Source organism: Nomascus leucogenys, chromosome 22a, assembly GCF_006542625.1.
Source record: "Nomascus leucogenys isolate Asia chromosome 22a, Asia_NLE_v1, whole genome shotgun sequence".
In the NCBI taxonomy this organism is placed as follows: domain Eukaryota; kingdom Metazoa; phylum Chordata; class Mammalia; order Primates; family Hylobatidae; genus Nomascus; species Nomascus leucogenys.
In genome coordinates this window covers 125,241,809-125,818,524 of record NC_044402.1, presented here as the reverse complement: position 1 = coordinate 125,818,524, position 576,716 = coordinate 125,241,809, and the positions used below count along the sequence as shown (strand labels likewise).

Sequence of the window (576,716 nt, the reverse complement as noted above, 5' to 3'; positions counted from 1 at the left end):
AGTTGTCCAAGATTGAGGCAAGGGCCAGCTCTCCGCACCCTTACGTTAACTGGTCATGGATGTGGGCTGCCCCTTGGAAAAGGGTACAACCTTTGTGAAGCAGCTTACTCAGTCCAGCATGCCCCTCAGCTAGGAGCTCAGTCCTGAAGTGTGATTTGGGAGCCCTCACAGCATCTGCTGCATTTGTACACAACACACTAAGGGAGAGCAGCAGATTTACAGGAGTTTTGTTTTAAAAGTCTTGGTTTGTATCTTGACTCTACCTGTGACAAGACAAATAACTGGGCAAGATGTTTAACTTGTCTTATTTTGGGTTTTCTCTCTCATAGAAAATAAGATACTCACTTTTTTTCTTTATCAACATTATCTTGGTTTTGTTGTTTGTTTAGATGGAGTCTAGGGAGTCTAGGTCTGTCGCCCAGGCTGGCACTATCTCGGCTCACTGCAATCTCCACCTCCCGGGTTCAAACAATTCTCCTGCCTTGGCCTCTTGAGTAGCTGAGATTACAGCATGCACCACCACATTGGCTAATTTTTTTTTTTTTTTTTTTTTTTTTTTTTTTTTTTTTTTTTTTTAGTAGAGACGGGATTTCACCATATTGGTCATAACGGTCTCGAACTCCTGACCTCCAGTGATCTGCTGACCTTGGCCTTCCAATGTGCTGGGATTACAGGTGTGAGCCACTGCGCCTGGCCTATCTTGGTTATTTTTACATAACTATTATTCAGATGTACTGTAGGTTTACCTATCAAAATCCCATTAATATAAAAATTGCATTATCATTTTAAATGAAATTAAAATAAATATACGGATTTTGGAAGATTTTTTTTCAATTCTTGGATTAATGACTTACTAACTTTTTCTTTCTCTTCTTTATATCCTGCCCACTGAACTCTCTGCCCCCTCTCCACTACGTGAGTTGTCACTCTTGCTCTCTATTTCCATCTTTCCGATAGCGTTTTAGTTCCAGCTGCTATAACAAAGTATCATAGACTAGGTGGCTTATAACCAATAGAAATTTCTCTCTTGGAGTTCTAGAAGCTGGAAATCCGAGATCAGGGTGCCAGCATGGTCTGGGTCTGGTGACCTCATAACCCTCTTTTAGGTTGCCAACTTCTCTTATACTCTCCTATGGCGGAAAGAGAGTAAGAGAGCTTCCTGAGGTTCCTTTTATAAGGCAATAATCCCTTTCGTAAGGCTCTGCCTTCGTGATATAATCATTTCCCAAGAGTCCAACCTCCTAGTACTATCACATTGGTTAGGATTTCAACATATGGACTTTGGCAAACATAAACATTCAGACCATTACAAACAAGCTTCAGTAGAGTTTTGGTGTAAAAAATAAAGATATCCAAAGATTTCTTTTAAATGCTCTAGGGATATGTATTATCTTTTAAATTTTAACTTTTAATTTGCCAACATAGTAAGCTATTTTGGGATGGGACAAAGAATTTGTTCACGTTTTCTAGGAAGAAAACTGTATTTATTTCGTTTATAATTAATGATACCTCATCTTTTCAAATTATTAACACTGACATCATTATAATATTTTCTCATATTTAAAAACTTCATCCAAACTTGTATTTAAATCCTTCTGAATTCTAATTATATTTCATTTTAATTTTTTTAATTTTGCTCACTAGACTATTTAAAAGTTGCTTTTTAAAAGAGTTTTTATTTCAAAAACAAGCATTTTTACTTATTTATATATTCAATTTTTGTATTTTCAAATTCTATAACTTCTGATATTTTTATGATTCTGTTAGTTTTCTTTCCTCTAAGTTTAAATTTTAGTTTACTGTTTTTTTTTTCTTGTTTAATAACGAAGATCATTAATTCTCCTTGGAGTTGAGCTCAATGTTCTGTTTTGAGATGCAGTATCGTCGTTTTTATTATTTATTTACCAAAAAGGATCATTTTGTTTGAATGTTTAATTTCCAAAAGGGTAAGACTTTTCTAATGTTTTGAACTTTTACATTAGTTTAAATAAAATATATGTTTCTTAAAATGTTTAATTAAATCTTTTGTTTCAATAATTATTGCTAATATTTATTCTGATATTCCATATCTTCATTAAAGAGAATATAAATAAAGGGCAGAGGAGAGTCTACTTCCAGCAAAGATGGAGTAACAGGGACCCACCTTAAACAAATAGCAAGGCAGACAAAATAAATCATTTTCAGATAGTGAGCGACAAGCAGCTTCTATTGGTGATCCCTGGGAGACAGAGGGGAAGCAAACGAGGATAGCCTATGCCCTGTGATTGCCCCAGATTATACACCAGAGTGCTTGTATAGTGAAGCACAAGGAAGGGAAACCAAAACAAAGCCTTAAGTTCTCCATTTTGAGCAAATGGACTCGAGAATTGAGTAAGGTCAGGAAAGCTAGAATTTGTGAGGCAGATTACCCGAGTGGAGACACCTCCATGGAAAGCAGAGAGCTGTGCAGAGAAAGAGTTCTGGAGTCCTGCAGAGGGTTTCCTTTAGTCTTCAACCCAATATTGATCAGCTCATGCATGTAAGAAAACTGTGAGAAGACAAGGTAAGAACCACCAGATATACAACAGCTGATAGAATTGATCACCAGCAGAACTGCACTGCAAGACATGCTAAAGGAAGTGCTTCAAGAAGAAGGAAAATGACACCAGTGCTCGGATCTTAGTTTATAAATACCACTCTCCAATCAAAGGAACCAGAGTTCCTTATATAGATGGCTGATTCTAGGATAGGGTGAAGAAAGTAGAAGATGAACCTTGAACATCTTGTAGTACCAGAGACTGAGAAAGTACTCAAAAAACAGAAGGATTTCATAGGAACACAGGAGCCAGCCTGAACAAACTTCCAAAGGGAAAAACTGGAATAATTCATGCAACACAATAATGTAGCACTGGGCTATAATCCAAAGTATAAAATAAATATACCTAAGTCCATGACTATTAAATAATTGACTAAATTAATAAATGGGAGGAAAGAGGCAAATCTTCTTTACAGAAGGATTGCAAATGACATAAAATTTTATATAATTTAAGGGTTGTCTTAGGAGTATACATATAGTCCGTAAGAAACTTTGGGTCATTCATAATACCCCATGGTTAGAAAAGATTATGCCTACATCCAAGGGCCCATGACAAATCCATGATATATGGATTTGCAAAGCTCCTTAGTTACCCAAGCTTAATGAAGCCAGGGAAAAAATAAAAATTATCCTTGCAGTTCCTGGGCAGGAGGATGGGAAAATGACAGCTCACCTGCATCAGCCCTCCTCAGATCAAAGAACAGAAAAAAAAAGCAGTTCAATATAATACTAAATGGCTTCCTACATGACTGTTTCCTTCAGTTCAACTTGAGTGTTGTGAGGTGGCTTTTCTTTGCATGAACAGCTTCCTGGAGATATCTCAGCAAGGCACCATCATAGTTGCCCCTCAAGGGTGGCTGAGAGAGTAACACCAACCTAATAGTCAATGATTGTGCAACCTCTCCTGTGAAGGGAGAAATAATTGGGAATACGTAAAACTACTGACAAGACTTTCTGAACATCTAACATTTTAAAAGAAGCCCTTGGAGCCACTGCTCTTAGAAACTATCACCAAAAAAAATGTCTTCGTGACCCTGAGAAGTTAACACTGAACATGGAAAGAGTTGCTGGGAATTATTACCATCCTTAGTGGCTGTGAGCAATGTGCAACAGTCAAGAGGCACTGGATACCCATAGGAGCCCTCCTAGAACAAACAGTGTGAACCAGTGTGTTGCCTGCTCAGGATCCTCAAAAAGTACTTCAAAGTCACCTCTAATTCAGACAATCCGAAGTCACAACCTACCCCCAAACCAGCTACCCTGCCCCAAACTGGCTGTCTTCCAGTATTTCCCACCTTAATGATTGACAACAAATCAGTAACCTTCATAACTGTACCATCCCCAAACCCAGTGCACCAACACATCCAGTTACTCTTATGTCCTGATAACTCTTAACTCTGTCACTTCTTGAAATCCTCTGTACTCCACCCTAGTAAACGGCCATCATCTTTTTCTTGGACAAACTCTATGTGTTTTCCTAACTGATTTTCTTGCCATCCCAAGCTCTAAGCTTTAGACAAGGATTAGAAAATGCAAATAGAATCATATCACACCCCTTCTTAGAAACTATCAACATCTTCCCCTTCTTCTTGGAATTAAAACAAAAATGGTTCAAATCTCATGCAAAGCCTTTCACATTCCATATTTTGCTCATTATTCCAGATGGACTGGAAATACCTCAACATCACTACCATCCCCTTCCAAGAATTTGCCTGGGATGAAGAGGAGAATCCGAGAACTGCATTTCTCGGAATTCTTTTCCCTGTTTAGAATTTGTCAATGACACACTCATGCAAAATTCTGAAAGCAGAAGAGAGGAAAGTTCTTTGTTCTCTTGAAGTATTGAGGTATTGACAGTAGAAAGCATGGGCAGTCATGGAAGTCATAGCAGCTTCTAAAAAGCTCTTGAAAAGCACATGCTTTGCTGAAAGCCTTTAGAGCAGCTATCTTTTTTCGTGCTCCTATGTAATGTTTTCCATAGCACTTCACTAGCAGTTCCTGACTTTCAGTGGTGGCATCTGTGATCTTTACATTTTCATGTTTTACAGGTGTTGCATGTGCCCCTTTATTTCAGACCCATGATATATGCAGAGTAATATCTGTTTCCCTGACCAAATCCTCACTGATACGTTTTGATCTTGGAATTGGTTATAGGAGACTGAATTAGTCAGGGTTCTCTAGAGGGACAGAACTAATAGGATAAATGTATACATAAAGGGGGGGTTATTAAGGAGTATTGACTCACACAATCACATGGTGAAGTCTCATAATAGGTCATCTGCAGGCTGGGGAGCAAGGAAGCCAGCCCAGTTCCCAAAGTTGAAGAACTTGGAGTCCGATGTTCAAGGGAAAGAAGCATCCAGAGCGTGAGAAAGATCTAGGATGGGAGGCTAAACCAGTCTAGTCTTTTCGTGTTCTTCTGCCTGCTTTTATTCTAGTCACACTGGCGACTGATTAGATTGTGCCCACCCAGATTGAGGGTGGGTCTGCCTTTCCCAGTCCACTGACTCAAATGCTAGCCTCCTTTGGCAACACCCTCACAGACACACCCAAGAACAGTACTTTGCATCCTTCAATTCAATCAAGTTGACACTCAATATTAACCATCACAGAGACCAACCTTACAGATGAGAATCTGGAATTAGTTTATAGATCGAATCAGATTTAAGGCAGTAATTACTTCATTGCCAGGTGGAACTTAGATGTCTTTGGTTTCACCCAGAAGCAGATCCTGAGACAAGAATTTGAATGCAAGTAGCTAAACTGAGAGGTGATCCCTGGAAATGCTATTAATAAAGTGGGAAAATGAGAGAGCCAGGAGAGGGAAGACACCTTAAATTCTTGATCAACACTTTGCTTAGCAACTGGAACTCAACAGTGCTGGACAACAGTGGTGCTGTCGACAAGATATATGATCATACAGGGTAAGCCCAACTAAACGACAAAGCGAGTCTCTAGCCACTAACTGCCCATCATTGTTGGTTGAAGGCTGCTTCCAGGAGTGTGGATCCTCCATTCCATTTGTCTTGCCCAGCACTCAGGTTGAGCATGCTCCTGCATCAGGAAGAAAAGAAGAAAAGTTCTGCAGCAGAGAGCCAGAAATGATAACAATAAACAGTCTACAGCATATAGAAGAGAATGCCTAGGAAATACGAATGGAGCACCAAGATATGGTGTCTGCTCCAGTGAGACATGGGCAGTCCCTCACAATAAGTGGTAAAAGAGCTGCTTGTATCATAACCTTTAGTTGCCTGAAGTCAAATGCTTGCATAAGGCAAGGCTTTAGAAGTCAAAGTAGCTGTTGCAATGGATGTCACTTCTTATAAGTACACTGGAGAATTTGGAGAAAGAAAATGACAAGTTCAAGATTTTAATTCCCAGTTCAAGTCACAGAGTAGAGGACCACAGTGGTTCTTTGACTCCTCTAACAAATGCTTTTTTGAATCTACATCATGAGGTTTGGGAAAACTAAAATTTGACCCTGTAGGTGGTTGAGTTTCAAGGCAAACTGAATTCACAGCCCTTGCATGGTTCTTAATGTCAAGTTAAGGAACTGGCAAAAAAAGAGTGGGACGTAATAATTGGAATGAGCATACTTCAGTGAATCTAATAACCTTAGCCTCACCCTAGATTTTTCTGGGCTTCTCTTACCAACAAAAGCAGCTTCTTCTTCCCTCCTCTGTGTGAAATTATCAGCCTCCACTTGCTTGAAGACCATACAATTACCATGCCTAGTGATTGCTTTGAAGGTTTATGCTGAACCCATGCCACCTCTTATTGTTTCCAGACTCATGAGTACTCTTAAATTCTGGAAGATGCCAAGGGGCCCACCACAAAAATCTGACCTAAAATGATATGCCATACATAGCAATTCAATGTCATGATTTTTCCGATTTAGATTGGTAGATACTTAGAGAATATGCATGAAAGTGGATTCTGAAGGTATCAGACCCAGGAGAAATGACTCTTTTTTTTTTTTTTTTTTTTTTTTTTTTTTGCTAGACTTAGCTGAATTTATTGTATGTGAACAGGAACAGAGATTACGGATATAGAGTGTTAGTTCAAAGTATTGTGAGTAGCTTTAAAAGTTTGCGTGGTTGGTTGATTGAAATCTGATTCAACAGTGCACTAAATAAAAGTGAGATGCTAGAACTTCCTTGGTATGCTACGTAACAAGCAATCTGAGCGATTAGGGAAATAAAAAGGCTGGGGTGGATTTCTCATGTGTTAGTGCTTCCCTATCTTTTATGTGTCCCAAGAGGATTCAGAGGGCACTCTCCTCACAAAGCCTTCAAGAAATGCGTTGGTAGAGAGGTCACTAGCATCCTGAAAGGTTCTATAGTGGCTGTTCCATGCACACCAGAGATTAGAATGGGAAATGCCACCATTAAAAAGGGCCTCTTGGAATTCAACGGGGATGATGCAATCCTAGAGGGAGAAAAATAAAGTAGTATATTTTGCCTTTATAAATCTTAGGTGTGCTAAGAAGAGTTAACTCTATAATTTAGTGCTTAAGTTTCAGGATATCAAGTGTGCATTGTGGCAGAGCTAGCGGAGAAATGAATATCACCAAAGATCAGGTAGGCATCAGTATTGCAGGGGGTTGCAAAGCCAGAAAACCACTGAAAATACTTGAACCCACAGAGCTTTTTTGGCAATGGCTAATATTTCACAAAGTCACTAAGACTGAAGTTGATGTGAAGTCTACTAGAGAGTTATAGGATATGCATAAGCAAAGGAATCTAAACCTCATGGTTTTTGACTTTAATCATCATAATAAAGATTCACGCCTTTCACCAAATTCCCAGACCCTATATGGAGCCTCTTGAGTGAAAAGGAAGATGAATTCCCTTGGATAATTATTTGCTTTACTGCTTAAAATATGTACTGGCAGTCTTCCTCCTACAGCCAAGAGGCAGAAAATGAAATGTGTGAAAATTCAGATGCTGCCTACTTGGTGAATTTTCCAGGGGTCTGTTGGTCTGACACATGCCCAGACATCCCCACCAAGGTGAAGAATAAGTTGCTGTACCTTGCAAAACCTACCACTAAGAAAGAGGCACAGTCTTTTGGTTTGTGAAGGGAATATAGAACTCCCTTGGGTATGCTGCTGCTTGAATTTACTCATGAGCAACCTATAAGCTTACAAGTTGTAAGTGGGGCTCATAGCTAGAGACAGTTCTTTACCAGATCCATTCTCCGTAAAGCTGCTTTGACATTTGGTTCATACATTCCAGCATATCCAATCCATGTTCATGTTTGAAATCATCATGGCACATAAAAATGCTGTACAAAGACCCTTGGAGGTCGACATTTTAGACCCCCTGAGGAAAGCGAGCATCAACATCGCACTAGAAAATTTCAGAATGTCAGAGACACATAAACTCTGGAACATTCAAGGTAATTAGAAAGATTTTAAACTAGACCCCAACCTTCCAAACAGGGACAGTATCGCTGAGGGGAAAGAGTTGGTGAGACTATTTTTTCCTTCACAATGTTATAGGCCTCTAGATCTCAAATTGCAGTCCTTAGAGATTCAGAAGGGAGATAGGAGTGTACAGTAGTAGAATAAAAAGAAAAACATAAATATGCCAACAGGAGACAAGTGTTTAAGTATTTTTTAAAGGGATATTGGTTGCTTCTACTTTTTTAAGTACATAGCAGATAATTTTCAGAGATCATTCCCCAAATTTGACAAAAAGAGTTTCCAATCTGAAATACTGTTTAAGAAAGAATAAAGAAAATGTAACAATATACTCCTAACTTAATAGTGTATAATCATGTATATAAAACCATATACATATGCCCAACCAACCCCAACTTTTGTGTTTCTACAGCCCAAACCTTGAAAATCATATTCTCTCCAAAACTGAGAACGGATTCATTAGATTACAAACACAATTTCACAACTCTAGTCAGGGGAAAAGAAAAAGCCCTATTTATTCTAGATGACTCTCTAAAGAACTTAATTGGAATGCCTATGCTACTAGCTTTTCTCTTCTGATTCACCCAGATTTCTCCAATGACTAATGTTTCGATGATATTTATTCTAAATAATGAGTTTAGTCACCATCTCACAAAGTTCTCATCAAGGAAAACAAGCTCTAATGATACAGTAACTGCATGATAATTGAACTCCAACTCATGGCAACGCAAAATTGCTACAAGGCTTGGTTTTCATTGTTGTTTCTGTCACTCAAAGTGTAACTGTTCTAGATTATGGGTGGAAATGGGAAGACAGTGCTGCATAAACAGGCACTGAGGATATAGCTTGCGGGAAAAGCACATAAATTGATACAGGTTCCCGGTAGTAGCTGAATAAGAAGTCTCATAAATTAGAGAAAGACAGAAGCCACGGGTCCTAAGAAAGAAGCAGGCCAGAGGCATCCAGGGACCTTCCACAATCTGCAGACTGTCAAGACTTCAAGAAAAGCAGGAAAGCAGGGGCAGAAGGTTGCAGTGTCAAGCAATGGTAAGTAGCCAGTCAGCCAAACTGCTGAGAGCCCAGGGATAAAGCAGGCAAAAGTCACGATTCTGCACAGCAGCAGCAGCAGCAAGGGCAGAATCTGGTTCAGCGGCAGCTGTCTCTGTTTCCCTCTCACCCTGGAGAGCCACTCCTGAGTGGACCCCACCTGCAGGCTGCAAGAGATGATAAGAGAGAACAGCTGGCAGCATAACAAATGTGAGTGTGGGGAGCGGGTACAATTGTCTGGCAAGGAATCATCTCCCTAAAATGCAGAGCTTCCCTGTAACGTTATCCTCAAGGTCCACATTCTTGGTCCATGCTACAAACAAGACCATATTATCATGAATACCTTTGTGCCCGCCTCCAAGAACTCAAAACCTCCTTGGAGGAAATCCAAGATGGGCCCAGTGCTCGTTTCTAGCCCTGCGGATTTCATGTTACGGTGTAGTTCCACCCTATAAATATGGAATTCTCAGTGAAACCATATGCGATCATGTGGCAGTGTGTACATGACACAAAAGCTGTGTTTATCTGACACGAACAATGTGGGGAAAATGACGATCCCGTCTGCCACCTGGGTATATGAGTTCCAAGAAGAAAAATGTGTGTGTTTGGAATTACGTGGAGACTATCTGAATGATAGACTCCTTTTCACTTCAGTACATAACCTAGATGTAACCTTAAGCGAAGGCATGGAAATTCATGTTTAGAAAGGGATTATTCTCAAAAGCCTCTAAATAATTAATCTGGCCAGGTGTGGTGACTCATGCCTGTAATCTCAGCACTTTGGGAGGCCGAGGTGGGCAGATCACCTGAGGTCGGGAGTTGGAGACCAGCCTGACCCACATGGAGAAACCCTGTCTCTACCAAATATACAAAAAATAGCCAGGTGTAGTGGTGCATGCCTATAATCCCAGCTACTTGGGAGGCCGAGGTAGGACAATCGCTTGAACCCGGGAGGCAGAGGTTGCAGAGAGCCAAGATTGTGCCATTGTACTCCAGCCTGCGCAACAAGAGTGAAACTCCGTCTCTAAAATTAATAATAGTAATAATAATAATTAATCTACTATAATTGGGGTGGGAAAAGGCTTAATTCTATAGTGAGAGAAGAAGGGGTTTTATATGCCTTCACCTGGCCTCTGGTTTCTTCTGCTCATCAACTCCTCATCAAATGGTATTAGTCATGATAGATGAATGCATGCTAAAAACAGATCTTGCCTTAAACAGATTCTATTCGATCATCCTTCTAACCCAAGCTAGCTTAAGGAGATTTGGGAGAAGGAAGCGGGAAAGGGCGGTGAAACCTGGACAATCATGGATGTTAGTAAAAATGAAACCATCCATGATGCCGCATCAAGAGTCTTCAGTCAGAGACAATGCACCTTTTGTGCTCATATAAGTCCAATGCTTTGATTTATTGAAATTGTTCCTACCTGTATACCCTTTAGATTGCAGACTTAATATCGGCACTTGTCACTATCCCCAAACAAGAACGTTCTCTAAAACCTCATTAAACTGATTACATTTGAATAGTCACCATCTTTGTAATGCACAATCAAAACTATGGCTTTATCCCAATTTGTTTGCAGCTATAAAGACTACTGATGTTATTTCCAGAACAATTGCCAACAATGTTGTCAAGAAAATATTGTCACCAAGAAAGTATTACAAAGTGTCCAGTCAGGGGCATGCCAACCCAAAAAGGAATTTCCCAGGACTGCCCCTGAGCACAAACCTTGTCCTCAATATTGAACTTAATTCATACAAATTTCCATATGACAGCTGCTAACTCCTCAAAAGAATGCTGTCATGGCCCAGGGTTTTAGCAAAGTTCTAATCACCTGACTTGAGTCTTCCCCACCTATGAGGTTTACAGCGTAGCTTTATCTATGGCAGACAACCTTGTATAACATAAAGGAAGTACTTAGAATCTATGACTTAGAGGAGAAAACATCTAGAAAATTATTTTTCCTAAAATAATTCTATTTTCAGGCCGAGTATTTTCTTAAATTATATACAATACAGATAGCATGCTTCTCTGAGATACAGATTAGGCATTTTCCAAATAGCATCAGCAGGGAACCCAGTCAGTGGAAGGAAGGTTTTGCAGCCTTCAATGGCCTCACATGCTATTTGGAAATCAGTAGAGCACTGGTTGCCCAGTGTAGCTGTGGTTGCTATAGGGATGGACTCCTGAGAGTATTCCATCTGCTACAAGAGGGACAGTTTGGAAACCCCTCACAGGTCTTTAGAAGAAATGAAGCAAATAAATACTCATCCGGTTGGGAAGGCCAGTTTGACTAAGTAGCTATTTCAATGGATTTCAAGCACATGCATACCACAAATCTTGGGTTGATGTAGAAAAATCTTAAATTTCAAAATTAGTTGAAAAAACAATCCAAATTTCAGTCACTTTAAACACATGAATGTTATCCAAGCACAACATGTTGCAACTCCTTCATGTTTAATTTAGCCAATGTGCTTTTATTTAAATGTTTAATCCACATGTTCCAGAACAATTAATATTAGCTTATAAACAAAATTAAGGGCTCATTTAACAGGCTTATTTTTGGAAACACAACAAAAGCAGACTCGAATGATAGGTACATATGACATGTGGGGGTCTCACCTATGCCAAAATTCACTGCAACTATATTTTTACCATTGTCCCTCATCACTAACCAGAAAGATGGAGAGATAACCTGGACATAGGTTAATGTTACTTTGAAACTCACACATCAGTCCAAACTTAAAAAATTAAATGAGATGTGATGCATTTTGAAAAAGAAGAAAATTTTCTGTTTCTTAACCAAAAAGAAAACAAATCTCCTAAAGGTAAACTAGCCTGTTGGGTAATGATGTTTTGAAAATTAGAAAATATTTGAAGATAGGAGTGGGAGGGTTCACTACAGTGCGATTTTACAGACCTATTAAAATAAGATTTTGCCTACTTATTTGGTGGTGAAAGTTTAACAGCTGCTGACTAACGCAGTTTTCATTCTATATAAATTTAAAATTACATGATGTAGCTAAGGCACCAGAACCTGGTTTGGATAAGCTGGATTCTTGAAGAGTTTCCTAAGGAAAGGGTGTATCTGAGTGAAAAACAACTTTTTAGAAGTTGTCTCTTGAGCAGTCTAACTATTCAAACATGTGACTACAGCACTTAAATGTTGTAGAGTCCTGTTACTCAAAACAGTTCCTCCATATGTCTGCCCTACCAAACCTGTCCCTAGCAAAATGATCCTGTGGCTGAGGGATTGAAGAGGCATGTGGGGAAGTGTGTCTACAGCCTAACATTTTTGTTAAATCAAAGAAAAGAAGATAGAAGAGAGATAAATTTCCATATAAAATTGATAGCCCAATCAGATAGCAGCTCACTAATCCCTGCACTTCCTCAGGGGGACCTGCGTCCTCTCCTTCTACTGCAGCTCACCTTGGGGGTTCCACCTTTGCCATTGCTTGCATGTCCACACCTTCCCCAGCTCCTGACCACCATCGAATTTAGCCATCATCCTTCTCACTTTCTCATGGTCTTCTCATGTTATCTAATTTCTGCTAAGTTGCTAATGCTCAATAGTGATATTCCTATAGCATTTGTCCCATTTGATATATTTGAAGGTTTGACCAGAAGCCTTACCTTTTATGTGCTAATAACTAACAAATGATATATTCAAGGCATCATGCAGAAGAGATTGAAAGGAACTGTGGACCTAGGCAAGAGAGCAAGAAACGTTTTCAGTCCCTCAAATGTTGCCACATGTAAGGTGATCTGTTGCACATCAATGCAGGATTAGATCTTTGCTTTCCTTGGATACAATGTATAATTAACATATTAAATGGTAATTTATAGACTGAGATCATTTTAGAATCATTTAAGAAATATTTCCTATGCAGATTTAACTACATATTTTACACTTTCCATTTTATATTTTTCAGTCTCTGAAAATTCACAATCCACTTATGACTTAATGGAGTTTAACCTATTTAATGGGTAAGAACATCAGAAAGATAAGGCTTAGAGACTGGCAAGAGATGGCCAAGTCATTGGTGTGACAGCTTTGCAGACATGGAAGGGAGAGATTAAAGAAAGAGAAAATAGGCTGACTAGGAAGCAAATGAAGAAACAGATTTTGTGAGATTTTATTTTGAACAGTTATATTTGCCCTCTTTAAAAGTCAAAAGAACAACAGCAAAACAACCTTAAAAGAGGCTTGACACACCAAAGCAGATTAAGCAGAAATTCAGCTGTCACCAGTTCCTAGAATCAGAGTTAAAGCTAGGTGACCAGCTGGATATAAAACCTGCAGGGCTGGGTGCAGTGGTTCATGCTGATAATCTCAACATTTTGGGAGGCCCAGGTGGGAGGATCACTTGAGCCTAGGAGTTCATGACAAGCCTGGGCAACACAGCAAAACCTCATCTCCATATATACATATACATATATATATATATATATAAATTAGCTGGGCTTAGTGGCTTATGCCAGTAGTCCTAGATACTTGGGAAGGCGATGCAGAAAGATAACTTGAGTTCAAGAATTCAATGCTTCAGTGAGCTGTGATCGTACCACTGCACTCTAGCCTGGGTGACAGAGATTCTGTCTCTGAAAAAATAAAATAAAATAAAATTTAAAAATCCAACGCCAGTAAAGTGAGCAAGAAAACAGTAACTAGGGATGAGGTAACCAAATGCCAAATCAGGAGGACTTTCCAGGCTAGTAGGTGAATTTTTACTTATTTTGTGTGTGTGTGGAGGGGTGGGGGGAGAATAGTTTTGAGCAGAAGAAAATCATGAACTGATTTACATTTTAAGGGAAAATTTAAAATTTAGCTAACATTATCTATCAGATCCTCAAATACATTTATCTAATGGGTTATAGAAAAATGTTAATTAAAATAATTACTTTATTGAAATAGATATGAAATAGTAATGAATGTCAGTTTGCTGGTGTCACAATTTGCTCTTCAGAAAGAGTTCTGAAGAATTTTTTTTTAAATCAGGTTGTCAACCTAAATTATCAGCCAAACTCAGATCAGTTTAGGGTTTTTGATGTTGCCAGGGCCCAGCAAGGGGGAAGCTGTGGATTATCTAGAATAATGCTTCCATCTCACAGAGGAGCAAACTGAGTCCTAGAGATGCTTGTTTGGTAACACGAGAGATAAAGGTAGAACTCAGACAGGCCTGCAAATCTCCTCATTCCTAACACGTTTCCCTTTCCCAAGCACTGTTGTACTTTGAATACCCTGAACACATAAGTTGGAAAACATAAAGTGGATACAAATTAACTTAAAAGCCAAACTAAATAATAGTTTGAAGGAGATCCATCAAGCAGGACCTTAAAGAGTTCCATTAGAAGCCGGGTGCAGTGGCTCACGCCTGTAATCCCAGCACTTTGGGAGGCCAAGGCAGGTGGATCACAAGGTCAAGAGTTCGAGACCAGCCTAGCCAACATGGTGAAACCCTGTCACTACTAAAAATACAAAAATTAGCCAGGCATGGTGGCGGACACCTGAAGTCCCAGCTACTCAGGAGGCTGAGGCAGGAGAATCACTTGAACCTGGGAGGCGGAGGTTGCAGTGAGCCGAGATTGAACCACTGCACTCCAGCCTGGGTGACAGAGCAAGATTCTATCACAAAAAAAAAAAAAAAAAAAAGAAAAGAAAAAAGAGTTCTATTAGAATCCAGATATTTGTAGAGGATTTTTTGTTTGTTTGTTTCAAATAGCATAAATTAATAGAAGCCTGCAAACCAAAACTTTGGCTTCAAAGCCTCTCTTGGCAACTTTGACTTATTAATTAATATCTGCCACCGTTATTTTTGAGCTGTCAGAGAAAACATTCAAGAATCTGTGTGAAAAATAGCCAAAAGTGAAATGCATGAAAGCATTTTCCAAGCATCATATCAAAACTAAAAGAAAAAAAATTGGAAAAAAAGACAGTGGAGTATAGTATATGAATTATTCTATTGATTAAAAAATAATAAAATTTATTTAGACAGCATGATTTTATTTATTTGCATTAAAAAGAAAAAATATTGACTACATTGACAGGCAATATTTTAAAACCCTATTAAAGAAATAAATAAGCTAAAAACCGATGTTAACAAATCACCAACTGTAGCATAATAAATGAGCACAATTTTGTAAGGTTTTTTATAAGGCAAAATGTATATTACAAGTAAAGTAGGCCAGGCACGGTGGCTCACGCTTGTAATCCCAGCACTTTGGGAGGCCAAGGCGGGCGGATCACAAGGTCAGGAGATAGAGACCACGGTGAAACCCCGTCTCTACTAAAAATACAAAAAAAATTAGCTGGGCGTGGTGGCGGGCGCCTGTAGTCCCAGCTACTTGGAGAGGCTGAGGCAGGAGAATGGCGTGAACCCAGGAGGCGGAGCTTGCAGTGAGCTGAGATCGCGCCACTGCACTCCAGCCTGGGCGACAGAGCGAGACCCTGTCTCAAAAAAAAAAAAAAAAAAAAAAAGAAGTAAAGTATTGGTTGTCACAATAAACGGTAATTTCCTAATCTAAATGCATACTCAGCATTTCAGCACAGGACAGCCTAGAGAGCATCCAATTACAGAGATAAGCCAAAACTTCAAATTTACAATCAATATTTTATTTGATATTTGTAATTAGATATGATGATTAATTTACTGACTACAAAAATGTTCACAACTGGTCTTACAAATATTTTAAAGCATATAATTTTCTCATAATGTGGATTTAAAGAAAGGTCATCTAGATTTGCAAGATTTCCAAGATATATTAATCTTATAATGATACATGGAGTATACTTTTTCTGTTAATCTATTTTTTACGTTGTTAATTATGAAAGTGAAAATAGAATTAGAAAAGTTTATACAATATTTAGCATGTTTCTAAATGTCAGGGGAAAGTTCATTTTTTGCATAATGATATGGTTTGGCTCTGTGTCCCCACCCAAATCTCATCTTGTAGCTCCCATGATTCCCATAGGTTGTGGGAGAGATCCAGTGGGAGATAATTGAATCATGGGGGTGGATCTTTCCCGTGCTGTTCTCGTGATAGTGAATAAGTTTCACAAGATCTGATGGTTTTAAAAATGTGAGTTTCCCTGCACAAGCTCTCTCTTTGCCTGCCACTATTCACGTAAGATGTGACTTGCTCCTCCTTGCCTTCCACCATGATTGTGAGGCCTCTCCAGCCATGTGGAAATATAAATTCATTAAAACTCTTTCTTTTGTAAATTGCCCAGCCTTGGGTGTGTCTTTATCAGCAGTATGGAAATACATGAATACATAGGCCAAGGACTTACTCAATTACAGCCTTCTGTTTCAAGGATGAAATGTTCAAGCATTTAAGATTTTCCAGTAAAGATTGACATAACTAAAATTACATGGCATGAGCATTCAATAACTTTCAGTCTTATTGTTTTTATTAATTATTTTAATGTGTATAGCCTACCGATGTGAAGAGAGAAAGGAAACTACTTACAGAGATTATGGCAAAGAAGAATGATAAAACGTATTTTCTGTACCATCAGGATTTCAGTGTCATTTATGGTCTCAACTGACAGTATTTGCATTAGTATTATTACTATTATTACACTACTAGTATTATATTAAATACATTTATATAACTCTTTACAGGTCTTTAACCACTTTTGTGTATTGTATTAGTCAGATTCTCTAGAGAAACAGAACCAAGAGGCTATACGTGGATCTACTTGAGATTTACTATGGTACTTGGCTCAGTCCAGGAATAAACTCACAAATATAGTCAGCCAATCTTTCAGGAGGCAAAATAAATTCAATGGAGAAAACATAGTGTTTTCAATAAATAGTGCTGAAATAATTCAATGTCCACATAAAAAATAAATCCATAACAGATCTTCCATCTTTCACCAAAATTAACTCAAAATGGATCATAAACCTAAATATAAAGTGCAATATTATAAAACTTATACAAAAAAAAAAAAGAGAAAATCTCTGTGACCTTAAGTTTGGTCATGAGTTTTTAAATACACTATCAAAAATATAATTCAATGAAGAGAAAAATTGGTAAATTAGACTTTATTCAGATTAAAAACTTCTGCTCTGTGAAAGGCCTTGTTAACAGAATGAAGTGTCCAAGTCACAGACTGGGAAAAATATTTGCAAAATCCATAAATGATAAACAACTTGCCTCCAAAATACATAAAGTATATAAACTCAATAATAAGGAAACGAACAACACAATTCGATAGGGAACAGACACCTCACAGAAAACATGCAGATAGAAAATAACCACGTGAAAACATGCTCAAAATCAGATGTCATCAGAAAATAGCAAATCTAAAAACTACATAACATGCATGCATATTGGGATGGCTAAAATTAAAAAGAAACTGGAAATATAAAATGCTGGCGAGGTTGTGGAGCAGCAGGAACTCTTCTATGTTGCTAGTGGGAATGCAAAATAGTACAGCCACTTTGACAGTTTTTCAGTCTTTTACGAAGGTAAACATAGTTTTAATATGCGACCCAGCAATTAAATTCCTAGGTCTTTATCCAGTTGATATACAAACCTATGTTCACAGAAAAACCTGCACACAAATATTTATAGCAGCTTTATTAATAATCTCCCCAAAGTGGAAGTAACCAAGATGCCTTTCAGTTGCTGAGTGAAAAAACTGTGGTACATCTATATCACACTATTATTCATCGATTAATAAAAGGAGGTATCAAGCCATAAATAGACATGGAGAAAACTTAAATGCATACTGCTAAATGAAATAATTTGATATGAAAAGGCTACATATTATATGATTCCAACTCTATGACATTCCAGAAAACACAAAACTATAGAGACAGCAAGATGATCAGGTTTTGCCAGGAGTACAAGGAGGCTAGGATAAAGAGGTGAAGCACAGAGGACTTTTAGGATAGTAAAATTGTATATTATATACATTGGTATCGCCTGAAGAGTATTTAAGAAAAGAGTAATTAGAGTCTAAAGGAGTGAAGTCTTGGCACTGATCTGGTTCTACTCACTTAACAAATTTATTTCTATTTATTAATTTATTTAAATTCCTTTTACAAATATTCATTCAGGGACAAACTCTTGATAGGCAGTGTATGAGGGCTGAGCAGTCAATGCGGAACAAGGTAGTCCCAGTTTATGTCCTCATGGAGTCTCCAGATTTTCATAACTGTTCTAAGAGAAATATTTCTCTTAGATTTTAGGGTATCTGAAGTAGTAGAAGAGACAGATTTTGGTGACCAGGAGTGTCCGGACACCAGTACTCAGCCTGCACTAAGGGTGTATGATATAAAAGATATGTTGTACTCTCACAACCTAGGACCCTAGGAAAGACAAAGAATAAAACCAACTTTAATATGTTGTGATGAGTAATATAACAATGGCCATTTTACAAAGTTTTATGGAATTCACAGCAGATAAAACGCTTGAGGTTACTGGGGAAAGGTTGCAGAGAAGGTAAAACTTACGAAATATGCCAGGGGGAGAAGATAAGAAAGAGAATTTCAAGTAGGAGAAGGAGCAAAACTGATGAAATGCATAATGACCCATGCAAACAACGTGAGAATGGCGTGAACCCGAGAGGCGGAGCTTGCAGTGAGCCGAGATCGCGCCACTGCACTCCAGCCTGGGCGACAGAGCGGGACTCCGTCTCAAAAAAAAAAGAGAAAGAAAAAGAAAGAGGGACTATTTCTGATGTGTCATTGGCTAATAGATGAACTACTGAAGAGGGAACACACATTGAATCATGACATATCCAGCTCTCTGTTATTATACATACTCTTTGGGGGTGAGGGATTGGGAGGTTACAATTGAACACAGAAAATATTTGAATGTATTCAGATTCTCAAAGCTGCACATACTATGCACCTTTGTATAAAATGAGGGTACATTGGATTTGTATAAATTCTGCAAGATCAATAAATAGCATGTTCAGATTACCTTTAAAAGAAGAGTTTCTTATTAGAAGGAAATTAATAGGAAAACAGGGAGAACGTGTGGGACAAAGCAAGGTGTCAGTCAAGAAGATGTAAACTTTTTTAATGGAAAGGTTACTGTAGGTGGAATAAAGATAATTTATACATAATCAAAATGGAACAAAATATATTTTAAAAACATTTTATGTGTCTTACAATCTAATTTTAATAAATGAAAGACTATATTGAATACTATATTATTGAAAGATAGCATTTTTCCTCTTAATAAATCATTGTATGAGTGAATTAAAGTCACTTGGCAAGCTAGTAGTTGTGCCCATATTAAAAATCACTCTTATTTTTCACAAAGAATGTGGAAGAATTTGACCACAGAAAACACATCATGACTCTAATCATTATGTAGCCTTTCTACCTTTCTAAAGCATGTTTTACTTTGTGAGTCTTTTTCTAATGGCAATGATAGTTCATTTCTATCCAGGAATTGTTTTCATTTTTTTGTTTGTTTTGCTTTTGTGGGTTTTTTGTTTTTGTTTTTGTTTTGCTTAACCCAGTTTGAGTTTCATTTCTGTCACTTGCAACTAAAATTATCCTGATTAAAACAAGTGTTCCTTGAAAACAGGACTTCAAAATAAATAGTAATATGGCAAGATATTAACAGAACTACTTATAAAATAATTATAGAAAAAATTCAGGGCTAATTCTGTATAGCTATATAGGCATTAGGGCCAACATTTATTCTAATGGATAACTAATTATATTTAAATGTTTTGAATATCATCTCTAAATATAAACTTGAAGAAAAAGAAGCCAGAGAAGCAAGGTATATAAATGTGAGAAAGCTTTTTAAAATACAAAATGCTCTAGAAATATTAATTATTGATTATTTATATCAGACAATCCACTGGACCTTGTACTTTTTCTTTCATTGAAAGTTTGACAAGAAAATGCATTTCCAAGAGAGATCAAGACTCACTTACAAAGTTCAACTTTTCCAATTCATCAACCAGATGAGTGAGTTCTCTGGTCATTGGTGTGAGTCAAATGAAAACAAAAAGAAAGGCTAATTAATGCAAGGCAGAAATAGTGATAGCTCGTAGCCAGAATAGTCTATTGAATTATTCTATGTACTCCTCTTTGAAACACATCCCAATAACTCGTTTATCACTATCTCACTCGTGTCAAGGAAATTAACACTTCCCATGAAGTCAGACATTAACCCTATAATTTTTATTAACCTGTTCATGAGGTCACATCTACTTTCTCTTTCTGGATTAAGTGCTCTACCAGCATATTTATTTCCTTTTTATATTTTTAATCTAGAAAATATTACCAAATTTGCTGAATGATTTCTCTCTGTATATAATCTTTATGCATTCATACATGTATGTGTAATCTTTATAGTCTTAAACCATAAGGTAAAACCACCTCCTATTTTTCCTCGACCTGACATATACACTCTCTCATTACCTTGTCTAAAACTTTTATATTCTTCTTTATATTTCATTTATACCTTGTATTTACATATGAACGTGTCCTTGTATTTTGCTTTTTGAAAGTCTTTTCATCACACTTTGTTTCTACTTTTACATTTCCATAATTTCTGACAGAAATTCTGCAATTCAACCTTCAAATTGATACATAGGTTTCAATAACTTATACAGGATAAACCTAATGTAAAGCCTTCTGATAACGTTGCTTGCTAACATAGTCTTCTCTTTCTAAAGTGCAGAGATCTGATCTGGTTCCCTAAGCTTTTATCCATGAAGATAAATGCCAACTTTAAGGAATTCAATGTACTTTCTTCTACAAACCGTGTACCATTCTAAACATATTTCTAATATGTACCTGAATCCTTGGGGGTCCTTCTATTCAACTTGGAAGACTGACAATAATACCACCTGAGCCCTGTCTCATTAATGGTCAATACTCAGCTGGATTTTCAAGCTTAAAGAAACTGAAAATCAAACCTATAGCCTCCAATATTGTGTCTATGACACCTGACACTAAAGATACCAAATAAAAGCCCTCATCACACATAAAGGCAAAATCAAATAAAATGAATAGAGGAGTTTTCAAAAAAAGTTTTTAAGTCAGGGCAACATAATGATCTCAAAAGGAGTTCAGATTATTATAAACACATGGAAGTAAGTTCATGGCGGGCTTTTGTATATGAATTTATATTTTGCCTACACATGCAAGCAGTGGAGTCGAGTTCTCTTTCCACTGCAGTTCATGCTGTTTCTCCCTGCAGAGACAGAAAGCAAAAATTGGACCATGGGTGATTTATGTTTCCAGGCCTTCCAATCGAAGATGCCCCAAGCTACTTTTAAGTCAAACAGCAGAAAAACAAATGAGGTCTCTGAGGTTTTGTCTACAGAATATTGAAACAATTCATTGAAAAAATGAAATACTTGCTCGCATTGATTGTTCTGTATTGGAAAATATAGATAAGCACTTGCATAGGGACCTCTTTTGCAGCACATACGTTTGTTTCCACTACGAAACTAACCTTTTCAAGAAAAAGGCTTATGTCTGATATTTATTTCTAATGTCTATATACCTAGTAGGGAGCCTGGTTTCTAGTAAGTGCTCTATAATTTGCTATTTGATAAATGGATGGATGAATGAATGAATGAATGAACAAGTGGGTAAAACCTTGCTGTCATGAACCTTATTGTTAAACTAAATTCTGTTCGTATTTTTCTACCTAGTCTCAGTCAATAATTTTTGTAACATGACAGTCTGCACAGAGATCAACATGCTAATGAGTATGGGTAAACATTTTAAAGAGCTTCAGAATATAAATATCATGATGAAGAAAAAAATTAAATGCATCAAGCAGCAGAGTCTAGGATATACAGCATGTAGCTTTTTTCCCTTAGTAATGAAGGAAAAGGGAGAGGAAAGTATAAAAGGCTCATCTTCAAACAAATCAAATATGAGATGCTTGCAAGGATCTATTTAAAAAGGAAATTGTCTTCTGTGACCTTTGCAAATTCCATGAAAGATAATACACTCAAGGTATCAAAAAGATTAAAGGTGTGTTTACTAAGAATTAAGACTAGTGGCAAAGCATAATTTTACTTTCAAACTTCGTTTTGTAAAGAGACCATTTCATTCTGACTTATGAAACATTGAATTATAGGATACTATACCTGTCTTTGACCAACACAGAGGTCACACAATGCAAAGGATAACACCATATAAATATGCCATATTTTAGAGACAAGAGAGTATTTAAAAGACAATCAGCAAATTCTGACCTTTTGAAATACCACTCATTTTTTAACAGTTTCAAAGTACTGATGTACACTTCTGTTTTTATTCAAATACAATCTTTTTAGTAATTAGGAGAGAAAAGAGCACTTTCTGCACCTTCCAATACTGACAGGCTTTGTCCTATAATTCTACATGTTAATATGCATAGACACAGACACACACACACACACACACACACACACACACACACACACAAACTAGCAAGGATTAAAAAGCTTAAATTCTCTGAACTAAAAATTGCTAAACCAAACCTCCTTGAAAGATAGACTACACTCGTTTTCCCACTTCATATGTCCTCCATAACTCATTCATTGAACAATATTTATTTCGAACTTAATCTATGCCAGGAATTGTTGTATGTGCTGGAAATTCAGCATTAAACATAACAAGACAAAAATCCTTAGACATAAGTATTGTACATTCTAGTGCAGAGGAGTTAGACAATAAACATCGTGACTAAGTAAAGCGTGTTGTACGTCACTTCTTTGAATGAAAAAAATGAATCATAGTAAGTAGATTGAAGTTCCGAGTGAGGGAGAATTTTTAATGAAATGGTTAGAAGGTGAGCAAAGGCTTGATGAAGGAAGGGATTTAGCCAAAAGGATGGCTGCTAGTAGAATGCTCTAAGCAGAGAGAAGAGGCAGGGTAAAGGCCTTAAAGTAGAATGTGTCTGCTGAGTTTGAGAACAAGAGGACACCAGTGTGGCTAGAGGATCTGAGCAAGGGGAAGAGTAAAAGGCGATGGGGTCAGAGGAGGGAGAGGGTCCCACAATATGTACAATTTTACAGGCTACTATAAGGACACTGGCTTTACAGGGTTTTGAGCAGAGGAATGACAGGTTCTAACTTAAAACAAAACTTTCAACAATTTACATTGTCTGCTTTGCTAATGTTTCAGGTAGCATTTACTGCATTTCAAACCACCTAAACTTAGTGGCTTAAACCAATAAACATTTATTTAGATCAATATTCTGAGGGTCAGCAACTTGGTCAGAGCTAGACTGAGCTAAATTGTTCCTCCATTAAGTCTCCTTAGGTACATTCATGTGTCTGTGGTCAGTGGCTGGTTAGGTATGTGGTCTTACTTTTGGAGTTTAGATCATTGTCAGACTGGAAGACAGAGGCAACTGGACCATGTGTGTTCCATCATCCATTAGGCTAGACTGGAATTCTTCATCTTATTGGGATTCCAAAGGTTTTCCAGGACAGAAACAGGACAAGTCCAAATGCACACATACTTCTCACACCTCTACTCGTATCTTATCATTAATAGCTTATGTCTCATTGGCCAAAGCAAGTTCATAGGCTTCACATCTTGATAGAAAGGAAAGAATATTTGGCCATTTTTGGCAGTCCACTGAAGCTGATCTTAGACTACAGAGGAACAGGAATGAAAGCAGTGCAGGAATATGAGGGTTTTGCAATAATCCAGTGAGAGGTGAAGTCTTACACAAAGACTGTAGCAGTAGGGCCTATAAGAAGTGTTTTTGTTTTCTAAATATATTTTGAAGGTTGAGCCAAAAAGATATTCTGGCAAATTGGAACTGTGGAATGGGATAAAAAGAGGAGTCAGAGATAAACACAAAATTTTGACCTGAGCAGCTAGATAGATGAAGTTTTCATTAATTGGTAATAGCAAGTTTTAAGGGAAGTTTTGAAGTTGACTTTGTGACTAAGTTGAAGATGTTCATTAAATAGCATAAGGAAAAGTTGAATTGAAGGGTATAATTTATACCAGGGTTCAGTGGTGAGCTCATCTGCAAATATAAATTTAGAAGTTGTCAAAAAACAGGTGAGACAACATCAAAGGAATCACTATCAATAAATTAGAGTAAAGACCAAGGACTGAGCTATAGGACACTCTAAAATTAAGAGTTCTGGAAAGAAAAGAGATCAGCAAATGAGACTATAAAGGAGCTGTCAGTGTGATAGAAAGTAAGCCAGAAGTGTCTGTTGTTGTGGAATTTAAGTAAAGAAAAGTTTTCAAGGATGACAGAGTGTTCAACTGTATGTCCAATGCTGCTGACAGGTCAAATAAAATGGGCACTTATAATTTCCTTTGGAGTTTTCAACATGGGTCAGATGGCCCATGACCTTGAAAGAGCAGTTTCAGCAGAGTGATGGATTCAAGAAAAAATGTTTTGACAAAGGAGCAAAGGCAATAAAATACAGAAAAGATAGTCATTTTAACAGATAGTGCTGAAACTACTGGATAGCTACATGCAAAAACAAACAAACAAGCAAACAAACAAAAACAGAATCTAGACACAAACCGTACACCCTTCACAAAAATTAACTTAAAATGGATTATAGACCTAATTGTAAAACACAAAACTACAAAACTTCTAGAAGATAACATAGGAGATAATCTAGATGTCCTTAGATTTAGCAGTGACTTTTTAGTCACTCTTCTTACATTTAAGTCTTTGTTCCATTTCATGTTGATTTTGTTTATGGTATGATATAAGGGTTTAATTTCATTCTTCTGCGTCTGGATGTCCGGTTTTTTCCCAATACCATTTATTGAAGAGACTGTACTGTCCCCACTTTGTGTTATTGGCACCATTGTTGAAAAACAGTTGGCTGTAAATGCATGAATTTATTTTTGGCTCTCTGTTCTATTGGTTTATGTGTCTGTATTTATGCCAGTACCATGCCATTTTGGTTACTGTCACTTTATGGTATATTATAAAGTCGGTACTGTGATGCCTCTAGCTTTGTTCTTTTTGCTTAAGATTGCTTTGACTTTTCAGAGTCTTTTGTGGACTCTGAAGTTTTAAGACTATTTGTTCTATTTCTGTGAAGGAAGTTATTAGTATTTTGACAGGGATTGTATTGAATTCACAGATCACTCTGGGTGGGATGGACATTTGAACAATGTTAATTCTTCCAAACCATGAACATGGGATAGCTTTACACTTATTTACTTATTTATGTCTTCTTCAACTTTTTTTTAATCACTGTTTCACAGATTTTTAATGTAGAGATCTTTTTCATCCTTTTTTTTTTTTTTTTTTTTTTTGAGATGGAGTTTTGCTCTGTCACCCAGGCTCGACTGCAGTGGTGTGATTTCGGCTCACTGCAACTTCCGACTCCCGGGTTCAAGCGATTTTCCTGTCTCAGCCTCCCGAGTAGCTAGGACTACAGGCATGTGCCACGACGCCTGGCTAATTTTTGTATTTTTAGTAGAGACAGGGTTTTGCCATGTTGGCCAGGCTGGTCTCGAACTCCTGACCTCAGGTGATCCACCCACCTCGGCCTCTCAAAGTGCTAGGATTACAGGCATGAGCCACCGTGCCTGGCGCTTTTTAAATTAAATTTACTCTCACATATTTATCTTTTTTGTAGCTATCATAAACAAACTGTTTTCGTGATTGCTTCTTCAGATAGTTTGCTATGTATAGAAATGCTACTGATTTTCGCATCCTGCAGTTTTACTGAATTTACTTATTACTTTGAATAGGTTTTTTTTGGTAGAGATGTTGGGGTTTTCTATATAAGATCATGTCAGATGCAAGCCAGGACAATTTGACTACCTTCTTTCCAATTTGAATACCTTTTATTTCTTTCTCTGGCCTAATTGCTCTGGCTAGGACTCCCAGTAATATGTTGTATTGAAGTGGCAAGAATGAACATCCTTGTCTTTTTCTGGATCCTAGAGAAAATGCTTTCCTTTTTTTCTGATATGATCTGTGGGTTTGTCCTACATGGCCCTTATTATCTTAAAATACATCTTTTATATGCCTAATTTGTTGAGAGTTTTCAGTGTGAAATAATGTTTACTTTTGTCAAATGCTTTTCTACATCTATTGAAATAAGTATGTGGTTTTCGTCCTTCATTCTGTTAATGTGATATATCCCATTTTTGACTTACATATATTGAGCTGTCCTTCCATCCTTCGGATGTATCCCATTTGATCATGATGAATGATCTTCTTAAAGTGCTGTTAAATTTAGTTTGCTATTATTTTGTTGAGGATATTTGCACCTAGGTTCATCAGGGATCTTGGCCTGTAGATTTTGGGTTTCGTTGTATCCAGTTTTGGCCTCACAAAATGAGTTAGGATGTATTCATTCCTGTTTAGTTTTTTGGAATGGTTTGAGAAGAATTTGTGTTAGTACTTCTTTAAAAGTTTGGTAGAATTCAGCTGTAAAGCCATCTGGTTCTGGGCTTTTCTTTTTGATAGGAAAACATTTATTACTAATTCAATCTCTTTATTTGTTATTTGTTCAGATAAGATATTCTAGAGTCTTTGTAATTCAACTTGGTAAGTTATATGTGTCAAGGAAGTTATCCATTTCTTCTAGCTTATTAAATTTGTTGGTTTATAATAGTCTCATAATCTTTTGGATTTATGTGGTATCTGTTGTAATGGCTTGGTTGTCATTTATGATTTTATTTATTTGAGTGTTTTTCTTAGTCTAGGTAAAGGTTTTTTCATTTTGTCTTTTCGAAAAATAAGTTCCTAATTTTGTTGATATTTTCTATCATTTTTCTAGTCTCTTTTATTTACTTCTGCTCTAATCTTCATTATTTCCATTCTTCTACCAATTTTGGACTTTAGTTTGTTCTTGTTTGTCTGGTTGCTTGAGGTGCAACATATGGTTTTTTGTTGAATTGTTCTTCTTCTTTAGTATAGACATTTATTGCTATAAACTTCCCTCTTAGAACTGCTTTTGCTGCATTCCGTAAGTTTCGGTATGTTGTGTTTTCATTTTTATTTCTCCCAACATACTTTTTAATTTCACTTTTAACTTATTCATTGACCCATTGGGTTGTTCTAGAGCATGTTACTTAACTTCCATACATTTGTAAATTTTCCAAAGCTTCTCGTTTATTGAATTCTACGTTTACACCTTGTAGTCAGAAAAGATATTTGACATGATCTCAATCTTCTTAAATTTGATAAGACCTGTTTGTGAGCTAACATATGATCTGGCCTAGAGAATGTTCCATATCCACTTAAGAAGAATGTGTATTCTGCAGCTGTTGGATGAAATGTTCTGTAAATGTCAGTTAAGTCCATTTCGTCTACAGTATAGTTTAAGTCTGATGTTTCTTCATTGATTTTCTGTCTGCATGACCTGTCCATTCCTGAAAGTGGTGTACTGAAATCCCCTACTATTATTGTATTGCAAACAATATCTCCCTTCAGATCAATTAATATCTGCTTTACATATTTAGGTGTTCCAGTGTCAAGTTCATATATATTTAAAATCGTCATATCCTCTAGCTAGGTTGACCCTTTTATCACTATATAATGACCTTCTCTGCCCTTTTGACAGTTTTTGATTTAAAGTCTATTTTCTTTAATAAAAATATAGCTACGCCTGCTTTCTACTGGTTTCTATTTCATGAAAAATATTTTTTCATCCCTTTACTTTTAGCTTCTGTGTGTTCTTACAGGTGAAATGTGTCTCTTTTAGGCAGAATATAGTTGGGTATTGTTTATCTATTCATTCAACCATTCTATGTCTTTTGATTAGAGAATTTAATCCACTTATTGTGAAGGTAATTATTGACAAGTAAAGATTTACCATGGCAATTTTGTTGCTTGTTTTCTAGTTATTTTGTAGATCTCTTTTTCCTTTCTATCTCTCTTGCTAACTTCCTTTGTTATTAAGTGATTTTTCTCTAGTGGTATGTTTAAATTCTCTGATTTTTATTTTTAGTGTGTCTGCTATAGGTTTTTGCTTTGTGGTTACCATAAAGATTACAAAAGTTTATTTCACTCCCCCAACATTCTGAATTTTTGATGTTACAATTTACATAGTTTATATTTCATATCTCTTAATACATCATTGTAGTTATTACTATTCTAATAATTTGGCCTTTTAATCTTCAACTGAAATAAGTGATTTGTATACCACCATTACAGTATCAACGTTTTTCCCATTTGCCTGAAGAATATTCACCAGCAGCACTTGCAGCTTCAGCATTTACCCTGATATAACTTTGCCATGATATACCTAGATTTTGTTATTATTTTTGCATTGCTCTAGTATATTGACTTTGAAAACAAAAGACATCATTTTATTTATAGCATTCTGTTTTTAGTACTGGTATTTCCATTTACAAAATATAATAATCCTCAATTGCTAAAAATATCAAATCCTAGAAAATGTAGCATTCCTGTATGTGATGTTAACATCCTTCTTGAAGAGTTGTTGGCCAAAGATTCATCTGATGAATCCGATTTTTCTGAAACAGACAATTCTGATGATTCAGACGTTCTGATATTAGTTCTGTTTAGAAATAACCCCAAGAACAGTTATTATATTATATTTTCACACTGAAAATCAGTCAGATTTGCTTCAGCCTCAAAGAGTGTGTTTATGTAGGATTAAATGATTGCTGGCAATGAGTTGCACTTTTTTTTCTAAACAGGAAAAGGGTTAAGTATTCTGAATTTGATCGTGTATTTACTTTAACCGTGGAGTTATATACTTTCAGATGTTTTTGTGTTACTCATTAGTGTTCTCTTCTTTCAGCTTGAAGAACTCCCTATAGCATTTCTTGTAAAACTGTCACAATGATAACAAATTCACTTAGCTTTGTGTATCTGAGAAAGTTTTTTTTGTTTGTTTTTGTTTTATTTTATTTTATTTTAAATTGTGGGGTATATGTGCAGGATGTATAGGTTTGTTACATAGGTAAACTGTGCCACGGTGGTTTGCTGCATCTATCAACCCATCACCTAGGTATTAAGTCCAGCATGCATTAGCTATCTGTCGTCCTGATGCACTCCCTTCTCCTGCCCATCCCCCAACACACACAACCCCACCAACAGGCCCCAGTGTGTGTGGTTCCCCTCCATGTGTCCATACGTTCTCATTGTTCTGCTTCAACTTATAAGTGAAAATATGTAGTGTCTGGTTTTCTTTTTTCTTTCTTTTTTTAAAATTTTACTTTAAGTTCCGGGATACATGTGCAGAATGTGCAGGTTTGTTACATAGGTATATATGTGCCTTGGTGGTTTGCTGCACCTATCAACCTGTCATCTAGGATTTAAGCCCTGCAGGCCTGAGGTTTCTGTCCTAATGCTCTCCGTCTCCTTGGCCCCCACTCCCCAAAAGGCCCCAGTGTGTGTTTTTCCCCTCCCTGTCTGTGTCCATGAGTTCTCATTGTTCAACTCCCACTTATGAGTGAGAATATGCGGTATTTGGTTTTCTGTTCCTATGTTAGTTTGCTGAGGATGATGGCTTCCAGCTTCATCTATGTCCCTGCAAAGGACATGATCTCATTCTTTTATTTATGGCTGCATAGCATTTCATGGTGTATATGTGCCACATTTTCTTTATCCATCTGACAAGGTCTAATATCCGGAATCTACAAGGAACTTAAACAAATTTACAAGAAACAGACAACTCCATCAAAAAGTGGGCAAAGGATATGAACAGACACTTCTCAAATGAAGACATTTATGCAGCCAACAAACATATGAAAAAAACTCATCATCACTGATCATTAGAGAAATGCAAATCAAAACCACAATGGGATACTATCTCATGCCAGTCAGAATGGCGATTATTAAAAAGTCAAGAAACTTTAGATGCTGGCGAGGCTGTGGAGAAATAGGAACGCTTTTACATTGTTGGTGGGACTATAAATTAGTTCAACCATCATGGAAGACAATGGTGAATCCTCAAGGATCTAGAACCAGAAATACCACTTTACCCAGCAATTCCATTACTGGGTACATACCCAAGGGAAAATAAGCCATTCTACTATAAAGACACATGCAAACATAGGTTTATTGCAGCATTATTTGCAATAGTATCTGGGAAAGTTCTTATCTCTCCTTTCCTAAGGACAGCTTTTTTGGGTAACATATTCTTTGTTGGCAGTTTTTTCCCCTTCAGCACTTTGACTATAACATCCCATTCTGCCCTGACTATAAGGTTTCTGCTGAGAAATATGCCAGGTATACTGGAACTCCCTTATATTTTATTTGCTTCTTTTTTCTTTCTGCTTTCGGGGTCCTTTCTTTGTCTTTGATTTTTGACAGTTTGATTACAATATTTCTTGGGGTAGTCTTATTTGGATTGAATGTGATTTGGACTAAGTTATAGTTAACCTTCCTGTACCTGGATATTTATATATTTCTTCAGGTTTGGAAAATGTTCTGCTCTTATTTCTTTAAATAAGTTTTCTACCCTTTTATTTTGCTCTTATCCTTCTCAAACTCCTTTGACTCAGGTATTTCCTCTTTTGATGCTGTTCCATAAATCCTGTAAGCTTTCTTCATTCTTTGCATTCTTTTTTTTTCCTCTCCTCTGACTGTATATTTTCAAGGTATTTTTCTTTGAGTTCACAGATTTTTTTCTTTTTGATTAATTCTTCTGTTGATGTTCTCTACTTAATTTTTCATTTCATTCATTGTATTTATCAGCCCTTAAATTTCTTGGTTTTTTATTATTACTTCAATCTTAAATTTCTCATTCTACCCATTTATTATTTTTTCTTGTTTTGTCTAATTGTTTCTCTATATTTTATTGAAGTTTGATGAGCCACCTTAAAATAGTAATTTTGAATTGTTTGCCAGGCTGTTCATACATCTGCATTTAATTAGGGTCAATCACTGGCACTTTCTTTTTTCCATTTGGTGATGTCATGTTTCCCTATTTTTGATTCCTATGGACATGCTTTCATGTCTGCACACTTGAAGTTGTTGGCACTTATTCCAGTCTTTGCATATTGGCTTTGTCTGGGAACACCCTTCAACAGTTAACCTGTTCAGAGATTCTGGCCATCTGGCATAATCTCTAAGCTCAGGACTGCTGTGGTTGATGCAGTGCCAGGCTAGACTCCTGTAGCAATTGAGGCTGGCGTGGAGCTGGGGTGTGCCCAAAGCCCAAGCTAATTGAAGACTGTCTGCCACTAAGGACATTCCAGAGCCAAAGGTCATTGTAGTTAGCTGGTGGAATGTGGACTGGAGGTCAAGTCTACCTCATAGGGCCTATGGTTTTCCACCTGGTGCTGGGGCAGGTCTGGAGGTTCAGTCTACACGTACCAGGCAAGATTCAGGGTCCATATGTGTCTGCTCAGTGCTGGGTTTTACTGCAGTGATCCCAGTTCTATGGTCCAAATTAAACTCCCATACTCACTTTTCTCCTTTCTTCTAATCCTACTGTATCTCTCCCCATGCTGTGCTGCCTAGGGTTAGGGAAAGAGTGATAGAGGTAAAAACTTTCATTCACACTCTCCTCAACGTCTTTTCAAATTATTGTGCTATAACCAGGTACTGTAATCTCTGACCTACTTTCTTTCTTTCTTGTGAAAATATTTTTGCATGTGGATAGCTGTTGAAATTGATGTTTCTACAGGGAACAATCACTGAAGAGTCCTATTCTACCATCTTGCTCTGCCTTCTAATACTATTGCAGTTTCAATTTATATTGTTTTAATGACACTTGATGAGAAACATCTTTCTATATCCTTATTTGTCATTTGTACATAGTCTTTAATAAGGTACCTATTTAATTTTTTTGCCCAGTTTCTTTACACTATTTTCTTCATATAGGTGCTATGTCCCCAATATCATGATTAGATGAGTCCAGAAACAAGGAAAGGATGCAGGTATGACCTCATTTACTTTTATTCCCAAACTGGGAAACATTTTTTCCTATATCCACAACTTTGGACTATATGGAAAGGTCCTGGTCCCCAAAGGAGCAGGGGGCACTCTTATCAAGGGACATAGCAAGAGCCCACTGAACAACAAGCTACTGTGGCCACGCATCACTTCGTTTTTATTGTGTCCTAAGGCTAGTAGGCAAGAAGAAGAGTCATCATCTTGGGAGAGCAATTGATCCTTATCAGCAGAAGGAGACAAATCTGCTGTTATACAGTGGAGCAGGAGGAAATAAATGTGGAATAGAAGTGTTCCACTTGCTTGCCTGCAAATACTCAATTGCCCAGCTGTGGCTATGAGGACAACAGCAGCAGCACCAGCCTTGGAAACATATGGTTCCAGGGTCTTGGAATTCTCAGGTAAACCATCAAGACATGCAGTGATGGTGGCTGAGGGCAAGGGGAATGTATAGTGAGGAGAGACGCAATGAGTACCACTTGGAGACTTAAGATCAGCTGTAGTTGGGGAAGAGGAATTCTAGTTCATCCCACTAATTTCCTGTAAAAGGTTCTTCCCACTGGAATTCTGCAGAGCTGCTTCCATTCCATTTCTGAAAGGAAAATTGGATCTGTGCAGATAAGGTCTACACTGGCAACCATGGAGGGACATACCTAGGATACCCCTTCAATAAACTATGACATTCTACCATAGGAATGGAGTTAGCTGACAACCACCATTTTCAGAGCCTTCACAGTTAACCTTGTTTCAAGTACTTCCCAAGTAGTAACCAGCCAATGACTGAGCATAGCCTATATCCTGGGACAATTTCAGTCCAATGCAGGACCCTCCAATAAAAGGTCATGTTGGGAGCAGGCCCCCCAAAATCTGGCCATAAACTGGCCCCAAAACTGGCCATAAACAAAATCTCTGCAGCACTGTAACATGTTCATAATGGCCCTAACGCCCACGCTGGAAGGTTGTAGGTTTGCAGGAATGAGGGCAAGGAACACCTGGCCTGCCCAGGGTGGAAAACTGCTTAAAGGCATTCTTAAACCACAAACAACAGCATGAGCGATCTGTGCCTTAAGGACATGCTCCTGCTGCAGTTAACTAGCCCAACCTATTCCTTTAATTCAGTCCATCCCTTCATTTCCCATAAGGGATACTTTTAATTAATTTAATATCTATAGAAACAATGCTAATGACTGGTTGCTGTTAATAAATATATGAGTAAATCTCTGTTCAGGGCTCTCAGCTCTGAAGGCTGTGAGACCCCTGATTTCCCACTTCACATCTCTATATTTCTGTGTGTGTGTCTTTAATTCCTCTAGCGTTGCTGGGTTAGGGTCTCCCCTACCAAGCTGGTCTCAGCAAGGTCATGGTTCCAGGGTTTTCTTTTGTGTGAGCTGAGACTTTGTCAAAACTACTTCACCATCCTTGAGGCTCTCCTACCCAATTCTGCTTCCTCTTTTCTCTTTTCACATATATGAGATTTGCATTGATTTCTGAAGGCTTCAGCTGTTGAGTTCTACTCCATTCTCCATTATATTTTATAAATACTACTCTACAACAAACCTCTTGCCTTTCTAGATCTGTCTCAGCTTCTGCTTCTACAAGAGACAAACTGAAAAATCAACCCATCAATAGAACACCCAAACATATATAATAATAATTAAAATGAATCATCTTTAATGTTTTGTTAACTTTTAGTCATAAAAATATCTTTACATTAAAAATAATTTCTTGTTGAAGGCCGAAAGAATGAGTCTCAGTATACCACTGGAGACTATATGAGTAAACAGCAAACCGTGTCTCATAAATGCAGAATGTTGGCAAACTGACAAACTGCATCTGCCACCCAGAAGGAGTTCTAAGGGCAGTCACGACGCAGACACAAGTGTTTCTTGTGATTAGGCACATCTGAAGCCTGTTAACAATAATGTGATCATTAGGCAGCTGACCAATCATTACCTCCTTCTCCTTGCTCTTGTTACCCAATAAATAGGAAGAGCTGTAAAAGCTCAGGGGCTGCCTTTGCTCACTAGAAGCAGGGAGCCCTTTTCTTCTTCTCTTCTTCTTCTCTCCTTCTTCTCTTTTTTCTTCTCTCTTCTTCTTCCCCTGGCCGTTTCCTTACAACAGTTGCTTTTGTTTTTTGTTATTTCTATGCTCATCCCTTTGTTCAGTCTCATAATGATGGTCTCAAGTAGTAACAGTAGTAACTATCATAGTGACAGTCTCAAGCAGTAGCAGTACAAGTCTGCCACAATTTCTTTCTGTAAATATATGTCAAAGTATAAGAATAAACTGTAATATATTTAACTATGTTGTAGCTTGATTTATTATTTCTAAATATGTAGGCAACCAGTATATACGTATCCCTGCTGTACTACTGCTTTTTACCCCATAAATACGAGAAGTGGATGGGATTAGGAGAGAGAAGGGGTGGCAATATTAACATTACATTACAAACAAAAAGAAAATGTTTGCCAGAGTCCATTGTCATATTTTATAGATGGTTTACCTTTTACCAGCCATACTCAATCCATGGAAATACTCAGACAATCACATCAGAAATAACTTTCTGTGAGATTTCAGGCAAAGAAAGATCCATACAGGATTGAATCAGGGATGCCTATTCCTATTAATGAATCTGAATTTACTGGGAAATTACTTTGTGCCTTATACTACACCAGGTGTTGTGAACATCCATAAAATGTATGAATCAGTACTTAAACACACACAAAAAAGCTTAAAATCTGGCTGGAAAAAGAAGCTAAAGAAAAGTCACCCAATTAATGAATGATGAGAGAGAGAGTTGGGACTCCAGTACTGAGTGTCATTATACAAACAAATGTGAAAATTGATCTGTTGAATTAAAGTGACACTTGTGCATAAATCAGCATAATGCACTGATATGATGATGTGCACAGCGTCACATGTGGCACACACCCTCCGTCTCCTTGAGGAATATGGTGGTCAGCCCTGAGAAGCTTTGGTAACCATCCAACAATGCCCTTTTTATTTCCAAATCCAATATATGACCACACCCTTATCCTCAAGAGAAGTAGGATTCAGGCAGCATGCATGAAACCTTCCTTCACCCTGACATTAAGTCTTCATATTCACCATCTCAGGAATGAAAATGAATTTGCCTCCAAATGATTCAAGCCCCCTATAGGAAAGGTTGCTGGTAATGGCATCTTTTTGCTGACTGCAGTAGAACTATTTCTAGATATGAGCACTTAGTTATCTCACAGTAAGTGAATTAAATTTGAAATCCCTTTTATTAAAGCAACCAAATAGCTTCAGTGTCTGGTCAGTACCAAGCCCTGTTTCTAGCAGCTCCTTTGCCAACGGCCCCCACCACCACTCTGCAGGGAACATGAGCAGAAGACTCTTATCAGGAATCCCTGGCAGCCCTTTTGCCCAAGCTCCACTGGCTCCCCTGTACAGCTTATAAACATTTCCCAAATATGCATCCAAATCTGAAATTACATGACCATCTATTTTGGTTCACAAAATATCCAATGAATATTTATCTGTTAGCAAAGAGGGCATTGAATGATGCAAACTTTAAATGCTGCAAGTATACTATATATCACTGATCTTCTTTTCTTCATCTGTTGAATTCATAGGAGGGACACAGACCATTGTAGGTGTTTTTTGAAGTGTTGGTTGCATTTTCTGTGTAGAACTCTCTCTTAAGTCCTGCTGCTGTATATAATCATTCAGAGAAAGGGTAAGGAGCAGCTTCAGAGTTTTACTATACAAAATAGTTTACTGTTAACTATATTCCAATTAGCTGTAAGACTCTACACACTTTTGTGAAGTTCAGTCTTTTTGGCTAAAATCTAAAGCAAGCCAATGTGGAATACTAGAATGTAGCTCCTGAACTCAGACAGAGGCTAGCTGTACAAATTTCAAACTTTCTAATCCATGTTTACCATTGTAAATTGGCACTGTTAACCCTAAACCAGGAGAAATATTAAGTTTAATAATATGATTTTAAAATGCCAACACAATGTCTAATATTAAATGGTGTTGCAATTAGAAATAATAACTGGTACATATTAAGTGCTAGGCATCATGTTAGATGCTTTTCTCATTTCAACACATTTAACCTATTAAGAACTTTAGAATGTAGATACACCTATTAGCTTAGGGTTGCCAGATTGCATACAGGATGCCTTGTTAAATTTGAATTCAGATAAACGGTGAATTTTTTAGTATAATACATTCCAAATATTGCATGGGACATACTTTTATTTCTTAAAAGACCAGTGTTTATCTGAAATGCAAATTTAACTGAGTGTTCTATTTTTTATTTGCAAAATCTGGCAACCTTTATTATTTCCATTTAAGATAACTTGACATGGAGTGCTGAAGAGACTTGCCCAGGGTCACAGAGCTAGCAAGCTGCTAAAAAGAGATTCAACTCCATGAGAGTGTCTTCAGAACCAAAACAATGAAAACTTATAGAATACTACTATAATTTCCATTACTATATTATATACTATACTGTAGTAAAAAAGTCAGGCTGCCCAGATTTTTCTGTACCTTTACTCAGGATGCCAAAAATACAAGTCTCTGCCTCTTCCCAGTATGGGATTCCTGATATATGGGATTCCCTTCTGGGTAACAACACCAGTGAAAAAAACAGGAGAGATCAGCAAGTCAAAATTTCTATAGCATGTATTACATGTGCCAAACTGACCAAAGCCAATAGGATAAGCAGGAGGCCATTCACATAAGGAAACTCTCCTTGATCTGCTTTTCCAATATTCTACCACAGCCCCACGTTCATGAGGCCAATCAAACACATCCAAAACTATTATTGGCTAAGTTACTAAATAGTAGTGCTGATATGGTTTGGCTGTGTTCCCACCCAAATCTTATCTTTTTTTTTTTTTAGACAGAGTCTCGCTCTGTCGCCCAGGCTGGAGTGCAGTGGTGCAATCTCGGCTCACTGCAAGCTCCATCTCCCGGGTTCACGCCATTCTCCTGCCTCAGCCTCTCCGAGTAGCTGGGACTACAGGCACCCGCCACCACGCCCGGCTAATTTTTTTGTATTTTTAGTAGAGACGGGGTTTCACCATGGTCTCGATCTCCTGACCTCGTGATCCGCCCGCCTCGGCCTCCCAAAGTGCTGGGATTACAAGCGTGAGCCACCGCGCCCAGCCTCTTATCTTAAAGTGTAGTTCCCATCATCCCCACGTGTTGTGGGAGAAACCCTATGGGAGGTAATTTAATCCTGGGGGTGATTACCCTTATGCTGTTCTCATGATAGTGAGTGAGTTCTCATGAGGTCTGATTGTTTTATAAGGGCTTTTCCCACTTCTGCTTGGCACTTATCCTTCCTGCTGCCCTATGAAGAAGGATGTGTTTGCTTCCCCTTCCACCATGATTGTAAGTTTCCTGAGGCTTACCCACCCATGCTGAACTGTGAGTCAATTAAATCTTTTTCCTTTGTGAATTACGCAGTCTTAGGTATATCTTTATCAACAGCATGAGAATGGATTAATACAAGTGCTGAGCCCCAAACAATTCTATATATTTATCAATGAGCATTGGTCTAGAATATTGTTCTTCAGTTTGAAGAAATGCAGCAAGAGCCAAAAACACTTAGCAACTATTTTTAATGTGTGATATTTGGTTTCATACTAATCCTTAACAATGCTAATAACCATATGATAGATGGATCTGGAATTCTTTCTCAGTAGCAAAATTGGGTCAACTGAGAGATGCAGTGTGTATTCTCTTGGTTCAATATTTCTGTTATATCTCAAACAAGCAATCATTGAGGAGAGGAACAATTTAAGAATAGTGTGTTGGTAAGTGTGATACTTCCTACTACTGCTGAGGCTGTAGTAAATTGCTCTTTAGCCCTTCTTTTTGCATTGAACTTTTTTTGGTACAGCAGCCTGTCAGAGTAGCTCTTCCCACATTGCTACAAGCATCTTGTAGTTATAGACTCTCTCTATAATGAAGAAGGTGAGTCATTAACGTGGGTTGTTTCTTTGACCTTGGAAAAATTATGAAATCACTGGCATAAGGAAACAACACAAAAATTTCACCCACAGGAAGTCTGCTGGCTCTGCCAATTGTGATTAACTACAAACTGGCAGAAAGGGAGTAGAATATGCCAAGAAAGCTTCAAATCCCATTCTGTGACTTGTTCAGTCACAAAAGGGAAATGACCATTTGTTCTAGCCTCCTATATTATATTTTCTTTTGCTAAAGGCAAAAACCACAAACTAAAGCCAACACAGATATTTCTGTCTCTCTTCTTTGCTCTTATAGATAATGTTCATTATAGCAACTTTATCTAAAGAATTGGCTGACATTGAGATAGTCCTTTAACCTCATGAAGAGCTTCTTAGGCATTGAGTAGATTTTACTATGTTTGAGAAGCATATTATGTGCTAAAACACACTGATTATTCATTTCCAGCCATTAGCAAGAAGTCCTTCGCTGGGAGTCCTAGGGTCTGAGCTCTTTTTCTACTCCTACCTGAGCCTTTTTGCTTAATTTTGGACAAATCATTTACAAGAGTTTTTCTGGAGCGTATCTATGCAGATACAACGGACATATCTTTTCTAATCATATGCATTGTAGGTGGAATCCTGTCCCACAAAAGGATATCGTGAAGTCTTAACCTCTGATACCTGTGCATGAGACCTTATTTGGAAATAAGATCTATGCAGATGTAATCAAGTCAAAATGAGTTCACTTAGGATTAAGGTGGGCCCTAAATCCAACGACTGGTGTCCTTATTAGGAGAAAGATGCAGAGACACATGAGAAGAAAGACAGCCATGTGAAGGCAGAGCCAGGAATTAGAATTAGTCTACCAGAAGGCCTGAAATGCCAAGAATTGCCAGCAACCACCAGAAGTTAAAAGAGGTAAAGAAGCATTTTTCTTCCAAGGTCTTATGAGAGAGCTTAGCCCCACTGACACCTTGATTTCAAATTTTAGGCATCCAGAACCCTCAGAGAATATGCTTAAGTCACCCACTTATGATAATTTCTTACATGAGCCCTGGGAAACTAAAACAATATACATACACATATATTAAATGTACGTGAAATATAAATTTTTTAAATGTGGAGACATCATTAAAAGGAGATAAACTGTCTCCTAGTTTTACAATCTAATTGAGAGGCTAGGTTAACATTAGCAAAATTGCCAGCAAGTGACTGCAAGGCAAAGCAGTGTGTGCCAGGTTTTATGAGACAAATTAGAGCCATAAACCATGAAATTAAATGTTTAAATGGAATAACTAGGTTAGTATATTGTAAACCCTAAAACTTTCAGTGATTCTTTGGCATTTTTGAACCTCACCGGGCCCCAAGGGCCTAACTGAGGGTTCCCCTGCTCTCGCCAGATATGTTCCTCACCTGCAGGACAGACTCCAGACAGCTAGTCCCCCTGTCCCCCAGACAAGCTCCACTCTACCTGGGCCTCAACCTAAAAGGTCTCACTTCCCTGCCAGCCTACAAGCCAATCACATCCCTTCACGGGAATGGGGCAGGCAATGGGGGTACCCAGTCTTCTTGGCCTTATAAAGTTTCCTCCCATGGCTTCTGGTATTGTTCTCCCTGTGGCTTTAGGTGTATGTCACTAATAACCTGCTGCCAATCTCATCTGTCCAGTGCTGGGTATCCTCTGGCCAGCAATGAATGCCCAGAACCCCCAGGAGGGAAGCTGCCTTTACCAATGGAGTGAAGAGGAGAAGAAGAAAACAGTCAGTGAAGATCATTCATTAGGAAAACAAAAACCTCTAGATTAGCTACACCTACAAGGTAAAAAATAGTAAATGGCAAGTCGTGATGAAAATATGGGAAACAAAAGCATAAACATAGGAGCAAAATAAAGCATTAACAAGTTGAAAACAGTGGCGCTCAACCCATCATTGACATGAGCTCAAGGACCATCTCTACAACTAGGAGTGATAAGGGTGAAATAGCATTGCTGAGCCCATTAATACCAACCGGAGACAGAAGGTGAAACAAGCCCCAAGACCAACAGGATTATTTTCAAGTAAGATTTCCAAAATAAAGATTTAGCACCCAACCTAGCTCTGTCATCCAGAATTTGTGACTATCTTATATAGCTGTAAAATATTATATAGTGTACATTTCCATTATGTATATCATATGTAATATAAATTATATTATATATATATCCCATGTGTTGATTTTACAAGTTGGAAAACACATTATTTTAAAAATATTTATACAGTTACTTATGTATAAGATATATATTATATACTAATATAATGCTATATACATGAATATGTACATGTGTGTTCATGTGTGTGTGCATGTATGTGTGTATAAGATGTATAGATAAAGATAGATACATAGACAGACATATATACCTAATGCACCTAAGCATAGAATCCAATCTGCTTGTGGGGATATTACTGATTGATGACAAATGAATTTCAACAAAGATTTTGATGTGACAATACTAAACTCTGTGAAGGGTAAAGTGCAGTCTCCATTTAAGCACATTATCTCTTCAAATTTCCATCTGTGACTCTAAATGTCTAACATCACAGAGGTTACTCCATTTATTTTCACATCATCAAGTGAAGTAAACTTTTTAACACATTGGAAAAGTTATATCACTAGGTTTAAAGGAAGGAGACACAATCCATAGATATTCAATCTATTTTTATTTCTATCTATTCAATAAGGCAGTGTGTTTTTTTAAGTGCAATGGACACTCACCGCTAATTTGCACCATCAGCCTTATCAGTTGTAACCATATCTTCATAGAGATTATGGCCTAAACCTCATGGTATGTTCCAATCTTTTTTTATTCCTTATAATATCTCATACATTTTCCAATTGTCCCTACATTTTGGAGGCTACAATATTAATGGCATGCAAGGAGAGACTTGATATTAATTTTTAATTGGTTTTAAAACCCAAGAAACTTTATATCTCCTTCATTTGCTGACATTTGCATAATGGCTTTCTTTTGTTCCTTTTATTCCCAGATAATTGAGTTAGGACATTGTTAAACAGTCTTTCAGAAAGACCCTTGGACCTAATTATAACCTTTAGTAAAATAAGACTATGCATAACAAAGTAATGGAAAGTTTCTTTTCCCTTATCTGGAACATACATTTTAGAATTTTAGGTTTTGAAGCTTGGCATCGGTATAAATAAGCTTCATTGCACCCTATTTGGGAATTAAACAGATAAGAGATGAAGGGACAGTTGTCAGGTTGTGTCTGCTAACAAAGTTCACATAGTTCTCCTACCTCGCAGTGGACATGGGTAGGAGAATGTTGGGGTGCGATGTGGGTGGATTTCACTGGAAAAACTTGTTCTACCTTTCTAAAATTCAAGTGGAGCATACACACACATCCTGAAGTGACTAGCTACCTAAAAACACTCTAGTCCCTAAACCAGCAATGACTCTAATACTATTTTTATTACTTGATTAACCTCATTCTTAAAATTCTAAAGAGTACTTATAGTCAGGTAGCGTGATGCCTCCAGCTTTGCACTTTTTGCTTAGGATTGTCTTGGCTATATGGGGTCTTCTTTGATTCCATATGAAATTTAAAGTAGTTTTTTTCTTTTTTCTAATTCTGTGAAGAATGTCAATGGTAGTTTGGTGGGAATAGCATTGAATCTACAAATTACTTTGGGCAGTATGGCCATTTTCACAATATTAATTATTCCTATCCATGAGATGGAATGTTTTTCCATTTGTTTGTGTCCTCTCTTATTTCCTTGAGCAGTGGTTACTAGTTCTCCTTGAAGAGGTCCTTCACATCTCTTGTTAGCTGTATTCCTAGGTATTTTATTCTCTTCGTAGCAATTGTAAATGGGAGTTGATTCATGATTTGGCTCCCTGCTTGTCTACTGTTGGTGTAAAGGAATGCTTGTGATTTTTGCACACTGATTTTGTATCCTAAGACTTTGTTGAAGTTGCTTATCAGTTTAAGGAGTATTTGGGCTGAGATGATGGGGTTTTCTAAACATAAAATCATGTTGTCTGCAAACAGAGAAAATTTGACTTCCTCTCTTCCTATTTGAATACGCTTTATTTCTTTCTTTTGCCTGATTGCCCTGGCCAGAACTTCCAATACTGTGTTGAATAGGAATGGTGAGAGAGGGCATCCTTGTCTTGTACCGGTTTCCAAGGGAAATGCTTCCAGCTTTTGCCCATTCACTATGATATTGGCTGTGGGTTTGTCATAAATAGCTCTTATTATTTTGAGATATATTCCATCAATACCTAGTTTATTGAGTTTTTAACATGAAGCGATGTTGAATTTTATCAAAGGCCTTTTCTGCATCTGTTGAGATAATCATGTGGTTTTTGTCTTTGGTTCTGTTTATGTGATGGATTATGTTTATTAATTTACATATGTTGAACCAGTCTTGCATCCCAGGGATGAAACTGATTTGATCATGGTGGATAAGTTTTGGGATGTGCTGCTAGATTCCATTTGCCAGTATTTTATTGAGGATTTTCTAATCAATATTCATCAGGGATATTGGCCTGAAGTTTTCTTTTTTTGTTGTGTCTCTTCCTGGTTTTGGTATCAGGATGATGCTGGCTTCATAAAATGAGTTAGGGAGGAGTCCCTTCTTTTCAATTGTTTGGAATAGTTTCACAAGGAATGGTACCAGCTCCTCTTTGTACCTCTGGTAGAATTCGGCTGTGAATCCATCTGGTCCTGAGCTTTTTTTGGTTGGTAGGCTATTAATTACTGCCTCAATTTCAGAACTTGTTATTGGTCTATTCAAGGATTCGACTTCTTCCTGGTTTAGTCTTGGGAGGGTGTATGTGTCCAGGACTTATCCAATTCTTCTAGATTTTCTAGTTTATTTGCCTAAAAGTATTTATCATATTCTCTGATGGTAGTTTGTATTTCTGTGGGGTTAGTGGTAATATCCCCTTCATCACTTTTATTGTGTCTATTTGATTTTTTTCTCTTTTTTTCTTTATTAGTCTAGCTAGTGGTCTGTCTATTTTGTTAATTTTTTCAAAGAAACAATTCTTGGATTCATTGATTTTCTGGAAGGTTTTTTTGTGTCTCCATCTCCTTCAGATCTGCTCTGATCTTAGTTATTTCTTGTCTTCTGCTAGCTTTTGGATTAGTTTGCTCTTGCCTCTCTAGCTCTTTTAATTGTGATGTTCAGGTGGTAATTTGATATCTTTCTAGCTTTCTGATGTAGGGATTTAGTGCTATATATTTTCCTCAACACTGTTTTAGCTGTGTCCCAGAGATTCTGGTACGCTGTCTCTTTGTTCTCATTAGTTTCAAAAAAAAACTTCTTGATTTCTGCCTTAATTTCATTATTTACCCAGGAGTCATTCAGGAGCAGGTTGTTCAATTTTCATATAATTGTGTGGTTTTGAGTGAGTTTCTTAATCCTGAATTCTAATTTGATTGCACTGTGGTCCAAGAGAGTGTGTTTGTTATGATTTCAGTTCTTTTACATTTGCTGAGAAGTGTTTTACTGAGGGAGGCATCATGCTACCTGACTTCAAACTATACTACAACACTACAGTAATCAAAACACCATGGTACTGGTACCAAAACAAATATATAAACCAATGGAACAGAACCAAGACCTCAGAAATAACACCACATATCTACAGCCATCTGATCTTTGACAAACCCGACAAAAACAAGCAATAGGGAAAGGATCTCCTATTCAGTAAATGGTGCTGGGAAAACTGGCTAGACATATGCAGAAAATTGAAACTGGACCACTGGACCCCTTCCTTACACCTTATACAAAAATTAACTCAAGATGGATTAAAGACTTAAATGTAAAACACAAAACCATAAAAACCCTAGAAGAAAACCTAGGCAATATCATTCAGGACATAGGCATGGGCAAAGACTTCATGATAAAAATGCCAAAAGCAATTGCAACAAAAGCCAAAATTGACAAATGGGATCTAATTAAACTAAAGAGCTTTGGCACAGCAAAAGAAACTATCACCGGAGTGAACAGGCAACCTACAACCTATAGTATGGGAGAAAATTTTTGCAATCTACTACCCATCTGACAAAGGTCTAATATCCAGAATCTATAAGGAACTTAAACAAATTCACAAGAAGAAACAAACAACCCCATCAAAAAGTTGGCAAAGAATATGAACAGACACTTCTCAAAAGAAGACATTTACATGACCAACAAACATATGAAAAAAAGCTCAATATCACTGATCATTAGAGAAATGTAAATCAAAACCACAATGAGATACCATCTTAATGCCAGTCAGAATAGCGATTATTAAAAGGTCAAGAAACGATAGATGCTGGTGAGGCTGTGGAGAAATAGGAACGCTTTTATATTGTTGGTGGGAATATAAATTAGTTCAACCACATTGTGGAAAAGAGTATGGCAATTCCTCAATGATCTAGAACCTGAAATACCATTTGACCAACCAACCCCATTACTGGGTATATACACAAAGGAGTATAAATCATTCTACTATAAGGACACATGCACACGTATGTTTATTGCAGTGCTATTTATAATAGCAAAGTCATGGAGCCAACCCAAATGCCCATCAACGATACATTGGATAAAGAAAATGTAGTATATATACACCATGAAATACTATGCAGCCATTAAAACGAATGAGATCATGTCCTTTGCAGAGATGTGCATGAAACTAGAAGCCATCATCCTCAGCAAACTAACATAGGAACAGAAAACCAAACACCACACGTTCTCACTCATAAGTAGGAGTTGAACAATGAGAACACATAGACATGGGTGGGGGGACATCACACACCAGGGCCTGTTGTGGGGTGGGGGACAAAAGGAGGTAATTTAGAGGACGGGTCAATAGGTGCAGCAAACCACCATGGCACACGTATACCTATGTACAAACCTGCACGTTCTGCACATGTATGCTGGAACTTGAATTAAAAAAAAAAAAAAAAAAAAGAGGCTGGGTGTGGTGGCTCACCACTATAATCCCAGAACTTTGGAAGGCAGAGGCGGGCAGATCACCTGAGGTCAGGAGTTCGAGACTAGCCTGGCCAATATGGCAAAACCCCGTCTCTACTAAAAGTACAAGAAACTTAGCCGGGCATGGTGGTGTGTGCCTGTAATCCCAGCTACTTGGGAGGCTGAGGCAGGAGAATCGCTTAAGCCCAGGAGCCAGAGGTTGCAGGGAGCTGAGATCACACCACTGCACTCCAGCCTGGGCAACAGAGCAGGACTCCATCAAAAAAAAAAAAAAAAAAAAAAGAGTGTTTATATACTTTTGGAATAAATCTAAGTCATCAGTAATCTAAGTGACAATGGTTGACATTGTCAGTTAGGTTTTTCCTCATTTTAGATTATCTTTTCTTTGTATTTTTTTTGTTGATTTTCTCATAGAACATACCATATCCTTTACCTTCAGCATTTCTACTTTTTATGCAGTTTTGATTATTTTGTTCTGAAACTTTGTTCTTTTCTAGTATAAATTATTTTTACACATTTCTATATAGATCTATTATTCTTATCTTATTCCTCTACTTCTCAAAATATCATTTTCAAAATACTGCCAAATAAAGATGATCTCTTGCTGTTCTCCTTTAATATGAGTAAATTTTTGTTTTAATTTTATTTTCATTTGTTTCTCTGCTTCTAGTATTTATTTTAGGACCGTGCTCAGTTAATTTTTATAATTTATCATTTCCTACAGATTTGTTTTATGTTTACAATACCTTAACTCACTGTCTGCTAATTTCATGCTATTTCTTCTCATTTTTTCTATTAACAAAGATATTAAAACTACCTATTGCTATGCATTCTCCTAATTATCATTACTTTATCAGCATTTAGTCAGCTTCCATTCAAGTTAGTGTATTAATTCACTCTACTTATGAATTAAGAGTATGTAATTAAGAGTATTAAAAAAGCACCACAGAATCTCTACTTAAAACTGATATCAGCTATGGGTTTTGACACCCTTAAAAAAAGAAAACTATAAAATTTTATTTATAAAGGTGGAGGGAAAAGATATGCAAGATGGACTCTTTGAAACTATACCTTTTTTTATCAAAATGTGATTTGTGATTTTTGTGTGCTTTTACAAACCATACGGTCCAACAAGAGACAAAGTCCTAACCTATAAGTTAACAGCCACAATATTTAAGATATGGAGCCTTTGCTCACGTGAACAGTAGTAACCACACTTTTTTGGGCTTGCCATAATTAAAGACAAACGTGTTTCATACAATTCAAAATATGACTCTTTAAATGAAGCTGCTGTATCTCATAACACTCACCACAATGATCATCCCATACAGTAAATTAATGTGCTACATGACATAAGATTTTGCTTCATGCTCAGTTATAGTTTATCCTATTTAATTACAAATTAAAGATAATAATCAAACCTCACTCTAAACCACTGCCTGAGACTAATGAATTTCCCTATCCGTCACAGAGGAAAGCGACTCTAATTTATTTCCCCACCCCCAGGCCAGGTCAAGTGTTTTTCTTGTGCTTTCTCATAACACAGTGTCCTTTGCTTTCATAGCACTTAACATAATTGTAATTATTTTAAAGATCAATATAATTATCAGCTGAAGTCTTTCTTCCCTCCTGCCCATGCTAAGCTCCACAGTGAGCAAGGCCTAGTCTGTTTAATGCATGCCAAGAACATTGATAGTAGTTCAGTAAATATTTGTCAAATGAATGTGGAATGCACGGCAATGTTATATATCCAAACTATTACTAAGAAATTTTTATTACTGAACACTGCCAAAACTGACATTTTTATGAATTAAACGATAAGCCTAAAACACTTCCCAGTTAACAATGAACACTCAACCTCAAATGCTGGAGCAAAAAGCACCCACCGTGTCTCATATATGAGCGATGTCCTTTGGGAGGCTTCGGGTAAGTGCTTAGAAGGAGATGAAGTGAATGAGAACATTGAAAGGGAGACAAATTTTGGCTTAGGAATCTGTTTTATCTCATCCCAGTGGCTGATACTGATGTTGTATAATTAAAGATATCAATGTCTCAAAGGGAAAGTAGTGTCATACCTTGAAGTAATCACTTTTTGAATGGTGATTTCATTATAGAATACAAATCTATCTTACAGCTGGTCACTCTACAAAACTGTTCTGAGGGAGAGTCATTATTTCTTTTGCATGGTTTTGCAATGGGCCAAGCAGTATTCTTGATGCTTTTCTCTTGCTTTTATGTGTTGTGTGTGTGAAATCTCAATATAGATGCTTATATAGTTCACTCTACAAAGCACAGCTGTGAGATTATTGCTTACTATTACATTAAAGACAGAAGCACAATTGAGCGGCCTGGATACAGTGAATAACTAATGAGAGCTATGATTGAAATGCCTTTTTCCCTCTTCCACATTTCCAAATGTAGTAGCAAAAACGAGGTCATTTGCATATGCTATGTGAGTGGAGTGTGATCCTAAGAGTTTGCATACATCACACCAAATCTGGGCTTTGCTATTGTTATCTTTGTTAGTCAAGTTATAAGTTTATCAACTCTTATTTTTATTGATACTCTATTCTTCTATACAAGGTCTCCATCTTTAACTACAGTACTATTTTTAAAAAATCCTAAAAGGTGGACATCATTTTAAATATACACATATATTAACACTTTACTATTGAGTCAGCTCCTCCATTTACAGAATGTAATTGAGTATCATGTTCATATTGTAAGAAAAAGAAATGAGAAAGGAAGGAAAAAAGAAGGAAGGAAAGAAGGGAGGAAGGAAAGGATAGAGGCAAGAAAGAGAGAGAAAAAGACTGAGGAAAAGAAAGAAGGAAAAGAAAGGGAGGACAGGAGGAAACAAAGAAAGAGAACGGAGGAAAGATGGGAGGAAGGGAGGGATGAGAAAAGAAAGAATAAAGGAAGAAAGGAAGCAAGGAAGAGAGGGAGGAAGAAAGAAGATACAAAGGACAGAAGGAAGGAAAGAAGAAGGACGGAAGAGGAGGTAAAAGAAGGGAGGGAGGGAGGGAGGGAGGGAGGGAGGGAGGAAGGAAGGAAGGAAGGAAGGAAGGAAGGAAGGAAGGAAGGAAGGAAGGGGAGAGAGGGAGGGAGAAATATTTTAATGCTCTTTAACATGCTAATTTAAAACTAAAGCCAGCCCTCTGCTGCAACCTGCTGACAGACTGGGGAACTACAAATGAGAAAATATTTAGTATTGGCAATAACAAATTTATCATAAATACTTCGTTTCTGAATCCTGCAGTCTTTATAATTTTATTTAAAATAATCTAATTAGGATATGCCTGAGGCAAAGCATCTATGTTGGTTTACAATAAGAAAATTTAGTAAATAACTGCAATAAAATATATAAACATTAATACACTTCATTATATAGGATATAGACGAATATTCCAAGTAAGAAGGTTATAACCTGGCTCCTAGCCAATTCCTCCATCCCCGCTTAGTTAACAGCACTTCAAAGAAGCTCATTTTCACACAGATGAAACCACGATGGGGATGGAGCACAGATGAAAATCGCTCTCTAAGGGAAGGCTGTCCGCCTCTTCCGCTTGACGATCCATATTTGACCGGAAGCTCTGAGACTATACCTATATGTTTAAAATAGCTAAAAGTAATGTAAAAAGGACAAAATGCTTTTAAAAAAATATGTTTTGTTGAGCTGTAGATAGAAGCATGGATGAGGCTCTGGGTCAGACTTTTTCTGTGTTCTGGCAACTCTCCCTGGTGAATCCTTTCAGTCAAAACTCAAGAACCTACACACTGACCAGACATTGGTGAAGAAACCATGGAATGTTAAATGTATGTTTAATAATATACAAAGCTTTTTTAATTGAGGGAGAATGGGTTCTTTCAGAGAAATATATATAATATTGGTACGGTTTGGATCTGTGTCCCCATAAAATCTCAGGTCAAATCATAATCCCCACTGTTGGAGGTGGGGCCTGGTGGGAGGTGACTGGATCCTGAGGGCGGAGTTCTCATGAATGATTTAGCACCATCCCCTCTTGGTACTGTAGAGCGAGTGAGTCCTCGCGAGATCTGGTTGTTTCAAAGTGTGTATCACCTCTCCCTCTCTCTGGGTCCTTTTCCTGCCGTGTAAGACACCTGCTCCACCATGAGTAGAAGCTCCCTGAGGCCTCCCCAGAAGCAGATGCTGCCATGCTTCCTATACAACCTGTGGAACACTGTGCCAGTTAAATCTCTTTTCTTATAAATTACCCAGTCTCAGGCATTTCTTTATAGTAGTGGCAGAACAGACTAATACAAATATATTATGTAATATTTTTTAAGACAGTGTTATATGTATTCTTTTAAGAGACTTTATGTTTTTCCTAGTAGGCTGAAGGGTGAGACTTTAGATCTTCTGGAACAGGATAAAAATAAGCACTGAAGAAGAAAAGCAAATCTCAGTTGGAAGGAGCCCCACAAAGATTAGGCGTTAGGCTCCTAGAGAAGAAAGGCTTCCAGGTAGTCCTATCTAGGGCTGTGGGAGCAGGTGTTTAACACTGAGTTAAGTTTATTCTCTAGTTGCAAGTCCCATGTGATATCTTTAATTTTCCGTTCAGCTTTGATTTCTACATGTATTTTAAGTCTTAGTTTCCAGAACTTAGAAAACAAATCACTTAAAATAAAAATTTAGAAGAAAAGGTTTGACATAATAGTTTGAGCAGTCTCCAAAATTACCCTTTTATTCTCTTAAAATGTAAAGCATGCAAGAACCCTATACATGAAAGAGGGAGTTGTGAGCTAGAAGTTAGGTGCAGCATGGCTCCGTGACAAGTGAGGAAAAAGGAAGAGAATCATCTTTGAGGTATGATAAAACAGACTCCTTTAGTGACAAAGGAGGAGTTCTTGGAGAGTTTGGAGACTGAAAATTCAAGTGAGACTTTAAAATCGCCCTCTTAAGGAGGATTATAATAATAGTAATACAAATAATAATATCATTCAATGACTAAGTAATAAGTCCATTTTTATGCAAAGCCTTATGAATCCTCACCAAAATCCTATGAGATACCGATATTATACCTATTTTACGGATGAAAAAATTAAGCCTTGGAAAGACAATTCTTATCCCATTACTCCAGCAACATTCCCTGTAGTAATACTTGGGCCATACTAGTTGGTTTCTTCCTACACACAGTGGAGTCATTCAGGACATTATCATCTCAGGACCTTTAAAAAAAAAAAAAAAGGGGGGGGGAATGGGGAGTGTGTCCATGTGTGTGCACGTGTGTGTGTGTGTGTGAGAGAGAGAGACAGAGAGAGAGAGAAAAATTTCTTCCAGTACTATTTGAAATAAGAAGGTGATCCATAAATGATCATAAAAATATAAACAACTTATGGCATATCAGTTGCAATGTTATACTGACTATAAATAAACTAAAGGAAATTATATAATCAATGGTAAAATAAATTAGAATAAAATGGTAAAGTTAACACTATTTTTAGACAACAATTAACAATTAGTGAAATATTGTCATTATATAAACATGGAAAATAAGAGGAGAGGAATGGACTGATGGCTTTTTCTCTTTCCCAAACTGATGTAATAGATCATTATGCCTGTATAATAAATAAGTATATGCATAGGCATCCGTTCAGAACCTCTGAGAAGCAGATGCCAAGATAGGATGAAATGCACAGAAATTTATTGAAAGAATGCACAGAAAGGATGAAATTGAAGACCAGGGTAGGCAGGCAGAGGAAGGGGAAAGGCAGGAGGGTTGGTGGGAAGAGTCTCAGACTGCTGTGTTATTCTCCAAAAGTTTGAGTCATGCTAATGGGGAGTCTTGGAACCAAAGTCACCCATTAGAGTGCCTTGTGTTTGGCAGGAACAGGGCTGTATTATTGCTGGCATTATGCTTAGTCATTAGCAGGCAAACAGCCCCAGGGAGTGTGGCTTCAGCATGAATATTGCAGATCTCACAGCACACCTGGAGCTCTCCCTCAACTGTGCCCCCCAGAAGATGGTCTGGGTCATGTACTTTCCTGGCTACTATGCTGCTGCTTCTAGTGTCATTTCTTTTCCTTACATTTTAGATCTATTTCCACCATGATTATGCTCTGCCCCAATTCTTCTGGATTTATGTTTCTTTCTCCCACACTTAAATTATACAGAGTAAAAAACAGGCAATTTGTGTACTGTGTTGGTGATTTTCTATTCTCTCTCTTTTTTATCCTGTGAACTGGACTTATTAAAAATAAAAATATTCTATCTATAGAGGTTTGGGAAAAGAACTGCTGAGTCTACTTGAAAAAATAAAAAAGCAAAAGCAAAACCAGGCAATCAAATGGAAATAACCCCTGTCCAGAGCTTTGGCACCCCATAGGGTAGGCAGGAAACCATCAGTTTCTTATTATTCCCTAGCTCGCATAATGCCAGTTTACAGTAATTCTTTCTTTCACTCTTTTTTAGGTAAAGGGGAAATTTTGAGTTTTGTGTTCCCTGGATTCTGTAATAATCTCCTACCAGTAATAATGATTTCTGGAAAGTGACCTAGAAAGTACATTTCATATCACAAATTATTATTTCCTTGAATCTGATCAGGCTGCTCCTTCACACACACACCATTCCTCTTCTCCTCTCTGAATAGGGAATCATCTTTCACAAAGAGGGGGATCTGGCAAGCTTTTTAATATTAAAAATACTTAAATACTTTCCATGTGTCTTAAAATACTCACTAGGGGAAGCAAAAATAATCATTCTCTCCTCTTTATACTATTATTCACTCAGGAGAAATATTTCCTGCTGAGAATAATTTTAACAGGTGATCAAAAACATAAGTTGTTTCTCTAAGTTGGATTGTACTGAATAGAGAATAGGAGATAGAGGTTCTGCAGTTCCAGACATTAGAAAACCAATCAAGAGAAACTAGCCAGGTTCTACGATCAAGGGAAGGGGCGTGGGCCAAATTAGCCATACACCTGCCTGATCTGCAGACTTCTAAGTGTTTATAAACATATCTCAAAATATATAGCATGAGTCATAGGTCAATTTGTTATTTCTCTCTTTCTTTTTTTACACTTTATTTCTTCTATCCCATTAGAAAACCTTCCCTCTTAATTAGGTAATCAGAACACGCAAACAGAAGTTTAGTGGTTCGTCCAGGCGTAGTGGTTCACTATACATTTTGGGAGGCCGAGGCAGTTGCAGATCACATGAGGCCTGGAGCTTGAGACCAGGCTGGCCAATATGGTGAAACCCCATCTCTACTAAAAAATACAAAAATTAGCTCAGCATGGTGGCACGCACCCATAATCCTGGCTAATCAGGAGGCTGAGACATGAGAACCACTCGAACTCAGAAGGCAGAGGTTGCAGTGAGCTGAGATTGTGCCACTGCACTCCAGCCTGGGTGACAGGGCAAGGCTCTGTCTCAGAAAAAAAAAAAAAAAAAAAAAAAAACCTACAAAACACAAAAGTTTGGTGGCTCTAAAATAGCTTTGAGTATTTGAATTGAATGAAGCCTCTAAAATGAAGAAGGAATTTTTCACTGAAAACTATGTTCTCTTCCCTGTCTGAATAGGTACAGTAACTATATATATATATATATAGTTTTATATATATATAGTTTTATATACATATATATAGTTTTATATATATACAGTTTTTTATATATACATATATATATATGTCGCCCAGGCTGTAGTGCAGTGGCGCGATCTTGGCTCACTGCAAGCTCTGCCTCCCGGGTTCATGCCATTCTCCTGCCTCAGCCTCCCGAGTAGCTGGGACTATAGGCACCCGCTACCAAGCCCGGCTAATTTTTTGTATTTTTTAGTAGAGACGGGGTCTCACCATGTTAGCCAGGATGGTCTCGATCTCCTGACCTTGTGATCCACCCACCTTGGCCTCCCAAAGTGCTGAGATTACAGGCGTGAGCCACCACGCCCGGCCTAGGTAGAGTAACAATATTAAAAACAGCTAACATCATTGATCTGGGGAAATTCCTAAGCACTTCACATGTATAAGCTTATTTAATCTTCACAGAAACACTTTATCATAGGTACTATGATGGACTAAGACCTTACTCTGAACAGCTCCTAACCATACAGTCTGTCCTGTGAGCAGAACATGGCCCCAAAGTGGGAGGATGAATGTTTCAATTTGTGAATAGCAGTGACTGGATTATGAATCCATTTTTGGGTTTAATTTGATTCTGTAAAATATTGTTATTTTCTGTAGATCTGTTTGCAGGCAGTTTACTTATACCTATGTGCCATTGAGTCTTTCTCTAACAAGTGAAAACAAAATCACCCAGCATTAGAAAAGAGTCAAAGCCATTTGTGTTATAATTTTAGCTACTTAGACTTGCTATTTAAAAAAGTGATATGTATTCTCTGCATGCCTCCTACACACTATTCATGCTATTCAAGATTACAAGTTCAGCTTGGAGATTTGCCACTTGAAATCATAGAAATGGATTTTACTTGTAATATTAGTGCCATAAAAAATAATTATGCTTCATCCAATGCTATAAATTCCTATCATGCTCCTTCTCCTTAATATGTAGTGAATTTCATTGGGACAAAATATGCTTTTATCACACAGCTGTGACTACAGGTCGATCCTGTCCGCAGTTGTCCACTTTCCTCAACACTAACTCAAGATGAAGTCATATATTACTGACTGCCAAGGGTGCTCTCCAAATAAAGTGTGTGGCTTGGCACTCACAGCTAGTTGAAACTGATACCAGTGCACTTCTTACAGAATATCAGGACTCACAAAACAATTGTTTTGGGGAAAAAAATTTCACAGAGCCCTTCTTGCTCGTATATGTAGTCTGCATTTGCCAAGGGTAAAAGCATTCTCTTCCAACTGACGATTTGGTGCACCACAAAAGGGAAATACCTACTGGTATGTACGGGTAACTGTAGTCACCATTCCACTGCACACTGCCCAACAGGGCCATTTTCTCTCTAAGCATATTTGTTGTTAACTTTGAAGGCAATTGTATCAGCTTCCAGGCAATCATGTGACTTATGCTTGGTTTTGCAAGGAGAAATGAAACCTTAAATGGTGTCACCTGACTTTTTGGCTTCTCTTTCTTAACAAAAATAAGTTAATTAGGTAATTATCATTTGTGGGCTTGATCTGGACAATTTTAATAGATTTGCCAGAGAGGTCACTATGCAGTTTTATGGAACTCATGCCACTGCTTGACCAAGTTCATACTACAGAGAACAATGGTGATTAGGAAAAATGGAAGGAGTGTGCAAATCTTCCACATTTCAGTAGTTTGCTTTTTCTTTCTCAACTGCTTGTGCAAGGTCTTCACACTTGCATGTTCACTCGTCACAGCAGGTACACATTCACTGGGGTGCTGGTCACTCTGTATATCAGGGGTCCCTAAACCCCTGGTGGTGGACTGGTATGATACAGAAGGGGGTAAGCTGCAGGCCAGTGAACATTATGCCTGAGTTCTGCCTCCTGTCAGATCAGCAGCGGCATTAGATTCTCGTAGGAGCAAGCAACAAAAGGCGGGTTTCAGAGCTAAATGTTGAAAGAGTAGAAGCATTTTTGTTCAGGTACTCCTGGAGAATATTTGGAATTAATTAAAGACTGGCCTCTGCAATTAGAAAATAAAATAATCCTATATATATTGGAAAGGAGGGGGCAAATTTCATTATCTGTAGCTGATTGACTAACTAGAGCATTGACTAACTAGAGCATTCAGATTAATACTCCAAGGATAAACTTGGCCAAAGCCATGCTTGACCTGAACAAAAGAATCCTCTTCTTTGCTCTTTGAGCGCTCTCTTTTCATCAACTTTTTAGGCACTCATAGGTAGGCACTTTGAAAAACGTGAAGAAATGGAATGGGTGAACGTTGTTATAGTAAGACCTGCACAACCAGTTCGAAGACAATGACTTTGGGAAAACTTCAGAGAGGCAAGGACGTTTAAGCAGATATTAATATGTTGGAGATTCTTGTTCCTGGCACAGCAATGACCAAAGGGATAGCAAAAAAGATCGAATACGAAAACGAACTAGGGATCTTTCTTGAATGTGAGGTTTTTCTAGTTTGTGTTGTCCCAAAAGTATACTCTAAGACAAAGATCCAAGTGTAAGTATTTCATTTGGGAGGCACAGACACACTGTTAGATGAGTGGGGAAGTAAGACAAGGAAAGGAAGTCAGTCAGTAATGGTGTGTTATCAAGCCAACTACTATAGTAGGTAGCCAGAGCTTACTCTTATGGGAAACTCTGGAAAACACACATTTCAGAATTATTCTACTGGAGGTATCAGGGATTGGAAGCATTTATACACAAGTCCCGAGTCTCCTTGGTTGAGGATATTGGTTGGGGGCCAGGGGGAATTCATTTCTCAGGATTTGTAGCTACTTCAAGTCCGGGCAGAGTGGCTTTCTATGGAATGAAGCTTTTAGGCTTAGAGAGGCAGACACCAGCTGCTGGGAATTGACTAAAGCATGCTGAAATGGTTGAAATAAAAGAGATAGGAGTACAGGAGTCAATAAGGATTAGTGATGGGTTGAACCGGGAGTGAGGGGACAAGACAATTCAAGGGTTACTCCCTGGCTACGCTTTCAACCACTGGGTTGATTATGCTGAGGTTGGGAGGAATTGTGGATGACCTCCAGTGTAACAAGGAAATATGATGGAGTAACAGGGACGGAGCTACACACATGTGAGACAGCCCCTAAGAAACTCATAGAAATATCTTGTTGGTATTGTAAAGGGTGAAAATTTCTTGAGGTCATGTGTGGCCTCCAGTTTTCATGATTTGAATATTATCAAAAATATGACCTTATTTGTAGCCACTGAAGAGTGATGCCTAAAAATATAATTTATGTACTACAAGAGTGTTTGCAGCTTATAATCTCCAGGATTCTTTAAACAGAATAGAATACAGACGCTAAACATAAACATCTATAAAATCAATGGCACCATTCAAGGTATTTGCAAAACTGTAATCAAGCTATATCACGATGGCCCTCATATTTTCTTAGCTCCTCAGCAATGAAATATTAAATTTGGCTAACCAGATGGCCTAATATAAAATTAAATTAAATGATTAAATTTAACCATTTCAATTGACATTCCATTGGGTTCACCACTCTAGAAGAGAGAATCTTGAGGGAAGTGAGGCTGCTGTTTTATAACTTTTCAAATGAGGCAATAAAGCCCATGGGGTTGTCAACCACATCTGAAATATGAACTGCTCATAGGCAGCAGAACTCAAAACAAAGCTTCCTTATAATAAAAAGAAAAATCACACCCTTGGCTTCCCAGTCATTATTATTAAAGCAATTCAATTTACATAGAAAATAAATTTTAAAAGAAATTAACAGGAATTTCTAGCCATATATTTATCATAACATTGAACCACTGTTTCTACTTACTTTCTCTTTTCCTTCTTTTCAGTATATCAGCTGACAGCTAAAATTGGCCTACAAACGCCCTCCCATTTGACTCCTCTCTGACCCAATTCAAGCTCCCCAGTGAGAAAAGCACAGAAGCAAAGCCAGCATTTGGCATTTGTTTACTTCTTTGTGTCTCAGCACAAATGATGATACCACTAGAAAGAGTCCAGGGAATAATGTTTCTTTGTTATGGTGCAGCCCGCACACCTGCAGGGTCAGTGCATGCATTGTTTCGTGGTTTTCTCATATGCCAGACCAGATGAGAAGGCAATTCTTGTTATTGCTTTGTGATTCAGTATACCAACCCATTCTAATCCACACACATACACACACACACAAATGCCAGTAGGAATGTGTGTGCAACTAAGTGCATACTTCAGAACTCTAGGCAATTATTAATTTTTGTGTTTTATGTTTTCTAGCAGATGTTAATTAGGAAAATTTTTAACTGAATCAAAAAATGTTAATTGAGTTATCATGGGATTACAGCGGTAAGTGCTGATTTCACCATTATGCTATGTAAAGTTGCGTCTATGAGTAAATTATTCAGAGAATTTTAATGAATTTTCCACTATTCCACAGGACTTTTTCCCCCTAGTTTCTCCTTGTGTAGTTGACCAAATAGAAAAATTTAAGCTGTAACAAGATTGTCTGGAAATCTATCAAAAATTAGATTGAAAAGTTATTAATTTACTCTTCTCATGGTGCCTTATATATTTTGGGCATATACTATCTTATGTGAGTACAAAATTTATTATCCAAAAAACTGCAATTTATATTCAAGCTCAGTAGACATGAAGCAATTATAGTTAATATTCTGAACACATTATAGTAAATAATTTAAGATCCGGCATTTGTATATTTCTGCAGATGATGACATAGTGTTCCATGAGGCCATCGTGATTGTAACACAGGGTATAGTGTAGGATTCCAGAGGGATTACACATGCAGAATTCTCCCAATCTTAGCAGGAGTCAAAAATTAAATTTGGCTCACCTAACAGACTTGAGTCTTATCCACTCCTAGATTCTGAACATTTCCTTTATGGGTTTGACTTCTATACTGTAAATTGCTTGCTTCTCAGGGGTACTGAGAATTAACAGTTGTCATATTTTTGGCAGTTTGGGAGAGGCACCACGGTATACAGTCTCCTCAATTCTGGCATTCACTGCCAGCACTTATACTGAGCATTTCGTAAACAATGAAACATCTATTTCATTTGTACCACTGTTGGATAATCTCGGGCCTTAGGGACTTCTGGATCACAGATGTGACAGATACCAGATTTCAACAGCCTTTGAAACAAAAATGTTCCTGTACATGGGTAGAAATTCCGACCATGTATTTCTATAATTTCATACAAACATTTTGAAAATGAAGTCACAATTATTTTATTTTGTTAAGAACATTCAATGCCTGTGACATTGTATTTTATTGGGTGTTACTCTATCTTTTCACCATTCTACAGAAAAAAAATCATGAGATGCATTTAGTATAGCAGCAGGGCACAGGCTTGGCATCAGACCGAGCAAAATTAGTTCTGGGCTCTCACATGTAAGAGGTTTATTAGGGGGAAAGATGCTCAGACTTTCCAAACTGTTAACAATTTTTCTTTATTAATCTGTTTTCAATGCATAACACTTATTAAGAGGATGGTTAAATAATATGAAAGCATGTAGCATACTGAAAGCCTATAGTTCACAAAATGTAACGAGTGACATGAATCCAAAAGGAGAATGTGCATGTGTGCATGCGTGCGCGTGCACATGCTGACAGCTACCATTTCTGCATTCAGAGGAGAAAGAGGGTTTCCCAGGGAACAGGCACTGCGGCTATCGAAAGCAGTGCCTGCAGCCGAACCTGGAATGCAGAAGTGAGAACAGAGATGGTTAAACTGCTCTGTAGGATGAAGTTTAAAGAAAAAGGGAAGAGTATCCTTTTGTACTCAAGGTGTTTATTTAAAATCATTTGTAAAAATGATTTGACGTCTTCCTATGAGTGGGCTGGAGGGTCGGGAGTCCCAGGCACTGAAAGAGGCAAGTAGATGAAACAGAAAAGGAAGGCAGCTCTGAATGAGGGCCTGCCCCAGAGACCAGAAGGAGGCCCTTGGCCAAGGGGATGGAGACAGATTAAATTAATGGTCTTTCTGTGATGAAGTTCTGCAGTTGGATTTCAGAAATGATGGTGTCTGATATCTAGTTTTACTGATTTTCCCATTCAATAGTATAATACCTTGCCCCTTATCACCCTCTGGTAGTCAGTAAAGGCTAATCATCCACTAATTTCATGGTGGTCTTACATTAACGTAACCTTAGGGTTTAAAGAGAAGTAGTTATGACCATACAGGGACAGGGAGAGGAGTCCAGAGAAGACTAGATCACCAGGAAGATAAAGCAATGAGATGGCCAGATGCTACCAGGGAGAACAAGAGCACCTGGGAATACAACTTTCAGCATGATAGGCCACAAACATGATGTGAAAGCAACCTCTGAAATTTTCCAACAATAGTTGAAAGGAAACTGAATTTCTTATATTTATATCAGAGTGAGACATCATTTTTACATTAAAAAGAAAGATAATCCCCAATTTCAGGAAAACTTTAGGATATTCTAGTTAAAGAAAGCGTTAGTAAATTTAAATTTCAAAAAAATAGCTTGAGTTAGTTCAAAAGTAAGAAACTAAAATTAAATTGATTTATAAGCCTCACTGGTGTTTATTCAAATATTGTTTTTCAAAGGTTAATGATCTACAGTAGCCTAATTGTCCATCAACAGATGAATGGATAAAGAAAATGTGGTACATATGCACAATAGAATATTCAACCATACAAAAGAATAAAATTCTCTCATTTGCAACGACATGGATGGAACTCAAGGACATTAAGTTGAGTAAAATAAGCCAGGCACACAGACAAGTTTTGCATGTTCTCACTGATATGTAGGAGCCAAAAATTAAAACAACTAAACTCATGTACATGCAGATTAGAATGATGGTTACCAGAGGCTGGGAAGGGTACCCAGGAACAGGGGAGAAGCGGGGATGGTTAATGGGTATAAAAATATAGTTAGAATGAATAAGATTTGCTATTTGATAGCACATGTGGTGACTGTAGTCAATCATAATTTATTGACTATTTAAAAATAACTAAGGGGGTGGAACTGGAGTGTTCCTAACACAAAGAAATGATAAATGCTTGAGGTGATGGATGGTATTATTCTAAATTCCCTATAGTGCTACACATTCACTTCTTTTTTTTCTTTTTTCTTTTAATTTTTTTAATTTTTTTAATTTTTTTTTTTTTTTTTGAGACAGAGTCTTGCTTTATTGTCCAGGCTGGAGTGCAGTGGCATGATCTCGGCTCACTGCAAACTCTGCCTCCCAGGTTCATGCTATTCTCCTGCCTCAGCCTCCCGAGTAGCTGGGACTACAGGCGCCAGCCGCCACGCCCAGCTAATTTTTTGTATTTTTAGTAGAGATTGGGTTTCACTGTGTTAGCCAGGATGGTCTCGATCTCCTGACCTCGTGATCCACCCGCCTCCACCTCCCAAAGTGCTGGGATTACAGGCATGTGGCCCGGCCACACATTCACTTCTAACTGGGACACCACTTTAATAAAGATTTGCTGTAAAAGTCTTTTCTCAATATTTAACAAGTTGGCACTGAATTTTTGCTGCAAACACACTTTTCACATTTAAAACTTGAGTCCCGGAATATGTCTTTGGGGGTCTATGGGTCATGGAGTCTGACTCTTTTCATTGAGAGTTCATCAGGGAGTTGTTGAAGCTGATTCAGTTTGCAGAGGTTCTGCACATGCAATATAACACTACCAGTAGAATGACCATGAATGTGCACGAGAAATGCTAGATAATAACTAATCAAACTTCCAAACTGAACAAGTTTTACATTATTTTTTTTGCATCTTCTACATTTCTTACCATGTAACAATCCACACAGTGGGTAAAATATCCAGCAAGTAAAAGAATAACAGGTACTCTTCAATTTATTAGACATTTTTGTACCTTTTTAGAAAGAAAACAAGGTGAAAAAAAAAAGTGCCCCAAGGCCACTCTAATACTAGGATAGTAGAGCCTACCAATTATTCTTTGAAATTCCCTCTTCTTTATCCAGAAGTCGATGGTGCCATTAAGACATCTTTCAAAAGATCCTCCACACTAACACTTTTCCCTGAACTAATCTTATTCCATATTAATATAGCAAGGAGAAATTTTCTTAGGAAAAAAACAAACAGTAGTCAGCAATGAAATTAGTTTTTGCACTGAAGTCAAATCATTATTTTGACAAAAAAAAAGTGATATTGTTCTTAATCTTTAATGCTTGTGTTTAAAACATGTTTTAAATTAGCTATTTTATTGAATTAAAATTATTTGAACATCAATTATTCAGACTGAATCATGCAAAGATCTAAAAATAATACATGTAAATCAATAAATACACCTAGAAAGAGACTTGGGCAGGACAAAGAAATTTGTGCTATAACTTTCCAGTGCTGGCCTTATTAGCAGTAAAAGTTGCTACTTTCTTGCCTATTCACTTAGGAGATTTTTTTTTTTTGTAATTTTATACATTTAAAGAAAACAGATGGGCGTCATGGAAGTAACTAAGCCTAAACAATTTCAATATTGATATCATTCAAGGATAAATATTTCTCCAAGAAAGTAAAAACGTCTTGGTAATGTGATACCATTGAGGAGGGTACTTCAGTGTTAAAGGTGATTTCTGCATGAAAACTTCAAGCAAATAATAAGGCATGCTACACTCACAAACTGTATTGTCAACAGAGTACTAAGGTTTCCTCCAAAGTTTGCAGCAGAAAGCAAAAGAAAAATAACAGTGTTGCAGTCACCCCTAAAGGTGAAATGCTTGGGTGTGGGGGTGTCACCGACCACAGGGAATGTTTCTGGAATGTTCTAGAATAGACGATGCTTCACATCCGACCCAGAGTTCCAGTGGACTACACTATGGAGATAAAAGAGGACCACTATTCAGGGCAGAAGTAAATGTTATTGTGGTTTCATTAGCAGTAAAGGTAAGTGCACCAGCCTCCCCCCAATTCCAGCTACAAACTGAGAAGCAGATAAAAATCACACTGTCAGGAGAAAGGGAGCCAACTGTATGTAACCTCCTTGATCTCTCAGACACAAGTCTGTATGGACTTTTCCTTGTTTCATGATAGTAAGATTAAAATAGGGCGTGTTATGAAAATAGGGATCCAGAGGAAAAATGCTGTAAAAAAAAAAAAAAAACAAAGGAACAATGGCACTGAACAATCCATTAAAAATTTATCTCCTCCAGAGAATACCACAAGAAATTGTCCTTACAAGAAAAAATATCCAAGGGATAGGAAAGAAAACAAGGGATAGGAAAGCACAATTAGATAGATGGAAAGGATAAAGAAATATTTCAAGAATACTAAAAACTATAGGAATGGCAAACTAAATTGAAGCAGAATTGATGCTGTTTTAAATGTAATCAATATTGTAGAGACCAGACAAGCAATTTTCCCAGAACCAAGATGAAAGAGCAGAGGAAAACAATGATATGAGAAAATAGAAGAGAAAATGTAGAGAAAGACTCAAGAGTCAATAAAAGATGACAGGCAGTAAGTTGAAATAAAAAAAAGAAAACTTTGAAAGGAAAAAAGAAACATTTGTAGATGAAAGAGATCTCTGTATCTCATACAAAATTAATGGGAAAAAATGAAGAAAAGACAGAGAAAAATATGCTTAGTCATTTTACAACATGGAAACATTCCTGAGCTAGTTAATATCCTTTAAGGGTAAATTCATATTCTAAAATCATTCTAGCAAAATGTTAGATTGGACTTACCACCACTACCTCCTTCAAAAACAATTCTTATTTATTGTCAAATAATAACATTGTTTATTGTAAAAAACAACAATAATGTTGTCTTATTCACTGCCAAAGACAATGAAATGACATTGGTTTAGGCCAGTGGTTCTCAAAAACTTTGGTCTCAGGATCCCTGCTGTAGTCTGAACATTTATGTCCCCCTAAAATTCATATGTTGAAACCTAATCTCCAATGTGTATTTGGAGATGAGGCCTCTGAGAATTGATTAGGTCACGAGGGCAAAGCCCTAATGAATGGGATTAATGACCTTTTAAAAGAGAACCCGAAGAACTATCTTGCCCCTTCCACCATGTGAGGACACAGCAGGAAGGTGCCATCTATGAACCAGAAAGTGGTTCCAAATCTGACAAAGCCTTGACCTTGGACTTCTCAGACTCCAGAACTGTGAGATGAATTCTGTTGTTCATAGCAACCTAGCTTACGGTATTTTGTTATGGCAGTCTAAACAAACCAAGACAATCCCACAACGAATTCTATTTTTTTTTTTTTTTTTGTAAGACGGAGTCTGGCTCTGTCACCCAGGCTGGAGTGCAGTGGCGCAATCTCGGCTCACTGCAAGCTCTGCCTCCTGGGTTCACGCCATTCTCGGGCCTCAGCCTCCCGAGTAGCTGGGACTACAGGCACCTGCCACCATGCCTGGCTAATTTTTTGTATTTTTAGTAGAGACGGGGTTTCACCATGTTAGCCAGGATGGTCTCGATCTCCTGACCTCATGATCCGCCCGCCTCTGCCTCCTGAAGTGCTGGGATTACAGGCGTGAGCCACCACGCCAGGCCCCCACAAATTCTTAAAAATGTTTGAGGTTTCTAAAAGCTTTTGTTTATTTGGATTTTTTCTATTAGTATTTACTATACCATAAATAAAAATGATATATTTTTAAGAATATACCGACTAATTCATTTAAAAATAACAAGCCCATCACATGTTAACATAAACAATCCATTCTTCGAAAATTTTTCCAAAACTTTAATGAGAATCATTTTACATTTTTACTAATCTTTTAATGTCTGGTTTATAGAAGACAGCTGAATCCTCGTATCTGCTTCTGTATTCAATCTGTTGCCAAATTACACACCACCTAGCCTCTGAAAAATTCCACCGTGTGAGCTGAAGAATGAGAGAGAAAAGGGCAAATATTTTCATAGAATAATTTGAAAACAGTTTTGAATTCATTGACTTTCTAAAAGGGTCTCAAGAATCCCTCATATTCTCACTTTGAGAATTCTGCCTTATGCTAAAGGGTTTTCATTAAATAAATAACAAAACTATGGAGGCAAGGTGAGTCGAGGATTGGTGGATTCACTGGCTTATTGCCATCACCAGGATCTTGCCATCTTTATCACTGTGCCATTCTTGGAGAGTATGTCTTTTCTTACTGGCTGGCTTCCTCATGAACCTAAATCTATCATAGTTTCAGACATCAACACTGGAGACCAGAGGCCAAAGAAAAGTTCCAGTTCATAAATAGTTTTCATAGCAAAAAATCAATTCTAAGATGCCCCAGCCAACTTCCCTTATGTTCATTGGCCAAAAATACATGATATGTCATTCTTTGACTTGACCAATCAGCTGGATGAAATCACCATACTTAGACTACATGCACACACACACACACACACACAACACACATAGATATAGATCCTTAAATATGTATATGTCCTTTGAATGTGCATTCCTACTTTCAGGTATTTATCCTAATAAAATTATCAAATGTGTAGAAAAATAAATGCATTTTGATATTTTACATGGCATTTTTATATTAGTGGCATAATCTTTAAAACTTTATGGTCCAGTCATAAGAAATTGGTTGAATTGTTTTTTATGCTTTCACCAATTGAATGCTTTGGAGCCATTAAAAGTGAGGATGTGGAATTACCCTTATTAGCATGGAAAGCTGCTCATAGCATATTGTTTTAAAGAAAATGAAATTTACAAAATAGTATGAATCCACTTTTATAAAACATATTCAAAAATGTGTGTAGACTATATATAGAAACAGTAATAGTGATCATTTATGGGTAGTCATATTCACTTTTCTGAATTATCCAATTCATTTATGAATGCATATGATTTTTTATAAACACATTATTTTATAATATAATTTAGTGAAGCTATTTTCATCTTGAAAAACAATGTAATGCAGAAAATTTTCTAGTTCACTAGCATCAGTTGAATAAATTTTAAATACATCTTAAGAATTCCCTTTCTCAACATAGGAAACATGTTTCAATCTTTAAAACATTATTATGCATATGCAAATGTTAGGTAATTTAAATGTGATCAATTTAATTCCATGTGATTTCATAGCAATACCAGTGGAAATCAAAATCATCAATCACATTTGAAAGTATCTCTAAACCACATTTTCATAAATTAATCTTAGTCCTGTAAAAAATAAAACAATGCCCTAAATCTCTCTGTAATTGATTTGAAGGCATAGAAATCACATTTACTTGAGATCAGAGGGTACCTGGGGACAGATAGTTGTTTGTGGAATTATGATTTCAATATCAAATACAATTTGCTCATTTAAGTACCTGCAGCACTCTGTTTAAGAGCTACTTTAATATATCTGATTAGAAGTCAAAATAAATTTTAATCTTCATTTTACTATTGATTGTTCATGTCTAGTGTTCCCTAACACTGCCTAGTGTTCACTCATTCATTCCATTAAATTATTGACTACCTAACATGCCCTGAGTGTAAGGACAGGCCCTAAGAGTGCAGAAATAAACCACAAAGTCCTGCTCAGAGAGATTCAAGAGATGAGATTGGTGAAGTGGCATTTTTAAAATCTGAAATGATAAGGAAGAAACAATGTAAATAGGAATCAATTTGTGGATGTTCAAGGCAATGCATGCCTGAAAGGGTCTGCTTTCTCTGTAATGCAGGAAGCAGTGTCCTTGGCTGGGACTAGGCAAGGATGTGCCGGAGATGAGGCAGACAAGTGCCTGGAGATGAACAGAGGGATGAGGGTATGGAATATGCTTATGAGGAAAGTCAAGGAAGCGAGCCAGAAACTAGAAATCTGATTAGTAAGCTCACTTGAATTATCCATAATTTCAAAGCAACTCTGGGAATAGGTGATTATGATAGAACAGAAAGCATGCAAAATCAAAATAATACTTCTCTATAACAGCAGTCACTGTTTCCTATGTACTAACAAGAAAATGAATATGCATTTCAACAGGGACACAGATTCACACTACCTACTAATAAAAAATAGAAATAAAAGCAGGAAGGGAAAAGGAGACTAAGAAGTACAGGAATTTGCAGAAACTGTGGTACGGATCCTGTTCCTGAGAGTTCAATGCCGTGGATAGCATCAACAATCATTAACATGCCATTGTAAGACTTTCTATCCTTCTACTTTGTATTTGTGCTCAGATCTTTATACATGTGTCAATAAGTTATGCTAGCACTTAAAAGAAAATCTTAATTTGACAACAAACTATAATTATGTGATATATCATTAAATAAATTAGAAAGTAGTGGTTAAACTAAAATAAGCAGTGAAGACAGTAGACACAAACACTTGCAATTTTTTTTTAAGACAAAGTCTCACTGTCACCCAGGATAGAGTGCAGTAGTGTGATCATGACTCACAGGAGCCTGACTTCCCCAGGCTCAGCCTCCCAAATAGCTGAAATTACAGGTGTGAGCTACCACACCCAGGTACTTTTTGTATTTTTTATAGAGACAGGGTTTCACCATGTTGCCCAGGCTGGTCTCAAACTCCTGAGCTCAAGCAATCCACCCCCCTCAGCCTCCCAAAATGCTAGGATTATAGGAGTGAGCCCCCACACCCAGCCAATACCTATAATTTAATCATACAATAGTCTGATATTTTACCAAGAATATAAATTTTACTTTAATGTATCCTGGTAATTATGAGTAAGAATTTAAAATAGTACTGTGGTTCTACAGAAAAAGCTGATAACATTAAAGTTTTATTAAATTGTTTAAAAAGTAAGACATTTTAATCAAAATGCGAAATTTCAATCTTCTAAGCAGTTGTTTGCTTGAATGCCACTAATTCATGAACTAGAAATAGAGATAAATTTGGATTTCAGTGCTATATTTTCATAGAACCCAATATTTCCTACCAATTATTCCTAAGGAAACACCTAGGCATCATTCATTCTAGTGAATAAAGATAAGCAGGCTGAAGTGAAATGTTTTGAAATGTTTATATATCAGCAAAGAATGAACCATTGTGTAACAAAGGAAGTATCCGTAATCTTTGGCCAGTGGGTAGGGGAATGGTGATATTTTGGGGAAAGATCCATTCATTCACATAGTTGCTGAGTACAGTTAATCCATGTTCCAATACCATGGAGGCTAAGAGTGCCAACCTCTGACACAGTCAAAAAGCATCCTATAACTTTTGACTCCCTAAAAGATTAACTATCAATAGCCTACTGTTGACTAGAAGCCATACTGATAACACAAACAGTAGACTAACATATATTTTATATGTTGTATGTATTATATACTGTTTTCTTACAATAAAGTGAGCTACAGAAAATATTATGAGGAAAATCATAAGGAAGAGAAAATATATCACATTTACTATTCATTGAGTGAAAGATCATCACAAACGTCTTCATCCTCATCATCTTCATGTTGAGGAGGCTGAATAGGAAGAGGAAGGGTTGGTCTTGCTGTCTCAAGGGTGATAAAGGCAGGAGAAAATTCACATATCATTGAACCCACGCAATATTATTCCAGGGTCAACTGTATATTTGTAAAGTAAGTCATCAGAAACACAGCCTTAACAAAATTCTATTCTAATTTTACTAAGCATGCTAGATATTCCATATAAAAATGAGCTCCTGCCACCTCAAAGTAGGGTGACCAAACATCTCAGTTCACCAGGGACTTAGTGGGTTTCCATGATGCAAGACTTTCAGGTTTAAAATCAAGACACTCTTGAGCAAACTGGGACCAGTTGGTCACCCTACCTAGAACTGACCGTCTACATCTGAAATGACTAAATCTCCAAACCTCCCAAAAGAAAGTATCAACATACTTGTGCTGAATCACCCAATAAGGCATCTGCAAATGAAAAGAATCCAGAGATCATAAAAATTTATAAGAAACTATTTGGAGTGAAAAAAGAGCATTGAGATCCAGTATGGAAAAAACCTAGATCTTCTTTGAACTTTCCTACACTAGTTACAATTTAGAATGGATTTTCCTTTGACTTGCAGATGGCTGGATGTTACCATCATAATCAGGCCCTGTTCTTTAAACTCCTAATCAAGATGTAAAATGTGGAACGAGAGTAAGAATACTTCCAATTATAGATGATGTTATAATTTTGTTTGAAATAATGGAAGATGGTTTCAACAGACCAAAACCATCAAGATGCACAATAAAACTATCTGAGGGCATTTCTTCCTCAGAATATCTTAACACAGCATTGCAATTGTTCTTTCCTCAACTTTTAAATGAATGATAGCGTACAAGAAGAATACTTTGAGATAATAATGAACAACAAATGAATAATCAACACTTTTGCCCATATCGATTTCTAATATAGTTAAGCCTTTCAGATTGAAGGTGAAGTGGAAGTTCTATTACTATCTGTCAACATATTGCTATGAAAATTTAAGAAGAAAAATTAAAAAGAGGAAAGCCTTTTTCAATTCTATTCTCTTGGGAAATACATATATTAATTATAACTTAGATGATTAGAACTATTCATGGTCAGAATGCTTAAAGAAGCCCTTCTACAGACTTTTTTAAAATATTTAAGATTTTAAAGTTTCTTTGAAATGCTTCCCCCCAGTTGATAGCCACGAATTGGTAAATGTATAGACACTTTTACTTATCAAAGTCACTGTAAAAATGTTTGAATAAATGTGAATTTGAATCTAGCTTGTTTGGGATCACTGTTCGCTGCATTACTTACAAAATCTATTTATGCACAGATTCTGGATTCACAACAATAGTGTGACCTTTAAAGACCCTTCTTTTTTGGATCCTTGTCTGCAGTAAGAACATTTTTCTCTTAAAATTATCAAATATAGTTAAAGGTTAATTAGGTGGCAAAGCCAGATATGACTCAAGAAAATAAATCTTGCAAAACTAGTGAAAATTCATTAGAATAGCTTGCAAAAAGCCAGTAATGTAAAAAACTCAAATAATAAACAACCTACTGAGTTGCAAAAAAACACAGACCTTACTGTCAAAAAATCTGAATACTAGTCCTGACTCTGTCATAAATTAGTTGTGATGTTTAAGGGAAAATTTCAAACCCCTCTGGGTTGCATTTTTAATTTCTGTATAATAATAAACTACGGGCAGGGTGCGGTGGCTCACGTCCGTAATCCCAGCACTTTGGGAGGCCGAGGTGGGCAGATCACCTAAGGTCAGGAGTTCGAGACCAGCCTGACCAACATGGAGAAACTCAGTCTCTACTAAAAATACAAAATTAACTGGGCATGGTGGCGCATGCCTGTACTCCCAGCTACTCGGGAAGCTGAGGCAGGAGAATCGCTTGAACCCGGGAGGCGGAGGTTGCAGTGAGCCGAGATTGTGCCATTACACACCAGCTTGGGCAACAAAAGCAAAACTCCGTCTCAAAAATAAAATAAATAAAATAATAATAAACTATGGATTAATAAGTAAATTAGTGTATTCATTGGTTTTTAATACATACCTTTTTTATCATACTTTAAATTCTAGGGTACATGTGCACAACGTGAAGTTTTGTTACATATGTATACATGTGCCATGTCGGTGTGCTGCACCCATTAACTCATCATTTACATTAGGTATTTCTCCTAATGCTATCCCTCCCCCCTTCCCCCACCCCACGTCAGGCCCCAGTGTGTGATGTTCCCCACCCTGTGTCCAAGTGTTCTCATTATTCAATTCCCACTTATGAGTGAGAACATGCAGTGTTTGCTTTTCTGTCCTTGCAATAGTTTGCTCAGAATGATGGTTTCCAGCTTCATCCATGTCCCTACAAAGGACATGAACTCATACTTTTTTATGGTTGCATAGTAAACCAACCCAAATGTCCATCAATGATAGACTGGATTAAGAAAACACATACCATTTTTTAACGGAAAACTGTAACATAATATATATAATTTCTCAATCTATTCATCTAATTGTAATTGTGTGGAGAATTTCTAGAAAGATTATTACAAGATGTTGACCATAATTGATTCTAAGTAATGGATATATTTATGGGGTTTTTTTTCTTTTTTGTGTTTTTTTCCTTTCTTTTTGAATGCTTCTGTATCACATGGATGTTCTATATTTGACTATGATTTTTTTCTTTTTCTCTAAAGCGACAAAATTCCTCCCAGTTTAAAAAGAAAAAAAGATGTTTCCTCAACTGTAAAAAAAAATTTAATAAATTTTTAAAAAATAATTCTGGTCAAAATAACACCTACAAGGCATGTAAAAAATAACACCAAAAGCTTGAAACATAAAAGAAGTTACTTGCTTCTCTTCCATACCGGTTTACTCCTCAGTAGTTTACAACCACCACTTTCCTTCTCAGAGGCAACCACTTACAAATCTTTTAACATTATTATATTATTTACCTTCATTGCAGTCTGGTGAGTCATCAATTGTAAGCATCATCCTTAGTCATTTACTTAGCAGAGGAGTATTTTAGCTGATTCATCCCCATCCTCCTCTTCCATCACCAAATATGTACCAATTTTTGGTTAAAATCCTGCCTGGGTTCACAGAATACAGAAAATTCCAAGAAACGGTCCCTCCCACAGTAGCAGCAAGAAAAAGCTGCATAATCCATAGATCCTAAACCATTCTGGAAGCCCATCTGAGAGCTGACGTTCTCAAGGCAACTGGATGAACTGAATGCTGAAATGTCCAAGCCCTTCTGGGGAAAGACAGACAGGACACAGGAACTGAGGAACTGTCCTTCCTTAGAGCAAGGCAGAAAAAGGGAGAAACCAAGGGAGAAAGGAGAAAATATGCTCATACCAAGACTCTACTGTTACAAATAAAGTTTTGTTCCCATGGTAGGAAAAGTCAGAAATGCAAAAATATCTATTTCCTGTGGCTCAAATAACACGGAGTCTAATTCAGCAGAAGTAAGTCAATCGCTCTGTCCTAACATGAGTCTTGTACCAAGTAGTAAACAAGAACAGTCTACTGATGGGAGAAGGCAGGAGTACAGAGAGAGACCCTCTCTATAGGATAGCTGTGTATGATCTGCTAAAAGGACATGGAAACAAACTCTGATACTCCAGTGTTCATACTAAGCACAAGGTAGCTGCAGTCCATTACAAGAGGACTTTGAAATATGTGCATACTCAAAGTAGTTATAGTGACAAGAAAACCCAGGCACAGATAAACAATAGACAAAATTGACAAACATGCTCATTCCCAGGAGTAACTATTATTTACTTCTGTCTATAGGGTTCTTTTACACACAATGTTTGGCATTCTCCAAAAATATGACACACACACACACACACAGCCATTGTCAAACAATAAAGATATAAAGACAACCAGAGAGCGAGATTTCGTATGTATCATACCAATAATTTTAAAAACTACAGTAAAAAATGCTAAGGAGTTTAGTGAAAAAAAAAAAAAAAAGATGGAGGACACGTATGAACAAATGGAGGAACTTACAAGAGAAACTGTAAGAAAATGACAAATGAAAATGCTAAAATGAAAGATAAGACATTAGAGATAAAAATTACTTAGATGGGCCTATCAGTAGACTGGATACAGCACAGGAAAGAATCAATGAACTTGAAGACAAGAAACACACACACAGAAAGTGAAAAAAATAAGAGTATCAAAGAGCTATGGAACAATGGTGCACAGTCTAATGTATGCATTATTGGAGTTCCAAAAGTCAAAGAGATAGAGAATTGAGTAAAAAAGTGTTTTAATGTTTAATGACCAATAATGTTCCAAAATTAATGAAAGACAGTAGTCGCAGTTTTAAGAATCTTGGGAAAACCTAAGCAAGACAAATACAAAGTTAACATAACTAGATCCAGCACACTCACTTAAGTAAGAAATAATACTTTTACGTGGAATCTTCCAGATTACAGAGGAAGAGGGAACATTTCCTAACTAATTTTGTTAATCCAGGATTATCCCAATTCCAAAACCAGATTAAGAAATTACAAGAAAAGAAAACCACAGACTACTATCCTTCATCAAAATAAATACAAGTGTCCTCAACATTCTAAAAGCATTTAATATAATATGTATTGTCAATACACATTAATAAAATTCAACATCCATTCATGTTCAAAACTCTCAGCTAAGTAGGTATAGAAGTGAACGGCCTTAATCTGATAAACATATCTGCAAATCATTTACAGATAACATCATTTGGAATGGTAAAAGACTGACAGGTTTCCTCCAAGATTAGGACTGAAGTATGGAAGTTCATTTTCACCACTCCTGTTAAACATCGTGTTGAAAATTATGGCACCAAAAATGAGGCAAGAAAGGAAGGAAAGAAAGAGGGAGGAAGGTAAGGAGAGAGAAAAAGAGAGTGCCTACAGAAATAGTTGCTTAAACTAATAATTGACTCTAGAGAGGTTTGAGTAAAAAAGGTAGACATATAGACATCTATTGTATTTCTATATAGTAACAGTGAAGAACTGAGAATTGAAAGTTTTTTAAAGTTACATTTGCAATGACACCAAAAACACAAAGTGAACTTAAAAATTATGCAGTATCTCTATGCTGACAACTACAAATGACGGAGGAAAGAAAAAAAGTCAAGTAATAGAGACTCAGTATCATTGTCAGTTTTCCCCAAATTAATTATAGATTCAATGTAAACCCACAAAATTGTTAATCTTTTTTTGTAAATTCAGAAGCCTGATTCTAATTTTTTTTTTTTTTTTTTTTTTTTTTTTTTAGACGGAGTAAGGTGGCACAGTCTCGGCTCACTGCAACCTCTGCCTCCCAGGTTCGAGCGATTCTCCTGCCTCAGCCTCCCAAGTAGCTGGGATTACAGGCACGTGCCACCATGCCTGGCTAATTTTTGTTATTTTCAGTAGAGATGGGGTTTCACCATGTTGGCCAGGATGGTCTTGGTCTCTTGACCTCCTGATCTGCCCACCTCAGCCTCCCAAGGTGCTGGGATTACAGGCATGAGCCACCGCATCCAGACTGATTCTAAATTTTTTACAAAATGGCAAAAAAAAAAAAAAAAACTAGAATGGCTAAAACATTTTTTTAGAGAACATCAGAAGACTCATCCTGTCAGACAGTGTGATAATAAAAGGCTAGGCACAGAGATCCTTGGAGCAGAAGAAGGAATCCAGAAATACAGTCTAGGCATATAGAGCCAATTTATTTTGACAAAGAGGAAATTTAATGGAAGAATTTAATGAAAGAAGCATAGTCTTTCCAACAAGTAGTGTGGGTACAATTGGATATCCATATGCAGAAAAATGAACAGGGACTTATATCTCATGCATTATAGAAAAGTAACTCAAAACGGATCATAGATCAAAATGTAAAACTTAAAACATACAAACGTGGAAAATATTTTTAATCATGGATTAGGCAAAAATTGCTTCAATATGATACCAAAAAACATGACTCATAAAGAAAACATTGATAAATTGGACTTTAGCATACTTAAAAAAACCTCTGCTCTGAGAAAGACAGTTTCGAGAATAAAAAGACAAGCCATAAAACAAGAAAAGACAAATATGTAGTCTTACATGTAGACTACACGAAGTAGTCCCAAAATGTAATAAAAACAACCCAATTTTTAAAATGGACAAAAATTCAAATTACTTCACTAAAGAAAACACACAGATGGTAAATAAATGTGGCCATGAAAACAGAGTCAACATCATTGATCATCAGGGAAATGCAAATTATAACCACGACAAAATATCACTACCTGCTTACTGGAATGGCAAAAAAGAAAAAAGAAAAACCATCAATAACAAGTCCTAGTGAGGAAAGAGAGCCCCAGCTCTCCTACATAACTGCTGCAAATGCAGATGGTACAGCCACTTTCAAAAATGGTTTGTCAATTTCTTATAAAGTTAAACATATAGCTACAATAAAATTCAATGCTCCTAAAAATTTACCTAAGGAAAGTAAAAACTCTTATTCACAGAAAAGCCTCTATGAAGATGTTTACAGTGGGTTTATTTATAATATTTTTCTTTTTACTGTTGCAACAAAAATGACTGCTTGCATCAAACCAAATACTTATATTTCATGCACTCTCTCCACTGGTTTCTATGCTTTCTCTTCATATAACAATTTCCTACACATCTGTAGTTCTCTTTAGGGCTCTTTTCTGTTGCTCTATGCATTAAATCTATTTCTACAGAAAAAATTATCTTAATAGGACTTAAAAATAAATCTAGACTTCTAATTAAAAGTCCTTTTACTTTCTCTCCAGAATTCCTTTCCTTTTTGGGATCTTGAAACCTCAACGAGGATTTTTAAATCAATGTAGATCTGTAGAACTGCATACGTAAATATTTATAGCAGTTTTATTCATGATAGCCCAAAATTGGAAACAGCTGGTGAATGGATTAACAAACTGTGATACATCTAAACAATTGAATACTATTCTGCAGTAAAATAGAACAAGCTATTTATACACAGAGAATGGAGATAGCAATACTGTATACCTCATAAGATTACATGAGGATTAATTGAGTTAAATCAAGTAAATTCTTAAAATGGTCCTTGTCACATAATAAGTTCTTAGTATTATCAATTTTTTTCAGTTTAGAAATTGTCTTCTTTGTTTTTATTTACTTATTTAAATATCCACCTAAGTCTTGTCACACGCTCCATCCATTCTGTAAAACATTTTCTTACTTTACTCTCACCTTCTACGATACACAATGATCACAATTACAGACCTTTTTTGGTTTGGGGAGACAAATAAACTTAATTATCTTTAGTTCTCCAACCCTTCATTACATAATTTTTTTTCATTTTCTGTTGATAATTAGTCTGATTTTTATCATGCTTCTATTTTACTTTTTTACTCATATACTGTGAGCATGTTTATCGATATCCTAGTTTCGTTGACAAGTGAAGTATGCACTTACGTTTCTTATTCTCTTTTCAGTTTGGGTGACTTTCAAGGGAGCAAGAGATTGGACATCTGCATTTATTTTAAAATGTTCTTGTTCAACTGTTGCATTAACTAAAAAAAAGAAAGGGCATTAAAAATCATTTACTGCCGGGTGCGGTGACCCACGCCTGTAATCCCAGCACTTTGGGAGGCTGATGCAGCTGAATCACAACGTCAGGAGTTCGAGACCAGCCTGGCCAACATGGTGAAACCCCATCTCTACTAAAAATACTAAAAAAACAAACAAACAAACAAACAAAAGCTGGGCATGGTGACAGGCGCCTGTAATTCCAGCCACTCAGGAGGCTAAGGCAGGAGAATTGCTTGAACCCAGGAGGCAGAGGTTGCAGTGAGCCGTGACCATGCCACTACACTCCAGCACTGGCCAGAGTGTGAGACTCCACCTCAAAAAAAAAAAAATCATTCACAATTCTACCACTCCTACCACAACTCTTCTACACTTCAGAGTTCTCTTTTGCTCTTTATCTGAGTACAGGAGACATTAATACATAGCAATAACGGTAGAGGTACAATTTTACTGTTTTTTTATAAGTAAATATTGCATCATAAATATACCCCGATTTTGAAAAGGCACTTAACAGATCAACAGGTTCCTCAATTGCATTTCTCAGACATGAATACACCCTACTCAAATCATTCTGATGATTAGAAAATGGGGTTTCTGACTGTGGCCCCAGGCTCTTTATTATATTATTTTATTACACAAAAAGATACATATATATTTTCAATTCCTTTTCAATCATTATTCTCTATTCTAGTCCCTTTGTTCCTGTCCTGAGATGCCACTCTGTTGTGACATCTCTAGATAGACAGGATAGATAGATAGATAGATAGATAGATAGATAGATAGATAGATAACTTATCCAACTTGCTTTTTTCACTCAAGAATGTTTTTGCAAGGAATTTTATGTGCAAATTTGTCCTCAGTAAACTGTAGCATGTAACTGAGTGGATGAGTAAAAAATTCAGGTAGCCTCTCACTGTATGTTTATCTCCATCATTATGTTTTGCCAAGAAATCAGTGTATATAAAAACTTAGATTGTGTCCATAGAAGTACTATTTCTGATAGCAAAAGACTGGAAAAATATGAAAGAATAAGCCAAAACAAAACAAAGAAAAAGCCATTACTAAAGGGAAGGAAAGCCGGGTGCAGTGGCTCACGCCTGTAATCCCAACACTTTGGGAGGCTGAGGTGGGTGGATCACTTGAGACCAGGGGTTAGAGACCAGCCTGGCCAACCTGGTGAAACCCCATCTCTACCAAAAATACAAAAATTAGCTGGGTGTGGTGGCACATGCCTGTAATCGCAGCTACTGCCAAGGCTGAGGCACAAGAATCACTTGAACTCAGGGGGCAGAAGTTGCAGTGAGCCGAGATCGTGCATGGCACCACTGCACTCTAGCCTGGGCTACAGAATGAGACTCTGTCTAAACAAAAAAAAAAAAGGGGGCGAGAAAGGGGTGGAAACACGCCTGCCTCCTCTGAATACATCTCCTTTCATAATATGACAGGGTAACAATGTAAACATGTTTCATAATTTTTTTAAAAATTTAAATGTAAGACAAATCAAATCAAACTAACTTAATATCAAAATGGTGGCATGACTACATAAAGAAGAATTGTTTCAATTCTCTTCCTATCCTTCCTTTTCCTCCTACCATTCCCAGCTTCCAGTATCCTCTGTTCTACTTTTCACTTCTATGAGACCAACTATTTTAGCTTCCATATATGAATGAGAACACGTGATATTTAACTTTCTGTACTTGGCTTATTTCACTTAACATAATGTCCTCCAGTTCCATTCATGTTGTCTCGAATGACAAGATTTCATTCTTTTTTTGTGGCTGAATAGTATTCCGTGGTGTATATATACCACAGTTTTTTTATTCATTCATCTGTTGGACACCTAGTTTGATTCCGTATCTTGGCTATTGTTAATAGTGTGGCAGTTACCATGGAGGTGCAGATATCTCTCTGATATAATGATTTTCTTCCTTTGGAAAAGTAGAACAGAAGTTACTAGAGGCTGGGAAGTACAGGGGGAAGGGAGGGATAGGTAGAGATTTGCTAAAGGATACAGAATTCTGGTAAGATAGGCTCAATAAGTTCTAGTGCTCTATACCACTGTAGGATGACTGTAGTTAACAATAATATATAGTTTCAAATAGCTAAAAGGAGGATGTTGAATGTTCCCAACACAAAGAAATGACAAACGTTTGAGATGATGGGTATGCTAATTACTCTGATCTGATCACCACACATTATATGTCTCAAAACATCACTATGTGTCCCATGAATATGTACAATTAGTACTTGTAAATTTTTAAAAATAAACAACTTTTTAAAAAATAAAAAGATGAATTGTTTCAAATTAAGCTGATGAATCTATTTTGACTATTCATCCTTGTGGGATATATTCTGGGACAGAAGGAATTGCAAACAGATATTTCAATAATTTTTGTTAGGAGTAATTTGGGTATTGTTATTTTGAAATTATTGTACATATTTTGCAGGATTAGGTAATTGATAAATTGTTTTAGACTGGGTTTCCTAGGAAACAAATCCTAAGGCAAAAAAATTTCTGTGAACATTTTATTGGGGAGTGCAATTCTAGGGACTCGAGAGTGAGGGAGGAAGGACGTAAGGATAGACAGGAGGGAGAGCCAACACTATATGAAAATGTATTGCAAAGCTGGTCCAAGCTTTAGGATACATTGAATTTTTTGTTTTACAGAGCATCTTTAAGAAAGTATCATGAAACTACTGAATCTTTGGATAGTGTGAGAGGAAGGGATAAGCATTTGTTCTTTATGTCTCAGTGGCCAAAGTAATTCAGAGGAAGCTAATACTCCCTCACTTACATGGGGATTTGCAAATCCTGCAGGGTGCCTCAGCTGCAACAGGGAAGCCCTGGGACAGGAGGATGGAGAAACAAGCCCAACAAGAGAGAAAACGTGGCCAGGATATAAACTACAAGTGAAATGAGAGTCAAGCAACCATCCTGTCCAATGATACCCTTGGTCTTGGGGCAGTGAAGGCAACATGAACCTGACTCATGCTGGACCATGGGAAAAGTTAAAGCAGTTCCTGAGGCTGCTTCACACAAAAATAAAGTCAAATGTGCACAGGTATGGTGGTTTATACACTGAATCTAGTATAATTACACTATTGTTAGTAGGCACTAGGGCTATTAACAAAGGAGAAAAAAGATACTGGTGTAAAATTAAAGGTATTGAGTGAACTCTTCTGGTTCACAAGTGGAATTGGAAATATCAGTGTGCACTTAAGGCTTATTTTTGTTCTTCTAAAATATATGTGTTTCCTCTCTCTATTGGCTAATAAAAATCTGGAAGCAATGACAACCCAGTGACAATGAGCACTCCTTTTGCCCCAACTTTATTCTCCAGTTACCATTCCTGGAAAAGGAATCACGGTTCCTTGAACTAGCAGTTGATTGCACATATGGAATAGGAAATATATAAGATGAGCTTGGTACAATTAATTGGAACAGAAAGCATATGCACACCTTTGAAAACTGTTGGTATTATTTCAAAAGGAGATAAAAGCCAACTAGAAGGGGCTTCCTCTGGCTAAAAATGGGACAGTTTGTGGACACAGGAGAAAAATGATTGCAATAAATTGAAATACATCAAATAACTAAAAATCCATGAATTAATAGTGATACACAGACAATAAAGGGGGAATAAAATCGTCATTGGTCATCTTTGGAGGCTGCCAGCATGAGATTATCATTCTGATTATTGGTGAGAAAGGAGAAAGGGGCAAGTGTTTATTCTGACCTCATTATTGAATTTCATTTCAACAACCAAGTAGTTAACAAAGAAAAGTCTTCCAGTATATAAGAATATCACCTGATAGGCCAGGCACGGTGGCTTACGCCTATAATCTCAGCACTTTGGAAGACTGAGGCGGGTGGATCACGAGGTCAGGAGATCGAGACCATCCTGGCTAACACGATGAAACCCCGTCTCTACTAAAAATACAAAAAATTAGCCAGGCGTGGTGGCGGGCGCCTGTAGCCCCAGCTACTCAGGAGGCTGAGGCAGGAGAATGGCGTGAACCCGGGAGGCGGAGCTTGCAGTGAGTCGAGATCGCGCCACTGCACTCCAGCCTGGGCGACAGAGCAAGACTCCATCTCAAAAAAAAAAAAAAAAAAAAAAAAAAAAAAAAAAAAAGAGAATATCACCTGATAAATGCTGAAAAAAATGATAGATTTAGAAAATCCACCATTTTGTAACCCTTAGTTAAATAATAGATCTAGACAATTACTGATACAATTTTTAGGGAGAAGTTCGAAGGAAATCTTCATAAGTGGAGCCATTTGCCAACACTAATCCTACTAAGAGTATTAACATACTCTCCACATGTGTCTATTGCTTCCCTTGACATGATGCAACAGAAAGCACACCGAACAAACCAGAAAGCGTTTTTCCTCCCCAAAATTTCTCCTGAATCTAATCAAGCTTCTAGATATAAATATAACTAACAGTTAAAAGAGGAAAAATAGCACCAGGAAAATGCAATCAGTCAAATTCATAATCTAGGACAAATAATATGGTTTCTTCAACAAATAAATGTCCTCAATAAATAAGAGAGAGGGGAGAACTCTTCTTATAAACTAAAAGACACTTAAGAGACCTCTCAGGTAAATGTAGTATGAAGACCTTGATTAGACCTTAATTCAAATATACAACTATTAAATAATATTTTTGAGACATTTGGAGAAATTTGAGATGCATCATGTACTAGCAGATATTAAAATACTACTTTGTTAGGTATGATAGTGATAGAAAACTTAGGTAATTTTTAAGGAGATCTCTGTAAATGAAACATAGTGATTTACTCACTATATGGTATGACACTTGAAACTTGCCTTACATAACACCAAAACTGAAAAAAAAGCAAAGTTAGGAAAGACGAAATAAGATTGGCAAAACGCTCTTAATTATTGCCATGGTGGCAACTCATTATTCCATCCTCTCTACTTTTGTGAAGATTTGAACATTCCTGTAACAAAAGTTCAATGACACAATTTAAAATCAAGCATATGTATTCAGATTATTTTTATAATACAGAGTCTTCAGGGACTTTGAACATCTCCATAATCTATGCAGTCATTATCTCAACATAGGAGGATGATTCACAATGAGTCCTAACCCTCCCAACCAAGAATGACTCCACAAGAATCTTGCATGAGTCTCCTCAAGAAACCACAAGACAATCCTGATGTCCACTGTCATCCTCATTGAGGTGTACGCACAGATTCTGGTGTGTAAGGTCCAGTCTTTTTCCAGGTTAGCTAATGCAAACCATCGTCACTGTCTCTTCAACAAAAAAAATGAGGCTGACACAGGCAGAACAAAAATCTGTGACCCACAACTGCACTTTTTAGGTTTTACTGTCAGTGGTCTTTTACACAAAGTTGTCAGGTAACAGTTGAAAGGAAGAGAAGCTTGTATGGCTATTTCCTCTACATGCAACTGTAGTGTTAAATTTCACTGCCTGAGAAATGCCACTATGAATAGCAATACTGGACAAAGAATGCTTTTTTAATTACTTGTTGATTCTATGAAAACTTGTATAAGTGCAAAGTGATACTTGCATTTATGAACAGAGGTGAGCAAATAGAAATATTCTTAAAAATATGTTTACCAAAGGAGTTGTAATAGACTTCTAGCTTTGAGTCATGGTTTCATCAATCGTCCAGTTTGATGACAATGATGGTTCAGCCATGTAAGGGTTTTACCATGTAATACCACATGCATCTATCCATTTGGTGGTAATCGTCTGTCATCTGGTAATCAGCCGTAAGTGATCCCAGAGGAGAGGGAGATGAAGGTGGAAGAATTGCTTCCACTGAGTTTAAAATGAAATTCAGATAAATTGTTCATTTTGGTTCTCTTCACAGCATAAATAAATATACTATTCTAGCAGTAGTTAAAAATGCATGTATATTGTATATTTCACTATATTTGAAAGATAAGGGTAAATTTCAGTATCTTAAAACCTAGTTTCCAAACATACTCTTGGACAATGAAATCCTCATGTCTTTTATTTTGTTTCTCTTTAGTAGAAACAGTTATAACCAAATCTTGACTACTTTTTCTAATGGTGCATCAGTATCAGTTCCAAACATGTAATGCATAGCTTACAAAATAACTTTATACCAAAGCCTCCTTTTGTTGAAGGAGGTTTCATAATTGAGTAATCAGACCTCAAGCATTCAAAGATTACATTTATGTAAGATCTACATATTTTATTATTGTTCTAACAGAATAGACTGTTTTTATCATTGTCCTAATAGTAAGAGACAAAAATATGAAGAAGTCACTGTTTTGAGATGACATAACCCTATTGAGCATTGGCAATCTCATAATTGCTCTCTTCGAGGCATTACAAATGAGAAGTCAGGTTCGGAGTTACTGGATTTGGAAACTAGAAGAAGTCTTAGCAGGAAATAGCCAGGCTCCAGTAGGGAAAGCAGCATATTTATATTAGCAGTTCAGTAGAAAAAATTTCATATGTGAAACCATTTCTGTAGCTGTATAAAGGGCTGAACAGGCAAACAGAAGAGGGTAAGAAAACCCAGAGTATGGCAGCTGCAGATAGCTGCTTTGCCCTTAAGGCCACAGGGACAGAGAAAGGGGATAATGTTGAATCCAGCAGCTGGCTGGGGGGGTTAGAACAACCAAGGTATATCAACGACAGCCACAGAAGCCATGCTGAGTAGAAATAAAGGGGAGATATATGCTGATTGCTCTCTCCTGATCCCCAGTTTTATACCAGAATTCCCCATCTGCCAAATCTAACCAGAAGTTAGTTGACAAAGTAGCTTGGAAAATGTAATTTTACAAGTCAGCCTCCTGCAATACAGAACAAAGTAAGAGAAGCACGGCAGAATAATATCAGGACAAAGAAGCAAGTAACCAGGAACAGGATGTCTAATACAACTTCCTTATGTATAAATTATTGAATGGAGAGCTGGCACTGTGACCAGCAAAAGGATCCCAATAATCATCGGTTAAATTGCGAACATTCTCTCAGCAAATATTTATTGTGCAGCTCTAATGTGCCACACAGTGTTCTAGGTACTGGGAACAGAGTAGTTACCAATAGAGACGAAGCTCCTGCCTCATAGAACTTATAATCAAATTAATTTTCCAAATTATTTGCATCAGCAAATCATTGCACTGATACAAACCAGAAACCATCTACCACAACTATCCATGAGCTTGTTCCACCAACTCATGCTGGCCCTTTTCTTGGTATAAGAGTGAACACCCTGGCCGGGCACGGTGGCTCACGCCTGTAATCCCAGCACTTTGGGAGGCCGAGGTGGGCGGATCACGAGGTCAGGAGATCGAGACCATCTGGGCTAACACGGTGAAACCCCGTCTCTACTAAAAACACAAAAAATTAGCCGGGCAAGGTGGCGGGCGCCTGTAGTCCCAGCTACGTGGGAGGCTGAGGCAGGAGAATGGTGTGAACCCTGGGGGGGCGGAGCCTGCAGTGAGCCGAGATCACGCCACTGCACTCCAGCCTGGGTGAAAGAGCGAGACTCCTTCTCAAAAAAAAAAAAAAAAAAAAAAGAGTGAACACCCCAACCACAGTATCTACCTGGGTAAACCTTCTTTCTTCCAAATGTCCCTTCACATTCAGAAAAATATCTCTTGGCTATCACAGCCTTCTATGTGTATCCACTATAGCACTTATCTGAATGTGCTCATATAAATAATTAGGCATTTATTTGTGTAATGCAATCTCCCCCCCAAATATATAAGCTACATCAGGATAGAAACATACTGATATGGTTTGGCTGTGTCCCCACCCAAATCTCATCTTAAATTGTAGCTCCCATAAATCCCAGATGTGGGAGGAATGTGGTGGGAGATACTTGAACCATGGGGGTGGGTCTTTCCAGTGCTGTTCTCATGATGGTGAATAAGTCTTATGAAATCTGATGGTTTTATAAAGGGGTGTTCCCCTGCACATGCTCTCTTGTCTGCCTCCATGTAAGACGTGCCTTGCTCTTCTTCCTTTGCCTTCTGCCATGATTTTGAATCTTTCCCAGACATGTAGAACTGTGAGTCCATTAAATCTTTTTCCCTTATAAATTATCCAGTCTCGGGTATGTCTTTATTAGCAGCATGAGAATGAACCAACACACATACCTTGTTTCTTTCACTATTGTATATACAGCTTCCACCAAAATATTTGGTACAAGTTAGGTATTCAAAAATAATCACTGACTGGTTGAATTGATATAAGCCAATCTTCTTCTAAACATATATTACCATTGTTACTATCCTTTCTGAAAATGGAGACTAGTATAGACAGCCTATATTAGTTCTCTCTAAAATGATTGAATAGTAGCTTCCTCGTTAATATAATAATGGAGAATGAGAAAAATAGACTTTTCAGAGAAATGTGCGACATAGTCTCAGCCTCATTATCAGCAATAATTATGGACCAAGTATAGAAGCATTGGTGGGCTATATTAAAAATTAAACAAAGATCTCAAATAACTTGGATTCAAATCCAGGCTATGGTGTTGGCTACGGGATGTAGAATGAGTTATTATATCTCACTGAGTCTCATCTGTCTGAACTGCAAGTTGGAAACAATAATATCTGTACATACCTGTCAGAGTTACAGTGAGTATTAACTAAAGTGTGTAAAACACCTAGTCAAAATATAAGATCAATGACCATGGACTTGGACCATATCTTGCTGGTTTACCAATCCTCAACTATTCCTGACATGATGTTAGTTCTGTGAATAAAGGAAGGAACAAATTAAATTGTAGAGTAATGAATAGGTAGTTTTTTTGGATAACTAAATCTGAACTTACATCCTTGGCATCAACCTCCAGAGGCACTGAAAATCCAGCTTAAAGAAACCTTAAAAATCTACAGTTTTCACTGATAACAGAGAGCTGTAGCGGAGGGATTAAGCAAAGCAATCTCAGCCATTGAAAGAGGAATGCTTCATAGGAAGCTCAGGTTTTCAAAGGGACTAAAAATTCAGTGTTGTTTTTCTGACACCTGAAGGGAAAAACACAGTTAACACTTCTTCAGTGAAGCTGACCTGCAGTTGAAAGTTTTTATTTATTTTTATTTTATTTATTTATTTATTTTTTTATTTTTTTGAGACGGAGTCTTGCTCTGTTGCCCAGGGTGGACTGCAGTGGCACAATCTCGGCTCACTGCAAGCTCCGCCTCCCGGGTTCATGCCATTCTCCTGCCTCAGCCTCCCGAGTAGCTGGAACTACAGGTGCCCACCACCACACCCGGCTAATTTTTTGTATTTTTAGTAAAGACGGGGTTTCACCGTGTTAGCCAGGATGGTCTTGATCTCCTGACATCATGATCCACCCGCCTCGGCCTTCCAAAGTGCTTGGATTACAGTCGTGAGCCACCGCGCGCAGCCGAAAGTTTTTAATAATTATCAGGGATTTTTTTTTCCAAGAGAAAGGAGATAACCAAGGAAGTATCCTAATACATAACTACCTGCTTCCTGTTTAGCAGGCCTTTATGAATGAGAAAACATGTAAAATGAAATTTCAATTGTATTTAAGAGAAAAATTTCTCTTTGCAAAATGTAAGAGAAATTCCATGTAGGATTTCTAGGTAGCAGACTGAAAATTATGTTTGTATCCCCTCTTACCTGTGACACCACTAAAATAACAGTAACATTCAAGTTCTAAAATGAAAGAGCTAAGAAACCAATCACACAATGCATCTCCTGCCAGCAAGAGAAAGGGAGAGAGAGAGAGACAGAGAGGATGAAAATCAGAAATGCAAGCTCATTTTCACTGACACTGGAAACATGTGTGACTCCAAACCACAATATACAAAGAAGCACTGACAAGTCAGCTAAGGGAAAACCAGGATGTGGGAAGATGTCAAAAAAAGACAACTGTGCTGCCGATCTCAGACAAAGCTGACAGCAAAATTACCCAAACTGTCACCAACTATCCTTGGGTGGTACATACTACAGCTTGGCTCACTTAGCAATCATGCCAACCCCGTCTCCTTTGTCATCCGCTAATGTCGGGGACAGAAAGCAAAGTATTTGAAGAATAAATATAAAACAATAAACAAAAGAGGATAGGAGTACCTGTCAACAAAGTCTGCAAGTCTGAAAGTACATTGAAGTGGTTGGTGGTTGAAGAGAGAAGACTTGCTAGAGGGGCCTGCAGCAGAGGTGTTTGCCGCTCTGTTCTGGGCATGAAGATAAAACTTAACAGAAAGCAGACGGCGTGAGGAAGGGGCCTAAAACCTGGCTACTCACTGAAGTCTGTCTGCTGAACAGCTTTGCCTGTTCACCCAACTTCACTTCCCCTGCACAACAAGGTCAGCCGGGCAGGGAACCGGGCTGGCACTGTTGGGCACCCCAGAGTAGCGTCCTCAGCAACTGTGTCCCTCTCCAACTCTGTCTCCTACAAAGCAAGGTCTGGTTGTCAGGAAGCCCCACCTGTACTCACAAAGTTCAAAATCAGCCCACCGAGCACAGATCTAGATACATATGCTAAAGCAAGGCAGCCCAAACTGGCCACTGAGAAAATCAACCAATTCTTCATTTGTAAATAGAGAAGGACAAGCAATGATGAGCAGCACATACAGGAGGAGAACCAGAAACATGAAAGCAAAAATCCAAGGGAAGTAAATAAACAATTGAGCCTAAGGGAAATAAATAAACCAGGGAATACAAGTAGCTATTGAGGTAGCTGAAGTTTGTTTCTTTCAATGCAAAATTATAAATATCTATATGCAACCAACACCCTACAGTAAAAAATTCATGTATAACTTTTGACTTTCCAAAAACATAAAAACTAATAGCCTACAGTTGACCAGAAGCTTCACCAATAACATAAACTGTCAATTAACACATATGTTGTATGTCATATGTGTTGTATACCATATTCTTACAATAAAATAAGATAAAAAACATGTTATTGAGAAAATCACAAGGAGGAGAAAATATACTTAGTGTTTATTAAGTGGAAGTGGATTATCATAAAGGTATCCTTCATCCTCAACATCTTCAGAGTTGAGAAGGCTGAGAAGGAAGAGGAAGAAGAGGGGTTGGCCTTGCTGTCTGAGGGCTGGTGAAGACAGAAGTAAATCTGTGTATAAGTGGACCCATGCAGTTCAAACCTATGTTGTTCAAGGGTCAAATATATGTGTGTGTGTATACATATATATACACACACACACATATACACAGACACATACATACACATATGTATGTGGAAAATATATATAGCAAAATAGATATGACATATATTTACATATATATTACTATACTTGATTTATGTACTTAATATATTTCAATATATTTGTGTATTATATAATTATACATGTACATATACTTAACATACAAATATATAAGTATATACTTATAAGTGTATATATATCTTTATATACACTTTATATATTTTACACATATATACACATATACTTAATTTTTTCATAAAAATTGAGGAACATAGACTCAGTAACCAGGCTGCCTAAGTTTAAATATCAGCTCCACCACTTACTAGGTATATTTTAAATAATACGGTGATTTAAAATACTAAGCTCATATGTTGTTTCAAGGATTCCTGAGTTCCTCTGTCTATGCTTGTATGCCTCCACATCTTGAGCTCTACATAAGCCTGTCCTATGTTTATAACACCTATGACACCTTCCAGGACAGAAATAAAAAGGCAATGGGCATGGAGTAAAAACAAGAGAACAACTAAACAGCATAAAGGACTGTAATTAAGGGTGCAGCCTCCAATGAATAAGATTACTCTGCTACTTGTGAAATGTTTTTAATATCATCCACATGTTCCCTGGTAGAGATGACAGAATTTGGAGACAGAAATGGGAGCAAAGTTGAGAGGAAGGGGAAGATATCTTAATTTTATCTGGTGAGGTGCCAAACGCCAGTAGAACAAGATATCTAGGCTATTTTATTTTAAAGTTAACACATAACCAATAGAAAGCCTGCAAATAATAAGAATGATTGGAAGTTGAGAGGGAGAAGGAAAGATGGCGTAGTGAATGGTGAACCTCATCTTTCATACAGAGGAGTCAAGAGACCAAGAACTTATAGGGCAAATAAATTTAGTGTAATGTAAATAACCCACTAAGTGCACTAAAATAGGAGTGGTTAAAAGAGCCTGCCTCTGGCTAGTGGGGTGATGTGGGGAAGGATGGTGTATTAGTCCATTCTCTCACTGCTATAAAGGACTGCATGAGACTGGGTAATTTACTAAAGAAAGAGGTTTAATTGACTTCCAGTTCCACATGGCTGGGGAGGCCTCAGGAAACTTACAATCATGGGGGAAGGGGAAGCAAACACGTCCTTCTTCACATAATGGCATGAAGAATTGCCAAACAAAAGGGGGAAAAGCCCCTTATAGCACCATCAAATCTCGTGAGAACTCACGTTCTATCACCAGAACGGCAACATGGGGGTAACCACCCCCATGATTGAACTACCTCCCACCAGGTCCCCCCAACAACACATGGTGATTATGGGAAATATAGTTCAAGATGACATTTGGGTGGGGACATAGCCAAACCATATCAGGTGGGCTGGGAAATTATGGCTGTCACTGTTAGCTCTTTTTTATTATTTCGTTGTTTCTCCCTGTGTGTGTATTATTTTATGCAAAGTATTAAAACAAAGAAGCTGACACTTTAAACTTCTGATGACAGAGTACAGATCTTATTTTTCTTTTTCACCGTAATTATTTTCTTTCTAATCTTGAGAACATGTTTTTAAATGGCTGTTTTCCACTTTGCCTCCAAATGCTATTATTAAAATAATAAGCATTTCTATAGGTAAAGAATAAATCATTCAGGTGTTGAGACACTAGAATGAAGTGACTAAATCATCAGGGGAAAACTGGGGCTCTAATTTAGCTGCTGTGTATGCAAGAATACACAAACTTTAAAACTGTATTAATTTTTAGAAATATTTACATTACAAAGTATTTTTATTGATCAGAGAAGTGGCTTTATGTTATTTTTAGTTGGTTTATTCATCTATATTTAAGAGTAAATGAGAGTTTATAACTGATCAGATACAAATAAGAATATTCATAATCTACAAAATAACATGTTTATGTTGAAATAACAGTTAGATGCCCCCTTCTACTTACCCATCAACTTTCTGAAAACTGATCTGTCTACTCTGCCTCCATTTCTTCCCCAGAAAGTCCCTCCTTAAGGGCTCTTCGATCTGAGTTTGGTGCACAAACATCACCCCCAAGGTTTTCAGTAAGCGTTTTCCTCCTTGGTTCCTTGCGCCCCTCAGTCTACCTTCCAGCACAGGACACAAGTGCCCAGCCCCTACCTCTGCATCCTTCTCGTCTTAATGCATCCAGCCCAATTCAGCTCTTTGGACAGGATGGCTCACAGGGCACATCCACAGCTCTGTCCTATCCTGTGCTTCTAGAGCACTGCTGGCACACTCTACACATTCCCCACACCCTTCCCTGTACTCCCAACTAGACTATACATTCCTCAAAATCACTGATCAAACATTCTGCCTTCTTCCCAGGGGTGATTAGCACAGTGCTGGGTCAATCAGAGGCCCATAAGATGTTACCTTTTGTTCTAAACTTTATGTTAGGCTCTCCAGGGACCTTCCAGCCAACCATGTTCTAGACGAGTCAGTATCATAGTCCTGAACAATCCACCAGACAAATGAAATAGCCTCTATTTGCATAAAATTGTTTTCTTCTACTACTTATTTTATTTCACTTCACTTTGTGTTTTTGTAACCTATTTTCAAAAATGTATTTGTGTGTATATATAATGTACGTTAATTTTCTTTTTCAAAACATCAGATAAACCAATATGCAAATTCAAGTCCAAAACAAAACAGAAAGTGTTTATAGTATTTCAAACTCTTTTATTTGTAATCAATGTCCTTGTTGGTATTTCAAAAGTATCTGAAACGGTTTGCAAGAAAAGACATGTATAATAAGGTTATTTAAAATAAAATAGGTTTTGAAAAGCCTTATATTTCAGATGAAATGCCTAATCTGCATTTTTTTGCAAAGGAAAGCTTTGAGTTCTTCCTTCTTTTACTTGGAAATAGTATGTTAAATTACCATGTTAGGAAAACCAGTCTTTTGGTGTTAAAATTATCTATCTCTAACTGGAGTATTGAAAAGTTTCAACTTGGGATCTGTCCATGATATGATTTCATTTTTTTTCCAGTAACTGCTCTCTAATTGTGCTGGATCCATCCTGTGTTTCCCACTGCGTACTTTAGTGATACCTTGGTAAGATGCAGTAACTTTCCACTCAGTTTTGCTTATTTTGAAAGTCTCATTTGGGGCAACAAAGAGTCAATACTCTAACAGCTTATGGGTGGGCCTGGTCGGGGAGTTTCTTGGGGACAGGGAGTGCTGCAAGTTGGAAGGAAGGGATTTATTTGACCACTTCTCTCCCTTCCTTCTTCTAGGCTCTTGCTAGTCCTCAGTGTTGGGACAATGAGGAAGAAGTGGGGTAAAGGCAGGCCTTCCTCTGCTGCCTGCAGGGAACAATCCTCTTGTTAGTAAATTGATACTCTCCTCTGCCGAGGTCCTTCATGTTGATGTCGGCATTGTTACATGTACGGTATTTCCAAGGAGTCCTGCATGGGCCTCTACTCTGCAGAATAGTTCTAGTCCTGGATAGGTCTTCCATCATGACCTCTTAGCCCCACTAAAAGGTATCTACCAATGTTCCCTGGGCGGTGGGCTTTCCTTGCCCAGCAAGTGACCTCTTGCATGGGGTCCCAGAGTAAAGACAAGTTGGCTATCAGTTCAGCATCCACTTAACTTATAGTGAACTGAGGTATTCCCTTATGGCCTGCCAAACAGGGAATTACGAGGTTGTTCTATCGCACTTCCCCCTAAATTCTACCTTGCCACCTCACTTATCTCTTTCTCTGCTCAGAAAACCCGAAAGAAAATCAAGTCTTCTAGTTAAGTAACTAATCAAGTCTTCTATTTAAGCAACTAGTACCTCCCATAGACCCGGCAGCTGGGCCCATATGCTAGATCCCATGCTTTCAAGAACCCTGCTCTTGCCCTCTTTTGAACCTACCCCTTCCCATCAGAGTAACAGTCTGTGAGATATGCCTACCCGGAGTCACACACACACACACACACACACACACACACACACATTTTAGACCATGCTCCAGGTCCCTGGGACAACCTCTTTCTTGAGCCCATACTCCTGAGAGAAGACAGCATCCAGTGTGCCTACACCCAGACCTCAAGGATAGTCAACGAAGGCTGGGGGTGGACCGGGAGAGAAGGATGTGGGGACTAGGGAAGGGGCCTGAATTTTGTCAGTTCCAGATGGGGCTTCCACTTCAACTCTCAGCCTGGGTCTCCAAATGTTAATGACCAGCCCAAAACAGATTCTCAATTGAAGGATGATGTGTGCTATTACCCATCTTGCAGACATCCAAATCTCTTGGAGTACTATTCCCTTGCCTTAGAGGAGGAGAACCACTCCTTCCCTTTCCCCATGGGAAGTCACCACCACAAACCTCACTCTTGCTAACAGGATTGAAAGACCTATTCATTCTCATTCCATTTTTTATATTGGAATTTGGAAAAGTGTTATGTGTGTAAGAAGGAAGTCAATGGTGGGGTCAGTTTTAAATTGGTCCCTTTTAGTAAATCCTACAAATAAATAGATGACCCGAACCAATTGCTGGTGGCTTGCTGTGTCACTCTGAACTTGGAGTGTGGGAGTTCTTTGTGTCTTTTGTACTCAACGTTCAGCATTTATGCAGCCTTGAGACAGTAGGAAGAAATCAACCTGTTAATACATATGTATTTGTCATTTACCTATCTATATGATAAGCTAAGAGAAAGAAATAATCTAGACATGAAGACCATGTACCAAGAAATATAATTATGTTAGTTGGAGGTATTGGGGACAGAGAAAGAGCAAAGGGCAGATTGAAGAGACATGTTTAAAGAAGACTCCCTAGGGCTTGGTGGATTGTGGACTGTATGCATTAAGGAAAGGAGATTATCAGAGACATTTCTTAGGCAAAAGTCAAAACATGGCAGCTTCTGCCCTGCATCTGGTTCTTGGTCTAATTCACAAGTTTGTTTGGTCTACCTAATATTATAAAATACTTTTTAAATGAATTTTACCGACATGTAAAAAAATGATATTTCATATAGCAATCACTTCTTAAATTTTTGGCTTCTCTTTTATAACTGGAAGATCTGACAACCCTGCGCTGACATTCCTACACTCCATCTGTCAACTGGAGCTGAAGAGTGTCTGTCCCTCCATGGAGCAAATGTGTCTCCAGTTTGCCACAGTCCTCTCCCAGTTTATGTGACTCCTTTGCTCCTATCAACACCTGAACTTGCAATCCCTATTCTAATGTTCCTGTCCTAAGGAACACAAAATTGGTGGCACCATCAGTGGAAATAGAAAAGATGCTGCTGCTTTGGAGAATTCAATTTTGTTCATATTCAGTCTGAGGTAACAGGAGGACATCACTGACAAAATGCCCTGTGGCAGGAAGTGCAAGGTCAAACTTTAGGAAAGTGTCTGCAAGAAGAGTTGCCCAAGCCAAAGACTGTCATAGGTATTGCTGGCTCTGGTGGAAGCAAAAACTTCATTCACGTATCCATTCACTTCAGTCATCTATTTGTTTGTTAACAAATATTTCAACAAATATATGCTGGGAGTCTATTATGTGTCAACACTGGGCTAGATGCTGGGAGTTCTGGGGTAAGTAAAGTAGAAATGGCCTGTGCCCCAAAGGATACTATAGTATAGTTGGAGACATACACATTAGTCAAATGATCACATTATAAAATATAAAATGCATTTTGCAGCTGTTACGGAGAGGTCAATGGTGCTCTGAGAAATTAGAGAAGTGAGGGTGTGAGGAGAGCTGGCCAGCCAGAGAGATCAAGGAAGTCTTCCTGAGGAAACAGTACTGGAACCAGGATATGCAAACTGAGTAGGATGCATCCTGGTAAAGAGAAGAAGGAAGTGAGTTCCAGGCAGGGCAAACAGTTTTCGCAAGGCAAGTCCCAGACATTAAATGATACCCTGCGGTGGTGAGATGGGGGAAGGGGGGTAAAAGGAATCTAGCCAGGGCTGAGACTGAAGTGGTCCATGGGATCCAGGCTTGCAGGGTGCCATAGGCTTTGTTAAAGTGTCTGTCTTTATTCCAAGTGCAATGGAAGTTAATTGGTGGTTTTTTAGTGGGCTGAGGGGAAGAAGACACATTATAAACATTATTGGATTTATGTTTTCAAAATTTTACCTAGTTTGCACAGAAAATTTTACTCAGAGTATACACAAAAACTAATGAATGGGGGCAAACGAGAGAAAGTTAGGGCTGAAATCCAGGCAGCATGATCTAAAGTGATGAGGCTCTATAGAAAGACTTCAATCAGGCCAGGAGCGGTGGCTCACGCCTGTAACCCCAGCATTCGGGGAGGCTGAGGCAGGTGGATCGCTTGAGGTTGGGAGTTCGAGACCAGCGTGGCCAACATGGTGAAACCCTGTTTCTACTAAAAATACAAAAATTAACTGGGCCGGGTGGCAGGCGCCTGTAATCCCAGCTACTCAGGAAGCTGAGGCAGGAGAATCCCTTGAACTAGAGAGGCAGAATTTGCAGTGAACTGAGATTGTGCCACTGCACTCCAGCCTGGGCAACAGAGCAGGGCCCTGTATGGGGAAAAAAAAAAAGGATGAGGGGAGGAAGAAAGAAAGAAAAAGTTCAATCAAAGTACTAAGAAGTAGCCATGTTAGTGGGGTATGGTGAGCAAATAATTAAGTAGATAAGTCATGGAGAGGAGAGCAAAGCTTATGGAATAACATGAAAGAACAGACTATAGATATGAACGCAAACCAGGGGAGGTGGGTGATTTAAAGTTCGGGACATAATAAATTCCTCCAGAAACAGAACTGAGGTGTGCATCTAAGCCAGTGGAAAACCCAAAGTAGGAGACCAACAGAAGGAATGCCTTTGGGAAATCGGAACTTGTCTGTAATACACAGATCATAATACTGGGCAATAGGTCCCACTTCAGCTAGGAATCTTCTTCCATGATTCTTACTGGAAAAAGAATCACATCCAAGATGTGACTAACCCAAAAAGCACAGAGCAACAACCTGTCATACCCAAGAGGTCCTGACAGCATCCACAACATCACCAAAGGTTCTAGGGCCATAAACAAAAAGGAGGTGCAAATACAGAGGCTTTGCAGAGAAGCACGATTATCATTCATAATTATACACTTTACATGCTTCAAACCATCAATGTATTACAGCAAAGAAATTACGCGGCTGAATTAAGAATTCCTCCAGAGGAGAATGAAGGTAATGAAGTCTATGTTGAATATAAACCCAAACCAATTAATTCTCCCAACACTGCTGCACAGATTACAAATTCTACCAATGCAGTCTGAACCATCAAAATAAAATAACACTATAAACTTCTTCATTGGCACTAAAACAAGTCAGTCATAGGACAAACAGGCTAGCTTAACATTTTGTGGCATGTCAGATAATAAATTTTATTTACATTTGCATTCTGTTAATGAATGAAGCAAACCACTAATAACCAGCTCTCCAATGACCACTCTAAAGTTTCATGATTCCTGTTCCCCCAATATAAGTCAATCATAAAAGAGAAAAAAGAATCTCTAAATTTTCATAAAGGAGAATTGTTGCTTCTCTGCTGAGCTTGAGAGACCTCTCCTGCTTTGGTAGAACTATTTCCTCCCAACTTTTAGTTCGCAAGGTTTTTGTGGACTCCACTACTGGGTCCCAGAAAAAAAGCCTATGCCCCAAGGGCCACACCACTCAGTACAATCCCTCCCAGTGATTGGCTCGGGGATGGCAATGTGATCCAGGATAGCCAGAGACGGAGTGAATACTTGGACTTCCATAGGAACTATAAGAAAAAGACAGTTCAACCGGACTTCTGGTTGAAAGAGTGAGGTTAAGGAAGCTGTGGTCTTCTTGTGACTTCAAGGTCAGAACCCAGCTGCAAAAGGAGCAAGATGGAGAAAGAAGAGTCGAAAGACAGAGAGAAACATGATCTGAAACCAAACATGCTCCTGGATGTTTCAGTTACACAAGGCAATACATTTTCCTTTTTGCTCAATTCAATTTGAATTGACTTTTCTGTCACTTGTATGAGAAAATATCTTAATTGAAACAGTATCCAATACAGGTAAAGATGCCCAGAAGACATGATGCCCATTTATCTCATTTACATGGTATCTATTATATGCTAGATATGGTCCTTGATCTTGGGGTCTTACAGCCCAATGAGGGAAAAGGCTCATGCCTTGCAGAATAGACACCAACACAAGCCAATGTGGGGTAAATGCCAAATGAAACATGCCAGCAGGGTGGTGAGCACCAGGGGTACAGGAAAGTATAACCTGAGGAGCTAGTGGCTGTGATACACCGGCAACCTCCCCATCAGAGCTGTGAAGGCTGCAAGCCCAACTGACGCCCTTACAATCCACATGATCTTGTGTTTGTTCTATTTGGGCATAAGTAGAACAACTATTAACTGCACGTGCATTGGTGTATACAACTGTGTATGCATACAAATCCCACAATATGACAAGTTAGGCTAGATACATCTCAAACTTCTAAAATTAATCCAAAGCAAAATAATAATAATAACAATAATAATAAAAGAAAGGAAAGAAAAAACAATGTATAGTAAGGCCTTGGGCTTCATTTCCCTATTTCCTTAACTTACACTGAACTTTTGGCTATTAAACTTGTGGAAGTGATTTTTATAACTTTCTCTTCTGAAATAATCATAGATTCAGAGGAAATTGCCAAAAAAAAAAAAAATACAGAGAAGTCCTAAGTCCTTCTCTCAGCCTCCCAAAATTACAATATCCTGTACAGCTACAGTAGGATGTACAGTAGGATGTCAAAACCAGGAAATGGATGTCGGCACAATCCACAGAGCTAATTCCAAGTTCACCAGTATTACTTGTACTAGCGTATAGCACGTGGTCTCATGTGTTTATGCACGTGTGTGCGTGTGTGTGCATGCACGTGTATCTCTATGAAATTTTATCATCTATGTAGATACAAGACACAGAATTGTTTCATCACCACAAAATTCCCTAGTGCTCTATAGCAACACCCATTCTCATCCTTAATTCCTGGCAGCCACTAATCTCTTCTCAATCTCTATAGCTGTTTTCAATCTCCACAATTTTGTCATTTCAAGAGTGTCACACAAATGGAATCATACAGCATGTGCCCTTTGAGACTGAGTTTTTGTACCCAGCATAACTCCATGAGATCTATCCAAGCTCCCACATGCAACACTGGCTTATCCCCCACAATGACTGAGCAGTGTGCCATGGTACAGGTGCACCCCAGCCTATTCAAGCATTCGCCCAGGGAAGGACACTTGTGTTGCTTCCAGTTTGGAATTACTATGAATAAAGCTGTTGTGAGAATTCATGTACATGTTCTTTGTGAAAATGAATTTTTATTTCTTCAAGATAAATGCCCAAGAGGGCAATTGGCAAATGATTTTTAAAAGATTTAATCTTCAGTCACCTCACACATCCCAAAGAAACCTCACTATTCCCTGCCTCTGCGTTCTTGGGCTTCCAAAGGCAATGCTATTGCTGGTATCTTTAATTCCTACCAGATGCAACATCTAAATGTTGGCTGAGCTGAGTGGGACAGCATGTTTTTCTGATTTTGAACTCAGTAGATTGAACATTTTCTGAACCTGCTGCCTAGAAACAAGCGGCCGAGAGTAAAATGATCAGATCTCTTTCTCACACCCAGGAGCTTTAGGTGTCAAGTAGGCCCACTTTAGTGGCTGGAACCAGCCACCAAGCTGTAATTTCTGCCTCACAGGCTAGTAAATAGTTCATAAAATTGCAGGCAGTAAGGTAGTTATGAAATGTCTCTTATCCAAACCACGTTCCAATATTTGAATTCCCAAAATAAAATATGGCAGGTACCTAGAAAACCTCAGTTCTTTCTTTGTCAGAGTGTAACGTCTTCTCAAAATCATATTTGTGGGGAAAGGAGGCAAGTCACTGAAATGTGATTCAATTGTTGAACCATCAATGAATTTCCTCTAATGTATGATGGTATCAAGTCTGTTTCTTGTTCCACTGAGAGACAAAAAGAATGTCACTTGCATCCTAGGAAAAACACATTCAATAGGCCAAAAGAAGAAGAAAAAATGCATTTCTTGAAGTGCACACAGAGTTTCCAGTTACTTTATTAAATTAGGCAAAGATTTTCTCTCTCAATCCATGTTTTCCATGCTTGTGTCTAAACTTAAACACATACACAGTGGGGCCCTGGATGACAGCCTGGCAGTGAACCTTGTAGATTCAGACACATCTGCCCAAAGCCCCAAATCAAGCCACGTACTACATGGAAAAGGAGAAAATGCTAATTCAGCCATTCATTCCACGAGTAATGACGGAACACTTATGATACACTTATGAACACATGATACACTTATGATCGAAATGCACGTGATTCACAGTGGTGCACAGGACACATAAAACCTGTCCCCTTGCAGATTACACAGGGTTCCATGCAGCACGTTCAGGTATATGGTAGCAGAAGTACAAAATGCTTTGAGAGCATGAAGAAGGGGCACAAACCTGAGTTGGGCAGTTGAGATGTCTTCCTGGAGGCCATGGAATATAAACTGGCCCCTGAGTAGGAAACAGCCAGGTGAAGTGAGGAAAATAGGGCAGGGAGCAGAAACATTTCAGGCAGAGCATGTAGAAAACAAGAGAATGGTTTCCTTGACAACTGAGAGTTATCTGAAGTAGCTGTTGCACTGGGGGTGAGGAGGATTCTGAGCTGAAGGTGGAAAGACATCAGAAAGCAGAGCATAGCTGGTCTGTCAAGTTGAGGAGAGAGTTCCTTCTCCAACCTGAGCACAACTGACAGTCAAGAAAGATCAGTCTTCCTTCCTTCCTTCCTCCCTTCCTTCCTTTCCTTTCTTTTCTCTTTTTTTCTTTCTTCCTTTCTTTTTCTTTCTTCCTTTCTTTTTCTTTCTTCCTTCTTCCCTTTTTTCTTGTCCCTCTTTTTCTTTCTTCATTTTTTCTCTCTTTTCTTTCTTCCTTTTTCTCTTTCTCTCTTTCCTCATTTTCCTTAAATATAAATATCTTTAAATGTCAAGTATCTTTTGTGTTTTTATAAAAATAAGACATGTTTACTGAAAAAATCCAAATGGGATAAAATCTTGTTAGATTATTTAAGTTAAAAAACAAAGTGTTAAAAGATGGAAAAATAATGATCTACTGGGCAAATACGTTCAAGGGGAAGCCCCTTGGGACTCTGTACTAGTGCTGAACTCTGCATGAACTTCTGTGCCCCCATATCTACTTCCCTTCCCTCGCCCCTACATCACATCTTCCCATCTAACCCACCCCAGCTCCCACAGCACAGATCCCTCCACCACTCAGAATCAATAGCTCCTTTCAGTGCATTCCCAAAGCACTTCACACATTGCTGTGTTTTTGTCTTGCTGTGTCTGTCTTTACAGGTAGGCTGAGCTCCTTAAAGGGAGATTATGTATGTATCAGTTCTGGACCTTTATTTAAGCATTCATTCATTCATTCACTTAATAAATATTTATTGAGAGCCTACTATGTGCCCAGCAATGGTCTAGGTCGAGGGAATGTATCAACGAACAAAGCAGTCAATATTAACTTTCCTCTTGGGGTCTACATTATACCAAGCACACAGTTGGTTGCTGGAAACCTCAACTTGGTATCCTGGCTTCCAAGAAGAAAGCCAAGAGGGAATTGCAGTTGTCTGCCACTACTAAGAGCAAATTTTTTGAAGAAGTTTGTGTCTACAGACCAGTAGTGTGCTCTGTCTAGACAAAGACATTCTAAAAGCTCACTTGGGCTCTCTTGTAAGCAAACAATTCTAATACCTCCCCTTTCCTCTCAGCTCCTCCCTTGGTGGTCATCCATCCTGAAAAAGTGGTCATCCATCCTGAAAAAGTGGTCATCCATCCTGAAAAAGTGGTCATCCACTCTCCAAGGTGCACATCCACTTTGCTGGATCTGGGGCTAAGTTAGAAAGTGGTGCTATTGGCACTCATTTCCCTCAGCTGTATTGGCACTCGTTTTCCTCAGCTGAAAACCCTCCTCTCCAAAGAACCAAGGGCCTAGGCTGCCACATAGGTTTAGACAGCTGTATGACAGCTCCATCAAAGGTTTTTGGATTCCTTTGAGCAGCTGTTTTGCTAATGAGCAAATCTACCCCTCTGGAGGCCTGGAACAAATGGAATTTCACTGCCCGTGAATTTCAGGACCCCATTCTGGTCCTCTGTTCAGTGCATGGGGCCAGCTACTGATGTCTCTTTTTATCCATATCATAACAATTTCAGAGGCTTCATTGTTGTTCTCTGTCACTTGACCTTGTGAAGGGTGCATGGATTCATCTCGATAAGTTTGTCTAACTTTAAGGTTCTCCTGTGAGAGTTTGAGGACTCATCTCTTCACTCTAGGCTCCTGGATCCATATTCACTTTCATCCGACCCCTCCTCAGACCTCCATATGGAACTAGGAGGGCTGGCTTTGCTCAGACCTAAAGCAGTGATGCCCACGTTTCTCATCCTTACATAACAAAGGATGGCATCTGAAACATTCCTTTTCCAAATGACTCTCCTTTAAGGTGAATTGCCTTCTGGATCTCCAGACACTGAAGTAGTAAAATATTCATTTTTTTCCTTTAAAGCCCACATCACCAGGCATCCTACTACAATCCCCAAATTGCCTTAAGCCAATTGGCTAAATAGATTTGATGATAAGAACCACCTGGGGAACTTTCAAGCCAATCCTGAAGGAGACCCTTCCCCTTTAGAATCTAATTTACTAAGTCTGGATGGGACCAAAGAACCCAGACGTTCTAACAGCTCCCCAGGTGATTCTTATCACCATGCCAGTTTGGGGAACCCTGTCTTAACCAGAAGTTTCTGATGACGATATTTATAAGAAGCACATGCAAGTTTAAAACTTGTAAGAGAAGAGAAATTTTAGAGTATGTTTCCTACTTTTTAAATTTTTGAAGTGACAGCACAGTAGAAAGTGCAGAAGATTTATATTTACAAAAATATAAACCATTATCGCTCCAGTTTCTGCCACTTGCAGGTTGTATGCACCTTGACCAAATGTGAGCATTTCACACGTATTTACTGGATTATACTCTATGCCAATCGCCAGCCTCCATGAATTTATGGTTCAGAAGGAGAGACAGAAAGTAAGCAACTGTTTCTGCAAAATGTTATAAATGCTGGAATGCAAGTATGTGATGGGTTTTAGCGTGCTCACAGGGCAATTTACTCAGATTGTAACCGAGGATGGCTTCCAGGGGAAAAAAACAATAGCTCAGCTGGATCTCTTGAGCCTTCCATTGCGTAAAAGGAGAATAAAAGCTTTTACTGCACGGGCTCATTGTGCAGGTTAAATACATTAACCTAACAGATTATTAACACCCAAGAAGTGTTAAATGTCCTCCCCCTTCTTTGTTGTTAAGGAATCCTAAAAAGCATTAATGACAAGAAATACAGAGAGTATGACACAACTTCTCCAAGCATAATGAAGTATAAAACAATTATAACTAATGTACCTTAATCCTTTGTTCTAAATATAAAATGACATCTCCCCAGGTACTGTCTCCACCATTTGGTCTTTATTTAATCTATGTCAGTCTCCATCTCTGTGTTCTGGGTAATGCCTTACCCTATATCTAATACACAGTTGGATGGGATCAAGTACATTGTATTTAAATTAAATCGATGCACACACACACACACACACACACACACACACACGGTCTCTATTTTGCAAGTCATTGATAATTATTAATCTAATCAAGAACCCAGTGAGAAGTTCATATTCCTTCCATGTAATTATCCCAAGTTTATAATCCATGGTCAAGGAAATCTGGAGATTTCTCTTGCTGGTATAATCAGTAGCTAATGAAGATATAATGTGAAAGCTTCCTGGTATCCTTTCTTTTAACAGAGATGCCAGGCCATTTTTCTAGTTAATGACTATTAAGAAAAATCACTTAAAGGAATTAAAAATTCTTGTTCACCTCTGATAGGCATACTATATTTCATAGTTAGAGCACTTAATATAATAACAATAGATCACCTTAGAAATTTGCATCATGAAAATAACAGATTTTAAAGTTGGAAAAAATCTCGTCAAAAGAAGAAAAGTCAGTTTCTATCTATAATTAGGTGGTTGACTTTTCATTTTTAAGTATTTGAAGTAGCTGAAGATTTTAGGAAGTTGAGGATTCGGGGGTTTGCCTGGAGCTTTGTGTGTTGTTTTTAGCTTCTATGTTATGGCCATATTTGTAAGCTATTCCACTGGGGGCAAAAGAAACATGTTTTGTGATATTTTAAAGCGAAAATATTGCTGAGTTCATTCTAAAGTAAATTCACCTGGGATAAGTTTGAGCACAGTAGACGTGCAACAAACGCATTGAGTGTTAATGAGTATTGAATATTAGAGCAGATGGGGACCTACAGACTCTAATCTAGAGACTGTTAAGTATGACCACTGAGGATATATATTTATCCAGGACATACACAAATTTACAGGACATATACATTTGTGTGTGTGTGTGTATCCCATAAATTTTTTGTTTCTAACTTTAAATTTTGAATATTCTACATTCAAAAATCCAGATTTATAGCTTTTCTTGAAAAAAATCAGTACATTTGGCAATACAGGGCTTACATTCCTGCACCATCACATTTGACTAGGGCCAAGTGGCAGCAACACCCTTTAAAAGGGCATGTGATTCCATTGAACACTTTCTTCCTTCCCACACCTACTTTTCCTTTCTGCCCTGAAGGCAATCTGGGTTTGCAAAAACAGTCCTATTCTCACACCCTCATGTTACAGCTAAAGAAATTTCTCCAGGGAAAACAGAACAAATTAGTTCTAGTCCTGATAATACTGCATAATAAACAACCTCAAAAGCTCAACAGCATAAAACAATGAGCATTTGTTTTTCTCACATGTCTGGGGCTCAGCTGGGTTCAACTACTCTAGGCTGGGTTCCTCTGGGGTGGTTTGGCTCCTTGTCACTCATTCTCCTCCCAGCACCAGCAGATTGGCTGAGCAGCTTCTTCTCATGGCAATGACAGAAATGGAAAAGGGCAAGGGGAACACGTAAGCCCTCCTAATGTCTAGGCTCATAACTAGCACATCATCACAACTACCTTTTCAAATGAGCAAAGCAAGTCACATGGCTGAACTAAAGTCAAGGGATGGGGAAATATATGCTGCCCCTTTGCTGGGAGGACTTCAAAATCATAGTATGGAAGGCTATATGTGTACAGTTAAATAATTAAAGCCAGTAATCCAATCTACCACTAAGGAGGTATGCCATCACACATCGCACAGCTTCCATCAAGTCCAGCTTCACTCATTCACCTTTCATTTCTGCCCCCAAAGTTATCTAATTTGGAGACAGCTTGTCTAAGCTCACCACACAGACAAGGAAATGTGCTGAGCTAAACAGCATCAAAGCCCTAAAGAGAACCTGCTTCCTAGCCCCGTGTTCTTTCCTTCTCAGTTTGATGAAGTAGTGTTGTCTTACCTGTGTGAAATAAGATAATCCCTCATAGCTTTTGCCAGTGGAATTTCAGGTTTTGAAAGAGCTATATTAAAGCTTGAATAGCAATACAGAGATGGACTGCAAATCACTTATTAGGATGCATTTTAAGTTCTCAAAGCAATCTGTTCCTTGATAATTCTCAGAATTTAATTGCATCATATATAATACTATGGGAATATAGCACTAGAGACCTCGATTAGGGAAGTAAGAATGCTCCACAAATTAGGCAACATTATTTAGTCTAGGTTGGAAAATCTCAGCAGCCTTCCTGCTACTTTTAGAATTGTTATTTTCTTTGGTCTCTGCTTCTAAGACTTGATAGTTTTATAAAACACTATACTCAAAAAGCTAATAAACCATTCAATTACTAATTAATGGAGAAAGGATAAAAGAAGCTTAGCAAATGAATTTTAACATACTAATTTGGAATATCATGCATACATAACCATTGGGATTCCCTAATTCCTTACAAGGGAAGCTCCAGTCAAATGAATGGAAGCTCTTTTTTTTTTCTCTAGACCAAGAGTCCACCCAAAACCCTGTCTCCTGTCTTTGACTGCAGAGCTGGTTAAGCAGCACACTAAAGGCAATCTGAAGGATCTTCCAGTTCTGTTTCCTAAGCCTACAGCCAGTCCCAAATACCCAGTTCCTGATGTCTTTTCAGGGCCCCACTTTTGTGGTTTTAGCTTTCCAGAGATACTGTTGTCACACAGGCAAAGTCTACCTCCCACAACACAAAATGAAGAAAGACAAATGTGGAAATTAGAAACTTCAGACACGCCAGCAGTTCAAAAGATCCAAAGTTCCTAAAGTCACCCCAGTCTAAAAATTCACAATATAAACCTTCCCCAACTACACACACACACACACATAGAGGATTGAAATCCATTCTTTCCTTTGAACTATGATCCCTCCCCAGGCTTATTTTGTTTCTTGCAGAGAAGGAGGCTGTGGAGAAGAGAAGACAAATGGGAGTTTCTATGCCTCTCCTTTGCTTCTTCCAAGTTCAGAGTAAACTGTTTTTCTTTCTCTAAAATTTTTCTATCTATAATATAAATATTCGCTGACATCTTTGCTGGTTCAAGTCTTTCCACTTTAGCCAACCAGTTGGGCCATGTTATGATGCCCCCTTGGACCTTGCATCTTCATCTACTGTGAGCACTTTATGTTTATCATGACCCTTCCCCCAGGAGAGTGAAGTGAATGGGGGATACAGAGTTCATCTGAAAACTGGATATTAAATAATTCCGTAAATAGTGTGTACCTCCATGAATCTCAACATATCCAGCAGGGATAGAAAATAGTCTTTATAGATAAAGTACTTTGTTATGTAGTTTTTGGATTTAATATCACTCAAAACACATGACTATGCTAAAAGTTTAGATTTTCCTTTTGTAGCTAGAAGTGGGAGAGGACTTGAAGTTGAGACAGAAGAAGTCACTTTTTCAAAGTCACACACTTAATAAGTAGCAGACCTGCTGTCGTGATTTGGGGTTGGGTGAGTGTATTAATCCGTTTTCATGCTGCAGATAAAGAAATACCTGAGACTGGGCAATTTACAAAAGAAAGAGGTTTAATTGGACTTTCAGTTCCACATGGCTGGGGAAGCCTCACAATAATGGTGGAAAGCAAGGAGGAGCAAGTCACTTCTTACACAGATGGCAGCAGGCAGAGAGAAAGCTTGTGCAGGCAAACTTTTGTTTTTAAAGCCATCAGATCTCGTGAGACTCATTCACTATTCACTATCACAAGAACAATACAGGAAAGACCCTCCCCATGATTCAATCAGCACCTCCCATCAAGTTCCTCCCACAGCATGTGAGAATTGTGGAAGTTACAATTCAAGATGAGGGGTGGGGACACAGCAAAACCATATCAGTGAGAAAGGTACCTTGGACCATTACAAGTCCCCTTTGTCTTTGATGAAGTACTACAATCATAAATCTTTTTAAGTCCCCCTTTCAAGGTGTGGAAATATACAGTTGTCCCTTAGTAACCACAGGGGATTTATTCCAGAACTCCCATGAATACCAAAATCCACAGATGCTCAAGTCCCTTATATAAAAAAGTATAATATTTGCACATAACCTATGCACATCCTCCCATATATTTTAAATCATCTCTAGATTACTTATACAGTCCCCCAAAGTCTTAACTCATTTCAGCATTAACTTCAAAGTCCAAATCCAAAGTCTCATCTGACACAAGACAGGTATCTTCCACCTATAAGCCTGAAAAACCTGTACAATGGGGGTACAGGCATTGGGTAAGTATTCCCATTCCAAATGGGAGAAATTGGACAAAACAAAGGGGCCACAGGCCCTATGCAAGTCCAAAACCTGACTGGGCAGTTATTAAATCTTAAAGCTCCAAAATCTCCTTTGACTCTATGTCTCACATCCAGGGAATGCTGATGCAAGGGATGGGATCCCATGGCTTTGTGCAGCTTCACCCCTGTGGCTCTGCAGGGTTCAGCTCTTTCAGCTGCTTTCATGGGCTGGCATTGAGTGCCTGTGACTTTTCAAGATGTACAGTGCAAGCTGTTGTTGGATCTACCATTCTGGGGTCTAGAGGACAGTGAACCTCTTCTCACAGCTCCACTAGGCAGTGACCAAGTTGGAACTCTGCATGGGGGCTGAATCCCACATTTCCCTTCCTCACTGCACTAGCAGAGGTTCTCCATGAGGGCTCTGCCCCTGCAGCAGACTTCTGCATGGACATCCAGGCATTTCCATACATCCTCTGAAATCTAGGCAGGGGCTTCCAAAGCTCAACTCTTGTCTTCTGCACAGCTGCAGAGCCAGCATCATGTGGAAGCCACTAGGGCTTGGGGCTTGCATACTCTGAAGCAATGGCATAAGCTGTACCTTGACCCATTTTAGCCACAGCTAGAGCTGCTGGGATACAGAGCACCAAATCCAAAAGCTGCACAGAGCAGCAAGGCCCTGGACCTGGCCGATGAAGCTATCTTTTCTTCTTAGGCCTCTGGGCCAGTGATGGAAGGGCTTGTCGTGAAGGTCTCTGACATGCCCTGGAGTCATTTTCCCCATTGTCTTGGCTATTAACATTTGGCTCCTTGTTACTTATGCAAATTTCTGCAGCAAGCTGAAATTCCTCCCCAGAAAATGGGTTTCTCTTTTCTACCACATGGTCAGGCTGCAAATTCTCCAAACATTTATGCTCTCTTTCCCTTTTAAACATAAGTTCCAATTTCAAACCATCTCTTTGTGAAAGCATATAATTGAATGCTTTCAGAATAAGCCAGGTCACCTCTTGAATGCTTTGCTGCTTAGAAATTTCTTCTGCCAGATACCCAAAATCATCTCTTTCAAGTTGATAGTTCCACAGATCTCCAGGGCAGGGGCAAAATGCCACCAGTCTCTTTGCTAAAGCATAACAAGAGTGACCTTTGCTCCAGTTCCCAATAAGTTCCTCATCTCCATCTGAGACCACCTCAACCTGGACTTCATTGTCCATATCACTATCAACATTCTGATCAAAGCCATTCAACAAGTCTCTAGGAAGTTCCGAAGTTTCCCACATCTTCCTGTCTTCTTCTAAGCCCTCCTAACTGTTTCAACTTCTACCTGTTACCCAGTTCCAAAGTCACTTCCACATTTTCAGGTTATCTTTATAGCAGTGCCCCATGCCCCATACCAATTCTCTGTATTAGTCCATTTTCGCACTGCTATAAAGATACTACCTGAGACTGGGTAATTTATAAACAAAAGAGGTTTATTGACTCACAATTCCCCATGGCTGGGGAGACCTCAGGAAACTTATAATCATGGTGGAAGGTGAAGGGGAAGCAAGGCACATGTTACGTAGCTACAGGATTTGGGGGGAGAGTGTCAGACATTAAAGAACCAGATCTCATGATAACCCACTATCAGAAGAAAAGCAAGGGAGAAATCTTACCCCATGATACAATCACCTCCCACCAGGTCCCTCCTTCAACATGTGGGGATTACAATTTGAGATGAGATTTGGGTGGGGACACCAAGCCAAGCCATGTCAGCATGCTAGAGCTAACTTCATACTAGTTTGTCAGAGATGACTGTATGCATCTATTGTCAAATTTGTTTTCACTGTCCTCTCGGTACCTTAAATTTGAACACAAGAGGAAAATGATACATGGAAGATGATATATGGAAGGCAAAGGACAGAATCAGAAAGAGACTAGACTATTAATATATTTGAGTCATTAAGTTAAATCAAACCTGAAACCTGCTCTATATCTGGACCTTCATCTAGTTACTGAAACAATGACAAAAAATTCCACTTCATTATTTGAGTTGGATTTCCTGTCTTAAACTAAATACATCTCAAGTGATAAATATCTTTTTGGGGAAAACATTGAAGATCTACTCAGCTTTTTTGATAAGTTCCATACCATTATCTACCGTGGGCAACTTGTCCTACTAATTGGCTATTCCAGGATAATAATTTTATTCTAGTTCACAGCATTTACTGGAAACATTAGTTATACTTATAAAAGTATGGAATGAAAGCTGTCCCCCAAAAAGACATAGTTATTTAGTATTGGAAAGTGGTATAGCATTGGTGTGCCATGGACACTTTAACATTTTTTTTTTCATTCTTGATGCAACTATTTTAATACTCTCAAACAAAAGGATAAATAAGGTACACTACTTCACAAAAGTACTGAATCTTCCCTGGTGAGGAGAAATACAGAGCTTGGCCTTGTCACAGCTTTATGGTAGGAGCCTATGAAAACTATACATGTCAATTCCATTTTATAAATGACAACACGATTAGTGATTTTCACTATGATTCATCTGCCAAGAAAAAGTGAACAGGCTTTTAAGTTTCTTCCAAGTCAAGTCAAGTGGAAGAATTTCTTCCTAGGAAGTTCAATAAAACAAAATCAAATTCTGGAAAAAATTAAAAACATATTAATGAAAAATAAATAAAACCTAAGCATTTGGGCTACTCTCAAAGCTACACACATAATGCATGAAAGTAAAAGGATATATTGTGGCAGGCTGAAAAATGCCCCCCTTCTCTGATATGGTTTGACTCTGTGTCCCCACCTAAATTTCATGTCGAATTGTAATCCCTAATGTTGGGGAAGAGACCTGGTAGGAGGTAACTGAATCATAGGGGAGGACTTGTGATATTCTTATGATAGAGAGTGGGTTCTCATGAGATCTGGTTGTTTGAAAGTGCGTAGCACCTCCCACTTCACTCTCTCTCTCCTGCTCCACCATGTGAGAGGATGGTGCTTGCTTTCCCTCTGCCTTCCACCATGATTGTAAGTTCCCCGAGGCCTCCCCAGCCATGCCTCCTGTACAGCCTGTGGATCTATGAGTCAATTAAACCTCTCTTCTTTATAAACTACCCAATCTCAGGTAGTTCTTTATAGCAATGTGATAATGAACTAATCACTCTCTCAAAAGATATCTGTGTCCTCGTCCCTGGAACTTGTGGAGGCTGCCTTATTATCACGGGCTATTGGGGTGGCCCCTAAGTGACATCACAGGTGTTCTTTTAAGTATAGGCAGAGGGAGATTTCAGACAGGGAGGAGGAGAAGGCGATGTGAAGATGCAGCAGAAAAAGATTTGAAGATGCTACACTGCCAATCATGAAAATGGATGAAGAGGCATGAACAAAGACAAGCAAAACATGCAGCTCTAGACACTGGTAAGGGCCCTGCCAACACCTCAATTTCAGCCCAGTGAAACTGACTGTGGACATCTGACTTTCCAAACTGAAAGAGAATAAATGGGTTTTGTCTTTAGCTAGATCTAGAAACCACACGAAGTCTGTGGTATGACATCCACAGGAAATTAATACACATATAAAAACAAAAGTTTCAAATAATCTTTTTATGAAAGCATTCTTTCACCACAACTTACAGCATGTTACTCTTCAGGACCCCATCAAACGACTTGTACCTTACCAAAAAGAGGTCACTAACCCCGTGATTGGACAAAGACACAAATCACTCATTCACAACCAATTTGGACTTGGTAATTTTTCTTGTTTCAAAATTACAATGTCCGTGAGTAATCTATTATAGAGGAGAATGTTTGGAATCTGTTGCTCTAAATGCCTGAAAATATTTCTTCATATAATTGCAATATCTGCTGCAACTGAATTTTGGGCACCAATGGGTCAGAAGCAGTGGTTTCTCCAAAGCTATCATTCTGTGTATTCATCCCTGACCTGTGGTAGTTGACACAGTTAAATATAAAAACTATCAATTTTAGAGTGTTTTTAATTTTTACTTTTATAGCACATTGTTAAATGTCTAAATCATACCATAAGTTACTCGTTTAATTTTCAAAGTCTGTGGTATAGTTATAATTCTTAAATGACTGAATCCTGAACATTAGGAGTGGAGTTTTTCCATGTCTATTTTTGCAATTGAATGACAACTTTGTTTATATTCTGCAAAGGTAGTGGAAAACTCTGATTTCTGACTCCCAAGAAACAAAATAAAAGATACAGGCCACTCCCAATTCCATAGCAGACCAGTTTAGGTCCCACTCTGATACACTCTCCTAACACTTCATAATTCTCTTTGACAACATTTGCCAAAATTGTAACTAATAATCAATTGTGTAACTCCTTCTACAATGTCTTCCTCCCTCAACTAGAATGAGTCCCAGAAGAAGAGTATATGGTATGTGGTTATCTTACTTACCTTCTATTTCCAGTGCCTAACATTGCCTGCCTCATAATAAATATCTGTTATGTGAATGGATTAAATAAATATTTCATATTGTTTCATTTATTGAGTTCACTACATTATGTATCTATTAATATTATGTCTGATATTAATTATTATATAAATAATACTGAGAAATCTGTATTGTATGTTATATGCCCCATTTGAGAATATGCAAATCTTAATAATGCATTATTTAAAACACTTTATTTTTATTCCTTGAGTATTACAGGAGGAATAAAGTCAGAAATATTGAGACCAGGTATTAAAGACATTATCAGCAAAGCATTATATGACAGAGATTACAGCATCAGCATGTAGCACTGTGAATATTAAGTTAACAATAAAAGTACCAGATGCTGGGTTTTTGTTCAAAGAACTTACAACCTTATTTAATAATAATAAATGAGAATGGTGTGGCATTTTCTTCATATATATTAATAGAAGAATTTATTGTATCTGCCTTTAAGATACATAAAGTAAGCTCCCAAAGTAATATATTTTCAAATTGTTATAGTCAAACTCTGAAAATAACAATACATATTCTATCAATACTCCATAGAGTAGATGATACGTAAGGATACTGTGGGAGAAACAAAGAGAAATTACATTCCTGCCACAAAGACTAAAATTACTCAAGCTGATACGAGACTTAATATAAGGTTAACACAATGAGGGAATTGTTCAGCCAATCAGCCATAGCGGCACTGCCCACCCCAGGTCAATAAGCAGTGTTTGTTGGAATGGTCAGTGAAGGCATCAAAGGAAAAGATGGCTTCAGCTGCAATTTGAATGATGACTGGAAATGAGATAAGCATAGAGGAAATTCCAAGCCAGAGAGATGACATGAACCAAACTGCAGAAATAAGAAAAGATATCAAGCATATTGAAGATAATGAATGGACCTATCAGATCATATATCTTAGGCTGTGCAGCAGGACCTATTGAGATAATAATTTCTACCATGTTCTAGATGCTAACAGCATTTTTCTTTTTTTGCCTTTCCTTCATTGCCGGCCTTGAAGAAGAGACCCACTCATGCTACTGAGGGATGAGGCTGGAATTGCTCCACAACAAGGAAAAAAAGATACAATTGCACAAGCTCCTTTAAAAAGCCAAATTCTACAAGAGAAGTAAAGCTTATGAGTTTTTAATTGGTTTTCAATTGGTAATCAATTTGGACAACTGACATCATTATAATGTTGACATTTCTAATCAATAAGTGTTGTATATTTCTCTATGCATTTAGATCTCATTAAAAGTTTTATATTTTTCCCCTTAGCTGACTCACTAAAATTTTCTTCAATTTACTCATGACTTTTTATGCTATTTAAAATGGCATCTTTTAAACTTTTTCTTTTTGTTTCTATTTCTGCATATTATTATTGACTTGTTATTTTATTATTGATTTTTATATAACTTAAGTATACAGCAAACTTGCTAATCTCTCATTAACTTTAGTATTTGGTAATTTAGTAATTAGTACACTCTTTTGACTCTTTTTACTAACTACTGAACCATATTCTCTGTAAATCACAATTTCTAGTCTTCTCTTGTAAGACCTATAGACACGTTTGGTTTGGTTTGTTTTTTGCCATACTGTGCCACTTAGAATGCCAAGAAAAATACTGAATGAAACTAGTAGTGACTGTGGTAAAATTTTGTTTCTTTCTCCCAGTATAATCCTGATTCACCATTAGGTTATATTTTTAATAGTTGTTTTGTTGGTAACTGGTTAGTTTGTTCAAATATAGACTCCCTTTTTTAGATACAGGAACTTCCATTTTTTCTGTTTGCAAGAGATTTTATATCATGAGATCTATAATTTTATCAAATGTCCTTTTCAGCATCATTGAATTGGTCATATGATTTTTTTCTCCTTTATCCTGTCACAAAAATCTATTCATTTTAACCCATCTATGCCTGAGTTTGTAATTTTTTGAATTTTTGCAATCAGACCTTGGCAATGACCTTGAGCAGTAGGGGGTAAATAACTCCCACATGCTTAACGTTCCAATAATGGAACACTAGGCATAAATGGGTTTAAACTGCTATATCAACTATGTGTTTATAACATAAAGACACCTTTGACTCAGGCTCTGTTTGCTAATATTTTGTAAATATTTTTAACCTATGTTCATAAGTTAGATTGAACTGTAATTTGTATTCGCTCTTATTATCATTTTGGTGTATGCTCTCAAGGTTGTGCTAGCCTGATAAAATGAGCTGGAGTTTGTAGCTCCTTTTTCAATTCTTTAGAAGATCTTATATAATTTTGCAATTACTTCTTCGTTGAGTGTTAAATAGAACTGCCCAGAAAAGTCACTGGGCCTGAAATATTTTTTCAATAATGGATTTAGTCAATTTACCTTAGTGATTAGAGAACCCTTGTGACATTCTACTGCGTATTAAGTCAGTTTTAAATCTAAATTTTTCCAGGAATTTTTCCCATGTCATGTAAATTTTCTAGCTTTTGCCACAAGTTTGCTTCCTAATTTTTAAATTTATGCTGGTCATTAATGATTTTCTTTTTATTATATCCTCTAATAATCTACTATAGGATTTTATTATAACACTGCTGTTGGTTATGTGTGCCTTCTCTTCTATTGTCTTGATCAGTCTCCCTAGGGGTTTACCATATTTTTCTTGAAAAAGCCATTTTGCCTTTGTTGAGTCTCTCCATTGTATGTTTGTATCCTAGTTCATTAATTTGTGCTGTCATTTTTATTATTGTCTACTTTCTACTTTCTTTGGGTTTATTTTGCTACTATTTTCTAATTTCTTATAAAGGGTATATAGCTTGCTAATTGTTAGGGTTTTTAATTAATATAAGAATATAAGGATATAAATTTCCTTCAAAGTGCTGATTTAGACATATCATGTGATTTTATATAAAGTATATGTATTATAGATTATATATTATAAAGTATATTTATTATAGATTATATATTATAAAGTATATATTATATATTATATTATATATAAAGTATATATATTATAGACCTATTATCTAATTTCCATTATGATTTTTAATATATTTAAAAGTATATTTCTAAATTTCAAAACATGGTAACTTTAAATTTATATCTTTGCCATTGATTTGTAGTATTTTTGTACTGTGAAAAGGGAATAAATTTTATGGAATTACAATCTTCGATATTATCTGTGTATTCCTTTTTCCCCAAGTACCTGTTAATATATGTTCCATATTTTTTAAAAAGAATGCATAAAGTGAAATGAAAATATGACATCAAAATATGTGGGATGCAGTGAAACCAGTGCTTAGAGAGCAATTTATATTTAATGAATATATTAGAAAAGATTTTAAATAATCTAAATTCCCACCTTAGAAAACTGCAAAAAAAAAAAAAAAATAACAAATGAAGTCCAAATAAACTAGGAGAAAAGAAATTTTAAAAACAACTTAATTAAATAAATTAAATAAATTGAATTGAAAATAAAAAATCAACAGAGAAAATCAACAAAACCAAACCTGGTTCTTTGAAAAGATTGATAAAACCAGTAAGTCGGCAGAGGTGGGCAGATCACGAGGTCAGGAGATGGAGACCAGCCTGGCCAATATGGTGAAACCCTGCCTCTACTAAAAATACAAAAATTAGCTGGACATGGTGGCAGGCACCTGTAGGCCCAGCTACTTGGGAGGCTGAGGCAGAAGAATCACTTGAACTCAGTAGGCGGAGATTGCAGTGAGCCAAGATCATGCCACTGCACTCCAGCCTGGGTGACAGAGCGAGACTCCCTCTCAATAAAATAAAAACAAAAACAAACAAATAAGATAATAACAAAATATGTAAGTCTTTAGCCGGGCTAACTAAGGAGAAAAGAGAAGATACAAATTACCAATATTGAAATGAAAAAGGAGATATCACTACAGGTCCCATGGGACTTAAAAAGTAATAAAGCAATACTATTAACTCTAGGCCCACAAATTTGACAATTGAGATGAAATGGACCAATTTCTTAAAAGACATAATCTACCGAAATTAGAAGAAGAATATGCAATCTGAATAGGCTTATATTTTATATTATATATCTATATTAAAGAATTTCAATCAATAATTAATAACCTTCCAAAACTGAAAGTGCCAGGCCTAACTGTGTTTACTGGTGAATCCGGTCAAACATTTGAGAAATTGTACCGATTCTATGCAATTTTTTTTTGGAAGATAGAAGCAGAGAACACATCCTAACTCATTCTATGAGGCTGGCATTATCGTAATACCAAAACCAAACAAAGACATTACAAGAAAAGAATACTGCAGACCAATATCTCTCATGAACATAGGTGTAAAACTTCTCAACAAAATATTAGCAAATCTAAACCAAATGTAAAAAAGAATTATATACCATGACCAAGTGGGATTTATCCCAGGGATTTTATCATCCCAAGGCTGGTTAAACATTTGAAGATCAATTAATGTAAACATCACTTCAGCAGGTTAAACAGCAAAATCCACACGATCATATCAACAGATGCAGAAAAAGCATTTGAAAAAATCCAACACAGATTCATGATAAAAACTCTCAGCAAAAAAGGAATAGAGGAGAACTTCCTTGACTTGTTAGAATATCTACAAAAAAGTACAACTAGCATACTAGTGAGAAACTAGAAGCTATCCCTTTAAAATCAGGATCAAGGCAAGCATGTCTCCTTTCACCATTGCTTTTTAACCTTGTACTGTAAGTCCTAACCAACGCAATAAGACAAGAAGAGTAAATAAAAGGTATACAGATTGGGAAGGAAGAAATAAAATGTCTTTGTTCACAAATGACATAATCATCTATGTAGAAAATCCAAAAGAATTGATAAAAACAGTCTCCTAGAAGCAATAAGCAATTATAGCAAGGTTACAGGATATTATGTTAATTTACAGAGCCAATCATTTTCCTATATACCAACAAGGAACAATTAGAATTTGACATTAAAAATGTGCTGTCATTTACATTAGCACTCATGAAAATGAGATATTTAGATTTAAATCTGGCAAAGTATGAACAAAATTTGTACAAGAAAAGCTACCAAATCCTGATGAAATAACTCAGATAATTAAATAAGTGAAGACATATTTTACATTCATGGGTAGGAAGAGTCAATATTGTCGAGATATCAGTTCTTCTCAATTTAATCTATAGATTCAACTCAACCCTAATGAAAGCCCCAACAAGTTACTTAATGAATATTGACAAACTAATTCTAAAGTTAATATGGGAAAGCAAAAGAAATAATCGTAATAGCCAATGCAATATTGAAAGAGGGGAACAAAGTCAGAGGACTGATGCTACCTAACTTTAAGACTTACTATAAAGATGCAGTAATGAAGACTGTATTGTATTAGTGAACAAATAAACAAATAATTCAACAGAACAAAAGAGACAGCCCAGAAATCGACCCACACAATATAGTCAACTGATTTCTGACGAAGGGGCAAAGGCAATTCAATGGAAAAAAGATAGCCTTTTAAAGAAATGGTGCTAAAACAGCTGAATATCCACATGCAAACAAAAATAAAAGTCTAAACACAGGTGTTATACCTTTCACAAAAATTAAATCAAAATGGGTCATAGACCTAATTGCCAAGTGCAAACTATAAAACTTCTAGAAGATAACATCGGAGAAATTCTAGATGACTTTGTATTTGATGATAACTTTTTAGATAAAATACCAAAGATATAATTCATGAAAGAAACAATTGAGAAGTTGAACTTCTGTCTCATTCCAATATGTGCTGCTATAACAGAATACCTGAAATTGAGTAATTTATAAAGAACAGAGATTTATTTCTTACAGTTCAGGAGGCTGGGGAGTCCAAGGTAGAAGGGCCTGCATCTGGCAAAGGCCTTCTTGCTGCCCTATCCTGTAGAGGAAGGTAGAAGGGCAAAAGAGCATGCACAAGAGAGAAGAGGTCTAACTCATTCTTGTATCAGTAACCCACTCTCAAGATTACTAACCCACTCCCACAATAATGGTATTAATCACCTCTTGAAAGTTCCATCTCTCATTTGGGATTGATTTTCCAACACATGGACTCTGGGGAACACATTCAAATCATAGCAACTTTTTAAAATTTTTTAAAAAATTCTTCTTATGAAAGACACTGTCAAGAAAATGAGAATGAAAAGACAAGTCACATTCTAGGAGAAAAATTTGCAAAAGGCCTATCTGATTAAAGGTCTGTTAACCAAAATATATGAATAACTCATAAAGACCAACCATAAGTAAATGAACAACTTGATTTTAAAATGGGCAAAATATATAACAAGAACAACACCAAATACTGGAAGAATGTGAAGTAAAAGGAATTCTCAGTTATTGCCGGTGGGAATGTAAAATGGTTCAGCCACTTTGGAAGACAGTTTGGCAATTTCTTACAAAACTAAACATATTTTACCACACATCCAGCAATCATGCTCCTTGATATTTACTGGATGTATTGCTGGATGAATGGTAGGAATACATTCAATTTTGTAAGAAATTGTCAAACTACCTTCAATTGTTATTTACCAAATAAATTGAAAACTTATATCCAAACAAAATCCTGCATGCAGATGTGTATGATAGCAGTTCTATTCTTCATTGCCAAAACTTAAAAGGAACTAAGATGTCTTTGGTGAATGTAGGTAAATATACAAATTAAGTTCTGGTACATCTACACAATGCAATAATATTTGGTATTTGGCTCTAAAAAGAAATGAGCTATCAAGCCTAAACAGATATAAAGGAAGCTTAAATGTACTTCACTAAGTGAAAGAAGCCCTTCCTTAAGGGTGACCTTGCCTAGACTGGTTTCCTGACTGCCTAGCAGAGCTAGTGAGACACTCAATGTGTTTGTAGATTTTATCACACTCTATTATTTATCTCCTTGAAGGTAGAGCTTATTTATACTAGTATCTAGAATGGGTTAATTCAAATACTGTATACTAAACAAATTTTGCTGCATAAACAGATGATAAAATGCACTGTGCAGAATTACAATGGGAAAATGAGAGCTTTGGACAGACTACCTCCTACCTAAATCCATTCTCTTGTTCATGTTGACCTCAGATTTTTCTATTTTTCACTTGTATTTATCCTGCTTAGAAGCAGGTTAACTTGTGTCTAACTTGGGTATCCAATCACTGGTCCTGCTTCTCTAGATTCACATCTGGCCCCTTGGGTAACTATGGTACATACATGCCACTCCTCCTACCAGGAGATGGAGTCTTGGTCTGTGCTTGCCTCATGACTTGCTTTGACCAAGAGAATGTAGTGAATTACTTCTAGATCTAGACCTTCAGAGGCATGGAAGCTTCACCCTCTTGAAAATCAGCTACCATCTAAGGAATCTCAGATCAAACTACTGAGTGGCAAAAGGCCATGTGGAAAGAGAGGCCATAAGGAAATGTACCAAGGCACCTCTGCAGACATGTGAGAGTGGCTTAGCTGTTCCAGCCTCAAAGAACTCCTAGCTGAATGTAGTCACATGAGTGATCCCAAAAAACCATGGGAGTCAGAACTGCCCAGCTGATTCCAACCAAACCCAGAATCACCTTTGTTTTGCTTCACAGAGTTTTGGAGTGGTTTGTTATGTAATGATAGATATCTGAAATTGTAGTATATCATTAGGTATTTGAAGCCAAGCAACTGAATACAAGAATGTATTTTTATAAAACCATTGGAATGGCAAGATGAACCCCTGCTCAGGGGCCCCTACTGGACTACTGAGTCCACCTCATAATAACCGTGTTTCAGATGTCAGGAAGTGTCTGTGGCTGCTACCACAGTCACTACCTCAACTGCCTCTTAAACCTGATGGCTGGTGACTGCACACTGAATTTTTGAGTTTGGCCTTCAAAACTGCCTCTAAACATTCACATCCTTTCCTGCCTTTCTTCCCAGCTGGAGGGTGGCTAGCACTTCAGTGTGCCTTCCAAATCCACACAAGTGCTTCTATTTGGCAGACCTGACACCATACCCAGAATCCTAGATTCAGGAGAGCTTGAGAAATGTAGGGATTTAGCTTTCCAACCTCACTCCCCTAGGTCAGAAGGGCAGTGGGACGGATGTTGAGGGAAACCTAGTATCCATTATCACTGTCATCAGACCCTAAATTTATTTAGTATGACACATAGAAATGACTTGAGATTTGGAGCCTGACAAATACAATTTCTCATCTTGGTTCTCCTGCTTACTAGATATGATTTTGGTCAAACCACTTAGTCTAAACCTCATTTCCTCACCTGTAAAAATAGAAATACTCATAGCTAATTTGGAGCGTTCTTCAAGAACTCAACTCACCTTTTATGAAGTTCCTGGTAAAATGTCTAGCACATGGTAGGTATTCGACGATTAATAGCAGTTATTATTAATGGAAGAGAGGACAAGTGGACAAAAAACTAAAATACACAGACAGTATCTGATTATGTAGGAGGGCATCTAACAGATGTACGCTGCTGAGTCTCCTGGTAAAAAACTGCTTGGACTATACTTGCGTGTGAATGGATCTAGGAGAAAACACCTCCTAAGGGAGATGTTTTCAGGTCTGAATCTTGAAATATGAGAAGTGCTGGGGAAAAAAATGACAGAAAAGGGAATATCAGATATTGGTGTCTCTACCTGGTCCCATTCACGACCTTGTAGGTAGGACGATGACTCCAGTAGTTCTGTGCTGTATTTCTAGAACACTGCTATTAGCCTTTAACTTTTCTCCTCTTCATGTTTCTGGCTTCATGGTACACTGGGTTAAGCCCTAAACTAGTACATCTTGGTAGCATTTCTACCTTTGCCATGAAACAGCTTTGTCACTAACTAGTTGATCTAAGATATAGCACTTAGCTTTCGAGTTTTTACTTCCTTTCCTATAAAACAGAACAATAAAAACAAAGCAAAGCAACAACAACAACAAAATGGCTTAATTTCTCTGCCACTTCCAGCTTTTTTTTTTTTGTTTGTTTGTTTGTTTGTTTTTTTGAGATGGAGTCTCACTCTGTGGGCCAGGCTGGAGTGGGGTGCAGTGGTGCCATCTCAGCTCACTGCAACCTCTGCATCTTTGGTTCAAGTGATTCTCCTGCATCAGCTTCCCAAGTAGCTGGGATTAGAGGTGCCTGTCACCATACCCGGCTAATTTTTTTTGTATTTTTAGTAGAGATAAAGAGGATTTCACCATATTGGCCAGGCTGATCTCAAACTCCTGACCTCCGGTGATTCCCCCACTTCAGCCTCCCAAAGTGCTGGGAGTACAGACATGAGCCACTGGGCCAGGCCCACTTCCAGCTTTGAAAATCTCTGAAATGCTTTGATTCACTCATAGGCAAGCATAGCCCCAGCAGCTTTCACCACCAGACTTAGCCTCATACATCAGGCACTCTGCCCCAGCCCAAAATGTGAATCCAACAAGAGAATATACATCCAGCAAGTGAATTAAAGCCAATTAAGTAGATTCACACACTAACTACTAGGTTTGACCTTCACAGGTAAATGTCATCCAACTGATCAACATTGGTTGGATAAATATTAAAGCAAAGGCCAGGCACAGTCACTCACATCTATAATCCCAACACTTTGGGAGGCTGAGGCAGGTGGATCACCTGAGGTCAGGAGTTCGAGACTAGTCTGGCCGATATGATGAAACCCCATCTCTATAAAAAATACAAAAATTAGCAGGCGTGGTAGCAGGTGCCTGTAATCCCAGCTACTAGGGAGGCTGAGGCAGGAAAATAGCTTGAACCCAGAAGGCGGAAGTTGCAGTGAGCCAAGATCGTCCCATTGCACTCCAGCCTAGGTGACAAGAGTGAAACTCCGTTTCAAAAAAAAAAAAAAAAAAAAAAAAAATATATATATATATATATATATGTATATATATACACACATACACACATACATGCATATATAGAAGAAAACAAAAGCAGGAAAGGGTAGTGCCAACCTGATGTCTATATGGAATACATATACGTGTGTGTGTGTGTGTGTGTGTGTGTGTGTGTGTGTATATATATATATTTTTTTTTTTTTTTTTTTTTCTGAGACAGAGTCTTGCTCGGTAACCCAGGCTAGAGTACAATGGCATGATCTCAGCTCACTTCAGCCTCCGCTCCCTGAGTTCAAGTGATTCTCCTGCCTCAGCCCCCTGAGTAGCTGGGACTACAGGTGTGTGCCGCCACCAGACTAATTTTTGTATCTTTAGTAGAGACGAGGTTTCATCATGTTGGCCAGGATGGTCTCGAATGTTTTACTGAGCCTTGGGACTCATATTCAGGTGCTTTTAAGTAGCTCCAGTCTAAGCATTTCTGTAACAGCAAACAGGCTGTGTAGTAGTGTTAGGAAGGCCTCTTGGTAATGTCAGCTTGGAGCTTTGTGCACGTGATGACACTAATAGCACCTTTTTAAAAACTACAAAAAGTACTTTGACTTTATTATGAATTTTTAGACTAGTTGCATGATAATGACTCTCCCATTGCTTTTAAGATTTCGATAAAAATAGCTATTTTACTTCTTTTTGTCCCTCTAGCAAATCAACGAATAAGGAGAAAGGGGACAATATTCATGATTAGCTCAGAACAGAAACACATTTTCAAGCCTACACATGAGAAACTGCTAAAAGATAAAGCTACGAAAAACCCTAATCTAGTTGTATTAATAAATTCTAGTGATCATGGGGGGAAGAACAAAAACCCACTGGCTTTTATTTGAATAGACATCCCCAAGACCAGTCAATCTCCCATTTTTGCTTTGGGCTTCAGAAATGCTGCACAGTTTGCATTGCTTTCCTTCCTCTGCCTTATACCCTTTCAAAAACTGAGCTCCGGGCAATGCTGTGATATTTCTATTTCACTTCTTTTTACCACAGCAAGAGCAAAGGCAAGCAGAGTGCATGCACAGGAAATGGGTTAGTGCAAATACAAGTATATACAAAAACCACACGACTGGAAGGGAGCTGTGACAACTGAAAGATATTTTTTAAAAGAAACATTTCCTGGAAAAAAAAAATGGTTTCTTTAAATCAATTATACATGTACATAAACAAACCCAAAATATGTTTTCTCCAACTGTCTTCAGCTCAGTTGATCAGGGTATGAAATTAATGTTTTGAAAAACTTCAGAAGCCTTATAAACTTTGTAGCATTAATCTAAAACTTTGGAAGTGTTAATGTATTTCCTTCTGAGACTATTAGGAAAAATGCTTCCTCTATCTCTTTTAAAAGATACACAATCACATTTGATAAGTATACATTTGGTATAACATTCTCTGAATATGTAAGGAAAACAGCAAAATGATGCTATGACTTCTAATTAATGAGCAACATGCAATATTAAAAACAACAAATCATATATACATATATATTTGACGAAATACTCATATCCAAAAAATACAAATTAAATTTTAAAAACCAGTAAGAAAAAGACTGACAATACAATTTGAAATGGGCACAGAATTTGAGATTGAGATTTTTTTGTTTTGTTTTTTCACTTTAAGTTCTAGAGTACATGTGCACAACGTGCAGGTTTGTTACATATGTATACATGTGCCATGTCGGTGTGTGGCACCTGTTAACTCATCCTTTACATGAGGTATATCTCCTAACGCTATCCATCCCCCATCCCCCAACCCCCTAGCAGGCCCGGATATGTGATGTTCCCCACCCTGTGTCCATGTGTTCTCATTGTTCAACTCCCATCCATGAGTGAGAGCACATGGTGTTTGGCTTTCTGTCCTTGCGATAGTTTGCTCAGAATGATGGTTTCCAGCTTCATCCATGTCCCTATAAAGGACATGAACTCATCCTTTTCTATGGCTGCATAGTATTCCATGGTGTATATGTGACACATTTTTTTAATCCAGTCTATCATTGATGGACATTTGGGTTGGTTCCAAGTCTTTGCTATTGTGAATAGTGCCGCAATAATCATACGTGTGCATGTGTCTTTATAGCAGCATGGTTTATTGTTTTAATTTGGCTTTTTGTATTAGACTTTCTTTTTTAGGAATTTGCTCATTTTTGATATTTTTCTTGTCCGTTAGTAAGAGATCTTTATATAATAGAGATATTGACCTTTCTTGTTTATTTGTATTACAAACATGTACTCAATTATGTCATTTATATATTGGCTTTTTATTAATTTTGCCATAATGAAGATTTAAGTTTTTATGTATTTAAATATTGCTACATTTTCTTCCATAGCATCTGATATTCCTCTCTTGGTTAAGAAAATAGCTTATTAATGAAAAAAATAAACAGTACAAAGTCAAACTAATAAAATCACTACGAGTTCCTTGAAGAGACTACTACAGCAGATAATCCCTCTTGAGAACCCAATTAGGGAAAAAAGGAGGAAGTAAAAATATTCAAGATTAAGAATGAGAAAAGCGATTAGCCACTAATTGAGGAAGGATTTTAAAATCTAAAAACTTTCTGCACAGCAAAGGAAATAATCAACAGAGTGAAAAGACAACCTACAGATTGGGAGAAAATGTTCTCAAACCAACAGAGGGCTAAATCCAGAATATACAAGGAATTCAAACATTTCTACAACAAAACGCAAATAATCTGATTTAAAACATGGGAAAATGATCTGAACAGACATTTCTCAAAAGAAGACATACGTATGGTCAAAAAATATATGAAAAAATACTTAACAGCACTAATTATCAGGGAAATGCAAATCAAAACCACAATGAGGTATCATCTCACTCCAATTAGTATGATTATTATCAAAAAGACAAAAAAAAAACAAATGCTCGCAAGGATGTGGAGAAAAGTAAACTCTTATACACTGTTGGTAAGAATGTAAATAAAGCCATGGTGAAGAACAGTATAAAAGCTCCTCAAAAACTACAAATAGAACTACCGTATGATCCAGCAATCCTACTACTAGGCATTTATCCAAAGGAAAAGAAATCATTATATGAAAAGCATTTGCACCCCCATGTTTATTGCAACACTGTTCACAATAGCCAAGATATGAAATTAACCCAGGTGTCTGACAACAGATTAATGGATAAAGAAAAGGTGCTATATATACACCAAAGAATACTATTCAGCCATACAAAGAATAAAATCCTGTCATTCAAGGCAACATGGAACTAGAAGATATTATGTGAACTGAAATAAGCCAGGAAAAGAAAGTTAAACACTGCATGTTCTCACTCATATGTGGTAGCTTAAAAAAGTTGATCTCATTAGAACAAAAGATACTAGAGGCTAGGAAGGGTAGGGAGAAGGAGATAAAGGGAGCGATTTGTTAAAGGATAGAAAATTACAGCTAGATAAAAGGAGTAAGTTCTAGTGTTTCATAACACTGTAGAATGACTATAGTTAACCATAATGTTACTATATAGTTTCAAATAGCAAGAAAGAGAATATTGATTATTCTTAACACAAAGAAATGGCAAATGTTTGAGACAATGAATATGCTAATCACCCTGATCTGATCACAGTGCATTGTATAATTGTTTTGTGCAATTAAAAAAAAATAATTTTTTTTAAAGTAAGTATTTTAAAAGCCTTTAGACAAAAAGCAACAAATTAGGCTTGGCGCGGTGGCTCACGCCTGTAATCCTAGCACTTTGGGAGACTGAGGCGGGTAGATCACGAGGTCAGGAGTTTGAGACAAGCCTGGCCAGTATGGTGAAACTGTGTCTCTACTAAAAATACAAAAATTAGCTGGGCATGGTGGTGTGCACCTGTAATCTCAGCTACTCAGGAGGCTGAGGCAGGAGAATCGCTTGAATCTGGGAGGCGGGGATTGCAGTGAGCCGAGATTGCACCAGTGCACTCCAGCCTGGGCAACAGAGCAAGACGCTATCTCAAAAAAAAAAAAAAAAAAAGAACAAATTAAATGATAGCAAAAGATAACAAAACTTGGAATAACTGGCCTGGTCTCTTCGAAAAGTCAAAGTCATTACCAAAAATGGGAGGAGAATGGTTTCAAATTAAAGTCTTAAGAGACATGACAACCAAAGCAATGCGTCTTCAAGATTAAATTTGAGATTGATCAAATCAGCTGTGAAAAAGTTATTTGGGGGACAATTGGAGAAATTCAAATATGACCTGGATGACAAAAGATACGAAGGGATTGTTGTTGAATTCAATGTGTTAAATAATATTGCAGTTATGTAGGAGAATATTCTTACTTTTTGGAGATAAATGCTGAGCTATTTAGAGATGAAAGGTCATGATTTCTCCAATTTAAAGTAGTTTAATATACCTGGGGGACTTATGAGTATTCATTGTGTTATTTTTAATACTTTTTAGGAATGTTTAAAATCTTTATAATAAAATTTTAAAGAATACATAACAGAAGGGAACACATATCATTCAATGTTACATGCAATTCTAAGGCAAACATTTCTAAAATCTAGAAAAATGGGATGATATTATTAGTAAAATATAAATTATTAAGAAATAAAAGATGTGAAAAATCTTGAATAGACCAATTACCATACAAGGGATTTGAAAATGATTATAGATCTCCTATTAAAAAATGCACCAAAACCAGATGGTTCCACAGCTGGATTCTATCCAACCTTTGGAGAACGAATAAGCCCAATGTTATTTAAATTGCTGTAGACCATGGAAAGAGGCAGAAAGCTCTCCAATTTAATTAAGCAAGCCAGAAAAATCTTCCTGGCAAAATGTCACATTAGTTCCAGAAATAAAAAAGGTAGACCAATTTCACTCATATGTGTAGATGCAAAATTCTCAATGAAATATTAGACAACAGGTTTATTTTTATGTTGCTCTCTTTAAGAAACAAAAGAAATAATTATGATAGAACTTTGTTACATATCAAGTTCTATTTCCGTGAGACTAGTAGATATCAGGAGTGATCAACACACTGGAAAAGAGGAGGAGAACATTAAAATGTCTGGAAAAGTAAAGTACGGACAAGGGTTTAATTATGCATGTAAGAAATAAAAATGTTCCCATCCCATATTTACTAATCATTTCCTTCTTCATATGGAGCCAAAATCTGCCTCTGAGTAACTTTTACAGATGGAGAAAAAAAAGATCCTGGGACATTAATTCCCTTAGGCTAGACTACAAATAAAAGCCAAAGTAGGATAGAGAACCCAGAGACTGGTTTCCAGTTAAAAATAGTTATTCTTTTCTTTCAATCATGTACCTCTGTTTGCACTATGCCCCAAGGATTCTGGTGATAGAATGCCACACTGCATGCGTATTGGCACAATATACAGCCTGGCAGTGTTTCACATTCAAAATCATATTACTTTAAGTGTAATTTTCTCCAAAGAAGTGATCTGTCTTCTAAACACAGTAACAAATACATATCAGATTTAATACCTTTTTCCATAGACAACATGGAGGCACTCAGCTTTGTCAAATGGTGTCAGCTCTGGCAAGAACTCAAGAACTAATAGACCCCATTAATGTCACACCTTTTAAACCATATTTTTCTTGTAGCTCTTTAATATTCTCTTGGTAAGGTTAGGAAAAATGTATCTTATGAAATAGTATTCAGCCAAAAAACCACTGGATGTACATTCAATTGTTTATTTTTTTCTTAGTATTAGGAAATCAAGATGTGCTGTGGCAAAGTATTTTTCCTACAATTTGGTTTACAATTCTGATACTTATTGCTGAATATGACAAGCATTATACTTTCAATAAACAAAATTATTTTAATTTACCAACCCCAATTACACTACCACATTATCAAGGCAAGTTACCTGCCTCTGTGGACCTCCTTTTCTATTGTAAAAATAAGACAAATATACTTTTCCCTTAATAAGGGAAGGTTTCCTCAAAATTGATAAATGGGATCTAATTAAAGAGTTTCTGCACAACAAAAGAAACTATCAGAGTGAACAGGCAACCTACCGAATGGGAGAAAATTTTTGCAATCTATCCATCTGACAATGGTCTAATACCCAGAATCTGCAAGGAACTTAAACAAATTTACAAGAAAAAAAGGAACAACCCCATCAGAAAGTGGGTGACAGATATGAACAGACACTTCTCAAAAGAAGACATTTATGAGGCCAACAAACATATGAAAAAAGCTCATCATCACTGGTCATTAGAGAAATGCAAACCAAAACCACAATGAGATACCATCTCACTCCAGTTAGAATGGCGATCATTAAAATATCAGGAAACAACAGATGCTGGAGAGGATGTGGAGAAATAGGAATGCTTTTACACTGTTGGGAGTGTAAATTAGTTCAACCATTGTGGAAAACAGTGTGGTGATTCCTCAAGGATCTAGAACCAGAAATACCATTTGACACAGTAATCCCATTGCTGGGTATATACCCAAAGGATTATAACTCATTCTACTATAAAGACACATGCACACATATGTTTATTGCAGCACTATTTACAATAGCAATGAATTAGAACCAACCCAAATGCCCATCAGTGATAGACTGGATAAAGAAAATGTGGCACATATACACCATGGAATACTGTGCCCCCATAAAACAGAATGAGTTCATGTCATTTGCAGGGACATGGATGAAGCCGGAAACCATCACTCTCAGCAAACTAACACAGGAACAGAAAACCAAACACCACATATTCTCACTCATAAGTGGAAGTTGAACAATGAGAAGACATGGCCACAGGGAAAGGAACATCACACAGAAAACCTAGATGACAGGTTGATGGGTGCAGCAAATCACCATGGCACATATATACCTATGTAACAAACCTGCACGTTCCGCACATGTATCCCAGAATTTAAAGTATAATAATTAAAATAAAATAAAATAAAATAAAAAGGAAGGCTTCCTACAATATCAAAAAAATCATTTTAACTTGGGCATTTGTATTCCTATTTCTGTATCTTTCTTTTTTATTAATTAGCAAAATTTCCCTCCTAATTTCCATGCTATCAAATTCTCTCCCAGTTTTCCCTTATGTACAGTGGGGGCAATGTCACATGCCCCATGTGCATTTTAGAATGAATGATTGAGAATCAAATGAAATAATGAGTGTGCTTTGTAAATGGTGCAACACTAGACAAACTTGATACAGTTAAGCATTGGGACATGATGATGCCCAGGCTGACACCCAGGGTACACTGGGCTTGGTATCACTTAGGAAGAGTGGCTCAATGCCATGGAATGGATGCAAGGAGTATTTGCCCCACTTCCTACAATCTCTGGGTATCAAGATCTAATTTAGTCATTTAGTGTGCAAATTTAGTTATTCGTCCAAAAGTCAGACTCCTAGAGTAATAACTAAATTTACACACTCTTATGTCTGCAGGTATTTTGGAAAATATAGTACAGTTTTCACTTTCATACTTATTACTGCTATGAAAAAATTTCTGAAGTCTTTCCTTGCTCATAAGACATGGACACAGTCATGTAGAAGGATGACAGGAGAGGACTATTGACAGTTGTGGTTTCTTAATTCTATAAAGCTTTGAACTGTACCAGGTCAAGTAATCAGTGCTTACTACCTCTTATGAAAGTCAGTGATGCCTTGGTATGAGTAAGAAGAGTATCAAATTTTAAAGAAGGAAAAGGGAAGGAAGGGAGGAGGCAGTGAGGGAAGGAAAGAAAAGAACAGAGGGAGAATGGAAGAAAGAAGAAGGGAGAAAAGGAGGTAAGTAAAGAGGGGAAGAGAAAGAGAAGACTAGAAAATTCCATGTTATTGAGACAAATTTTTTCAATCTTATTTAAAAAGTCATAAAAATATGAAGTATAAAACGTTAACATGGGTCCATAGAGACTCCATCTCCAAAATCTTACTCCCACCCCCTACCCACTCACCCTTGAGCACCAATAATGTTTTGTAAGTCAGTTCCTCTATATGAAATTGAGCTTTTCGGAGACAGAAACATTTTGTTCAGCTCTGTGCCCTCCTAGCATAGTGTGAGATCCTGTCCATAGCTGATATTCCATAAATGTCTGTTGAGTGGGGTTATTTCTTCCTGAGTGAATGGCTTGTCTCGTGACAACGCAAATTGGCAAATTCAAACACTGATAAAACTTGATTGCATCCTCTGCATTCTGTACATTAGTACAATCTTGATTTGAGAACATTTAGCAAAATTTGCAACCACTGGTTTCTACAATGTCTGTTCCATGCATTTGGGGAGCTCCTTTAATGATCCGTCTACAATTTTAGACAGCGAGACATGGGATAGATGGGCTGAACAACTCCATTTTATAACATATTAAAATTCGAGTAAAATAATATATGTGAAACTATTATCCAAACTGTAGCACATTATGTTATAGTTACATGTTGTTACACAATAGTGGGTTAAAACTATAAGGATTACGTTGTTATTGTTATTCTTGTTCATGAAATTCCATAGTCATTGATTTGGGTTAAGACATTGTCTCCAGAATGCTCATTAAATCCCCAGCCTTGGCTCCAAGATAATATCCATCCATCCATCCTTCTCGCAAAGGTTCACATGAGAATCAAATATATGAAAAGACATGGAAGTTTGTTTAATTCCTGAGTTATCTGCAAGTGTAGGAATAATAACAGTTATTGAAGTCCATGTGCTAGTCACTTTTTAAGAAATTTACACTAATTTAAGTAACTCTCTCAGCAGCCTAGCCACACAACTACTATCTTGATTGTGTAGGTAAGAAAACTGAGGCTTACGGAGTTGGGATTTGAACAAAGGTAATTGGACTTCAGAGCATGTACTTTAACCACCATTCTACAATATTACAAGCCCTTGAAGATTGACTTATTAACTAGCTGTTCCAAGAAACTTAACGTACTTCATGATATTTGCACAGATTTGCGTTTACCAAGCATCTGAGCTGAGTTTCTCCAGGGATCTGAGAGATGGGTGACCAGCAGAGAGTCAAGGTCCCAAATCAGCAGACCTGAAGTTACATTTCTGTAGCAAAAAATAAGTGTATTTATGCTAGAAGGGCAGGGGCAAGGGTCGACACTCAGCTCTCTCTCCTTGGTGCCCGAAGGAAACTTAACTAAAACCTACATGATCGTAAGGGCTGAGGAGAGTCTCTGAAGTATCATTACTGACATGCCCCGGGTGTGAGAGGTATGCTATCAACACTTATACCTGCCTTCCTACCCAGTGTGACCCACGGAATTAACATCATACAGGGTATGGATTGGGCAAACGGGCATTTGTTCGTTAAACCCTCTCACACCTGAAGCTGGAGAAATTACAATTAGGTGTATTAATTGTACAATTAAGAAATTTCAAGTGACTTTCTGTTACTCAATATTGTTGGAGAATGGGTTGTGTGTGTTACTCAGTGTTTTGCCTTGTGCAGGGCACATTCTGATGTATTATCGATTACTACAGCCTTCCCTTTCAGCACACCTTTCTCTTCTCCTCTCTGACTTTCTCTGTGTCAGGCACACCCAGCTCTCTGACTGCACTAGCCCACCTGAGCCCTTTGGAAAGTCATCCATAAGCTGATATTTATTGAGTGCCTACGTGTGCCAGGCAGTGTTTTGAAACCAGAGGCAAAGATTAGGTACCTCTTCTTGGGAAGCTCAAGTTAATTCAAATGTGCTTAATCGATTCTCTCAGGGGAATACGCATTCGGAGGCATCAAGTCTGGGTACACCTGGGAAACGGTACGGTTGGAGGGAGCTGTTCCTACAGAGATCTTCATGTGCCAACACAGAGGCAACCACCTACTTTGCTTACCCTGAAAGGTGGCGTTGCTCCCACACTGAGTACCAATATGAAAGCATACAATACAGCATACAGTTCTTTGTTATGCAGGCTGTCTTGGAACTAGATGATGTTTCAAATGGCACTTCCCAAATCTGCCCGAGCCTCTTATGCCTGTTATGATTTCTAGAATGTGCTGAAATGATCCCCAAACAGCATCTCTGCTAATTGAATCCTGGCTAACAAAGAGCTGACTAAAGTGCATTTATCAATTGCTTAGGAATTCTTTATACCCAAATGTGACCTTGGGTTAAAACTATCCATCATTGGCTTTAGAAAGTGGCAGGGTCATGGATCCATAAAAAGCTGTTAAGAAAAAACTAGACCACTTGGAGAGGCTAGTTTCCAAGTGGAGAGGCTACTCTCCAGACCAGTATCCAGGGGCCAGAACTTCTCTGCCCCCCATCCAGTCCAACATTGAGTTGGAGAACCACCCTGGGTATGACCCAGGAAGAGACTTCTTAGAAGGCTTTCATCAGATATCTAGAGGCAAAGTGCAGGCTAGATGGGTATGGGCAAGAGAGGAGCAGAATAGCATTAACTGTGAAGTCCACCCCCGACCTGACAACCCTACATAGTAACCCTGCAAGCTGGTTCTTGCCTACTCATCCTAATGCCACCCAAAGTCTCTTACCCCCAGAACCCTGATTTATTGGTTTTGAGTTCGTGTTAGTAAATTAAACTGTCTCCTTGATTTCTCTGTATTTGTTTATTTGTTCACTTGGTTACTTGCTGTCTCCCACCCCCACCCCGAAAAAACCTATCAGCTCCACGCAGCCTTAAAGTGTAGTTGCTAAGTTCCTCTCCGTAACCTCAGTTTCCAGAACAGTGTGAGCTGGCATATAGTAGGCGCTTAATAAATACTCATTGAAGGAGTGAATGAATGGGGAAGCTTATTCCAAGGCCCTGAACATGGACTTCTGGCAAGGGAGCCTTCCAAACGCTGGCTTGGGCGATGCTGCTGGGATCCCAGCCACCAGATCTTTAATAAGCCTCTGACCCCTTCTCAAGGGTGGAAGGGCGAACTAAGCTTGGCCCCCACCCCCACCCACTAGCCGGACCCAGAAAATAGAGGTCTAAACGGCAAATGCATCCAGGGCTCCAACTCCCCCAGCAGCCTCCAAATGAGGCTGACGGCCTTGGACTGGCGACGGCCTTGGACAGGCCCCGCCCGGAGCCCCGCGGCAGCCACCCCCCGCCCTCCCTCGCAGCCTGCAGTTCCCCCGGGCGGCGTGGACAGCCCCGGCCGGCGAGCTGAGCCCGTGTGGGCGGCGCGGGCAGGAGCCGACCCAAGCGCGTCCCGCGACGCCAGCTCCAGATGCGCCGCTGCAGGGCCCCGGCCGCCCGCCGAGTTGGCCGCGCGCGCCCGGGGGAGTGCAGAGTTTGGAAAGTCTTCGAGAAGCTTCAGAGGAGGGAAGGGGGTGGGAAGAGTGGGGGTGCAAGAGAGAAAAACCCGCCTCTTGCGAGTTGAGCGAGGAAGAGGGGGGGAAAGGCTCCGAGTTCCGCTTCCTGAACGGCGGGTGGATAGAGAAGGTTGGCGCGGGGAAGACCGGCGGGACGCGCGCCCCGGGCCCGCGGCGCGATCGACGTGACCGGCGATGGCCGGTGAGCGGACCCGCAGGTTCACCCGGAGCCTGTTGAGACCTGGGCAGGCGGCCGAGCTCCGGCACAGCGCCGCGTCCGCCGCCGCGGTGGCCGTCAGCAGCCGGCAGCAGCAGCGGGTGAGTGCGGCGCATCCTCCGCGCCTTCCCGCGCGCCCCGGGCGCCCGGGGGGAACGAGGCCCGGCCTCCCCAAAAGCTCGGCGGGCCCAGGTCCCCAAAGCCCACGGGTCCTCTCCTCCTCACTCCCTCCCCCGCCGCCTCTGCGGGCTCCCCCGGCGCCACCTCAGCGAGGCAGCGCCACCGACGCGTAAGGACCGGGGGCGCGTTTGTGCACGCGGGACGCTTAGAAGAGCAGCTGCGTGGGCAGCAGAAGCGCAGCGTGGGAGAGGATGTGCAGGGGCTTTAACGGGACGGGAGGGGACCGGAATGCACCGCCAGTCACATTGGTGCTAAGTGATACGAGTGCCAGAGACCCGGGGTGGGATGGAGGGGATCTATAGAACGGAACCCTTGGGTCTGCAGGTCTGCGCGTCCCTCTCACCCGCCAGCGAACAGACCAGTGAGCTGAGAGAGAGGGATGCAGTCCGTGGTCTTCGCGCTGGTTAGAGCAGGGGCCCCCCGACCTTAACTACCGCGGAAACAGATGTACTTGGAACAACCCTCCCACCGCAGGGTAAAAACCCACAAACCACTTAATACTCCTCCAGAAAGGGCTGAGGAACACAGGCTGGAGGAGACGTGGGTCATTAGGTCTCCAGCGGTTTCTGGTATTTTTCGAAGATGTTTCGCGGGGTTCTCCCGCCAGCAATGCTTTACTGGTTACTTCCTTATTGAAACGCCTTCTAAGTGCTGGGTGATTTCCGCGGGAAGTCCCTGGGGCAGCAGCCAGCATCTGACGCTAGGATCCTATCCATACCAACCCAGATGTTCCTGCGTTGCAGTAGGTCCATACTGCCGGGGAGAAGTGGCAAGAGACAAATCAACTCTAGTGGAAACGGGAAGCGAGTGGGAACAACAGCCTCACAGCAAGACCGGGGCTCAGCAGCCGCGCTCTTGGCCTGCGTTTGGCGGACCGGAATCCGGGTTGTGTGTTTCATTTTCTTTTTTGCCAGTAAATATCATTAGGAACTAAACGGCTCTTTTTAAGAGTGTGAAAGTGTTACTCTTGCCAGTCACCAATGAGGAGGGCGCCAAAAGCTGCCTAGAGCCAGTTCCCACAGCCAGGACTATTCTCTAAAGCCAGAGGTCGGAAAGTTGAACAGAACGGAAGCAAATTGCCTGGCAGAGGGAAGAGGCATCGGGTGCCCAGGGGGGTGTAGAGCGGGCGGCGGTGATTGGAGTGTGAAACGAACTGGTGGCCAGGGTGCCTTTTCTTGCACTTACACTAGCTGCAGTCCACAGTTACCCAGAGGTGGTTCAACTGTTAGCTCACTCTGTGCCAGGGACAGCATGTGGTTCTGCTATCAGCGTGCACATTTTCAGGACACCAAAGACAAACTGCTCAAAAGAACATTAGAAGAAAAGATTCAATTTGAGTAAAAGTAGAGATAAGAAAATCTCCAGACAGTAGTAGAAAGTGCTTTTTACTTTTGAATGATCATTCAGAATTGTGGTTTTGTCATTTTCTGCCATTCCCTTGACAAAAACTTTATTTTGCAACTCATTGGACTGAATCTCACTGAGAATCTGATAGAAACACACAGCGTTCAATTGGAATAAACAGCTTAAAATGTTGTGTGTTTTTCTTTAATGTAGATTCTCCTAGAATTTTTGTAGCACTAGAATTTCTATAAAGATTATGTATCCCAGATACCCTTCTACACAACACACACACACACGCACGCACTGCTTTCGCCAAAATTACGTCAGATTTGAAATCCTAGGGTATCTTGTCAAAATGAATAAGCTCGCTGTCTTTAAAAAGAGGTGGGGGAGGGGAGATTCACTGGCAAAGGTGGTCCTGACTCCCCTTGCTTCGCTTCAGCACCTTGGCCAACACTCCTAAACTAGCTTTTGCCAAGACATTTCATGGGATCTTACACATCTAGGCAGGCAGTTTTGGCTGCTATTTTGGCAGCAAGAACGCATGTGCTTTGCATACCATCCCATCAGTTAACTCTTGAAGGGAAACAGGAAGGTGATGAGTTCTCTGAGCTGGCACCTGAACTCGGTGGGATTCTGTGGGGATAGAGCATCCCTTTTGAACCTAAAACCTTGTCATTGGGCTATGTGGTAGAGACTAAGCTTACATTGATGCAATCCCTTAAGACTCTTTGTATCTGTTGCTTCAAGTTCTCAAAACATGGTTGTCAAGGGAGAAAAATGATAGGATGTTGGGGAAAATATTATGGGTATCCGACTTCAGTACAGACTCATAGAACTGTGGGTGTGTATTGGAGCAAGCCATCCTCTATTGCAAGGTATTTGAAAGACACTAGAAACTCCTGCTGAGAAAAACTATCTTACTGCTAGATTTATATAGTCCCCTTTCTGAAATCTCTGTTTTGGGGACCCAAATCCTCCAGGACATTGCCAAAAGATTGCCATAGGGTTTGAACTCTGCTCTATCCAATAAGTTTAGATAAGGTTGTGAGGTTAACAAGAGAGTTTTGGTCTCTGAGAATGGGGTGTGTATACATACACACAGAGAGAGACAGAAGACAGGAAGCCTTCAAATTGTGTTTGAATATGGAGAGGAGAGATCAAGGAGATGCTGAGTGAGGGTAATGACTGGGAAAGCCAAATTTTAAGGCAGTTGTTGAGGACAGTAGAGGTGTATGCCAAAGCAAATTTGATGTCAGTTTTTACCCAAAGCACTGTATATAGTAGGCTTATGTATTTGCAGACTCCTAGACACGAGCCACCTTATTCTTCACCCCTCCCAAGAACAGTAATGAACAAAAACATACATTTCAAAAGGAGAAATATTTGCTCCTTCATTATCCTAAAATTCCCCATAGAAAATAAATGAAAGACAACTCATTCGAAGATCAATTCAAAAGATCAAGTCAAGTTCTCATAATTTCCTGAAATCTCATTCCTGATTGTTTCATAAAGCAAGCTTCTCTAGGGTAGTATTTCAGCCCGGAAATGATTAGAAACATTTGTTTCATATCAGAACTGGAGTGTTTTATTACATTGGTTGAATATACATACTATGTTGGCTTCAAAGTTGTAATGCCACTAATTAGAAATTCCTTTTTGATAACAAGCTCATCTTTTAAAATGAATAAAGTGTATCTGTACCCTAGCATGAATTAGTTCATTTAGATAGCTTTCTATAATTCATTAAGATATACATTTAGGATTTGTGCACTTTTCTGCATATATATTGTATTTGAGAGCATTTCAAAAGAAAATACTTTTTAAAAAAGTATAGGTTAACTTTTTGCAAACACTCCATCAGATCTGTCACTTTGAGAGAAATAGAGTTTTATTTATGGAATGTTTTAGGTGGGTTAGTGCAATGGAAGGCTTCAGATAACCAGAAGGATGAGATCTACATACAGTCAGATGATGGAAAGGAAGCATTTACTAGAGATCAAATAATCATTTGGTCAGTTTTGGCCTAAAGCCGTTCATCTATTTCCTAGACTGGAGCTTACCACTTTAGTTACATGTACTTTTAATGTCTTTATATTTACTCTATTATTAGACAAAAACTCCTCTGCAACTCCTTTTTGATTGTATCTAATTTTGTTATTAACTCATTTTAAAGAGAAAGCATTCTGCCGGAAGTGATTATACTTAACCAGGAGGTTTTCTCCCTTCCTACCCACCCAAAAGGGTAAGGGGTAAAGAGAGGAAAGTATTTATTTAGGTAAATTCCATTTCCCTTCTTTGATGTTTCCTAACTCTTCAGACTTCCAATAATTTAGAGAGCTTTGAGTAAGAAGCGGAACCTTTGAACAACCAAAGAGCTTTGATTGAGAAGTAGTGAATATGTAAACATGTTTACATGAGCATGAGGAATTCCTAGAAGGAAGAATTTTCTCCCCTCTGAACTTGGTGGCATTCAAGAGTTGAGAGTAGGAGGGATTTTTTTTTAATTGAGTGGGGGATACTGGAATTTCCCAAAAGTCATATGCTAGATGCAGAAAGTGATAGCGAATGAAAGTGAAGCACTTGTTTTGCTGTCACTATCCAGATTTAAAAGCAACATGCAATATAAGGGCCTGCTTGTTTCACATTCACAGCACAGTCTTTTTGTTTTGTGTTTTTTGTTTTGTTTTGTTTTATTGTTGTTTTGGACAGAGTCCTTTATGACAAGGGTGTTTATGCTTTAGCAGAAATCACACGTTTATGTCTTCATATGAGGAAAATCCCTTGACCTCTTTGCCTGGAGAAGAAGTCAACACAAACTTAGTTTACAAGATCAAGTTTGAATGTTACTGATGTGTCTGCCAATGTTTTTTATTTCTCAAGGGCATTGGAGAAATAACTTTGAAAATAAATAGTAACCACAAGTGGGTTCTAGAAAACTTCTAGAAGGATCAAAGACTGAAAGAATGAGTCAACATGTAGAGGTTTTGGCTGTCTTTTTCTCCACAACCAGATTCTCTAAGGCCTAGCATAGAAAAAGAAAGCAATAATGAATGCATTACGGTAAACAATTTGTTAAGAATGTACGATGTGCCTGGCACAGTGTTAAGCATTCTGTTTAATTCTCAGAGCAATCATTTGAGGAAGGTATTATTGTTCCAAAATACAGAGGAGGCCAGTGAGACTCATAGGGTTAAACATGTTTCTCTAAGTTAAGTAACTGACATGGGACATCCTCTGCATTTTGAATAGAAAACTGGAGGGGTTACCTTCCAGTTTTTTAGCTGCTTCTAAAAGCATCTTCAAATTGGTGGATATGAGTAGTTGATGTTGGTTGGTGTTACCTTTTGATCTACCCAAGTTGCAGTTCTACCTAAGGAATAGGAAAATTGTTCTTCCCACTAGTGCTTCAGAGTACCTGTTAGCATTCACTCCAGTGTTCTCCTGAGGATAGTTGCAATAGCAGAGGCTTAATTATAATAGATCTTCCCAAGGCAACCGGAATTTCAATAGTTAAGTCTTTAAAATATGAACTCACTCAGCCATCACCATCTCACCTATATAGCAAAGTCTTAAGAAAATTGTTAAAGAGCATAAGGTTAATCCTCCTGCAGTCTACTTCAAAACTGTCTGCTTCTCCATTCTCAACTGCTCACCCCACTCTCGCATGTGCCTGAAATTCCTCAATGCATTGTGTGTCTTGGAGTATGTATTTCCATTTAACTGAGTTGTGTTGGGATCCTTTTTTCACATTCTATCTTATTTGAAGGAGGGATCCTAAGTATCTTACAAAGATGCATGTGAGACAACAATAACAAAATATAGTAAGGGGAGTGAAAAGTAATAATAGCCAGAAAAAAAAACCAACAATATTAGGAAAGTTAGATGTAATCAGGTGTAGGTCATTGGGACTAGTAAATAAAATACATCACTATTAAGTCCTGTAGTTTTGTTAAAGGTGCTTCTTGGTGACCAAGTCAAAGAGAAAACACCATCAGCCATGAGATTTAAGAAGTCCATCAGATAAATGAAAATTTGCTCTAGACATATTCAGCATTAACTTATACTGAAACTTAAGAGACAAGATATTTTTTTCCTGGAGTTTTTTTTACAAATAGTAGCATGATGTGATAGAGTCTCATCATTGAGAGTGTTGTCCAAGAACAAGCAACATTAGATCACATGGGAGCTAGCTAGAAATACAGAATCCAAGGGCTCACACCAGATAATGCATTTTAATAAGATCCCCTAGTGATTTACACTAGGACACTAAAATTTGAGAAACATGAAAATAACCTACATCTTTAGCCACACTTTTGCAGGATCTTTTTAGATAAAGTCAATTGATGGGGTCCAATACAATGTGGTTTATTCTGCAACTATTTGAAAGTTTTACTTAAAGCAGAGATGAGGTTTAGACCACTTAGAAACGAAAATGGGATTTGGTTCATTGTTAAATGGCTTTAGGGAAACCTCTTACTTATTTGTGTTATATTCTGTCCTCCATCTACCATCTAGCCCCTTAATTGTAGTGTGAACTTAATTTTCCAGGTTAAGAAAAAATTCCATAACATACTTAAATAATTGCTATCTAAATCAGCACAAGTTCTCACTCTAGGTTGTAGGGCGAGAGTTCATACCCTAAACATGTGTTTCAGAGTGAGGCGAATGTTACTCCTCCTACAGAGAATTTTTAAGTACAATTACTTCAACTAATGAAAGATGTGTTATGAACTAAATGTTTGTGTCCTTCCAAAATTAATATGTCGACGCCTTAACCCCCTATATGATGCTATTAGGAGGTGAAGCCTTTGGGAGGTAATTAGGGGTAGATTCGGTCATGAGAGTGGACCTCTTATGATAAGATTAGTGGCTTTAAAAGAAGAAGAAGAAGAGAGAGAGATCGCCCTGTCTCTGTCATGTGAGGACACAACAAGGCGGCCATCTAGGAGCCAGAAAGAGAGCCTTCACCAGGAACCCAACCATGCTAGCACCATGATCTCAGACTTCAGCCTCCAGAACTGTGAGAAATAAATGTCTGTTGTTAAAGACACCCAGACTATGTTATGTTATCACGGCAGCCCGCACTGACTAATACAACACACAATTAACACTGATTCTGTGGTGTCATATAAGATCTATATTGATATGATATCAAATGAAACCCTTAGGGATTTGAAAATAATTGGTGATATCAGAAAATCCAACTGCTAGAATCAGAAAATCATGAAGATGTTTTTCTCTCTCACAGTCATTGACTCCTAGAAAAAGTGATACCTCTTGAATTCATGCTTGAATGCGGTAAGAATGGGCTTCCATGGAGTTAAAGATCTTGATTTCCCCATATGCTATATTGTGGTTCATGACCTCTTTGATGGGCTGTCCTTCACCATCATCCTGAGATACTCTTTCCTTGACTATCCATGTTGGAGTTCCATTATGCACTTGTAACAATTTGGCCACATGGGATTCTAATGAATGGGAGTTGGTATTGGAAATGTCAGAGCCTGTGAGTCTGGAGACCAGAATTTCAAACCTGGCTCTGTGACCCTTGATGAAGTCCCTTCTCTCTTTGAAGACTCAGTTTCCTGAACTGTGAAATTAGGGGATTAGGTGATTGGGCTCTTGAATTTCCCACTTCTTTGTCCCAGAGTCCTCACAACTTCTCCTTCTCATCCCTCAGATTCTCAGATGTCACCTTCTCAGGAAGGTCATCCTGGATTACCAAGTGGAAGGTGAGAGTTCATACCCTAAAGATGTGTTTCAGGGTGAGGTGAATGTTACTTTTCCTACCAGAGAATCTCCCACCAGGCTCCCCACCCTCAACACTCTCAATCTCATTACTAGGCTTAGTTGTCTTCATAGCTCTTACTACTATCTAAAGTGATCTTTTTATTGATTTCATTTCTTATTTGTCTTCCAACCCTCTTGCCTTGGAATATAAGTGCTATTGAAAAGAGAGAACTTGTCTGTTTCACTAATTTTATAGTATATTTGCTATTGGGAAATAAGAGGGGTGGAGTCCCCCTTCTTACCGCACATTAGTTGCTTAAGGAAAGTCAGAAGGGTTGGCTGAATGTACATTACTGAAAGGTTACAGTGGAATTATAACTTTAAAATGTCCAGGTTGTTAGCATCTGATAATGACAGCCCTTCTGTCATCCTCTTCATAGTCTACCTGTAAATCCTGGCAAGCATTGGAAATGCAATCCTGCCGAAAGGTACTGGGCATGTCCTGTGTGCCAAATACTATACTTGTGCAATCTCTTCTAATCCTCATAGCAACGATATGGCAAAAGGTTGGTATTCTCATTTTATAGATGAGGAAAGAGATGCTTAGAGATCAGGAACTTTCTTCAGATCAAATGACTCCTCAATAGTGAATCCAGAGTCACAATCGCACAGTCTGACTCCACAGCCTATTCCTCCTGACTACTCTATAACTGCCTCCCAGCTCCACCAGGCAGGAAGAACCTCATTACACATGCAGCTTGCATCCATCAGCGAAAGCAGTGAGAGAAAAGAAACCCTCAGAGTACTAGTTACAGGAAGAGTTTCTGAAAAAGAGTTTCTTGACAAAAGAAGAGCTGTGGCTACTTTTGCTCTGCTTCAGTCTTTCATTTATGACATCCCAACAACCTGGGATATTGGGAGTGACACCAACTTTGGACACTGTTGCTCAGACATTTCCCAAAGACAGGACCGGCACGGAATGAGTTAAGGTTTGCAAACAAAGGCTCCTTCAACTGTGAAAGGGGCATTATTTGATTCCTCTCCTTCTATAGAAATACATTTCTGGCAAGATAAGCATGAGGTGGGGGGGCGCGGTTGGGTTGCAACATTACATCTGTTACATTGTCTCTTGTAGTCTTGATTTTGGTGTTCTTGTTTACAAATAAGAAGGTTGATGGTTCTTTATTTTTCTCCCCCCCATTGAAGTGAGACTTGTTTGCTTCTTATCTTTCACAGCAGTGTTAGCAGGCTGGAAATAAATGCTTCTGTTTGCTGGACTCGAAATGTTGACCTACATTTATTGAGGTAGAAATAATAAAATTTAATGAATGTGACTGAGTTAGTGGCAATACAGAAAAACACTTGCCTTTGAAAACGTTAATATTTTGCAGTTGGATTGAAGTGAAAATGTCCGCCTCAGAGATTAGAAGAATTAATAGTCGCGGCTGGGCACAGTGGCTCACACCTGTAATCCCAGCACTTTGGGTGACCGAGATAGGAGGATCACCTGAGGTCAGGAGTTCGAGACCAGCCTGACCAATATGGTGAAACCCCATCTCTACTAAAATTACAAAAATTAGCCAGGCATGGTGGTGCACATCTGTAGCCCCAGCTGCTCGGGAGGCTAAGGCAGGAGAATTGCTTGAACCTGGGAGGCGGAGGTCACAGTGAGCCGAGATCACGCCACTGCACTCCAGCCTGGGCGACAGAGCGAGACTCTGTCAAAAAAACAAAAAAAAAGAATTAATAGTACCGAATCATTAAGAGTTTCTTTATTTTGGGTAGCTTAAATGTGAAAATACTGTATTTCTAATTTAATTTCAGCATACCTCCTCTGAGACATGTAGAATTTGGGAAGCTAGGCAGCTCTTTAATGTAAATTAAATACCAAAATGGCAGAGTTTAACAATAGGATCTGAAAATCTGAAAAGGGGTCTATTTGAAAAGATGACACCATTTAGGATTAACATAATGAGATTTTTCTTCATATAATTATCTTAGTAATTACCAGTTTAAATGACTAATTGAGGCTGTCAAAATGACCAGTGACTCTTTGGCCTTTCAAATTAAACATTCTATGAAAAGAACCCAGGCATGAACATTTGACTTGGCAAACAAGCAAACAAAAAACTTAACAAAATTTACTGTTCAATGAAATATGATAATTAAATTATTCTCAAATACTCATTGTTTATTTGATTAGCTCTTAAATGTCCCTTTGTCACAGCTTTTTAGAATGACAAATGGAAATTGATTGTAGCCGAGTAATCTTCAAAGAAACAAAAGTGTTGTTGGAACTCAACTTTTTTGAAGATAATGTAAATGTGGAGAACTAATATTTAAGGACGTTTATTTTTTGTTTTATATATTGTTTAAAAATTGGTCACATTCAAAGGAAGTTTTATTCTGAAGTGGAAAAAATGTATTTTAAGTTTTCTTTGAAACATATCTTTATGTGGGCTATAAATTTGTCCTACATGAGAAACTACTAGTAATAAAGTTTGTTGGCATACCAACATGCAGAGATAAGATGCTTTCAGAACCTTTCTGAGTGCTAACAGGGAAAGTTCATTCATTAACTTCCATTTTTGAAGTCAGAAGCCATATGGCTTCTGTCCAATCAATTTGAAAAATGTATCTTTTTATCATTAGGAAGCAATGGTTTCCAGGCAGTGTAACCTTGGCCAAGTCTTTAAGCTTCTTTGAGTTTCAGTGTTCTTGTCTTTAAAACAAGAGAGTTGAACACCAGGACCTTCAAGAATGCTTTAGTCCTAAAAATCCAGGTAGATCTTACCCCTTTAAAGGGGTTTTCATAGAGAATTAAAATAAAACTTATTTTCTTCTTAATAAGATGATTATTGATTAAAATACCTGATTTTAGCACCTGGAAGACTTGATCCCAATGATCTATGACCACATTTGTATTTCACCAATGAAAATGGTAGCATAAAAAAACATGGTTACTTAAGAATGCAATGAAGGGAATGGCTGTTCACACATCCTGAGGACAGGGCTAGGGGAATGGAGACTGGCAAAAGACACCCAGTGGTGGCAAAGGCTGGGCAAGTCAGGTTCTTCTGACCTTATCGAGCCTCAGAGGCAAGCATACAATCCTATTTCCTTCTTTCTTATCCTGAAGAGAAGGGTAAGCCCCATCTGCTTTAAGAAAGCATGCTTTCCAGTTTCCATGCTGAATGTTTGTAGTTGCAGTCTCTGGCTTAAGGTCTGTGCCAGGTCGTGTCAGCACCCACATGAGCAGAATATACGTGAGTAGAAGTTTGAACTGTGCTACCAGATCCTGTCTGCCTTGCCTTTGAAAAAGCAGCAGGAACCTCTCATTTTCTAGTTCTGTGTCTGTCCCTGGTTTTTGTCTCTGCTTCTATCACCTCCTTCTCCCTGCTCACACCTGGGAAAGGTAATATGATCTGTCCTGGACCCAGTGTGATTTCAGAGGGTCTCAAGACTGCAGATTTGTCCTTCGGCCCTGTGCCCACATTGTCCTCCTAGCAACTGATACCAAGGTATAGGCCATTTTATTCCACAGTTAGTCATCAGCCTTAAATGCACAAGGCGGCATGGTGAGGACTTTATTTCACTCCACAGTGTAAGTCCATTCCTGAGCAGATGTATCTTGGGACGATCCCTGACCCATTAGGATAATAGAGTATGGAAATGGGAGGCTGATGTACTAGAGATAACCTTTCACCGCTTCCCTGGCAGCCAGTCTGATCTCTGGTAGAGGTATCCACAGCCCAAATGACATTTGTCTCTGTTGCCAGTCCTGGAGGAGGAGGAAGAGGTGTGGTTTTGTCCTTACACTTCTGATACTCTGAGAGACCTTCAAGACCAAGACTGTGGTTATAGTCTCCATATTTCCAGGGCAGCAAGATATTTGGCACATAGTAGGTGCTTACTAAATGCTTGCCAAATGGAAAAGAGAATGTCGTACTTAGAGATGACAGGAGTATAGATTAGGCATGCAAAAGGAAATCTGAGGGCCTGGTTTGCAGTAAAGAAATTCTAAGGCACGTTCCAGAGGACAGATGTTGGCGACAAAGCACCAGCATATAATATTTGTACAATAGCAGCAAATTGAAGTAAACTGAGCAGAATTTAATTCAAGATTCCCACAAAGGCTATTCAAAGATTAAAAAGAAACAAAACAAAATCTCGATTGGCATGTGTTTATATTCTTAAATAAGATTCAGCTAAGCAGGTGTGATCACTAATCCAACACCAGCCCCTGTCCTGGTGGGTGCCTGGGTAGCACACGCAGGCCTCACTGCCTACCCAGGGATGTTAGTGCCATTCTCACTGATGCTGTTAGCAGTCACAAGGTGGAGGCCACCCCAAGAAGGGTGCAGAAAAATGATTGATTACAGTCCAAGAAGTGTGAGCCACAGGGTTTTGAAAGCAGTCCATTTCCAGTCACATGATGGAGAGCAGTTTATGTTTTTTTAAAAAACCCTTACTAAATCACCGAGTCGTGTGATTTTATCAGTTTATGTGAATGCTATTTTAGCCCTTAAAAATTCTCCTTTCCTTGAGGTTCGGATGTTAGAGAGCTTTCATGACACGGCTTTAGAGCATCGTAATGACTCTGCTCTGTTTTTTAAAGTTCTGGCATTCATGTAATGATTTCCTTTTACAACTGTATTTTCTTTTTCTTTTCTTTTCTTTTCTCTTTTTTTTTTTTTTAAAGACAGAGTCTCACTCTGTTGCCCAGGCTGGAATGCAGTGGTGCGATCTCGGCTCACTGCAACCTCTGCCTCCTGGGCTCCAGTGATTCTTCTGCCTCAGCCTCCCAAGTAGCTGGGACTACAGGTGTGTGCCACCACACCTGGTTAATTTTTTCGTATTTTTAGTATTGATGGGGTTTCACCATGTTGACCAGGCTGGTCTCAAACTCCCAACCTCAAGTGATCCACCCGCCTCAGCCTCCCAAAGTGCTGGGATTACAGGTGTGAGCCACCTCTCCTGGCCTTACATCTGTATTTTCTAAGCTTTTGTGAGTTCTATTACAATAATAGTTCAAATATATAGAAAATAATGAAGAAAAAACTAGTAATCACCCACACTCCTACCACCTACTGGTAACAACTTTTGCTATATTTATTTGAAGCATTTGTCTCTTCACAAAAACATGCTTTGACATACTTTTGAGCTAATGTTGAATATTTACATTTTTAATTTGTCTTAAGTGATTTAAGGTATCTTCTGTCCTAAAAACTATTTCTGCTGGCATTTCTGTATATACTCCACATGAAATATATATTGTTAATTAAAAAAGAAAAACTGTGCCACATTTCTTGAGATTGTACAGTCATAAACATTTAGACCTGAAAGAAAATCTAGTCTAAAATAGATAAAAAGCCCAGGCACAGTGGCTGATGCCTGTAATCCCAGCACTTTGGGAGGCCGAGGTGGGTGGATTACTTGAAGCCAGGAGTTCGAGACCAGCCTGGCCAACATGACAAAATTCTGTCTCTACTAAAAATACAAAAGTTAGCCAGGTGTGGTGGTGCACACCTGAAACTCCAGCTACTCAGGAAGCCGAGGGAGGAAAATCATTTGAACCTGGGAGGCAGAGTTTGCAGTGAGCCGAGATTGTGCCACTGCACCCCAGCCTGGGCAACAGGGCAAGGCTCCATCTCAAAAAAAATAAATAAAATAAAATAAAATAGAAGGAAACTGAGTCACAAGGAGGATTAAATGGATGTGGTCAGGGTCACAGAGCAATGCCACGGGAGGACTCAAACCCAGGGTATTTTCTCCTGTAGCCCAGTGCACCATCTGCAATACACGTAATTTCATATCATAAGATGGAAATCTAGAATATATTTACATGGGGCTCTCCAGTAAAAGTGAATGAGCCTTAAACCTAATAGAGCACTACCTTTAAAGATGTTTAAATAGTACACATTCGCTTAACCTGGGCACACATGCCTGGTTTACTTCCTGAATATGTGATGTCTGTGTTACCTGTTGTTTGCTGAGAATCTGTCCAGGTGTTTCAAAAATGTGACCTATGCTTGGCAGCCAGTTGAAAATGTGTTCCTCTAGCCCATGAGCACGGGGAAAGGCCCACTTGTGCCCTTGGGCCTGAGCCATTCTCGTAAGCTGACATTATGCCAAAAATCTAGTGATCAGAATTACTGCATGTGCTGTCTCAGTGCCCTCAATGATCAGAATTTGACTGAGTCTGGGCTGCTGTGACTTTACAGAGATACAAAGGATCTTAATAGATTTCTGTTGCTGCCATAACAGACTATATAAACTTCGCACTTAAACAGCATCTGTGTATCATCCTACCGTAGTGTAGGTGAGAAGGCTGGTGAGAGTCTCACCAGGCTAAAATCAAGGTATCAGCAAGGCTGTGACCCCTTGTGGAGCTCTAGAGGAAAATGTCTCATGCTTACTTGGGCTGTTGGCAGAATTCAGTTCCTTGAGACCGTAGGGCTGAGGTCCTCATTTTCTTGCTGGATACAAACTGAGGTCTATTGCCAGCTTCTAGAGGCCCCCACATTGCTTAAACCTGGCCTCCTTCCTTCATCTTCAAAGCTAGTGGTGATGGCTCAAGTTCTTCACATGTTGCACCCCTCAGACCCACGCTTCTGCTTTCCTCTCCCACTGAAGGACTGGTGATTGGATTGGGCCACCTAGATAATCCAGGACAATCTCCAATCTCCAGGTCTTCCATCTTAATCATATTTGCAAAGTCCCCTTTTCCATGGAAATGAGTATATTTATAGGTTCTGTGGATTAGGGTGTGGACATCTTTGTGGGGCCTATCATAAAAATGCTCAGAAAGTGCTTTAAAAGATTAAAAGGACTAACTCTTCCCGAGGCACTGCTTTCTGATCCTAAAACAAAGTGGAAGGAACTGTCTTTTATAGAATACCAGACACAGTTCTTAAATCTAACCCTCTGCTTATGTGGCTTTGATTAACTTAATAGACCTTAGCTTTTATCCTTGTAAAATTAGTAGACACAAAATTCTTATGAGGATTGTATTAGTTTGTTCTCACACTGCTATACAGAAATACCTGAGACTGGGTACTTTGTAAAGAAAAGAGGTTTAATTGGCTCACGGTTCCACAGGCTATACAGGAAGCATGGCGGCATCTGCTTCTGGGGAGACCTCGGGGAGCTTTTAATCATGGAGGAAGGCAAAGGGGGACTGGGGCGTCTTACATGGCAGGAGCAGAAGGAGAGAGAAGGAGGGGGCACTACACACTTTTAAACAACCATATCCTGTGAGACTCACTATCATGACCACAGTACCAGGGCGGATGGTGTTAAACCATGAGAAACAGATCCCATGATGCAATCACTTCCCACGAGGTCCCACCTCCAACACTGGGGATTACAGTTTGACATGAGAACTGGGTGGGGACATAGATCCAAACCATATCAAGGACCAAGTGATAACATGCTTCAGAGTTTTGAAGCTACATCCATGTTCATTGTTGCAATGGTCATCGGGCCAAGGAGAGTGCTGTCCAGTGCCTCTGTGCTCCTGTGCCTGGGCATGAACATCTCAGAATGAGCTCACAGTGATTCAGTAGACCCTAGACTTTCATGAAAGGTGACTAGTGGGGCCTGGTCTGGGTGTGCAGGCGAGGTCTGTGTAGGGATTTGTCTCTGACCAGGCCTCATCATTTTGTTTAGGTGAGAATACATTTCATCCATGACAGATCTCAGACCTACAAGGCTCTGTACTTCTTTCTCCATATATTCCCCAGTACTGTGTACTGAGGAGCCTGTGGAAAGAACCACGTGCTCTAAGTACGGGGCCTGACAAGCTGACTATAAGTTGTATATGGGGACTCAATCATCATTACTCTGAAAGATAGTCTGAACCATTTAACACAGGAAAAATGGGCTTTTAATGTTAGGGTGTACCAAGGATCTAACCTTAGACCCCCTTCTCTCTGCCTTCTCCACAAAACCCCCCTAGATGATTTCATCCTTTCACACATTTCTGAGCTCTGACCATTGATATCTCTGTCCTGAAGTTTCCTCAGTTACTTCAAAATCAACAGGATCCAGATCTAACACAGTTTCTTGCTTCATAAATCTGCTTTCCTTATTTCCTGAGTTGTATACCTCAGTGGATCCAGGAAATCTCAAACTAAAACCATGCTCAATTCTTTCCACCCCTGGCCACCCCACATCAGTTCATGCTCCAAGTACTGGCAAGGCTACCTCCTAAATATTTCAGACAGCTCCTTGACCTTAGTGATCTATGTAAGTCACTCAGTATTTCTTCCCCAGACTGTGTTTTGCAATGTCCTTGTGGTTTCTTTCCAGCCTTCTCACTAGTTGTCTTCCTGTCTCTCCCCAGGCAACTATCCACCCTCCATTCTGCCTGCATCTTGTGAACACACAGCTCTGATCATGATGTAGCCCTGCCAGAATGCTGCTAATGTTCTTGATTATTGCCCTCAAAGGATTACATCTCACTTGGTTTCAACCTACCTTTCTAGCATCTAGCTTCACTTTCTATTATTCTCTTTCCTCCAACCTTTGCCACACTCCAGCCACTCAAGCTTCTAGGCATTACCCAAGGATGCCATACACGCCCATGCCACCAGCTGCCCAGAGGACACTTCCTGTTTTCTCATCTTGTTCAGCTCCTGCTTGCCTTTCAAGACCCAACTAATTTGCCCCTCTTCTGTTACCCTCTTCTGAGTCCATAGGCAGACTTAGTCTCTTCCTCTTCTGTATTTTCATAACACTTCTTGAATACATTAATTAATTTTTATTGTAATTATTTAGTTATTATCTCATCGCTTCCAGACAGAGAGTTTTACAATAGCTTCATAAATGATTCTTGGTTAGATGGATGGATAGATGTATATGCATATGTATGGTTTTTAAAAAATGTTCTAACCATACCTTGTCAATTTTGAAAGGGTAATGCATTGCAAATATTGTAGTTAAAGGGGAGCAGTATGGCATTATCTTCCTTTTTTTAACTGAAGGGCTTTGAATATTACCTAGCCTTGGAAACAAGAGCCCAGGCATTTCGGTCCAATGCTTCTGAGAAAATGTAACAGGTTCAGGGACTTTTTAAAACTAACCATTTTAATTATTGCCTTTCACGAAATGATGTGATTGTGAGGAAAATTGCATTCTAGGCCCATGATTTCTTTATTTTTTAAAATGCACAACCTATCATTTCTCATTGGAATTTTTAGCTGTTGAACATTTCTACCATTTCTAAATATTTTTTCTAGTTGTAGTGAGTCATATTAAATTGTGCATTAGATTTTTTTCTGAATTATCCAGTTTGCTGAGGGAAATATGGAGACATAATAAAATGTCCCATTGCTAGCATGGAACATCTTGGATCTAGGAGTCCCTAACTCCAGTGTCCTCTTACTGCCTGGGTCAAAGGCCCAGGGACCACCTTCAAGTACCCCTTATGCAACATCTACCTTTAAGCCACAGCCTTTAATTTGGTCTGTCTCCTGCCCACAAGACTCCTTCACGATTCTTACTCAGAATTCTTCTCACTCGGTATCTCCTCGAGAATCCTTCCCTAATCTCCACCAAAGCCCAGAGAGCTTGCATTGCACTGGGCTCCTGCTTAATGTGGCAAATACTTATTTTCTACTTTTTCTATAAACGAGTTCCTGGAATGTTTATTTACTCCTTAAAGAATACAAATAAAATTATTTTTATGAAATACACATGACCAATACTTTTGCAGACCTCCGTCAGCTTCTCCCTTTCCCAAGTTCATCGCTTCCCTGTGGTAACCACGAATCAAAATGGTTTTTTGATTTTTTTTCTTTTCTTTTCTTTTTTTTTTTGAGACAGAGATTCATCTGTTGCTCACGCTGAGCACAGTAGTGTGATCTCAGCCCATGCAACCTCTGCCTCCCTGGTTAAAGCAATTCTTGTGCCTCAGCCTCTTGAGTAGCTGGGATTACAGGCATGTGCCACTATGCCCGGCCAAGTTTTTTGTTGTTGTTGTATTTTTAGTAGAAATGGGGTTTTGCCATGTTGGCCAGGCTGGTCTCGAACTCCTGGCATCCGCCCACCTCGGCCTCCCAAAGTGCTGGGATTATAGGCATGAGCCACCATGCCTGGCCATGAATCAAAATGTGCTCAATGTTTGTCTGATTTTCTTATTTTGAAAAGCACTCAGATTTGTAAAACAATTGTAAAATACAGTACAAAGAATATCATATACCCTTTCTTCAAATCCCCCAAATGTTAACATTTTGCCACACTTAAAATTTAAAAATTAATCATTCTTTCTCTCTCTACACATACACAGAATACTGTTTCTTTTTAAACATCTGTGAATAAATTTTAGACATGATGCCCTTTACCTCAAAATATATTTCCTAAAAGAAATTCTCTTACACGACTATAATTTAATGACCAAGATCAGGAAATCAATGTTGATAAGATTATCTAATCCATAAATGTTACTAAGATTTTGACAATTAACCCACTATTGTTTTTTTCTGGTCCAGAATCCAAGGATTCCATTTCATTTAGGTGTGATATCTCTTTAGTTTTCTTTAATCAAGAATAGATTCTCTTTCTTTCTTGACCTTGAAATGTTGAAAAATACAGGTCAGTTGCTTTGTAGAATGGACCTCAGTTTACATGCTCATGGTTAGATTTAAGCTGTGGTATTTTTGGTGGGAATGTCACAGAAGAAATAGGGTGTCCTTAGTACATCGTATCAGGAGGGACATGTCAGTTTGTCCCGTTATTGGTCACTTAGTTAAGAAAGTGTCTGCAGATTGCTCCTCTGTAAAGTTACTAGGTTCCCTTCTGTAACTAGTGATTAACTTGTGGGAGGTCTTCTGAAATTCCCCGGCTGCTTTTTGTACCTTTGCTATTAATGTTGGCATCTAGCGATGATACTTTCTTGAAACAGTTATTACTGTGGATGGGCATTTAGGTTGTTTTCATTTCATTTAGTTTTTGGTTTTTGCTCTTATCAGTGATGCTTCTGACAACAGCCTTTTCCCCATCTCCTGGTGTGCAGGTGCATGGACTTTTCTAGGATGAGCCCTGCTTCAACTTTAGAAATACTGCCAGCTTGTTTTGCAAAGACTATACCACTTTCCACTCTCATAAGCAGTATGAAAGATTTTCCTTTCTACTATGTCCTTAACAGTAAACTTGTCAGACTTTTTGACTTTTGCCAGTTTGCTGGTATTATTGGTATTATATCACTCTTCAAATTTGTATTTCCCTATAAGCAAACTAAGTAGAGAATCTTCTTATATGTTTATTGGCCACTTTTTTTTCCCAACTGACGATTTTGTGTATACTTGGGAGATTTGCATTCATATTGCAAATGTGTCAGAAATGAATGACAAGAGAGTTATTAGAAGTTGTTTTGGGCTGGGCGCAGTGGCTCACACCTGTAATCCCAGCAATTTGGGAGGCCAAGGTGGGCAGATCACCTGAGGTCAGGAGTTCATGACTACCCTGGCCAACATGGAGAAACCCCGTCTCCGCTAAAAACACAAAAATCAGCCAGGCGTGGTTGTGGGCACCTGTAATTCCAGCTACTCAGGAGGCTGAGGCAGGAGAATCGCTTGAACCCGGGAGGCAGAGGTTGTGGTGAACCGAGATAGTGCCATTGCACTCCAGCCTGGGCAACAAGAGCGAAACTCCTCCTCAAAAAAAAAAAAAAAAAAAAAAGTTGTTTTGTAGGAGGAAATTTGTTTAACTTATTTAAGTTGCATTTTAAAGTTTCATGAGCATTTCCTCCAAACTATTGTTGGTAATTAGGAACAGTATCTTTCCATCATCAAATTTATGGGCTTCATTACTTACTACATAAATGTCCCATATAAAGTTCTCATAATGAGATTCATAACAATAAACACAAACAGGTGTCTGCATTTAAGAAAATTCCAAGTATACCAACTTTTACCCAAATCTAGGGACAAAAGAGCTATTTAGGCCACACAGTTTCCTGGCCCCAGGCATTTGTTGTGCATATGTTGTTTTGTTTAAATCAAACTGAGTTATACAGTGCATTCCATTTGACTTGTATTGAACACCCTGCCTGAAAGACAGATAGTAATTTCACAGGCTGGACAATTTGTCCAGGGACAAATTCTGGTGGTAGTATATAGTGTTTATGTTAGAAGGCTTTTGTTCTTGTTGACTTTAAGTTTAGATTAACAGTTAAGTTCTACACGTGTGTGAAAATGTGTGGTTAGGAGAGTGATGGAGAAGGAAGATTTGTTTTTACTGTCGCAGAGTTGCTACCGATAAGGTTTGTGACTTGGAGCCAGTTGTGGAGCCCAACTGTACTGATTTTGGCTGGCAAAACTAAAGGGAATAGGTGAAAGGGCACCTGCGGAAGTGGAACAGGCAGCTCAGTTTGATGCAGTATGGGAAACTGGCACACAGTGGTTGAGTAACTTGCTCAAGATTACACAATTGTAAACGGTAGATGTAAGACAAGATTACACAATTTTAAATGGTAGGTCTAAGACAAGATTACACAATTTTAAATGGTAGATCTAGGATTCCAACTCCAGAGCCCACATTCTTACCTGCTATATTGTAAGCTACTGTGTGTTCGTGTGTGTATGTATGCATGAATATTAGAATATTGTGCATTTTAGGGCACAATGGGGAAAACACATAATTAAGAAAATTGAATATAATGTTATTGAATATAGAATCCAACTTGACTCATGTTCTTTTGCCACTTACTAAATAGGAAAGCAATTTCTCCAGAAGTCCATTATAAATAACTTATTGAAGCGAAAATATTTATCACCTTACAGAACAACTGAAATTCTTTAATGTATGGGTCCCATCTTAGTTATATGGTGAAATTTAAACTGCCAAGTGCCTGCCCCAAAAACTGTGCTGGCTTTATTACACTGATATGATGATTTACCTCTAGGGATTTTCTTAACAGTACTGAAGAATGCCAGCACTCAAATTGTTATGTCTTGGCCGGGCGCGGTGGCTCATGCCTGTAATCCCAGCACTTTGGGAGGCCGAGGCGGGCGGATCACAAGGTCAGATCGAGACCATCCTGGCTAACATGGTGAAACCCCGTCTCTACTAAAAATACAAAAAATTAGCCGGGCGTGGTGGCAGGTGCCTGTAGTTCCAGCTACTCAGAAGGCTGAGGCAGGAGAATGGTGTGATCCCAGGAGGTGGAGCTTGCAGTGAGCCGAGACCACACCGCTGCACTCCAGCCTGGGTGATACAGTGAGACTCTGTCTCAAAAAAAACAAAAAGTTATGTCTTGGAGAAGAGACAGGAGAAATTAAAGGAGCAGACAGAACAACAACAACAAAAACCTGCTACTTTTCTAGCTTTTGTCCCAACTGCATTAGGATATCAAAGTGCAAATCCAAAAGGGCTGAAAACCACTAATATATGTGATCGTTACAGGAAGCTGCTGCAAGTACTCAATGTACAAGGTTCCCTACAAAATAAAACAAAGCTCCAGCCTTGGAGGGGACAAAGTTTTCATGGACAAATCCTTGAATTTCTCTTTTTCCCACATTTCTCTCACTTCCTTAATGACATATTTTTAGCAAATAAAAATTAGGTTAAAATAAACACTGAGGGCAGTTTTGAAGGGGGACATAATCATAAATGGGCCTCCTGGGTGGGTAGAACCATAGATTGGGCTGTGGAGGCAGAGGTGACTGCTTAGCTTCAGTGAAAATGACAGAGTTGTGAACTGATTATTTTCCCACTGTTTAACCAACCATCTGTTACCTGCCAGGTTCTCTGATGGACACCCAATATACTGGGTTGTGTTTGTTTTTTGTTTGTTAGTTATGTAATTCAACCGATTATTTACTGAAATGTCCTTGGGACACGGGCTCAACTTATTATATAATGCACATGGAAACGTGGTTTTGGATAAGGGAAACACACTGGTAAGTGACACACTGTTAAACAGGGCAGTTTAACACATGCCCTGATGGTCCCTCTCACATTGGTTGTTCTGCAGGAGGAAAAGCTCTCCAGCTCCTCCTGCCTTTAGCAAACTCCCTTGATTGTTGTCAACCGGCCCCCAAATTGTAGCTCCTGAAACCAAATGCCGATTTGTTATATCTTTGCAGATGTTCTCAAAACTAATGTATACAAACAATATCCTATGTCACATATGCATTCTATCACATTTATGAATTTTCTTTCACACAAATGCAAGGTGAGTGTGTGTGTGTGTGTGTGTGTGTGTGTGTGTGTGAAACCCAACATCCTTGGGAATCTAAACCAGTTCCATTTTTCTTACTAAGAGGACATGCTCTAGTGTGTGTAGAAATTGGATTTCTGAAGGTGAAGATTGTTCTCACTGGTGGCAAGTGTTCATTCTTCTTGTGTTGAGTTGCTTGCAACACATTTTTAGAAAATTGCATCATCTCATGATTGCCATTAAATTGACAAACTGTCCCTTAGAATCTTAAAATAGCTACCTCTATTCAAAGGGAAGAAATTTTTTAGAATACATCATAGCAATCAGTGTCACTTTTGTTCTCACAAATAATAAAGTATGATTTTTTTAGAGAACAATCATAATACACAAAACATAGGGAAGAGTTGCTCTTCAAATATATGTTGCTAGGTTAAGTTTGGCAGAAAACAGACTCTTTGCTTCGTGGTTAGCTCATTATTCCTCTACTGCTTCGCCAGTGTGTTCACCATATTTTATGCTAGTCTTTGCTCTGACTCATCTGTTCTGCTCTATAGACTATATTGACAGCAGATGAACATTAATGTGTGTATTATTCTCCACAAAATGTCAAGGACGTACAGTTGTAATAGATACGATGCCCTTTTGAAAATGTTATCTATATAACATTTATATATGTATATATACTTTAATATCAATTTCAAGACATTCACTTATGAACTATTACTAATGTGAGTGTTCTAGATGGGAAAGAAAACTAACATTAAACTCTTGGCAGTTTCAAGTTATGAAAACCCATAGAGGAAACTGTTCTGTCTACAAAGACAAATAGGTATATGTTGGGACTGTATCTCTGACTCCAAGCTAGATTCATCAGGAATTAACACTCAGGAACAACATATAGATCACAAATATGTTTGCAATTTACACCCATGTATTAGGGGGTTCAGCTTGTTGGTTCCGCTTTGTCAATTGGTCACATAACTGGACAGAAAGCATGGGAACTTGCCTTACTTCTACTCAAATTTTGGCGTCAGATCTTTAACTTAAGAATCATGAAATCAGTAGACCATGCTTTGTATAATGAAAACCGAACATTAAAAACTCCCAATCTTTTTGTTCACCCTCACATTCCAGTCTGATACCAAAGCCAGAGTGAAGGGCAGTGTTTGCAAAGGAGCTTCCAGTGAAGACGGAATAAACCCTCTGCTTCAGAAAGAAAGATTTGCCGTCAGAGAAATGAGGACCAGACCACTGTGTTTTAGAGAAAATAGTAGGCATTGAGCAGCGGGAACCAGATGGAAGCCAGGAAGGAGTAGATGCCAGGAGCACCAGAAATGGGTAGAAAGAAGAAAACCAGGCAGGAGCATAGGACACCAAAGTGGGGTTGGCTTGAGGATTTGTATCTTAGCCAGGAAAAAAAAAAAGATTAAACCGCACTCTCTTGAGCTTTGAAGTTGCCAGTCCTCAAATTCACAGTTGTCTACTTTTTAGTTAACCATGAGAGTCTGTTTCAGATCTTGGAAACCCAGACCATGTATTTAGTTGGGGAGTGTGGTATTTCTCCATATCTGTTCAGGAAACGAACACATTATGTGGTCAGGGTGACAGCCTTTACTCATTCAAGATCCCACACGGGATAGCAGGGGTCCTGAAGATGTGGGGGGCTACACACAGAGAACCTGAGGACCAAATGCTAGATGATTCGTCTCCACTGCGGCCCAACCCGTGAGGCTGTTTTCTGCCTTACACAATTGCTGAAGAGTTTGTAACAATTCAAAAAGAAAGGTTTAGAAAATGTGCAGCCATTCAAAAAGATTGTTGCTAGTTGGTAACAGGGCTATATAGTTCTAGGCCTTTCCAAGATGTCATGTAAAAAAATATATATATGTATACATACACATATTATATATACACATATATATATATACACATATATAACTATATACACATATATAACGATATACATATTATGTATATACACATACACATATACACATATATATGTGTATATATATTTACATGACATCTTAGGTGTATATATGTACATATACACATATATATGTGTATGTGTGTATATATATATTTACATGAAATCTTGGAAAGGCCGAGGAACCTCTCCACCTTATATATTATATATATAATATTACATATATATTATATATCTATATTTACATGGTGTCTTGTAAAGGCCTAGAACCTCTCCATCTTTATCTGCAACTTGTTGCCTTCTGTGAAATCACCTGAATGTTCTGTCCTAGGAAGAGAGCAATAGTTAGGATGCGATGCACGTTACGCATATCACTCGGCCCCCTATTTCAGTCCTGCAAGGAATGGCAGCTCGTTCCATACCTACCCCTGGGTTAGCATTTCTCCCTTCAAACTGTTAAGAAATAGAAAGGAACCATTTAGTCCCATAGTTGATACAATACACAGAGTAGAATACAGGAAACTACAGACATTGTTGAGAATAAAGCTTATTTTTAAAAGACTTTCTTGATGTACTGTACTATAAAAATGTATGAATACTGCATTCGCAAAGTGAGTTGTCACGTTAGTATAATATTCCTTAATGCTCTTTTTGTTATTGAAAATTCAGTCAAGCAGGAGTTGTGGGACACCTGGGGGGCCGCTCTGCCATCACTGTGAATTCGTGTTTTTCCAGGAGAGTTACTGATTTGGAGAGGCAGGGAATGGGGGCTGGCAACCAGACAGTGGCCTCTGTTTCTCTGTTGGCAGGGATAATGAAGAACAGATGCAATTATAAATAGAATTATAGCCATTATAGCCCAGACCAGGATTACTTGGATAACTCAGTCAACACAAGGTTTTGTTTGATTGAATTTTCTAGATGATTTCATCAATGATTAACCCAACTACGTTAGTGGAGATCTAAAGGACAGTCAGCTTAAACATATTCAGCAAGGCCAGCATTTCCTTTCTGCTTTTCTTTTTTTTTTGGAACAGTAGGCATGTCTTCAGTTATTGGCTTCTTTGGCTAGAGAGTGCTATCCACATGTTTTCTTTGACAAAGCAGAAAAAATTACTAAGGGATTCAGTTTAAAAATCTACAAGAAAATGGGCAAGCTGGAGAAGTATGTATGTTGAAAAATTATCTTAGATACTTTACCCAAATGGCATATATATATATACTGTTCTTACTTCTTACTCTTATAAGAACATCATATTTCCTTTTTAGTCAAAAACTTTTAAACAAACACCAATTACAATACATTATTAAAAGTGACACTTGTTTTGAACATAAAATCTAAATTTTCTATATAATATAAAAGGTCAGATAAAAACAGAAACTTTTGACATCTAAACCAACTGTTTTTGTCATTTCTCTTTACATGTGTGATATGGATAAGGTCATAGTAAAATGTTTACAAAGCAAATTAAATGCTAGTGAGAAACCTGCTAACCAGACCTGTTAAAGCTACCTGACTCTAGATGAAGCAGCCATAATAGAGCAGCACATTAACAGAAATAGTACATAAATAATTTGTGAAGAATTTCAGCACATGCTATCCCATTTAGGCCTAGGAAAAACTCTATGATGGGGGAAACCGAAGCTTAGAGAGTTTGAATGAAATTTCTAGCTAAAATGGTCTTATTTTAGCTGATTTTTTTTAAGGTAGTAACATTTTATTTTATTTAGTTGACATTTTGACATTCCCCCTCTAACTTTCATAACCTTACCAAATGTAAAGGTAAATACAATCTTCAAAAAGAAATTAGAAAGAAATACAATGCCTGTAATCAGGACACACATCTCATGTACTAGAAATGAAACAGCAACACAAAGCCATAAGGAGCACTGAAGAAAGAAATAGTGCGTCTAGAAGCAGACTGGGGTATTGATTGCAATGGAGCTCCACTGCTCTTGAAAAGGCCTGAAAAAAATTCTGCCCCATTCCCAAGAGTCTCGTTTCTAAAACACAGCCTCTCAGCCACGGCCGAGTTTCCTGCTGGCCTGGATCTCAGGTATTTCCTATCACCTTGTGATGGGCCCGCCTGGTTGGTGGAAAGTGGGGAGGCACAGACTCCAACTCCAGATTAGTCTACAGTCTAAAACCCCAGAACATATGAGGAAAACATAGGCTAAGGAAAGTACCCAGTCAGATCAACGTTCCAAAGATGAACTTGGTCTTGATTACATGGAAATAATAAAGCAATCTGGAAAAGACTTCTTTAAAAGTATGGTCAAATCCTGCCATCTTAGAAAGTAGTGCTCTCATAAAAATTCTATCACCTAAACTGCAAAGTTGCTTTATTCTAAGAATAATGAAATTTATTTTGACTATCTTCCAGCTTCTGTGGAAAGAATACAAGGAAAAGTGTTTTTTATGTTTATACTTTCATTTATTGGCTATATTAGTAAGTTAAAAAAAAAAACAGACTGCTATTACAAACTTTGTAACATGCACTAAATTCACAAAATCTTAAATGACCATAAAGTGGTCACTTCCAAACTGCACCCCCATCCTCCTGTTCCCAGGAGCGGATAAGAATTTTATTCAGCCTTCAGATGAGAACAGGCAGATGATAGAGGTCAGTCACCAATTACATTATAACCACATTCAAGTATTTGGGACCTCCCATAACGTAGTTTATTTTAGATTTTTCAAGAGGTAAAGAATGAATTAGTGTCCATAAAAATATTAACAAAAAAGAACACAGAGATATTTTTAACGACCAATTAGAAATCATGCAAATGAAAATTAGATCCCCTGAAATTAAGGAATAACCTTCACACTGGACCTGGTTTATGAGAGAACTAATGTATTAAAAATGGTACTGAATTCACACAGAACAAAGTTCAGAGAAATTAGGAGATTAAAAGTAAGAAAAAGAAAAATCTATAAATTTAGCCATATTAAAACTCAGCGGAGAAATAAATATTGAGCTTCTAAACTTGCAGAAGAGAAAAGCACAGAGTTTAAAACACATTATTCCAATCAAACACATATGGGAAAAAAAAGACACAAATAAAAGGCATGGTTAGTAGACATTTCAAAATACAATTTTAGATATTAATCTAATTATATCAATAATTAGTCACAATAAATGTAAGATGACTAATCTCATCCAATACAAAACAGTGGGTATTCTTATACTGATATTATCATATCTTAGTATATTATAGCACTTTTTATTTTAAATTCTCTATTTTTATAAGGAAATTTCCTTCTACTTCATTAGAATTTTTCAGCAACTAAGCTTTCTCTCAACACAGAAACACCCAAAATCCTATTTCAAAAAGTTTTCATTGTCTCCAAAGGATATATAAAAAACCGTTTAGTCTACCATGGTACCCAGTAACTCTAGAAAACAGATGATATCATCAAAAATTCCCAGAGGCAAAATGTGGCTTTAAAAATCCACATTGATTTGGGGACTTTTGATTCCGCTAAAGGCATTTTGTTTCTGATGAGTTTTTAACCTGTATTTCTTAAAAAAAAAAAAAAAAAAAAAAAAAAAAAAAAAAAAAAAAAAAAACAATATATTCAGACTTCTGGGGATTTTTTGAATAAATTTTTGAATTTCTAAATCATGGCTGTGGTCTAAGTAGCAGTTTACTAAAGGACACAGGAAAGAGATAGAATAAAAATATGAAAGGCTCTTAAATGCTTGGAAAGCCCTATATTTCTTGAGTTACTTATCTACTTTTTGTCACTTACTATTGCCTCCTTCTCTCTCTGTCACTCACACACACGCACACCCCAGAGCCCGTGCTGGATTTTCTGTGTCAATTCTATGACACTGCCAATAGCCTTGCAGAGCTGGTGGTTGAACTGAAGAGAACCAAAAGGAATTGTAAATACCTGTTTCAAAAACTGGCAGTAAGCACTGCACATGTAGGATGCCTTCACTCAAGCCTGTTCTTAAGTAAAGTCAAGTGCAGATAGAGTACATTGCCCCACACTGAGCACAGGAAGCCCTGAGAGGTTATTATCTAGGGAACGTGAGAATCTAGGCTGGTTGATTAACATGCCTCAGCTCTCCACTTGACTTTGGTTGGAGTGATCTGACCTACATCATTTCATTCACTTCAGAATCATGAACTTTCTGCTCATGATCTTACCAGTTAAGAGAAACACCATTTAATAAATGGGATTTAACTAAACTTGTGGAGCCATTTCTGAGACATAGTTCTTTCGGATACTGTGAACCTTGACGTACATTTCACAGCTGCACATTTAACTATACAAGCACCAATGGATATACTTTTGAGTGATCCGGGACCTTTATAGTCAGGAGATTTTGATGATGCTTGTCATCCAATAGGTAAGTGATTACTTTCCTATAGGGTACTGAAAATTTTATATACTAAACTGGCAGTAAAAGGAAATGTGGTTTGATTTTAACAAAGCAATGATTTGTGCAATCTCCCTGATGTGAACTAATTCAAAGGACTAATCAGGACTCACTGATTAATCTGACTCAAGATTAATCTGCAGACTAAAATTCCAGGAAATATGAGGAAGATGAATACTAAGAAAAGTACCCAGTTAAATTAATGTTCAAAAGAGGAATTTGGTCCTGATTACATGGAAATAACAAAGCACTCTGGAAAACACTTCTTTAAAAGTATAGTAACACCCTGCCATCATAGCGAAGTGGTAATCTAATAGAAGCTCAATTATTTAATACATAAGCTAAAACTAAATGTTTTAATGTGGAACTAAGGCTTATGAATATTAGCCTCTGTGGCATTAAACAACTAATAGGACCTTCCTGGGCTTTAATTTTCTTTTTTGTACAAATGGGAATAAAAATCATACCTATTTTATAGTTTTTGTAAAGATTAATTTGTTTAAACAGCAAGTAATGTTTAGGATTATATCTGTTATACAACATAATTATTAACCATTATTATTATGAGTTATGTGCATCAAATGAGATAAATGCTTTGCAACTTGTAAATGCCTTGCTAACTCTAAGGAGCTATATGTTAATAATCTCTTTTGGACTATCTGATGGAGAAGCCAATTTCTATTGGCACTACAATTTCTTAACAGCTGGTTATAAAACTGAAAAAGCAAGCGCTATACAAGTATATTAAAGGATTTGGGAATTGTTTTCATCCTATTTTGAAAGTAAAGTAAAGGCAGATGGAATTTAGTACAAAATTATTACTGAAATAAAATGAACTTAGAAGCATGTTCTGGATGATTGATGTATTGTCCCTAATTGACATGCATGCCTGCAAATACTTTTTAAACCTCCTTATTTAACAAAGAGGTAATTCAGGATACGTTTAGACTTTGGTTCATGTGAAAGGAGCATATGCGATTACTGTCCATTTCAGTCTGGTCCAGAGCAGAGGTTAAAACCTCTGGGCAAAGAGCCATTAGCTACCAACTCAGTGGAACTGATGGTGAGTCTAAGTGTCTGGGCCTCAAGTTTCCCTTAGCATAACCAGAGGAAATATTTTCACCCTTCTTATGGATTTCAAATTCTGAATAAGTGGGGCCTCATTCTGAGAAATCTGGAGACATGATATGCATAATATTGAATTATTATTGATAATAATAATATTGGGTGAAGCCATTTTCAAGTCCTATTCTCTACTGAATGAATTTAGAAGGCTTATTTTTCTTCTTCCCGACAGTACATGTGAGCTCGTTTTCATTCAGTTGCATATGTGCACTGAGCTTGCCCTGATGATGTTCTCATTGGGGCATGTCCCACAGAGCAGCTCAGGTCGTTTTGACTCTGGGTACTTCTGCTTACACTGTAGCTAAGGGCAGCTAGACCATTCTTGCAGAGCCTAACATTTTGGGTGCCATTTTGTAATGCCTGTGGCAATTTGCATATTGACGTGGCCTCCCTGCTGGAAGCCAGATGTCCCTGCAAGCCCCAATGTCTTCCTTTCATTCAACTGCACCCAAATTGGGTGGGTGGATGTCAATTGACTTGGTTGAGTTTCTTTGCTAAAATTCAGAGTCTTTACTGTTTAAAAATCAGGATTAAATAGATGCATTTCAGTTTCAAAGGTATTATTTTCAGTAAAACTGCCAGCATAAACATTTTATAAGAAAGCCATTCATGTCCTGAAGTCATAACTGCAGGCCTCTCCTTAGCTTCACATTGGCTGGTGGCATTGATGTCAATATTCAACACTCTAAGAGTTAAGTTAATTTGAATTTCGTTTCTTCTTTAACTTGGTCTTGCAAACTCTTCTCTCTGGCTAAGAAAAGCGTCACTTTAAGAAGCTGAAACTTCTAGCATGAACACTTCTAGCAGGTTTATTTGTGTAGCGAATATGTGCTTCTATCTCAAATTTTCTTGCAGGAGCAAGGAAATAGTACCTGTGACTTCTCTACCTACCTGAAAAGCCATAAGTCCTTCTGGCAACTACTGCGACATTGCCCCTTTTTCCTTTTTGTAATAATCTTCATTGGTGTGAAATCTTCTTTGAACTGATCATTTGGCAACACTTGCTTGCTGTGAAATAACTTTGACTATATACATATGCTATGATAGATATCATATCAATATTTTCCATCACTACTTTTGCTTTGTCAGAAAACTCATGACTTGTTGTGAGTCAGAATGTGTCACAGCCAAGCTGTCTTCCAAACCTTGAAATATTTTACTATATTTTCCCTTCAAAGTATTTGACTCATCAGCTGAGAAGATATCAGGCCTTTTACCTACGTTTGGTTTGATTTAGAACCATGAAGATGATGGGATCAGTATGTCTTTGCTGTGCTGTTTAACTTCTTAGCTGACCCATTTAATAGAGGCTAAATGCTTCCTTGGAAAAGTTTTGCGAGATTTATCTTGTTTCTCATTCTGCATTAGTTGATCTCTGTCTTCAAAAAAAAAAAATTTTATTTTCTTTTCTATATTTTTCAACTTTTGATCTATATTCCCAACTCTAATTCATTCTGTAATAATGTTAACCCCCAAAATCGTATGAACTGTCTTATTTGAATCAAAAGATGAAGTGCCTGAACTGATCTTACATTCCCTTTCCCAGTGTCCCTTCCCTTTCTCAGAGTCTGCTCTTCTAAAAGAAACTGAGGTCAGCTGGGGTACCAGTGACTGATACCTTGGATGCATTTTATCTAAGACACACACAAAGCAAATGCCTCCAAGGTATCAATTTACCAGGCCAGGAGACAGAATTTTATATTGTCCTCTAGGTTGTCTAGGGGACAATATAAGATTCTGTCTCCTGGCCTGACAAATTAATTGCATTCACCTCCCCAGTTCTTCATACTTCTCTCTATCCATGCCCTTTGGGGGTACCCTCCCACACTGAGTTTAGGCTTCTTGTTAAAATTTGCTTTGGCCCATGAGACACAAATAAACTAAACACACAGCAAGGCTTAAAAAGTTCTTGACTGCCTCTTCCTCTCTTCATCCTCTGCCATTACCATAGGAAAAATGCCTGGCTTGGTTGCTGGAAGATGAGATTTAAGGAAAAGAACTGAATCTGCCTGGTTATTCCAGCCAAGGCCCCACACACTCTCAGAACTGCCTAGTGGACCTGCAGCTGACGGCAGATGCATGAGTAAAGCCCCAGCCAATGCCAGAAGAACTGCCCAGACAACCTATAGGCTCCTTAGCCACAAAAAAAAAAAAATGGCTACATTTTTTTCTATGTCCCTGAGTGTTTGGGGCAGTTTGTTACTCAGTTAACTAGTACACCTCTTAAAGAAATCTAATCCCTCAACTACGTGGGACGGCAACACAAAGGCTCTTGTTGGTCTCTCTGATCACATCCACATCAGCCTGCATGATTTGACCATATCATTAAATAAGAGTAGGACTCCAGCATACTATTGAGTCAAAATGAACATCTATAAACAAGTCTTTCCAGTGGCCAGTTTCAATTCATTGCTTTGGAGAGTTTTCTCTTTGTAAGCAAACTCTGAATACAGTTTTCATGTTTTTTTTTTTTTTTTTTTGCCTTAGGGCTTGCCTTTGTCATTGTTCCCTTCAACTGCATTTCTGCATTTCTTCACTGCAGACAACATTCTGCTAACCTTGCCAAGAGCCACCCAGGTGAAATGAGATTTGCAGGGAGACACCGAGGGAGAGTAAACAGATCTTTTTGCATGAAGAATAATTGCAAAAGTAGTCTCTTATTTGATTGAAGCTAATAAGTGGACACAGTGGATATTATGGTCTTCTTTTTTGAAATCTGACTTAGAAATTCGGCTGAGAGTATTTTAATGTTCAGAGAGCTTCCTTGCTTAAGGTTTTACTGTTATAGAATTTAATATCAGCTATTTTTTAATATTTTGATTCAATGGTTGATTTTCTTTGCAGATAGAATATTACATCTTAGCGAAAAATTAAATACTCTTTTGTACTTGGAAACTTTTTGTGGAGACATAAAATTTTAACCACTTAAACCTAATCTGTGACCACTTTACTTAGGCGTCAACCCTGGTTTTTCAAGCATCTCTCCCTAGAGGGCGCTATAGCCTCACTTCATGACGTGGTCTTTCCAATGTTGGCTGCTGGCCCCATATCACCTGAGGCTGAAGTCCTTTAGATTACAAGATTGGAATATTTTTAGTAAATCTATCACCAGTAGAGCCTTCATCTTAACATGATAAATGTACAACTCACTGGACGTATTTGGCTTGAGATTTATGGCAAATCAGACAGAGCTTATGAGAGGTGGAAACGGTGCTTGTTTAACATGGCTGTGGCTGTTATTCGTTCAGGTAAATCCTATTCTATCTTTGTGTCAACGCATAGTAACCTGTGGAATATTATGGGCAGATAGTGGAGCATTGGATAGAGTACTAAGGACGATTCAGTGGACCTGTGCTCTCATTTTGGATATGTCGCTTACAGGTAGTACTTGCCCTACTTGGACTTTGGTTTCCTCATTTGTAAGATGAGAAAGCCAGTCTCAATATTTTTTTCACAATCCCAGCAACTCTGTGATTTATGGTCTTTGGTACGTAACAATAGTTCCGTACAGTTTGGTAGAGGAAGTGATACCAGTGCTCCCAACTGCCAATTCAAAGGAAATGTAGGTAGTTACCCAGTGATATTTTGGTTAGCCTACAGAAGATATTTTAAATTTTGAGAAAAAGAAAATGCCAGCTGATCATTGAAACCCATAAATGCTAAATAAATAAATGTTTTTATGTATCTTGTTAAAACATGAATATTCTTACAAAGTCAGCATAAAGTATTGATATAAGACTGCCTCAGAAGAAAAAGTGTCCACTACTCACAATCTAGCACCATGCATAACAAAGAGTCTTCACTCAAGAAATGTTTGTGAATTCCCAGCAGGGCACAGTGACCCATGCCTGGAGTCCTAGCTACTCCGGAGGTTGAGGAGGGAGGATCAGTTGAGCCCAGGAGTTTGAGTCCACCCTGGGCAACATAGCAAGACACCATCTCTAAAGAAATAAAAAGTTTATGAATGAATGACAAGAAGACTAATCCCATGTTTGGTACAGCTTTTACTTCTAAAATACTCTCTAATATACTGAGTCAGGATTGATGCTCATGAACTTCCAGCCATGGCTTCAACTCTACTCCTTTGAGTGACATTGAGCATATTGGATCTGCTATGCGTAGAAAGTCACTTTACTTTTATTTGCCCCCACTCCATTAAAAAAAAATTAGATGATAGCAGCATTTCTTAAAGAACAGAATGCATATCCCTGATCATGCTCACAATTAGGCATAATTGTTTTTACATGACCATTTTTAAGTTTTCAAAAACAATTGTCAAGCCTGTTGTAGTCTTATCTTTTCAAAGCTAACCATCGTTCTTCAGGACTTTTTTATGGATGTTTTTTAATGTCTTCATTACTTTCCTTGCAATGGGTCCTGCTTGTCTATATCCTTCCCAATCTGTCACCAAGAACTAAACACAGTATTTCAAGTTTCATCATTGCCATGAAAACCAGGATCACCACCTTTTTTATTCTAAATACTATGTTTTCTACTAATGCAACTTAACATTAGATTCTTCATCAGGTTGGTTTATATTGATGCCCAAGTGTTTTTCACAAATGCTCTGTTAAATCATGTCTTTCTTTTATATCCTTGTAACTTTTAGGTAAATCGGGATCTTCTTTTAATCCTCTTTAAATACAACTTCTTAGACTTAACTTGCATGTGGGAATATTATGGGTTCTAGTTATGTCAACCTACTAAGTCTGCTTCAAACTTCAGGTTATTTACAACAATATTGGCCTCATGGACTATTTACAGGTTTTATTTATGCATGCATCTAATTTAACAAAGTCAAGAGAGAGTTGGTAATGCTTACTGCTAGAAACCACCCTCTGGGGGGTACAGAAACATCTCAGAGTTCTTATTATATACCTTCATAAAACTCATACAATCTTCTTATCTCAGGCCAGGGAAAAGGGAAATAAGATTATCATGACTTAATTTGGTCTTAGTGATCTGTACTGGTACCTGGTAACCACCTTTTTCTTTCCTAAGAGCTGACAAATCATCCTGTTAATGTCCACTCTAGAAATTTACTAGAAGTAAACATAAAGCAAGGTGATGGATTACAGAATCTATCTCACATTCCTTTCATACATTTTGTGACACATTTATGCATTCTCAAACCTTCTAGCCTATCTTCACACATCCTGAGAGCTCTTGACTACAGTTGGGTGAGTTGGCTCAGCACACCACAGTGTAATCTAATGGCTTGAAGTTCAAGTCCTCAGGACTGCTAGTGCTGTCTTAAAACTGGGGATTTTATTTCCCCCTTTTCAAGGTTCACTTTACTCTTTTTATGCACAGGTCATTGACTTTGAGAGGACAGAAACAACATGAGAGATTAACTCTGATATCCGTCAATCTTTCTCAACTCTAAGCTGCATGCTTATTCCCTCCTTGCTCCTTTTGTTTCTCCAAACATAGATTGAAATCATCAATACAAATAAGAGATGTACTCAAATAACTCATGTTAGACAGCGTGTGATAGGTGTAGTAGGAGGACTAGAACGGCTCAGAAGATAGAGACATTATCTTCATCACAGGACCTCAGCAAGTGTGCTCTTTGAACTGGTCTTTGAGAAATGAAGGATTTCGACTGGAAGCATTGAGAGGAACTCTAAGTGCAAAAAGTGGCAGGCGCTAAAACATAAATGGGAGAGTATGTTAACATTTAAGAAATGGTACAGAACTTATTAGGTTTACCTAGGAGATAAGAGCCTGATTAAAAAGGGCCTTTGTAGGTTCCTCCTCATTTGGATCATTTGATGAACTTGAGGGAGCTATTGAAGCTTTTCAGCTAAAGCTGTGATATAAGTAAATTTGTAAGCTTAATCTAAAAAGGAGAAGGATTGCAGTTAGGAAACCACTAGGGGATTTTATACTAACCCATGCCACTCAAACTAAGATGGCCATAAATGGAAGGTAGGAAACAGTCCACAAAGTAAAGATGGGGAGAAGAATGAAGATGGTTTTCGTATTGGTCAAATATTTAAAATATATTTATAATGTATTTGCTCTGCCTAGAAAATCACCTCACCTATCCATACTCACCCCTCCAAAAAATATTAATACTCATTTTCACTCTTTCCACTGTATTTCATGAGGCATCTAATAAACACCTCCAAGATGTTTTTGTACACCCTAGAGGGTGGTCTTTGGCAGTGAGCATCAGCTCTCTCTTGACTTTGTTAAATTAGACACGTGGATAATCTCTAAATTATTTTGGGTGGTTTCATACACAGCTTTAAATAACATTGAATCATACTGTGTGGAAGATTTTTTTTCAGTTATCTTTCAAACTTCAGATTACACTGAGGATAAAGTCTCAATTTAATGTTAGTTTGTCCCTAATGCTTGCCTAATATTTGCAATTCTTCCCCTTCACACAAAGACTGAGTGGGCTTGGGCTTAGAAACTTTGGTAGACAACAACATTGAACTAAAACTGAATGGCAACATTTATTTAATTTTGTCCTTGTATTATACCATTACTTTCAGTTATTCTATTTTTTGCAAGTGATACTATTGTCCTGTTTATGGTCAAAGAATACAGTTTTAGTTTAAAATGAAATTTTATGGAAAAAAAGTAGTCATTGATTCAAAGGATTTTGTTAAGTATATACTAACAGATAATACTATGATTTGGCAAAAATCAAGATGGTGGGACATGAATAACTGACATTCAGTTAACATTGATCTAATATAAAATCCAATTAGAATTACAAAAACTGTACATATTTTGAAGATGGCTTTTCTCCTGTTCTGAATTCACCAATGATTGAAATCATGTCCTTACATTGCTGAGAGGTGGTATGATGGCCCATGGAGAATAGAAAGTTGTTTGCCATTATCCATGTGTATGGGATAACAGTGGTAATCTGCTGTACTTGAAGCATAAAATCACCATTTTGACTCCTAGAGATTTGTAGGGTTTTTGTAGCAGCTGTACTACTCTGATGGAAGGTAGTACAAATTCTATCTCATGACAAAAAGGTTTTTTTCCAAAGAGAACATGAGGTCTCGTTTCTCAGTTCACTTTCAAATTGCCTCTAAAATATCTAATGACCTCTTTTCTAAAATTAGTTTCATGAAGGGCTTGATTGATTTTAGGCTCTTTATAGATTTAATTTAATGTTCATTCTCCATTGTATTATTGCCCAGCATGAGTCAAGACAATCATACTTATGATTAGAGAAATAAAGCAAGGCCTTTGGGGGCCAAGTACAGAACTACCTTATCCCTGAGCTGGGAGGCTGAGCCACACGTGGACCGAATTGCTGATGGACAAACTCTAATGGCTCTTTTAATGCAAAAAATGCATTCTGGAAGCAGGAAGCTGCTGGAAGAGTCTGCTCTGAAACTGCATCAGCACACTCTTCACATCCTTGGTTCTGTCTTAGGAAAACAAATGCTCTCTGAATTATTAAGCCGACATGTGGCTTCATGCCTAGAGCACAGGTGCTTGAGTCGGAGGGATGTCAATTCAAACACAGCTCCCCCATTTCTTAAGGCTAGCTCTGTGGCTCTGGGAAGTTGTTTAACCTCTCTGGGCTTCCAGCTTCTCAACTTCAAAATAAGGATGCACTAGTTTCCTAGGGCCACCATAACAAATGAACATAACTTAAGTGGCTTATGACAACAACAGATACTTATTCTCACAGGCCAGAAGTCCAAAATCAAGTCAGCAGGGCCACACTCCCTCTAAAAGTTCTAGGGGCAAATCCTGTCTTGCCTCCTCCAGTTTCTGGTGGCTCCAAGAATGCCTTGTCCTGTGGCCACACAACTCCAGTCTCTGCCTTTGTCTTCATATGTCTTTCCCTCCTTTTCTTCCTTTTCTCTCTGTGTCTTTCCCTCTGCTATCTCATAAGAACACTTTTCATTGGATTTAGGGCCAGCTTAAATAATCCAAGAGGATTTCATCTTGAAAGGCTTAACTCATCTGCAAAGACCCTTTTTCCAAATAAGGTCACATTCATGAGTTCCAGTGATTGGGATATGGGCATATCTTTGGGGGAGCCACCATGCAACCCACTGCAAGGCATGATCATGATACTTACATCACAGACAAAACAAAACGAGAAAATGCTGAGCACATACAACACGCTCAAGAAATGTTATCATCATTTTATGATAATTAACTATCTCCTTAGTTTGTCATTATCATGTTTATTAACATTTTGATAGACCTAACTACATTTAACATAACAGTGAGCTCTATTATGATTGGACCTGTAGAGCAGATGTGAAACTCCAATTGCCATTGAACAAGTCACACAGAGAAAAGATGGCCTCTTTCCCCAAAGCCGCTTGGGAGTCACTGGCCTTATTTTACCAGTGTAAATGCACATTATGGTGGACTTTAAAGAGACAATATTTCTTGTAGTTTAGGAGACAGGATGGCCATTAGGGATCAGGGATGCTAATGAAATATCAACAACGTTACCTTGTAAAATTTGGAACAAATACTACTATTAGATAAAACTTTTAATTTGAAACCAAAACAAGTGAAGTGTATGTCTGTGTTTCAGATTTGCCTTTTTTGAACAAAAGGTTCATTCAGTCAAACATGAAGTTAACACACTCAGGAAAGTGTCAGGATTTCAGGATTGTGGGTCTTTCTTCCGATTCGAGTTGCATCAGCCACAGTGCTAAGGAGAATTCTACTCGTAAGATCAGCCTTCTGGTGGAATCATAAAACAAAGGCCCCACACCACCATCAGTGAACTTAGGATCTCCATGGGGACGTTTACCCAAAACTCAAACTGAAAAATGTAACCTTCCAGCCAGGCACGGTGGCTTACACCTGTAATCCCAGCACTTTGGGAAGCCGAGGCAGATGCATACTTGAGTCCAGGAGTTCAAGACCAGCCTGGGCAACATGGTGAAATCCTGCCTCTACTAAAAATACAAACATTAGCCAGGTGTGGTGGTGCACACATAGTCCCAACTACTCAGGAGGCTGAGGTGGGAAGATCACTTGAGCTCAGGAAGTCGAAGCTACAGTGAGCTGAGATCATGCCACTGCACTCCAGCCTGGGTGATAAAGTGAGACCCTATATCTAAAATAGAATAAAATAAAAATAAAAATGTGACCTTCAAATTCCTTCCCATTCTCAAATAGAGATGGAATTTGTCACTCTCAGAATTTACCCTGGTCATTTCTCGGTTCTTGCTGTCTGCCCCAAGACACACCACACTGATGTGATTCATACCAGTTCTGCAGTGTTGAGCATCCAACAACATTCTGTGGGTGATGAGATGCCATCTGCTGGCTTTTTTCTTTCTGCCTATGTGGATGTTTACACCTGCCCGAACATGCAAGACAGACCACACTGATGTGGTTCTGCAGTGTTGAGCATCCAACAACATTCCAGACTGCTTCTGGGAGCTGTGGGTGACGAGATGCCAGCTGCTGACTTTTTTCTTTCTGCATATGTGGATGTTTACACCTGCCTGCACATGCAACCAGCTCCTCGTGGCATGGCGTGGCCGTTGTCTCGCTATGATGAGGAGTCACTGAGACACTTTCTGTCTCCGAATATTCTCATCAGTTAACAGTTAAAGAGAGCTAAACAGTTGACTAAATCTCAACCACTGAGGCCAAAGAAATGTATGACTCGTCTATCAATAAAGGACCCTAAGAGGCAGAATCAGGCTTACATCTATGTAAACTCACTGAGAAAGCTGTGTTGTTATTGCAGTTCTTGGTCTGTGCCTGCTTTTATTCAGCATGCCACTTGGGAATGGAAATGAAGAAATGATACTACAAATAAGTGATATTGAGGATGATAGTCTGTTCATTTTTAAAGGGCAAAATGGCAAAAAGGATGCATTTGCCCTTAGAGACCTCTTCTCACAATGGACAGCAGGGGGCAGTGCTAATATAGGGAGAGTTTAGCATCAGGTAAACAAGTGGTATCAGCCTTCAAAAGTCAGATGCCTTCGTGAGCCACATAGCCTTTCGCATTTGAAATACTCTAACTCACTTTTCCTCCCAAGTGCCATTTATTCATCCTTCACGGCCCAGGTCAAATAGCTTAGCCTCTGAGAAGCCATATGGAATCCCCCGACTGAGTTACGGTCCCTCTCTCTTGGCTATGGGTTGCTTATGTATGTCCCCTTACCAGCTCCCCGCAGATTCACATGTTGAAATCCTAACTCCTTAGACGGTGGTATTAGGAGGTGGGGCCCCATGGAAGATGGTTAGGTCATGAGGGCAGAGCCCTCAGGAGTGGGATTAGTGCCCTTATGAAACAGGCTCAAGGGAGCTCATTTGCTCCCTCTACCATGTGAGGACAAACCAAGGAGATGCCATCTGTGAACCAGGAGGCAGGCCCTCACAGACACCGCACCTGCTGACGCCTCGATCGTGGACTTCCTGCCCCTAGAACTGTGTGAAACGAATTTCTGTTGTTTATAAACCACCCAGGTTATGGTACTTATTATAGCAGCCTGCATGGACTAAGACACTGCCCTTCCACAGTATTGCAAATAAAACTCTATTATAGAAAGTCTGTTGTATACTGGCCAGGCGCGGTGGCTCATACCTGTAATCCCAGCACTTTGGGAGGCCGACGCGGGCGGATCACAAGGTCAGGAGATCCAGACCATCCTGGCTAACACGGTAAAACCCCATCTCTACTAAAAATACAAAAATTAGCCAGGCATGGTGGTGGGCGCCTGTAGTCCCAGCTACTTGGGAAGCTGAGGCAGGAGAATGGCGTGAACCCGGGAGGCGGAGCTTGCAGTGAGCTGAGATCAAGCCACTGCACTCCAGCCTGGGCGGCAGAGCGAGACTCTGTCTCAAAAAAAAGAAAAACAAAAGGGTCTGTTGTATACTGTTGTGTAGCTCTTTTCATTCATGACTTACCAAAGTCCCGAGCACCTATCTGCTAGTTCATCTATGTACTTACTGATAAATGCATATACCCTGAATGTGGCCAGACTACTGCTACTATTTCTACTATTAGTAGCTAACCAGTCACTTTAAAGTACTGATAAAATATCACTGCCCATAATAATGTTTGGCATCCCACTGTTGACACAAAACAGCACTAAGCCACTTCATAGGTTAACTCCAATTAACAAATCATTAGCCAGATTAACACAATAGTTTCTAGTGATTAATTTTCTTTTTTCTTTTTTTTTTCTTTTTGGGATGGAGTCTCACTCTTGCCTAGGCTACAGTGCAGTGGCACGATCTCGGCTCACTACAACCTCTGTGTCCTCAGTTCAAGTGATCCTCCTGCCTCAGCCTCACGAGTAGCTGGGATTACAGGCATAAGCCACCACGCTCAGCTAATTTTTGTATTTTTAGTACAGACGAGGTTTCACCAGGCCAAGCTGGTCTCGAACTCCTGACTCCAAGTGATTCTCCTGTCTCGGGCTCCCAAAGTGCTGGGATTACAGGCATGAGCCACCCGGCCTGATTTTCTTTCTAGTAGTAGCCTGTGACCTGTTTTGGGCAACCCTTCTCTGAGGGAAAGACACAGAAGCATGGCTGGCTCGTGGAGTCACTACTCTCAATCCCTTTTTCCCGCCCTACTGTTGGCATAGACACCTTGGAGACACTGTGAACGTGTTGAAATTCTCCAGGCCTTCTCACAGGATTGGCACCAATTGCTTTTGATGAACTATGGACAGGAAATGCTCAAAACAATACAATTGTTTCTTCCTTTGCTAGAGAACTCAACTTTCACTCTTCCGCACGTGGAAAGCACGATTCCACGAATGACTATAATAAATGGAATATGTGTTTATAGATACTAGGAGATCCCCAGCGGTTCTTTCCTTCTAGTTTTAGAATCTGGCCACATAGATCATTATAAACTGCAGCAATAAGACTGAAGTCAGTTTTCTATCATGTGTAAAGCCAGTAATTGCGTGTGTGTGTGTGTGTGTGTGTGTGTCTGTGTGTGTGTGACTTGAGTGATCCCAATGCTGCTTTATAAATGATGGAACATAGCCTTTGTGGCTTCAGAAGACTCATCATGAATCTTCCCTGGGCCAGCTGTATTTTTGCATAGAAGGTGTATGAAATTGAAATTCACATCTCTTCCCTTTGGATATATTGTAATTTTCTAACTGAAGGTCATTTGCCAATTCAGCAGTTCCTGCTTCAGTGCCTTGTGACATCAGGCAGGATGCTGTCTGAAGAATGATCGGAGAGATCCTGTTGCACCACACATAATAAAGCTTTCAATCCATAGCTGAGCTTTTCCAAGCTCTTGGCATGCAATAAAATACATATTTACTGTTGCATACTGTCAGATTGCAACTCTCAGGTTGGAGACCTTGGAAACGCTGCTTCTTTGGGCTTAATTTTTCTTATCTGCAATTATGGGCATTAAACCAGACAGCGCTCATTTTAGACTAAAGAATCTACCAAAAAAAACCCACCATTATAGCGTTTATGGATATTTTCCCAAGAGGGAATCATATTATTTTTGAGATTTACACCAAAATATAAGCTCCCAGAGGATAGGACTCTTTGTGTCTCTGTATTCACTGTTTTGTCCCCAGGGCCTGGGATATTGTCTGGCACAGACTAGCAGTCAGTAAATTTTCATTAAATAGAGAAAATAAGGAAAGAGGGGAGAGAGGGAGAGAGGGAGGGAGGCAGGAAGGGAGGAAGGGAAGAAAGCTAGCATATTAATATCTCATTAAGTTGAGCTTCACTCACTGGAATAACAGTGCTGAAGCAACTCTGAAGAAGGTGTTTGCAAGAAGTTTAATACCATGACTGAGGTAGGGCGTGATGGTCAACCCAGGAGGATCTCTTGAAGCCAGGAATGCAGCCTGGGCAACACAGCGAGACCCTCATTGAAAAAGAAAAAAAAAAGAGAGAGAAAGACAAAGAAAAACAATACTATAAATGATATTTTTTAGACAAAGTCTTACTCTGTCACCCAGGCTGAAGTGCAGTGGTGCCATCTCAGCTCACTGCAACCTCTGCCTCCTAGGTTCAAGAGATTCTCTTGCCTCAGCCTCCTGAGTAGCTGGGACTACAGGTGTGTACCATCACACCCAGCTAATTTTTGTATTTTTAGTAGAGTCGAGGTTTCACCATGTTGGCCAGGCTGGTCTTGAACTCCTGACCTCAAATGATCCACCTGCCTCGGCCTCTCAAAGTGCTGGGATTACAGATGTGAGCCACCACACCCGGCTATAAATGAAATTTTAAGAGCAACACTTTCATAAGAGAAAACAACACTTCTAAGAATTTCAGCCATCCTTTTCCCATATAAAAATCACATGCAGAGAGCTGACTTCTGACCCTTTTGATGGGGGGAGTTGGGTATAGTAAGTGCTTGTTGTCAATCCCTCTGGGTTAACAGTGAATGGGAAAAGAAGAAGAGAAGAAAGAGGGTGCTTAGATTATGTTTTCCAGGTGTTTGCCAGTGAGGGAAGGTGAAAGAGTGCTCTAGCCAAAGAAATCTCAGAGTTGAAGAAAGTTTTATATGTGTGTGTTGTGGGGGAGTTATTTTATATATAGCAGAAGCTTTTATGCTGCTAAGGGGAAGGAGCCAGGAGAGGGGAGAGGAATCATTGATGGAGCAAGATCCTGGAAGAGATGAGAGTACAGAGATTGGTCCAGAGAAGGGAAACCTTCCCTTGCATCTGACACCAAGGAGAATGTAAGGGGGATGTAAGTAAATATTTAAAAAGAGCAAGAAGAGTACAAATAAGACCAAGGTGTTGAGCCAAGAAAACCCAGATGCTCCTGAATCATTTTGGTAATGTTTGTTTGCTCCTTGTTCATTCATTTTTATGCAGCTGCTAATCCTGACTCACAGAGAAGCAGCAATAGCGGCAAAATATTAAGGAAATACATTAAAAACTTAACATTTGGCATATTTCTAATTGAGAATCCAAAATAGATTGCCACTTTCCAATTCATCTTCATCTCACTCTTAGAATCCCAGGGCACCATGAGATTGAAAGTAATGAGAACTATAACCAGGAGGGTAGCACTAGAAATCGAAATATGGGCATGTGTTCCTGAGTCACTGAGAGCTCTGAGGGTACAGAACATCACAGCTTTTGGAACCTACATGAGGGAAAACAGACAAGAGCCAGCTGGAGCGACACATCTTTGTTTGCCAGAACGTTGTTTATATCTCCATGCCTACACGCCCACACCCTGCTTGGTCTTCTGGTAGCCCCCTGGGTTCTTTAAGGCTCTTTTCGAGCCACCAGTCTTCCCTCTGCGAATCTGCCTTCAGGTCTAAAATCTTCTCTGTGGCTTTGAACCATATTGCGTGTCTGGTAGCAGCTTTCTGAATTCTATCCTGGTGCTTTCAAGCCTGTTAGTACATAGCTCTGGACTTCAATCTTGTGCTCACCATTCCTGCCTCACACCCTGGGTGTTGCATGTACTCCCACACGGGCTGCTGTCTAACTCCTCTCCTCCCGCCCTCCATCAGCAGGTACATTTGAGCCATGCTTGTTGCAGGTTGCACACGGATGGCAGTGAAGAGGAGAGCAGCAAAGATCACCCCAGTGTCTCAGGGAAAATGGTGCAGCTGTTAAAAACAATAGGACAGCCGGGCACGGTGGCTCTCACCTGTAATCCCAGCAGTTTTGGAGGCCGAGGTGGGCGGATCACCTGTGGTCAGGAGTTCAAGACCAGCCTGGCCAACATGGTGAAACCCCGTCTCTACTAAAAATACAAAAATCAGCCGGGCATGGTGGCAGGCACCTGTAATTCCAGCTACTTGGGAGGCTGAGGCAGGAGAATCGCATGAACCCGGGAGGCAGAGGTTGCAGTGAGCCAAGATTATGCTGAGCAACAGAGTAAGGCAGAAAGAAAAAGAAAGAAAGAAAGAAAGGAAGGAGAAGAAAGAAAGAAAGAAAGAAAGAAAGGAAGGAAGGAAGGAGAAAACGAAAGAAAGAAAGAAAGAAAGAAAGAAAGAAAGAAAGAAAGAAAGAAAGAAAGGAAGGAAGAAAGGTGGGGGGAGAGAAGGAAGGAAGGAAAGAAGGAAGGAAGGGAGGGAGGGAGGGAGGAGGAAGGAAGGAAGAAAGAAGGAAGGAAAGAAAGAAAAGAAAAGAAAAGAAAAGAAAAGAAAAGAAAGAGACCCCAAAGGCAATGTTGAATTTGGTGGGGATCAGATTATGAAGACAGAAACATGAAAATAAGCATATGGGGGTTACAGTAGATTTTGAAGTTAGAGGTGAGAATTTGGAGATGCCAAATGTAGGGCAAATAAAGATCTTGTGAGGTTACATGAATACTCAGGTGGAACTGTCTTGTCCTTCCCTTCTCCTGCCTCTAATCAGAAGTCAGTGTGGCTAGTGGAGCTTCTGATCCAATCTCTATTCCTCACTCCAGCTTCTCTGCAAGACAGCATCCAGACTCTAATCTGGTCTGCCTATTGCACCCCTATATGTGCTAGATATTTGTCTCAATACCACCCCTGATGTCTGGGGCCTGCATCTCCTTTCACCCTGAAATTTAATCTGCCAACCTGCATGCAGAGTCAAGTTGGAAAGCTGCTCAGTGCTTCTTCACTATGGGACCTCTTCAATATTAAGCCCTGGTCATGTTGCTGATACTTACTGACATTATTATGCCAAACACCTGGCTAAGTGATTTCACATGGATTTTATTTGACTTTCGCAGTAGCCATAAGGGTTAGAAAACATTAACAAGGTGGCCATGCATTCCATTCTGTCTGTGAATAGTGCCTATGTATGTGTAATTATTAACAGCACCCTCTCTCACTTTCAAAGGGTTCTAGTTTGGATGGTCAATTACATGGGCGTCCTAACTGTTATTACACTTACTCTCCTTAGTTTACAGATGAAATGCAGAGAAGTTAAGTCCCTTCTCCATTGTCACACAGCTGATAAATGGCTGAGCCAGGACTTGAACACAAGTGGTCTAACCCATTGTGATTGAATTCATGTCTACAAGTCCCCTTGAAGTTTGGATGGATACCTGGCCTTTTAGGATTTGTTTCTTCTACTAGTTTAGTTGTCATATTTTGTGTCCTACCAGGCAGCTTATCCTCTTGCACCCCCAGCCTACTCCTAGTAACCACCAGGCCCCACTGTGCCTGATTAGAAACAGCAGATAGAGGGTGAGCTTTTATCACACAGTGTGATGAAGAGGAGAGAAACAAAGTGCTTGCTTGAGTGGATAGGAGACTTGAACGAGACTTTTATTGCATAAGCAATGGTTAGGCCAAGTAATGGCCTAGCCATTTATTTTGGACAACTTACTAGTTAACTCAAATTACCCCATAGTCAGTTCCAAGGAAGTAAATAACATCTATCATGTGACTAGCTAAAATGCTAAGAACAAAAATGCCATGTAGAAGTTTACCTAAAAAACCTGGGCTTTTGCAAAAATTGGAGTTTGGTTATCCATAGTATCCTTTTTACATTAAAACAAGCTCTTGGCCAAGAGCGTGAGCAATACACATTAAAAATTCTTCAAGCTGATATAACACCTTTTCCTCAAAGAAAACCAAAAAGTTAAAAATGCATCAATCACTTTCCACATCCTGAAAACAAGGGAATGTACCGAGATTTGCACAATTAACCATGCTTTTTTAAAAGCATTCTCTCCAGCTACTGATGACTTATATTCTTGGCTCATTTGGACTGGGTGGCTCTCCATGGTTCTGTCTTGTGAGGAGGGAGTGGAAGCAAGTCCCTGTGGACACCTATGCTACGCAACATCCTTTCAATGCTAGAATAGTAAAAGTTACATTAAAATATCCAAATTGTTCAAGACCTAGAAACAACTACAAGAGGCCCTCCTGTGTATTATTGGCATGAAATAGATAATAGGTATTCAATAAGTGTTTGTTGAATTATATGTGTTGACATCAGATGATTTACTAAAGATGCTTCTTATACATTTAATTTGTGTGTGGCAGGGGGTGTCTACAGTGAGACTGTCTTCAAGGCAGACTCCAACAATCTTTACCTCTTGATACTCATGCCCTGTGTAGTTCCTTCCCACTCTGAATGGGACTAACCTATAGACCAATAGGATATTGCAGAAATAATAGTGTGTAACTTAGACTGGTCATAAACTTCAAACTCCAGTAACTTAGACTGGTCATTGTGGCTTCCTCCTTATCCTCTTGGATCTCTGGCTCTAGAAGAAGCCGGCTGCCATGTCATGAGGACACCCAGGCAACCCTGTGGAGAAACCCACCTGCTGAGGAAGTCAGTTCTGTCACCTTCCCCTCCTGACATGCCAGCCATGTGTGTGAACCGTGGGAGGGCACCTGCAGCCTTCAGATGACCATGGGCCCAGTCAACATCTTGTCTGCAGCCTCAGGAAACACCTTGAGCCAGAACTACACATCTATGCCACTCCTGAATTCCTGACACACAGAAACTGTGAGATAATAAATGTTTATTTTTGTTTAAAGGCATTAAGTTTTGGAGTACCGTGTTATTCAACAATAGATAACAAACACAGATTTATTTTATGCATTGTGTGTGTGAGTGTGTGTGTGTAAAAATTTGCTTTGAACTAGAAAAAGAGCTACATAAAGTGAGTAGAAGAATGACATAGTATATACCCTGAAACAGACCAGCTGGAGGAAGATCTTGTCTGCTGACACTGGATGTGTACCAGTGACCTCTTCCCAAGGAGCTCCCAACATATGTTAGCAATGATGATTAAGTGTCAGGCCATACTAAGATAGAAGCTGCTAGAAAGAAGCATCTTTGTTGTGACAATATTTTAGTGAGTACTGCATCTCACATATTCAATGCCTGTAAGAGAAAGCAGAAGTAGAGACTTTCTGGTGGACGGTGTCTCCCACTTTTTGGAGAGGGTAATAGTAGCTGCCACTTGCTGACCTTGTAGTACTACTTCCTGGCACCATGCTAAATGTTTTATACATATTATCTCACTTAATTCTCACAGCAGTCTTCTGAGGGAAGTGTGAAGGTTGAGAGGAGTTAAGTAACTTGCTAAAGATTACCAGGCTAATAAGAGACAGAACTGACTTTCAAATCCAGGCTGACATTTTCTAGAATCTTCCTTAACCAGTACGTATACTACCTCTGATGTCACATTAAACTTGATTTTGAAGCTTTATATCACCATTAGCTTCTATAGAGGTGGCCGTAACATAAGTTGATAGGCTACTCTTTTAAAAAATCTTATATATTAAATGAATTATAAAGCGATGTAATATGTCACCATTTTTATTCATAGACATGTAGTGATAGGCTGTGTTTTAGAACCCAAAGCATGTTCATGGGATATGCCCTCTCTTCGTCTCTATATTGGGTGGGGACAAGACCTTTATCAAGACTGCCTAAGATAATTTGTATTCCCTTCAGAAATGTAATAGGATCGTATCCTAACCACACATATTCCTAAAGACCCAAGAGTACATGCAGTTGACCAGGTTTAAGGGTTTTTCAAGGTAGAAACACTACCAGCATGGAGGCTTGGCTCCTACCCCCACGTAACCCAGCAATCCTGGAGCCAATCTCCATTTGAACTGCAGCTTTGCCCTCTGTCAGCTTGGCCACGTTGGGTAGGGGACAGGGTGAGCTTGGGGTTGGAGGGAGGGGGATGCCTTCTACAGTCAGAATTCAGTTGCACTTGAAAATAAAACAGGATAACAATACTTTGCCTAAAAGATGAACATGAATATCCTGCATCCTGTCTTGGATTCTTCTCATCTGAAATGCTAGGAGCCCAGTGATTTCTCCCACTTTAGGAGGTTCTCTGTTCTCCCATGACTGCTAATGCCACCCTGCAATGGAAGGCACAGTTGACTCACTTCGTGAGCTGCTGTGGACTGTGGATGCTCCCAAGTTGAGCCCATAACCAGTAGAGCTTCTCTTTTCACTGGGTTTTCCCAATATCTCAGGTGCTGTGTCAAGTGCTCCATTTGGATTATCTCATTTACTCCTCCTTATCATATACGAATCTGATACAATACATGACTACCATTCCCATTTCTCCAATGCAGAAACAAAGAACAGAAGATCATTTGCCAAAAAGCCACAAATCCAGGAAATGGTAAATTCAGGTCTGTTGGACAGCAAAAAAAAAAAAAAAAAAAAAAAAACCTTCCAAAGAAAGACCATCTGAGTCTTCTTAGTATTCCTTCCATCGACCTGCACCACAGGGCAATGCCGTCTACATATTAGAGCTAACTGGGGCGACTGTTCTGGGCTTGGTAGGCCCTCCTTCCACTGCCTGATTTCCAGTTCTTTCCTCTTACACCTCACTTTTCAGTGCTCCTACCTCTTTTGTGACACTGTCGGGGATGTTTATTATAGCCTTAAAAATATATTGTTAGGGGAATGTGGTATATCCCAGCAACAACTCCTATCTTCACCTCTACCTTAAAGTCCAGCCACTGGTCATTGGTGTTCTATCTGAATCTTTTTGTTAGATAAAGCTATAGAATCCTAGACCTAGAAGAACTCATGTCATCTATTCTAACCCTCTAATTTTATGGACAAGCAAACTTAGATCCAAAGAAAGAGATGACAAGACTTGTCTGCAGTCCTAATTAATGTTAGAGCCCAAAGCCAATTCCCTGCTTTCCCCACCTCTTCACACAAGAAGGAAGGCTGCACATGTCCTCTTGGGAACTGCAGTTGTCAGTAGCACAAATTGGAGATAATAGGAACAAAAACTTTAAGAATCCACATCTTGTAGTTGAGGTTGTAAAGAGAGGCTAAACATTATCTTATCAAGTTAATCTTCTGAATATTGCCACTTCTTCTATTCCTGCTGGACTTAAACTTTGGTTTGTCCCTGTTTCCTTTCAAAGCCCTGAAGCTGGGTGCTTTGCACCAACCCTAAAATGATACGTTGGGCGACTCCCCTGAGTCCTGGCAAATAATGTAAAATTGAGCTCGGGCTCTCTTTTTATCTTTAAAATTGATTTGGAAAGAACATTGTAAATGACTTTAAAGACTGCCATTTTCATGTTTGGAAAGCAATTCGTGATTATTGTAAACTAGATTTAACTTGGAATGTTTAAGACGTGGGTGGTTAATTCCTGCCACAATTCAAAGGGAGAAAAATGAACACAGAAAATAAAATAGAACAAGTACAGAGAGTACAGTTAATAGCTCATTTATCCCATGTCATCCAAAAATATTTTTCACATAGCTAACTCTTGAAGATAACATAATTTGCCCAATTTGATCACTTAACTTTTAAAAATTAAAAGCAGTTGCTGGTAGAAGTTTTATCTAGAATGTGTCACAGATTTCTCCCTCCTGAACCCAAGGCCACTTGGACATAATTTGGTTTTTCCTGATGCATTAGTGTCCTTGTTGTGAATATATTCCAGTAACAACTCCTCCTGTGTTCACCCCCACCATAAAGTCCAAACGTCAGCCATTGATGCATCAGTCATTTCCCTAATGCATCAGTTTCATCCATTGTACTGGGGTAGAACATTGTAATTTGTATCCACCTTTCTAGTGTTTACCGCCCCAAACATGGATTAGTCCCAGATACTGTGGATATTGATTTTTTTTATCTTTTCCATTTTCTCAGATTGGCTGTCATCTGTCCCTTCCTTTGGTGGGTGGCTCATACCTTTAAGTTTGCCTGACTCAGCCATGCACCCTGGACCCATGGGCTGGTGAAGAGAAGTCAAGGAAACTTCCTGTCCCACCTCTCTCTTGTCCTTGCCACTTCATTCCAGTGCCAAGGCTCTCTCTTCTGTTTGAGTTACTGTTTCTGCATGGCTTTATTGTTTTTGAGCCTTGACCTGCAGGACTGTTATCTGCCCTCTTTGGTACTAACTTGGAATAACAATGATAATAACACAAATAGTTGTAATAATGATAACGGTGAAAGAATGATAACATCTACTATTTATGCCAGTGTTTTGTACTATGTGCCTTTGTTACAACAGTTATGTAGAAGGGTTCTTCTTACTCTTATTAGCCAATGGAGAAAATAAGGCTCAGAGAATTAATGTTCCAAGACAACAAAACTAGGATTCAAACACAGGTGGGTCTCTTCAACTCCAAAACTCATGCTTATTGCTCTGAATCACTTTCTAGGCTGCATTATTTTACCCTCATTCCTTCCCTATGTATGCAGCCTCAGCTCCATTAGATGGCTGAGTCTTTGGTGGGCTGGCTTTATAGCTGGGCCCACCACAACCCCTTCAGCCCACCTGCCTTCACCAGGGACATCCTTCCAGTAGCAATTGGCTGGACCAAGGCAGGTTAGAATGATATTGCTTCTGGTCAAAAGTCACCATAAGTTTAGTTCAGCAAGCTCTTTAGAATCCTGCATAAGGTAATGGTATTAACCATGAGGATATAAAGACCTCTTCACTAAGCCACTCCCATTAGCTTCATAGAAGGAATCACGTGACATCCTTTTCTGGCTCTGGAGAAGTTGTTTCTGTCCCTTTTCAGGAATTGACTGTGATCAGAATAGTTGATGTTGCAAAAGTAGTGACCTTAGGGTAAGTGAGGTATTATTATATTATTTCAAATTTGTTTACTCATGAAAAACAACAGGGAAGGGGATTTAGAAGTTGTGTCACATTACCATGGGAGCTAACTTCAAAGCACAGAGGAGACATATGCAACACCCATTCCCCCATCACTCAGGGAAGACTGTGTCCCTGGGAAAAGAAGAGTAAGGAGGTTTAAAAAAAAAAAAAAAAAGAAAAAAAAACTACTTACTGGGGATGTGGGGAGAAAACAAGCAGTGTTTAAAAGTCCTTAGATTTTCTCTTTTCCAATAATAATTAGAATTTGTTGAATTCTTACCATGTGTTTGGTACTGAGCCCAGCACTTCACGTGAATATTAGATCCTCATTAATATTCATTCATTGAACAGATGAGGAAACTGAGGCTTAAAATTTTTGCTCAAAGTCACAAAGTTAATAAACAGCTCAACAGGGATTTACATTTTGGCAAACTGCTTCCTGATGCCTAAGTGCCACACTATGCTACCTTTTATTAAGAGTAAGAAAGGTTTAGTATGAGCTGAGAAGAGTTCAACCAAACATAGATGCCTGAGAAAGGTAAGTTATTAATGGAACATTTACATTATCCGTGCACTCTGCAGGAAGCTGATTTAGAGAGCAATGAAAGATAATTTTCTGATGCATCTAAATGTACCAATGAAAGAATAATCTGCTTTTGAGCTGCATCAATGCCAAAGGTAGAAAAATGAAAATAAAGGAAAGCTTGGCAGCAGCACTTGATTTTTAAAGCAAAAGAACAGTGTGCTTTTTTCCAAAGTGATTAATTGTACAACTCAATAAATGTCAGCACACGGGAAAGATGCTTTGCAAAGAGGAAGCCACTATAATTAAGTGAAAATGAAGACAGAGAAACCTAAAGAAAAGGTCTCTACAAATCACAGTTGTGGGGGAATAAAAAGAGATCAGGGGTTACTATCACAATAAACTTAAGTCCCAAGTCCCTGAGTAGAGGTAGCAGTAGGAGGGGCAGAGAAAGAATGACTTCACTGGGTTGTGTTTTCCACTTTTCAGCTAAGAAGGCACTGATTAACTCCCTCCTAGCCATTTAATTGAGTTCGGACGTGGCGGGGCGCTTACCCATCTGGAAACAGACACGGAAGAAGATTCTCACTAATCTTGCCCTGGAAAATGACCAAATCCCATGACCTAGTTTTACTGACTGGGGGCAAAATCCCCTGCCACTTTCAATCTAAGGTGTTCTCCTCCTTTGGGTCACTTGTGTTTAGGAACAATTGCTGAGCCTCTGGAAAATTTACAAAAAACATCCAACATGATTAGGGGCTTGATGATGAAGATGATAATGATGACAATGATGCTGTGATTTTTATTATCTATTGATTCATTCATTCCACTAGTCATTTCTGAGCTGTCATGGAAAGGCAGTGCTACAGCTTAAATCAGCAGATGGAGGTTTCCTACCCTCTGCCTTGGTCCCCATGTTTCTTCCCATCACATGACTCCACAGAGAACACTTGTGGTAGAGAAGGAAGATGAAACAAAGATTGCGAGGCAGTTGAGCTCCCACCAACTTGATGGTCACCCCTAGGTCCTCACACTAGCCCAGGAAGGAAAGTGGCTGGTTCCCTCTGCAGCAGCCACATGTTTGAGCTGTCAGCCAACTCTCCAGGATCAGCCTCCAATGAATTCAAGAGTGAGTGGCAGCTCTTCCAGCATGGGCAACCAAGTCCACACTCACAGAGTGTCCTGGGGTGATGGCCTCATTTTCCTCTAATTGGACCCAAAGTAGCCTCTTTTCTGGGGGCATTTTGGTGTTCACCAACATTTTATGTCATATAGGGGGAAGCAAGGAATGATAAAGGGAGCCCATTACGTTTCTGTATTCTAAATATATGCTTTGACAGCCAATTTAGGCAGTTAAGTCACTGCTGCCAGTGAACACTTCACACAATAAACACAGCACCTTAAAAAAATTCGTTTATCAAATTCAGTACATTTAAGAGTGGTTTCAATTCCCATCAAAATGCAATTTATATCATCACCTTAAAACAATCTGCTCAATTGTTAGCTGGTTTCTGAAACTGTCATCCAAGAAAAAGTCACAGACTTTCCTGTGAGGGACAGACCAGCTCTCAAAGGGAATTTTCCAAGGTTGCCTCACTACCCCCTGCCACATGCTAGTTCTAATTCTGATTCTGCCACTTACTAGCTGTGATTCTCCGAGGGAATCACTTAATTTCTCTGTGCCTCAGTTTCCTCAACAGTAAAGCAGGGATGATCACAGCACTGCCTCATAGAGGGAGGTGTACATGTATCCCAATGTGTAAATATTCATTAGCACTGTGCCTGGCACATGGCGAGTGCTAGAAGGGCTTGCTTTCTTAGGGGTATCATCATCATGATTATTATTCATTGAGCATGTACTCCAAGGTGGGTGCTGGATATATAGCAAACAAGGTAAGCACAATCCCATGTCTTACAGAGAGGGAAGACATAATTTAAAATTTAAATCAATCAGGATGTAATTACAGCTAGTATGTTAAAAAGTAAACCCACAGGATACAGTGATAAGGACTGAGGTTCAGGGCTGTGAAGCAATGCCTGTTAGGGGAGGCTTTTCCAGGGCAGTATCACCTTTAAGCTGATCCTGGAAGCTGAGAGGGAGGAGACCAAGCCTCTGTTATCACCCTAGCAGAGGCAGCATCACGCTTGTTCACTGAGTAATTATGGGCCAGGCTCTATGTTGGTCTTTGCAGTTACTCTCTTCCCACCAATATCCTGAAAGTGTAAAGGATGATCTCCATTTTACAGCAGATACTATTGAGGCTTAGAGAGGTTAGGTGACGCGTATGAGTCAGGCTGACTCTGAAGCTCGCTGTGAGCTTTTCTACTGTGCTCTGCTGGCCACCTCTTCCACCAGGCTGTCATTTGGACAAGCATCAAATTAGACTTGAACCAGGATGCTCGGTCCATATTGACTGTAGGTTCTGTCAGTCTCACTATAAATTAACCCAAACTAAGAGAGTTCTACTTAGTTTGGGGAGCTAGAGTACTCTGCCTTCTGGCCCTGGGATCAGGGAGAGGAGGAACATTTGAATCCTCTCCTTCACTTGGTCAGACTGACCTGTGGACAAACTGTTAGGTTGACTGGTGCACCAACTGCAGTCTTCATTTCTGAATACATAAGCCAGTCTGGCAGGCCGACTAGATACACACCCCATCCCCACTGGCCAAAGCCAAAATAGTGAGGGGTTCCACTGAGGTGCTGTCACCTATGCTAGGTATTCTGGAAGTATTTGCCCTTCTTGGGATATTTGGTGACAGGTGCTCTAGTGTTTTGTCTGTGCTGAGAACAGAGTCCAAGGGCAGTTATCCAGTTACTTTCTCATATCCAGCCCCTACTTTCTAGAGCTTGGAGCCCCTTTTGGGCTCTGTTGTGAGCAATGGCTGCCATCTGCTGTATCCTCTTGCTGTGCCTGTAAATTGTTCCTAAATACTTCATTTTTAGTTATTAATCAGTGTGATCAAATTCACTTTTCATTCTTCAGAGATGCTCAAAAATTCTCATTTGCTGAAAAAGTTTCCCACCTTTTCTCATTTTGTTGTAATCCATATATTGCCTTTATACTGCTTTGTTGTCATTTCACTTGGATTTGGGGAAAGAGGTAGCTAAAAAAAATGTACTCCATGCACCACCTTGAGCTGGAAGTCAGGGCCTCCAGACTCCAAATGTGGAAGCCATGTTCTGCTGGCCAGAGGGCAGGCAGGTGCAGGTTAAGGAGAAAAAAAAAGAGAAAAACGAATGAAGGGACAAACAAAAACCACCAAAATCGTACTGAATCCTAGGAGGGTTCTGGACTCTGCCTCAGGGGTCCACCTACCCAGCTGTAGACTGCCCAACCTTCTTCAACAAATCTTGACTAATGAATTTAGTTTTCAGAGCACTTTTCTAAAATCTTTTGGTCTAAGAGTGATTTGGCTGTACATGTAGATATATCCACCACTGGGATAATATGTCCAAAGACCTTTTTACAATGGGCAAGGAAATACATATTTAATTTAAATAAATAATGTCAATTGAAAGTGTTGGACCTTCCCAGCTTTGTTAAATTATGTAAGATACTTCAAAGGTGACTCCTAACATTTGTGTTTTGGAAGCAGAGAGGAAGGCGGGGGTTAATTCAACCTGGGGGAATTAAGAGCCTTTCTCTGAGGAGGTGATGATTGCCTTGAGGCTTCACTGTTAGAATGTGGTTTTCCCAGGCAAGGTCCTTGTATTGGCCTCCTAGGGTACTAGGGCTGCTGTAGCAAAGCACCACAGACTAGGTGGTTTAAACAACAGAAACTCGTCTTCTCACAGCTTTAGAGGCTGGAAGTTGAAGATCAAGGTGCTCTTAGGGTTGTTTTCTGGTGAAGACTCTCTTCCTATCTTGCAAACAGCACCTTCTCACTGTGGCTTCATATGGCCTTTCCCTTGTGCACACATGAAGACAGACAGAGAGTGAGAGAGAGAGAGATCTGGTGTTTCTTCCTCTTCTTATAAGGACATTAGTTCTAGAGGATGAAGGCCCCACTCTTGTGACCTCATGAAACCTTATTACATTTTTAGAAGCTCTAAACAGAGTCACATTGGTGCTCAGGGTTCCAACATATGAATTTTGGGGGGACATAATTCTACCCTTAAACTCTTAACCTTTCCATAAATGTATCTTTATGAATAAGTTCTGATCATGACCTTATTAGGATCTTGAAATAGACCCACCAGAAACTCAGTGTGTGAAGCAATGAAACCAAGCTGTATAGCATCAGGGATATCCAAAAAGCCCTCGAGGCTGATTTTTTTAGGCTTCATTTCTCAATTTTTTATTTCTCAAATATTTTATCTAAGCTCATCTTTGTTTTTACAAGACAAGCATCTGTTATCAGCAGTAGGTTTCCATGTACTTCATGCCTTATAGAGGATAGCAGAAAACCTGTCCCCATCCAAGGTCAGCATTATGCATCAGAAGACTCAGATGTACAAGGTCTTTTGGGGAGGAGAAGAATGTGGGCTTCACCTCCATCATGCCAAAGCACAGTCCAATTTGACACAGTCAAAATAGATGTAGGTATTTTGCAATAGATTAGATATATAGATTTAGACACACAGCTCTTACATAATTTAACAAAGCTGGGAAGGTCCAACACTTTCAATTGACATTATTTATTTAAATTAAATATGTATTTCCTTGCCCATTGTAAAAAGGTCTTTGGACATATTATCCCAGTGGTGGATATATCTACATGTACAGCCAAATCACTCTTAGACCAAAAGATTTTAGAAAAGTGCTCTGAAAACTAAATTCATTAGTCAAGATTTGTTGAAGAAGGTTGGGCAGTCTACAGCTGGGTAGGTGGACCCCTGAGGCAGAGTCCAGAACCCTCCTAGGATTCAGTACGATTTTGGTGGTTTTTGTTTGTCCCTTCATTCGTTTTTCTCTTTTTTTTTCTCCTTAACCTCCTTTTACTCTCTTGAAATGCCTTACTTTTTCCTCCTACATGTCTTTCTCCCTGGTCAATAAGATGTTAAAAGCATCTCCCTCCGTCCTTCCTTCCATTTCCTATGAGCATTAAGGTTACTACAATCTATACAACACAGCTATCTCTGCTTTGAAACAAGAATATTTTTCACTGTACACAAATTTAAGATTTCATAAGTTCTGAATAAATTTATATATATGAAATAACATATAATAAAATAATGTAATATATAATTAATGACCCAGGATGAAATCTAGCTTCCAACACTTCCTTGGAAAATTTAGCCTTACGAATCGTTAGTGACATTATTTCCTAATCTAAGACAATTACTTAAAAAATCTTGTTTCTAGCATTTTAGGTTTAATAAATATCTTATTGCATCATGAAGTAAGACCCCACTAGGGAAAGAAGGCAGACAAGACAGCGAAGAATAATCTCCAAAGTTCATTTATTAGTAAGGCCGTGCACATTTGATGTTTGGAGGCCAAATTAATGATTCATCTTATTAATAGTTCAAATAAAAATAGACACCTGCTGAAGAGTTTATATCTAATCTTAAAATGTTTCCTGCATATCAAAAATTAGCCAGGTGTGGTGGTGCACACCTGTAGTCCTAGCCACTCAGGAGGCTGAGGCACAAGAATCACTTAAACCTGGGAGGCCGAGGTTGCAGTGAGCCAAGATCCTGCCACTGCACTCCAGCCTGGGTGACAGAGCGAGACACTATCTCAAAAAAAAAAAGTTTCCTGGGTGTCAACATGCATGCTAAATATGACAGAAACATGAGCATGTCTCTGGGTAGGTTTCTGTGTCTCCCACAACCCAACCCAATCTCCAGCTTAATTTACTATGTAAAACATAGAGCTCAGAACCCAACCCCTTTCTTGCAACTTTGCTGCATGTTTGGAATCTTTCATGAGAAAATGTTGGAGAACATACTCAACTCTTCTTTCCTGCGTTTCATCTTTTTATTTCTTGTCCACTGGATAATGGTTGTGTGTATTGAATTCTGAAGAAACTGATCCTTGGACATTCCTTTAGCTTGATAACAGAGGCTAACAGAGAGAGGAGGAAGAATGAGAGAGAGAATATTGAGAGCCTGTCAGCAGCCCGTCAATAATAGGGGTGAATTCCTCAGAGGCAGAGGGGATCGATGAAGGCGGGACTGTAATAGCTAGAAAGCATCTCATTTGTCTCCCTAAAGACTTTGGCATCTGCCAAAACATCTGATTCCAAAAGCCACCCCAGAGGTCAGCCAGATTGAGAGAGAGATGGTTAGAGAGGAGTTTAGAATGTGAAGTGCATCTTGCCTGCCAAGCCCATGGTGGATAGCGGAGGGATCTGTCTTCCCTCTCCAGCTTCTAACTGGGGCTGATGGACTATTTAAGCGTTTCCAGCTAGCAGCTTGCTGCCTGCAAGCTACACAGCCATGGGCAGATGATCAGAACCTACAGAAGTGATTGGAGAGAGATATGTCCTGGGGAATGGGAGTAAGTGGGTGGGGGTGGGCACTGCCATACAGGGAGCCCAGAGGGACTGTCCTATTTGAAAAGACACATTCACAAACATAGAAGCCCACTCTGCCCTTTGTCTCAAGTGGACACCATTAGATATAGATATTCAATACACACAAGCCAGACAGGCTAAATCGTAGCCTCTCTTCAGTAAATGGCCTAGTTGTTTAGAGTAAAAATGGTTTAGATTAGCACCCGGGCAGTCTGACAAAGGTCCAGAGGGAGTTAGGGGACTTGCCAGCATCATTAGCATTTTTTTCTTCTTTTTCCAGCAGCACTAAAATATGTTTGCTCAAAACAGAGGGAGATGAAAAACTACTGGCAGCCAGTACTTCTTAAAAGAAAAGAAAAAGAAGCATGTTTTACTTCTCTGGGGCGAACATACCAATTAAAATGATGCTGTGTTGTGACAGATTACTGAGCAATTAATGCCTATTTGAGCATCATGCTAGATGCTTCCGTGAAAGCAACCTTACTGAGGCTGGGGCGGCCACACGTTACAGCAAAACAATCCTTCCTCAAACTTCCTGCAGCACCCTTCACGCCGAGGAGCCCAGAAACCACAGAAAACATTTTTTTTTCTTTGAATCTCCAAGAGTTACACTGGAAGAATTAGCTTGGCAGAAAGATCTCAACATTAAATTCTATCGGGGATTTCATTCTTTCCTCATTTGTAAGCAAAATCTATTTTCCATGAGATATTTTTAGTGCAAGCAGCCCCTGTTGCCCTATTCTCTTTCACTATACCATTAGATGCTGAGGCCATTCCAGAAAGGACACGTGATTTCTAAGCATCTCTCTTTGGTTCTTTCCTAAGTGACTAGTCTTGCAGGAGTCAGGGAATACTAGACTCTTAACTACCAAAGACCTCAAAGTCCTTCCCAGAGCCTTGAATTCTTATTGATAGGATGTTAAAATGCTTTACAGCTGCATTTTCTAAGAGGTCAGCTTGGCGGAGCTTGCTCAGTGACCTCAGTAATAGAGATATTTTCAGCCCTGCAAGCTGCGTATGTAAATATAAAATTGTATTAGGCTGCAGAACTGCATGTGTGGGAACAGAACAACCATACTATTGAGAGGAAATCACAGGGGAACACTGGTGTCTCTCACGCAGGGCTGGTTAATGCGTGCATACTTCTGTTAAATCATCTTGATCTAGTGAACTCTATGTTTCAGATAAGCCAATTTCATTTCTGGAACTTATGAGCTATGAAAAGTAAAACCTCAATCACTTAGTGAGATGTCCAGCAAAATTTCCTTCAGGAAGTGTTTACATTTATTTAAAAACAATCATTTTCACTCTTTATATGATACCTCAGGAAAAATTGTCAGTGTAAAGTCAGATTTTCAGTTGCGTGATTTGAAAAAGTAATTTATTTGTGTGTCTGAGTGGGAAAGACATATTTATTCAGACCTCTGAAAGGAGAATCGAAGAGCTTCATTGTAATGAACAGGAAACATGCTCTCGATGTGAATTGAGAAATACTTTCTGAGCGCAGTGCTCTAATATTCCTGAGTGTGTTCAGTTTCCGTGGATCAAATCTTTCCCATCTCTGCATCCAAGCTATTTGGCCATGATCAGATGATCAGAGCTCAAGGAAGTGATTGGAGAGTGAGCCGGCTGCAGCTGCAGTGTAGGCTGTTTTCAGGGACAAGGAGCCACTGTTTTGCAAACATAGCATCAACATAGAAGTTATTTTGTAGGCTCCAGGATGCAGCGATGGGCTGCACTGCCAGCATTGTTCTGCTTCAAGCTTTTCGTTCTGTGGTCCAGAGGAGCTGTCCACACATTTGTAGACGACGCCAAGAGGAACCATCCCACGAAATTTTGCCTCTGGAAAGTGACGATGAAATGAATAGACCCAGAACCCTCATCATAATGGTATGGTATCCGTGGTAAAGCAGCCTCAGTGGATTGAACTGTTATTATAGAGAGGTTACAATTTAGGGGTTTTGGTGTTTAGTGTTAGATAAAGGCATGTGTGACCTAGAGTTTACTACTCTGAAGTAGTTTGGGGAAAATCTTTCAGAACTATTTCTATCATTCAAAGGGCGTATTTTCTTCTTCTTGTATCTGTCATGAAACTGTACAGCTTCTCGGTCTACTAGAAATTCTCTTCTGCCTCATGGTTTGCATGTTGTTATTAACTTTTGTGCAGAAAATAAGAGAAAAATTTGGAGTTTGGTTTAAGTGAGTGGATTTTATTTTATAACTATAATTTGAAAGAAGAGCCTGAAATGGGCATTTTTTTTTTAAATCACATGTAACCATTGAAGTTGTATAGATGCTGATAGTTGGATCTTTAACTTCAGGATATTTGGGGCTTTTCTTTCTGACTCTGCAAAGGAAATGCCTTTCCAGAATGCCTATCTTAGGCACAATATTAGAATAAAGAATTAAGAATTTTGTAGAATGCATAGTGTTTTCATTAGAAAGCTTTTTCTTGCCACTTGTCAAATTACATTTTTGTCTGTGCTTTAATTGTAATAAACAATGTTTTCCTTTTTTGTGCATCTGTTTGATCAGCAAGAATAAATTTGAGGATACAGTTCTTTCTTTCTTTAAGTTTAAAAAGAGATCTGCTTAGTCACTAAAATTAGAATAGATGGTATGGTGAAGTTTCCAAAATTGAGGAGACATTGAAGTCTAGGTGGCTTCAGCATAATCGACCTTTTTCTCTTAGATTTTAATGTTGAGATATCAAGGATGTAGTAAATAATGAATGAAAAATACCTGTTACTCTAAAAGTTCTTAAATGAAAGTCATTTGGCTTGTGCTATGCCTCTGAGTGACAGAATACTAAACTATAACATTATTTGCCTACTTCTTCAACAAATCAATATTTTATTTTCAAAAAGCAATATTGTTCTTGAACTAGGGGGCTGTGATTATTTCTAAAAGGAAACACTAAATAGGAATAGTTTCATGTTTATTATTCCCATAAGTTTTCACAAATTAAATTTTAAAGGATTTGAAATAGGTTCAAATGTCAAAGAAATCTTTGTTTTCCAAGTTTAACTCTTGTTGATAACATTAACACACTCTACAACTATGTGTAGTGCTCATGCTATACCAGTAAGTCTTATTTTTCTAATTTTGTTAGTCTATAAAATTTTGCAGCTAGAAATTTGAAAAAAAAAAAAAACCTTACACCTCAAAATAACTGAGAAATTTTAAGAAACTATTCACCTAGTCATAATATTTTTCCAAGGATCCTTTTAATTTATATAATACCTTTATTGATATTAAATAAGGTGATAAGAATATACTAATGAGGAAACTAAAGGCTCAGAAAGGTTGAATATCTTAACATCACACAGCTGCTAAATGCCAGCTCCCCAAATCACACTTAGAGCAATGATTCCAAAAGCCAGTGTATTTTCCAGTCTGTTCACACTTCTAAGGAAATAATAATAAAACCAATAAACTGAATTTATGTAAGAAGTCTGATGGAAATCTTGGACTACTCTGAGTAAAATGTGCTCATACAAAGTCATTGTGCTCTTGAAAATTTCTTCTGGGCCACTCCAAAATTCACACAGTCACTAATCATTTATTGCCAGCCCACTATGGTCCAAGCACTGGTTCAGGCACTTGGAATCCGCCAATGAACAAACTCATCAAAAGTCCCTACCCTAAGTTGCAAAGTTTGAAGGTGATAGAACATTTCACCAGTCTTGTTGTTATGGAAATGCCATACTACAGTTGTGACACTTAGTCTACACACTTTAGCCAATGAAAATATTTTCTGTTTTCCAAGATGGTGGTTTGAAAATTTTAGTATATTTCAGAATCACCTAGGAGTTTTCATTCGGGCAAATCCTTGAGCTCTTGACCCCAAAGACTCTGTATGAGGAGGTGTGGAGTGGAGCTCAGGAATCTGCTCTTGTAGGAAGCACTCCCAGTTGATTCTGATGAAGGAGTACTTTGGATGACACTTTGAGAAACATGGCTCTGGAAGATGGCAATCTAAACTGTCCACCCCTTCTCCTCCTCCAGTGTGATGTTCTTATATTGGCTAATCGTCTTCTCACTCTGGCTCTAAACTTATGAACAAACTTTGATTTTTCTTTTTTATGCACTTTCCCACTGCCTATTAGTCACCAAGTTTTGTATATTGATTTTTTTTTTTTTGTAAGATCACAGACTCTGGAGCCAGAGCACCTAGGTTGGAATCCTGACTTCATCACTTATCAGCTGTGTGACCTTGGGCATGCTGTTTAACATCTCTGTGTCTCTTTTCCTCTGCTGTAAAATGAGGATAGAAATTTTATCAAATTAGAGCAGTTGTATGGGTTTAATAAAGTAAGTGTTAAGTGCTTAGAACAGTGCCCGGATGTAACGGTAAGACGTTCAATAGGGATGTGATCAGGGACATCCTAACTGAAAAGTGACGTTTGAGGAAAGACCCTAAGGAGACAAAGGAATGACCCATGCCACTTTCAGCAGGGAAATGCCTTATGCAGAAGGACCCACCAAGGCGAAATGCCCTAATGTGAGAAGAAGCCTGGGGTGTTAGAAGAACAGCAAGGAGGCCAGTGTGTCCAGATGAGCCAAGGAGAGGGTCGTAGAAGGCAAAGTCAGGGAGGCAATGGGGTCAGATCATGTCAGGCACACAGCTGTCAGGAAGACCTAGGCTTTTTCCAAGTGAGAAAGGAAGCCACTGGAAGAAGCAGGCCCAGAGGTTAAGAGCCTGGGCCATGGAGCCAGAATGTCAGGGTTTGAGTTGTATCTCTGCCACTCACTTAGCTGTGTGATCTTGATGAATGACTTGTCCTCCTTGTGTCTTTGTGTCTTCATTGATAAAATGTAAAAAGTAACAGTACCTACCGGTGTATGGTTATTGTGAGAATTCAGTATGTTAATAGGTGCAAATTGCTTAAAACAGTGACTGGTGAATAGTGAGTGTTATACTAACTATAACCCCACTAACTGGGAGGTCCTGAAGGAGGGAAGTAACAGGATCTCTGGCCATAGAGGGTCAAGGGTCAAAGCAGGGAGACCATTAATTAGGAAGTGGTTGCAATGATCCCAAAGGCCTGGATGGTAGTTGTTGAGGCTGTGAAAAGTAGTCAGATTCTGGATAGATTTCAAAAGTAGAACCAATAGAGTTTGCCTATGGATTGAATATAAAGTGTGGGAAAGGAAAAGGTGTCAGAGTTGACTGTGCTTGTTATGGCCTCAATGTCCAGAAGAACCAAGTTGCCATTCAGATAAAGAAGAACATAGGAGTGGAAGGTTTGGAGAGAGAATCTAAGCTCACCCTAAGGATGCTGAGTTTGAAATCCCTGTTAGGTCTATACATAGAGATGTCAAGTAGGAAGTTGCATATATGTCTGGAGTTTCAAGGAACTATATAAAGAGGAGTAAAGCCTAGCCCAATGTAAACACCAATATACGATTGATAAATGATCTTTCTCTCTTCTAATCTCCTATAATATTTATAGTGTATAAATCCATTTGAAAGTTAATCATGCATTGCCTTCTAACACATCTCAGCCTATTTAATTGAATGTATAATTGTTTATTTACTTGCTGATCACATATTTTTCTTATCTCACTGGTAGACAGGAAATTCCATCTACCAGAGCAATCGCTCCCTAATTAATGGTCTCCTTACTTTGACCTTGACCCTCAAAGGCAAAAAGTAAGCCTACTTTTATTTTTTTTTTTACGAGACGGAGTCTTGCTCTGTTGCCCAGGCTGGAGTGTGTTGGTGCAATCTCAGCTCACTGCAACCTCTGCTTCCCAGGTTCAAGCGATTCTTCTGCCTCAGCCTCCCAAGTAGCTGGGATTACAGGCACATGCCACCACACCTGCTAATTTTTTGTAGTTTTAATAGAGACGAGGTATCACCATGTGGGCCAGGCTGGTCTCAAACTCCTGACCTCGTGATCCACTCGCCTCAGCCTCCCAAAGTGCTGGTATTACAGGCATGAGCCACCACACCTAGCCTCTAAGCTTCCTTCTTGCTCCATTAGTACCCAGCCCAAAGCCTTTTACATAGTCGAAGCTAAATAAGTATCTGTTGATTATTTGATATTTTTAAGCAGTTGGCACTAATATGCAAAGTTGAGTTAATAAAGATGCCCACTTAACTCTTAATTGAAATGTCCAAGAGTAAGTTAAGAATGAAGAAAGTTGCCAGGATAAATACAAGGCTTTGTATATTGATACCCTTCAGAAGGCTTTGGCATTCAACACTTCATAATGGAAGTTGTATCAGAGTCTCATTCCTGTGGTCTAGGTTCCGAATCTTGTGCAGAGATAAGATTTGGGCTGGCATAATTGTAGTCTAGCTTATATAGTCCAAAGTGGAGAGAAATTGCTAAACATCAAAGTTAACTAATGTAGATTCTTATTTAAAAGAAACACATGAACCTTGACATCTGAGACCATTACAATGGCCTATTATGATGCAGTCAAGTTTAACGGGGAAAAAATGAAGAAATTCCTTTAAAGCTTTAATTTTATCTCTCACTCAAAAAAATTTTTTTAGTGGGAGAATTAACAGAAACTTTCATAATTTTTTTTACTTCCTTTATAGCATATTTTCTTAAAGTTCTCAGACACTAATTCAATTTATGTAGATTTACTATTTTCTGGTTAATGTCTATTATTTCTTATGTCATTTACTCATCACCAACCCCAGAAGTTAGCTTCATTTTAAGTCTTTTTCTTCCCCATTCCCCCGAAAGAGAATGTTTTTCTGTTCACACTTTGGAGTTTAGAGGTGGCACAAGAGGAGAAAGAAAAGCAAGTGTTGGTCAGGCTACTAGTCTCACTTTGGTTATATGACCAATACCCACACACCAGATTCACAGGTCTCAACTCAAAAGTGAAAAAAAACTTTAAAATCCATGAACATTCTGGGGTTTCTCTGAAATAGCAGAAACCATAAAATTTAAATTTAGGACTGCCAAAGATCTAGCATATACAGCAAGCCAAATGTGGCTTTGTCTTGAATTTTGGTCTAAGGCAGGAAATTAACAATAGCCTAAATTTGCAGTGAGTTGGGAAGGTGAAATCTCTTCTGTGAGTCAAGGATGTGTGCACTTATATGGCAAACATTTCTGAGTAAGGGAATTGCAGTTACTGCTCCAAGACCTCCCTGACAAATCCTCTGCTGGTGCTCCAGAATTTGCTGGGTCCAGCACTCTAATTAACTATACAGTTTGTGGGTCAAAATCTGCCTGCAGCCATACAGTGCTTGAGCTAAGAATGATTTTCACAATTTTAAATTGTTACAAAACAAAACCAAAAACAAAAGAAGGAGGAAGGGTGTGGCATAGGGCAAAAGATACAGAGACCATATATGGCCCACCAAGCCTAAAGTATTCTGACCATTTACAGAAAATGCTTACTGACCCCTGTCTGGTGAATGACGTGGCCTCAACCACAAAGGAACCTTTTTTTTTTTTAATTAACTTTGACCTCTACAGTGTATTTTCTGTTATCCCCGACAAGATACAAGGGAACTTGGTTTTTTCCCTGGGTACCTGTTGTTCACCTGAGGGTCTGAGAACTACTATGATTGAGTAATAAACTCTAGATTTCAAGTCAGAGTCTCAAGTCTGTCACTTAATATTAATAAAAGCCCAGATGACCTACACATGCTGACTCATTTTTCCTAGTTAGCTAAATGGGGACTATTATCTGTCCTGTCTGTTGGAAGCACCAGAATATTGACTTTTTTTATTGTTATTATTTTACTTTAAGTTCTGGGATGCATGTGCAGAACGTGCAGGTTTGTTACATAGGTATACATGTGCCATGGTGGTTTGCTGCACCTGTCAACCCGTCATCTAGGTTTTAAGCCCTGCATGCATTAAGTATTTGTCCTAATGCTCTCCCTCGCCTTTCCCCTCACCCCTCAACAGGCCCTCGTGTGTGATGTTCCCCTCCCTATGTCCATGGGTTCTCATTGTTCAACTCCCACTTATGAGTGAGAACATGCAGTGTTTGGTTTTCTGTTCCTGTGACTTTTGTAGAATCACACTGTAAACTAATTCACATTATAAAGCGACGGAGTCTGGTAGTTCAGCAGGCTCACATGGCTTATAAGAAATCCACAGTGTGCTGGTCAGAATTCATTGTATCCACTGGGTAACTCACTCAGCAATATAGGGAGGTGATTTATACTAGGATTTCACCGTATTTGTTCCACACCCAAAAAAAGGTGGTACAGTGAACAAGAGAGGCCAGTGAGGGTGTTATCAAGCTTCTACTTGATTTGCTTTTTGACCTTCAACAAATCTCCACATTTGGGTCCCCCACTTACAGGAGACAATAATTCTTCTTTCCTGCTCAAGTACTTTGAGAACCTCATATAAGGAAGCAAGTTAAATGAAGGAAATGAATTATTTATGAAAACAGTAATTCCATATCTTTGGAACACACATTTGTTTAATTTGTGTCCTATGAATACAATCAGGACCAGAGAGGGACATACTATGGAAACTATCGAAACTACTCCAAAGGAAATAAACTGACTCTCCTCTTACCCTATAGTAAATATCCTAACCTAATAAAGTTTTATTATCAAAGAATGTTAACATGTTTTGCCCAGTTTCATCTTTTTCAGTATGTGTATGAAGAAGAAACAATTTCCAGAATCTCTAAATCCCGAGCTAATGTTTCTATTTCATTTCAGTGAGGTTGAATCTTGAATATACTAATATTATCAGATTCCCCTGGGAAAGAAAGCCTGTGTCATGGAGTATGAGTTTAAACAGTCTGCCATAGATGGGTATAACATGGAGCTTTAAAGCACATAGAATCTTTGGTAGTTATTTTCCCTTGTGAACTAATTTTGAGTTGAATCCCAAAGCCACAGAAAATGGACAAATGAATTGAATGGCTTCTCTCTGGGTATAAGAATTAATTGAATGTAATGAGAGCCTTAGTAATTAGCAACATAAATCTTCGAGGCAAAGGCTTACTAAACTCAGATTACATCCTGTATCATCTTGTTCAGATAATCTTGCATCTTTTTAATTCTCCAAATTGTACCAAATTTAGAAATGATTAGAAGCAAAGAAAAAATACACAACGTCTAAAAAGAAAAATCAAAACAGCTTAAAATCTAAAACCAACACAGTGATAAAGAAAAGCAGAAAACCGGGTATGGGTGTGGTGATTGGGGGAGGTGATATACAGAAACTTATATCAAAAACAAAGCAAATTCAACTATATGTAGATAGAGCTATAGATAAATACATATCATACACATACGTATATATATGAATATGTGTGTATATATTATATATAAAATATATATGTGTGTATATATTATATATAAGATATATATTATATATAAAATATATTTATTATATATATAATATATATGATATATAGAGAGAGAACATTATACCTTTAGTGGATGTAAGTGTTTTGGGGGAAATCATACTGTGAAGACGAAAAACATCATATTACCAAGTAAAAACATGTAGTTTTATGGCTAGAAAAAGTATAGACTCCAACAAATTACTGCTAATAAAATGTCTGTTAATTTTTAAAACATAATCAAATATAGTTTGAAGTCAGGTAGCATGATGCCTCCAGCTTGGAACCAACCCAAATGTCCAACAACGATAGACTGGATTAAGAAAATGTGGCACATATACACCATGGAATACTATGCAGCCATAAAAAATGATGAGTTCATGTCCTTTGTAGGGACATGGATGAAACTGGAAACCATCATTCTCAGTAAACTATCGCAAGGACAAAAAACCAAACACCGCATGTTCTCATAGGTGGGAATTGAACAATGAGAACACATGGACACAGGAAGGGGAACATCACACTCTGGGGACTGTAGTGGGGTGGGGGGGAGGGGGGAGGGACAGCATTAGGAGATATACCTAATGCTAAATGACAAGTTAATGAGTGCAGCACACCAACATGGCACATGGATACTTATGTAACAAACCTGCACATTGTGCACATGTACCCTAAAACTTAAAGTATTATAATAATAATAATAATAATAATAAAAAGAAATTTAAGGGAAAGAACCACCAAAAAAAAAAACAAACACATAATCAAATATAGAAAAAAATTGGTATGCTTGTTTTGGGTTTTGTTTCTTTGCCTTCTAGAAGAGTGGTTTTTAGGATTTTCTGTAAACACCAGGCTTCAATATAAAAAAACTTTGTGAAAACTGAGTAATACAGTTGAGGATATAATGTGTCTTTTGGCAAACCAGATATAAATACAGTATTTTTGTCAGCCTTCAATAAGTTTCTTGTGGATAGCTGTTTTATTCTCAGATTTTATTTTCATGGAGCTGATTTACTCTCATAGAGGCTAAAGCTTAGGGTTTTTGAAATTCATTTTTCCAAATCTATTTCATTCTGCTGGAACGCATTTTAGTTTTTAAGACCATGTCCAATACATTCAATTTGCATGCAGTGAGTTTGTCATGGTTAGATTGTCTAAACATCAGAAATTCAGTAAACAACTGAGACAACTGCACCTTGCATTTGGTAGGCACAGATGACAATAGACTGCCGCTGCCCTGCATTTACAGTTTGGTGGCAGAGACAGAGCTCAAACAAATGGAAAATTGTAATCATGATAAGTACTTCCCTGAGAGTTGCATTCTACCTTACCTTAAAACTGCATCCTTTGAACGTCGCACCTCCTCAAAGCAGTCAGGGAAGGCCTCCCCTAAGGCAGTGGCAATGCAGCTGAGACCTGGAGAATAAATAAATGCTAAGAAGAAAGAGAAAAACATTCCGTACCCAGAAACCACATGAGAAAATGCCACGTGCCAGCCCTGATTTACATTGCACTGCCGTGAGTGAGGAACCAGGGTGTGTGGGTCTGAGTCACTTGCCAAAGCACTTGCTGGCAGTGTGATCTCTGGGTCAGCTATTTAAATTCTGTATACCTTGGCTTCCCTGTCTGTAAAATGAGAGTCGTGAGGATACCTATCTGCCTTAGTTTCCTATTTCTGCTGTAATAAATGACCACGAACTTAGTTTTAAACAACACACATATTATCTTACAGTTAAAACATGTGTATTACATTTCTGGAGCTCAGAAATCTGAAGCGGATCTCACTGGGCTAAAATTGGCAGAGCTGCATTCCTTTCTGGGGGCGCTAGGGGAGAATCTGTTTCCTTGCCTTTTCCAAGTTCTAGAGGCTGCCCCGCATTCCTTGGTTTGCGGTCCTGGTTCATCTTCAAAGCCAGGAGCATAGTGTCTTCCAGCGACTCTCTGACTCTGACCTCTGACTCTCCCACCTTCCTCTTTCACTCCCAAGGACCCCTGTGATTACACTGGCCCCACCTGGCTGATCCACGCTCCTCTCCCATCTCTAGGTTAGCTGATTCCCATCTACAGCCTGGATTACCCTCTGCTGTGTAAATGGCATAGGCACAGGTTCTGGGGATTAGGACATGTACATTGTTAAAGGGCTGTTGTTCTGCCTACCATACTATCAGGGTTGTTTTAAGGATTCATTAAGTGAATTCAAGTAAAGGGCCTGTAAGAGTGCCTGGCATTTGGTAAGAACTCACTAAATTTTATCTATTATTATTGTGTATGTTGTCTTATTGAAACAAAGAAAAATTTACAATTTACTTTAAAGAATGGTTATAGAAAAAAGAATCTAACTGTTAAGCAGAAACTTAATTTGTGCTTCATAAAATGTGTGGAAATGGAAATTCAATGTTAGCTTATTTATGAGAGCACTGAAATACTTATTGAATAGATTATTCACACAAATAGATTATTCAAAGAACATAAGTTTGAGTTCTCTTCTGTGTTATCCACTAATTGCCAGTTTTCTGAAATTTAACTTTCAGTTTCTTCTCGTTTTCCTTTCATCATTTATTAAAGGAATGTTGCATCCTTTAATACAACCGAAATTAACCATTTAATTTCAACTTTGTCATTCTCAAATTATGCCAAATTTAAAAATTATAAAGAACAAAATCTCGAATGTTTAGAATTTAAAACCACCACAATCATAAAGAAAAGTCAAAAATCAGGTGAGAGAGAATGCATTTTAAGTTCAGTAGGTACAGCTGAAGTTACTAATTTAGGGATGGAGAATAGATTGTATCTCATTTGTAATTTTAAAGTTATCTCAATGTTTTTAATTGTGAGTAGATTTTTTATTACAGATTTGTAATCATTAAGAAACTTAAGAATGCAAAATTATAGAATCTTGATTCTTCTACCAATAGGTACTCAATCAAAGGTTTGATGAATGAATGAATGCAAGCCATATCTTATGGGTCATAAAGGTAGAAAGTAGGAATCTGTTAGGTGGAAAAGAATATGAATTCATTTGGTAGATTATCTGCATCCTTAATATTGGTCACTGGGTAATCAAGGACCTTCTTTGCTTTCATGCACTTTATGAGAACTAAGCGAGTAACCCACAGATTATCTTAAAATTCTGCTTTATGAATAATTAGAGGAAGTAAACATGGAAATAATGTCCAAAAATAATAGTTCTTTGCTGAGCACTTCCAATTCTGATGGTCACTTTGCTACAAACTTTGCTTAGTATTCTTTTTTTGTTGCCACAGTCCCTCTGAAGGATATTGTGATTTTTATTCCAATATAGTTAAGGAAGAAATTAAAGCACACAGAGTAGCTCTGATCAATTGAAATGTAATGTAAGCCACATATGTAATTTTAAATTTTCTAGGGGCCATATTTGAAAAAGAAAAAAAGCATATTAAATTAATTTTAATAATATATTTTCTTTAAACCTATATATCCAAACTATTATTATGTTGGCATGTAATCAATATAAAAATTATTACAATACTTGATAGTCTTTTTTCACGCCAAATCTTCAAAATGTAGTGTACATTTATACATATAACACATTTCAATTTGGATGCTAAATCTTTAATCACAAGTATTTGTTCAGTATTTAGATTTCATAAAATTTATAGTTGAAAGAGTAAATTCATATTCCAAAGTTTCTCCAAAACTAGTTAAATGTTTTCCAGTTACTAGATAAAATAATCGATTCTTAAATTAAATCAAAATTAAATAAAATTAAGTAAAATTAAAGATTTAGTTCCTTTGTCACACTAACCATATTTCAAGGACTTCATAGCCACTTATGGCTAGTGGTGGCTGCATTGAACTATGCAGGTGTAGCTATTACTGCATTTTGTCCAAAGTCACCCAGCCGGTGTGGCCCTAGGCAAACGTGTACCTGCCACCTTCCCTGCAAGCCCAGCCACGCCCACCTCTTTCACTTCATGCCTTGCTACAGTGCAACCGCGCCCATCCCTCCCATTCCACCCACCTCCTCTCCTCTCTTCACCTGGAATCTGGCCATGCCCACTTCTTTCACTCCACCCACCTCCCCTCCCCTCTTGTAACCTGACCATGCCCCCTTCCCACTGCACCTTCCTGCCCTCCGTGTCTCTGTTGACTCAGGTCTGGGATCTCTTGCAGTGGCATTTTTCTGTTCAATATCCAATAATACAGTGGCATTATTCTGCTCAAATGGTACTTCTCTTTAAAAGTCAGGGTTTTTAATATAGATTATATGGAATAATAAAATGTTAGAAATTTGATATTATAGAATCCAGCTGCCTCATTGGAAGATGAAATCCAGGCCCAAACAGGTAAATTGACTTATCTGTGGCTTCTACAAAGTTGCTGGCAGAACAAGGGTATATGTTCAGGTCTCAAAATGATGAGACCCACATTCTTTTTAACTACATGGTATTTCCTCCTCTTAATCCAGAAATAATGAGCTATAGTTCCAAAGTATGTGCAGAATTTTAAGTGAAACTACATAGATGCTAGCTGCAAAATATAAAGTAATGTCAATAGCATAGCAAATCCTATCCAGTTTCTGGTTATCTTAGAGAAATAAATCCATTTGGAGATGAAAGCCAATTCTGTCATAGGGATTCTTGCTCCAAACTAGTTTTTTGACTTTTCTTTAAGGATTAAATACAGAGATAATGAGTTCAAGTTAATCTGTAAAGCTATGAGCAGAACAGATGCTGTGGAGATACAGATGCAACTGTGGGGGCTCATGGGTCCCACGGCAGAGACAACAAAGAGAAAAAAAGGGAAAATCACTTTGTTGTAATCTCTTCAGACTGAAGGGTTTATAGAATTCTATTTTGGGAACAGACATCTATCTCTGTCATCTTGCAGGACTCTGAATCCGGAAATGCCGTGCTAGAACAGAAACAGAATCATATAATGACAAAATCTGGGTATTGATATCAGGCTTGTTGTGCCATTTGAGAACTGTAGGACTTTGGGATAATTCCCTGAGTTCCCTGAGCCTCAGTGTCCTTATTTGCAGCATGGTAGGGATTCCTCACAAAGCTGTTGATGATCTAAATGAAAACTGAGTAACAACACTGATCACAGTGCCTGGATCACTGAGGGACTGCACCTCTTTTCAATCTGTAAAATGAGGAAAATACCTGCTGCCCACCTGCATCATAGAAATTTAAGTAATTACTTCTACAAGTAGAAACATACCGTTTATTAGATTGGATTAATTCTGGGGAGACATTTTGATACACATGACTACCCTTCAGTTCTCCACTAATAAGGAAACTAGAATATTAAATAGAACACTCATCAGGTGAACAGAGTTGCTCAAAAAGATGACTCGGTGAAAAAGCCAGTGAACCCAATGATATTCCCCAAATGAATGCCACTGGGAGAAATGAGTGAGCCAAAAGATAGAGAAAGGGATCAAGGACAAGGAGAGATGTAGACAAGGAAGAGGCTCCTCTAGCAGGGGAAGAAATGAAGCGTGAAACTAAAGTGGCCTGTGATTGTTAAAGGGGACTGTTTAAAGGTTTGCTTTAAAACCGGCCTGCTTTTCTATCACTCTAAAACAACGTGACACTTCAGTCTGTGTCATTCCTCCACTCTGGTTTTTATTTCCTTAAAGATGTTGGTTCTTTCATAGTGGCCATCATATTTTGTCTCATTTTTGCCCATGTTGTTGAAAAGAATGCTGATGGGTTTCAAGTTAAAGATTACACGCATCTATTTCTTTCTTTTAGCTCTGAAAATTGAGTGAAGCATAGCAAATCTGTGATTAATAGAACCGGGGTAGTATCACATCTTCAGGGGCTGGCATGGTGGGCATCGGAGGCTTTTGTTTTGACCTCCAGGCAAATGAACCAGTGAACAGCCCTGGAGGACTCATTTGCAAAGAAGTGGGGAATAAAAAGTCTCATCACAAATATGTCTTCTTTTTGCACAACTATAACAAAAAGAAATGATGAACCATATATGTGTTCATCACAAAACAGTAAGGAACTTTGGAATCACCCAAGTTCACCTACAGAAGCTTTTCAGATCTGTTCTTAAGTGTTTGCTACAGATGTGGTTAAGGTCATTAAAGATCACCAAGATGTCAGATGACTTTCTTAAAGGTGGACATTGAAAGGAGAAACGTTAGGATTGTGAAGTGATATCATCACAGAGTGAATTAAAAAGTAACAAAAGAAATCTGGTACCCCCATTTGAGAGGACTGCTGCTGCTTCACACAAGTGCACATTTTTAACACTTCCTTGGCAAAAGCCAGGAGCTTAATTTCAAACTGAGACCGCCAAAAAGTAGAAAAAAAGTCACAGCTGAACAGCTTTGCCCTGGGGTTCCGCAGAAGACACTGCGCCTCTCTGCAGCCCTCCTTATTTCCTGGATTTGGCAAGCCCTACATTGAGTTCACCTTCCCAATCTTCTGCCTCTGTTGGGTTGAAGTGTAGGGGGTAGTTCTAAGTGTGTGTCTGTCTGTGGCTCTGTTTGTTTTACAGTCAGTTAAAGAGATGTTCACACCTTGTGTTGCCTTTAAACATTAGCCCTATTCCTATCCATATATGCACTATAAATGTTTGCATGTGCACATACCATGTAGCTATGTAGCTGGATAAAGACTTGTTTATGATATTACATCCATTATCCTGGTAACCAGATTTTTAAATGGACCCTGTATGTATGGAAAAATAATCTACTATCTTAGTCAGTTAGGACTGAATCTGTCATTTTAGAATCTTGGGAAGGTAAAAGCAGTAAGGATTTGAAATTATTGATATAGAATTCATAAATTTTAGCAGCTGTCTCATTTGATCACTCACCTTCTAGCAGTAAATATCAAATTATCACCATTTTACAGAGAATTCCAAATCCCAAATACTCAATACCAAGTGGATTAAAAGCAGCTATGTGCCAAAGGGCAGGCATTGAAGTGGGAAATTAGGGAGAGGGGCTGGGGAGGTTGCAGGAGATGAGAACTGTTGTGTGGGGTTGAGCTTCCTCAGGCCCCACACCTGCCCTGCCTGGGATTGTCTTTTTCCTTGATTCATATTCCCTGTGGTTTTATGAATCAAAAGTTTAAACTATTCTTAGTTCCTGGATGTCATTTTCTGGTGCTCTTTTTAAAATACCACATGGGAATTATTTCGGTTACCAAAAATAGCAAACATACCATTTTCTCTTAGCTCTCTCCTTGCCATGTTTGTTTCACACATACTTGATTTCCCAGCAAGTGCTCCCTTTTACGATCATAATCATGGCTGAAATTTAGCATTGTTTTGTTCTCCAAATGGTTATCTTACTCTATGTTCAAAAGTTTAGATTTAGAGGACTCAGTTCAAAATCCAACTTGTGATTTCCATTTAAATGTTTTCCCAAAATACATAATGAATAGGTATCGGAAAACTGCAGTTGCAGAAGTATAAAAAATCAAGACAGAACAAAGCCTCTCCATTTTTTCTTTTTATATATTTTTAAATTGTAAAAGAAGTATATACTATGAGAAAAATATAAATACTGCATACCAGTATAAAATAAAAAGTGAGAACATTTGAGGTCATTTTTTTAAAACTTCCCTATATTCCCACACTCCTCTCAGATCCCTACAGAAAACCATTATTAACAACTACATTTATGTGTTTTTTTTACAATATGGATTTCCATGACACTTAACATCTGACTCATTAAGAGAAGGTCTTTCTAATTAGAAAATTAAACATGATCATGGTGTAGTACACACAACACAGAGCCAGTTTGAGGCTTAATTTCCTGGTGCGATTTGGTAAGGAGGCTATTGTACTCGCTATTATAAATACTTCAGGTCAGAGTCACCAAGTAAAGTGGCAACTTCAGAAACCTGATTATAAAATCATACTTTGGGGTTGACCTACTCAATGCCAAGCCATTGGGCAAACACCTGAAATTTTACTTATTATGGAGATCATTAAGACATCTGAGGGCAAACTTTTTAACACCAGATAAGACTAGAGGATAGGCCGGCTGGGTGCGGTGGCTCACACCTGTAATCCCAGCACTTTGGGAGGCCAAGGTGGGCGGATCATGAGGTCAGGAGATAGAGACCATCCTGGCTAACAGGGTGAAACCCCGTCTCTACTGAAAATACAGAAAAATTAGCCGGGCGTGGTGGCAGGTGCCTGTAGTCCCAGCTACTCAGGAGGCTGAGGCAGGAGAATGGTGAGAACCCGGGAGGTGGAGCTTGCAGTGAGCCGAGATCTCGCCACTGCACTTCAGCCTGGGCGACAGAGCGAGACTCTGTCTCAAAAAAAAAAAGACCAGAGGATAGGGCAAACTTTATCCATTTGGTCCTGATATTCCATGAACAATGGACAGTGTCGTTTCATGTACTCTTGTTTTAGCAGCTACAATATTTTAAACTGAAGGGGTTTGCAAATGTGTGTGTAATTCCTGCCTCCTTCATCCCTGATACCATGAAATGTGAGCCTCTACTTTTTGTTTTTTCATCTGAGTACCTGCTTCTAGATGAGCTATTTAACTTTATTACCACGAGCTCGCTGGTATGAAAGGTTTATTCATATTTGTTCACAGCCTCAATAAAATATAATTGGCCATAAAGCCAGCAAGTGTTGAGGTCTAGGTCCAAAGAAACTTAATATGTAGCCCATTATACTCTTTGTCACACTTAGTATTTTTCAGCATCTTAAAATGAGAGTTATTCCCCTCTTTCTCAGGGATGCTGTGTGATAACAACTCAGATTTAAAGGCTGTGTGATCAGTTTTATGATTCGCATATTGGCGGTAGTAGTCTCACTGACTTCCAGAAGGAGGAAATAAATAAAGAAAGACTTGAGATTTCTAGAAAATAGTGATAAAGCAAACATCTCCCTTTTGTTGACCTGAAAATTATATTCTGGAATTTATGCATGCATAAAATAAGAAAGTCAGTCTTACATAAATCTAAACAGGCCAAGAAGCATTTTTGATGGTTATTTTGTATATTCAAAACAGCCTGTGTTGTATCATGCTAATCCAAAGAGGCCATTATTTTCAAATAAGGTTATCTCTCTATAGGGAGAATAAGGCAACAATCAAGGGCCACAGTGGGGGAAGGGCACCATCCAACTGTGCTTTCCTAGTTGCTGATATAATTTTTAAGTATCAAGAATATGCAGGCCCTTCAGAAAAGTATTTCAAATCAAATTGGAGGGAACGAGAGGGCTAAGAGTGGATGGTGTATAGGCTGCACACTCTGTAATGTTTGCCAAATATCTGAAGGCGTCAGAGAGTCTGTTGTGCCCACTTGCATGTTTATAAGAGAATGTTAATCAATTAGTTCAATTCTGCTATAGATAGTAAGTAATTACATTCAGTGGAAGCCACAGCAATGTGATTAATAATACATTCCAATTTCCCAAAGTAGCATTTCTCCCAGCACTTAAACGTGGCTCTTTGAAAAGTACATTTTTGTAAATAAGAGACATGGTTGAATTGAAATTTATTTCCCCAAAAATAATACTGTGAAAAGAAAAATACAGAGTTTTATATAATGCCTTCCAACTCTTCCTACATAAATGGGTAAACTTTAAGTTACTTTTTTTTAACAATTTTCAAATAAATTCTCAAGAAAGAGTATTTTAGGCTTAACCAGTGTTTTATGCTATATGGAAGTTTTAGGGAAGCCAGTTAATTTCTTAATAATTATGGAGGCCGGGCGCGGTGACTCACGCTTGTAATCCCAGCACTTTGGGAGGCCGCGGCGGGCGGATCACGAGGTCAGGAGATCGAGACCACGGTGAAACCCCGTCTCTACTAAAATATACAAAAAAATTAGCCGGGCGTGGTGGCGGGCGCCTGTAGTCCCAGCTACTCGGAGAGGCTGAGGCAGGAGAATGGCGTGAACCCGGGAGGCGGAGCTTGCAGTGAGCCGAGATTGCGCCACTGCACTCCAGCCTGGGTGACAGAGCGAGACTCCGTCTCAAAAAATAACAAATAAAAAGATAATAATTATGGAGCACCTGCTATATTCAAGTTCTGACACTAAGCTCTCTAAACGATAGAAAGGTAATTAAGCTACTACCTGTGTATTTAAGAAGATATCACAACAATAAGGCATTTGGCCTGTATTAAGTGAATACAATCTAAAGGGAAATAAGATAATTTCCACAAGAAAAGCACAAAGGAAAGTGCCATGAGGTTTCAATAGAGGGATAAAGAAGACAAGAATCCACCCAAGAAGGATTGTATCATAGACTATATACAGAATCATACTCAAAGATAAAGGCAGAAAAGTTAACTGCAGACCGCCTTGTGTAGGAACATTGACCTTGAAAGGGTGCCCAAGAATGCCTACTGTTGGGCATTCAATCAGAAAACAGGTACTTTTCCTACCTGCCAGGCTCTGCTCCCTCTCTGACACAACGTGAAATCTGGGCACTTTTAGGATTATCACCAAACCTCCTTGAACTTTGCACACACTATGAAGTTAAAGCATTTCCCATAGAATAAGCTATTTGTTCAATACATCAAAAAGGCTGAATGACTATGTTTTTGGAAAAATGTGCCTCATGAGATACAGAATGCAATTATTTTCTAAAATCAACCCTATTCATTGCTGATATTTTTGCAAACAATGGAAAAGTTGATTAGTGAGAGTCTTGACTTCTACCAAAAGAATTTCTTTTTTATTTGATATAGTGGTATTGACATAAACCATCAAAGAGAAGTATGTTTGCTGCGGACTTCCACACTAGAAATAACTTGGTAGTTTAGTGGGCAACACATTGTCCTATGTCTCTACCCATAGCCATGGTGAATCATTCTCTCAAAAGAATGTCTCGTATCCTTGAAGTATGGGTTCTTATAACTGGACTGTTCTCCCCTTTTGAGGTTCAGTGGCCAAAGGGAGAAGAGAAAGAAAAAGAAGGAAAGGAGATCTGCATTTTTGAGGGCGTTACCAAAAGGTGAAATTTAACATTAATTTGATAATATTCAACACCAGTCATCACCTTTTCTTAGAAATATTCAAAGGCCAGGCCAGGCATGGTGCCTTACACCTGTAGTCTCAGCATTTTGGAAGGCCAAGGTGGGCAGATGGGTTGAGCCCAGGAGTTCGAGGCTGCAGTGAGCTATAATGATGCCACTGAACTCCAGACTGGGTGATGGGGCGAGACCGTGTCTCTATTAAAAAAAAAAAGAAAGAAAGAAAAGAAAACAAAAAAGAAGAAAGAAAGAACACATACTTAAGGGCCAGGACTTAAACCTATAGAAAAATCATTATTTTATTCCTGGCCCCATGGTTCCTGTGCCTATTTAAGCCCTCAATAAGGAATTACTGATGAGTCAGATGGCATCTTTTTCAAAGAGATTTGTTATTTTAAGATCAAGCTACATTAAAGAATCATTTGCATTTAGAAAATGAACAACATATTAAATTTTAACCAGTCATCAAGTATTCTTTATTATTACAGCAGCTTATTATTTATAGTTGTTCTAATTCACTTTAAATTCTATGACATATTTTTATTACATCCACTTAAATACAGTCATCTAAATTTCACCAAGGAAAACACATAAGACGTCTCACCTGTGCTAACACTTTCTGCATCCTGTATTTTAGTTCTCCTTTCAAACATAAAGTTTTAAATAGGTATTTTGAAAATATAACATGTAAGAAATGACTCTTTTGTAAAAAAAAAAAAAAAAAAAAAAAGGATTTTAGACCAAATTGTGAAAACATGTGATTGTAGTTTAGCATTCTTGTTCCAATAGTCAGTTGGACTGTACATCAAATTCTTCCCGTTGCAAGAAGAAAAAGTAATGTAAAATGTAGATAATGAAGAAATAGATGAAGAACATCAATGAGAATCTGATATTGCATCCACCTTTTCTTAAATTGTGAAAGACAAGTAATTGAAAATTTTAAATTCGAGTAACTTTAACTTTCATGTTAAAGTCGTTATTATATTTCTTTCATTCTTAATATAAAATTACTACTTGAAAAATGTTTACTTCCCCTTTAAAATAAATCTCTGTCACTTCTTAGAAGTTTGGCTTAGCATCACGTTCTCATCATTTACATGAAGAGGGTTTGAGCCATACCATTAATTGCCACACTGATTTCTCCTGAGCTGACTCTGCCTCAAAATGGTTTTTATTCTTTTAAATTAAAGAAGAAATTTGGTGCAACGTAATGATTACTATGGCTTAATCAATACAAGAAATATTCTCTTGTCCCATACATTTAAGGAAAGGGCATTCTGGTTAGACAGAACAGAAACAATTTTATTACTACCTTCAAAATTTTGGCACATTCTTCACATTTGAGAAATCTTCAGAAGTAAACGATTGATCTATTGCAGACCTGTATTAACTGCGAATATATCAGTAGTAGAAATCCTTAGGATTATTGTCTAATGTAGAGGGATCAGGCAAGGCTTAGATCAGAGTCTCAGTCACAATATTCTTCCCAAAAGATTTGTCTTAAATGTGAAACCGTTAAGTTACGGGTTCCAAACTCTTGCCACCAGGCCACGAAGGGAATAAGTGAAGCAGGCTAGACAAGGAGTCAAATCGGATTGCTGGGTAGCATGGCAAACTAGGGCAGGCATGGCCCATCCAGAGGGTTTAGCCACCACTCAGTTTGGACAACAGTTTCCAGGTCCAAAGGTGGGATCAGTATGGTCAGATCTCGAATTTTTCAAAAAAAAAAAAAAATACTAGTAACCAGGGCTTATATACAAAAATCTCCCAATTCTTAAATGCTGGCAAGAAATTCATATACCTTAAAACATTTTTTGGCAGAAAAAAATACAACTGTGGGACTAACTTGAATCCTAGGCTGCCTAATTTTTATTCTCTTTTAAATTTTCATTAGGGTTTCACTGTAATTCAGTATTCCAACTTCAAGGTACCAGTGAGAACTATAATGTCTGCAATCCATTATAATATACTTGGCTGATAGGAGTGGAAAATGATCTTGCTGTTAAAGTAAATGTAGGATTAAAGATTATATTTTTGGCTTTGAGAAACATGCATTCTGGCTCCTAATTCAGAAAGATTTCCACAGGTATAATTGAATAGTCACAAGTCAGACTATCTTTCCTTGATTATAAAACAGTACAAGGGTAATGTGGTAATAAATATCTGCACTTAATTTAATTTTCAGCAACATAATGCAAGTAGGAGATGTGAGTACTAATGCATCAAAAGCAACAAATCCTTTTAAAAATCTGTTTACAAAGCAAACCAGAGATATCATCGGTTATTGAAGAAAGTGGGTAGAGAGTGGACTCTCATGTTCCATATTTTCCCCTTAACTCAGTCATAAATTTTTTCCATGCTTACTCCAGTGCTTATTTGGTGCTTACTATACAACCATGAACATTTATTCATGCCTCACTCGATTGTGCTGAGATTTCACAGAAACCCAGTGAACCCAATGCTACATACCTAATTATGTGTCAATTTTTGTCCAATCTCAGAAAATAACTGGAAGTATCTATTTAAGTTATGCATTCCCCTAACTGATGAGCACAAGTATCTTGGTCAAACTGCTATGAAAAAATGATTCCTGGTAGAGATGAGTGATTTGGCTGGGGTTCATTTCAGGGAAGGAACAGACCAAAATTGGGACAGGTGCAGAGGTCTTGCCCTGAAGCCTATCAGCCAGCCACCATGCTGTCAATTCTTTGTTTTAGCACCAACACAACCTGGCATCTTCCCTAGTTCAGATTTTCATGGCTCCTCAATAAACTCTTGCAATTCCTGTTCCCCCTGGATGTCACTGACATCTTCTTATGCTAAAAAATTTGAAATTCTATCTCACTAGTTTTCTCACTGTTGCACAGATCATTTCCCAAACTGTGTGACACAGAATAAGAAGTGCCCTGTAAGAAAATGCTGCTATGTGGCTGGGCGTGGTGTCTCACACCTGTAATCCCAGCACTTTGGGAGGCCGAGGCAAGCAGATCATGAGGTGGAGAGATCGAGACAATCTTGGCCAACATGGTGAAACCCTGTCTCTACTAAAAATACAAAAATTAGCTGGGCATGGTGGTGGGCGTCTGTAGTCCCAGCTACTCAGGAGGCTGAGGCAGGAGAATTGCTTGAACCCAGGAGGCGGAGGTTGTAGTGAACCAAAATCTCACTACTGCACTCCAGTCTGGCAACAGAGCGGGACAATGTCAGAAGGAAAGAAAGAAAGGAAGGAAGGAAGGAAGGAAGGAAGGAAGGAAGGAAGGAGGGAGGGAGGGAGGGAGGGAGGGAGGGAGGGAGGGAAGGCAGGAAGGCAGGCAGGCCGGGCGCGGTGGCTCACGCTTGTAATCCCAGCACTTTGGGAGGCCGAGGCGGGCGGATCATGAGGTCAGGAGATCGAGACCACGGTGAAACCCTGTCTCTAGTAAAAATACAAAAAAATTAGCCGGGCGTGGTGGCGGGCGCCTGTAGTCCCAGCTACTCGGAGAGGCTGAGGCAGGAGAATGGCGTGAACCCGGGAGGCAGAGCTTGCAGTGAGCCGAGATTGTGCCACTGCACTCCAGCCTGGGCGACAGAGCGAGACTCCCTCTCAAAAAAAAAAGGAAAGAAAGAAAGAAGGGAGGGAGGGAGGGAGGAAGGAAGGAAGGAATGGAGGGAGGGAGGGAGGGAGGGAGGGAAAAGAAAAGAAAATGCTGCTATGCAAAAATAAGCATGGGAAATATCACATACTACAGACTGGAGAGAGAGTTGTGTTGCACAATGGGAATTAGAGCTCTGAGGAATTCTGCAGTGAGAAGGTCAGTTTAGCTTTATTCAATGCAGCATTTCTCAAGTTTAGTTGCCATTGTAAATCTCTTCTCTGTAATCCTGGCTAACATGTTGTGAAGCTCTAGAGAACAGTTGGGGAAACACTGATATTGACAAGAGAGGATGCTACTCAAGGCTTCTGAGTTGGGAATAACCTGATCAGACCTGGCTTTCACAAGGAAAGTTGCTGCAACGAGGAGGATTACAAGAAAATATACAATCATTAGAATTTGGTGATGGGTTCATTGTGCACATAAGGGATAAGGGAAGTTGAAAATGAGTACCAAGTTTCCAATTTTACCACCTAGGTGGATGATTATGTTAGTAAAATCACGATAAAGTTGCATGGAAGAATATTTAGAAGGAAAGGGAATGAGCGTATAGTTGGTTTGCTTTTTGGCCCTTGAAAGGACATGTGAAAGAAATGATAATGAAATTTTCATTTGTTTGACTTCTAGTCTTTCTGATGCAAATTTCTCATCACAGCACCTGCCAAACCATCTCCTCTAAGCTCTGTAAAGACAAATAAGTTATTTTATTCTTCTGGTTATCCTGAATACTTAGCACAATATCTGTACCCATTTACAGTGTAAATAAACATATGGTTGCAAATAGTTATATGGTTGTAAAAAGAAAACGACCTTAGCTAGGTCAAGGAAAATAAAGAGTGCAAGTGGGGAAATCCCCTCAGACTGGGGGAAGAGCTCAGCAAGAGGCCTCAGTAAGCACAGGCAGGAGCAGGAGCCCAGGAACAATAGGAATAACAATAATAATTATAATAATGACAATAAATGTGCAGCATTCAAGACACTGTCTTTGGTATAAATCATGGCTGTTTTCTGCCTTCATATATCATTCCTTTCAAGGTTCAAGTTCAGAGAAGGAACAATCTGATTGGTGGAGGTAGGTCAGGTCACCTTGTTTGATGTGCTCTGGAAGGTGAGGGGATGGAGGAGGTGTTCCCCATAGGAAAATCAAGGTACAATTTCCACAACAAGGAGGACTGTATATGTCATGCCCATATTGACTCTGCCTTTTTCTCCAGCAGATGAAAAGCTCAGGCTTTTATACAAAGACTCAGTCTTGGCAATGACTACTGAAGTCAACCCAAAGAGCAGAGGGAGACAAAACTGAACATCAGGCCTGTTGGAAAGGAAGGGTTTCCTGGTGTCAGCTTCCATTTTGCAGCTGTATTCAAGGCAAAAGTAATGAGATGTTAAAAATACATAACTGAATATTCAGATTTAAGCAAGATATTATCAATAAATTAAGTGGGTGTGAAAACAGCCCCAAAATTATTTCCAGTGCTTTATTTACAAATCATGTCAAGGGCAATGTCATCTAGTGAGAAGGCACAGCTGTTTCCTTCTGAAGTGGAATCCAGCTGAGAGCAGGGAATGAGAGACAGTAGCATCTTTTTGGGTGCATCATCTGGACTAAATGTGGAGAAAGATGAGCTCTAATTGAAAATCATTTTTCTTGCCTAAGTGGTAATTGAGGTAAAAAAAAAAAAAGAAAATAATAAAGGCTTATTTTTGGGGGTCCGGTTATAGGTTTACCTGGAAATGGCTGATACAAGTTGTTTTATTTAAAAACACACAAACATAGAAGTTTAGAATTTTTTTTAAAAAGCTTCAGGACAAGAAGTCCAGAAAGGTTACTGTTTTGCCTGAGGTCACTCAACCCATCAGCGATAGATGTTGAATACAGGCTTCCTGATGCCATCCAATGCTCTCCTCACTGTGAATGCAGTGAGATGCACTCTGCCTAAAAGAAAATAAGAAATGGCTTATCATGGCAGTCTCCACTCTGTAGTTATGGGCAGTGAGAAAGAAGAAGTCAACACAAATTCAGAACTGGTTCCTGAAAATATGTTCCCTAATGCCAACCAAAGCAAGAAGGATGCCAATTTTAAATGCTGCCAAAGATCTTTTGATGCAGTCTAGGTAGCGGATCTCCTTCCCAATCTATGATATCCTTGCAAAAGAGAACAAAGTCAGATTAAATGTCTCTTTGTCAGTGTACTTTAATACCTTTCAGTGGCCTTGGAAATTTATTCAAAGGAAAAAGAGGAAGACGGGGGGAAAACAAAGTGCAATACTCTTTTCTGCTGTTCACAACATCAAATTGGTAATTATAATGTTGGTATTTGCCACATGCCAGTAGGAGACCCCGCACCGTTGAAACATAAAGAGGATACTGTTTATTGCTCTGGGAATTTACAGTCCCGCTTAGGCAGAAAAGTAAGCATGAAAAGGTTTTTTTTTTTTTTTAAGCATATGATATTGGTTAAAAGTTGGCTTTCTTAACTTTCTTGGCATTTGAGTCTTCTTTGTGGGATGAAGGGAGATGACAGAAATAGGATAATTGGAATCTTTTGTAGTTGTGCACAGAGGGGATTTAAAAATGAAATAGCCAGTGTTGCAAGACACACACACACAATGAGCACAAAGAGGTCAGTTGTGGAAGGAGTGAGTGTGCAGGGGAAGAGAGGCTATTTAACCTAATTATCCTTATCCAAACCAAGTGGTCTTCTGGCTACTCCCTTCCTTTCTGAAGCATCCTATTCCTTTCACTGCCACTTTTGAGGTGCCCTTTTTGTGCCCGGAGCTGGTGCCCTTTTTGTGCCCGGAGCTCCTCCTCCTAATGCTCAATGCATGAGCAGCTAGGATCATCCTGCACTCATAAACCATACACTGTAGCAGCTGAGCTCAAGATGACCCCAACACAATTACTTTATAATCCAACTTACAACTGACATCCACTGAGCATTTTATTATATTCCACACATGACGCTAAGCACTTCACCAATATTCTATTAATAAGCCTCACAACATCTAATAAAGTAGATACTGTGGTTATCTTTATTTTGCAGATAAGGAAACTCATTTCCAGAGAGGTTAGGGAAGTCGCCCAGAGGTACCCAGCAAGTAAGTGGGAAGGCCAGCACAGTGGTTTTACCTACAGTGGCCAACACCACACTCCCAACGACATGCTTTCATGCTTGAAACGTGTATCCTCATCCCCAGTTCCTTGGGCCTTTGCCTAGGTGACCAGCTTGCCTCTTCTGAGATACTATTCTAAGTTATTGAAGATTATAATGGGTTTGTAGCTTTTCCAGGCAAGTGAAGCTGCATTTTAATAGAGACATCCCAGAACAGAAACAGAAACCTAGGCTTATGCACTAATTTGAATAGTGGGGTTTTGAGACGTGGAGAAGTGAAAGAGGGCACTGATTTGAAGGACAGTAGGTCTGAGGTTCTTCCAAGCAAGTCAGCTCGGCTTTCAAGAGGTACTAACTCTGGTCCAAAGAGAAATCTCCACCATCTGCCAGGAGATTCCTGGCCCTGAAAGCCATTATCAAGGAAATACTGGATTTGGTGGCTCACACCTGTAATCTCAGCTTCTCAGGAAGCTGAGGTGAGAGCATCTCTTGAAACCATGAGTTCTAGACTAGAATGGGCAACATAACAAGACCCCACCTCGAAAAAAATTAAAACGAAAAAAGGTGTGATGACACACTCTTGTAATCCCAGCTACTCAGGAGGCTGAGGCAAGAGAATCATTTGAGCCCAAGAGTTCAAGGTTGCAGTGAGCTATGATCACACCACTGCACTCCAGCCTGGGTGACAGTGTGAGACCTTATCTCCAAAAAAAAAAGGGTGGGGGGGAAGAAAAAACTAAATACTAGATTTAGACCTAGGGTTGGGGAGAGATTTTTCCCTGCCCTCCCCCAAGAAGTTTTGGCAACGTCTGAAGACCTCATTGGCTGTCACAGATGGGCACAGCAGAGGGCGGGGAGTTTGCTGCTGGCATCTATGGGTAGAGGCCAGCCAGGGATGCTACAAAACATCCTGCAATACAAGGGACACCCCCCCACACAAACAACAAATGATCAGGTCCCAGATTTCAATAGTGCTGAGTTTGAGAAACGCTGATTTAGACAATACCTGAGGGACATGACAAGCATGACCAGGTTTACAAATTCAAAGCAGAGTAGTGGCCAGTGAAGAGGCTGGTGGCCAGTGAAGAGGCTGGCTTTATTCCAGGGTTTTCTCCTCCATTTCCCAAACATGCAGCATGATCCACCTGGTTAGTTAATTCCACCTGACTGAGTATACATTAGGAAAAGAGCATATTTGATTTTATAAATGAGACCTCAGTGCAGTATAAAAGTAGTTTGCGTTGGGAGGTGGTGCCACAGACGGCACTATTATGTGATTTTCTGCCTGAGAAAACTATTAGGTGAACCAGCTTCTGAGGCATTGTTTCTCAAAGTGTGGTCTGTGTAGCATCTTTAACAGGCATCATTTAGATGCTCTTTTTTTTTTTTTTTTTTTTTTTTTTTTTTTGAGGTAGTGTCTCGCTCTGTTGCCCAGGATGCAATCTCGGCTCACTGCAACCTCCACCTCTGAGGTTCAAGTGATTCTCCTGACCCAGGCTCCCGAGAAGCTGGGATTACAGGTGTGTGCCACCACGCCCAACTCATTTTTGTATTTTTAGTGGAGACAGGGTTTCACCATGTTGGCCAAGCTGGTCTCGAACTCCTGACCTCAAATGAACTACCCACCTTGGCCTCCCAAAGTTCTGGGATTACAGGCATGAGCCACCGTGCCCGCCAATGGATGGTCTTTATAAAGCCAGATTACTAAACCTCCCCGCAATGAGAGCTACTGAGCTCCCGGATAGGGTCGAGGAATCCACATTTTTAACAACTTACCCATGTGATTCTTACAAACACTGGAGAGTCTCTTCTCTTGGGGTTATAGTAGTAACTTTCAAAGTCCTACTTTTGTCCAGGTCCCAAATCAAGTCTCAATGCTTGTATGAAGAAATCCTGCTTCACCTTGGCCAACACAATGTTCTCCTTTGTTTTCAGATGCTGCAACCCATATTCTTCATTCGTTTCTGCCTTTTGCGTTTTATGTGTACCATCATCTCTCCACATGGACTGTGTATAGTCTGTTCTAATTCTCTCTTTATCATTGATTCCTGGCACTGGACAGACATGAACAATGTTTGACAGAGAGTCATTCTCCTAAACTAGATTAAATAGGTATGGGTGCCCTTATGAGAGGTATCCAATTCTTGTTTCTCTGCTATTTCAGTTCTCCTTGTTTACCTAGTGAGGTGCAGAACACATACCCAGAGGTTAATTTGCCCTTTAATTGGGGACCTTAACTACTGGACATCAAAATGTCAAGAATTTACTGCAGTGTGCACAGCTAAATAAAGGAACTCCAACAATTAATTATCTGCAAAACACAAAGAAAGCTCTTGATTGCAAACCCAAGACCCTCCCATTATTCTCCAATTTCCACAATGCAAGGCATTAAACACTTAAATCAAAGTATTGTATTAGCTTTATCTCCTGGTGGAGGCCTTAAGAGACACAAATGCATTACGGTGCCATTAAAGAAGTGGTTTGTGGAGTCGACTGGGTTACAGGGATTGTACCTAGGCTCACAATCTGATCCACTAGCAATAAATTGTTGGTCTAGATATCTGGTTGCCTTCACACTCAGTAATTGGCATTTACATGACAATTAGTTTCCTTCTCAAAATTGCTTAGGTAATAATGCTTTATTGCCTTCCATTTATAAAGACAAATCCTTCTGCAGTAAAAAGACAGGCACAAGAATAAAGCATATGTAATGGTGATATTCCATAAATTGACCAATTTTTCCATTAGAGCTTTTTAGATTTGAAAGACCTTAGTCTCCCCACAAAACTTACATACAATGTGCTTTTCAGGGTAATTATTAAACAGTGAGTGACATTCATATTGAAAGCAAGGTAATGAGCAGTTGGAATGGCTACAGGAGGGCAATTTTAGGTGCTTGTTTTATTTTAAAGGAAATAACATTGGTCTGTAGTTAATTTTGCCAGTAGTGGGAAGCTGGAGTAGGCTCCAAGCAAGCAGACAGGATACCTCTGTCTCTAGGGAAAATGCAATTGGAAAACAGTCCCTATAAGATAAAAGATAACTGCATTGATTCAGATCTCCTCAGCCTCATCTTCTTGGAGGCTTTATTTATGTGTCTTCACCTGATCATATGTGGAAGAAATCTTTTGCTTCAGCTTGGAATGCTTTTCATTTTCTTTAAGAGGTAGAGGAATAATAGTATAATGAAAAATATATTGCTTTGGAGTTGATTACTTTTTAATAGGAAAAGAACACTGTATTCTAGGTGAGAATTAGCTGCATGCCTTTGTAAAGAGAAGTATCAATCCAGCCATATATATTTGTATGAAACATGTTTAGAAATGCTATGAGCTAGCTGTGGTATTTTTGTTGTTGTCATTGTCATTATTGTCATGCCCTGGCTTCTGAGGTTAGAGGCAAGGGCATGTGAGTTAGAGTTTTGTCTCCATAAGAATAAGTGTTTGTACCTTAGAGATTTCCCATTTTCAACAGCAGAGCAGGCTGAAGCTGGAAATATTAAAATACACATGATTTCTTAAAGACAGTTGGATGCCTTTAGCAAAAAAAATTCAAAAACTTCAAAAAGGGTGATTAACTAAATGCCCAACAGGAAATTCAGAAAAGAATAAACCCTAAAATCAATGTTTTTTATTTTCTAAATATCACACTAAGATACTTATTGGTAAGATATATACATATCTCTGGACTATAATTTTTTTCTGGAGGTGGATATCTCTGACCAGTGACAAAGTCCACTATTGAAAAAGTATAACTCCTTCACTGCTTGCTATTAGATTCTAAGATGGGCTCAGTAAACTCTGTAAGAAATGAATTTCTTACCTACCCAAACCCCTCTCCCATAAAATTCTGATTTGATGAGAAAATTCTCTAAATGAGAATTTTCACCTTCTAACCCATTGAAATTCAGTACTCTGAACACATATTACAACTTTATACCTGTCTGAAAGGCTATGATTGGAGTACTATGTTATTTTAATACAACCAAGATAATTTTATGCCTATATACATGTACAGACATACACAGCAAACGCACATCATCTACCCCCCACACACAAGAAGCATGCATCACACACACACACTGTGCACACACAGACTCCCGCATGCACCACACACTCACAGACTGCAGTCTCTGTTATTGTTGGCTCATCTACATTCTCACTCATGTGCACAGCACCCTTTATTTTCCATGAAATTTCTAAATATACTATTAGATTGGCACAAAGGTAATTGTGGTTTTTGCCATCATTTTTAATAGTGCCATTTTAAAAAACCACTATTTTAAAAATGATCGCAAAAACCACAGTTACCTTTGCCCCAACCTATATTTCACAGATATTGTCCACTTTGAAAACTCTACATTTAGAAATATGAGGTTTTGTCATGTTCATTTAAACTCCCCCAGAGAAGTCTACTCTCATTGGTAACTTGGAGCTGCTCAATTGGGTTGACCTTTCTAGCAGGAAGCAGTGAGCCTGAGTACTACTAACTTTAAGAGCTCTTCTGTAGGGCCCAGGCTCAGGAGAGACCACAGTGAAGGAGGAAGTAGCTACTTGCTGCTTTACTTCCTTTAAGCAGGGTGTACAGTGGCTGAGCTGAGCCTGCAGATGCACCGTGGACCAGCCTTGTTTTTCCTGTGACAGAAAGGCTGTGCAGCAAACTAACCTGCAGGCAAATGGGGAAATCTATTGGAAATGGAAGAGAAAAAAATAAAATGAATTATCCAAGCATTCTGCGATAATGAAGAAGTAATCAACAGCAAATGCCAAAAAAACTCAACAGGTTAAAAAACTTGGAATAAAGATGAGATGTAATAAGGAAGTAATAACTAAAGTGGGAAGAAATGAATAGGAGGTGCCTTACCAATTGCTCAGTTTAGGACTTGCGAATCCTGTCATCATGTACATGTGTCTAAATCTTAACCACTATGTTTCTATTTACTCTAAATTCCTAATGGTACTTTTGGGGCCATTTTAATGGAATGGATTCAAGTGCATTGTCAATGAAAGCCAGGTTTCTGCCCCCTGGTTGCTTAGATTCAGCGATGATGCCATTTCCAGATTGGATAGCCTATCTAATTGAAAATAATTAGAATTGGGCATGTTGAAACATAACATAATTGAGCATTTAAAAAGGACTTTCACATAGTTTATTGACTTTGTTTTCTGCCTTTCCTTCACCATTATTTTTCTTCCTTTCTTCCGACTTTGTTGAGCTCTCCTGTGCCATTCAACTTCTCACCTTTATTTCGACTTCTCACCTGTATTTCACTGCCAATATTTTCCAGTAAATGATCTAGAAGCCAATTTTCCATTTCCTCCCACTCATTTCTTAGGCCCATTGCAACCTGGATCTCAGTGGTCAGTGGAAACCACAACCAAAGGCCAAGTGTCTTTCTCATCTACACCTTCTTCTCAGTACATCCTTGGTGTTAAAATTAAAACACACACATACAAAATTCAAGTATAAGACTGTAGTAGATGATATTTTAAAGATGTCCCCTCCAGACTCCCTGATTATTCAAACATGAATCTTCGTACAGCTGTGAAGGGACTTTGCAGTTGTAAATTAAGGTTGATTATCAGGTGGCCTTAAAGTAGAGAAATGATTCCGGATTGTCCTGCTCTAATCACATGAGGCCCTGAAAGCCAAGGCTTTTTTCCCTGGCTACGGCAGAGAGATACAGAAGAAGAGCTATGTTGGGAAGATGAGGCAAAAGGACAAGTTAGATTCAAAGTGTGAGGGATTCAGCCAGCTATTTCTGGTTTAGAAAGGGTCCTTGAGTCAGGGGATGTGGGTGGCCTCTAAAAGCTAAGAATAACCCCTAGCTGACAGACAGCAAAGAAACGGCCACCTCAGTCCTATAACTGTAAGGAATAAATTTTGCCAACAACCTTGCATGTGCCTGAAAACAGCTTCTCCCCTGGAGCCTTCAGGAAGGGATACCACCCTGTTGACACTTAGGTTTAAGTCTTGTGGTTCTCCAAGCAGAAAATCAGCTGAGCAACGCTGAATGCAGATTTCTGACCCATGAAAACAGATCATAAATGGAGGTTGATTTAAGCCACCAAATGTGTGGCAGTTTGTTACAGTGGCAATAGAAAACTAATACAGATTGCCAGAACTTTTTCTTAGGTTTCTGACATCTTAGCATTCAAATTCCCACGTCTCTAAATTATGGTTAAGTGTCCCATCTTAATTTCCAAACATCTAGACTTCTCTCTACTGAAAATGGCAAACTTACTTTCCGACTGGACACCATGGGACCAGACTTTGAATTCTTATATAAGAATGTGTGAGATTGTGCATTTTGTATGTACATATATGCATGCATATATATGTATATACATAAATACATGCATAAGATATGACAAATACCTATTATGTTCAATAATAATAGTTTATGTATATACACAGATAGGAATCTTAGCCATTATACATACACATATATGTATTTTGTTCTCAACTCCAGGGACTCACATATATTGTTTCACAGCAACCCTATAAGCTGTATACTGATTGTTCTATTCTTACATATAAGAGTTAGGCAGAGATAAGTCAAATACCTTGCTGGACGTTATCTAATAGGCAGCTGAAGATTTAAGCACAAGTATGTCTAGATCCAAAACTGCAAGGTCCTTAGTTTTCAGCCTGTCTATCTCTCACACTGAATCTTTTTAGACATTGCCAGGCCCTACATCCATTTCTGTCCAGATGCCATGCACCACCTTCCTTAACCTCACCTGTCCAGGACATTGAGGCTCTGTAATGCCTCTGTAGTTTCCCCTTTTATCTCTATGCCTTCTCAGTATTTCCTGAATTGCCCTCCATCTCCCATATGTAAAGGAACTTCAAGACTGTGTTCTTAATTCTGTTAATCTGTTCTCCAAAAATTCAGTTTACTTTTAAACTTTTAAATTTAGTTCTTTTCGTGACTTTCTGCTCCACGTCTCCAGTCCTTTTTCTGAAGTTCTAGGCACACATATAACACCTGGACTTCCCCTTTTTGACGATCTTCTGGATGCAACATTCAACATGTCTAAATCAGCATTGCACATTAAATAAAGGGGGGAAACCCTCCCTTCTTACCACCCTTTTTCCCTCACTCATATTACCCATCTCCTTCATGGCCAGTCAGCAACCTGGCATCTTTGAACTTCCCTTCTAGCCAAGACGGTGGGCTCAGTAGCTGGACCCCCTGGGCTTATATCGCCGCTCTGCTACTGACTTTGGGCCAATTGCTTAATTTCTCCAGAACCCAAATATTCCTCTGTAAAACTAGAGTGGTGATAACAATGATAACAATACTTACCTCACAGGGTTGTTGGATGGTTTAAATACGTTCCATAAAAAATTTAGACCAGCATCCAGCATGCAGTACTTGCTCAGTAAATTTCAGCTCTCATTTTTTATTTAATTGCTAGATCTTTATAATTTCCCTGAAATGTATGGTTATGTTTCTGTTGCCTAATTTTCTGTATTCCACCACCCTATGTTAATATCTAGATTAATGCAAACCATCTCTGGATCAAATTCTCTGCAATTCAGCCTGCATGTAGCTACCGAATGAATCTTTGTAAAGCACTATTGTAATTATAATTCAAAAATCCTTTAGTGGTTCCTCATGATTTCAGGATACGGTGGAAACTTTTCCTTATCTTGGCATTCAAAGCCTTCCATGAACTAGCTCCTGACTTCTACCTTCAATTGATTCTATCTCTCCTCTCCTATTTAACACTGGGCAGTAGACAGGCAGATTTCTAATTTTTTCTTAAATATTCTGCTTTGGCCTGCCTTTTTGCCTTTATTGTAACTAATAGTTATGCATACTATGTACCAGGCAAGGCAATGTGTTGATATTTTTAAGATGTCATTTTATCCTCACCACAAACCTATGAGGTAGTGACTATGCTATCCCTGTTTTACAGATGAGAAAACTGAGGCCTGGAAAGGGTGAGTGATTGGCCAAAGAACACAGTTAGAAAGTGATGGATCCAGGATTTGAATCCCAGATGGTTCTGTAATTTTACATCCAGTAGGATGCTTTCCTCTGCATTCATCTCTTTGATTCCCACCTATTATTCAATGCCTACCTTAGAGATATATTTTCTATAAAGCTTTCCCAGACTCCTTCAAACTCTAGTGAACTCCTCTGTAGGACACAAGCTTCTTAAAACTAGGAAAGATGTTTTATTTTTCTCACGAAGTTCAGTGATGTCTTGAGTACAGTGCTTAATAAATTCTGATGATTTATTGGTCTTGGATTTCTCTTCTAATGAACTTGGAGGCATCTCCTTGTAACTAAGCCAACAAATATCTGATTGCTCCTTATTACTGGTTCTTTCCCATTGTCCTGCCTAGGACTTTTGATTAACAACATGTTTCTGAAACTAAAGCAGAAAAGAAATGTGTTGGAATTGTGTGGAGTGTCTCATAGAATGGTTGAGAAACAGGCTTGGTCTAGAAACAAGGAGAAGAAAGCCTGTAGAGGGCCCAACAGTGCCTTCCCATGGAACACTCCATGCCATGCTGCTGGATTTTCCCCTCCTTTGCATCAACACAGACTCTGTCTATCTGACATCCCCATATGCTGCCGGGTGATGCCTCTTTTTGCCAATATTTCAGGAAGCTATAATTAGCAGCTGAGGAAATGGAGAAATGAGTCATTCTTGTATTGCAGAAGTTGAAAAGTGGGAGGAACTCTAGGATAAAGAACTGTGGCGCCTAAAGAGGAATAGAGGACAAAATAGATGCAAATATTAGACAGACAGAAAGTCACTTAAGAGTTTCTCAAGATTATTCAATGCTTTGTTATAAGACAGTATGCTCATCTTCTAAAACTGTGATTCAGCAATTTAAGGCACCATTGTTGGATGGATCCACAGATGGTTTTCAGAAGTTTGTGACTCTTGACCATGCATGCACATTTTCTGAGTGCTTATATTTTTCTGATGAGTGGGTTCATAGCTTTTATCAGATTTTAAAATGAGCTCATGATCTAAAAAGGATTATAAAATACTATTTTTAGCCATCAACATATACACATAATCTGACCCCAGGAAATCAGGTGATCCAGAGTCAGACTCTCATAACACCATATAAGGAAAAAATAATAAATCTGAAGATTCTGTATGTACTATAATATACCTGTTCATCTGTCAGATGTCAAAGCATTACTTTGAGGGTGAAATCTGTTTAGCACTAAAGACATATGGTGTAATTTCTAAATATGGAGTGACCAGGGACCAATGGACTTCTGCTTGGTGGAATCCTTAGTTTGCCTAACTAAGCCAATTACAAAGTAATGATATAATTTATCTCCCCAGCTGTCGTTTTGTAGCATCATGCTATTTTTCTGATTGGTTTCAAAAGAAGGTCTTCTCAGTCTGAGTGCTAAGACAGGAATAATCAGAATCCCTTTTTCCCTGTCTGGCACAAATCACTGCATGACAAGGTAGAGACGGGTGAATGGCTCAGGCCTGGGGTACATGTGTGCCTCTCAACTAAATCTAATTATTACTGGGGAAAAGAGAACAGCTAGTCCTGTGGCCTCCAAATATTTCTGTCTCACCTAGTAGAAAAAAACTGAACATACTCCTATATTGTATATCTGTTTATCAATTATATAGCTTTTATCAATAGCTAATATTTCAAAGCACTATATATATATATATGAGACAAGGTTCATTGTTAAGCATAATAAATGTAAATCCCTCATTTATTCTTTATTAAACATATATTTAACGAATACATACTGAAAGCCTTTTGAGTGCCGCGTGTTCTAATCACTGAGGATCCAGTGAATGAAACTAAATCGCATGCTCATGGAGCATACAGCCTGGTAGAGGAAGACAGACCCTGAGTAAAACAAATAAATAAACTGTACAGTTGTGTTACATGTCAGTGACTGTGATGGAGAAAATCAAAACAGGAAACAGCATCCGGGTGAGTTTGAGGGGAGAACTGCACCTTTAAATTAACTGGCCCCAGAGAAAGGGTTTGAAGATCTAAAGATGAGGGAACTAACTCTGTAGCTCTTTGTAACTATTTGACATACAGATTCAAGGAGTTCATGTCTGTGTGCATTCTATTAAATAATAGTCAAGCATAATTTCTTTATTTAGATAGCCAATATACAAAAAATTCTAATATCTTCTTCTTGTTCTCTAAGCAATCACCTTGGGAACTCCCCTCGGAAGATCACTTATTTAGTCTACACTTAACAAGAGCAATTGCTTTAAACACAATTCTCAGACCTCAGCCATATTATTACAGTTGACTTTTGGGGTCTAAACAGAATTATAAAGTTTGGGTGGCTGTTTTGACAGCCATGGAGCCCTGTTGTCAATTAACTGTTCAATCCAATCTTGATTTGGTTCCATGGGTGGTTTTACATCATATGGTTTATTTAGCTGTGAGCAATTCTCTTAAACGTCCAAAGTCATTTTGTGTTGCTTTATTGCAGGTGAAGAGGGAGGATATATGCACAAAAGCAGTATCTGAACAGCTGGTAGTTAGTTACTCACAGGAAGTGGTAACTTGACAGCTTTCCTTTCCTTTCTGTTGAGTTACATTCATGTAGCATGAGCATTTCCCTTTTTACCAAGAAGAGAGATTTGTTCAGCCTGGTGACACTTCAGAAGAAAAGAGTTTAACGACATCGATATTTTAAAATATTTTGTGACTCAAATTACAGCAATACGATGAGTTTTCGAGGGAAGGTTTTTAAACGGGAGCCCAGTGAATTTTGGAAGAAGAGACGAACTGTGAGAAGAGTAAACCAAGAAGAAATCCACAGATTTAGTTCTGTAGGTATCCAAATGTCAATGTTTTGCTTTCCGTCTTTCCTTCAATCCTTTCTTTCAAAAATGATTAGCTCTACGGTGATATTCTAGCACAGGCTGCTGGATGAAGTCTTATGTGAAACAGAAGATTCCATTTGGGTCCTAAATATTCTCTTTTACTTACATCATTATTTTTGAAGTCACGCTGTTCTCAAACCACATGTAACTCTTTTAAAATATATTAGTAGAGAATTTAATCATTAAAACATTACTGTAATATTTGGAATTTAAGGTTATCTTAATATTATGGTACAAATTAAAATTTCTGAAGAAGTTATTCTCTTTGTTAAAGAAAAGCCTCTAATTGCCTAAGAACTCAGTTGATGACATGTATATAGTTGTGTTTTTAGAAAATTGTCATTGCTCTATTTTATCATACGCCACTAATTATTTATTTTAAAATTCTTAGAAAGAGCAATCCAAAATATGAAAGAAAAAGTAAATAAGCATTTGATTAATAGAGCCAAGGAGGACTTTAAAAAGTGATACTTTTAAAGGTTTTAAAGGTTAAAAAGATTTGGTTTTGTTTTGCTGTTAAAAATATTTCTGCCTTATTGTTTGCAAACAAACTGAGAGCTTGAAAGCCTGTACTTATTACAGAACTTTACGGATCTATAAACTGTAGAATGTATAGAACTTTACAGTTCTATAAACTACTGACAGTTGAATATCAGAGCTGATTATTAGAGCACTTCAGTGACTTTCATGTAAAGTGAAGGGCCCACTTTGTATGTTAAATGGCTACAGCAATATTCCTGGGTAGCTTATTTTAGAAGAATGTTCATCTTACATGGTGGGCCTGGCTTTGCTTGCCTTTTTCAGGGCAGAGTTTCTCAACCTCAGCGTTATTGTCATTTGGGGTCTGAGAATTCTTTTCTGTGGGGGGCTATCCTGTACCGTGTAGGATGGTTAACAAACTCCTGGTTTCTAACCACTTAATGCTAGTGGCAATCCCTCCCTAGTTGTGATGACCAAGAACATCTCCAAACATTGCTAAACGTCTCCGGGAGGGTGACCACTGATCACCCATATGAAAACCACAGTTCTAGGGGTGAAAGATCTTTTTGTTCATAGAAACATCTTTAATATAGAAACAGAGGTGACTTTTCAAAAAAATTATATATATATATGCACACACACACACATGCATATATATAGGATCTTTATAAATATGAGTAAGTACATTGCCTCTCAATGAATAGAGGTCCTCTTTATACTAACAATTAGTTGATGGTAACTTGATATGAATAGAGTTTATTAGAGGTCTGCTCAGAGGGTTGGTACTGTGTTGTTGTTTGTTCAGTTTCTATCTCAGGAGTGTGTGTCTGCCATTGGTGAATACATGTAGTTGAGCCCCTACCCTTGTTTCCATTAAATGTAGCTCTGATCTTTTCACTGGGTATTTCATAACTGGAAAATGCAGAGTCCTGGACCTGACCTCTTTCTCGCCATTGGTCAGAAATAAGAGCCTGGACCTAACCACTTCCTCCCCACTGGTCAGATATATCTTCCTTACTGACTCCAAAAGAGCCTCATCAGCCTGTTAAGGAGAATAACTGTTTCAAAATATTGCCTGGTTTGAGATTATTTTTAACTTGAGTCTTGTCCCCAAAACGTAATTTCCCTGCTGTATTTATCTCAATGGAATTTAGAAGTAGCATGGATTATGTCACCCTGAGAGTTACTTCTTGTGTCTACTAAAAGAGAAAATGCACAGAACGTACCTATCTTACCGAGACCACACATACAGTGTTGGCAAGAGGACAGTCCCCAGAGTCTCACCATATAAGAAGCTAATCACTCTATGAATTATCTTAATTGAATTTGAACGTATTGCTACTGAGTACTATGGGAAGAGCAGCCAGTAAGGACGTGGTATTTTCCCACAGCATTCAGTTAGCAATGCGTTCAAATTTAATTAAGATCATTCATACAGTGATTCGCTTTCTTCGACGACAGAAGGCACTGGGGACATCCGTGCTACAGTTGCCTGCTTTTGGTCTGCCTAAGGTAGGCATATCTACTTTCACAGGTTGTCTCTTGTATTGAGTGCAGGATTGTTTGATCCGTCCTTAAGTATTATCCTGAGATGTGCTTTTCGTTTTGGAATCCAAGAAAGTGAAATGAGTAATTAGAACACTAGGATTTGAAATAGATATCTTGAGGAAGTCATTCTCCCTGCTACTCTCACATGCCATCTATACGACCTTGGGCAAGTTACTTAAATCACTCTGAACCTCAGTTTCCTCTTCTGTAAAATGCTCATAATAATACCTATCCTGCGTTAAGATTGTTTATTAGAATTCAGTTTGGTACTGTGCATTCTGAACAGTTACAAGTGTTGTGTAACTTGAATAGTTACAAGTGTTGCCAAAGTTACAAGTGTTGTGTAGTATTATTAAAACTAAGTAAAATATTTCCATTTCCGAGGACAAGGGAAAAGGGACACTGAAATTGTCTTCCTAGTGACTTCAGCAGTTGAAGTCACTACAGGTCACACTTTTCTCCTGGGAATCTTTTTTTGATAACAGAACCACCCAGGAGACAGACTTCTGAACTTCATTAAGCTGAGTGCTTAGGGTCCCAGATCTTTCTATGTGTCAATACAGTTTATTTCAGAAACACCATGGATTTTTTCTGCCCAGTCTAAGCAGAGTCTAGCTGAAACCCACTCACAGTCTCATTGTACTGTGCCCAGCACGTTCATCTAAGCTTTCTAAATTCTAAACCGGCCAGGCATGATGGCTCATGCCTGTAATCCCAGCACTTTGGGAGGCCGAGGCAGGCAGATCACAAGGTCAGGAGATGGAGACCATCCTGACTAACACGGTGAAACCCCGTCTCAACTAAAAATACAAAAAATTAGCCGGGTGTGGTGGCACGTGCCTGTAGTCCCAGCTACTCGGGAGCCTGAGGCAGAAGAATCGCTTGAACCCAGGAGGCAGAGGTTGCAGTGAGCCGAGATCGTGCCACTGCACTCCAGCCAGGGTGACAGAGCAAGACTCCGTCTCAAAAAAAAAAAAAAAAAGAAAGAAAGAAAAAGAAAAGAAAAAAAAATCTTAAACCAACATCCCTAGACTGACTTCAGAGCCTATTCATTTGAATAGTGATAAGGGAAGGAGCAATTCAGTTGACAAAATGCCCAACAAATGAAGATGAGACCTAAAGTTAAAGAAGAAAGCAGTAACTCCTTTTAAACTTTTGGATACACTCATAAATTGTAGTGAAAGAAGAAAAAAGTGATTGTTGCAGATACTTATCATATCTGTTTTTGTAATGATTATGTAGATCTTGAGCTCAAGTCATTTCTTAATCTAAAGAAAATTTAGAAATGGTTTTACAGTTATCTCAAATACCTATCGAGAGGTCTGTGACTTCCTAAGAATTATGCAACCCAAATTTTATACCCTCTTGACCCAGATTGACTATTCTCTATATTCTGGGGTTTTTTCAAGTGCTATTTGAAGCTGTGTATTGTAGTAGAATTTTTAGTTGTCTTGAAAGTTTCCCTTATTAATCTAATTTTCAAATGTATTGTCTGAGAAATGCCACTTATCACAAACAACATGCAATTGAGAGACTAAAGTTGTGTTATGAGAAAAACTTAAGGAAAAGTGAAATTGACGTGTTAGATCATCAAGTAGAACTACTTCCCTTAATTTTTGAAGTGTGTGTGGTGGTCTGCAGTTGACGGTTTTCTTTTTAACTGCCTTTCTATTTTTATTTTATTCTTTTTTTAACTAAAATTCTTCAGTATGATCTTTGGTGCAAAGGAAGTCAATAAAGAGATCATTTCCTTCCCAAATTATGTGTCCTAATTTAGAAAGATTAAAAACACAATTAAGTTGAATTACTATATCAATCATCTGCACAGTCAGAAAAATATATGAACACATTTAAATAAATGTGATTTGTTGTTTTTAAGTTGTTCCTGGTTTATGGGTCATTAATCTGCAGGATTTCAAAGTATTTGGAAAACTGGATACCCATGAAAATTCTTTCTCTAATCTTTAAAGTACCCATTAGCACTTTAATAGGAAAATAAAAATGAAAACTATGGGTAGAGGATATAATCTGAATAGCATTAACATATTTCTAATATACATTATTTTATATCGTATTGTACTATTATCGTTCAAGTCAGTTTTTTCCTCTTGAATCTTCCATGTTAATGTGAGAAGCCTCCCTTACTGGTGATCTGTGCTTTGTTAGGTGCTATCTCTTTGTTTTGTACAACCATTCATAGGGCGTTGCTTATTTAGGCTGTTGTGAAAGGAGCCAGTTAGCTGAAAGAAGCAATGGATGGGGTTCCAGGAGCCAGGATTTTGGTTCTAGGAACAATGAAACAAGGCTGAATCAGGGTTGAAACACAAAGGAAAGCAGGAATAAATGTTGGAAATGGACAGGTTGAAGAATGCAAAGAAGCAGGAGTAACCGGGGGATGTGAATTCAATCTGAGAAATGGAGAAGTGAGCTTTGAAATTTGGTCTGCCTAAGAATCCAGGTGAACACAGATCAGAGGACCTGGGTGTGAGCCGCAACAGGGAACAGTTAGCTCATGTGCCAGGGAGCTGCAGAGAAGCTGCTTCCAAAATGGAAATGGGAGGGGTACCTGTAATTTAACTAAGAATGGTCTTCCTTTCCCTAGCAGCTGACTGCGAAGGGAAGGAGAAGAGTTAAACCAGAAGTGAGCGAAGCTTCTGAGCATGGGCTGGACCATTTGTCAGAGAAGAGGAGTACCAAAAGGGACAGGAAGGAGGGTCATGATCCCAGCAACCCTTTATTTCCTGGAAGGTGGCCGTGGTACAAAACTTTTTTATTTTAAAGATTCCCTCAATTGGTGGCAATTTTCATTGTGGATGTTGACATACACACCAATAACATTCATTATATGGTTCCTTAAATCTACTTTTTCATTTTCTTTCCCTCCTATAATTTTTTTTTTCTTTTTTGAGATGGAGGCTCACTCTGTTGCCCAGGCTGGATTACAGTGACGAGATCTCAGCTCACTGCAACCTCCGCCTCCCAGGTTCAAGAAATTCTCCTGCCTCAGTCTCTCGAATAGCTGGGATTGCAGGCGCATGCCACCACGCCTGGCTAATTTTTGTATTTTTAGTAGAGACGGGGTTTCACCATGTTGGCCAGGCTGGTCTCGCACTCCTGACCACAAGTGATCCACCCGCGTTGGCCTTCCAACTTTCTGGGATTACAGGCATGAGCTATCACACCTGGCCTGAGCCACCAGGCCTGGCCTGGTCCTCTTTCCCTACCACTTTGTTCCCCTGAGGTGCCCGGTGACCTTATTATACCAGCCCCAGCCTTCTCTTGCCGTTTGCTGCAGAAACTCAAAAGGGGAGCAGAAATAGTACGCCAAATCACAGCTCTATTCCAGAATCCTCCCAACAGGGTGAAGAAAAAGCATTTCTGTTTTCTGTTCTCTGTTCTGCAAGGCTATGTTCTTTGCTGGTGGAGTGGAGTGGAGTAGACTACAGGCTTCAAACTGAGCTGGGTTAGAATGTCAATTCTCCCATCAACTTGCAGCCAAGTTGTTGAAATCTTCAAAATCCAAGCTTACTCATCTAAAAAAAAAAAAAGCAGTAATGATCTTTTCCATTTCCAGGGTTGATGTTGGTATTCAGTGAGAGAAGATATTAAATACTGATTATGGTCTTTGACATTGATTATGTATGATAGTGGTAGTAGAAAAATAATAACCATTATTGACATTTACAGGGTAATTTATTTTAAAATGGTAGTGCATATTGTTACCATTATCATCAATTATTTGGTGTGACTGTTATTTCTACAAGAAAACACATATGAATTAGTTTTACTATAATAAATACAGCAATAAATATAGCAAATGTGACCTGTAAGATGAAAATGGGGGGAGGAAGAAAGGTGAAACCCCTATAATATACAACAGATGAGACATACCTAAACCATTGCTAGCTTAGGTGTGTCTGATCTGTTGTGTATTACAGGAGCTGGCCAGAACTTCCAACACAACCAGGCACCTCCTACAGAGAGCAAAATTATAGTATGTGACTATCATCACTGAAGGTAAATGGGGTCTTAAACTCATCTTTTGGCTTCCAGATGTTCTGGTGTCATAGGACAGTGATGGGTTGAATGGGTAAGGCTTAATGGAAAATTAGAGATCGGGGCTGCACTGAATGTATCTCCCTGGAGAACCAGGAAGGTTCTTAATCCCCCATTTTCAGGATGCTTGATACCTGATGTACTTTTCACAGAATGAGACAATCTTGGGTTGCATTGGTAATTCAGGAGTTTACCAAACCTAAATTTTCACACCTCAAAGACAGGAGTCATTGGCTAAAAGAGGTCCTCCTTTAAGACCATTCAAATCCAAATAAACACAAAAATTGAGGAAATAATAGTCCCTTATTCTAGGCACTATTCCTTGTATTATATCTCATTAGATTCCTATAGTTGCAAGCATTAGAAACCTACTCCAATGCACAAACACAGTCCAGAGAAGGGGACAGAAGGAAGGGTGGAGAGATGGGCTCAGAGAAGAACCAGGAATGGACTTAGAGAAGCTCAGGACAGTGGGAAATGGGTGGTTTTGATGATTGGAACTAATGGAAAGTCTTGTGGGAGTGTAGCCCCAGAAATGAAACAATTCCAGTCCTTTCATCAACATTTGCATCCTGCCACTCAAGATTCAGAGTTCGGCAGTAAAGAGTTGAATGGGTCTCGCTGGGGTCACACACCCTTGACACCAGAAAATCAGGACCCTTTAATTAGTTAAATCCACCAAGCCTGCTTCTTGTGGGATGTGGGAAGAAGTAAGTCCCCAAAAGGAAATTAAAATGCTAGTACTAAAAGAAAGTAGGATAAGTGTTACATAGGCCAAAAGACAACAAATATCCACTATGCATATTCAACTTCAAGTAGCCACAGGTAGGAAAGGAAATAAAAGAATGGTCTGTCATTATGGGAAGACATATTGAAATTATAAAATGCCTGTTGTTGACAAAACTATTTACATTTGTATGTGTGGCATGTATGTGCGTGTACAACACTTGACCTGTGAGTGAATGTTTTTGTGATTATTAAAATAATAAGATAGTATCTGAGGTTAAGCTGGTGACAGCTCTCATCACAGGCTTCATATAAATTAATCTAAAATTCTCCACAGTTTACTCCAAGGTATTAATTTCCCTCGTGTCGGGCAGCCTTGTAATTGGGTTGTGATGTATTTTTAATGATATTTATTATCATTCAAGTGTTTCTAGAAAACTAAATGAGACATGTAATTTAGTTTGATTTAGATCTTCTTGGATATTTTCTACTTCTTTACAAATACAGAGAAGCAGCCACTTTTAAATTTTATTTTTATTTGCTATACAAAAATGTGTGAATTTTAACGTGCTCCTAAGAGATATACATTGTCAGATTTCTTTAAAAAGAAAATAAGACTTCAAAGATCCAAATTTAGTTTGAAAGTGCACCTTACATCACAAATCCTATGAAGCTCATTTGTGTCCTTGCTTTCCCTAAAGAAATTAAGGGTTAACAAAATAGAAAATTCTGATTTTTCTAACTATAATGTGTGTGTTGAATGTAACAATACAGTCATCCCTTATATCTGCAAAACATTTTATGCTTTACCGACTTTCACCTGCTTTATGTCACTGAAATGGACTAAGACATTCAAAGAGTTACTGGTGATTGATTCCTTGTGAGATCTGTGTCCGTCTTTGTTACCAAGGGAGCCATTTCCAAATTCAGCTTAATCTGAGTTTGCCCAGCTGCACAGTTGTTAATTTTGATTTGGCTGGTGTTTTTCCATTCTCATGAAACTGTGTGGTTCAAGACAGACAGAAGGTTAAAGGGTTAGTATAAGATGGCTTATTCTTTACTTAATCACTTCCTTTCTGGTAGGAAAAAGTAGCCTTGTTTTCAGAAGCTGAAGCATTTGAGAGGTTCTCCAGGGGAACTCCCTCTGATGAAAGGCTAAATTAAATCTGTTACGTGACCCAGGCTGACAGCTGCGGCCGTGGATCCAGCTGTATGGACTTTCTCCGATCTTCTCATTTGTTTTAAACACAAGTGGCGTGGAAGTTGGCTTCATTCCAATTACATTAAGGTCAAAGGGTCCTGGATTAAATTAAGGTCTAAAGAATCCATGTGTCATTTAGATCTTCTATTTCTTCTAAGAAATCTTATCAGTTATCTTGATATAACACTGAAATTAGTTAACAGCTGTGTTACTTCTCATTCGTTTTGGGGATTTCAAGATTGAAATTTTTGGAGGGTCTCTCAAAAGACCCCATGAATCATCACTGTGAGTGATTTGCTTGTCCGTGTGTCAAGATGTCAAGAGAATTGAAAAATAATTAGCATGTGGTGCTCTAATAGAGCCTACTCTATTGGTACCAAACTAAACACCTATTTTTTGTTAGTTTTTCTGTGTCATTAACTAGGATGAATAGTTTTGAAAACTGAAGAAGCCATTCAGATACAGGATTAATTCTGTTATGAATATTGAAAATAGAATAAAGGTTCAGATATATGGGAACAACAGTGCTGGCTGAGGAAGAGGGAGTTCCAAATGGCATCACAGGATCTACTGCATGTCACAGAAAGAACATAAAACTTCTCAAAGGAAGCGGGGAACACTCTTTTCATAGTGTTTCTTGAAAAGACTAGGTTTTCTGAAAAAGAGAACCAAGAATAACTACTTCAGGTAGACAAAACTAGAGCAACCCCAATGGTGAATAACCAAGACATGGCTCCCTAATTACATTCAAAATGTAGATCTCAAATATGCGGCCCTCAGTCACGAGGGATTTGCCACAGAGATGTTCTCTCTTCCTTGTTCCATCAGTCCTTTTCCTGATTAGCGCCCCAATGCCAACAAGCTCACCTTGTATCTGTGTAGGTCAGAGCTGCAGAAAGATATTCAAAGTATCTGCAACATTGATTGTTCTTTAGATTTTTCTATTTGCAAGGCTAATGAGTTTAATATTAAACCAATCCTAAATTTAATCCTTCTCTTTTGATCTGCAAGTATAAATACATGAAAACATTTTCTAGGCCATTTCTCAAGGAAAACAAAGGTAGAATTTCAAAGTCACTTTCATTTGCTGATATGCATAATTAGTAGACTGCTTTCCTTTTTCCTATGGGGGATAGAGTAGCCTGACTTCACTCAGGAGATTCTGGAAGGAGAAGTTGTCCTTTTTTTATTTGAGTACTCTTCATTATGACTACCATTTTTGCCTCCAGTAGAATCATTAAGTTTCAGAGTGTTATTTTAATAAAATTTAAATAATAAATATGAAAGCATATAGGACAGTTCCTGGTACATGAAGAATTCATTGTAGTTGGTTTGATTAGCTGATTGGCACACGTTTCTTGGGTAAAACATGTAGGGTAATTTTCAATCATCTTCAAATAAAAACAAATCTACATTTGTCTGATATTCAGTGGTTCACTTACCACTTTTCATACTTTATCTACTTGATCTTTGCAGCAATACTGCCCTTTTCCCATTTATGCCAACATCAGCTGTTGCAAATGACTTGTCGAAGTTACATAGCTGGTAGGTAAGAAATCCTGAACTTCCAACTAGAGATTCTGATTTCTAATCTTTTGTGACAATGACCAATACACATGAGTATTTAAGTAAGTTACCAGATGTTGATGGTTCCCTACGGAGGTGAAAAATATTTTCGTTGTTAAATTGCTAATTGCCCATCTCCTTTTTGCTGACATTAGCTTCTAGAGCCACATATATAATCTGTAATTATTTTCCCTGGTCTCCTTTCCCCAGGGTTTTGCGTATCTTTTCTTAATTACTTGAAACTGTTAATGGTTGAACTTCTATGTGAAGTCTCACTGTGATTTTTCTAGGCTCCCTCTCTGGTGGATTTTCAAAGGGTAAACAATTTTAAAATCAAATAACTCTCCAGCGTTTCCATGAACGCATGATAGTTTTGAGAAACCAAGTTCATTTTCTCACCATGAGGAAAGCAATACATGTTCATTGTAGAAATTTGGAGAATGCAGAAAAATCAAAATGGCAAAATCCTAAATATCATAACTGATAATATTAGGATCCATATCTCTAATGTTTTCTCTTTAAATTTATTAAATCTTGTGTGATTATTCTGTTGTATTATATTTATTACCACTTTATTGAACAATAATACATAAGCAATTTTGCTTTTTATTACAAACTTTAAAAAATTTAGTTTTAATGGATATGCGTTGTTTCTTAGGATGAATGTACCATAATTTCCTAATTGTTTCTTACCTATGATGATTTACTGTTTCTCATTTTTAGCTACCTGGTGCCCTTACTATCCCTTAGAGATATGGGTATTCTGGGCTCAAACTCTAGTGTCATAATAGCTATGAATCTAGAACCACTGTCAAGGTGCCCTTAACCTCTTTCCTTCTGAGGTAGCGAGTGCCCTTTCTTTATCTTTCCTTTCATACCAATGCTTGCCATCTTGATCATGAACTCCAGCCACCTCGTGTTTTCCAAAAAGAAAAGCCAATTATATGCAAAATGTCGTGAGTTCACTAACTTTACTGAAGAATTATGGCATGTACTAATAGTCATTCATAGATTTATGCCAACTCTTACCCTAGTTTCAATGTCCTTCCCAAAGCGCATCACAGCATTAAGCCTATCTCCACCATACACAGTTCTCTGAAAAAGATAAACTGTTTGTTTGGAACAGCAGCTCTGGAGTCTTCAGTCGTTGGGTATAATCTCCACTAGCCTACCTTTCTCCCTTATAGCTTTGGATTAGGGTGACTATATTTTCTCCATCTTGTTACGAAGATAATATTGCAAAGACATCCTCGTATAAATCTTGCATTATATGTGTGCTTGTTTCTTTAAGATAGAATCCCGGAAAAGGAATTCTTGGATCTGGATGAAATAATATAAATTTATTTATTTAACAAATATTTATTGAGTGCCTACTATTTGCTCTTTGTAGACATTAAATTTATAATACTGATGCTTTAAATCCCTAACTAGTGAACATTAAAAACCCATAGGCTTTATCTATTAACACTTGGGTAATGAGGATTATAGGTGTGGGCTCTTCTAGGGGTTTAAAAGTATTATCTCATTTAATCCTGTGAGGCAGCACCTCCTAAACCATTTTACAGATGGAGAAATTAATGCATAGGGATTTCAATTACCATGCCTGAAGTTACACAGCTCATATGTGGCAATGCCAAAACTGGAATCCCAGAAATTCTGGCACTAGAGTGTTATGTTAAACTCTCTGTTGCATCGTAACATAGAAAACCTGTACTAACACTCTATACTTTGGATTTTTCCAACATAAGGCTGGGTAGCTTATGTTTCAGTTAGATTGTACTTCCATTCTGGAGGAATATGAAGGTTGGTAATTTAGCCATGTAATTTTTAGTGTTACATACTTCAAATGCTTATTTTCTTCAATGTCATTTCTTCCTCCATTTGATCTTGAATTATAGTGACGAAAATAATTCAGATATTTGTAATGGAATACTTTGTTCTTGCTTGTTTCAAACCAATTGAGATGCCCTGGGTAGCCCAGACTATTACAAAGATGACAGGTTTACCACCCTGGGGCTTAGATAATCATCTTGGCCTTCAGTAGTGAAATCAGGTAGACGGGAAGCAAGCATTTGTTTTTTTGACAGGAGCCCATTCTTCTGCTGTGAAGTTGATTTGGAGGAGAGCTGTGGATTTGGGGAACTAGATCAAACAAATCTCTTAATTCTCTGTAAGAAGAATAGGGCCTCTCACCACTGTGGTGCAACACCAACCCTGATGCATAATAACAGGTACTGGTGGGTGCCTTTTCCCATGCAGAGTGACTTTAGAACAGCTAATGAAATTCATTACTCATTTGAGAGAAAGAGAGAAAGAGTAAAAAGCACTATAAAAATCCAAGCCAATTCAGAGTAATCTTGGCACATACCTTATCCCCGTTGGTGAATTTCCAAAAGAAACAAGCACATTAAATTCAAGAGGGACAACCCAACCCTTTAAAGCTGTAAATCAGTGCTGCTCAGTCCCCAGTTTCACTCAATGTCTCTGCAAGGAGCAGTAGTGAGAAATTAACTGATCCCACTATCCTTGTATACATCTGTCTCTTTACACCGAGCAGGCAGCTCCCTTGCTCCGGAGAGAACTACTGGTTATATAGCCCGGATTCTCGCTATCACAGATGCATAAAGCATCTGTGACAACTTTGGCCTAATCCCAGGCTCTAGACACTATGGAATATATCATTGCTATTTCTTTTTAAACTTTATGTCCACAAAATTATGATGCATTGAATATCTTCAGTGTTACACAATGATCAATAAATTCACTGGAAAGATTGAACTTCACCAATCTATTCCTACAGAGGCCAAAACTTAGTAAATTACATGAAGTAGATCTGCTGGATTTTGCAGTCCCATGTCAAAATAACCCCAGTGCAATATTCTAAACAGGAAAGTCCTAATAAATATCATTCATTAATTGATGTTATAGCCTGAAATGAATACCTAAGATTATGCCTTCGGATGCTTGCAGGCCATACATTTTATTTGGGTATATCGAACCAAGATTGCTGCAGCCACAGCGCAGAGTACTAACCACTGTACGATCACGGCAAGCTACCGGGGATCCTTATTTGGGTATATCAAGAAGAGTTAAGATTTAGTTTTTCTGTGGTTTTATTAATAACTTGTGACTTGGGAGCTCTGATTTGCCTATTGTACTAATTTAGGTGGGATTGATTTTAGGTAACATTGGGGTCCCAGAAAAAGATCTTCTTGTCTCCTACTCCTTAAATAATGCTGGATTTGGGGACTGATGAGTGATAAAATTTAAAAGATAGTGAGAACCCGATTACAGAAGTCCTCTCAAAACATCCATATGTCATTTGCCTTTAAACCTATGAATTACAATACACACTAAAACCACACTCTCATATCCCTACTCATTTTGGTGTGAGGAGGGAGAAGATAAAAGTGTTATTAGCCACATCATGGGCTATTGCTGTAAGCACCAAAGGGCATCATATACTTAAGCTGAAGAACTCTTAGGGACATAAACAACCAACCAAATCTAAGGCAGATGTAAGAGCTTCCTGAAAGGGTTTTACTGTACAATTTTGTTTTGTTTGCTACATTTGATACCTACACACTCAATAGGGAGGAAAAACAGGTTTCAGAATAAGCCAACTGTTTCAGACTTGAAGGCCTGTGGGGGCAGTTGGTAATATAAAAGTAATATGCTGCAGGGTAAGATAAAGACTACTGAGGCCTGCAGCTGAATTGGAGTGAAATACCATGATTTAAAGACATTCAAAGCCAATTAAAAATAAAATAAATGTGGGTGGCAAACCAAACATCTGGAACCTGCATTTGGCTTTTGAGCTGTCAATCTAAATCTTTGGAATTAACCTTTGCCTGGGAAATAAGGAATTGGAACTTAAAATAAGTCTAAATAAAATAATATCAAAAGGCGGAAATTCCAGAAAGACTTTTTTTTCACTTCCCAAGACATGCCATAGCATCTCTGAACTTTCTGCCTCAAAATACTCAATGTCTCACAGCTCTTTCATTAAATATGTTGGTCAACTGAATTTCTTTTCTCCAAATATTGTGTGGGGTATTTCTTTTTTACTAAACTAGCCACCTTTCTGGAAGTACCTTCTAGACAGAATATTCACCTGGCATTACCCTTAGTTTTCTTAAGCATTTGTGAAGTGAGCTGGGTTTTTTTTTTTTCTAATGTAGAAAGTTCCTTCCTCCCTTCCTTCCTTCCTTCCTTCCTTCCTTCCTTCCTTCCTTCCTTTCTTTCTTTCTTTTCTTTCTTTTCTTTCTTTCTTTTCTTCTTTCCCTCTGTGGCCCAGGATGCAATCTACTCGGCTCGCTGCTGCCCGCGCCGCGGACTGCCTGGGACTGCCGGCGCGCGCCACCGCTGCCTGCTTTTTCTCCTTTGGCTGCAGGCGCGCGTTCGCCATGTTAGCCACGCTGGTCGCCAGCTCCTGACGCCGAGTGCTCTGCCCGCCTCAGCCTCCCGAGGTACTGGGACTGCAGACAGAGTCTCGCTCACCCGGTGCTCGGTGTTGCCCGGGCTGGAGTGCGGTGGCGTGGTCTGGGCTCGCGGCAGCCTCCGCCTCCCAGCCACCTGCCTTGGCCTACCAGGGTGCTGGGATTGCAGCCCCTGCCCGGCCGCCGCACCGTCTGGGAGGTGGGGAGCGTCTCTGCCCGGCCGCCCCTCTGCCCGGCCTCCCCATCTGGGAAGTGAGGAGCGCCTCTGCCCGACCACCCACCGTCTGGGAGGTGAGGAGCGCCTCTGCCCGGCCGCCCCGTCCGGGAGGAAGTGAGGAGCGCCTCTGCCCGGCCGCCCCGTCCGGGAAGAAGTGAGGAGCGCCTCTGCCCGGGCGCCCCGTCCGGGAGGAAGTGAGGAGCGCCTCTGCCCGGGCGCCCCGTCCGGGAAGAAGTGAGGAGCGCCTCTGCCCGGCCGCCCCATCTGGGAAATGAGGAGCGCCTCTGCCCAGCCGCCCCGTCGGGGAAGTGAGGAGCGCCTCTGCCCGGCCACCCATTGTCTGGGAAGTGAGGAGCGCCTCGGCCTGGCTGCCCCGTATGGGAAGTGAGGAGCGCCTCTGCCCAGCCGCCCCGTCGGGGAAGTGAGGAGCGCCTCTGCCCGGCCACCCATTGTCTGGGAAGTGAGGAGCGCCTCTGCCTGGCCACCCATCGTCTGGGAAGTGAGAAGCGCCTCTGCCCGGCCACCTATCGTCTGGGAAGAAGTGAGGAGCGCCTCTGCCCGGCCGCCCCGTGTCTGGGAAGAAGTGAGGAGCGCCTCTGCCCGGCCGCTCCGTCTGGGAGGTCTACCACGGAGGCCAGAAGCAATGTGGGGGCTGGACGTGGTGGCTCATGCCTGTGGTCCCGGCACTCTGGGGGGCGAGGCGGGTTGATCACTTCGGGCTAGGAATTCGAGACCAGTCTGGCCAACTTGGCGAAACATGAAAAATACAACAGACAAACCAACCAACCAACTCAGTGACAACAAAACAGGTCTACGCTGGAATCATACTCTAATTTTTTCTATTTTCCTCCCTTTCTGATCCTTTATCCCACTTTCTTTTTCTTCCTCTTCCTTCTCCCTCTTCTTTGTCAAATAGAGGATTGAGTTATTATCACTGATCCATATAAAGTCCCTCTCTCATTTATTTTAACTCCCACCCCCCATTTCTATTCCCCGACTTCCCATGTGTAACCTTCCTAATATGTTTGATACGCATCTTTTTGTTTGTATGTATTTTTAGAAAATGTTTATTGTTTTTGTGTGCAAAAAAAATTTAAAAAAAAGACATTAAAAAAAAAAGAAAGTATATGATGACCCTTGCCATTGGCCCACTATGTTCACATTTTGTTTTATTTTTTATATTTGGAAAATTATCAAAATATATATTGACTGCTACTTTGAAAAGCCTGTTAGCATTTATTAAAATGTCGATGAAAGTTTCTAGGGCCTTATCAGAAGAGATCTTCCAAAGAAAGCCTTAAGAGTCAAAGCTAACTCTGTGTGCTTTGCAGAATGAGGAAGGGTGGCATGTGTGAGTGTGGGGAAGGAAGAGTTTAGTGGGAAAGTATCTGTTGATGTCACTTATGTGAAAAATAAAAATAATAATTTTTTTCACTTATGGGATCACTTTAGCGTTCAAATTTCGTAGGAACCACTCAAGCTTCTAGGAGCCCCAAAATAACCTAGAGGACCACCGCTTTTCACTTAGGTTGCATAAATGCTTCATCAAAAGGGTTAGAGGACGGAGATTGTGTTTTTGGTTTTCTGTTTTGGATTTTGTTGTGTTTTGCAGCAGGGGAAGGTCCATTTTTCTCTCCTTATGAGTTCTGTACAATTGGAACAAACACATCAACCCTATAATGAAACTGTCACATTTCTCCCTCTATTTTATTTTTATTTTTGGCACTATGGGGGGCTTCTTTGAGGGAAGCACATTCCCTCTTGGCTTCAGGAATCTAATGCAATGTGATTATCGGGCTATTTTTTCAGACTTATCCATTTTCATCACCCTGCATCCATAATAGTCCTGTCATTCAGTTCTATTAGAAAATGACCTAGCTTGTCTCTGTAGAGACAAAGAGGCTCAGAGCCAAATCCTGACACAGGATCCATGTGTTTGTGACAACCAAGACTGCCTGTGATACTTTGATTGCTAGCAAGGTGCCAACATTTTTAAATTGACCCAAGCGGAACTCATGAGGAAGTATCTAATTCAGAAGAAATGATGCTAATCATCATAATACCATAGCAAGTAAGCAGAAGGCCTTTCTTCATGTTGACGAAGATAAAATTTACATAAACATCTATTCTGTGGATGTGATAGGGCTGGGTATCATGAGCCTTGGGGACTCAATAAGAACAGCTTGAATTTCTGAGGGAGATATCAGGTATTTTAGGATTTTCTCATATTATTTCAAATCTGGAAATAATAGTTATGTGGCTTTGCCCTGAATTCCTGGAGTCTCTGTGACTGCATTGGAAGGATTGTACAGTGTCAAAGCCTCAGTGATAACTAAGAGATGAAATCCAACCAGGCATAGAAAAGGGAGATGGTATATGTCAGTGATTAATACCATATTTTCTTTTTCTACAGCAAGAAAAGCCTAGGCTCCTCGAGCCTTTGGATTATGAGACTGTCATTGAAGAACTTGAAAAGACCTACCGGAATGATCCTCTTCAAGATCTCCTGTTCTTCCCCAGTGATGACTTTTCAGTAAGTCTTCTTTTCTCAAGCCATCTAGATTCAAGAGGGCCCTACAGATTGGGTCGTTGTCTTTCCCTGTAGATTTAGGGAGTCCAGCCCTCCCTGTGGCCACCTTACATCTCAGTCTGTGCAGCAGGAGTTCACATCTGATAATAGAAAGTACCCCAGGGCCCCCTCAAGTTGAAAGATCAGAGGCTCAGCGAGTCAGTGGCCACTGGGGACCGGGAGGAGGCCCAGGACACTGCACGGTTCCATCTGGCACTCGTGTGCCTGCCAGGGTCCGGGTTTCTGACCACTGCCTTACCTGGACTCACAGAGCACTTCCTCCCTCAGCCATTTCTAACTGAAAGCTTCCAAGCAACTGAAACCAACCAATGGCAAAGACAGGACTCTATTAGCACAAAAGATGCAGTTCTTAAAAATCGCCCTTAATCTTGGTTTGTCTTTCATAAGGAGATACTGACACTTGGGAGCAAAGAAAGGTAGGCTAGAACATCTTCATGGAGAGATTGGCAGTCTCAGATAGTCCCCTTTAGGACAATGCACACTACCGTATAGACAGCCTCTGAGGATAGTAGAGATAATGAATGAAAAGGAAATTCGCTTTGGAGACAAACACAAAGTTGTGGATGGTGAGCACCCACATGTTCCAAACATAAAATACTGTTACCTTGTGGTCTTAAAGATTTTTAAATTGTGATCTAATATCTGACTGTGCAGAGATCTCAGTGGGCAGTTAGTAAACTTTCCTGTCTCTTCCTAAAAGAAAGGTAGTCTCAGACATCACAAACTTCGACATCTTAAGGCAAATAAAAAGGCAGCTGAAGGGTATCCCTGTGAAACAGCCATTGTCCATGCAAACCTCTATCAGGGAGCATGGATCTCAGTGCCCACACATTCCTCAAGCAGCCTCAAACTTCCATTTTCTCTCTTACTTTGAGGGCAGGTCTGGCTTCTGGCTTTTAAAGAGTTTTTTTTTTTTTCACCTTCCTCCATGGATTCATGAAAAAGAAGGTATATGAACGTTAATGATTTTCTGTTTCAAGTGTGAAGAATCATGGAAGAAAGGAGACAGATTTGTAAATAGGAAGAAAGAAACTCTTCCAATGTTTTTCAAAATTTTAAACAGCTTCCACTTGAGTGCTGGCACATTTTGAGAGAGACTTATCTCGTGCAGAAATCTCATTTCCGTGGTTGGACTAGGCCACTGGAAGTTGAACTGCAAGCATAAAGTTAAACCACATTTTTTTAAATTCCACATCCTCATTTTCATTTTTCAGACTGAAGATTAACCTGATGAACAGTCTTTCTTTCTTTCTTTCTTTCTTTCTTTCTTTCTTTCTTTCTTTCTTTCTTTCTTTCTTTCTTCTTTCCTTTTTTTTTTTTTTTACCAAGTGTCGCTCTGTCACCCAGGCTGGAGTGCAGTGCCATAATCTTGGCTCACTGCAAGCTCCTCCATCTCCTGGGTTCAGGTGGTTCTCCTGCCTCAGCCTCCCAAATAGGTGGGATTACAGGCGCATGCCACCACGCCCGGCTAATTTTTGTAATTTTAGTAGAGATGGGGTTTTGCCTTGTTAGCCATGCTGGTCTCGAACTCATGACCTCAAGTGATCCACCCGTCTCGGCCTCACAGAGTGCTGGGATTACAGGAGTGAGCCACCACGTCCAGCCTTGAACAGCCTCTTTATGTCAAACACCACCAAAAATCATGAATCCAGGAGCATCTTTTCTCTTAGTTATGTCCTTCAAAAATATGTCAAATGCTACTTCAAGGCCTCCCAGCTCAAAAAGAGAGTGGAGGATGCAGGTAGATGGGCTATAAAGTTTGCAGTGAGTTTGGATTGTTTTGGCATCTTTCCATGCTCATTTAAATTGAGGAATGCCTCTGATTACTCCTTGATCTTTACCTTCCTTAGCAGTGTAACAGAGAATACAAGAATAACTCTTTATTTTTCCAGTGTGAACATTCCAATAAATACACTGACCTATTTTATTCCGTGGCTCTTTAAAACCCTTCTGTGACTCCCCCTCTGCCTTCAAAATGAAGTGCGATCACCTCGGCATGACCCAATGCCTGCTTCAAGATGTGGTCCTTGCCCATTTCTCAAAGCCATAGCCTACCCTCTCCCACCCCCTCCCGGCGCATCATACACAGTCACCCTCATTCCCAACTTGGTAAAAGACCAGCACAGTTCCAAACATACTATTCTATAACACACCCCAAACCATTTCCTTCCTTTATTTTTATTCAGCAAATACACGATGTTCTAATACTGAATACTGGGCATTATTTGATGAATGGAGACAGCAGTGATTAGACAGAAATCACCTGGGGTTCTAAGGGAGCTTACCTTTTGGTGGGTTTACTTATTAAAGATTTACTTATTCCAAACAAAAAGGTAAACCAATTAATTTGCCAGATAATTCAGATAAAGACCAATTCTATGAGGAAAATAAAACCAGGCAGAATCTGATGAAAGAATCTGAGTAGGGTAAGAACTGTGTTGGTCTAAGTGAACAAGGACAAGCCTCTCTAAGAAGGTGACATTTAAGCTGGGTTCTGAGTTCTCAAGAAGGATCAGCCATGCTGGGGAAGGCATGTTTCAGGCTAAAGGGGTAGCTGGTGCAAAGGCCCTGAAGAGCTCCAAGATTGGAGATTGGTATGGCTGGACAGGCTAAGGCATTTGCATCTTATTCTAACTACAGGCAAGGGCATGTCACAGGAGTGTTTCAAGAAGGAAAACAAATGACTGAGTGTGGATTCCTAAATATTACAAGTTCATCTGGGCTCTGTGTGGAAAACACAAAATAGGGCCTAGACAAACTGGGCAGTGTGGTCCAAAGAATCGTTTCCAATTAATCTCTGCCCAAGAGATTTTCAATGCTACCTAATCCTTACTATCAGCAAATGTCACATCCTCCAAATGGCTAAATTTTAATTTGCATTAAGCAACTGAAAAACAAAAGGATAGTGTTAGATATTATCTCTACATAAAATTGCCTATTTTTGAATAATATGTGAAGATTGTTCCTCATTTTTCCTGCTCAACAGAGTACGGCTTGGCAAACTGTGGCCCATGGGTGACCTGCTGCCTATTTTTTATGTCCCATGAGCTAAGAATGGTTTTTATGGTTGTTAAAATAGCTTAAGGAAAAAAAGATGATATTTCAAAACACATTAAAAGTATCTGAAATTCAAATTCTGTTACCCATAAAGAAAGTTTTATTGAACACGGACACCATTCCTTGACCTCTTGTCAGTGGCTGCTTTCATGATGTAAAGGCAGGGTTGCAACAGAGTTGCAGTAGAGGCAGCAGAAACATTCAGCCGGAAAAGATTTATTCTTTGATGCTTTACAGAAAAAGTTGGCTGACATACAGTACAACTGCATGTGTTTTTGATTTTTATCCTCATGCTCTTTGTGGAATATAGGCGTGTCTGTAAATCTCTGATGTTACCTGCTTCACCCATGCCTATGTCACATTTTAGGGATGTGGTGCACCAACAGGAAGTGTCCATGCAGTCAGTAAGCATGTCATTTCCTCAGCTCTCCCTTCAGCAGTGGGTGAGGCTCCTCTGGGGTGTGTGGGGTCAATCTCCACGGAGCCAATGTGAAGTGGTCATAGAATGACCACCCCAATCACAAGGCATTGAGGGATGGAAGGAGAGGGGCAGCTCCAAGCTTCCCACCCCCACCTCTAAATATCTTTCATCCAGTTTCTGCCCTGCAGATTGGAGAATCCAGCTCACTCGTATGTTTCCACGTTACCAAGCACCCACACTTGCAGCACACATGATTCATTACTCAGTTTGTTTAATCAATATTTATTCAGCACCCACGAGCTGCTGAATATAGAACAGCACTTCCTAGACTAGTGAGACTGACAAGAAAAGCAAAAGCCCTGTGTTTAAGGAGCTCATGCCCTTTTATGGATGAAAAAGCAAGTTGATTTAGAATGCTTATGGTTAAGAAATACCAAGAATCAGAGACTTCGTCTGGTATCTGGTACACCAGAAAGATTACTTTTCACCAAGGCAGTATTCTTATATTGTGACTGTATATATTAAAAGTTTTTCTCTATTCACTCTGCTGTCCCAAGCCACATGTACCCTCATTTGCCTGGACCATACCTCCCCTCCAAAAAGTGGTTTTGTAACTGGTCCTCCTGCTTTCTTCTTTGCCCCGCTTTGACTCGTTCACACACAGTACTCAATGGAAGCTGTTAGGAACACAAATTAGATAACGCCATGCCTCTGGCTGAAACTTCTCAGTGGCTCCCCATCGCCTTAAGAGTCAAATCCAGCTCCTCCCATAACCCCTGTCATCTGATTCCCCATGATCTCCGAGCTCTCATCTAGCCTACTTTCCTCAGTCATTGCACAGACATCAAGCATTCTTTCTGTTCCCCCAACCTGCCAAGCTCATCCCCTCTGTAGAGCCTTTACACTCTCTGTATAGCTGGTTCCTATTTTTCAGTCACAACTCAGTTTAAATGTCACCTCTACAAAGAAGCATCCCTGACTTCCAAGCTACACTGCCCTCACATCCAGTTACTTTATAACATTACCCCACCTGCTTCCCTTGATAACACTTATCACCACTGGGAAATATCTTGGTTTGCTTTTTCACTCCTCTGTCACTTGTTTCTCACTGTTAGACGGTAGCCTCTAGCAGGACAGAGACGTCTTCTGTCTTGATCGTTGAAAGATTTTCAGCAACTAAAGCAGAACTTGGCACAAAGCAGATGGAAAATAAATATTTATTTCATGAATTATCTTTCAGAAACATCTAGATTGCTATTTTATAACATAATGTTGATCCTTTGAGTACCCTGAGGAGCCAAAAGGCTATTCTGAAACATAATTCTTGAGAACAAAGAAGATGACGTAATTGGCTTTGCTTGATGGTAAGGAAAATACTTCCTGCTTTGGCACAACTCAACTCAACATATCACCTTAAAAAACAGCACTAAGAACACGTTTCCCTTTTTAAAGAGGCCCGTTCCTTCTAATATAGTGCCTAGCTCATAGCTGATATCAGCAAAGCTTAGTTTTCTCCTTTTAACACTTTTTTTTAAAGAGATGGAGTCTCGCTCTGTTACCCCAGGCTAGAGTATAGTGGCAAGTCACTGTGGCCTCAAACTTGGCCTCTCAAAGTGCTGGGATTACAGGTGTGAGCCACTGCACCCAGCCCTCTAACACTTTAGTGTACTTCTTCACTTACTCATTCACTTCCTTTCTATTACTAGGCAAGGAACAAATCAGTTCATATCTGTACTTCAAGTACCCAACACAATGTCTGGTTCATAGGCATTCAATAGATTATCAAACATTGAATTAAAATAGTTTTCTTCCAGGTTAAGGGCCTGACACAGAAGCACTTTCCTTTATTTTGGCACACCAGGTAGAAGCTAGTCCTCCTGGTATGTGGGTTCTGGGACTAAGCAGTATGAACTCCTGCACTACATGTGTCCTAATGATTCACTAAAATAAGCAGTATTGATGTATTTATTAAGCCATTCATTGCAAAAACTTGTACTGCTTCAATAATTGTATTTGCTACTTTTGTTCATCTTTCTTTTTCAAGCTGGTAGTAATAGAAACTTTAGAACAAAACAAAAAATAAAGAACTTAGTCACCAAAGTGTGTGACTCAGTAAAGTAGGCAAAGAAAGTAAGAAAAGAAATCCAGGGCTAAGAAAAATGGTTTCAAGGACACATTGAATCATATTGTCAACTGATTCAGTTTAAGAAAAGGCTGATGCAAAATAGCAGAAAAAAAGTTGAGAAAGTCAGAAATGAGTTTCTTCCTGAGCAAAAGATGTAGAAAGCCTGAGATGGGATCATTTCTGGGAAGTACAAAACCATAAATAAGAAAGTTCTGATGTCTGAAAGCTGGTAAGACTGTACACTGTGTAGGAAGACCATCTATCAACTATACTTCAATATTGTCCACACCAGTAAAATTCTATTTCAATTTACCTTCATGGACCACCTTTGGTGATCTAAGCTGTATATATTCAGGACACCAATACGAATAAGAAGCAGACCTTACACTTGAACAGTTAGACTTTCAACACCGGGCAGTGCAATTTTCGAAGTCAAAAGTCTATGTCACATGACTGCAGTTGCCTAAGAGTCTCATTATCTTCTCAAATTGCATCTTCATATTAGTAGGTCAGAATTGTGTCCCAGGGCACTCCAAGGCATTCTGCACTTTTCACTGGCTATTAAAACTCAGAATGGTGGATATCATAATATACCAATTGCTTGTTCTTTTCATAATATGTCTTTAGCAATGAAAATCAAATGGTATATGGGGACTTCTAGACTCAACCACAAGTGTCATTCTAGGAAAGGAAGCAGAAAGATTTGAATATGTTTTAAACTGCAAATCAGTAAGGTCATGAGTTTTCTTTTCTTTTTTCTGAGACAAAGATTAACATTTTATAAGAATCTCAACCTGTTTTAAATCTGTGGCTTTTGAGCCTGAAAAGCAGGCTTTTAAATGGCTCCTGGTGTTCGTGTAAGAACATTGTAATGCAATTTGAAAACTAGGTAATAGTCTTTGTCGAATTAGATTCTTTCTATGTTATAATATTCCTCTCATTTACAAGCTAATGAAGTTAAGATTTGGAAAGGCTGTTGTTCAAGGAAATAGAGCAACTGGAAGGACAAACACCTAACATAAGCACCTTGACTTTTACTATTAGTTTCTGTCTAAATAGCATGCTTTTGGCCAGATGCTTCTTAGAAAAAGAAGGCACACAAGTTGGGGGAAATACTAACTTCCTGAATCCCACAGTGAGTGATGCCATTAGAAAATAAGTACTGTAGTGAAACAGTTCTGGTTGTTTATTTCATTTCATTAAGAATGTGTGTAGAGACTCTGGGCTGTGTTTGATTGTGCTAAGAATGTATGTCCACATGAGACTTGGACACAAATGTTCATAGAAGCATTATTCATAATAGCCCCAAAATGAGAATAACCCAAATAATCCATCAACTGATGAATGGATAAATAGAATGTGGTATATCCATAAAATGGAATGTTATTATTATTCAGCCATGAAAAAGAATGAAATGTTGATACATGCTGCAATTTAGATCAACCTTGAATATATTGTATTCAGTGAAAGAAGCCAGTCCCAAAAGACCATGTAGTCCACGTATATGAAATGTTCAAAATAGGCAAATCCATAGAGACAGAAAGGAGATTAGTGGTTGCCATGGGCTGGGGAGATGGGAAAATGATAAGTGAATGCTAGTGGATATGGGGTTTCTTTTGGGCATGATGAAAATGTTCTGTAATGAAATCATGGTAGTGGTTGCACAACTCTGTGAACACACCAAATACCACTCAATTCTATACTTTTAAAGGATAAATTTTATGACAGATCAATTATATCTCAATTAGATGGTTTTTTAAAAAAGCCGTTCTATGTATTAGGGTAGAGGTGGTGTACATGATCACAGCAAGGATACAAAAAAATCATGAAAGCATATATCTGGATACGAGCACTTTATTCTTTAAAAGGAATGAATGGAACACAGCAAAGGAGTAATAAGGAACATGGCAAAACTTATTTTACAGTTGTTATATTTTACCCCCAAAGCAGATGTAATGTGGCTTGCTTATAAACAATAAAACACACAGGTGAAATGACCGGCTGAATTCATCAGCAGCATAACCTTTGGGCCTAAAATATTCTATAGGTAAGCTGCAGACTTCATGTGTGCTACAGAGAGTAAATAACAGCATTCAGGGAAGAGAAATGTGTGTTGTATGAATTAGAAAGCTTTTCAAAAGGAGCTGGCACCTATACAAAACCTGAGATTTTGAAAGAATGAGGAAAGAAAAAGACTTTCGGAGAGGCAGAGGAGCATGGGCAAAGGCCCTGTGCAGGAATGAGGCTGGCCCTGAAGGAGAAATGCGGGCAGCCAGGTGGGATGGAGCCGGTGAGAGCTGGCAGTGCTGGGCCGCTCTTCAGTCCATTTCTCTTCCCTAGACCATGTCTGCAGGCCTCACAGCAGGCAGCCCTCTTCACTGGGCTTTCTTGGATGGTAAACTCAGACCACAGACCTCAGAGTCTTTGCCAGGGGGAGGTCCTGGTGCAGTAGGTGTCTTTATATTGTTGGAGCAGCTCGTTTCTATTAATGCTCACATCTTCCCATATGTAGAATGTTTGGTCCTCACCTCTTTAGAGGAGATGAGACACATTTTGGAGCCTGGAAAACAAGTCACAAAAAAGAAATGAAATGACTGGCTCAGTAGTTTGTCAACCCAAGAGTAAAACACCTTGAACTTCTTCTTATAGGATTCTATCACTACTATATACCTAAATACTACAACACTGCATCTTCATGCTAACTTGGCTGGAATGACTGCTATCAAGTAATAGACAACTGTTCATTATTTGTGTATTTGCCATACAGTTTAACCCCAGCAAGATAAGAAGGGCCTTCCCTTTAAAGCACAAGTCAGGTACCAAAGTAATATTCTCATGTATTTAAACAATAAGTAAGATAAAATCACAATAATACTCTTCTGAATGTGGTAAAAGATGTTTTTCAAGCAACTAATGTAATCTAAGGGCATTCTCTAATAGAATAAAAGGCAATATTAGTGTCTGAGAAATTTTGGTTAAAATCACTTTTAAACACATGCTGAGGGTCATTAATCATGAAGTTTTAGTTAATAGTTCTTATTGTGAGGCTTATAACTCCCCAAGCTTAGATTGATTGATTACTTTAAACGCCATCATTTTGTCCTCCTTTTTGAACAGGTGGAAGCTACAATACTGTCAGAGGAAGCTTTTCTCAGCCCCAAGATAGGATAAGCAGCCCTTTTTTAGACTTTTACAGTGACCTTTGGCCAATTGAGAGATGGTCCTGCTGTGCTTGGAAGGAAGTCTTCTGTAGCTAGTGTAGCCAGCAGATTGGTGGCTGCAACAAAACCCCTAAGACCACCCACTGCAGGCTACAAGGAACCAGAAAGTGACAGGGCTGCAAGGCAGGATATCTGAATCTCATGGACCTGAAACTATAAACACAGGCCCGCATGCATCATTTCAGGACAGTTTTTATTTCCAAATGCCTGATCTCTGGACAATAGATAGGCTCCTTATGAAATCCTACCACCAAAGGAGAAGCTCAGCTGAGTTCCACTGCAGTTTCAGATCCGTTTTATGCTATTGAGCTATACTAATTGTTGACCAGAGTTTTATAAAAGAGAACAGGAAGTCTCTTGTGGTCAAGACAATTTGTAGTGATCTGAAAGCATCTGATTCTCAGAAAAGAAAAAATTCTTTGTAACCATATTAAAACCCTTACCAAATATGATTGTTTATAGTTTTCTTCGTATTTGATCAATTCATTTTTGCTTCAGTGGAGACACATTAAAGAGATCTAAAATGAGAGGAAGTGCCACAGTTTTTAAAGTGGAAACTTGTGGAGTCCTTGCACTATTATTATTTTTTTATTTTTATTTTTTATATTTTTGAGATGGAGTTTTGCTGTTGCTGCCCGGGCTGGAGTACGGTGGTGCCATCTCGACTCACCGCAACCTCCGCCACCCGGGTTCAAGCGATTCTCCTGCCTCAGCCTCTCAAGTAGCTGAGATTGCAGGCATGTGCCACCATGCCCAGCTAATTTTCTTTTTTTTTTGTATTTTTAGTAGAGACGGGGTGTCTCCATATTGGTCAGGCTGGTCTCAAACTCCCGACCTCAGATGACGAGCCCGCCTCAGCCTCCCAAAGCGCTGGAATTATAGGCGTGCACCACCGCACCTGGCTGTCCTTGCACTTTTTCAGACAAATGCTCCAGTATTATAATAAAATACAACTAAGATCAATAGCACGTTATGGGCATGCATCATACATGCATTCCCTTTCCTATACCTTGTGTAACCTGCACAAGATATTAGATGTGCAATAACTGCACTTATTGTAAAATAATGTTTTAGGTTTATCACATGGTTCCATGAGCATGATTCAGCCTGTTGTCTTATTTAGTAAAAAGTCAACATCATTTTATAACAAGAGATCACCAGGCATTGTACACATGATTAAGCAATTTTTGTAACCCAACCTGAATGAATTTGCAGTCTCATAAATTGGATGTGAATATTACCTTATGTATTTGGGGGCCTATCTAACTATAGGACATTACTAATCTAGTAGCCATGTGATTACTGTTATGGGGAACCCAAGCCTACATCCCAGAAACTTACCAATAAAGCAAACAAACAAAAAGCTTCTTAAATCAGCTAAGTGTTCACATTATTATTATTATTATTATTTATTGAAACGGAGTTTCGCTGTTGATGCCCAGGCTGGAGTGCAATGGCATGATCTTGGCTCATTGCAACCTCCACCTCCCAGGTTCGAGTGATTCTCCTGCCTCAGCCTCCCAAGTAGCTGGGATTACAGGTGCCCGCCACCACGCCTGGCTATTTTTTGTGTGTGTGTATAAAAATATATATATATATATATATATATATATTTTTTTTTTTAATAGAGATGATGTTTTGTCATGTTGGCTAGGCTGGTCTCAAACTCTTGACCTCAGTTGGTCTGCCCACCTCAGCCTCCCAAAGGGCTGGGATTACAGGCGTGAGCCACCGTGCCTGGCCCACCTTATTTTATTATGTCACAGAGCAGTGATCATAGTGGGACAGTAAGTTTACTACATAGATGGAACAGGGAGTGGTTGTGTCACATGCAAAGTACAATGGAGCCAATTTAGATCTTATTATTTACGTTTTACTTAATTATAAGCTTGATTCTGAGCCATGTTACTCTACTCTCCATCAGACTTAAAGTATTTTTTTTAAAAGTCAAGAAAGCAATGGAGAGTCTAGTGGAAAATGAAAAAGAGGAAGAGCTTGCATTTTTGTATAAAAATTTTATTAATAATGGCCATAATATAGAATTTTTTTAATTGGAAAGAAAAATGTCTAATGTTCCCAGTAGATTATAATATGTAATATTCCCTGGAAACCAAGCAAGTACCACCATATATCTGTAAATTATCCATCCAAATAGGAAACAAAGGCATCCCAGATCATTTAAATTCAGCAATAATCCCCAAAGCTCAATTTAGGCATGGTTCTTAATATTCTACTCCAAAACTTCAATATAGTTTATTTACTATTTATCTTCTAACAGAGTGAATAGCATAAAATAAGCAACTTGAAGAAGGGAACTCTAAAGGAATTAAAAATGTAAAATGTGTGCCAGGCGCAGTGGCTCATGCCTGTAATCCCAGCACTTTGAGAAGCCGAGACAGGCAGATCACTTGAGTCCAGGAGCTGGAGACCATCCTGGGCAACATGGTGAGACCCCGTCTCTACAAAAAAAAAAAAAAAAAAAAAAAAAGTGAAAATTAGCCAGGCATAGTGGTGCGCACCTGTAGTCTCAACTACTGGGGAGGCCAATCACTTGAGCCCCGGAGGTCGAGGCTGCAGTGAGCTGTGATTGTACCATTGCACTGCAACCTGGCCAACAGAATGAGACCCTGTCTCAACAACAAAAACAAAAAAAGGTAAAATGTAAATAATAAGATCCAAATTGGCTCTATCTTACTTTGCATGCAAAGCAACCGCTCCCTGTTCCATCCATGGCACAACGCTTGCTCCCTGCACCTATGCCTGGTTTGAATTAGTAGCCACAGCCTCTTCTGAGCTGTTTATACAGCTGCAGTCAAATCCTGGAGCAAGTGCAGTGGCCCAGGGAGCTCAGTCCACAGCTGTGCTTTAGGGCGAGCATTCATTTTCACCATTGATGTATCTCGATCCTAGTTTTCTCGTTTTTCATCCTCTCATTTTGTTAAATCTACATGACATTCTTCCTCTTTCACAGGATACAAACCCCGTGCTTCCCGACATGCATGTGCATATGCACACACACTCACACCAACACATCACACCCATTCACACGTGAACAGACACATGCACACTCTACACACACACAACACTCACCACACACATTCACACCACACATACAAACACACTGACACATCACATTCATTCACACGTGTACACCCATACACATGCAGACACACTCCACACACATTCACATACCAGACACACCACACATATTCATACCACACATACACACTCACACCACACACACACCACACACACTCACACTGACACATCACACCCATTCACGTGTACAGACACACATACAGACACACTCTACACACATTCACATACCACACACACCACACACATTCACGCCACATATATAGACACACATCACACATACTCATACCACACATACACCACACACACTCACACTGACACATCACACCCATTCACATGTGTACATACACATGCAGACACATTCTACACACATTCACATACCACACACCACACACATTCACACCACACATATACACTCACACCACACACACTGACACATCACACACATTCACATGTGTACATACACATGCAGACGCATTCTACACACATTCACATACCACACACCACACGCATTCACACCACACATATACACTCACACCACACATACAGACACACACACATTGACACATCACACCCATTCACATGTGTACACAAACATGCAAATTCTACACACATTCACATACCACACGCCACACACATTCACACCACACATACACCACACACACTGACACATCACACCCATTCACATGTGTACAGCCATACACATGCAGACACACTCTACACACATTCACATACCACACACCCACATACATTCACACCACATATACAGACACAGCACACACACTCATACCACACATACACACCACACACATATAAACAGACCACACACCACACATACACACACCATATACATGCCACACATATACATAAACTCCCCATACATACATACACACACTCCCCCCACACACACACCACACATACACCACACAGACCACACACTCACCACACATACACCATGCATATATATACACCACACATACACATACACTCACCACAAACACACACACGACACATACACACACACTTATACCACACACATTCACACCACACATACACATACTCACCACACATACCACACATGCACACACACACACCATACACATATTCACACCACACATACATATACACACTCACACACGCCACACATACACACTCCACATACGCCCACATACACTCACACCACACATACACACATTACCACACTCACATCGCACATACGTGCACTCAAATGCAACACACTGTCATGTATACACACACACTCCACACATACTCATTGCACACACACACTACACCCAATTGTACATGCTCACAGACTCAAACCACACTCATACTCACACCATATACACACCACACACACCACAAGTACACACACACCACACATACACACACACCACATACATATACAGCACACACACTCATACCACACACACTCACACACATACACACTCACCACACACTCTCACACTACACATACACATACACCACACACACTCACACTGCACCACACACACTCACCATACATGCTCACATAACACATACACAGACCACACGAACACATGCACTCAAATTCAACACACTCTCATGCACACACACTCCACACACTCATTGCACAGACACACCCACCCAATTGCACATGCTCACACACACACCCCACACACATTCATATATGCTCCCACATACTCTCATCCTCTTATGGAACACACGTAAACACACAGTCAATAAATTCAACAAAGAATCATTTAGACATCCAACTAGCACTGAGGTTATAAGTGAACAAAATAAAATGTCGTGCACTTACCGAGCTTACATCAGTAGTGAAGAAAGGAGAGATTTGGAGAAAATAAGAGTCCAGGATTGGAAGAGAAGGAATGATGGGAAGGACGCCACCCTTGGTGGCAGAGCTGCCAGCAAGGGCTGTGAACTCGGAAGACGAAACTCCCTTGACCCCTCCCTACCCATCTTCTCCAATACTGAGGGTGGGTTTGGAGATTCTTATCTGTTCCAACAGCTAATCTAGAGCAGTTTAAATGAATAGCTGTGATGTGCAATATACAAGATCTCAGCTGTTGGTACCATGGATGTCACAGCCTCATCACCTGAGCATCCCTATAACTACTGAGGTGCACAGACTAAAGGAAGCAGATGGCTGGAAGTGGAAACTTGCTGTTTTAGGGCATTTCATTCTCCTGTGCTTCATAGGCTGAAGACATAAAAGAGGCAATAATCTATGAAATTCTGTTTGTGATGTTTTGTTTTAAGAAGTACTTTATATATTAATTAGCATATATTCATTTAAAAGAATATTGTTTATTTAGCATGGAAGTTGAAAAAGTTTGCTTATTTCAGCAAAAATAAAGACACCAAAAACACAACCTATTTTTTTCAAGGTTCAGATTTACTAAACACTCTTTCTTCCTTCCCAGCCCTAACTACGACTACATGTGCACACACACAGGCACACGCACACACGCACAGTTAGCTTCTAAAAGGGACTGTGTTTACCCTTTGATATTTGAGATTTTTTACAATATTATTAAAATAGTGCTGATTTTGTAAGTGTTCTTCTTCATTTCAAATTTATCTTAGCCTTAGCAGCAATAATAAAAAAGATTCCACTTTGGGAGGCCGAGGCGGGTGGATTACCTAAGGTCAGGAGTTCAGGACCAGCCTAGTCAACATGGTGAAACCCTGTCTCTACTAAAAAATATAAAAATTAGCTGGGGGTGGTGGTGGGCACCTGTAATCCCAGCTACTAGGGAGGCTGCAACAGGAGAATCACTTGAACCCGGGAGGCAGAGGTTGCAGTGAGCCGAGATCGTGCCATTGCACTCCAGCCTGGGTGACAGAGCAAGACTCCATCTCAAAAAAAAAAAAAAAGATTCCGATAGAAATAAGCTAAATTGAAAACATACAGATGCCTAAATTTTTGTTTTCTGCAAAGGGAGAAACAGCTTTAAACTATGAGCTGCACTAATAAAACAGTAACTGTTGTAAAAATATTAGTACTGGTAATCAAATAAATGTCTGCATCTTCGCTCTTAGAGATTAAATTGGGAAGAACTACAGAAGTATCTCTGTCTTCTGTTAACTTTAAATACTAAGATCTAAAAGACTTCCCTTTTGTGTTTTCAATGTGCTGGTCTGCTCAACACTTCTAAGCCAGAGGACTCAATTTCTTTTCATTGTTCGTTTCAGGCAGCCACAGTTTCCTGGGATATCCGCACGTTGTACTCAACAGTACCTGAAGATGCAGAGCACAAGGCAGAAAATTTACTGGTGAAGGAGGTAAATGTGATGCTTCCAATGATTTATTTATAAGGCTTTTGCTTTTTCCCAAGGGATTCTCAATGCAATTTACTATTATTATCTTCTTCTCATTTTCAATAGATAATTCCAAATATTCTAACTAGTGGATGTCTTTTTTTTTTTTTTTTTGAGGGAGGGTCTCACTCTGTCACCCAGGCTGGAGTGTGGTGGCACCACCTCTACTCACAGCAGCCTCCACCTCCCGGGTTCAAGCAATTCTTGTGCCTCAGCTTCCCGAGTAGCTGGGATTACAGGCACACGCCATCATGCCTGGCTAATTTTTGTATTTTTAGTAGAGACAGGGTTTCGCCATGTTGGCCAGGCTGCTCTTGAACTCTTGACCTCAAGTGATCCACCCACCTCAGCTTCCTGACGTGCTGGGATTACAGGCATGAGCCACCGCGCCCGGCCCTAGTGGATGTCTTTCAAACTTCATTACTTGTTAGATGACTTTCCATCTTCCTCTTAATCATTTCACATTATTTGGTGACTGTTCAAGTTTTAGATTTTCTTTTCTTTTGTTTTTAATTAACCTAAAACCCACAAGTCGAGAAAGATGTAAGTATTCCCAATACAAAGATTTGATTTAATTTTATTTATGTGGATTGAGTTTTAGGAACAACCATACTACATGAGAATTTTGGATAATGGAGTTCTTATTTGAAGATGTATCTCTTTTAAGTACTAACTGTGGAAATAGTTAATGGTAAAACCCTGTAGACAGCTTGAAGGGACTATATTAGGCCAGTATTGCATTGCTATAAAGAAATACCTGATGCTGGGTAATTTATAAAGAAAAGAGGTTTAATTTGCTCTCATTTCTGCAGGCTGTCCAGGAAGCATAGTGCTGGCATCTGCTTGGTTTCTAGAGAGGCCTCAGGAAGCTTATTCTCACAGTGGAAGGCAAAGGGGGAGCAGGCATGTCACGTGGTGAAAGCCTGGAGTGGGAGGTACCGCATACTTCCTTTATTTTTTATTTTTATTTAGTTAGTTAGTTTTTTGAGACAGAGTCTTGGTGTGTTGCCCAGGCTGGAGTGCAGTGTCATGATCTCAGCTCACTGCAAGCTCCGCCTCCCAGGTTCATGCCATTCTCCTGCCTCAGCCTCCCAAGTAGCTGGGACTACAGGCGCACACCACCACATCCGGTTATTTTTTTTTTTTTTTTTGTATTTTTAGTAGAGATGGGGTTTCACCATGTTAGCCAGGATGGTCTTGATCTGCTGATCTCATGATCCGCCCACCTCAGCCTCCCAAAGTGCTGGAATTACAGGCATGAGCCACTGCGTCTGGCCATGCCAGGCTAATTTTTGTATTTTTAGTAGAGATGGGGTTTCACCATATTGGCTAGGCTGGTTTCAAACTCCTGACCTCAAGTGATCTGCCCGCCTCAGCCTCCCAAGGTGCTGGGATTACAGGCATGAGCCACTGTGCCCGGCCAAATGGCCAGATCTCATGTGAACTCAGAGCTAGGGCTCATGTATCACCAAGGGGATGGCACAAGCCTTTCATTAGGGATCCACCCCCATGATCCAAACGCTTCCCACCAGGCCACACCTTTAACATTGGAGATTACATTTCAACATGAGATTTGGGTGGGAACGCATAGCCAAACTACATCAGGGACTGATAGAACATCTCTGGGTATAGCATTGACTTGCATTTTGTTGGTGTATAAGAGGCCTACAAAACAGCTTCTTTCTCTTCTAACCAGACTCCAGGCGGCTTTAGAGCAGGAACTGAGCCAGTGCATAGCAGCTACTTAGCAGATGTTTACTGAATAAATAAATGATGCTTATCCTTTCCTTATAGAAAATATGGTGATAAAATTTAGCCCAGCACAGGTCAAACTGAAAGTAGTGGAATCTAAGTTTAGTCTTGAATCCTGAGAAAGTAAGTGGTGTGTCCCAACTAGGAATTCATGAAAGCTGCATACAATAGCAATATCTTTCCTCGGCTCTTAACATATTTATGTTATATAAGCTAGCCTTATTAATGTACATATTAATACTAATATGACTGTACATATTTTCTGATGTACTGTTCAGTTCAGATCATTGTTTTATCAGTCTTTTTTTCCCAATTCCATTATTTTGTATGAATTTCCCAAAGTTCATGTTGCATTACAATACCTTTTAAGGAGACAGAAAAAAGAAAAAATGCAGACTCAGATAACATCAGGATATCTGAGAATACTGTTTTCACATTTACTGATAAAAATAGTGTGTGATATCAGTATGATAATATTTTGTTTAGAGTTGCCTTAGAGAAAGTCTTAGCATACAGTAGGGTGTCACTATTCTTAAAAAAAAGTTGGCAAATAATTTTTTATACCAGAAAATCAGACTTATTGAAACCTGGTCTGCAATAAATATGTGTTAACTTAGGCAGGATTTGACATTTTTATGACACTGACTTCCTAACGGGGAAGTTTAACCAGGTCTTGTGCATTCTTCAGAAATATATTGCGTTTTCTTCATAAAGATCTTTAACTTTGTTGTAAAATTTATTCTAAGGTCCTTATAATTTTGTCACAAATGTGAGTGGAATTTTAAAACTCCATTTCTTTTTCTTACTGTTAATTACTTAATGAATTAATTATTACTGTTAATTACTGATATTTTTTAAAAGCTGTTGATTTCCTAATATAAATAACTAGCTTACTAAACTCTTATCCTAATAGTTCGTATTTAATTTCTTAGGTGTGTAGGCGTAAACAAGTAAAATTTTCTTCTTTTCTAATAAGTATATTGTTTCTTTGATTTTTATCTTATTCTGTTATTTTATATCCCTAAAACAATATTGAATAATAATGCTAATACCAGGCAATATGTCTTATTCTTGAATTTTGGGGGAGACCTTAGTATCTTTCATCCTTTATGAAAGATGGTGTTTTATGTTCGTTTCTGGCATTTCTTTATTGTGTTTTAAGAGGTGTCTTCCTATGAAATTTTAGAGTGTTTATAAAGACTGGCTGCCCTGTTATCACATGCATATGCGTCCTATTAATACAGCAGCTTTTCTGTTTTAGTTAGCACTGTAATAAAATCAATGGGCTGTTGTCCTGTGGATCCCTACTTGTATTTCTGGCATAACTTTCTACTTCAAGTTGTATTATTACCTTAATACCGTGTTGCCTTCTAATTGTTTTTACTTAATTTCAAATTTTGGAGTTTATATTGTGAGTGAAATTTGGCTCTAGTTTTCTTTTTTCCTTTGGTATTAGAGAGATGCTAGCTTTAAAAAATAAATTGGGGCACTCTACGTCTTTTTCTGTGTTCTGGAATGAACAAATAAACAAGTGAAACAAAAAATATCTAGAACAAATTTAAGTGCTTAATATTATTTAAGAAATAGTAAAGATGGCACTTCAAAGTCTCTGGGGAAGAGTGGACAATTCAACAAATACTACTCAACTATCCATTTTGGAAGAAAATAAAGTTGTGTCCATATCTCATATTACATACAAAAATAAATTCCAGATGAATAAAATAATCTAAGTTTTAAAAACAAAGATTATAGGCGAGGTGCAGTGGCTCATTCCTGTAATCCCAGCACTTTGGGAGGCCGAGGCAGGTGGATCACGAGATCAGGAGATTGAGACCATCTGGCTAACATGGTGAAACGCCATCTCTACTAAAAATACAAAAAAAAAAAAAAACCCAAAAAATTAGCCGGACGTGGTGGCGGGTGCCTGTAGTCCAACCACTCGGCAGGGGGAGGCCAAAGAATGGCGTGAACCCGGGAGGCGGAGCTTGCAGTGAGCTGAGATCGTGCCACTGCACTCCAGCCTGGGCGACAGAGCGAGACTCCGTCTCAAAAAAATAAACAAACAAAGAAACAAACAAAATAAAAACGAAGGTTATAAAAATGTAGGAAAACATTTTTAAGTGGGAAGTTAGGGAAAACTGACGGATTTAACCAAATAAAAAATTAAAATTTGTATATGGTGAATGTACAGTACCATAAACAGAGTCAAAATAAAATATTTAATCAGAGAAATCATTTGTAACTCATTATATTTTTTGCTGAACACACACACTCACTCACACACACTTACTTATAAACACATACATTCCTAGTATTCAAAATCCTACAAATTAATTTACAAAAAGACAAATAACCCGAGAAAATATGAACAAAAGATATGAGCAAGCTGTTTAAAAGAAGAAATGCAGTTGGCTAAGAGGCATACAAGGTTGCTCAGCTTCACTAGTAGTCATGGAAATAGAAATTAAAAGAACAATTTTAGGGAAGAAAACTTGTAAGAGAAATACCATTTAGCAATGATAACAATATAGTGAAAGAAACACTGTCACATGATGTTTGAAATATGTCTGTAACTTTTGAAATGTAATTCACAAGTATTTTTAAAGCAGCATATATAAATATACAAACACATAGTATGAAAACACCATTGGGAATAAAGATCTAATTAACAGACATGTATGCTGCATTGGAAATTTTGAACTATCAATTAATAAGGGTGAGGCTAAAATTTTTTCACATTTATATTTTGTGATAATATAAAACAAATAAAAGATTATACCTATTTAAATAGCTTAGTTTTGATGCCCATGATTTTTTTTTCCTCTTTTTTTGGAGATGGAGTCTTTCCTCTGTCACCCAGGCTGGAGTGCAGTGGCGTGATCTCTGCTTAATGCAACCTCCACCTCTTGGGTTCAAGCGATTTTCGTGCTTAAGACTCCCAAGTAGTTGGGGTTGCAGGCGCCCACCACCATGCCTGGCTAATTTTTGTATTTTTAGTAGAGATGGGGTTTCACCATGTTGGCCACACTGGTCTCAAACTCCTGACCTCAAGTGATCCGCCCCCCTCAGCCTCCCAAAGTGCTGGGATTACAAGCATGAGCCACCACCACACCCGGCCTGATGCCCCTAATACATTATTAGGAGAAAAAAGCAAGTCACAGAATTGTAGTATGATATCATGAAAGATATATAATACTTATACATATATACATAAATGTGTTTATATAAGGCTAGGAAAAGGATAAAAGAATGCACACATCAAACTCATAACATTGGCTACCTCACAAGTTTGGGACTGTAGTGGGAGGGGAGAGATTGATTTTCAACTTATATAATTCCCTTTTGTTGTGATATTACACATAAATTTTGTAATTTAAAAGCTATTTTGGAAAAAATTAGTTAGAATATATTTTTGGTAGAGTTGGGGGGGCTGGGCATGGTGGCTCACGCCTGTAATCCCAGCACTTTGGGAGGCCGAGGCAGGTGGATCACCTGAGCTCAGGAGTTCGAGACCAGCCTGACCAACATGGTGAAACCCTGTCTCTACCAAAAATACAAAATTACCTGGGAGTAGTGGCACATGCCTGTAATCCCAGCTACTTGGGAGGCTGAGGCAGGAGAATCGCTTGAACCTAAGAGGCAGAGGTTGCGGTGATCTGAGATCATGTCATTGCACTCCAGCCTGGGCAACAAGAGCAAAACTCCATCTCAAAAAAAAAAAAGAAAAAGTATTTTTAAATGCTGCCAGAATTGGAAGCAACTGAAGCCTGTTACCTAAACTTATCTGCAAAAGTTAAAAATCCAACATAATTCTTCAAATCATTAGATAATTACCTAAAAGACTACTTCAGATTCTTTATTATTATTATTATCGTTTTAGTTTGCTGGTGAAAGTGGCATGTGGAGCACTCAAAGTTTCATGCGTGTCCTGCTTTAAGATTCCACCCGCTAGGCTTGTCTTTCTGTCATAGAAGTCAATTACGTTCAGCAAACATAGTCCATTCTCAGTCGTTTTTAATCCAACTACTACGGATTTATAAATGTTTCTATCATTTTAGGAAGTTTTCATTTCATGGTCCTTTTGCCCTCTTTGGGGGTGTATACGGCATTTGTGTATTTCCAGTTTTCAGCAGTTTCCAATTGCTCTCACATGAACAAGTGTTCCTAGCTCGTGGCTCTGGGTCTCTAGAACCCAAGGCTTTCAGAGCCTTGGATTTGGCTGCCGGCCTCCTTCAGCTCCTGCCTATTAACACTGCCTCATTTTATTGCCAGGCATGCTTTCAAGATAGGGCCAGTTAGCCTGAACTCTAAATTCTGGGACCATTCAGAACCTCCACCCCCAATCTCTAGATCCAACCAAGGTTTCAAGTGTAGCTACTTTTCCAGGGGAAAGATGGCATGAAAAGCAGGTAAGTGGATCCATATAACACAAGAGACTTCAAAGGACTATTCTAGGGTTCCCAGAGGCCTTCAGTTTTGCTTGTGTTTCAAGAGCTTCTACCTCACAACTTCAAATGTCCAGATAGATCTTTTCATCTATCCATGGTTCTCTGAGAATGTCACCTTCAGCTGAGGACAAGTTGACCACAAAATTTGCCTTTATTTTATTATTGCTCCTGGGGGGAGATTTCTCACCTTCACTTTTGTTCCCACCTTAATTCCCTTTCAACTGCTTGTAGCCTTCTTTTCTCTCTTGTACCTCAGCGTCTTACTTCTGTAAGAACTGCTCCAAGGAGAAACCAAGTAGAGTGCCTTTCGCCCTAGATCCCAAATATCTGCTAAACTTTTATGTTGCAAAGCTCAGGACAGAACATTCAACTCTCTTGGGCAACATGAATGAATCTTCTTATCATATTTTTTCTCAACTGTATGGATGTAAAATAGAAAAAAAAAGAGAGAGAAAGGAGGAAGCCTGGGACAAAACTATTTTATTCCCTGCTAATTTTTCTGCATCACTAGTACTGAAAACCCTGCAAAAACTCCCATAGTAGTCCTTGATTTTAAGGATAAAGATAAAGTGAAACCTGTGCTTTATAGGATGGGAAGAAGATAAGCCCTGCTTACAAATATCCCGTGATGATAATGGAACATGAATAGTCAGGCCTAGAGACAGCAGGTAAAAAGAAAGAGGTCACCAAAGAGCTGGGCTAAGACTGGGAAATGGTCCCAGAGAATGACACTGCAAAAAGTCTTGACCCCAACTGCTAATAGCACCTAACCTTTATTGACTGCTTACTTTGTGCCAGATACACTTCTAAGCCCTTTACTTGTAGCAATTACAAACATATGTTTGTTATTATCATCATTATCACCTTTTAATAACAAGGAAACTATGTCATAGAAATATTGAGAAACTTGCCCAGCCAGCATTAGACAGCCGGGAATAGACAGATCCAACATCTGGACACATGCCACCAGCCCCGTCCCTGGGCTCCTAACTGCGATGCTAACTGCCAATAGGGTGTTTTGCTATAAAATTGCTATGTTCTTCTGGAAAGAAAACTTCTCTCGGTCTTCACCCTTACAGCCCCACTGTGGTTTCTGCTCAGGTGATTCTGATGCATACAGTCAGTGGGCCACACTTTCAGGAACATTGGCTGGATTTCTGAAACTAGATTATACTAGCACTGAAATGAATTCATTGACGTTTGTAGAGCTTTGTAGAAACACTTGCTTGACCTACCACAAGTGTATTAAGCAACCTTATTGGTCCACCCCGTGCTAAATTGCCCTGCGGCTCCCTGTGGGGTGGCAAGGGCAAATACCATGGTTGCTAGGCAACAGATTGGCAAGAATCTAGTTTCAACACATCCAGCTCCGTAAAAAATTTGAGTTTTCTCTCACTGCTCTCTACTTTGACAATTCTCAGCTTCTCATGAAAGGCATTAGGCATTCTTTTCTTTTTTTTAATCTTGAATGACATCATATTTTAATAGGAGTTCACTAAAATGAACAGCTTCTTCCTTTTCTGTTTTATCTGTTATTAATTCTCCTCCCTATCTCTTAAATGTAAAATTAAACATTCCCCACACAAAAGCATAGGCTTATTTCACATCCATTAAAACACTGCATGTTAACATCAAGCTCTAGTTGAGTACATAGTTGCTTATACATTGTGTGTATGTGAAAACTTTTGAGAACTCTGTGAAATAGCTATTACTATCTCATTTTACAGCCTAGAAAACAGGCTCTGAATGAATAATGAACTCGCCCAAGTTCACACAGAGCCAGAATTAAGGCTCTGCTATCCTTGACTTCATATTCCATGTTCTTACACATTTTATTGTCTCTGATCCTTTGATAAGTTCCTTTATACCACATGCTCACTAGCCTGACTGGATGAGGGTACTTCCACTCCTCACAAGGGAACGTATTCTTCATTTTGGCAAACTATTAACCTTTCTGCCTTAGTTTTTCCATCTTTAAACAGGGATATGAAAAATCCTAATGCTGTGATTCTGAAAATAAATATAGCAATAGTATGAAAACACTTGGAAAACAACTACGGGAGAGCATTGTCTTTATCTGAATCTCGTTAAGTGGCTTAAAATGAACATCCATAACTATAAAAAATATCTAAACACTTCTGTGATAAAACAAGCACCACTCCCACAAGGGGTTTGAGGAGGAGAGGGGGGCAGTTAAAGGGATCTAGAAATAGGATGCAAACTTCCTAAGCAAAACTTCTGTAACAAAGTTTTTATTTTAATATACACAAAGGGATCATATAAAGTCAGAAGAAAGCTCAGCACACTAATTAAAACCAAGCTCTTGGTTCAGTCTCTCTTAACAAAAGGAGATGAGGGAGCAAAGAATTGACGATAATACAGTGGCTCAAGAGGGAACAAAGGTCTAGGGACCACTTCAGCTGAATGGCTGAGAGAAATACTGACAAAGTACTAAGGTAGCAAGTTACTCTGACAACAAAGCCCTCTCTGATTTCTAGAAACCAACGCTGCTGCAGTAGTAGAATAATGATAAGTGAGGAGACTTCATCCAAGTCTCATTTTGGTCATGGCATAAAACTCTTGGGGACTTAGGAGGTATGATAACATTGAAAGAACAGAAGCAGCTGGGTGCAGTGGCTCACACCAGTAATCCCAGCACTTTGGGAAGCCAAGGCAAGAGGATTGCTTGATCTCAGGAGTTCAAGACCAGCTTGGGCCATATAGTGAGACTCTATCTCTAAAAAAAACTTTTCAATTAGCTGGGCATGATGGTGTGCACCTGTAGTCCCAGCTACTCAGGAGGCTGATGCAGGAGGATGGCTTGAGCTCAGGAATTTGAGACCACGTGATTGAGCCATGCGTATGCCACTGAGCTTCAGCCTGGGTAACAGAGTGAGATTCTGTCCGTAGAAAAATAAAAAAGAATAAAAGCAAATACTTATCTCTACAGCCACATCTACACATGTACACACACACACACACACACACACACACGATGATGATTATGTACTGTCTTCATCCGAATAGTACTAGGTTACTGGGGCAAGGAAAAGTTCAGATTTTAAGCAAGGGGTTCAAACCAGAAATGAATTCTGGAAAGGAAAAAACAAAAATGAAAACAGGACCCAAGACTAAATGGTAAATACAAATATGATTTAAGGCGAAGTAAATGTTGTTGAAATCTCTAGCTGTCCATAAAAAATACACACACACACACACAAAACTCATTTAAATCAGCGCAGAAGCCAACTTTATGTAGGCACAGAATGTTCTGCAAGAGGCTAGGTCTGCAGGATGTTCCTAAGTGTCTCACACACATAGAAACACACACACACACACACATACACATATTCAGAGTCTTTTATTAGCTAATATCCATCAAGACTGTCTTAGAAGGGATATGAAATGAAACATTTCTAAAATGTATTTGACCATGTAGAAATTCTGCCCGTTTTTCTCCAAGTATCTTTAAGAAACACCTTTGAGAAATGTTAATGTAAATGTGATCCAAGGAGATCACCAGAAACTAGAGGCACAATGTAGTTCAAGTAAAACAGAATCAGCTGTTAGGTGAACTGGGGTGTGCATTTCATTCAGGCTGATTCTAATGAAGAAAAAGAAAATATTAAACTCTCCAGGAGATCAGATAAATTAGTTGTTTTCTTTTCATGGCAAACCGCTATTCCTTTTTTTTTGGGGGGGGGATGGAGTCTCGCTCTGTTGCCCAGGCTGGAGTGCAGTGGCGCGATCTCGGCTCACTGCAAGTTCCGCCTCCCTGGTTCACACCATTCTCCTGCCTCAGCCTCCCGAGTAGCTGGGACTACAGGTGCCCGCCACCTCGCCCAGCTAATTTTTTTGTATTTTTAGTAGAGACAGGGTTTCACCGTGATCCGCCCGCCTCAGCCTCCCAAAGTGCTGAGATTACAGGCATGAGCCACCGTGCCCAGCCCTCTATTCTTAATTCTTATTGTTAGCATCAAAAATGTCTACCTGTGTTCAGGGAGGTCATGCAATTCTAAGACACAATTCGGCACAAGCCCCAGTGATGGTTGTTCTATGGACTTACCCTCATACACCAAATTATAAGTATAAATAATGTTACTCTCAAACTTTGAAGTAATTAACAATGATCATAATGTCAGTGTAATACTCTTTTAGCCCTTAAATTTCTCCCTTCATTCCCCTACCTAATTATCAGATTAGCCTTTCTCTTGTCCTAGGGGCAAATGTGAATCCAGTGGCATAAACGAGGTATATAAGACTCTGCTAATTGCAATTCAGTTAGGTGGAGCTAATTATCTTTACAAAGAGTGAAATTATCTTTACAAAGAGTGAAATTTACATAGAAATTTCCTGTCCCACGGATTTACTGTTACTACAGATCACATTGTGTCGAAAGCTAAAGTGTATGTGATAAAGAGAATCAACTATTGGATGAAAGACTAGAAGAGGTTCATTATCCAACATGGCCTTAACCACTGGCTAAACACAGTCCCTGCCCTCAAGGTGCATACCATCAGGCAAGAAGTTACAGACCTCCGATTAGATTTCTACAACACACTCTGACAATACCCCCTGGAGTACTACTTTAAGGTAAACAAGGCCGGGTGCGGTGGCTCACACCTGTAATCCCAGCACTTTGGGAGCCCAAGGTGGGTGGATCACCAGGTCAGGAGATCAAGACCATCCTGGCTAATATGGTGAAACCCTGTCTCTACTAAAAATACAAAATAATTAGCAGGGCATGGTGGCAGGTACCTGTAGTCCCAGCTACTCGGGAGGCTGAGGCAGGAGAATGGCGTGAATCCAGGAGGTGGAGCTTGCAGTGAGCTGAGATCACACTACTGCACTCCAGCACACTGCACTCCAGCCTGGGAGATGGAGTGAGACTCCATCTAAAAAATAAATAAATAAATAAAGATAAACAAGTTCAGGTTTGCATGTCAGAAGAAACAACTAAAAGCATACTAGAGTATGGATTGGTCAGCTTGGGAAGGAGTAAGATTGAAGAAAAGTTGGACAGATAGGAGACTATTTGTTTTAATAGTCCAGGTGCATAATTACAAAGAGCTGTATGGCTATGCGATTGTGGAACTGGTAAAGACCTATTAAGGAGATAGCACTGACAGGAGTTGGGGACTGAAAATAAAGTAGAGGAATGTGTTTATGATGACTGCCATAATTATGGCTTGGGCTATTACCTAGATGGTTGTGCCATTCATTTAAATAAGGTGCCCAGAAGAGAGTGAAGATTGCTGGAAGAATGAAGCAAGAAAGATAATCTCATTTGCCAACATGCAGAGAGAGACATCCAAGAAGAAGGTAAATACATAGGTCTGGAGCACAGGGAAATGTAGGCAGTTACTCTAGATTTGAAAATTGAAGCTTTAAACCTGGAAGAGTATGCCCATGAACACCAGAGAACTGGGCTGGAGCTGAGAAGGCAGGTCCCTGAGCCACACTCTCACTAAGGGGCAGGCAAAGAGGACCCTGTGTAAGGAATGGAGAAGGAGTGGGCAGAGAGGAAAGTGGGGAACAAGGAGACATCGATATCTCAGAATTAAGGAAGAAGGGTCAATAGTGAGAGAAAGTGCATCAATGGCATAAAATGCCAAAGAAGAATCAAGATGGGGGCTCACTGGATTTAGGTATTGTTGTCCCTTTACTTGCAAAGCATAAACCCACTTCAGGAGTAAACCCAATAAAAATATTAGAATTCTTCAGGCAGAGTGCCCAACGCATACCAAAGTTAAAAATAATTCCATAGGCCGTTTATTGATCTTTAAATTGTGTACCAATATACTGCTTAATGTATTGCAGAGCAAAATTCTGTAAACATGAAAAACAATAAGATCCAATGAGTATAATATTGAAAATGAAATCTCTTCCTCTTCTTCCCTTGCACATTTGGACTCAGACAAGTGGCATTTAATTAATTGAGGAGAAAATTATGTATATTCAAGATAGGACTTAAATCCTAAACATAGTGAAGAAAATTACAGAGGAGGGGAAGTTGGCTATAATTTAAAAGTACTTCATGCTGCTCATTTTTAACTGAAAGAAATATATCTAACTAGAATGAAATTTATCTTGTCACAAGAAAACATGGGGAATTTCTTTTTTTACTTTTATAGTTAAAATAATTCTATATGCTTTGTGTTTAATTTTGGACCACATATATGTAAGTTGACAAAGAAACCATTCTTTGGGCCAACATGCCTTTGTTTAGTATACTTTATACTAATTTTTGAATTTCATGTGTAGAATAATGTGCACTCACACTTGCCCATATATAAGAATGTCTCTTACTAGTTGATTTTGCAGAGTGGGTTGCATGTATAAATAAATTAAGTAAAAATGAATGCTGTTTTCTGATCCTGAAACATTGGGCAGCAAATGAATGACTCATATGTATTTATTAACTTTAGACCAGAGCACAGTTAGCATGGAGTTTCTCATCCTAGAACAACTCCTATACTGTGACCTCAGGGCTATATGAACAATTAAAATTCCTACAGCATGTTGAGAAAAAAAATGAAACCACAAACATTGCTTCAAAATTTTTAAAAAGTTACATTCTTTCTTAATAAAATTCATGTAGATAAAAATATTTGTATGTATGTTTTATTTTTATTTTGGTTTTGTTTTGGGGGTTTTGGATTTTTATTTTTTGAAAAATAAGGCTCTTCATTCACTAATGAAGGTCTTGCTGATGGAGATCTTGTTGGAAGTTAAGGAACTTTTTATTTTGTGTGTACTTTTTACAAAATAAATTTAAAGCCATGTTTATTTAATGACTTTAAAAATGTAATGGAAAAATTAAGATATTAAAATCTGTTGTCTTACATTTGGCCTAGTTGTGTTCATATGTGGTGACTGTATTCCTATCATGGCCAAAACAAAATGGATCGCCCCAATTTTTTACACTAAATGTATAACACTAAAGGTAATAAATACACAAAAAATGATTAAGATAAATTCAAGTGCATGTATTACTGAACTTAGGATAAAATATATCTGGAAAAATAGTTGAAAAATGAAAACAAAATGGTTACGTGTTTCACATTAAGAACTCTGAAGAAACTTATTTTCCATTCACTAAAATTTCTAGAATAATAGTCTTGTTTCCAAATATGAAAACCTTCTCCAATTCTAAATTGGCTTTCCCTTCTCCACAATAAAAATCCCCCTAAAATGTTTGGCAGTAAGTGAGTAAAACACAAATGTACAAGTTAGAGGCCTTGGAGCATAAGAATAAAAAAGAACCCATTTTTAAGTTTGAACCTAAAATTTCAATTGCACTGGAAAATAACCCGGTTTTTATGCTTTACATGAGAGCAATGATTGGATCATAATAGTACCAAGGTGTTTTAGTACCATCCATCATTCATGCCCTGACAAATGACTTGTGAGATCTAGCTGGGAAATTAGAGTGCATGTTCCCAGGTCAAAAAGTCTACTTTTATAATTTATTCAACTGCCTTAACACAGCACATTTTGAAAAGAGAAACCAAATATTTTGGTTCACTTTCAATTTACCATGAATAAAGATACTGAATGAAAATTTAGGCTACCGTAGTTCAAAGCAATAAAATCGTCTTAAAATGATTTTCCCCTGGATTGGCCCTCGATATGACATTATATTTTACAAATGGGCATGCATGCTTATATACATAGTAACACCATCTTATATCAAGTAGTATTTTTTAAAAACCGGAATCTGTTAAATTAGATCTATTAAATTAGATCGTGCTGTGATTTCCGAAACTGAGACATTCTTATATTTACATTATTTACTTTGCCCAAATTCATTATTTGTACTTCTCCCTCAAGAGTGTGTGGTATAAGTTTTTTTGTTTGTTTGTTTTGTTTTGTTTTGCTTTGTTTTGTTTTTTGGGACGGAGTCTCTATCTGTCGCCCAGGCTGGAGTGCAGTGGCGCAATCTCGGCTCACTGCAAGCTCCGCCTCCCGGGTTCACGCCATTCTCCCGCCTCAGCCTCCCGAGTAGCTGGGACTACAGGCGCCTGCTACCACAACCGGCTAATTTTTTTTTTGTATTTTTAGTACAGACAGGGTTTCACTGTGTTAGCCAGGATGGTCTCGGTCTCCTGACCTCATGATCTGCCCGCGCTGGCCTCCCAAAGTGCTGGGATTACAAGCGTGAGCCACTGCGCCCAGCCAAGTTTTTAAATATTAAGTGTTCAACTGGTTTGTGTACTGCAGAAACTAATTATTACACTTTAAAAGAACACATAGTGTGATCTAGTTGAAGACCAAAAAAAAAATGTTTTCAGTGCCTTTTCTCTTTTTCACTAAAATGTCAATGTGTTGGGTAACCACACATCCTGGTTTGCAGGAATAGTCTCGTGTTCTAAGGGTCAGCCTTGCTAATAGTGCCTCCTTTCACTCTGAAATGTCTCAGTGTGAACAATAAATTATCTGGCCACTCTTTCAATGCATAATTTGCCTAAACTCAATTTCATGATGCTTCATTTTCAGCATTTATACAATAGCCATAATTACTTCTCAACTTTATAAAGGACGGCATGAATACTAAAATTGCCACCATCGTTTTACAAATACAGAATTATTTCCAGCAGTGACTAAGGGCCAAAATGAACACTGTTTATGCTTGCATTAATCTTTCTGGCAAGAAACTAGTCAGGTAATTAAATAAACCTCTATAGCCAAAAAGAAAAATAATTTTGCATCTAAAAAGAAATCTGTTACCTGCTTATTACTATGTAGCCAGAATTCAATAATCAACCCTTTTACAAGATGAACAAATTGCATTGCCAAACCCAAATTGCTATTTGAGGTATATAACATGATTTGAATTGATTCTAATGATTCTCTGAAGCAGCGGAACAAGCAGAAAAATGAAATATTTTCTTTACAGCACCTTAGGGTGTTCTTTATAATAGCCCACTCATTTTTAAACATTTAGATTTTTAGAACTTTCAAAGTATCATTTGTAGTCATTTCCAGAAGAAAATGATACAGATGATTATTGATTTAACAAATAAATATTGAATGTCCACTATAAATAAAACCTCATACTGGAGTTGATATGTCCTTTTAAAAGGCTGTGTCTAGATGAGTGAAAACAAGAAGATAATTCCAGCTACTAGAATCCACTGTGTGAAACTAGGACCCCAAGGCTCTCAGTTCATGGTCAGACAAGGACTGGACCACATTATCACTCATGTGGAATCATGGAATCTACCTGGTGAAGTAGCAACATTTCTCCATCTCCTTCAGAATCACCTGTAGTACTTTTTACAATGTAGATTTCTTGGCACTCCCTCTAGAGATTCTGATTCCATGGATCTCAAGTGAGACCCAGGAGCCTGAATTTTAATTATCAACTCCAAGGACCATGGACATACACGTTTTAGGAAACTCTATCCTTATGGCACAAAAGCCTTTGACCATGTTGACTTTGGCCTGCTTTTTGGTGTCTAAACACATACAGGCAGAGATGGCAAGCATAAAGGCTGACTAAGCAAACATAATAAATGAAAAAAACGTGAGCCAGGACATCACTGTTTGGAGTAATTAACCATCTCAGAAAGCTCTTGCTCAATATTCACAGTCTTTGCCTTTGAAGCTGACTGTGGCAGCCTCCAGTTGAAAAGGGATGAGGAGCTGGCATTTTGAAACAGGTGCCGTGGGCTGGGAAGTCAGTAAGGGAAAAATGGAGTCATTGCCTTACTGTAACAAGCAGAGTTGTAGCCTGTGACTTTGAATTTGCAACAGATCATTTCAGCTTAGATTTTGGACAAAGAGGAGCTGTAGTCATAATTATAATAGTTTTTAATGATCTCCTTAGAGTGACTGTGTGGGCTGGAACAAAGAATAGAGAATAATTTTCTATGCGTAACATTTCCAAAATGCCATAACTATGTAGGAGAAATGGTTATGTGTTTGTAAAATGCACTGGCTTTCTCAAAATCACAGAAATCACAGATTTAGAAGCATTCTTAGGAGTCATCTAGTCTAACTCTGATTCTCATCTACCCACCACCAGATATATAAGGCCTAGCAAATAAAATCAGAAGTAATTTGATTAAACAGAACCCTTTGATAATCAGACCTAATATATTTCTCAAAAACTTCATTTTTAATAATCAAGGAATATAAATTGTTATTATTAACTGTTGTGAATGTGAATTATAGATTGAAACAAACTTGCTGAGAAAACTGATGTTGTTAAGCAAGTACTTATTGAGTGCTTACACTATGCTAGGTGCTTCACACGAATTATTTGATCCTAGTGAAGGTGGTATTACTTAGGCAGATAAAAGCATTTAGATATATTAAGTTATTTGAGATCCCACAGCTATTAAATGGTAGAACCAAAATTCAAAACTAGGTCTGTCTGATTCTAAAACAGAAACAGAAATATTATACAGCAAAACATCCAGAATGATGGTCCAAATGTGGTTTGTTTTTAAAGTTTGCAACCATCAAACAATTTATAAGTTAGCTGAATAGACTTTTAGAATCAGACAAATCCAGTTTGAAATTCTGTTTCTACCACCTATGGGGCCTAGGTCAAAGATCTGAATCTCTGCTTGCCTCTCTAATCTATAAAATGGGAATAATAGTCTCAAAGAATGCTTGTTAAGACTGTATGCAAAGTGCTTAATAGTACAGTATCTGACAAACATTTACAGCTTAAAAAAAAGTTTTGTGTTTTTTTTTACTAATATCATACTAATATAAGAAAGTGCCACATTCATTTTTGGTCAGTGAAATTCAAGACTAATATATCTTAGATTCGGCTACACCTGTAGCATATTGTGAACATCGTGCATAACATGATGAGTGTACATGTTTATCATGGTCAAACCTAGGTACTATCAATAGCAAGAAAGGGCAGTGAGTCAATGCATCTGTGTCCCATTGAAACCTCCAGATCAGAAAGTGTGGAGATAGAAATTATGTTGCAGAAATTTCTAATCCAGTCCAATATTCTGAATGCTCAAGAGCTAAATCTGAGATCCAAACCAATAAAATGTCTCGACCAAGATCACATCAGGAGGCAGTCCTAGTCCCAGGACAAGAATAAAGCTTTCTATCCGCTAGTTCCCAAGGCTGTACCCTCTATTTTCATTTTGCTAACTTAGAATATACACTGGTTTGGCAATTTTCTATTTTTATCAAATAGTCTTTAAAATACTCTGAGCATTCTATCCTAAGAAAATAATCAAAATACGGTGGTATGCGGGGAGAGTAGGAGGGCCATATGCATGATGATAGACTCTGGGGCATTTTTTTCTATAATGTCCTTGGAAGTAGCCATAAAAATGACTCACTTTGTTCCCTCCTTTACATCTTTGCTCAAGTCTCACCTTTCCTGTGAGCTCCATGCTAACCAGCTTATATAAATTAATTCCCTTGCTCCAAATCTCCCAGCCCCTTTCCTTTGTTTTATTTTTCCCATGACACTACCATTTTCTAACATATAATACAATTTACTTAGTTTTTTATATGTTAGATGAAGATAAAACATTTCAGCAAAGGAGCATATTAAGGCTCAATTTTCAGCCCGGCGCGGTGGCTCACGCCTGTAATCCCAGCACTTTGGGAGGCCGAGGCAGGTGGATCACGAGGTCAGGAGATCGAGACCATCCTGGCTAACACGGTGAAACCCTGTCTCTACTAAAAATACAAAAAATTAGCTGGGCGTGGTGGCAGGCGCCTGTAGTCCTGGCCACTCGGGAGGCTGAGGCAGGAGAATGGTGTGAACCCGGGAGGCGGAGCTTGCAGTCAGCGGAGATCACCCCACTGCACATCAGCCTGGGCGACAGAGCGAGACTCCATCTCAAAAAAAAAAAAAAAAGGCTCAATTTTCCTCTTATTTCCAGAAACATGTGCTTTGCAGAATTGGCTCAGGCATTGGCAAGATGCTACAGCTCACCATACTGTTTTGCTCAAATTCCCCATCCATTCCAGTACTTCCAGATCCCCTGACTTCCCTTTTACTATTCTTCTCTACATTCATCTGTCTTGCCACTGTTGCGTTTTTAAGCTCTCCTTTTGTCCTGCGTTCATAGCTGTCATCATCCTATGCCCACCTCTGTCCTAGGGTCACTCCTTGTTTTGTCCTCAGTTCCCAGTTTGTGTGTGGGCACCTCCCTGAACAAATAATGCCGTGGTGCTGAGAGAACTTCAGGCCAGAGAAATCCAGAACAGCCCTGTCCCCTCTCCCTGCGTTTTTCATGCATCTCGAGCCTCATGCCTGGAATATGTGCTCTCCATCCACCTTTCTATGATGCCCACTAGGCCACCTCCCTCCATCCATCCTTTCTGCAAAGGCAGTGCTAACACTTTCTTTGCTGCAGCAGTCCTGCACCTTACCTATTCCCTTCTTGCTTACAAAGACAATCACAGGTCTTTACTCCTCAGAGTGCAATAGATTTATTACTCTTTGTTTTCCCCCAATGCTAGAGAACAGGTGTTCATATAATCCCAATGATAGCTGCTTACTCCCCAGAATCATGTAATTTTAGAATAGAAAGGAGTCTCAAAAGCCATCAGGTGAAATCCCATTACAGATCTATGATCAGTACAGTGCTAGGTGCATGGTAGGTGTTTGGAAAATATTTGCCATCCATAAATATTATATAATCAGCCATTACATACCCCTATATGATAACTATTCTGTGCCATTGTTTCTAAATCATTTTTGCCTATCAGTTATTCACATCTGTTTATAAAATCTATGAATAAACTGCAGATCATTATGTTAAGTGAAATAAGCCAGGCACAGAAAGACAAACATCGCATGTTCTTACTTACTTATGCGATCCAAAAATGAAAACAATTCAACCCACAGAGAAAGGGAGTAGAAGGGTGGTTACCGGAGGCTGGGGTGGAGGGGAGGTGGGGATGGCTAATGGGTACAAAAAAATAGTTAGAATGAATGAATAAGGCCTACTATTTGATAGCACAACTGGGTGGCTATAGTCAATAATAATTTAATTGTACATTTAAAAATAACTAAAAGGGTATAATTGGATGGTTCATAACACAAACGATAAATGCTTGAGGGGATGGACACCCCATTTTTTCCATGATGTGGTTATTACACATTACATGCCTGTATCAAAACGTCTCATGTATATACACCTGCAATGTACCCACAAAAATTAAAAATAAAATAAAACAAAACAGAGCTATGAATAATCACAGACAAAGACTGTGCCTTAGAAGGCATGAGGTAAAACTGAAAAGCTAGTTTCAGGCTAACAGGAGCAATGATACAAAATGGAAAAGATTGGTTACTGAAGTAAGAACAAGAAGGAATGGGCTAAAATCATGACAAAAGACTCTTATATAAATAATAACATCTTTTCCTACTAAGAACTCTTAGATCATGTCAGGGCTTGCCAAAGGAAGCTGAAAAATGATGATTCTTGAGGTTAGCAGCATATCTGGTAGGATTCAGGGGCAATTAAATTAGTTTTTTGATAGAGTAAAATAGAATAAATATGTTAAATAGTTCCTCCTGTTTAATGGAAGAATGGAATGCAAATGGTTAGATTTCCATGGGAAATTGAAAATGATTGGAAAGAGCAAGCTCCTTACCTACCTTTTAAGTTGTTAGCATTCACACCACCCCAGAGGCACAAGACCTGTCTTCATGGTACTTTTTGCTTAGGCAGCTTTTTTTAAAATTATTATTATTATTATTATTATTATTATTATTGTGAGACGAAGTCTCACTCTGTCACCCAAGCTGGAGTGCAGTGGCATGATCTCAGCTCACTGCAACCTCCACCTCCTGGGTTCAAGCTTTTCTCATGTCTCAGCCTCCTGAGTAGGTGGGATTACAGGCACCCGCCACCACGCCCAGCTAATTTTTGTATTTTTAGTAGAGACGGGGTTTTGGGGTTTTGCCATATTGGTCAGGTTGGCCTTGAACTCCTAATCTCAGGTGATCCACCCACCTTGGCCTCTCAAAGTGCTGGGATTACAGGCAAGCGCCACCGCGCCCAGCCTTTTAATGATAATTTTTATATTAATAATTGTCATTTTTCTTTCTTTCAGGCTTGTAAATTTTATAGTTCCCAGTGGCATGTGGTAAACTACAAATATGAACAATATTCTGGAGACATTCGACAGCTACCCCGGTAAGAACCTGTTATGAGCACTTATTGGTCTTTTCCAAATATAGATGACATCCTCTGTTCTAGTCCTGCCATTGTTCATGAATACACATACATTAATCTTCTGTCAAGGCACATTTTTCAAAATGTATAAGTAAGAGTCAAGATAGGACATTTTGTTCAACATGTGTAACTTGCATCTTCAGAGTTTGAATTGAGATATAAATATACTATGATTTAATTTTTTTAATGTAATTTTGACATTCATTTATCATTGTATTATTATTTTGTGAGCTGTTTTTTCAGTAGCAGGCACAGGAGGATTAGAAAAGTACCATATGGCCGAATAGTTTTTCTGACAATATTCTGTATAGCATTCATATTTGTTACTTGTTTCATGCATTTTCATGCTGGGATATCGGAAATCATGAAAATAAACAACTTCCACAAAAGAAAGATATGTACACACACACACACACACACACACACACGACCAAAAGGAAAATAAACACCTAATTTTGTTCCTGACTCTCAGGAACATAAGCCTTTGGAGAAAGTAATTTTGTTCTGCTTCTGCTCAAAAGTCACCTCCGCAGAAAAGCTCACCTGACTACCTGAACAAAAGTAGAAATTAATTCAGTGTCTGTTTCCCCTTCTAAAGTAAAAATCCCCAAAGGGCAGGGACTTTTCCCTGCAGAATTCCCTGCAGGCCTGTAAGAAGAATACCTGGCACATAGTAGGTGTGCAGTTCTATAATTACTTATTGGACAAACAAACTGAGTAAATGGCAAATTTTAAAATATAATATTCCTGGATGGGTTTGGAGTTGCTCCTATTTAAAGAACTTCCTTGAACTGGTACCACTCAGCTCACCGGTTCATCAAGCTAAGATTATGTAAATAATTCAGAAAAACACTTGAAACAATCAAAAGTTAAGTTTTTATTAACACTTTCCTCAAGTGAAGCACTGAGATGATACACATTGGATCTAATTTTTAATAGATTCATGGTTCAGAATTGGGAACCACTTTGCTATATTTCCTGTGGCCCCAGAAGCATCTTTTCAAGACTTGTATACTTGGAAGCACTGCTCTCAATTTCTGAATGTGGAATTTGAAAGAGGGATTATGAACTAGATTTAAGAAGGTGACATTTGATCTTGGATATGAATCAACAGTAGCTGCCAACACAGGCATCTTGGGAAAGGATTCTGGAGAAGCAACAAGGCAAAGACCGTGAAGTGGTGGGAACCACTATGGTCACTTGAGTCAGGAAGACTAGAGCTTAAGGATGGAAGGGGCATAGTAAGATGAAACCAAGGACCTTAGGCAAGGGACCCTGTGTGCCCTGGAAAGGAGCTTGGATTTTACTTTCATTGCAACAAAAGTCTTTGGAAATTTCAACCAGGGGTGTGGCATGATCTGGTTTACCTCTTTGAAAGAACTCTTGGGCTACTGTATGGAGAATGGGACTGCAGGGGTGGCAATCGAAGGAAAAGACAGGAGGAAGCCATTTGTTTGGGGGTTTCATTACCATGAAGAGAAAAAAATTATGTCCCTTCTAAACTGCAAATCTTTTTTCAAAACACTGAACAGTAATGTCTACCAGATCTTTGAGCATTCTTTTAGACTTGAGTCCCTGCTGATAGACAAGCTCTTGCAACTTCATGTTGGGAAGGTTCACCACACCCTAAGCTTTCCTGAGTAATTGTTACATTCAGAATGTCTGGGTGTTCATGACACAGTTTTTGTAGGCACAGCTGAAAAGCAAAGCATCTTTTAACATCAGAACTTCTTCTTTCTGAAAATAGTTCTGAGAAGTGGTTACAACTCGGAAGCTGTGTATAAGAAGTTGGGAGACTGCATCTCAAGTTGAGAGGATGGAGACAGCCGTGTTTAGCCATCCTTTTAACTAAATGTGTTCCCACCATCTTTAGGTCCATTACACTCTTCAGTAGCTGTATCCCCAAACACTGTTCATCTTTCCTTATATTCATGATGCTGTAAAGAAAGAAAGCAAATTAGAGATTTCACATTCACAGTATTCTTCGTCTGTTAAAGCAGTGAAGAAAGCATCTCGAGAAAAAAAACAGTCCTGGACATTATTGCTGAATTGCAATTCTCATAGTTTGCAAGATTAATCTCATGAGAAGAAATAAAAAAAAATTAACTGAAATATTGTTGAGAATTTCCCTTACTTTAACTAAAGAAAGTGGAAGTTGATACCAAGAAAGGGAAGAATCAGACTGCCACAAAGTAAGAAACTTTATGTATTCAAACTGAAAATCAGAAGTTCTAAAATATAACCCTTTCAGATATACCCCAGAACAATGAAGATGAGCACGGAACAGCAGAATTATTCTTTAAAATGATTTTACAAAGCTAAGCATTCCCCTCTAAAGACTACATGTATTTAGGTCAGTAATGGAAACAGACAATTTACTTGGGTCTTCTGAGGCTAATAGAAGTAAATCATTTTCATACCTCCTGGATTAGAAGAATTCTCCTATGTCTGCTACCAATTTAAATTGCTTATTTCCTTTTATGAGTTGCTGAGACTGCAAAATGAAAATTTGCAATTATAGAAAAGCAAAAAAAGGTGAAATTTATTCTTTAAATTTAAATGCGTATTATTGACCCTTAAGATTTTCACTTTTTTTATTTTTAAGCGAGGGTCCATAGGAAGATACTGAAGAGATAGATGACTTCAGGCTAGAATGGAAAACGTAAGCCTTTATGCACTAGCAGTAGAAATCAGCACTTAACTTGGAGATCCCAGAAGAAAAAAGCAGCATAAAAATATATGATGCCACTGATTTCATTAATCCACTGGGCAAAATACAGAGATGTGTGACATATTAAAAATTTTTACCATGGTCGATTTGATAGAAAGAAGATGTAAGGAAGAAAAATTTTGTGACTAAAGATCAAATAAAGTGTGACCAGCTTACCTGGGCTGAAATAGAACAGATTTTTTTTTTTAGTAAAAGCATTTTCTTGAATGTCTACAGTGAGCCAGAATGTGCTGGGTGTCATACATGCATTATCTCATTTAATACTCATAACCCTGTGGAATAGGAACTGTTATCCTCATTTTATAGCAGAAACTGGGAAACTGAGAGGGAATTCACCCCAAAACTCACAGCTGATAACTGATGGGGCACTCAGGCATCCCCACACTGGGCAATCCAGGTCATTTCGGTGGAGAAAAGAGAAATGAGGCTGCCCATAGTTACTACCAATGTTGGATGCAAACACCAAAGGGTAAGGTCTGGGATGAGCCCTTTATCTTGGTATCCCTGAGGCTCTTAGAGACCACACAATGGTCCTGGGGGAAGGATTTTAAAGTCAATAGCCACAGGTGCTGATCTTTTCATGACCTTTAAAAGAGAGAAGTCAGGCCGGGCACGGTGGCTCGTGTCTATAATCCCAGCACTTTGGGAGGCCGAGGCGGGTGGATCACGAGGTCAGGAGATCAAGACCATCCTGGCTAACATGGTGAAACCTCGTCTCTACTAAAAAAATACAAAAAAAATTAGCTGGGCATGGTGGCGGGCGCCTGTAGTCCCAGCTACTTGGGAGGTTGAGGCAGGAGAATGGCGTGAACCTGGGAGGCAGAGCTTGCAGTGAGCCGAGATTGAGCCACTGCACTCCAGCCTGGGCGACAGAGCGAGACTCCGTCTCAAAAAAAAAAAAAAAAAGAGAGAGAGAGAAGTCATTGCATAGTAGCCCCACAGACGTGTGACTGAGCTTGAAGATTGCTCTTTAAAGGCAGGAGGCTGTGCCTTGTGGCTTATTAAAAACCGGATTGGGAAATAAGAATCTTCAGTAGCCCTCAAGCCTCAGCAACGATCCAAGCACTGTCTGCCTTCCCTGCCCAAGGGCATTGGACAGGCATCCCTCCCGCAGCCCTCCCTCCTGCACTGTTTCCAGCCCCTACAGCCTTCCTTCCTGGATGCTCCACACTTGGCCCCTCCTCAGAACCTGTACTCTTGCAGCTCCCTCTGCCAGGGGATATTCTCCTAGGTCATCACACAACCAGCTACTTCTCCTCCTCAGTTTAAATGTTACCTCTCGAGAGAGGCCATCCTTGAAGAGTCTTTCTACATGTGGACTTTGACATTTCCACAAGGATCACTCTTCACTCTTCTCTTCTTTCTCCTCTTCGATTTTTTTCTTTTCTTTTCTTTCTTTCTTTCTTTTTTTTTTTTTTTTTTTTTTTTTTTTTTGAGACTGGGTCTCACTTTGTCCCCAGGCTGAAGTGCAGTGGCACAATCTCAGCTCACTGCAACCTCCACCTTTCGGGTTCAAAGGATCCTCCTGCCTTAGCCTCCCAAGTAGCTGGGATTACAGGTGTGGGCCACCATGCCTGGCTAATTTTTTTGTGTTTTTAGTGGAGACAGGGTTTCACTATGTTGGCCAGGCTGGTCTTTAACTCCTGACCTCAAGTGATCCACCAGCCTCGGCCTCCCGAAGTGCTGGGATTACAGCCATGAGCTGCTGCACCCAGCCTTGATTTTCTTAACAACCATTTTCACTCAGAGAAATTATCTTATTTCTGCTTAAATTCATGATTGACTCTCTCCTCCCCTAGAATGCAAGCTTCCTCAGTTCAGGAACTTATTTTCTGATATGTGGTTGACATTATTGCAGCTCTTCTGGGTGCCAGGTAATATCTGGAAACTGGAATGTTGAGTGGCAAAGGTGAATGGACCCCAAGAATTAAGACAGCTCTCAATAATGCACATTGAATTTGATCAAGCAAACTCAGAATTAAGAATTAGCCACTAATGAAGTGGCACGCTTACATTCACTACAACCCTAGCCCCAGATCTGACTTAAATTGACACTCTCTGGTCTGCATAGTTTTTAAAAATGAAGATTAAGATCACCATGGATATGGCTAGGGACTACTGGGTTTGGCTGAGTTTTGCTATTGACTTCATTGGTATTCTCTGTCTTGTATCTTCTGAGTTTTGCTATTGACTTCATTAGTATTCTCTGTCTCATATCTTCTGAGTTATTTTTGAATCATTAATACTTAAAGTGGATGTTTAAATAAAGTTTTATTTTATTAAAGAAAGAGTATGGAGATGTCATAAGTTGTAATATAGTGTTAAATATGACATTTGGGAAATTCCTAAAAACATTTCCAATCATTTGTCTGAAGCTCTCTTCTCTCTTTTCTAAATCATCTATTCTTCAAAAATATCAGGGAAAAATCACTGAGAAATTTTTACTTAATCTTTACTTTGAGAATAGTTTATGTGTATCTGTTGTACAATTTTTTATTATCTTTACTATAAAAAAGAATCAGTTCAGAAGACATCATTTTTGGTCACTCTATGTATAATATCAAGACTTTCAAATTTTTCACACATCCCTTTAAAAGTTTTTTGCAAATTTTAAACCTAGGAAAAAGTTAAAAGATTGGCGTACAATGAATCCCACTACTCCCATCATCTAGAATGTGTCTTTTATGTTTTGCTATATTTGTTTTATTACACACCTGTCCATCCATCCACCCATCCATCCATCCATCCATCATCCATTCTTCTAGACATCTATCAATTTGTTTTATTTTTTGGTCATTTTAAAGTGGAATTTAAAACATTAACACACTGCCTCTCTAAACTCTTTGGAATGCACACCTTTAAATACAGCTGTAGATGTCTGCAGTTCATTTTTTCTCTTTTGATATAAAATTTACATACAAGAAAACATGCAAATTGTAAGTGAACCATTTGATAACTTTTGACCACAGCACACTTGTGCAACTCAAACCTCTGTTGAGATAACAGAACAATGTTATCACCCCCAAAGAGTTAACTACCACCCCTCCCTGGTTAACCCTCACCTCTCCTTTTCTCTCCCCCAAGAGACAACCAGTGCTCTAATTTTCATAACCATGGAATCATACCATGTGTGTTCTTGTTTCTAGCTTTTCTTACTCAGCACAATGCTTCTGAGTGATATCCACGTTGTTGCACGTATCAGTAGCTTCTTTTCCTTTCTGAGTAACATTCCTGTGTGTGGATCTACTGTAGTTTGTTTAGCCATCCTCCAGTGACAGACACTTCTGCGGCATTCTGAGCTGAGTTGGTCATCAGTCACTAAATCTACGGGCTTTTGTGAAACTTTTGTGAAATTTATAGGCTATCTCAGTCATTATTTCCACTTCTCAACTGGGAGATCTGTGAAAAAAAAACTTTCACAAGCATTTAGCCTTTTACGTTGAAATTCAAGAGAACCTTACTTTGTTTCGTCACTTTTTTGTTTTTACATCGTTACTAGTTTGAAAGTCTTTCTCTCCTCCTTGTTTATAAGTATCTTGCGGAAATTTACATTAATGAGACGCCTGGCCTGTATTGTGATCCACAGTTATTGAGAACAAATGCCTACAAAATCATTCTTTTGGAAGGAAGGATAAGCCATGCTGGCCAAAGAGGACAGAATAGGAGGTTCAGAAACAAATACCATTGCATCAAGGTCAAATGAAACTGATGGGAAAGGACTAGCACGGGGCCAAAGGTTGACATTCCACTTTCAAGTTTGTCTTTGTTGCCTCTTCCTTGGTTTTCCCGATTCACTCTTTTTTCATTCACTTGGGATGTTTCCTCCGTTCTTTCTTTACTGCTGTGCCACCATTTTAAGAATCCTGGAACACTCATCTTCTGTTCTCTGCAGACAGGGTACCTTGAGCAATTGCTCTGAAATCAGCCATTGGAACCTCCCTCTAAATCTCAGGCAACATGTCACCTCTCACAGGAGTCGGGGAGAGGGAAGGGTTGTATTTACAGGCTTTATTTTTGCCAATCAAATTAAAAGGTGAGCGAGACTGCTTCTTGTTCAGAGCATGTTAGATGGTATTAAGGAGAAAAGGAATATTTTTGGTGGGGTAGCAAGAATTTCCCAGTGATCCTAAAAGAACTCTCTGTCTTCTGCTACTTCCTCTGCCATCCCATAAAGTTGACCCTGACCAAAAGAGGCAGAACAAGTTAACATCAGTGCAGGCAGCACTAATAGGCTTGACTATCTCTAAGGCTCTGCAAGAAGAAAGGATAACCTCCTTTGGAAGAGAGAAATGGCAGCAATCTTACTTAATGTGCTTATTAAAGATTCACCTTTCCTAAATGCAGGCTTCTAATACTATCTCTTAAAAGTGGTTACAATGATAAATTTCCATGTTATGTCTATCTTACCACAATAAAAAACACTTCTTATCAGGAATGGAGAACATGGTTCTGATCTCAGGCTTTTCATAGTTTAACAGTGAGGCCAGTGTTCCTTTTGTGCTCTAACTTTCCCTGCTGAAAATGAAGGGAGGGTAAGCGTATTTTGAAGCCCTTACTTAACACCTATGTGAGTGCACAGCATAGCAATTTCATGCGTACTTAAGTCTAAAGAGCCCTGATCATTCACCTTCCTATCTGGAGTACCATCAACATAGGAAATAATTTCTGATGTGAATACCAAATGCACTTCTGATCTTTTCTTTCTCAATAGTCAGATTCAGAGGTTGCTTTTATACAATATAAATAATCTTAAAACAAATACCATTTTATTATCTCTGCATATTTGATTTTTTTCAGATTCCACATATAAATGAGATCCTACAATTTTTTTCTCCATGTCTGGCTTATTTCATTTAGCATAATGTCCTCCAGGTCCATCCATATCATGTCAAATGGCAGAATCCCTACTTTTTAAGGCTGAATAATATTCCATTTTACACACACACACATTAATATATACATACACACATATGTAGTCACACACATATATTCACACATACATATTCACACACATACATACACACATATATATTCACACACATACATACAAAAACATATTCACACCTACATGCACATATATATTCACACACACATACATACATATATTCACACACATACATACACATATTCACACCACATATACATACACACATATATATATTCACACATGTATACATGCACACACATATATGTTCACATAAATATATACACACATATATTCACACACATATACATACAAACACATATATATTCACACATATGTATACATACACACACAGACACACACACATATACACTGAAACATCCTAAGTGTCCATTGACAGAGGAATGAATAAACAGAATGCTATACACACACACGTATTCACACACATATATACATACATGCATGTATATTCACACACATATATACATACACTCATATATATTCATATATACATACACATATATATTCATATTCATACACATATACGTACAATACATACAGACACACACACATATATATATTCACACACGTATACACACACACATGCACACACATATATGGAAACGTCCTAAGTGTCCATTGACAGAGGAATAGATAAAAGAATGCTAGACACACACACACACACACACACGTAGACACAGAGAGGCCTATATTAATATATTAAACATTCTCTTTATCCATTCCTCTTTCAATGGATGCTTAGCATGTTTCCATATATTGGCTAGTATGAATAATGCTGCAATGATGACGGGAGTGCAGATGTCTTTATAAGCTGGCGACTTTATCTCCTTCAAATATATACCCAGAAGAGGAATTGCTGGGTCATATGTTAGTTCTATTTTTAATTTACTTAGAAACCTCCATACTGTTTCCCATAATACTTGTAGCAATCTACATTCTCACCAACAGTTACCAGGGGTGAGAGGAAACAGGGAGAAGTCAATGAACTGATGCAAAGTAGCACATGTGCAGGATGAAGTCTAGAGAGCTAATGTACAAGAGGACTAAAGTTAGTGAAATCACATTGCATTAGTCATTTTGGTTAAATCAGTAGATTTTACTGCTCTTGTTACAAAAAAGTAACTATTGAGATGATAGTTATGTTAATTTGCTTCACTATAATACCATTTTACTATCTAAATGTATCCTTCTGATACCGCCATGTTGTAAACCTCAAGCATACCCAATAAAATTTACTTTAAAAAAGAAAAACATCCCATGAAATTTTTATACATGGGATTTTATATAGTAAAGGGGGCCAAACAGCTAGACATCAAGAAATGCCTGTACTCTGGATGGTATTGTCTGGTTTCCATTCAACCATTAGTTATGAGATAGAATCAAGCCAAATACCGTTTTATTATCTCTGCATATTTGATTTCTTTAAGATTCCACATATAAATGAGATCCTACAATTTTATGGTTTATTTTACCATTTATAAAACCAGATGCACACTCTTGCTTCTCTGAGCTGGTCGGAGATGTTGCAACTTAAATAGGCATTTCTAGGATATCATGGAAATGCACAAAGTGAGTGTAATTGCTACCAGTCCCTTTGGTGCACGTTTTTGAGGAGGCCATGGTTAGGGAGCAGCACAGCCTAGTGGCCACAGTACAGACTGGTTCTCAGGGTCGTGGTTCTTCAGGGATGGGGCTCTTCCAATGACTACTGTGTACCCTTGAGTATGTCACATACAGATGACACAGAAATGACAATGAAAATATCACTACTTAATATTCCACCTACGAATGTGGGGGAAGGAAAATAGAAACTCCCCAGCTTTTCAAATTGTCCTGCTTGCCTACATTTAACTCAAAAAGATATGTGTAAGTTTATGTAATTAGAAGGCCAAACGCCAGTGGCTCATGCCTATAATCCCAGCACTTTGGGAGGCTGAGGTGGGAGGATAGTTTGAGGCCAGGAGTTCAAGACCAGCCTGATCAACATCACAAAACCCCATCTCCACAAAAAAATACAAAAATGGTGGTACATTCCTGTAATCCCAGGTACTACTGGGTGGGGGTGGGGGGTGCTGCAGCATGAGAATCGCTTCAACCCAGGAGGTGGAGGTTGCAGTGAGCCAAGATCATGCCGCTGCACTTTAGCCTGGGCGACAGAGTGAGACTGTCTCAAATATATATATATATATATATATTAGTAACTCCATGGTTTAAAATAAAGATTTATATACTGGAATAAGATATCATGGCAGAGGAAAGTTAATACTTTCAAAGGAAATGAAACACTCAAAAGATTACATTATTTTACAAAAATTTGTAAGAACACCAGCACTATAGTTGTTATTGTTTCCTGGGGAGCAACATAAAATGAAAGCCATCTCCAATGACAAATCAGAATCTTTTTTTTTTTTAATATCAGAGCAGAATACAAACCAGAGAAGCTTCCTTCACATTCCTTTGAGATTGACCATGAAGATGCTGATAAGGATGAAGTAAGTAAATAATTGAAAGTGAGATGTTTAAAACGTGAGGATAATTAGTTTCTGTCTTGCACTAAAAGTTTCAAGTTCTGACTGGTTTGTTGTAAGTTGTAGTAGCTGTTGGTGGTAGGGCTTTTAGTCAAAATGAATCATGTTTGTTTTGAAATTGAACATGCTTATTTAAGATGAGTCAAAGAGAGGAAAAAGAGTCTTTTTTTTAAATGCAGTGTCTAGGATCTAGGATCCACAAAAGATGGCTGTCATGCTAATATGCCTTTCCTACAGGATACCACTTCCCACTCGTCTTCCAAGGGGGGTGGAGGAGCAGGAGGAACTGGTGTTTTCAAGTCCGGCTGGCTCTACAAGGGGAATTTTAACAGCACCGTGAACAACACCGTTACTGTTCGGGTAAGGAGACATCAAGACTCATCTTTGTCTCTGTCACCCTTCTTAACACTCCCTCCTCTGGTCACAGCACATAAGAGAGCCATTTGCATTGGGTTTATGTTTCATGTAATATTTTATTTATGAGGAAGTAGGATGCTCTTCTCTAGAAAAATGTCCTAGAAAATATAGCACTCCTGAAGGAATTAGAATAATTCTAATTTCTATGAGTAATAGCACATTACAATTTGAATATCTCCTTATATCTTTTCCTTTATTTAGTCATTCAAAAAGCGCTACTTCCAGCTGACTCAGTTGCCAGATAATTCCTACATTATGAATTTTTACAAAGATGAGAAAATATCCAAAGAACCCAAAGGATGCATCTTTTTGGATTCCTGTACAGGAGTGGTGCAGGTGAGTAGACATCCCTTTTCCTCCGTGGGATTTTTTTTTTATTTGAAAAGTATATTAAACAAATATTCATGGAGTATCTGATATGAGCCAAGAGCTGCTCTAGATTCTAAGAATTCTGTGAAAAACAAGGCAGCCTGGATCTCTGCTTTCACAAATCTTACTTTCCAGAGAGAAAGAAAAACAGGAAATAAGCAAAGACATGAATAAGCAGAATGGAATCAGCTGGTAAATTTTTCAATAAAGAAAATAAACAGAGAAACAGAAGGGAGACAGAAGAGTGGTGAGGTTGAAAAGGAATATTAATACTCAATAAGAGAGAAGAGCATTTTTGAAGAGAGATCATTTGATCTACAGACTAAAGAATGAGCAGAGGGCCAGGCGCAGGGGCTCATCCCTGTAATCCCAACACTTTGGGAGGCCAAGGCGGGCAGATCACTTGAGGTCGGGAGTTCGAGACCAGCTGGGCCAACATGGTGAAACCCTATCTCTACTAAAAATACAAAAATTAGCCAGATGTGGTGGCACAGGCCTGTAATCCCAGCTACTGGGGAGGCTAAGGCAGGAGAATCACTTGAACCCAGGAGGCAGAGGTTGCAGTGAGCCGAGATCATGCCACTGCACTCCAGACTGGGTGACAGAGTGAGACTCTGCCTCAAAAAACAAACAACAAAAAAAGAATGACCAGAGGCAGCAAGTTCAAAGGCCCTGCAGCAGGGGCAAGTCTCAGATATTCAAAGAGAAGCAGAAAATTAGCACCCATATTTGCCACCATGTAGAGAACCCCTGAGATAATGAAATTCAGTAAAGTAATATGTAAATGACATAGTATTAACATATATACTTCAAATATGTTATTTTATAATTAGGTAATAATGATAGAGTAAGTTGACAGTGTACATATGCAGCATCTTTCTTCTAAGAGGTGACTTTCTTCAAAGACAAGGATTCCATTGATTCCAAAGAGTCTAATTTCAGAAACAGACATAGTGCTTTTAACAAATAATGTTCTGTAAGCTCTTGGTCTTCAAATTATTGTCCTTAGTATGAAATTCAGCATGGGCTACTGTGGCAAAGGGAAGCAGAATAATTCCATAGACCCCATTTGGACATTTGACTTTCAAAACGGTGCTTCCTACTCTGATGAAATAACCAACCTTATTCCCTTTTATGTAATCATGGGAGCAATCAAAAGTGTTTTAGCAACCTTCCCTCAAATTTCACAATGACACTGGCTTACTGAGGTCCAGGACTCTATTTCTGGTCACAGGCCAGTAGAGAAGTACTTTCTGTTACCCTCAAACCTCAGCATTCACCTAGCTTGTTACGAGCTGAGATTACGTCACAGGCTACTCCTGGAGGCCCTTGGATGTGTGGATGCAAGTAGAGTTCTCTCCAGTCATTTAGTCCTGGCCTATTGCTGGATGGTTTATCTGTTAAAATCTGGAATTCTTCCAGGAAGTAATAAAGCTGAACTTTAAAAGGAAAGAATTAACTGTTTCTGAGCACTCTGCTACAAGTGAAAGATAATTGCATTTTAACACAGATGCCAGCTTTCCATATGGAAAGGGCAATAATGACCTTAATGGAGGATGGAGATTATTTTCTATTGTTGGTCACAAAGGACACTTTTTGGCCTTAGCAACATGAAGTAAAATGTTAGCAATAAAGATCAATAACTGCGTTTTATGGACATTGAGCTGAAAATGTTAAATATTATCCTTTCCATTTGTACTTGAAAGCTTTCTCTAGCAAATGAGTCATCATTTTTTAAGAAGTACCATTGTAGTCTTTTGTTATATATTAAGTGTGCAGAAACACAGGTTAATATGAAATATTTTTCTTCTTCAAAGAATCTTAGAACTTACTGCTCTAATCTGACCTTCCTATGGAGGAACTGCTTCTCCATCATCTCTTAGTTAGATTGTGTTTCAGTCTCTGGTTAAACATTGTCATGGAAAAAAGGAGTCTTGAAGGGAAAACACAAGCTTGGGATTCACGCAAGTCCGCATTCAAATCCTAGTTTTGCTACTTACTACCCGAAAACTTTGAGTAAGTTACTTGACCAATTTGATCTCAGGTTCCTCATCTGTAAAACTAGAACAATGTGCTAATATGTGAAAAGAACTGGGAGATAGTGTATTTAGCCTTTCTCCCCTAATTCTTCCATTAATTTCAAAGGTCACAACCTAGGATATAGACATTCCATTATGGGAAAGCCTTCCTAGAAAACCTTGGTTTACATTCGGGATATTTTTTCCTAAGTGTGTTAATTTATCTATGTCTTTATTTATTCATTAATCTACTAATTCATTCAACAAACCCACTTAGTGCCTATGACATGCTAGAAACTACACCTAGGTGTGGGGAAGTCAATTCTTTATTGAAGTCAGAATCAGAGAGGGGCATCGCTACTTGCTCACTATCACACAATATGTCAAGAGCAATGATGGAGGTATGAATGGCAGAGCCCATGGAATGCTCTGGGAACATGAAACAATGATGAACTCTTTCAGCTCAGGCTGTAAGTCTGTACAGAAAAAGCTGTGCCTGTCTATAGTATTCCCCAAGGTAGATTTGGCACATATATCTTTTAAAGAGTTCACCTCTATCCCTGAATTTATATTACTCTTCATCAAGAAGCTTTATCCAGTATTCTCTACATCCTTTGTAGAGGCAGGGATCAGTTTCTTGGGATCACTCTAGGGAGACAAAACCTGGGTCACTTGTCACTTTGTGTGTGGGTCCCAGTTCTTACATATTTCCTTATAGTTCTTCCAGATGTGTAAGTTTTTACATCTGGAGAGAATTTGAGTGAAATAGTGCCAGTTTAACCATTGCTCTAGTAAGCTCTCAGGCATGAAATGTGCCTGAAGATGAATCATGTACACACAAAAGCACAGAGCAAATGAATAATTAGGATGAATCAGACCAATTTTATGAAGAATCATTGCCAGGTTCTGTTGAGTCAAACAAAAAAGAGGAACAATGTCTCTGCCTCAGAAAGTACTACTTAGCATCCGGCATTCTTAGGGAGTTCAAGTTCGTTATAATCTTTAGTGACTATGCCATTTCAGTTTGATTCATTCAGACTCAATCCATATCATCGTTTTCCTTAGAATACTTTGGAATTCTTAGACATATATTACAAGGGTGGCTTAAGTAGAGACAAAATCCTCCTCAGCTTTCTCAGAGACTTTAGGTAATGTTTATGACTGACAGTTTCCTGAATCTTGGCCAAAAAAACACAAAACAAAACAAAGCCTAATCATGGTTTTCTATTTTTTCATAATCTCATCAAAGTGTATTAGATATTTTTTATGGGCCTATGCTCCCAATCTGGAAGAGAACTTGGTTTTTGCTGCTTCAAGTTTTTTCTTCTGGGACTAAGGGATATTTAGGCTTGTGTTATCCTATCTTGTTCATTCAGTTCATGTATTCATTCATTCATTCTCACATTCATTCATTTATCCATCCATTCATTCCAGGTTCTGCCACTGTAGAAGAGAATGAACAGCCCAAGAATCTCATCTGTTTTAGGTCCCTGTCTCAGCAGTGATAATAAGCTGATATCACTTTAGACAGGCTTACATGGGTGTGGACAGTGTGGTGGACAAGGTTCATTTCCTTGAGTCTGCCACCATGTGGATATGGGTTCCAAGACAATGGCTTCATGTGACTAACCAAAGGCTAGAAATGCAGATACCTCCTGTAGGTCAAGCAGCCCCCTGCATGCGAGAAGAGAGGCCAGGTGTGAGAATAGATGCAGTTTGGACTATGTAGACGTGGAGAATGCCTGCCTACAGAAAGCAAGTCAAATTGGGAGCAGGGGAAAGAACATTTCAAGGAAATCAAATCTAGAAGCCAAATATGACCCATAAGCCTTGCATTAGCAACTCAAGCTCTGAAAATCTCACTTCCGAGAACAATAAGAACCAAAATTATACTTGTGGTTTTCTTCATCTAATATATTATTTGACAGCACTTGATGGAACGTGAATTATGATTGTTCCATTTATTAAAATAAAATTCAGAGAGGTAGAGTGTCTTTCACAAGTCACAGAGCTAATGAATTGCAAAGTTTAACTTGAGGCAGAGGAACGTCCAAAATTACAGACAGATGCCCAAAGAAATGACGTATTATCATATGTAAAGTAGGCATACCCACATACATACATTTACTCTACCTACATAAGCTATGTGAGCAGAAGAAACACTATGAATATATGTTCATGTGGAGCTTTAAGCAGTGAATTTTAGATATGGGATTCATCTCAGCAAATACTGTATATATTGGAAAACTTGCAGTGTGCAAACCATTGTGAAAAGTGCAAACTCTGAAAATAGGTGTGGCTCATGTCTTCAAAAAGCTTCCAGGATGTGGGAAGGATGCACAGAAAAAAACAAAACAAATATGGTACATGCAAATAAAACAAGTAACACACCTCAAGCAATAAGTCCTGATAACATATGCAAGAATGAAATTACATTTATCACTGCATGATGCCATATTATATTACACATCTATTATATATATATATATGTTACATATGTTGTCTTTCTGCTTATTTGCTTACTGACATTTCATTACACTAGAAGGTGAGTTCAATGAGGGAAAGCACTTTACTTGAATTTTTTCAGTTCTGTGGGACTGAAACATAGGAGGTACCCATTTAATTTTCATTGAATGAATGAACAAATAAATCTACAGAGAGTGGAGAGGATTTCATGGAAGGGAGCCATCGATACCAGAAACCTGGATTTGATGTTGTATGATTCCCTTAAGACTCTTTTGTTCCTGCAAAATTCTATACAAGATGCTAGCCACATAATAGGTATAATTAAATATTTGATTTGGGTAGCTTCCCTCTTTGATATTCAGTCCACCATTGGCTTGAGTGATTTTCTTAGAGTATCTACAGTTTGGAACTTTTTCAGATGAACATTGTGGAAGCAGAACAGTTTGCCACAACTCAATAAAAATATCATGACAATAAGACATATTCACAGGTTCCTACTATTTATGAAGTCATGTAGATATACTATGGTAAGGTTGACTGAACAAAGTAGTTGCACTGGCTGCAAAGGACACTGATATATGAGAAATAGAGGAAAATTTGGGGGAGCAAAAACAAGAATATGATTACTTCTTGATTAGCATTTTAATGACTTAACAATCGTACTTCAAAATTATTAAAACGTCCTATTGAAATGTCTCATTGATTTTCAATTTTTGCCCTTTTTGCTATTCTATATGACATTATCTTTGAGATTACAGACAGCGAGATCGAAAACCACTCAGACATCTTAATCTTTCCCAACATAAGCTTCTCTGGGCTGCAAATGGTTCTATTTCTCTTGAAATAGAAGAAGGTAATTTAGTTCTTGAGAAGTTTCAAATCGAATATTTATTTTAATTATAAGTGTCCCTTTTAGAGAAACAAGATTGTAATACTTTGCTCAAATTTTTAAGAATATTTGTGATTATATTGTTGAAGCTGGCAATCATATTTAATTCATTTGAAGTACTGAATGCAGTTTAGACAATCAGATCAACTCTTGTTTATATTTTGTAATGTTTCATTTCAAAATTTTGTTAGTGTTCGGCATCTTCATTCGAAAGCAGGTTGCAACTCAATCCACCTTTAATTTGGACCCAATATAAGCATTTTAGGTTGCTTTTTATCTCCCTTTTAACATTATTTGCAGCATCAAATTCATCAAGCAAATTCTTTCGTTTGTTTGTTTTCAAGATAACACTGAGATTTGCTTGCAATTTTCTATAATTAAATACTTAAAAATGTCCTTGCAAAAGTTGTGCGCCAAACTCTGGACATTTATAGTTCTTTTATGAGTGTCTATTTCTTTCTTTTTTTATTTTTTTTTTATTTTGAGACAAAGACTCGCTCTGTCACCCAGGCTGGGAGTGCAGTGGTGGAATTTCGGCTCACTGCAACCTCTACCTCCTGGGTTCAAGTAACTTTCCTGCCTCAGCCTCCCAAATAGCTGGGAATACAAGCATGCACCACCATGCCCAGCTAATTTTTGTATTTTTAGTAGAGACAGGGTTTCACCATGTTGGCCAGGCTGGTCTTAAACTCCTGGCCTCAAGTGATCTGCCCGCCTTGGCATCCCAAAGTGCTGGGATTACAGGAGCGAGCCACTGCGCCCAGCCCTGAGTGTCTATTTCTATTCCTGTTGTTTTTTGAAGGAAATTGTGCTGTGATAGGACACCTGTCTTTCCTTTTATACCTGTTCTGCAGCCATCTTGTCTTTGCCCTTAGACTGTCCATCAGTGAAGGTCACAGGCAGTTTTGTAGCCCTTCTTCGTCAGAACATCCCAGAGCTGTGTGTGAGGACACATGGAGGACATCTACCCCAGTCTTCCTGGGGACAATGGGGCGTCTAGGAATTTGCCTTCGGAAGGAAGTTGCCTAGATGTTTGCTTTGCACACTGAAGTTTGAGGCCATGGACTTTCTGAGTACCCTCCACTCTGTTTACACTGCAGTCAAAATGATTTTTTCAAAATGCAACTCTGACCTTTTACTTGTCTAAATACTTCTGTTCTATGTTCTCATAGAACCTAGTACCTCTTTTTCAAAACATTTATACAAAATTTATATATGTTTGTTTTCTGATTTCACATTTGTCTTATTAATTGCTTAATGCCCGTCATTCCTATTCTGCAAGAGCAGGGACTGGCTATGTTTTTGCCCAACACAAAGTATGAACACAACAGATACCTCTTTGATAGTCAATTATATCACTGCACTTAGCACTGAGGATACACATTTAGGTTCTGCCCTTCTAAGACTTGTGGACTATAAAGAGCCAGGACTGTGACTGTCATTATAAGGTGAAGAAATAAATAATACTTGACAGTAATACAAAAGTATGGACAGGAGCAAAGGGCTCATCCTTGGAAGTCTAGAAAGTGGTGTTTGAGCTGTGAATTTCCACATAAGAACCATAGTTAGCATTTTAGCCAATTCTTTCTCCTTCAGTTCCTGAACTTTACTTTTTCTCAAGACTATGTGTTGCCCCACTATGTGTTCTTGAGCACTGAAAGAAACCACAACTCCCAGGCCACTGATGCCCCTTTGTTGTGCCGGGGCAATGTCAAGAAAGGAGACCAGCATCAGCTAAGCATCTTCTGTGTCCCTGGCTCTGTGCAATGCATAAGGCAGCTCAGTGGGTGGGATTAGGAGCACAGTTGTTAGAGTATATAGGGCTTATTTTCCCTTCTCTATCATTTGCTATCAATATAATCCCAAACACATTTTAATTAATCTCCCCAAAACTCAGTTTCACTACATGTAAAATGGAATAATGTGATTGGTCCCACAGGGTTGTTATGACATTAAAATTAAATAATGACCATAAAGTACAGAGCCAGTGTTTAGTAATTGTTGTGTTGGCACTAGTGATTTTGTTGTTGTGACTGTTGAAAGAAACAGCTATCTGGGGACAGTCTGTGAGAGTATCCCAAAGAAAGAGAACATTGCCAGAGGGGTATTAGAAATTTTTGCTTGTCACCAAGAAATAGCAATCATGTTCTCAAAAAGAATTTTATACCTTGTTATTTAGCCACAATCCCACACTATTGATGTCATTTTATGGCTCTTCTCTTATCTGTATTCTACTTAATAGAGTTGTCCTAAGTGTTAGGGTTTGCTCTATTACAATTATGAGTAAGCTACAGGCTTTAGAACATATTGATAAAAGCTGGACACCTGCATAGGAATTGCCTGAGTAAATTAAAGATGAAGTATCTTCAGTAATCTTTCCAACAACCACCCCCTTATATAACACCAGTTTGTGTCATTAGGAGAAAGTTTCCACTTTGAATGTACATTCCAATCTTATACCGGGAATATATAAAATTGTAACAATTTGTTCTTGGGTTCCCCCTGCTTTAAATGTCCTTCCCTGAACTTTCAATAGCCCATTTCTCCTTTCTACAGATTTCAAATCAGAGATCTCCTTTGGGGAAAGGCCTGCTTCTGACCACCCAATCCAAAGTAACTGCTCATCACACTGGCTTATTTTAGTTCTCTGCCCAATGGAGAACCTTTGTTTTTCAATTGTTTGTTCATTCCTTCAATCATTCATCCATTCACCTCTTCTCTACTAGAATGTCAACTTGGAATAGGAACCTATTCTGTTCCATTCATAAAATATGACTGGTTTTGAACTCACCATTATTGAATCCTTCAAGTGTCAGCACTATTACATGATATGGTGGTTAGGAAAACTGACCCAGTCCTCATGGAGGTAGCCTTAAGGGAAACAAGTATTTGTCAAAACAAACAAACAAAAATGAATAAGCAGATAATTTCAAATCATGGTAAGTGCTCTGGAGGACAAGACCTTTGTCCCTTTGTCCTAGACTGGAAAATTGAGGAAAGTTTCAATTGAGATCTGAAGAGTGGATACAAATCATATAAGTACATGAGGGCACACACCATGCTTACTGTGCTTTTGAGAGCATGTGTGGTGGAGGGGGCCAGCCTGTCCCAGGCCTTCCTTGTGGCAGCAACAAGAACATGACAGGAACACATTCAGGAACTAGAACAAGGCTTTGTGGGTTGGTCACAAAATGCAAAGTAGAGATGTCAAGTTACAGAAGAATCTGGAGGTTGGTGAAGCCAGAGCCAGGAAGGGAATTGGGATGTCACTGCACATGGATGTCATTTGAGACCATTGGAATAGATGAGAAATAAAGGAGAGAAAGGAGTCTGAGGCATAGCCGGGATTCTCACTAGAGGTCATGAGAAGAAGGAAGAGCTGGCAGAGGAGATCGAAAAATAGCACCCAATGAGGTGGAAGGAAAACCAGAATAGAGTGTGGTCATGGAAACTGAAGAAAGGTGAGTTTCAGAAAGGAGGAGGTGGCCATCATGTTAATTCTGCTGCAAGGACAAGGAAGATATGAAGAAAGAAATAATCCTTAAGATAGTATGGCAACATAGGGCCTGTTAGTGATCTTGGTAAGAGCTACCTCTGGGATGCGATAGGGTCAGACGCCCACCTGGAATGAATCACAGAACATAAGGTGAGAAAGTCAAGGCAGAAACTCAAACTCTTACATGGAGTTGAGAATATACTCAAGCACATGCCCACGATGAAATGTTTAAGCTAACATGTCCATCCAATCAACAAAACCCTAAATAAGATATTTCTTAGTACAAAAAGCTTTGAAAGAAACCAAATGAAATGATCAGACCCATCTAAAATTTTGTCTTGTTTTGGAAAATTTTCTTTATGTTACCTATCTGTATGGAAAGACTTTTGGAACCTCAAGCCCACATAAATGATCTCTCTCTCGAAGGCTTATTTTTTGGTATTCTCTTTTTCTTTCTTTCTTTTCATACCACAGAATAACAGACTAAGAAAATATGCCTTTGAATTGAAAATGAATGACCTGACCTATTTTGTGCTGGCAGCTGAAACAGAGTCAGATATGGATGAATGGATCCATACCCTCAACCGCATTCTGCAAATCAGTCCTGAGGGGCCCCTCCAAGGGAGGAGGAGCACAGAGCTCACTGATCTGGGTCTGGGTGAGAGCATATGAAGCCATCTTCCTTCCTTTGTCTAGTGTGACCTGTGTTTTTGGTTCACTAAAGCTGCTAGGCATTGTAGTCGCTGTCTGGTCTAGCTCATCCATCCTGGGGCTGTTTGTTCCAAGAATCACTAAATCACTCCTAAATCTTTACTGCACAGTAATGGCCACCACACATAAGTATAATTCAGAGTCAACTGGCAATAATCTGAGGCTTTCCCCCAGCAAATGATGTTGGGAATCATTTATCACAGCATCAAAAATGTGCTCATGTCCGATGGGACATTACCTTATAGGGGGTATTTTGTGGTTTTTAGCCTTTCATTAAATTTAATTAATGAATCTTATGCTCTGTAAAGGCATCTTTCGTTTATGCTTTTTGATCATACTGTGATCCTTCATAAGAGTCTACTTCATTTTATGCAAAGAGAAGGGAACAAGAGAGAGGAAAGAAAAGGTGAAAAGAAGGTTAGAAAAGCAAGTCTGTAGCTACATAGAAGGCAAGTTCAACACCAGCAAAGTCAGTCACTCCTCCCAAAACAAAACTATTTTCAGACATTTTGCACAGCACATGGTACATTAAAAACCAAAGCATCTTTAAGTTCCCCTAGTCTAAGTCTCAGGCTCTAGAGTGAAAGAGCCATGGAGTAATGTGGAAAAAAACTATTGTTGATTTTAACACAACTACTGTATGCCATAGTAGGTGTTTTACACTTACGATTTACTTAATAATAACAACCATAGTATTAATGTTTACAGCATCTTACAGAGTTTAAGTAGCTGAAGCAAGAAGGTAGATTCTAAATTGATAGCCTGAGAGCCAGAATTACCAAAAATACATACATATTTAAGAAAACTTTAGTATGCGTTAATGAAGTAAGTCAAGACAACCCCAAGTATAAACGTAGTGTAAAAATCCAAAGTTCTTGTGGACACAAGATGGTATCATAGCAAGAATCCCAAAATGATCATCAGAGGGTCTGATTTCCAGGCCCAGATCACTCAACAATGTGGAGTTCAGGAGTCAGAACACAATGAAAGCTTAGGCTCACCAACATCCCTCTTAGCTCTTAAGCCTAACTTAGTTTTGTATGTCACAGGCTAGAAGAATGTGTGACTCATGAGTAATATTTAATAACCTGACTTGGTATATCTTTTTAAGATTCACTGGATAATTCTGTAACTTGTGAATGCACACCAGAGGAAACAGATTCTTCAGAGAATAACCTACACCCAGACTTTGCAAAGGTAATAAAGTTGGCATTGTACTTGCAAAAACAATTTGAATTATTTGTTAGTTATTGCTTTCATGGAAAAGACGTAAATGCTTTCTTTTAAGATTTAGACTAAGAAACTAATTCGGAACTTTCCATTAACCTATGCATTTTCATTAACATACACATAGGGCTCAAAAAGGAAAGATACTTTTACAAGATTTGCCAAGTGTTGATGGGTAATACTAAAACGGTGATAATACTAAGGGGCTGCTTCTTGGCCATGTGGATGTGTCAGGGGCTGTATCTAGATATTTAGATACCAAGGACTAACACAATTTTCTCTGTAGTACCTCACAGAAACAGAAGATACTGTAAAAACAACTCGAAACATGGAGAGGCTAAATCTGTTCTCTCTAGATCCAGACATAGATGTAAGTCAAAATTTTTTCTAAGCAGATATGAACTTGATCCATACAGTTGGGGATTAAAATTTAGAATTTCTTTTTTATGTTGGATGTTTGGTGACTCATTCAAAATTTTTTAGACCTTGAAACTTCATAAAAAAGATCTCTTGGAACCTGAGTCTGTGATCAAACCATTTGAAGAAAAAGCTGCCAAGAGAATCATGATCATCTGTAAAGCCCTCAACTTAAATCTTCAGGGATGTGTTACGGAGAATGAAAATGATCCGATAACGAATGTAAGTTTCTCCTCTGTTACATCCTATACCATTCAGCCAACATTACACCACCCTAGTCAAAAATCTTTTCTATTCCTGCTAATTCCAGGCACTGATTTCTCACTATCTAGTGTACCAGGGAATATTATTAACAGCATTTTCCCACATTACACAAGTGTACAAGTTCTAAAGTGGAACACTTTATAATATACCGTATGAATAAAGCATAATAAAATATTAATATACTACATTTTATCAATATACTGACATAAAATTTTCCTTTTAACTTAAAGAAAAAGCATTAAAGGACTATGTTTGGGGATTCTTTCTATGAAATCGGCATAGTGGTTTAGAGTTTCCTATGGCATTGTGTGTATCCTCTTAGTAGTACTCAAGATGGCTTTTTTTTTTTTTTGAGATGGTCTTGCTCTGTTGCCCAGGCTGGAGTGCAGTTGCGCAGTCTTGGCTCACTGCAGCCTCAGCTCAGTGCAGCCTCAGCTTCCAGGGCTCAAGCTTTCCTCCCACCTAAGCCTTCCAAGTAATGGACTACAGGCATGCACCACCATGGCCGCCTAGCTAATTTTTTTGTATTTCTTATACAGATGAGGTTTTGCCATGATGGCCAGACTGGTTTAGAACTCCTAGGCTCAAGCTACCTGCCTGCCTCAACCTCTCAAAGTGCTGGGATTACAGGCATGAGCTACAGCGCCTGGCCAGAGATGGCTTTTACATGGACATTTTTATTTTATTCTTTCTATATTTATTTTCATGTCTATTAGAGAAAAATCAAAGCTAACAAACCCTGTGACTTCCCAGCCATTACTGCTGAGGAAAGTTTAAATAGTGTATCAAGTAAAATAATATTAGATGGATGTTAAATAAATACTAGTAGGATGGGACATGTAAATAGCAGAAATGACAAAGGAGCTTCACTGATATTTGTGTGAATTCTCTTGAGAACTTCCCCTTAGTACTTTAGCGGGCAGTGCCACTAGATTGTAAATGTATGTGTGGGAAGGGAACTTTTTATGAGCATAAACGTTATTAAAGGTTGAATTATTTTTTAAAATCACTCATAATTCTATATCAATCTTGATTATATTAATATCCTAATCAATATAAGGCACAGTTAATATTTTGGCATATTTTCTTTCATTCTTTTTTAATACATTCTGTTCAAATTTCTAATCCATCATCCCTCAATTGTCATCTTTCACCTCAAAGAGGAAAACTGATTTCCAGATCCTTGATAGGAGTCACATTGGCTTTCGAAGGCAGAAACCCCATTAAGTTTTCACTGTAAACTGGGTCCACACAGTCTCATGCCTTCATCTATTTATGATCTAGTGAAACTAGCCTTGCTAGTTGTGACAGTGAGTGGATGGCAGAAAGAATTAACTCTTTCGGAAGACTTTACTTGATACCTACTGACCTGTGTCTTTAGCACCTCAATGATTTGCTTTGAGCCTCCTACCCCAGGTGTAGAGCAGGATAAGGTCCATGCTGTGGACCTCTGATTTAATGAGGAGACTCAAATGAGATGTGCCGTTCTGGGATTAGATTGCCTGGCTTTCCAACTCACAAGTTGTGCCACTCTGGGCAACTGGCCTACTGTCAGTCTTCACTCCTTTAAATGGAGATAATAACAATACCTATTTCAAGTGACCATTGTGGTTACACATGGTAGGTACCATATCGAAGGTACTCAGACATTGCTTGGTACAAAGTAAGCGTTCATTAAATACTTAACTGTCATCTAAATATGTGAGAAATTGCATTGAAATTTATCAAAACTGCATGCAAGTTATTGATATTTGTATTGATATATGTGAGATTCTTGTTGACGGGTAAGCTAAAATGGAAATGTGTCACCAATAAGAATCTTGTCGAAAAATGAAGCTTGTTTATATTCTATAACTTTAACTGTGTACTAAGTGTGAGTAGAAATGAAAGTAGTTGAAGTCAGGTTTATTCATTCTCCAAATATACTTATTCCATGTGTCTACTGTGAGCCAAACTTGTCCTAAGAACTGGGAAAACAGGAAGTAACTAGATAAGCAAGGTCCCTAGTGTCTTGAAGATTAGATTCTTTTTGAAAATGGCAGAAAGTAAACAAGAAAACTAACAATTTAAGTGCACATTATGCAAAGTTCTTTAAAAGAAATAAATATGGAGAGATGTGTTCCAGAGGAATTCGGGAAAGGGTTACTTTAGACAGGATGACCATGGAAGGCCCTCTCGGCAGAGGTGATTTTGAACAGAGACCTAAAGGTTGGGAAGGATAAAAAGGCAAGTCAGGGGAGAACATTCTAGGCAGAAGAAAGAGAAGTACAAATGCACCAAGACAGGTAAGCTTTAGCAAGTTCTAAGAACTGAAAAGAGTTAGGGAGGTGAAGGGTATACCAAGATGATGTAGAAGAAACAGAGATAAGATGATATAGGGCCTTAAGCCATGGTAAAGAGTTTGAATTTATCCTAAGTGTGATTGGAAGCTATTCAATGGTTTAAAGCACTTTAAAAACAAGAGGTTGTTTTTTTTAAAAAAAAAAAAAAAAACAAGAGTTGTCCAAGAAGAAGAATTAGGAGGCTACTACCACCGTTTATTGCATGGCTCGAACAAGGGCTGGCAAGGGAAAAGGAGAGAAATGGGTGGATTGGACTGGTGTTTTGTAAATTGGGCTGATAAGCTTTCCTGATGTGTTGGATATACTGGATAATGGAAAAAGAAATCTCAAGGATGAGTACTGGTTTTTGCTTTGGACAGTTTTACATATTGTGATGCCATTTACTAAAATGGTAACACTGGAGGGAGATTGGCACAATACAGGTCAAAAATACCATTATGAACATGTTTCACTTGTTGGGACTATTAGATATCCAAAGAGAGATGTCTTAGGGACAGATTCAAATGCAAGTTTGGTGTCCAGCCATGGTGGCTCACGCCTGTAATCCCAGCACTTTGGGAGGCCAAGGCAGGCAGATCACCTGAGGCCAGGAGTTTGAGACCACCCTAACATGGTGAAACCCTGTCTCTACAAAAAATACAAAAATTAGCTAGACATAGTGGCACACGCCTGTAGTCCCAGTTACTTGGGAGGCTGAGGCAGGAGAATCGCTTGAACCCGGGAGGTAGAGGTTGCAGTAAGCCGAGATCACACCGCTGCACTCCAGCCTGGGTGACACAGTGAGACGCCATCTCAAAAAAAAAAAAAAAAATGGAGTGGCCGTGAATGGAAACACAAATTTGGAAGTCTAGTTCAGACAATGATGTTGGCTGGGGGGAGAGGGGCAGGATCTAAAAATGTCTATGACCATAGAGAAGGGGCCAGGAACCAAATAAAATATCTGAAGGATGAATAAAGAAGTGACCAAGGAAGACTAAGCAGGAATGGCTGTTGGGATAAAGATAAACCAAGGAATACTGTATCATGAAACCAAGAGCAAATGGGTAGCTGTAGAATTGGTGCCAAGAAGCTGAGGAACATGAAGTGAAAGAGGAGTCCATCTGGTAGACATGGCAAAGTGGAGGATGTTGATGACTATGGCAAGAGCAACTCCCATGGAGTGGAAAGTATTAGGAGCAATCTGATCATGCTTTCATGCAGGATTTTAAAATAAAAACAAAACAAAAATCTAGAAACTTAGTCCTTGAAACCATTTGGAAATACTTGTATTAGTCTGTTCTCACGCTGCTAATAAAAACATACCCAAGACTGTAATTTATAAAGGAAGGAGGTTTAATTGACTCACAGTTCAGCATGACTGGTGAGGCCTCAAGAAACTTACAATCATCGCGGAAGGGGAATCAAACGTCCTTCTTCACATGGCGGCAGCAAAGGGAAATGCCAAGCAAAAGGGGGAAAAGCCCCTTATAAAACCATCGGATCTTGTGAGAACTCACTCACTATCATGGAACAGCATGAGGGCAACTGCGCCCATAATTCAATTACCTCCCACTGGGTCCCTCCCACGACATGTGAGGATTATGAGAACTACAATTTAAGATGAGATTTGGGTGGGGACACAGCCAAACCATACCATTATCTCAAATGGTAATGTCACTTATTCACCTTGTTAAATAAAAATAGATGCTTTTTTTTTGACCCAGAACATATTTAAATGTAATTTAAAATGCAATTTAGAAACTGAAAATCAAAGATAGTGGGCTTTTCTTTCTACTGCCAGGGACATATGACTCCTTCCACGTGAATTCGTTTCTTTGTACTAAGACCCATATTCAGAAGCCAAATGTTTGTATTTGGGCCAATCTCCCCAGGCAAGAGAACAGAGCCAAGTACAGAGACCCAAGTTAGTGTGTCCTTTGGTATCTGTCAGGCCAAAGGGTTAAGTTGATTTGGAGTGTTTTGTATGTCAGTGTTGTTTTTCATTTTACAGTTGCTACATATGTTGAAAAACTAGGAAATTACTTTAGAAAAATAATTTCATTGTGCCTATAAGCAATAATACAAAAAATAATGTCAGCCTCACCTTCACAGCAGTTTATTTAATACCATTGTTTTTTAAAAATCATTGTTTATTTATTCATTGACACTCTTTCATTAATGAAACTATTTTTAAATTCATTGTTCTTAATTCAATGAGCATGTTTTAAATTAATTGAAATATTTCTTCAAGTTGCTTAGGAGCCAACTACTGCATTTAATGAATGAGATTCTGAAGACTCCCTGAAATAACATCCTCATGATGAGAAAACAATGTTTGACAGCATGTAATTTTTTAGTCAGTAAATTGAAAACCAAATTCAAGTTGATGGTTTTGTAGTATAAAATATTTCTTTGAAAATAGAAATTGACTCCAAAAATCTGAACTAATAAAGCTACATCACAGTAGAACTATATTTAAAATTTTATCTTTGCGAGTTTTTTTCAGAAGAGTACAGAATTCTAAACACAAGAAACCAATGAATTAATTTGTTAGGCTTTGCAGATGCTTTGTTAAATCCTCACTGAAAAGCCAGTGATTTGACATTTATTTTGAAAAGGTGGATTGGAAGAAAGAAATGAATCACCACATGAGCTTTAATTTTTGATGGGTTATCAAAGTAAGTATTTATTTCCATTCACAAAGTAGAAATGAAAATCAAAATACAACAATTCAGGAAAAAATAAGGGTTTTGCTTTGACCTTCAATGTGTTTTCTGTAATTTTTGCATTTTTCAACTCTTGGCAGACTACTACTACCACAAAACAGGAGTTTTTCTAAATTAATTTAAATTGGTATACTATAAACTTTTACTTTGTAATTGCTTTACATTTTAAAAAATAATTTATTGAATTTATCTTATATGCAAAAACTTTTTTCTAACAGTAAGGGAGCTGGCAAGTATTGCTAATATTAAGAAATTGAACTTGTCCCCCCAGTATAAACTAGTTACATTACTACATTTCAAAAGACAGGAGATACTGTTAAGCATTTAACAAAACCCACAGTATGAGTGAGTCTGTATAATAATAAACTGGATCACAATAGGGTGTTTCACTATAATCTGTTTGTCCATAGAATACTGGTAGAGATTGGCATCAACTCAAACTTAAGTAGCATTTTAAAACAGTAAAAATGCTAGTTTTTATAGGTGTATTCCAACTTTAATCACATAAATGTGTAACTACATATATGTGCATATATGCAATATATGTATATATGTACATATATGTATGTAATTACATATGCATATATTATTTAATTTGGTCTTTGTCTCTGTTGTATGTGACATTTTTCTAGTTGACCATTCTTTCCTTCTTGAATCTTTCTTTGCTTCTGTGATACTCTGGCAACATTTAAAATTTTTTCATTTGTTTTTTAAAATTTTTCGCTATTTCCCAATGTTTTATAAGTCATTTTCCCTACTCCCATCTCCATCCTTTGCATGTTGATACTTTCCAGAATCCTGTTCTGATTTTCTTCTATTTCATGGATTCAACAGGACCCCACACACAAAAAAAACCTCTCAGGTCCAGCTCTTCAGCCCAGTTTCCTTGACTTGGCTCAAAACACACATCCAACTGCCACTGGGCTGTCCTGCAGATGACTTTCTATGTCCCATTTAGAATTCATCTTTGTATCTTTATCCCCTATATCAGCCAATGGTATGACCATCCACTTCATTTCCTTTATCCTCAGACCTAGGAATTTTCTGTATTCATGCCCCTGTGAAACATTTTCTCCAATCAACCTAGACAAACACATGCAAAGAATATGCAAGCTCTTTGGTCATACTTCCTTAATGTTTCTCACATGCCTCTCCCACAAACACTTCCTACCCATTTTTCATTTTGCCTCCACTCTGATCCCACTCTAATGTTCTTTTCCTGTGCTCTTTGATGTCTTATGTCTTCGCACATGTCACACACCCTACCTAGAAATCCCTTCTAACCAACTCTTTACCTAATTCCTACTTCTTTAAAATTTGACCAAGAAATGTCCCCTTCTTCTCATCTTCCATAACTTTCCCATTTTCACATCTTCCACTTCCTAGCCTGGGGGCAAGAGGTTAAGAGGAAAGCCACATAGAGGTGTGGATTTGGGTGAGCACCCAAGAATTGATGGGGAGAGAAAGCCAGGAAGAGGGACAGAAGCAGCTTGTCATGGATGTGTTGTGATACAGGTGCAGGGCAGCCCAGAGGAGGCAACTAGAAAAGATGGCTGATATGGTTGGGAGACTGGTTACTTTGAACCCATAAGTAACTGGTTGAACAAGTAAGTAAACAGATTCATGGTAATGAGGTCCCACGTTCTCACTGTTGGAGGACCTACTTACCAATATTAAAAATGGAAAGGCTAGAATGAACCCTTGAGTGTTTGCATTGGAAGCAGAGGTATAAACATGAGCTAATTGGTTTTTAATAAGTATTCATACACAAATAGAGATAAATAAATTGTGTGTGTGTGTGTGTGTGTGTGTGTGTATTTCTTACCTCCGTATGATGGGAGGGCACAGAAGCAATGATATCCCGGTAACAGTGAGCATAACAAGCACCCAGATCATGGTTTGTAAATGTCACCCTCACTATAAGGAACCAGGGCTCCTTGGAGAAATATCTGGAGCATGAGAAGTATAGGATAAGCCTGGAACATCCTATTTGATAAAGAAGTACTCAAAAAATGATGGAAACTTGCCAAAAAAATACCCAGAAGTTACCTTGAATGAGTGCCTCTAGCCAAATCTGGGACAATTTCAGCATCATACTAACACTAATTGTCGTAAGAGCAAAACCCATTGAGTAAACAGTAATCCATGAGTCTATACTTGTATTAATAAATTAATTAATTAATATCTAAATAAGAGAGAAGGGAAAGCACATCCATATGATGGAATGCTAGCTAATACGTGTAGAAAGAATGATGGAACTGAAAAATCACCATTGGTCGCCATCATGGTGGTAGTTGACTGTGATGGAAGTTATCAATGGAGACGAAAACTAGGGTGGGATGTGTTTCATGAGGAGCAAGACATGGGGGTAATCTCAGAACATATTTCCACAAATACAAATCAATTGCCAAAGGGAAAATGGTGACCTTTATAATGGAGAAAACCAGCAGATAAGGTTAACATCACAGTTGCTGAAGGAGTTGGCACTGTGTGCTCTTGATACAATGAAGTATGAAAATCAAGCATCAGTCTGAGATTTTACTGCCGTAAAAGCATGACCTGAATCCTGTCATGAGGACACATATACAACAGACCCAGGTTGAATTTATGTCAGAATGTATGTCCTGTAGTCTTTAAAAGGCCAAAAACCTGAAAGAGGGAAAAAGACTGAGAAACAGTTTCGACTGAATTAAATTGAAGGGAAATAGCAGAAAAATATAATGAGTAGTCCTAGATGGGATTCTGGACCAGAAAGAAAAACAGAGACATTATTGAGTCAACTGGCAGCATCGAAAGGGGCATGTGAGTTGCACAGTTTAGGCCAATATTACTTTCCTGACTTGGATGGCTGCACGGTGATTACGCAGGTGAGTGTCCTCATTTGGGGGAAACACTCACTGGAGTATTTAGGAGAGGAATAATATTGGAAACTTGCTCTGAAAGCATTCAGACTGGTTATAATAGGTGACTGTGAGAGAGAGAGTGTGTGTTTGTGTGTGTGTGTGTGTGTGTGTGTGTGTGAGAGAGAGAGAGAGAGAAACAGGAGGTTAACAGTTGAATCCGGGCAAGGGGGATAATTAAGGTGGTTTTATGCACCTTATACACAACCTTTCTCTCTATTCAAAATTATTTCAAGATAAGAGAAAAAATAGTTAATATCTGTTTTAAAAATTCAACTAAGATATCAACTCCTCTTAGGAAACTTCCTGCCCTCTCTGCCAACAGACTCCCTCACAACCTGATGCTCATCTACCTACTTGCCACAGTGTTTCGTGTTTTAATATGTATCTGCAACACTAATGTATTATGAGTGCCTTAGAACAGTGACAAACGTGTAATAAATGCTCAATAACTGTTAGCTATTATTATGATTCTATTAAGCTGTGATAAAAAAACAGAGACGTGGTTGGCCTAGTGAAGTCCAACCATAGTGCAGTCTCGAAACTTCTAGGATTTCATTACGGATTTTCAAGGGCCTTGGAGACTGAGGTGGCATGTATTTTCTAAGACTGTAAGGGAAATAACTGGAAGGATCTGTAAGGCCCAACCATGCATGTAAATGCAACATAAAGAAGAGAGTTCTTGGCAGGGAAACTAAAGAACCAGTGAGATACAGTACTGGGATCTAAGGCACTTGCTGGAGGACAGAATTCCGGGTCACTGAGTCAAGGGAAGCTTGCCTGCTGCATGTATTTTATCTACTGCTTTGTTAAATGATGTACTAATGAGGCTGTCTCATGGATAATGATTTTATGTCAAAAACATCTGTTATTTCTTTTTCATGCAGATTGAGCCTTTTTTTGTGAGTGTGGCACTTTATGACCTCAGAGACAGCAGGAAGATTTCTGCTGATTTTCACGTGGATCTAAACCATGCTGCTGTCAGACAGATGCTCTTGGGGGCTTCTGTGGCTTTGGAAAATGGCAACATCGACACCATCACTCCAAGACAATCAGAAGAACCTCACATCAAGGGACTTCCAGAGGAATGGCTAAAATTTCCAAAGCAGGTGGCACTTTGTTTACTTGTGATGAGATGGAAAATGCTTGTACCATTATTCTTACCAATAGTTCACATAAGATGAGCAATTTCCTGAATAAAAATTCCCTTAAAACTGCCCTTTTTTAAAAAAAAATGGAATTTTGTAAATGTCTACAATGTGTTTTTTTCTATGCTTATTAGCTGCTTTCTTTGTACACAGGCTGTATTTTCTGTAAGCAATCCACATTCTGAAATTGTTTTGGTGGCCAAAATCGAAAAAGTCTTGATGGGAAATATTGCAAGTGGTGCTGAACCTTATATTAAGAACCCAGACTCCAACAAGGTAATGTATAATCTTATAAATAACTTCATTTCCTTTTTTTTTTTTTAATGGAGTCTCTCCCTGTCGCCCAGGCTGGAGTGCAGTGGCGCGATCTCAGCTCACTGCAACCTCCGCCTCCTGGGTTCAAGTGATTCTCCTGCCTCAGCCTCCCCAGTAGCTGGGATTACAGGTGCGTGCCACCACGCCCAGCTAATTTTTTTGTATTTTATAGTAGAGATGGGGTTTCACCATGTTGGCCAGGCTGGTCTCGAACTCCCTACTTCAAGTGATCGGCCTGCCTTAGACTCCCAAAGTGCTGGGATTACAGGCATGAGCCACCACGCCCAGCCAACTTCATTTGCTTTTAAGAAAGAAAGCCACACTTTCTTGCTGAATTATCAAATTTGTATGTCTTGAAATACTCACTTATTGGTGAAATGAATATCTACCAGAAATTTTTTTAAGTATATCTTTTTGCTTTACTTTCTTTTGACCCAGTAATTTCTGACCTCTGAGAATCTAATGGTAGAAATAAATTCAAATGTGGATAAAGCTTTCACCCCAAGGATCAGAGTGTTAATAATAATGAAACCTTAGGAATAATCTGAGTAAAAGCAAGTGAATGAGACATCAGCAATGCTGATGATGAACAAAGTGAGATAAATAATTGTATATCAAATTATAATATCACTTAAGTGAACAAAGGAAGAGGAAAGAGAATGCTGTGCTTTGAATGGTGGAACTACAGGTAATATGTTTCTACTTTCTTCTTTTCTATTAGATTATCTTTAATAATCAAATATTACTGTTTAATAGAAAACGAATATTAAGGCTGGGCCCAGTGGCTCACGCCTGTAATCCCAGCACTTTGGGAGGCTGAGGCGGGCAGATCACGAGGTCAGGAGATCGAGACCATCCTGGCTAACACGGTGAAACCCCGTCTCTACTAAAAAAATAAAAATAAAATCAGCCAGGCATGGTGGCGGGCGCCTGTAGTCCCAGCTACTCTGGAGGCTGAGGCAGGAGAATGGCGTGAACCCGGGAGGCAGAGCTTGCAGTGAGCTGAGATCGCGCCACTGCACTCCAGCCTGGGCGGGCGACAGAGCAAGACTCCGTCTAAAAAAAAAAAAACGAAACAAAAGAAAAGAAATATTAAAAGTCTGTATTTTCCATGCCAAAGAAATATACTGAGGAAATAACTTACAAGAATTGAATCTTAGCACGTGTGACAATTTAGGAAGGGGTTTAACATACTTATGAGAGTCCCATAATTCAGTGTTTGGCGAACTATGGTGTGCAGGCCAAATCCAGCCTACCTTCTGTTTTGATAAATAAAGTTTTATTGAAACACAGTCACATTCATTTATGGATTGTCTATGGCCATTTCCCTGCTACAGAAACAGAGTTGAAAACTTGTGACAGAGACTATATGGCCCATGAAACCCAATGTTTATACTATATGACACTTTATAGAACCAGTCTCCTGCCCTCTGCCATAACAAATAAAAGGGGATATAGAATGGTCTGTAAATGTAAATTTGCTAATGATTTCCATTCAAGATTTTAAAATCTTTTAAGTCAAAAAAAGGAAAAAAGTTGATATTCCAAGACATGGATATTTTCTACATTTGAAATTTCCAAACTAAAAAGAAAGAAAAATATTATACAATAGTTTGAACACAGAGGACACCATTTGGCTCTTTATAAGGTAATATGGGCTAGTAAGACATAGTCATGCTGAGTTTCAGTATAAAATAATATGAAAAAGTATTTAGTATTATTTTATATGTACAGTTTGTAAAGTGCTATTCTAAACAATATTTGTATTTATTTTTTCTTTAGTATGCACAAAAGATACTAAAATCCAACAGACAGTTCTGCAGCAAATTGGGAAAATACCGTATGCCTTTTGCATGGGCAGTAAGGTATGTTGACAGTTGTAGCCAACAGACTAGAAATACATGTAATGGTGGCGTTGGAAGCTTCAGTTTTGAACGTTTTTGTGTTGCCTATTATTTTTAATGTGTCTACACCTAGAAAATGCTAATATGGTCATCTTCATAAACATCTTGAGCTTCTCTGAGACATACATTTCACAAGACAGTTTAGCAATATAGTTTATAATAGAGGGCCATGACACATGTACCGTGCGTGCATGACCAGATATGCTATGGGTTCTTGGTAGATATCAAATCAATGTCATAAATTGTTTATTATGTATATTTGACTTAACAAACCTTTGACATTATGTCAGTCCTGAGAGTCTGGTGTGCCTAAAATTCAGATGGCTGCACTATGATTTCTTATGCAGCTGCTTGTTTTCATCTATGCGTAGAGCTCAGGTCTATATATAGATGTCCAAATGAAACCGTCAAACTAATCATTTAAACTCATTTTGATTTTGATACTGTTTAGCCTAGCCGAATTTATCAGTACCAGTCGCCTCTCTCAAAGAAAGTCTGAGTTCTGTAGACATAGATGGACACATCATTCACTTGGACACATAACCTCTTCATGAAGAACCATAATTGCTTTTCAGAACTGTTTAATCATCAATTATTATTGTCCTCATCAATCTCTTTACATCTTTATTAGAATAAGAATTTCTTAAGGGAGGAAGAGCCTGGCATAGACTCATAAGGCTAAAAGGTCATCATTGTACACACTGAATGAACTAAGAAAGGTTAGAGCTACCGGCTGGGCATGGTAGCTCACACATGTAATCCCAGCACTTTGGGAGGCCAAGACAGGCGGATCCTGAGGTCAGGAGTTCGAGACCAGCCTGGCCAACATGGTGAAACCCCATCTTTACTAAAAATACAAAAATTAGCCAGATGTGGTGGCAAATAAGACAGCCCATCAAGTATTCATTTGAACTTCAGTAACATTATCTCAATGTATCCAAATTTAGCATCCAGAAAGAAGAGAGAACCTGTTAATTATGACATTTTTAAGTCTCACAGTTCCCAGTGATGTATATTCAATAATACATCACCAATATTTGTCATAATTTTGAGGTTGTTATTTAAGTTGGAGATGAGTAGGTGTAGGAAGGAGAAATGTGGAAGTTTGGGCAGCAGTAAACCAAGATAGATTCATGCAGTCTCCAGGAATTAGTTTGCCCTAAGGCAGCATCATAGCAAGGGAGGGAGAGTCCAGGCCTGGGAGTCTAATAAACATTGCAGATCAGGCCACTACTTACTGTGACTTGGAGCAATTTTCTTCTCCATGTCTCTGGGTCCCCAGCTATAAATTGAAGCTGATAATACCTGCGTTATGAGCTGTGCAATCTCAAGTGCACAAGCATTTGGCGTAAAATAGATCATGGATAGTACTTTATCCTCCCTTTTCTATCTCTTTCTATAGGAACAACTAATGCCAGGACATTCTGCATGAAAAAGATGGTATTTAGATTTACAGAACCCTTTATAACGAATTTGTTTTTATTTCTCATAAGACAAAGGCTAACTAATTATAATTCACTGATTAAACATTTTTGGTATTGTTAAGCATTCTCAGTTCCCTCCAGAAAACCTACTGGGGCAAGTAGAGGCAAGATGTCTGTTGTGAAATATTCCAGTATTACAAAATTACAATAGTGCACACATTTTTCACTTTAAGGATCCAACATTGCTCTGAGGTTTTAGAAACAGGCATTTTAGAGCCAGACAGAGATGAGCTCAAAATCCTAACTGGCCAGGAACGGTGGGCCATGCCTATAATCCCAACACTTTAGGAGGCCAAGGTCTCCTGGAGGTTTGCTTAAGGCCAGGGGTTCTAGACCAGCCTAGGCAACATAGTGAGACCCAATCTCTAAAAACAACTTTAAAAAAATTAACCAAGGGTGGTCCTAGCTACTCAGGAGGCTGAGATGGGAGTATCAGAATCATCAGAGATGAGCTCAGAAGGTGGAAGTTGCAGTGAACTATGATAGCACCACTGCACTCCAGCCTGGGCAACAGAGTGAGACCCTGTCTCTAAAACAAAAAAAAAAAATGCTCTATCCTTTATTGGCCAAGTAAGCTTGGGCAAGTTACTTATAACCTGACTTTACCTTTTTTTTAATCTACAAAAGAGGAAAATAAGAATATCTAATTTACTGTTATAAGGATTAAGGAGCACAGATATGTACCCAATAAAAGATTGTTATTTTTAGAAATCATTTTTTCTAATATTATTATTACTAAAAGTCACTTACAGAGATCATATCTACCTCACCAAGTCCCCTTTTCTGATAAATTTGGGGCAGTGAAGAACAATATAAAGGAGAGAAGTCAAAGAATTACCCATTATTGAAAGAACCTGAGAAGTTAGGAGAAGTGACAATCCTGCTTTGAAGTTGTCTAGTTAAATATGCTGGAAGAAAGAGAGATGAAGTCTCTAGGAAGGCTGACAGTATTACTGACTATTGAAATCATTCCTTGGATAGGAAAGCCAATGAAACCACAAGCTTAGACCATATTAATGCCCAATTAGTGGTCTGGTTGTAGGTTAGGGAACACCACCAACCTGTGTATATACATATGTGATTTACTTCCACATAAATTTCTCACAACTGAGAAAAATAGGTAGCAGTACAATTCTAAAGATATGTCAGACCACTTGGATTCCCTAACCACAAAAAAGTACAAAAGATCCCGCCAAAGATTTTAATTTCTCTTTCACAATCTGGAAACTGCTTCAAATAAATGTTCACAGCATCGGAGGAAGGCTGGTTGTTGCCCATGTCTTTACCAGCTTCCTGACATACTTCAATACCTAATTGATACTGCTGATTCTGAGGCTACTGCTCCTTCCTGTTACACTTTCTAGACTGTAGTTTGTTTCACAGTGTAGATTTCAGAGTGCCCTAAGACATGTTGGCCCTTAAAATCAACTGTCATTAGAAGGGTAGAACTGACAATTTAGATTATGACCATATTTTTACCCACATCTAATCATCCCACCCACTGCAGTATGCACAGATGCTCATCGCTGTGAACAACGTTTTTTTCTGAAATTAATTTGGTGTTCTTATATTTGGCATCAGCTGCAGTGCCATTTTACAGTGAAAAGGTTATCCTTGAGGGGGGAATAGAGAACACATACACATGACTACACAGGGTATTTTATACTCATTGACTCGGGACAAAATTGACGCTTCCAAATGTGTCAGGTTGTGAATGGATCTCTTTCCATGCATATCAGCCCCAGAATCCTATGTACCAGCATCCTTGCCGGGACCCTTTTGTGATTTCTTTGACTACCTCATTTGATATTCCAAATGGACCAGCACTCAACACTGAATTTTTTTAATTAAGCAAAATTAAAATAAACATTTCATTCTCATATCTCTACAATTATGGAAGGTGCACAGTGCAATTATCATTTAAGATTCCCTTACTGACAATGTCTTCAACAAATGGTCATCCAACTTCTGTTTGACTCTTTCCAGGGACAAAAACCCAAGTACATCCCACAGTGCTTCCTTCTGTCTGTCTCTTTAGAGTTCCAATTATTAAATAATCTATTTTTCAAAATAATCTTCAGCTATCTGAAAACCACTTTTATATGTTTTCTTCCATAGCCACACACACACAAAAAAATGTCTGCTTCATTCCGCACATCATGGTTATTCATGCTGTTTGTGAATGAATCTATCGAGGACACCTACGGTCCTTTTCCTTTGGGCAAGAAAACGAAAACTTACACAAATGATTTTGGAATGGCTGGGCCATATTTCATGATTCCTACAATCATACCCCAAAGATCATGGTGCTGAGACCCTCACAATATACTGATCATTGCTCAACTGTAGCATTTGGAAGTAGGCACAGTGTTCCAGCCATCACAAAACCATCTGCGTAAATGAATCAGTTCTTTTTTGTCCTGCCAGATATATATATACACTTTATTTTTGAGACGGAGTTTTGTTCTGTCGCCAGGCTGAAGTGCAGTGGCACAGTCTTGGCTTACTGCAACCTTCGCCCCCCAGGTTCAAGCAATTCTCCTGCCTCAACCTCCTAACTAGTTAGGATTACAGGTGCACGCCACTATGCCCAGCTATTTTTGTATTTTTAGTAAATACAGGGTTTCACCATGTTAGCCAGGCTGGTCTCAATCTCCTGACCTCGTGATCCCCTCGCCTCGGCCTCCCAAAGTGCTGGGATTACAGGCGTGAACCACCATGCCCGGCCACCAGTTATATATTTATTGAACAACCACAGGTTGTATGGCACTGTGAGCAAAACTTCTCCCAGTACTCTGCTGTACTCTTCTTTATGAAAAGTGTCCAATGTAAGTGAGCAATTTCCATGACAGTTTTGGGTAAGAGCAAATCGAGTTCCACAATTCACATTTATCAATAAATGGAAGTCACTAATTAAAAAGCTATTGTTCAAGCTCAGTTTAACTTCCTCTCATATTGGGAATTGTATCATGTTAGTTTCAGCATGTAATGCACTGAAACAAACGCCCTTTATAATATTTAAATAAAAATAATGTTCATGTTTAATATTTTTATTCTGTCTTCCCAATGTTATTTGCCTTTTTACCTTCCCTCATTCACTACTTAACAGAGAAAAAATGAGGAGGCAAGTTGAAGGAGTCTAAAAATATCATTCTGATAAAATCTTGGCCTATTTTCTTTTAGTGTTCTATTTAACACTAAAGCTATATAATCTGATATCCATTTAAATGGCCATTTCAGCCTGTGCATTGAATTCTTCAGTTAACTTAAAGTGATAAAACATTACGTTAAAAGAAGTAAGAATTCAGTATTTCTCTAACACTGAAGTAAAAATTCAATATTTCTCTAACATTGAAGAAAATACATGGATCTAATTTTTTTTGACCACACATTGTATGATGAGATATGAGGAAGTTCATGTAAAACTGACATCTAAGCATGGTACGTATGTGAAGCAAGTATCGCCTGACATTACTATGTTATTTGGACAAAAGCTATTTATGTGTTTCAACTAAGCCTAACTTTCCTTGGTTCCAGTGAAATAGACCAAGGAAGGAAATAAGTGGCTCAGATTCATAATGTTCTCTTTCTTTAAAACAAAAGTCTGACGCAGGTGCCTTCCGTATTATCTTTGTCTCTGTCCTAAAAGTTAGGACATGGGCACATTTAGCTCCATGAAAATGTGTCAAGAGTATGGCCTTCCACACTCACATATAAAACCTTATCCCGGTTCCACCACTCGTAAATCCCAGTAGTGCCACCCAAATTGCAGTGACTCTGTCCTGCCCAGGTTTAAGGTGTCTTGGAGAAAGAATTTAAAAGAATAATTTGTGTTCCTATTCTTCTCCACTTCCCTAATACTCCAAGGTTTTGATACAGTTATTAAATGTGAGACATCATAAAAAATATAGTTGTAATATGGAATGTTATCACTTTGGATACAGAGTTAAAAATAAGAAATTAAAGATAATAAAAATTAAGTGTATAAATGAAGCATTTGTATAGGAAGTTTTCTGTCTTTTTATAAGTTCTTAGAGTTTCTCTGATTGTAAATGAGAAGTTTAATTAATATACTAACATTAAAAACACTTTATAGACAATATCCAAATACCAACCTGAATAAATATTTTCTTTTAGATCAGTATTTAAGGACAACCAGGGAAATGTGGACAGAGACTCAAGATTTTCACCATTGTTTAGACAAGAAAGTAGCAAGATTTCAACTGAGGACCTAGTTAAACTAGTATCAGATTATAGAAGGTATGTTTTTTAAATCTTGAAATTAACATAAATCAGCCATGTTGATTTGTTATCGCTTCATAAATACCTGAGGATCTGATTCTTGAATGCCCAAACCTCCAGAAAGCAGATATTTTTCAGGTGACTTCACATATGCCCAAATAGCACCGCAAAAGTAAAAATTGCTAGAATTATATGGAAGGACTGTGAAATGTTAAACTATGTCAGTCATTTATTGCTGTGTAACAAACCACCTCAAAACTTAATGGTTTAAAATAACAACGCTGTTATAGTAATTGTACTCCTGAGTCCACAATTTGAGCACATCTGAGTGAGAAGAGCTTATCTCTTCCACACATGGCATGGGCTGAGAGAGATCAGCTGGGGTCAGAGGATCCACTTCAGAGACTCCCCTTTAAAGTAATCAAACATCCTGGCCAAAACCCATACTATAGGCTTCCTAAGGCCCAGCCTTTCCTCTTAAACTTTTTGCCAGTATACTGAAGCATGAAAGCCTGTAATGCTGAGCAGAAAAGAATAGGCAGAAGGTTCTGGGGCGATCTGTTATAAACATAAAAAAAAAACTCTTAGAAAACCCATGTTATCAGTGAATAGCAAGGAAAATTATTGCTGTGTAATTTAAGGGAGCACCCTAGAATACACAATGCAATGCTGACATTAAATTATTCATGTCAGCCTCACACTTTATGGCCTTTATTCTCAGTTGTGTGCTGACAAATGTTTCACAAGCAGCTCTTTAAGGAAACAACGGACTTGTGCTGATGGCCGGTGTCTATGGTGTAAACTCTCCTACCATTGCTGATTCCAACCTATCAATGGGGCTTCGCTGAACATAGGGTTAGGAAGAGATGTGCACCCTAATACAGCGTTTCCACCATAAACTTAGAGATGTATAGATAATCTTACCATGTAGTAAAATAATCAGAAAGTGGTGAATTTTGAATACTTACTACCTTTGTGTTTAATATAATTTCTTTAATGATAAGTTTATATAACTTAATTTCTATTAACGGCTGTGTTTAGCTGTCAAGCAAAATTCCTAAAAATTGAACATTCAGCTCTCACAAGCTGAGAAGAGCTGACTCTGACCCATCACTGTAATTATTCCACCTTTCAAAGTAGATTTCCTAAGAAGGATAACACTTGCAACTGTTACCAGCAGCTTCCACTTTACTCTAAAGGAAGATTGGCGAGAGGTTTTAATAGAGGGAAATAGAGAGAGAGTGGGAGGGAAATGCAAGGACCTGAGCCAGGGAGTGCCTGTGAGTGGGAGACAGGTGGGGAAGGGGTGTCCGCATACACTGTAGGAGTGGGAGAGAGCAGAAGAAACAGGACTCAGGGAAGGATCCCTGTCCTCCTTGTTTGTTGGTGAAGAGGAAGAATATGGACCGTCCACTTAGGGATTGTAGCAAAGACCAGGCTTGCTCTCAAAACTTTCTAAAATTCATTAGGAGAATGTGTTACTTAAGCCAGTTTAAATACTATTAGCTTTTGTTAATAAAAACTCTGTAATTTACTCTTGTACTTTTTTGATCATTTTTGTGTTATCTGAAGTAGAAGGAAATAAATTTAAAATCTTTTTCAGAAAATCTGTCCCTTGACCCTTCCCTGATTTGTATTTTTATTTGCAATATCACATGTATTTTAGTTTGCAAAATTAAACTAGCTAAATAAAATCATTCACAAGATTATTTGGGAGTCTGCTGTTTACCCTTAACAAAGCTCAGAATTATAGATGACTGCTTTTTCCTTGAAAATTGGAATAATACTGTGTGTGTGTGTGTGTGTGTGTGTGTGTGTGTGTGTGTGTGTGCTTGCTCATGCACTCTTACAGGGCCGACAGAATAAGCAAAATGCAGACCATTCCTGGAAGCCTGGATATTGCTGTTGACAACGTTCCCTTGGAGCATCCAAGTATGATGATGATGTCATGGTTTGGTTGCAGAGTTTTGAATATTGAATATTTAGTGGGTTTTTTTGGTTGGCTGGTTGGTTGGTTGGCTAGTTGGTTGGTTACAAGGTTTTGGTTTTTTTTTTTACCCCAGAAGTTGAAATATATGGAATTCATGATGCTACAGAAATGTGGAGCTTCTTTTTGCTTCACTAAGACGGATGATGAGTTTTTTAGGGCAAGAACTACATTCAGGGTAACCTAACACTTACTTACCTGGTATGCACCATGCACCTAACAAGGTATTAAATTATGTCATTTAATCCTCAAAACCCTGGAGGGTTTCAAAGGAGGAAAGTCAGATTTGGATAGATTAACAAACCAATAATCCATAATGGGAAAATATATTCTCCCATTGAGTGAGTTCCTCTCACTCAAAATAGAGGCTAGTTCTGCCATACTGTGCTGCCAGAGGGTTACTCTGAACACTGTGTGTAGCCATTCAAGTGGCCATGCAATGATTATAACTGAAATGTTGTCAGACTCTGTTATTATGCAGAGAACATATATTTTTTCAGAATATGGTCAAAAGTATTGTCAGTAAAAAAACTCAATTTTAGAAGGAGCTTTTATTGACTTTATAAAAGAGTTTCAGAATTTAATTTTTAAGTGGTAAAATTGGTTTGTTTGGTTATTTCTGATTCTACATTTTAGTGACTTTTTCTGCAATGCAAAAAAAAATGAATAAAGGCCTCCTATAATGAACTCTAAACAGGGAAAGGACTATTGCCATGGGATATTTGGATTACCATTGCAGTATTAAGTTTTCTATCCTTGTAACTTTCTACAAATCATTTTAATATGAAATGTAATGAGCATTCGAACTTAAGCCATGGCTTGAAATCATTTTTATATTGATTGGTGTGAAAAAGCAGAGGATAAACTAAGCCATTTCCTCTACCTGATTTGGGGACCATTGCTTTTATTACCTATGGAAATGAAACACGATAAATGAGGCACTCAATATTCTCTTTGGAAGAATGGTAGAATCTTACAGAAATTTGAACACATAATAAAAATATCATAATTGGTTTTTGAAATAAGAAAACAGTAATCTGATTCTCAAGCATTTGTAGCTAATCATGTTGCTTTTTAGAACACAGTCAGATTCCAGGTGGGGTAAAGGGAGGTAGAAGGCCTTGGTCTTTCAGTACCACAACTTCAGCCTTCAAACAGTTTGGTGACAGAAGTTTTGATTTATAAATTCCTAATCATTATTTCTTAAGCTGTTTCTCCAAGGGTAGGTTTTAAAAGGTGGTAGAAACTGAAGAGAAAAATAAATAAACCGTATCTACTGATGAAGAGAGGGGCTTCAGGCCATGCTATGAAATCCATTCTGTAGAGAGATATTGCTATTAATCTATCTGGTACTATCAGTAATAGATCTATTGGACAAAGCTTTGTTCAGTCATATATTGGAATATGTATTATTTTTACGGTGTTATAGCAAAGATTGGTGGATTATTTCTTATAATATCCAGCTACTATGTTCAGAAGTTCATTAGTTAAAATTTATTTTTATGGGAAGCTTAATACAAAAAGAAAATAGTTATAAATCTGTCTAAAAGATTTACTGTTTTTTTCTGAGACATCAGTTTTAATATTAAATATGTAGCTTGTTAATCTGCTATGCCCACCTCCTACAAATTTTTCATGCTAGTGTAAGCTAATATCCATTGGTGTACAAGCCAGGAGTTTCTATCTTGAGTGGGTTAATTTTAAAACATGTTAACTATTGTTCACTTTAAAAGAACCATATTAAATGACAAACTCTTATTTTCTGATTTTTTAAGATTGTGTAACATCGTCCTTTATCCCTGTCAAGCCTTTCAACATGATGGCTCAAACAGAACCCACAGTGGAGGTGGAAGAATTTGTTTACGACTCAACGAAGTATTGTCGGCCTTATAGAGTATATAAAAATCAAATTTATATTTACCCCAAACACCTCAAGTATGATAGCCAGAAATGCTTCAACAAGGTATGATATAAGTTTCTGAGATATCATCTTTTCTTTTCACCATATTTAGACCATATAAGATAGTTCCTGAATGTGCAATTACAAATTACTATAGGGCAACACTCTGTCATAGAAAACTGTTCGGAGAAAATGTTTAGTAAGGGGCAGTGATGAGTTTTACCTTAGAAATGTTTAAGGATGCAGTTTTGTAGCATATTAATAATCTTTTCTAAATCAGTCTTAAATAATTTTGTTCTAGACCATTTTTTTTTTAGTTTCTTAAGATATTCTAAAAATAGCATGCCTGCCCCTTTTCAGTATGAGCTTTTACTTCCCTTTTAAGTACACTCTCCAGATCCTTCTGTTATTTCAGAACATTATGGATAATGTCAAAAGAAAATGTTGGGTATTTTACATTTTTCGAATTTAATTAGAAGCTACTTATTTTAGGCACTTGGGTTTTTTATGTTATTTGATAGGAAATTACAATTTCCATTTTTTCTCTCCGTAATTTCAGGCACGGAATATAACCGTGTGCGTTGAATTCAAAAATTCGGATGAAGAAAGTGCCAAGCCCCTGAAGGTGAGCCAAGTCAACAAAGGGACCCAGCATAAAGTGGGAAGGCAGGTGCAGGGATTCTTTCCACCACTGCAGGGCTTTTTATGTGAGTGTGGTTGAAAGAGCAGTAATTTAATACATTTGTTTTAGATCTGAAACGTACCTGATTTAACAGTCCTCATTAACTAGATCTATTAGGAACTCGTCTCATAGCTCTTTTAGCTTTTCATGACTTGGGAAAAAGGGAAGCCATTCTCATGTGAAATAAATGCCAAGACTCCCCTGTGGAAGGCGTTGCCTTTTTCAAAGATTAGCCTGCCTCTTGGTTCAGCGTGCTTGATTTAAAACAGAACACCCCTGCCGGCCCTCGTGTGGTCTGCGCAGAAGCACTGCCGCATACTGGCCCAATAGCTAATGCAGGGGACCCGTGGGATGCTCACAGTTATGGAAGGTGCACGTGGCCAAGTGCCTGAGGAACTGGAAAAATGGCTCTGGGAAGTCAGTCCCGTTTGCTGATCACGTGATTTAGTAAGATCCATAAAACTATGAGGTTTGTAGGAACTGTGCTGTTTCACTCTACAAAGCTGCAACTGGATGGCATTTTTTAGAGTTCATATTTGATCTATAGTATGCAGTTTTTATTTTAGGGATTTCAAACAACATAAAGTAACCCATAAAAATTGAGGGGGAAATTATTTGTAGTGGGCCTGCTGCCAATCTTACCGGCTTCGGCAAATCAAAGGAATGAGGTAGTAGAGGTTAAAACTAATTTCCAACTAACCCCCACCATTGTCTGTGGTAGTCTCTTAAAGCACTCTGCCTGGCACAAATTGAGTCCTCTAATTTGTAGCATTATTCAGAAGAACAATAATCAATTTGAGTGATTGAATTAATCAGGCAATTAATTCAGGTAAATATAAAAAAGAGAGTCTTTTTTTTTAAAAAAAAAAAAAAGTCTTGAGCCACCGTCAGCATCCATTGGCACCAAACTCCAAAATAGTGTTAGCATCAGGAGAGAAAAATTCAAGTGAAATATAATTGTCAAGCAAATAGAGGCAATGATCAGATAGCAAGCACATTTGGCCTGTAGAGCAGTGTTTTTGTAAGGAAAATTCTAGACAAGAAGAGCAATCACATGTGGGTCCCTTGCTTCACTGCATTCTAAAATACCACACAGAGATACAGCAAAGCTAACTGTCAGATTCCAGAAGAGGGGTCCTGAGCTTTGGACAAAGGGGCCTTATAAGTTATAAGGAAGTGCCGTATCACAGCCCTGGCCTGATTCGGGGCTGGACAGAATAGTAGCACACTGTGGGGAGACGGTAACCAGCCCTGTCCTGGAAGCTGGCATATCAGGAGTTGGGGTCCAGCCAAGCCTTGTGGTTGCACAAGACCTTAACTCTAGACCAGAGCTGGTTCCATGGGGCCTGTATTACTCCATTCTCACACTGCGATAAAGATACTACCTGAGACTGGGTAATTTATAAATAAAAGAGATTTAATTGACTCACAGTTTCTGCATGGCTGAGGAGGCCTCAGCAAACTTACAGTCATGGTGGAAGGGGAAGAGGCATGTCTTACATGGTGGCAGGTGAGAGAGAGAGAGAGAGAGAGCATGTGTGAGTGCAGGAAAAACTGCCACTTATAAAACCATCAGATCACTTGAGAATTCATTCACTGTCATGAGAACAGCATGGGGGAAACGGCCCCAGGATCCAGTCACTTCCTTTCCTCAGCATGTGGGGATTATAATTCGAGATGAGATTTGGGTGGGGACACAAAGCCTGACCATATCAGGGCCTGTTCAGGAAGCCATTCTACAGGAATCAGTCTTAAACAAGTTAGCCCTTATTCCATGTAAATCAAGAGTCAGATTGGTCCAGGTGATACCCATAGGCTAGGGGAGGTCCCCAAACACTGACCATTGTCCCAGGTCATTGTCTGAGTCATTGTTATTTTCCTGGAGTTGGTAACTGAAGAGTTATGGCCTTTTTTTTCCACTCAGGGATAATTTCAGACCCTCATAATTATTCAGTTCGTAACTTCTTCAACAGTGTATTTAGGACCCCAACCCCAGCTGGTGAATAGGCTCTTGACACTGTCATGAGAAGGATTTCAAGGATGACTCAGAAAATAGTGAAAGTACAGAGATTTACTGCAAAGCAAAAAGAACGCAGTCAGGAAAGAAGAGTGTGGGTGTACTCAAGAGAGACAGTCGTCTGCAAAAAGGTTTAGGGCTTCTATCTTTATGGGTTTCTTTACATTCATGAAGATTTCTAAAGAAAGGTGAAGGTTTATCAGAACTGTGGGGCCACCTATATTCGTAGCAAATATGGGTATTCTCAGAACTGCCCAGGTACTGGTGGGAGTGTGATTTAGTATGTCAATGAGCATATAATGAGGTCCTAGGAGAAACCTAGGTCAAATCCAGCACCATGCTGGGTACAGTTGGTCTTAGCCAGCTTGGCCCACATCTTATTTTTTAGGGTCTTATTGGCCACCGACTTATGCAGCTAGTTCAACAGTATCCTTTTTGCTAGGCATGTGAAACCTCTGCCCGGAATTGTCTGTTCTCCTGTGGCCACCCTGTATTATTCCTGTCTCACAGGTATTTGGCCCTAGTGTCTTATCTATATGATGAATGAAAGCCATCAAATTATCTTCAGCGGCCGGGCACGGTGGCTCATGCTTGTAATCCCAGCACTTTGGGAGGCCGAGGCGGGCGGATCACGAGGTCAGGAGATCGAGACCACAGAGAATGGCGTGAACCTGGGAGGCAGAGCTTGCAGTGAGCCGAGATTGCGCCACTGCACTCCAGCCTGGGTGACAGAGCGAGACTCTGTCTCAAAAAAAAAAAAAAATTATCTTCAGCAAATTTCATTGTATAATAAATGCAGGGTAGTAGGCCAAAGAAGTTCAAGGTTAATTAGATGCCAGCTTAGCCTGGCAAGTTATCACAAAGTTTGCCATTGTCCCAGGGTTGGTACTGAAGAGTTATAGCCTTTTTTTCACCCAGGGATAATTTCAGACACTCATAATTGTTCAGCTCATAACTTTTTAAACAGTGTATTTATGGAAAACCTGGAGGGCCCCTCTTCACCTCAGCCGCCTACACAGCAGTTCTGCACCACTCTCAGAATCCGGATTTCTCAGATGAGGTAAGAGCCAGCCCTCCACTGCCCCCAGCGGCTCCTAAGAAAGGTGGGTGAATGATCAGATAACCGTGCAGTGAAAAACACTCTCTCTAGACCTCATCAGACTAAGGACATGCCTTGGCAGGTATGTCCTTACCAATATTTCTAAACTATATTAATTGGCAGTTGTTCCAGGAGGACGTTGCAAATTCATGTACTTCAGGACAGGAGTGACCTTTTAAAAAAAATGGAATGCTGGCCGGGTACAGTGGCTCACGCCTGTAATCCCAGCACTTTGGGAGGCCAAGGCGGGCGGATCACAAGGTCAGGAGATTGAGACCATCCTGGCCAACATGGTGAAACCCCGTCTCTACTAAAAATACAAAAATTAGCTGGGCATGGTGGCACATGCCTGTAATCCCAGCTACTCGGGAGGCTGAGGCAGGAGACTCGCTTGAACCATGGAGTCGGAGGCTGTGGTGAGCTGAGATCATGCCACTCACTGCACTCCATCCTGGCAACAGAGCAAGACTCCATCTCAACTAAAAAAATTAAAATTAAAGTTTTAAAAAAGATGCTTTTAGTGCTGGGATATATCTTTCCTTCTTTTCTTTTTCAGTGAATAATTTTTTTCTTTTATTTCACTGACTAGTGAAGAGATTGTGTTAAATAGCTTTACCAATGAATGGCAGCATTTCATGTCATAAGGAAGAGAGCAGAGAACTAGAGCCTGAGCCAATTCCGTGGCTTATAACATGCCTGAACTTCAGTGAGCTTGGACCCCGTCATCTCTAAACATGACAGGGAACAAGCCTTGCCCTGGCCGACTTCCAAGACTCCTGCCGTGTGCCAAGCCTCAAGCTAAATTCCATGCACACATCATCTCCCTTAATCCCCACAGTAATTCCAAGAAGTTGGCACTATTATTACCTCCCTATTTGATGGATGAGAAAACTGTGGCTCAGAGAAGTCAAGTTACTTTACCAAGGGCACATAATAAGTGAGAGAAATCAAACCAGACCCTGTGACTCCACAGCCTGAAGCTTCACCATTCTGCTCTAACACATAGAAAGTCATTGGGCTCATGGTCAATTACTATATACATGTTAGCTTACATTACAAACAACTTTAGACAAACAAGTTTCCGTGAAAAAATTTAATTTCTAACCATAAAGTGAAGGTCTGACTAGTGCAGCCTGCTGATGGGATGCCTGAGATTCACAATATCCCACCTTTTGTAGACATTTTCTACAGCTGCTTTCACACATTATCACCATTTAGCAGCTTATAACAGCATGCAATTGTTATCTTGCTGTTTTGGTGGTACGAAGTCTGAAATGGCTCACAGGGCTAAAATCGAGCTTGCAGCAGGGCGACGAGCCTTCAGGAGGTTCTAGGGAAGATTCCAGTTCCGCTCCTTTTCTGGCTTCTAGAGGCTGCCCACATTTCTTGGCTTTTGAGCCTTCCCAACAATCCCATCACTCTGACCTCGGCTTCTGTATCACTTCTCTTATGACTCTGCCTTCCTCTTATAAGGACTTTTGTGATGACACTGTGCTCATTTGGAAAATCCAGGATAATCTCCCCATCTCACGGTCCTTAACTTAATCACATCTGCTAAGTCCTACTTACCATGTAAGGTAGCATATTGGCAGGATTAGAAGAACATTCAGGACATCTAGTGGGTACTGTCTTTTTGTCTCCCACACTGTGCACATTAATTATCTAAAAACCAATTAAAGGAACACCAGTGAAACTACCTGCCTGACATTATTTCACTCTTCCATATGCATTTAGTGCTCTTTAATTTTTCCCCCACAAATTCAGGACAGAAAGTGAAAAACAGTTAAGCGAAAACCATGACCACATTACAGAATATTTACTGCTACTGGTTGGCCAGAGGGTCAACTGGTTGACAAAGCCCATCTGGAAGATGCGTTTTCTGTAGATATATGATTTTTAAAAAAATTAATATTCTTACTGTTGTTAACTGTTTTAATCTTTCTCATTCTCATGTGTTTCCTGGAAGCCTCATGAAAGCCATAAGCTTTTTCACATGAGAATATGGACAGTTCTGGGAACTACTTGGTTGCTGAGACTGAGCTGCCTGCAGCTTACCAGAGTTCCAATGCAAAGTGATCATCCCAAGATGTGGGTTCTTGTCCTGGAAGATCCTCTTACTGCCAACACCACCTTCACAGTAACTCAGAGCCCCCTAACATGTGCAGCCCTGGTTCCTAACGCTGTGCCATGCTACTTCACAAGGCTACTGGGGAAAATGAAACGATGACATGCATGGCAGGGCTTTGAAAACTCAAAAGCACGATAAAATGTAGACAGTTGAAAACAATTCTTTCCAGAAATAGGGAGTATGCCCCTCATTCAGTATACTGTTTACCTAGATCCATTTTTATTTTATTTTCATTCAGAAGCATTATTTCTATAGCTGCAGCATGGCCGGTTCCCAAAATGTCTCATTAGTTCTCATAGTAACACAGATATGTTTGTTAGTTTTAAAAAAAGAGATCAATTCCATGCTGAAGCTGCATCATTTACTATACCATATTACTCAACAATATGCGTATGAATTGTGTGGGGAATCCTGTGAAAGGGCAGATTCCAACTGAGTGTGTCTAGGTTAATGTCTGAGACTCCAGCCTGGGCAACAAAGTAAGACATCTGTCTCTACAACAAGAACAACAACAAAAATCAAAAAGTTAGCCAGAGGTCATGGCCAGCCGCAGCAGCTCATGCCTGTAATCCCAGCACTTTGGGAGGCCGAGGTGGGCGGATCACAAGGTCAAGAGATTGAGACCATCCTGGCCAACATGGTGAAACCCTATCTCTACAAAAAATACAAAAATTATCTGGGTGTGGTGGCGGGTGCCTGTAGTCCCAGCTACTCGGGAGGCTGAGGCAGGAGAATCACTTGAACCCAGGAGGCGGAGGTTGCAGTGAGCTGTCATGCCACTGCACTGTAGCCTGGTGACAGAGCAAGACTCCTTCTCAAAAAAAAAAAAAAAAAATTAGCCAGAGGTCAAGGCTGCAGTGAGCTGTGTTCGTACCACTGCACTCTAGTCTGGGCAACAAATGCAAGACCCTGTCTCCAAAATGAAAAAAATCTGCATTTCTAATGAACTTCCAAGTGATGCTTATGCAACTGGTCCCCAGCCACACTTTGGGAGGCACGGACTTACTGTTTATTCAATTCGTGTCCCTTAATGACAGTTCCTTGATGTGTGTCTTATCTATATTCTGCAGTTACATCTGTGTGTGTGTTTATGCTTATGTATGTGCATGTATTTAATCCATACCCTAGTAGCATGAATTATCTAATGAGAAACACTAGGTATTCTAAATTATCATCATCCATCACAATAAAGAAGTAAAAATATCAACATGTGAAGACATCACTGCTAGCAGAAACAATATTTATTGAGCATTAAATCAGTGCATCCAGCACTATTAAACATGGACCGAGATTTCAGTTAAAGAATTTTTAGGCCTGGTGTGGTGGCTCATGCCTGTAATCCCAGCACTTTGGGAGGCCAAAGCGGGCAGATCACTTGAGGTCAGGAGTTTGAGACCAGCCTGGCCAATATGGTGAAAGCCCGTCTCTACTAAAAATACAAAAATTAGCTTGGCATGGTAGCGCATGCCTGTAATCCCAGCTACTGGGGAGACTAAGGCAGGAGAATCGCTTGAACCCAGGGGGCAGAGGTTGCAGTGAGCCTAGATCGTGCCATTGCACTCCTGCCTAGGCGACAGAGTAAGACGCAGTCTCAAAAAAAAAGAAAAAGAAAAAAAAGAATTTTTAAAAAGCTATGCTTTGTCTTGCTCTGATATTGGGCAAATGATTTTAATCTCAGTCCAACTATGGTTTCTTTCCTTGCAGGTGAAAATTGAGCTACCAACACAACTCCATGAGAAACACCATATTTTGTTTTCTTTTTATCACGTCACCTGTGACATCAATGCAAAAGCTAATGCCAAAAAGAAGGAGGCTCTGGAAACGTCAGGTACTGCCAGGAAGAAATCTGAGGCAGAGTCACATGTCTTCGGTTTGAATTGGTTTGGAGAGTATTTTCAAAGCCCTGATTTATTGAATTATTTTTCATGAAGTTTAGTATTCGTAAATAATAAATAGCATTATTGTGACTTCTTACCATGGAGGTTTGTACTCAGAATTTTTGTTTGTTATTCTTTTGCACAGTTGGATATGCTTGGCTTCCTCTGATGAAACACGATCAGATAGCTTCTCAAGAGTACAACATCCCAATAGCAACAAGTCTGCCTCCTAATTATTTAAGCTTTCAAGATTCTGCAAGCGGAAAGGTATTGAATAATGTATAATTTAAGATTTTAAAAAAAGCATACCAGCTTAATGGCATAAGATTATCTTCTTTCTCTGCTACTTAAGATCATAGTGGATATGTCCCTTGTAGCTATGAATCAAGTGTACCTATGCCACATCTCTTGTTTAGCTTATGGCCACTGGAAATGATCTGTTAAAAATGATCCCGATATCATATTGGTCTCATCTACCAATAGTGCTAAATGTATTTGTATCTTTTATTTTCCACCTCTGTGGTGACATAAGATTAATGGATCAGAATAGCACATTAACATAAACAATCTATTTATTTTCTTTCTCTCGAATTGTCCCAGTGACGGTAAACAAACTTTATTTTGCAGCATGGTGGGAGTGACATTAAATGGGTGGATGGTGGCAAATCACTTTTCAAAGTATCGACATTTGTTGTATCAACAGTAAATACTCAGGTGAGTATGTTGACCTGAAATACTAGCATTTTCTCTAACTCACAGCATCATTAGGTAATTCCCATATTTACAGGATGAGACTAATCATTTCATGAAGTGTCAGAAAGGCAGGTGTTTGAATACTACAAAGGAAGAATGTTAAGGGCATAATTTGATGCCTCTCTCAAGAAAGATAGAATGTCCTAATCCCTTAAGCCCAGACACCATAAAACTTCAGATCAAAATACCAGAAGTATATTTAACAGGATCACACTCCTCTTGGAGTATGATTTGCTTCCACTGACCACACTCATGTGTTAAAAATGTTAAATGTTAAAAATAAAGGCCAGGCGTGGTGGCTCATGCCTGTAATCTCAGCACTTTGGGAGGCCGAGGCGGGCAGATTACCTGAGGTCGGGAGTTCGAGACCAGCCTGACCAACATGGAGAAACCCCGTCTCTACTAAAAATACAAAATTAGTCAGGCATGGTGATGCATGCCTGTAATCCCAGCTACTCAGGAGGCTGAGGCAGGAGAATCGGTTGAACTCGGGAGGCGGGGTTGCATTGAGCTGAGATCGTGCCATTGCACTCCAGCCTGGGCAACAAGAGGGAAACTCTGTCTCAAAAATAATAATAAATAAATAAAGACAGACTTCAGATCTTTACCTGAAAACTAAGTCCAATCCCCAATGCCTTCCCAGGGCTCACCTAATGGGAAGGCCATGAGATTGGCAGAACTGCATTTGAGAGCCACCCCACCTAATTTCTGGCTCCATCACCCTGGGCAAGTCACTTTACCTCTGATATCCTTATTTCCTCATCAAGAAACGATATCAACAGAGTCTCTGCTACCCACAGTTGTAGCAAATGTGATCCAAAGGAGAAATATTTCAAAATGTGATCAAAATGAGAAATATTTCATGAAGTGCAAAAGTGTAATTATTACCATTGTTACCATTATACACGTGTAATTATTACCATTGTTAAATTACCACAAACTCATTCCTTCCGTGGCAAGGCAGCTTATTTTACCACAATGTGAATTTTCTGGCAACAGATATAAACTATACATTATTACAAGTACATAAAATATCTATTTCTCCTTTCTTAAGTTTAACGTGTATCTGCTTTTCCTTTTTTGCTTCATGCTGCTTTATCTATAAGCCATACTTGATCCATAAGAAAAATGAAATAATCCAGGCATCATATATACATTGGACCAAAATTTTTCTTGGCAACCTCTGAGGCTTCAAGTCCAATTGACTTCTTATCCCTAGCCCTGCACCCACAACTATTTAAACCCATCTTTTCTCTGATGCCATCAGCCCTGGTCAAGTTCCACAAAATGCTCAATCTCCACCAAACCCTGTATTTTTGTGTATCTCAGCAGCTCCTCAGTTTCTCTTTCTCATGCTTCCAGCTACTTTCTCCAAATAGCTGAGGTCTCTGTCTCACCACAACACACCCTTTCTCTACCTCGACTCTCACCACCCACACGCTGGCAGTATTTACCTCAGTTTTCAAACACCCAAGGCCCTCCAGCCAAACAATATCCACCTAGTTCCCACAAGACCCACTGATCCCTTTGACACTCAGCCCCTCCTCAGTGGGGAAGGGAAGCTCTCCCACTCTCCCTCCCTGGCTATTATGAACCATATCACAGGGGGTGGACACTCCCCACAATATGGGGAGTAATTGCACTCCCCTTCCCCCCTCCCCCTGGCTATTAGGAACCATATTGCAGGGAGTGGACACCCCCCTTCCCCTTGCTGGTCTGGTTGGTTCCTACCCATCCTTCAGATCTTAGCTCAGTTGTCACTTCCTCTAAGAAGACTTCCCCGTTCCCTGACCCAACAGACAAAGCTGGGCCATCTTGTCACTCATCCAGATGGCACCTGCTTTGTGTTTGAAGCACTCATCAAATGTGATTACATAGGTGCGTGTGGAAGTAGTGGTGGTGTGCTGGCCTCCCCACCTTAATGGAAGGTACACAGAGGAAGGGGTTGGGCCTTCCTTGCCCTCTGCTCTGTCCTCCCTCAGTGCCTGCTAAGAACCTGGTATGCAGTCAGCTTTCCATAATTAATGAGCAAATAGACAAATCAATGAAGTGATACTTAAAAGGAAAACAGTTGTCTCTAGTCAAAAGAGCTACACTTAGAAAACAGAAAATAGTGCACACACACACGAACACACACACAGTGGCCTGAGGGAAATGAGGGAAACCCAAGCTACAGATGCCTTTCTGGAATCATAGAAAGCCAGAGAAACATTCAGAGTGTGTCCTCACACAAGTTCTTTATCTCACTGCCTGACTGTGTAGCTCCCACCCTCAGGGCAGAACTTAGAGAAGTTTCCAGGTACCACCACCTTCAGGAAATAAATTTCAAGTGTTATAGTCAGTTTTATCCTAAGATATGAGTTGTGGACTTTCTAATCTGGGGCTAATTCAGGCATTCTAAGCCTGAAAATATGCCCCGTGGATATTAAAGAGTACGCACTGTCAGGTGTGTCAAGGATGGTATAGAAGAAATTGGTAGAAGTCTACGGAAGAAGCAGGAGAGTGGGAAGATAGATGAAGAAAATTTTTCTAAACACAAAAAGCACAACCAAGGGAAGTAATTCTCCAGCCATTGTCATGTGGTTGAACAGGACAACAAAACCTCTTAGAATGAAATAGAAGAGACAGTGGGCTTTGTAGTTCATGCAGAGCCTTCACTAGGCCAGAAATGTCCACATCAAAGCTTTGTTCCTCTGACTCCTTAATAAAGCATTTGCACTTCAAGGCACCAATCCTACAGAAGTGCTTACCTCACATCACAGTGGTTTGTATTTGTAACAGTTTAAGAGTCATCAGAAATAAGTACTTTTTTTTTGCTGTTGTAGGATCCACATGTGAATGCATTTTTCCAAGAGTGCCAAAAAAGAGAGAAAGATATGTCTCAGTCACCTACCTCAAATTTCATCCGCTCTTGTAAGGTAACATGACATGCAAGCAGTTTCATTGATCTCCAGGGTAAAAATGTGCAAAAGAGACTTTTACATTTTCTACTGATTGGCAAACTGGGAGACAATTATTACTTAAGATTTTTTAATACTGTATCAATTCAGAGAGTAAATGATTTTATTTCATAATTTCTGAATCGTTTCTGTTTCTTGACTTAAAAGACAAGCAAAAATCAGTTTTTTCCAAAATAAAAATAATTGAAAATCAGATCAATTTATTTTAAATTAGTTATTAAACCATGAGTCCTTGCAACACCACCATCATGCCTATATTCCATGCTAATTGCAATAAAGAATAAAGCCAGATAAAGGTGGGCTACAGTGTTCATATTCAAGTTCTGAAAAAAATACCAGTAGAACATACTTTATTTTTTCTAATGTATTCATTTTTTAACAGAGAAAAATTATATACCTTTATTGTATACAGTATGATGTTTGGAAATATGTATACATTGTGTAACAGCTTCATTGAGTTAATTACTGTATTTATTATATCACATACTTATAATTTTTATGGTTATAACACTTAATATCCACTCTCTTAGAGATTTTTAAGAATATAACACATTTTTATTAACTATAGTGACCATGTTGTGCAATATTCCTCCTCTCTAGCTGAAATTTTGTATCCTTTATCAACATCTCCCCAGCACTCCCCCCGCTAGCCCCTGGTAACCACCGTTCCACTCTCTACTTCTATTGCAATTCAACTTTTTTAGATCCCACATATAAATGAGATCGTGTGGTATTTGTCTTTCTGTGCCTGGCTCATTTCACTTAGCATAATATACTCCAGGTTCCTCCATGTTGTTGCAAATGACCTAATTTCCTTCCTTTTTAAGGCTGTATAGTATTCCATTATGTTTACGTACCACATTTTCTTTACCCATTTCATCTGTTGATGGACACTTGGATTGATTCTATATCCTGGCTGCTGTGAACAGTGCTGCAATAAAGATGAGAATAGACATCTTCAGCATACTGATCTCATTTCTTTTGGATATACATCCACTAGTGGGATTGCTAGATTATATGGTAGTGCTATTTTTAATTTTTTGAGGAAGCTTCATATTGTTTTCCATAGTGGCTCTTCTGATTTACATTCCTACCAGCAATGTGCAAGTGTTCCCTCTCCTCCACATCCTCTCCAATAATTATTATCTTTCACCTTTTTTGATAACAGCCATTTCAACAGATATGAGGTGATATCCTACTGTGGTTTTAATTTGCATTTCTCCAATGATAATGATGTTGAACTTTTTTTTATATATCTGTTGGCCATTTGTACATCTTCTTTTGAGAAATGTCTATTTGGGTCCCTTGCCCACTTTTTCATCGGGTTATTTGTTTCCTTACTATTGAGTTGTTTGAGTTCCTTATATATTTTGGATATTAACCCTTTCTAAGATGTATGGTTTGCAAATATTTTCCTCCATTCAATGGAGTAAAGTTGTCTTTTTACTCCATTGAGTGTTTCCTTGGCTGTGCTGAAACCTTTTAGTTTGATATGCCATTTGTTTGTTTTCACTTTGCTGCCTGAGCTTTGAGGGTCATATCCAAAAAATCATTGCCCAGTCTAATGTCACGAAGTTTTTCTCCTTATGTTTTCTTCTCATAGCTTTATAGTTTCAAGTCTTGAATCTAGGATATGCTTCAAATTTAATTGGTATCCTTTTTTCTGCCAATCTACTACAGAACTTATTGAATGTGGAAAAGATTCATGCAATCATGAGTTTTCTGCCTATAATTTTGAATCAGCTCTTCAAAGTTCTGGTACAGAATGAGGAAGATGAAATAACTACAACTGTCACCAGGTATCCATAACACAACCTTAAGAGAAGAGACTTTATAATCTGTAGTTACATAAACTCTTAATTATAACTAAACAGTCATCTACTGTTGTGTGTTTACATTTCATTTGAACACATCTCAAATTTAAGCATTTTCCACTCTTGACTCCTTACCTTCTAATCTCTTGTTATTAAAGTGTTAGACCTCTTTTTCTTTGATTTTTAAATTAAACTTTTTATTTTGAGATCACGGTAGATTCATATGCAATTGTAAAACATAATTCACAGTTTCCCATGTGCCCTTTACCTGGTTTTCCCCACTGGCAACATCTTCCATACAGGTGTAGAATCATACAGTATGTAAATTTTTGGAATTGGCTTTTTCATGAAACATAATTCTCTGGAGATTCATCCAGATCATTGCATCTATCAGTAGTTCACTCCTTTTCATTGCAGAGTAGTATTCCACGATGTGGATGCACCACGTATGTTTAATTATTCACCTGTTGAAGGACATCTGGAGTGTCTCCAGTTTAGGGCTGTTATGAATAAAAGTGCTATGAATGGCCAGGCGCGGTGGCTCATGCCTGTAATCCCAGCACTTTGGGAGGCCAAGGCCGGCAGATCACAAGGACAGGAGATCGAGACCATCCTGACTAACATGGTGAAACCCCGTCTCTACTAAAAAAAAAAAAAATTAGCCAGGCGTGGTGGTGGGTGCCTGTAGTCCCAGATACTCGGGAGGCTGAGGCAGAAGAATGGCATGAACCTGGGAGGCGGAGCTTGCAGTGAGCCAAGATCACGCCACTGCATTCCAGCCTGGGTGAAAGAGCAAGAGTCGGTCTCAAAAAAACAAAAAAGTGCTATGAACATTCATGTAGAGGTTTTGTGTACACATAAGTCTTCATTTTTCTGAAGTAAATGCCCAGAGTGTAATTGCTGGGGGGCAGGGTGGTTGCATGTTTGATATTTAAGAAAGTGCCTATTCTCCAGAGTGGTTGTATCATTTTGCATTCCCACAAGAACCTTTTTTTAAAAATATTAAATGTTTTAACTGTTCTCACTTTAAATTTGGCTATACTGAATTCTTCCAACATCTCTAATCTGGCCAATGCCTTCACAAATCACAATTTCTTCTTTATAGAGATAGTGTTGTGAATTAATTATTAAATTATATATTTGTGCTGTTCATTTTTTAAAAAAATTTAGTCATAGTATTCTGGAAAAAAATGTTACTTTTGGCATTGAAATGTTTCCAGTATCTTTCTAACTCACAGGCATATTCCTGACTTCTTTCTGAATGAGGGTTTTTAGCCTAGTTTTTAAAGCAGAGCCTGAAATTCTGGACAATTTAAATATCTCTAATGGCTTCACAAGCATCCAGTTCTGGACCTGCATTAAAAGTCCCCAGCTGTGCCTTCAACTCATGCTGTTTTCAGCATGTGAATGCGTGTCTGTGTTGGCAAGACTCCTAAATATTGCAGCTGATAGATCTGTTGAAATTCTGAGATATTCCTAAGCACTATAGCCATGGAGCAGCTGGTAGTGTTAACGTGAAAAAAGATTCACCTGTACATCACTGCTGCTAGAAACCCCAACCCAGCTAAGGGAAAAACAAAGCAAAACAAAACAACTGCATCTTAACCTAATTACTTTTTCCAAAAGCATATATAGTGCCTATAGGTTGGAAGGCAAGCCCTTTTCAAATGAAAGATGATTATTAATTTGAAGTTAAAAGTCTAAAATATTAATGAGGCACTAAAAATAATCCCTTTTGCAAAAAGATAACGTCAAAAATGCACAGACCATAATTAGCACATTCAACTTGGACAAAAAGTCTTCATTTTGATATTACAACACTACTTATATCTTTGTGTTTCAAAGTTTCAAAGTTGGAAATGGCTAATCGGTGGAAATGGCTCATTGATGCTATAGATATTAAATGCCCAGTATTGGATATGGGGGTGAGGAGGGCAAGGAAGGAGTTGGAGATTGGTTCATTCATTCACCCAGTAACTATTAAATACCCAATTTACGAAGCACCATAATGACAAACTAAAGCGGGGTTTTTCTGTCCTCCCCAGAAAGGCCACTGATCAGCTTTGCTTTTCCAGGGTTCTGACTGACATTGTGGCCAAGTGCCATGAGGAGCAGCTGGATCATTCTGTCCAGTCTTATATTAAGGTATGAAATGCCTCTTGAAAATGGCTCATATCCCCTTGTGCTATGTGGCTTGTCTCATTTCCTGTCTGCAGTAAGTGGGAAGTTTTCTCCCTTTAACTGAGTAGTGCCCACCACAGTAATATCAGGAATTCCCCTTAGCTACTTAGAATTCCATCTCTTTGCATTAATGGGCTAGGTGAATCTTTAAATGTATAAATAATGTGTACCTGTGCAAATAAATAATTAAATGGGGAGAGAGAGGAAAGAAAAAGATAGAGGAGAAAACTAAAGTGCTGTCCTTTTGAAGTCAACATTACAAGTAAATGAGATTCCTGTGTTAATTTAAGGAAGACTTTCCTATTGGTTTGTTGAATGCTCTGTGTTTCCTCTGTAATGCTTTCTTAGCTCTTTCTATTGTTTTCTCAGGCATTATTTCATTTTCCCAGTTACTGTATATTTGTACCTGCTTCTGGTATGTTAAGTCCTTTATCTTCTGGCATGAACCACTTGCCCATTCCATCAGTGTGCACTGCTTCTTCCAGTGTCCTACGTCAAGTGTTCACTCAGAGCCGCTTCTATTCTCATTTCCAGTTGGCCTGTGGATTAATGCCAGTGAACTTGTGATGATGTTTGCACTTTCATAGTTCCCACCTAAATGTCATCCTCTTGAATGAAAAGAAAAAACCTGTCCAGAAATACAGAAGAGTATCTTAAATTACTTTATAATACATAGAGGACCTAAATCTCTTATTTTTTTTCCTATGCATAGATTAAATCTTTTTGAGACATAGCTTTTTCATCAAAAAACTATATTCTCTTAATATGTATGCACAGACAGATACTCATATATTCAAGGTGTCTAGAAACTTGTTAAAAAAAAAAAAATCAGCTGAGCGTGGTGGCTCACGCCTGTAATCCAAGCACTTTGGGAGACCGAGGTGGGCAGATCACGAAGTCAGGAGATTGAGACCATCCTGGCTAACACAGTGAAACCTTGCCTCTACTAAAAATACAAAAAATTAGCGGGTGTTGTGGCGGGCGCCTGTAGTCCCAGCTACTCGGGAGGCTGAGGCAGGAGAATGGCGTGAACCCGGGAGGCAGAGCTTGCCGTGAGCCGAGATTGCACCACTGCACTCCAGCCTGGGCGACAGAGCGAGACTCCATCTCAAAAAAAAAAAAAAAAAAAGATTCCACGCTCCCATAAAAGGAAGTGACCAGAAATTGCATTCTGGAGCGAACCCCTCTGAGATACCATCTGTAAGGAAATTTTTTTCATTACAGTTTTTATATCCATATGTTTTCTATCTGCCAGAAATGTTGGTTGTCTCCCCAAATGCCAAAGCATGAGTATGTGCCCTTTTTAAACGTAGGCTATATGCCAAAAATAGTTGTTTCACAATAATTTCTCTGTTGTATAATTTTACCCAATAATATCCACATCTCAATTGCAAAAAGCCAGTTCCACCTACACATGCCTTTTTAGTTTGCTCTCTAAGATAGGGTCATAGCTTAGTTTTATAGAGTATCGATGAATTTACCATTCAACAGAATCACCTGGAGAACTTTCACCCTCTCAATGCTTCATTACCCCAATGTTTCATTTCAATCCTTAAAGGGACTGAGAAGGAGAAAAAAAGTTACTGATCCATCTTACACACAGGCATCTCCATTTCAACACATATTATTTTCCTCATGTCAGTGGGATCATTGAAAATTACATTAAGAACACTCCGGTGTCGTGACTATTTTTGTGATTACCAAGTCTAGCTCTTTGTGAATACCTCAAATCTCAGACTCTCTACCAATGATGCTCCTGGAGAGATGCATTAGAAATGCATCCTGGTGTGACCTTTATTTTTAACCAGGATATCTGAAATACCCTACAAGACCATCGCACTTTATAATACAGGAGATTATCTATTTAGCTTGCTTTAAGTGATTCAAATCCAAAAATACACCTATGTGGACTTTTAGGCTGATAATAATTTTATAATAAATTTTAACATATCTAAAACAAATACCTCCTAATAAATATAATCAACTCGCATTTTACTTGGGAAAGAACACTAAGCTGGCAAGTAAGAGACCAGATTCTAGTCAATTCTAGACTTGAGCAGTCAGCCTCTCTGAACCTCAATTTTCTCCTCTGTGACATAAGATGAAATGACCAAACGAACATTCAGCTCTATCATTCTGTGATTGGACTCTTGTTACACTGTGTGCTTGAATGTCCTCCAAAGATGTGATATTCAATGCAATTTGTATTTATTCAGAAGTTATCTAAACACCATTTCAAGTTCAGTGGTGCTAAATGCTGCTAACTCACTTCGTCTACAATATTTAAAATGCACACATACACCGTGTCTTTTTCAAAGATGCGTGTCTAAAGCCAGTCTAATTAAATGCCATGGTTAACAGTGATTTGTAGCACTGATGGGTTACAGTCAAAATTTTAAAATAAGAATATTTCAGTGCCAGTTTAAATGCCCTTCAGGCTAAATAACTGTGCATGGCATGAGCTCATTGACGATGACATTACTCTCATCTGAGGTATAATCCATGAGAGGGAAAAATTGTATTACTCATGATTTTATCTAGTTTCATGCATCCATTAACTTCATCTTTTTCCTTTGAGATGAGCTTGGAGAAGTCAAATCCCACCATGACAAGTTAGGTGCCAATGTGCTACAAAGTTTAAAGAAACAGTTACAGATCCAAAAGCTAATGTGCCTCTATGTTAAGCCATTCATTCTCTTTCCTGCCTTCACTCTCAATTATGGTGAAATCCGAATTGTGAAAATTACAAAGAAATGTCCTTCCATGCGGCAAACCCAACTCATAAGTGAAATATTATAATTCAGTAATAAGCATTTTATATTTGAACTTTATGTATGTGCATAAATTGATATTGATATTCTCCAGAGATGAAGAAATACTGAAAACTAGCCATTACATGCACTCAGTGGTGCATGCCAAAACCAATCTTTTGAGGAAAAAAAATAAGTATGCAGCATTTGTTATCTTACTGATGGCCAATGTTCATGAACACCGTGATAGATGTGTCTAAGCATGGGATGATAGACCCTGGGCTTGTGGGGAGCTCACCTACTGGCCTCTGGAAGGCACTGGCTTCCCCACTTGGCTATTTGAGTGGGTGCTCTACCCTTTCAGGATGAAGAATTGCTACCATGCCACCTGTTACCAGTGGAGGAAGGAGAAGGGGAATGTGTCCTAAGTAGGTGGGTCAAAGCCCTCCATGTTTCCTTAAACGTGCTAAATGGCTCTCTGGCTCTTTCTCTTGATTTCTACAAAGAGTTTCAAGGAGAGCTTAGGTGAGCAAGGCCCTACGTCTGCAAAGCCCTAAATAGGAACAGGTGTGTACTGCTCTTATCATTGGGCCTGCATTTATTTCATGGCAAAATCTGGCATGAGCAGATAATTTGGAGATATGAGTTATTCACATGACATAGTTTTTGAAGCTTCATTTTTCAAAGTATTTAACTTTATTCACTTTTTGGATTTTCTTCAGTTCGTGTTCAAGACCAGGGCATGCAAGGAGAGGACTGTACATGAGGAACTGGCTAAAAATGTGACTGGTCTTTTGAAATCAAATGACTCAACAACAGTAAAGCATGTCCTGAAGGTAAGAATTTAAAGATGGTCCTTTAACTGTGAGTACTAGGCATGGATCACGCTTACTCCTGGAAAATGATAGGAGTCATTGATTTTCATAGACTTTTTCTCTTGCAGTTTCCAGCCTAAGGTTCATATTGAAACTTAGCATATAAAGATACTAAGCAAAAGAGATCTATATCAAGACAACATAGAAAAAAGTAGAATGGGCTAGGTGCAGTGGCTCACCCCTGTAATCCCAGCATTTTAGGAGGCCAAGATGGGCAGATCACCTGAGGTCAGGAGTTCAAGACCAGCCTGGTCAACATAGTGAAACCCCATCTCTACTAAAAATACAAAAACAAAATTAGCCGGGAGTGGTGGCGGATGTCTGCAATCCCAGCTACTCAGGAGGCAGAGTCAGGGGAATTGCTTGAACCCAGGAGGCAGAGGTTGCAGTAAGCTGAGATCATGCCATTGTACTCCAGCCTGGGCAACAAGACCAGAGAGAAAGAGAGAGAGAGAGAGATACATAGATAGATATTGTATGTTAGAAGAGAAGATGCATTAGAAAAATTGTAGAACAGGTAAGAATTGGGCATTGTGAGTGCTGAAGGTGCAGGGGAGATTTGAAGTTTTAAATAGAGTGGTCAGATATATCTGATGGAGAAGGTAATTCTTGAGCAAAAAAAAAAAAAAAAAAAAATGTGAAGGCGAAGAGGGTGGCCATGGGGATGCTCAGAGAGAAAGACCTTCGTGAAGTCATCAGGCAGCAGCATGGCTGGTGTGCCTGCAGGAGACAGGGAGGATACTGTGGCTGGAGCCAAGTGAGCAGAAAGAAAAAAAGAAGATGGAAGATGAAGTAATGGAAGCCACTGGAGGCTTGGGAGTTAGCATAGGCCAGGCGTTCCCACTCAGAGCAGAACTGGGAGTTGTGTCGTTGGAGGGTTTTGCACAGAGGAGTAATGTTTGAAACCAACCTGACCTTGGTTTAAAAGGATCCCTCTGACTGCTGTGTTGAGAATCGACTACAGCGGGGTAAAAATGGAGACCACAGCCACTTGAGGGGCTATCAGAGAAGCAGGATCCTCTGGGGAGAGTCACTGCTCAGTTAAAATATGGAGTGAAGGGAATGCTCGGAGAAGAATTGCATCTTCAAGAGATTGTGCTAACAATGGACTATGTGCCCTGGAAGGTGGAGTGGGTGGGTTTCAGGAGATGAGAGGCAGTGGAGTGTGCAGATCTATAAGGGAATGTGTGGAGAGGGCAGTAGAGGAGTCGAGGCTTCATCTGTCATTGGACGTGAACAGGCAAAAGCTCAATTTCTTTTTTTTTTAATTATACTTTAAGTTTTAGGGTACATGTGCACAATGTGCAGGTTAGTTACATATGTATACATGTGCCATGTTGGTGTGCTGCACCCAGTAACTCGTCATTTAACATTAGGTATCCCTCCCCCCTCCCCCCCCCCACAACTGGCCCCAGTGTGTGATGTTCCCCTTCCTGTGTCCATGTGTTCTCATTGTTCAATTCCCACCTATCAGTGAGAACATGCAGTGTTTGGTTTTTTGTCCTTGAGATATTTCATTAATGCTGGTGGTTTTAAGGAACATAGTGGAGGCAGGCCAGAGTGCTAAGGGATGGAGAGGGGTAGAAGTCTGTTGAATTAAGAGACAAATGTTGGAACACTTGACGTGATGGCTAAAAATATTTTGGACAAGATTAGGGAAAGAGGATTGCAGCAGTGTGCCTGGGATTCATTCATATTCCTAACAACATGTTTCACTTCTAATAGCCATTAGAATGCTATTGGAGTGCTAGAATAGTATTGGTAGCCATTTCCATTTCTTCTTACTGAGAAGCGACCACTTCATTAAGCCGTAGCAGCCTTTGTAGAACATCAATCCCTTCTCTTTTTGATCTGAGTCAGTCTTCTGGAATTAGGACTATGTTGTCAAAAGTTTATAGCAGCATTGTTTGTATGAGCTTAAAACAGGATATAATCCAAATGCCCACTGATAGTAGAGCAGATAATTACATGGTGATTATGTATGTCATGTGGTGACCATATGTGATCCCCCCAGCTACATGCTTCAACATAAACGAACCACAGAACAGAATTTGTTGAATGAAAAAGGCAATCTCAGAAGAATACATAGAGGACAGTTCCATTTATATGAAGTTCAGTGGCCAGATGAGCTAAATATCCCTTCATTGTATAAGTATTCATAGCAAAATTGTGAAGTAAAACAAAGGAATTAATAGTACAAAATTTAAAACTGTTGTCTGTGGTGGAAGGGGTAGGAAGCAGAGAGGATGCAAGGGGTGCATTCTTGAAACTGTACATATACAATACCACTTTTTGTAGCTGAGTTAAGTGTTACCCTTAGGCCCAGGAAAGAAGGGTACCCATCCTGGGATGTGCTTTGTTCTTCTCATACTGCACCCATCCTCATAGGCTAAGGTTTAAGAGGAGCTAAGAGAATAAGCCCACCAGGAGCCCCTACCTCCCCTTCTAGACCTGTAAGGAACCCCAAGACCCTCTTGCTCAAGGTCCTATAGGTGGATTCCCAGGCTTGCTTCAATCTCTGTCCCAAGCCCGCCAGAACCTCCAGAGGACAGGTCTTGATGCCTGAGTGCAACCCTAGACCCCATTAAGGAGCTATTTGTGGCAGGGAGGAGGGCCGGGTTGTGGACAGCACTCAGATGTGCAGGCTGGACAGTTTCCAAAAGAGCTCAGGCATACAAGGCCCTACCTCTGCAAAGCCCTAAGTAGGAACAGGTGTGTACTGCTCTTGCCATTGGGCCTGCATTTATTTCATGACAAAATCTGGCATGAGCAGATAATTTGGAGATATGAGTTATTTGGGTGACATAAGTTTTGAAGCTTTGTTTTTTAAAGTATTTAACACATGCGCACCAGGCCCCTCAAGGGGCAGGACGGAGACTTGGGCGAGAAGAAAAGGGGTAGGCCAGGCCCTGTGCCCCCCAGGACCTCACACGCTGGTGCAGCATTCCAAGGTGTTATGAAGTTTTGTTTGTCGAGGTAGGAGGACCAAACATATTTTATTTAACACCTTTTCAGCTTGACTTCCAACTTTTAGATATCTAGACATATGACCTTCCATTTTCACCCTTACCTCTAACCTTTGAAATTTTAGGGGTGAGCTTGGTGCAATAAAAGGTTTGTTTAGGTCAGGCTTGGTGGCTCTCAACTCTAATCCCAGGACTTTGGGAGGCTGAGGTGGGAGGATCACCTAAGCCCAGGAGTTCAAGACCAGCCTGGGCAACATGGTAAAACCCTGTCTCTATGAAAAAACACAAAAAGTTAGCTGGGAATGGTGCACACATCTGCAGTCCCAGCTATCCAGGAGACTGAGGTGGGAAAATCACCTGAGCCAGAGAGTTCAAGACTGCAGTGAGCTGTGATTGCACCACTGCACTCTAGCCTGGCAACAGAGTGAGACTGTCTCAAAAAAAAAAAAAAAAAAGTTTGTTTAGTTTTGTTTAACTAAGTGAAACAACTAGAACATCCCTTGAATAAATATTTTGTAAAACAACTGCTTAGTCAGTCATGCCAAGTAAACTTGTAACTTGTTTTAGTTTAAACGTTTTTTGAGAGGATTGAGATAAAAATCATCCCACTATAATAGAGAACATTTTACTGTTCTAATTCATTTAGTTTCAAAGAATACATTTTAACATAACAATGTTATAGTATTACATATTGCAAAGAAAAAAATTATCATTATTTTGCCATAGGATAATAAATGTCTCGTTGCCTTTTTTTTCCTAACAGCATTCCTGGTTCTTCTTTGCAATTATCCTAAAATCGATGGCACAGCACTTGATTGACACAAATAAAATCCAGGTAAGAACATAAGTAATATAATATTATAATATTTTTACAATATTATCCAACAATTACACTAATGATTATGCTGTCATGAGTTCCATTTTTATTTGCTTTATAAACCTTAGCAGTTTACAATAATTACTTTATAAGTAGAAGAAATGATTGTGTACATCAGCACAGGCCCTTCAGAAGCAGATGCCAAGACAATATTAGAAGTGCAAAAGATGTATTGGAGGGAAATAACTATAAAGATAAAAGGAACAGGAAAAAGAAATGGGAAAGTCTGATACCTGTAAATGAAAAGGGGGAAGGAAGGAGGATTGGCTAGGACGAGTCTCACAATGACAGGGTTTTAGCTGGGCTGATGGGAAGTCTGAAAGCAAAGAGTTGTCATTAGAGGAACCCTGCACTGGGGAGGCTATCAGACTCCAGGACCTCTGCAAGCTAAGTCATTGACTGGGAGTATCCTGGGGAGAGGGTAGCCTTGGCATGAATGCTGGAGCAGATCCCAAGATACAGCAGCTTTTTATATTCCTCCCACTAGATTCTGTCTTGAAGCAACATTTGAGCGATGTGCATTCCTGGCTGCCACAGTCCAAGTTTGCATGACATATTGTACATGTTCATGAATCTGCTTCCCACAGTTCCCATGGGCCTCTCCTCCTGAAAGGAAGCTTAGAAGAGCAACCTTGATGGACCTCCTTCATGGACCTCCTTCCATGGCTTTTCAGGAGCCTATGTATACTCATCATCTCCCATCCCAACTCTCCATTCTAGATCCCTCTCACTCTAGCTAGCAGTTCCGAAGGTCTTGGTGACTCACCTGGTGATGTGACCCAAACCCTCATTCTAGAGTGGTCTCAGCCCCCGGTCATCATACTCTACTCACACCAGAGTTGGTACATATGGCCATTCACAGTTACAACGGAGTGAGGAAGACTAAGAAGCAGCCAAGTAGATCACCTGAGTTCCACACACATTTCTCTTAGCCCCCATTGTGGGTAAGGCCAAGGGAAGACCTCTGGCATTGCCCCTGCCCCATGTGGAGGGTAAATCATAACAATGCTGCATGAGGTGGGGTTGGTGGTGTACAGTGATATTATTTTGATTTACTCTTTTGGTGGGGGAGAAGCAGTGTTAGAAGCTCCCACCTGGCCTCCCCCACTAGGTTACCTCCATAGACCAAGCACCCCATGCAAGGTTACTCCAAATGCCAGTTTTATTAATACAAATTATACATTTGGGACCAGTTACGTGACTCCTGGGGGGATATTTGAACCCAGTGGATCTACTGTTAACAGAACTTTAGTCAGGACTCCACTTTTAATCCCTGTAAGTCCCCACTCTATCAGGGCAGACATGGTGATGCTTTTCATTTCTGGATATCAATGTCAACTCAGATCCTGTGTCCAACAGTCCTTGAACTATATTCCCTTCTCCTCAGTGTACAGTAGCCCGAGTAAATGGCTATAGGGCCCTTTGGAGAAGAATTGATAGACTCATTACAGTATATACCTACTGCATTGTTGCAGTGGGGGCTTTCCTTTAGGGACCCCATCACCTCTTCAGTCAATGTGTACCCGATCTGAATTGTGACTCAGGTCCAGGAACAGAGAAAGGAACCATGACTATTCATTGGAATGAACATCCCCATCTTCCAGTTGCCCATTCTTGCCTTCTTTGTTAATATGATGTACCACCATTGCTGGTTGCTGTCTATTTTGTCCCTAGGAGTTCCAGGCATCATTAACCAGCTCTACAACTCCCTGAGAGTCAGTGCCTCTTGGCTTCCCCACCAGTCTTGCCATTTGTCATGATACTCACAGCCCTCTGGCTCCTGGAGATTAAGCACAGCACAGGGCCTCTGTTGTTTTGGTGATCCCTGATCCCCACGGCTGCTCATGAGCCAATGCTGTGACTGCTCCTCCTGCCAACAGATGGGAAACACCCCTGACCTTCTTAACGATATTGGTCCCCAGCACCTTCTTAGTGGCCATGGTGCATGCTGTCTTCTGGGCCTGCCTGGGGAACTTGATACGCTGGTGGATCTTCCGGTCTCAGTTAATATCCATTCCTGTATATCCACCTCCCTCCACCCCTTTATGTTTTCCTCTATCCTCTGCCAGGACAACCAGACATTTCCACTTTGCTTAAAGTAGGCCATCTCTAGATTCTCAGAGCAACCCTAGCAGTGAGTTGCTCATCCCATGAGTCCTTATTTAATCCCATGTTCTGAAAAAGCACCCCCATGTCAATGCATTCTAAGTTACCTGCCCTTACTTTCTGGCCCACATCCTCAATGTACAATTGCAGAGGTTCTGCCCTACCTCGTGGTGGTACATGATAGCTAATTTTTATAGCCCCTTTGGGTATATTCTCTTTCCTGCTTTATTAGGCCCAGCAAGCCCCCAGCTGGGTTAAGCTAGGATTTAACCTCCAGGTATTGCCCTGATCACCAGAAGGAGAGGTGGGACAACTCCTCAAGGGTTTGCCTGGTTTCTAGCAAGGAGAGGCCTTTGCAATATCATCTTGCATGGGAGGAGTGCTGACCCTTAGTAGGGAGGAATTAAACTTCTGCTAGCACTAAGACTTCAGGGAAGTGTGCAGAGCCACTTTCTCAGAGTCATCCATCCAGAGGTCCTCATCCATGCTCCTGGGCCCCAGGTCTTTCTAACCATGGCCTTGATCTTAGTATGACAGAAATGCCTTGCTGGACCTTTAATCATCTGTAGAGTTCCATAACTCTTAACTCGTAAATCCTATTTTTGCTTTTCTGCTGTATCTGCTCTCCACTGCTGGAGATGAGAGCCTCCTATCTGGGAGGGAGAGAAAATCTAACACAAAGATAAAAATGGTTTGTATCTCTCTGTCGTTAAGCTCTGTTGGGGTCAGGAAACCTCGCTGTTGCAATTCCTGCTCTGTCACTAACTTGTTAGCTGATGAAAATGATGCTTAACACCTCAGTGCCTGTTTTCTCATCTGTAAGAAGAGTGGATTGGACTAAAATTCTCTTCTAGTTCCAACCAATATGCATCTGTTTGTATAGACAGGTCACAAAACACACCTGTGAGCAGCCTAAGACTAAATGAACTGATAATAGCCAGCATGATTGTGTCCAGCAGTTTATCTTCCCCGATTGAGGTTTGCTTTTCATGACCCCTTTCAGTGGTAACCCTCACACCCTAGTTTTCTTTCCGGAGCCCTGCACCTTCCACTCTCTAACCATCTCTAATCATCACAGTGGGAAAAGACCTGATATCATCTTTTTTCTTTTTTTCTTTCTTTTTTTTTTTTTTTTTTTTTGTGACGGAGTTTCACTCTGTTGCCCACGCTGGAGTGCAGAGGCACGATCTCGGCTCACTGCAAGCTCCACCTCCCAGGTTGAAGTGATTCTCCTGCCTCAGCCTCCCAAGCAGCTGGGATTACAGGCGTGTGCCACCACACCCAGCTAATTTTTGCATTTTTAGTAAAGGCAGGGTTTCACCATGTTGGCCAGACTGGTCTCCAACTCCTGACCTCAGGTGATCCACCCACCTCGGCCTCCCAAAGTGCTGGAATTACAGGCATGAGCCACCACGCCTGGCCCATTTTTTTTCCTCCCTTGAGACAAGGTCTCACTCCTGTTGCCCAGGCTGGAGTGCAGAGGTGCAATCATAGCTCACTGCAGCCTCAAATTCCCCAACTTAGGTGATTCTCCCACCTCAGCATCCCTAGTAGCTGGGACTACAGGCACGGCCACCAAGCCCAGCTAATTTTATATGAATGATAGATAGGCAGACAGACAGACAGACAGACAGATAGACAGACAGACAGATAGATAGATAATTATATATATTTAGTAAAGATGGGGTTTCATCATGTTGCCCAGGCTGGTCTCGAACTCTTGGGCTCAAATGATCTGCCCATCTCAGCCTCCCAAAGTACTGGGATTACAGGCATGAGCCATTGTGCCCAGCCCTGATATTATCATTTGACACCAAAGCATTCACAGTAAACTTTCCCCAAGCTATTTGTATTTTCTTTTTTTTTCTTTTTAAATTGTGAAATGAATGGTTTTCTCCACTATTAAAGGAATTTTCATCATCCAAGGAGTAAGTGTGGGAGATTTGAGGAAGTCAGAGGAGATATCTGGTTTAGTCCTCTGAGAGGTGCAATGTTGGGCACTTGGCCAATGTGAGTTCCAGTTTCCTGGGAATGGTTGGGCACAGTGGCTCATGACTGTAATCCCAGCACTTTGGGAGGCTGAGGTGGGCAGATCACCTGAGGTCAGGAGTTCAAGACTAGCCTGGCCAAAATGGCGAAACCTCGTCTCTATTAAAAACATAAAAGTTAGCTGGATGTGGTGGCACACACCTGTAATCCCAGCTACTCAGCAGGCTGAGGCACAAGAATTGCTTGAACCCAGGAGGTGGAGGTTGCAGTGAGCTGAGATCGCACCACTGCACTCCAGCCTGGGCCACAGAGTGAGACTGTCTCAAACAAAACAAAACACAAACGAACTAAAATAATTTCCTAGGAACCACTGAATGTTTTCTCAACATTATTCTCTAGTAACAAAAGGCTCATTGAACCAGCTAAACCTTTTGTTTCCCATCATCCTCCTTATTTCTAACAAAACTCCCAAATGCCTACAGTTCTGCCAATGCATCCCAGGCCTGTTCCCCTTGACCTCGCCATGCTGTAGCTCAGATTCATCGTGGTCCAGCTATGCAGCTTGGGAAGTATGTCACCATCTCAATCCCTTCATCTCCTGAGACAAAAAATTCACAATCTCCAGTGCAGGAATTCTTCCACCTCGAGTCTTTAGGATATACTTCGGGAAAACAGTTTTAAAAGTACTCATATATTTATTAGGCAGACATCTTTGGGTTCAGAGTGAGAGTAGGCCACAGGAGACTTTGAGAGGAAGGCGTAAAGAGGAAGGAACAAATGGAATACTAAAGCCCAAGGCATTCATGCATATGCATATGGGGAAAATGTAGGTATGATATGCTTAAGGAATTTTAGAGGACTAAGAAAATGAAAATTGAAAACTAAAAGTGTGCTTTGATTCTTTAAAGGGTGACTATTGCTTTTTGTAGGTGAATTGTTTGCCTTTATTACCAAAGTTTCATGGAAGAGAATTTTAAAATGCTGTGTGTGATGAAATCAGTTAAGTTCATTAGTTGTTAATTTATTTGATTTCAATAATAAATTTTAAATATATAGAGAGTAACCAAGAGATTTTCATAAATATCCATGCAGTGATGTCCTGGTAAAGTGGCTTAAAAATAGAAGCCAGTCTGGCCAGGCACGGTGGCTCATGCCTGTAATCCCAGCACTTTGGGAGGCTGAGGCTGGTGGATCATGAGGTCAGGAGTTTAAGACCAGCCTGGCCAAGATGGTGAAACCCTATCTCTACTTAAAAATACAAAAATTAGCCAGGTGTGGTGGCAGGTGCCTGTAATCCCAGCTACTCGGGAGGCTGAAGCAGAGAATTGCTTGAACCTGGGAGGCGGAGGTTGCAGTGAGCTGAGATCATGCCACTGCACTCCAGCCTGGACAACAGAGCGAGACTCTGTCTCAAAAAAAAAAAAACAGAAGCCAGTCTAAACCAGCTCCAACATCCCATTAAATTCCATTAAATCTCTGTTTCATACAACTCCTGTAACTTCAGCCCTCATGATTTTTATCCTTGCAGCATGGAAGGCTGGGTGCTCACAAGTTAGAAATACACGGTTCAGTGTAACTCGAAATTCCATGTTTCTATCTATAGTGAAAATGTGTCTGGGTCTAATTTTTAAAGCCAGCTTATAAAGATGAATGAATCTTATCAAGAAGTAAGGCCGGGCATGGGGGCTCACACTTGTAATCCTAGCACTTTTGGAGGCCAAGGCAAGCTGATCACTTGAGGTCACGATTTCAAGACCAATGTGGCCAACATGGCTAAACCCTGTCACTACTAAAACTACAGAAATTAGCTGGGCATGGACTACAGGAGGGCGCCTGTAGTCCTAGCCACTTGGGAGGCTGAGGTGGGACAATCACTTGAACCGAGGAGGCGGAGGTTGCAGTGAGCTGAGATCACACCATTGCACTCCAATCTGGGTGACACAGAAAGACCCTGTCTCCAAAAAAAAAAAAAAAAAAAAAAAAAAAAAAAAAAAAAAGCAGAGTCTGGAAGATCTCAGCTGCCTCAAACGTTCCCCTCATAGGCAGGAGTCCAAATAGAAAGGATGGATTCCTGAACCTGAAATGGTCTTTTGGGATCCATAGAGCTTTATTCAGTGGATGTAATGTCATCTCACAGCCAAGCCCTTTTTTATCTTGACTTGTGAGGTCCCACTGGTGCCTCTTAACTGTGGCATATACTGGGACCAGGGAGTTAAAACTAGCTGGGACTCACCATGTGTCAGAGGACATTTCAAACCAATATCTGTATTCATTCAGTTATTCATTTATCAATTTCTTAAAGTTGTTTATTGGGGGAATTCCTAGTTGTAAAAAAATCAAAATAATTTATTTTTAAATGAAATAGAGAACTACATGTCCAAAATATCTAGAATAATGTTTGTTAAACCATTAATAGTAGCTATTCCCTGAGAGGGAAGGAGGGGAAGTAAGATGTGAGAGGCCACAGAAAAGGTTCACGTTTTACTTTGTACATTGCTACATTGTTTCAATAGTTTACAGTTAATATTTGTTACAATTGACTTTTATTATAAAGTGAAAATTTTTTTGACCAAAATTCAAGGAAACATTAAATAAAAATGATGGAAATCATGACCTTGAAAGTAAAAGGCTTCTATTTTATTATTGCTTTCAAGTTTTCAAAAGGATTCTTTTTCTTTGATGACCTATAAAATAAAGTAAATCTTTCAGTTGATACTTCCTCGGCTTAATATTTCACATGCCACATTATAAAGATATAATCCGTTCTTTCCTTAGCTTCCCCGGCCTCAGAGATTTCCTGAATGTTACCAAAATGAATTGGACAATCTTGTCATGGTCCTATCTGACCATGTGATTTGGAAATACAAGGATGCACTTGAAGAAACGAGAAGGGCAAACCACAGCGTTGCCAGATTTCTCAAGGTACAGTTATATGAGATCACAGTTCTATTCAAGGGCCCATGTTGGTGGATGCAAGGTAGTCTAAAAGTTCATCAGTTGACATCTTCATGTAATATGAAAAATCAAAACTAGCACTGTTAGATGAAAACTTTCATTTATACATCTTTCCTGCTTGAAATACTTTTTATTTTTATTTTTTTCAATTTGAAGTCTTATTGAATAAAGACAGATTAGAGGGCCAGGCACGATGGCTCACACTTGTAATCCCAGCACTTTGGGAGGCCAAGGCAGGCAGATCATGAGGTCAAGAGATAGAGACCATCCTGGCCAACATGGTGAAACCCCGTGTCTACTAAAAATACAAAAATTAGCTGGGCATGGTGGCGCGTGCCTGTAGTCCCAGCTACTCGGGAGGCTGAGGCAGGAGAATCACTTGAACCTGGGAGGCGGAGGTTGCAGTGAGCCGAGATCACACCACTGCACTCTAGCCTGGTAACAGAGAGAGACTGTCTCAAAAAAAAAAAAAAAAGAAGAAGAAAAGAAAACAAACTAAGGTTAGAGAAAAGTATCTATTTGAGAGTAGTCAAATCGTAGTACTTCTAAATATATTTGAAGAGAAAAAAATGAAATTTTTAAAAAGGAAGCTGCACTACAGTAATACTATTCTCTTGGACATTTCTGCCCTTGAAAGTGATGTTATAATGGCTTTAGCTCTGACAGTGATACCAAATAGCCACTTTGGGAAAACCTTCAAGAATTTAGCATTTTTGTTTATTATCTCCAGGCTCTTTTTTTTCTTTATTTCTTTTTGAGACAGGATCTCACTCTGTCACCCAAGCTGGAGCACAGTGGTGTGATCACAGCTCACTGCAGCCTCAACCTCCCTGGGCTCAGGCAATCTTCCCACCTCAGCCTCCTGAGTAGGACACAGACACAAACCTGGCTAATTTTTGTATTTTTTGTAGAGACGGGGTTTTGCCATGTAGCCCAGGCTGGTTTCAAACTCCTGAGCTCAAGCGACTGGCCTCCCAAAGTGCTGGGATGACAGATGTGAGCCACCAAGTTTGACCCAGGCTGTTTTTTACATTATGGAAAGATCACACTGACCCCATGAAAGAAAAATCATCAAGTATTGAGTAACTACTTACTAAACTGGATATGTATGGAAATTAGTTATATTTCATTGGGTTACAACCATTTATATTGAGCTGAGAGGAAAGAAATGCAAAGTCAAAGAAAAAACTAAGATACATAATTACAGTATACCATTTAACAGATAATGCAAGCAATTAGGAAGATAATAGTTTTATGTGCCTCCTTCTTTAGTCTAACTCTTGACTACTGTAACCTTTATGAAGTCATTTGACTTGTTTCTTAATGGTAGTCACCAGAACATATGGGTGGGTGTAAGAATGTATAAATAAATGCTAATAATATACAGTTACAAGCCTATAGAAGTGGAAAATGGGCCCAACTTGTCACTGGTGAGCTTTAATCCAGCCTAATTTCTTTTTTAATGTGTTAAAAACTATTTCAAATTATACACTATATGTGTTCTTATCCTGAATTTATTTTTTTCTTCAAAGTTTTGTCTCTGATTTTTACTTTTTTCTTGCTTCCAGAAAGAGACAAGAATGATAAGTGTTAAAGGGGAAAAGTTTAAAGGGGGGAAAAATTACTGTAGTTTTCTACCACATTTTAAGACCTATGGGAATAAAGTTTATTGCTATGCTAGTAGTTTACTAGGAAACTTAGAAAGAATTATGTATAGTTCAGTTTGCAAATAAAATATATTGAAAGAAACATCTGAAATATTCTTCCCTAAACTGCAAAAAAATGATGAATGAGCAAGTCTCTATAAAAGGGAAAAGACCTCATAGTTACCCTCCTTATTTCTAATTTGAAATTTTAATGGCATTTATTTGACACATAAAATTTAAAAAAAATTGGAACACTTATTAGATGAATCATTTGAACTAGGAGAGAAAAAAGAAAGGAAAAGAAAGTGATTTTTGAAAATGTAAAACTGAACGTAGTCATTTCATGCAATTCCAATAAATTTGAGTTTTCAGATGCTCAACACAGCCCACTCCCAGTGCTGATGTCATAAATCTCTTATATTTCCAGCAGACAATAGTTATTTGCTCAATTAAGGCTTCAAATGACTGCTACCTCTTTTTGTTACTGAAGTCTACATTAGCAATCAAATACTGTGAATTAGTCAACATTGGAATTTAACAATTAAAATATTATTGTAACTCCATGGGTTGCTCAAAATTGGTCTCCAAGAATCAAGAAGAACCTCTGGGAACCAGTGTGTGGGCATATAAAAATGTTCTATATTAAAAGGTAGCCTCCCTTATCCCACATTATGGGAAAGTAATATTTTTTCAGCAATTATGCCAAAAAGCTTGTACATTTCTCAACTATTCTCTCAGTGAAGTAGATAGGATTCAAATGAATGCAGCTTTTGTCATTTTTCTTTTTGCCACCCACCTGGGCCACAGCTCTACTCATCTGAACATACCTATTTAGACACTCTTCTTATGAAGCACAATACCAAGATGGTAGCAAAGGCAGATTCATTCTGATTTTTATTTTCCTGATTGGATAGCCGCATCTTTTAGCCCATTCGCCTGACTAACCACTGCTTTGTTTCAATGAGCTTTTGAAAAGCATTTGGAAATCACCTAATATTAGAGAGAGACTTGGTTTAAACATCTGTGGTATTTCTCTCTAAATATCAGATAAGGATGGATAAGCAAGTCTCTAAAAAGAGAAAATCCTTCATATCTACTCTACTTCGCTTAAATAGCTTGTGCTTTTGAAATAAATGAATGTTTTCCATAGAGCTCCTCTGTGCATAATTTGCTGCTGGTGGCACATGAGCTAAAGATCTAACACGGGGGCAGAGGAAAAGTGTCCAAGGTGAAAAAGAAAATGGGGCGGGCAGTGGTTTTGTAAATTATATAAGAAAAGGACAAGACATTCATGTGGTTGGTTTTGAAATGTGAAGGTTCATAATTCATCTGCCAACCAATTGTGAAGTAAAATTCTCATTGCTCTCACAGTTGGTAAAATAAAATAAATAAAATTTTTATTATATTTTAACAGATAATTTAGAATATTTGGCCCTTAGTTTATTCAACCAAACTGAGAAAAAGTTTGGTAGGGTATAAGTTCTCCTCTAAATTAAGAGTCTGCACACTTTTTATGTAAAGAGCCAAATACTAAATATTTTCAGCTTTGTGAACCATACAGTCCCTGCCACAACTACCCAACTCTGCAATTGCAGCACAAAAACAGTAATTCACCATAGACAATATGTAAAGGATTGAGTGTGACTGTGTTCCAATAAAACTTTTATTTAGAAAAAGAATGGCAGTGGGCCAGATTTGGCCCATGGGCCATAGTTTAACAAAGCCTGCTATAATTTATTTTTTATTAATATAAAAGATGAATATAAATGATCTTAAAACAAAATCAGAGAGGCCCCTCCAGACCTCAGCCATAAGCAAGAGAGCCACTGCCCCTGGGGGTCAAGAAGATGCTAGAACCGACCAGATCCAGGGGGCCCAGGGCAAGAGGGACACACTTGGTGAAGCTTGACCTGAGTCTTTTGCAGGAAGAGAGCTGACTCTGCAGATCTTTCACCCTAGGAATGTCCCGCTTTCTCCCTCACTGCCCCTTGGAAGGAGGATGCCAAGCTGACCACATAGAAGGTCTTTCTTTACAGTCAAGAAACCTCAAGTTGATTCTTCTACTCCCCAGCACCACCTTCTCCCCACAGTCCCAACTTATGAGTGCTGGAGACAGGTCTCCTTCAACGTTCACAGGTCTGATCTGCAGAGTAGCCGCTGTAGCCTCTGGTATGTGGCAGTCACCATCCCTACTCTGGACTAGTTCAGAGACGGGACTCACCAGTCCCTCCTTTGTGGAGTCAAACAGCCCTGCATCTTTGCCAAAGACTTCCCCAGGGCTCCTTTCTCCTTCTCTTTCTTGGGAAGTTTCTTTTTTTTTTTTTTTTTTTTTTTTGAGACGGAGTCTCGCTCTGTCGCCCAGGCTGGAGTGCAGTGGTGCAATCTCAGCTCACTGCAAGCTCCGCCTCCCGGGTTCACGCCATTCTCCTGCCTCAGCCTCTCCGAGTAGCTGGGACTACAGGCGCCCACCACCAGGCCCGGCTAATTTTCTTGGGAAGTTTCTAGAGTCTAAAGATGTGCTGCGTGGTCTTCCTCTCCTCTGCAAGATGAGGCAGGGCCCCTGATATTCCAAGGGTGGCCAGGTTGGGACTTCCTCCTGCAAATGGAGAGCCTGGGAGGATTGGTCACAGGTACCAGGAGCCCACTCAGTGCAGAAGGTATCAAAGCCCCTTTCCTTCTCCCCTCCCCATTTGGCTCTGTCTTTTTAGCCTATGATTATACTGTGGTGTCTACCTCTCTCCCACTATTCTATTGAGACATGTGAGGACTCGGAAGCCATTTACTTTCTACTGAATGATTATTGAAAGAACTAAAATTTATATTTAAAATGAAAATATAGATGAGGCAATGTACTAACACAGTCACGAATAGGTACATTTAAAAATTCAAAAGAAAGTAAAGAAAAATTGAAAGGAAAAACAAAACAAAAATATAAATGACCTAACAATTCAAAGAACAACTTTGGAGAAAATAGCTCTTGTTTACACACAGGTATATTTCAAGAGGAGACTTTTCACTTGGTCCACTCTGCATAGCAAGATTTTGTGTGTAGTCCTGTCTGAGAAAAGAGAGTTGTGAGTAAAATTGAGGAGAGACTCCAAGAAATGCAAAACCACTTTAACGGATCATCCTGGACTCTTTGGACAAGAAAGAAGCACTCCACACCAGCTGTGGAATTTTCCCAAGCAGCATGTTTACTCACACCCACGTGGGTGAAGAGAATGAGACTCACACACCAAGTGATGAGCTGCAGATCCACTATGGGAGGCACCTGCTCTAGTGCCTTCCCAGATCCTGCATTGGGAACTATGGTCCCTTCCTCCTGCTCCACACTTTGCCTGTGCAGTCTTTGGCCATGGTAGCTTGGTTACTAGTTATATGACCATCCGTCTTTTGGAGAGAGAGTAAGTGCTCCTCCAACCCTACTTACTATTTAAGACTCTCCTTGATACAGTAAAGAGAATTTGACCACAGAATAAGAAAGGTAGTGAGCAGCTCACTGATAGGAATCTTAAGATCTCCTTCCTTCGGCCTTCAAATGCAAGCTTCCTCAGCTGATAAGGAGAGGAGCTATTCTGTTGAAAGGGGCCAGCGAGATTTAAAAGGCTTTCCTGACCCATCTCTACCACTCCTCATTATGACCTAGTGTGTACAGGAGAAGCTCTACAACTCCAGAAGTGTGAAATGGAATTACTAAAAGAAAATAATAAAATGTAACTAACTGGTTAAAAAAGTAGACAACCGAAAGCTGAAGCTTTCTATATAAAAAAGAAGGGGCTATAATATTTCATTGCAAAGCTCCAGTGACATTTTATAAAATCAATAAATATAGATTTGTAACTTTCTGATTGATATTTTTGTTTTGTTCACTTATACTTCCATTTTGTTTTTCCTTTCAATTTTTCTTGTTTTCTTCTGAACTTTTAAATGTACCTATTCTCTGTTAGTATATTGCCCTGTTTCATTTTCATTTTTAATATAAATTTTAGTTATTTTAATTGCCATATGTGGATGACTGCTTAAACATATTTAGGAGATTTTTTTAAATACCTAATTATACAACACATTTAGTTCAGTGTAATTTTACCTCAATATATTTAATCATATTTTCTAAAATCTTTAGTGATTCTTCAAGTAAAAGTCTTTGAATTTAGAATTTTATCTATTTTAGCGCTGCTTTACATTTATGGACCGAGGGTATGTGTTTAAGATGGTCAACAATTACATCAGCATGTTCTCCTCTGGTGACCTCAAGGTAAGAACCATGTACAGGAGTGATTGTTTTCTAAACTATGGCATTGTAAATAAATAAAGTAGTCTCTGTGGATACCTGCTTAAGTCCATTCTCTGTATCAGAAAGTGATTTCTATGCCAAGGAGAGGCAGCCTTTTAATGTTTCATCTGCTGAGTATGCCTACCAAGTCCTTCCTTAATGGGGACAAAGGAGAGTGCAATGAAAGTGTTTACATTTCATTTCTATTTCCTGTGGGTGGTGAAGAGAATGGCTCTTTGCAGCTACAATTCCTACAGTCCAGTTTGCCCTAGACTGGCTTGGTTTTAGCACTGAAAGTCCAACTTCCCTGGAAACCTTTAAGTCCTGGGCAAAATGGGACAGTTGAATACCCTACCCAAATAGGGGTATACATTGGGGAGATGTAAAGAGAACTCTAGAGCAGTGGTTCCTAGACCAGAGAAGTAGCATCACTTGGGAACTGAACTGCTGCTAATGGAGCCCAGAAATCTGTTTTAACAGGATCTCTAGGTGATTCTTATGCACTCTCAGGTTTGAGAACCACTGAGCTACAGTTATGGCATATGCTGGAGGGAACTAAGACTGGAAATGGGCCAGATGATGAAAGTTGGATCAGTTACTGTTCTTTGGGTTGCAAGCAACAGAAACTGAATGCAATTTGAGCAAAAGGAAATTGATTGGAAAGATATTGGGAGTAAATAGCATAGATGAAGCAGCTGCAGAAGCAGGCTTTGAAAACAGCAGGGGCCGGCCGGGCACGGTGGCCCACGCCTGTAATCCCAGCACTTTGGGAGGCCGAGGCAGAAGGATCATGAAGTCAGGAGATCGAGACCATCCTGGCTGACACGGTGAAACCCTGTTTCTACTAAAAATACAAAAAAATTAGCCAGGTGTGGTGGTGGGCGCCTGTAGTTCCAGCTACTCGGGATGCTGAGGCAGGAGAATGGCGTGAACCCGGGAGTCGGAGCTTGCAGTGAGCCAAGATCGCGCCACTGCATTCCAACCTGGGTCACAGAGCAAGACTCAGTCTCAAAAAAAAAAAAAAAAAAAAAAAAAAAAAAAAAAGCAAGGGCCAAGCCTTTTCAAGCACAAGGAGTACAGTCATGCATCACTTAACGACAGAGACACATACTGAGAAAAGCATTGTTAGGCAATTTCGTCACTGTGTGACTATCATAGAGTGTACTTACACAAACCCAGCTGGTATATATCCTACTCCATTATACAGCTCTGTTCTCATTGTATGGGACCACCATTGTATATATGGTCTGTCTTTCACCAAAATGTTATGTGGGGCCTGACAATAATTGCAAATGAAGAACCATTTGGCCGAGGTGCTGCTGCATCTGCTTAAATGAATCAACTGAAGCCATTTTCTCCCTCCAACACTCTGCTTCAGATTCACCTTCCATAGAGGAAGTGTGTGAGCAACCTGCTTTGGGTCACATGCTTGCCTCTTAAGGAGAGAAGACAGGGCATATGAATTAATAATTCTCTGTTAACTTTTACCCACTGTGAAGGAGGCCAGTCCTCAAGGGGAAATTATCTAGGTATTTGAAAAGAACAATGGACTTAGACCAGCCAAAAATAAATAATGAGATTCTTACAGCCTTTCATGTCATGGTTAGGTGCTTAAACATTATTTTTGGGAGATGGGGTGCAGTGGAGATTTTGACCAGAGGAGTTACATGATTTTATGTCATTTGGTTTTGAAAATCCAATTCTCTCTCTAAATTTTTTTTGAAAGTATATTCTTCATTTATGCTCCTATCATGCATGAAATTTGCAGAATATCCATTCAATTGCAGCAGACCTAAATTATATATTTTCAAAGACCAAACAGAATGTTCTCAATGTAAAATAGTTAACATATAATTTAATAATGCTCCTGTTCACTTTGATGTACAAAGGTTTAAGTCAAATACTATCCTTTTTGAAATGGCAGTATTTTAAATTATTAACTAAAGTTGCCACAAGATATAATTCTAAAATATCTGAGTAAATGGGATATATTTTATTTTGTGAGCTGAGATTAGTGAATATAATGATGATCATCAAACTTAGTCTTAAAACATGGTTACTTGGCATGCATGAGAGTGAAAATAGAGCAGTTAGGAACATGCTTATTTTTCCTACTGATGTGGCTGTTCTTGACTTGTGTATTACAGTAGACTTTGACCGTGCCTGGACTCCATTTATCTCCATCTAACTCAAACATTATTGGAAAGACAGACCTATTTGCAAGGGCAGGGAGGAAAGTGGAATTAATCAATGTACTATGAGAACATGTGGCATACAGAGTTTCACTCTAATTTTACGTGATACACACCATTGTCTTCCTTAGCTCTGGAGGGTAGGAGCTCATTGTAGAGGTCTGTTTCATTATCTGTGTATAGTATTTGAGAGAATTCGGTGCATGTGTTACAGCAGGAATTTTTTTCAGAATAAATGTGTCATGATACGTGCTAAAAGAAGCTAAAAAATATGACTCAATAGGATCTTATCTCATAGAAGCTACATGTAGGTTACAAATGGGATTATTTCCTGAAGAGGCCTTGACCAGTCTCCAAAAGTAGGGAGCTTAACTGTAGTTCAGAGGGGACAAAATCCTTTCAACTTAATTACCTAGTGGTCCGACAAGTGTACGGTAACTACTTTTTCTTTTTAGGGATAAGATTCAAGTGCAGATTTTGTTTGTTCGTTTTTATTCAGTTTCTTGGTCTGTAAGTCATAGTCATTTAGTTTGCCTCTCTTTCAGACCTTGTGCCAGTATAAATTTGATTTTCTTCAAGAAGTATGTCAACATGAACACTTTATTCCTTTGTGTCTGCCCATAAGATCAGCAAACATTCCAGGTAATAAAATCCCCAGAATTTTCATCAGTTCCTGCAAAGTGAATGCTTTTGTTTGTTCGTTTTACCTTTTGTTTATTATTATTTTCCTGTTTCCTCAGTCATAATTTTGTTTGAAGCTGTCACATGGGTATCAGACCCAGGTAATCAGAATTAAATTAAAATGCAAAAGAAGTTGTTGGCATGTGGTGATGAATGTGGCTTCATATTCCTCAATTTTTGTCTGTTTCCCTTTTTATTAAAGAGAAGGCCAATAAAATTATAAACTTGATGATTGTAAATCAAATAATTTGAACCTAGAGGCAACTTACTGGCTCCAAAAGACAGCTTTCCTTTGATTTTGAGACATAAAATTATAGGGTGGAAAAATACTATACATATAATTTATAAATATTATATATAAAAATATATATGTGTTATGGTAGAGAGTATTACCCATGTAGACATCAAGAACTAATCAAATATCAAGATGCAAATAAAATAATAAAATTATTTAGGAGCATGAAATTCTTTATTACCAACCAATGAGTAAACTATTTATGAGGTACAGTTTTTTTCTTGGGGGGGAGGGGGTTGTTTTGTTTTTGAGGCAGAGTCTCACTGTCACCCAGGCTGGGAGTACAGTGGCGTGATCTTGGCTCGCTGCAACCTCTGCCTCCAGGGTTTGAGCGATTCTCCCACCTCAGCCTCCCGAGTAGCTGGGACTACAGGCATGTGCCACCACACCTGGCTAATTTTGGTATTTTTAGTAGAGAGGAGGTTTCACCATGTTGGCCAGGCTGGTCTCCAACTCCTGACCTCAGGTGATCCGCCTACGTCGGCCTCTGAAAGTGCTGGGATTACAGGTGTGAGCCACCACGCCCAGCTGAGAGGCATATTTGCTTTGATATTCATAAACGCAAACACTAAGATTGGTAAAGAGCCTCATTATGCTTCCTTAACCTACTAGCTTACACTAGTATTCTGGAGGGAAAATTACATTATCAAGCCTATAAAAGTTTAGCCATTTTAATCTTAAATATAATCTATATAATATTATTACAATTTTTTCTAATTTGTGAAGCATATTTCATAGAAAATAGGGTAGAAATGGTATATTAGATAATAACACTTTAAGGTTTTTACTTTGTTCTGAATGTATTTTTGTTTTATAAATTACTGCCAAGTTATTATGGGTTAGCCAGGCTGATTGAGATATTCAAAAGGACCAAATCTTTATTTGGTCATTTTTATTTCAATTGCTTACTATGTTAGTCCATTGTCACACGGCTATAAAGAACTACCTAAGACTAGGTAATTTATGAAGAAAAGAGGTTGAATTGACTCACAGTGCCATATGGCTGGGGAGCCCTCAGGAAACTTACAATCAAGGCAGAAGATGAAGGGGAAGTAAGGACCTTCTTCATATGGTGGCAGGAGAGAGAAAGGGAGAGAGCAGGAAGTGCCACACTTTAAAACCAACGGCTCTCAAGAGAACTCACTGACTGTCATGAGAACAGCACGGGGGAAACTGTCCCCATGATCCAACCACCTCCCACCAGGTACCTCCCCTAACACGTGTGGATTACAATTCAAGATGAAATTTGGGTGGGGACACAGAGTCAAACTATATTACTTACTATTAGTCAGTAGCTCCGAGAAAAGCCTGACAGTCTCTTTGTAGATCTGATACTATAAATAATGAACATAAAAATATGTTTCATAGCAGGCAAAGTTCTGATAGAAAAATAGATGCTCAAGTAGAAGGCTAACAATTAGAATAATTCTGCTCATGACCCTCTTTTTTAAGAAAACAAATAGGCCGGGTGTGGTGGTTCATGCCTGTAATCCCAGCACTTTGGGAGGTTGAGGCAGGCAGATCACCTGAGGTTAGGAGTTTGAGACCAGCCTAGCCAACATGGCAAAACCCCATCTCTACTAAAAATACAAAAATCAGCTCCACGCAGTGATGGGCACCTGTAATCCCAGCTACTTGGGAGGCTGAGGCAGGAGAATTGCTTGAATCCAGGAGGCGGAGGTTGCAGTGAGCCGAGGTTGTGCTACTGCACTCCAGCCTGAGCGACAGAGCCAGACTCTGTCTCAAAAAAAAAAAAAAGGAAATAAGACACTCTCCTTGAAAATTGGCAATACTGAAGACTCAAATAATATAGTTTAATTGTTCAGTATAAACTACACGTAATGAATATATATATATCCGAGTATGTATATGTATATCTCTGAACTTTTTATTTATATTAAATTCAGATCCTTTGACACCTTCAGAATCAACTCAAGAGTTACATGCATCAGGTAAGTGATATTACCTTACCTAAGCATCAGTAACCACCTGTAATCCAATAATATTGACAACTATAAATACTATAAATTTCCAGTTTCTTGGTGCTAATAAATATTCATATATTTAATATCATATAATAAAAATATTCAAAAAGTTGACTGAATTGTTTTCTTGTCACAGATAGTTTAATGATTGCCTAATTTCAATTCTTTCATATTTTATTCTCCAGCGGTTGGCAATATTTTTTAATTTCCCAAAGCATCTGAAATTTCCTTAATTTGTATCATAAATGAAATTCCCAGATATATATAATAACATGCTTGTTCAATGTAACTGACTTTATATGATGTGTCTTTTGCTAAACCACAGCCTGGTTTGATCAATCTTGTTAAGACAGAGGATATTAGTATAAGTTTATTTTTATCTGAAATGGGTTAGTAACTTAAAACGGTGTAGGTAAACCTTTTCTGTAGTCATAGATGGGAATTTAAAAGTTGTGTTCTATTCCTGGATTCTCAATATTACTATGTCACTGAGAAATGTATTTAACCTGAAGCCCTGTGATTTTAGTCTCCTGAACTTCCGCATTCCTGAATTTCCACATTCAGTAGCTTCTTTATGGACTAAAAAAGTCAGTATGTTTAATTTGCTATTGGTCATTTATGAGCTGGAATATTCTAATAGTTAATTATATTAATCATACCTCCCTTATGGGTTGTCCTGCAGATCAAATGGGATAATGCACATAAAGTGCTTAGCCTAGTGCTAGCAGACAGCAGGTTGCATACACGGGTGCTAGTACTACTGTTTTCCCCCAGCCTTACTGAGGTAAAATTGACAAAAATTGGGTGCGGTGGCTCACGCCTGTAATCTCAACACTTTGGGAGGCCAAGGCAGGCAGATCACTTGAGGCCAGGAGTTCGACATCACCCTGGCCAACATGGTGAAACCCCAGCTCTACTAAAAATAGAAAAATCAGCTGGGCATGGTGGCACACGCCTGTAACCTCAGCTTCTCAGAAGGCTGAGGCACAATAATCGCTTGAACCCTAGAGGCAGAGGTTGCAGTGAGCCAAGATCGTGCCACTGCACTCCAGCCTGGGCAACACAGCGAGACTCTGTCTCAAAAAATAATAATAATTTTGTATATTTAAGGTGGAAAACATGATGTTTTGATATATGTATGCACTGTGAAATGATTACTACAATCAAGCTAACACCTCATATAGTTCTGTTTTTTATGTCTGTGCGATGAGAACAATTAAGGTCTACTCGCTTAATAGATTTCAAATATACAATATTGTATTATTAACAATTCTTACCATGCTACATATTTATTCATCTTATAACTGAAAGTTTGTACTCTTTGACTAAAATCCACCTCCCATTTCTCCCATTCCCCAGCCCATGGCAACCATCTTTCTACTCTGTGCTTCTATGAGTTTAACTTGTTTAATTTTTTTGTAGAAACTTATAGGGGTACAAGTGTAATTTTGTTACATGCATAGATTGCATAGTGGTGAAGTTGAGGCTTTTAGGATATCCATCATCCAAATAATGTACATTGTACCTATTAAGTAGTCTCTTATTGTCCACCAGAGTTTGACTTCTTTAGATTCCACATATTAACTGAGATCATGCAGTATTTGTCCTTCTGTGTTTGGCTTATTTCACTTAGCATAATCACTTTTAGGTTCACCTGCATTGTCACAAATGGTAGGATTTTCTTTTTTTTTTTTTTGAGGCTGAATAATACTCCATTGTATGTATATACCATTTTTAATCCATTCATCTATGGATGGTCACCTAGGTTATTTCCATAGCTTGGCTATTGTGAATAATGCTACAACGTATCTCTTCAACATAATGATCTGAATTCTTTTGGATATATACCCAGAAGTTGGATTGCTAGATCATATGGTAGCTCTATTTTTACTTTTTTGTGGACCTTCTATACTGTTTTCTATAATGACCGTATTCCGCCAACAATGTACAAGGATTCCCTTTTCTTTACACCCTCACCAATACTTGTTCTCATTTGACTTTCTGATAATAGCCATCCTAAAAGGTATGAGGTAATAGTGCATTGCGGTTTTGATTTGCATTTCCCTGATGATCAGTGATATTGAACACTTTTTCTGTATCTTTTGGCCATTTGTATGTCTTCTTTCAAAAAATGTCTATTCAGATCCTTTGCCCATTTTTAAAACTTGGTGGGTTGTTTTTGTTTGTTTGTTTGTTTGTCTATTGCTATTATGTTGCATGAGTTCCTTGTAGAGTTTAGATATCAGCCCCCTATCAGGTATATGGTTTTCAAGCATTTTCTCCCAATCTGTAGTTTGCTTTTTCATTTTGTTGATTGCTTCCTTTGCTATCCAGAAACTTTTTAATTTGATATAATACTACTTGTTTATTTTTGCTTTTATTGACTGTGTTTTTGGGGTGATATTCATAAAATCATTGCGAATGCCAGTGCCAAAGAGCTTTCTCCCCATGTTTTCTTGTAGGTGCAAGTACTACTATTAATGGTTACATTTTAAAAACCCTTTGGACAATTTGAATAAATCCACTATTACTGGAAATTTTAATGTTATTTTCTCCATAATTCAGGCTCAAAATTTGGCAGTGTCTTTTCTCTATAATTCAGGCTCAAAATTTGGCAGTGTCTTTTCTCTATAATTGAGGCTCAAAATTTGGCAGTGCTGTTTCTCTCTCCTTGCTCCCTCGTATACTTAAGTCAACTTTTCCTAGTGAGTTACTCTTACCACTCGGTTTCTGCTACCCCAGCCTAGATATCACGTTGTCACTTGCCCCCCCCTCCCCCATTGCTACAATGTCCTGTATTGTATCCCTCACCCCACATCACCCCACAGTCTAATTCATTTACACCCTGCCACACCATATTAATAAGTCAGTACAGCATAAGCCTTATCAGGGCACTGATCTCAAAGCTGTCAGTGTGTTAACATTTCTTACAGAATCAAATACAAATGGAGAGGGACCTAGGTGGCAGCTAAGGAAATTGTACTGTTCTCCATCATCTAGCCCCAGCCTCTCAAGCCTAATTCTCTCACCATTCCTTTTTTAGCCACTGTGCTTATTGATTCCCACATATTCATGCTCCCCTCCATACCTGCTCCCTTCCGTACCTGTGCTTTCGGAATTCTGTGCCATCGAAAATTCAATCGCTTGTCCCAGCCTCCTGTCCTTTCTCCACTGCCTCTGTCTGTTCCCACAAAGATCTGCACCTCCAAACTTTAAGTATCCTCAAAGGCTCATCTTGATGGATTCCTACTTACAACATATCCTGATTCCTCCAGGCAGAAAATGTGTTTTTCCCCCTCTCAAATCCTGTAATCCTGTAAATATGCTGTTATTGCGGAATTCAAAAGTTGATGTTGTGTGTTAGTTTGTACCTGTATTTGTGTTTGTATACACAGAATAGTCCCCTTACTGAATACTCCTTGAGGATACAACACACCTCATTTCTGTAGCAAGACTGTATTCCTGAATCCCTACTAGTGGTGGAAGAAGTTGATGGTAGTTGTTTGGTATATCTTTCTCAACTATAAAGTGATCATTTGATTTTCAATAACATGAGTTATTTTCCTTCCTCACAAAGATATGCCTGAATATTCAGTCACAAATGAATTTTGTCGCAAACACTTCTTAATCGGAATTCTGCTCCGAGAAGTTGGCTTTGCCCTGCAGGAAGACCAAGATGTCAGACACTTAGCTTTAGCTGTCCTAAAAAATCTAATGGCTAAGCATTCATTTGATGATCGATACAGAGAGCCAGTAAGTGATCTTCCTTTCTCCCTTCCCTAAACACCATTTAATGGCTCACTGCATTAAATGCATATGAAACCGACAAGCCTATTGATTTTTACGTGAATCATTTCTTTTGGCTACCTTTTCTCCTAGAGAAAACAGGCCCAGATAGCAAGTTTATACATGCCCCTGTACGGCATGCTCCTGGACAATATGCCAAGGATTTATCTGAAGGACCTGTATCCTTTTACTGTCAATACATCTAATCAGGTACGTTTGCACAGTATGTCACATTTCTATGTTAATAAAGAATTTGTCTTTTTTAAATTATTTTTTTGCCCTGGATAAGCGTTTCTTCTCATCTGTGAACATACTAGGCATTGAACACTTTCTGCTGTGTACTCATATCAATGTGTCATTTGTTCCAGATAGGTCCCTTTAGCCTTCCGCCTGATCCACCCTTCAGCATTTGGCTTCCATTTCCCTGTTCTCTGTATCAGCTTCCAATTCTTTCCAGCTTTTACAGGTTCCTCTGTTGCAATTATGGCCCCTTCCTCAGTGGACACCTTCTTCTACCACTTTCTACATTCCCTACATCCCCACCTTGTGTCAGAATAAATAGCCAAGTGCCTTATCTGTAGTCACAACCCAGGAGTGACTATAATCCTTCCTCCACTGAGGCACCACAGTGACTACGCACAATCCACTAAAGATCTGTTGCCTATGTTCAAATATCAGATGAAATAACCCACTGCTGAATCCAGTATCTAAGGAAGGTATTACCATCTAGGAGTTAGGAGCTATGCCTATGGATTTTTTTTTTTACCTTGTTCAAATCCCAGCAGTATCAGTGACTATCGTGACTATCTGGGTGACTGGAAATAAGTTAGCCAACCTCCTTAAGATTCCATTTCCTTCATTATAAAATGAGATAAAATACCTAAATCACAGTGTCTTTATGAGGATTAAATTGTATGCTAGAAAACATTTATTACAGAGCCTGGCAAACAATAAATATTTAAAACGTAGTTTTAGGCCAGGTATGGTGACTCACATCTCTAATCCCAGCAACTTCGGGAGGCCAAGATGGGAGGATCACTTGAGGCCAAGAGTTCAAGACCAGCCTGGGCAACATAGCAAGACCCCACCTGTACAAATAAGAAATTTTAAAAATTACCTGGGCATGGTGGCACATAACTGTAGTCCCAGCTACTCAGGAGGTTAAGGGCAGGAGGATCACTTGAGCCAGGAGGTTGAGGCAGCAGTGAGCTATAATCATGCCATTGCACTGTAGCCTGGGTAACAGTAAAACCCTGCCTGTTAAATAATGAAATAGAATAATTAAAATAAAATAAAATGTAGTTGTTCATAATAGTAATGTACATAAGATAACTCATGGTAATAATGATATCTATAATGTGATCCATAAATATATCAGTAACCATTCCAGCCATGTAGTCTGTATATCTGTATCTAAAAGATTATTTCTACAACATTGTAAAAAAGTCACATAAATCAAATTATAACTGCAAGTATGGTTTTGGCTGTATTTGTTTTCACTGCCTACTTTAGCAGAAAACCTGTAAGGGGATATAAAAGAACAAATTATATATCACTTAATTGGAAGTGTAATGAAGAAGGCATATGTGGGTTAACAATGTTGAAATACTGTGATTCCCACTAATCTTTACTATACTTTGAATACAGGGGTCTAGAGATGATCTAAGCACCAATGGAGGATTTCAAAGCCAGACAGCTATGAAACATGCAAACTCTGTGGATACATCATTTTCTAAAGATGTTTTAAATTCCATAGCAGGTACTTGAGATCTTCTGAGAACACTTATTTTTAACACTCATCCACGTTTACATTGTATATCGTTGTGCTTTTTACTCAGTCCATAATTTATTATGCATAATCTATGTGGCAAAGTATACTACATTTATACAACCAAAGAGTCTTTTTACATATTTCTTTGAATTCCATCCAGTGACTTCCTCTTCTACTTAGTGTTCATTATTACTTGGCTTAAGGAGCAGCCTACTTGGATGTTATCAAATTACTTTATTCTGGAAACCGTCTTTAAGTTTTCATTGCAGACAGCCTTTTAAAATATAATGGCTTTTCAACTTCAAGGATTATTTTTAAGAACTGTTTTGGAAATGTCATTTCAATTTCTCATAAACAATCAAAAGTTGAAAACTCCTTCCCAAAAGTATCTTTATGAACTTTTACTAAAGCATTTTTAAAACAAGAGCTGTCTTTAATGCCAATCCCAGATGCTGTTATGTTGGTCTTTCACAACACTGCTGCTACCTCAGTATCAACATCTTTTTGGTTCATCATGTGAACCTTTTGTGTTTGTGTGTGCCCATACATCTCATTCCCATATGTGTGCTGTGGCTTGTGTTTACAGCATTTTCATCAATAGCTATTTCTACAGTAAACCATGCCGACTCCAGAGCATCTTTAGCAAGTCTTGACTCCAATCCAAGTACCAATGAGAAAAGCAGTGAGAAGACGGACAACTGTGAAAAGGTGTGACTTCCCTCTCAAACCTACTGATCATTACAAGGCAGAGGTCACTCGCTCTCACTCAATCCTGATTGGTTCTTGAATTCCCAGATCCCAAGACCCTTGTCTTTGATTGGCTCAACTCTTCGATTCGACAAGTTAGATCAAGCAGAAACCAGGAGTCTCCTGATGTGTTTTCTTCACATTATGAAAACGATTTCATACGGTAAAGAGAATTCTTTAAAATTAATTTTTTTGAAAAAAGGATAAAGAAAACCTTCAGATTCTCATGCTACCTGGTGTTTCCTTTTAGAGACTCTGATTGCCTACTGGCAGAGAGCTCCCAGTCCAGAGGTGTCCGACTTCTTCAGCATCTTGGAGTAAGTTTTAGAGTTGATGACTTAACCCTTTTTTCTGGAAATTTCTAAATAGTCCACTATACCATGTTTCATTTCCAGAACCCATATAGTAAGTTATCAATAATACATGAACTATTTAAAGAAAATGTAATATTTTTCTTTCAATATACTTAGATGAACAGTTTGTATAATGAAAGAATATGAATAATTAAAATGTGATTTTTTTCTCCTTTCTAGCGTTTGTCTTCAAAATTTCAGATACCTAGGAAAGCGCAACATAATAAGGTAATAATTTTAAATTCCAATGGGTTAATCTGGTGTTTTAAAAAGCATATGACATGTATTAATGTATCAGGTTAGAGTTATAAATATATGTTAGAAATCTTAAAATGCAAATAAGGATTGTTAGGTTGACTTCACATTAGACACAGAAGTTTGAAGATTGCCTCATACGCATTGTAGATCTAGGAATAGTTCATGTTGTCTAGGGAGAAAAGCACAAAAACACAAATTTTTGAAGGAAAACCACATTTCATGTATCTTCAGAATGAATTTATCATTATATAGCTATAACTTGGAAGATACCTATTTCAGAAAACATTTCCAGTAAACTAAAAAAAAACAAGTAATCTGGAATAACTTTGCGCTGTCATCATTTTCTCGCGAGACAACAACGTTTGAAGCACCTTTACTAAATCCCAATTTCTGATTTCCAAAAGAAAACAGGGTTTTATTTTTGACTAATTCACAGCATGTGAAATATTTCATTGTGCAGTAATCGTTTTGTCAGTTGCCACTCATTTTTATATGTAAATTACAAACACTGAGCTATGATTAAAACTTCCATTTTCATTGCAGAAAAATTGCTGCTGCATTTAAATTTGTGCAGTCCACCCAGAACAATGGAACTCTCAAAGGATCCAATCCTTCCTGCCAGACATCAGGTCTCTTGTCACAATGGTAATGTCACATTTGCTTGGTATTTAAAATTATACATAGCTATGTGTGTGTGTGTCTATATATGCACATGTCAGAGGTAGACACACACACACACACACACACACATATTTTTATTTATATATTCAAACCAAGTGCAGATTTCAAGTAAATATATGTCTATCTAAAGAAACTTAGATACTTTACTGTCTGCCCTACTAGCTGGTAAAGACCAAGGAGATACGGATTATACCATATATGTGTGCACTTAGAGCACAATCTCTTGCATAGACTGAACATTAATGAGTATTTTCATTTAATGAAACCTGAGACCTAGGCCCAATAAATGCCTCTTTTAATGCTAGCTAATCTTCCAGTGACAAACCGAAATACAGGATCATGTCTCCCTAGGCTTTTCGGTAATTATAATTTTTTGCAATGTTCTTGAAGCTGAAATTGTTTTTTAAAGGGTCAAAGGCAATGAGGAAGCATGGATAGTCCCATAACCTCACTTTAGATTTCCTAGTCATTAGAATGATTTGACTAGCAGATAGGACCTGGAGTCATCCTTCACCAGCCTAACCAATGGGAAACATTTGCCCTGAAATTCTACCTCGGAGCTCCTCTGGGTCTCGTAAATGAGAATTCTTTGCTAAAATTATCCCCACTTTGATTTATTCTTCCCAGAGGCATCATCATAATATATATTATGAATATTTTAGAAAGGGTTTTAGAAAGAAATATGAGAGTAGTACATAGCGAATAAATCGTAGAATAAATTTTGCCTCCCTCCATGGGAGCCCTTTGAAATTGCCCCCTTGTGAGAAAGTAAATGAAAAAAAAATGTAATAGACATTTTTTGCAAAAAATAATAGAGGACAGTAAAGAATTAGTTTCCATGTTTAATAATAATAGTGAGCCACCTGAGGTCACTGAAGTTTTGTAGATGTGTGGTGGGTTAGATTTCAGGCTGTTCCTGAAACATCTGGATGGGTCCTGGCCATTTCTGTCCCTCGCCTCCCAGAAACCAGGGCTTTTCCTCCACAAGTTCAGACTGTACTACACTCAAAACCTAGAAATAAGCCAATCCAAATGCCTAAAGCCTAGAGCCAAGGAATCACTCACGCCTTCTAGCTTCAGGAATGACCCAGGCTCCCCTGGCTATTGAAAGCCAAAGTCACATCTCCTTGGCCTCCACCCATCCAGGTTTTCTGATTTAGCCAGAACCAAAACAGCCTTGAAAAGTGGGAGAAAGAGAAGACCACTGCCTCATTTTTAGGTTAAGGCCTAAAGGAGGAATTAGGAGATACTTCAGAGTATTTCCAAATGCTGCTTTGTTTACATAAGTGTTGTTATAAATAGTTTTTATGACAGCACATATCCCAAGAATTATCAACCTATTTCCTTGGCCAAATGGTAAAGTCAGCAGTAGGAAATATTCCTACTTCCACAGTAACACTGGCTCATTTTTCCCAGCTGGAAATGCTGTGGGGTGTTGAATGAGTCATTGCAGGCCATTGTCATTGCCCTGGAAGCACAGAGACACAGAGGTCCTTTAACTACCAACCTCCCATAACCATCACATGTCAGCCCTCTGTGGACATGACACCAATGAAATGATAAATCAACAGGAATTTCCAAATACAAATACCTCGGAAAGCAAGGGTTGTTTTAGAACCCGATTTTACACTTATTTCTTTAAAAATAATTTGATGCATCTGAGCTATACAATATTGTACTTTTTAATGTCCACCACTGTGCCTTCCTGATCAGCCAGTAGCCAACTTAACATTCACAGAATCCCATTATTTCATAAATAATAATGATATGCTTGAATAGATTTCACTAAATGATCTGTTATTCTACAGATTACCCATCTGAACACTATTTTGGCTTAAATAAAATTTCTCCAAAAGTACTTTAAAAAGTCCCTCTCATCATGTCACCTATAATTAATATTTGTAATAAAAAGTTGCTTTCCAAACTAGTTTTTAATATTTGACTCAATCTAGAACATTTGAGAATGAACAAGTATTATTTGGCTGTAACATCCCCAAATAACTCTAACCACTTTTCTTATTTCGTTTTCAGGATGCACTCCACTTCCAGTCATGAAGGCCATAAGCAGCACAGATCACAAACTTTACCTATAATTCGAGGCAAAAATGCACTTTCTAACCCCAAACTCTTACAGATGCTAGACAATACCATGACCAGTAAGTAAACCGAAATAATAGGAACAAGATGTTACCAGTTTTTCTCTAGGTATGTGTAGGACATGAAATGCACTAAAACCGCAGTTTTTAAGGTTTGCTGTAGCTCTGGGAATATTTCTTAAAGGAAAGACTCACCAGGGAGTGGTTAAAAAAAATGTAGTGCCCTATGGTGAAGAAAGGGGAGAGGCAAAACCCTCAATATCGTACGTTTAGCATAGCTCCCTTGGAAACAAGTGACTTTCAGCATTGTGCAGGTTATGGGGGCTGCTGTCAAACAGATGATTACTGCTTCCTCTGTGGGGAGGGGATAAAGTTGCCCATGTCCCAGAAGCAGCAAGGGTGACATCTTGAACCTAGAGATGTACACACTCCAGCTTGTGCTGAGGGTAAAATGGAGGCCAGCGTTTTGTAAGCACATAATTTGAGGACTAAACTGACCTTTTCTCTTCTCTTGCCCAAATTCTTCAGGGGCCTGGAAAGTCACACCAGTCTCATCAGAGGGGTTTTGGTTAACCCTATATAACATGGCTTACTTTCCAACCTGACTCTGGCATGACATCACATGACAGATAAGGAAAGAAATCAAAATATTTTATCCCCAAATATGTGGGTTTTTTTGTTTTTTTGGGGTTTTTTTTTGCCATGTCTTGAAACAGCCCTGCAGAGTTGTCTCTTGTGGGGAAAAATTCGCATTCTGTAAAGAATCCCCTTTCCCTCTTCAGGTCCTTTTCTTGATCCAGGAGAGAATCAACGGAGAGTCTGGCACCTTTTTCAGTCTGATAAGAAACATTTACAATCTCTTCTGTCTGAAGTCTGCCATCTGGAGGCTTCATCTACATAATAAGAATGTTGGTCTCCACAATCCCCTTTCTTAACCCAGACATTCCCTTTCTATTGATTCCAGGTCTCTAGATAAACTCTTTCAACCAATCGCCAATCAGAAAATCTTTGAATCCACCTCTCCCTCTCTGGAAGCACCCCTCTCCCCCACTTTCAGTTGTCCTGCCTTTCCAGACCAAACCAATGTACATCTTACATGTATTGATTGATGTCTTATGTGCCCCTAAAACATATAAAACCTAGCTGTAGCCCAAACACCTTGGGCACATGTTCTCAGGGTTTCCTGAGGGCTGTGTCACAGGCCATGGTCACTCATATTTGGCTCACAATAAATCTGTTCAAATACTTTACAGAATTTGACTCTTTTCATTGACAGATTGTTAGGAATTATGGGCACATGGCCCACAGTTACTTGTTTGAAGGTATATGCCTTAACCTATAAATACACTTTGTGACTTTCTGAGGGGACATAAAGACTGTCCACTGAGACTGTACATTTGGTCTATTAGCCCAGAAGTCTAGAACTTGAGACAGCCTGATTATGAAAGAAATATGACCCTGTCTTTGGCCAAATTAACAGAAAAGAACTCAGAAACAATGGAAACTCCACAACTGATATATGCAAAGGGCACACACACTAAAGACTAGTACTTTTAATTCAGCCAATGAAGAAACTGAACAAACAAAAACACTTTGATTTAATAAATTATTAATCAAAATGCCAGTAAACTTTGAATATATTGTAATGAAGGGAAATCCTTTATAGGGTACAAAGCATTGTCTTAGACTTTTATGCATGTTTTATTTTGTATTTTGTAGGCAACTCCAATGAAATAGACATCGTGCATCACGTAGACACTGAGGCCAATATAGCTACGGAGGTTTGCCTCACTATTCTAGACCTGTTATCTCTCTTCACTCAGACTCACCAGGTGAATACGATGATAACATTTTCTGCAAAAAATGATGAAATGTGAGGTAGAAAAACCATGTGAAGTCAAAAACATGTTTTTTTAAAAAACTACTTATGAAATTATGAAATCAATTAACCTTATATAAATCAACCTAAGTGTGAGTGGAAAACATGTTAAAGATGAGATTTTGATTTTATCACAGGTTGACACCTGACATTAGTCAATGTACATGTATGCACTTCACTATTGTCAAATAGTCTTTCTCCCTCATTTATCTTGCTTCCCTCTCAGGCAAGCTGGGCTGAGTGAGAGTGTGACTCTGTACTTTTTCAGTAGAAGAGGAAGAGATAAATTGTCCTACATATTAAATTTACAGCTAGATCTAAAGAAAACTAATAATGTTGAGCATCTTTTTGTGTGCTTATTTGACATTCAGAGATCTTTGATGAAATGATTATCACTACTTAGAATGGCTAACGTTAAAAAGACTGACCATCCAAAGTTTTGCTAGGGTGTGGAGAAACTAGAACTCCCATTTATTGACAATGGGAATGAAAAATGGTAAAAACACATTGGAGAACAGTATGGCAGTCTCTGAAAAAGTTAATCATACATCTGTCCTATGACCATCCATTCCAATACTGTAATAGGTATTTACCCAAGAGAAGTGAAAGCATATCTCCACACAAAACTTTGTACACAAATATGCATGGCAGCTTTATTTTAATAGCAAAAAAAAAAAACTAGAAACAACTCAAGTATACATCAACAGGTGGATAGATTTAAAAATCTGTGGTATATCCATACAATAGAATACTACTCAGCAGTTAAAAGAAATAAACTACTGATACATGCTGTAACATGGGTGAAACCCAAGAAACCAAATTTAAAAAGAGTATATACCGTATTACTCAGTGTATATTATTCCACTTATATGAAATTTTAGAAAATGCAAACTATGGAAACAAAAAGCGGATCAGTGGTTGCCTAGGGATGTGGAGGAAGGATGGGAGGAAGGAATTACAAAAAAAAGTATTTAAAAACTTTTGAGAGTGATAGATATGTTCATTATCTTGATTGTGGTGATGGTTTCATGGGTGTATGACAGTGTTAAACTTATTAAATTATACACATCACATAAGTTCAATTTATTGTATGTCAATTATACTTCAATAAAGCTATTAAAAACATTTGCAGCTCTACCAAACGAGCTTAAACACCTAGGCTAGCACATTAAGGATTGAGCCAGGGGCAGGTGTGGCAGCTCATGCCTGTAATTCCAGCACTTTGGGAGGCCAAGGAGGGAGGATCACTTGAGCCCAGGAGTTCAAGACCAACCTGGGCAATATAGTGAAACTTCATCTTTACAAAAAATTTAAAAAATTAGTCAACTATGCTGGCACATGCCTGTAGTCCCAGCTATTCGGAAGGCTGAGGTGGGAGGATCACTGGAGCCCAGGAAGTGGAGGCTGCAGTGAGCTATGATGGTGCCACGACACTCCTGCTTAGGTGACAGAGTGAGACCTTGTCCCCAAAAAAAAAAAAAGATTGAGCCAGGAAAACTTCAATTATTTGAATAAAGTCTACACGGAACAGCATAATTATGCCAAGAAAGCCCTATTTCAGGTGAAATGTCGGCATGGTGGTAGAGAAAGTAATGACTATATTGATTCTTTATTGGGCCATGAAAATGTCACTCAAATCTCACAAATTTAAGTACTTTACTAGTGCTTTCAAGAACTTGTGACCTTATCTCCCATTTCTCCCCTAACCCCACCCCACTCGCCATTGCACCAGCTACTCTGCTTTTCTTTCTCAACCTTGAACTCATAAGCTCCTTTCCAAATAAAGGCCCTTGTACTAGCTGTTTCTCCCGCACGGGACAATCCCTCCAGATCTCTCCAGGGCAGGCCCCTTGAGCTCACGTGCCAATTTTCCATTAGAGAGGTCTTTGCTGACTACCCTATGGAAGTAATCCTACCCGCAAAGCAACTACTTTCAGTCACATCATCCTAGTCTATTTCAATTTGTCATGTTTTTTTCAATCACTGCTATGTAAGTTTCACAGTAAACATGAACTGTGTCTCCTTGTTCAATCCTTTATTTCTAGCACTCAAAATAGTGCCTTACCACATGATAGGTTCACAATAAATATTTTTTGATAGAATGCAAATTTTCTTTCACTTATCCTGAATAACATCTGCATTGAATTTCCAGAGACAACTCCAACAATGTGACTGTCAAAATTCATTGATGAAAAGGGTCTTTGATACCTACATGCTCTTTTTCCAAGTCAATCAGTCAGCCACAGCACTGAAGCATGTGTTTGCCTCCTTGAGACTGTTCGTATGCAAGGTAAGGATCCTCCAGGTTTCAGTGAAGTTTAGGTAGGATGACAGTAAACCCATAGAACAGTAAACCTATAGGAATCCTTGCGTTTCTCAGTAGGGAGGGAAGAAGGATTGTTTTCTTCAATTTGGGTTTTATTAGACATTGATTCCTGGTCTCAAAATGAGTGCACAGCCTTGACAGTCTGTCTGCTCAAATACCAGAAGATATTAGCATCTGGTGACAATTAGCATCTGGTCACCAATTCTTTGAGTTATCTGTGTTTGTGGCACCAAGTTAGGTAAAATGCACCCCTTCAACTGGCATATCCATCCATATCAAGTTAAAGATTCCACATTAAAGTGGATACAGCCACCGCCTTTGAGGGCGCTTGTAAATAACACCTGTGATCTTAACAATGTCAGGTGAATTGAGGTCATTTCAAAGCTCTCACTCCGTTATTTTGGATTGTCATCAGTTACTGATACAAAGGATACTTATACAATGTAGAGAATAATTATATCTAGGAAAAAAGACAAATGCTAACATAGACCTTAAATTCTATCCTTCTCACTTGCAAATGAAAAAAAAAAAAAAGACCAGGTTAAAAAAAAAAGGAGAAGGATTTTGTTTTAGGGAAATTTTAAAATATGAGAATGAACAGAGCAAAATGAAAGCATGTTGCTGCCTTCACCCGTTCTTCCATTTCTGCAGTTTCCTTCAGCGTTCTTTCAAGGGCCTGCTGATCTCTGTGGATCATTCTGTTATGAAGTCTTAAAATGCTGTAACCACAGGTCACGGTCAACTCAGACAGAAGCCTCAGCCCTTCTGTACTTTTTCATGAGGAAGAATTTTGAATTTAACAAGCAGAAGTCAATTGTCAGGTCCCACTTACAAGTAAGTGCTGCCAATTTTCATTAATGCTGTTGTTAAAACCACTTATCTGTTTCAGCAGTGCTTAAAGCCTACTGTCCTCAGGGCAAGCCGTTACTAACTCCTCCGCTAGAGTCCTCCTTAAAGACGCCCACAGCATTCAGTTCTGTTTAATAGTAGGGGCGCAGCTGGGCACAAATCAGCAGAGCCCTATCTCCACTTGTACTTTCCTTTCTTCTGCCAGGAAGTAGAATCACATGGAGTAAACAACTCAGGAAACCATGGCTAGCTCCAACAGGTCAAACCCTGCCAAATTCCAAACATAATTTTTTTTCTTCTAGGCATCCCAAGATTCCAAGATTCCTGCAGCCTCTCTTAGGTATTTAAGATTATAGGAAACACCCTAGATTTAATAATACGTTCTGGAGCTTTAATACATAAACACTTCTTTTATTGGACCTACAGGGAGAAACTAATAATACATTTATCCAGCCCAGTAGATTTCTTTAAGAAGACTATTTCTGGTCTTGTTTTTGAGTTCATTTTTTTTCTCTTCCAGCTCATCAAAGCTGTGAGCCAGTTAATAGCCGATGCTGGGATTGGAGGCTCTCGGTTTCAACATTCGCTTGCAATTACCAATAATTTCGCCAATGGAGATAAGCAAATGAAAGTAAGAAACGCTTTGTAAGCTTTTACTACAGAATTTTTTTAAATCTGAAGTGGATTCTTTTTGTGAGATATCAAAATCATAAAAGTAGATTGGGTACAGTGGTTCACGCCTGTAATCCCAACACTTTGAGAAGCCAAGGCAGGAGGATTGCTTGAGGCCAGGAGTTTGAGTTTGAGGCTGCAGTGAGCTATGATAGCACCACTGCACTCCAGCCTGGGTAACAGAGCAAGACCTTGTCTCTAAAAAAAAATAATAATAATAATTGCTTATTTCGTTTATTGAGACTTTGAGCTTTGAGCACTCCTCAAAGTAAACTGTCAAGTTTATTGTTTGAATCGTTAAGCAGCTCTTACACTTTAAGCATGTGATCTGTTAAGTGGCATTCCCAATATGCGTGGTTGAATGGCCTAGAACAAGAGGATTTACCATAAATATCCAGAAATACAATGACACTCCTAACTCTATTTGGGGGAAAATTCATCTTATCTTTTGTTTAGCGCTTTCTGAAGACTTCTCCTGTAGTCATTATACTGAAAAGTCCAAGTCTAGAGCCAGGCTTCAGTCATGGCTGGACCCAGGGATTAAAATAATTTTCAGACCCATCCCTCTACTACCTCGATCTTGCCTCTCTCACTGTCAGTTCAGCTTTCCTCTTTGTTTACTTCATTTCCAGACAGGCTATCCCCCTCGGCATGTTCTCAGAAATCCTAAGGACCCTAGTAGTATCTTATGAGTAGAAAATCACCTTGTTTGATAGTTCCAATTAAAGTCCCACAACTGAATCTCTTTGATCCAAGCTTAAATCATATGCTTATCCCTAAACCAATCACTGTAGCCTGGAGGAGCAAAAAATAGAACTGGCCAGGTCAGTGTTACGTGCCACCCGTGGTCTCTAGGAGTAAAGTCAGACCTATTCAAATCACATGAACTAGAGTCAGGAAGGGGAATATATCTCAAAGACAATCAGGATGTTCCACCAGAAGAAGATGTTCTTGAAGACAAAATAATAGAGCCTCCTGAAATGTTTATCTTCAAATGTGTATATCCACGGTCACAAAACATAGAATGCACATATATAGAATGTACACATTTATAACTATATATAGAATGCTCCAAACTGTTATGCCTAGCCATAATTACTAGCATAACTTAAAGTCAGTTAACCTGTAGATTCTAAACAGATAATGACCCAGGCTCTCTCTTTTCCAAAGAACAGCAATTTCCCAGCAGAGGTGAAGGACTTGACTAAGCGTATAAGGACTGTTTTGATGGCCACGGCCCAGATGAAGGAGCATGAGAAGGACCCCGAGATGCTGGTGGATCTCCAGTACAGCCTGGCAAACTCCTATGCAAGCACTCCTGAACTACGGAGGACCTGGCTGGAAAGTATGGCCAAGATTCACGCCAGAAACGGAGATTTATCTGAGGTGATTAGCCAAGGCTCGGTCATTTACCATCAGTACTGTCCTCTTCATCAGGAAAATTGGATCTTCATTTACAGCATGGATTAGGAAAAGATACCATGTTTTTCCACTAATCTAGAAATGACTCAGTTATATATCATATACAATAAATTTGCATATAACATTCAAGGATACCTGACTCTAAGTAAATGACATCAAATAAAGGCCAGAGTCAGTGGGGGCAACTGCAGGTGTAGAAATTGTAATGCAACGCTGAATGCTAAAAACCTGAGGCTAAGGAGGAGTGTGGTAAGGGTGTCTGGGAATTGAGTCGTTAAATTAATGTTCTGTGTTTTAAAACTTCTCTGCAACTAGAGTTGAATGGGGAAGCTTGCCACCATAGTGAGTAAACTCAGGCAGGGAGAATCAGTCCTCATTTACAGCTAGTCTGAACTGGCCATGGAAAAATTAATGATCCTTAGCACCACGTGAGGAGAGTCCACTGTGCGAGGATTATAAGTCAACATTTAACTTTTTATGTCAGTTTCAATACTGGGTGGATCATATGCAGCAATTCGCAGCACCCAAGGGCTTCTGAGTACCAAATGGGAAGTTCTACTCTATTCCAGAACTATGTCCCTTCGGGAAAGAGATTAATTTGTCTAGGATAGTCCTAAACTCTGAAGCTCTTCTAAACACATGTGGTAATCAGGGACTCTGGAATGGAAACCAGAAGGCTGGCTTGGCAGCAATTTAGTGAGGACAAGAATGGGAAGCCCTTGGGCTGCTCTGAAAATGATGAAATTCCTCCATAAAACCTCAAAAGGAAAAAGCTGAAGTTATTTGGAATCTTTAGCAAGTCGTGTTTAATATGTGTTCAGCAATGTACAGGGCTTCATAAGAGACATTAGAGTAAAATATAACATCAGCCATATAATCTGGTTTGTGAGGAGCACAGGTGTTACATTAGGTCACACTACTTAATCAAGTGCTCACTTGTGAGGTGACCATTTTAAAGGCAACACAAATTCAGAGGGGCTATCCCAGGAGGTAAAAAAAAAAAAGTTATTTAGAAGGCAGATTATTTTTATTTCCAATTAATATCTAAATACTAGAGTTATAGTTTTAATTTTAAAAGGAGACCTATGATTTATTTTTAATCTAGGCTTAGTCATTAAAGGAGGAAGAGAATTCTATGGGAAAATTATTTGGGCCAGCTCCTTCACCCATCTCCAAACTAATCAAGAACAAACAAACAAACAAAAACCCAAATATTCATTTTATTCATGATGGTGAATTTTTTGGAAATACAATTGATTCTTGCTTTCAATTCGGTCATTACAAAGGATCCTTCTAACATATTCTGATATATAATACTGACTCGCCTTGGAAGATTAGCCCTAATTATATTAAACTCCGTCCCCTGAGCCTCTTTATTTTCTTTCTCATTACAGGCTGCCATGTGTTACATCCATATTGCTGCTCTCATTGCAGAATATCTGAAAAGAAAGGGTAAGATGACCACGTGAGGGAGGCAAAAAGCCTGGATATCAACACATTGAAGCCTAATAGAAATAATGTATTAATTTTACATTTTATTAATCTGTTATGTTTAATTAAGTAATAATCGCTTTCACAGATACTTCTAATTATGCTGTACTTTAATATTTTAAGTCTATCATGCCATTGACTTATTTATTCTATGTACAGCAAAGGCTAACTGGATGGTCAACTTCTTAGTTCAAAACAAGAATGCATCATTGGCTAACGATTTGTAGTCTCAAAAGCTTGTATTAACATAAACATGTAGCAATGTCCTAACCTCATCTTGCACTACCATAGGTTACTGGAAAGTGGAAAAGATTTGCACAGCATCCCTGCTCTCGGAGGATACCCACCCCTGTGATAGCAACTCATTACTAACAACTCCCAGTGGAGGAAGTGAGTGACCTAACTGCTCATTTATCCTAATGCAGAGGAAATCCACTTGCTGCTTAAATTCTACTTCAGTGAAACTTTCTTAAATATATTCTTAGAAGCAAAAGCTATCTCAGATCTACACAACTTACTCTGCAAAAAACTTAAACTCCTGCCATTCAGAAATCCCATCCAAAATTGATAAAATTTAAATAACTGAAAAGTTGTCAGCAAATAGAACTGTATGTTCTCCAACATTCAAGTTTATGAGTTACAGCCATATTTAGCTACCAATCTGCATGCCAGTCTGCCATAGGGATGTTTATTCTGAAATTGGTAAATTGTTTGAAATTGCAAGAGGAATCTATTTTAGTTTTTAAATGTAATAAAACTGTTTATTCCAAATAAAAGAGCCAGGCGCAGTGGCTCACGCCTGTAATCCCAGCACTTGGGAGGCCAAGGTGGGCAGATCACTTGAGGTCAGAAGTTCGAGACCATCCTGGCCAACATGGTGAAACCTGGTCTCTACTAAAAATACAAAATTTAGCCGGGCATGGTGGCAGGCACCTGTAATCCCAGCTACTTGGGAGACTGAAGCAGGAGAATCACTTGAACCCAGGAGGCGGAGGTTGCAGTGAGCCAAGATAGCACCACTGTACACCAGCCTGGGCAACAGAGTGAGACTCTATCTCCAAAATAAATAAAAAGAAAAATGAAGGCATATACACATATATATTCTATATATGTAGGACTTTATAATCAGCATGTTCCATTTCATTTTTAAAAAGTATAAATTGACAATTTATAACATATGGCTCATGGTACAGATTTCCTTTAGAAATATTCCATCATTAATGTCTGATTTTTTGAAATTATAATAATGACTAAAGAGTTACTCTTTGCACAAAAAAGTGAGTGATATAGTTTACACATTAAATCTACATTCTCTTGCAAAAATTTGTTTGAATGCAAATTTTATGAACTGTAGTCTGTTTGATAACACTGGTTTAACTTTCCAAATGCAGTGGAAAACTCCGTGTACAAACAACAGAAATACATTTTTAGATGTTGAAAATCAAAATACTTAAACAAAATGTAAATGGACTTTACTTGCTATATTTCAGAAACATAATTCATCCCTTATTCATTTAAATATTTGTATGTTTTCTAAAAGGTCTCAGTGGATTTTGCATATAAGACATTTGAACCGGCCAGGCGCCGTGACTCACGCTTGTAATCCCAGCACTTTGGGAGGCCAAGGCGGGTGGATCACAAGGTCAGGAGTTCAAGACCAGCCTGGCCAAGATGTTGAAACCCCGTCTCTACTAAAATACAAAAAAAAAAAAAAAATTAGCCAGGCGTGGTGGCAGGTGCCTATAAATCCCAGCTACTCAGGAGGCTGAGGCAGAGAATTGCTTGAACCCGGGAGGTGGAGGTTGCAGTGAGCTGAGATCACGCCACTGCACTCCAGCCTGGACAACAGAGCAAGACTCCATCTCAAAAAAAAAAAAGACTTTTGAACCAAATGACAAAAGCAAACTGAGAGACAGTGAGGTCACTTGTTTGAGGACCTTGGAGAAGAAGCCAGGTGTGGCACCCTATGGCACCCATGGCTCATGTCCACCTAAAAATTCAGGAATCTTCTTGCTTAGTGTCACACTTCCTATGTAGCCTGATATTTATATGCAAGTCATCAAAACATCATTGCCTTATTTAACATACCCTTCCTCCTCATCTATTGCTTATCATAACCAGATGCCATAACGTTCCATAGACTTTCAAATTCTAAGAACAAAATTGAAGAAAACCAATAAAGGCAGTTGTTAGTTTGAGAACTTGTGGAAACGTATATACCAAAAAGTTGTGTGGATCTTTAATATTCAAAATGCTTTAAATGCCCAATGTTAGACCTAAGGTGATATTAGAATATAATGTGTCCGTCAAGAAAAGGATATATTTGTTTAATAAACTTTAAAATTAGGAAGGTGATCATCTATGATATATTAACCTATATCTGATGATACATTAGCTGATGATATATGCTATATTAGCATATTCTAATTAGCATATATCATCAGCATATATGTGAATGTCATTGGCATGTATTTGAAGCCCTTAATATACTTTTCTATTTTGATATTTTTGAGTCAAAGGAGTAAACTATCCCTTCCCTACAATGTGCACAATGGTATGAATATAGGTGAAGATAGGCGACCCCAGAAAGTACAGCTGCTTCAGTTGTACTAATAAGTGATCATCATCCTGCAAGAATTATGTTGTGACTTCTCCTCCTACAATTAACTCTCATGTAGTTTAATATATGTTTAATATTGTTATAAAAAGTAGAAAAATAAAATTTATAGAAAAGCAAGGATTAGATAGCAATAATTATTATATTTATAATTTCTAGCATGTTTGGGGAGTGATCATTTAGTTACATAACCAATGAGCTGATTATTAAAAACAAAAACATTCCACAAAAGTATTAGCGATAACTTAAAAAGCACTTGCTACATAGAAGGCACCACACTAAGCCCTGTACCAGCAATGTCTCAGTTAGTTGCCAGTAACAAATCTGTGAGTTAGGTGCTATTATCACCTCCTGTTTATAGGTGAGAAAAACAAGAGAAGCTAAATAATCTGCCCCAAATGTCATGGTTAGCTTGCGTTGGAGCCAAAGTTCAGGGGCTGGTCTGTCACTCCAGCTAGTGCTCCTAGTCACTCACATTCCCCACAATTCAGATGTATCTCTCCTCTGGGAATGTTACCCATTATCAACTGTTTTCACATGTATCTGTAGAGGCAGACCTTTTTAAATCTTGGTGGCTAAGATACCAAGAAAATTTGAAAAGGTTTCTACATAATGTAAAAGAGCGAAATACAGCAAGTATTGGCCAGGCGCAGTGGCTCACGCCTGTAATCCCAACACTTCGGGAGGCTGAGGCGGGCAGATCACCTGAGGTCAGTAGTTTAAGACCAGCCTAGCCAACATGATGAAACCCCATCTCTACTAAAAATACAAAAATTAGCTGGGCATGGTGGCAGGCGCCTGTAATCCCAGCTACTCAGGAGGCTGAGGCAGGAGAATCACTTGAACCCGGGAGGCGGAGGTTGCAGTGAGCCGAGATGGCACCATTGCACTCCAGCCTGGGCAACAAGAATAAAACTCCATCTCAAAAAAAAAAAAAAAAAAAAAAGCAAGTATTGGGCATTGTCTTGTCTTTCTGGGGGCCACTGTGGGAGAGATAGGGTCTCACTCTGTCACCCAGGCTGGAGTACAATGGCATGGTGATAGCTCACTCTAGCCCCAAACTCCTAGGCTCAAGCAATCCTCCTGTCTCAGCCTCCTAAGTAGCTGGGATTATAGGCACCCACACACCCGACTACAAGCATTGTCTTTATAATGTGCTGCGTGTACCAGGTATTTTCTCAAATATTAATGTTTTGAATCCTTTCAACATCCTTTGAGAGAGATATTAATGTCCCCAGTTTAACAAGAGAGGGACACAGTCTCAGAGATTAATTAAACCAGAAGATTGGAACTGCAACATCTGCCCACAAATCTTATGTTCTACCCATAATCCCATGCTATTTCTTTATAAAAAATGCCACCTGAAAATGATACAAAAATTATAAAAAGGGGAATATTGTTTGCCTGGCAGAGAGTATTTCTCAATAGTCATAATCTAACCATCTTGTTGATTGTGTGAGCTTTGTAATACTACCACTTGGTAACATCACGAAGAAAGGCATTATCTAATCTAAGCAAAATTTGTCTCAAATAATAACGTTGTATTCTGCTTGGTCCTCCCAAGGCATGTTCTCTATGGGATGGCCAGCTTTTTTGAGCATTACACCAAACATTAAGGAAGAAGGAGCAATGAAAGAGGATTCTGGAATGCAAGATACACCATACAATGAGGTTAGACCAAAATTATCTCATGTACAGTAACTAAGTAAAGAGATGCATTGGCTTGTGACATTAAGCTAAATAAGGGGGAAACAAGCTTACAGCTATTCTGTAATATAAATTAATTAGACAAAATGAAATGCAGGCTAAAATTAAGCCAAGATTAGTAGATACCAGATTTCAGTGAAAATTTAAACTAAGTCTTACTTCTCTAAGATGGGCTCAAATGTATATTATCAGCTCTTCTATAAGATAAAATCTCTGGCTTTTTGGTAAAGGTGATAAAGGATGCTAAATTTTGTGAACTGATCATAGCTTTTTTTCTAAAAGCATTAGCAAGTTTATTTACAAATACAGGTGGACGTAAAAGTTCACTAGTTTCTTTAGAAAACCTTCTGTTATGGAACATAACCAGAGTTCTTTTTCATTAATTAAAAAAAGAAACTTTCTACTGATAATTACATAGCAATAGTTCTGGTGAAGAAAATAGAACTCCTCTCATTAAGTAAAATATTTTATAAGCTAATTTTTAAGTCAGTATTACATAAATGGAAAAAATTATACAGAAAGTAAATTTTCAGATGAATTTTAATACAATTTTACATATGGTTCTACATCAATTTAGCATATATTGCAAATAAACGAAGTAAATATAATTACATATTTATGTTAACTATTTTAAATAATGTTTAAGAACCTTTTCTTAAAAAAAATTGTTGAAAACATTCCAATAATGTCATACATTTGCTTTAAAGCTTATATAACTTTATTCAGTTGAAAATTTATTAAACCACTAATACATGAAAGGAATTGAGGTAAGGGCTGGAAAAAAAAAATAAGGCATAATTCCTGCTCTCAAAGAATTTAGGATCTTGAGAAAGACAGAGTTCCTACAGGGTGGGGAATGGCCAGGCAAAAACAGATGCCCAGTGGCCAAATCTAGGTATCATATACAGTTGCAATTAGAAGGGGAACTTTTTTTTTACATGAAAGTGGTTGAAATAGTGATGAATGGAATGTAAGTAAAAGCTCTTCATTTTTTGTGTGCTGAGTCTTGATAGGACTTGAAGGTGTGAAATAAGAAGGTTCTTATAGGTGCATCTATAACACAGACAGAAGTATGGAGGTCAGAGGGTATTCTAATAATGAAGTGGTATATGGTATGGCCAAAGTGCAAAGTAAACGACAGAGCATTGAAAGAAGGGGTCACTGAGAGGGAGGTTGGTGCCTGATTGTGGAGCTTCTTGAAGGCCATGCTAGAGTTTGGACAGCAGTTTACATACTGGAGTTTCCACAAAGGTTTAAGGCACTGGAGATCCCCTGATCAGATTTATGTCTTACAAAGAAAGATTACTGGAGAGCAGCAGTTGGAGAGGGAAAACAGATTCACTCAAAACTATTGCAGGGGTCAGGGAGTAGGTAAGTCAGTAGCAGTGGGAATGGGAAGAAGGAGACAGATGTGAAGGCATTTCACAGATTTAAATTAGCACTTTTGGGGCATGAATTAGGTAATGGTAATGCGGGATAGGCAAGAATCCAAGATGACACCACGATCCCCTGCTGGGTTTTAAATGCCAGTAACAGAGGGAAAAGTTTGACAGTGCGATAGCTTTGAAACCAAGTTCCAGGCATGAGCCACAACCCTAATCATGTAAAATCTCATTTTGATTGGGGGAATTGCAGAATATCCTGGTGGAGCAGCTATACATGTGTGTGGAGTTTCTCTGGAAGTCTGAGCGATATGAACTCATTGCTGATGTCAACAAGCCCATCATTGCTGTCTTTGAGAAACAACGAGACTTCAAAGTATGTATTCCAACCCCCTAGAAGTTAATTAAAATATCCTCTGTTGAATTGGAAAATTACTTACAGTTTTCAAAATGAAAAACTCCCTTATTTGTATGTCAGCATCATCTTCATGAAACTCTTTCACTGATGGTTTCAGAAATTGTCAGATCTCTACTACGACATTCATCGGTCATATCTGAAAGTGGCAGAGGTGGTGAATTCGGAGAAGCGGCTGTTTGGTCGCTACTATCGTGTGGCATTTTACGGGCAGGTAAGTTCACCAGAAATAACAGGGCCCATAAATTCTGCTGAGCAGTTGAATGTTGTCTTTCATTCTTTATGAGACATCTGTGTGTGCCAGTGAATGGAGAGGTGTGGGTGTGTCTGACTATACTTGAGTGTTTCTCTGGATGTGATGGTCTACATGTTTGTCCATAGGAATGTACAAAGTTGGGAAACAAGTGAGCAAAGAAATCCATGGGTTGAGTTAACAGTGATTTCTAACTTCTTGAAGAAAGATGGCACTTATTTTTCAACATGCTCTTCTTTCCAGCTCACCCTAAAATATCTAAGTTTGTGTCATATATTAAAGTGAAATTAAATTGAACATGTTTTAAGAAGTAACATTCCTAATATTCTAGGAAATAAGAGAATTCCTAGGGGCTCCACCACATCAAACCTTTGATTTTACTGTCACACAATTTCTTTTCTCCTATTTTCGAACTACCACTGTTTCTAGACAGAATACCAGATGGTTATTTTGTTTCCTATATTGCAAGTCAATGTAATTTCAAAGTTATTTTTCCCAGTTTGCTGCATAAGCAATGAAGAAGATGGAAAATATTACTTAGCCACTGTATTGGCCTGAAAGTGAACATACTATATATTAATTATGAATGTGTCTGAGCAACATTTTCAATGGGCTAAACCCAGGCACCATTCATTTTCTTTTCAGGAAGGCTTATAACGCTATTATGTTTCAGCAGACGTATTTTAGACTGTTGCTTGTGTGGATAGACATCCCATGCTTTTATTTTCAGAATGGCAGTGGCTCTCAGACCCCACACTTCCTCTGCCCCCAACCCATCATCTCGCTCAGTAGCCCAGGCTGGAGTGCAGTGCAATGGCGCTATCTCAGCTCACTGCAAGCCTCCGCCTCCTGGGTCCCAGTTCAAGCAATTCTCCTGCCTCAGCCTCCCGAGTAGCTGGGATTACAGGCAGGTGCCACCATGCCCAGCTAATTTTTGTATTTTTTAGTAGAGACAGGGTTTCATTATGTTGGCCAGGCTGGTCTTGAACTCCTGACCTCATGATCCACCCGCCTCAGCCTTCCAAAATGCTGGGATTATAGGCGTGAGCCACCACACCAGGCTCAGCTTCTTGTTCTTAAGGCTGCAGCTGAAGGAGTCAACTCCAGCATGTTCATTCTAGGTCAATCCCCATTGAAGTTGTTTGAAAAATACATATTTTCTTCTGCTCACCAAAGGCAGCTTAAAAACTAACCTCTGGGCTGGGCGCCGTGGCTCACGCCTGTACTCCAGTACTTTGGGAGGCCGAGGCGGGCGGATCACGAGGTCAGGAGATCTAGACCATCCTGGCTAACATGGTGAAACCCCGTCTCTACTAAAAATACAAAAAATTAGCCAGGTGTGGTGGCGGGTGCCTGTAGTCCCAGCTACTCGGGAGACTGAGGCAGGAGAATGGCATGAACCCGGGAGGCAGAGCTTGCAGTGAGCCGAGATCGCGCCACTGCACTCTAGACTGGGCGACAGAGCAAGACTCCATCAAAAAAAAAAAAAAGCTAACCTCTGAATTAATAAAGGTAGATACTTTCTACCTGGAAAGGATAAGTATCACCAAGTAGCCATTTATTATAAACAAATTAATCCAAGTAGGATTTTTCTCAGGACACAGGAATATCAAGATAGTGGAGACAGAGAAACTAATGGTCTGAAAAATGGGGATCTGCATAAACAATCTATACAAAAAAAAGCAAATTTAGACATTTTTGGGGTCCATGGAAAAGAATCTGAACTATCTGAAGTGAGAACATAGATTGGGAGAGAGAGAAGTGTGAGAACCTTCAGAACAGGAAGAGAGAAGAGAAAATGGCATTTTGGAGCCATTTTGGAAGCCATGAAGAAAATATACAATTTGTGACATTGGTAAGACAGCAAGAAAAATGGCAGAAAATGCTATGAGTCGGGAAGGGGATGTGGGAGCAGAAGAATTGAAAGGGAAAAACAGAGTTTCAAGGGAGATGGCCACAGGCTAACTCAGCAGCACAGAAGTAGCACAAAAGATGTGCTTTTGGGTCACCAAGACATGACTCTGTAACTCCTCAGGCATTCCTTCCAATGAAAAAGTAAAAAACTCCATTAATAACCTGATCATGAAAACAGGATTGCCTACCAGATGGTTTCTGCAACCAATATATGAGATACGGGCTCTAAAGCAGGTAGAAGTGAATCACGCTGCTTTTCAAATAGTTTTTAATGCAGATGTTTACTCTTTTCTTCTTTTGGTCTTGATTGTTCCAGGCTGTGGTAAGTTCTCACTCACTCTCACTCTCCATTTGCATGCTCTAACACCCCTCACACTTCCCTCTGTATGGTTTTACTGAACCTTAACCTTTTTGTGCAAATCAACATTTGGTACAAAGGGTGAGATAATCCTGCTTTCATTCATTTTTGGAGTCATCCTGCATTTCTTTAACTAAGTTGTGTTTATGCTAGTTATCTGAATTACAAAAATGTATCCTTTGTTTTTCATACATGTTATCTTTCTGCCTAAAGGTAGATGTAGTCTGAAAGCCTTACATACACAAACACACACAGAGATAAGTATGGGTACCACGTATCTTAAATATATGTAGCATAGACTTGGTATTGTAGATCGTCTACTTATTTCAGGCCACTATGAGTTGCAGCTTATTAAGGAGACCAGAATGGTCAGAATTTTGGAAGTTGGAATGATGGCTATTGGTGAGCACCTCCCAAGATACTGAAAAAACTGTTTTTTCCGAAGGAGTGTCTTAGAGAGATGGGGGTCTATGGTGGTGAGCTCTGAGCATTCTCAGAGGGGATGGGACTAATTCCAAACATAAAAGATGAACCAGGGAATAAATCTTTACCCAATACATCTGGGTAAGTCTCCAGAGATGGAGAAAGGAGCAAGGTAAGAAATTTGGAGAACAAGCCATGTCCAAAATAACCTGCCAGTACCCAGAGCTCTGTGACAAAGGATTTTCTTCATATTATTTTGAGTCATATGAAATTCCCTATATTCAACTACTTTTTTATGTACAACGATGGCAACTTTATATGGTTCAACATAATTATTGTTAGTAAACCTGGAAAGAGAAAACATTTAATATCCACATATTGTCCATATTCAGCCCTACTTGTCTGACCAGTACATACTTTTTTGTAATTCTTTAAATTCCTTCCCACATTCATACCATACCAGCATTTTCTATGTTCATTTATAAATTTGGGATTATGGGCCCTTAACTCACCTACTAAAAGAATACTTGAAAACCCCTGTACTAAATAGACTGAGGGGGGCAGTGGGGAAGTATTGGGGGGAGCCCTTGCAAATGACCTAACTTTATTCTTCTTTCAGACTCCTCAGTAAAGTGTGCTGATTTTGCACCTGATTTTTTTTTTTTTAATGCTGCCGTACTCTCACTTGTCTTTATAAAAAATTCCAAGGCTGGGCGCGGTGGCTCACATCTGTAATCCCAGCACTTTGGGAGGCCGAGGTGGGCAGATCACAAGGTCAGGAGATCAAGACCATCCTGGCTAACACAGTGAAACCCTGTCTCTAATAAAAATACAAAAAATTAGCAGGATGTGGTGGCGAGCACCTGTAATCCCAGCTACTCGGGAGGCTGAGGCAGGAGAATGGCGTGAACCCAGGAGGCGGAGCTTGCAGTGAGCCGAGATCGCACCACTGCACTCCAGCCTGGGGGACAGAGCAAGACTCTGTCTCAAAAAAAAAAAAAATTCCAATCTGAGCTTAAAAGACAAAGTGTTTTGTTAAATCCTCTGACTGAGAAACTGCCTAAGCATGACACTCCATAAGCTCAAACCCAGCCGCCTTTGAACAAGGAGAACTAATGGAGGTCATCCTGATAAGCAGCAAATTAGAGCCTCATTCACCATTGCTCAGATGAGATTCAAATGCCTGTCTCAAGACACCACATGGAGAGTGAGAACTATGGGATTCAACAGGAGCAGACAGCACACATCACTTCACACTCAATGATAAATAAATACCAAGTAGACTTGAACATTCCCCCAAACGTGTACAGAATGAAGGTTCCGAAGATTTAAGATAAAATCTTGACTACTTGATTAGCATAATCTCCATGGTCAGAAATAATTTCTTATTCATAATGGTGCTTTATGTCCCTGTAAAACTTACCTTTTAATATCCAAGTTGACGTGTCTTGCAATGATGTTAAAAAGATTATGGAAATATGATATGCAATAGGCTCTTTGCCTGCACAAAGGCCTTTGGGTACATTTTTTTAGTGTCCCATGCAGACCACTGCTCTCATTTTATAGTTTTGGCTGTGGTATTTAATACTAATTGTGTCTGTAATGAGCCAGACACTAGAAAACAAGTTTAAAACTGATCGTTCATAGCAGGAACTTTAAAAAAATGCAAGTCTTGCACAACATGAATTGTCTAATGCAACACTCGGCATCAGCATCAATATGGAAATTTGACATACAGCAACCTATGCAAAGTGTCCTCCAAAGTGTCCCTGAGGTATTGATTTCCATAGTAATGAAACAGCAGCAGTGAGCAAACATCAACTATAATCAATGAAGTCCTTAGGCTCTAGTATTTAACATGAAAGCAAGTGAATACCCATTACATAACTTAAAATATCAGATGCCCCTAGAATTAATTAAGTAAAAGACCTGGGAGAATTTTATTCTATCCACTAAAGGCCATAGATTCCATAGTTTGCAGTCATGCCTATATGGGTGTACTTGCATCTCAGGATCTTAATAAAAAAGGAGTTCAGGGGAGGAGTGAATGTGCATGCGTAGTGTGGAAAACCACCATCTCCACTTTGGGACATGATATAGCTCTCCACCTATAGGAAAGTCACTGATCTAGGCCACATATCTATACCATACAGTTAAACATCATAATTGAGTTCAGATTTATATGCTAAGAGAAGCTACATGAATGCAGAGAAATTCATTCATATAGTTTCTCTTCTCTTAGCATTTAGCCTAGTATTGACATTTTCTGGCCTGTCTTTTGTATACTAGATTCCTCCTCAAATGCATTCTTCTCTTTGTGAACTTTGAATCAGTCTAATATAATGCCAGGGGCCCTTATATTTGACATCACAGTGATGATCCAGGGATATTGCAAGATTCTGAAGTACCTGCAAAAGCATCTGAGGAGTCAATGCTTTTAGTTGTCAGTTTATTGAAGTACAATTTACCATAATGTATTGCCTTAAAGTTTCATAATTCATACAGTCCTTGTTTAACTAGGGTGTGTTCTTTCTTGACCAGAGAAGATGAAGGTGTTTATTGCATTGCAAAATGACATTTTAAAAATCAAACTAGCAAAGGAAGTGCAGAGATCACATTTCCCATTGCCTTGAAATGCAGTCAGCTTATAACCTTGGGGCTAAAGCAAAAGAGAAACTGACCGTGGTTTTCGTCACTCTGTGTCCCTGTTTGTAAATCATTTGTATCATAGACAGAGCTGAAATTGAAGCCTTCCTTCAGATAGTGTCTGTAGCTCAGCGGGCTTTGCTTTCATAGTTTCCCTGCGTATAAGGTAAGCATGCATTCCAAACATTTTCAGAGCTGCCATTTGTCTGGCTTCAAAACTCTTTACAGAAACCCCAGTGGACAGCAGATTAAATGCTTTATTCTGCTCCTCCATCTCCTTCTTACTCATTTTACAAAACAGGTTTACATTTCCAAGCTCTTTAGAAAAAGGTTCCAATCACCAATTGATCACTTACCAAAATATTGAAATGAGCTTCAATAGACCTTTTATAATAAGAAAAACTCCATTGCCTAGGCAAGAGAAGCTGAAAATATGTATTTTCAAGCACTGAAAACTGAGTTAAGCTGCATAAAAGCCAGAACCCAAATTGCTTTATAGATACAGAGTTTTTTCATCATTGTTGTCATCACCACCAGCATCATCATCATTACCATCCTCAACGTAGCTAGCACTCACCAAAGGCCATCTGTTTACCAAGCATGGTCCTTACAGCCTCCCAGTAGGTTGCTGAGTCTGAATTTTCCCATCCCACAGCCCAAGGAGGAGGGATGAAAGAAAGTCACAGGTTATGAACAAGGCCGCAAAGGTCATGATGATGACAATTTTTTTTTTTTTTTTAGACAGAGTCTCACTGTGTCACCTAGGCTGGAGTGCAGTGGCTTGAACTTGGCTCACTGCAACCTCCGCCTCCTGGGTTCAAGCAGTTCTTCTGCCTCAGCCTCCTGAGTAGCCGGGACTACAGGCATGTGTCACCATGCCCAGCTAATTTTTGTATTTTTAGTAGAGACAGGGTTTCACTATGTTGGCCAGGATGGTCTTGATCTCTTGTACCTTGTGATCCACCCACCTCGGACTCCCAAAGTGCTGGGATTACAGGCATGAGCCACCGCACCCAGCCGATGATGGCAATTTTTACCTGCCTCCCACCACTCATTTTCTGCTCACTCTAGATTCGGAAATTCGTCAGGGGAAAAATTTTACAGTGAAAATGTGTCTTTGTACTAGTTTTCACACTATGGTGAAAAAGAAAAAATCTTTTCCTGAACCTTAGAGACATTTTTCTCCTTGAAATTGAAGTTGCAAATGTTGCTTTAGCTTTAGCCCCATGAGGATTCTGCCTGAAGGCTTCAGAAGCCTTATTTCTCTGATGTGTCAGTCTGTCAATTGTAGCCACTAACTCCTGACCTTGAATCAGACAAAACTCCACAAAGACAGCAACAGAAAAAAAAACATAGCAGGCTGGAAGTCATGTGGGAGTGGAGTCAGACCTCACTACCCCTACAAAGTCTACAGGAATGACAGAAGCTGCTTTTCATGCTTTCAACATCATACGACACTTTGTAGCAGCTTGGGGTCAAGGCACTTATAATTACTTGTATTTTGTCTTGAACATTTCTCAAAGAAATTGTTCAATAAAAGCGTCTTTATTTAAAGCCATGGACTATTTTCCAGTTATGCCTGGTACACATACGCCTTTTTAAGATGTGCGCCCTTTAAGAACTCTTTCATTCATCTGCTTGTTCAACAAATAGAGTGACCTCCTCCTAAAGACCAGGCATTGTGCTAAACACTGGGCATGCAATGTTGAAGACACACTTCCCGCCTTTAGAAAGCCCAAAGTCAATTAGGGAGATGTGCAAGGAAGCAGGCGATTACCTGATTGGCAAGAATTCCGCTATGGAGTAGACTTTGTTCACTGGCTTCCGCAAAGGTACAGCTACAGCCCTCTTAGAATACAAATTACCCTGTTAAAGATGATCCCATTTACATGCATGAAAGTGCTTTTGAAGTATAAAGCATCATACAGATGTGAGTTTAATCAATATTCTTAGATTGTCTCACATTAACCATGAAAAAATAATAGCACTGGAACACTTTGCCTATGCTTTTTTTAACATATAATTAATATTTTTAAATAGTCAAAAATGATTTTTTAATATGGCTAAGTTTCCTTTTGACGTCCAGTGTCTTCACCCAGACCTCAAAAGGCATTTCCTTATGGGTCAACTCTACAATCAGAAGAAACCAGATATAGCCTGTAATCCCAGCACTTTAGGAGGCCGAGGTGGGTGGATCATCTGAGGTCAAGAGTTCGAGAGCAGCCTGGCCAACATGGCAAAGCCCCATCTCAATTAAAAATACAAAAAATAGCCAGGCGTGGTGGCACACATCTGTAGTCCCAGCTACTTGGGAGGCCAAAGCAGGAGAATCGCTGGAACCCAGGAGGCGGAGGTTGCAGTGAGCCAAGATCACACCTCTGCACTCCAGCCTGGGCGACAGAGCAAGACTCTGCCAAAAAAAAAAAAAAAAGAAACCAGATATCCTTGGGTTCTTAACTCCGAACTTAATCTAGTATTCTGAGGCCACATGTATTCCACAGGAAAAATGCTTCAGTGTCTCTTCAAAGAGAAGGAATTATAAAGATTGCTTCACTTAGTTATCTTCAGCTAATAGAATCTTCCCTTCCCCCTGCTTCAAACCAGACAAATAAATTAATAGAGGCTAAAACCTACTTGCTCTTGTGGAATAAAAATGATGATATGGTTGCTATTTTTAATCCTATAATGTCTTCCTTTTCAAGAATGTAAAAGATCTCTTAGTAAGGTGAATTGCATGATTAAGTTACATATAGCTAAGTTTCAGGAGGTCCCTGAAGTCATGTTGATGTAAAGTTATTTTTTAAATCGCAGTACTTGGGAGCATAACACATGTAATTTCTGTTAAGACAACTATATAAAGTGTTGTGATTTTTCATCTAAGATTATGTGGGATGCACGTCAGCCCATTTAAATAGCTGTACATGCCATACAACATTTCCTATGTTAGTTTCAAAGACTTATAGGAGATCTTAGTAAAAATGATACTGACTGCTCTTTGAATGCTGCCAAAAATTGCTCCATATTTCATGTTCTACCCCAAGCTGCCACAAGAGGGCGTTCCTCCCCCAAAATATATGCAATTAGGTAGTACCGTTGAGTTCCACAAATAGAGAAAATAATATTTGTAAGATATTTCATGAGTTTCTTTGGCCTGGCTAGGAAATATTTACATTAATGTCTGATTATAAGAAGATATTTTATTTCCTCACTGTGTTTTCTCCTCCGATTTTGAATTTTATAGGGTGTTAACAATGGATTAGATGACAACCAAAAACTGTATATGTTTTTTAAGTAAATGGCTTTTTGTTTTGCTTTTGATTTATGATTAGCATTCTCTAACAAAATTGGTGGTTCATTATGTTCCATAGGGCTTTTTTGAAGAAGAAGAAGGTAAAGAGTATATTTATAAAGAGCCTAAGCTGACAGGTCTGTCTGAGATTTCCCAAAGATTACTCAAGCTCTATGCAGATAAATTTGGAGCAGACAATGTGAAGATAATCCAGGATTCCAACAAGGTAGAGGAAAATCAGTATTCATGCAAGTGCTAAGAATTGACTGAGTTTTTTATTCTTTAACTACATTAAGTTTTCATTTTCTGCCTGACGATGCAAAGTAAACTACCAAAACGATTTTAGATGTTTTGCTTGTTTGCCTATTGGTTGGTAATTTGAGGGGAGGAGGGTCAAAAACATTATATGTGTTTAGTTGGGTAACTTTTAAAAAGAGCTTAGTAAATTCTCTATGTCTCCATTGGTTATTTGCATTTGAATAGCAATCAAAGCCTGAAAGTAATTGGGCTCAGTGGTGGAATTGGAGAAAACAGCAAGTTGAAAATATTTATTCAGTTAAGGAAGTCTTCCTAGGCATATTAGTCAGGGTTCTCTAGAGGAACAGGACTAATAGAATAGACGTATATATGAAAGGGAGTTTATTAAGGAGTATTGACTCACACGATCACAGGGTGAAGTCCCACAATAGGCCGTCTGCAAGCTGAGGAGCAAGGAAACCAGTCTTGTGTCCCAAAACATCAAAAGTAGGCAAGTTGACAGTGCAGCCTTCAATCTGTGGCTGAAGGCCTGAGAGCCCCTGGCAGATCACTGGTGTAAGTCCAAGAGTCCAAAAGCTGAAGAACTTGGAGTCTGATGTTAGAAGGCAGGAAGCATCCAGCACAGGAGAAAGATGGAGGCCAGGGTCTTAGCCAGTCTAGTCCTTCCACATTCCTCTGCCTGCTTTTATCCTAGCTGTACTGGCAGCTGATTTGATGGTGCCCACCATCAAAGGTGGGCAGATTGAGGGAGGGTCTGCCTCTCCCAGTTCACTGACTCAAATGTTAATCTCCTTTAGCAACACCCTCACGGACACACCCAAGAACAATACTTCGCATCCTTCAATCCAATCAGGTTGACATTTAATATTAACCATCACATCAGCCATACCAATTTTGAAAACTGTCCCCTATAACAGAGGCAGACTTGCCAGTTACATTACATTAACCTTTGAACATTTGGTTACCCTCCTCTTGGCTCCAGAAAGCAAATACTTACCTCTTCTTTTAGATTACTCAGCATCTTCTTACACACTGTTGTTCAGTTAGCCAACCTCTATCAAATGCCTACTGAATGCCAAGCCCAGAAATGAGAGATGAGGCGCACAGGGTCTCTTCCTTCTGGAGCTCACAGTTCACATGAGGCTAAGAAGAGAAGGACCTGTGCAAACAGCCAATTAAATAGATTACAATAAAGTGTCACCAGGGAGTCAAAGTCCAAGTTGTACAAGGAAAGCTCAGGGCAGAGACCTCCCTTAACAGCTCATTCTTAGTTGGGCAGCATTACACAGAAGGGATGATGTTTGAGTTAATTTTCTGGAAGCAAAGGGCATGCTGAGAAGCCCAGCACACGCAATGATGGGGAGGAATGAAAGAGGGAGATATGTTTAGAGAATGGCAGGTCTTTGAATCACAGGTTGGATAGAAGAGTGTGGCAGAAGGTGGAGCTGGAAAAGATGGTTTGTGCCCAATGGCATACAGTTCTATTGGGCTACAGAAGAGCTCTTTTTTTTTTCTGACCTCTTTTACAAGCTTAAGTTTGGAGGCATCTGGGCATGAAATCCCTGAGTCTGGACAGAAATTTTATGAATGTGTTCATCATTCTCCTTTTTAGCTTGATGGCTATAGTCACCTTCCCCAGAAAGGCAGGCAGCTGAAACTACTGTGTTAGTGGCTCTCCTAAGTAGAAAGTATACACAGAGTCCCTGGGGCAGCGTGGGGGGAATGAGAAAATGCTAAATTTGGTATCAGAACAACTTGAGTCTTCATTCCACCATCCCACCACTTATGAGCTGATGATCTTAGAGAAATTAGCTGGTCACTCTAAACCTCTATTTTTGATGTAAAATGGTTACAGTTATACCCACCTTACAGTGTAATTAGTAGTAGCATTACAAATAAATTCAGGAGGTCCCTCAAATCTCTGGGACTGGATAGGCAGTAGATGGGTAGACAGATGGAGAAAATTGGAAGAAGTTTTAAAATTCTTTGAGGTTTCATTAGAAAAGAAGCTGAGAACTCCATCTCTTCCAACTCCAAAGGAGAGCAAGTGCGATTTCCTGGATTTTCTTGGTACCCCCAGCCTGTCTTCCTTGCTATTTGTCAAACTCACTCACCAAAGCACTTTGTTTAAAAAACAAAAATGCATGGGATGACTTGTTACAGATAAGAGAAGGAACCTGACATTAAAACTATAAAATTTTGCAATCATGTAATAGGCTCATCAGCTAATCTGCTAAATTAAACAAGGAACCTCCCTCCTCGGCACAAGCCCAAAGCCAGTGGCCCCAGTCTAGATACGTGGGTAAAATCATAGAGGGACCAAAAGATATTTTTTAAAAGTTTTCATTTGAATTACTCTCAAGAAGCTTGCATTCTAGGGCTGGGTGCAGTGGCCCATGGCTGTAATCCTAGCACTTTGGGAGGCCAAGAGGACAGATCTCTTGAGGCCAGGAGTTTGAGACCAGCCTGGACAACAGAGCATAACCCTCTCTCTACTAAAACTACAAATATTAGCTAGGCGTGGTGGCACATGCCTGTAATCTCAGCTACTAGAGAAGCTGAGGCAGGAAAATCACTTGAACCCAGGAGGTGGAGGTTGCAGTGAGCCGAGATTGTGCCACTGCACTCCAGCCTAGGAGACAGAGCAAGACCCTGTCTCGAAAAATAATAACAATAATAATAAATGAAATGAAAAATAAAAGAAGTTTGCATTCCAGGCAAAGGCGATTGAACATTCATTACAGAGAAGAGAGAAAATAAAAGACTAAATAACATGCCACAGCCAGGCACGTCTGGAAGAGCCTCAGCTACTTGGTATGCTGGCTCCAATTCCACCTCTACAGACCTGGCTGCTCAGCTGCAGTCCAGCCTTTACTTTCTCTGTGATCCTGCCCAGCTCTGAAATGATGTGACTGCCCATTTTTCTCCAAGGGGAGAGGCACAGCCTTCTCTGGATGCAAGCTAAGGGAATGGGAGCTTCCCGCTTTCAGGAGCACTCCAGGGCACACCACTCACTTTGCCCGTAATCTGTTAACACAGGTAAACCCCAAGGATTTGGACCCCAAATATGCCTACATCCAGGTGACCTATGTCACGCCATTCTTTGAGGAAAAGGAAATCGAAGACCGGAAGACAGATTTCGAAATGCACCACAACATCAACCGCTTTGTCTTTGAGACGCCCTTCACGCTGTCGGGCAAGAAGCATGGTGGAGTGGCGGAGCAGTGCAAGCGGCGGACGATCCTGACAAGTAGGTGCAGGCAGCCAGGCCACAGGTGTGGCACCTGTTCAAGCACAGGCCCCTTTATAGGGCTGGATCAGTAGGAATCAAGAGTTATTTCAGTCCTGCAGAGAAGTACCCAACATGGGCTAACTGGGAAATGTTTGCCAAGAAGAGATTTCCATCTCTTTATTCTCCATTAATAGAAGTCAACCAGAGGAGAAATTGTCAAAAGAGTTGCTTTGCATACCTGTTCCCTTAAGGTTGTAAGTGTGAAGGGTCATGGGGTCAGTGCCTTGGGAAAGGCACAAGGCACTCTGAACTTTCCTCTCTGAGTCTACCTTCACTCGCTTCAGGGTTAACAGCTCTCATCGTGTGCTTTGGGGCAAGATTGTAAACCACTCTGGGATTCAGATTCTTCATCTGTAAAATGAATGCAGATGTCGGTCTCCAATATCCCTCCATGTGCTCTCTAGATCTATACTGTGAGCTAGTCATCCTTTCATTTCCTCAACACATATTTAATGAGGCCCTGCTAGGGGCTGGGCACTGTTCTGGGTATTGGCAACGCAAATGAAACATGATTCTTGCCCTCAAGGTGCTCACAGTCTGGTAGGAGAAACAGCCAAGTAAGGCAAGAATTTCAGGTGAGCGGAGCAGGAGAAATGAAACAAGAGCACCCAGTGGGGGCTCCTAAGGCTGGCTGCAGGGAAGGTGAGCAAGGGCATTCTGGAGGAAATGATCAGTAACCCGCTTTGTGAGCTGGGCCATCCTGGATTAGGCTACAGCCTATCAGTAGCACTGAAGTCTAAACTGTGACAAGCATCTGCCTTCAGTAAATGTATCCAAAACTTTTGAAATAAAAAAGCCACAACAAAGCTATATCAATATATACTACTTGGTATAGATTTAGGCATTCTGTATTGTGGGTTAGTGTAGTTTTTACTTGAATTACAAGTTGCTGTGGAAGCTTTAATCTTTTCAGTGTTTAGAAATTCTAAAGGCTGGCCGGGTGCGGTGGCTCACACCTGTAATCCCAGCACATGGGAGGCATAGGCAGGCGGATCATGAGGTCATGAGGTCAAGAGATCAAGACCATCCTGGCCAACATGGTGAAACCCCGTCTCTACTAAAAATACAAAAATTAGCTGAGCATGGTGGCACGCACCTGTAGTCCCAGCTACTCGGGAGGCTGAGGCAGGAGAATCACTTGAACCCAGAAGGTGGAGATTGCAGTGAGCCGAGGTTGCGCCACTGCACTCCAGCCTGGCGACAGAGCGAGACTCATCTCAAAAAAAAAAGAAGAAAGAAAGAAGAAGAAAGAAAGAAAGAAAGAAAGAAAGAAAGAAAGAAAGAAAGAAAGAAAGAAAGAAAGAAAGAAAAAAGAAAAGAATTCTAAAGGCCTAAAACAGCCCTGAGAATGAGGGCCTCCGCTCACCTGAAATTCTTGCCTTACTTGGCTGTTTCTCCTACCAGACTGTGAGCACCTTGAGGGCAAGAATCATGTTTCATTTGCGTTGCCAGTACCCAGAACAGTGCCCAGCCCCTAGCAGGGCCTCATTAAATATGTGTTGAGGAAATGAAAGGATGACTAGTTCACAGTATAGATCTAGAGAGCACATGGAGGGATATTGGAGACCGACATCTGCATTCATTTTACAGATGAAGAATCTGAATCCCAGAGTGGTTTACAATCTTGCCCCAAAGCACACAATGAGAGCTGTTAGCAGTGAAGGCGGAAGAGCACACAGGTCAAAGGAGCTTGGGCAGAAGCTAAGAGGTATTAGACAGGATGGCGCCTAGCAGAAAAAGTAACTCTCATGCATGAAAAGCATGCAGAGTGGAAGGTGCCATGTGCCGTGAAATGATACATGATCCTCTGGTCCTTCAGGGAAACCCTTGACTCTTCACTAATCCTCAACCTTGAAATCCCTTTGTATGGCTTTTGTACAGCGAGTCACCTGTTCCCCTACGTGAAGAAGAGAATACAAGTCATTAGCCAGTCGAGCACAGAACTGAATCCAATTGAAGTGGCGATTGACGAGATGTCCAAGAAGGTTTCTGAGCTTAATCAGCTTTGCACAATGGAAGAAGTGGACATGATCAGACTGCAGCTCAAACTGCAAGGAAGTGTCAGCGTGAAGGTGAGTAAGCATTGCCCAGGCCTGAGATGCACATGGCCAATGAAACCGGGTGTAAAATGCCCTGGGAGCTTTGTTTACAAAGAACAGAAGAAACATTTTTCTGTTTGTGAGAATAGAACACCTTTATCTGGGTCTTTAAAATGGCTTCTAGTGGTCAATGTGCACTGATGTTACTCAACACCTGTAGACAGGCCTTTCTTAAGTTTAGCCAAAATAAAATGTATTCTTCCTCCACCTTGCTATCCCATCTTCTATGGATAACTGTGTTCTATTTCTGTATACTAGCAAATGAATTAACTAATGAAGAAACACCACATTGTTGTACATATCTGTCATTAAGAGCCTTAAAAAGTGTTCTGAAACAGATCCAAAAAAGAATGATTACTACTAGTTCATAAAAGGTGCATGCATGTTTATCTGTCTGGCAGAGTTGTGACAGGAAGGAGATGGCATGCTCAGTTAGTGATTGAGGAGGATAGAGTAAATAAACTGTTCCCAAAAGTGTGTGCGGCATTTGGGAAAGCCAGAAAAGGCTGGCAGAGGGACTGGCAGCACTCAGGCGGTATGACCACCCTAGACCTGAAGATGCAAGGAGAGGAGGGTTAGTGGACGCAGACAGAGGAGCTGAGAGGTCCGTCTGATGACAGACAAGTAGACAGGAGTGGCTTCAGGTAGCGATAGGGAGGCTTCTGCAAGGAGGAAGCCCTGGGGCTTAGTACTCTGACCAGGGCCAGGCAGGTGGGGTGAGTAAGGCACTCACCTTGGGCACAAAATTAAAGGGAGCCCCAAGTAACTCAGGAGTAAGGCATTAATTTTTATTTATTATATTAATAAATTGATGCTAAGTATTTATAATGAATAAAGTATTAAATTTTAAAATAAAAGATGATCAGTAGTAGCACCCTGCACAGCTATATTGGACTGTGACACTGACTGTGACACTATATTGGATCCTGACACTGACCACACTGTCCCCTTCCCTACCTCCTTTGTCTGTGTCCCCCATGGGCTGAGAAGGCCAGAAAGCAAGAGAGCCATTGTCCTATCCCATACAGGATGACTTCCCTAGGCACATAGCTGAGTGGAGGGAAATGGAGATTGGATCTGCAGAAGCAAAAGATGGTACACCCAGTACCAGTGACTGCATCTGCCACACTGGCCATGCCTGCTGGTCACAGGCCCCTGAAGTCAGCTTCCTTCTTCTTTTACCTTTTTCCTTCCCAAGCCTGACAGCCACATTAAAAGCTTCTATGCACTAAGGGATATGGACTCCTGCACAAGTGAGGCCATCCGTGTGCATGAGCATGAATTGAACCCAGCACTGTGCATTCATTCAGCAAATCTGATAAATGCCTCCTTGAGCCAGAATCTAAGCCAGACCATCAAATGGAACCCAGTGAAACAGTGATTCTAGGGCAGTGCCCACACCACTACCACTGTGGATTATCCCTTCATAATAGTATGTGTTTATTTGAGTGTTAATAGAAAAAAAAACTAGCACTTCAAACATTTGATTTCACAAACATTCAATTTAAATAAATATATTGGAGTTAATAGAAGTGAGTCTAGTTTTAAAAGCTGTTAAGGAAACAGCAGATTCGGCGGGTGGTTCATGCCTGTAATCCCAGAACTTTGAGAGGCCGAGGTGGATGGATTGCCTGAGGCCAAGAGTTCCAGACTGGCCGGGACAATGTAGTGAGACTGCCCCCCTTCCCCCATCTCTACAAAAACTTTTTTTAAAAAATTAGCCAGGCATGGTAGCAAACACCTGCCGTCCCAGCTACTTGAGAGGCTGAGGCAAGAGGATTGCTTGAGCCCAGTAGTTTGAAGCTGCAGTAATCATGCCACTGCACTCTAGCCTGGGCAACAGAGTGAGACCCTGTCTCTAACAAAGAAAAAAAATAGCAATTCAAGCAATGTACAGATATGGCAAAAAAAAAAAAAAAAAGGAAGGGGTTGGCAAAGGACTGAAGTTTGGGAAGTTTGCTAGTGAAAGGTAGAGCCCAGACTCATGCTTTATTAACAAGTTGGAGGACAGCAGCTAAGTCAGGTATACAAGTGAGTGGACTAGAAGGCAGGGTGTGAGATTGCTGTACCACACCATTGGTGCACAGTTGCTACTCCTTCCAACTGTGGAAAAGGCTCCATGCAGAAGGTAGATGATCCTTCACCAATTTTCTTCTCAACAGGTTAATGCCGGGCCAATGGCCTATGCACGAGCTTTTCTTGAAGAAACCAATGCAAAGAAGTACCCTGACAACCAAGTAAAGCTTTTGAAGGAGATCTTCAGGTAAGCTTCTCCTTGTTGGGATGTTCTTCCTTGAACTTCCTCAGACAGGGAGTCCTCAATCCCCCAAGAATCCATCAAACCAAAACTCACTGAGGTGGCAGAGTCCGTCAGCAGCCTGACTCTGAACTCACAGTCACTGAACTCAATGCCACTTCCGAGGGCTGGTTTTTAATTTGTTTAATGCTGTTGCTAAAGGCAATTTGCAGATGCATGTGGGCAGGCCCTTGACGTGAATGAGCGCCTCATCAAAGAGGACCAGCTGGAGTACCAGGAAGAACTGAGGTCCCACTACAAGGACATGCTCAGCGAACTCTCCACAATCATGAATGAGCAGGTGAGCGCTCCTTGGTGCACACGCGCTATCAGTGGACAGAAAGTCCCTTTCACTCCCAATGCCAGAAGGACAGGAAAGAGGCCCTTTTCTTGCTGCAGAAATCACTGCATCAGCACCATGGTGCTGATCTGTTCTCTCTCCTGTACACACCACCTCGTGCCCCAAAGCAGAGGTCAGGCTGGGGGAAAATCTATAGAAAAAGATTATGAGAACCTAGATACTTTCCATAGTCCACATGAACCCTTGGTTTTCTAGACTATGTGAGTCCCATTAAACACTGGGTGGCATTCCCATGAGGGTTTGCTGCCACCCTCCGCCATCCCTGGTTGAGGACCTCACAACCCCGAGGCTGCGATGTGGAGTCCACAGTTGAGGGGGTCTCTGCTCTATACTCACGATGAACCCCAAGACTAGTCATGGCTATTTACCCCCAAGACTGCCTTTACGGAGGCTGGGCCTCCTGCAGATGTGCGGAATTCAGATAAAACTCAACCACCCACCCCACAAGCAAGTTATCCGTGACGTCTGGGATGTGTACAGCATGTTCTGTAAGGCTGCACACAAAATGTGGGCATTCAGTCATCTCGGTACTTTTTGGGTGGCTAAAAATCAACTGGTTGAAAGCCAAGTGTTGCTTCCTGGCCTAGTTCCTAGAATCCATACCTCCATACTCTACCTGGACATCTCATCACCCTTGCTCCCCTCCAGGAGTTAGATGTGTTCTCTACAGAAAAATTGAGGGGCAGAACTTGAATTAGTCTCCCAGTAGTGCTTCATACATGGTAGCCACCCACTGAAGATGCATTTCCTTTGTTTTCCTTAAATGGCCTGGCACTGTTAATACGACTCACAAACCATGAAGTGTGTTGTATGAATCTGTTTTTTCTAATTGCATTTCCCATATTGCTTCTTTTCGTTTTTTTCCATCTTCTTCCATCCTGATTTTTAACTCCCCATTGTAGCTAGAGAAAGAAATGGTTGACCAAGTTATATGGGAGAAAATGAATTGCCATAGATAGGATTCCTCGTGGAGGTAGTATCGGTTTAGGCTATTTGAGGGGTGACAGGAATTAAGTACTCAGGAGAGATGACTTGATAGAATGGGGAAAATCATAAATCTGGGAGTGAAATAAAAAGAACAAACAATGGATCTGAAAGTTCAGGAAGGTGGTGAAGGAATGCTTGTCTCCAACTGTAAATCACATCTCACCTAGAAACTTTGGACAAAAATGCTTTTCTCTTTTTTCCTGGCAGCTCTGTCGAGGTCCGTGTTTATACAGCTTCTGTTCCTCTGTGTCTAGTATTTCCCTCAGTACTGTAAGCAAAAGTGGTATGTTCTTCTTTCTTTATGTCTACTCTGTCCTTTGTGGCCTTCTGGTGTGCCCTCTCTTCCTAGCCATTCAGTCTCTGTAGTCACCTCCCTAGTAGCTAGTGCTCTCTAAGTTTTTATTTAATTAGAACAACTCCATTTCCATTTCAAGGTAGGTCAATGGGGGGAAAGCCTCATGATTTAAACTGAAGTTAACAACGTAGCTTTTAAAATGAAAACTCATACTCCAACTTCTAAAATATATTTGAACTGATTTGTTTCCAAAACAAAGATATGCTGTACCCAAAAGTGCTAAAACAAAAATATAAAGACAAGGACCAGGTGATTAAGGGGAGAGAAAAATCATCTCTTTTCCAGGAAACCTTTGCTAAAAGAAGCAAAACTTGACTCTATGCCTCATGGAAACTGACACAAAGAAAAGAAACTGATGAATTGCACAGGGCTTGTTATAGAAATAGATCTATAAAAAGATCTGTCCACAGGAAATATACACCTTCTCCTGGTTCTGAACTTCAACGGGGATTTGTCACCTAGGTCTCCATCTATAGGAATACCTTCACATACCTATCTATTCATGCACATATTCTGAAAACAGGTACATACAACATTACGATGAAGAAAAAAAATTCTATTGAACACTTAAAAATAGAAACAGGCCGGGCACGGTGGCTCATGCTGTAATCCCAGCACTTTGGGAGGCCGAGGCGGGTGGATCACCTGAGGTCAGGAGTGCAAGACCAGCTTGGCCAACATGGTGAAACCCCGTCACTACTAAAAATACAAAAAAAAATTAGCCGGTATGGTGGCACACGCCTGTAACCCCAGCTACTCGGGAGGTTGAAACAGGAAAATCGCTTGAACTCAGGAGGCAGAGGTTGCGGTGAACCAAGATCACATTGCACTCCAGCCTGGGAGACAAGAGCAAAACTGTGTCTTAAACGCTTGTAATCCCAGCACTTTGGGAGGCCGAGGCGGGCGAATCACGAGGTCAGGAGATCAAGACCACCGTGAAACCCCGTCTCTACTAAAAATACAAAAAATTAGCCGGGCGTGGTGGCGGGCACCTGTAGTCCCAGCTACTCGGAGAGGCTGAGGCAGGAGAATGGCCTGAACCCAGGAGGCTGAGCTTGCAGTGAGCCGAGATTGTGCCACTGCACTCCAGCCCGGGCGACAGAGCAAGACTCCGTCTCAAAAAAAAAAAAAAAAAAAAAAAAGGAAACAATTAGAATGGATAGCTACACATTAAAATATAAAAAGGAAATAAAAAAATAGAATTAATTATGTGTAAGCAAACCCAGATTTGGCTGCTGTCTGCTCAAAAGCCGAACACTGGAAGTGAGAGTTGATGGGAGGAAAAGCAGGTTTATTCAAAGAGCTAGAAAACATGAAGATGGTGATCCAGCATCCTAAAGTGCCATCTTAACTCGGTACACGTTGTAGGCTCTTTTTATGTTAAGGGCAGGGAGAAAAGAAGGGGGTTGAAATCAAGAAGTGTCTGATGACCACAGATATCTGGGCATGAGCAAGGGTCTGAGGAGGTTGCAAACTTCTTTGTCCTGGTCAGGTCACAACGCTCCTATAAATCTTTAAAAAAACATAGTCTTTAAAAAAACATAGAAGTTGTTTACATACTTCTTTAATCCCAGAGTTAGTTTTAAAAACTACATGAGGCCAGGTGCAGTGGCTCACACCTGTAATCCTAGCACTTTGGGAGGCCGAGGTGGGCAGATTGCCTGAGGTCAGGAGTTCGAGACCAGCCTGGCCAACATGGTAAAGTCCCGTCTCTACTAAAAATACAAAAATTAGCTGGGTGTAGTGGCAGGTGCCTGTAATCCCAGCTATTTGGGAGGCTGAGGCAGGAGAGTTGCTTGAATCCGGGAGGCGGAGGTTGCAGTGAGCTGAGATCATGCCACTGCACTCCAACCTGGGTGACAAAGCGAGACTCCTTCTAAAAAAAAAACTACATGATTGCTGTTTTTTCAGATTATATCAGTGCTCCAAAGTGATCCCAGCCTACATTCAGGAATGAGTAAAGGCCCCATGATTAAAATTAAAAAATGTAGTTATGTTCGTCCTTCTGCTGTTTCAGCTACATATGCAATTCACTCCAAAAGTGTCTAGAAAAGTATTAGCTAGAGGAGTATTTTGAAGACATCTAGTTAATGAAGGAACCTTCAGTATAAGGAAAGAGACAAGACAAGATAAAGTGGATGCTACTGTGTAAAATGGAGATGTTGAGATAAAGTAGTTTGAGTTGTCACTGACCAGCAGGTAATAATTGCTTTTATAGGTGCCAAAATTCCATACTGTTTATAGTAAATAGCAAAAAACATGAAAGCCTTCTTTGAGGCCAAAGTAATGCATAGAAGCATTCAGTTTAGGCATCAGTATAAGATGCCCATTTGGAGTCTGTTTCAACATTCAGTAAGAATAACAGCAAAGTGAAATCAACTGTGATGATGGGTATCCAATAGAAAATACAGAGAAAGGAACAGACCTAATCTGGTGTGATGCCAAGCAAAGGTATACTGCACCTGGAGTCTACTCTTTGAACACATCATCAGCCAGATTATTAATTCAGAGCTTTGTGATATTGATCATAAGGAGAATTTATTAGTAGTATAGGATGCACTCAGCTGAGTGCTCTTTGGGGAACAGAAGTAGCGATTCTATCTTGGAAGAGTAGAGATGAAGGTCATGGCACAGTGGGACAATGTGTGAAGTTAGTGGAAAAATCTTCACAATTATTTGTACAGAAATCTCTTCTGTACAAAAATATATTTTAAAAGTATCTGGAGTTTCTGTTGTTATTATGCTTACACGTCATTATTTGAACAATCTGATAAAGTATTTTTTAGGCACACTAACATTATTTTCAAAATTAAAATCAGGTCAAGACTTTTTTTTTTTTTTTTTTTGAGACGGAGTCTCACTCTGTCACCCAGGCTGGAGTGCAGTGGTGCTATCTCGGCTCACTGCAAGCTCCGCCTCCTGGGTTCATGCCATTCTCCTGCCTCAGCCTCCCGAGTAGCTGGGACTACAGGTGCCCGCCACCACGCCCGGCTAATTTTTTGTATTTTTATTAGAGACAGGGTTTCACCGTGTTAGCCAGGATGGTCTTGATCTCCTGACCTCGTGATCTGCCCACCTCGGCCTCCCAAAGTGCTGGGATTACAGGCGTGAGCCACCACTCCCAGCCAAGACTTTTTTACTATATTTCCTTTTATGCAAACATTTAAATAAAGTTTCTAATGTTTCCCTTTTTTCACAGATGCTGACAATATATATTATAAACTTTTAGAATAGAATAAAATCCTAGAATTACTCAGCTATATTTGTAAGTTTCATGCAAACATTTATAAATTTATGTCAGATAGCAGAAGAGGATTGTGAAAATATTTTAACTTTCACCAAAAGTTAAAGCTAGCACATGGTCTTGGGGAAAAATTCTTTAGATCCACTTTGATATGTGTCTTTTTATAATTTGAATAAATTACCCTATGGGGAATGAAAACCTCTATTCTGGGTTTTAATTTTGTGTTTGGGATATTAACATTAACCTCTGCATTATTTTATTTCATTGCGTTGTGTTTTTTCCTGTTTTAAGATTACGGGCAGGGACGACCTGTCAAAGCGCGGAGTGGACCAAACCTGCACTCGAGTAATTAGCAAAGCAACTCCGGCCCTACCCGCGGTTTCCATCTCATCTAGTGCTGAAGTCTGAGGGCTCTGCAGCATCAGACCCACCAGACCCACCTCTAAGAGAACTTTCTGAATTTGCAGCTAATCTCGGGGAAGAGAAAGATAGGTTTAATTTATTCGAAGTTTTCATGGTGTTAATATTTTTGTTTACCTCGCTAGCTTCAGAATTTTGCCAACCTCTGAATTTGCACATTTTGTATAATTTTTTTCTTTGAGCAGTGTTGATCAAGCCAAGTTGAATATTTGCCATGAAATTCCAGTGAACGTGTAGCTCAAATGCAAACCCTAAGTTCGCTGTCAGTTATTGTATGGTCAGTACCCCAGTCCTAGTACACATATTTTAAAGGTTAAAGTGAATGTTTTTGTAACATTTAAGCAGATTTCAGATGTAAATAAAAGATTGTAAAATATACGGTTTTTACCAAATTTAAAAGATCCTTTTTAGTTAATACTATGACAGTACTAAAATATATGAATAACATTTCAGATGCCATTATATTAAAATATTTGTGTATGTGTACAAAAGTGTTGATAAATACTAATCTTTAAAGTTTGTGGGGTTCCTTTATTTGTAATATATGTGCTCTTAAAAGCAATGGGATGTGAAATTATGAAAGTATTTTATTGTTCATAGAAATAAAAAATACAGTTACTTTGCATTTGGTTTCCTCTTGAAGAGTGGGTGAGTTACTGAGAAAAAATGGTTCATTGAACATCTACTGAATGCAAATCTATACTCAATACTTAGGATGCCTTGCCAAGAAGCCAAGAAAGCACACAAATCTCAGCTAAGAAGTTCCTCCAAAGATGAACTGGGTAGATCAGAGGTTTCCAAACGTAGGAGAGACTTAGAATGACTTGGGGAAAATATAATGAATCCGAATCTTAAGGTTTGTGGAGGTTCTCAGAGAGATCACAAATGTTCCATTTCTCTGCTGTAACCTTGTGGTAGGATTGCACTTTCCTGCCTCTTTTGAAGGCAAGCATGACCATGTGACTTGCTATAACCATTGAAATGTAGGCAGAAGTATCATGTGTTACTTTCAGGCAGAGGCTTCAAAGCCAGTAAGTAGTTCTTCCCAGCCCCTTCCCCTGATGTACTTACCTTTGATGTACCTGGAGCCCTGATTTACTTACCTTTGTGTCAGCCTCAGTACCCAAGAAACCACAATGAGCAAGACACACACACACACACTCCCTGCTAACGCTGTTGGTCATATAGTCTTGAGTGAGAAATACCATTTTGCTGTGTTATGATTCAGGATTGTTTGTTACCGCCGTGTCATGAGCTTATCAGAGCTATGACTGATAGGTGCTGACCTAGGTTTGGGAACCACTGACATTTTCCACCCTTTGGCCCACTTCCCTCCCCTAGCGAATACTGGCTGCCATGGACTTGAACTGAGCTGCTTCTAGGTGCAGAAGGCAAGCTAGAGAATCTAATTTCGTACTCACCTTCAGCAGCCATTCCAAAGCCCCAGACTCAAAGAAGGAGACTTCAGCTGAGCTCATCTTTCTGCTATGCAAGTCCATTGGCCATGTCAGTACATGATGGTGAGGAGGGAGGTGAGGGGTTGGAATACATATTTAAATTTTGGAGTACACAGAAGGGATAGAAAGATATTTTGGGTGAGAACTCTGATCCCTCAAGACACTTTTTTTTTTTGAGACAGAGTCTTGCTCTGTTGCCCAGGCTGGAGTGCAGTGCATGATCTCGGCTCCCTGCAGCCTCCGCCTCCTGGGTTCAAGTGATTCTCCTGTCTCAGCCTCCCGAGTATCAGGGATTACAGGCATGCACCACCATGCCCAGCTAATTTTTATATTTTTAGTAAAGACAGGGTTTTACCATGTTAGCCAGGATGGTCTCGATCTCATGACCTCAGGTGATCCACCCACCTCGGCCTCCCAATGTGCTGGGATTACAGGCGTGAGCCACCGCGCCTGGCCTCAAGACACATTTAACTATTCTTTTCGAGAATAGAGCTCACTTCTTTATTTAGAAAAGATTGCCCTGTGATGAGCTCTGGCCCAAAGCATTATTCCCAGTTTCATTCTGGCTCCAGTTATCTTGGTTCCTGACTGTCTGGGTCAGCATCTCAGGTCTTCTCTTTTAATTTCCCCATGTGTAGCTTTAGGCCACCTTAGACATTACTATTCCAGGCACCCAGGAAGACGCTGCCTCCAATATCATCTCCCACCTAACTCCCACCTGTAGGCTCAAGTCCTCTTGCCCATGCCAATCCACCCATCTCCCATGCCCTCAGGACATGGTTGGCAATGGGTTGCCTCCAAATCTGAAAATAAATCTTCCAAAAAAATCTCTAAGGAAGTAATTGAAAATAATAGATCTTTCTGCCTGTGTTAGGTGCCAAATATTCTATTTTTGCATCACAAACCACAATATCTTTGATCATGACACCGTTTTGCCCCTGACACTGTTCATAGAACAAGAAGTTTAAATACAACTGCTCTGAAGAGAATCACCTAAGACCACTCTGCCTTAACAGCATTGAAAGTCACCCTGCACAATCCCAACACCTTTTATTTCTTCCTTTCTCTAGACCAGACGCATCAGACTGGCTGCTCAGAGATGGAATCCAGCATACATATTTTATCTGCCAAACACATAGTCTTTATTTTATTTCAATTAGGTGTCAACAGTTAAATATTAGGAGACTTTGTACAGATTTCCAGCTTTCTGGTATCTGTTGAATGCTCAGGCCACTTAGCAGTATTGGAATTGCACTCCCCCATCACAATAAGTGAAAACTGAGACACTGTTGCCCCATTTACATGTGGTTTCCGGCTTGCAGCAATATGCACCAAGCCCTAATCAACTTCTACCAGGCAGCCCCTCTTATTTATATTTCCTGCCTAGATCCCACAGGCATGTGTAGACCCCAGTTCAAACAAACTTTTATTATCTATCTCACTGTAGTAATCACTTATGGACAGAAGACCACTTGCTTCAGAATCAGACAAAACACTTGTTAAAATGCATACTTCTCTGTGCCATAAAAACTTCTGAAATAGAACCTCCTGAAGTGCAGTCCGGTACCCAGGCCCACATGATTCTTAGACATACTGGGTATAAAAACTCCACTGGGTCCTCTGCTAATTAGCTACCCCTAAGAAAATGACTGTACGGATGATAAGGCCTTGTAAAACAGTGACCTGATTTTCAATTGCCAAGAAACCAAATTCTTATTTTACATTCTTTTTCATCTTTGTATAAAGTTAAATTAATACTCCTCAAAATAAGCTCAATAAAAAATGGTAGTAACTCTTCCAGTTCTACAGATGGAAAGGATGAAAATAAGACAAATGGCATTTTCCTCTATAATTTACCCTGGAAAGGATTCAACACAGAATACGTGGATCTAATACTTGGGATGTCAGCCCTGGCTCTGTCCCCTCATTCATTCATCATCCCACTCAGTAGCTACTTCTTTTTTCATTCTCATTTCAAAGTGCAAAATGCCCAGACTATAAAAAATTAACATAATCCCCTATTTTTGGTGACAATTACCTTACAAATGAGTGTCCATTATCCAAACCTCACATAGTACATCTCTATTCCTGTGTTAACACTCACTTAGAAACCAATACAAATGGTCCAATCACCATGTTTCCTTCCTGATGACAGCTTTCTGCGGGATGTAGTCACAGGGAGATGGAGAGAACATTGCTGGGAAGGCTTGGCTTTTAGAACCCTGAATGTTGGTCTCCCTGCAGAAGAGGTCCAACCATGTTTGCAGGTGGATGATTTATCATCTTGTATTAGTCAAACCCCAGAAAGCCAAATATATATATATATTATAGGATTTCAGTACTCCCATGAGCAATTAGGAAATAAGAAATATTTGAGAACAAATGTGACAAAATGATACTAAATCAAAGTTATTATTTGCTCATATTACAAGTAGCCCCCATATCCTCCACCCCTACACTTATAGCAGTGAAAAACTATATACCATATATTAAATGTTATATGTTAATATATTTTGTTGAGAAAATACGAAGTGCAGGCATGACTGGCCTTCAAGATTCTCTGCAGGTAGCCCCTTGCCTTCCTCCTAATTTCATATCCCGTCTGCTTGCCTATGCATAACCTTCACTAGAGCTGCAATGTTCTGCCCACTTTAAAAAAAAAAAAAAAAAAAAGCAGTCCGGGTGCAGTGGCTCACGCCTGTAATCCCAGCACCTTGGGAGGCAGAGGCAAGCAGATCATGAGGTCAGGAGATCGAGACCATCCTGGCTAACAAGGTGAGACCCCGTCTCTACTAAAATTACAAAAAATTAGCCGGGCATGGTGGCGGGCGCTTGTAGTCCCAGCTACTTGGGAGGCTGAGGCAGGAGAATGGCGTGAACCCGGGAGGCGGAGCTTGCAGTGAGCCGAGACGGCAGCACTGCACTCCAGCCTGGGCAACAGAGTGAGACTCTGTCTCCAAAAAAAAAAAAAAGTTCCTGTCCCTTTCTCCCTTTTCTCCAACCATGCAAATCTAACCCATACACATCAGGACCCAGCTTAATTCATATGTATAGTGGATGCAGCAAAATCATACCTAGATCCTCCCTCAGGACTGAGGTCCCTGTTTCCCCAGCTACTTGGACTCCCAGTGGCTCTCAACTGAGTCCCTCTTGCTCCAGGTCACATCGCCAGCCCAGCAGAAGCTCACTTCAATGACTGGTTGAGGATGAGAAGCACAAAGGCGCTCATTGCCCCGACTCTAAAGGTCATCCTGGTTCCCCAGCTCCTACTAAAAGGCCTCTTGCAACTGCTTCACAGTTCAACTCCTCCCTCTAAGCAAATTCCCAAGGAGCATTGGGAATTGCTTTGTAAATGTCTTGCATGTAAATCTCCACCTCAGAGTCTGTCTTTTGGGGAGTGGGCTAAGTCAGTAGGTTTCCCTGAGGCTTTGCTTCTGTTCCTAGCATGTCTGGATTTTCCATCCTCTGCCCATGACTGGCAGGTTTTGCCTGCATCACCAATCTCCCTCTTCTCCTCAGTTATGTCATCAGTTATCATGTCATTGTCTGTGTTTTCTTCCAATCCTGTCATGGCACCCCTGATGGCAGATTGTGTCTTAATCTTTGTAATCTTGGCAGTTCGACCTATTGACCTGCCCTTCAGAGTTTTGGAGTCAAATTCTCAAAGTTGTATTGGATGGAGTCATTCCAGAGAAAATGCTAGGGCAGGGAATGGGAAGCGGAGGAAGATGGACTGGGGGACCAGACTTCATTGTAGGAATGAGTGTCCTTGAACCTCTTTCATCAGGGAGTATTTTGAAAGTATCAGAGTTTACTGGATTTTGGCTTCTTTTCAGCTCTCAGCCTGAGCAGGGTTTTGCCACTGAAGTATTTGATACCAGATATGTTTATCTGCAGGAGCAAACTTAGGCAAAATTGTTAACAACATGATCTTTTTATTTGGAAGTTTCCCAAGTCCTCTTTGCTCCAAGCTCCATTAGATTCTTGTCCTCTCCTGTCACCTGCTACTTACTGTCCTTTCTCAGCCTACGCCCAGGCCCACCTTGGTTAAACAGAAACCCCTCCCCTTCTCACTCCATGCCTTTTTTGTTTCCAAAGGGACTCCAATTCAAATGTCAACTCCAATCAAAAGGAACTTGTTTCCTCAAATACTGGGTTGAGAAGGAATATGTGAGGCCACCTCTGCTCCTGGGAGGTTTGAGCATCTTATGAGGTACTGGGCACTGGCTTTAGGAATGGCAGCCCATTTTCTGTGTCTTTGCCACTCCTGTGAACCCCACTCAAGACTAACACTAATTCAGCTCAAACTAGAATGCAAATGGCTGATTACAGGGAAAAGAGCTATGGTTTCCTGAGAGAAATTAATAGCTTCAAAGGACAATCTTTAACCAAAGAGAATGAATTTCTGATTTGGGGGATATTAAGTTTTCAGATATTCTACCACTGAACTTCTTTTCCACCCATACCCCCTCTTCACCATCTCACTGCATGAGCAATCATCTCCTGTATCTAGGCCTAAAGCCAGCCCTAAACATATTCATTTAAATCTAGGTGGCATAGTAAGTTACGAAGAACCATACCTGATAATGGTCTGAAGGCTCAAATCAGTATATCCTTGGGTCAATCACTTAAACTCTTTAAACCTCACCTCTAAGAGGTGAGTATAATAGCTACTGAACAAGTTGTTAGAAAAAAAGGCAGGAGGACATGTGGGTACTTTGTAGAGTGGTATATATACATATGTCATATCATAGTCCTGAATTGACGAGTTCCAATCAGCCATCCAAGCTACTCATTCTATCTTCTTACATCATTACAAAGCAACTGACATCAATGAGACCTGATGCTCAGACAATATTCAAAGTCTGAGAGCTACTGAGAGAGCTGCATGTAATACTAATAAAAGAAGTTTTAAAATGTAAGAAAGTTTATGTAGGATCATGATTTTTTTAAGCAGATGGAGAGAAGTGTAAGGAATGACAAGAGCTGGCATCTGAGAACCAGTCCTCTGCACATCCACTCAGCCATGTCCTGAGCCTTCACTAGAAGATCCAGGGACTACTTAAAGAACACAACCCCATCCTGACCAGGAGGTCATCTGCCTGAGATGGAGCATGACAAAAATTAATCAGGGTTTAAAAGGCCAATCTGGGAGGGGCTTCAAGATAACTAGAAGCATCTGGTACTCACCTCCTCCACAAAGAAGAATCAAAATAGTGAGTAGATAATCACACTTTGAATACACAATTTAAGATAGAACAGCAGAATTCAGCAGAGAAGTGACAGCAAACATGGAAGGCAAAGGAGAAGGAAGTGAGGCAGCCTACTCTGCCAGACCATCTAGAAGCCTGGAGAAGATCCCTAATGTGGGCAAACAGTAAGTGAGAGACCCCCAGTGATCCACATTCCCACCACAGACTTCTGCAATCCTAGCCACAGGAGAGCTGCTTGACACTCATGGGCCCTCAGGCTAACATAGGAGGTACCTGGAGATTGTTTGATAGCATTGATCCAGAGAGGGAGCTCACACTGGGTCCCACACACCCCTAGTTCTAAGCAGCTACAGCACATCACCTTTCTGGAAACCCAGCCCTCACCAGAAGGCATTCTGCTTTGCATCCCAACAGACCTTATATCTCTAGACCCCTTTGGCCCCATTGACATCTCCCACCTGCTACTACTGCTACAACTGACTGCAAACTGGTAAGAGCCACTGGAAGCAAGCACCACCCCTGCAATTCCCCACCCAGCAGAGGAACTACCATGCATTTCCATGCACCTTGAGGTCAGGCTTTCCTGCCCACAGTCACTACTGCTCCCAGCTGCCACCACCAGGGCCAAACTTCTGCCTAGACATCCAGGCATTTCCACACATCCTCTGAAATCTAGGCAGAAGTTCCCAAACCTCAGTTCTTGACTTTGGTGCACTGGCAGGCTCAACACCACATGGAAGCTGTCAAGCAAGGCTTAAGGCTTGCACCCTCTGAAGCCATGGCCTGAGCTGTAACTTGACCCCTTTTAGTCATGCCTGGAACAGCTGGGATGCACAGCACCAAGTCTAGACTGCACACAACACATGGACTCTGGGCCTGGCCCACAAAACCATTTTTTCCTCCTACGCCTCCAGGCCTGTGATAGGAGGGGCTACCATGAAGACCTCTGACATGCCCTGGAGACATTTTCCCCATTGTCTTGGTGACAATGTTCGGCTCCTCATTACTTATGCAAATTTCTGCAACCGGCTCAAATTTCTCCTCAGAAAATGGGATTTTCTTTTCTATTACATTGTCAAGCTGCAAATTTTCCAAACTTCCATGCTCTTTTAAAACCGAATGCCTTTAACAACACCCAAGTCACCTCTTGAATGCTTTGCAGCTTAGAAAATTCTTCTGCCAGATATCATAAAACATCCTTCTCAAGTTCAAAGTTCCACAAATCTTTAGGGTAAGAGCAAAATGCCACCAGTCTCTTTGCTAAAACATAACAAGAGTCACCTTTGCTCCAGTTCCCAACAAGTTTTTCATCTCCATCTGAGAATACCTCAGCCTGGACCTTATTGTTCATATCACTATCAGCATTTTTGTCAAAGCCATTCAACAAGTCTCTAGGAAGTTCCAAACTTTCCCACAATTTCCTGTCTTCTTCTGAGTCCTCCAAACTATTCCAACCTCTGCCTGTTACCCAGTTCCAAAGTTGCTTCCACATGTTCAAGTATCTTTTCAGCAGTGCCCCACTCTACTGGTACCAATTTACTGTATTAGTCCATTTTCATGCTGCTGATAAAGACATACCTGAGACTGGGCAATTTACAAAAGAAAGAGGTTTATTGGACTCCCAGTTTGACGTGGCTGGGAAGGCCTCACAATCATGGCAGAAGCTGAAAGTCACATCTCACTTGGCGGCAGACAAGAGAAGACAGAGCATGTGTAGGGAAACTCCCCGTTTTTTAAAACCATCAGAACTCGTGAGACTCATTCACTACCACAAGAACAGCACAGGAAAGACTCACCCCCATAATTCAAACACCTCGCACGGGATTCCTCCCAGGACATGTGGGATTTGTGGAAGTTACAATTCAAGATGAGATTTGGTGGGGACATAACCAAACCATATCAGCATGTAACAAAATATCACTTGCACCCCATAAATATATATAAATATTATGTATCAATTTTAAAAATTTAAAAAGAGTTGATTAACCTATGGGCAAACAAGAGGATCTGCTATGAATATGGGGCAGATAAACATGTGTGGGCTCAGAATGTGGGTGATTATAATGTTCCAGGTAAATTGTGGAGATGAGGAATGTCAGCCAAAAAAAAAAAATCTCATAAAAGTTCTAAACTCCCTTGTCTTCCCCTTACCCCTTGTTATTCTTGTAATAGGCTGCATGTGGTGGGGGATGGGACATATGAGAAGATTAATTTGATGGAGAGATCATAAGTCACAAGACTCAAGAGAGCCACTACAGTGAGCACACAGGATTGATCTTAGAGCAATAAGTAGTGAGAGAGAGATCAAAACTTTCCCATATGGCTCAATCACCATTATTTCACCAAATAATTTACACTGTTACCTTCCCCAAGTATTTTGGAGAAGGTAATGGTGCTTAAGCCTGAATAATTAAGCAAGGTTTACAAAGAATAGCTTTAAATGACAATAACATGAAGGATTCTCCAGAGGAATCTGCTTGCAGTTTTCTTTTTCTTTTTTTCTTTTTTTTTTTTTTTTTTTGAGACAGAGTCTCACTCCAGGCTGGAGTGCAATGGCACAATTTTGGCTCACTGCAACCTCCACTTCCCGGGTTCAAGCAATTCTCCTGCCTCAGCCTCCTGAGTAGCTGGGACTACAGGTGCATACCACCACGCCCAGCTAATTTTTGTATTTTTAGTAAAGATGGGGTTTCATTCACCATCTTGGCCAGACTGGTCTCGAACTCCTGACCTCAGGTGATCCACCCACCTTGGCCTCCCAAAGTACTGGAATTACAGGCATGAGCCACCACGCCTGGCCAATATTAATATACTAACTATAACAACATTGTTTCTTGGAGATATATATATATTATATATATATATATATATATTTTTTTTTAAGACGGAGTCTTGCTCTGTCGCCCAGGCTGGAGTGCAGTGGCACGATCTCAACTCACTGCAAGCTCCACCTCCTGGGTTCATGCCATTCTCCTGCCTCAGCCTCCAGAGTAGCCAGGACTACAGGCACCCACCACCACACCCGGCCAATTTCTTTTTGTATTTTTAGTAGAAACAGGGTTTCAGCACATTAGCCAGGATGGCTACAATCTCCTGACCTCGTGTTCTGCCCACCTCGGCCTCCCAAAGTGCTGGGATCACAGGTGTGAGCCACCACGCCTGGCTTCTTGGATATATTTCTAATTCATAAAGGGTATATTTTAGGCTGACAACTTCTCTTTTTTTTGTTTTGTTTTGTTTTGTTTCTTTGTTTTATTTTTGTTTTTGAGATGGAGTCTCTCTCTCTCACCCAGGCTGGAGTGCAGTGGCACAATCTCAGTTCACTGCACCTCCACCTCCCAGTTTCAAGTGATTCTTCTGCCTCAGCCTCCCGAGTAGCTGGGATTATAGATGCGTGCCACCATGCCCAGCTAATTTTTTGTAATTTTAGTAGAGATAGGGTTTTACAGTGTTAGCCAGGGTGGTCTCAATCTCCTGACCTTGTGATCTGCCCACCTTGGCCTCCCAAAGTGCTGGGATTACAAGGTGTGAGCCACTGCACCCTGCCAACTTTTCTTGTATGTCATCAAAAGTAGTGCAATTATAACTACTAAACCTATGGTGGGTAAAGTGTTGTTGGTGGTGGTGGTGGTGTTGCTGTTGTTGTTGTTGTTGTTGTTATAAATAAGACAGTGGTACTTGTAGGATTTTTTATTGAACAGTGTGGCCCATGGACTGAGAAAGTAAGTTTGTTTAATAACACTTGCATGGAGATTAGTGAGTTCCCTTGGATTTTAAGGAACCTGTCTTCTGCAATGTGACTTTTCCCTTTAGAAGAGTGATTTTTTAAAGAAATAAGAATAACGAAGTTGTATAATAATTTAAATCCAAAAAAATGATAAATTTTTAATTTTTAACAAGAGTAATATGAACTGAAATTTTAGCCCAAAAGGCTCTGGGTGGCTCTATGGAAACATTTCCAAGGAGCAACCCCCAAGCCCAGGGAATAGGGCTTTCACTCCCTCCCTTCAAAAACACTCCTTTAAAATCCTCCAGTCAAACAGGCCCATCATGTTCTACTGAGTGGTTTCAAATTTGCGTGACTTTCTTCTTCTGAATAGTTGAGCAAAAAGACATCAACTCCCTTAGGTTTATTGAACTGACTCTTCCTGAGTTAAAGAATTTATGGAGTATATGACCCCTTACTTTGCTGTTAACATTTAGAAGAGCTGAAAATAGAAGTCTTCACCAGAAAGAAACACTTTTCGTTAGGACTTTAAGCCCAAGAGTTGCAGATAATGATGCAAAACAATCATTACGCTTTTCCTCAAGGGATCTAGGTTCACATGTTATGTTATTTATAGAGACTACTGGGAAAAGTTGAGAATGAAAAAATAACAGCTCTTTCCAAACCAGTGTTCACTGGCTTTTATAGCATAAATTGGGCATATAACTGTGCTAACAGAGTCTAATTCTTTTGCCCATTTTCCTTTCCTATCTCACTATTGCCCCTGCTTGGAATGAGTCAGAATCCCAAGAGGGGATGGATAGGTACCACACCCCCGTAATGGGGATTTCCTAACATCATACATTTGGCAAGAACGAAAGGGATGTTTTAAAAAATTCACGAAACACAAATGAATTCTAGCCCAGCAAAGTCAGCCAACAATTCCCTGATTCCAGGGCAAGTCACTGGCCCTGGAGGATCTGAAGTTTCCCATTTACAGAAGCTCCCACATGTTGAGACATCTGTTTGTTTCTGGTGGATAACATGGCAACATTATTTTATACCTTATTTGGCCTTATTCATATGTACAGCATTAAAAGTTAGATTTTCAAATCAAATTGTCAATAAAATAACAACAGGATGCCTTAAATTTGAATAATAGGTTTCAACATGGCTTTGAGTTACCACTGATTTTTCCACTCTCCTCAAGTGCAGCTTTCCTACTCTATTCAACATAAGCTGATAATGACTTTGGTAAAAATGCAGGGCCCATGGAGGACTGTGTAGCTGAGAGGTGAAGCCAGATGGACTTCCTGGGTGGAGTGGGGACTTGGAGAACTTTTCTGTCTAGCTAAAGGATTGTAAACACCAATCAGTGCTCTGTGTCTAGCTAAAGGTTTGTAAACGCACCAATCAGCACTCTGTAAAAACGCACCAATCAGCGCTCTGTGTCTAGCTAAAGGTTTGTAAATGCACCAGTCAGCACTCTGTAAAAACGGACCAATCAGCACTCTGTAAAATGGACTAATCAGCAGGATATGGCAGGGCCAAATAAGGGAATAAAAGCTAGCCACCCCCAGCCAGCAGCAGCAACCCGCTTGGGTCCCCTTCCATGCTGTGGAAGCTTTGTTCTTTCACTCTTCACAATAAATCTTGCTGCAGCTCACTCTTTGGGTCCACACTACCTTTATGAGCTGTAACACTCACTGCGACAGTCTGTAGCTTCACTCCTGAAGTCAGCGAGACCACGAACCCACCAGAAGAAAGAAACTCCGGACACATCTGAACATCTGAAGGAACAAACTCTGGACACACCATCTTTAAGAACTGCAACACTCACCACGAGGGTCCGCGGCTTCATTCTTGAAGTCAGCGAGACCAAGAACCCACCAGAAGGAACTGATTCTGGACACATAGCTACAATTCAGTTGCATCTTCTGGAGGCCACAGAAATAATTCATGGCTGGAATCATAGATAATCATCCCACCCTTTCATCCTAGAAATGGCCTTGAGTGCAGTGCTCATGTTGTGTGAGAACCTTACATTATCTTCTAAGTAGTTTCATCTTTTGAATGGAATTCACAACTTCTTGGGTTTCCTGTTCACCATATCAGATGATATTCCCTCTGAGGTCTAAATGTTAGCATATTATCTTTTCTAAAATTAGCAAATAGTATTTTCCTTATCAGAATAACCCACTGATATTTTCTATACTAGGATACCTTGACATTTGAATACACAATTAATATCAGATCTGAAAGACTTCCTACTGCCAAGGGTAGGTGACCAACACCTTCTCCTGGTCTCACACAGCTAAGATGTTATATGGCACAAGGGTAATGAAAAGAGTAATCCATGAAGGAGACAGAAAAGAAATAATTGAATCCAAGCAAGTAACTCGTGAGAGGCAAAGATTGTGTCTTGTTTGTGTCTGTCAGAGGCCTAGCAAAGTGCCTAGCACAGAGAAGATTTCAATCAACACTTTCCAAACACATAGGTGAATGAATGAATAAATGAATCAAAAAGAAATCAAGGTTAGAATTCCTTGAGCAATTTCATACTGACTAGTGACTCTTTTTGGTTTCCCTACTCATACTGTTGAAGGTGGAACGTTCTAAATTAGAATGACATAGCAGTGTGGAGCACCACTCTGGCTGTGGAGCAGGGTTGCACAGATGGAGGACTCCAGCTCCGTTGCTAATTGCCTGTGTGGCCCTAAGTGAGTCTCCTCAGTGAGCTTCAGTTTCATTATCATAAAATGGTAATAATAAATACACAAATTTTGAAATTGGCCCAATTTTTCCATAGAACTAATGGGTTTTTTCAGTAAATATAAAAATTGACCCTCTTGGTCTTAAAGCTGAAAGTTACATCTGTCTTCTCTGAGTTCCCTTCTCAGAAAACAGGCTCGCAGGCCTCCCAGATAGTATCAAGGAACTGAAACTTACCAGAACTGAAACATGCAGACAGTGAGATGCCAGACCCCTCATCTGTCATAATTCCCTAACTGACCACCTGCTTCCTACTGACCAATCCTCTTCCTTACCCCTCCCTAATTCCTGTTTTCCCACACATAGTTATATTCCTTCCCCACTATGTAAACACCTAATTTAAGTCGGTTGGGGAGACCAATCTGAAACCTACCCCCCATCTCCCAGCTGATGTCAACTGCATTAAAAAGCCTTTCTTCCCTGGCAATACTCATTGGCTCAGGGATTGGCTTTCTGTATAGTGAGCAACAGGACCTTGGTTGAACCCCTGGTATTTAGCAACAGTTTCACCAGGTTGTTAAGAGGATTAAATGAAATAAAAAACGTAAAGTCCTTAGCATAAAGCCAGACAACAGTAAGCACTCAATGTTTTTGATATCACTCATAATTGAGACATAATTATGAAGATGGTACCAAACAGAGCCCAAGTGAGAAACTCAGGGTTATGACTTTAAATTGTTTTTCTAATTATGTTTATTAAAAGAATTATACAGGCCGGGCACAGTGGCTCACGCCTGTAATCCCAGCACTTTGGGAGGCCGAAGTGGGCAGATCATGAGGTCACATCAAGACCATCCTGGCTAACATGGTGAAACCCTGTCTCTACTAAAAATACAAAAAATTAGCCAGGCATTGTGGCACGCACCTGTAGTCCCAGCTACTTGGGAGGCTGAGGCAGGATAATTGCTTGAACCTGGGAGGCGGAGGTTGCAGTAAGCCAAGATCACGCCACTGCACTCCAGCCTGGGCAACAGAGCAAGACTCTGTCTCAAAAATAATAATAATAATAATAATAGTAATAATAATAATAATAATACAAATAAATGAATAATAATGAATGCATAAACTAGGAAATGGGTAACTCATGTTGTCTCCTTACACGGCCTCTAATAAACAACCTACTGCCAGCTGGTAAACCTGGGGTAGTTTTCTTATCTGCAAGATTTCTCAGGGCGGAAATACATCTACTCAGAGACTAGCAGAGTGCACACTGCATTGTGGGCACTCGGGAAGTGTTCAAAGCACAGAAACATTACTCATTATCTGTAAACGTCCCTAAGGAAAGATGCTAGCTACTGTTTTTGCCTTGAATAAGCCCTCTGAGATTGTCCATAAAAGATTAAAGTAGAATTTCTGACAAAGAAAATGAACACAAAAAAGACATTGCTCTGTGGTAGGCAGACCTACGTAAACCCAGCCACAAAGGCCAAGGAAGTTAAGAGGCCAAAGAAAGAGGCTGACAAATCCAGCTTCTCAGAAAGAAACATTTAATAGTAATTTACAAATAAAAGCCATAGTTTCCGGTGGTGGTGAGGCAAGATGGTGGGTCCTGGCACCATTATCCCCCAGACCCAGGGCTTCTATATGATAGGGTAGGAATGTGTAGGACAATTGAAGTCAACCCCTCAAAGAAAGGCACAAATGTCATGTGACTCTCACTAAGGGCAGGATTTATGATCAAAGTTGTTTCGACCTAAGGACAGATTTACTCTAAGCATATGCTCTTCTACATGGAACAGTAGATAAAAATCTTAGAGGCATTCCAGAACTGGGGTTAATCAGAAGTCAACATGGCGACTAGCATCAAAGATGGAGTTGCTTTAGTCTCCACGGGCATGCTTTCTCGGGTCCAGCTGGATGAGAGAGTCATTTGTGTAAAGACGTTTCCTTTTTTAGTCAATGATGTCAAAAATAATTTAAGATTTGACTTCTCTGCTAGGAGGTCAACTTGATCTTTCTTAGTGACAAAAAAATTGGAAAGATGTAAGGTTTTGTGGTATTTTAAAATTCCTAGAAGATATGTAAAAACAAGAAAATGTATAATCCTGACCTGCCACTTGCGTTAAAAGTTGAGATTGAATCCTTTGAGCTGGAGAGTAAATTTAAAAATAAATAAATGAAATAATGTTGATACTGGAGACCGATTGAGTTGATTAATGTTCTCAGCAATCATTCACTGTAATTAACACCCCCAAAACAGCTCAAAGATGGAATTTATAGCTTTTCAGAGCAATGCTGTGAAATAACTAAGTAGAAATATATATATATATATGTATACATGTATTACTCTGAAAGAAATATAAGACAAAATTCAAATGGAGACGATGAGGACATGGGGGAGCAAGTAGAAAGGAAACCTAAAGTAAACTATTCATTTAGTCCAGGTGTGGTGGCTCATGCCTGTAATCCCAGCACTTTGGGAGGCCAAGGTGGGCAGATCACTTGAAGTCAGGAGTTCGAGACCAGCCTGGCCAATATGATGAAACCCTGTCTCTACTAAAAATACAAAAATTAGCCAGGCATGGTGGCTCATGCATGTAGTCCCAGTTACTTGGGAGCCTGAGGCAGGAGAATGGCTTGACCCGGAAGGCGGAGGTTGCAGTGAGCCCAGATCACGCCATTGCATTGCACTCCAGCCTGGGCGACAGAGTGAGACTCCGTCTCAAAAAAAAAAAACAAAAAAAACTATTCATTTACTAGTTTATTCCAAAGACCAACACATGCACATCCACACGCAGGGATAGTATGACAATTTTGACTAGACTGCAAGAATTTATGCACATCACAATGAGTGTAAAATAGAAGAAATGAATAGAAAAATGACAGACTGCTCCAACCTAGTTACATTGTACTTGTTGGATTTTAGATTTAAAAAATTGGAGTAAATAAATTGATGCCATGTAGTGTTACACATACTTAATCTATGCAGAAGAATGGCAGAACTTCCAGCCAAAAAGCTTTTTACCACACTCCAGGATAACTTGGGAATCATCTCTGAGGACTCCATAAGCTGCATGGAATCTATTACACTTTGGCAGAAGGTTGGTCTAGGTTGTGCCCTCTGGTGGTACTTTAGGAAATTTTGAGGGATTGGGGGAAAGAAGAATGGAGAGAGAGAGGAAAGGTAAAAAAGAGAAGGGCAGAGTAGAGGGTAGAAGTAGGGGATGGATTCCTTGAGTGCCCACCATTTACACCATGCCAAGCAATTTTACCTAAATGGTCTCATTAATCCCCTCAACTCCACTGTGAATAGGTATTCTTAGCCTCATTTCATGGCTCAGGAAATGGAGGTCCAGGGAAGTGAAGAAATTGGTTCAATATCACACTATAATAAGTGACAGAACAAGATTATTCTCAGTTCTCTCTGCCTGCCCACTGCTGTTCTGCAACTTACCAGATGCCTGTACTTGGTTGACCCTAAACCAGATTCCTCAACAGGTCAACAGCAACCCACCTGCACTGGCCATTTCGCCATCACCCACCATGTCATCAGGTACCCTTCCTGAGGGCATTCCCAATCCTGCAAAGGACATCCCTGATTCCACATGAGGTTAAGGAGATGCTGTTGCCTACCCGTTTCACTCTAAGCAAATTCACATAACGATGTTTTTCACCCTAAATGCCAAAACTCAAAGTTTTTTACAACGAAAAATCTCTTCTGAGTAAACTTGAAGTCTACTCTGGAAGGTAAATTTGTCACTGGAGGGCTGATAATGAACTTAAAGTTACTATACTGGACATAGATGTTTTAAAAGATATTTCATTCAAGCCAAGTCTGCTAAAGCCTATCGAAAAACATTTTGACTTATTTTATTTGAAAAGAAAATTTGTGTTCCCTTTCAATGGTATGCCTTTCTATAAACTGAATTGTTCACATTTTCCTGTATTCCAAGAACTGCATACAGTAAACCTTGAGAAAAAATATTTTTCTCCAACTTCCTTTTTCTTAGAAATCTATTGACCATTTTGATTTTCATTCTCAATGCATAGCTACTTACATTTTGTTTTCCAATTCTCTTCTGGGATGTGTTCACATTCATTTTGGTAGCCATTTTAGTTTGACTCCTGTTGATCTTTGAGTTTATGTTTATTTCCATCAGACATACTTCATTCTTACTTACTTCTGAAATTGGCATTTATGCCAGAGATGGCTAGCTGCCTTCCCAATATCTGTTTTGCTCTTCTTTTCTAGTAACGCAACCATGATTTTATGCAAGGGATGAAACCGCTAAGATAAAAGACTGTATTTCTCATCCAACCTTGCTCTGTCTATGTGATTAAAGTCTGATCAATGACATATAAGTGGAAGTGTCAGGTGACACTTCTAGAAATGCTCCTTGACAGAGCGCCAGACAGCTGGCCCGGGCCCTTTTTGTTCTTCCTCACTTCATTCCTCCTGCTAGGCGTGTGAGCCTGAGCCCTGCTAGCCATGTTGGACCAGAGGAAAGATTGTCAGTCACACATTACAAGTGGCAGAACAGACAGGATACCAGGTCCAAGATAACAGTGGAGTGCCATGCCAGTCTTACACTGCCTATTTCTGGCGAGAAAAAAGGGAACTTAAGAACTCATCTCGTTTAAGCCTGTGTTGCTTCTAATGTTGTTACTAGTATCTTTACACAATTGTTAATACATGCAATCTTCCTGGACTCCCCTGAGGATATGGAGTTCCCTTCTAGAAACTACAGATAGATGAAAGATACTTAATTTTCATCTAATCCTTTGGGATATGACCAAGTGAAATGTTCTAAGGTATGAAAAGTCTGATTAAAGATGAATTTAACTTTGAATCAAACTTCTATAATACCACTGTACTACAGAAACTGGCAAATAAAATTTCAATACAGCAACTTAAACACCATATTTTTTTAAATATTCATTGTCTCAAGGGCTGATGATGATCTATATACTGAAAAATATTAAATACCGGGTCATGGCTATGGACCTTGGGTTGCAAGAACTAGCTTAGGAAAAACAAACTATTGGTTTACCTAACAAAAAAGTGCAACAATAGACCCACTTTCCAACATGGCTGGATCTTCAGGAATCTGTCTCTCTTCAGCTCTCAGCTGTGATTTTCTTTTTATTGGTTTTATTCTGAGGCAGGCTCTTTCTATATGGCTGCAAAGTCAACCACTAACCGGTCCAAGACTGTAGTTTACCAGCTTAAAAAAACAGTGGAAAGGCCAGACGTGGTGGCTCACACCTATAATCCCAGCAATTTTGTAGGCTGAGGCGGGTGGGTCACCTGAGGTCAGGAGTTTGAGACCAGCCTGGCCAACATGGTGAAACCCCGTCCCTACTAAAAATACAAAAATTAGCCGGGTATGTTGGCAAATGCCTGTAATCCCAGCTAGTCAGGAGGCTAAGGCAAGAGAATTCCTTGAACCCAGGAGGCAGAGGTTGCAGTGGGCCAAGATCACACCACTCCACTCCAGCCTGGGGGACAAGAGCGAGACTTCGTCTCAAAAGAAAAAAAAAAAAAGAACAGTGGAAAGAAGGCACTTTTTCCCAGATGTGAAATATTAGATTATCATTCAGCAAGTATTCATTATCTCCCCCTCAAATTTCATGAGTGCCTTTGATGTCAATATTGGTCACACGATTTGCTTTGGCCAATGGAATATTAGTCAATGTGACATGAGTTTGGCTGAAACAGGCTTGCACAGTAGGACATGGTCTTTTACACTTTGCTTTCATCATTAGAGGACTATGCTTTGAGTTGAGTAGCTACTGGCCCAGGGAGGATGAAGCACATGTGGAGCAAAATTGGAGCCAAGCCCAGCCCATCTTACCATGTGTAAAAAAATAAATAAATAGTTTTCAACTGAGATTTGGAACGGTTTCTCACACAGCTTATGTGAGGCAACAGCTGATTGATGCAGGTGAAATTCCAACAAAATTGTTTAATCTCATTAGCTCAGGTCAGTAGTTCTTAAGGATGATCATCGGCATTGCCTGGGAACTTGTTAAAAGTGATCAGGTCTCACCCCAGACCTACAGAACTATGCACTCTGAAGTAAGGGACCAACGATTTTTGTTTTAACAAGTGCTCCAAGTGATTCTGATTTCCTATCAAGTTTGACACCCACTGACTTAGGTTATATGCCCATCCTTAAACCAATCTCAGTGCCTAAGGATTCAGGCCTGGAGCTGTAGGATGGCTCAGTGGCACCAGAATTACCTGAACTAGGGATCAGAGTCTAAGAGTGGACATTTCTGACAAGTCCATAGGTGATGCTGATGCTCCTGGTCTAGGGACCACCCATTTGAGAACCTCTGTTGTAGGCTATGGGTGTGGCAGTAATAATTCCCTATTTGAAAATCAGCATCTGTTAATAAAAGAAGAAAGAAACAAAAGAAGAAGGATGCTGGCCAGGGAACAAATGTCAATCACGACTCCATTCTCATTAAAAGAAAAACATTCTGACAACCACAAATATTCTCCAACAATTCTGTAGGGACAGGGGAATCTGGAGTGAAAAGAGAAATCTCATCTGTCATTCAGTTTGTGAAACTGATTGAGACATGAACTGATTTTTTCTGTCTCTTCAATTTTGCTGAAATTCAAAACAGAGCTCAGGAATCAAATAAAAGACGGCAGTTTTTGCTAGAGAGAGCCATGTATCATTTTCCAATGTGATATGAATTGTCACATAAATCTTTCTTAGTACAATTCACTGAAGATAAATATAGTGCTTAAGGAGATAATGTCTATATATCAAACAATTGAGTCATTTTGATCCATACTAGTGAAATCAAGACAGCAGCCTATAGTTTTGAATGATCCAAGATAAAAAATAGAATCACAGCCCCTGACTATTGCTGTTATTTTTAATCTGTTCTTAGAATCTAGAAATCAAAGAATTTTAGAACTCAAAGGACCTTAGAAATCATCTAGCCCACGTATTGCAAATCACCAGACAATGGACCACATTTCACTTCAAAAGGTGTTTTATTTGCCCTGTACAGGAGTGTTTTTATGTTAATTAACATTTTTGCCATATTTTAAATTTTTCAACTTTTTTAATGAGTTTGAAGATCTGGTGCAACACAGTATAGACAAAAGGCTATATTCCACATGAAAAAATGCTCATCATCACTGGCCATCAGAGAAATGCAAATCAAAACCACAATGAGATACCATCTCACACCAGGTAGAATGGCCATCATTCAAAAGTCAGGAAACAACAGCTGCTGGAGAGGATGTGGAGAAATAGGAACACTTTTACACTGTTGGTGGGACTGTAAACTAGTTCAACCATTGTGGAAGTCAGTGTGGCGATTCCTCAGGGATCTAGAACTAGAAATACCATTTGACCCAGCCATCCCATTACTGGGTATATACCCAAAGGATTATAAATCATGCTGCTATAAAGACACATGCACACGTATGTTTATTGCGGCACTATTCACAATAGCAAAGACTTGGAACCAACCCAAATGTCCAACAATGATAGACTGGATTAAGAAAATATGGCACATATACACCATGGAATACTATGCAGCCATAAAAAATGATGAGTTCATGTCCTTTGTAGGGACATGGATGAAACTGGAAACCATCATTCTCAGCAAACTATTGCAAGGACAAAAAACTAAACACTGCATGTTCTCACTCATAGGTGGGAATTGAACAATGAGAACACATGGACACAGGAAGGGGAACATCACACTCCGGGGACTGTTGTGGGGTGGGGGGAACAGGGAGGGACAGCATTAGGAGATATACCTAATGCTAAATGATGAGTTAATGGGTGCAGCACACCAACATGGCACATGTATACATATGTAACAAACCTGCACGTTGTGCACATGTACCCTAAAACTTAAAGTATAATAGTAATAAAATTTTAAAAAAAAGTCTATATTCCCTCACAGCATGTTAAGTGGGAGGTGAATGCTACCACCCTCCTCCTTTTTTTTTTTTTAGACTGATTCTAGCTCTGTCACCAGGCTGGTGTGATCTAGGCTCACTGCAACCTCTGCTTCACGGGTTCAAGCGATTCTCCTGCCTCAGCCTTCCAAGTAGCTGGGACTACAGGTGCACGCCACCAAGCCCAGATAATTTTTATATTTTTAGTAGAGACAGGGTTTCACCATGTTGGCCAGAATGGTCTCAATCTCTTGACCTTGTGATCTGCCCTTCTCAGCCTCCCAAAGTGCTGGGATTACAGGCATGAGCCATTTGAAGGAGCTCTTACTCCTACTCTTCAGTTTGATGAGGACACTGCAGCATTGTGATTTTACAACCAGATCTCTTCACTTGTCTCCAGGGCCTGCTGTGGTCCCATAGGCATTTAGGTTGGCTGCCTCTCATCTAGACCAACTCCCCCTGTTCCCTGTTTGACCACTGAGAACACTGAGGTCGATGGTGATGACCAACTTTAATGCACATCATCTCTCAGGGGCAGACCAAGTCTGCATTGCCAGTTTTTCCCATTTTTAGAATATAGTTTCCGTAACAAATTTTTTACCATAAATAAGAGAATTGCAAAGTTTACTTTTTAAATTCTAGCTGGGCACGGTGGCTCACACTTGTAATCCCACCACTTTGGAGGCCGAGGAGGGGGGATCACCTGAGGCCAGGAGTTCAAGACCAGCCTGGCCAACATGGTGAAACCCCATTTCTACTAAAAATACAAAAATTAGCCAGGCATGGTGGCACACACCTGTAGTCCCAGCTACATGGGAGGCTGAGACACAGCTGCTTGAACCCAGGAGGCAGAGGTTGAGATGAGCTGAGATCACACCACTGCACTCCAGCCTAGGTGACAGAGCAAGACTCTGCTCCAAAAAAACAAAAAAAAAGAATCTGCTCATTCGGCCATGCTCAGTGGCTCACACCTATAATCCTAGCACTTTGGGAGGCCAAGACGGAAGGATTGCTTGAACCCAGGAGTTTGAGACTAGCCTGGGCAACATAGCGAGATCTTGTCTCTACTAAAAATTTTAAAAATTAGCCAAGTATGGTGGCGCGTGCCTGTAGTCCTAGCTACTTGGGAGGCTGAGGTGGGAGAATTGCTTGAGCCGGGGAGCTCAAGGTTGCAGTGAGCTATGATTGTACCACTGCACTCCAGCCTGGGCAACAGAGCATGACCATGACTCAAAAGAAAGTAAGTAAATAAATAAATCCTGCTCAGTCATACTGAGGTAGGTGATAAAATCAGTATATAGCTTATTTCAGAAATCCAAAGAAGAACAAATCCATGAACAATGTAAGAATGATAGACCACAAGTTTAATGTGAAGTGAATCTTATTTGGATTAGGTACCTTAGATAGTTTTAATTCCTTTGGCTAGAAAGTGATGGGTTTTTTCTGTTTAAAAATGATTTATTATACCTTATACCTATCAGGATGGCTACTATCAAAAAACACACACAAAAAAACAAGTGTTTGAGAGGATGTAGAAAAATTGTGATCTTTGTGCACTATTAGTGAAAATGTAAAATGGTGCAGCCACTGTTACCAAGACACCAGGGTCTAGGTCCTGCTGCTGACTGCACAGAAAGCCAATCACTGAGGCAATGAGTGTTTCCAAAAAAAAAGGTGTTAATCAGGTGATGCTGCCAAGGAGATCAGCCTCAAATCCATCTCCCTAATCAACTGAAATTAGGGGGTTTATATAGCATGGAAGAAATGTAAACACATGTGGGAAAACAGGAATTAGGGAGGGGTAAGGAAGAGAAGTTGGTCAACAGGAAGCAAGTGATGGGTTAGGCAATCATGATGGGTGAGGAGTCCAGTGTCTCATTATCCACATGCAGTGATCTGGTAAATTTCAGTTCCTTGGTACTATCTGGTACTAACCTCTTTTTTTTGTTTTTTTTTGTTTGTTTGTTTGTTTTGAGATGGAGTCTTGCACTGTCGCCCAGGCTGGAGTGCAGTGGCACATTATCTCGGCTCACTGCAAGCTCCGCCTCCTGAGTTCACGCCATTCTCCTGTCTCAGCCTCCTGAGTAGCTGGGATTACAGGCGCCTGCCGCCACGCCCAGCTAATTTTTTGTATTTTTAGTAGACACGGGGTTTTACCATGTTAGCCAGAATGGTCTCGATCTCCTGACCTCATGATCTGCTCATCTTGGCCTCCCAAAGTGCTGGGATTACAGTTGTGAGCCACCGCACCCGGCCGACGGTTGGTTTCTTAAGAAAGGTACTCAGGTAAGACAAATGTAACTTTTTCAAGTTTTAAAACTGAGAGAGTCAATTTCTATGTTATTCAAAGAAACCAAAAACATTAGTTCTATAGGACAATTGGGTTGGTTTCACCATTATAAAAAACAGTATGGCAGCTTCTCAACAAAAAATAAAAATAACATTACCATATAATCCAGCAATTCTACTTCTGGGTATATATCCAAAAGAATTGAAAGCAGGATCTCAGAGACATTATTTGTACTGTCATTTTCATAGCAACACCATTCCCAATAGCCGAGATAGAAACAACCTAAATTTGCCTGTCCATTAACAGATGAACAGAATTCTACAATGTGGTGTGTGTGTGTGTGTGAGTGTGTGTGTATGGAATATTATTCAGCCTTCAAAAGGAAGGAAATTTTGACATATGCCACAACCTAAATAAACCTTAAGTGCATTATGTTAAGTGAAATAAGTCAGACACAAAAAGATAAATACTGTATGGTTCCATTCCTATGAGTTATTTAAAATAGTCAAATTTATAGAAATAGAAAGAAGCATGGTTGTTGCTGGGGGCTGGGGGAGGGATAAATGAGGAGTTATTGTTTAACGAACATAGAGTTTCAGTTTTGCAAGATGAAATAGTTCTGGAGATCATTTGCACAACAATGTAAATATGTTTAACACTACTGAATTGCATGCTTAAAAATGGTTAAGATGGTAAATTTAATGTTATATCCTTTTTATCATAATAAAAATAATTTTTAAAAAGAATTTCTTGGTTAAGTCTACTAGAATTTTTTAAAATCTGGTGTAATTATTTCACAGGTCAAAATGTGGAATCCAAAGATGAACTAGAAAGCAGATATGTCTCATCCTGCTGAGGCTAACTGAACATTCTGGATACCCCTGGGAGAGGAGATCTTCCATGTACATGAACATAGGTAAGCAAGTTCAAAAACAAAGTCAGACTTTAAAAAGATTTTATTGAAATGACAAATTACAGAATGTTCTCTAGAGCTGGAAGTAATAAATTATTATATTAGAATTTCACCTCACTCCAAAAACTACTGTAAAAATGTTTGTATTTAGGCCGGTCGTGGTGGCTTAAGCCTGTAATCCCAGCACTTTGGGAGGCCGAGGCAGGAGAACGGCGTGAACCCGGGAGGTGGAGCTTGCAGTGAGCTGTGATCATGCCACTGCACTCCAACCTGGGTGACAGAGCGACACTCCATCTCAGGAAAAAAAAAAAAGTGTACATTTAATATGTTTCAAACTTACTCTAAAAACATAATGTGTAAAAAATTGAGAAATTCCATTGCTATAATTAAGAAAATTCAGATGTGTGGAGAATAGAAATATACTTTATAATATTTAACCCATCCTTATATTTGGGATAAATAATCTAGTTTTTAGATTTTAATAATTTTCTCAATATAGATTAATTACCTCTATTCACTAATCCTAGAGATCGTTGTTCCTGAAATTAACAGCAAGGACAATATTGGTAGCTCACAATGTAATAGCTGCGTATCCACTGGGTCATCAATCACTGAGAAAACGTGAGATCAGTGTCAATGTCCCAGAAGGCAGTTCTAATGCAAACCACCCTCTGAAGATTTTATAATTGTTGACCTATATTTGTCTATTGAATAAGGGATCCGTAAGCCACCAGCATGCATATCATTTTGTCTGAACAGCTTTCCACACTGTCTCCTCATCTCTAAAGACAGTCAAGGAAAGCACCACACTCCCAGGTGCCCCAAAAGCAACTCAATGGGCTGGCTTTGGTTCACTGGAGACGTTTCATTCAGCTCCTCTCTATCAATGTTTCTTACAGACAGTCTATAACCATTGTGCTCCTGGTTCTATATAGAAGAGTGTCTATAAGAGACATTGACAGAGAGGAGCTGAATGAATGATTCTATTCAGCTGTAAACAGTGATGTCCGGGCCTGTGGAATGGAAACTGGAATCTGCCCAGGAAACAGATTAGTCTAGTACTCTAAGGCTAGGCCATCCTTGAAATGCCAATTAAAAATTTGTGAGAAAAATGGTGAAGAAGTCACAGTTATTAACTGTGTCTTGAAGCTTAGTTGCACCAACAAACATTATCACTAGGCAACAATACTCTCATGAATTCTGTGAGTGATGAGGAAGGGGCATAAGGGGAGAGGAAATAAAGCAATGAGACTAGTCTTTGCTCTTAAGAAGTTTGTATCTTAGTCAAGGAGATAAATGCTTATTTACGTGATTCCAGAAAATGCATGACAGTCTATAATCAACTATTACAATTTGTGATTACTTATACTTTTATTAAAATAATTCAGAGGAAGGCTGTGTGTGATGGCTTCTGCCTGTAAATTTCAGCTCTTTGGGAGGCTAAGGTGGGGGAATCACTTGAGACTAGGAATTTGAGACCAACCTGGACAACATAGTGAGACCTTGTCTCTAATAAATAAATAAATAAAATTTTAATTAGCCGGGCGTGGTGGTGATGCACCCCTATCATCCTAGCTACTTGGTAAACTGAAGCAAGGGAGTCACTTAAACCCAAGAGGTTGAGGCTACAGTGAGTTATGATGGGGCCACTGCACTCCAGCCTGGACAACAGTGCGGGACCCTGAATCTAGAAAAAGAAAAAGAATTCAGAGGAGGAAAAGACCAAGGTGATGTAGGGTGTCAAGAAGGGTTTCATGAACTTGATATGGTTCCCATTTGATAGAAAGGCAGAACTTGATATACAAAAATAATTTGAAAATGAACCACCCATATGCTCCTGCCATATTTGTTTTATCACACATTATGCTAAGTGACACAAAAGGCCATGTACTTTATGATCTACTTATATGAGATATCAAAACAGGAAAATCCATAGAGATAAAAGTAGATTAATGGTTGCAGGTGTTGGGTAGGGGCAGGCATGAGGAGTGACTGCAGATGGGTAAGGAGTTTCTTTTGGGGGCGATGAAAATATTTTGGAATTAGATTGCAGTAATGGTAGCATGACCTTATAAATGACAAGATCCTGAACAAATCTGAGATCAGACCCAAAAGGTCAGTGGCCAATCTTTGTCCAGGGGAGAACACTACCTTTAATGTCTTAACCCTTGTATGGAAAACCTGTTGTAACAGTTAACCTTTTTTTTTTTTTTTTTTAGACAGAGTCTCACTCTGTTGCCCAGGTTGGAGTGCCATGACATGATCTCGGCTCACTGAATCCTCCACCTCCTGGATTCAAGCAATTCTCCTGCCTCAGCCTCCTGAGTAGCTGGGACTATAGGCATGCGCCACCAAGCCCAGCTAATTGTTGTATTCTTAGTAGAGACGAGGCTTCACCATATTGGCCAGGCTGGTCTCGAACTCCTGACCTCAGGTGATCCACCTGTCTCAGCCTCCCAAAGTGCTGGGATTATAGGTGTAAGCCACCATGCCCAGCCTGTAACAGTTAACTTCATATGCCAACTTGACTACACCATAGGGTTCCCAAATTAAACATTATTTTTGAATGTGTCACTGAGGTTGTTTCCAGATGAGATTGGCATTTGAATTGGTGGACTGAGTAAAGCAGATGGCCTTCTAAAATGTGTGTGAGCATCATCCAATCGAGGGACTGAATAGAAAAAAAATGGCAAAGGAAGGGGGAATTTGTCCTTTGCTTTCTTCCTGCCTGCATGAACTGGGACATCAGTCTTTGCCTGTCCTTGGACTTAAGACAAAGCAGGGACCCTCTGAGGGGCCCGTGGGCACCCCATACCATGAAAATGAAAGAAAATATTTGGTTCCTTCAAGGGAAATTCCAGGCACCCAGCTAGCCCTGAGAAGTAAATGAGCAACTTGAAAAGTAAGAAGGAATGATAGCTTAAAACAATAGCCAAGGAAGTTAGAGTTAAAGGATGTTTGGTGTTCCCTATGGAAACTAAAGACAACATCTTAACCTATGTGCCTGAGCTGTTTTCAGAAACCCGGATCCCCATCCAGTAAACATGCTGGCATGTAGACCTCAGATAAGGGAAAACTGAGGAATGAACCCTGCAGTTCTTTATTGTAAAGTTCTTCCTGAGGGGTCTGGAGGAAATCATGCCCATGAGCCAGAGCTAACATTCTTTTCTGCTAACCCCACATTTTTAAACAGAGATTCTCTTCCTTCACTGATCGCAAATCAGAAAGTCTTTGAATATACCTATGACCTATAATCCCCTGCCTAAGATATCCAACCTTTTTAGGCCAAATCAATGTGTAATCTCCATGTATTGATTTACAATTTTTACCGTAATTTCAACTTTCCTAAAATTTACCCCCACCTTTAAATAACACTCACAAGCCATCAGAGGGGTCATGTCTCAAGCGTAAGCTGCCCAATTCTTCATGCTTGGGCCCCTCCTTTCTCCCTCTGCAAACTTTCATATAGATGTTTGGCCTATGGCACAGGGTGAGCAGATCCCAGTTTGGTCTGGTAACAGAGATTTACACCATTGTGCACCTGATTCTTAGGCCTTTGGACTAATCTAGGTCTTCAGTCTCTGCAAAAGGTAGATCACAGGTACATTAGTCCATTCTCACACTGCTATAAAGAGCCACCTGAGACTGGGTAATTTATGAAGGAAAGAGGTTTAATTGACTCAAAGTTCCTCAGGCTGCACCAGTAGCATGGCTAGAAGGCCTCAAGAAACTTACAATCATGGCAGAAGAGAAAGGGGAAGCAAGCACATCTTACCATGGCAGAGCAGGAGAGAGAAAGAGTAGAGGGAAGTGCAACACACTTTTTAACCATGAGACCTCATGAAAACTCACTTACTAACATGAGAACAGCAAAAGGGAGATCCATCCCCATGATCCAATCACCTCCCACCAGGCCCTACCTCCAATTCAACATGAGATTTGACAGGACACAAATCTAAACCTTATCATTCTGCCCCTGGCCCCTCCCAAATCTCATGTCCTCCTCACATTTGAAAATCAGTCATGCTTTCCCAACAATTCCCCAAAGTCTTAACTCATTCCAGCATTAAATCAAAAGTCCAAATCCAAAGTCTCATCTGAGACAAGGCAAGGCCCTTCCACTTATGAGCCTGTAAAATCAAAAACAAGTTATTTCCAAGATAATATAGACATACAGGCATCAGGTAAATGCTTCCACTCCAAAAGGGAGAAACTGGCCAAAACAAAGGGACTACAGGCCCCATGCAAGTCCAAAACCCAGCAGGACAGTCATTAAATCTTAAAGCTCCAAAATGATCTCCTTTGACTCCATGTCTCACATCCATAGCATACTGATGCAAGGGGTGGGCTCCAGAGGCCTTGGACAGCTCCACCCCTGTGGCTCTGTAGGGTATGTACAGCTCTTGTGGCTGCTTTCATGGGCTGGCATTGAGTGCTTGTGGCTTTTCTAGGTGCACAGTGCAAGCTGTCAGTGGATCTACCATTCCAGGGTCTGGAGGATAGTAGCCTTCATGTCACAACTCCACTAAGCAATGCCCTAGTGGGGACTCTGTGTGGGGGCTCCAACCCCACATTTCCCATCTGCACTTCCCTAGTAGAGGTTCTCCATGAGGGCTCTGCCTTGCAGCAGACTTCTGCCTGGACATCCAGGCATTCCCATACATCCTCTGAAATCCAGGCAGAGGCTCCCAAAGCTTGATTCTTGTCTTCTGCGCACCTACAGGCCCAAGGCCATGTGGAAGCCTCTGAGGCTTGGGGTTTGCACCCTCTGAAGCACCAGCCTGAGCTGTATGTCCTCCCCTTTTAGCCATAGCGGGAGCTGGAGCAGCTTAGACACAGAGCATCATATCCCAAGGCTGCACAGAGCAGCTAGGCCCTCGGCCTGACACACAAAATCACTTTTTCCTCCTAGTCCCCTGGACCTGTAATGGGAAGGGCTGCTGTGAAGGTCTCTGAAATGCCCTGGTCTCTGATATTTTCCTCATTATATTGGCTATTAACATTTGGCTCTTGCGGGGCGTGGTGGCTCACGCCTGTAATCCCAGCACTTTGGGAGGCCAAGGCAGGCAGATCACGAGGTCAGGGGATCAAGACCATCCTGGCTAACATGGTGAAACCCTGTCTCTACTAAAAATACAAAAAATTAGCTGGGTTTGGTGGTGGGCGCCTGTAGTCCTAGCTACTCGGGAGGCTGAGGCAGGAGAATGGCGTGAACTTGGGAGGCGGAGGTTGCAGTGAGCCGAGATTGCGCCACTGCACTACAGCCTGGGCGACAGAGCGAGACCCCATGTCAAAAAAAAAAAAAATTGGCTCCTCTTTACTTATGCAAATTTCTGCAGCAGGCTTGAATTTCTCCCCAGAAAATGAGTTTTTCTTTTCTATCACATGGCCAAGCTGCAAATTTTCCAAACTTTAATGCTCTACTTCCCTTTTAAATATAAGTTCCAGTTTCAGATAATCTCTTTGTTCACATGTATGAGCATACACTTTTAGAAACAGTCAGGTTAGCTCTTGAATGCTTTGCTGCTTAGAAATTTCTTCTGCTAAATACCCTAAATCATCTCAAAGTTCCACAGATTTCTAGGGCAGGGGAAAAATGCCTCCAGTTTCTTTGCTAAAGGATAGCAAGGATGACCTTTATTCCAGTTCCCAATAAGTTCTTCATCTCCATCTGAGACCACCTCAGGCTAAACATCATTGTCCATATCACTATCAGCATTTTGGTCAACATAAAACAAGTCTCTATGAATGTCCCACAACAAGTCTCTATGTCTTCCCACATCCTCCTTTCTTCTTCTGACCCCTTTAAACTGTTCCAACCTCTGCCCATGACCAGTTCCAAAGTCACCTACACATTTTCAGATATCTTTATAGCAGAACCCCACTCTCCTGGTATCAATTTTCTGTATGAGTTCATTCTCACACTGCTATAAAGAACTACCTGAGACTGGGTAATTCATGAAGAAAGGAGGTTTAATTAACTCACAGTTCTGCAGGCTGTACAGGATAGCTTCTTTCTTTCAGGAAGCATGGCTAGAAGGCCTCATGAAACTTACAATCATGGCATAAGGTAAAGGGGAAGCAAGCATGTCTTACTGTGGCAGAGCAGGAGAGAGAGACAGTGAAAGGGGAAGTGCCACACACTTTTAAACCATGAGATCTCATGAGAACTCTTTCACTATCACAGGAACAGCAAGGGGAAATCTGCCCCCATGATTCGATCACCTCCCACCAGCTGTATGTATATATACATACAGATATATATATATACACACACACATATATATATGTATGTATACATACAGAGAGAGATTTATTGTGAGGAATTGCTTTACATAATTATGGAGGCTGAGAAGTCCTGTTGATATGGTTAGAACTTGTGTCCCTATCCAAATCTCATATTGAATTGGAGGAGGTGCCTGGTGGGGGATGATTGAATCATGGGGGCAGATTTCCCCTTGCTGCTCTTGTGATAGTGAATGAGTATATATATGTATATATGTGTGTGTGTATGTGTGTGTGTGTGTGTATCTATAGCTCCTGTAGGTTCTTTCTCTATATATATATGTGTGGGTATGCATACATAAATATATATATATGTGTATATGTATATAAACATATGTGTGTATGTTTATACATCTCTTGTTGGTCCTCTCTCTCTCTATATGTATATATATACACACACACACGTGCATGCACACACACAAACACATCCTTTTGTTCTATTTCTTTGGATAAACCTAAGTAATAACCTATAAACACACAATAGTCACATAAACCTAAGAACAGATAGAAAATGCAGTGTGTGATCTTGTGAAATATATATGTGGTCTTTGACCTTGTTTCCTGGCATACAATTCCTAAAATTCTTAGATTCTCCAAATTGATGTATTTTTGTTGCTAATGATTGACTTATGGCTGGAGCCCTAAGGTAGCTTCAAGATGGGGGTTGGTCACCAGAAAAACCAAAGCAGGATTAGAGAGTTAGGGTTTTCAACCTGCCCCCCTTGAATTCTGGGAAGGGGAGAGAGGCTGAAAGTTAAGTTGATCACCAATGGCCAATGATTTAATCAATCATGCTTATGTAATGAGGGCTCCCTAAAAGCACAAAAAGACTGGGTTCGAGGAGCTTCTGGATAGCCCAACACCTGGAGGTTCTTGGAGAGTGGCATGCCTGGGAAGGGCATGGAAGCTTCGTGCCCTTTCCTTCGTACCTTGCCCTATGCATCTCTTCATCTGTATCCTTTGTAACATCCTTTATAATAAACCAGTAAACCAAAGTAAGTGTTTCCCTAAGTTCTATGAGGTGCTTTAGCAAATTAATTGAATCCAAGAAGGTGATCATGGGAACCCCAATTTATAGCTGGTGGGTCAGAAGCACAGGTAAAACAACCGAGGGCTTGCAGTTGGTACTGAAAGTTGGGGAACAGTCTTCAAGACTGAGCCCTCAACCTATAGGACCTGATGTTATCTCCAAGTAAATAGTGTCGAAATTGAACTGGAGGCCACCCAGCTGGTGTCCATTACAGAACCGATTGCTTGCTTAGTGTGTAGGAGAAAAAAACCCATGCATTTGGTCACAGAAGTCTTCTGTATTGATTGTTATTTGAGTGAGTGAATAGAAAAAAAAGCATAGTTTTGAGTTTTTTCCACTCAGAAGAGTGATAGAAAAAAAGTAATAAAAGTGTATTTCCAAAACGTATAACAGAGCTATTCTTGATGGTTAGAAAACGACATGTTTATTTTCTTTTTTCAAAAAAAGGGTTGGTATCTGTGATCTGTTTGCATTTACAATTATAGCTAAATGTTTCCCAATACTTATTTGCCCTCTGCTTTTTTTTTTTAGATGGAGTCTCGCTCTGTCGCACAGGATGGAGTGTAGTGGCGAGACCTAGGCTCACTACAAACTTTGCCTCCTGGTTTCAAGCGATTCTCCTGCCTCAGCCTCCCAAGTAGCTGGGATTACAGGCGCCCGCCACCACATCTGGCTAATTTTTGTATTTTTAGTAGAGACAGGGTTTCACCGTGTTAGCCAGGATGGTCTCGGTCTCCTGACCTCAAGTAATCCACCCGCCTTGACTCCCAAAGTGTTAGGATTACAGACACGAATGCCCTCTGCATTAAAGAAAAAAAGGTAATAAATAATAGCCTAGCAAGATTTCCTGTTTCTGTGTCACATCATCACTGTCCAATATCTCTAAACCATTGCTTTTAGATGTAAAAAGGCAATGCATAGAAAAGATATGAGGTATAAAAGAAGCAGGATTTTAATACCAAAATGCTGTATGCCAAGAAAATCTGTAAGGAAGAATAGAGGACCCAAAAACTCAATTCCAAAAACATAATTTGATTAACTACTTAGATCAAAATAAATAGTCAGAAAAAAATGGTAATGGCTATATAAACACAGAAACTCTAATTTTAAAAAATTTATTAGGCCGGACACAGTGGCTCATGCCTGTAATGCCAGCACTTTGGGAGGCCGAGGCGGGTGGATCATGAGGTCAGGAGATTGAGACCATCCCGAGTAACATGGTGAAACCCTGTCTCTACTAAAAATATAAAAAATTAGCCGGGTGTGGTGGTGGGCGCCTGTAGTCCCAGCTACTTGGGAGGCTGAGGCAGGAGAATGGCGTGAACCCGGGAGGCGGAGCTTGCAGTGAGCCGAGGTCACGCCACTGCACTCCAGCCTGGGCGACAGAGTGAGACTCTGCCTTAAAAAAAAAAAAAAAAAAAAATTATTCATATCCTTTCATTCCGCTGATCCTTTTTTAAGCCCACCTTCTGATACACTGCTATTCTCTGTGTGGCAACATACCAAAAATCACAGATGGTGGCCAGGTCTTTAAACAAGAATAACATATTTTCCTGTTTGAATCACAAAACCTTAGAGCTGGAGATGACCTCAACACTTCCATTAGGCAGATGAATGGCTATCTAAAAAAAAAAAAAAAAAAAACAGATGGCCATTTTCTTAATTTATAAGCATTTCCAGAGACCAAGAATTTGAATTGAACCCAAACAAGAATAAACTGTAAAATATTTAATGGAAAAAAATGTTAGCAAAATCACAAATGCAAATGAAGTCTGTATATTTTGTTCGTTAACTTTAACCTATATGTTTTTATACTCACTAACCAAGTTTAATATAAAAACCAGTGAACTAAATCTAATATAAATCTCATGAAAAGGGAAAACCAGAGGTGAAGCAAAATTCAACCCATTTTTATCAGGTTGTCATTATGGCTAGTTCAGGAAAAGAACTCAGCTCTCCATCAATTTGTGTAACGGCCCCACGGTCAGATGACTCTTTTGCCCTTTGAAACCATTTCCATAGGCTGGTTTGTTTCTGCCACAGCATGAATTATTGCTCTGAATAAGAGCTCCCATCTCCATCCATCATGGCAGAGGAGTTGAGAGTGGAAAGAGGCATGGGAACCCTATTTCAGGACCTCCAACCCAGCTAGATTGCATGTAACACATGCCAATGACTTCACTGAGATTTAATCCAGAGTCAAATAGTCTCATCATTTGCATTATTCATACTTAAAGAAGTCCCAGGCATAGGCTCATTTATAATGACACCAGCCATTTGTTGAACAACTAAATGAGTAGGCATTTTAGTGCTCATTCTATTGGCAGAGTACCTTCTATGTATTTTTTAAATATATTAAGAGAAAACTGCTATTCATTTCTTCCTTTACCAAACACACCCTAATAACATAAGGAATAAAGAATGCTCTTTATTTTACTATAATGGCAGTAGTCAAAATACCACAGTTCATTTGGAACAGTCTCTAGTATAAACTAGTAAGAGAACAAAAAGTAACAGTTTGTCTCTTCTCCTCTTTGAAATAAGATTTCTCCACCACCACAGAAGTTCATTCACAAACTTTAGTTAGACAATTGATCATCAGATAAATCCAAGGATGTCTTGCCATTTAAAATAATCAGACACGTTTAAATAATATTTCTTAAAAATAAAATGTTTTTTCTCCACCACAAACAATGCAGTCACCCAGAAAGCAGGACTTTTGCAGACAGATCGTAACAAGATCATTGTGTCAAGCTTGGGATCGAAAATTATTTTACCAAAAGACCATGGGTAGGAAGAATTCCTTAAATAACATTGCAATATTTAATGAATTTTAAAAATATTTTCTCATAAATCACCTGGTCTCCTCACCAGGATTTATTAACAGTTACTTATTATCACTTAATCCATTCTTCACTGAATAGCCCAAAGGATCTTTTTAAGGCTTAAAAACTTAAAATAAAAGCCAAATTTCACCACGTGGTCTGCAAGGCCTTTTATAAGCTTGCTGAATTTTTTGTGAGACTCTCAAGTTCTACTCCTTTGTGACATAGAGAGGTCTCCCTGATATTCTTCTTAAAGAAGATTGTCCTTGGTGGTTTCTTTCTAATACTAATCACAAACAAACCACAATCTATGTTTTGATTATTTTATTTATTTACTTTGTTGTCTCCAGTGCCCAGGATAGTGCATTAGATAGATAGATGCTTAATAAGTATTTGCTGAATATATACATGAATGAACAAACAAATGAATGAATTGTTTCAACCTCTCAAATAGTGTCTCTCTCTCTTTCATGCTCTCTCTCTCTCCCTCTCTCTCTCACCCCCGCCCCCAACATACACAGGTGTCAGGCTTGTGGTAAAGGAACTTTTCCAAACTATTGCATCACTGAGTTAAGAACTTCAAATATGTTGTTTGATTCATGCTAAGTAAGCTATTAGGTATCCCATCAGCCTGGATTTAAAAACACAGGATAACTAGGGATAAATGATACCTTCCCTTCACCCTTGGAAAGAGAGAACAGGTTCGGCAGTAGCAGAAAAGCATGGGTAATGTTTACTGGAGATTTGTGATGCACCTAGATTGAGTCCCTATATTTGACCAGCCAATGGGGGAAAAAGAATCTGAGAATGAAAGCAGAACTTTTAGGGAATGGGCATTTCAGAGGTCAGGCCTGGAAGTAGCATAGTTACTTCTGCCCACATTCCATTGGCCAGAATTTAGTCACATGGTCCCAACTATCTGCAGGTAATGTAGTTTATCCACAAGCCAGGAAGAAAAATAAAACAAATTTGATAAATGCATTAAATAAATATCAAATTTTCTTCTGAAGATGGTTGTAGTGGATCTCAGAGATTTTCCATTCATTTTTAATTATTTTAATTTCCTTATTAATACATGGCTGTTTTTAAATTTCTATTAGTTCGGTGCAAAAGTAATTTTGGCTTTTGCGATTACTTTCAGTGACGTATTTGGTCAGTCTCTTAGGGATGGAAATAGAGATCTCTCCTCTTGCATATATTAACTATCTTCAGAAAATGTGACCCATACATTTCTGCCACCTTATTTTTAATTTCTAGAGGCTCCTTATTTCTCTAAAGGTTCTCTTTTTATGTACATTCTGTTTTTGCTTCATTAACACTAATCTTCACATAATTTCCAGGAATACTAATTACAGTTCTTTGTTTGAATTTTCTTCTTACATTATCTCTGTTTCCTACAAGTACTTTTTTCTGTTTGTTTTGGCCTTTGTCTGTTATGTTAGATGATTTCCTCAATTTGTTAATGATTTACTACCCATCCATACTCAAAGTGAGGCAGTACTAGCTGACATTAAACTCAGTGAATGTGCAAATGTGTATATACGTATGCATGCAAGAAATAGAGAGAACACCTTTCTATTACTGGGCTTCATTGTTGAGTGACCAGACCAGATTGGGCATTAACTTAGGGAGCTATCCACTGACAGTATCTATAGATCTTTCTTATTGGGCTGGTCAGTGTCCCAGAAATCAGAGAGAATCACTAAGGATTATAAACCTAGGCTGGGCGCGGTGGCTCACGCCTGTAATCCCAGCACTTTGGGAGGCCAAAGTGGGCGGATCACAAGGTCAGGAGATCAAGACCATCCTGGCTAACACGGTGAAACCCCGTCTCTACTAAAAATACAAAAATTAGCCAGGCATTGTGGCGGGCGCTTGTAGTCCCAGCTACTTGGGAGGCTGAGGCAGGAGAATGGTGTGAACCCGGGAGGTGGGGCTTGCAGTGAGCCAAGATCGCGCCACTGCACTCCAGCCTGGGTGACAGAACGAGACTCCGTCTAAAAAAAAAAAGTGGGGGGGATTATAAACCTGTTTGGCCAAAACTGGTTCTAGCATTTTCATCATTAGCAGGAAGAGCATCACTTCATCACTTAATCCTGTTTTCAGTATAGGATTCACACTTTCAACTTGGTGTTCCCAGTTCAGAGTCCCTTTGCTTCATCCCCTCCGGAAAATAAATCTCCTGCTTTATATTAATGCTCAGGTAGTTGATTGTCTATGTGGGGTGAAGAGGGCGTCTAGTGATCTAACTGCTTCAACCAATTCTCCTTGTTTTGGACCTTCCCATATCTGCACATTGATCATCACCTGATGTTTCCAAAATCTCAGGTTCTGCATGATGAATTAGCTATTTCAAGGACACTATCCAGGCTTTCAATCTTGCTTCCTATGTGTGCTTTCTATGAGCTGCCAAGTCAGTTACCACTTTTGTGTCTAATTTCTAGCTTCAAAAATTGATTGCCATTGTGTCTTCTTTGTCCTTCTGGAGCCATGCTTCCTTTTTCCTTCTCTGTAGTGGGGTTTTGAGAGGGAGTGGAAATAAAGCATATGTTTAGTCTGCTATATTGAACTAGAAGGACTGGCACAAGATTTCCTTTTCTTCCATTGTCATTTTGTGTGTACTAATGCTGCTATTGCAGCCAACATTTCGCTAAATTATAGTACCCCACACAAAAACCCCAATCCAAGTACCTCTATGAAACTAATCCATTCATAATAAGGGTAATGTTTATATGTTTACATCTATTCCTTTTTGGTTATTTTATATTCTCTATTTATCAGCAAGTATTTTGTTTGTGGTGGTATCAATTTTTATCTTTAGTGGTTCGGAAGACATGCATTCTATTTCTCTTTTTCTAGTACTATCCTTTACGTTTTTAACAGACCTATCTAAATCTGTATTCTTCTATAATTATATTAAATGAATCAATATCTATACATATCCTTAGCGAATAAAAGAAATTTATCACTTTACTATTTCAACAATATTTTATATTATAAGCTATGGAAATTTAGCTCCAGAAAAGTTACTATAAATTTTCTTCTATATTATATATCAAAGATTAATAAGATAATTCTACCCTTTAAAGGCTTATTTACCTATCAGTTTCTTATATCTTAGGCCTTACGCTTTCTCTGATTCAATTTTCACTTGCTACAATATATCCTTAAGAAATCTTTCCAAGGCTTGCAAGTGATAAGCTTTCTAACAGTCCTAAACAAAATCAACAAACCGTAAGCTACACCAAGGAAAAAAGAAGCCCACATTTTAAAAATCAGTGATGAAAAAGGAAACATTACAACTGATATCACAGAAGTACAAATAATCATTAGAAATACTATGAGCAACTATGCTCCAACACATTGGAAAACCTACAGGAAGTAGATACATTTCTAGACAAATACAACCTACCAAGATTGAACCATGAAGAAACTGAAAACCTAAACATAACAATACCAAGTAAAGGGAAGCAGTAATAACAATAATGATAACAAGTAAAGGGAAGCAGTAATAAAGAATCTCAATCAAAGAAAAGACCTGATGGATTCCCTGTTGAATTCTACCAAACACTTATAAAAGAACTAATACCAATTCTACTCAAACAATTTCAAAATATCGAAGAGGCAAGAATACTTCCAAATTCATTCTATGAGGCCAGCATTACCCTTATACCAAAACCAAGCAAAGACCCCCAAAAAAGAAAACTACAGACCAATATCCTTGATGAACATAGATGCAAAAATCCTAAACAAAATACTAGCAAACAGAATTCAACAACGCTTTTGTATTAAGCCATTCCTGCATTGCTATAAAGAAATTTTGGAGGCTGCGTAATTTATAAATAAGTGATATTTAATTGGCTGACAGTTCTGCAGGCTGTGCAAACATGGTGCTGGCATCTGCTCAGCTCCTGGGGAGGCCTCAGGGAGCTTTAACTCAAGGCAGAAGGTGATGTGGAAGCAGGCATCTCACATGGTGGGAACAGGAGAAATGGGAGAGAGAAAGTGGTGGAGGAGATGCCACAAACCTTTAAATGACCAGATCTCACAAGAACTCACTATTGCAAAGACAGTATCAAACCATGAGGGATCCACCCCCATGATCCAAACACCTCCCACCAGGCCCCATCTTTAGCATTAGGGATTACAATTCAACATGAGATTTGTTCAGGGACAGATACAAAAAATATATCAACACTAAAAAGATCATTTACCATGATTAAGTGAGATTCATCCCAGAGATGCAGGGATGGTTCAATGTATGCAAATCAATAAACATGATACATCACATTAACAGATTCAAGGACAAAACCCACATGATCTTTTCAATAGATGCTGAAAAAGCATTTGATAAAATTCAACATCCTTTCACGATAAAAATCCTCAACAAATTGGGTATGTAAGGAGTATACCTCAGCATGATGAAAGCCATGTATGACAAACCCACAGCTAACATACTGGGTGGGGAAAAATTGAAAGCCTTCCACTAAAATCTGGAACAAGACAAGGATGACCTCTATCACCACTTTTATCTTTTATTCAAAACAGTATTAAAGTCCTAACAAGAGCAATTAGGCAAGAGAAGTTTTTTTTTTTAAAAAAAAGGCATCTAAGTTGGCAAGGAAAAAGTCAAATTATCTTTGTTTGCAGATGACATGATCTTATGTTTCAAAAATCCTAATGGCTCTACCAAAAAACTCTTACAACTGATAACAAATTCAGTAAAATTGCAGGATACAAAGCAACATACAAAATTCAGTAGCATTTATATATGCCAATAGTGATCAATCTGAAAAAGAAATCAATCTCATCTACAATAGCTACAAAGAAAATAAAATACCCAGAAATCAATTTAACCAAGAAGTGAAATATCTCTACAAGGAAAACTACAAAACACTGATGAATGAAATTGAAATGGACACAAAAAATGGACAGATATTCCATGCCCACTGGTTGGACGAATCAATATTGTTAAAATGTCCATACTACCCAAAGCAATCTACAGATTCAATGCAATCGCTATCAAAATACCAATGACATTCCCCAACGAAATAAGAAAAACAATTGCAAAATTTGTATAAAATTACAGAAGACCTCGAATAACTAAAGCAATCTCAATCTTGAGCAAAAAGAACAAAACTGGAGGCATCACACTACCTGATCTCATATTATACTACAAGGCTATAGTAGACAAAACAGCATGGTATTGGCATTAAAACAGACACATAGACCAATGGAACAGCACAGAAAACCGAGAAATAAATTTACACACTTAGAGACAACCCATTTTCAACAAAGATGCCAGGAACATACATTGGGGAAAAGACAGCCTCTATAATAAATGGCATTGGGAAAACTGGATAACCACATGCAGAAGAATAAAACTACATCCCCATCTTTCACCATATACAAAAATCAAATTAAAATGGATTAGAGACTTAAATGTAAGACCTGAAACCATGAAATGACTAGAAGAAAACACTGGGAAACACTCCAGAACAGTGGTTTGGGCAAAGTTTTCTGGGCAAGACCTCAAAAGCACAGGCAACAAAAGCCAAAATAGGCAAATGGGATTACATCAAGCTAAAAATGAAGAGACAACCTACAGAATGGGAAAAATATTTGCAAATTATCCATCCAAAAAGAGATGAATAACCAGCATATATAGGGAAAGCAAACACTTCAGTAGCAAATAAATAAATAATCTAATTTAAAAATAGGCAGAAGACCTGAATAGATATTTCCCAAAAGATGACATACAAATGGACAGCAGGTAGACAAGGGAAATGTGAATTAACCACAATGAGATACTATCTCACCCCACTTAGAATGGCTATTAAAAAAAAAAAAAGCTAGCAAGGATGCAGAGAAAGGGGAACACTGATACACTGCTGGTGGAAATGTAAAGTAGTAGAGCCATCATAGAAAACAGTATAGAGGTTTCTCAAATCACTAAAAATAGAACTACTGTCCAGGTGTGGTGGTTCACACCTGTAATCCCAGCACTTTGGGAGGCTGAGGCAGATGGATTGCCTGAGGTCAGGAGTTCGAGACCAGCCTGGCCAACATGATGAAACTCCGTCTCTGCTAAAAATACAAAAAAATTAGCCAGGTGTGGTAGCAGGCGCCTGTAGTCCCAGCTACTCGGGAGGCTGAGGCAGGAGAATGGCGTGAACCCAGGAGGCAGAGCTTGCAGTGAGCCAAGATCGCGCCATTGCACTCCAGCCTAGGCGACAGAGCAAGACTCTGTCTAAAAAAAAAAAAAGAAAAAAAGAAAGATGATTGTTATATTGAGGAGATACCTGCACTCCCTTGTTTATTGCAGCACTATTCACAACAGCCAAAATACGGAATCAACCTAAATGCCTATCAACAGACAAACGGATTTAAAAAATGTCCTGTCATTTGCAGCAGCATGGATAGAGCTGGAAGTCATTATGTTAAGTGAAATTAGGCAGGCTCAGAAAGACAAGGAGCACATGTTCTCACTCATATGCAGGAGCTAAAAAACTGGATCTCATGAAAGTGAAGAGTACAATGATGGTAACCAGAGGCTGAAAAGGGAAGGTGAAAGGAAATGATAGACAGAAGTTGGTTAATGGGTACAAAAATACAGTTTGATAGAGAGAATACATTCTAGTGTTTGATATTATAGTTAGTAATTTATTGTATATTTCAAAACAGCTAGAAGAGAAGAACTGTAATATTCCCAAAGCAAAGACAAATGTCAGAGGTGATAGATATCCCAATTGACCTGATTTGCTCATTATACATTGTATATGTGTATCAAAATATCACAGGTACCCCCAAAATATGCACAACTCTGATATATCAGTAAAAAATACACCAAAAAGACTTATAAAATGTGGATATCTCATATAAAATCTGAATTCTCAGCTTTTGGAAAGCCTTGTGAAAGCTGCTGAAGCCAAGATGGAGTCACTTATATCAGACCCAAATCAAAGCTGAGCCAAGAGATCATGAGGGACGGGACCTCATGCATGTATGTTTGAGATTAGAACTATTTTAAAGACTCTCTGAAGGTCCTTATTCACATATGCCTATGATAAGAACTATTTCAAGAACTCTCTGACACCACAAAAAATTCTAGATAAGATGCTTCTATGAAGACGTCTTTCCAACAATGATCAGCATTGCCAATGAGTAATCAACAGCTCCTGAAGTGAGCCTCTGTGACTAATGAAGTTAGTTTCAGGACAGCTTGTGTGAACTTCTGCTTTTTGCCTTTAAAAATGTCCCCTTATCCTAACCTCCTTGGATATGCCTATGATCCACCATAGCATGCATATCCTAAATTATGATCCCCTGCTCATTCTGGAACAAACTCATTTATTTTGAGAGCCACTCTGTCTGTTGTTACTTGAGGTTGACAGTCGAAAGAACTGGAAACACTGCAATTACAATCCTTTATGGCAGCAAATGGCTGGAGCTGAGTAGTTGCCAACCTCAGCATCCCTAGTCATTTATTTTACCTGACTCACTCTGTAAGACATTTATTTATGATTTTTGCAATGTATATTTTATGATTAAGATTTAATAATGAGTTAATGACAGAGCAGAAGTTAGGACCTGGGATCTTCACGCTGTCCATTACATCAGTTCAAATTGTTTGCACACATGCCAGTCAAGGGGGCTTTAAAATTCCTATTCTCATTGGAAACTCCCCACAGGCCAGTGGCAGCTTATCAAATGGTAGATGTTCCTTCCCATACCTGTCTCCAAGGAAGTCCCTGCATTCACACAAATCTAACCAAGCCATGATCATCTCACGTCTGGCTGCACAAGGAGGCAGCTAATCTCTTTCATGTGAGTTGACCCAGGGCATCCGTAAACATCCCTCTCACAGACTCATCAGCATTTCATGTGTGTCATGACCATCAAAAACTTTTCATCTCCTTCCTTTCTACACAACTGCTCTGATACTTTGTGGTACTCAAATGTCAAAACAACAGCAAAATGGCAGACTGTCAAATCTGGTGCTAAGTCTGGGATCATAGAAACACCAGCTGCTTCTGGTCACCTGGGAAATCACTGTGACAATAGCTGCATATCAAGTTCAAGGTCAAAGTAAATTCTTGGCACATGCTGCAAAAGTAGAATTTCTCGGTAGCTGTTTAAATAATTTATAACAGCAGGATGTATGTCTGCTTGAAAAGTAAGACATAAGATTTCATGTAAGTGACATTTTCCTATTATGTCACAGAGGGTAAGGCAATTTGATATCTCTGCACAGAAGGAAATATGATCATGTGCTGATGATCCAGTCAAAATCCCTTCTTTTTATTCTGACCTTGCTCATCCTTTGTATTGACTAAAATGGAAGGTTCTGACAGGTAAGGAAGCCACATATCACCCCTCCACACCATATCCCAGCAAGATGATGTTATGTCTAGAAAAGGCAAATGTTGTGGTCTTTGTTTGAGCAGGGTGGAAGGAAGGTACTTGCCAGGTTTCCAGTGTCTGAAAAGCAGACAACCTAATGTGGCTAATCTTTTTTTCTAAAATGTTGCCCTCAGACCTGAGAAGAGCCAAAGGCCTACTCAATTCCCACAGTGCTGACTCATGCTGGAGGCTGGGGGCTGGAGGTATGGTGTTTACTAGCTGACGCAGGAGATGAGGAAACTAGCTATGTAGATGCCTAGGGAAACCTTGGCCTATTCCACTACATAAGACATCCATATGCTTTACAATATATACATGTTTGTGTGCGTATATATATGTATGTATCTATATAAGAAAACCAGCCGGGCATGGTGGCTCATGCCTGTAATCCTAGCACTTTGGGAGGCTGAGGCAGGTGGATCACTTGAGGCCAGGATTTCAAGACCAGCCTGGCCAACGTGGTGAAACCCCATCTCTACAAAAAATACAAAAATTAGCTGGATGTTGTGGCGGGTGCCTGTAATCCCAGCTACTCGGGAGGCTGAGGTTCGAGAATTGCTTGAACCTGGGAGGCACAGGTCGCAGTGAGCTGAGATCACACCGCTGCACTCCAGCCTGGGTGACAGAGTGAGACTCTGACTCAAAAAAAAAAAAAAAAAAACTTGGTTCTTGCATTCGTATAAAAATTTACTAATTCTAAACAGCTTTCACTATATATCAAAATTTCAAATTTTTATTACAACTGTTACAGACTACAGCAACTTTGGTAAGAAAATTCCAGTTTTCACTAGTCATCTGACTTCAAAAGTCCACCAAAAATTCCCAAAAAATGTAGTTATCACTTCATTTTATTAAATTTCTTTCATATTATTTATTCTATTTTCATCACTTTTTTATTATAGAAGCCATTCACATAATTACAGAATTTCTTTTTTTTTTAGACAGAGTCTCGCTCTGTCACCAGGCTGGAGTGCAGCGGTGCAACCTCGGCTCACTGCAAGCTCTGCCTCCCGGGTTCACACCATTCTCCTGCCTCAGCCTCCCGAGTTGCTGGGACTACAGGCGCCCACCACCACGCCCAGCTAATTTTTGTATTTTAGTAGAGACGGGGTTTCACCACGTTGGCCAGGATGGTCTCAATCTCGACCTCGTGATCCGCCCGCCTCAGCCTCCCAAAGTGCTGGGATTACAGGCGTGAGCCCCTGGGCCCAGCCAATTACAGAATTTTTTAAAATTCAGATAACACACATGAGTAACTAAAAATCATCAAAAATCTTACCACACAAAACTGTTTTTCTTTTGGGATATTTCTTTCCATTTTTAACATAGTTTAGATAATGTTTTATATACAGCAGGTGTATTGGTCCATTCTCACACTGCTATAAAGAACCATGTAAGACTGGGTTATTTATATTTTTTTTTGACACCGAGTCTCGCTCTTGTTGCCCAGGCTGGAGTGCAATGGTATGATATCAGCTCACCACAACCTCCACCTCCCAGATTCAAGCAATTCTCCTGCCTCGGCCTCCCAAGTAGCTGGGATTACAGGCATACGCCAACACGCCCAGCTAATTTTGTATTTTTAGTAGAGACAAGGTTTCTCAATTTATAAAGAAAAGAGGTTCAATTGACTCAGAGTTCCACAGGCTGTACAGGAGGCATGGCTGGGGAGACCTCAGGAAACTTATAATTATGGCGAAATGGTGAAGGGGAAGCAAGCATGTTTTCACATGATGGCAGGAGAGAGAGGGAGAAGGGGGAAATGCTATACACTTTTAAATAACCAGATCTCATGAGAACTCACTCATGAGACAGCACTAGGGGAATGGTGCTAAACCATTAGAAACCACCCTCATGATCAAAACACCTCCAACCAGGCCCCATCTCCAACACTCAGAATCACAATTCATCATGAGATTTGGGTGGGGACACAGAGTCAAACCATATCAGTTGGGTATACTAATTTTTCCACACAACATTTTCAGGTTCAGAATATTATTCTGTTTTATGGCTATACCATATTTTATTTATTCATCTTCCTCTTTTGGGCAGTTAGGTTATTTCCAGCATTTTGCTATCAATGTGCAGCATGCATCATTTTATAAGAATCTTTACATGCAATTACTTTCTTAGGTAGAGTCTAGAAGGTGGAATTTAAAGGCTTATAGTTAAGAACTTGTTAAATATCCTTGATACTTATTGTTAAATTGCTTATTTGAAAGACTTGTCAATTATTAATAGTATTTGCATTAACTTTTTTTGTTTTCAAATTCTTTGCTAACTTCTTCATCCCCTCAACAAAAATTTCAGTAATTTAATTTGCAAAATTACTGATGAAATTGAGCTTTTTTCCTCATGTTTTGCCATTTGCTGTTCTTCTAGGAAATGTCTGTAACTTTGTCCTGCCTGCAAATTCTCCAATATTTGCTGTTTTCATCATCATAACTTCATTTTATATTGAAAAATTGAATAAAGCAAGTCCCTAATAATTACTCTTCATTTTCACATACTTCATAACAATTGTTTCCAGATGACCTTTACAATGATTTCATCAATTTCTTTTTTTAAAAATCCCATTGAGATTTTGATTAGAAATTCAACTAAGACGGCCTGGCGCAGTGTCTCACGCCTGTAATCCCAGCACTTTGGGAGGCTGAGGTGGACGGATCATTAGGTCAGGAGTTCAAGACCAGCCTGACCAACATGGTGAAACCCCATCTCTACTAAAAATACAAAAATTAGCTGGGCGTGGTGGCGCACATCTGTAATCCCAGCTACTCAGGAGGCTGAGGCAGGAGAATCACTTGAACCCGGGAGGCAGAGGTTGCAGTGAGCCGAGATCGCGCCACTACACTCCAGCCTGGGTGGCAGGGCAAGACTCCATCTCAAAAAAAAACAAAAAAAAGTAAAGAAAAGAAATTCAATTAAGACTTCTTTTAAAATATTCAGTCTTCTTGCCAGGAAAATAGTTTCCATTTTCCTAAGTTTTCTTTTATATCTCAGTAAAATGTTAGTTTTTTTTTTTAATTATAAACCTTACAAACTTAAAAAAAATTCCTGGGCATTTTATATGCAGAGACCTATTGTCAGTGGAATATTTTTCATTTTTTTCTACTGGTCATTGATAGTACTTTGAAAAACTATTGATTTTTAAGTTCTTATTTTGTAACATAGGAGTAGACTACAAAATAAAATTTTGGACTTATTTCATTTGTGGGTTTTGTTTTGCTTTGTTTTGTTTTGTTTTTGACACAGGGGCTTGCTCCGTTACCCAGGCTGGGAGTACAGTGGCACAATCTCGGCAGCCTTGACCTCCCTGGCTCAAGCAATCCTCCCACCTCAGCCTCCTGAGGTAGCTAGGACCACAGGCACATGTCACCATGACTGGCTACTTTTTGTATTTTTTGTAGAGACAGGGTTTCACCATGTTGCCCAGGCCAGTCTCGAATTCCTGAGCTCAAGAAATCCACTCACCTCGGCCTCCCAAATTTCTGGGACTACAGGTGTGAGCCACTGCACCCACCCAGATTTATTTTCTTGGGCTTTCTAGATAATCAAATTGTCTATAAATAATGATATAATCTTGTCATTTCCAATAACAGTACAAGTTATTTTCATATTCTGCTTTGTTGCTGAATGCAATTTTAAGAAGCAAATACAATTTCAACACTGAGTTCAATTTCAAGAATGAATTTTACGGCCCATTTTTGTGGAATACACCACAAAATACTTTATGGAAGCTGAGGTAGTTTGTCCTATTCTAGTCAGATGCATTCAGGAGAATGCCTTTAGACCTGGATATCCTAGTTCAAGAAACCTATCAACAAATTGAAACATGTTCAAAAGAGAGTCCAAGATGCACTCCAGGCCCTGGAACACACATTAGATTAAAACAACAGCTAAAAATATTGAGGCTGTTTTTTCTAGAGTGTAGAAACTCACTGGAACATGATGGAACAATAATTTTTATTAAAGCAAAGATTAGACATATTGCATAATGTCTCCAAAGAGTAGAGGTAAGAACGAGCTGCATGGAGAACAATTTTTGGTCAATGGAAATAATTTTAGCTCAAAAGCAACACAAATAAATGATAAATGCTTGAGGTGGTGGATACCCCAGTTACCCTGATTTGCTCATTATACATTGTGTGTTTTATCAAAATATCACATGTGGGCCAGGCACGGTGGCTCACGCCTGTAGTCCCAGCACTCTGGGAGGCTGAGGTGGGCGGATCACGAGGTCAGGAGATCCAGACCACCCTGGCTAACACAGTGAAACCCTGTCTGTACTAAAAATACAAAAAAAATAGCCAGGTGTGGTGGCGGGCGCCTGTAGTCCCAGCTACTCAGGAGGCTGAGGCAGGAGAATGGCGTGAACCCAGGAGGCAGGGCTTTCAGTGAGCCGAGATCGCGCCACTGCACTCCAGCCTGGGCGACAGAGCGAGACTCTGTCTCAAAAAAAAAAAAAAACACATGTACCCCAAAAATGTGTACAACTGTTATGTATCGATAATAATTAAAAATAAAAATAATTTAAAGAATATCTGATGAGGTGCGCACAATTCTAAGGGGCACAGTACAGATAATTATTGAGTATGTAAACTCCTGAGTCACATTGCCTGCATTTACTATCCCTGACCTAGGCCAAGTGTCTTCAAGTTTCTATGCCCATTTCCTTTGCTGTAAAATGGGGATAATAATACTGCCTATCTCGTTTATGAGTAAATTTTCTCAAAAAGAAAATCGCAGGAAGGAAACTCTCCTACAAAAGAAATACTCACATATAGGGTCAATGATCCGTTGCAGAGATACTGTGGAACAGATCTGAACATCCAGTAGGTGGTGAGATTGGATGACCTTTCCAATCCCATTTTGCTCCATAATCCATATTTCTACAATCTCCTTCTAGAGCCTCTGAAGTGGCACATGTTTATTGAAATTCATTTAAATACAAATATAAATAGTATATGAAAATGCCCTCATCATTTTTATATACTGACTTTTTAGTGAACATAAAATTCAAACATATAAAATAAATTTGTATGAATTAAAAAGGAGTAATACTTTCTCCAACCATTCCTTCCATCTAAACAGCCTTGGATCAATCAACAAATATGTATTAGGATGGGCAAATACACACACACACACACATACACGTGCACACGCAGAGAAAACAAAAATGAATGTGAAAGAAAATCTATCCCCGTAAAAAGTTTTCTAATTATTTTCACCATATTGCAAAAGATCATTTATGTTTAAACATTAATTGAATTTCCAAACAGATATTGCTATCAGGGCATATGCTATTTAAGATTTGTACTTTTCATTTCCCCACAAAGAAACCTCTTCAGGAAATAGGTAACAAAAGCTGTAATTGTCACATGTCTCTCTCATTCAAGATTAATGTTTAGCCTGTGTCTTCTTACATTCCCAAAATACCCCTGGCAGCCTTTGCCCAGGCAAACATCCTAGAAGTAAATAATAGCAAAATGCTTGTAAGATAGAAACTTACTGAGGAGTGGTAATATCTGTCCTTCCTTGGCCTATCTTCAGGGATTTAGGTATTAATTACCAACATCATATTTAAATAATATCCCTGCAGTTCATATGACCCCTTGTGATTAATGTTACCCTTCCTTAATAAGTGTCAAAATTAATAATTTAGCAAAAATGCAGAACTATGGCACATTAGACAGAGAAGACATGGCATAATTCTTCTATGTCCATTTTGATGCACTTGTGACAGCTGGTGATCCTGAGATACATTTGATCCCAGAAGTGGCAACAGAGAAAAGACTGAGTGGCTGTTGTGATGGTAAGTTCATGACGGAAACAAGAAACTGTTCCTCACTGGAAATTTGTGGAGTGTTCTCTTCTCCTCCCACACAAAGCAATATTCTAGAACTGTGGATTGACATGAAATGAAAGATACAAAGAAAATCTCTGTTTTGAAAAACAAAACCCAGAATGAATACTTCATGGAAGATCTTTTACCTCCCTTGACAGCCTAACCCCCCAGGTGCTGAAAGATGGAGCAGAGAAGAGTGACAGCTATTGTTGAGAAAAGTTTATGAGCAGGATCAGCCAGACCCGCTGAGTAGATTGTGTTTTGGGCTCATGAGGAAAAGTCCACCTGTCTCTCCCAAAGAAGCCAACTAGAGTGACATGAGAAGAGACAATGGAAGCTAATGTCCAGCTCGTGAGAGTTATCCAGGAAATGCGGGCAGAGATCCACAAACTGGAGAAAGAGAATCAAGCCCTCCGGATGAGATTCACTGCAAGTAGTCAGAGAGCCTCAGGCTCAGGGGGAGAATCAGGAGACAAAAGGGAGGAGGAAGCGCCAGGACAATCTCCAGCAACCCTTCAGGGTGCCGTTTCCACTGATGCAGCACCAGCAGTGCAGGAACACCAAGGTACCCAAACATTCTGAGCTCTTGTGGGCTGTGCCCATTTTGCAAATATCGTGAAATAGTTAAGTGTATTGTGCTGATCAGATAACTGTATAGTTTGGTAATAACGGTGGTGGGTTTCATCCCTTTCCTCCTAGTAGATTACCTTTGAATCCCTAGACAAAAATGGCTTTAGCATCTTCAAGCAACATATTATAGCAACACTAAAATTACTTCCATATTTGCTGGGAAAGATAAGAGAGACAGGTTTGTGGAAATCAGTCACACTAGGAACAATGTGGTCTTTTTCTTCTTTAACTTCAGCCATTTAAATGCTGTATAATAGAACATTGAATGTGTGTATGTCAAATGGCACGCATACTTATAAGGCTGGAACAGTACTGCACACCAGATAAGGAAATGGATGTCAAAGTCAACAAATATGGGTGCCAATTGACCACTTCAGCCACTTGACTCTAAGCCAGTGATTAGACCTCTTTAATCTTTGTTTTCTTCATCTGGAAGTGTTATAGTACCTATTTCACAAGGTTGTGAGGATTAACTACAGTAATATGAACTAAATGCTTAGTATTGCACCTGGCCAAGGCACAACAAATGGCAGATACTATTTCCTATCCATGTTTTACTAATAACTTTATTGTCCTGTATGAATGAATGCTGCACATAATTCAGCCTGCTATACAGATTGAAGACTTCAAGATACAGAGTCAATGTTTGATATATTGTAAAAATCAAATCTCTCATCTTTTATGAGAAATATTTTGACTGTGAAGATACACATGGGGTCAGAAATCAGCAGAGTGAGAAATACACTCTACATTAAAATCGTCAATACCTGCCTACACACAACATATTCAAATAAAATAATTCACACACATAATTAAATACTCAAAACTCTTAAAATCATCTGTCAAAAGCTTCAGGCACTGCCAATTAGAAGCACTTTGGGAAGCCAAGATGGACAGGTGATGAGGTCAAGAGATTGAGACCTTCCTGGCCAACATGGTGAAACCCTGTCTCTACTAAAAATACAAAAATTAGTCAGGTGTGGTGGTGCACACCTGTAATCTCAGCTACTGGGGAGGCTGAGGCAGGAGAATCACTTGAACCTGGGAGGAGGAGGTTGTAGTGAGCTGAGATCGTGCCACTGCACTCCAGCCTGGCAACAGAGTGAGACTCCATCTCAAAAAGAAAAAAAGAAAAAAAAAAGAAGCTCTGAACAGCTTGACAATGGAACAGGTCATATTTGCCAGTTGGTTCTTGCAGTTAGAGATGTGTCTTTCTAATGAGACCCTATATTTGAAAGCTGAAAACAGATTCCGATCCAGGTCTTTTTCCCTTTTCATAAGTACAACTCTGGATTGAGTAACTGTCTACTGGTTATTTAATAAAGCTGTGAAAGAGTAACCTATAGGAGGTTAGACATTCTCCTGTTGGAATAAAAAAAGGATGTGGACATTTGTAATATTTGTTTAGTTGAGGGTTTCTCAACTTCTGTACTACTGACATTTGAGACTGAATAATTACTGTGGAGGTCATCTCGAGCATGGTAGGGCATTTAGCAGCTTCCCTGGCCTCTAACCACTAGATGCTGGAGTACTCACGCTTCCGCTTCTAGTTATGACCATCAATAATGTCTCCAGGCATTGCCAAATGTTGCCTTGGGAACTAAATCGCACCCGATCCACCATTGAAAACCACTGCCTTGCTCCAAAAATAAACAACAATCCTTCAAGTCTATTCTCTGTGGGACTTATCCTAACAGAAAAGTAAGTTGCGTCTTAGAACTAACTGTCCTATTTTAAAACATGTATTAACACTGTTCAAAGAACAGAGTATTGCCCTTTAAATTCTCAGGGTCTAAACATCATCAAGCTTAGAGGAGGTTAGAACATATTCATAAGAGTTAAACGCACAATTGATATCATACTTCTTCAGCATATGGGTGGTAATTTCCAATAAGAATGTTAGCATTAACTTTGAAAAGGATTGGTGAGGCCAAGCATGGTGGCTCATGCCTGTAATCCCAGCGCTTTGGGAGGCGAAGGCAGGAAGATCACTTGAGGACAGGAGTTTGAGATCAGCCTAGGCATCATAGTGAGACCGCCATCTCTACAAAGAAAAGAAAAGAAAAGAAAAGAAAAGAAAAGAAAAGAAAAGAAAAGAAAAGAAAAGGATTAGCCAGGAAAAAATTAGCCAGGCATGATGGCGTACATCTATAAACTGAGCTATTTGAGAGCTTGAGAGGCTGAGATGGGAGGATTCCTTGAGCCCAGAAGTTTGAGGCTGCAGTGAGCTAAGGGTGCACCACGTACTCCAGCCTGGGTGACAGAGTGAGACCTTGTCTCAAAAAAAAAAAAAAGGACTGGTGAAAAATATTTGATAAAATTGTAGGAAACCTTGCTTATTGCACAAATAAAACACAGAAAGAAATGTGATTTAGATTTGCACTTGGGAGTCCAGTTAGTTACTTTAAATGATGTTTATCTGTTTCTTAAATGTTATGTGCTATTATAATAGCAAGTAATATAAGTAGGAAGATCATTGTCCTGAGCATGAAGACACCTGGGTTGTATTCCTAGTTGTTTTGTAACAGTTGTTCAACATTGGGCAAGTCACATAAACTTTCTGATCTTAGCATCCTCATGTAAAAATAAGTGGATTGGGCTACATGTCTTCCAAGTCCTATTCCAACTGCAAAATCCTGTAATTCTATGAATGTAGAGTGATGTAGAGCTTTTTATGATCACTCTCCTCATCTGTAAAATGGAGGTAATGATGGAATCTACCTCACAGGGCTGTTGAGAGGAGTAAAGATAGTGTAAGTAAGACTCAATGTAAATTACTAAGTAATAGTTGTCATAATATCATTGGACATGTCAGAAAAATATTATTATTTGACTTGAGCGTAAGTTTTATCAGTAGTTTTAATAGTAATTGCCAACGTCAATTGAAATTCATACTTACAGTTAATTGAATCATAGAAATCTGTTACTAGAAAGGAACGTTAGAGGACAGGCACAGTGGCTCACTACTGAAATCTCCGCACTTTGGGAGGCCAAGGTGGGTGGATCACGAGGTCAGGAGATCGAGACCATCCTGGCCAACATGGTGAAACCCCGTCTCTAGTAAAAATACAAAAATTAGCTGGGCGTGGTGGCACGTGCCCGTAGTCCTAGCTACTCGGGAGGTTGATGCAGGAGACCCGCTTGAACCCGGGAGGCGGAAGTTGCAGTGAGCCAAGATTGCACCACTGCACTCTGGCCTAGGCAACAGTGCAAGATTCCATCAAAAAGGAAGGAAGGAAGGAAGGAAGGAAGGAAGGAAGGAAGGAGGGAAGGGAGGGAGGGAAGAGATCATCCAGTAGAAATTTTCTTATTTACAGTTGAGAATATAAGCTCCATAGAGATTATATTATCCAACTTCTCCAATCCTTTTTTGGAAACAAAAATACATAAACGTATTCTTTCAGAAAGAATAATGTGAAATCAGAAATATGAGTCTCACTTTAAGAAAGGGAACAATTAAAGAGGACCTGGAAGTGGATCACTTAGAACTAAAAGTTCCTCCATGTGTTCCTTGGTATGTGTGGTGAGATAAAGTGAAGCTCTCTGTGAGTGGAGAACCCTGCTTCCCCTGAAGTCACCCCAGGATGCATAGCTACGCTACAGCCCAGACACAGCTGTGTGGTGATAAAATATACTGAGAATGCAGAGTGCCTGCTCGGAATGAATCCTTGCTGGATAAATGCTCATGGAAACATCTGTAATAGTGCATAAATATTTGGTAGATATGAAATCTAGCCAGCGCTTTCAGAGATGTTTCCCGGCCCCTCTTGCCCTGTGGAACCTTGAAGCAATTTGCCACAGTAAAGATACAAGAAATAACTCTTTACAGCATTGCTGGACCTCTGATTCTCTGTTCACATCCTTTGCTGGCAAATAAACTGCATTTGGCTGTGATCTTCGGAACTGTTCTAATGAGCCTGTGATGCTGTGTTGAGTATCTTTTTTCTTTTGTTAATAAGAAACTGAAGGACACAGACCCTTTGTGACCCATGGAGATGAACAATGAGCCTATATGCTAATGACTCCCAAATTAACTGTAGGTCCCAAGTAAAAACAAATGTAACTTTGCTATCATCAGCATAATTTCCTGTTGTGTTTTCCTACAATTCAGTATCAAAGGATTGTTTTATAATCCTTCTAAACAAAAACATTTATGTTTGTAAGTAGTCACAGATCTGTTTTTAGATAATTATGGAAGTTACATATCATGACCAAGGGGAGCATTTAAAGATAATATGAATACTATTTGCAGTTAATCACTTCAGATTTGAACTTAAACTCTCCCCAGACTTCTCCTACAATTCAGTCTTCTGTTCTACAAAAGCCGAAACAGCCTCCACCTTTTGAAATAACCATAATGATTTTCTGTCTGCTTTTTCCAGAAGCGGTCAGCAAACATAAATAAAAAATAATTGTGCTTCTGGCACTCGCAAAGCCTACCCATAATGCAGTGGTTTTTTACGCTTTCATGCTCATTCATGGCAAAGCTGCAGTGAGAAGAATGAAGATTCCACAATCACTCATAAAGTGCTCCAGAAAATGAAAACCAACCCATGAGATCAGTGTTGTAAGCCACATGGACAACACTGGACATGCAAGTAGATGTTGGATAATCACCAGACCTCCAAGTAGAGATTAAATGACCGGTTCCAGATCACAGAGTTAATGCAGTGTAAGAGCTGGCATTCAGATGTACCAAGAGCCTCTAAAATAAAGCCCTTTTAATCAACATGTTTTCGTTATTAAAAAACAACAACAACAGGGCAGATTTGATTTACCTCAAGGGAAGAGTTTATTGGGAGACACTATGAACAGTGAATTGGAAGCCCCTGGAAACTAAAGCCACAAATCTCTCCATCTCTTTCAGGGTCTCTCCAATTTCCCACACCATGCATCTTTGCTCTTTGCCATGTGTCTCCTTTGCGTTCGTCTCTCACTCAATAGACATCCTCCTAATGACTGTCCCAACTAAGGCCAAGACATGCAATCATAGGCCAGTTAGCAACAACCTGTTAAATTCCTGTGGCCATTCAGGTGATCAGACACTGTGGATAAGCCTGTTCTTCTAGAATCAGGAGTAACAAGGCCATCAAGAATTGGCATGTCTGGGAGATTCATGTTCTCCCAATTTTAAGGTCATTTTTTATTATCTATGTATGTCGAGCCCCTGTTCTAATGCTGTATTCTCAGAAAGGTCTTCCCTGGCCACACAACTGAAATAGCCTCCAAACACCTTCCTGCATCTGTCTCTATCCCCTTGTCCTCATCAGCCTTATTTGCCTTCCTAGAATGTATTACTATGTGAATTCTATCATATATTGTTTGTTTACTGTCTGTCTTCCACATAAGAAGGTGAACTCTGGAATTTTATGTTGTTCTCTACCACCCACATCCCCATCTTTTAAAAAAGATCCTGGCATATGGTTGGCACTCAATTAATATTAGTAAAATAAATCAATGAATGCTTTTTTGTTTGTTTGTTTGATTGTTTGAGATGAAGTTTCCCTCTTGTCACCCATGCTGGAGTGCAGTGGCATGATCTTGGCTCACTGCAACCTCCGCCTCCCAGGTTCAAGCAATTCTCCTGCCTCAACCTCCTGAGTAGCTGGGACTACAGGTGCCTGTCACCTTGCCTGGCTAATTTCTGTGTTTTTAGTAGAGACGGGGTTTCACCATGTTGGCCAGGATGGTCTCCATTGCCTGACCTCGTGATCCACCCGCCTCGGCCTCCCAAAGTGCTAGGATTACAGGCGTAAGCCACCGTGCCTGGCCAAATGGCTATCTTTTATGCCAAAAAAGTAATGAGAAACAATAGTTCTGTCTAGTTTTTCATTTGTGAGTGTCATTAGGGTAGAATTTTTTTAAGCTGAATTTTGTGTCTTTTGTACAGGCAATGTCATGATTGTTAGACGCTATTCCATTTCATCATCAGTTTGCTCATCTGCTGTAAATGATCCCTGGAAAGCTGGGAAAAGTCACCCAAAAAGCGGAATTCTAGAAGCTCAGGGAACACTTAAGTCACTGGCGTGTGCTCCAATTAAGAAGCAAGACATGGAAGAAAAGGTGTTTGCCACAGATTTTTTCACCAGCAATAGGACCAGCCAAAGAGCTTTTCCTGAGCATGTTTGTGGTTGCAGGTAATGTACAATACACTTCAAGCTGGTGAACAGACCCAAGCTGAGATGGTTACTGAGACATTCCCCTGGATAAGTGAAGTCTTACCTAGTGGAGGAAACAAAACAAATAGCATATAAATAATTTCCATATCACCTATGTCCATTTTGGGAATTTAAAGTAACAAATTTATTTGAGGTTAAATGGCACCCTCTAATAGATGCCTCTAACAACTGGACAACTTAGTATTCATTTATTCATTAAGCATTAGTGATCATATTCTAAGCCAGGCACTAGTGATACAAAATTCAGCAAAAGTAAGCCATTACATTCAAAACTCTCATTTAGTGACAAAGGCACACAAGTAAACTATCTACTGCAAGAAAGTGCATCTCAGGGAGAAGGCACAGTTACTTTAAGAGCTGAACGCAGAACTCCTCTCAGAGAACAGCTGTTCTGGTGGAGGCAGGTGCCTTAGTGGGCTTTAGGGGAAGTTGTTTAAAAAAATTATTTAGGCATAACTCATAAGGGCCAAGAGACAAAGAGAAAACCAATTTTCTCTCCAAAATATGTGAATTGGTATTTAGAGAGCTGGAACAGCCTGAGAATGGGAGGGATGTGAGACAACAGTCAAGAAAGCACTTTGGGAGGTTGAGGCAGGCTGGATCACTTGAGGTCAGGAGTTCAAGGCCAGCCTGGCCAACATGGCAAAACCCTGTCTCTACTAAAAATACAAAAATTAGCCAGGTGTGGTGGCCTGCACCTGTAACCTCAGCTGCTCGGGAGTCTGAGGCAGGAGAATCACTTGAACCCGGGAGGCAGAGGTTGCAGTGAGCCGAGATGGTACCACTGCACTCCAGCCTGGGAGACAGAGTGAGACTCCATTTCAAAAAAAAAAGAAAGAAAGAAAAGAAAAAGAAAAAGAAAAACAAGCCAGGGTCTGTTAGAGGAAACTTGGCCAGTGGCTCCTGAAGTGGTAGAGTCAAGTCCTCTAACACCAAGCCTAATTTATCTGCACAACTGTGCAGGAGCGTGCACTGCCCCCTCTCTCCCACACTCTGCATCCCACCTTCCAACTCCCAATGAGGCCCTTACTCTTCAGCAAGATCTCTACTTGTCTTTGTCTTGTGTGAGTAGAAGGAGGAAAATCAAGAGGAGGGGAACCTGGGTCTCATGATTATTAGCTTATCACAGGAAAGAGAAAATGCAAAAATATGATTGTTGAGGGACCCAGAGCACCATCGAACTCAGCAGTGGCAGGAAAGCAAATCAAGAGATAACCACTAGCAAGAGGCCTGTAGGAATTCTCATAAATATTGGAAAGGGCACTGGACTTCCCACAGGATGTGGGATACAAAGGTTGAGTCAGCTTTATTTGGATTTCCAAAGACAGGATGAAAATTGTGTTTCCCTTGCAGAAGGTTCTATCATAGGAGCAGGGAGAGTAACTGGAGTCACCAAAGACTACTAGATTTAGGCAAAGAACAATGGAAAGGTCATTGCAAGTAGAACAAAACAGACATGAGGATAGAAGAAGCCATGCCATTGAGAGAGACTAAAAGTAGTAAAATAAATGAGGATGGAGAAGTGAAAAGGATTCATCATTAAAGGCCGTTCGTGGAATGCTAAGGAATATATGCTTTATCGTGAAATTATTGGAAAGCCAGAATAAATGTCTTATGAAAACTTCCAAAATACAGAAATATTCAGAAATTTATGTTACACGCACCAATAGATTCAAAAAGTTTTGTCATATTTGCTTCAGATGTTTTTATATGTAAAAGAAATAAAATGTGGCTGGGTGCGGTGGCTCAACCCTGTAATTCCAGCACTTTGGGAGGCTGAGGTGGGCAAATCCCTTGAGGCCAGGAGTTCAAGACCAGCCTGGGCAACATAGTGAGACCTTGCCTCTAAGAAAGAAGGAAGGAAGGAAGGAAGGAAGGAAGGAAGGAAGGAAGGAAGGAGGAAGAGAAGAAAAGAAGAAAAGGAAGAAAGAAAAGGAAGGAAGGAAGGAAGGAAGGAAGGAAGGAAGGGAGGAGGGAGGAGGGAAAGAGAAGAAGAAAAGGAAGAAAGGAAGGAAGGAAGGAAGGGAGGGAAGGATGGAAGGAGAGAGAGAAAGAAAGAAAGTTACCAATAAAGAAAGTCTTATATAACTTTTCCCTTGTCCTCCCAGGGGCAAATGTCATCATGAGTTTGGTTTTTATCTTTTCAGTCTAGGTTTTTATACTTTTATTACATCCATTCATTCAATAAATATATCCTGAGGGTGTGCTGCATGTTGGGCAGGATTCTCTGCCCTGTAGATACAGCAGGAAACCGAACTGTCAAAAACCCCTGCCCATGTGGAGCTTATTTCTTTGCAACATGACAATCAGTAAACATGCAAATACATAAAGTGTATATTATGTTAGACGGTGTTAAGTACCAAAGCAAAAAATAAAGCGAATAAAGAAGGGTTAGAGGAGCATAATGAAATGTTTGATACTATGGCCAAAGAATGCCTTTCCATCTGAGTAAAGAAGGGAGAGAGAGAATGAGTCCTGATCAAGGCTGAAGAGAGAACTCTGTAGGCATTGAGAAGAGCAAATGCAGAAGCCCTGGGTAGGAGCATTACCAGTGTGTTCAAGGATAGTCCAGGAGCCTGGTGTGACAAGTGAGCAAGCTGGTGTGCAGAAGGACAGGTAGGCAGAGAGCCAAGGGTGGCCTTCCACCCGATTCCAGTGACTCTGGATTTATTGTAAATAAATTTGTGTGCATAACGTGCTCTTTTCATTTTGTAAAAAGTTCTTGGGTTGGAAACCCTATTGTGAAAAATTTTAAGAGAACAATATCGAAAACAAGGAGACCAGACTGAAGGCTATAAAATAATCTAGGCAAGAGGGGATCATTTCTTTGCCAAGCGTGCTAACAGTGGGTGTGATTTCTAGATGTGCATCACAGGTGGAGCCAACAAGATTTATTTATAGATCAAATGTGGGATATGGAAACAAGAAATGAACGCTCAATCATTGGGTTCCATTGGTCATGTGTCTTCAAAGAAGGAAAACAGAAGAATGGCAGAGATATGTCCTTTTCCTTAAAAAAAAAAAGTGTGTGTGTATATATATATATAAATATATACACACACATATATACATATATATATATATATATATATATATATATATATATATATATCCAGTTCTATAGCAGCACTAAATGTTTATCATAAAAAAAAGTTACAGCCAGGTGTTGGTCGCGGTGGCCCACGCCTGTAATCCCAGCACTTTGGGAGGCTGAGGTGGGCAGATCACCTGAGGTCAGGAGTCCGAGACCAGCCTGACCAACATGGTGAAACCCCATCCCTACTAAAATACAAAAATTAGCCAGGCGTGGTGGTGGGCACCTGTAATCTCAGCTCCTTGGGAGGCTGAGGCAGGAGAATCACTTGAACCTGGGAGGCGGAGTTTGCAGTGAACCAAGATCACGCCATTGCACTCCAGCCTGGCAACAGAGCGAGACTCTGTCTCAAAAAAAAAAAAAAAAAAAAAGTTACAGCCAGGCACAGTGGCTCATACCTGCAATCCCAGCACTCTGGGAGGCCAAGGTGAACAGATCACCTGAGGCCAAGAGTTTGAGACTAGCCTGACCAATATGGTGAAACCCCATCTCTACTAAAAATACAAAACTTAGCCAGGCATGGCGGTGTATGCCTGTAGTCCCAGCTACTTGGGAGGCTCAGACAGAGAATTGCTTGAACCTGGGAGGCAGAGGTTGCAGTGAGCCAAGATTGGGCCGCTGCGCTCCAGCCTAGGTGACAGAGTGAGACTCCATCTCAAAAAAAAAAGTTACAAAATATACAGGCAATATACAAAGTAAAAATTTTTAAAAACAAAACTCTTCATAATCCCTGAATAACTACCATTGAGATGGATAGCTTGTGTTCACATATGCTGAAATTATACGGTGTATATATCATGTTTTATTTTTTGCACTTAAACCATTCTCACAGACATACAATGCTGAGAATTATAGTACTATTAGTTTTTCCATTTCAATTTATATTATTTTCTATGATAGTATGGGAACCTAACCAACATTTATGAGGTATTATTTTTCTAAAGTAAAATGTTTTCCAACTTCCAAGCTGCCAGCTAATGAACTATTTAGAACACAACCCATTTCTAATGTAAAAGTTAATTTGAAAGATTGAGCCAATTGCAAGGTTGTATTAAAGGAAGAAAGCCAGTATTGGCTTAAAATCAACAGCTGGATTGGCATGAAATCCACTAGAACTATTGAGTAGGAATTGAGCATTTTTTTTTATTGTAGCCCTTTTTAAATGTGTCTTTTATATTCTCAGGAATTAACTAGTAAAGTAAAATGTCATTATATTATTCCTCTGATTATTTGGGAAATTAATTTCCTTACTAATAGCTTTCAAAGCATTTTACAAATATCTATCAAGAACCAATTTGTTTGCACTGACTTTTGAATCATATCAGACATCATACCCAATTTGCTTGTGAATTTTTCCATTATTATACCAAGAAAATATTTTACAAAATAATGCCAATGTCAATATTTCTAAGAATCAAAGCTTTCCAGAAACTAAAGACAGGATTTTAATTTTTTCTTAATTTTGACATAGAAATTCAATCTTTTCTTCCTGTGTTTTAGAAAAACAAATTTCAGTTGACAAGCTTAGGGACAAAGGCCCATATAAACAGTTAAAATTAGAAATGCTATGTTATTCAGTTTACTGATAGGGTAAACCAGATTCATTACAATAAATATATTCTCTCCTTTTCCAAATCCAGAAAGAAGTTTAAGAAGGCAGCTTCCAGAATCAGATGGCCAAAATTCCACCTCCGTCATCATTTACAAACAATGTGGCCTTGGAGAAAGTTACTAGTTTGTCCTGTGTCGCAGTTTATTCTTCTGTAAAAAGGAAATCCTAAAGGCAGATACCTCATAGCTTTTGTGAAGAGTAAATGAGGTGGCTGAGTGACTGCTCACCAAGTGGCAATGGTTGTTACTATTTTATTGATTCCAGTGCTTGGAAGCACTGGCCTGCCTTCCTCCCAAAAGAGGGTGCAGCTGGACTGGCTGAGAATGGTGGCTCATGCCTGAAATCCCAGCATTTTAGGAGGTCAAGGCGGGCAGATCACTTGAAGTCAAGAGTTCAAGACAAACCTGGCCAACATGGCGAAAACTTGTCTCTACTAAAAACACAAAAAATTAGCCAGCACGGTGACGTGCACCTGTAATCCCAGCTACTGGGGAGGCTGAGGCAGGAGAATCGCTTGAACCTGGGAAGAGGAGGTTGCACTGAGCTGAGATCATGCCATTGCATTCCAGTCTGGGTGACAGAATGAGACTCTGTCTCAAAAAAAGAAAAGAAAAGAAAAGAAAAAAAGGTGCAGCTGTGTTTTCTGAGACACAGGCCACCAAATGTCATTCAGTGAAATTACTGCCTTATCTACCCTCTTTGTTCCCACAAAAGAGAACAAAAATAAAGAAAAGGCAGTCATTTTAAACACTGTTCTTTAGATTTATTCCTAAGAGCAGTTTCTCCTGGTTAATGTCTAAATTCTTTGTAATATTTTAGAGGTAAAAGGAGAAGTAGGCAAAATGAAAAGATATAATCCCTCAGATAACATGGGGCTATTGCTCTTACTCCCTTTACTCTTCAAGCATGATGGGTATTCAGTTAATTCACAGTCAAAAGGAGCAGATTTATCTGGATTATAAAATAATTGCCTCAAGTTTCTGCTTCATTTCATGAGCTGAAGAGATTTGATGCAAGAGACTCTTCGCCTAAGAATGAGATATTCTTCCACTTTGAACATCAAACTAATAATCATTCCTCAGCCATATAGTCTCTCCCTCAATAGTTTTAAGTTTTTGTTTTATCCACACTACTCCTTGGGTTTAATTAAAAGGTCATTCCAATATATATATCCTTACATCATTGTTGAACAACTTAACAAAAAATATCATGATATATTTTTAAGTGAACTTTTAACACTGTAGGTAGTATTTGGTGATTGGGGGGAAAAATCACCAATGTTCTGTATAAAGGCTCACTAAAAAGTCTTTTTCTTCCCTTTATTTTGCTTCCTGTAGGGACAAGACAAAGACAGTCAGTTTCCTGTTACCCATGGACATGTCTTCATATTCCAAAAATTCAAGTTCTTTGAAATATTCACCAAATCAGACCACAAACCAGCTAAGTATCATTGCAGAATAGGATATGTGAAGTGATTAAATGTAGGAAACAGTTGATTCTCAAGAGATGGGAGCACCAAGGTCTAGCTGGGTCAGTGTCTTTCCCTATAAAGAAGTCTGGCAAGATGTCCAGTAAGACACACAAAATACTTGGTATTAGGTCAATAGACCTGTTTGGTCAAGGACTGGAAGCAATTATTTTTTGTCATTGCTGAGCACTAATGACTGGTATGTGTGCAGTGGCTATTGTAGACTATACAACATGTGAGTAATTAAATGTGATTATATGCTAAGTGTTAGTGTCTGTACTATGCCATCAAGAAATGCTTCTGTTCACTTTCCAGATGAAGCTAGAACAAGCTCAGAAAAAAAGTTCTGGTTTTGACTAGTGGCATAAAAGCAACTATCCTTTTGTTTTCTGTGACATAAGTGTGATTCTCCTTTTAGTTCACTGTGTGTTGATATTTCACTGACACTAGCTCATTTGTTCTTTAAGAGCCTGTGTCACAGGTGTGTGAGCTCAAACACAGCAACATCCATAGTGTACACTGTGGACTCAGAGCAACCACGAGCTGGCTAAGGGCAAGCACACTAAACCTGATTGGAAGGAGAGAAAAAATGGCTCTGCTCATCGCTACTCAAGGGATGGAAGTTCTCAGAACTCCCCCAATTCCTGAACTTCTAGTTAACAGAATAGCTCCTCTTCCTGTTTATAGCAATTGAGTTTCTGATACAAATACCCTTCTTAAACAAAGATCTTATTGTATTAGAATATCCAGATTGTTCAAATGCAGATTCCTGGGCCTCACCCCAGACCTACTGGATTGATTGGGGGAGCTGGGGAAGGCAGAAAGAAGAAGTGAAATTCACGTTTTAAATGAGCTTTCCAAGGTGACTTCCGCCATACAGCTGTGCTTGTGATCTACTGTTGTAAATACCAAGAAACATGGTCCAGGGCCCTCCGATCTTGCACCAACTGGAAGCAGTGAAGCAAAGAAAGGATAGAAATGGTTCATACCATTTCTAAGAATAAATTTTAATAGTCACAGGCTTCTAGAAAAGAGAGAAATAAAGCAACCAACACCCTGTGGTAAAAGTCATGTAATAAAATTAAATGTTTCTTTTATTTATGGTATTCATTTAATATTAACAAGATTCCCAAAATTATAACTGATATTCAATAGGGCAAGGTTAAAACTGGAGGGGAAAGATACAAATTGGATGTGAAAACGCACTCGTCTGGGAATAAAGACACACACTGAGTAGATAATTAAGCTATTACCTATGAGATAGTTGGCATTTTTAGTTTATGCACAATTATACTCTTTGCATATTTATAAAACTGGGAATTTCACCTTAACCTCAGTTAAAAGGAAACATTCCCCAAACAGTAAAACTTTTTTAAAGCAATACATGACAACTATGCAAGTTGTAATGTCTTAACTGGCCAAGCTAATATGACAAATATCCCCAACGCTAAGCTCAATGAGTATGTAACTGGCATTTCATCCATGTTCAGTGAGCTGAACAGTTACATGAATCTATTAGTTTCCAGTAAAAAAAAACCACCACCCTATAAAATGTTAAGCTTTAAAATTAAATCATTTAACATATGATTAAAGAAATAGGCTGGGCGCGGTGGCTCACGCCTGTAATCCCAGAACTTTGGGAGGCCGAGGCAGGTGGATCACAAGGTCAGGAGATTGAGACCATTCTGGCTAACACGGTGAAACCCCGTCTCTACTAAATGCACAAAAAATTAGCTGGGCGTAGTGGCAGGCACCTGTAGTCCCAGCTACTCGGGAGGCTGAGGCAGGAGAATAGCATGAACCTGGGAGGCGGAGCTTGCAGTGAGCTGAGATCACGCCACTGCACTCCAGCCTGGATGACACAGCAAGACTCTGTCTCAAAAAAAAAAAAAAAAAAGAAACAAAGCTCCATCTCTGTTCTCCGGCTGGATATAGTGCTTAATAATAAGCCCTCAGAGCATATTTTTAAATATAATGAATAACAAAGAACATGAAATGCATCTTGGTCAGCTCTGATCAACTAATTATATTTGTCTTCTTCTACGCCCAAAACTTCCAGTGGTATGTATGAAACTGAGTCAGGAACTCAAATGCCTAGCAGTGACAGGAAAGTAACAACAATGAGTGAAGATTCTGGAGAACAGACATGTATATGCTCCATCTAAGAAGAGCCACTGTTACCCACCTTCATAGTGCCATATGGCAAAGCAGACATAGTATTGCCATATGGCCTATTTTTCAAGATACATTAAAATCTGGGTTTTTATGCAAAATTTCCTGATTCATAAATATTGGCAATGTGCTCAGTTTTTTAAACACTGTGAAAACCAAACACAATGTATCTAGGGGCCAGATCTAGCCCCTAGCCCAAGGGTCCCCAACATTTTTGGCACGAGGGACCAGTTTTGTGGAAGACAATCTTTCCACGGATGGCGGAGACAGGTAGAGGGGTTGGTTTGGGGATGAAATTGTTCCACCTCAGATCATCAGACATTAGATTTTCATAAGGAGCATGCAACATAGATCCCTCACATTTGTGCTTCTAGTGGTCCTATGAGAATCTAATGCTGCTGCTGATCTGACAGGAGGTGGAGCTCAGGCAGTAATGTTCACTCACCTGCTGCTCACCTCCTGCTGTGCAGTCAGGTTCCTAAAAGGCCACGGACCAGTACCAGTCAGTGGCCTAGAGGTTGGGGACCCCTGCCCTAGGATATCAGATTTTGATCTCTGACTTAAATGCAATTTCCTAAACATAGAGATCCAGAACAAGAAAGGGGATGTGGAAAGTTACACTTTGGAAAATGAAAAAGGGAAGAGGAAGTCTGGGGATGGGAAAAGAGAATAAGAGGGTCGTATAAGAAGTGACATCTATGTGGATAAAAAGGCTAAAGTTCCACATCTTCACGAAAATGTAGCCTAACCCAGAGTCAAGACATATTTGCCATAGAACTGAAACATAATGTTAGAAAGTATGAGCATATTTTGTTTTAAAACACTTTAAAAAATATATTTTTGTCTATTTTATGGTTTTCACTTGTACAGTTATCTTGCAAGGGAAACAATACAATAAAAATCACTCTGGCAGATTTTTCTTCTTCTTCTTTTTTTTTTTTTTTTTTTTTGAGACAGTCTCACTCTGTCGCCCAGACTGGAGTGCAGTGGCATGATCTTGGCTCACTGCAACCTCCGCCTCACGGGTTCAAGTGATTCTCCCGCCTCAGCCTCCCACGTAGCTGGGATTACAGGCACCCACCACCACACCCAGCTAATTTTTGTATTTTTAGTGGGGTTTTGCCATGTTGGCAAGGCTAGTTTTGAACTCCTGACCTCAGGTAAACCACCGACCTCGGCCTCCCAAAGTGCTGGGATTACAGGCATGAGACACCAGGCCCAGCTGATTTTCCTTCCTTTTGATGGGGAAAGGAGATTCCAAAATCAAAAAATCATAAAATATTCCTGCAAAATTCTAGTTCCAGGCCATAATTTCATAGACTAAGAATAGCTCACAGTGGTTGCACCACTAACCTGACATGGTTAGTTTGTAGCACAGCCAAAACCAGAGCTTATATTTCCTGATTCCTTCTGTAAGAGTTCCATGCTGTCCTCTAAATGTATGACACTAAGTGAGTTATCAAATTTAAATGTTTGTAATTTGAGGCATTCTCAAAAGTGAAGATGATCTCAATGTTCTCAATGTCTGGGGTGGTTGTATTTGTTTGTTTTCACATTGCTATAAAGAAATACCCAAGACTAGGTAATTTATAAAGGAAAGAGGTTTAATTGACTCACAGTTCCACATGGCTGGGGAGACCTCAGGCAACCTACAATCATGGCAGAAGGTGAAGGGAAAGCAAAGACCTTCTTCACATGGCGGCAGGAGAGAAAAGTGAAGGAGGAACTTCCGAACACTTATAAAACCATCAGCTCTCAAGAGAACTCACTCACTATCATGAGAACAACAGAGGGGAAACTGCCCCCATGATCCAATCACTGCCCTCCTTCAACTAGTGGGAATTACAGGTCCCTCCCTTGACACGTGGGGATTATAACTGGAGATGAGATTTGGGTGGGGACACAGAGCCAAACCATATCGGGGTATTTAAATATCAAATAAGATCAGGAAGGTCAATATGTTGCATAAAGCACTAAACAAATGCAAGACACTGTTATTTTGCTCCATTCAAAACATAGACTCCCAACATATGCCTAATTTAAGTCAAGGTGTTAAATTGATAAAATTTAGATGTGAAATTTCTAGCTGTTGTTTTTTGCTAGCTTTTGATTTTCTCTAGGTTGAACTGAAGAGTGATCAGCTAATAGTTGGACAGCAAGACACTTCCCTAGTGCTGGGTCAAGAGTTTCACCTAGAAAGAAGAGTAAGATAGAGAAGAAAAAAACAAAGAAGAAGTGGGAGGAAGACCCCATAATGAACTCTTGATGGTCAACAACACTACCAATAATGGTACAAATTAATAATCCTGTGGGAGATGAAAACTAGGGGTTAGCAAATATATCCATCTATTTATTGTCAAGTACAACACTGTCTGCCAAAGCTACCTGCTTTCATAAATATGGCCTCCAGCAAATTTCCTTGAACAAATGAGCATACTGATACAAAGGAAGCCTAAACAATGTGTTCAGGACTAACTGGTAAGCTCTGGCAATTTTTCTAGCACCCCAGTTCTGTCTGTTCTCATTGCCTTGAGCTACATCTGCTCTCTACGGTAAGACCCTACAATAAACTTAACCAGAGAGATAGCTGTGTACAGGGAAAATGTGAAACATAATGGAGTTCATTTTATTTCTAGGTCCAAATTCTAGTTTATCCTCTAGAAAATAAATCTTTGTAATCTCTAAGAATCCCGGAAGGCACAAACATTGAGCTTGATAGTTTTAGCCACCAAAATTAAAGGCAAAATACAGTAGTACCTGCTGATTATGGAAAACACCATTCATAGAACTTAAAGGACAATAAAACCATCTGGGGAAGAAAAGATATGTTATTCCAGTCAACAATCTTCAATCATATTCCTTTCTCAAGAGACTTGAGTTCTGCCACCTGCTGCAATACTTAATTTTTAAATATCAATGCAGGAGAATGTTCATTTAATCAAGCTATGTTTTTAAAAGCATATTAACAACATTTGGAATGACCTGGATGAGATTAGAGACTATTATTCTAAGTGAAGTAACTCAGGAACGGAAATCCAAACATCATATGTTCTCACTGATATGTGGGAGCTAAGCTATGAGGACATAAAGGCATAAGAATGATAAAATAGACTTTAGGGACTTGGGAAAAGTGGGAGGAGGCAAGGGATAAAAGACAACAAATATGGTGCAGTGTACACTGCTCGGGTGATGGGTGCACCAGGATGTCACAAATCTCCACTAAAGAGCTTATTCATGTAACCAAATACCACCTGTACCCCAATAACTTATGGAAAAATAAATTTTTTCAAAAAGCATATATAGTTGGAGAATATGCTTTTTCATACAGGAATGAATAAAAGACCTGTTTTGGCTTTTTTAAGGTTTCTGTCTTTAACATTAGTGCTGCCAGTCAAAATATTTCATGACTACAATCATCTGCTAACAATTCCTTTTCTAAAAAGTGAGACAAGGAAGACTGAGTTAATCCAGTCTCATACATACACATTTAATAGTTTGGCATGATTAAAACTACCTTAAAAATTGAACTGGAAACCCCATTCACCCTGAACTCAGAGAAAGATTAAACTTGTTCCTGTCTGGGTTTTCCTAAAAGATAATTCTCTATGGAAGTCAGATTTTCAGTCAGGAAATAGCAGCTCATTCTTCCTTTTTCTTTCACTAGAATATCTCCTCTTTCAGTCACTTCAGAATTCTTATACTGGATATGTCTATATCTAAGGACCAATGAAAAGTCCATACCTAACAATTCTGAATTCATCCTGTCGTTTGCTCAACGCCATTTTGGGAAAACCACGTACACATTCACTTTTGTTAAGAGCATCCCAAGAAACACAGCAACCCTCTTCTTTAAGGGACACAATTATCACTCGTGGTTTCACTCATTCATGAAGATTGTCCCCAATTCTACTCAGAATTAATTCTCAAGCCCACACACTTCTTTCTTCCTCTTCTTCCCTGGCCTCGAGGAGTTTTAATTTATACAGAGTTACTTCCAACCAGGAACTCACTGCTGATGGAAAGATGATAGAACAACCAAGACTTGCTAAGAAGGAGAAAACTTCACTCTCCAAAACATCCAGAAGATCCTTTGATTTTGAAGTACCATTTTGTCCAACAAATCCAGTTATTTAATATAAAAGAGCATTCAGCATTGCAGGGCAGGAAGGTGAGTAAATAACCCAGAAGCAGATAACTCTTTGGTTCAGTTGTTATACCATTTAATATACTAGAAAATGTAATTTGCTCAATGGCTCATGGTCACATGTAACAGTTAAACGGGCACACAAGAAGTAAACGAATCACTTTTCTTAATTACATCATCTTATCTACTATGTGGATGATATTACATTGTCCACCCAAACTGTGACCCTTTTCATCTCTGCCATGACCTTTGATTATGGGCCTGTCTGGATTAATCATGTGAGAACTTGTCACTACATCATCACACATAGAATCTTCTTTTTCTTTTTTTTTTTTTGAGACAGAGTCTCTCTGTATCGCCCAGACTGGAGTGCAGTGGCGCGATCTCGGCTCACTGCAAGCTCCGCCCTCCTGGGTTCACACCATTCTCCTGCCTCAGCCTCCTGGGTTAACTGGGACTACAGGCTCCTGCCACCATGCTTCGGCTAATTTTTTGTTTTTTTTTTTTTTTAATAGAGACAGGGTTTCACTGTGTTAGCCAGGATGGTCTCGATCTCCTGACCTCGTGGTCCACCCGCCTCGGCCGCCCAAAGTGCTGGGATTACAGGCATGAGCCACCATGCTCAGCCCTTTTTCTCTTAGAACAGGAACTCCCCTCATATCAAATCTGCTCTCTGAAACCAACTAATTCAAGTGTTCCTCCCAAATACTTGCTCCTTCCCTTCCACAAGTGCTTTACACTTTTAGAGCTGCATTGACGATTAGTCCAAATCCCAAGAATTTAGCATTTAAAGAACCTCTTCAAGAAACTCTTCTAAGAAAAACTAGCTCTCTGAACACTGGAGCTCCATGACCAGAAAGTACCTCAACCCTCCCAGCTTTCTCTTCTCAATCTCTGAAACTTCACATAAAGCTGTGGTTCTCAATCTTGGCTGCAAAATAAAACAAAGTGGGGAGAACTAAAAAAATCCCACTGCCCAGGCTGTACCCAAGGCAACTTACATCAGCATCCCTTGGGGTGGAGCTTGGCATCAGTGTCCTTTAAAGTTCCCCTTCACCCACTATGATGCCAATGTATATGCAGGCTGAGAATCACTCTTGTAAAGCTGAGGGGTTACTAACATCAGCCCTGCTTGTTATCCATCTTGAAGCAGAAAGTGCATAGGCCTTGAAATCAGACAGTCCTGGGCTCTAACACCTACACACCTACGTGACCTTAAGCAACATGACCGGGCCTCTTTAAGTCTCATCCTCTCATCCGTTAAGAGGAGATATTCTGACATAAAAATTTAATGAGGTAAATGATGCAAAGCACTTACTATGATATACTCAGTTCCCAGTAAGCACTCAAGAAATAGTAGTAGTAGGCCAGGCGTGGTGGTTCACGCCTGCAATCCCAGCATTTTGGGAGGCTGAGGGGGGCAGATCATGAGGTCAGGAGATTGAGACCATCCTGGCTAACACGGTGAAACCCCGTCTCTACTAAAAATACAAAAAATTAGCCAGGTATGGTGGCACGCACCTATAGTCCCAGCTACTTGGGAGGCTGAGGCAGGAGAATCGCTTGAACCTGGGAGGCAGAGGTTGCAGTGAGCTGAGATCGCACCACTGCACTCCAGCCTGGGTGACAGAGCAAGACTCCATCTCAAAAAAAAAGAAAAGAAATAGTAGTAGTAGTAACAGTAGTAGTAGTAGCAGCAGTAGTAGTAATAGTAGTAGCAGTAGTAGTAATAGTATTAGCAGTAGTAGTAGTAATAATTGTAGTAGTAGCCATAGTAGTAATAGTAGTAGTAGTAACATTGTATATAAGACATGGTTTTTGCCTTCAAAGAAAATTAAAGTGGGCCTTCATTTTGATTCCAAGTCCTGCACAGGGAGTTAGTGGCAGAACTTGCCCCAGAAACCCCATCTCCTGACTTATGGTCCGATGCCCCTCCCATGGCATCACACTTCTACCCTCAGTGAATTCAGCCCTTCTGTTACTGTTCAGTGGCTGCAGAAGATGTATGCAGTACATGAGACTGAACATGGCCCCAAAGTTCCTTCCCATAAGAAATATTGTTATAAATCTATGTTGTGAATATAACACTTAAGAATTTATTTTTGTGTTTGTTTGTTTGTTTGTTTGAAGACTGGAGCAACTTCAAAAGGTTTCAATTAACTCCAAGCCATTGCTCCTCAGTTGCGTTCCTACTGCAAAGGACCTCCCCAAGACAGCAGTGTCAATTATGGAGCCACTGAACTGCAGTGGAAATCTTGGTAGAGTTGCAACCACCCTCGTGAAGATTTCCAACCCAGTCCCTACACATGCTCCCCCATGCTGGTGAACCATGACATCATTTTGCTGCTGCCAGGCCCCAGAGCAAAACTGTGTAATTAACTGAATAAGCTGATAAATGGAATAGGTTAATGAAATCTATATTAGAGAACAAAAATTACTCTGAGAAAGTATTGCTTATTGGCAAATAAGTATATTTGGTCATTTTAGAAGGAGGTTTGCATTCAGAGCTTTCCAAAGAAGATTACAGGCCTTTAAAGCAACGGGCATTTTCATAACTACTCACTGATAAGTACTTGGACTGAATTTTGCTTGGAATCCTATGACTCTCTATGCAAGATTCTTTATTAACTGTGTCTTCAAATATTCAATATACCTCTTCTCAAAAAGCACTCCAGTTAGATTACCCCGTATGCCACCTCTTGTCTTTATCAAACATGACAAGAATATTCAGAGATTCAGAGGTCACTTGCCTGTTCAACATTATATCTCAACATCTACACAACCCTTTGCAATGTCTCCTTTAGTTATCCTGATTTGCAGTTCAATATAAAGAATGGAGGACACACAGGACAAAATATATTCTACTATTGTGATAAAGTGTTACTTATTACTATAAATAAACACAACACCCATTCCCTCTTCCTGACTGGTGACATGTGAGATGTGATGCTTGGAACCAGGCAGGAATCATGTCACCATGAGGAAATTAGTCTGAAAACAAAAGCAAAAACCACACTGAGGATGTCAAAGAGAAAACTGTTAAAGAACCTGGGATTTTGAATATATCATTGAGCTGCTGAATTCACTAACCCATGAAAACATCCTACCTCCTACCATCATTCTGATGTTCTCTGGGAAATCTTCATCAGTTTTTTGTTGTTGTTACAACAAATCATCACAAACTTAGTAGCATAAAGCCATACCTATGTATTATCTTACAGTTCTGGAGGCCAGATGTCCTGAAATCAAGGTGTTTTCAGGGCTATGTTGCTTCTGGAAGCTTTAGGAGAGAATCTGTTTCTTTGCCCTTGCCAGCTTCTAAAGGCTGTCGGCAGTCCTTGGCTAATGGCTCCTACCTCTGTCTTTAAGCCAGCAACATAACATCTTCAAATCTCAATCTCTATCTCTCTCTCTATCTTACACACACACACACACACACACACACACACACACGCTTCCATCATTACATCTTCTTCTCTGACTCTGACTCCTTTATCTCCCTCTTTCACTTACAAGGATCTTTGTGATTGCATCAGGCCCACTCAGCTCACCCACGATAGTCTTCCCATCTCAAGAGCCTTAGCTTGATCACATCTGTAAAATTCTCTTGCCATGGAAGGTGACATAGACACAGGTTTCAGGGATTAGGACATGGACATCTTTGAGTGGGGAAGGGGGATCAATATTCAGCTTTCCAGAGACATCAAGGCAGGGTGGATTTCTTCAGATTGTATCATGACAGAGAGCAAATATTGATGTCTCTTCCATGTGAATGAAAATTGTTCCTGGTCTTCATCATGACAGAGATACAGTATTTTGTAATTGGGCTGCAAAGAAACGCATTTGCCAAATCCATGGCCACTTATCAGAAACTTGAGGTCAAATTATTTAATAATTTGTTCTGGCAAAAATACCTTATCTTACTTTCTGTCATTTATAGCTATCCTCCAAGATCCCTTGACTTTCTTTGGGGTCTATACTGGTGAACTGAATGGAGACATAATGGGGACCACCAGCTCCGCATCTATTGTATCCTTAAGGGTGGCTCTAATCTCTCCATGCCTCCTAGGATGCAATGATATTTTTACTTACGATCTTGTCCAGGGATTGAGAGAGAGTTTCAGAGGCTCCTACTTGAATAGGATGGATATAACTCAGATCAAGAAGCCAGTATGAGGTCACAGTTGAAGGGAAGAAGACAGGAATGTGTGGGTGATATTAGACTTCTCCCTGTAAAGAGAAAAATAAAATATAGAATCTTTGTGAGAAAAGACTGTTTATAGTAAATACAGAAGTCTCACATGTGAAAAGAAATAATCTCAATAGAGCTATTTTTTAATACTAGAAAGGACAGCTCATGTCTAAAAAAATAGAATATCAATAATTTCAGAAGAAAAAAATAAGCAAGTTTAAAGTTTATCATAACAAAGAAAACTGCAGCTACTTTACTTGAGGTAAGTCTAAAGTTTATCAGAGCAGAAAAGCCACAACTACTTTACCTAAATGCAACTATGGGGAAGAAAAGGGGGGGAAAACATGCAAGTGTAAGGGTATAAGAAGAAGAAAAATTACCTGACTTTTTCTGTACTTTTATTTACCATACTTTTGTTTTCACAGGACTCAAATCAAGTATTTAAAAAGACTCTCACACATTTGGTACCCATCATAGTATAACAGCTAAGATGATTAGCATGCTTGGTTCCAGAGTCCAGTCATATTGCACCACAGAAAGCTCTATAGTGGATCAATTGCTGCTGTGCAGTTCCTAATATTTGGTCTCTATTGAAGTTTATTGATAAAGCTGGCACACTCTTTATTTTTTTGTTTTTTATTTCCATAGTTTTTTGGGGAACAGGTGGTGTTTGGTTACGTGAGAAACTTCCTTAATGGTGACTTATGAATTTTGGTGCACCTATCACCCAAGCAGTATACACTGAATCCAATTTGTAGTTTTTTATTCCTCACCCCCTTCCCACCCTTTCCTTCTGAGTCCCCAAGTCCATTGTATCATTCTTACGCCTTTGCATCCTCACAGCTTAGCTCCCACTTATGAGTGTGAACATACGATGTCTGGTTTTCCATTCCTGAGTTATTTCACTTAGAATAATAATCTCAAATCCCATCTAGGTTGCTGCAAATGCCATTAATTCATTCATTTTCATGGCTGAGTACTATTCCATTATATATATATATATGCCACAGTTTCTTTATCCACTCATTGATTGATGGGCATTTGGGCTGGTTCCCCATTTTTGCAATTGCAAATTTGTTCTTTGTTATTATCCAGATTATATAAAGCACTTGGATTGTTATTGTCTAAAGTGAAAGAATTACCTTGAATCTCTCCTGTTTATGAATGGTAGCACCCTCTGATTTCATTCAGCACTGTGGTCTGTGCCACTGTTTAGCACTTATTTACTGCCAGGTGGCAGGAATCAGTTTTATATCATTATTATTGCTTTGAATCTTCTACCCCAGTTAGCCCAGTGTCTTGCATATAGAAGTGTTGAATAAATAGTTTTCAGTTGGCAAGTTAACAACTCGTAATCTAGGAGTGTTTTACAATCTATGTGCCCCTCAAGTGACTCATTGACAATGTTGATAGAGAAAAATGTATAGTTTTGCTTCTATCATAAACAAAAAACATTGGGCCATTTTTAAATTACGTTTCACCTTTCTGAGCACACTCTAACCTGAGTGAATTGTAGGAGAGTGTGTAAGGGGATACACAAGAATGGGTAAACATGTGTGAGGCTGAATTTAGATGTGAGAGAACATTAATGACTGAAAATCACTCGGGATAGGGCTCAAGGTCATTGCCCCTAGTCAAGATCAGATACTTTGTAAGATCTCACAATTCCTCTTTTTCATACCCATCACAGTATATTGTGTCACTCATTTCCATGTCTTCCTCCCAAAGCCATCTAGGATGACGGGATGTCTGGTCATTTTTCTACTCCTAAAACCTTATTCAGGGTATTTGCTCAATACATGTTAATTCAGGGTATTTGCTCAATACATGTTAATTCAGGGTATTTGCTCAATACATGTTAAATAAATGAGTGAATACATGTTAAACAAATTAGTGAATTAATGGTTGAAATAGTGGTGGGGAGGCAGAGTAGTCACTTGATTTGGAATAAGAAACCATTGTAAGAACTCTAAGGGAGGCCGAGTGTTGTAGTGAATGTAAAACTTTGAAACTCGACAGACCAAGCTCTTCATGTAACGTCAGATTTGAGAAAAGTGCCTTGATTTCTCTGAGGCTCAGTTTCCTCCTCTGTTAAATAAATATTGAAGAAAAAAAGGGCTGTTTGAGATATAAAATAGGTATACAAAGAACAAAGGGCACTGGCCAGATTGAAGGTGATTTCCCACACGTTTGTTGCCATTATTCTTTAGACAATCTGGGCGTTTTTTAAGTTGAAGACTATTGTTAGAAATGTGTGAAAGGTTTACTTGGAACATACACACACACACACACACACACATACACACACACACACAGAAAAAAGCCAAATCACTTCTCTATGTAATATTTATAGGGTAATCTTTTTCTTGTCTTTTTTTTTTTTGAGATAGAGCCTTGCTCAGTTGCCCAGGCTGGAGTGCAGTGGCGCAATCTCGGCTGACTGCAACCTCTACCTCCCAGGTTCAAGTGATCCTGCCTCAGCTTCCCGAGTAGCTGGGACTATAGGCTCATGCCACCACACAGCTAATTTTTGTATTTTTAGTGGAGATGGGGTTTCACCATGTTGGCTAGGGTGGTCTCAAATTCCTGACCTCAAGTCATCTGCCAGCCTTGGCCTCCCAAAGTGTGGGAATTATAGGCATGAGCCACTATGCTTGGCCTACATAATATTTATATATACAGGGTTTTAGGAAGTGGGAGTAATAATTGTTCTTTTTTTTTTTTTTTTTTTTTTGACAGAGTCTTGCTCTGTCACCCAGGCTGGAGTACAGTGGCGCAATCTCGGCTCACTGCAAGATCCGCCTCCTGTGTTCACGCCATTCTCCTGCCTCAGCCTCCTGCGTAGCTGGGACTAAAGGCACCTGCCACCACGCCTGGCTAACTTTTTGTATTTTTAGTAGAGACGACGTTTCATGATGTTAGCCAGGATGGTCTTGATCTCTTGACCTCGTGATCCGCCCTCCTCGGCCTCCCAAAGTGCTGGGATTACAGGCATGAGCCACCGCGCTGGCCTGTTCTTAAAGGTCTTTTAAGGCCAGTGTGCCTGATCCCATTGTAAATACTGTTAAAAATATCCTGAAAGGAAACTGGGCTTAGTCTCTATATGCTTGGATTTTCTGGCTTTGAGAGAATCTTAAAAGAGAAACAATCTCAAAAATGTATTGTTCTCATTTTAAATATTCAAACAGTTTTTCCAGACAGTGTTATCTTTTTTCATCAAAATATCAGCTTTAGTCATAAAAAGTCATGATTGGCAGATTCAATTTAAAAGGCAAAATTTTAACTCAAGGTACCCGCCTCCAGGAAAATGGCTAGAGAGAGAAGCTATTCTATCAAAACTGGATATTGGACTTGACCACAGTGATAGATTCAGAGCCTTTAATTCAGTAGCCATCACCACAGTGGGGACAACTTCCCTTCCCTCCAGTCACCCACATCAAAAGGCCCTACAGTTATAATGGGCCCAGAGAAACCTCTGCCAATACCAGAGAAATTCCCCACACCCTTTAACCCTGTAATTACAGGTCTCGGAATTTATCCTGAGGCGGCAATCAGAGCTATGCAAAAGCAAAAAAAAAAAAAAATGTACAAAGATACTCATTGTGGTGTGATTTTACAAGAGCAAAAATGTAGCCTTCCTGCCCAGAAGTTTGGGGATATGATTTTATAGTTTTTGGAGAATATTTCATGAATATGTGGAAATACATGGAAATGTTCACATGACATATTAAACTGAAATGGTACAAAGTAATGCATGTAACACTATTTTGTTATTTTAAAAAACACAACTAATGTCTATGAGTATATATGCACAAAGGATAAAAAGATCGAATCCCCGAAGTGCTCATCTCTGATAGGTAGAACTATGAGTAAATTATTTTCTTCTTCATCTTTTTTCTTTATCTCCCAGATTTTCCATCGTGAACTTTTATAATCGGGGTCAATATTACTGATTTCACAGAAAAACAACTCAGAGCTTCTGATGTGCTGACAGAGTGAGCCGGTGGCATCATCTTCATGCGTGAATAGGTACAGAGGTCACACACTCCAGGGATTCTCAATTTTGGCTGGGTTGCTTCTCTGCAGACTCTAGCATCAACCTTCTCTCAGTAAAAAAAAAAAAAAAAAAAATGGACACACACACACACACACATATTGTCTTTATCTCAGTAAAAAGATTATATTATATACGTATATATGATATATTATATTATATATGTTATATATATAATATTTTATATATATGTTATATATAATTTTTATATATATGTTATATATATAATATTTTATATATATGTTATAATATTTTATATATATATATGTTATATATATATAATGTTATTGGCCAGGCATCGTGGCTCACACCTGTAATCCCAACACTTTGGGAGGCCAAGGTGGGCAGATCACTTGAGGCCAGGAGTTGGAGACCAGCCCGGGCAACATGGCGAAACCCCAGCTCTACCAAAAATACAAAAAGTTAACCAGGCAGGTGGTGCACGCCTGTAGTCCAAGCTACTCGGGAGGCTGAGGTGGGAGGATGGTTTGAACCTGGGATGCAGAAGCTCCAGTGAGCCAGGGTCCCCTCACTGCACTCCAGCCTGGGCCAGCCTGGGTGACAGAACAAGACTCCATCTCAAAAACAAAAACAAACAAACAAACAAAATGTGTATATATAGTGTTATCATATACATATAATATAAATTAAAATATTGGTAATTAACAGACCTCTGAATTTCAGATATAGAGGAAATTACTTCAGGGTGTCTGCCTCACTCTGGGCAGGTGAAGAAAGAATTCAGTTCTGTGTTCATCACGTCAGTAAACAGATCTTCACTTCCCACAAGTATTTCTTTAGCTACACTGTATATAACAACTTTTCAAAAATTCAGTGTCACACAGAGACACCGTGATTCGACTATCTTCTAGTTAAAAGATTTCTCCACAGTATGACACTACCACTTAGCTGGAACCTCGAATTGCAGTGATAGAGTTCTAAGTTATCTGAGAAACAATTTTTTTAAATTTATGGCTATCACTAAAATATATATGAGGCTGACAATATAGAATTTGTTCTTACTATGTTTATTTATATATATACATAAATATATATATATATATATATTTTTTTTTTTTTTTTTTTTTTTTTTGAGAAGGGTCTCATTCTGTCGCCCAGGCTGGAATGCAGTGGCATGATCACAGCTCACTGCAGCCTCGACCTCCCGGGCTCAATTGAGCCCCATGCCTCAGCTTCTCGAGTAGCTGGGACCACAGGTACACGCCACCATGCCCAACTAATGTTTGTATTTCTTGTAGAAAGCGAATTTCACCATGTTGCCCAGGCTGGTCTCGAACTCCTGGGCTCAAGCGATCCATCCACCTCAGTGCCCCCAAAGTGCTGGGGTTACAGGTGTGAGCCACCACCCTGGCCTATGTTAATTTCTAATAGGTTTCATATATTGTTATTATTGCCATCTTCTCTCCTCAGATCAACTCATATTTATTAAATAGAAGACAGTGGAATGAACAGAATTCCAGGTCATGGCAATCCCTCCACCTGGCTGGGCCTCAAATTTCTCATCTGTGAAAGAGGGATGTGGACTGCTACAACTGAGGGACTTCTCGTCACTGACACTCTATAAGTCTATAACTGTTGCTACAAGCTTGTTATCTATTTTAGCAGAAAAGACAGATATAAGAGTAAATATGAAGTTGTATGTCTAGAACCTAAAAGAGATCAGGATGGGCTCGCACGAAACTTGGCTATGAACCTACAGAAATCCCCTTAGTAGATCGGTGGGAACTCTCAATGGGTTTCTATGTTGGTTTAATGGATTTACCATTGGGAATTTCTCAGGGATGTCAGTGGAAGTGAGGGATGATGTTCCACAGACAGTTGGTTCTCATTATTGGCGGTAGTTATTTTCTATAAAGCCACTGTGAAAAATGAATTAGTGAATACTGAACCATCACCTTACGGGAAACACAGGGTTAGGATCCTGTGAGCCTCTGGTATCCATTTCATCAACTGACCCATAGAGAAGCTTGTTGTATGTGTGCTTCTGCTTAAAAACACTTTATTTAATATATATTGGGATTCATTAACATTAAACTCACTGACAACAACATTATAACTCATGTCTGAAAGAAGCTTATCAAACACTTGTATTTTCTCCAGCAGGTATGTCACAGCCCTCTTGCACTTAGAAACACTAGGCAGCCCTTCATCCCTATGGTTGGGCCTTCAGGGCCATTTTAAAGGCCCCAACCATAAAATCACCAACAAAAAGCAGAAAAATGCAAAAAAAAAAAAAAAATGTGGTACTAAGACAGTGAGAACAACACTTGTTTGCAACATGAGAGCTGAAACAAAATTGCCAAAAGAGTAGGTTTGTGTTTTCATGAAAAAAATAAGTATACGAGGCAATGCATATATTAATTAGCTTGATTTAGCCATTCTACAATGAACACATATATCGAAACATCATGTTGTGCACCATAAATATATACATTTTGTATCTGTTAATTTTAAAAAGTTTTTGTTTGTTTGTTTGTTTTTGAGATGGAGTGTCACTCTGCCGCCCAGGCTGGAGTGCAATGGCACAATCTCAGCTCACTGCAACCTGCACTTACTGGGTTCAAGTGATTCTCCTGCCTCAGCCTCCTGAGTAGCTGGGATTACAGGTGCCTGCCACCATGCCTGGCTAATTTTTATATTTTTAGCAGGGACGGGATTTCACCATGTTGGCCAGGCTGGCCTCAAACACCTGACCTCAGGTGATCCACCCACCTCAGCCTCCCAAAGTGCTGGGATTACAGGTGTGAGCCACTGCACCTGGCCAATTTTTAAAAGTTATAAAAAGAAAAACTATGCTGGGCGACAGAGGAAGACTCCATCTCAAACAAAAAAAAAAAGAAAGAAACAGAAAGAAAAGAAAACCTATCCTTCGAAAACTAAAAATCATTGTCATCAATGGTTTTCATAAACCTAAATAAGTGGAATTGTAAACAAAAAAAGTAAAAGAAGAATGCAGAGGGCAGAGCATCAGTTTTAGGAAGACTCAAATTTTTCACCACGCTGCATGCGTCCACAAATGATTACGGAAGTGCAACAAGCATTGATTTTGGGGGTTCAAATAAATTTTAGTGAATAGGTGAATTCACAACTACAAAATCCACGAACAATAAGGATCAACTGCATTTGTCATCTCATCATCAACAGAAACATAAATGACAAGAATGATGGGAGGCTGGGGACTAGAGTATTTATGAACTTTAAAATTTTTGAAAAGTAGATGCAGAGTGATCATTCAACATATGTCTCTTCAGTATCTCCAGGAGTTGACACTTGTCATTTCTTTCTTTTTTTTTTTTTTTTTTTTGATATGGAGTCTCACTCTGTCGCCCAGGCTGGAGTGCAATGGTGTGATCTCAGCTCACTGCAACCTCCGCCTCCCGGGTTCAAGCGATTCTCCTGCCTCAGCCTCTGGAGTAGCTGGGATTACAGGCACCCACCACCACGCCTAGCTAGTTTTTGTATTTTGAGTAGAGATGGGGTTTCACCACATTAGCCAAGCTGGTCTCGAACTCCTGACCTCAGGTGATCCACCCAACTCGGCCTCACAAAGTGCTGGGATTACAGGCGTGAGCCACCGCACCCAGCCGGCACTTGTTATTTCTACTAGGATCCCTGTACTGTCTAACTCTGAAGGTCACTATGTTTATTTTATATGATGTTGTGAAATAATTCGACAAAATCCCAGCCCCAAAGCATTTTTTTTTCTCTTCTTCCTTCGGTCTCTTTCACATCTGTCCTTCAATATTTTCCCCAAATAATTATTAGCATAGTAATAGTGCTAAGTTAAGTTTCATAACATCAGCTTTGATGTTGACAGGTTAATGGAACAGAGTTGAATATGTACTTGAAGTGGCAGATGAAAGTCCAAAGCACAGAGTCCCCGCCACTGTCTCAGCTAGCTCTTTGCTCTTCTCCAAGCACCTGGTAGTGAGCCTTGTGCAATACGGTGCCACAAAACACACCCTTTTCATCAATAATCACGACAGAAGGGAGCCCACTACAGAACATTTTAAAGTCCTTCCACGGAGATTTTGTACATCTGGGTCAAAGCTTTGCAAAAATATTCTGCAATATTACAACCACCTGAAAGAACCTTGGCACTTTTTCCTAAATATAAACCTATCTATGACCAAGCAATTCTATGCCTAGTACATCTCCAAGAGAAGTAAGTGCATGTATCCATAAAAAGCCTTGCGTAAGAATGTTCAGAGAGCATTATTAGTAACAAACAAAGCTAGAAACAAAGAAATAGAGCAAACAAATAAATCGTGATATATCCATACAATGGAATACCACATAGCAATAAAAATGATGTTGATAGATGAATTTCAAAAACATTATGTGAAAACAAAGAAGCCAGATACAAAAGACCATATGGTATGATTCTATTTATAAGAAGATCAGGTAGAGGTGAGACTAATTTATGAAGACAGAAGTCAGAATAGTGGTTACCTCTAATGGGTGGTATTGACTGGGAAAAGGCATAAGAGAACTTTCTAGGGTGGTTAAAATGTTTTACACTATTTAAGTCTGATTGCATTGCTATAAAAGAATACCTAAGACTGGGTAATCAATTAAAAAAAGAAGTTTATTTTGGCTTATGTTTCCACAGGCTGTACAAGCATGGCACCAACATCTCTTTGGTTTCTGGTGAGAGCCTCAGGAAGTTTCCACTCATAGTGGAAGGCAAAAGGAGAGCCAGGGTACGACATAGAGAGGGAAGAAGCAAAAGAGCAAGGAGGAAGTGCCAGGCCCCTTTAAACAACCAGCTCTCGTGTGAACTCCGGGTGAGAACTAACTCATTACTGTGGGGAGGGTACTGAGCCACTCATGAGGGATCTGTCTCTCTCACCCAAAAAATTTATTTTGCTGTTGTATTGGGTTTCTATTGCTGCCATAACAAGTCACCACAAACTTAGTAGCTTAAAACAATACAAATTTACTATCTTACTGTTCTGTAAGGCCAAAAATCCAATGAAGGTTTCCCTTGGCAAAAATCAAGGTTTTGGTAGGGTTGCGTTCCTTTCTAAAGACAGTGGAGCTTTGGGAGGCTGAGGTGGGCTAACGGCTTGAGTCCAGTAGTTCAAGACCAGCCTGGGCAACATGGCAAAACTCCTTCGCTACAAAAAAATACAAAAAATTAGCTGGGTGTGGTGGTGTGAGTCTGTGGTCCCAGCTACCCAGGAGACTGAGGTGGGAGTATCGCCTGAGCCTGGGAGGCAAAGGTTGCAGTGAACCAAGATTGTGCCACTACACTCCAACCTGGGAAACAGACCAAGATTCTGTCTCAAAATAAATAAATAAATAAATAAAGACTAGCTGGGTGTGGTGGCTCACACCTGTAATCCCAGCACTTTGGGAGGCCAAGGCAGGTGGATCACCTGAGGTCAGGAGTTCAAGACAAGCCTGGCCAACATGGTGAAACCCTGTCTCTACTAAAAATACAAAAAATTAGCTGGGTGTGGTGGCAGACGTCTGTAATCCCAGCTACTTGGGAGGCTGAGGCACAAGAATGGCTTGAACCCAGGAGGCTGCAGTGAGCCAAGATGGTGCCACTACACTCCAGCCTGGGGGGACAGAGTGAGACTCTGTCTCAAGAAATAAAATAAAATAAATAAAGACTGTGGAAAATTCATTGTCTTGCTTTTTCCTGCTTCCAGAAGTAATCCACATTCCTTAACTCATGGCCTCCTTCCTCTATCTTCAAAGTCAGTAATGGGCGGAGATCTTACATTATGTAATTCTGATCTCCCTTTTGCCTCTCTCTCCTGCTTTTAAGAACCTTTGTGATTACACTGAGTCCACACAAATAATCCAGAATAATTTCCCTATCTCAAGGAGATTTGAGCACATCTTCAAATTTCCTTTTGTCATATAAAGTAACATATTCATAGGTTTCAGGAATTCAGATGTGGAAATCTTTGGTAGTACATTATTCTGCCTAGCACAGTGCTTAAGATATATGCATTTTACTCTGTGTAAATTATACCTCAACAAAAAAATAAAGTTTTTCAAAGAGAAAAGAAAAATACCAGGCAGAAATCTTGATAAAAACCCTGAGAATGTCAAGCTTTATGAAGTAATTCGCCAAAACAGAAGCCAAACAGAATCCAAACTATTAAAAGTTAATTCATAGCTCACTCAGTAGTCTAACATAAAAAAACAGTCCCTTTAGGAGTAAATCAATTTCCCCAACTTATGTTTTGATTGAGTTGAAGGACATATGCAAAATCTACATAAAGTGTAATTCAGTACGTAAAAATGTTATGATGCCTAAGAACCAATTAATCTGTGATTATCTCATGTCCCTTCTCATATCTCGTCCCAGAGACTGTTAACTGTTATTTGATAATATGGATCATTTAATTTGTACCTCACTTTGACTTTTAACTGGATAAATGAGCCAAGACATAAATCATTATCTCAATCTTGAAGGTTTTTATATTGATATTTCAGCCAAAAATTGCAATTGAATTGAAAAGTTTGTTAGAATTAAATGTTTTTAAAATGCAAAAATATTAGATGGTGGTAAAATAAATGAACATAGATGCAAAAAATGGTGTCAACCTTATTTTTTAATGGTAGTTTAGCTATTGCTTTGTTCACATTAAACTATATTCACAACAGATACTTACTATGTATAATAGATTAGTCGTATTTGCCTAATAAGAAAATAAATACTCCACCATATGGTCTCAGTTACATTTGCACTATTTTGCCAACACGTATTATCACATTCCCTTGAGGAGAAATAACTCTGTGGATTAAGCTCAGAAAATAATATAAAATGAAAAATTATGCCTCTAGCCCTATTTCAGAGTAATCCTGCTTGCCTGCATGTGCACTTGCTGTCCTGCTAGAGATCTGAGCCATCTTGGTTGCAGCATACCCCTGGGGCTGGATATTGTGCCAAATATCTTTCACTAGAGGCAATATTGCTTCTTTGATGACTATAAGCAATGCTAAACCAGAGCATAGGAGTTTTCCAGGTAAGGAGACTATCCATGTATACTGTTTGCCAGGCAATTTCTCACCACATCTGAGCAACAGAAATGCATTTTGGTCTTAGAAATTTGGGTAGGAAGGGACTTTTATGGGCAGGAAATTTAGCCCTAGGAAATAAAAATCCAAACACCAATATTGATAGGCAATTCTCAGATAGGAAAAGTCAATGTCTCAATTCGTTTAAGCTGTTATAACAAAATGCCATAAACTGGGTAGCTTACAAACAACAGAATTTATTTCTCTCCATTCTGGAGGCTGGAAAGTCCAAGATCCAGGCACATTCAATGTCTAGCGAGGGCCCATTTCTGGCTCATAGATGGTACTTCTTGCTGTGGCCTCACATGGCAGAAGAGGCCAAGGTCTCTCTGGGGTCTTTTTAAGGGCACAATTCTATTCATGAGGGCTCCATTCTCATGCCCTAGTCACCTCCTAAAGGCCCCACTCTATAGTTTGAATGTCCCCTCCCAAACTCATGTTAAAATTTAATTACGATTTTAACAGTATTATGAGGTGAGACCTTTAAGAGATAATTAGGCCATGAGGGTCTATTTTCATGAATGGATTAATGCCGTTATTAGGGTATGGCTTTGTTGTCATGGGAGTGGGCTCCGTATAAAAGAATGAGTTTGGCCCCTTTTGTCTCTCTCTCTGGCACTATCTTGGCCCTTACACCTTCTACCAAGTGGGATGATGCAGCGAGACCCTTGTTGGAGACCAAGCCCTGGATCTTGGACTTCCCAGCCTTGAAAACTGTAAGAAATCAATTTCTGTTCATTATAATTTACCCAGTCACAGGTATTCTCTTGTAGTAGCGGAAATGGACTACCTCCTAATATCCCAGCTCCTAATACCATCACTTTGGGGGTTAGGATTTCAATATATGAATTTGGAGGGGGCCAGACATGGGGGCTCACGCCTGTAGTCCCAGCACTTTGGGAGGCCGAGGCGGGTGGATCACCTGAGGTCAGGAGTTCAAGACCAGCCTGGCCAACATAGGGAAACCTTGTCTCTACTAAAAATACAAAAATTCGCTGGGTGTGGTGGTGGGCAGTCCCAGCTACTCGGTAGACTGAGGCAGGAGAATCACTTGAACCCAGGAGGTGGAGGTTATAGTGAGCCTGGATTGTGCCATTGCACTCCAGCACTCCAGCCTGGGCAATAAGAGTGAGACTCCGTCTAAAAAAGTAATAATAATTTAGAGGGAGACACAAACATTCTGATCACAGCAATCACTTTCCCAAAGTCATACTGACACTAAGTAATACAGATGGGGTTTGAATTCAGGCAGTCTGACTCCCGTGGAACTAGCCACTATTTGATGCTGCCTCTCAAGCCACAAAAATCATGGCCATACATGTATCCATCTTAAAATAATTCTTCCTCCATTCTCCACACATTGGTCTGGACAAGGAGGAGAAAGCACAGGGCTCTCTGGGCTTGATGATATCTGCTATAGAAGATCTAATTGCAGACTCTAGGTTGGAGGATCCCCAATAATTGCATGTGTCCCCCAGAATTTCCAGGCCAGTGAGAAAGTTCTAGAGGCATCTCAAGTTCACTTTGATTCAAAAAATAAAAACAAAATCCCGGGAAATAGAAACAAAATTCCACTGAAGTGGACCACTAAGTTTCCCCAAGATGAACCCACTCAGGAAAACATCCCAGATTTTGAACACATTGAAAGAACCTACACTTTTGGGACTCGACAGATTTTAAGAAGGATTCAATGAGAGGACTCAGGTGTGCTATCCTCCACAGTTTCTCTTGCTTTCCAAACTGAGGGGCCATATACAGATAGCTAAAAGTACCAAGAATACTCAAAACTGCTGATACAATAGAAACATAGCTTTTGAAAGCCCAAATGTATGTTACAGCCTTATTTATTTATTTATTTATTCATTCATTCATTCATTCTTTTTGGAGACAGAGTCTTGCTCTGTCACCCAGGCTGGAGTGCAGCAGCGCGATCTCGGCTCACTGCACCCTCTGCCTCCCAGGTTCAAGCAATTATCCCACCTCAGCCTCCTGAGTAGCTGGGATTACAGGCACCCGCCATCATGCCCAGCTAATTTCTGTATTTTTGTAGAGACGGGGTTTCACCATGTTGGCCAGACTGGTCTTGAACTCCCGACCTCAGGTGATCCACCCGCCTCAGCCTCCCAAAGTGCTGGGATTACAGGAGTGAGCCACCACGCCTGGCCTACAGCCTTATTTTAACAGCAATTTGCCTGTACTAGAGCCAGACATTCAGGGACATATTGTTGTCACCTATCCTTTACAGAAAGGCCATTTCACTTATTCGGGAAATCTTTTCTCTTTTTTTTTTTTTTTCAAGGCAGGGTCTTGCTCTGCCACTTAAGCTGGTGCGCAGTGGAGTTACCATAGCTAACTGCAGCCTCAACCTCCTAGGCTCAAGAGATCCACCCACCCCAGCCTCCCAAGTAGCTGGGACTACAGGTATGCACCATCACACCCAGCTAATTTTTAATTTTTTTGTAGAGAACGGGTCTCACTTTGTTGCCCAAGCTGGTCTTGAACTCCTGGGCTCAAGTGATCCTCCCACCTTGGCCTTCCAAAATGCGAGAATTACACACGTAAGTCACTGTGCCTAGCCCCAGGAAATCTTAACTTAGAACTCACTATGGGTGAAGTGCTGCAGCCACACAGGGATTACTGCAGTGAACTGGACAGACTGGTCCCTGACTGGCTGGATTTTAGAGTATAGCTGGAGACACAGACAAAGAGATTTCCTAACCAAGCAAGAGATTTAAAAACAAACAAATAAAAACAAACAAACAAAAAACACATAAATACTGGGCACGGTGGCTCATGCCTGCAGTCCCAGCACTTTGGGAGGCCAAGGTGGATTGCTTGAGGCCAGGAATTCGAGACCAGCCTGGGCAACATGGCGAAATCCCATCTCTACTAAAAATACAAAAACGTTAGCCAGGTGTTTTAGCACATGCCTGTAATCCCAGCTACTCGGGAGGCTGAAGCATGAGAATCGCTTGAGGCCCAAGAATCACTTGAACCTGGAAGGCAGAGTTTTCAGTGAGCCAAGATTGTGCCACTGCACTCCATCCTGGGTGACAGAGTGAGGGTCTGTCAATAAACACACACACACACACACACGCACACACACACAAATACTATCGTAATAAGTTTTGAGGAAAAAAATCCATTAAGTGCTAAGTGGAGAAAAATTAGGTCCAGTTTTAGGAAAGGTTGAAGGGTGAGATGGAGGCAACTTTCAAAGAACCAAGAGTAGAGTCTACAGGGAAATGGAAGAATAATTTATATTCCAGGTGCAAGTAGTCATCCCATCCCCAAGCCCACAGAAGCTATTTTCCTACTACCAGGGCCCCTTGATCTTTCACGAGGGAGAATAAATGTAGGGAAAATCACCCCAGAATATGATTTAAGCTTACCTTTTTAAGATCTCAGACCACAACCTTCATCTACACATCTTGACCTCATAAGAAAGTTCAGTATAGGATGAAGAACTGAACCTTCCCAATACCAAGGCTATAGTCCCAACCCTGTCCCTTCTCAGGGCGTGCCCTGGTTAACTGTGCCTCTGTTCACTTAACAAGGCTGGGTCTCTATAAACTGCAGGCATTGGATTATAAAGTCCCTTTCATCACTCATGCAGCTAGTGATTAACTGACAATTGCAAACTTGTACAACCCCTTAATCTTTTTTATTGCATCACATAAGCCATGCTATATTATATAGTTTCTCTTTCATATTATTGGCTTTTAAGAGCTTACCCCTGTGGTTTTTGAAAATGGATAAAAGACGGAGCCACTCCAAATGGTTCCTCACTTCCCAAACATCACAAGTAAACAAGTGATCTTTCCATAAATGCCTTACCTTGCAATTGCCCATTACAATTTGTCCTTGGTAGAGAGTTAACCTCTCATTTTCCCACATTATTAATTCCATGTGGCATTTTTTTCCAGTTCTGTTCATGCATTCTCGAGATGCCTCCTTCAAAATTTCATTTTTACCTCATTTTCATTTACTTTCCGGGCTGACTGTACCACCTGTTGCTGGCAAATCCAGGGAAGTTTATTCCAAGCTCAGCCCTATAGTACACTGCGCGGGCACAGTGGTTTCTCCTCAGCATTTAGAGGCAATTTCCACCAGGTTATTCTAATTCCCACTGAATGACCCATGTGTTCCAAAATAGGATACACCTTTTTTTTTTTTTTTTTTGAGATGGAGTCTTGCCCTGTCGCCCAGGCTGGAGTGCAGCGGCGCAGCCTCGGCTCACTGCAAGCTCTGCCTCCCGGGTTCACTCCATTCTCCTGCCTCAGCCTCCCGAGTAGCTGGGACTACAGGCACCCGCCACCACCCCCGGCTCATTTTTTGTATTTTTTCTTTTTTTTTAGTAGAGACGAGGTTTCAACGTGTTAGCCAGAATGGTCTCGACTTCCTGACCTCGTGATCCACCCGCCTCGGCCTCCCAAAGTGGTGGGATTACAGGCGTGAGCCACCGTGCCCAGCCAGGACACACTTTTGTCCTAAAAAAAGGCAAATTTTGGCCCGGGCACGGTGGCTCTCGCCTGTAATCCCATCACTTGGGAGGCCGAGAGGGACGGATCATGAGGTCAGCAGATGGAGACCATCCTGGCTAACATTGTGAAACCCCATCTCTACTAAGAATACAAAAAATTAGCTGGGCGTGGTGGCGGGCGCCTGTAGTCCCAGCTACTCAGGAGGCTGAGGCAGGAGAATGATGGGAACCCGGGAGGCGGAGCTTGCAGTGAGCCGAGATCTTGCCACTCACCCCAGCCTGGGCGACAAAGCCAGACTCTGTCTCAAAAAAAAAAAAAAAAGGCAAATTTTATCTTTCCATTTATAGTAAGTCAAAAACAGACAAAACTCGGCTACAGTTTTAGAAGTCAGGAGAGTGATTACCTGTGAGCAGGAGGGAGGGGCAGTGACTAGGAGGGGCATGGGGTGGGCTGCTGGGCTCTATAATGTTCTACTGCTTGCCCAGAGCCGTGCTCATGAATTTGTCCACTTTGATAAGTCATCAATCTGTCCACTCGTGATTTTTACACCTTCTTTTTTTTTTTTTCTTTTTTGAAACAGAGTCTCGGTCCATCACCCAAGCTGGAGTGCAGTGGCGCCATCTCGGCTCACTGCAACCTCTGCCTCCTGGGCTCAAGAGATTCTCTTGCCTCAGCCTCCCAAGCAGCTGGGATTACAGACATGCGCTACCATGCCTGGCTAATTTTTATATTTTTTAGTAGAGATGGGGTTTCACCATGTTGGCCAGGATGGGCTCGAACTCCTGGGCTCAAGCGATCTGCCTGCCTCAGCCTCCCAAAGGGCTAGGATTACAGGCGTGAGCCACCGCGCCCAGCCTTTTACACTTTCTTTTATACGTGTTGTCTTTTCATTTAAAAAATATCCATTAAAAAGTCAAAACTGTTCCCTACACTTTATTTAGTAATACAACCAACATAGGTAATTTAGTGGTTAAGAGTGTAGCCTCTGGAGTGAGACTTCCTGGAGCCTAACTCAGTTTCTCCTTTTTATTGCAACATAGCTTTTCTCTTCTGTAAAATGGTAATGATAGTAATACCTACCTCAGAAGGTTGTTCTGAGGATTAAAAGAGTTACTGTCTATTAAGCCTTTAAACAATGCTAGGCTCATTGAGGGCAGCGTTTAAATATTCTTTCTCATATAAAGAGGAATGAAACTTTAGCTGTACTCCTAAAGTCTGGAATCATTACCAGGCTTCAATCCTGCCTCTGCTGCTCACTAGCTATGTTACCTGTGATGAGTGTCTTGACCTCTTTGTTCCGCAGTTTAGTTACCTGTAAAATAAGGGAACTACCTGAATTTGAGGGCAGGTAGAGGTTATAACACGCATAGGACTTAATAGGCCACAGACTATGAAAAAAATTGGGCTTTTGTTCCCCTCAAAGTATAGTGGGAAGCCTTTCAAAGGATTTTTTAAAAAATCATTTGTTTTATATTTTCAAAGTTTTTTTTTTTCTACTATATAGAAAGAAATGAGAAAAAGTAAGTCTGAAGGCAGGTAGACCAGGTAGGAAGGAGTCCAGGTAAGAGGCGAAGGTAGATTTGAACACTGAATTGACAATACCTGCTGATAGTTAGATGGGCATCCACAAGGACTCTTAGGTTTCTGGCTTTAAGAACTGGATGAATGATGATGACATTTACCTGGTTTGGGGATCATGGTGCTTTTAGGGATCATGGGGCCAGATAGGCTGGGTCTATGTCCAGAACCAACTCCAGAACCAACACTCTTCCTCCCCCGCCGAATACTCCAAGTTTGTTCTTGCCTTAGTCTTCATACAAGCTTTTCCCTCTGCTGGGAACTCTCCTCCTCCACTTTTCAGGTAGCTAATTAATATGGTTTAGCTGTGTCACCACCCAAATCTCATCTTGAACTGTAGTTCCCACAATCTCTACATGTCATGGGAGGGCCCCAGTGGGAGGTAATTGAATCATGGGGGCCATTACCTCCATGCTATTCTCATGATAGTGAGTGAGTTCTCATGAGATCTAATTATTTTATAAGGGGCTTACCCTCTCCCCCTACCCCATTCACTCTGCACTTCTCCTTGCTGCCACTATGTGAAGAAGGAGAAGTTTGTTTCCCCTTCTGCCATGATCGTAAGTTTCCTGAGTCCTCCCCAGCCATGCCAAACTGTGAGTCAATTAAACCTCTTTCCTTTAGAAATTACCCAGTCTCAGGGGATGTTCTTATTAGCAGTGTGAGAATGGACCAATACACTAATTTATTCCTACCCTTTAGATCTCAGCTTAAATGCCACTTTATCAGTCAAGTTGGCCCCAAGCAAACTATATGAAGTGAGCACCTCTCACCATTTTTCTTATTTACTTTGTAACTCTTTTCCTAATTCATAATCATTTGATCCGCTCACTTGTTTTTCTCTGCCTTCACCAGTAGTACCTAAGCCCCATGAGAGCAGGCACCGTGTCCATCCTGTTCTCCACTCTTTCCCTGTTACCTGGGACCTAATAGCACTCAACAAATACTAGATGGATGAACGATGCATGATTTCCAAACAAGATGATTGTTATTATCTAACAGGAGGGAGGATTAACCCAGTATTTGGCCTATTCTTTTTAATATACTTTGACTTATTAATAGGAAAAGTTATATTATGCTGTGAGTGAATTTGTTCATTCTTATTTTATGTCAATTTTATAATCTTTTCAAACATGCATTCATTAAAAATACTAAACAAAACAAAGTTCTATGTTCTCTTGAGACTTATATTCTTTTCTTTTTTCTCAGAAATAGGGTCTTACTCTGTTGTCCAGGCTGGAGTGCAGAGGTGTGATCATAGCTCACTGCAGCATCCAACTCCTGGACTCAAGCAATACTCCTACCTCAGCCTCCCAAGTAGCTGGAACTACAGGTACACAACACCACACCTGGCTAATTTTGAGGGGGATGGTAGAACTTGGATGTCACCATGTTGCCCGGGCTGGCCTCAAACTCCTAGCTTCAAATGATCCTCCCACTTCAGCCTCCCAAGGCACTGAAATTACAGATGTGAGCCACTGAGCTCAGCCCTGAAACTTATATTCTAATGATAAGTCAGACAATGGATATCAGACAAAATAAAGAAGTAAAGTATAGAGCACATTAAAAAGTGATAGGTGGGCTGGGCATGGTGGCTCATGCCTGTACTCCCAGCATTTTGGGAGGGCAAGGCAGGACAATCGCTTGAGGCCAACAGTTTGAAACCAGGCTAGGCAACATGGTGAGACCCCGTCTCTACAAAAAAATTTAAAAATTAAATAAAAATTGTTAAGTGATAAGAGCTGTGGAAAAAGAAGAAACAGAGTAGGTGTAGTTCACTGCTACATTGGTAGCCCCCAAGGATCCTTACCTAATGGTGTTCATGCCTTTCTGTAGTTTGTCCCTTCCATGTCACCTCAAGCCTTGGTGATATGACTTGCTTTATCCAATGGGAAGTTATCAAGCATGATGCAAACAGAGTTTGATAAGTGCTTGGACACTGGGACTTGACCGCTTGGAAAGCTCCTCCTTGGAAGCTATCTACCATGCTACAAAGAAGCCTGGGCTAGACTTGAATCATGAGATACCACGTGGAAAGGGGTCCTGGAGGAGGAGAGCAGCACATCTTGGACACTGCAGGCTCAGCTGAGATCCTGGATGAATGCAGTTACAATCAGACCACAGAGCTGGGCCAGCCCTTTTCCCTGTTCTTTCATCTTTTTGGAATATTATTTAGTCTTTAAAAGGAACGAAGGATGTTGTTACATGCTACAACACAAATGAACCTTGAACACACTATGCTAAGTGAAATAAGCTACTCACAAAAGAACGCATACTGTATGATTCCAGCTATATGAGGTATCTAAAGTAGTCAAATTCAGAGACATAGAAAGGAGGATGTTTGTTACCAGGGGCTAGGAGGAGAAGGCAAAGGGGAGTTATTAACAAGTAGAGAGTTTTAATTCTCCAAGAAGAAAATGTTCTGGAGATCTGTTTCACAGTAATGTAAATATACTTATGACTACTGAAATATGCACTTAAACATGGTTAAGACAGTACATTTTATGATACGCGTTTTCTATGACATTTTTTATTTTTTATTTATTTTTTATTTATTATTATTATTATTATTTTGAGACAGAGTCTCACTCTGTTGCCCAGGCTGGAGTGCAGTGGCATGATCTCGGCTCACTGCAACCTCCGCCTCCTGGGTTCAAGTGATTCTCCCGCCTCAGCCTCCCTAGTAGCTGTGATTACAGGTGCCCGTCACCACACTCAGATAATTTTTTGTATTTTTAGTAGAGACAGGGTTTTGCCATGTTGGCCAGGCTGGTCTCGAACTCCTGACCTCAGGTGATCCACCTGTCTCTGCCTCCCAAAGTGCTGGGATTACAGGTGTGAGCCACTGCTCCCAGCCTACTACATTTTAAAAAAAAAAGTGTGGCAGTTACCTATTGCTGCATAACAAACCATCCCAAAGCATGTGGCTTAAAATAGCAGTCATGTATTATTTCTCACAGTGCTGAGACGGCTGGATGGTTCTCCTGAGGTTTTGCCTGGTCCCGTTCATGCTGTAAACTCGGCTGAAAAGCTGGCTGGGCTAGAAGATCCTAGATGACCTCACACACATCTCTGGTGGTGAGCATGGCTGCTTGCTAGGCCACCACTTTACTTTTCTCTATGGCCTCTCCCTCTCCAAAAGAGTAGAACTACTTTCCTACAGAGCAGTCTTAGAACAGTGTTCCAAGAACGTAAGGATTCAGGGTCAAGGCCTCTGGAGGTTTAGGCATCAGAACTCACACAACGTCACTTCCATTACATTTTACTGGCATAAAGCAAGTCTCAAGGCCCAACTAGAATCAAGGGAGGATGACACGGGCTCCACCTCTTGATAGATGAAACTATAACATCTTGAGGCAGGATTTTGTAATTTACCAAAGCCCTCTGCTTTGTTACAATCAAAAATTATTTTCAAACACTATGTTTGCTGAAGGGAAACTAACTGTACACTACCTGCTACAATTGTCAACAATTCCAAGTTTGAGTAAAAGTAGCCAACAAATTTTGGACAATAGCGAAAAATTACGAGATTATGCTAGGTTTGGGGATGAAACTTATTATGAACATCACAAGAACTTGCAATGATTTCTAGGAAAGTTAGTATAAATCTGAGAAAACTGCCTCATTTTAATAATGGAGATACTCATCCCTTGATTACCGAAAAATCCTTGAAGAGTTTTCTGATAAAATTCACCATTACCATTAAAGCTATTTATAATTATCTATCTTTGCAAAAATGATTTTTTCTAAGAATGTCATTGGCAGGGCCGGGCGCGGTGGCTCATGCCTATAATCCCAGCATTTTGGGAGGCCGAGGCAGGTGGATCACCTGAGGTGAGGAGTTGGAGACCAGCCTGACCAACATGGTGAAACCCTGTCTCTACTAAAAATACAAAAATTAGCAGGGCATGGTGATGCACGCCTGTAATCCCAGCTACTCAGGAGGCTGAGGCAGGAGAATCGATCGCTTGAACCTGCGAAGCAGAGGTTGCAGTGAGCCGAGATTGTGCCACTGCACTCCAGCCTGGGCGACAGAGTGAGACTCTGTCTCAAAAAAAAACAAAAAACAAAAAACAACATCATTGGCAATGTGTGATGAATCTCTCCTATTCTAATAAGTGAACTCTTCATTACTTACAAAAAAATACACAGAGACTCTAGATAATAATACCATGTTTATTTTTATGAGTAAGCCTAAATCCTTTCCTTTGGAAAAATGAATACAAACAGCTGCCTGCTGTGAAGTTCCTTTCAAAAGCATAATGCTATTTGGTTGGGCTTTGCCAGGTTATATTTATTTTGCCTTTGAAAAGGAAGAGCTCTCCATATGTTCATAAAGCTCATACTCCTGGCTGTTTTTAAGCCATCCTCTTGGAATAATCCTGTGGGATGTCCCTGATCCCAAATCAGTACAAACATTGTATCATCTCTGATTATGGGTTTCTCAAACATATAGTAGAAATAAGAATATATTAAAAACAATTACCAATAATTTATTTGAATTCAAACCTCTTGAAAAACTGACTACACCATTCTGTTAAACGAATTCAATTTTATCAATCATTGGATTTACTCTAAATGTATGAAGAAAGGAAGAGATTTAGGAAAAGTATCTCTAATCTCGTACTTTTATCTAATGGGGAGAGGTGTCTGATCTGAATCAGTACTCCTCAAATTTTAGTACGTGTAAGAATTACCTGGGAAACTTTTTAAAAATACAGATTCTGGGCCCCACCACCAGAAATTGTAATTCAGTAGGTCTTGGATGGAGCCTGAAAATTTTATTTCTAACAATCTGTAAGGTGATGCTGATGCTGCTCATCCCTGGACCACATAAGAAGAAGACTGTCTTAATCTACATTAGATACAAAAAGAGTTTGCATAAGAGAGTACACCTTTTCTCTTTTACCCTTGTTAAAAGATAATATGCAGGCACTACACAACATATCCTTCAAAAGCGATAACCTGTGAGTCCCCCTTTTATTTGCTCTGTGAAGTAGCTTAAATGGTTATTGCTGAAACTAGATTCTATTGGTATTTGGACTTTTTATTTGTTTGTTCCAAGTAAACCTTTCACACAGCTCTAGCAATGGTCTTTGGTGTTTGGTGAAGAATAATGCTACCTATCGTATCATCATTGTGGTAGACCGTTTAAAAGCCAGAAATTCCACCCATCTCACATTGCATCCTTTGCAGTGTGACTTTGCTGATTCTCCCATCCAGAGTTAAAGTCCATTCGTCAACCTTCCTGAATCTGAGCTGGGTTTGTAACTTGCTTTAATCAATAGAATATGCTGGAAGTGATGTGATGCAAGTCTCAGTCCCTCAGTCTCAAGAGACTTTGCAGCTTCCACATTTGCCTTTTGGAAAACTGTCCTGGAATAGCCAAGTGAGAGAGGTGGTCTAGCCTAGTGGAGGATGCCAGACCATGAAGGAGAACTGAGGCACCTCAGCCAGCACCAACTGCCCAGATGTGTGAGGGAGGCCATCCTGGAGTTCAAGCCACGGGAACCTCCAGCTGAAGGCCATTGCATGAATACACCTAAGAATACCCAGTGAAGAACCTGCCAAGTCAATCCTTAGAAACGTGAGACATAATAAGTCATTGTTTTTAAGCCACTACATTTTGGGTGCTTTGTTCAGTAGCAATAATTAAATTATACAGCCATGCTGCATGTTTCAGTTAATCTTGATAAGGAAGGACTCTGAGTTCTATTAACAGGACACAACTAATAATGCAACAGTACCTCACAGTCAGCAGTGCCTGCAATAATACGGCAGAGCTCACATCATTGAGTAATGGTGCAACACATTGGCCCATCCTTACTCTTCTCTACTAAGAGAAAGTGGGTTAATTCCTAATTTTTTTAAATGTGTATAAAATTGTATAAAAATTATATACATATATAATTTATATCACCATTATATATATATTTACATATAAATATAACCATCATATATATTTTATATATTTATATGTAAATATATATTTTTATGTCTTTTATATTTATGTATATTTTTATATATTTATATTTAAATATATAACTATATTGTATATAAATAATATAGTTATATATTTAAATAATATATTTATATATTTATATATAATATTTTTTATATTTTATATTTATATTTTTTATATTTTTATATCTATATTTATATTTTTATATATTTTATATTTATATTTTTTATATTTTTATATTTATATTTATATTTTTATATATTTATATTTATATCACCATTATATATATTTATATATAAATATAACCATCATATATATTTTTATATATTTATATGTAAATATACAATATATTTTTATGTATTTATATTTACATATATTTTTATAGATTACATATAAATATATAATATATTTTTATATATTTATATTTAAATATATAACTATTATATATAAATAATATAGCTTATATTATATATAATATAACTATAAAATATAAAATATAACTATAGTTTATATTATATATAAATAATATAGTTATATATTTAAATAATATATTTTTATATATTTATATATATATTTTTATATATTTTATATTTTATATAAAATATATAATGGTGATATAAATTATATTTATATATTTATACATAGTGGTGATATAAATTATATATATGTATATACCATTAATTATTCTCCATCTGAAGGAGTCAACAAAAATGACATAATCAGGAAAATGAACCCTCTGCATTATCAGGTTCTCCTTACACTTAGAAAATATGAGCAAAACTTGCACAGAAGTACAATGAATGATCATGTAAGAGAAGATGATTCAACAGAGAGGAGGCTGCTAGGAATTGCCCCGCCACACAGGCAGAGCATTAGTTGTGGTAAAAACAAAGCAAAGCTTTCCAGAATAAAACCACTGATAACTCAGCGTTTACTCTTTCAAGAGAAATGGGTAGGAATTACATTGAAGTAATATCTTCCTCCATAGTCCCTTAATTAGATGATCTGAATAAAGATGCCTTATAATAGTCCCTGGCATTTCTAAAACCTTTGTAAGTTTTAACTTTCATTTTCAAAAGATTTAATTTCATTCTGGGAGATAAGATACGGTATATTTTATTATCCTCACTGGGGGAAAAAATAGCGAAATTTGAAGTCCACACAAAAATTTGCCCAAATTCTAACTGATGAACACATAAATATTTCTCATTTAGTGCTAGAATCACCTCAATTTCAACAGACCATAGTGAGGGGGTTGAGGGACTCTAATTCAGAAGCAAAGTAAGTGTTAAGGGTTTTCATTTAGAGTTGTTTCTTTTTTAGAATTCAGTCTCTTGCCACCTTTCCTCAGTTTCATATTCAGTGGTCTGAGTTGAATCCCTGAACCTGCTTTTTTTTTTTTTTTTTTTTTCTGAGATGAAGTCTCGCTCTGTTGCCCATACTGGAATGCAGTGGTGTGATCCCAGCCCACAGCAACCTCTGCCTCCTGAGTTTAAGCGATTCTTCTACTTCAGTTTCCCTTGCAGTTGGGATTACAGGCATGCACCGCCATGCCGGGCTAATTTTTGTATTTTTAGTAGAGATGGGGTTTCACCATGTTGACTAGGCTGGTCTCAAACTCCTGACTTCAGGTGATCCACCCATCTCGGCCTCCCAAAGTGCTGGGATTACATGCATGAGCCACCGCACCCGGCTTGAATCTGCATTTTTAATAAGCATCCCGGGTGATTTTTATGCAAGAGGTCCTTGGATCAGTTTTTGGAAAATGATGCAGGGGTTTAAAACACAATGTTTGGAGTGACCTGAGTCCAGCCCCAGCTCTGTCCTGGCTGCTTGACTTCAGACAAGTTTATCTTCATGAGCCTCAGAATCTTCACTTATAAAATGAGGACCATAATTACTTTGTTCAGGCTGCCATAACAAAGTACCACAAACTAAATTTATTGTCTCACAATTCTAGAACTACAAGTCTGAGATCAAGAGGTTGCCAGGGTTGGTTCTTGCTGGGGGCTATAAGAGAGAATCTGTTCCATGCCTCTCTCCAAGCTTTTGGTGGTTTGCTAGCAGTCTTTGACACTCCTTGGTTTGTAGATTTCTGCCTTCGTCTTCACATGCTGTTCTCCCCATGAGACTGTCTGTGTCCAAATTCCCCCTTTTATAAGGACAACAGTCATGTTGGATTAGAGGCCTACCCTACTTTAGTATGACCTCATCTTAACTGATTACTATTATATCTTAACAATGACATCTTAACTAGTTATATTCCATTGTCTCCTGAAACTGTGTGAGCCTCCTTTCTACCTTTACTATAGGTTATGACATATAATTATCATTTAAACAAGAGAAATGGCCCTTTCAAAATGGTTCTTGTATACTAGAAAGAGAAATGATCCGTGTTTTCTTTATTTTACAAAATATAAGAAAATATAGCAATTATGAAAATCTTACAACGCACTCAGGGTCTGAAAGCTTGTGGGAAACAAAGCAATCACCTTGGTGGTTTCTTCTGCTTTTATAAAACAACTTATTTTTTAAAATCCTGCTTTTAATTATATTACTTAGGCCCCAGGGTACTAAGTCTTTTCTAATTGTTTGCCTTTTGTATAAGGGTTTTTCCATTGTTTCAAGGTTTTATTTATTTATGTATAATTCAACTAATAGAATTGTTGACTCTCTTAGAAGTTAAGGTAGTTTGTCAGGTACAGTGGCTCATGCCTATAATCCCAGCACTTTGGGAGGCCAAGGTGGGTGGATCACCTGAGGTCAGGAGTTCGAGACCAGCCTGGCGAGACCCCATCTCTACTAAAAATACAAAATTTAGCCAGGCATGGTGGCTTATGCCTGTAATCCCAACTACTCAGAAGGCCGAGGCACAAGAATTGCTTGAACCTGGGAGGCGGAGGCTGCAGTGAGCCAATATTGTGCCACTGCACTACAGCCTGGGTGACAGAGTGAGTCCATCTAAAAAAAAAAAAAAGAAATTAAGGTAGTTTAAAGGGTTTATTGTTTAACTTAATGATTAAATTCCTCATGTTGTCCCAAAATATGGCACTCCTTACAAAGAAAAGAGACACCATTAAAAAGTAAGTAGAATTGTGTAAGAGCAATTTTCAGAGTAACTATCTATTCTCGTTATCCCCCAGCAAATTGGCCACTTCACAGATTATTTGCTGAAAACGTAAACTCTTATCAAAGAGAGGATGTGAAAGCTAAGGTGCTTGCATTACCATTAACCCTCTAGTGACTCTGGAACTCTGAAAGCTCTCAAAATATGTCATTTCTTGGCTAGCTGATCAACCAAATATGACAAAGACAGGTGCTATGGTTAATTTTATGTATCAATTTGGCCACGGGGTGCCCAGATTAGACATTGTTTTGAGAGTATCTGGGAGGGTATTTCCAGATGCGATTAGCATTTGAATCAGTGGACTCATTGAAGTAGACTGCCCTTCCCGTGTATATGGGCATCATCTGATCTATTGAGAGCCTAAATAAAAGAAAAAGTGGAGAAAGGACAAATTTGCCCCGCTCTGCTGAGCTCGGACACCTCATTTCAGCTTCTTGGCCCTCAGAACAGGATTTACATAATTATTTCTCCTGTTTTCAGTCCTTCTGACTGAATTATACCACTGGCTTTCCTGAGTCTCCAATTTACAGATGGCAGATTGTGGGACTTCTCAGGCTCCATAATTGCATGAACCAATTTCTCATGAACCAATGCCTAGGTGACAGAGTGAGACTCTGTCTCACACACACACACACACACAAAAATATATATATATATATATATATATATATATATATATATATCCATATGTATATTACTGGTGCTGTTTCTCCGGAGAACTCTGACTAATGCAGATAAGGAACTATGTAATGCATGCAAGTTTTCCATAAAGTTGTAGAAATTTCTAGTTAGGGTCATCAGCATATGATCAGAGTGTGACCTTTTGCAAAACTCAAAGAAATATTCTTCAAACTCCTTCAAAATTACATTGGGGTCAATATATGATAAAATAAAGAAAACTGAGTATGCTTTACACTTTAGTAATGTCTTTCTTTTTTTTTTTTTTTTTTTTGAGACAAAGTCTCGCTCTGTCACCTAGGCTAGAGTGCAGTGGCGCAATCTCGGGTCATTGCAACCTCCACCTCCTGGGTTCAAGCGACTCTCCTACCTCAGCCTCCCGAGTAGCTGCGATTAAAGGCGCCTGCCACCATGCCCAGCTAATTTTTGTATTTTCAGTAGAGACGGGGTTTCACCATGTTAACCAGAAAGGTCTCCATCTCCTGATCTCGTGATCCGTCCACTTCAGTCTCCCGAAGTTTTGGGATTACAGGCGTGAACCACCGTGCCTGGCCCTAGAAATGTCTTTCTACATATTCCTTTAGTTAAATCATCTGTGAAAGGTAACATAACATTACCTTGCCTTTGTAAAATCCTTTATAATTTTTAGAATTCATTTGAGGGATTGAATTTGATCCTGTGAAGTAAGGTAAGGCACATTTTATTGTCCCCACTTTTAAAGGCAGACTCTAAAGCCCATTAGATTTTGCAGTCTTGTAGGAGATAACTATTGTTTTGGCCTGGCCAACATCCAGCCACCCTCTAGAAGTCAGTGCCTGGTCTTCTTTCAAGGAACTACCCCTTTCCCAACACTTAGGTTACATGATTAGATGAGTCAACCTTTATACCCACAAACCTCCTGGCTCTAAAGAGAAGCATGTGATTCAAATTAGCCAATAGGCGCATCCCATTTCCCTGGCCACAATGACTGATTCAGGGTGGGACACATGACCCATGATGTTTCAAAAAGAAGTGACTCTGGTCCTTTTATTATAACTGTTGTGAAAGATGGCCTTTTCTGAAGGTGATAACCTTGCATGATGCCCTCTTTGTCACCACAAGGGAGAACTTGCCCATAAATGAAGCCAACATGAAGAGAAACAGAATTGGGAACTGAGAGGGACATATTGTTGGTGAAGTTGGGCCCCATATTATTGGTGAAGCTGTGCCTGCAACACTACTGCTTGACTTTCCAGATAAGTGGGCAATATATATTTCCCTTTTCTCCAGAAAAGAGAAGCCTAAGCTCTTCCCGGGCTCCTCATACTGAGACCAGGGTGGCCAAAAAGCAGTTATGTATGTGAGATGTGGAGAGAACCATTGCACAAGGCTTCTTGCGGGCAAGATGGAGCTCAGATGGGAAAAGGAAAGTCATGGATGCATAGAGGCAGGGAAGTCCAAGGAGTCCAATAATTCTAAAACTGAAACCAGGGCTGCGTGCAGTGGTTCATGCCTGTAATCCCAACGCTTTGAGAGGCCAAGGTGGGAGGATTACTTGAGCTCAGGAGTTCAAGACCAGCCTGGGCAACACAGTGAGACACAACTCCATAAAAAAAAAAAAACTTTTAAATATTTTTTTTTAATTAGCCAAGAGTGGTAGCATGCTTCTGTATTCCCAGCTACTCTGGAGGCTGAGGTAGGAGGATCACTTGAGCCCAGGAGACGGAGGCAGCAGGGAGCCATGATCATCATACCACTGCACTCCAACCTGGGTGACTGAGAGACACCCTTTCTCAAAAACAAATAAATACATTAAATTAAATTGAAACAAACCTTCTAATCATTGTGAAGATGAGGACATAATATGTCTTATATAACAGTTTGGTGTCTTGATTTATAACTTTTACATATTTGCATATATGGCATGATGGCCTCCATGTGAACTGCTGCCCCAGACCTCACAGTATTCAGAGCAGGCCCACAGAGGAAGCAACAATTAAAGGTCCAGAGAAAGGAAAAGAGGACTCTGTTCTGGAAAACAGCTCCCTCTGATATGGTTTGGGTGTGTCCCCATTCAAATCTCAACTTGAATTGTGTCTCCCAGAATTCCCATGTGTCGTGGGAGGGACCCCGGGAGGTAATTGAATCATGGGGACCAGCCTTTCCCATGATATTCTCATGATAATGAATAAGCCTCAAGAGATCTGATGGCTTTATCAGGGGTTTCCGTTTTTGCTTCTTCCTCATTTTCTCTTGCCACCACCATGTAAGAAGTGTCTTTTGCCTCCTGCCATGATTCTGAGGCCTCTCAGCCATGTGGAACTGTAAGTCCAATTAAACCTCTTTTTCTTCCCTGTCTCAGGTATGTCTTTTATCAGCAGCCTGAAAATGGACTAATACAGTAAATTAGTACCAGGAGTGGGATGTTGCTGAAAAGATACACAAAAAATGTTAAAGCAACTTTGGAACTGGGTAACAGGCAGGGGTTGGCACAGTTTGGAGGGCTCAGAAGAAGACAGGAAAATGTGGGAAGGTTTGAAACTTCCCAGAGATTTGTTGAATGGCTTTGACAAAAATGCTAATAGTGATATGAATAATAAGGTCCAGGCTGAGGTGGTCTCAGATGGAGATGGGGAACTTGTTGGGAACTGAAGCAAAAGTGACTCTTGTTACGTTTTAGCAAAGAGACTGGCAGCATTTTGCCCCTGCCCTAGAGACCTGTGGAACTTCGAACTTGAGAGACATGATTTAGGTATCTGGCAGAAGAAATTTCTAAGCAGAAAAGCATTCAAGAGATGAGTTGTGTACTACGAAAAGCATTCCATTTTAAAAGGGAAGCAGATCATAAAAGTTTGGAAAATTTGCAGCCTGATGATGCAGTTAAAAGAACAACCCATTTTTTGAGAAGAGATTCAAGCCAGCTACAGAAATTTGCCTAAGTAGCAAGGAGTCTAATGTTAATCCCCAAGACCATGGAAAAAATGTCTCCAGGGTATGTGAGAGACCTTCACGGCAGCCCCTACCATCACAGGCCCAGAGGCCCAGGAGAAAAAAGTGGTTTTGTGGGCCAGGCCCAGGGTCCTCATGCTGTGTGCCGCCTAGGGATTTGGTGGCCTGTGTCCCAGCCACTCCAGCCATGGCTGAAAGGGGCCAATGTACAGTTCGGGCTGTGGCTTCAGAGGATGGAAGCCCCAAGCCTTGGCAGCTTCCATGTGGTTAAGCTTGTGGGTGCACAGAAGTCAAGAATTGAGGTTTGGGAACCTCTACTAGATTTCAGAAGATGTATGGAAATGCTTGGATGCCCAGGCAAAAGTTTGCTGCAGGGGCGGGGCCCTCATGGAGAACCTCTTCTAGGGCAGTGCAGAAGGGAAATGTGGGGTCGGAGCCCCCACACAGAGTCCCTACTGGGGCACTGCCTAGTGGAGCTTTGAGAAGAGGGCCATCATCCTCCAGACCCCAGAATGGCAGATCCACCAACAGCTTGCTCCATGCACCTGGAAAAGCCACAGACACTCAATGCCAGCCCATGAAAAAAATTTTTTTTTTTTTTTGTTAAAGACAGGGTCTTGATTTCTTCCCCAGGCTGGTCTCCATCTCCTAGCTTCAAATAATCTCCTCACCTCAGCCTCCCAAAGTGCTGAAATCACAGGTATGAGCCACCATGCCCACCCATCATTTCTTTTTATTGTGGAATAATATTTCATTGTATGGTATTTATATAGCTGTAAGTTTTTGTGGCTACAATTTGTGCTGGCTAGAGTTTGTGCCTGTTGTAGAAAAGGAAAGTCCTGGTAGGTGGGAGAGGGGATCCAGGAGGGAGGCAGTACCCTGCAAAGCCACAGGGGCAGAGCTGCCCAAGACCATGACAACCCACATTTTGCATCAGCGTGACCTGGATGTGAGACCTGGAGTCAAAGGAGACCACTTTGGAATTGGACTTCCCCACTGGATTTTGGACTTGCATAAGCCCTGTAACCACTTTGTTTTGGCCAATTTCTCCCATTTGGAATGGCTGTATTTACCCAATGCTTGTACCCCCATTGTATTTAGGAAGTAACTAGCTTGCTTTTGATTTTACAGGTTCATAGGTGGAAGGGACTTGCCTTGTTTCAGGTGAGACTTTGGACTGTGGACTTTTGGGTTAATGCTGAAATGAGTTAAGACTTTGGCAGACTGTTGGGAAGGCATGATTGGTTTTGAAACGTGAGGACATGAGATTTGGAGGGGCCGGGGTGGAAATGATAAGGTTTGGCTGTGTCCCCATTCAAATCTCAACTTGAATTGTAGCTCCCAGAATTCCCACATGTTGTGGGAGGAACCCAGAGGAGGTAATTGAATCATGGGGGCTGGTCTTTCCCATGCTATTGTCATGATAATGAGTAAGTCTCAGGATATCCAGTGGGTTTATCAAGGGTTTCCACTTTTGCTTCTTCCTCATTTTCTCTTGCTGCCACCATGTAAGAAGTGCCTTTCACGGCCAGGCACGGTGGCTCATGCCTGTAATCCCAGCACTTTGGGAGGCTGAGACAGGCAGATCATGAGGTCAAGAGATCAAGACCATCCTGGACAACATGGTGAAGCCGTGTCTCTACTAAAAATACAAAACTTAGCCAGGCATAGTCACAGGTGCCTGTAATCCCAGCTACTTGGGAGGCTGAGGCAGGAGAATCGATTGAACCCAGGAGGCACGGGTTGCAGTGAGCCAAGATTACACCACTGCACTCCAACCTGGTGACAGAACGCGACTCCATCTCAAAAAACAAAAAACAAACAAACAAAAAAAAGTGCCTTTTGCCTACTGTTATGATTCTGAGGCCTCCCCAGCCATGTGGAACTGTAAGTCCAATTAAACCTCTTTTTCTTCCCAGTCTCAGGTATGTCTATCAGCAGCATGAAAATGGACTAATACAGCCTCTCTCTAGGATGGGCATAGCTAGACATTCCACCTACCAGGACTGTCCTTTTGTACAACAGGGACAAACTCTAGCCAGCACAAATTGTAGCCACAAAAACAGCTATATAAATATCATACTATGAAGTATTATTCTGCAATAAAAATAAATGGTGAGTGGGCATGGTGGCTCATACCTATAATCTCAGCACTTTGGAAGGCTGAGGTGAGGAGATTATTTGAAGCTAGGAGTTGGAGACCAGCCTAGGCAAGAAATCAAGACCCTGTCACTACAAAAATAAAAATAAAAAATTTAATTAGCCAGGCAAGGTGGCATGCGCCTGTAGTCCAGCTACTTGAGAGGCTGAGAAGGAAGGATTGCTCGAGCACAGGAGTTGGAGGCTCCAGTGAGCTATGATCTTACCACAGCACTCCAGCCTGAGCAACGGAGTGCGACCCTATCTCAAAAAAAAAAGGGGGTTGGGGGGCCAGGTGCAGTGGTTCACGCCTCTAATCCCAGCACTTTGGGAGGCCGAGGTGGGTGGATCACGAGGTGAGGAGATCGAGACCATCCTGGCTAACACGGTGAAACACCATCTATACTAAAAATAGAAAAAATTAGGCAGGCGTGGTGGCACACGCCTGTAATCCCAGCTACTTAGGAGGCTGAGGCAGGAGAATCGCGTGAACCCGGGAGGCAGAGGTTGCAGTGAGCCGAGATTGCACCACTGCACTCCAGCCTGGGTGACACAGCAATACTCCGTCTCAAAAAAAAAAAAAAAACAAGGAAAGAAGAAATGATATACTGATTATACTGATACATGCTACAATGTAGATGAACCTTGAAAACATTATGCTAAGTGAAAGAGGCTACATATTGTATGATTCTGTTACCAGTGGAGGGTGTCCAGGATCTTGGCATCTTGAACAAAGAATTGACAAAACGTACAAACAAAGCAAGGAAAGAATGAAGCAACAAAAGCAGAGATTTACTGAAAATGAAAGTGCACTCCACAGGGTGGAAGTGGTCCAAGCATAGGGGCTCAAGAGCCTCCTTACAGAATTTTCTGGGGTTTAAATACCCTCTAGAGGTTTCCACTGGTTACTTGGAATACGTGCTATGTAAATGAAGACACTAAAGAGAAGTTACAAAGTCATTTACTCAGTGTATGCTCTATGTAAATGAAGAGGCTATTTCCTGTCATCACTGAAGTGTTCCTGATTTAGTTCTAGGGAGTCCTTAGGTTCCCGGACTCCAGCCCCTATTCGCCTGCCTCAATTCCATGTATGTAAAATGTCCAGAATAAGCGAACCCACAGAGACAGAAAGTTGACTAGTGGTTGCCTGGGGCTGGGGAAATGGAGGTGGGAGGTGGGCAGAGGAGGACACATAGGGGAATGATAGCTGTCCTAATCAGTTCGGGCTACCATAACAAAATACCACATACTAGGTAACTCAAATGAAAGAAATTTATTTTCTCACAATTAAAGAGGCTGGAAGTCTAAGATCAAGGTACCAGTAGGGTCTGTCTCTGGTGGAGGCTTTCTTCTATAGTGAGAGAAGAGAAAACAAGCAAGTTCTCTGGGGTCTCTTCTTATAAGAGCCCTAATCCTATCATGAGGGTCCCAATCTCCCGACCTCATCTAAACCCATTATCTTCCAAAGGCCCCACCTCCAAATACCATTACATTGGGGATTAGGGCTTCAGCATATAAATTATGGGGAGGGGGATGTAGAATTCAGCCCATAGCAACAACTAAGGGGCACAGAGTTTCCTTATGGGGAGAGGAAAATGTTTCAAAACTTATTATGGTCATAGTTGCACAACTCTATGAATATACAAAACCCATTGAATTGCACTTTACATGGAGGAGTTGTATGGTTATATGAATTATATCTCCATAAGGATATTAAGGCCTTCAAGCTGAGAATGGCTTTTTTACATTGTTTGTTTTTTTTGAGGTGAAATTCACGTAACTTGAAACTCACATAATGCATTTTAAAACAAATAATGCCATGTTTAAATAGAACGATTCCATTCAGCACATTCACAATGCTGGGTAACCTTCACATCTGTCTAGTTGCAAAACATTCACACACATTAGCCTTTGTTGTGATAAGAGATCCAAATTAGAAAAATGCTCAAATGCAATAAACTCTCATGCAGTCCCATGAATTGGCCTCTGCTTGTTGTCTGAATCCTGAGGAAGTAAAAACAAGGAAAGGACTAAGCTCCATGAGGGTGGCAAAACATCTGCCTTGCCCACTACTGTAACTAGGGCACCAGGCATATGTCCCCCTGGGTAATGCTCTGTGGAATGAATTAATAAATGTGACTAACATAAAATTCACGCTGCAGAGAACTTATCATTATATACTCCTTACTTCTGACAAAAGAAATGAGCCCTTCCTTTAGCCCAAGAGCCCACAAATGATGACCCTGCAGCCAAGTTCATCCTCTAGCCTGTTTTTTTAAGGTTTTTGAGCTAAGAATGTTCTTTAAAGTATTTGTTTGTTTTCCTTGAGATGAAGTTCACATAACAGAAATTGAACCATTTTAAATTGAAATGCACGGCCGGGCGCAGTGGCTTACGCCTGTAATCCCAGCACTTTGGGAGGCCGAGGTGGGCGGATCACGAGGTGAGGAGATCGAGACCATCCTGGCTAACACGGTGAAACCCCATCTCTACTAAAAATACAAAAAATTAGCCGGGCACCTGTAGTCCCAGCTACTCGGAGAGGCTGAGGCAGGAGAATGGCGTGAACCCGGGAGGCGGAGCTTGCAGCGAGCCGAGATAAGGCCACTGCAGTCCAGCCTGGGCAAAAGAGCGAGACTCAGTCTCAAAATAAATAAATAAATAAATAAATTGAAATTCACGTAACGGAAATTCACATCACAGCAACGGAACCATTTTAAATTTAACAATGCCACGTTTAAGTGAAATAATTTCATTTAGTGCATTTACAACACTGTGCAGCCTCACCTATCCGGTTCCAAAACATCTCATCACCCAAAAAGAGTAATCATGCCCGTTAAACAGTCGCTCCCTTCCTCCTCCCCTAGCTCCTGGCAACCGCCAATCTGCTGTCTCCATGGACTTCCCTATTCTGGATATATCATATAAATTGAATCATACAATATGTGACCTTTTGTGTGTGGTATCTTTCACTTAGCGTAATGTTTTTGAAGTTCATCCAAGTTTTAAAGGGTTGTAAAAAATAACAACAACAACAACAAAAAAAAAATATGTGACAGAGACCTTCTGCAAAGGTCAAAAGCCAAAAATGTTGCTATTTGGCCCTTTAATGAAAAAATCTGCCAAGTTAGCCTGAACCCTTGCCTGACCCAAGGTTATCCAGAACAGTTTAGTTGATGCTAACGTGTATGTGGACACACTCTTATGTGTCCAAACTGAGTTCATTTGCCCTCGCTCAATGGACAGCCAAACACCAAAACACGGGTTTGTGCAGCAAGAAAGGTTTGTTATGACTATACTGACAAGGTGATAAGAGGAAATGCTCAAATCTGTCTCCCAGAGCTGAGGGCTGGGTTGAGTTTTATAAGCATGAGGTAATGAGGTGTGATCTGACTGGATCTTGCAATGAGGTGATGCCAAGAAGCATGATCTGATGGATCCAGCCATGGAGTGATGCTGGAGTCTGGTCTGATTGGATCCTGGACCCTACCATGTAGTGTCTTTTTTTTTTTTTTTCCGAGACAATGTCTCATTCTGTAGCCCAGGCTTCAGTGCAGTGGCACAATTACGTCTCATTGCAGCCTTACCTTCTGGGCTCAGGTGATCCTCCTCTCTTAGCCCCCTGAATAGCTGGGACTACAGGCATGCACCACCATACCTGGCTTATTTTTGTATTCTTTGTAGAGATGGGGTTTCGCCGTGTTGCCCAAGCTGGTCTCGAACTCCTGGGGTCAAGCAATCCCCCTGCCGCAGCCTACCAAAGTGCTGGTGTGTCCGGAATTGGTGGGTTCTTGGTCTCACTGACTTCAAGAATGAAGCCATGGACCCTCACGGTGTTACAGTTCCTAAAGATGGTGTGTCTGGAGTTTGTTCCTTCTGATGTTTGGACACGTTCGGAGTTTCTTCCTTCTGGTGGGTTCGTCTCGTTGGCTTCAGGAGTTAAGCTGCAGACCTTCACAGTGACTGTTACAGCTCTTAAAGCAGCGCGTCTGGAGTTGTTCATTCCTCCCGGTAGGTTCATGGTCTTGCTGGCCTCAGGAGTGAAGCTGCAGACCTTCACGGTGAGTGTTACAGCTCATAAACGCAGCATGGACCCAAACAGCGAGCAGCAGCAAGGTTTATTGCAAAGAGCTAAAGAACAAACCTTCCACAGTATGGAAGGAGACCCAAGCAGGTTGCCACTATTGGCTCGGGCAGCCTGCTTTTATTCCCTTATCTGACCCCACCCACATCCTGCTGATTGGCCCATTTTACAGAGAGCTGATTGGTCCATTTTACAGAGAGCTGATTTGTCCGTTTTACAGAGAGCTGATTGGTCCGTTTTGACAGGATGCTGATTGGTGTGTTTACCATCCCTGAACTAGACACAGAGTGCTGATTGGTGTATTTACAATCCTCTAGCTAGATGTAACTCCAAGTCAGTCCCCACTAGATTAGCTAGACACAGAGCACTGATTAGTGCATTTACAAACCTTGAGCTAGACACAGGGTGCTGATTGGTGTGTTTACAAACCTTGAGCTAGACAGAGTGCTGACTGGTGCATTTACAATCCTTTAGCTAGACATAAAAGTTCTCCAAGTCTTGGCCAGGCGTGGTGGCTCACGCCTGTAATCCCAGCACTTTGGGAGGCCGAGGTGGGCAGATTACGAGGTCAGGAGATCGAGACCATCCTGGCTAACATGGTGAAACCCCGTCTCTACTAAAAATACAAAAATTAGCCAGGCATTGTGGTGGGCACTTGTAGTCCCAGCTACTTGGGGGGCTGAGGCAGGAGAATTGCTTGAACTCGGGAGACGGAGGTTGCAGTGAGCCAAGATCACGCCACTGCACTCCAGCTGCCCAGGCTAGTCTCAAACTCCTGGCCTCAAGCAATCCCCCTGGCTGGCCTCCCTAGTGCTGGGATTACAGACGTGGGACACTACACCTACCTGTGAATGTCTTTTAAAACCAGATCCACAAGAAAATAATTTTCCAGCCAAATTTTGGCAGAATACAAACCTCAGGGAAAAATGCAACTTGATGACCACTGGGTTCAATGCCAGCAACAGGAAAATCACACTGCATCAAACTATGAGTCTGACTATAGTCTGCCCTGTGAGACCAAGGTCTTTGCGACATTAAGTATCCGGGATTCAGGCAAATGCTGCTATCCATTATGGTAGAGTATTACTTTAATCATAAGAATGTACCTAGTTTTTATTGATTTCAGAACCTTATGGTTCCTCCAAAGGTGGACCTCATAAAATAAAGTAAAAGATAAGAAGTTTGGAGGATGCACATTTATGACATTATGCATTTTTACCTTAAGCCATTGTTGGGTGGGCCAGTCAATTTCACACTGAGGTTAGTTTGGTTAGTCTTAGAGAAAATATAATGTGCAGTATGATACAAGATGGGTTGTGTGTGTGTGTGTGTGTCTGCACACGCGCATGTGTGTTTGCTTCTTAGGCTCCATTTATCACAAAATGTGTCCCAGTCCTTTCATAAGTATTAAATGCATAAACTAAATCTATAACTATTATCCTTTCTTTTTTAAAAGTAACTACATCAGCTGGAAACGATGGCTCATGCCTGTAATCCCAGCACTTCAGGAGGCTGAGGCAGGCAGATCACGAGGTCAGGAGATCAAAACCATCCTGGCTAACACGATGAAACCCGTCTCAACTAAAAATACAAAAAAAAATTAGCCGGGTGTGGTGGTGGGCACCTGTAGTACCAGCTACTTGGGAGGCTGAGGCAGAGAATGGCATGAACCCGGGAGGCGGAGCTTGCAGTGAGCCGAGATCGCACCACTGCACTTGAGCCTGGGTGACAGTGTGAGACTCCGTCTCAAAAACAACAACAACAACAACAACAAAACTACATCCAACATAACTCATCATATTGTCTATAATTTCAAATGCTTACCAAAAGCTACATGAATTTATCACCAAAAAGATAATATATACAAACTTCAGGTTAATAATCATTTCATCCAACATTCTTTAATATCAACAGAGACAATTCCAGGATATTGTTGAGTGATACTGTCCTTCATTTACATGGCCTATCAAGGAATGTAAAGGAGAAAATATTTGACAACATGCTATTAATCAAATCTTGTTCCCTAAAAGTATACACAGGTCTAAATCCTTGATGTAAAAAGTACTTCTCTATGCATCTTGTTAAATTCAAGTCAATGGTCCACCATTTCTTTGCTTAGCCAAAGAAGAAACTCTTTTCCTCCTGGTTATGTATATCTGTATCCTGAGTTTTAAGTGCCACATTTTTCAAGTCAGTTTCACATCCTGCCTTTACGCTCTCAGACTTGTACTTCACGGATGTTGTAACTCGTTTACTGATTTTATGCCTTACTCCTAGAATTTGTGATCTTGTAAGACTTGCCAGCTAAGATCCAATCAGCTTTCAGCCCACTTTCTGTCAGGAACCAAAAACCATTCAGAAATAAGTTATCTTGGCCAGGCGAGGTGGCTCATGCCTGTAATCCCAGCACTTTGGGAGGCTGAGGCAGGTGGATGACTTGAGGTCAGGAGTTCGAGACCAGCCTGACCAACATGGTGAAACCCCATCTCTACTAAAAATACAAAATTAGCGAGGCGTGGTGGCACATGCCTATAATCCCAGCTACTTGGGAGGCTGAGGCAGGAGAATCACTTGAACCCAGGAGGCGGAGGTTGCAGTGAGCCAGATTGCGCCATTGCACTCCAGCCTGGGCAACAAGAGTGAAACTCCATCTCAAAAAAAAAAAAAAAAAAAAGAAAAGAAATATGCTATCTTAAAAGAAGGGTGATTTTTTTCTCCTCCTGAATGCAGTTTTCTCAACATGCCGATGGCAAACAGTAAAAAATTAAGTGACGGTGACTACAAAGCTCCATTACTTAACTATTACCAAGTATTTGCATAGATAAAAAGATTCAATAAGGGAAATATTTGCTTTCCATCTTGTTTACAAGATATAAATCACATTTCTCTGAAAATTAGTTTCCAGTACTGAAAAATTGTTAATATTGAAGTGAATGCATTAGATTTTCAGTGATCCAAGTGAACTAATACAAATATCTTCAGTGCATGCCATTTTCATAACGAAGTAAATTCTGAATAAAAATATCCTGCTTAAATTTAGATGCCAGTTTTAACCCTGTTCAGGCATTCAGAAATATGTTTTATTAATTACTACTATAATTACATTTTCAAAAATATTTCTCCTGTCTTTTATCCAAGTTCCCAGAACTTGGGCCTTGCCTTTCTTACCCTTAACTACATGCATTTCTGTAATTGACTTCAAGACTTTCATAAACAGACAGTATAAGAAGAGTTCAAGCAAAATTTTGTGGAACTAGCATTTCAATACACTCTGTCCAGTCTTGACAAATTAAACTATGGTAAAGTTAAAGCAATCAGTCTGGCATCAGTGATGGGAGTAAACAAATAGAAATACCCCCAACTGCTGATTCATTATTGCTTCTTTCGTTTATTGTTCCTGAATCTCCTGCTTATGAAAAAGGTTGACAAATTACAGATTTGCTGCTGTATTTAGTGTGATGGGGAAGCCTGAGAAGGAAGGTAAGCTGGATTGTCAAATTACCTGAATTATACTAATTATTTCCACGTGATAAAGTCCCTTCCCCTCTGCAAAACTTTAAATTCATCTCTCAAATTAAGAGTTTCCTTCAGCTCCAAAATCCTCATGAAGGGGAACCTCATCTGCCCAAATCTAGTCCATTTTGCAGGTATATGCTCTTTATTTTGACCTCTAGAGGGCGATCCTTCCTAATCTTAACAGGATCTGATTCTACAGGAATGAGTTGAGACTAACCAAATCCCAAACTAGAAAGTAATCTCTTAGGAAAACCACCAGAAGGGAAAATTATCACTACTGCTTCCAAGTTCCCTGTGACATACCAATCACCTGGTCTTCATTTTTCACACTATGCCTTTTTCTTTTTCATTCCTTCATCCATAAAACGAAAGTGTCAAGAAAAACCAGGTAATCCCTCAAAGCCCCTTCCAAGTGTGTAAATTGTATCATCGTCTTCCTTGTGTGACTTTGTTTCTTGGTACCAAAATAGCAAATGCTGTTTGCTGTATATCAAAATATTAACTCAATAGGTATCTGGTCTCTAGCTTATTCTTCCTGAGTTTTGTTTTCCTTAATTTTGCTTTTAAGAACAGAGGTAATACAGAAGCTTTTCACTACATGTAAACAACAACAAAAAAAAGATCATTAGTGATGTCTCAGGGCAGGTGAGCCCCAAAGCTGAGGCTCAGCCTGGGAAGGTTTTTTGGTTTTGCTCAGGAAAGAATTCAGGAGTGAGCTGGTGATAGAAGAAAATGGCTTTATTGAGGCGGCAGTGTTAACATCTCAGTGACCGCTTCTGCAGAGCAGGGCTACCCCCTAGGCAGTTACGTTGAGAGTAGCAGCTCAGAGGCAGCTCTGCGGATATGTTTATACCACTTTTAATTATATGCAAATTAAGGGGCAGATTATTCATAAATTTCTGGAGAAGAAGTGATAACTTCCAGGTCATTGCCATGGAAAGGGGAGGTAACTTCCACGTGTTGTCATGGCAATGGTAAACTGTCATGGCATTGGTGGGCATGTCTTATGGAGAGATGCTTGTGTTGATTCTTCCATGTTTAACTAGTCTTTAATCTGGTCCAGAGTCAAGTCCTGCCTCTTATATGTGAGACATGTGCCACATAACAAATTATAAAGGTAACCATATCTACATAATTATAGACTCATACGTTACATAATAAATAACTTACAAATAAAAATTTCCTTTATAAATTTTTTTTTTGACACAGGGTCTCACTCTGTCACCCAGGTCTCACACTGTCATCACAGCTCACTGCAGCCTCCAGTTCCTGGGCTCAAGGGATCCTCCCACATCAGCCTCCCAAGTAGCTGGGACCACAGATGCACGCCACCACACCCAGCTAATTTTTGAATTTTGGGTAGAGACGGGGTTTTGCCATGTTACACAGGCTGATTTCAAACTCCTTGAGCTCAAGAAATCCACCTGCCTTGGCCTCCCAAAGTGCTGGGATTACAGGCATGAACCATCACACCCAGCCACCTTCATAAATTAAATTAAATTCATTATGAATTAAAGTTTCCAAAGTGCCAAACCATTTTCCAAGGGTCACCTTATTTTAGATTGGCAGAAACAGAATTTAATCTCACAGTTTCAAAATGTTTTTCTGAGATTTGCTTGCTAATCCACCCCCATCCTATAATTCCACCACAAAGCTCCCTGCAAAACAAGAACTATCATGTACTGAGCCCTTTCTTTGTACTAGGCACTGTGTTAGGCACTTGACCTGAATTATATCACTTAATCCTTACAATTCAAAGATGTGTTATTATCCGCTTTACAAATGAGGAACCTGAGGCTCAGGGACATTAAGTGACTTGCTCAACATCACTCAGCTAGTAGATTTAACTAGAGATCAAGTCACTTCCGTCTAACACAAAGTGAATCCATTTTCTTGTCCACTGCTATCTTGCCACTGTGCAAAGACTGCCCCCAAAGCGTCTCCAAATCTGTGAACTTTTAAGTATAGTAATTTCTTACTTAACCTCATCAATAGGTTCTTGGAAACTACAACTTTAAGCGAAATGATGAACTGCAGGTCTTCAAATAACATCATTTTGTTATAACATTAATGAGAACAAAATGGTTTGGTTATACGTCATTTTGCTTAAAGTTGCAGTTTCCAAGAACCTATTGACAACGCCAAGTGAGGACTTACTGTAGTCCGTTCTCATCCACTACAGTCCTCCACTCTACCAACTGAGCTATCAAAGGCATCACTTGTACTCCTTCCTTCACTTGTACTCCTTTCTTTCAAAGGCAGTGAGGAAAATTCAAAGGAATCTCAGGAAAAAACAAGAAATCAATTTTCTCAATATTTCCCCCTGACAAAAGTGACTCGTGGTTTAGAAAAATTCTAGATCCTGATTTCAGACTGTACAATACATCACAAATTCCAGGGCTAAATTGCCTAGCTTGAAGTTTGACTCCCCCCTTACTAGCTAAATTACTTAAAATTATTTACATTATATACATATACTCTGGGCCTCAGTTTCCTCATTTGGAAATTGTTTCATAAAATATATTTCACAGATGAGGCTTAAATAGCTACGTGTAAAGTACTTACAACAACACCTGGTAAGTGCTCAGTGAATACCAACCCTTCCTATTTTTGTTTGAAATCAAAAGACAGAAAGAGGTTTAATAATGGGAACTCTGAAAGAGGATCACCAACTTGGGAAAAAAAAACATAAGGATGTCTACTTCAATTAAGTGTAACAATTAAGACTTTTTAAAGACCCCGTGTAGGCCGGGTGCAGTGGCTCACACCTGTAATTCCAGCACTTTGGGAGGCCGAGGCAGGCAGATCACTTGAGGCCAGAAGTTTGAGACCAGCCTGGCCAACATGACGAAACCCCATCTCTGCTAAAAAAAAAAAAAAGAAATAAACCAAACAGAACTTAGCAGGGCGTGGTGGTGCACACCTGTAATCTCAGCTACTGGGGAGGCTGAGGCATGAGAATTGTTTGAACCTGGGAGGTGAAGGTTGCAGTGAGCCGAAATCATGCCACTGCACTCCAGCCTGGGTGACAGAGCAAGATACTCTGTTAAAAAAAAAAAAGGCCAGACGCAGTACTCATGCCTGTAATCCCAGCACTTTGGGAGGCCAAGGCAGGTGGATCACGAGGTCAGGAGTTTGATACCAGTCTGGACAACATGATGAAACTCCATCTCTACTAAAAATACAAAAATTAGCCAGGCGTGGTGGCACATGCCTGTAATCCCAGCTACTCAGCAGTCTGAAGCAGGAGAATCGTTTGAACTTGGGAAGCGGAGGTTGCAGTGAGCTGAGATTGCACCATTGCACTCCAGCCTGGGTAACAGAGCGAGACTCTGTCTCAAAACAAAAACAAAAACAAAAAAAAACCCATGTAGGCTGGGCACGGTGGCTCACGCCTGTAATCCCAGCACTTTGGGAGGCCGAGGTGGGCAGATCATGAGGTCAGGAGATCGAGACCATCCTGGCTAGCATGGTGAAACCCTGTCTCTACTAAAAAAAAAAATACAACAAAAATTAGCCAGGCTTGGTGGCAGGCGCCTGTAGTCCCACCTACTGGGGAGGCTGAGGCAGGAGAATGGCGTGAACCCAGAAGGCGGAGCTTGCAGTGAGCCGAGATCAAGCCACTGCACTCCAGCTGGGCGACAGAGTGAGACTCCAACTCAAAAAAAAAAAAAGCCCTTGTAAATATTCCAGTTTGGATTTTGGTTTCTTTTGGGTGATATGACTTCCCTGGCTACATAATGAGACTGTTTATAGGAAAGCGGGAAAACCTATCTTAATAGTTTGTGTACAGATTTCATTTAAAAGCCAGGCCCCACACTCCTGCCCCTTTGTAGTAAAATCAAAATGCCTTAGTGCGGTGGCTCATTTCTGTAATCCCAGCACTTTGTGTGCTGAGGTAGGAGGATCACTTGAGCCTAGGGATTTGAGACCAGCCTGAGCAACACAGGGGAACCCCATATTCACAAAAGAAAAAATATTTTAATTAGCTGGGGGTGGTAGCACGTGTCTGTGGTCCCAGCTACTTGGGAGGCTGAGGTGGGAGGATAGCTTGAGCCCAGGATGCAGAGGCTGCAGTGATAGCACCACTATAGCACCACTGCACTCCAGCCTGGGTGACAGAGCATGACTGTCTCAAAAAAAAAAAAACAAAAAAACTGCAAAACCCAAAACCCTCAATCTTGCTTCTTTTCTATTAGATGCTTCATGAAATTCAGCATTTTATCTCAATATCCCAAACTTTTCAGCTATTTTATGTTATCCTCTGTCCTTAACAGCTCAGACTATACTTCAGGGTAGAACTCCCCTTTAGGAAATAATGGCCCTCATCTTCAATTGAGAGGTATCTCAACTGAGTAAACATCGTATTTGACAGATAACTTAGCCACAGCACACTCTATTGCATGAAAGCCTCAGCTTCTGTTTACCTGTCTTTGAACTTGTTTTATATTTAAAGCATCTGTTAGTAAAGCAAGATGTCAAAGGAGATTACCACATACTGGGAGCAATGGGTGGAGAAGACACAATTGGTGGGTCCACTCGGAAGGATCAAGGACCCTAGGTTTTGCTCTTCAAGTTTTTCCTCTTCGTATGATTTTTGCTCTGTATATCATCAGCACATTCATCTTTTGGGGGCCTTCCACGTGCTTAAAGCTGCACGTGAAAATGATTTTTTTGTTATCGGAGGAGGTAGGCTGCTTCCTACATATATAATTGGTTTGATTAATTCAGCTAAGAGTTCATGAAGAGATAGCAATTTGCTGTAATCAGTCACACATATGCACACCTTTAACCTTTTAATTTACATGCATATGCATGGCAGCCTTTAATTTATGCCCCTAGTTTCATTTCTAAAGTTACATGCAGATGAATTTTTTTCTTTCAAACTATTGCATATTTCGAACTATTTTGACCTTGTCTCTGTTGACACGTTGTGCCTGATCATTGTTGGGGGTCTTCCTGTACATTGTAGGATATTCTGAAACATCCCTAGTCTCTACCACTAGATGCCAGTAGCAAACGCCACCTTCAGTTGTGACAACCAAAAATGTCTCCAAACATTGCGAATGTCCCCTGGCGGTGGTAAAATTGCCCCCGTTAAGAACCACTCATCAACCGCTATTGTCCTATAACTTTTAAATAACAATAAATGTTTGATTCTCATTTTGAATATTAGTAATACATATTTAGCCTTCAATTTCCCCCGATTTTGTACCTTGCTTTTCTCTGCCCACGGATAGAAGACCATTATATAAGTATAGGAAAGTCTTAATTTGAGATTGTTGAGTTCTGAAAACGATAACCAAATAGCTGTGTCATAATGCAAGTCATTAAAAGTGAAACTGAGCTATTGCATTGTATGTGCACCTGTTCCATAGTTCACTTTAGTGTGCTGAATTATATTACCTGACTCTAGCAAAGTCTTTCCACTTACACTCCCTCCAGAATGCCTGCAGCAGGTAAGGCCCATAGAAGCCTCAAGACAAAAGCAAGCCATTGCCTAATTATGGATGATGCCATCGCTATGCATAGCAGGTGCAATTCAGCTCCCAGGAAGCCACAGGAATTGAACAATACTGCCTCTGTGTAACCTGATTGCCAAGGAAGTAAAAACAACCTGTATTCAAAGTGCAGACATCTGTGGCATTGGGGCCAGCCCTAGATTAGGTTGTGAAGTATGCCCAGGTCACCTTCGGTCACGGGCTTCATCTTTTCAGCATCCTCCTTGCTCCCAAGTCCAGTCTTTCTCCTGCCCCAGAGCAGCTTCTGAGGATCCACCCACCTGAGCCTGTCACTCCAGTAGTTCCTGGTGCTCTAACCATTCTCCCATGTATCTTGACCTTCCTGGATCCTATTTCTGGCTGGTCTCACAAACTAATCTGCAGTAGTCTAGATCAGCATTTCTAAACTGGTGGTCTGTGGGTCAAGGCCACTCCCCTGAAACATACATTTCTTTAGCCAGCAAGGTGTTTCTAAACTCTTTGGTTAAACTGCTAACATTAATAAATCCAGAAATCTCATCTATTAATAAAAATTTCAGATTTCCAGCTTCTCCGAAAGAATCTGCAAGTGATACTGCTGGTATAGAAATAGTTGGCCATAGCCTATTTAAACAGAGCTGATTCTGGTTGTGGACCCTTCATCCCAGAGCTTGCACCCTCATTTATTTGTGTGACCTGTCTCGCTCCTGTAGCCATGAGTGTGTGATCCTCTCATTTAGATCCCAGAGATTAGATTTGTGTGATAATGTTGTAATTATTTCTGGAAAACAAAATCAGCAAGGACAATGGAGGATGTAATAAAATTTAACACAATAACTTTTTTTTTTTTGAGACTGAATCTCGCTCACTCTGTCACCAGGCTGGAGTGTAGTGGCGCGATCTTGGCTCACTGCAACCTCTGCCTCCTGGGTCCAAGTGATTCTTGTGCCTCAGCCTCCCAAGTAGGTGGGACTGCAGGCACGTGCCACCACGCCAGGCCAATTTCTGTATTTTTAGTAGAGATGGGGTTTCATCATGTTGGCCAGGATGGTCTCGAACTCCTGACCTTGTGATCTGCCTGCCTTGGCCTCCCAAAGTGCTGGGATTACAGGTGTGAGCCACCACGCCCAGCCCCACAATAACTAACTTTTTAATGCTGTTAAAGTACTTTTCATGGACGTAATTATTTAAATAATAGACATTTGTCAAGGGCCTCTTTTATCAACAGCTTTTTTTTTTTTTTTTCTGAGATGGAGTCTCGCTCTGTCACCCAGGCTGGAGTGCAGTGGCGCGATCTCGGCTCACTGCAAGCTCTGCCTCCTGGGTTCACACCATTCTCCTGCCTCAGCCTCCCGAGTAGCTGGGACTACAGGTGTCCGCCACCATGCCTGGCTAATTTTTTTTGTTGTTGTTGTATTTTTAGTAGAGACGGGGTTTCACCGTGTTAGCCAGGATGGTCTTGAGCTCCTGACCTCATGATCCGCCGACCTCAGCCTCCCAAAGTGCTGGGATTACAGGCGTGAGCCACCATGCCCAGCCTCAACAGCTATTTTTTAAGTGCCATAATCAAATACCAGTCACAGTTTAAAGCATTTCCCATAAAATATTTCATCCAATTCTCACAGCAACCATAACAAGCAGGTACCATTATTATTCTCTTATTGGGAATAAGGAAAATGAGGCACAGAGAGGGTAAGAAACTTGTTCCCATGTCCCACAACCCAAAATTCCAGATGGAAAGGAATTGAAAGGCCTGACTCCACACTCGAAGCCAAGCTTACCTGGGTTGTTTACTGCCTCTGAAATTAAGTCAATTCTCATAAAAACTCTAAGAAGCCATAATTATTACTACTCTGTCTTACAGATGAGGGAATTAGAGCTCAGAGAATTAAGAAACTCTCCTGAAAGTACTTGTCAAAGCACTGCAGATGAGAAGCTTTCTACAGTCGACACCAGCTTCCCACAGAGTCATCCCAAAGCCACCGGGCTGGGGTTTCGGTACCACCAATCACGCATGGCTGCAGCACCCCTTCCCCAAAGACCTTAAACCAAAGGAGACATGCGTAGGGGTCTGCTCTGCTCTAGCCCCCAAGCCTTGTTCAGGATCAGCACAGGCAGCCAGGATGATATTTTTTTGCTTGTTTGTTTTTTGAGACAGAATCTTGCTCTGTCACCCAGGATGCAGTGCAGTAGTGCCATCTTGGCTCACTGCAACCTCCGCCTCTAGGGTTCAAGTGATTCTCGTGCCTCAGCCTCCCGAGTAGCTGGGATTACAGATGTGCACTGCCACGCCTGGCTAATCTTTGTATTTTTAGTAGAGATGGTGTTTCACCATGTTGGCCAGGCTGGTCTTAAACTCCTAACCTCAGGTGATCTGACAGCCTCAGCCTCCCAAAGTGCTGGAATTACTGGTGTCAGCCACCGCGCCTGGCCTAGGATGGCATTTTCTATTCACCAAGCCAAGAAGTCACACCACCTGAAGGCAAGGCCCATTGTCCAGGACCCATGCCAAGCCAAATGAACTTGCCATGCCCTGGGGGGCTGCTCCTGTTCTACTGAGGTGCAGAGGAAGCAGAAGTGGGAGCCAGGAGTAGAGTAGGAAAATGGGACAGTTGGAGGATAATTGAAGCAAAACTTACCAAGTAATCCAACATGTGTATCCATAAAGGAAAAATCCTAGAGGATTCAAGAAGTAATCAACCTCTCTTCTCTAATTCCAACAAATCTATAGCCCAGTCTTGTTTCTCACTGATAATAGCATATACAGGACTGAGTGCATCTTGTACAATACAAGACACTGCTCCCTTTTCAAACACACAATGGAACATTAAGAGAGCCCTGGATTTCCAATCAGCAAATGCTGAGCCAAAAGCCTGAAGTCATCCTTTATTCCTTCTGTTCTTTCGCTCCTGTGTTTTATCCATCTGATAGATCCTATCAGCTCCTCTCCAAAACGTATCCCAAATCCATCCTCTTCTCTCCAGCTCAGCTGCTAGAAGCAGTGGCCAAACCACAATCACCTCTCACCAGGAGTATCGCATTAGCCCTCTCACTCATTCTTTTGCATGCTCCCTTGCCACCTTAACCTCTCCAGTCTCCTTTTCAAACAGCCGAATGAATACTCCCTATAAAATATAAGTCAAATCACATGGTTCCAATGTTCAAAACCCTCCCGTCACATTTACAATAAAGTTCAAATTTCTTGCCATGTCCTAGAAGACCCGATCTCTTTCTTCATCTTTACTCCACAAATGCTCTCATTTGTCAAGCACCAGGAACCCTGACCTTCTTCCTGCTCCTCAAACCACACCAAGTTCATTTCACTTGCACACCCTCTGCCTCCAACTCTGTTTTCCTACATGTTTCTATTGCTGTTTTCTCTCTTCCCTCCTATTTCTTTTCTGATGTCTCCTCCTTAAAGGTTCATTCCCAGTCACAATTTCTAAGGTAGCCCTTCTTCATTGTCTCCCCTGCCTCATCCCTGATGCCTCTGCCATCTCACACTGCCTTGTTCCTTTTTGTTTCCTTCACACTGAGAACTGTCTGAAATTCTCTAGTATACATATTTGCTTGCTGGTTTCTTGTTAGCCTTCTGCTAGAATATAATCTCCATGAGAACACAGATGTTGTTCAGAGCTATGACCTCAGAACCTAGAACCAGGCCTTGCACACAATAGTTGCTCAATAAATATTCGCTAAATGAAAGAATGAAATTACAAACTTACCATCATATTCCTAGCTTTAGGGAAGATTAAAAAAAAAACAGTAAGAAAACAATGCTCAGTATATGTTTTTTGAATGAAGTGATAAACTCACCATCATATTCCTAGCTTTAGGAAGATAAGAGTAAGAAAACAAAAGGAAATTAGAAAGTGTGAAAAAAACTTGTCATTTTATTTAAAGTGCCTACAAGGAGCTCAGCACAGTGCCTCAAATTAAGCCCCCAACAAACAGTACCTGTGTTTGTTGATACTACATGCCCACTGATTTACATGCACAATTGCATTTAATACTCTCATGGATCCTGTGAAGTGGACACTAGTGGTCCCATTTTACAGAAAAGGAAGCTGAGGCTGAGAGTTTAAGTAACATGGACCAAACAGCTAGAAAGTGACAGAACTGACCCCAAAGCCAGAGTTATTTTTCCTCCCACTGCTCTGTGGCTTTGACTGCTGTCTCGGAGATTCACTGACATGACGTTCCATCCTTGCACATTCTCCTACAAAAAAGTGGAGCTAAAAAGAACTTGTCCCTGGGGCCAGGCATGAGGCTGGCCAACATGGAGAAACTGCATCTCTACTAAAAATAAAAAAATTAGCCGGGCATGGTGGTGGGCACCTATAGTCCCAGCTACTCGGGAGGCTGAGGCAGGAAAATTGCATGAACCTGACAGGCAGAGGCTGCAGTGAGCCGAGATCATGCCACCGCACTCCAGCCTGGGCGACAGAGAAAGACTCTGTCTCAAAAAAAAAAAAAAAAAAAAAAGAACTTGCCCTCTATATCCTAGGAATGTGACCAAGGCAAGAAGATAATGCTAAAAAATTGTTTCGGCATCTTTGACAACAAAGTGACTCTTGATTATCTGGAATGCCAGAACGAATTGTGTCCACACTGATACAGTGAAGTCAAACAATGGAAGGCCTGTTGATGGATGTGTCCATTCCTGCTCATATCCGTACAAGATAACTTCTATATTTGCTGGTCTAGTCAGCCAGTGGCCTACGATCCTAGGTTTCCCCATCAATTATGATGTGTTGGAAAAGGACCGTGATGTGGTCATACATAATGATTATAAACAAATTCACAAATTGGCTTTCCCATGTGAAGAACCATTATCAAGAATCAATTTATTAAGGAATTTATTTTTTTAATTAAAAAAATAGCACACTGGGAATGTAAAATGATAGGACCACTCTGAAAAACAGCTGGGCAATTTCTTACAAAAGACTACACATGCACTCATGACATATCCTAGCAATTGCATTTATCCCAGAGAAATAAAAACGTAAATCCACACAAACTTGTACATGGTTATACATAGCAACTTGATTTGAAATAGCCAAAATACTATGACACATCCACCCAGTGGAATACTACCCAGCAATAAAAAGAAATGCACTTTGGATACACGCAATAACTTGGAAGGATCGCAAAGGCATTATGCTAAGTGAGAAAAGCCCAATCTCAAAAGATCATATATCATATGATTCCATTTATATAACTATCTCAAAATGACAAGTTTATACAAACGGAAAACAGATCTGTGGTTGCCAGCGTTTAGGGGTTGGGAGAGGGGCAGGTAGCAAGAGGGATGGTGTGGGGAGGTAAGAAGAGGGCAATCTTCTTGGTGATAGAATAGCCCTGTATCTGGACAGAGGTGGTTGTTACATGAGTGTGCACATGTGATAAAATGGCATAAAACTAGACACATACATTTTGCCAGTGTCAGTTTCTCAGCTTTGATATTGTACTATAGTTATACAAAATATAACCATTGGGAGACCCTGAGTGACTTGTACAAAAGAACTCTCCGTATCGTTACAACTGCATGTGAATTTTTACTTTCAAAACAAAAATTTCTTTAAAAGAATACCATGTTTAAGTCACTTTGGAGAGCTAGGAAACAGCTGGTATAAAAATGATCACTTACCCTATAATTAAAATACTAAAATTCATATATATCATAAGGATTTATGATGTATCTCTTCACAAATGACCTGAATTAAGGTTGCCCTAAAGGACTGGCTTACAACATTCCTCATTTTTCACAGGTTATCACCCAGAGTTAACCAGTTAGGCAAGGGTTAGTACAGCATGGTTCAGCAAGTACTCAGTCCACAGCAGTAGCTCCAAATATTGGCTGAGTGGATGCATGAATATAAAAATGTTAAGAGTAGATATATAAGAATGTAACAAGGGCCGGGCGCCATGGCTCATGCCTGTAATCCCAGCACTTTGGGAGGCCGAGGTGGGCGGATCACCTGAGGTCAGGAGTTTGAGACCAGCCTGGCCAACATGGGGAAACCCCAACTCTACTAAAAATACAAAAATTGGCCGGGTGCAGTGAGCACTTTGGGAGGCTGAGGCAGGTGGATCACCAGGTTAGGAGATTGAGACCATCCTGGCTAACATGATGAAACCCCATGTTACAAATACAAAAAAAATTAGCTGGGTGTGGTAGCGGCCGCCTGTAGTCCCAGCTACTCGGGAGGCTGAGGCAGAAGAATGGCGTGAACCCGGGAGGCGGAGCTTGCAGTGAGACGAGATCATGCCACTGCACTCCAGCCTGGGCAACAGAGCAAGACTCTGTCTCAAAAAAAAAAAAAAAATACAAAAATTAGCTGGGCAGTAGTGATGCGTGCTTGTAATCCCGGCTACTCTGGAGGCTGAGGCAGGAGAATCACTTGAGCCTGGGAGGTTGAGGTTGCGGTGATCCAAGATCTCACCACTGCACTCCAGTCTGGGTGACAGAGTGAGACCCTGACTAAAAAAAAAAAAAAAAAAAAAAAGATTGAGATGGGGGGAAGAAGGTGTTTCTCACTTAGTGATATAGTGCTTTATGTACATACAGAAAACACTTCTCTTCCTCCAAAACCAGATATTGTATTAACAGTAGAAACAATTGAGATGAACTAAGTTTTTAAGGTAGTCCCAGGAAACTTTTTTTTTTTTGAGACATTGTCTCGCTCTGTCGCCAGGCTGGAGTGCAGTGGCACAATCTCAGCTCACTGCAACCTCCCCCTCCCGGGTTCAAGTGATTCTCCTGCCTCAGTCTCCTGAGTAGCTGAGACTTCAGGTGCCTACCACCATACCCAGCTAATTTTTGTATTTTTCGTAGAGACAGGGTTTCACCATGTTGGCCAGGATAGTCTCGATCTCCTTACCTTGTGATCCCCCTGCCTTGGCCTCCCAAAGTGCTGGGATTACAGGCGTGAGCCACAGTGTCCGGCCCGACCTAGGAAACTTCTCTGAGTGCCAAGTCAATCCAAAATCACACTTCTATATACATAGGTGTAATGGTAATCAAGCTTTGAAGGTCCTTCCGAGTTTCATCACAGTTCTGGAAGCAACGATTGAAAATACTGATGGCTATGTTTATTCTAGGAGGGTAAAAAAAGGTATCTGCTTAACTCTGTACTTTTCCCTACTTAACCTAAATAAGCTCAGCCTCAATGTCTATGGACTTGCTTCTGTGGTTTAGTCTGGGGAGGCAAGGTCAACGTCTACAGGAGCTGGGCACGTAATGGAAACACATTAGTCAAATAAGAGATAGTGAGACTTAACAATGCACAGAAAAAGCATGTCTCAGCTGAAGTCATTCAAATCCAAATACCATAAAAAGAAAAAACACACATCGTGCGGGTTCAACCAAACACTGTTAGTTGCCAATCTGGACCCCTGGTTAGACCATCAGGGCCTAGACTGGTACCATCACCGTTCACCTCTTGCAGGTGCACAGTGGCTGAGGCAGAGGCCAGGCTTGTTTGTTTTCTTTAGAATCTGAATGAGGAGGCAGCCAAAATGAGGAAGTGCTGAAGTTTATTGCTATGAAAGACTAAGGGCTCCTCCCAAAGACACCCACTTGTTGAACTGTTTACATTGTAAAGCGTTTGGCAGGGACAGGACATCGCCAATGCAAAGAAAGAGACTACAACCCTAAAAAACAGCAGCAAGAGGCTGGGCACATTCAGGTCTGAAAGGCTGCTCCAGAACATTTATTAATATCCTGTTTCCTCCTACTCACAGTAATCCAATCAATGCTGATAATTTGTAACATTTATATTGTCCTGGGTAAATTGCGAAGAAAGTAGGGAAAAAAACTTGCAATCAGCAGGAAGTAGTTCCTAACTGGTGCCAGTTGCTTTCTGTTGAGTTTCTGTTGAGCTCTGTAGTGCTAAATCCCAATATAATCTTAAAATCTGGAAGAAATGTCTGCAAACCACCAGCCTACGAGTCCATCCCCCCATCTCCAAGCAAAATAATTCTAAATCGATTAATGCAAGCTGAAAATCTGGAACCTCCCATCATGTGAAATTCAGAAGCTCATTTGATTCAGGATCCAAATTGTTCATTAAAAAAATGTAGCACTTACGTGTATTTACTGCTAAATGTTATTTAAATGGTTGACATCTGGTCTATTATAAAATCCTATGTAATTTGAGTCCTGATTATATTATTGGATCTTCCCCTGCACCTTCCAGACAGGATGTTCTTTAAAATGCCTTCCTTTTTTTTATTGTTTGTTTATTTATTTATTTATTTTTGAGACAGAGTCTTGCTCTGTCGCCCAGGCTGGAGTTCAGTGGCGCAATCTCGGCTCACTGCAAGCTCCGCCTCTTGGGTTCATGCCATTCTCCTGCCTCAGCCTCCCGAGTAGCTGGGACTACAGGCGCCCACCACCATGCCCAGCTAATTTTTTGTATTTTGAGTAGAGATGGGGTTTCACCGTGTTAGCCAGGATGGTCTCGATCTCCTGACCTCATGATCTGCCCGCCTCGGCCTCCCAAAGTGCTGGGATTACAGGGGTGAGCCACTGCACCTGGCCAAAATGTCTTCCTTTTTAATTTCAAGGAAACCAGGGATTATTTGAACTTTTTTTTTTAACTACAGGGCAAATATGGATCAGACTTGGCACTTTTCCACGTACTCATTTATTAATTTATTTTTTCAATGACATTTATTGAATAATTACAATGTACCAGCCACCATGATAGATATGAGAAATAAAAGAATGAGTAAAACATAGAACCCACCTTCAGCAAAATCCTGCTGAAGGAAACAGTAGGGGTGGGCATTACCGATTGCTAATCTAGAAGGCATCCCTCCCTTAGGCCTACCAGAGCTCTGGTTGAAGGGTAAATCCCTGTCTCTTCTCCGTCACTGGGCAGGTGAAATTCTTGCCTAGTCATGAGAAGTGTACTGCAGGTTTCCCCTATCCTCTAGGTAAGTGTCCACTAAATCAGAACCCTCAGCTTCTGGAAGCTTTTATTTGTCTGCTTCTGGATGATGTCATTCACAGATTATACATCTGGAACTGGTGTATCCATTCACCACGGGCCTGAGGATGGAGCTGACCCATGGAGAAGCACAGAGGGAGCTGGAAGAGGCACAGGTAAACGGAGCCAGAGTCAAAGATGAACATAACTGAAAATCTGTCCTATGTCTGGGCTTCTGGTCATGGGGGCCAATGGATTTCTTTATTATTTAAGGCAGTGGCCTCCAATCTTTTTGGCACCAGGGACCAGTTTCATGGAAGACAATTTTTCCAAGGACAGAGGGATGGAGAGGGTGAGATGGATTCGGGATGAAACTGTTCCACATCAGATCATCAGGCATTAGATTCTCATGAGGAGCACAGAATCTACATCCCTCACATGCACAGTTCACAATAGGCTTCTTGCTTCTATGGGAATCTAATGTCACAGCTGATATGACAGGAGGTGGAGCTCACTGGTAATGCTCGCTCACCTGCCACTCACCTCCTGCTGTGTGGCCCATTTCCTAACAGGCCACGGATTGGTACTGTTCCATGACCTGGGGGTTGGGGACCCCTGATTTAAGGTAATTCGACTTGGGTTTCCTTGTACTTGCAGACAAAATGAGCTGATATGCCTATACCAACAGCTCTTCCCATAAGAAGATCCATGGTTGGCACCAACTTTTTCTCCAAGACGATAGTGACATGCAATGCCACAGACATTCCATGGCATGTGCACGAACTGTGCTTCTGTTTCTCAGTGAAGACACTGGATGCTTTTGGACACTTTCTCCTCTCTCTTTGCCCTTGTATTTGCAGCGTCCCTTCCCCATTCCCACCTAGTTTAGCTTAAACTACCACATGTGAAATGTCGAGTAGGCATGGGAAAGTTTCTCCAAGTATGAGTGTTTCTGTAAGTCAATTTTCAGTCACAAAACATTTTTTTTTAGTAGAAATATCTTTTTTTTTTTTTTTTTTTTTTGAGATGGAGTCTCGCTCTGTCGCCCAGGCTAGAGTGCAGTGGTGCGATCTAGGCTCACTGCAAGCTCTGCCTCCTGGGTTCACGCCATTCTCCTGCCTCAGCCTCCTGAGTAGCTGGGACTACAGGCGCCCGCCACCACGCCCGGCTAATTTTTTGTATTTTTAGTAGAGATGGGGTTTCACCATGTTAGCCAGTATGGTCTTGATCTCCTGACCTCATGATCCACCTGCCTTGGCCTACCAAAGTGCTGGGATTACAGACGTGAGCCACCGCGCTCGGCCCTAGTAGAAATATCTTTAAAGTTAGATTTTGGTTGCATTCATATGATATAGCTTAAGGATAGTGCACCTGAAGCAAGGTCTTGCAGAGTGGCTGCAGATAGACTGGACGATCTCTCAAGAGTGCTTTCACCCTACTGTACCTGCAGAACCAGCTCAGTCTGATTCAACCTTGTCAATAAGAAAATGTAACAAAATGATAAATCTGATGAGTTGTTTTTCTTTTTTTTTTTTTTTTTTGAGATGAAGTTTTCTTCCTGTTGCTGAGGCTGGAGTGCAATGGCACGGTCTCGACTCACTGCAACCTCCACCTCCCAGGCTCAAGCAATTCTCCTGACTCAGCCTCCCAAGTAACTGGGATTCCAGGTGCCCACCACCATACCTGGCTAATTTTTGTATTTTTAGTAGAGACAGGGTTTTGCCATGTTGGCCAGGCTGGCCTCAAACTCCTGACCTCAGGTGATCTTCCTGCCTCGGCCTCCCAAAGTGCTGGGATTACAGGTGTGAGCCACCACACCCAGCCATCTGATAAGTTGTTTTTCAGTTGCAGAGGACACCCAGGTTGCAAGTCATATAACCTGAGCATGCCCAGATAAATCAAGCATGCCCAATTCATGACCCTAGAGCCAGCCAGATAGAAAAAGTCAACCACTTATGGAACTTAAGTACCCAGATAGAGGAACGGGGACCAAATTAAGAAGCAAGGGGCCAGGTGTGATGGCTCACACCAGTAATCCCAACACTTTGCAAGGCCAAAGCAGGAGGATCCCTGAAGCCAGGAGTTCAAGACCATCCTGGGCAGCACAGTGAGACCTCAGTCTACCAAAAATAAAAAATTAGCCACACGTAGTGGCAGACTCCTGCAGTCCCAGCTCCTGGGGAGGCTAAGGTGGGAGGATTGCTTGAGCCCAGGAAGTTGAGGCTACAGTAAGCCATGACCACAGGACTGCATTTCAGCCTGGATGACAGAATGAGACACTGTCTCAAAAAAAAAAATCAAAATTAAAATTTTTATTTTGAATTTTTTTTTTTTTTTTGAGATAGAGTCTTGCTCTGTCACCCAGACTGGAATGCAGTGGCGTGATCTCGGCTCACTGCAAGCTCCACCTCCTGGGTTTACGTCATTCTCCTGCCTCAGCCTCCTGAGTAGCTGAGACTACAGGCACCCGCCACCACGCCTGGCTAATTTTTTGTATTTTTAGTAGAGAGGGGGTTTCACCATGTTAGCCAGGATGGTCTTGATCTCCTGACCTTGTGATCCACCCACCTCAGCCTCCCAGAGTGCTGGGATTACAGGTGTGAGCCATAGCACCCGGCCCAAAATTAAAAATATTTTAAACCCTTTCTGAAATGTTTAACTAAAATGCATTAATTTAAGGATAAAACCTTGTAACATTTATTATTTCCTTTGAAAAAATCCTTTAACATCAACTTTTTTTTTTTTTTTGATACAGAATCTCGCTCCTGTCGTTCAGGGTGGAGTGCAGTGGCTCAATCTCGTCTCATTGCAACCTCCACCTCCTGGGTTCAAGCGATTCTCCATCCTCAGCCTCCAGAGTAGCTAGGATTACAGGCATGCGCCACCATGCCCAGCTAATTTTTGTATTTTTAGTAGAGACGGGGTTTTGCTATGTTGGCCAGGCTGGGCTCGAACTCCTGACCTCAGGTGATCCACCTGCCTCAGCCTCCCAAAGTGCTAGGATTACAGGCATGAGCCACCTCGCCTTGCCAACTTTTTAAATGTATTTTTTCTTGAGACAGAGTCTCGCTCTGTTCCCAGACTGGAGTGCAGTAGCACGATCTTGGCTCACTACAAGCTCCGCCTCCCGGGTTCACACCATTCTCCTGCCTCAGCCTCCCGAGTAGCTGGGACTACAGGTGCCTACCACCACACCTGGCTAATTTTTTGTATTTTTAGTAGAGACGGAGTTTCACCATGTTAGCCAGGATGGTCTTGATCTCCTGACCTCATGATCCACCCGCCTCAGCCTCCCAAAGTGCTGGGATTACAGGCATGAGCCACCGCGCCCCCGGCCACCAACTTTTTTGTTTTTTTTCAGATGGCGTCTCGATCTGTTGCCCAGGCTGGAGTCCAGTGGTGTGATCTCTGCTCACTGCAACCTCCGCCTCCCAGGTTCAAACGATTCTTCTGCCTCAGTTTCCCAAGTAGCTGGGATTATAGGCATGTGCCACCAAGCCTGGCTAGTTTTTGTATTTTTAGTAGAGACGAGGTTTTGCCATGTTGGCCAGGCTGGTCTCGAACTCCTGACCTCAAGTGATCCGCCCTCCTTGGCCTCCCAAAGTGCTGGGATTACAGGTGTGAGCCACCATGCCCGGCCCAATATCAACTTTTAATGTAGATAAAAATTTACTCATTCTTTGCAGTCTCTGTTGCTAACTAAAGCAAATGATGATAATTCTATTTTGAGTACTTTAAAATTTTTTCTCTTATATTTCTGAGTCTAAGTAGAGATTGCCATTTTCAAAGAACCACTGCTTGTTCCTCTAGCTACTGGTGATGGGGCACATTATCTGCTGAGTATTTTCAAGTATGCTTCTGGGACTTCCATCATATTCATAGATTCACTATAGAAAATAGACAACATTTTCGCTATGGTAATACCACCTTATCTTTCTGTTACTTTTTTGTTTACAGTGCATCTTTGTATACATATCACATTTTATTTTTCATTTATCTGTGAGGTAGACTTCATTATACTGATATTTTAAAAGTGAATAACGAGGCCAAGCAGGGTGGCTCACACCTGTAATCCTAGCACTTTGGGAGGCCAAGGCGGGCGGATTGCCTGAGTTAAGGAGTTGGAGACCAGCCCGGGCAACATGGCGAAACCCTGTCTCTACTAAAAATACAAAAAAATTAGCCGGGTATGGTGGCTTGGCACACGCCTGTAATCCCAGCTACTTGGGAGGCTGAGGCAGGAGAATCATCTGAACCCAGGAGGCAGAGGTTGCAGTGAGCCAAGATCGTGCCACTGCACTCCAGACTGGGTGACAAAGCAAGACTCTACCTCAAAAAAAAAAAGTAAATAAATGAATAAAACGAAAAGAGAATAATGAGCATGAAAATTCACAATTAGTTAATTAAAAAGTGGGACTTGAACTCAGGTTTTTGAATGGCTGGTTTAGTTCCTTTAAAAATGATATTCGGCTGGGCACGGTGGCTCATGCCTGTAATCCCAACACTTTGGGAGGCCGAGGCAGGCGGATCACAAGGTCAGGAGATCGAGACCATCCTGGCACTAACATGGTGAAACCCTGTCTCTACTAAAAGCACAAAAAATTAGCCAGGCGTGTTGGCATGTGCCTGTGCTCCCAGCTACGCAGGAGGCTGAGACAGGAGAACTGCTTGAACCTGGGAGGCGGAGGTTGTAGTGAGCAGAGATCGTGCCACTGCACTCCAGCCTGGGCCACAGAGCGAGACTCCACCTCAAAAAAAAAAAAAAAAAAAAAAAAAGATATTCTTCTCCATACACTGATACATGGTCATCTGAAGAACATCCCTGACAGCGTCCCCTGGGAGGAATTCATCTGAGCAATATCAAAGTGGCACAGACTCTGCTACTTATTAACTTTGGTTGTCATGATTTTAGACTATGATGAAACGATTGCTTCTATTTTAATAGGATAATAGCAAATATTTAAAGAACAATTCCCACAAAACTTCTCTTTGTCCCACATTGCTTCTTAAAACTTTAAATGTATTAGGTTGATGCAAAAGTAATTGAGGTTTTTGCAATTACGTGGCAATAATTTTTTTCACCAACCTAATAACTGAGTCTCAAATACCCTAGGCCTCCCATTTCTACACAAATAGGAGTAACTATATGGTGCCTGCAAGGAGCAACATCCATCTTCCCTAGAAGTTCTTAAACACATCAACAGGGGCCAGTGAAATGCCTCTTGTCTGGACTTCCTCTCCTCCAACAAGATCAAAAGAAAGCTTGAAATATCTCTCCTTCTCCACCCTCCAGCCTGCAAAGTCTCACCACCACTGCCATGAATCCCCCAGGATGAATCTCAAGTCTCATAATCTTGTGCGTGTCAATCACCCTAATAAGACCGAGATTCTCAGGTCATCTGGAATCTTCCTCACTCGAACCCCCATAGAGCTCTGCATAGCCCCTGTCTGGCCCTATGTTCTACTCCTCCCCAGCTCTTAGAACCTTTTCCACACTGCCCTCTGCAATTCATCGTCCATCCTTTATAAAATCCCTGTATCCTCAGGCTGGGTGCAGTGGCTCACGCCTGTAATCCCATCACTTTGGGAGGCCGAGGTGGGCAGATCATGATGTCAGGAGTTCAAGACCAGCCTAGCCAATATGGTGAAAACCCGTCTCTATTAAAAAACACAAAAAATTAGCTGGGCATGGTGATATGCACCTGTAGTCCCAGCTACTCAGGAGGCTGAGGAAGGAGAATCACTTGAACCCAGGAGGCGGAGGTTGCAGTGAGCCAAGATCATGCCATTGCACTCTAGCCCGGGCAAGAGTGCTAGACTCCATCTCAAAAATCATAATCATATTCATAATCCCTGTACCCTCAAGCTATCTCTAAATACCCCCCTTTACTTTTCTATCTCTTTTTTTTTTGAGACAGAGTCTTGCTCTGTCGCCAGGCAGCAGTGCGGTGGCACAATCTCGGCTCACTATAACCTCCACCTCCCAGATTCAAGCGATTCTCCTGCCTCAGCCTCCCGAGTAGCTGGGACTACAGACATGCACCACAGGCCCGGCTAATTTTTGTATTTTTAGTAGAGAAGGGGTTTCACCATGTTGGCCAGGATGGTCTTGATCTCCTGATCTCGTGATCCACCCGCCTCAGCCTCCCAAAGTGCTGAGATTATGGGCATGAGCCACCGCGCCCGGCCTCCTCCTTTTCTATCTCTAAATACACCCCACACACACACACCGCTTTTTTTTTCTAGCTCTAGCTATAACCTGGCTCTCCCCTGAGGACACTGTTTAACCTGCAGCCTCTCATCCAATGATCCTTTTTCTCCTGTAGCCCTTGTATCACTTGGATGTCTAATCAGCATCTCAAGGCTCACATGTCCAAATGGAATCCTGATCTTCCCGTACAAAATGCCTCCACCACAGACTTCCTTATTTTATAGATGGCAACTCCATCCTTTCCAGTTGCTCAGGTTGAAAGCCTTGGAATCAGGCTGGGCGCGGTGGCTCATGCCTGTAATCCCAGCACTTTGAGAGGCTGAAGCATGCGGATCACTTGAGGTCAGGAGTTTGAGACAAGCCTGGCCAACACGGCGAAACCTCGTCTCTACTAAAAATACAATTATTAGCCAGGCCTGGTGGCGCATGCCTGTAGTCCCAGCTACTAGGGAGGCTGAGGCAGGAGAAACACTTGAACCTGGGAGGTGGAGGCTGAAGTGAGCCGAGATTTCGAGATTGTGCCACTGCACTCCAGCCTGGGTTGACAGAGTGAAACTCTGTCTCCAAACAAAATAAAGCAAAAACTTGGAGTGGTGCTTGGTTCCCTTTTCTTTCACACTCCACATTGAATCTTTAAGGAAATTCTGTTGGCTCTACTTTTCGGATATATCCAGACTCCAAGTTCTTCTCACTACCCCCGCTCCTCCCTGCACAGTAATCCATATGATTCCCTGCCTGGATTACCGCAATGGCATCTCTAAATCTCCCTGCTTCCACCTGAGTCTGTTCTACCTTCCCGGAGTGTATTCTCAACCCAGCAGCCTGAGTAATCCTTTGAATTCATAAATCAGATTATGTCGTCACTCTGCAGGAAAATTTCCAAAGACTCCCTGTTTAAACAAGAGTAGTACAAGCCACTTACAATGGCCCATCAGGCCCTACATGATCTGGGCTGCTGGACCCTCGGATCTCTCACTCTCACTGGCTACTCTGTTCTAGCCAGTCTGTACTCCTTGATCCTCCCTAGAGGAATTGGCAGGCACTGTCTGCCTTAGGGCATTTGAGCTCACCATTTCCTCTGCTTGAAACAGATTTTTCCCAGGTACCTCCCACCCCAGTTCTCCCAATCCCTGCACGCTGCTTTTTGTTTTCTCTTAGCTCTCATCTGTTTTAACATAGATATAATTTTCTTATGCATTACACTTTTGTCCCCACCATCCATGAGAGTGTAATGTCAGAGGCTTGGCTCTTTCCTTATCTTGTTCACTAAGGTGTCCCAATGTCTTTCTAGAGCCTAGTGACTAATTCCTAATCACCTCCCACAAACCTGCCTTACCACAGATTCCCCTGTCTCACTGGATGGCAACTCCATACATCTAGTGACCCAGGTCAATCTTGACCCTTTTCTCTGTTACACCACATCCAATCAGTCAGGAAATGTTGTTGGCTCCACCTTTAAAATAATTGCTCAGTAATTTTATGTTGAAGGATTGACTGATCCTTGTGAAGTTGGCTAATAACATGGCCCAATCTCAATATCACTAATCCTTTTACATATCCCACACATTGACGCCCCATTGATTACGTGGGTGTGCGTGGGTAGTCTTTTCAACATTAATATTGAATCTATACTTTGCTGGGCTTGACTTCTACTTTGAATTTATAGACTTTATTAACTTCCTAAGTGCTGGGACTGTATGCAAGATACTTTATAGGTCTCATAGGTCCAGTTTAGTTCTTCTAGCTATGAGGGCTTTGTAAGTGTTAGTTAATGGTAATGCAGATAGTGACTTCACAATCAGCAGTCAGTCAGAACTCAGAGTTCTTGAGATCCTGAGTCCATCCAAATGAACACATCTTTTTTTTTTTTTTTTTTTAAATATAGGGTCTTGCTTTGTCACCCAGGCTGGAGTCCAGTGGCACAATCAGGACTTACTGCAGCCTCAGCCTCCCAGGGCAAGTGATCCTCTTACCTCAGCCTCCAGTATAGCTGAGAACTAGGCTACAGGTGCATGCCACCACACCCAGCTAATTTCTGTATTTTTTTATAGAGAGAGATTTTCACCGTGTTGCCCAGGCTGGTCCCAAACTCCTGGGCTCAAGCTATCTGCCTGGCCTCGGCCTCCCTAAGTGCTGGGATTACAGATGTGAGCCACGGAGCCTGGCTAAAATCAGCAAATGTTTAGCTGGGCACAGTGGCTCATGATTGTAATCCTAGTACTTTGGAAGGCCAAGGCAGGCGGATCACCTGAGGTCAGGAGTTTGAGACCAGCCTGGCCAACATGGTGAAAACCTATCTCTACTAAAAATACAAAAACTTAGCTGGGCATGGTGGCACACTCCTGTAATCCCAGCTACTTGAGAGGCTGAGGCAGGAGAATCGGTTGAACCTGGGAGGCGGAGGTTGCAGTGAGCCAAGATAGCACCACTGAACTGCAGTCCAGGCGACAGAGCAAGATTCCGTCTCAAAAAACAAACAAAAAAAACAACAACAAAAAACCAAATCTTTACTGCATGACTATACCAGGAATTCTACCGGATGCTGGAGATTAACAAAATGTGTTTTAAATCACATCATCTGATAGGGTACATATATTTAAACAAATAATCTCAATACAGTGTGATAAATAGAATATGAGTATTGATACAAGGTGAGAGTAATTAACTCAGGGTAAGTCAGAGTTCACCAGGAACACGATGTGGGGAAAGATATTCCAAGCAAGGAAAATTGAACAAGAGTTTTTTGTTTGTTGTTAGGCTTCTGTCCTTTATTATTAGTGTTCGTGCTTTTGGCCATAAGAATAAGAGAGTAGGTAGTGGGGGGTGGGGATTCAATTCATGAATCAGAATGCATACATTGGGTAAGTATTCGGATTTCCAAGGTCTCCTGCAAAATTTTTATGTATGATGATTCAAATATCAAAAAAGGACTGTATTAATTTAGTCAAGTTTTGACTCAGGATGCTTTTGGCAAGGTTTGCATGAATAATACTATTTCATGTGCCTGATGCCAAAACTGAAATATTAATAGACTGTGTTAAGATTTAAATCTAGTTATAAACATGTCTCTAAGATGCATGATAATTAAGAGAAAAAAATAATCTGAAGCAGTTTCTTTCTGTGAACCATTAGAACTGCGAACAGCTACAATCTGTCTGCGTTTTCCTTGAAAGTAAAATCACAAAACTACAAAGAATAGAAGTGCCTATTCCTATACAACAGCCTGGGTATAGTTCTGTTTTAACTCTGTTTTAGGAAATTTTGACCACTTGTTATGGCAACATTTTCTTCTGGATCTGTAACTTACTCTAGACACTGCTTTTCTAATGAGCATGGGTAAATATATTCACATCTTTACAAAACTAAAAATAAGCAACAAATTTCACCTTTCCCAGAAAATTCTGTGCTTCTTTTGACATTTTTAAGCTATTTTTTAAAAAGCAGGACTGGATGAGAGTGCTGACTCTAGCACAAACTAAGCAATTATCTCTGAGAGCCTGTTTCCCTAGCGGCAAAATGGAAATAGGATTTGTCTTATCTCACAAAGTGTTTGTGAGGCCCAATGAGACAAGCAACCTTAAAGGACATCATAAATACTAAAACAGCATATGTGAACAAAAACTTGTATACTAATTTCATAGCAGCATTATTCATAATAGTTAAAAAATGGAGGTTGAGCACTGTGGGTCATACCTGTAATCTCAACACTTTGACAGACCACGGCAGGCAGGTTGCTTGAGGCCAGGAGTTCGGGACCCTGTCTCTACACAAAATTAAAAAGTTAAAATTAAAAAATTATCTAGGTATGGTGGTGTGGTCTGTAGTCCTAGCTACTTGGGAGGCAGAGGTGGGAGGATGGCTTGAGCCCAGGAGTTCAAGGCTACTGCACTCCAGCCTGGGTGACAGAGCGAGACCTTATCTCTATTACAAAAAAATAAAAAGTAGAAATAACTTAAATGTCCATCAGTTGATGAATGGATAAAGAAAATGTGTCATACCCATGCAATGGAATATTAATCAGCCATGAAAAGGCATGAAGTACTGATACCTGTTAACAACATGGATGAACCTTGAACACATTTTGCTAAGTAAAAGGAGCTAGACACAAAAAGCCACATTTATATTATTCCATTTATATGAAATGTCCAACGTAGGTAAATTCATAGCTGCAGAAAGTAAATTAGTGGTTGGCAAGGGCTGGGGGCTGATGGATACAGGAGTGATAAAAACATTTTGATATTAGAGATGATGGCCATACAACTCTATGAATATTTTACAAACCACTGATCTGTACGCTTTAAAAAGATGAATTTATGGTATGTAAATTATATCTAAGTTTTTTAAATTATTCAAATACAATATCAAATATTTAATTGTTTTGTCATTTAGGATTCTCTTGATTTTCAAGTGAAGAAGAGTCCTTCTCTCAGAATATGATACAGTTTTTTTTTCCTTAAAACTTCTCTCTAGGCAGCCGGGCACGGTGGCTGAGGCCTGTAATCCCAGCACTTTGGGAGGCCGAGGCTGGTGGATCACTTGAGGTCAGGAGTTTGAGACCAGCCTGGCCAACATGGTGAAACCCTGTCTCTACTAGAAATACAAAAAAATTAGCCGGGTGTGGTAGTGTGCACCTGTAATCCCAGCTACTGGGGAGGCTGAGGGAGGAGAATTGCTTGAACCCGGAAGGCAGAGGCTGCAGTGAGCCAAGATCACACCCCTGCGCTCCAGCCTGAGCGACAAAGTGAGACTCCACCTGAAAACAAACAAACAAAGAAACAAACAACAACAAAAAAACTTCCTTCCAAAGTACTTAAAGCTGCCCCACCAGGCTTCCAGACAATAACTGAGGAAGCAATTGGTACTTAAAAGAAAGCAGGGGTAGAAGGCATGGATAGAGCTTATAAACATGGCTACATAGAATAAGATCTCCTTCCTCTGTCAGACGAACATCATGAAGAAGTAGAATTTCCTCGTATTAATACAATGCCTTCAGGGACTAGATGTGTGGTCATATCACTTTTTACTGAAAGTTGCACTTACTATTTATTTTGAGCCAATTTCACCTCGGTAAAAACGTGTGTGTGTGTGTGTGTGTCTGCGTGTGTATGACTGTGTGTGAGGGGGGGTCTGTGTGCCTTTGTTGGGGGGTGGATGGGTGTGTGTTTCTGTGTGTGTTGGGGGTATGTATGTGTGGGTGGGTATGTGAGTGTGTGTCTGTGTGTGGGGGGTGGGTTTATGTGTCTGTGTTGGGGGTGGATGGATGTGTGTGTCTGTGTGTGTTGGGGGTATGTATGTCTAAGTGTTGTGTCTGTGTGTGTGTGTGTGTGTGTGTGTGTGCTTGCATATAAGGGAAAAATGTGGAGACAGAACACAATTTGGCCACTGCTCCTGTCTCCATACCACTAAAGGTCACCAGATTCTTACCATATCACATGTTTTAGAAGAGTTTTTCCTTCATTTCTAGACATTCTGAATAACTGGTTTAAAAAATAATCTGTCAGCAGAAGATAAAGGATCAAACTGTGTTATATTAAAACTTTCACTAAATTACATAATGTGATGATCCCTAATGTAACACAATATTTATTTCCTAGTTACAAACTATTTTCAAACAATAAGGAACATAATTTTATTTGGTTTGGTCATTTTGTAAGTATTATACAAAGAAGAAATATAGATCAGACCAAAAAATACTTCTGGTAACATGAGAACATGAGTTTAAAAGAGAATTAATTTATTGTGCTGAGTATTATACTTTTTCACCCACAAGAATAGCATGGAGCAGTAGATGAATTTAAAAAGAAATTGTAAATGATTTCTTGGAGAGTTTAAGTATGGGTATAAAAGTGAAAACTGGTTAAAAAGCAGCATACAAGGCCAGGTGCGGTGGCTCACGCCTATAATTCCAGCATTTTGGGAGGCCGAGGCAGGCAGATCATGAGGTCAGGAGTTCAAAATCAGCCTGGCCAACATGGTGAAACCCCGTCTCTATTAAAAATACAAAAATTGGCCAGGCGCAGTGGCTCAACGCCTGTAATCCCAGCACTTTGGGAGGCCGAGGCAGGTGGATCACCTGAAGTCAGAAGTTCAAGACCAGGCTGGTCAACATGGTGAAACCCCGTCTCTACTAAATACACGAAAATTAGCCGGCCATGGTGGTGGGTGCCTGTAATCCCAGTTACTCGGGAGGCTGAGGCAGGAGAATCACTTGAACCCGGGAGGCAGAGGTTGCAGTGAGTCAAGATCGCGCCATTGTGCTCCAGCCTGGGCAACAAGAGCGAAACTTCGTCTCAAAAAAAAAAAAAAATTAGCTGGGCATGGTGGTGCGTTCCTGTAATCCCAGCTACTTGGGAGGCTGGGGCAGGAGAACTGCTTGAACCAGGACCCAGGAGGTGGAGGTTGCAGTAAGCTGAGATCGCACCACTGCACTCCAGCCTAGGCTAGAGAGAGAGAGACTCTGTCTCAAAAAAAAAAAAAAAAAAAAAAGCAGCATACAAAAAATGCCCCCATTTCTGTTGTCTTCAGTGTGTAAACATGGAAAAAAGAGGATGTGGATGGCTGTTAATGGCGGCTGTCTCAAAAAGGGTGGCGGGTGGGTGGTCTTGACTTCTTTATGTGTATGTGTATTTTCTGACTTCCCTGTAATAAAGAAGTAAAAAAAGACAGAGTCTTATTATAAGAGAAAAGTTGATTGCAAATAAAAACACTGTCATTGTTTTAATTCACTTTACAAAAAGATGCACCCCCCCGCTCCATCCCAAGTAAGTCTAGCTTCACTATGATTTTAGGAAAGCTGATATAAAACAGCCAGGCGCGGTGGCTCACGCCTGTAATTCCAGCAATTTGGTAGGCCGGGACAGGCAGATCACAAGGTCAGGAGTTCGAGACCAGCCTGGCCTACATGGTGAAACCCTGTCTCTACTAAAAAAATAAATAAATAAATACAAAAATTAGCCAGCCATGGTGGCATATGCCTATAATCCCAGCTACTCGGAGGCTGAGGCAGGAGAATTGCTTGAACCTGGGAGGCAGAGGTTGCAGTGAGCCAGGATTGCGCCACTGCACTCCAGCCTGGGCAACAGACAAGATTCCATCTCAAAAAAAAAAAAAAAAAAATTCTGAGTAAAACAAGGACAATTTGGTCAGATTAAGCAAGATACATACAAAATGAGTTCCTTCAAAAGATAGACATTTGTCGAGTCACTTATACCACTTGACTAGATTTTTCGTTTTTCAGCTTTTTGGTAGTCATTAAGGACTCAGCCTAAATTTTTTTTTTTTTTTTTTTTTTTTTTTTCCGAGACGGAGTCTTGCTCTGTGGCTCAGGTTGGAGTGCAGTGGTGCGATCTCGGCTCACTGCAAGCCCCACCTCCTGGGTTCACGCCATTCTCCTACCTCAGCCTCCCAAGTAGCTGGGACTACAGGTGCCTGCCACCACGCCCAGCTAATTTTTTGTATTTTTAGTAGAGACGGGGTTTCACCATGTTAGCCAGGATGGTCTCAATCTCCTGATCCACCTGCCTCAGCCTCCCAAAGTGCTGGGATTACATGTGTGAGCCACCGCACCCGGCCGACTCAGCCTAAATTTAAGATGCATTTAGAGAAATGCTTTTTTATCACATTACAATGAGATTTTAAGAATAATTTGTAATTAGGACATTATGTGCAAACAGCAAATGACGTTGTTTATTCTTAAGTAGGTAGACTATTACTATTTACACAATTATTCGCTTTAGTAAAATATTTCTGTAGAAAACACAAAAGTAGGCCGGGGGCAGTGGTTCATGCCTGTAATCCCAGCACTTTAGGAGGCCGAGGCAGGCGGATCACAAGGTCAGGAGATCGAGACCATCCCGGCTAAACTAAAAATACAAAAAATTTAGCCAGGTGTGGTGGTGGGCGCCTGTAGTCCCAGCTACTCGGGAGGCTGAGGCAGGAGAATGGCGTGAACCTGGGAGGCAAAGCTTGCAGTGAGCCAAGATCGTGCCACTGCACTCCAGCCTGGGCAACAGAGCAAGACTCCGTCTCAAAAAAAAAAAAAGAAAAAAGAAAACACAAAAGTAAATTTGTCTATAATATGTACAAACGTAGTAATTTCATTTGATTCTTACATATTCATTAAACATAAAGAAGACCAACCATCCAATACACTTAGACTTATCTCTTCCCTGACACCATCTGGTTGCCCAAAATTGATCTCTCAAAATATTAAGACATGTCTCACCCATAACATAAATTCCCGTTTATTTAGCATCAGATAAAGAAAAACTCAAATAACCAGAAATTTTTAGCAGATAAACTGCCACTACACAAAACTGATATCAAGAATTTATTCAGGAACTTATCCTACTTACATATTCACACAAGTACATATATTTATATTTACAATTTTGTTAATTGAAGCATTGCTGCAAATAGCAAGTAGCTGGACACAGCCAATATGTCCATCAATTCTCAGCTGGTTATGTTAAATTAGGGTAGATCCAAATGATAGACTATTATGCGTTCATTAAAAAAACTCAGGGAGATCTCCAATATATGTTCAGTGAAAAATATAAGGTATAAAGCAATAGTTATTATAGGATGTACATGTGTAAAACAATAATATACATACAGATACATATATGCATGAAAAATATCTGGCAGGACACTTAAGAAAATATAATTACTGGCCAGCCACGGTGGCTCACGCCTGCAATCCCAGCACTTTGGGGGGCCAAGGCTGGCAGATCACCTGAGGTCAGGAGTTTGAGACCAGCCGGGCCAACATGGTGAAACCCCATCACTACTAAAAATACAAAAAATTAGCCGGGCGTGATGGTGGGCACCTGTAATCCCAGCTATCGGGAGGCTGAGGCAAGAGAATCGCTTGAATCCGGGAGGCAGAGGTTGCAGTGAGCTGAGATGGCACCATTGCAATCCAGCTTGGGCAACAACAGCGAGACTCCATGTCAAAAAAAAAAGAAAAGAAAAAGAAAATATAATTACTTCTGAAAAGTAGGGCTGGTACTGCAATAGTCTTGTGCAAGAAAAGAAAAAAAAAAGACAGTAGGGTTGGAAGACAGGATTAAGATCAAATGCTGTGTTTTAGTTTATTTCTTTCAATTCTGTTCAAGTTATATATTTACACATTTTTTTATTATACTTTAAGTTCTAGGGTACATGTGCACAATGTGGTTTGTTACATATGTATACATGTGCCATGTTGGTGTGCTACACCCATTAACTCATCATTTACATTAGGTATATCTCCTAATGCTATCCCTCCCCCCTCCCCCCACCCCACAACAGGCCCTGCTGTGTGATGTTCCCCTTCCTGTGTCCAAGTGCTCTCATTGTTCAATTCCCACTTATGAGTAACAACATGCAGTGTTTGGTTTTTTGTCCTTGCAATAGTTTGCTGAGAATGATGGTTTCCAGTTTCATCCATGTCCCTACAAAGGACATGACTCATCCTTTTTATGGCTGCATAGTATTCCATGGTGTATATGTGCCACATTTTCTTAACCAGTCTATCACTGATGGACATTTGGGTTGGTTCCAAGTCTTTGCTATTGTGAATAGTGCCTCAATAAACATACGTGTGCATGTGTCTTTAAAGCAGCATGATTTATAATCCTTTGGGTATATACCCAGTAATGGGATGGCTGGGTCAAATGTATTTCTAGTTCTAGATCCTTGAAGAATTGCCACACTGTCTTCCACGATGGTTAAACTAGTTTACAGTCCCATCAACAGTGTCAAAGTGTTCCTATTTCCCCACATCCTCTCCAGCACTTATTGTTTCCTGACTTTTTAATGATGGCCATTCTAACTGGTGTGAGATGGTATCTCATTGTGGTTTTGATTTGCATTTCTCTGACGGCCAGTGATGATGAGCATTTTTTCATGTGTCTGTTGGCTGCATAAACGTCTTCTTTTGAGAAGTGTCTGTTCATATCCTTCGCCCACTTTTTGATGGGGTTGTTTTTTTCTTGTAAATTTGTTTGAGTTCTTTGTAAATTCTGGATATTAGCCCTTTGTCAGATGAGTAGATTGCAAAAATTTTCTCCCATTCTGTAGGTTGCCTGTTCACTCTGATGGTAGTTTCTTTTGCTGTGCAGAAGCTCTTTAGTTTAATTAGATCCCATTTGTCAATTTGGCTTCTGTTGCAATTGCTTCTGGTGTTTTAGACATGAAGTCCTTGCCCATGCCTATGTCCTGAATGGTATTGCCTAGGTTTTCTTCTAGGGTTTTTATGGTTTTAGGTCTAACATTTAAGTCTTTAATCCATCTTGAATTAATTTTTGTATAAGGTGTAAGAAAGGGATCCAGTTTCAGCTTCAAGGCTGGTTCAACATACGCAAATCAATAAACGTAATCCAGCATATAAACAGAACCAATGACAAAAACCACATGATTATCTCAATAGATGCAGAAAAGACCTTTGACAAAATTCACCAGCGCTTCATGCTAAAAACTCTCAATAAATTAGGTATTGATGGGACATACCTCAAAATAATAAGAGCTATTTATGATAAACCCACAGCCAAATTCATACTGAATGGGCAAAAACTGGAAGCATTCCCTTTGAAAACTGGCACAAGACAGGGATGCCCTCTCTCACCACTCCTATTTGACATAGTGTTGGAAGTTCTGGCCAGGGCAATCAGGCAGGAGAAAGAAATAAAGGGTATTCAATTAGGAAAAGAGGAAGTCAAATTGTCCCTGTTTGCAGATGACATGATTGTATATTTAGAAAACCCCATTGTCTCAGCCCAAAATCTCCTTAAGCTGATAAGCAACTCCAGCAAAGTCTCAGGATACAAAATCAATGTGCAAAAATCACAAGCATTGTTATACAACAAGAACAGACAGAGAGCCAAATCATGAGTGAACTCCCATTCACAATTGCTTCAAAGAGAATAAAATACCTAGGAATCCAATTGACAAGGGATGTGAAGGACCTCTTCAAGGAGAACTACAAACCACTGCTCAATGAAATAAAAGAGGACACAGATAAATGGAAGAACATTCCATGTTCATGGATAGGAACAATCAATATTGAGAAAATGGCCATACTGCCCAAGGTAATTTATAGATTCAATGCCATCCCCATCAAGCTACCAATGACTTTCTTCACAGAATTGGAAAAAACTACTTTAAAGTTCATATGGAACCAAAAAAGAGCCCACATTGCCAAGTCAATCCTAAGCCAAAAGAACAAAGCTGGAGGCATCACACTACCTGACTTCAAACTATACTACAAGGCTACAGTAACCAAAACAGCATGGTACTGGTACCAAAACAGAGATATAGACCAATGAATGGAACAGAATAGAGCCTTCAGAAATACCACCACACATCTACAACCATCTGACCTTTGACAAACCTGACAAAAACAAGAAATGGGGAAAGGATTCCCTATTTAATAAATGGTGCTGGGAAAACTGGCTAGCCATATGTAGAAAGCTGAAACTAGATCCCTTCCTTATGCATTTTTAATACTAAGATTTTTAGAAAAATGACACACACTTTGTAAAAATTTAGTCTAATTTTCTACAACTCTTATATATGATAAATTTTAAAATTAAATTTTATTCATAATGATGTCTTAGAAGGATTGCAAGTTACTTAAGTGTTTTCTAAATCATTAAAGAAAAGGTAAATTAAGTTCAATATGGTTTTACGTCAAGCCTTTTTTAACGTTGTATTTCTTTTTTTTTTCTTTTTTTTTGAGACAGAGTTTCATTCTTGTTGCCCAGGCTGGAGTGAAATGGTGCGATCTCAGCTCATTGCAACCTCTGCCTCCCGGGTTCAAGTGATTCTTCTGTCTCAGCCTCCTAAGTAACTGGGATTACAGGCATGTACCACCACGCTCAGCTAATTTTGTATTTTTTAGTAGAGATAAGGTTTCTCCATGTTGGTCAGGCTGGTCTCAAACTCCCAATCTCAGGTGATCCTCCTGCCTCGGCCTCCCAAAGTGCTAAGTTTTATGTTGTATTTCTATGGAAATTTATTATACATAACATATATATTTTTATATACAGACATGTATAATATATAAAGAGTTGGTTACCAATTCTTATGTGTATATCAATTAACCAGAACACTTCCTTGCCAAACATTTTGAATAAATATACATATTCAAAATTAGAAGGTTAATGTGGTTTTATTTGAAAGGCATATTTATACAGTGTTTTGTTGATATTTATTTGTATTGTTACTTTTTAGTAATGTTATCTCATCTCTGCCTGCATTATGTTTTACGTCTGTTCTCTGCAATTGCATTGCAAATCTTTAAGGGAAGCCACTTGCCTCACAAGTACTATGGCACCTAGTATATACTAGGCACTCAGGATTTGCTGAATATGTGAACTGATTAATAACAAAACTGTTACCATGTATTTGAGAGTATATATATTCCTTTTTTTTTTTTTTTTTTGAGACGAAGTCTCGCTTTGTCACCCAGGCTGGAGTGCAGTTGAGCGATCTCAGCTCACTGCAAGCTCCGCCTCCAGGGTTCACGCCATTCTCCTGCATCAACCTCCTGAGTAGCTGGTACTACAGGCACCCGCCACCATGCCTGGCTAATTTTTTTGTATTTTTAGCAGAGAGGGGGTTTCACCATGTTAGCCAGGATGGTCTCAATCTCCTGACCTTGTGATCTGCCCGCCTCAGCCTCCCAAAGTGCTGGGATTACAGACGTGAGCCACCACACCTGGCTGAGAGTATATATATTCTTGGTGCAGATCCACTGAGAGTAAGAAAAATTGGGGGACTTTAAAAATTTAGAACTCTCAATTTTACACTACGTGATGTTTAATTTTATATGGCAATTTGACTGGGCCACAACGTGCCCAGATATTTGGTCAAACATTATTCTGAGTGTGTCAGTGGAGGAGTTTCTGGGTGACATTAACATTTAAGCAGGTATACTGAATAAAGCAGATTGCCCTCTCTAAGGTGAGTAGGCCTCATTCAATCAGTAGAAGGTCTAAATATTAAATAGAACAAAAAGGCTGACCTCCCTCAGGAAAGAGAGAATTCCTCCTGCTTGTCTTTGAACTGCCACATTTTATTTTTTATATGTTTATTATATTTTATTGAGATGAAATCTCGCTCTGTCACCCAAGCTGGAGTGCAGTCGCGTGATCTCAGCTCACTGCAACTTCCGTCTCCTGGGTTCAGGAAATTCTCCTGCCTCAGCCTCTCTGAGTAGCTGGGATTACAGGTGCCAGCCACCATGCTTGGCTAATTTTTGTATTTTTAGTAGAGACAGAATTTCACCATGTTGGCCAGGTTGATCTTGAACTCCTGATTTCAAGTGATCTGCCTGCCTTGGCCTCCCAAAGTGCTGAGATTACAGGTGTGAGCCACCGCACCTGGCCATGTTTATTTTTGAGACAGAGTCTTTCTCTATCTCCAGGCCAGAGTACAGTGGCACAATCACAGCTCACTGCAGGCTTGGCCTCCCAGCAACACACCACCTTTCATCCATGTCTCTTAAACGTTCTGCTTTCCTTGGCTAATCTTCTCATTGTGTTCATTATCTTCTATACAGTTCCAAGACAACAGTCATTGTGTTTTTCTCAATAAAAGTGAATTGTTATGTAACCCATAAGGTAGACTTTTTCTGTCTTTCTGAGAGCCATTGCTCACAGAGTGATTCTTCTGGCCCCCAGTGGCCCATGGTGAGGTTCCATGTAACCAGAGAGGAAATAGAGAACTGTGTCTCTGCCTCTTACGGACACTGCCTCTCAGACCTTTGGCTAAAGCACTCATGCATGGTACTGCTTGAAGAGTGAAGCCAAAGCTTGCCTCTAGTAAGCCTCTCATCTCAGCCTCCTGAGTAGCTGGGACCACAGGTCCATGGCATGATACCCGGTTAATTTTTCATTTTTTGTAGAGATAGGGTCTCACTATGTTGCCCAGGCTGGTCTCAAACTCCTGGGCACAGGCAATCCTCCTGCCTCAAGCTCTCACAGTGCAGGGATTACAGACATGAGCCACTACACCCATCCTGAACTGTCACATTTTACAGATAAAAACAAGTCACAGGCCAGGCACGGTGGCTCATGCCTGTAATCCCAGCACTTTGGGAGGCTGCGGGGGGTGGATCATCTGAGGTCAGGAGTTTGAGACCAGCCTGACCAACATGGTGAAACCCTGTCTCTACTAAAAATACAAAGATTAGCTGGGCATGGTGGCAGATGCCTGCAATCCCAGCTACTCGGGAGGCTGAGGCAGAAGAATCACTTGAACTCAGGAGGTGGAGGTTGCAGTGAGCCAAAATCATGCCATTGCACTCCAGCCTGGGTGACAAGAGCAAGACTCTGTCTTAAAACAAAACAAGTCACAGGAATAGTCCAGATTTAAGTACAGTCATGTGCCACATAACAGTGTTTCAGTCAATGATAGACTGCATATATCATAGTCCCATAAGATTATAATAACATGTTTTTATTGCATCTTTCCAATGTTTAGATCCACAAATACTAGTGGGGCATGGTAGCATGTTTATGTAGTCCCAGCTACTCTGGAGGCTGAGGCAGGAGGATCACCTGAGCCCAGGAGCTCAAGGTTGCAGTGAGCTATGATGGGGTCACTGCACTCCAGCCTGGGCAACAGAATGAGACCCCTGTCTCAAAAAAAATATAAGGAATTTACTTTATCTTTTATGAGAAAAACCAAAGCCATCTGAAAATATCTGGGAAACAGGTGATTTTTGAGAAGATCATGAGATAAACCTAAACTTTCAGAAAAAAGAACAATTTGATGATAAAGTCAAAAGGGAGCATGTGCAGACAGTGTTTACATATGCAAATAAATGGAGAGTGAACATTTTTAAAAATCACAGTACTTTTCTGTTGTATACTGGTCTCAATTGACATGTGCAACATCTCCATGCAGTGATAGTAATTATTTTATAGATGAGAAATGTGAGGCTTAGAGGCTTCAGTGATTTTAGAATCCAAGACTCAATACCACGGCAACACACCACCTTTCATCCATGTCTCTTACACGTTCTGCTTTCCTTGGCTATTCTTCTCATTGTGTTCACTATCTTCTATACAGTTCCAAGACAACAGTCGTTGTGCTTTTCTCAATAAAAGTGAATTGTTACGTAACCCATAGGGTAGACTTTTTCTCTCCATCTCTCTGAGAGATATCCATTGCTCGCAGAGTGATTCTTCTGGCCCCCAGTGGCCCATGGTGAGGGTTCTATGTAACCAGAGAGGACATAGATAGCTGTGTCTCTGCCTCTTATGGACACTGCCTCTCAGACCTTTGGCTAAAGTACCCATGCATGGTACTGCTTGAAGAGTGAAGCCAAAGCTTGCAAACAAAACCAAAGACATGCAAGTAATCATGGTGTGGAGGGTATGTTTTTTAATTTGAATCTGAAGGCCTTTAGGTGATACACACTTGACTGCCTCTGACATTTGAAATACTTCTGTGGCCCCTGAAGGCATCTGAATTTGCAGCTCCAGAAGCAGGTCTTTACCTCTGGCGTTCTGGGTTTATTCCCAAGCTGCACTGAACAGAGGGAGTAGGGAGATGAGGAGAGAATCAAACACTGCACCCCTCATCTTGCTGTTCAGTTATCTTAAACTTCACTGTGGCTACGATTCCATGTGTCACTTCCTGGGAGAAGGGAACAGCCTCACGAGGACAAATCTCCAGCTTTCGGAGGGAGCTCTGCCTGCATCTCTCATCTCCCGTCTCCTCTCTCTCCTTTTAACCCTTTCCCCTTTACTGTCCCATTCCCTAATTTTTTCCCAGGACTTTCACCCCTCCCTAAAGAAATCATCAAGTAAATTCAGTTCCACAATCCCAGGCATGGAATGCCAACAGCAATAACAATAGTTAATGTGGATGGGGTTTATACTACGTGCCAGGCGCTATGTGCTTTAGCATTTTATATGATGCTCAAGGGAATTATTATTATTATTATTATTTTGAGACAGAGTCTCGCTCTGTTACCCAGGCTGGACTGCAGTGGCGTGATCTCGGCTCACTGCAACCTCCGACTCCTGGGTTCAAGCAATTCTCCTGCCTCAGCCTCTTGAGTAGCTAGGACTACAGGCACGTGCCACCAAGCCTGGCTAATTTTTTGTATTTTTAGTAGAGACGGGGTTTCACCATGTCAGTCACGATGGTCTCGATCTCCTGACCTTGTGATCTGCCTGCCTTGGCCTCCCAAAGTGCTGAGATTACAAGCGTAAGCCACCTTGCCCAGCTGGGAATTATTAATTATATTTTATGTTTAAAGAAGCTGAAGCTCCAAATAAAAAAAATGACATTCCTGGTGCCATAAGATTCTGATCCTGACCTCCTGTCCTGGGCTTTCAGCCACCGTATCACCTCTTCTTTCTCCCCCAGCCATCCAGAGCCATCATCTGCTCTGAAGAAGAGAGAGCTGGATTCTGACCCAGGCTGTGAAGGCCTGCCCAAGGAGCGAAGGATTAGGGACAGGGAGAAGCAGAGGAGAGAGGAGGTGAGAGTCTTTCTCCCAGCCTGCAACCCCTCCACCTACCCTCCCCAACACCTCTGCTGCAAAACCAAACACATCCTGCAACACAGACTCATCTCCTTCTGAAATTTCATGTGGGGGTCTAGAATACGAACAGAAATTCATATTCTTCCCATTAACATAACTTTGACTTTATTTCTTACAAACGAATATCCTCATCTTATTAGGTCTAGAAAGCATTGCCCTGACTTTTTCCCAGATCACGTCATGAAGTATCCCGTAACACAAGGCCCAAATCATCTTTCCCTAGAAGGGAGATGGGGAAAGAAAGGGAGAATGGAGAAAAGAGTCTCTGTATTTCCTTTCATAGTATAAATGTATGATACATTTTGATTAAACTTTGATGCCTTTTTAATATTGTCTTTAGAATTCTACATGAAAGAGGGAAAATAGCCCCCAGAAAATGAATCCTGATGTACAGTCCTAGGAATCCAGGAATACCCAGAAATATCTAATGTATGGGGATGGGCCGGGCGCGGTGGCTCATGTCTGTAATCACAGCACTTTGGGAGGCTGAGGCGGGCAGATTGCTTGAGGTCAGGAGTTCGAGACCAGTCTGGTCAACATGGTGAAACTCTGTTTCTACTAAAAATAAAAAAATTAGCTGGGCATGGTGGCATGCTCCTGTAGTCGCGGCTACTTGGGAGGCTGAGGCAGGAGAATTGCTTTAACCTGGGAGGTGGAGGTTGCAGTGAGCTGAGATTGTGCCACTGCACTCCAGCCTGGGTGACAGAGCGAGACTTCCTCTCAAAACAAACAAAAACAGAAACAAATGTACGGGGATGGATGGCTCCATCTACAAGAGGCTGGCTTCTGTTCATGGAGACAGGGCCTGTGTAAGCCTGCTAAGTGACCCAGCCTCCCGCTCCCTGGAAATCATCCATGCGATGGTAACCACAGTGGCTTATAAAAGTTAAATAAAATAATAAGAAAAATAAGCAAGGCATACACGCATTCATACATTTATAATGTATTCAGGGCAAAAAAATCCATTCAAAGCTAATTGCTAAGCAAATTAACAGACTAACTGAATTGTCTGGAAATGGTTGTTTAGTTATGGGTAACACAATGCATTGTGTTAAATACAAACTATTGTTGACCCTAGAGGAAATTTTATTTAAGAAGGGGGAGAAATTATGCCTTAAAGCATTCATTTTGTAAGTGCTCTGCCATCTGTTTGGGTGAAAGACTATATAAAGGCCGGTAATTACCATTATCACTAATTATCTGTCACTAGAAATCTTTTTCAGTTTACCATTAGCATTAAATTTAAAGCAAGAAGCAGGCTTATTAAATCCTAGAGTAGATTTGTATTCTCTATAGAGACATGCAGTTTACAAAACACTTTGATATTCTAATGTGGACTTTAAGGCCCAAGATATAGTATCCAAGTCAGCTGTAACTGTACGTCTTCGGAACCATAGGGCCATATAATCTGGAATCTGTTAGCTTCTAGGTAAAAGGCCAATTACCAGACAGACTCTGGTAACTGTTAGAGATTAACAGATATTTCTAGAGGAGACTCTGCTCCTGGCACAGAGGTCACAATCCTTTACAACTCTTAAGATTCAGTGATTCTGGGCCATGAAAGAAAAAGATTATATGTGTTTAACAGAAGGTGAATAAAACATTCATTCGCTTACCTTATACCATTCACACAAATGCTTAAAACAGTAGTGGGCCCATAGCAGAAGCCTTATAAACACTGCTGTTGTTGTTGTTGTCATTGTTATTTGTAGTTGTTGTGGAATAGCTTTTGGCTTCTTGGCTTGGATTTTTAATTACGTCATTTGTAGAGATCTACTAGCTTTATTTTAAAAGTGTTGAGATAACAGATAATCTATTTTTCTTTTTACTAACTTAATAAGTAGACTCTTATTCTAGTTGCCTTCTTTCTACATTGTTTCAATTTGTGGCTTGATTTATCTTTCAATGCCCTGTAAAATGAAATTAACCTGCTACTTGACTTGATCCTAGGGTTTCCCAAGAACCGAAGAATATTTTCTAGAAAAACTTGGCAATTTCCCTCCATGGTGTATCCTCAGACATTAGAGACACCCTAAAAAATCTAAATGCCTGTCTGGCATTTAAATACCCTTGACAATCTGATAGCAGAATGTATCTCCAGCCTCATTACCTTATTGTCCTCTATGTAAATCTTGGGCTACAATAAATCCAGACTATGTAATGATCCTTGAACATCAGTCTAATTAATCTAGAAAATTTACTGAATATGTATATATATAAAATATCTTTGTTTCGTGCCTTTGTTGGTGCCATTTCTTCTTACAGAAGTTAATTTCTTCCATATTCCATATTCCACCCATTAAGGCTGTATAAGAAAAGTATTTGCCCAAACTGCCTTCTCTGGAAAATGCCATCCTTCACCTCAGCTCTCCAGAGCTGCTAAAGGAACAGGCAGAGGTGACCATGTGTTGATCATGTGTTCCCTCTCCTACTTTCAGCTGAATTAATCGTGTTGGGTGCAGAGCTGACCCAAACTCGACCAGTCAGATTCTTCTCCTGGGAATCTGGAGATTAACAGAGTCAGTTCAACATAGAAAGCTTTGTGAAAGCTCATCTAGGGTCTGTTCATGGGTCAACACTACGTCAAACCAAAGTCATAGGCAAGACAAAACTATGGATGATCAGAGACCAAGAGTAAGCAAAGAAAGTTTGCCAAACAGAAGACAGCACACTTGCAAAACAATGCATAGAAGGATCATGCAGCCACGTAAAGAAAAAGCAATGATGATCCTCAGCAGCTCTTCAATTCGCAGCTCCATTCCCAGCTGTGTCTCATTTACATGAGTGCACTATATCCTAAAAATAACCCTCTCTTTCAGTTGGAACTAATTTGAGTGGATTTCCATCCCTTACAACCATTGAATTTTGCCTTTAAAAAAATACCCCTGCTCAGATGACAATTCGTTCATTACACTTTTCTGAATCGTCGCAGCTCGGATGATTCTTGCCTTGCTCTGCTATCTTGTCACGATCTGCCTGCTTCCCTGTTCTCACTGCCTTCTGTTCACTGCCTCCCCACCTAGAGGCTTAACCCCCCATCCTAAGCCCTGGGATAGATGTTTTACTCTCCAAGGACATTGGAGAAGGCCTAGTTCAATCACCTAGCACCACTCTGATCAAAGTTAAAACAGATAGATTAGTTCGTTCCTATGACAAAACTCCCACCTCTACCCTTGCTTGATTATTTGGTATGTGAGAGCCTCCTAAATTGATCCTACCTTGACCCGACCAGTTATTTTCTGAAACCCCAGTTCTAAGGCTGGGGACTCTGGTGGGCCTCCCTAACCTCGGGAAGCTGCTGGTGTTAGAGCAGTGGTTCTCAGCCTGGAGCGATTCTGCCCCCAGGGCACATTTCCACAAAGTCTTTTATCACAACTTGAAGGGCAGGGGTGCTACCAACATCTAGTGGGTAGAGACCAGAGATGCTGGTAAACATCGTACAATGCACAGGACAGCCCCCAACAACAGAATTATCCAGCCCCAAAAGTCAATAATGCAGAAGTTGAGAAGCCCCACTTTAAAGTACTGGACAAATGACTTTGAGCAAGTGATTTAACAATTTTGTGTTTCAGAATCTCCCTCCATAAAAATACAGATCTATTTCCTGTAAGGATATCATAGGACTGAACACAGTGCCTTTGGGACTTTAAATATTCTGTCATAATTATCTTTGCACAATGAAAATAAATGCGTTAAATGCTTATGCTATTAATAATCCTTTCCTTATACTAGCTATACATTGAGGTTGGAAAAACTCTTGGGAAAGATGAAGTCCATGTTTACTAATCCAACCTTTCAGAATTCTAAAGGCTTTGGTCATACACTCCTCTTGATTTTTTTAAAATAACATTATTAAAATAAAGTATTTTTATTGGTGTAAAATATACATAATATTAAATGTACTATTTTAATGATTTTTAGTATACAGTTCAGTGGTATTAAGTATACTTACATTGTTGAGTAAATATCACTCCCATCCATCTCCAGAACTCTTTTCATCTTACAAAACTGAAACCCTACACCCATTAAAGAGCAATCCCCCATTTCCCCACTTCCTAATCCTGGCAACCACTATTCTACTTTCTGTCACTGTGATCTTGACTACGCTAAGTGCCTCAAATAAATGGAATCATACAGTATTAGTCTTTTTTCGATTGGCTTATTTCCTTTTGCAAAAATTTTTAAATTTTTATTTTTTTTCAGAGTTTCACTCTTGTCTCCCCAGCTAGAGTGCAATGGCATGATCTCAGCTCACTGCAACCTCCGCCTCCTGGGTTCAAGTGATTCTCCTGCCTCAGCCTCCCTAGTAGCTGGGATTACAGGCACCCGCCACCACGCCCTGCTAATTTTTGTATTTTTTGCAGAGACAGGGTTTCACCATGATGGCCAGGCTGGTCTCAAACTCCTGACCTCAGGTGATCTGCCCACCTCGGCCTCCCAAAGTGTTGGGATTACAGGTGTGAGCCACTGCACCCGGCCTGGTTTCTTTCCTTTAGCATAATGTTCTCAAGGTTCATCTGTGTTGCAGCATGTGTCAGGAGTTCACTCCTTTTTACAGCTAAATAATACTCCACAAATAAGTAAATATGTACATTTTGCTTATTCACTGATCCACAATGGACATTTAGGGTGTATCTACGTTTTAGCTATTGTGAATAATGCTTCTGTGAACCTGGGTGTACAAATATCTCTTCAAGATCCTGCTTTCAATTCCTTTGGGTTTATACCCAGAAGTGGAATTGCTGGGTCACATAGTAATTCCATTTTTAGTTTTTTAAGAAACTGTCATACTATTTTTTACAGTGGCTATACCATTTTACAATCCCACCAACAGTGCACAAGGGTTCCAATTTGTCCACATCCTTTCCAACAATTGTTATTTTGTTTCGTTTGTTATCTGTTTTTTATGGTAGCTGTCCTAATAGGTGTGAGGTAGTATCTCACTGTGGTTTTAATTTGCATTTCCCTGAAGATTAATGTTGAGCATCTTTTCATATGCTTATTGGCCATTTGTATGTCTTTTTTGGAGAACTGTCTATTCAAGTCCTTTGCCAATTTTTGAATTGGGTTGTTTGGTTTTTGTTGTTGTTGAGTTTTAGAAGTTCCCCATATATTCTAGATATTAATCTTTTATCAGATATATGATTTGCAAGCATTTTCTCCATTCCGTGGGTTACCTTTTACTCTGTTTAGTGTCTTTTGATGCACAAAGTGTTTAAATTTTCATCAAGTCCAGTTTGTCTGTTTTTCCTTTTGTTGCCTGTGCTTTTGGTGTCATATCCAATAAATCATCACCAAATTGAATGTTGTGAAGATTTTGTCCAATGTTTTCTTGTAAGAGTTTTATAGTTCATTCATCTTCTCCTCTCAATTTATTTTTAGAGCTTTATTTTTCCAGATAAAGTCTTCAGCCTGGCCGGGCACGGTGGCTCACGCCTGTAATCCCAGCACTTTGGGAGGCCGAGGCAGGCAAATCACGAGGTCAAGAGATAGAGACCATCCTGGCCAAGATGGTGAAACCCCGTCTCTACTAAAAATACAAAAATTAGCTGGGTGTGGTGGTGCACACCTGTAGTCCTAGCTACTTGGGAGGCTGAAGCAGGAGAATGGCTTGAACCCGGGAGGTGGAGGTTGCAGTGGGCCGAGATTGTGCCACTGCACTCTAGCCTGGCGACAGAGTGAAACTCTGTCTCAAAAAAAAAAAAAGAAAAAGAAAAAAAAGTCTCCAGCCTAAACATGTGCTGCGTAAAATACACACTGATAAATTACCCATTGCCAAAACCCAAGGGTAGTTAGAGTGTGCATGCACTCATACGTTTTAGAGTATCACTTGCCACTAGAAATAGAAAAAGCTTTTAACAGCAGTACAGAAATAATGCTTCTATGAACATGAGTGTACAAATATCTCTCTCTATATATATTATCTATATATAAAATATATATGTGTGTATCTACACACATACACACACACACACACACACACACGATAGAATAGGCTAAACTGCTAAGCAAACCAAAAAAAATATATATAGCAGTTCAAACCAAAAAAGTTGATTTCTTGCTTAACATCTAAAATGAATATATCCAACTGACAGCAGACTTTCCTCAACGTGATGCTTCAGAGACCCATGCTCCTTCCTTCTTGTGCTTTTTTTTTTTTTCTTGAGACAGAGTCTCACTTTGTCCCCCAGGCTGGAGTGCAGTGGCGCAATCTCGGCTCACTGCAAGCTCCGCCTTCTGGGTTCACACCATTCTCCCGCCTCAGCCTCCCAAGTAGCTGGGACTACATGCGCCCGCCACCACGCCCGGCTAATTTTTTGTATTTTTAGTAGACAAGGTTTCACCATGTTAGCCAGGATGGTCTCAATCTCCTGACATGGTGATCTGCCACCTCAGCCTCCTAAAGTGCTGGGATTACAGGCGTGAGCCACCGGGCCCAGCTCGTATCTGCTTCTTAACCATCTTGTTTTTGGAAGTGACACACACAGCTTCTACTCTTAGGTCTGGCAATAACTAGTCACCTGGTCATTCCTAGATGCAAGGCAGCTGGGAAACGTAGCCCCTGCTAGCGCAGCTGCCTTCCAGTAACCGTTCTGTGTCTGCACTGTCCCACAGGGTAGCTATTATGTGGCTACTGGGCACTTGGAATTTGGCTCGTCCAAACTGAGGTGCACTCTAAGTGTAAAATGCACACCAGAATTTAGTGACTTAGTATACAAATAAGACCGTAAACATCTCAATAATTTTTATATTGATTACATATTGAAATAGCAATATTATATATATATAGGGTTAAATATATTATTAAAATTGATTTCACTTGTTTTAAAAATATTCTTAATGTAGCTATTAGAAAATTCTAAATTACACACGTGGCTTGCATTCTATTTCTATTGGATACTGTTATAGAAATTAGCTTTCTCTGTTACACAGATTATCTATCTTATAGAATCAGGATAGAACACACATCTGGGCCACTCAAAGAACTACAAGGAGGAACTGGAAGGATCTCTGAAATCAAAACGTGTACTCTCTTTTTCCTCCCTCTCTCACTGGAGCCATGTGTTACTGGTCTTTGTCTGACTACCTGCTGGCTTTGCCCTTTTTTCCTCTCTCTGCCTCTATGTGTGTCTCCCTCTCTTCCTCTGTCTCTTTCATCTCTGTTCCAATCCACTGTGTCCAGGAGGATGGGGTCATGTGGCTTGCTGCCCATTCACCGAAAGTAATGGGAACAGGTTCTCAGGAAGAGGGCACAGCTAGGTCAGACAAACTGACTGACATGTTTGCTTAGCATATAAAATGTGTAAACACGATGTGGGCTTGGCAGCTGTCAACATTCCCCGGTTTTTACACTTAACAGACTATATTTGCTTTGAGGCCTTTTGTAAGTACTCTGTGTTGAATAGGTGACAAATTTAATCTGAGAGTATATTATTCAATTCGTGTCATCACTAAAGAAAACATGTAACTAATCTTTCTTTCTGGGGCTTGTACCAGTGCCCAGAAATAGTCAGCATCACTGACAAGCCTCAAATTTCCGACAGTGTACCTTGAACTCAATGTCTATTCATATAGTAACAGATCTCACCCATAAGACCAGGCTCACCATATGCATCAATTATATGAAGCTATGAAGTTAATAAATGGGTGACATACCCCCAAATAGAACTTTCTTATAGGTCTGGAACTTTTAAATTTAGTTCCTGAGGGTCTTTTGGGCTGGTCTCAATAAATGGATGACCTTCCATAAATGAGCTGATGAAGAGCAAAGAGATATAATTCAATCAATTATTATTGAATTATTTTATAACCACATCATTTTCTGTAGTTTAAGAAATGTATCCAAGTGGCCCCTGTTAGAACATATATATGTGACCTAGAGATATTATTAGATTACTAGATGCTTTTATATCTTCCGCAAGTATTTTTGTGCCAGACGTTATCCTAAATCCATTCTCATCATTAACAATTTATCAGAAATAGATTTTTTTGGATATTATCTTTCCCGAGGAAAAAAATGGGGCCCATAAAAAATAGAATAAAGAGTAGTAACTTTTGTTGAAAGATAGGATTTGGTTCACTTTAGAATATGCCCATGAAAAATGAGCTTTAGTGGGATGTGGCAGAGGAACCCCAAATAGCTCGGATGTGGACTAGGACCCTGGGCATTTGGGAGGGAAGGGAGGTAGGAGATAATGCAGAAAGAGGAGGCAGTGGTGCCCACCAAAACGCTTTTTGCCTACTTTGTCATTCTGATGGAACTTGAGCTTTGACAATGATTCTCTTCTTTGCTGCTCCGTTTCACAGCCCTGCTTTGGGGCTATGGTCTTCAAAGTTGGTAGGAGTCTTCTAAGTTCCTGAGGGTCTTTTGGGCTGGTCTCAATAAATGGATGACCGTCCATAAATGAGCTGATAAAGAGCAAAGAGACACAATTCAATCAATTATTATTGGATTATTTTATAACCACATATATGCACTAAAAGACTATTTAAAACATTTGAAAACATTAAAACACTTCTTAACATCCATAAATCTGTAGTACAATTTGAACTTATTTTTAAAACTTGGGATTAGCATTTAGCTGAATTTCACTAATTTCTCCTCCCTAATAGCCTGAATATTCTGTTTAAGATAACAACATTTGGTTCATATTATCTCTAGCAATATATATTTCTTTCATATATATTAATGTATTTTATTAAGCTGGTATTGAGCAGGAAGGAAAATGGCTAGGAAAATTCAAGAAATAAAAATAGTATCACAGTGTATATGGATTAAATTTATAAGAAACTTTATTATACCTTTTACTTAGAAAAAATTTTTAGGTCAATAAGACATCAAAACTTTTTTAAAAGTTGACTAATGGATTAAAAGAAAGCTTATAGGTTTTTACAGCTCTTTGTGGTTCATAATAAAAATTAAACACCATTTAATAGAGTTCAAATTTAAAACGTTTAAGGTGGAAAAAAGACAGTAACTTTTTTTTAGAAAAAAAGCATTTTACTAAAGTTTTCATTGCAAAGAATTATGACTAATGCAGAAAATTAATTAATGCAGAAAATTATAACTAATTTTATTTTGGCCTAAACACTGATAAAATATTTATAGAAAAATTATAATTTTCTTAGCTTTTAAAATATTCACATATATATTGTGTTAAGATATCCTTAGACAAAAAAATAATACCTATATGAGCAACTGCAAAAATGAAAGAAGGGTTTGGGGAAATTTCTTTAGCCAATTTCCTTAATATAAGGACTTGGATAATATGTAAAAGTAACTGGGATCTTTAAATAAGAGGTCAAGAGTTAAGACAGGGTAAGCTGGCCAGGCATGGTGGCTCACGCCTGTAATCCCAGCACTTTGGGAGGCCGAGGCGGGTAGATCACAAGGTCAGGAGATCAAGACCATCCTGGCTAACACGGTGAAACCCCATCTCTACTAAAAAAAACCAAAAAATTAGCCGGTCGTGGTGGCATACGCCTGTAATCCCAGCTACCTGGGAGGCTGAGGAAGGAGAATCCCTTGAATCTGGGAGGTGGAGGTTGCAGTGAGCAGAGATCAAGCCACTGCACTCCAGCCTGGGCGACAGACCAAGACTCCATCTCAAAAAAAAAAAAAAAGAAAAGAAAGAAAAGACAGAGTAAGCCAAGAGGACTGTTGGCTTACTAAAATAAAAGGGAGAATAAAAAGGAATGTTACTAAGGTAGGAAACAGGCAAATCTATAGACCTCTGAGGAGTTGGTTTCCATAAATATGGGCCTCTTTCTCAGTAAACTGTCATTTCCTACATGCGCTGTTTAGCTTAATAGTAGAATTTTACTGTAATCGAAAGTTAAGTAGGCTTACTAAAATTCTTGAGTGCTTTGTTTTGGCGAATTCCATAGTTACTATGATGCCAATTCGCAGAAGTCTGACATAAATGATATATAATGCTAGAAAATTGAGTTTAAAATACACTTCTATTTTATATTCTCATTCCCATAATAGAGGAACAGAAAATTGAGTCTAATGCTGCTGTGATACTGACACTTCAAAAAAGATTTAATTAGTTTCTCTGACAAAGCAGTAAATCTTTAAATTAAAGAGTTCAGGAGTGCTGAGCCCCATAAATTCTCTACGGAAATTTAAATAGGAATAAGTTTTAAACACATCCTTCTGGTGCCTCCCATGAGGCAGCCAGTGCTGCCCCTTGACAAATGTCAAACATAAATATACCTCGAATTTAGAAGACTCAATCACAGGCATGTAGTATTAATAAAATAAAATTTCATGATGTTAAGGAAATAGAAGTCAATCTCCAAAATGCTGGAGAATGAGACAGAAAAAATGTCAATAAATACAAAAGGTCACGTTCTTCTATAACAATAAACAACATTTCATAAGTGCTTATGAAATAGTATGGCTTATTTTAAGTGTTTTACATGGACTGAAGTTTTAATCTTTTCATCAACCCTATGTGGTTGATGCTATTATTCCCATTGTACAGATGAGGAAACGGGGGCATAAACAGATTGAGTAACTTCATAAGACTATACTGCTGGAGGGTATCTATAGCAAAAGCTGTGGCTGTGCCAACTACATTCCCTTGGGCCTTATTAATGTAATGCACACCCAAATCTCACATCTACCTGCCAGGGCCTGTGGCAGTCTATTTTGTATTGTGCAAGGCAGACCAAAAAATCCAGAACTAGAATCAGCACCTATCCTCTTCCAGGATCCCTCAACCAAGGACTCATGTGATTTAGTGTATAATACTCTGCTCCCTCACCCCTCAAGCAGGAAAATCGGAGGCACATATTCTGTATTGGCTACCAAGAGTTCCCAAATAAAATTAAATTCTAGCAGTCATAACTCACTTGAAAATTCATCATTAATTGTCTGCCCTCCCTCTCCTTTCCGACTTCCTCCGTTCCTACCAGTGATGCCTAAGATCGCCTTCCAAATAAACTAGTTTCACTCATATCCGTGTCTCAGGGTCTGTTTCTGGGAACCCAAACTAAAAGGGACCACTATTCAGGATTAGAACCCAAAAGGCCTGGCTGCAGAATCTCTAAGATTAATCATTACAATATGCCGCCCACTCTCAAGAAGTTGACACATATTTTGTAAAAATTGTCTCAAGTCATGATAGAAGGAAAAATCATTCCCCAGGCCGGGTGCGGTGGCTCACGCTTGTAATCCCAGCACTTTGGGAGGCCGAGGCGGGTGGATCACGAGGTCAGGAGATCGAGACCACGGTGAAACCCCGTCTCTACTAAAAATACAAAAAATTAGCCGGGCGTGGTGGCGGGCGCCTGTAGTCCCAGCTACTCGGAGAGGCTAAGGCAGGAGAATGGCGTGAACCCGGGAGGCGGATCTTGCAGTGAGCCAAGATTGCGCCACTGCACTCCAGCCTGGGCGACAGAGCAAGACTCCATCTCAAAAAAAAAAAAAGAAAAAAACATTCCCCATTTTACATCCCAACTTCCTGTCCAGAATTGTGAAGGGCCTGAGATTTTATTTTTTGCCAGCTAACAAGTTAGCCTGCCACAGAGTATAATATCATTAGAAGACACGAGACTCCTGGGGCAGAGACAAGAAGCTTTATTACTCATAGGAAGAGAAGTAGACAGAGTATTGAGAGGTGACAGCTTCCTGGCAGCCCTCATAGCCCTCGCTTGCTCTCGGCGCCTCCTCGGCCTCGGCTCCCACTTTGGCGGCACTTGATGAGCCCTTCAGCCCACCGCTGCACCCTGGGAGCCCCTTTCTGGGCTGGCCAAGGCCAGAGCCGGCTCCCTCAGCTTGCAGGGAGGTGTGGAGGGAGAGGCGCGAGTGGGAACTGGGGCTCCACGTGGGCTTGCGGGCCAGCTGAACTTCCGGGTGGGTGTGGGCTTGGCAGGCCCTGCACTCAGAGCAGCCGGCCGTCCCTGCTGGCCCCAGGCAATGAGGGGCTTAGCACCCAGGCCAGCAGCTGCGGAGGGTGTACTGGGTCCCCCAGCAGTGCCAGCCTGCCAGCGCTGCGTTCGATTTCTCACTGAGCCTTAGCTGCCTTCCTGCGGGGCAGGGCTCGGGACCTGCAGCACTGCCATGCCTGAGCCTCCCACCCTCTCTGTGGGCTCCTGTGTGGCCCGAGCCTCCTGGACGAGCGCCAACCCCTGCTCCACGGCGCCCAGTCCCATAGACCACCCAAGGGCTGAGGAGTGTGGGCGCATGGCACAGGACTAGCAGGCAGCTCCATTTGCAGCCCCAGTGAGGGATCCACTGGGTGAAGCCAGCTGGGCTCCTGAGTCTGGAGGGGACGTGGAGAACCTTTATGTCTAGCTCAGGGATTGTAAATACACCAATCAGCACCCTGTGTCTAGCTCAGGGTTTGTGAATGCACCAATCCACACTCTGTGTCTAGCTACCCTGGTGGGGCCCTGGAGAACCTTTACGTCTAGCTCAGGGATTGTAAATACACCAATCGGCACTCTGTATCTAGCTAAAGGTTTGTAAACACACCAATCAGCACCCTGTGTCTAGCTCAGGGTTTGTAATGCACCAATTGACACTCTGTATCTAGCTGGTGGGGCCTTGGAGAACCTTTGTGTCCACACTCTGTATCTAGCTAATCTGGTGGGGACATGGAAAACCTTTGTGTCTAGCTCAGGGATTGTAAATGCACCAATCAGCGCCCTGTCAAAACAGACCACTTGGCTCTACCAATCAGCAGGATGTGGGTGGGGCCAGATAAGAGAATAAAAGCAGGCTGCCCGAGCCAGCAGTGGCAACCCGCTCCGGTCCCCTTCCACACTGTGGAGGGATGGTTCTTTCGCTCTTTGCAATAAATCTTGCTACTGCTCACTCTTTGGGTCCACACTGCTTTTATGAGCTGTAACACTCACTGCAAAGGTCTGCAGCTTCACTCCTGAAGCCGGCGAGACCACGAGCCCACTAGGAGTAATGAACAACTCCAGACGCGCCGCCTTAAGAGTTGTAACAGTCACCACGAAGGTCTGCAGCTTCACTCCTGAGCCAGCGAGACTACGAACCCACCAGAAGGAAGAAACTCCGAACACATCTGAACATCAGAAGGAACAAACTCTGGACATGCCACCTTTAACAACCGTAACACTCACCGCCAGGGTCTGCGGCTTCATTCTTGAAGTCAGTGAGACCAAGAACCCTTGATTCTTGATTCTTGATACTGTGATTCTGGACACAGTATCAGCCTTTTCACCAGTACCCGAAGTCTCAATTCCCACAGGGCAACAGGGACAAGCCCAGATAAAATTGATTGTGTTATAGTAGCCAAACCCTAAAGTTAGGGAACCCTAATCTTTTATACTAAATAGTAAGCATGCCTGCTGTTTGCTCCACAAAGAGACATTATCTCTGTCTTTCAAGGCTGTTCTATAAAAATCCTTGAAAAAATAGTCTGTAATAAAGGAAATCAGTGCTTCCCTTGCAAGATGTGCAGATATGCAAGAGATCAATGGAAAATTGTCTTCCAGCACTGCCATATTCTAAAATCAAGAAAGATGTTTATAGTTTCCTCATGCACTAAAAACATATAATTACGCCTGATAGAAAGTGGCAAAAACAAAGGGTAAATTTTTAAAAATGTTGATTACATTGTTCTTTTCTGTCTTTGCTTTTTTGTTTTCAAAGCATAAATACATTTTGATTTGACACCCATAATAATCCTGTCAGGTTAGTATTTCATAGTTGATAGAAAACTGACTCAGAAGATAAGGTGTTTCACTGACACTGACCTAGTGAGTGATGGGGCTAAAACTTAAACCCAAGACTTCTAACTCCAAAGCTGCCAAACACTTGACTAATTGTACTAGAATCAATGGACAATTGCCTAGAACTTAAAACCTAAGACGAGATTGAGTGGCTCTCTTCGTTTCTTCAATGCTGCCACACATCTGCATCAGGATTTCAAAAATAATACTGAAGACAAATTGGGGGGAAAAGGGATAGATTGTAAGTGGAGGAAAGGACATAAATGTCTTTTTTATTTTTTAATGTTCAACTCTCCTTTCCTCTGTTCATGTTTTTTAAGGTGGTTTGCACCATGGAAATCAGAAAAAAAAAAAAAGCCCAGAAAAGCTGTGGGTTTAGAATTGAGCTGTGAAACAATTTCCAGAATTATCAGAATTACAGCATTTTCACCCAAATGGCTGCAATATATATGTATTAAATATTTCAGAATTTCATGCCTTTTTCCCATCAGGGAAATCTGCACAATTTGAGTTCATTCAAAAGCTCAAGCTAAATGTTACACTTTTGGACATACTGTTTGTAGCATTAAGGGTGCCCCTGTTTACCACATATATGATGCCTGAAAAAAAAATATATAGATCAAATTCTACTGTATCAAATCAGAATTAAAGTGCATTATGGAAATGTGTTACTTAAAGGAATCCTATAGTGAATCCATTTTGTAAAGATAGCTGTGTGACACACGGTGACTAGTGGGAAAGCCTTGACCAGAGTCAAAACTCTGGGATTCTAGTGCTGCTGAACATTTGTGTCATTTGTAACAAGGGGTGGGGACATTGAATTAGATAATCTCTAAAGGTTTCCAGTTCAGTTTTCCCTTTCCTGGAGTGCAGTGGCTAGCAGCATTGACTGTAGACCGAGACAGATAGTTTCTGTATCTACTGCTTACTGGATGTGTACTCTCTGAATGTTATATAACCTTCTTACGCTTGTTTCCTAACTTGTAAAATAAGGATAATTCCCCATACTTCAAAGGACATTTGTATTAAATTAGATAACATTTATTTATTTATTTATTTATTTATTTATTTATTTATTTTTGAGACAGAGTCTCACTCTGTCGCCCAGGCTGGAGTGCAGTGGTACGATCTTGGCTCACTGCAACCTCCACCTTCTGGGTTCATGCCATTCTCCTGCCTCAGTCTCCCGAGTGGCTGGGACTACAGGCGCCCACCACCACACCCGGCTAATTTTTTGTATTTTTAGTAGAGATGGGGTTTCACCGTGCTAGCCAGGATGGTCTCGATCTCCTGACCTCATGATCCGCCCGCCTTGGCCTCCTAAAGTGCTGGGATTACAGGCATGAGCCATCGTGCCCGGCCTAAATTAGATAACATTTATTAAGCACTTTGTGCAGTTCTTGGCACTTACTGGGCACTTGACAAATTGCAACCAAAGTCATTATTAATTCTATGTTTTCATAATCAAGTTAACTTAATGTGAGATTTTCTATGATACAAGCATTTTCTGGACTCTTAAAAAATGTCTGACTACAATTAATTTAATCCATGCATTCATGTTTTTCTCAACATTTTACTGAAAATTTCCAAACATATTGTAAGGTTGAAAGAACTGTGCAGTGGTATTATCACCTATTTTTCTACCCATCCCTATATCCATCCAAAATCCTTATTATTTTGATGCACTTCAAATCAAGTTGAAAACGTCAGTATACATCATTCCCAAACATGTCAGCCTGCATATTGTTAAACAGAGTTTAGAATAAAGAGTTGTTTGTGGTTCTTTTTCTTCCTTTTGAGCTAAAATTTCACATATAATAAAAGTATGTATTTATTTTTATATTTTAAGGTGATTCAGATATTCAGAATTGAATCACCAGTTATATTTGCTGTAACACAATGCATCAGAATGGCTTTAAAATCTGGTGTTAAAGGAAAACCTCACCTTACAGGCCAGCTGAAACACACCAAGTTTCCCTTTAGTTGGTTGATCTATTTGGGTACATGCAACTTGATGCACAGTATACCCATATCCAAAAAACAATAAACTGCAATAAAAGAAGCTGTACTGTGGTTACTTAAAAAAAAAAATTCTCTTAACCATAGCTGGGACATTTAGATAAATATAAATCTTCTGGTGAACTGAGAAAATTTTTTCGCTTCAAAACTTGTTGAAACTTTAGCTCCTTTCTCTAACATAGAGAGAACACTTAGCAAAACAAAATCTTTTCTCGAAGATGGTGGTCATGAGTAAAGATCATAGTAACAGAAATAGAGAAGTTGCAGATGGCATGGAAATTGACTGACTCTGTGGGACCCCATACCCACCACAAACCAAGCACGAGGGTGTTTGTTTTATTGGCTACTTTATTTGTTGGTTTGGTTTTGCATATTGTGTTTTTTTGGTTTTATGTGTTTATTTTGATGGCATTTATTTCACCAGAGCAGACACAACAAAGCCTGATTCTTAGGTCCTGGTTACTTAAGGTTTTTCTATATACTGTACAAAATTCACTCTGAACACACTGGGAGCTTTTTCAAAGCAAGGGGACAATTCAGCAGGGCAGTCAGGAACATGGGTCAGGAATGCAGCCACGCACACTTCCCCCCGGAGTTCTGCCACCTGCTAGCTTTATGACCTCAGGCAAGTCTCTTCACCTTGCTAAGGTATGAGTTTTTTGGGTTTTTTTTTTTTTTTTTTTTTTGAGACGGAGTCTCGCTCTGTTGCCAGGCTGGAGTACAGTGGCCTGATCTCAGCTCACTGCAACCTCCGCCTCCCGGGTTCAACTGATTCTCCTGCCTCAGCCTCCTGAGTAGCTGGGATTACAGGCACGTCCCACCGCACCCAGCTTAGTTTTGTATTTTTAGTAGAGATGGGGTTTCACCATGTTGGCTAGGATGGTCTCGATCTCTTGACCTCGTGATCCACCCACCTCGGCCTCCCAAAGTGCTGGGATTGCAGGCATAAGCCACCGTGCCCGGCCAGTATGAGTATTATTACATTTTCAGTCTATTACTGAAAACTGCAACATGGTAGTTTATCAAGGTCTTAAGCATAGATTTGCCATTTTTCAGTCATGCAGCAACATCAGCTTAATGCCTCCTAAGTGCAGAACACTCAGGATGATAACAAAAAAAATTTATTTTAAATTTTCAACTTTTAGGAGCTTCATCCCATTATCTTGCATAATTGGAATAAAGTGTTTGAAATAGACTATTCAACAGAAAGATGACATAGTTATGAAACATCTGACTCTAGAATTGGACAAACCTGAAATTAGACAAAAGGGTTTGAATTCCTCTCTCATGACTTATGTGGTGACCTTAAGCAAGTGACTTAACCTGTATCTGATATGACAAGTTACTTAATCTCTTGAAGATATGACTTTCTTACCTGTAAAATGAGGAAAACAACAAAACACAAGCAGATGTTTACTAAGTGCTTATTATTTGCAAGGTGCTGAGTGAAGCACACTCAACATTCCCTAGCTCATTTAATTCTCACGACCATCTCATGAGGTAGGTACTGTTACTATCCCCTCCTTTACGTTTTTAAAAAGGAACACCCAAGGGCATTTGGCTAGTTAGTACAGAGCCCAGCGTTGACCCCAGTGCTCTTTGTCACAATACTATTATAATAATAGTCACACAGGACTGTGTGAGCATGAAACAAGCAATGCAGTCATGACACAGGCACACAGGTGGTGTTTTATCAGTGGTAGCTCTCCGTTCCGTTGCGAAAGTATGCCCCCGTGAAAATGCCATAAATTGTACCTTAGATATTTCCTTACTTTGGGAAGTTAGGCCAGGCACGGTTGCTTATGCCTGTAATCCCAGCACTTTGGGAGGCCAAGGCGGGTGGATCACTTGAGGTCAGGAGTTCAAGACCAGCCTGGCCAACATGGTGAAACCCCATCTCTACTAAAAATACAAAAATTAGCTGGGTGTGGTGGAGCATCCCTGTGATCCCAGCTACTCAGGAGGCTGAGGCAGGAGAATCGGTTCAATGTGAGAGGCAGAGATTGCAGTGAGCCGAGATTGTACACCTGGCACTCCATCCTGGGCGACACAGCGAGACTCCATCTCAAGAAAAGAAAAAAAAAAAGAAAAAGGCTGGGCGTGGTGGTTCACGCCTGTAATCCCAGCACTTGGGAGGCTGAGGCAGGCAGATCATGAGGTCAGGAGTTTGAGACCATCTTGGCTAACACGGTGAAACCCTGTCTCTACTAAAAATACAAAAAATTAGCCAGGTGTGGTGGCATGCACCTGTAGTCCCAGCTACTTGTGAGGCTGAGGTAGGAGAATCACTTGAACCCGGGAGGCAGAGGTTGCAGTGAGCCGAGAATGCGCCACTGCACTCTGGCCTGGGTGACAGAGCGCAACACCGTCTCAAAAAAAAAAAAGGTTAGTAAATGTTCCCCCAAAAGAAGCAATAAATTATGAATACATCTGACATAAAATACTAACTTCTATTCCCAAAGGGAAGTTTCCTTGTTATGCCAGCTGTTCACATCTTAGGGAGAACACATGCACTTTTGCTACCAAATAGTAAAGACAGGGTCAAGTGCTTGAGGGGTTCCACAATGACTGATAAAACATTTTTGCATCAGTCAAGTATAAACATTTCTGCATCGGTCAAGTATAAACATTTCTGCACTAAACATCCCAATACCAAATTCTCACATACCCCCTCACTCTTCTTAGCAGAGTCCAAAATGAACCCAAGATCACACTTTATTCCTTGGCGATGTCTTGATTAATTCGTAATGTAAGGTGCCAGTTTCTTACCAACAAGCAGGAAATGAAGAACCGAATCCCAGCATCCTTCTCAGGAGCCAGATTACAAGAAGAGGAGCTCCCAGAGGGCCACATGGGCCCCTCTCCTGAGATTCTTGTATTTATGGTTTCTTCCCCATATATTAGCTCAAGTAGGACACATACTTGAATCTCTTTGTCACATTATTTTCTCATGTGTTTTATATAGATGTGTCTGTCTTACTAGAAATTTTGGCAAAATGATAAAGCGGTTTCTTTTTCTTTTCTTGAGATAGAGTCTCACTGTATCGTCCAGGCTGATGTGCAGTGGGGCTATCATAGCTCACTGCAGCCTCGACCTCCTGGGCTCAGGTGATCCTCCCACCTCAGCTTCCTGAGTAGCTGGGACTATAAGCACATGCCACCACATTTGGCTAACTTGAAAAAAAAATTTTTTTTGTAGACTGGGTGCAATGGCTCACACCTGTAATCCAAGCACTTTGGGAGGCCGAGACCGGAGTATCACCCAAGGTCAGGAGTTTGAGACCAGCCTGGCCAATATGGTGAAACCCCATCTCTACTAAAAATACCCTGACTCTACTTGGGAGGCTGAGGCAAGAGAATGGCTTGAACCTGGGAGGTGGAGATTGTAGTGAGCCAAGATGGCACCACTGCACTACAGCCTGGGCAACAGAGCGAAACTCCATCTAAAAAAAAAAAAAATTAACAATTTTTTTTTTTTTTTTTTTGGTAGAGATGAGGCTTCACCATGTAGCCCAGGCTGGTCCCATAGTTATCTATTGAGTCTACCTGAGCATGAAGCTAATTTGGTTTCTGTGATTTTGTGCATTTGGTTTGCTTTATTTTTGGAGGAGAGTTTTGGAGGGTAAAGGGCCTCTACTTCCTCTAGTTGCACTGTGTGGACAACCACCTTGTTCTCATTTGCCTGTGGCTGGTTTATAGACCACATAAAAGCAGGTAACAGTGAATAAGGTTTCTCCAAGAGCTTCTGAAAGAGCAGCCCAGAACCCCTGACAGGAAAGTGCAGGTGTCTGTGAAAATGTGCATGCCCATGGTAACTTTTGCAATAAGCCTCACCTTTCTGTAGGTCCCTGCCTACGATGTACTTTTCTTTGCTCTCATCATCTGAGAACTGTTGTGGATAAGAACTATTCTTCAGTGCAGTTTGAGGCCTGAGATCATGCACCTTCATTAGTCATACACTATTACACACACACACACACACTTCCTCGAAATTTTCCTTCATACTCATTAATATCTCCATGTAAATCTCTTCAGAAAGAGATAAACAGGCTCTGTACTAACAAGTGCTAGTGGTTGACTCCCAAGATCTATTCCACCTCTACAACTAGTATTAACTATGCCCATCCCCCTTGGCACTTAATGGATTAAAACAGGAACGTAACCTAGTCTTGGCTAATGAGCCATGAGAGAGTCTCCTGCCTCTGAGAACAGTTTCCTACCTCATAGTGTGTCCGGAATTGGTGGATTCTTGGTCTCACTGACTTCAAGAATGAAACCGCGGACCCTCCAGGTGAGTATTAACAGCTCTTATGGCAGCGCGTCTGGAGTTGTTCGTTTTGATGTTCGGATGTGTTTGGAGTTTCTTCCTTCTGGTGGGCTCGTGCTCTCGCTGGCTTCAGGAGTGAAGCTGCAGACCTTCGCGGTGAGTGTTACAGCTCTTAAGGCAGCGCGTCTGGAGTTGTTCGTTCCTCGCGGT

General features: G+C 39.7%; 1 protein-coding gene across 4 annotated transcripts; it reads left to right on the top strand.

Moving 5' to 3' along the window:
- The first annotated feature begins 128,519 nt into the window (after positions 1-128,519).
- On the top strand, positions 128,520-408,241 carry DOCK10 (dedicator of cytokinesis 10). Of its 4 annotated transcripts, XM_030802798.1 has the most exons (58): positions 128,520-128,944; positions 240,666-240,785; positions 255,958-256,047; positions 276,342-276,424; positions 286,559-286,631; positions 286,905-287,027; positions 287,286-287,420; positions 296,797-296,980; positions 298,145-298,230; positions 298,547-298,630; positions 298,744-298,899; positions 307,776-307,997; positions 308,190-308,312; positions 310,134-310,216; positions 315,877-315,999; positions 317,834-317,913; positions 319,744-319,931; positions 320,428-320,493; positions 323,535-323,627; positions 327,499-327,622; positions 327,817-327,938; positions 328,299-328,385; positions 331,250-331,342; positions 333,065-333,183; positions 335,274-335,343; positions 338,852-338,965; positions 342,734-342,805; positions 349,718-349,864; positions 355,715-355,798; positions 358,554-358,650; positions 360,892-360,936; positions 364,547-364,722; positions 364,849-364,965; positions 366,403-366,514; positions 367,113-367,234; positions 367,322-367,436; positions 367,524-367,590; positions 367,807-367,854; positions 368,428-368,529; positions 370,597-370,721; positions 372,381-372,493; positions 374,693-374,830; positions 375,518-375,700; positions 376,236-376,346; positions 377,558-377,773; positions 379,204-379,261; positions 379,592-379,690; positions 383,482-383,588; positions 385,260-385,382; positions 385,522-385,635; positions 387,905-387,910; positions 394,384-394,530; positions 397,602-397,812; positions 399,736-399,926; positions 402,116-402,216; positions 402,412-402,550; positions 403,805-403,880; positions 407,488-408,241. In XM_030802798.1, exons 1-58 carry the CDS (start codon positions 128,822-128,824, stop codon positions 407,547-407,549), a joined length of 6,588 nt encoding a protein of 2,195 aa, XP_030658658.1. In that variant the 5' UTR covers positions 128,520-128,821; the 3' UTR covers positions 407,550-408,241. The 4 variants fall into 4 exon arrangements, with proteins under 4 accessions (XP_030658658.1, XP_030658659.1, XP_030658657.1 ...); XM_030802799.1 differs by lacking the exons at positions 387,905-387,910; positions 403,805-403,880 and having other exon boundaries at positions 128,728-128,944; XM_030802797.1 differs by lacking the exons at positions 128,520-128,944; positions 387,905-387,910; positions 403,805-403,880 and adding an exon at positions 187,834-188,054.
- Positions 408,242-576,716: the final 168,475 nt, after the last annotated feature.

Excerpts from the sequence above, each read along its gene's own strand:
- DOCK10 (XM_030802797.1), top strand. The coding sequence starts at position 187,893 with ATGGGCTGCACTGCCAGCATTGTTCTGCTTCAAGCTTTTCGTTCTGTG. Across the intron at positions 296,981-298,144 it reads GCTCACTGATCTGGGTCTGG|ATTCACTGGATAATTCTGTA; the intron begins GTGAGAGCATAT and ends TATCTTTTTAAG. Across the intron at positions 327,623-327,816 it reads GGAGGCTCTGGAAACGTCAG|TTGGATATGCTTGGCTTCCT; the intron begins GTACTGCCAGGA and ends TCTTTTGCACAG.